The sequence below is a fragment of the Narcine bancroftii genome, chromosome 2, assembly GCF_036971445.1.
Source record: "Narcine bancroftii isolate sNarBan1 chromosome 2, sNarBan1.hap1, whole genome shotgun sequence".
NCBI lineage: Eukaryota > Metazoa > Chordata > Chondrichthyes > Torpediniformes > Narcinidae > Narcine > Narcine bancroftii.
Window position 1 is genome coordinate 146,431,298 of NC_091470.1, and position 480,675 is coordinate 146,911,972.

A 480,675-nucleotide genomic window follows, 5' to 3' on the forward strand; every position below is an offset into this window, starting at 1 on the left:
GACTAACCCAGCAGAGGAAATGCTTGTAAAATATGACTCCAGTTATCAGATTCTGGTACATGTGGCATCACTGCCTCCCACACAGTCTCAATTTCACTTTGATCATTTCCTCCCTTTTTGGAAAACATTTTGCTACACTGTATTTATGTTAAAACCAATGAATGACAAATTGTACAGTTTCTATGAACTGTTAATCAACAACTTGGATATTTTGAAATGTGCCAAATGAGAAGATTTAATTTCAGTGATCGCCTCTCTCAAATCTAAATTCTCATTCTTATGCAGTAAAACCTCAGGTATCCAGCACCTATGGGCATTGGTAGATGCCGGATAATTATATTTTCTGGTTGCTTGAGTCTTACTCCTGCAATACCCAACTAATACACCTGCATTAGAATAAACAGTTTAAAGGTCAAAAATACTATACTGAATTACACAGAATAAACCTCTTGCATGAATATATAAACCTTAAAGCATTTTCTTTTATTTTCAGTCACATTCTTTGAAAATATTTAACAGTCACTGCATCTGCAACCTCTCACACAACCAAAGTTTACAGATAAAACCTCGGATCGGGTTGACTCTTACTAAACAGGGATAAGGAGACAATTTAAGAGAATCACCCAATGGCGAGCGGCATCAACCAGGGAGACACCATTGCTGTTTCACACAACTTTATTCAAACAGCTGCTTTGAGCAAAGCACAATCAAGTCATTCCACTGGCTCCTATCTTCACCAATGTTTACATGTTACTTCAGAGAACATTTACTTTTACTATTTTAATTTACATTATTTTTACCCATTATTTTATTCTTATTTATTTTAATTTTTAAAATTTATTTTCATCAACTTTTTTCCCTGATGCTTGAGCCTGCCGATTGCATGAATTCAGATACCAGGGGTTTTACTGAACTTGTTTCCACAACCTTCCCGTTCTCCTTCACTCCCATAATCCAATGGAAATTTGGTACTCCTCCACCTCTGGTTTCTTTTGCCTTGCTCCTCTATTCATTGCATTGTATTTTCCAGGTTCCATGATTTGCAATTCCCTTTGAAACTTCTTAAAGTCTTCTTCCTTTTAAGAGGCTTCTCAACATCACTTCACAATGGCCCCCTCTTTGGCCCTATTTAATCTCCTGAAAAATTCCTTGGGATATTAAAGATGCAATGTAAACAAGAGTGAGTGTTGAGTTACAGATTTAAGAATCAGTCTCAGTCCATATGTATCATTGTTTCATTTATTCAATCTACTGACCAGTGCCAGAAGCAGTCCAGCCATCATTCCTCTTGTTTAATGTTGCTTTCTTAAGATACCGCCTCTTGTAGATCTCCTCGATTGAGTGAAAACTGATGCCCGTGATGTCGCTGACTGAGTTTACAACTTTCAGGAATTCTGTCCTGTGCATTGGCACCTCTATACCAGACAGTGATGCAACTGGCCAGAATGGTCTCCACGGTACACCTGTAGAAGTTTTCGAGAGTCATACCGAATCGCCTCACGATGTATAGCCACTGACACGCCTTCTTCGTGATTGCATAGTTATGAAGGCTCCAGGACAGATCCTCAGAGAGGTTGACACCCAGGAATTGAAAGTTCTTCACTGCTCAATGAGAACTGGTTCATGTTCTCCTGATTTGCTCCTGAAGCCCTCCTTGGTTTTGCTAACATTGAGTGCAAGGTAATCTGGTGAAGTTTGAAGAGTTAAAGAGTTGAATGGAATGAGTGGATACAGGTCAAGTACCCCATATCCAAAAACAGAAAAGAGTCAAAAATCAAAGTTTTTTAAGTGCCGACATGACATCACAAGTTTTTAATTTTTAACACTATGAACCATATTAACCAAAATACACACAAACATTTCCCTCTTGAATATAATCATTTTCTTCGCTTTTCCCCCTCCCTTCCCTCCCTCCTTCCCACCCCCCTCCCCACCCACTAAAAGTTCAACATATAAAATACATTAAACAATGTCATCACACAATGAAAATAAACAAGAAATTTGTGTCATCTACTTTTACACACTGGGTCAGTTCATTTCGTCTTCTCCTCATTCTGTCATTTTAGGTTGTGGAGGTCCGCGGTAGGACTTCTCTGTTGTGTTCCATGTACGGTTCCCAAATTTGTTCGAATACTGTGATGTTATTTCTTAAATTATATGTTATTTTTATTCATTTCTATGTACCATTGCTGCATTCTCAGGCTCTCTTCTGATTTCCAGGTTGACATTATACATTTTTTTGCTACCGCTAAGGCTATCATAATAAATATGTTTTGTGCTTCATCTAAATCGAGGCCAAATTCTTTACTTCTTATATTACTTAGAAGATCTCTGGATTTTTTGGTATGTTGCTTTTTGTGATTTTATTTAATACCTGATTCAGATCTTCCCAAAACTTTTCCACTTTCTCACATGCCCAAATTGCATGTAATGTTGTTCCCGTTTCCTTCTTACATCGAAAACATCTATTTAATACTGTTGGGTCCCATTTATTTAACTTTTGGGCCGTGATGTATAGCCTGTGTAACCAATTATATTGTATCATGCATAACCTCATGTTTATTGTATTTCTCATAGTTCCGGAGCATAGCTTTTCCCATTTTTCATTCTTTATCTTTTTGTTTAGATCTTGTTCCCACTTTTATTTGGGTTTACAGCTTATTTCATCTTTCTCTTGCAGTTTAATATACATATTTGTTATAAATCTTTTAATTATCATTGTGTCTGTAATCACATATTCAAAACTGCTTCCTTCTGGTATCCTCAGCCTGCTTCCCAATTTGTCTTTCAAGTAAGTTTTCAGTTGGTGGTATGCAAACATTGCACCGTGAGTTATACCATATTTGTACTTCATTTGTTCAAAAGATAATCATTTATTTCCCGAAAAATAATTTTCTATTCTTTTGATCCCTTTTCTCTCCCATTCTCTAAAGGAAAGGTTATCTATTGTGAAAGGGATTCGTTGATTTTGCATCAATATTAATGTTGGTAGTTGATAATTTGTTTTTTTCCTTTCTATGTGAATCTTCTTCCAAATGTTGAGCAGATGGTGCAGTACTGGTGAATTCCTATGTTGCATTAGCTTTTCATCCCATTTATATAGTATATGTTCAGGTACCTTCTCCCCTATTTTATCTAGCTCTAATCTGGATGGCATCACAAGTTGAAATAAAATTCAACACCTGACTTGCTCATGAGGAGTTCTGACGCTCTGTGCCAGTTTTGTAACAACAGAGCTCTGTTGTACAAAACAAAATCTTTGCTTCTGGCCAGGAAGATGGCAAATGGAGCTCGGTCCAAGTCTTCAGCATCGGCTGCAGCTAGAGTCAGCGACGATGACTCCATTCTCAATATTGGGTGTGGTGTCTTCTGCATCAAAGAAGTTGTCTCGGGCTCCCAGGCAAGAGCAGGGACCTCAGGCTCCCAGACAGGATCAGGGACCTCGGGCTTCCAGGCAGGACTGGGAACCATAGTTGGCAACCAGCAGTGACGGAGAAGTGTCGGGGACACCAGCGGTGGTTGTGGCGAGGTGTCGGGGACAGGCGATGGGGAGGCGCTGGGGACCAGGAGCAGCAAAGGACAAAATCCATTGTTCATGAGGCAGATGACACTGGAGGAAACATTTGAAAAAGCCATTGAGGAGAATTCCTGGTGTTTGATTCTGCATTTGTCTTCTTTTGGTAAGTACTAAACATTATTTCATGTGAATTTTCCACTTGTGGCACTCAAAAAGCCTGCCATTGTTGTTGTTGTCTCACTGTGCTGCATAGTTCCATTGTTCTGAAAACCCCCCAAAAAAATCATCTGGTCCCAAGCATTTCAGACACAGTACTAGCTAACAGAATGATACCAAGGTGGTGTTACTGAGTGTTGTTGCTGACTCCATTCCTAATCTGAGGCTTGGCAGGAAGCAGAGGTGCCCAAGGCAAAAGAAGTCAAAAGTCAAAGGATCTTCATAATGACAAAAGTAAAAAAAAACTTTATAGACTCAGAGCAACAGATATATTTTTAAAATCATGAATCCTCTAAATAAAAAGAAATTAAACAAGAGCTGACAGTGCTATTAGACTTGCACAATTCAGGTTACGGCAAAATTACAATTAATGTAGTGATTGTAGCCAGATCTTTTCAGTTTAATCTTAATTTTGCCCTGCCTTTGTTCTTATCAGATCACAACTTCAATGCCGCATTCATGAATTATGTGCCTTAGGGTTAATGTCTTAGACAATACTGCTCCATAGAATACAACACAGACAACTTGTTATACCCACCCATAGTATTAAGGAAGTCATTTGGCTGTTGACATTGCATTACTCCATCTTGTGTAATTTCCATTGCACACCCTCAAATTTGTTAATTTGCACTTGAGCCGTAAATCTATGTTGATAAAATGATTTCTTTCTCCTTTTTGAGATCCATTTGTCCTCTTCCAATTCATTCACACCTGAAATAGAATTTATTTTATTGAGAGTCTTGATACAGGAAATGAATTGTTGTCATAGTTAAAAGGCAAAATGATTCCAAAATTGCGGACTGCTTTGAAATCTATCAAAATAGTCACCCAACTTAGTTTCACACAAGCAGCATTGCAAGTCAGGACTGAACTGTGCTTTACCTTTCCAGAAAATATATTTATTTTGTAATTCCATATTGGGGAAATGTGTATCAGAATTTGCACTGGGAAAAACTGATTTACTTTAAATCTAGTATTCTTACGAATTTGGTTTGTGACTTAGAAGGTTAATTTATCACTGCAAATCAATGCCATGCCTTGATGGAGTTAAACCAGAAAGCCTGTCGACACTGGGGTTGTCGTATGGTCTGAGAGCAGCGGGGATTGCAGAAGGGGAGCAGTGTGAGAGGCTCCCATCCCTTAATGAATACTTTCAAATCAGTTGTTCAGGCTTTGAATTTTACTTTTTTTAATGGTTTTCACGTGGTCCTAATTTCATGCTGCTCCAAGCTACTCTAAGTTTTTAAATAGGAATGAAAGACCAGTGGGTTCTCTCGACTTTTGCATTCAAATTAATCACAACTGACCAGAATTTAATGAAAATGTCCAATTGTGCAGGAAAAGTCAGGCAGTGACATTTATTCCACTGTTGATTTATCAAAGGATACAACTGGAGTAGAGAGAAAATGACAGGCTTGGCAGTGATGAGTATGTGGGAAGTTGGTGAGAATTAAAATAAAATGGGATTTGTATAAATAGATGGTTGATCCAATGGCCAATGGTGTGTTTTTTTTCTCTTTTTTATAACGTTCATTTGGTTTGAGTCAATAAAATGTGTTATTCATTCCATAGGGGCCGAGGTCATCATGGAATATTCACAGGGTCACACAGCCTTTTGATAAACTGAATCCACATCAACCTTCACTTATTCATTATCAATGTTTATCAGAGTGAATTCGTTATCATCTACATTCATCCAGCATTTTATTCTACCCAAAATCTCTCAATTCCCTCCAGGATTCTGCCATGTGGGGCAATTTACAATGCCCAGTTAACCCACCAGCTATCATGTCTGTGGGATGTGGGAGGAAACTGGAGCACCCCGCAAATCCACATAGGCAGGAATCTGAACCATGTTCTATCTTTCCTTACAAAATGTTTATTTTGTAAGTTCATGTTGGGGAAATGTGTGTCAGGGTTTGTTTTGGGAAAAAATGGTTTACATCTCAATCTCAATATTACCCATCAATCAGAGTAAATTGAGAAGATGGGAGCAGGAATTGTTCACATCATCTATTCAAGCCTGCTCTACCATTCAATAAGATTAAAACTGATCTGATCCTATCTCACTTCCACTCTTTTGGCCGTTCAGATTTATTGTCAGAGTACATACATACAACCCTGAGATTCTATTTCCTGCGGGCCAGGCAGAATTATTGGAAGTGCAAAAAAATGAACATGTTAAATAAATAAAGAAATGTAAGCAAACTGACTGTGTAATACAGAGAGAAAAAAAATCAAGAAAGTACAAAAGTAAGAGTCCTTAATTAAGTCCCCCATTAAGTTTGTCATTGTGGAGTCTGATGGTGGAGGGGTAGCAGCTGTTCTTGAACCTGGTGGTGAAAGTCTTGTGGCACCGATACCTCGTTCCTGATGGCAGCAGCGAGAACAGAGTGTGTGCTGGGTGGTGTGTGTCATGATAATGAATATGTATGAGATGTACCGGAAGTCACGTGGTATGAAAGAGAGATAAGAGCACAAGCAGGAGAACAAAGGAAACTGGAAAATAAAGACACTGAGAAGTTTACCTGATAAAACTTGCATTCGATGTTTTATTAACTTCACATTTCGGGCCACAAATGTGACATTGGCGACGAGGATGGGATAAGTTTGAAGAAAATTAACGACTAAAGAAGATTACAGAGGATTACAGAGAACTTCAAGGTGATAAGAATTTTCTCTTTGACTCAGTACTTTTGGGGCTGGAATATTTCCTCATGGCTGGGGCAGACAGTGACTTTCTAACACATAGTGGAATTGCTCATTTTGACCCAACGGGTGATGCAAGCACTGTAAGTGTGAAGTGGAAGGCATGGCTGGAAGAATTTGAATCCTACACCGACAGTCGTGGCCTATTTCTAGATACCGGTACGGTTGAACAAAAAGTGCAGAGAAGGGCGTTACTTCTTTTCACTGCTGGACCCGCAGTTCGGGAAACTTTTAAGACACTTTTGAATACTGGAAGAAAGGATGAGTACCGGAAAGAGGTAGATGCATTAAATGCACACTATGTAGTGACACCGAATGCTACATTTCAACGCCATTTGTTTCGGAGAACGAGAGAAGAAGATGGCCAGACAATTGCTCAGTACGTGACGAGACTACGCCAGCTAGCTGTTGGATGCAATTACATGCCAGCTGATTTGGACAACCAATTATTGGATCAAGTTGTACAGCACTGCAGATCAGATAAACTCAGAAGACGTCTACTGGAAAGAGGGAGTGAGTTGGAACTCACCGATGCTTTAGCCATTGCTGCTGCATTAGAGGCTGTTGAAGGGCAATTTCATACCATGACCATGAAAGACAACTCAAGCCAGCAAATTAAGAGGCTCTCACATCGCCATAACCAGCCAAGATATACGTTGACACAGGACGTGGAGTGTTATCGATGTGGAAACCGAGGTCACTTTGGAAAAGACCCATATTGCCCGGCCAAAGGCAAAGTTTGCAGAAAGTGTGGAGGTAAGGACCACTTTGCAAAGAAGTGCAAAAGCAAGTCCAATGCTGACCAGAAGAGGAAGAGTACAACTTCCAAAGGCAAAGCCTGGGGGAAAGGAAAGTATCCTGGAAAGAAAGATACCATTCGCCAGATAGACGATGACGATGATGATACCCAGGAGGGACAGAGTTGTTACCAATTTACGATGAATGATATACATCATGAGAAGGTCCCAGTGATCATTGGTGGAGTGACAGTGCAGGTCATTGTAGACTCAGGCAGTGACAGTAATGTGATTGATCGACATTTATGGGAGAAGTTGAAAAGGAAAAAGATCATCTGTACCTCAAAGAAGTGTTCCAAGAAACTGTATCCATACACAGCAACCAAGCCATTTCAGACCATTGCATGTTTTACTGCAACTGTTGAAGCTGGAGATAAGTACCCGAAGCAGAGTTTATGGTCATAGAAGAGAGGGGAGAACCATTGTTGAGTAGAAGCACAGCGCAAGACCTGGCAATACTTCATATTGGAGCTTGTGTCAATTCAATTCAGTCATACGAGGATATGAAGCAAGAATTCCCCGCAGTCTTCCAAGGAGTAGGAAAGCTGAAAGGTCGACAATTGAAGCTAGCGGTAGATGAAACGGTCAAACCCAAGGCACAACCAATGCGCCGAACTCCGTTTGGACTTTGTGGGAAAGTCGAAGCCAAAATTAAAGAATTGATCGAACAAGATATTATTGAACCGGTGGAACATTCGACACAATGGTTCAGTCCCATAGTGATTGTGCCCAAACCAAAGGGTGACATAAGACTACGTGTTGACATGAGAATGGCCAATGAAGCTATAATTAGAGAACGACACCCTATACCAACAGTGGAGGAAATACTTCAAGAACTAATTACCAGCAAGGTATTCTCAAAAATTGATCTGAAATGGGGCTATCATCAATTAGAGCTGGATCCAGGTTCCCGAGATGTAACAACATTTGTGACTCACTGTGGATTGTATCGTTACAAGAGACTATCATTTGGAATTGATGCAGCTTCAGAGATCTACCAGTATGAAATCCATCGAGTGATTCAGGGCATTCCTGGAGTTGCCAATATTTCTGACGACATCATAGTCCATGCACCAACGAAGGAAGAGCATGACAAACGGTTGAGGCGTGTACTATCTAGACTACAGGAGGCAGGCCTTACTGTGAATGGAAACAAGTGCCAGTTCGGTGTGTCAGAAATGGACTTCATGGGACACAGACTTACACGGGAAGGACTAAACCCTGCAGAGGCCAAGGTGAAAGCTATTGCAGAGGCACGTGCACCTCAGAACGCAACAGAGGTGAGGAGTTTCCTGGGATTGGTCAATTTTTGTGCAAAGTTCATTCCTAATTTCGCTACAGTGGCAGAACCACTAAGGAAACTAACCAGGAAAGGTGTACCATTTCATTTTGGATCTGAGCAGAAGAAAGCGTTCACAGCGCTGAAGCAAAGCCTGACAGATGCAAAAACTCTTGGATATTACGATCCGGCGGCATCAACCAAAGTCATAGCGGATGCCAGCCCGGTTGGTTTAGGAGCTGTGTTGGTCCAGATGCATGATGGAGGACCAAGAATCATTGCCTATGCCAGCAGATCGTTATCAGATGTGGAAAGAAGATACTCTCAGACAGAGAAAGAAGCACTCGGACTTGTATGGGCCAGTGAGAGGTTCCATGCATATTTATACGGCATTGAATTTGAACTCATCACAGATCATAAGCCATTAGAGGTGATCTATGCACCTAGATCCAAACCATATGCCAGAATAGAGAGATGGGTACTCAGACTACAACCCTACAAATATAAAGTAATCCACATTGCAGGGAAAGCAAACATTGCTGATCCGCTGTCCAGATTGGTGAAGGATGGTGGTCCACAATCCAAGTCAGAATTGGGAACAGAAACAGAGAGCTTTGTACGCTTCGTAGCTATTCAGTCGACACCGAAAGCTGTGACTACGAAGGAAGTCGAGAGAGAATCCGAACGTGATCCAGAACTTATGGAAGTAAGAGAATGCATACAGAGTGGACAATGGGACAAATGTACTCACAAGGCTTACATTCCCATTAGAGACGAACTTTGTTGCATCGGACAGTGTGTATTAAGAGGTTGCAGATTGGTGATACTGCAAAGATTGAGACCAAAGATCGTATCCTTAGCACATGAAGGACACCTAGGTATTGTTGGTACCAAGCAAAACCTCAGGACCAAGGTATGGTGGCCAGGTTGTGATAAAGACGCAGAGAAATTTGTTAAAACTTGTCACGGATGTCAAATCACAAGTAGGAGTAATCCGCCAGAACCGATCTGGAGTACGCAACTCCCGACAGGACCATGGATCGACGTAGCTGTTGATTTTCTTGGACCTTTACCGACAGGTGAATCAATTATGGTAGTGATAGATTACTACAGCAGATACTATGAGTACGTGGTGTTGAAGTCCACAACCACTGAAAAAACAATACAAGCATTAGCAGAGATATTCGCAAGATATGGATTACCTGTTACATTATACTCTGACAATGGTCCACAATTCATTTCAGAGACATTTGCGGAATACATGAGGACCACAGGTATCCACCATCATAAAGTAACTCCGAAATGGCCGCAAGCCAACGGAGAAGTAGAGAGACAAAATCAGTCCATTGAAAAACGATTGAGGATTGCACATGCTGAAGGACAAAATTGGCGAGAAGCATTGCTATCTTATGTGGCTGTCTATCGAGCAACGCCTCATGCAACCACTGGAAAAAGTCCTGCAGAAGCATTTTTTGGGAGAAAAATCCGCACAAAAATGCCAGAAATAAAGGAAATCCGAGACGACCAGGAGCTGAGGGACCACAATGCTGAAAAGAAAGGTTTAGCAAAGCTGTACACAGATTCGAAACGTGGAGCCAAGTACTCAGACATCATGCCAGGAGATAATGTTCTAGTGAGGCATGAAACTGGTGGTAAGCTAGACACACCTTATTACCATCAACCCTATACTGTCGTATCCAGAAGTGGCAGTATGGTGACAGTCAAGTCTCCGACTGGAGTCCTGTATAAGAGAAATGTATCAGGTGTAAAAAGGTACCAGTCTAGAGATACATCGAGCGAAGAGGTTGAAAGGCCAATACGAGATGCTGAAACTGAGAGACCTGATGATGTTCCAGAGGCAGTTACCAGCACTCCTGATGAAGTGACTAGAGCGCCAGAAACACTCGAAGCCGTGGCGAGCAGTATTTCCGATGCTGAGAGTGAACAACCGAGAAGCGACGACAATATCGCAGGCAGGCCGAAACGAAACCAGAAAGTGTCCAAACGATACAAAGACTTTGTGCCATAGTTTTAATAAGAACTTTGGGACAGTATTTTAATCTTATATCATAAAGTGCATGTATGAGTGCTGTAGGAAGTAAATTTTATGTAGTTGAGTTATAGTATTACCATTAGTTACGATGTTTGTAGGTTTCCTTGGGATATTGGTAAGTGAAGGTAAAGTTTATTTCTGATTAAAGGAGGGATGTCATGATAATGAATATGTATGAGATGTACCGGAAGTCACGTGGTATGAGAGAGAGATAAGAGCACAAGCAGGAGAACAAAGGAAACTGGAAAATAAAGACACTGAGAAGTTTACCTGATAAAACTTGCGTTCGATGTTTTATTAACTTCACATTTCGGGCCACAAATGTGACAGTGTGGATCCTTGGTTATTGCTGCTGCTCTCTGACAGCAGCATTCTCTATCGATATTCCCAATAATTTTGGCTGAGATATCCCACCCCACTTCTTCCCTGTCACTTTCTCCCAGCTTTGATTCTCCCCCTATTCCCTTTCACGCAGACAAAATCAATTCTCACCTCTCCCCTTATTACATCCAATTAACACTTTTTTTTTGATCTGGACTCCTCCCCCAGCCAGCAATGTCTCTAATTCTGAGATTTCCTGTTTTTTTATTTATTCTTTGCCCTCTTTGCTTATTCCTTTAAAAAGGGCTCAGGCCTGAAACATTGGCAATATATCTTTATCTCCGATGGACACTGCAAGACCAGCTTAGTTCCTCCAGCATTTTGATGTGTTTTTACAACAATCACAGCATCTGCAGACTTTTGTGTTTCACTCAGCACATTTTCTACCGCACATCTATAGAAATTCTCCACAGTAATTACAGCCAAGAACCTGGGAATATTATGGAGCTACTTATTAATGCTACAGCCCCAAGTCATATCATGTTCTAAACGCATGTTCTAATTTTTTTCTCTCTTCTGGTGCAAGGACAATTTGTATTATTCCATTTTTAGCATTGTGTGGGCTGAGAATTTTCTCATCGACAATGTGCTGAAATGACATTATCATTCTGATTTATCACAGCACTGGCACACAGAAAATGCTGAAAGTCATCAACAAATCAGGCAGCATGTATGAAAATTCAACCTGTTGAAAGTTCACCCTGAAATGCTCATGCTGTTTTTTTCTCTCAATAAATGCTGACTGATCTGCTGGATATCCAGCATTTTCAATGCACTTATCGGTTTTCTAGCACATGCAATATTTTGCTTTTGGGTTAGGTATTAAAATGTAATATAATTCTGCTTCATCTAATTATGGTTTTAAACATGGAAATATTTGTTGTCTTTTAGAATATTGGAAAATATCGTCAAGTAAAATTTCCCTTTTGTAACTGGTGCACATTGCTCCATAGAAATGCCAATTACAAATGATTCTTTTTTTAAACATTTTTTATTTTTCACACAATGATCCATATTAACCAAAATACACACAAACATTTCCCTCTTGAATATACAGTGTCATTTTCTCCCCTTTTTCCCCCTCCCTTCCCTCTCTCCTTCCCACCCCCCTCTCCACCCACTAAACGTTCAACACGTTGACATTATACATTAAACCCATTAAACAATATCATCACACAATGAAAATAAACAAGAAAATTGTGTCATCTACTTTTACACACTGGGTCAGTTCATTTTGTCTTCTTTTCATTCTGTCATTTTAGGGGGTGGTAGGCCCTCTCTGTTGTGTTCCACGAACAGTTCCCAAATTTGTTCGAATACTGTGACGTTATTTCTTAAATTATATGTTATTTTTTCCAATGGAATACATTTATTCATTTCTATGTACCATTGCTGTACTCTCAGGCTCTCTTCTGATTTCCAGGTTGACATGATACATTTTTTTGCTACAGCTAAGGCTATCATAATAAATCTTTTTTGTGCTTCATCCAGTTTGAGGCCTAATTCTTTACTTCTTATGTTACTTAGAAGAAAGATCTCTGGATTTTTTTGGTATTTTTTTTTGTGATTTTATTTAATACCTGATTTAGATCTTCCCAAAACTTTTGCACTTTCTCACATGCCCAAATTGCATATACTGTTGTTCCCGTTTCCTTCTTACAGTGAAAACCTCTATATGATACTGTTGGGTCCCATTTATTTAACTTTTGGGGCGTGATATATAGCCTGTGTAACCAATTATATTGTATCATTCGTACCTCATGTTTATTGTATTTCTCATAGTTCCGGAGCATAGCTTTTCCCATATTTCATTTTTTATCTTTATGTTTAGATCTTGTTCCCACTTTTGTTTGGGGTTACAGCTTATTTCATCATTTTCTTTTACAAATGATTCTTCAAGCAGGTGCCAAACAAATGCAGAAAAGTTGTGCAAAAATGCATTGTGAAAGTCAGTTGAATATAAGCTGTCAAGCTTATTGTCATCTGATTGTACAAGTACAACCCAATGAAAGAGCGATCTCCAGTACTCGGTGCAAAACATGCAGACATACAACCAGACATAATACACATATAGACAAACAATTCATACACAGGACAAATAAATAAAAAAATATTTTTTTTGTCGATATGAGAATCTCAGATGGTTAGTGTGAGCAGTTGCTTTGGTTGTTCAGCGTTCTCACTGCCCATGGGAAGAAGCTATTCCTCAGCCTAGTGGTGCTGGCTCTGATACTCCTGTATCTCTTTCCCGATGGGAGTAGCTGAAAGATGCTGTGCAGGGAGTAAGGGATCCTCAATGATTTTGCATGCCCTCTTCAGATAACGATCCAGGTAGATCACATCGATGGGGGTGGGGGGAAGGGAGGGAGACTCCAGTGATCCTTGCTAGCACTCTAATGGTCCTGTGCATTGACCTTTATATAAGATACTACCAATGTTTCATTTGACTGGATTTCATTTTAATCTGAATTTGTGGACTTGTATTTTAGGGTTAGAAAGGTTGTTCAGCAATATTATAATTTAATAATATTTTAAAACTTATATACCAACAAAAGAATATGATTTAAAATTTTGTTTGGCTTCAGCAACAAGAATAGCGCATTTAAAAAGTTAATTTTTAAAGTGAAGTTGGTAATTTTGTGTTGGCAAAGACTGCTGATGGGAGAGGATATTAAATTCTATGCGATGCACCAAAATTTCCAACTGTTTTTCATGCTAAAGGCAGCAGATACTGACGGCTTCACCGTCATTTCCAGCAGATTTGGATCAATGTGTCATGAAATTTGTTGTGCAATGAAATTTAATACTCCAGGAGAAATTTTGACAGTACAGGGGTAAGGTGGACGGCCAGGGCATTGGAACCAAAAATGGACTTAGCAGTGCAACTAATGACTTTCAGAGGTAAAGACTATATGACTCAGACTATAAGGTCAGCTTCTGGTTCTAAGTGTTACATATCTTTTTCTGATATTATGAGTTATGTATTTAAGTTGCACTTTCATGTCTTTGTTAAAGGCACCTCAAACTCCTCCACACTCCATTAACTCCTTTGCAGTGACATAAGCTAGTCGTTATGTATTTCATAGAGTATCTGTTGCTCCCACATACACTTTAACCATCATCTTGGATAGGTGCCTGTCAACAATGCATTAGATATTAGGGAGTTTATTGAACGCCAAATTAAAACATATTTAAAAATAAACACAGGATCAGTGAAAGACAAATTTATATTATGGGACACAATCAAAGCCTTCATTAGAGGGCAGATAATAAGTTATGTGACTAAGATGAAAAAGGATTACAATTGGGAAAAAGAGCAGTTGGAAAGGGAGATAGTAAGTACAGGAAATGAATTAGTAAAAAGGGATGATATAACAAAAAGGAGAAAATTGACAGACAAAAAAATTAAATACGAAACATTACAAACGTACAAGGTGGAGAAGAAGAATGAAAACAAAGCAAAAGTATTACAAACTGGGAGAAAAAAATACATAAAATATTAGCCTGGCAACTTAAAACAGAACAAGCTAAAAGAATAATACTAGCATCAAGAACAAAGGACAAACAAATTACATATAATCCAACAGACATTAATGAAAATTTTAAGGAATTTTATGAACAGTTTGTATCAAACTGTGAACGAGGGGAAAGATGATAAAATAGAGGAATATTTAGCTAAAATTGAACTGCTGAAATTGCAAGAAGAGGAACAAAACAAACTAATAAAACCATTTGAAATAGAGAAAGTACAGGATATATTAAAAAAGGTACCGAACAATAAAACACCAGGAGAGGATAGATTTCCAATAGAATTTTATAAAACATTGAAAGAGTTATTAATTCCTCCTCTCCTGGAAGTAATGAACCAGATAGAAGAAACACAAAACTTGCCAGATTCATGTAAGTCAGCAATAATTACAGAAATACCAAAGACAGGGAAGGATCCAGTAACACCAGCATCATATAGACCAGGGGTGTCAAACTCAAAGTCACGGAGGGCCAAAATTAAAATCTTGGACTAAGTCGAGGGCCAAACTAAATATTTATTGAAAATTTTCAACAACATCTGCATGTTTTCTCTTCTTTCAACATGTGTAATGTTAAACTTTTTCTTATTAAAATAAATGTTTAATAATAGTTTTGGATAAACTCTTTCATTGTCATTGTCATTGCCATTGGCCCATTTCCTTTGGAGATCTGAAACCGTGCACATGACGAGTCAATGAGGGATGATTAAAGCAGTGGTCTTCAAACTTTTTCTTCCCACCAACAGACCACCTTAAGCAATCCCTTACTAATCACAGAGCACCAATGGCACAGGGACGCGAATGGAAAGAAAAAGGTTGAGAACTGTTGTATTGTGGTAACTCCACATCTGATTAGGTTAATTGTTAGGCAAGTGGTCAGAGAAGGACCCCCCCCAACCCCAAGAAAGGCTTAAATCACAGGAACAAAATAAGCTTCCATCTCACTGCTCCCAATCTTACACACAGTCCTGATGTGGAATGTGGGGTCGCAGCTCCACGTTCACCCGAGTTCAGGTGCTGTCTGTGTGGAGTTTGTACGCTCTCCCCTTGTCTTGGACCAACAGGTCGGTCGCCTGACGAAGGCACCCAAACCCCCCGTTGAAACGCCGGCGTCTGGGGTGGTGGAGGAATTGGCTGAGAAAAGCGCATTGCTCCCACCCCCCTCCCTTTAAACTGCGATCTCACGGCGCCGGGCTCGTCTCCAACAAAAGGAGCGGGAGGCAGGGTCCGCCGCGCACAGAGCGAGGGGGAAGGCATCGCCAATGAGACATTCGGTCCGGTGTCGCTGCTGAAGCGCAGACCCAGCAAGGATGGTCCCCAACTCCAGCCACATCTGTGTGTCTGGGAGCCGGGCGGGCTGAGTGCGGCGCTCCGATCCCCGGGATTCGGGACTCTGAGATCCCTCCACACCTCCGGCGTCTTCATTTTCACCTTCAGTGTGCATGCGCTATACTGGCGCGGCGGGCCAACTCTAATATATATTTAATATGATCTTGCGGGCGAAATATAATTATATTTGACATGTGTGATATAGACCAATATCTCTACTTGACTCAGACTATAAGATAATAACAAAATTATTAGAAAACAGATTGGCCAATTGTGTATCTAAAATAGTAAAACAAGATAAAACTGGATTTATTAAGAAAAGACGAACAGCAGAGAATGTCTGTAAACTTATTAATCTAATTCATGCAGTTCAAGGAAATATGAAGCCAACAGTGGCTGTTGCACGAGACATAAAAAAAGCCTTTGACACAGAACTTATTTAAAGTTCAATTTACCAGAAAAATATATAAACTGGATTAAAGCATTGTATAATGGACTGTTGGTGAAGGTAAGAGTAAATGGATATGTATCGAATCATTTTAAATTAAGTAGATCAACTAGACAGGGATGTCCACTATACCCCTCATTGTTTGCCTTAGCAAAAGAACCTTTGACAAAATTGATAAGAATAGAAAATAAAATAAAAGGGATAAAAATAAAGGGGAAGGAGTATATAATCAGTTTATTTGCAGATGACATCATAGTATACCTAACAGAACCAGAAGTATCAGTAAAAGAGTGACATGAGAAATTGAAGGAATATGGAGAAATATTGGGGTACAAGATCAACGCAAATAAAAGTGAAGTGATGCCAATGAGTAATGCGGACTATACAGAATTTTAAAAATAATCGGCATTTAGATGGCAAGCACAAGCAATCCGATACCTAAGGATCAGGTTAGATAATAACTTAAGCCACTTGTACAAACTTAATTATCAGCCAATAATAAAGAAATTGCAGGAAGACTTAGAACATTGGAAAGAATTACCTCTAACATTGATAGGGAGGGTAAACTGCATTAAAGTGAATGTGTTCCCAAGGATACAATACCTATTCCCTTAACAGAAAAATTCTTTAAGGAACTAAAGAGAATAATAAGGAAATTCTTGTGGAAAGGGAGGAATCCACGGGAAGCATTAGATAAATTAGCAGAGAGGTATAATCAAGGTGGTTTGCAGTTACCAAATTATAGAAATTATTATAAAGCCACACAATTGAGGTATTTATTAGATTTTTACCAGACAAGGGAAAAACCAGACTGAATTAAGATAGAACTAGATAAAATAGGGGAGAAGGTACCGGAACATATACTTTATAAGTGGGACGAAAAGCTGGTGCAATATAAAAACTCACCAGTACTGCATCATTTACTTAATACATGGAAGAAGATCCACTTAGAAAGGAAAATAACAAATGATCAAATACCAAAATTACTATTGATGCAAAATCTGCGAATCCCTTTTACAATAGACAACCTTTCCTTTAGAGAATGGGAGAGAAAAGGAATTAAAAAAATAGAAAATTGTTTTTCGGGAAATAATTTATTAACATTTGAACTGTTGAAGTACCAATATGGAATAACTCATGGTGCAATGTTTGCATATCATCAATTGAAATCTTATTTAAAGGATAAATTGGGAAACAGCTTGAGATTACCTGAAGGAAGCAGCTTTGAATACGTGATTACAGACACAATGATAATTAAAAGATTTATAACCAACATGTACATTAAGCTGCAAGATAAGGAAAATGAAATAAACTATAAACCTAAGCAGAAATGGGAAAAGGATCTAAACATAAAGATAAAAAATGAAGTCTAGGAAAAGTTATGTTCTGGAACTATGAAGAATACAATAAACACAGGTTATGCATGATACAGTATAATTGGTTACACAGGGTATATATTACTCCTCAAAAATTAGAAAAGTGTGATTCAACATTATCAGACAGATGTTTTCGATGTAAGAAGGAAATGGAAACAACATTACATGCAACTTGGGCATGTATGAAAGTAAATACGTTTTGGGAAGAATTAAATCAGGTACTAAATAAAATTACAAATAATATACCAAAAAAAACAGAGATATTTCTTTTAAGTAACATAAGAAGTAGAGAATTAGCCCTCAAATTGGATAAAGTGCAAAAAAATTTCATTATGATAGCCTTAGCTGTAGCAAAAAAATGTATAATGTCAACTTGGAAAATGGAAGAGAGCATGAGTATACAGCAATGGTACATGGAAATGAATTCCATTAGAAAAAATAACATATAATTTAAAAAATAAAGTCACAATGTTTGTACAAATTTGGGAACCATACATGGAACATATCAGAGAGAGCTCGCCTACAACCTCCATTCCCTAAAATGAGAATGAAAATGATAAGAAGACAAAATGACTAGATTCAGTGTGTAATAAATAGCTGACGCATTTTTCTTGTTTATTTTCCTTTGAGTGAAGATATTGTTTTATGTTTTAATTGTATTGTAAATGTTGAATATGTGTTTTGGAGGGGGGTGGGAAGAGGGGAGGGAGGGAAAGGGGAAATAAAGGGGAGAAAAGACCACTGTGTAAATTTAATGAGAAACATTTGTACATATTTTGGTTGATATGGTTCACAGTGTGAAAAATAAAAAATTATAAAAGAAAAACAATGCATTAGGTGTTTACATCACAATCAACATCTTTAAAAAGGCTTTGAAGAACCATCACAGTGCAGTATCTATAATAAAAAGGCAACTAATTTATATCTTATAATCTTGCATTTAGTATGAAATTAATTTTATTTGTTAAAGTGGTGTCAGAGGGCAGAAGATAGCACTGGAGATTGCAAACATCAAATCAAGTTCCAGTTTAAAGTCACAGTCAATCCTTCTTTTATATATTTATATCCGTCCAATTATCATTCATCCATCCACATGGGGCAGCCGTTGCTGACAGGCCAGCAATTGTCCATTCCTAACTCTGTCTTCAGTTCAGGAGCATCACAGTTAATGACATTGTTGGGTGTTGAAATGAAAGTAGACCAGCTAGTTGATTTGGGAATTAGACTCCCCAGGAAAGCAGAAGGCTGTAGAAGGTCATAAACACAGTTAGGTACATTACAGACTATGACCTCCCATGCATTGTAGACACTTCCTCAAAAAGGCAGCCAACATCACCCTGGTCACAATCTCTTCTCACTCTAACCGTTTGGGCAGAAGGTACAGAAGCCTGAAAACCAGCATCTCAAGGTTCAAGAACAATTTCTTTCCAACAGCATTCAGATTCCTGAATCTCCCCTTGGGACACTAATCATGGACTGTCTACACATTAGGATTATTGAGAATATTTATATCTATCTTATGTACTTATTGTCTCTTTTAATTTGGTTCAATTAGTTTACTATTATCGTTTTTCTTTACAAGTACCCATTTTTTCTGCAACAATTGCAGGTACATCGTACAATGTGTATGACAATAAACTCTTCCTCATCATCAATGGGCCAGACAGAAGAAGATCTCAGATGTATTTTCTGGGCTTTTACAATCCAGTAATTTTGTGGTTATTGTTACTTGTACTAAGTTTTAAAACAAAGATTTCTAGATTTATTTGATGAGATCCTCCTAGTTGTCACAATTAGATTCAACCACTTCTCTAATCAATGGTCTCGACCTCTTGACTCTCATTACAGGGGTAACCATTACTCCAACCACACTTCAACTTTAAATTGAAAGTTTCAAAGTTGATTGAAACTGTAACAATGTCGAACTGTAATTTTATATTGACTAAATGTAATTTCACCATCCATCAGTGGTGGGACTGCAGCATTATGTGAGGTGTACAGCCGCATTCGAACATCCCAATCTTCTGTTTCATGCTTCGGCCAATGAAGGCAAGCATGCCATACGCCTCTTCACCACCCTGTCTATCTGTGTTCCTATTTTCAGGGAAATGTGCATACATCCCAAATAAAAACACAATGCTGGAGAAACTCAGCTGGTCAAACAGTGAACTTTAGGTAGCAAATCTAAAAATACTTTACCGATGTTTCAAGCTTTAGCCCTTCATCAATTTATAAATAATGTGTAAGTGTGTCTGGGTGAGAACTTGGTCGTAGAACTTGAGAACAGCAGGGATTACAGATGTGGAGCAGTGAGAGAGAAAATTCCAAAGAACTCCCTTTGGAGAGGAGAGTTTTTTTCAGGGTAGGCATCCCTCAAAGAAATTTCATAAGAGTGTTACAGTAATCAGAAGTAAAACTCGAAAATCTGTGGTTGAAGTAAAAACAATGCTGGAGAAACTCAGCTGGTCAGTGTACCTGTACTTTATGTAGCAAAGATAAAGAAAGGGCTTGATGAAGGGCTCAAGTCCAAAACATCGGCTATGTATCTTTGCTACATAAAGTACACTTTGACTTGCTGAGTTTCTCCAAAATTGTGTTTTTTACTTCAACCACAGTTTACAGACTTTTGTGTTTTACCTCAACATACACCCCGAGGTCTCTCTATGTTCAACGATACTCCTAGGATACTGCTATTCACTGTTTATGTTCTGCCCTGGTTTACTTCTAAAAATTATAATGTCACAATTGTCCAAATTAAACTCCATCTGCCATTCCCTCATCAACTTTCCCATTTGATCAATATCCTGCGGTAAACTTAGTCAACTTTCTTCATTGTCCATTCATTTGCCAATTTTGGTTTCATTTACAAACTTTCTAATTATACCATTCATATTCTCATACAAATCATTAATATATATGATATATAAAAGTGGACCCAGCACTGATTGCTGTGGCACTACACTGGTCCCAGGGCTAAGATCCAAAAAAATAACTCCTACTCACACCCTCTGCACCTACAACCAAGCCACTTTTGTTTCCAGGTGGCAAGCTCACCCTGGGTCCCATGTGTTCTAATCTCTCTGATTAACCCCTCTCAAAGTCCACGTGGACTATGTCACCTTGTTCTCATCAATCACTTTAGTTACCCCTTGATAAAACTCAATCAAATTCATGAGACATTAAAAACTATTTTAACTGTCTCTAATCAGTCCTTGGCTTTTCAAATAGAAATGATTCATAACCCTCAGAATCTCTTCCAATAACTTTCTTCCCACTGATGCAAGGTTCACTTATCTACAATTTTCTCCCTTCTTAAAAAAAAATCACAATGTTTACTATCCCCCCAATCTTCCAGTGCATCACCCATGACCTATAAAGATGCAAGGTTCTCTGCCAGGGGTTGAGCAACCTCCTCTCTTGTTTTCCATTGCATCTTAGGAAATGGGCCCCAGTAATTTACCCACCTTCATGCATTCCATTTTTGAGCAGAGCAACTCCCATACCATAGTTGTGCATTGTTGCCCCAGCACTAAAATCTCATCATGAACTCGAGCATATCACTTGTTTTCCTGAATGTTTGTTGTCATGGCACATTAGCTTTTAGTAGATTGTGTACATGGCAACTCAGGACTTTTTGAACATTAAAACGAGTCAAACACTGACCATTCTTCTTTTCTGTTCACATCCATTTAGTCTACAAATGATCTCCATGTTTCAACTGAGTACATTCAGCCCATCATATGGAAAGAGGTATAGGTGCCACCACCATGTTCAGGAAACCCTCCACCATCACTCAACAATTAGGGACTCATTTAAGGACTGTTAATTTGCACATTATTTTATTACTGAACATGTGTTTTCTGCATTTTCCAACAAATTGTTTATACTTCCTTCTTGTTTGCAGGATGCTCAACAAAGCAATCCCCCATTCTGACTCATGTTTTAAAAAAAAACAATGCGAGAATTCTTTTTTAGGTCAAATCGTAGACTTTAAATGGCAAAGATAAAGATTTCATCACTGTTTGATATTGACCTGCTGGGTTTCTCCAGCCATCCATCACGGTGTCTGCAGACTCTGGTGCTTTACCTCTCTGATGTTAAATTACCTGTTTCTTTGAGTAGTTTTTGTTTTGTCCAACTAATGTGTAGACATTCTGCTTGGCCCACTGTGATGGGGGGGGGGGAAAGAAAGTCTCTCAGGGTGATCTGATGATGTCCTCTTATGACACCATGGTCATACTTCTGACCTCTTACCCTTCATAAACCTTCCTAAAAGCCTCTCCTCACCACGTTTAATTGGCCACAGGTCTCATGCGTGGCTGCGGACACCACCACGCACTCCATCACCACCAGAGATGCTAACCCCTCGCGACCTGCCCACCACAACCACGTTTTAGCGCACTTTTCGACCAATCGGAAGGCGGCCCCCGTTGCCTTTTCTCCGCCGCCTTCTGCCATTGGTGAGCTCGGCGGCCTCGTCGATTGGGCGGATGGGCGGCGGCCTCCGATTGGTTGTGGCCGCCGAGCCTGCGCCGTCTCGCCCGGCGGAATCAAAATGGCGGCGGCGTTGTTGTTTTGATGAATAAGAGACTTTGTGTCGGGGAGGCCTCTACACTGAGGCAGGGAGCAGGCTGGAGAAGGAGAGCTGCTACCTACCCCGCCTTCCAGCACCCACCCCCCCCCTCTCTCCGCATTCACTCCAAGAGGTGGAGACAAACTATGCACCTTTGCTGAGAACATAGTTTTTTTAAAAAAAGGAAAACGTGAAAAATACACTTAAAGAATGGAAGAACTTAGTGCTGATGAGGTGAGGAGAACCCTTGTTAATTCATTGTGTTGATCTCTTTTATTTAGTAAGTTTTATTTGAAAGTCCTCACAAATTGAGTTGAGTTAAAAATATCTGAAACCCAGTGCGTGTCCTTTTGTTGTTGGTGTCAGATCTCTATATTTTTGGGCCTTTCTTTGGCAATTTCAGAGTTAAAATATTTTTATGGCTATCTTTCTTTTAAAAAATTAGCTTTGCAAATATAATTTTTGTAAGTAATCCTGACTTAAAGCTTGTTTATAAGTATCAGATCTGCAACCATACAGGCAAATGTGAAAGTGGACAAAAACGTTTTTTTTTAATAATCTAAAGGACTAATGGGTATCTTTCTTTTTTTGGGGGAAAAATACTCTACCTGAAGCCTGCATTCTGTGCATTGTCGAAATTAGTTTATTAATTTCTTGTAGTTCTTAAAAGCTGGTTATACTTTTGACTTTTGGCCTGGAACTGTGGGGCCTGTTTCAGGGAGGGGAGGGAAAGCGAAGGAGAGCAAGCAAGAGATCTTTATCAATTAGCAATGGGCTACTTGAAAATGTGATAACCTCATTGTGGCAGGCGTCCTCTTAAATTATTAGGAATGATAAATATTAGACACTTTTCAGTTAAGTTTAACATCAGTAAAATCTTTAATAGGAAATTGTATAAATTGGGTTTGCAAATATCACTGGGTAGAATGACTTTATTTTTGATAATGTTAATGATTGGCATTGAAGATCGTGGTAACGTTAATTTGTAACTTTCTCTGACATCTTATTTGAATGCAAGTGAATTTTAATGTTAATGCAGATCATATTTGGTTAAAACTGCACATTAATTTTAGAACATCCTTTGATAAGCATTTGTAAGCTCTAAAAGTTTAAAATCTAGTTAATAGAACTGCCTGAAAGCTGTAAACTGATTGCATAGATGTGATGATCTCACTAAGGAAGGTAAAGTAAACTTTATCCTTGTTTACCATTTGTCCCATTCTTCCATATAAAAATAGTGCACTCAAAAATTGCATCTGACTATTTATGAAATATACAACTTGCTGAACTGATGAATTTCCTCCTTTGGAGTTGTCTTTCTCACCTAGTATTTTACTTCTGCAATGAAGTGATGGTTGTTGCTGCAGCTGCTCTTGGTGCAGCATTACTTGAGAGATTTTGTTACTATTCAGCTGTGATTGAGCAAGGAACAGTCTTTCTCTTGTTGATGGAACTGCTTCTAGATGCCATTGTCATTTATGAGTAGATTGTCCAATACAGCCTCCTTCAAATCTGTCTTGTGTTTTTGGCACAATTTGTATATCTGGACTTTTGTTACCCTATGATTGAGATGGTATGGTGTATAATGGACTGGCTCTTACATTGAAGCAAAAACAATTCTACACTGAAAACAGTGCCCCTCTCCACCACTTTAGCATGCATCTACTTTCCAATTTGTTCACAGTAAATTTTCTAATTTTTTTTGTGACTGGATAACGGCTGGTAGCATTCCACAGTGGTCTGTGCCTCTTTATATATGCTGTTGACTTGGTTTTAAATAGAGTGGGTATGATGAAGAAATTTGATACCAAAACCTGTTTGGATTGTGGGAGGAACGCTTTAGACTACAGGAAGATGAACTTGGTCTTTTAATTGGAGGGAAGGGTGGCAAAAGGCACAGGAGAAAAGGTGAGGTCATGAATTTAGGATCTGTTACAAGGCAAGGAAATATACAATACATTAGAGGATGTTGAATGGTATGGAGGAACTTTGTGGATGCATTATTAAACATAGCAGGGGAGGTCAAGAATGTGGTTGAAAAGGCATAGGGATGTCTTTTTGCATGAATATAGAAGCAGGGAGGTCATTTAAGGAACCGCGTATAACTTGGTTACCTTTAGATTGGTGCTTATAATTGAGGTTACTTGTGACAGGAGAGATAACTTTGTGCTGAAAAATATGCAGAATAGATCTCTAAGGATGTTACCAAAGATGGAAATAGCATCTGTGAGGAAAGGTTAGTTAAACCAGGTTTTTTTGTTAGAGGAAGCTGAGGGGAAACTTGTATTAAATTGAGAGGCTGACATGGAATAAACAGGATGGAGCTATTTCCCCTGCATTGGGGTCAAAAACTGGGAAGTTGACCAAGTAATAGGTAGAACAATTAGAGGGGCGATGAGGAAAGATTTCATTTCACGCAGAAACTGGTAGGGGTCTTGAACTTTCTGGCTGATTATGTAAGAGGAGATGCATTTATTGCATTCAAAATGTTCTTCGATATGAAATTGTAATAGCAATGAGGAAGTGTACAGGAGGAAGACAGATTAGATAGTTGCATGTGACATGTCAACAATCTAGCACTCAATGTTATTGGATGTTTCTGGATAAATAATGAACCACAGATACAGCCTTACTTGGACTTTTTCTTGTATTATTTTTATTTATTTTGTCAGATGGTTTATACAAATGGTTGTGCCGTGATGCAGCTACAAAACAATGAATTTCATGACATGTTCATGACAATAATTTCTGATTCTGATGTGCTAGGCTGCCCTTTTGTTGTCCTTGATGATCAGGTTAGACTGGGTAACTCTTGACTGGTGCCAACATGGCCTATGTCAGGAATGTTCTTGATTCACTGATTTTTGTTGGAGGGATTTGGCTGCTGAAAAGTTATCCTATTAGACTCCGCTTTTATTTGTAGCTCTGTAAATATTTTTCCTGCAGAAATCCACCTTCCTATTGAATTCCTTCTCGTGGATGGTAAGTTGATGTATACAGATGCAATGACAATTAAGAAAAAAATCGGTTCATATTATCCTCAATTTATTTTTTTGCCAGTTTTCTATCTGCTTACTTCAGTCACTAACTGTCTTGCTTCTAAAATTATTCTGTTCACTCTATCAAAACCACATTTAATTTTGAATATTCAATTTCATATGAAAGTCCTCTCTCGTTGAGAACAATCCCAACTGCACTAATCTTTCAACACAACTGAATTTCCATATTGGTAAATCTCATTAGTTTTACCAAAAGCCATGTCATCATTTTTGAAATCCATTTCTAAGAATTTTTACCAAATATTTAATTGCTCTCTTTTGCTAAGTTTTAAATTTTTATTAAGCCATCCACCATGGTAATAGGCCATTTCGGCCCACAAGTCCGTGCCCCCAATTTACCCCCCTCACCCCCCCCCCCCCCCCCCCCCCATTTAACCTACACCCTGGAACATTTTTCAGTGGAGGAAATCAGAGACCCCCGGAGAAAACCCATGCAAACACAGGGAGAATGTACAAATTATTTACACACAGTGTGGAATTCAAATCCCAGTCCGGTCCCGATTGGCGCTGTAAAGGCGTGCTAATTTCTCTTCCAAATGCGCTTTCCTTTTTTGATTGCTCATAAATTTACTTGTTTTTAATGTTCAATTCATGTGAGCCCACTCTCATTTACTCAAAATCTGTTTTTACAAAAATTGCATACCACTTTGTGCAATACACAAAGGTGCTGAAGAACCTCATCAGGTTCCACAGTGTCTATAGGGTACAAAGAGATATCATTAATGTTTTGGCATGTGCTTTTGCTCAAGGTATGAGCAAAGAGTGGGCAGATGCCTTAATCAAATGGATGTGGGGGGGGGGGGAGGGAAGCGTCAATGGGAGGAGTACAGGCCAACAGGCAAGAGGTTATCAGTGGATAAAGGTGGAAGGGCAGAAGAAGAAAAGGTTGAGGTAATACGGAGGAGGGGAGCTAGCTCTTTGGAGAGGGAAGGGAATTAGGGAGCTGGAGGAAAGGAGACAGTCATAGGAAGAGACCATGGAGGAGCCTAATGTAAACTGAAGAAGTCGATGATAATTCCATCTAGTTGGAGAGTGTCCAGATTATGAGGTGGTCCCCCAATTTGTGGTGGTCCTGGTTTGGCAATGTATGAGGTCCTAGACAGACATATCAGTGTGGGAATGGAGAATTGAATTGAAATGGTTGGCCACTGGGAGGTCCCCATTATTGAGATGCACAAAGCAAAGGAAGTCAACAAAATTATCTACCATTCTATGTCCAGTCTTTTCGATGTCGAGGTCACGACGTGAGCACTGGATATGCAATAGAGGACCCCTGCAGATTCACAATTGAAGTATTGCATTGCTTGGAAGGACAGTTTGGGGCCTGGACTGGTGTGAGGGAAGAGGTATGGGTGTAATTGTGGTATTTCCTTCGGTCACTGGGTAGGTGCAAAAAGGGCTATTCATGGGAGGGGATTAAATGGAAAAGGGGGTCCTGGAGGGAGAGGTCCCTATGGAGGGAGGAAGATGCATTTGGTGGAAAGATTGAGTTGCATGTTGCATAAATTGTGGAGGATACAATAAGATGGATGTGGAGGCTGGTGCGGTTTTGGGTGAGGACAAGGTCAATCCTGTCCTTGTGTTTAGGGGCGGAGGGGACTTTGGTGATGTGTGGGAAATAAAAGGATATGTGGGTGAGAGCTGAGTTAATTGCAGTAGAGGGAATGCCATGCATTTTGAAGAAGCAAGGCCTCATGTTCTGGAATGAAAGATCTCATCCTGGGAGCAGATGCAATGGAGGCAGAGGAGTTTAAGGAAAGGAGAATCCCGATGGGACAGGGTGTGAAGAAGTGTAGTTGAGGTAACTATGGGAGTTGGTGGGTTTGTCAATGTCTATTGAGAGTTTGTTCATGGTGAAAATTGGTTACAAAGTGGAGAAAGTTGACGAACTTATAATGGGTACATGAGACAGCACCAATGTAGTCGTCAGTGTGGTGGGGGAAGATTTGCGGGGTCTTCCTCGTAGCTTGGATTGCTTTACAATGGCAACAAAAGGACCGGCATAGCTCTGGCCCATGCGGGTATTCTTTTGGCTTGGAGAAAGTGGGATGTGTCAAAGGAAAAGTTATTGAGGGTGAGAACAAATTCTGCCAGGGTGCAGGGAGATTCAGAAAGAAATGAAGGGCTTTAAAGGACACAGACCTCTACCTTGCTGAGGTCAGACAGCAGCTCTTTGACACCTCCTCTTACTTACCCCTTGAAGAAGACCCCACCATAAAACATCAAGCCACCATCTCTGACCCAATTCTTCCCATCACTCCCTCCCACAGGCTCTATCCTTGTTTTCCAACCCCGCGCTTACCTGGTTCTATCTCTTACACAAAATTTACAAACCCAATTGTCCTGGCAATCCACACTCCAACCAGATGCCATTGACTTTTTCAGTTTGGCCCTTGTGTCTCTCTCTTTCCATGTGTCTGTCTTCTTTCCTCTGGCTTCTGACTCCATTCAGAGAACTACCCTTACCCCCCCCACCCCTCCCCAATCTCATCAGCTCTTTTCTTCCCTCCCACCCCTTTCCACTTGACCTCTTACTTGTTAGCTTGTGCCCTGCCTCCCACCATTTTTATTCGGGCGACGGCCTGCTTTCAGCTCGGGCCTGAAACATTCTTTGGATTGCTGCATGACCTGCTGAGGTTCTCTGTGTGTGGCATTCAGTGACTGCAGACTTTCCTTTTCAACTATATTCTTCCACATTATATCTTGCTTCCCTCCTCATTACTCCAGAAGACGGTGGATTAAATTTTATCAGCAATGACTTAGCACATTTTATCTCTGTATTTAATTTCCTTGCTGTGTCTTCTGGTGGGCCGTGAATAAGAATGCTAATGGAATCAGTGCTAAAAGGATAATGACAGTATTGCGTTGCGTATAAAGACGTGTTACTGACATCATTCTGCTGAATCCTCAACCACGCTGCTGCAGTGTCGGGATCCCGGAGAATCCCTGCCCTGCTTGTGGCTGCATTCTGCAATGGCAGAAACCTGCCCTCTGATTCTGTCCTAGCAATGAATTGACCATAGCCTGGGGTGGATAGTCTGCTGTTGAAGGTGTCACCACTCAGCAGGTTGGGATGAACAATGTATCCACAGTGTCTCGAAGTCCAGGAAGGTGTGAACTGAGATACTCTATATTCGGGGCTATGATAATGGACATCAAAACCTGATGTGGTGGCGAAGAAGACCACCTCTTCTCCAAATGATCAGCTGCTGTGTCTTGCGGTGGCCGACGTGAAGAGGAAGTGAGGCAAGGTCAACTCACAGAAAGCTGCTGGACCGGTTAACATTCCTGGAATAGTGCTCAGGAATGTGTGGCTCACTGACATCTTTAACATTTCCCTGAGAAGCACCATGGTCCCAACGTGCTTCAAAACTGCCACCATTGTCCCTGTGCTGAAGAATTTTTCTCTGTTGTGCCTCAATGACCATCACCCTGTCGGACACACGTCCATCATCATGAAGTGCTTTGAGGCTCGACATGGGGCACATCAACTCTTGCTGCCCCATCACTGAGCACCCCCTGCAGTTTACATACAGATCCAATTGCTGTACAGACGATGCCATCACCATCGCCTTCCATCTAGCCCTCATCCACTTAGAAAATAACGACGCGTACGTTCGAATGGTGTATATTGACTTCAGTTTGGCATTCAACAGAATCATACCTCAGTACCTGATAAGGTAGTTAAGCTTGCAATTGGATTCCTGACTTCCTGTCATGGAGACCTCAAACACTCCAGATTGGTAACAGCACCTCCAAGACCATCACACTGAGCACAGGGTCCCCCAGGGCTGCATGCTCTGCTGACCCATGACTGTACAGCTAAACACAGCTTGAAGTTTGCTGACGACACAACCATGGTGGGCTTTATTAGTACCAATGAGGAGTCAGCATACAGAGATGAGGTGCAGTTGCTAACAGACTGGTGCAGAGCCCACAACCTGTATCTGAACATTAATAAAACAAAAGAGATGGTTCGCCATAATTCTTTTTCAAGAATTGATTATTTTTTAATTTCAACGCATTTGCAAGATAGAGTTATATCTGTGGATTATAAGGCAAGGTTGGTTTCAGATCATTCATTACTATTATTAGAATATCAGAGTTCGCAAGATGTTCAGAAAACCTCAAGATGGAGATTTAATACTATGCTATTACAAAAACCAGAATTTATTAGTTATTTAAAAAAACAAATTGAGGTTTTTATTAGTAATAATATTAATTCTGTTTCTAGTCATTTTGTTTTATGGGATGCAATGAAAGCTTTTTTACGAGGTCAAATTATTAGTTATGCTTCTAAAGTAAAGAAAGAGAGAATTAGAGAGATTGAAGATTTAGAGAAAAAGATAACTGTTACTGAAAAAGAATTTCAAAAAAATCCTAGTGAAATGCAAAAGAATCAGTTAACTAATTTAAAATTTAAATATAATGAATTACAAACATATCGGTTTGAATGTTTAATGAATCGAACTAAACATAAGTTTTATGAATGGGGTGAGAAAGCTCATAAAGTCCTTTCATGGCAGTTGAAAAAAGAACAATTATCTAGGATTATATCAGCAATTAGAAAGAAATCGGGCATTACTTTTAGACAAAAAGAAATTAATGAGGAATTTTGTAATTTTTATAAAAAATTATACTTCAGAATGTAAAGATGTAACTGAAGATGCAATAGATTCTTTTTTGAAAAATATTAAATTGCCACAACTGAATCAAGAAGATAGACAAGAGTTGGATAAATCTTTTACAGAAAATGAAATTGAAATTGCAATAAGAGATATGCCAAATGGAAAGGCACCTGGTGAAGATGGGTTTTCTATAGAGTTTTATAAAACTTTTTATGTTGATATATCTTCTATTTATAAGGATGTAATACAGCAAATTTACAAAACTTTTTAATTACCTGAATCTTGGAAAGATAGAAATATACTAACCTTAGATAGGTGGTATTTAGAGTTGAAGTCTTGTTTAATTATGGAAAAGATATTTTTTTCAATTCAAGATAGGATGTCTTTTTATAAGCTGAAGTGGACTCCATTTGTTAAGTACTTGCAATTAAGTCTGATTGAAATATGTTTTATGTGTGATATTTTAGATTTGATAATTTTTTAAAATTAATATTTTTATTTGTTATTTTCTTTTGTTTGTGAGTGTTTTTTTTATATATAATATTATTAACTTTATTAATTCTTCACTTTATTTTGGGGGAAGGGTGGGGTTTTTTATATAGTTTTTTTAGTGGTCGTATATATGGGGGGGTTAGATTGATTTAAGTTAGGTTATTAATGTTGTGTTGTAATAATTACTTCATTTTTATTTTTTCTTTAAATGTAATTTCTTTGTTTTATTCATGTAATAAAATCTTTAAATAAAGTTTCAAAAAAAACAAAAGAGATGGTTGTCGACTTCAGGAGGGTCCGGGGGGGGGGGGCGGTGGGGGTGGGCGGGGAAGGTGGAACCATGCTTCATGACCATTGACGGCTGAACTGTTGAGGTCGTCAAGTGTATCAAGTTTATTGGAGTGCACTTGGCAGAATTCTCACTTGGTACCTTAATGCTGGTCCATAGCCAAGTAAGTCCAGCAACGTGTTTATTTACAGTGAAGGCTGAGGAAAATTTATCTCCCATCCTCACTACATTCTACAGAGAATGTATTGAGAGCATCCTGTGCAACTTCGTCACCACCTGGTTTGGAAGCTGTACCATCTCAGACTGCAAGACATTACAGAGGATAGTGAAGTCAGTGGAAAAAGATCATTGGGGGCTCTCTTCCTACCATGAAGGACATCTACAACATTCTATGCAGGCAAAAGGCAATAAACATTGAAGGACTTCCACACACCCCTCACGTCAACTGTTCTTCCTTCTGCCATCTGGCAGGAGGTACCGTAGCACTCTGGCCCATGTGTCCAGATTGGGGAACAGTTTCTCCCCCCACCCACCCCCAAAGCCATCAGACTCCTGAATTCCTAGAACAAATGTGGGTAGTGTTACTGTGGACTTTTATTGTATTCATCTCAATATTTCAGTGGTTTAACTTTTATTCTAACTTGTATTTATATAAACATGCTCTGTGGTCCTGGAAAAACACTATCTCGACTTTACTATGAACAATAAATGAAGGTGACGACGCCACCAACTTGGAATGCAACATGAGAACTGTCCCTTTGGTTTTCCAATTTAATTTTGGTTTGGATTTCTATTAAACTTGTAATGTGGTTAACCTAGTCAGGAAAACTAGTTGCTGAAATTGGGGCACATCAGGGCCTGTTCATTAATGTATTAGGGATGTAAACATCATTTAGCCATTCATCCAGGTGACTGTTGGTGAACATCAAAGTAGAAAGAAACAGAAAGGAATTCTTCCACAAAGATCATTATAAGAAGATTGAGAGAGGATCTCATAGAGACATATAAAATTCTGGCAGGACTGGACAGAATGGATGCGGAAGGGATGTTTCCGATGGTGGGGGAGTCCAGAACCCGGGGCCATTGTTCGAGGATAATAGGCAAACCATTTAGAACCGAGATGAGGAGGAATTTCTTTACCCAGAGGGTGGTGAATCTGTGGAATTCATTGCCATATAGTGCAATATAGTGAAAAAGGTCGTTTGTCCTTTTGAATATATGAAATATATTCATTGAATATATTTAAGAGGGAATTAGATCTATTTCTTCAGTATAAGGGAATTAGGGGTTACGGAGAGAAGGCGGGGACGGGGTACTGAACTTTAAGATCAACCATGATCTCATTGAATGGCGGAGCAGGCTCGAAGGGCCGAATGACCTACTCCTGCTCCTATCTTCTATGTTTCTTTGTCACTGATCTTCCTTTAGACAGTTTACTTTACATCAGGAGCCACTGATGCACTTATGATCTTTTTCCACTGTTACCTGCTGAGTTCAATATAGTGAAAAAGGTCGTTTGTCCTTTTGTTGAGATACTGACAAAAAAATGATAAAGCTGCTGTATGGTAGCACTGGTGTAGGACCTGGGAGAGTGGAGACACAGTGCTGCTCTGAAGGGTTCTTAAAACCAATGACTCTGTTCTAGGTGTTAAATGGTCTGTTAAAGGAGCTGACTGTTTTTAAACTAAAATCCTGCAACTGTGAGGTCTGTGACCAAGATGGCTGCACCTGATCTCAGCAGCAGCCACAAGGGGTTGCCAACTCAGGGGAGCAGCAGGCACCAGAACTGAGAGACCCCCCCCCCCCAGCTGAGAAGCAGAGGAGGTGACCGCGGCAGCAGACAGGGATGGGCTCTTTGTCTGAGGGACCCACGCAAGTTTGCGGGGTAAGTTGCTGTGTGGGGGGGGGGCGGGAGAGAGACGACGACTCCTGTGGGCTGCTGGAGACTGGCTTATGGGAACCAGATACTGGAGCCAGGATTTGAGAGAGTGCTGAGGGAACCAAAGGGCCTCTGGCGTTGAAGGCTTCCTGATCCCATTGGAGGATGCTGGAGAAACTCCACAGGTCAAACAGTGTCCTTTTATAGAGCAAAAGTACATAACCGATGTTGGTATTGGAGGTTTGGATCTGGAGCTTGAGGTGCTGATGGATTGAACTGGAGCCTGTGCAGCCGCAGAGGAAGTGGGAGCCCTGGAGGTGAGTCCCACGGTGTCTCTGAAGGGGATCTCTCTTGCTTCCCTTCCTCCCTTGCTGTTCAGGACACCAGGCATTGCTAATGACTACTTTATCTGCCCTTGTGGCAGGCAGAAGGCAATTTTGTGTAATATACATATTTTGTACTATTACTTGATGCCGGTAGAGGACCCATGATTCGGAGCCGAACAGGAGTGTGGGTATGACATCGGCTCTGTATATGCTTATCTTTGAGGTTTTTCAGTTGGTTGTTTTTCCAGACTCGTTTGTGTAGTCTTCCAAAGGCGCTATTTGCCTTGGCGAGTCTGTTGTCTATCTCATTGTCGATCCTTGCATCTGATGAAATGGTGCAGCCGAGATAGGTAAACTGGTTGACCGTTTTGAGTTTTGTGTGCCCGATGGAGATGTGGGGGGGCTGGTAGTCATGGTGGGGAGCTGGCTGATGGAGGACCTCAGTTTTATTCAGGCTGACTTCCAGGCCAAACATTTTGGCAGTTTCCTACGGCTCCTAGAACGCTTCCACCAGCGTTGTCTCCGCTCCATCCTCAACATTCATTGGAGCGCTTTCATCCCTAACGTCGAAGTACTCGAGATGGCAGAGATCGACAGCATCGAGTCCACGCTGCTGAAGATCCAGCTGCGCTGGGTGGGTCACGTCTCCAGAATGGAGGACCATCGCCTTCCCAAGATCGTGTTATATGGCGAGCTCTCCACTGGCCACCGTGACAGAGGTGCACCAAAGAAAAGGTACAAGGACTGCCTAAAGAAATCTCTTGGTGCCTGCCACATTGACCACCGCCAGTGGGCTGATATCACCTCAAACTGTGCATCTTGGCGCCTCACAGTTTGGCGGGCAGCAACCTCCTTTGAAGAAGACCGCAGAGCCCACCTCACTGACAAAAGGCAAAGGAGGAAAAACTCAACACCCAACCCCAACCAACCAATTTTCCCCTGCAACCGTGTCTGCCTGTCCCGCATTGGACTTGTCAGCCACAAACGAGCCTGCAGCTGACGTGGACATTTACCCCTTCCATAAATCTTCGTCCACGAAGCCAAGACAAAGACTATTACTTGACAATAAAATAAACTTAAAACAATTTTGAATTGCAGTTTCTGTTGTCATTAAAAGATGAACTATCTCAACATATTTGGGGTCCTTGATAATGAAGCTATGTCCCAGTCAAATATCAAAGTTAAAGACGGAGGTAGAATTGTGCAACTGTACAGGCATTGAGAAGGCTATCAGAAAAAAATACTACTGCAAAAATATTATTCAAGTTGTTCAAATTATTCAAAAATACTATTCCTTCTCCACCCAACTGAAAAACACTTGATGCTTTCAATAATTTGAAAGTGGTTATGCCCAAATCTTGCCACCACACATGCTTCCGTCAAGATCAATGCATATGTTGACTGAATCAGAATTTATTGTCATGTACAAGTCATGAAATTTGGTGTTTTGCAGCAAACATATATAGACCACCTTGCAAAATGAATAAAAATAAAGTCAAGTAAAACAGTGCCTTTGGTTCATTGTTGATTCAGGAATCTGATGGCGGAGGGGAAGAAGCTGTCCCTGTGTCGCTGAGTGCTCCTCTTTTGGCTCTTGTACCTTTTTCCCGATGGTAGCAGAGTGAAGAGGGCATGGGGGGCCTGGAGGATAGAGACTGCTTTCTTACATCACCATCTCTTGTAGATGTCCTCGCTGGCGACCATGATGTCGCAGGCCAAGTTAACAACAGTCTGTAGTTTTTTTTCTTGTCCTCTGTACCAGACTGTGATGCAACCAGCCAGAATGCTCTCCTTGGTACACTTGTAGAAGTTTGAGAGTCTTTGGTGACATACCACATCTCCTCAAACTCCTCGCAAAATGTAGCTGCTAGCGAGCCTTCTTTGCAATTGTATCAATGTGGAGGCTCCAGGACAAATCTTCAGAGATATTAATACTTAGGAATTTGAAGTTCTCGACCCTCTCCACTACTGAGTCTGCTGACGACTGGTTTGTGTTCTGACTTCCTCCTGAAGTCCATAATCCGCTTCTTGGTTTTGCTAATGTTGAGTACAAAGTTGTTGGTGTGACACCACTCAACGAGCTCTTCCTCACTGCCATTTATGATTCTGTTGACACTGGTGTCATTGGCAAATTTGTAGATTGTATTGGAATTGTACACAGTCATGGGTGGATAGCGAGTAGAGCAGTGGGTTAAGCACATATCCTTGAGGTGCACCTGTGTTGATTGTAACTGAAGAGTGTGACAGATAATGTTGTGTTTGTATTGTATATAGATATGCTTTTGGGAGATAAATTGGGGCAGGTTTTTTTTAGTGTAGGTCACATGCAAACACTTTAAAACAGATTTAAAATACTTGAGCTCTGCTCATGCTAGGCAGGCTGGCGCCAAGAACCTTTGCAAAAGCTTTGGAGAGTGCCCAAGAGACGTTATTAATGGATTGTTTTCAAAAAGGCAACAGATGTAGGCTGTCTGGAGTGGAACTTGCTGATCTAAGAGGGTCATGTGGTTTTGTAAGCAGAGAGTAAAACAGGCTTTTTCTCAGAGGCAGAGAGACCGATCAGATCTGCAGTTTTACAGTCAGCAGCAGTAGCTGGGGCTGGAACAGGACAAGCTGACAAGCTTGTGGAAAACCCTTTGGAAGACTGGTTGTGAGTGCTTAGTTCAGCCTGGTCAAAGTCTGGTTCATGCAAGAGGAGAGGACAGGCTGCCTAATGTTTCACTTGAAATAAGAGAAACAAAAAGGAACCCAATGGTGACCTGAAAGAAAGAGGTTATCATCTGGAGAACCCTGAGGAGGCAAGATACTGAAGTGGCTGGTTACAAGGAATCAGTTGTGGGTGTCCAGTGAACAACAAATCTCTCTGAAAACCAGTAAGAACCTTCCTGAGTGGTAACCATTGACTTATCAAGCACCAAAGCCTGGTGAACTTCATAAATGTTAAATTTTTTGCCCAGTATAAGAATTGCCTGCAACCAGTGAACTTGGAGGAATGAGATTGGACTGTGAACCAAATAACTTTTCTGAACTTAAACACACATTACATACACGTGCACTTAGAATTAGAAGGGGGTTAAGTTGGGTTAGTTAAGTTAATAGTGATAAGTAAAAATGTGATTTTTTTTTAATGTTTGAAGATCATTAAAAGCAACTTTTGTTGAAGTAACCATTTGTCTTGGTGAATATCTTTTGCTGCTGGGTGTTGGGGTCCTCTGGGCTCATAACAGGAGGAAGTCCATGTTTTTGCATGTTGCATAGGAGGGGGATTTAATGACCAAGGTCTGGTCCACTACAAGTTTGTCAACGTCATGTGCAGCTGATTATCAAGGTTTTTCTTGTACATGTCTTATCTGTATTAGTGACATCAGTAGTTTCGGAGCTATGGGAACTTTGCTAATTAAGCAGAAACCTTTTCTCACTGACAGATTCGCAGAAGGCGTCTTGCACGGCTAGCTGGCGGACCAACTTCCCAACCCACCACTCCATTAACCTCTCCCCAGCGAGAAAATCCACCAGGTGTGTCGGCAGCAACACCAGGGATATCTCACAATATGGGCCTGAGTGTACATAGTGTGACACCTGCTACTTCACCAATCGGAGCAACAGGTAGGGGAGATTGAGATGGTTTCAGCTGGTTGAACTAAGTTGGTAATGTTCCCACATTTTGATGACCGGGTTTTCTCTTGTGATGTTTAGCTATCTTTATTTTGTTTGTGATTGGACTGTGATTTCTTATCTTTAATCTTGAATGATCCAGAGATGGTACTGTATTTAGCATTTGTATTTATTGTGGGGCTCAATATATCAGGCTAAATTTCTAGATTAAACTAAATTTGACATTTTCATCTTTATTGGATATTAGTTTGGAATTCTGCACCACAATCGACCATCCAAAAATACCAGCAGTCGTTAGTATTTCAGATTGGGTTTAAAATCCTAATGCCAAGCAGATTGCTGTTCTCTATTTTTTTTGATCCCTAAAAGGATTATTCAGAGTAAAGTTGGTCACTCCAAAATTTCAGGGTTGGCAGATTTTGGGATTTTAAGTGCTGTTCAATAAATTGGGTTGGTACAGCTGGGTTAAATCTCATAGAAATGTTAATGATGAAGGAAGTAGCAATGTTTTCAGCATTGGAATGGTTTGAACCTCGTTTTATGTAACATATTTGCTGACAGCAAATTCTGTGCCAATGAAGTTGGCGGAAGTGAATTTTCCTGTTCTACAGAAATGAAAAAGTTGTTAACTGTATTTGTTGTGGAATCTTTGTCATTCTTGTCAGTTTGACTTGGAGTGGAACTTGGCTAATTCAGATCAGTGGAATCAACTGAGATGTAGATCATTCTGGCAGCACGGATTGTTATGCAAACCTTAACTGTTCTTTGCTTTTCACCCAGCCTTGAAGTCGCAAGCTATTTTTGCATGTATTTTTAAATAAAGCAGCCACTCACATTAAATCTAAAGAAAAATTGGGTGAGAAACCAGTGAACTTAGGTTTTGATGAATGAATACTTGTCTGTAAACTACCACCAGACAATGATCCTTTGCAATTTCTACCACCTCCTACAACATGATCCCATCACTAGACACATCTTCCCCTCTTCACTTTCTGCAGGGACTGCTCCCTCTGGGACTCGTCCTTTCCCATTAATTGGCCCCTCGGTACCTACCTTTTGACTGCAGGAGATGTTTCACTCTTGACCACACCACATCCCTCACCACCATTTGGGGACGCAAACATTCCTTCCAAGTGAAGCAACACGTGAATCTGTAGGATCATTTACTTCATCCATTGGCCCTATTGTGGCCTCCTCAACATTGGATAGACTGATCGCAGACTGGGAGACTGCAACATTGGGGACCTCCCAGTGGCCAACCATTTCAATTCCATACCCCATTCCTGTACCGACATTGCTGTGGATGGCCTCGTGCACTGCCAAACTGAGAGTATTCAAAATTGGAGGAACAACAACTAATATTCCATCTGGACACTCTCCAACCAGATGACATTGACGTCAACTTCTCTGGTTTCCGTTAGACCCCTCCCCTGTCTCTTTCCCTATCCCTCTGTCTCCTCTCCTCCAACTCCCTTCCTTCTCTAGAGCTTTCCCCCTCTACTTTCACCTCATTTTTTTCTTTTTTTGCCCTCCCATTCATCCACATGACCACTTTTCCTGTTGGCTTGTGCTCCCCTCCCTGCCATCTTTACTCTCCTTCCCCCATGTGCCTGCGTGCTTTTTGCTCATACCTTGATGAAGAGTTCAGGCCTGAAACACTGGTTTCTGTAGACCTGCTGAAGTCCTCCAGCGCATTTGTGTATTGCACTGTAAAATATTGATTTGAGTTCAATTGAAAATAACATGCAATAAAGCATGGGGTGTTAAAGCAGCTGACCTTTTCTGCTTGGCAGTTGAGTTATTCTCTATGAATCACGCTGTGCTTTCCACAGAAACTTACAAAATGGGAGCAGGAGAAAGCCATTCAACCCTTCAAACCTGTTCTACCATACAATGTCAGCACCCGATTCTTGCTTTTTTTTATATCCCTTGCTCATTTGTCCATTCTCTTTTGAATATATTTAATAAATTGGCCTCAACACGTAGTGTGGCAGAGAGTTCCACAAGTTCAGCACTTGAAGTAAAGAAGCCTCCGCTTATCTCGGTCATAAATGTGTTGCCTCTTGTCGTTACACTGATACATGGTTCTGGGCTCCCCCAACACTGGGAACATTATTTCTGCATCTCACCTGTCTCATCCTGCCAGAACTTTGTAAATCTAAATGAGACCTTTCTTCGAATTCAAATCACTGTAACCCTAGTCAGTTCAGACTTACTTCATACATCAGTCTGGTGAACAGACACTGTACCTTCTCAATATCAAGAAAGTCCTTCCTCTGATGAGGAGACCAAAAATATCTGTGGCTCACCAAAGGCAGTAAGACCTCTGCTTGTGTATTCAAAGCCTCTCACATGCTGTGTGCTTTTTTTCCACTCCTTGCCATCCTGGGTTCCAACTTTCAATGACTGATCTCCAGGACACATGCGCCTTGTGGCATCTTTTCCTGATTTCTCTTCATTCAGATAATTGCCATCCTATTGTTTCCACCATAGTGAATAACCTCATATCGACATTATACAGTATTTGCCGTTCTACTAATCTGTTGAAATCATTCTGCAGCCTTTTGGAATCTTCCTCACAGCTTAGACTGCCACCCAGCTTGGTGTTTTCTGCAAACTTGCAAATATTGCATTCAATTATTTGTCAAGATCATCAATGCATATTGTAAATTGCTGCAATCCTTACACTGAACTTTGTGGTACCCCACCAATAACTGTTTGCTCATCAGCCTGCCAACCAGTTTTCTATCCATGTCACCACATCACCTCCCATGCCATGTTCTTTGCGCATCAATCTCTCACAATAAAATGAATAGAATAAAAGCCCCAGGTGTTTTTCTCCCTGTTAGCTAATTTTGTCAATGCCCCAGCCTGAATTTGGGGAATCTTGTTTATTGAAATGCCCAATGCTATTGTCTTGATTTAATTGCTTTGGTGCCTCTAGATACCTTGTTTTAGAGAAATGGAGATCCTTGGCACCAGGACATGGGTGCTGCAAAGGTTTTCTGATTGAAGCTTCAGCTGTGCTCTGAATTGTGGGTAAATCTCTCCACTGTATTTTGAACAATTTAAAATAATTTGTCATGGAATTACAGTAATTATCAGACTTTGATTTTAAATGTGAGCCTCCTTGATGGTCTTTATCTTATTTCAGTAATATCATGTCCTAGATTGGTACAACTGACTTAAGGATCATTCTGCTTATCTTGCTCTTAAATCTCCTCTCCTTCATTCTCAGCACGAGATTGAATTGAGGCTTCTTAGTTCTGTGATGTGTTCGATCTTGGGTAGATTCAGCAACTTCCATGCTCTCATGGCTGCATTTGGACTGCTTGTCAGAACGGATTTCATAAAAGTGGCACATTTAGCATAATTAGTTTGAATGGAGTTTAAATTTCAAATTCTGCTACAGATGAAGATGGCAGGATATGCTTAAACATTGCCACATTTCTTCAATGTTGAGGCATCCCACCAGAAGCTGAAAAGAAACACTTTTTTAAATGTTTAAAATCCTTGCTTCCCTCTTGCTCTCATTAGATTTGTGATGGAGTGTTATTTTTTTCTCCCCCAGGTGTGGCCCACAGAAGCCAGAGTAGTGAAGGGGTGAGCTCACTAAGCAGTTCTCCATCAAACAGCCTCGAAAATCAGTCTCAGAATCTTTCTCGATCACAGAGTATGGATATTGACAGTGTGTCCTGTGAAAAAAGGTACTCAATGTGTGCATGAGTTGCCAGTTTCGAGCTTTTAAGGAAACAATAAGCCTTGGCTGAGGAAAGTCTGTATTCCTAAAATGTATGTTGCAGAATTGTAATTCAAGAAATGAGTAATTTCACATTTTAATGCTCAATGTCCTTGTTATTGTTAGAACAATGGACCTGATTGGAATACTGAATAATAACAATTGCTGAATGCTACATACAGTTAATGGCATTTAGTCTTGTTTGAAATCTTGTGGTAATTTGAACCTGAAAATGTCATGTTAGATTAAATGGCTGTTATGAGGAGGGCCTGGATAGAGATAGTATAATTTTTGCTATTTAATTAGTTAAGTTGCTGAAACAAAATGGGGAATGCTCATTTACAGACAAGAACCAATGGGATTTTCTGCAAAAAATGCCAAATACATTAATTTGGGTTGTAAAATTAAACCTCCATGAGTGAAATGCTGCAGTTTATGCAGGCCCACAATGCAGTAACACTAAAATGACAGCATTGAGGTTAGAAAGATACTGACTCCTGATGAGCCAACGATGACTTATTTTGACTGATGTTTTATTCTGTTTATGTGTATCGATGTGTAACAATGTGATGTTTCGTTATTTAAGCAAAAAAACGTGGATTTTAAGGAAATGTTACAGGTTAACACTTTGTCTTACTTTAAACAGCATGTCCCAAGTGGATGTGGACTCTGGAATTGAAAATATGGAAGTAGATGAGGGTGATCGCAGGGAAAAAAGGAGCTTAACTGATAAGGTAAATCCACAGATGTGTGTAGATTTTGCCTGAGTTATTTAAAGTGTGTGATTGGTAAATCTTTGTTAACCAAAGGTACTGAAGATAACCAGGAAAAGATGGATAAATGAAGTTGGGTTACAATTCAACCGTAATCTCTCTGAATGAATGAATAATCTACTCCTGTCCCTGCATTCCTGTTGTGGATACCTGAAAATTGCAGAGAGTCAGTAATAACCTTGTGTTTTTAGGAACCGTCTTTGGGGTCAGATGTGTCAGAAGAGCAAGCACTTTCGCTTATCTGTAAAATTTTCCGAGTCTCTTGGAAGGAACATGACAGGGATGTGATTTTCCTGCCTGGCCTTGCCGCAGAATTTAAACAGAGTGCAAAAGAAGGTGAGAACTAATGGCAATAATAGATGGTCTCAGAGTTTATCCATGCCAATCTGTAGCTAAGATTCAAAGTTGTAAATGTCCTTGATTTAAAAAGAAATCGTTCAAGAAATTAACTGCATGTCAGGCAGTATCCTGTTTTAATGGAATAACTGTCAAGATTCATAATTCTGTCAGTCTTCCTCAGCATGTCCAGAATACATGTTCCCCCTCAAATGAATGTACTTATTTAGATTTGTGGGAATTCACAGAAAAGAGACTTGAAAAAGAATTACCAACTTGAAAAAAAATTGGAGAGCTGCAATTGGGTGGATGGTGCATGAGCTAGTTAGCCAGCTGAAAGTGCATGTTGGACTTGTTTTGGCATGATCACAGAATGGTGGTTAGAAATAGTTGAATGTTGTATGTTGAAGTATTCTTCCTCTTTGAAGGAGGAAGGGCTCGGGCCTGAAACAACAGATATCTGTGAGAGTTATCTACTGCATCTGTTGTGGCCTTCTCGATATCGGAAAGACTGGGCACAAATTGGGAGATCATTTTGCTGAGCACTTTCACTCTGCCTGCCATCAGTGACCGGAATTGGCCATCCAATTCAATTCCGCACCCTACTCCATGCACGTCTGTCCATGGCCTCGTGTACTGTCCCACCAAGGCCACCCATAAATTGGAGCAGCATCACTTAATATTTTGTCTGGACACTCTCTAACCGGATAGCTTTAATATTTCCCTCTAGTTTCTGCTTGGCTACTCCCTGTTCTCCCTCCCTTCCCTTTGTAGACTTCCCTCCAACTCTCCACCCCTTCCCTCTCCAACCCTACTCCTCCTCCCTCCCCTCCCCTGCTGGTGTGCTCTCCCTCCTTTATCCACCTATTATCTCCTGCCCACCACCCCCAACCATTTTATTTAGGCGCCTGCCCACATTTTGTCATGCCTTGATGAAGGGCTCAAACCTGAAACATTGGTTATGTATCTTTTTTGTTGCTGTATTAAGTGCACTGTTTGACCTGCTGAATCTCTCCAGCATTGTGTTTTTACTTCAACCATGGTGTCTGCAGACTTTTGAGCTTTACTTCCAGATATCTTCACCTTTTTGGACTCTGAGACCTCCTGAGTCCATCCAACTTTTCTGTTTTGTTAATATAATTTCTCCTTCTAGTTTTTTCAGACTGGAAGGACTTAATTGGCCAGATTCTGATGGAGGTTCTGATGCTGTCCACTCAAGTGCCAGAAGACAACCCATTTGCCAGTTTGACGGCCACTTCTCAACCTATTGCAGCTACTGCAAGGTCACTGGATAGGAGCTTGCCGCTTAACCCTTTGTCAAGTCAAGGAACAAGCCCAATGTTTTGTAGTCCTGGTTCTTTTGGTGCCAGTTCTTTATCAAGGTATGTTTAAAAGGAATCCATGTGTTTGTGTATTGACCTGGAAATAAAAGCCATGGAGGTACTATGTCACTTGAATATCTGTAGCAAAGTCAATTTCTTCATGGTAAATTTATAGTTTTTATACTTACCTGGGTTATTGTCATTATTACAAAACCATATTTTTAGTTTGGAAAAGGTTTTTTATTTTAATTTTTACTGATTTTCTTCCCCCCCCCCCCTACCCCTCTGGTACAATTTAGGACTTTTCAGGTTTTGCATTTTTGTCTCTAGTTTCTCTGACTGACCTTGTTTTGTAAGTATCCCAGAATTCAGTCATTATTACTGCTGCTGTATGAACTAGTGGTTGAATGTTTTCTCCAATTTGATTCTTCTGGATTTATGCACTCCAGTTTACTTGGAGATTGTTTTTTGGGACATGCTGTAATCATCCCAGTAGAATATTTGTGCCCATAGAATCTAATAATTAAAAGAAAGTACATACCTAATACATATATGGAGTAGAACTAAGCATTTTGGATGTGTTGGTTTATCAACATTATCATCCAACCAAATGAAGGTTGACTGATTAACTTTTGGAATGAATTAATCTTTGCCGATTCTCTTCCTGGGACAGCCAGTGGATTGTGCAATTGTTTGTTTTTTAAAAAAAGTTTCTACCTCAGTAGGAACTGCATCAGGCAATTGATAAGGTGTGGGATAGATGAGCAAACATTAAGATGCCTGTTTAGAAATTTTTTAAAAACTTAGCATATTTTAGATGTTGAGGATAGTTGGCTGATTTGTTGCCATGAGTGCTGGCCTTTTGACCATATACCATGTATTATGCAATGTGTACGAAAAGACAGTTTTGATATTTTTCATCTCGTAGCATCTTTAACGTATGTTACAGACCCAGAGGACCCCAAAACCCAGCAGCAATAGCAATTCACCAAGACAAATAATTACCTAAATAAAAGTCATTTTTAATTTTCTGTTAACAAAAAAAAAACAGGATCAAACTTTAACTTGTTACTATTATCTTAACCCCCATCTAATTCTAAGCGCATGTATATGTAATGTGTCTAAGTTCAGAAAAGTTCTTTGATTTACAGCCCAATCTCACTTCTCACTCCTCCAAGTTCACTGGTATCAGGCAATTCTTGTCCTGTGCACAGAATTTAACATTTATGAATTTTCACCAAGCTCTGGTGCTTACAGGTAATTGGTTACTGCTCAGCAAGGTTCCTGTTGGTTTCAGAGAGAGACTTGTTGCTCATTGGACACACACAAACTGATTCTGTTTGATCAGCCACTTCAGTGACGTGCCAAAGAAACCTGCCTCATCAGGGTTTTCCAAATGGTAACCTCTTCTTCTGAAGGTCACCACAGAGTTCCTCATGTTGCCCTTATTTCAGGTGAAACACTCGAGCCAGCCATTTCCTCTTGTATGGACCACAAAGGTTTTCAACATGCCGAACTCCAAACTCACAACCCATCTTCAAAATGGGGTTTCAGCAAGTTACCAGCTTGCCATGACTGCAGAAATCAGTGTTCTCTCTCAGAGAAGGCCTGCTTTCTCTCTCTCTCTCTCTCTCTCTCTCTCTCTCTCTCTCTCTCTCTCTCTCTCTCTCTCCACTTGCAAAACCACATGACCCTCATAGTCAAGTGAACGGCAACCAGACAGATGTGGCTCCGGACCCAAACCTAAGTCCGTTCATCTGTTGCTTTCAAAACAGTAATCCATTACTCCACAGCAGGTCCAATTAACATGTACTCATGAAGTCTCTATAGGCATTCTTCAAAGTCTCTGCAAAGACACTCGGAGTCCAAACCATCTGGCTTGAGTAAAGCTCTGGCATTTTAAATGAGATCTGTTTTGTGGTGTTGTTTGTGACCTACACAATCTGTCTCCTTCAAAACTATCTATGTACAATATAAAATATGATACTTGGAAGTATTTCTAAACTAAATTTGACACTTAAGCTATATTGATATTGGGTGAACTTTAAATTTGTTAACAAATTAGAAATGAAGCAATGTCTCAACGGAGGAAATGGGAATCCCAGAACTTGAGGTCTTGGCAGAAGATTGTGGTGGAAGAAAGTCATTGACAATAAAATGGAAGTAAAAACAAGTAGGAATAAAACACGAAAGTCAACAGACATTGATTGAAGTGAAAATATAATGGCGGAGAAACTCAGCAGGTCAAACAATGTACTTTATAGAGCAAAGATAAAGATACAGAACCAATGTTTGTGGCTTTGCCTTGATGAAGGGCTCAAGCCCAAAACGTTGGTTCTGTATCTTTACCTTTGCTTATAAAGTACATCGTTTGACCTGCTGAGTTTCTCCAACATGGTGATTTTGTTTAAAAGCAACCAGGGCTAAGATTTCAAAAACTTTTTGAAGTGATTTATTTAAGTACACATCACATTTTAAAGTGTATTATGTGTTATTTAAGTTTTTTAAAATATTTTTAAAAATTTCCATCCACGTAATGTATTTTTACAAAAGCAAAATTTGATTAGATTGAAGATTACAATAATTACATGATAATTTTACCCCCTTCCCTTACCCTCCCTCCCCTTCCACATACACTCCCTCCCACCAAAAAAAGTATAATAATAAAAATGAAAGAGGAAAAAATGTTATTCTGGATTGCATAAAGGTTAGGCTTACACATTGGAATCTTATAGTATTTGTACAGCAACTATTGAGAAGATTATTACATCATTTAAGAGGCCAAAGTATGTTTTTAGATCTCTAAACTTTGGATATACAGGCTCGAAATTTGTAAGGATATAGAATATTTATTTCTTAAATTACACTACAGCTTGATTATCCAAAATGGTTGGGACCGGGCCTATTTCAGATTAACATTTTTTTCAGAGAACTTGTCATTTTTTTTAAAAACAGCCCAGTCGCAACAGCAAATCACTTGTAACAGTGTTTATAAAACAGCAAACAACAAGGGAAGGCTTTTAAAGCATTAAAATAATGTTTAATTCTTACCAAAAAAATGCTGGCCACCGCCGATCACCAACACTTCCCCACTGAGGCCCACTCATGCTGGGAGCCCAAAGTCTGCTGCCGCCACCGGGAGTTCAGTTCAGCTCCAAAAAAATTTTGGATAAGTGAGGATTTCTGATTTGTTTTGAATATTGAGGATTCAAGGAATCCAATTTCATATAATTGGAGTTGTACTGAGTATGTAATTTTTTCCAAAGATATGCAATTTTGCATTTCTGTACTCCATCTTTCTATACTTAAATGTGCACCTGATTTCTAAGTCATTGAAATATACTTCCTTGCCACCGCTAACGCTATTTCAATTAATTTCACTTCATAAAATGATCATTTTAATTTGGGTCTTGTACCTTCTATGTTCCCCAATAAAAATATATCTGGATTTTGTGGAAAAACAATATTAGTAATCTATTCCAGAGCTTTCCAAAGTGCTGACATTAGAACATGACCAAGTAGAATGTTAAAAAAAGTTCGTATTTCTTCACCACATTTAGAACATTAATCTGATAATCTGATTTCATTTTATGCAATGTAAAATATAATTGATGTCAGTAATTGTATTGAACAAAACTGTATTCGTCATACAATCTGCCCATCTTTTCTCATCAATTGTAATATTTAAATCTAACTCCCTTTTTGATTCCCTGCTTGTAATACATTGCCGAAATAAATTTCTTAGTATAACCTCTCCTAATAAGAATTTCCAACTCACTACAAGCTGGACCTAATTTTTCCCGCAAGTATCCTCTCAATTGAAGATAAGAAAAGCTGTAAGATTATTTTGAATCAAAGGCGTCTTGGGTGATTTACTTTCTTTCATTCCAATTTAATTATTTACCTTATTCCAAATGGTAATCAAGTGTTTGAGCAAACGTGATTCTTTCATACTAGTTATTAACTTTGAATCCCATTTATATATAAATTCCTTTGCTAATTTCTCTATTTTATCCATCTCGATATTGATCTATGCTGGTTTTCCTGATTCTTCAAATAAAGAAGTAAGAAATCTCAATTGAGCCATCTGGTAATAATTCTTAAAGTTAGGAAATTGCAAACCTCCCAGTTCATATTTCCATATAAATCTTTCTATAGATACTCTTGGCATTTTACCTTTCCAAAGAAATTTTCTTAATTATTAGTTTTTAATTATAATTTGTATTTTAGAGTTTAATTCAGTGAATACAGACAATTGAAGATTAATTTTTTCTTCTTCTTGATTTGCAAAGTAATTTAAAAAGCTACGTTTAAAAAAAAAAAAATGCTCTTCTAATTTTGACCTCCCAAATTTCAGGTTATTGTATAATGTTTAACCATACTTGAGGGAGGTTTGAGATGAATTTGACCCATTGCTCGTCATGACTGCAGAGTCCTTGTTGCCTTAAATGAATAGAATTCAATTTTATGTTGACATTCTTTTCTCTTTGCCTGCTGCCATTTAATATTGAGGATTATTTAAACTAAATCAATGCTGGCTGTCAGCTATTTGCTTCAGCAAGGTGGGGAGGGTTTTGGAAGCAATCAATTTGTATTGATGGCTGTGATATCCATTATTGGTGGTATATAGTGTGATAAAGACAAGATAAAGCATTAGGTGTTGCACTGTTTTGTGGGATTAAGCTCAGTTTATGGAAGGTCAAGTAGAATCTGATTTCTCTGATGTAAGAACATTAATTATAAAAAATATTTACAAATATAAATGAGTTGATATGGTGACTGTGTATACGAAAGCTAATGTTCAAGAAAGCATAAATGTGAATATTCAATTTTAGCACTACAGCCTTGTTGACATTTTTTCATGCTGTTTCTTTGTTTCATTTCTTTCTCATTTGTCTTGATGTTCTAGTCTGTATGGATCCAGCCCAAGTTCTCGATTTCTTTCAGCCAGCCAATCCTCCACAACTGCTGGCAGTGCAAACCAGCAGCCTAAGTTCACGAGTCATGTTTCATTGACACCCAGTTCTTCACATCAGCGCACCATTGCTACTAGTCCATCCTTGACTCGAGTCTGTTCTTCAGGACAGCCATCTTCCACAATGAGCTGCCCGCCCTCATTCTCAACTTCTCCCGGGCTAAGAAATGTTGGTACCAATCCACTGCCAATCACATCTGTGACTTCTAGCCCACAAACTGTATCTAGTAGCCCTTCAATCCACATGAGTTCTCCAAGACAAAGATCCTCTATCATGGGCCCACCATTGTTTCCAGTTACTTCTGCAGCAACTTATCGCTCCTCTCCACTGAACCAGCCGCCTTCTAGGTATTGTGTTAAAATGTATTAAGTTTTACAGAAAAAAAACTTTTGTCTTAAGCCTTTAAAAATGATCAGGCATAGGAATATTTGTTCCAAAATGAGCTGTTCTAGCCAAAGCTAATGAGTACATTTGTTTTGGTATGAAAAGTTTACTTTTTGTTTCCTCAATTTTTTTGGGGGGGGGGGGGGGGGTGTTAAACTCAAAACTAAGATTCCAAACAATGAGAAGCTGGAAGAATTCAGCAGGTCAGTTTGCTCATGGGTGGAAATGGTTAGTCGGTGTTTTGCGTTAGGATCCTTTTTAGAAATTAATTTCGAATAACACCCCATGCCCCTTCGAAATACAGCCATTCCCTGATGTGCGTCTGGTTTCAATTCTAACCACCAGTCGGATCGCAAAATGACGGGTCGGATGTATATTAGCATGTAATCCCCATACTGTCAGATCCCACTGACCTGCGCTCTCCTGACAGCCCGCTATCAGTCCCCACACTGATCCTACTGCCCTGCAGTCTACTGACAGCCAGCTATCAGTCCCCCACTGTCCCACATCTCCTGTACTTGTACGGCATTCTTTTATCCTGAGAACTGAGAAGGATGCTGTGATGTACACAATGCCAGGATATTGTCTGATGGTCTGATGAGCACTGGTGGACGTACGACCAAGCGTAATTTTTATATTTACATAATTTAAAAAAATCATGCTGTATTTTTTTGGTCATAAGTAGGGGAGAGGTTGTAGTTTCACGATTTTTATCTCTTCAGTCCAGATCAGCCATGATCACGTACTTATGTTTACCTACTCCTGTCATTGTTTTTCTCTATCCTTTCCCCCCTCCACCCTTCTCAGTGATGTCTCCCCACCCCAGTGTCTCCATTTCTTCCACCTATCAAATACTCGATGACCTCTTTGCCCCTTGCTGTCTTTCTCTATTGAGATCACCCCTTCACACTTTAGTTTTCATGAAGGGTCCTGACCTGAAACACGAATCATTTCTAGCTGTGGATGCTGTCTGAGTAGAGCTCCTCCAGCTTTTTTCATTGTTTTAAAAAGCTTCCGGCATTGGTAGTTTTTTTTTTCTGCCCAAAAATGGAGTTTCCTTGTTTTGTGAGGTTTGCTACCTTAGGAAGGAGTAGCAAGCTTGGGAGGAAATGATTGCTAGTTCAATTCCTTATTGTTTTCAGTAGAAGTTAATGGTGGCATTGCACAATTTTGTACCAATTAAGCATGAAAATTATATCATTGCTTTGAGTACTCTCCATAATGTTAAAAAAAAATACTAAAGTGGGCATGAGGTGAAAAGTATTTTTAAGAATATGTCATAAATTTGGTTGTCGTCTCTATTCCAGCCATTCTCAATGGGGGGGGTCACAGCACGTTTAAGGAATGGGGCACAAATTGAAATCATAAAACATTTTTTACATAGTCAGTTGGAGAGTACAGAAAAAAACAATTAAATTTGGCTGTTTCACAGGGAAGGGGGCCGTTAAACTTTGAGCAGAATGTATGTGGGGGGAGGGTCATAGCCAAAAAAAGGTTGAGAATGGTTACTATTCAATTGAGAAGCAATTTTTTTAAACCATAAAAAAGTTGGATATGTGATAAGACAGGGTGTCAAGTGGATGATGGTGGGGTTAGTGTGAGAAATTTTAGGATAGATTTGCAGATAAATTTGGGGGGCATTTTATTTTGCTCAAAATTAAAGAAACGATGCAAAAATTAAAAGCAAAATTTAAAATTATGGCGAATACAAAATGCAGCATGAACTATTTTAGAAATCCTTTAGAGAATGGGAGAAAAAAGGGATTAAAAGAATAGAAAATTGTTTTTCAGGAAATAGATTATTATCCTTTGAACAAATGAAAGATAAATACAATATAACTCAAGATACAGTGCTGGCATATTACCAATTGAGATCCTATTTGAAGGATAAATTAGGAAGCAGTCTGAGTTTGCCAGAGGGAAGTAACTTTGAATATGTGATTACAGATACAATGATAATCAAAAGATTTATAACAAATATGTATATTAAACTGCAAGAAAAGGAGAATGAGGAAACAAATGGTAAAACTAAACAAAAATGGGAACAAGATTTAAATATAAAGATAAAAAAGGAAACATGGGAGAAGTTATGCTCTGGAACGATGAGAAATACAATAAATACGAGGTTACGTATGATACAATATAACTGGATACACAGGCTATACATTACACCTCAAAAGTTAAATAAATGGGACTCAACAGTATCTGATAGATGTTTTCGATGTAAAAAAAAAAAGAAATGGGAACAACAATTCATGCAATCTGGAGATGTGAGAAAGTAGAAAAATTTTGGGAAGATCTAAATCAGATATTAAATAAAATAACAGAAAACAATATACCAAAGAATCCAGAGATCTTCCTCCTAAGTAACATAAAAAACAAAGAATTTGGAATTGATTTGGAGGATGCACAAAAAAGATTTGTTAAGATAGCTCTAGCCGTAGCAAAAAAATGTATTATGTCAACCTGGAAATTGGAAGACAATTTGAAAATACAACAATGGTATATAGAAATGAATAAATGTATTCCATTAGAAAAAATAACATATAGTTTAAGAAATAATATTGAAATATTCGAACAAATATGGGAGCCTTACATTAAACACAATAGCGAAAACCTACTGGGGACAATCACTACCTAAGTTAACGGAAGGAAAAGGAAATGAAAAGAATGGACTCAGTGGAATTTCTGGTGTATTTTTATTGAATGACAACATTGTCTGACTGGTTTAATGTATCCTAGATTTTGTACCTTAAATAGACGGGAGGGGGGAGGTAGGGAGGGTGGGATGGGAGGAGGGGGGGGGGAGAAAATGGCACTGTATATGTGTGAAAAGGAAAAAGTGTGTATCATGGTTAATGTGATTTATGATGTGAAAAATAAAAAATTGAAAAAAAAAACTATTTTAGAAATGACAAGCAATACTGTGGCAAGTAGTTGGAATTTGTGCGACAATATTAAATACTGAAGCAGTAGTAAATTTCCAAAACTATTGTTCACATGGTTTGCAATCTTTCTAGTCAGTGTTAGAATTTCCAAGAGTAAAGACAACTATAGTCCAGATTACTTTGCTATACACCTGAAAATTGGTAATGAAATTAAAAACTCATTTGTAACAGATTATAAAAATGAGCCTAAGTTAAAAGGAAATCCTCCAGCTGAAGCAGGAAAATGACATTCCTGTTTGGTGGGGGGTAGGGGGAGGGGGGGGTGGAAGGATTCCTGTGGGAGGGTTGCTCTGGTTTCATGGATAGGAGCAAAACCTATTTTGGGAGGAGAAGCCCGAATTGTTTCTGCAGGGGTTTGCGTGACTCTGGAAATTTGAGACTTGACCATAAACTGTGAGCACAGCCTCAAACAGTTGTGTTGACCATGGATGCCAGCGTGCAGGAAAGGCAAAGATTTGGCTTGGTACAATTTTAATGGTGCTGAATCTGCAGAGTTCTGACTGAGGATACAGTCAAGGGAAGTTGGACTGATATTTTTTGTTTAGCTAAGTAATTTCATTGGCTGTGGGATTAAGAAATTAACAACAAGCTTTCATTATTTATAGTAATTAAAATAGAGCTTGTACCTTATTGATTTAACACTTCCAACTGATCAAATGGTTACTTTATTCAAATCTTTGAAAGGTAACTACATATTGCTGCTTTGGATGGAATCTCTGCTTGTACAATATATATTGTTGTTCTGTGGGAAGCAATCATTTGTTGAGGTCTTGTATTTGGAAAAATTCAGTTCATTGCTACTTTTTCTACTCCATTCTTCCATAGGATATAATGCTTGAGAGCTTACAAAAAATGTGATCTGGCTAGTCTTGTTGGATTAGTGCAGGGACAGTTTTATAATATCACCAGATTATCTGAAATTCAAGATGAGAACATCATGAGCATTAAATCTACTTTTTTTTTGGGGGGGAATCTTCTACATTTGGATTGATATCAGCTACAGGAGGATTAAAATGGAATTGAAATTTGCTGGCTGTTAGCAACTGGGCAGGAAAAATGCAGTTATTTCCTGTTGGGCAGGAGAAATGTGCATTTGGTTTAAAAACTGGGTTCAGTTTAAAATGTCTTCTTCGCCAGATCTGAGCAAGATAATTTTTCCTTTTTTCATGTGTATCAGAATGTAGGATGGCATTGTGGAGAGAAGTGGTATTTTGCATTTTGACACCTGTGAAGCATAATGAGGTAAGCTGAATGTGGAGAGTTTTGGGGTTAAACTCCATTTTAACTATGAACCTTGTGGCTCAGACATCCTCTGAATCATTAATGTGATTAAAAAAAAAACTTTTTAATCAGCTGTTGTCTTTCTGAATGAGATTCCCAGTTTGTGATGTGATCTTGATCCATTAGCTATTGAGCTGAGTTTTCTGCAGCAGATCTATTTTTTCAGTACTTTTCTTAACTTTGTTGCTTTTATCTTGAAACCTTTTCATTGTATGAACTGTGAAGAATGCTCACATGAGTTTGAGATTTTATTTTCTACATTTTTCCAGCATTTCAGTTTTTTAAAATTCAACTAACCTTAGTGGGATCCAATTGCCATGTTGCTTAGGATAAGATGTTATAGTGGATACTTTGGTCTCTCCTCAAGGCGGGTCCCTTAGAATTGGGAGGTAAAACTGAATTTCTCCAAATCTTTTCTCTTTTGAATTTTGGTAATTTTAAAAATAGTGTATTTAATCAATTATTACCGATAAAACTTTTAAATACAAATATGTATCAATTGAATTGCTCTATTTTATTATTTGAATTCTATTTGATAATTATGATTTCTTGACCAGAGAGTATTTCAAAGTCTAGATCAGGATCAGTTGGTAGTGAAAATCCACTTGTTAAATTGTGTTGGAGAAGTCCATTGTTTATGTGCATTTATTTACGTGCATAATAAGTAAAATGAGCCAGAGTAAACCAATTCATTAAAATGTCTTGTTTTGATTTAGTGTCCTTTTTATTCTAAACCTATTGATCTTCACTTTGGTAGTATACACAGCAATCCCTTTTCCCTTCTTCTCTTCGCTCTTTCTGATTTTCCGGAGGACAGCAGTGATGAGGAGGAAAATGAGGAGGAAGATGATGTTGATTTATCTAGTGTGCAGTTTGGTTCCAGGTATCAGTTGTTCAAGGCTGGCAGCTTTTATTACAATGGGCATGAGTTGATGCATTTGAAAGTGCAACTAATTGTGTGTGATTTCTGCAACTGATATCTTTTTAATGATCTAATCTCCTTTGCACTCCTCACTTCACATTCACTTTTCATTTTGCTACTCTGTCGTTGCCCAGGGCTGCTTTTAGAACAAAAAAAAAACACTGGACCAGGAAATAACCAGGGAATGATGTTTGTAACAGTCCAATCGAGTAACAATAAAATTCCTTTAGCCCGATCAAAAGCCTTAGACCACGTGTATTCTCTACAAGTTCCTAATGGACTACAGCTTGTTGTCTTTTTTTGAAAAGGTTAACTGCTTGCTGGTGTTACAATCCTGTGACTCGTCATTTGTGGTGCCTTTCATTGGTGCCATAATCTAATGTGTATTTTTTCTCCAAAAATATTTGTCCTATCTAAATAGATGGGAGCATTACATGTTGACTCAAATCTGCACACAAACTTTTAAGAGGTAATCTTTTAAATTGGCAGTTCCATCTGAAATGGGCCAGTATTTCCAGATTGAATACTAATAATGTTTTGTAAGTCCGCAAATTAATTGTAAGCATCTTGACTTTCCAAAAGTTTTAAACCCAAAAGTCTTAAAGTTGAATCTTATGGCAGCTGTACTCTGCATTGACATTAGTTTATGAAATTTTCTTGCTAATGCATTGAATTTCCCAATTTCAAGTTGAGTGGAAATATTGCCATGAAAAGGAGAAATCAGAATATTTGACTTCTGTTTTGAGTGGTGTGTGCCTGTAATTTTTTTAGTGGATGTTTGCAATACAATTTTTAATCTAAATCTTGGTTTATTACTTTCCAGTTTTGAAGGTAGTGAATAAAAGGAGCTTTAATGAGCCAAGACTTATGCAAGTAACAACTTGAGATGTAAACTAGTCTCTGTGCAGCATAGAAATAAGCGATTTGTTATTTGCAGTGCACAGTCTTGAACCTGAACTTAATCAGCTTTGCACACTATAAATCAACTTTTTCTGGTGTAAGAATTTTGCATGCAGCAAGTTTGAGCTATTTTACATATGCATGAATTTATAATGCAACATTGGGGACAGATCTGTTATAGTTGACTAGTTTGGACAGCTTGTATATTGAAAGTTTGATTTGAAGTTGGGATAAATTTTCTGCCCAACTTTAAATGAGTGAGATATCTCCTTAATTTGTAAACTAAATGGCTTCATATCCAAAATTTGTTTTAACAGTCTGAACTTCCTCTAAACAAGTGTTATATTTGTTGGTCAAAACATAATTATACCATTATAGTTGACCAAACACCTGTTTTGAGTGGTGTGCCTGTGGCTACATGCTGTAAAAAGTTGTGCCTTTATTACAATTGCACATTAACTAACTTGATTTTGACAATACTCTAAAATAAATCATGGATTGGATTACTTAATTCTCACCAGTGCATTAAGGATATTTCTTTGAAACCAGCAATTTGATGAGTTGAGCAGCAGTTTTTTTTCATAGAACCACATGTGTTTAGCTTTTTCTCCAGTTTTCTTTTTTATTGACTGCTACCCTTTCTCGATGAAACTGCTTTCATTCTATGTACTCCAGCATAGGAAGTGTGAACTAACCTAAAGGGTTGGGAACACATTTCTTCTCTTGTATCCAAGTGAAAATGGAATATTTTTTACTAAGCAGGCTTCAATTGTCTGACTTGATTACCTTTCTGAAAAGGAGTGTCTGCTTTGCATCTGGAGAGGCCTTTTTTTCTATTCAGAACTGAGATTTGGACCCTAATGCTAAAAATGTTGGTAATGGCATGTATGATACATTTTGGATTTTTTTCAAGGTCCAAAATAGAAACGCTACGATGATTCTAAATTTAACACGATCAATTCCACATATCTGCATTTTGTTTGCAATACATGGAATGCTCTCACTGACCATAACTTTTGAGCGGACAATTTTGTAATATTTGGATTCTTATGTGCTTCCATATTCCTTCTCAGTGTGGGTACAACTGGTATTTGTTCAGAGTCCGGCAGTGATCATTTCACAATTGAAGCTTGTAAGGAGACAGAGATGTTGAACTACCTCATTGAGTGCTTTGACAGAGTTGGAATCGAAGAGCGGAAAGCTCCAAAGGTAAACACTTTGTAAATAAATAAATAAATAGATAGATAGATAGAAAAATGAGTTTAAAAAAATGTTTCTTTAAATCAGCCCAGATAATGTCAGAAAAAGTCTGGTATTTGAAACTATTTAAGTTCTGTCTTGATCATTAAGAATATGTGGAGCCTGAAGCAAATAAGTTATCTGGTTTGTTGTTCCTTTCACAGATGAGATGGGATCCATCTGATTCCAAGCTATCTATTTAATCTCAAGGTTATTCTGTGCCAACTCTGGAGCCTTTTTTTGTCTTCTCTTGCATACCAGACTCTACTCCAGAGACAAATTTTCTTATAATGCATCATCCCACCCCAAAAAGTAAAATCACACAAATGCTCTGTGTCCATGAAATATGTTGGCATTTTTGTGTCTAATTGCTAATTATGTTCTCAACTGAAAATTTAGAGGAGCCATTATATGAGGCTCTAGTTTGCTTTAAACAGGAGTTCTTGCTTCTATCTTATAGGGAATATGAATGAATCTTGTAGGAGTGAAATCAATAAAGCTGCAAAATTGACAGAGACCTAGTTCTTGTGTTGCTAGAATTTAGCTATACCAAATTGGAAAGAAGGAGAGAAAGAATTGAGCATATGGAATAGCTGATGGTAGAAATGTTGATTGCAACTGAAGCATCAATTTGGGGGGGGGGATTTTTAAAAAATCTTTTTGTATGCAAGTTCAAATGGCAAAGCAGTTTTGCATCTTAAACAAGCATGTTTTTGGTTTCCCAAGTGGCTGTCATGCTGATGGGATTCCATTCATTGTCAACTAGTTTAACTGAAATTTAAAGGGTCTTCAAATCACCTGTCAATTTCAGTTAGTTTCTTTGAGTTGCTTCTTTTATTAACTAACTGCAGAGGAGGTGGTTGATCCTTTGACTTATTTAAAGACATTGGTAAAAAGTCAGAATGCAGATTGAGCCACATTTTGGAAAGGATTTGCAGGTACTTGCAGATTGAGTGGCCAAAGATCTCGTGCTGTTGTTCTGTATTTCTATGCTCTGTGCCAATGCTGTCATTTTATTGCAGGTTTACACATGTGCTGTAAAAATGTCAGATTTTGGTTAGTACGATGCAAATACAGAGCCTGCCACCTGGGTTAGAATCCGGCACTCTAATAAGGAGTTGGTACTTTCTGTGGGTTTCCTCCCTCCCTTCAAAACATATTGGGGGGGGGGGGTTATAGGTTAATTGGAGTATTTGGGTGACACAGACTCCTGGGCCGGAGGGCCGGTTACTCTGCTATAATGTTTAAATTTAAAATCTAGTGGATGGTAGTTTTTGTATTTGATTGCCCAGAGTGATTACATTTAAATGTGACAATGATACTTTGCAAGGCTTTTCAATGAACCCATGATGGCAGCTGATATTTGGATCACTGGAACACTGTAAGTGACTTCAAAGGGCAACTGCTAGCTAAAAATACATTTCAAATCTGTAAACATGTTGACAGCATTCCAGTTTAACTCTGCTTGACTTTTGGTCAGTTGCACAATCTAATGTGTGGTGGACATCATGCTTATTTAATTTTTATCCCTTTGCAATATCACTATGTCTGAGACTTTGCCTGCTTGTGTCCTGATGGAATAAATGAAGTAAATCATAAAACACAATTTTTCAAATGATTTTTCATCAGTTTTTATGGGAGAGTATTGAACATTTGAAAGTGATTTATTTTTCCCAGCATAATCTTTTGGAATTTTTTACACTTGAATAAATGAATGTAGAATGTTTAGATGTAACCCAACATTTCTTGAATGTTTTCAGATGTACAATCAACCATCTGTCAGTCAGCTGCTCAGCAACATCCGATCCCAGTGTATTTCCCATGCTGCCCTTGTGCTGCAGGGAGCCCTCACACAGCCAAGGTTGGTTTCTTGATCAAATTATAAATGACCTTCAGCTATTAGTTGCCATGGTAAATTGAATCAAGGGACTGAGTGTGTGAATCTTCACAATCTGGGGGCACAATTCACGGGGGTTGCATTGTAATTTTGTTGTTGGTCTTGTAAATCGGAGCAGGAATGAATGATGCAGAGAGACGAGTTCAAATCCTCATGACTTTGAATTTACATTTAATTTGTGCGGTAGAGCTGAGAGTGGGAAGAGTGGCCGTCAAGTTATTGAACTGAGACAAAAAACCCAAATGCCTAATCAATTGATTAATTGCTGGGTGGGTGGGATGGAAGAAATAGGAGTGGAATATGTCGTTTCCAGCTTCCATGTCACTTTGGACCTGGAGTTGACACTTTTTAGGTCTTTGAAGTAGCCATTGTTAAAGAGATATTGAGAATAAATGGGCCTTCAGGACATCTATGAAAGAAAATTCAAAAATTCGTCCAATCATCTCTATTGATCTTATTATTTTGAGCCACGATTGATTTTCTTTCTCATGGAGGTTGCTCAATTGAATGATTCCATTTGCGTAGCTGATGGGTAACACCAATCTGAGACTCTTTTCTTCTACTGTTTCTTCTAAATCTTCCTCATGCTCTTCTATTTAATGTTGAAATTGTCAACATACTGATATTTACTCAGTACATTGGAAGCCTACATTTTCCATCTTGAAGGTTAGCAATCGACTAGGATACTCCTGGATTAGTGCATATCATTTTGGACTCATTTACAAGGAAATTCTATCATTGAAAGGCATTCGAAGAGATTCATTAAATTGTGGAGGAAAGGGGTTGCCTCATGGCAAAAAAATTTACATCTGAAATTTTAATTCCAATTAAAGGGGTGTTTTTGGGGGAAATGTACAATATTTTGTGGGCATGCTTCTCATTAATAAAAAGGCATAAACACTTAAAACTCAGGTATGTTGGAATTTCTTAGAATTCCAGCCAGGTTGTAAAATATAGCCTGTATCATGGCGTGTTTTTGATTTTAAGTTGTCAGGAGCATTTTAATAGTTATGGAATTTTGGGGGAAAGCCTCTGAAAATTTCTTGATTCAAGTGAACCTCAATGGATCTTTGAACATTCTTAAGCAACACTTCAAATTTGAAGTGTTATCTTGGAATTGAAATTTTACAAAAACAAATGAGGCAAAAAATGGACTTGTATTCTACAGGTCATTGTTGCAGCAGTCATTACTAGTGCCCTACATGTTGTGTCGCAATCTTCCTTATGGCTTCATTCAAGAGCTTGTTCGAATGACTCATCAGGACCAAGAGGTATTCAAACAGGTGAGTGAAGTATTCCTGGATTCAGCCATCCATATTGTATGAAAAATGTTGGACCTGTTTCACTCTTTTCTCTTGATCAGAAGAATGTGGTGGATTCAAAATTCTGCTCAGACTTGTTGAAATTAGATCTTGTGCTTTTTTTTTGATCAGGGCTGACAATGCTTATTAAACGAAGGCTTATTTGTGGATGAATGTAGTAAGTTCTGTGACATTGTTCAAATATAGAACTGAGGAGACAGGAAACAGGCAGTTTGCAGTTAACACTTTAGTCATCGCCTTTTGGATATCTGTATTGAAATAAGCTTTGCATTATTAAAAGTTTTCAATTTGCTTTTGATATATTGTAAGAATTTCCCTCATTTAAGAATTAAAGAAATAGGACATAGAACTTTTGTTTGATTTCTTTTATAGAAAATCCTGACTGCTCTTGATCAAGTTGTTCCTTCCCCAAAAGATTGAGTTGTCCAACTGTTTCAGTTAAGCAACCTACGTGTAGTGAATGGTGATTGTGGAGCATCTCATTCACAGATCATTTCAGACAAAGAAATTACACTTTTAAAGCTCCAACCTCCACCACTTTGACATTCTAAATCGTTTGGTCATTTTGTTTCTGTGTTGAATTTTCAATCTGCCTCTGACAAGCTTAATTTTTTTTGGTGCAAGATTTTAATTTCCAAACTTGAAGTTTTAAAAATCATGCCAATTTTGAGGTATCTGCTAATTCACACAGGCGGGATAGTGAAAATGATGACATCACAAATCTGGGATGTGATTGGATTTGTGATGAGAAGCAGGAGTAATTGACTGTCCATTGATTTAGGCAATTCTTTAAATGCAATTCTGGGTGATGGAAATTCGTGAATGGATATTGGAAAAAAGCACAAGTAGCTTTGGATTCTGTCGGGGCAATCAGAATGTTCTTTTGTCGAACCAAATCACTTCCCTGCAATATCATCTGATTTTTCCACCATATCCTCTACTCCATTCTTGAGCATGGATTAAAAATTTGACTCTATGAATTTGGATTGGTTATGATGTTTGACTGTTATTTTGAATTTGATATTTTATTTTCTGTTGAACAGATCTTTATTCCAATTATACAAGGCCTGGCATCAGCAGTGAAAGAATGTTCCTTGGATGGTGATAACTTCAAGTATCCACTTGTGGTGAGAAACGTTTTGGGGATTGGGGGTGAAGGAGGAACACAGCACGGATCCTGTTCCTTTGATACTTGTCCAAATTTTCAGGAGGAGGCCAGTTTGTTGGAGTCCATTCTGAGTTATTTTGTGATTCATTTGTAACAAATGCCAGTTTTGTTTGTTCTGCTTGGCTTCTGTTATCCTGCGACGTAAACATTCCAGATTCAAAGAAGTCCCGCAGAATTCTTCAACAGATACTTAATTCTCATGCACAATTATTCTGGGTCTTTAAATAACTAAAGAAAAAAAATCTGTACTTGTATTATTGTATCTATTGCCCAAAAAGATATTGGGGAATTGTTTTTGAAATCTGATATTGTGTATGTACACAGGATATCGTATCTTATGTAGAAATATTTAAATTTCCTGTCTGTTCTGTTTTTGTCTGAGACCTTGATAACCATCAGTTAACAGCAAATTTCTTTGCGAAAATCATTAAATGTAAGGATTCTGCTTCGATCCCTAAATTGTAAAGTTTTTCATTTGTGTTGATGAGTGTGGCGGAGATGGAGGCTGGTTTATTTACAACACAAGACTTTCGGATTTGGGAAGACCTTTAACATTTCGGCATATTTTATTACCTTTGAGGAAAGGAATTTGGAATATGTTCAACTTTGTGGGGGGAGGAGGAAAAGACCTGAAATTGGCTGGACATGGATGCCAGAGTGTATGATTGGTTAAATATGTTGTGGGTATCTCGTGCTTCTAAAATAAAACTAGAGCAAAATAGAACATTTAGGAATAATGGTGAGCAATTTTAATGACCAAATTAATTTTCACGTCTTTCTAAGCTTGTTTGTCAGTGCTCTGATCTTCATTTACAAGTTCCTTTCCCTTTAGGCATTACAAGAACTATGTGAAATTAAGTTTGGGAAAACTCATCCTGTGTGCACTTTGGTAAGTTTTATTTCACTTGTTAAACTAAATGTGATTGAACATAATGCACCCTTCAGCCCACTTTTTCGGTGCTGAACATGATGTCAACTTGAACCAATCTCATCTGCTGACACACAGTCTCTCCTTTCACTTTTCATGTGCCTGTCTTCACACTTCTTCCCTTGACAGTGGGCATTGAGCACCAACAACTTGGTGTTTTAAAATATCTCCTGTAAACTTTCCACCTGCCATCTTAAACTTGTACCTTTTATATATAAAAAAAAAACACTACTGTATCCTTTCTAAGATGCTCATTATGTTATTAGGTTGATCTTCAGCTTCTGCTCTAGAGAAAGCAGTCTAACTTTGTCCACCACCTTCTTGTAGCTAATACTCTAATTCAGGCAACATCCTGATGAACCTGCCCAAAGCCAGAATATCGTTCCTGTAATGCAGAAACAATCAGGTTTATTGTCTTGAAAATGTCACAATTTGTTTTGCAGCAGCAAGTATTTTTCATTACAGGTGCAAAATTATTGTAAATTCTCTAAATACAAGATGCTAAAAATAATTAAAAAATGCACAAAAGAGAGAAAAAGTGAGGTTCATTGTCCATTCAGAAATCTGATGGCAGAAGTGAAGAAGCTGTTTTTATAAATTGAATGTGCATCTTCATGCTTTTATACTTTGACGGTAGAATGAAATCACAATAGAAAAATGGCATGGCCTGGGTGGTGAGGGTCCTTGAGACACTTCCTCTTGAAGATGTCCTTAATGGAGTGAAGGGTGATGGCACTGGCCGAGTTTACAACCTTCTGAGGACTTTTCCTGACCTGTGCATTGGCATCTCTATACCAGACAGTGGTGCAACCAGTCAGAATGCTCTCCACAGTTCACCTGTAGAAGTGACTTCCCTATTTTTAGGATCAATATCCAAACTAATGAAGGCAGGTATGCTGTGTGCTGCTCTTACCACCCTATCTGCTGATATTGCCACTTTTTGGAGCTCCAAGATGCCTCTGCGCATCAATGATCCTTGGAGTTCTGCCATTTTGCTCTTGTATTTGACCTCCCAAAAATGCACTGTAACACTTGTGTCGTGTTCGGAATAGGTTGGATGGCTTCAAAGAGAATTAAGGCTGGATATGTGTTATCAACAATCTTTACACACAGGTCTTTATTTGCACACGAGGGAACTCAAAAGGGCACACACTCACAGACTAACCTAGAATAATACACAAAAAAACTACACATTGGATGCAAATAAATCTCTGCTAAACATTGACAACTCCCAACTGGGAATGCAAGGGTTAAACACATCCACCCACAGGCACCGCACACTAATGAACAGTAAATTAATTAATTATCACGAATGAACCTAGTTTCCAGTTCCACCACGGCTCGGGATCTGGGGCGGGCCTATCGCAGTCAGCTCTCTGGTGCACGACTGTCAACAGCAGGCCTATACTTCAGTGATGGTCTCAAGGCAGCATCAAAAGAGAGAACAATACGTGCTGGCCTTTTTCAATGTAGGGCCCATCTATGTGACCTGCAAGGACCAATCACGCGTTAGCCTCACCTGTGGGCAGATCTAACCATTGATTGGCACCTGGGAACCAATTACAAGTCAGCTGCAAGGGTCAAGCACACGTCAACTTCAGGTGGGCAGATCTAACCCTTGATTGGCTGGTGAGGTGACTTCCGATTTGATTCCAGGAGGAAAGACGGTGGCCCTCGGCAATCCATATTCTGATCAGGCTCCAGGTGGAGAGATCACATGATCCTCAAGTCCACACAACAACTTGACTGCATTGAACTCCACTTGCCATCTCCCTGCTCATATTTCTATCTGATCATAACTGCTGTACACTTTGACAATCTCATTAACCACAACTGTCCATTTTTGTGTCATCTGCAAACTTGTTCATCAGATGACTTGCATTTTCTGTAAATCATGCGTCACAGAAGTCCCAGCATGATCCCTGCAGGACACCACTGGTCATAGACCTCCATTGTTCTTTGATCAGACTCTGGATGCACTTGTGTGAAGAATAATAGGTACTTGAGAAGATGCCATTTTCAGTCAGTGTCTGTGGAGCAATTGAACATTTGCTCTTGAAGTTGAGTTTAAGTTTGTCGCATTGTACTTGGTGCAATGAGAAGGGTTCTTTTGCAAGTATCTGACAGGTCTGCTTTGACATTCATACACCCATATAAAGTAGAGCAAGTCTAACATTACAGGATTATAGTGAGGGAGGAAAAAAGACCAATTAGGACAAAGCAACAGCAGTATGAGAACACGATTGGTTCATCAGGAACTTGATGGCTGTCGAGAAGAAACTGTCCAAAGAGTAGTTTGGTGGGAAGAGTACCTCGTTTCTCAGTGGAAAATGCTTCGCAGTAAATCCACTCTGTAACTATGCATTCTTTTGCTATTACAGGTGATATCATTGCCTTTGTTCTTGCCTGATCCTTTGAGTCAAGGCACAGGCAGAGAATTGCAAAGACTTTCATTCCTTGGTGCTTGCTTCAGCCTGTCTGTATTTGCTGAGGATGATGTAAGTTGTACAGAATGTTCAATTTTCTGTCTTTAATTTCAGCAGACCATTCTGGCAATCATAAGTTAATCTGAGAGGAACTGGCATATTTAAATTTAGACATACTGCATGGTAACAGGCCATTTTGGCCCACAAACTTGTGCTGCCCAATTGACCAACAATCCCTGGTATGTTTTGGACAATGGGAGGAAACCAGAGTGCCTGGAGGAAACCCACACAAACACTGAGAACTTGCATACTCCTTACAGATAGCACGTGTTTCAAATCCTAGTCTCAATCGCTGGCACTGTAACAATTGCGCTAACTCCCATGCTGCCCTTTTAATTGCAGAATAGCTTGTATCCGGTAGAAAATCTGTATCTGGTGAAAGTCCCAGAGGGGACTTGCACCAGTATCCTTGCCAGTTCATTTTCTTCATAATCGGTTGAAAAAAAAAGCTGCAAGTCGTGAAATAAGCAGAAACATTTTGGCACCCTCAGAGTTGTAATAAATAACAGGACTAAGTACTGGTAGATGTCTAACAACCTCAAACCATTTAGGAATTAGCCAGTTGAGGTTAAAGATTGAATCACTGACACTTAAAACCCAGTATGTAGGCACCTGATTAGAGTTGAGTATTGTTATTTTGAGCTGTGGATTTCATCTGATTGGCCTGTCACCTTTCTGTGTGGTGGGAAACAGCCCACCAAGTGTGCATAATATTTTGAAATGCTGGTGGCATTATTTTGACTTGGTGACAAGTTGGCTCATTACAATGCAATCAATCTATGTTCAGAGAAGGTGGTGAGAAATTACTTCACTGTGACCCAAGATTGAAGCTCCATTTGAAATTGTGACAATGATTAAAAATGAAAGAAATGGCCAGTTTTTAGCTATGAAAGATCCCATTCTTTCTTGCTGTTTCCCAAAATGACTTTTATCTTGACGTAAAAGGCAAAGGAGGAAAAACCCAACACCCAACCCCAACCAACCAATTTTCCCCTGCAACCGCTGCAACCGTGTCTGCCTGTCCCGCATCGGACTGGTCAGCCACAAACGAGCCTGCAGCTGACGTGGACATTTACCCCTCCATAAATCTTCGTCCGCGAAGCCGAGCCAAAGAAGAGAAGAGAGAGTATTTCAAAAATAATACAGGAAGAGTAAGCATTCACTGAGACTTTTCAAGATGTTCCTCTTTCTATTGTTCAGACTTTCTAAAGTATTTCAAAATTAATATCTGGCCAAACAATTAATTTGGCTTACTTCATATTTGACCAATGGAAGCTCCTGACTCCATTCTACTTTTAAACAGACAATTTCTCAATGCAGGTTATCAGGATTTTAATACCTATCTTTTTTGTCTTAGACAAGGGTTGTAGAAAAATATTTCTCCGGACCCACGCTTACACTTGAAAATACTCGAGTTGTCAGTCAGTCATTGCAGCACCATCTGGAATCAGCTAGGGTAAGTATTTGAAGTTGTACTAATGCATTGAAGATGCTGCATTTTACTAAACAGCTTTTGCAGGTGTACTTTAAAAAAAAAAATCCCTCTTGTTGCAACTTGTCTTTAAAGCTGCAGTCGCAGTCATGATTTGTGGTCATTCTTTTAAAAAAAAAACTAATTGACTTGCTAGCTAGATTGTGGTCGATGTTGATTTTTTTGCGAATTGTGTAACTTTCATTCAAAACTATTGGCGAAGATGATGGAAGTGCAAAGGCTCTTGATAGCATTTATAAGAAACGAGACCTCTAAGCTCACTCTCCTTGTACGTGACACCATTTTGACTGCTTTAGATATTTGCTAGTTTTTTTTTCATTGTAGTCTTGGTAATTCACAAGATCCGACCTTATTTCAAAATACAGTATTGTGATTGCTATAAATATGAAATAGCAATTGATGCAAGTTCTCAACAAATGAGGACAAGATTGAAGTTTCAGTTTATATTGGTTTTGTCGGGACTTGCTTTTCTTGGAATATGTGAAACAGTATTTTACTTTGTCAATGTTCTTAATCTCAAGGGAAGAATAGATGGATTTTCTTTGTTTGGGTTTTTCTCTACCTTGTAACTAATTTTATCCAAACATTTTTGGAGGGGGGGAGGGGGAAACAGGAGGTGAGGGAGTCCTTAATTATGGCATCAAAGATCCTTGGTTAATCAGCAGCTCATTGAGATTCATTTGAGAATAAACTCTCTGTCATTGATAAGAATAAACTCATTTGTGATGCACATTTTGAGTTGGCACTGTCTGATTTAGAATTAAAATTGTATTGTCATTCCATAGTCACTTCATCTTTGTCAGAGTATCCTAATCACCACCATTGCAGCGGTTCAAAGGTATCCCTTGATATTATGGGTACTTCAGGGTAAACACAAAAGGATACTGGTAACTATTTAAAGCTAATTAATCTAAATATAATCCAGAGCACCAATATTACAGACTTAATATTCAGATTCTAACAAGGATTTTGATCTGAAATGTTGGCTGTTTCCCTTCCCACCGATGTGGCTTGACATGTTGAGTACTTCAACCATTTTCTATTTTTATTGCAACTAGTTGAAGGCTGCAACTTCTGGAATGTAATGTGCTGCTGTCCTATGGTTGGGTTTAAAAACTAAATCCTTTGACAATTGCAGTGGAATGTTGGACACATGCAAATTTTAAGTAGATGTGTGAAGGCATTTTCAAGCTAATAACAAATTGGGCTGTTGGCATCATTTTAACCACTGGTCTATGTTGGGGTGAATAGTCTTGCAGCGTGTAATGTCAGGTTTTTTTGCTTTGCAGACTGATCTTTTCAAAATTTTGCACAATATTTTGCTTAATGGTGAGACCAGAGAGAGCGCTTTAAATTACATGGCAGCAGTGGTCAATCGCAACATCAAAAAAGCACAAATGCAAGTAAGTGTTTCCTGACTCTCAATGCGTCATTTGTCATCTAATTACTGCTTTGAAATGAAACTGTTAGTGATAGAAGTGTACATTACAAGTTTAATTCTCCTTGACTTACTTATTGCAGTTCACTAGAATTTTAAGAACTGTGTTTAAGAGCTTGGATAGAAATTTTGTCCCTTTTTTTAACTTTGAAGTTGGCTTTTAGTCTCTTGGGCAGTTTTTTGCTTTGTGAATTTCATCTCAGATTTACAAATCTTTGCAGTGGACACCTTAATCCCTGAATCAATTTAAAAAATTTTTTTAAATTTAAATTTGTAAATACAGCATGGTAACAGACACTTTGAGCCACAAACCAGCGCCACCCAATTGATCTGCAACCCACACGTTTTATTTTTGAATGGTGGGAGGAAACCAAAACCCCTGGAGGAAACCTACACAGACACAGGGAGAACATACAAACTCCTTACAGACAGCTCCGGATTCGAGTCCCAGTCGCTGTATCAGCACTGCCCACATGGATAGAAATTAAAGTGTAAATGGATAGTTGTAGAATGCTTAACTGCTAAATTTTTTTGTTGCAACACGGAATCAAGTTTCATTGTTTTATAAACCATTTGAGTAAATAAAATGTAAAATTCATTTCTAATAGACGGATGACCGGATGGTGTCAACAGATGGGTTCATGCTGAATTTTCTGTGGGTGCTTCAGCAACTAAGCACAAAGATAAAGTTGGAAACTGTGGATCCAATGTACATTTTCCACCCAAAGTGTCGCATCAACATTCTAGCAGATGAGACTCGTGTGAAAGCCTCTATGGAAGACATTAAAAGTTGGCTTGCAGAGCTCAGTAAGTAAATATGAAATGTTCAAATGATATATCAAAGCTGTTTGAAAAGAATTTTCTGTACAAAAATTGTGCATTAATCTGTCTATGGAAGTATGATCCTATTTACTTTTTCAATTAGTGAGTAGAACATGGCGTATGTCCAGCTTCACAGCCATTAAGTAGACATCAAACTGATGTCAATTTACTTGATACCAATTAAAAAAAAATGTAGGCATACAGCATGATTACTGGCCCTTCCAGCCCATGCTGTCCAAATACACCAATTAACCTATAAACACCAAACATTTTTTGAAGGGTGGGAGGAAACAGGAGCATCTCAAGGAAACCCGTGCAGACACAGGGAGAACGTACAAACTCCTTACAGATATTGTCAGATTCGAACCTGAGTCACTGGCTTGTAATAGCGTTGTGCTAACAGTGCTGTCCCAAGTCCGTTTAGAATTGAGAAAAAAATTGGACATGAGACAGAAGTTTCAGCCACCGCGATGAAAGCAGGGCAATGTTACAAGAAAAAGGTTGTGACTGGAGGCTGATTTAAATGGTGTATAAAATCGATGTCACTGTGTGCCAGTGTGGTCATCAGATTTGACTGACAATTTGTGGAGTCTCCTTTTTTTAAAAAAAAACTAGGTTTATGCTAACTTAAACAAAAAAAACCTTTGTTTTTCATCCGTCTTATAGATGATCAGTCAAAGTTTGCTGAGCCAAAATTCCCAACAGAATGCTTTTTTCTGACACTGCATGCACATCATCTTGCTATCTTGCCAAGTTGTCGACGTTACATACGAAGATTACGAGCTATTCGAGATCTCAACAGGTAGGAAGAAACAAAAGACTTGCATTATATCTGGCATTTTGCTTTGCTACCAATTAAGTAGCTTGAAAATGTCGAGGAGGAAAACCTACTAACCAAGTTGTGCAAATCATTCTCCACAAACTGCAATGTGGCCAGGTTTTCTATTTATACGTTTGATTGCAGAAAAAATATTCCCAGAAAATTTGCACCCTTTTCCTTATAATTGAGCCAAATAGTCTTTTACACTATTTCTGAAGAATCTTTGTTTAGCATCTTGATTGGAAGATGCCACCTCCAATGGTGAAGCACTGTTGTCATTACTTCGTGATATCCTCAGCTTTTCTGTGCTGGACCACGTTTACTCGTATTATTTTGACTCTGCCATTACTGCCAGTTTATAGATACTTCAAGTGGTGCAATTTCTTGTGTTTGCAACGAAGCCACCTGGCAAGTGGAATAGGGGTGCAGCAGTGAGAAGGATGCAATAAACCATAATAACCCCACTGAACTGGTTTATTTTCTTCCCCATTTATTGACCTATCATGATCTGCCCAAGATATCAGCTTTTTGTGTATCGTTGGTTCCATATTTATTTTTCTAGCTGGAAGTTGAGGAAAAATAGTGACCAAAACATTTTAACATACCTGACTCAACCTCCTTTTGATCATCCATAAAATCTGTGATGAAATTTTACTAGTTCAGTTTCTAATCTCTGAATAACAGCAGAGGATTAATTCCATTTGGCCATGGTGCTTGGATTAGTAAATGTCGGGGTTGCTCCAGTATAATTGCTAATCACTGATAATGATGGAGTAGAATTTTCCTGGAGTCTTTAGTTCCAAAAAATCTGCTGTCTTGAGAGGAGTTTCTCAAAAGACTGCTCTTTGCTAAATTAAAATTCTGATCCACTGATTTGAGCACTGATGAAACTGACATTGAGGGATTGTTGTGCTTCAGTGGTATGAACTTTTAATGAGAAGAGTTCTTTCTACTTTGAGGAAGGTCTTAAAGTTCCCATGCCATTCTTTGTGAAGAGCAGAGCAGTTACACCACTATCTTTGTCAATATCTAATTTTCAATGAACCTTGCACAACTAGATAGGGTCATTATCATTTTGCTGCCTGTGGGAGATAGCGGTGTGCAAATTAGCTACTGTTTCTCAAATTGGGAACATTTCATTGGATATAAAACACTCCAAAGTAATGAAAGACATTCTTTCATTTGGGAAAAAAATTGATACTGGTAAAGTGAATGACAAAGGTAGGACAATTAGTGTCTTAAGATTCATTTGCATTTGAAGTAGTAATTACTGTATGTGCAACATGGAATCAATCCACTGACTTTGCTCTGCTTGAAGGTCTGGGAGATGTTTGTCTGCACTGGGAAAATTAATGGGGGAAGTTCATAACAATTGAATCCTCAGATTAAGATGAGCAAATAGCTTTCAGCAGCAAATGTGATGAAAATCAGTTTTGTAATATCTATCTTCAAGCTCTCTTAATCTTCATGTAACATATATTTTGACCTGTAGGACTGTTGAGGAACTGAAAAATAGTGAAAACCAGTGGAAAGATTCTCCATTGGCAAACAGACATAGAGAGATGTTGAAACGATGTAAGACTCAATTGAAGGTATGCAAGAAATTTTGGATAATGATGCAAATTTATCACCAGTTGTACCCTTATTCTGCATTTGCTTTCGATTGTTACAAACACTGATGGACATAGAACAGTAAAGCACAGTAATTGGCCCTTTGGACCACGAAGCTTGTGTCGACGTTGCCATTTTAAACTGGACATCTCCCTACACATGGTCTATAATTCTTCCATTCCCCACCTATTGATATGTTTTGAATTTGTATCAACACTAACAGTCAGGGAATAATACTACAAGACTTGGGAGCAGAATTAGGCCATTCGGCCTGTTTAGTTAATGTATTTTTTTTTAAAACTCCTTTTTGCCTTTTTCCCTTTTGATGCCTTTGCTAATCGAGAATCTCTGGTTTAAATACAGTCATGCGTTGCTTAATGTCCATAATACATTCTGTGAAATAGGACATTATATGATTTGGAAATCGCGTGAACACAGTATTATCTGGTTGCGTCTCCAATCGAAGAACAGGACATAGCAGATGTAACCAGATAATTACTTTGCTTCGATTAAATCATTAACTTGTACTAATTTCAATTTGCAACATAAAAATATGCACACCATAAAGACAGAAATAGGCAATAATAATCTATTCTAACCTTATGGGACCACAGATGTTGGATGTTGCCTGAATGGACGTGACTGTTATCCCATCACAGGCATCTGTGGCAACAAATCCTACAGATTCACTGCCCTCTGGTGGAAGAAACCTCTTCTGCTTTCTAAGGGATGTTCTTTTATTCTGAGGCTGCGCCCTCTGGTCCCAGGCTCTTCGTGACTGGAAACATTTTCTCCCATGTCCATTCTCTCCAGCCCTTTCAGTATTCAATACGTTGTGGAGGTCCCACATCATCCTTTTGAACTTCATTGAATAAGGGCCCACTGCCATCAAACGCTCCTCATATGTTAACCCACTCACCCCCAGGATAATTCTCAAAAAACTCATATGGACCCTCTCCAACGGCAGCACATCTTTTAGACGCAAAGCCTAAAACTGCTCCAAATGTGGTCTTACCAATGGTTTATAAAGCCTCAGCATTAAAACTTCAATGTTCAGTTCTCTCAAAATGAATGCTAACATTGCATTTGCCTTCCTTACTTAGAAATTGGTGCGAAGTAAGGCTTGTGCTGATGCAGGTTTGTTGGATGAGAATCTATTGAGGAGATGCCTTCAGTTTTATGGCACGTTAATTCAGCTGATCTTTCGCCTGATTGATTCACGCTACCCAGAGTAAGTATTTCACAGGAGAGCTAAACAAATTTACCCAGCACAGTGGCTTGGGAAACAAAACTCTGTTTAATCCTAGTACAATCTATGTCGAGTTTCACCTTCTCTCTGTGACTACGTGGGTTTCCTACAGGTATCCTGGTTTCTTCCCACCTCCCAAAGTTTTGGAGATTGGTAGGTTAATGGGCTGCTGTTGATTTCCTCTCATAAATGGACGGTAGCAACTGGGGCATTGATGGGAATAGTTTACAGCAAGTTGGGAGAATGGGGTTATTCTGGGCTGGCATTAACTTTATGGACTGAATGGCCTTTTAGGTCACGAAAAGATGGTAAATTGCTCTTTTTCCTACATGTTTCTGTTCCTACACAGTTAAATATCGTTGTGCAGAGTGAATATTTTCCCTTTTGCTCTTCAGAATATCTTGACAGCTTGTGAACTTATTTTCAATAACAGAGTTGTAATATAGATCACCTTGTACACTTCACTTTGTCAAAGATGATTTCAAGTTCTTGTATTTTTTCCACCTGCCCAAAATGTCTTGCTGACACTGATTTGTGAAAAGCCTGTTGTCACAGTTTGATTTAACACTTCAAAATTAAAAGAAAAAGTGCTGGAAAAAATCTGGAAAGAAAACCAATTGATTCAAGTTGGTTGCCTGATGTTTTGGCTGCTTGCCTTTCCAAGAATATAAATGGTGGGATTGTTTGAATTGCAATCTGAAGCAGGAGCCTTGAGTTGACATTGCTTCACTCCTTAATTCTCTCCATTCAGAAACTGAATTTATTGTAGAAAGAAAAAAGTATGCTGAAGGGAATTAGCAGAGGGACAAGATACCAAATAAATGAGTTTTGTAGTGTTGTTTAGTGAAACTACTTCAAGTATAGCTTTCTTTCAAAATATCCTATTTTCTATAAATGGAAGGGTTGATGGTACAAGGATGCTTAATGTATCTTGATGCATCTTTTCCTACATTCTTTGAAATTGTCAGATTTGTATGGAAATATTGAATTTTTGCTTTGTGGATCCACACCCATTAGAAATTGGTGGAAATTACCAGCATCTGTTTTGTAGAACTGCTAAAGAAGAGGCTTCCATTTAAGCAGTTCATATTTCATTCCTCACAATGTAACAAACGGCCATTTTGCTCCTTGAAATGGATGCCGCAATCGCACTCCCTTCATTTCTTTCCCCTGCAACTTGTACATTCCACAATCCCAGACTCATCCACCACTCATGGGCATATGAGGGACAGTTTATAGCCATTTTCCCCAACTTTCCAAACACCTGCACAACTTTGAGGTTTGGGAGCATTTAAGGAAACCTATGCAGTCACAAAAATGTGCAAACTTCACACATCCTAAAGGTCAGAATTGAACCTGGATGTGAGGTAGCCATTCTTCTTGCTGTATCACTGTGGATTTGGATTTCATTGCAAATCCTGCATCAGTGTGGACCATGTTATAAATCACTTTGCCACCTACTTAAAGTCTGATATTTGATTTTAATAATTGAACCAACTGGAAGATTAAATTTCTTGTTTTTTTAAAAAAAAAGACCAAGAAAATTCAATGATTTAAAACTTACTGAAAATTAGCACTGATCAATTGATATTGGCAAGAGCATCTTACATTTTATGTTAGCATGAATGTGGTACTAAAGATGGAATCGTCAGGACTAGAATTGGTAAAGGAGAAGCTATGATGGCCAGCAAGTTCAGTATCAGGCAATGTTCCATCGGCTGTTTCATTATGTGATTGGTGGTCAAATGCATTCATAAAGTCGCCCTCAGCCTGGTTCAACCTTGAGCTATTGCCTGGAGAAACATGAAACTGAAGCTCGGGTGGATTAGATTTTGTATTAATGAGCTTTGAGTGAAAAATATTTGTTCTTGCCTCCTTGCAGCATGACACTGCCCCTTAATCCAGAGGTTCCCAAGGTGTTTGCAGCATTGCCTGAATTCTATTTGGAAGATATTGCTGAATATTTGCTTTTTATTGTACAGTAAGTAAATAAGATTTCAATGTGATTGACAATGAGGGGAGTAATTCTTAGCATGCTTAATCATTGGTAGTTTGTCAAAGGAGATGCCCTTCAATAAATATAAAAGCAAAAGTCGACAAATGTTGAATTCTGAAATGAAAACAAATTCTGCAAATAACAGGTAAGGTATCCCATGCCAATGGTTGGTCACACCACTGCTTTTGGAGATTTGGCCTCCTTGAAACAAGATTCACGTGTACTCTTGTAAATGTGTTAGTCTACCTAACATGTTATTGGAAGTATTTAAAAGTGACAAAACAGCTTTTATTGCCAATTTTTTCGGACCTGATTGCTTTAATCTCCAGGTTTGCCCAGTAACATGGAAACAGGGTGCAGGAAGTCAGTGATCTAACTGACTTTTTATTCCTAACTTGAGGAAGGGCTCAGGCCTTGCGACCTACTTAGTTCCTTAGCATTTCTGTGGTTTTTTTTTACAATAATTGCAGTAGCTGCGATCTTTCATGTTTCACTCTAGTGATCTAACAAGGGTCAGCTAATATCTCGGACAGCTTCACTGAATATTGCAAGCTTGCCTTTTCCCTTCCTCAACTTGCAAGCGATGCCACAGGTATTCCTTCCATATAATTGCTTTTGAATGTTAATCCAAATTGTATTTTGTAGAAGAAAAATCAGGAAAAAAAGCCCTTCACTCCCTTCAAGGTGCTACTTTAAATCTAAAGTTCTTAATCAGTTTATTGCCTAAGACCATTTGTGGCAATATAGATGAAGTATTTGATTGCACCAGTTGATGGTAAACCCATAGACTGCCTTTATTACTTTTCTGGTCATGTGTTATAATTTAATTAAAACTTGAAACAACCACTGTTATTTCGTTCAATACTCTTCATTGACAAAAATGGTTTACTTTAAGTGGCTCTCATTTTGGCAGATGGATTTGTGCCTTGTGCTGAACTTGGAGTTGACTTGCATTGTATTTATTTAGACCTTCAGCACGGTAATCGGCCATGGCCCCATGCTGCCCAGTTGACCTACAACCTCTTTGTTTTGAAGGGTGAGAGGAAACTGGAACACCCGGATGGCAAACCCACATGGGATCATGTACAAATTCCTTACAGTCAGTGATAAATTGAAATCTGGGTCACTAGAGCTGTAAAAGTGCTCTGCTATCCGTGCCTTCCTTAACACCTTTCCCTAGTAATCATTATAAATCAGCAGTTGATTATGAACAGAACATTTACTGTCACACCACTACTTAATAATAAATTTATTCTTTGAAGAACTGGAAACCTTTAGAGGTCCATGAACTATCAGAGTACTTTTGTTTTGTCACATTGCCAGTTTTTCTATTTGGCAACTCTATTTTCTCCCATTTAATTTATCCCTATTTGTCTACAGATATTCCCCTCAGGTTTTATACGAGCCATGTACTCAGGATGTCGTGACCTTCCTTGTTGTATTTATCTGCAGTCAAAACTATATCAGAAATCCTTATCTGATTGCCAAACTTGTAGAAGTTGTGTTCGTGACGAACCCAGCAGTTCAGCCTCGAACACAGAAATTTTATGAAATGATGGAGAATCATCCACTGGCCACAAAACAACTTGTGCCTGCGTTAATGAAATTTTACACAGGTATGCTGTTTTTTTCGGTTTGAGCAAAGGGGTGAAAAATCTGTACAATGTAAGGGGAATGCTTTTTGTGGATCTGGGCAGGTGACTTTCAGTAGTGCTCAGGTTCCATGAGAGATGTCTCAGTTGTTTCCAATGAATTTTTAAAAAGTGAAAATGAGGATGGTGAATCTTTGATCCAAAATCATAAATTGATCAGCATTTTCTTTTTGAACAGATTGAAGTTTCTTGTAATTGACTGAAAGATAGCACAGTTATAGTGTGTATTTTCTTTCCTCGTTTAACCTTCTACTGTGGGGGTGGGGGGTCCATTCCATCCCAATCAAGTAAAGTCAAGAAAAATGTACCAGCCTAGGTGCGGGCTGCCGGGCCATGACAAATCTCTGATGTATTCCCTACCTTTGTTGTGGGTGCCTTGAATGTTGTGGTCTGTTGAGTGTGGGGAGAGGGGATAAATGACTCAGACTCATCTGTGAATTTTGTATATAATTGATAACTGTAATTTGTGATTGATTACTTGAAATTGTGTGAGTTTGAAAATTTATAAATAAAATATTCAAGAAAAATTTAACTGAAAGATGCCACAGGACCCAAAGGTGCTGAAAAGTTCACTCCTGAAGATCTGGGGAGGATTTGACAGGATAGACATGGAAAGTCAGAAATATAAAAATCAGGTTTTGTGTTTTTTATAAAGTATAAGAGGTTGTATATATGTCATTGGGTTTTTTCTGACTATTAAGAATCTTTGGAACTCTGAATATTTTTAAGGCTAGGTTAGATTTGGGAGTAGAAATAGACTATTCACAGCCCATTTGATCTGTCCTGAGATTGCAAGGGGATAGCAGGGGTAGATTGGAATGCACGTTGAGGTTAGTTGGATCACAGTGGTCTCATTAAATATTGCAGCAGGACTGCGGGACTGAGTGGCTTACTCCTGCTAATTTATAGGTTCACTTTTGTTGAGGAGAAAGCAAGAGTCTTAACAGTTACAAGATTTGTATTCAAAAAGAATGGCATTCTCCCTTTTGTGATCACCGTACGGTTCCAACACAAACACCTGCTTTAATTTTCTTTTCCTTTCCTGGAATATTTCACCCAAATTCAGGTGCGTGTTCATGTGAATAACTCTTCAATGCGTTTCCTACTTGCCATTGATCCAGGTAGTCTTATTTTTGGTTCAGTACTGTACTTGAAGTTCCTGGAGAGTATTGGATTAGAGTCCAGTTGCATTGTCATGCTCTCCAGATTGAGGATAACTACCTTAATTGATTTCAGAAATGTCTTGAAAAGATTTTGTTCATTATAAAACTGCTGTTAAATCTTTTTTTTTTTTTAAAAAAAACACTTGTATTGAGGTCCAGAATTTCTTTCCAATTTGACATTTAAAAGGCAGCATGGTGATCTTTCTGTCATCAAATTCTTGGATTAAGGTGTTCCTTGAGTTCTGAAACGGGGGAAGCACACCTGTTAACGAAGCCGTCTTCATGTGCCGGTTGCAGGAATACCAGTTGACTAGCTGCATTGTGTGTCCAGTTCTGTTGACCTTGGCATGCAGATGGGACTCCTGGCAGTCAGTACGCTTGCACTGTTAAGCCACAGACTAATTTCCTCCCCCACCCCACCTTGTATTCAAAGGTTGTTGTGTTTGAGTTTCAGAGATTAGATTGGAAAACTGCATTAAAATATCTTAATTTACTACTTAGATGTTGAACATACTGGAGCAACGAGTGAATTCTACGACAAGTTCACTATCCGTTATCACATCAGCACAATCTTTAAGAGCCTTTGGCAGAATGTAGCACATCAAGGCACCTTTATGGAAGAGTTTAAGTAAGTTGATCCATCTTTTTCTTGTGGGTAATTTTGCAAGAGTTAAGAAACCAAAGAGTTCATTAGGAGCAATGCAGGTACATAATCTTTTATCTGAAATTCTGAAAACCGACCATTTTTTTTCCCATGGTTGTGTGCACCCCAATGCTCGGATTTGGTGCCAAACGTGACTCGACACATCCCCATTCAGTGCCCCTTGTCCAGAGACCCTTCGAGTTGGAGTGTGTCTTCGTTTTGTGTGCATCTGAAATCAGTGCACTTACGGTAACGTACCGCCATTACTGTTGTCCGAAAAATTCTGAGAAGTGTCTGGTCCCAAGGGTTTTGGATAAAAGATTATGTACCTGTGCATGCAATGGCATGTATTTAAATTTGATTTACACTCTGTCATGGTTGCATTTATTACTAGATAGAGTTATAAGTAACTTAATGGAGTTATGCATATTTTATTATTCATAATTTTTTTCCATTTTATATGGATTTACTTGGATACAATTGATTCAATACATGTAATTGTTATTTATTATGTATCCTTGTATGTTAAACTCAAAAAAAAATTTTTAAACAAAATAAATTTGATTTATTTGTCAGCTTACACTTTTGTGGCTGTTTACTCTATATTTGCACATTTGTTTTGTAATTGTAGTTCTGGAAAGCAATTTGTCCGTTACATTAATATGTTAATTAATGATACAACATACCTCCTGGATGAGAGCCTGGATTCTCTTAAACGTATTCATGAGGTACAAGAAGAAATGAAGAACAAAGAGCGCTGGGACTCGTTGCCCAGGGTAAATCCTGTATTTTGTTTAATGTTAATCTGTTTGTTTCTTTGGAAGGAGTTCGTTTGCAATTGACAAGGAAAAGGTGAAACTAAAATATTCTTTGCAATTCTGGAGTGCACTAAAGTAGTGTTTTTGAAATTTGGGAACAGTGCACTTTATCTCTGCATGTTCAGTTGGCTCTTGTGCAGCGATGCCTATAAGAAAAATGACATCTCTTGGAATATGCATACGATGTATGGCTATGGCCTAAGAAAGTGCATCTGTGCTGCTGAGCTACATTTTGTAACGTCAAAGATTATGGCTTTCCATTGAGATTACTTCTTCATTGAGTAAATATCATTGGATAACTTTTTTTTCAAAAATTTGTTTGCTGAAAGAAAAATTCGGGGATTATGATAGACAACTGCAAGATGAACACAAAGATAATTTCAGATTTGCTGCATTATGTAGGAAGTTGGAGAAGCGTTAAATTGACATTTATTGAATTTAGCATTAAGTGTATACTTGCCACAAGTGTAACAGAATGAATCACAGCTGTTGCTTCACTGACCAGACATTTCTGCTGTATTGAATCTTCCTGAACAAAATGAATACTATTTTTAAGTACACTCTGCTATTGCCTGAAGAACATGTGCATCAAAATGCATTCAATCTACATCAATGTAATGCACAACATCCTTGTATGTGAGCTGCTTTTATACCCTATCTGCAACTCTCTTGACAAAGCATGCCCAGTCCGAAGACAACATTTGCATAGCACCTGCACTGTGCATGCTCAGGCCTGCTTGAACTGACTACATGCTTTGTGGCCAATGTACTAATAGATTTAAATATAACCAGCAATCACAAAATACAGCAACTTGCATCTTTTGAAAAGAAAAACTATGAGTCGGGGAAAATTTTAAGGTGATTTTTGTGACCAGCAGGTAAAATCCATAAAAATGCATCCAAAAGTGGTCAGGAGATATAATCTTTGTTGTCTAGTGTATCTGATGGGCCACATAAGATTTTAGTAGCACAAGCTATTCAATTTGCAATTCTGCCAAGATGATGGCTGAATTTGTCATTAAATGCCCACCTTATTTTAATGAGAGGCTTGTTTTATTAATTGGATCTATATGTAATTTCGGATGCATACAGTGTGACTGTCCTTTGAAATGAACGAACATTCCACATTGTTGGTGGTTTTGGAAATGAGTGATAGTGACGCCCATTTCCTGTAAATGCATATAGGCAGGGAAAGCATTCCTGCTCAGTTTTCTTCATCCTTTTGTCTGCCCTTGTTAAAGCACCATTAAGTTTGATGTATAGTGTCCCTTGAAGTTTTGTCTCTTTCAAATAAGCTGATAACTTGTTCTGTGAAGAATTACACAGCCATATTATAGATGATTTAATTTTAAATTGAGCTTTCGTCTTGACCTTATCTGATGAATAACAGCACTTGAAAATAACATTTCACTTCTTCACCTCTATTTTGAAAGGACCAGCAACAGAGTCGGCAATCTCAGCTGACTCAGGACGAGCGCGTCTCCCGTTCATATCTTGCTCTTGGTGCCGAAACTGTGGATATGTTCCATTATCTCACAAAACAAGTGCAAAAACCTTTCCTTCGACCCGTGAGTAATTTCTCCCATTTCCTTTTTCTTGCTATTTAACCCAATCAACGTGGAGGTTTTAGATATTGTCGTATTGAACACCAAGGTTGTTTTGTTTTTGCCGGGCATTTTGTGAGGAGATAGATGTGCAGCCCTGTTAGTAAATCAGTTACCACAATGCTGTTACTGCACCAGTGACTGGCGTTTAAATCCGGTGGTGTCTGTAAGGAATTTGTACATTCTACCCATGTCTGTGTGGGTTTCTTCCAAGTGTTCAGGCTACCTGCCTCGGTTCAAAGCGTACCAGGGGTCATTGGGTGGCACAGACTCATGAGTTGAAAGGGCCTGTAACATGCTGTTCGTTTAAACTTTTTAAAGAATGTGTGCATGCATATTCAGAACATGTATTTGGATAATTAATGTCAGTATTTGGGAGGAATGGGCAGCGTGGCTGTCGAGAGTTCTATGTCTCTGCATGTGGATCAGTTGAACGAAGCTCTATGCAATTATTTATATGTCCAAGCTCTCACTTTGAACCAATTGAAGAAAAGGGAAAAAATGCAGACTTCTGAACCACTGCGACATCGCTGCCCTGCATTATGGCGTGGGTAGATTAAAATTCAGCAGTTTTATTGAAACCAAATCTTCCTTAGATCTCCTCTCTGAAGTACTGTTCATGAAAACTGATAAAGGAGAGGGTTTTAACCAATACCTTGGAAACGGATTTTTTTTTTAAAAAAGTTGTTGACATTCATTGCAGGAGCTCGGCCCACGTTTAGCTGCAATGTTAAACTTTAACCTGCAGCAGCTGTGTGGTCCAAAATGCCGTGACCTAAAAGTCGAAAACCCAGAAAAATACGGCTTTGAACCGAAGAAGCTTTTGGATCAGTTGACTGACATTTATCTGCATTTGGACTGTCCCAGATTTGCAAAAGCCATTGCTGATGACCAGGTTTGTGTGCATTTTACATTTTGATCTGGTTTTAAACCACTCGTGATGCAATGATCTCCAACCTCAGGTTAACTGTTTCTCTTTGCCTGGATGCTGCTTGATATTACTGAGATGTTATTTCCATTTCCCAGCACCTTCAGTTTTGTTTCTTTTACTTATGGTGTATGCTACTTTTTTGATTCCCAGGAAGAAACTTTGTTAACTGATCTCATAGTATTGTACAACACAGAAATGGGTCCTTTTGGCTCATTTCTTGATGCCTATCCCACTTAAGCCTGTCACTTTATGCCTTTTTAAGTGATTGTCCAAATCACTTTTAAATGTTGTAGTTCTACCTGCCTCTCCCACTACATTCTGTACAACCACCACAATCATTATGGGAGAATAATTTTACACTTCACATTAAATTTCATTCTTCTCACTTTAACCTGTGACCCTCTAACCTGGGATAAAGACTCTCGATTTCTATGCTCCTCATAGTTGTATTTACCTTCTGTAAAGTAACCCTTTTGTCTATGTTCCAGTGAGAATAAATCTCGCCTATCCAATCTCTCCATTCCAGGCAACATTCTGCTGAATCTCTTCTGCACTCTACCATAATCCTTCCTGTAGTGTTGAGACCAGAAGTGTGCACAATATTCCAAGTAATTTGTTGAACTCGTTTCATTGTACCATGTGAAACACAAGATTCTGAGGGGTTTTAATGTGGTGAATGTGGAGATATTTCCTCTTTGTTGGAGAATGTAGAATAATTTGTTTAATAATTGAATATTCTTCAGGCAGAGATGGATATATTCTTGATGAGCAAGATGGTGAAAGGTTACTGGGAGTTGATGTGGAGATGAGGTTACAGTCAGGTTAGCCATGACTGGACTGAATGGATCGGGATAGAGGGTCAGAGTGGCTACTTTCACTCCTCATGCACAAACTTGTTTATGCTACATTTGGTGTGATTACGTGCATCTTACCATAGGTTTTGGTGCATCTCATGAGGGTAACTGAATGCTCGTGCAAAAGTATGTCTTGTCTGCAGATTATACACAAAATACTGGAAGAACTGAGATCAGGCAGCATCCATGAAAAGGAATGGACATTGAAAAAGTGCTTTTTTTTTTGGTTAAGTGTTTCCAAGGGGACTGGCTGTGAATGGCAATGTAGCCTGAGGTCCAGCAGTGTCTCTAAGTGCTTTGTACATCTCTGAAGAGAGGGATGATGGGGAAACTAGACCACAGATTACAAGAGATGAGCTTTCTAGTTGAACTGCTGGAGCTGATTTTGGGCATCAAGGGGCCTCTCAAGCTTCTCTTTCTTCCTCACCCTCCCCTCCCCCGCCCCCATCAAAAAACTGCAAAATCTAATCAGCCTGGGGAAAAGGAAGATGGACATTTTCATGTGTACCCAACTCTTAGCCATTCCAAGGCCCCTGTAAGAAACTGTCCAGGCGATCACTAAAATGGCTTTGCCTTGAGATTTGTTTGAACTGACTCTTGCACCTTCTGATTCTACAGTTTTGGATTAATGATTGCATAGCTGTGACAGCGCCAGAAATTGGGACCAGGATTCCAATCTCGTGCTGTCTGTGAGGAATTTGCATGTTATGGGGTGTAATTGGACAACATCAGCTCCTGGGTTGAGAGGACCTGTTACTGCCCTGTATGTCCAATTTTTTTTGATATTTAAAAATATTTAAATTAAAAAATGGGGGGGAAAAAGTCATAAAAATGATGCTGTTAGCAACTGAAGTGTTTGGATCTTTTAATAATCCTGCTAGTGTGCAAATATTTCAGGTCATGGGTGAGTTGATAACTTCACTTATGTCATGTATCTTTTACTTTTGGGAACAGCGATCGTACAGTAAAGAACTCTTCGATGAAGTCATTTCAAAAATGAGGAAAGCTGGAATTAAATCAACAATAGCAATAGAAAAATTCAGACTACTGGCGGAAAAGGTAGAAGAAATTGTGACAAAGAATGCCCGTGCAGAGATTGACTATGGGGATGCACCTGATGAATTCAGAGGTGAGCAAGCTTTGGACAAATTCTTGTTGATTCCAAATGGAAAGTTTATCCCTGAAGATATGAAAATTCAATGGTATTTGTGCTGAATCTGTGTTGTTGTAATCTAGGAATTTGGATTGATGGGTTTGAAATGTTTTCCTGCTAAAGACCTGCTGATAGAAAAAATAACTTTTGCCATTTCCAATCCAAAAAAGTCCTCATAAGCATTTCAGAATTTTATGTTCCATTGATGCTGGAGCCATGAGTGCACACACATTTTCTGACAGTGTTGCTATGTTAATTCATTGCATGTTTACGAGCCCTGGAAATTAAAGCAGGTGCCATATCTTCTTAGCTTTTGAACTAAAGTATTTTATTGAATTGCAATTTCCCTAACCTAACTTTCTATGCCCTTTTTAGTTTACAATGGTTCTGTAATTTAAGGGCAATTGGGAACTGAACCCTCTGAAGAAGTTTGTTCTCATCTCTATCAGTGGAGGCCTTATTTTGAGACTCTGGTCTCCAATTCTAGACATACTAGCCAAGACTGTGTCTGCTCGGTTAGAAGTTTTCAACAAGATCAGCTCTGTCTTTTAAATGGTGGATCTCTGTTTAAACACTCACTTTAGTGTAGTCCTCATGTTACTAGATAACATACAGAGTCTATATATTCCCCACCCTTCTCCCCTCCCTCCCATACCCTAATACAACAAAGAAAATATATCAATAAACAAATACAAAGAACCAAATCTTGGTAAATTCACAAACCCTTAAGGGAACTTGAGAAAGAAACCTAAATAAAAAAAGATAAGGAACAAAATACAAGAGCACAGCATATTGCAGCTTTGAAATGGCAGCCTGTTACACACATTTGTTGTTAATATTACCGAGAACCCATTTACTGCAGCCTCCATTGTTATATTGACTTGGCCTAGTTAGCAACCATTTTATTCCTTGCTCGAGATGGTCTGTGAGCCCCACGGATATCGCTGCCACTCCAGAACATCTGCTTTGCCAGATCTGAAAAATTCAAGGTGGCATCTGCTTGGATGGATGTTTGCCACTTTTACAGTCACTATCTTTTTTTAAAAGTATGATTTACTCATTTGATAGAATGACTGAGTGTATACAAATTGACACATTTATGTGTGGTAGCCAATCAATACTGGATGACATTAATACTGATAGCGATCTACTCCAACAGTAATCTGTTTCAATGCAGTCATTTGAATTAGAGGGTGGAATTACTATTAATAATTCCTTCACCCAGTATTGCAAATCTTTGGAGTCTGTCTCCGACTCCACTTACAATGCATGTTTGATGTGACACTGCAAATGAGTGCCTGATTCTAAGCAGCACTCACAAAAGCTATAGGGAATATTCTTGACCACAGGATATGAATGGTTTATTTTCCCAGTCTCTTCCAGCAACTTTGATGCTTTGGCTGAGCTTTGAATCTGAGTTTTCACCACCATAAATGGGGCAGATTCCTCAGTGCTCAGTACTTGCTAACCTGCTTCACATAAAATTGTGGCTAAATGAGTTTTCATTATGTTGTCAGAAATCTTATTGTTGTACATTTGAGTTGCTGATTTTTAAGGGCTTCATTGTTACAGATCCACTGATGGACACCCTGATGAATGATCCTGTGAAGCTGCCTTCTGGGACCATCATGGACCGCTCTATTATTTTAAGACATTTGTTGAATTCACCAACAGACCCTTTTAACCGCCAACATCTAACAGAAAGTATGCTGGAGCCAGGTAAAGAATGCCATTTTAAACCTAAAGTTTTATGATGAAGCATTGTAAACTTGCTGAACTGTGCAGACCAGAAAGGGAGTGCAGGAACTGCCAACTCTGCACCCATTTTTGTATTAATCATACCCATTCTCCTTTTATTTTCCCCATGTTCTCTTCCACTCTTCCCCACCACCCCCCTCCACCCATTCCCTCTGCTGTTCTGCACAAACAGGGTAATTCTTAGTGATCACTTGTTTATTTTGCATGCGAGAGGAAACCCATGCATTCAGAACGTGCAAACTTCACACAATAGACAATAAGAGCTGGAGTAGGCCATTTGGCCCGTCGGGCCAGCACCGCCATTTTAGATCATGGCTGATCTCGTACTCTGGATGGAACCTGAGCTGCTGGAGCTGTGAGAGAGAAACTCCACTAGCTCCATGTTCTGCCCTTTTGGTTCAGTCTTCAGTCCAAAGTTTGTTCTGCTATCACAAGGACATGTATAATGAAGTAGTAAAAAGAGAGAAAACTGAGCCAGAGACCCCTGCCTGAAGACCTACCAGCAATCCTTATGGAAAGCAGGGGTTTTCATTATCAGCTAGGTTTTAACGGACACATGGTGCTCAGCATGGTTGTGTACCTTGCTGCTTTTGAAAGAAGAACCATGGGGGCATGGGCACTTGTGGAATTGTACCCTGCAGTCTCTCTTCCTGGACATAGAGTAATAGGGATTGGGTTAAAAATACTTGCGTAGGGGAAATGATGGCAAGTACCGTTCTGTTAAACTATACACCTCAATTTCAAAGTAAGAATTTGCATTCTGAGTTGAGACTGTATGCCTAATTGTCATCTTTTTTGAATATTTTATTTATGATTTTCCAAATGTGACAGATTGTTATTTTATATTGTATATGGATGTTTTAAAGGAGATAAATTGTGGCAGATTTTTAGTGTAGGTCACATACAAACACTTCAAAACAGATCTCCTTTAAAATGCCAGAGCTCTGCTCAAGCCAGACAGGCCAGGCTCCGGATGCCTTTGGACTATAAGGACTTCATAAGTCAGTGTTAATTGGACATGCTGTGGAGTAATGGATTATTGTTTTGGAAAGCAACTGATGAACGAACTCAGAAGATTAGGTCCAGAGCCACAGTCTGTCGGGAGTGCAGTTGGCTGTTCTTAGAGTTTCATGTGGTTTTCTCTGAGTGAGAGAGAGAGAGAATTCAGTTCTACAGTTCAGCAGGAGTAGCTGGGTCTGGAACAGGACAAGCTGGCAAAATTGTGGAAAACCCATTTTGAAGACTGGTTGTGAGTTCTTTTGTTCACCCTGGTCGAAACCCTTGTGGTCCATACAAGAGGAGATGGCTGCCTGCATAATGTTTCACTTGAAATAAGGGAAACAAAAAGGAACTCTGTGATGACCTGAAAGAAAGAGGTTATCATCTGGAAAATCCTGATGGGGCAAGTTTCTTCGGCAAGGCACTGAAGTGGCTGATCGGATGGAATCAGTTGTGGGGTGTCTAGCGTACAACAAATCTCTCTCTGAAAACTGACAAGAACTTTCCTGAGTGGTATCCATTGACCTTTCAAGCATCAAAGCTTGGTGAATTCAAAAATGTTAAAATTCTGTGCACAGTATAAGAATTGCCTACAACCAGTGAACTTGGAGGAGTGAGAAGTGAGATTGGACTGTGAATTAAAGAACCTTTCTGAACTTGTACACATGTTACAATACACATGCGCTTAGAATTAGAAGGGGGTTAAATTAGGTTAAGTTAATAGTAACAAGTTAAAGTTTTATCCTGTTTTCATGTTTAAAGATGATTAACAGCAACTATTGTTTAAGTAACCATTTGTCTTGGTGAATTTCCATTGCAGTCCTCTGGGCTCATAACATTTAACAGTTATCACTGTCAATGTTAACAATATCAGCATTGACTGCCATTTACAATTATCAGTTATATACAAAGTTTTCTGCAGAGTTCAAGCTCTTTTCATCCCCTCCCTCCGCCCACCATCCCCTCAACATTTCACACTTAACTAGCCACAGTTACACACACAACATTCAAGACACTACAAAGGTGTCAGACATGTATCTGGGTTTTATGGCCCAAATTGTAAACTTGAACAGGAACCAGGAAGGTTTACTGATTTGTTAAATTTGACAAATAAAAAAAACCATGCAGGGCAACACAAGCAAGAAAATTGTGAAGTATTTAGATATTTTAAAGTAACCCTGTATTTTGTGTAACCATGTCATTCAATAATTTGTTCCACTCTGCAGTCTACATTATTCCATTTTGTTTTAGTGCCTGAACTGAAGGAAAGGATCCATGCCTGGATGAAAGAGAAGCAACATGCAAATCGCTCATCGCAATGAAATGTTGTTGAAGATGGATCCAATGCAAAATATTTGTAGTTCTAGGTGTAGACCACCAGTACATTGAGATCCAAGAGAAAACCTGCTCCACAGTGAGTTCTTGTAGGCGAGACTGCTGCACTGATATTAAAAAGGGTGGACTGAACACATTAGGAAAATGTAATGTCTCTGTAAATAAATTTAATTTAAAGAACAAACAATTTAAAGGAGAAAAAGTTCTGAGGTGTTGGGTACAAGTTAAAATACCTTTTCAGTACAGCAACGTGTGACCAGTCCAAGTGTAACAGTGGTGTACTCGGATTTTGCCGTAATTTGGAAACTAAAAGGGTCTGAGCAATTATGCTTTTTAAATGACTATGTATTAACGGAAGATAGTCTGTATTTTAGGCTGAAGTTATTCTTCTCTTGTGCCCAGTCACTCTGAAGGGACTGTTTTGTTTGCTGCACTAAGTGTTCTTTAAAACCAAAGTGATGCACAGGTCCTCTCCCTGAAAACTGATGTTTTAATTATGATTCATAATCTCTTGGCTCACGGGATTAAAGGTGAGACCATGGAATTCTATTTGTTTATCATTAATTTATATTTTTTCTTATTCAACTTGTGCGTTGACTTGCAAATGCTATAGCTAAAACTTATGAATATCCTCCATTTCTGAAAACCATGTCTTGTGGCCATTGCTTCAACTGTACAAGCTGCATTTTTGGGGGATATTTTGATTGCAGTAAGGTGGTCTTGAGGTGTGCTCTGTGAAGCAACTCCAATGCCAGAGCCATGAGATTTCCTCTCTCTTCCAGATGACGTATTGTTACAGCACACCAGAGGGCACTCTTGTTATCCAATAGAAACCTAATTACTGCCGATGTTGGCAATCAGGAATAAAAGTGTAAAAACTGCACATCCTCATTTGGTCAAGCAACGTATGTTTATTATTGATGATGCTTTTGAGTATCTGACCTGTGAATCGAAACACAAATCACGTTTTTTTTCTACCCTATTGTATTCACTCCTGTTCATTTGATCTTTTAATTCATGTTGATTGTCTACATTTCCTGAATAATTTTTAAAATCTCATTTACATTTTTGTATAATTTGCTGCAGAGCTGGTTATTTCAATTGTCCTGAATTGTAGCAAACTGAAGTAATGTGAAATTACTTGGCATTTTGGAAATCAAATTTGCAAGTTAAATAAAGTATGAAAGAAAAGTCCTAAATTTCAATGATTACCAGATAAATGAGTCTGTTGCATTTCCACAAAAAAATTCAGAAGTTTTGTCTCTGCTGCCCTCGTGCTCTCATCGTTGAATAATTCTGTATGGATAAGCTGGGTTTTTTTTAACCCCAATTGCTTTAATGGCAATTTTTATAAAAACTTAGACATGCATCACTGAAACAGGCCCTTTTGGCCGATGAACCTATGCTCCCCAATTATACCCAACTGACCGACAGCCATGGTACTTTTTTTTTGGAAGGGTGGGAGGAAATCCAGGGAGAACATACAAACTCCTTGCAGACAGATTTGAATCACAGTTGCTGGCGCGACACTAACAGTACTGCTCAAATTAAATGCTACTATGTGGATCCAGTTTGTTTAGTGAAGTGGCTCTTTCCCTTCAGTGCAGCAGTGGGAAAAGGAAATCCTTGTTTTGCCAGCTTGCATATTCTTGACTTTGAAGTTGGTCCAAAACTGAAGCTTGATCATCATCCAAATTGCTCGTTAATGTCTGCTGGAATTTCTTAATTGCAACCAACTGCTAAAATTAGGATTATGAGCATGCTGCTAATTTTGAAATTGTCTGGTTTACTTTTACACTAAAATTTCATAAGTGTGTAAAATCATTGCAGTCCAAAGCTGTTTTTTTTTAAAAAAAAATATTTTATGGCTTTTGCAGATTATAAATGCCTACTTCTAGTGATGATCTACCAGTCCACATATGATTTAGTACCTATGTGACCAAGTTAATTAAAAAGCCCAGTTAATCACTAATTCCCTGTATCTTTTTCAAATCTTTCCTTCAAGGGCTCCCATGCAACTTACTTGCAAGGTCACGGGTGGTCTTGAAGTTGAATTACATTGTGCGTCTTCTAGTTTGCAAGTTTTCCCACCAATTCTATTATTCTTTATAAGCATGTTTTCATGCAGAATGGTGAAGTATTTTAGTAGTTTAAAAAAAAGTACTCAAAAGATCTAGAAGTAAAACAAAAGTCTGCAGACACGATGGTTGAAGTAAAAACACAATCCTAGCGAAACTCAGCACATCAACCAGAGCACTTTGTATAGTAAAGATACATGACCAATATAGTCAAGGTACATGACCAATATTTGTATCTTTATATAGTCAAGGTACATGACCAATATAGGTTTATGTATCTTTGCTGTTTGAAAGTTCTGGAAAATTTTTCATTGCAAGTCACAAGCAAGGAAATTTTTAATCCGAGTTAAATGTCTACAAAATCATCTGAGTGACTTTTAGGATTGAGTACATTGGTGTGCATGACACAATTTGCCTCTCCAAAGCTTTGAGTACATAATGAATGCTGGCTGTTAACAACTCATAATTAAATCAGCATTTGCAGACTTTTTTTTAAATAGACTGAATGGCCTTCACTTTAAAAGTGCATCAAATACTTCCAATTGATTGAAAAAGAAAACGCAATCAAGAAAGCAGTAAATATTGTAAATAGAATCCATGATCATGCATCTAAATTTAATACCAGAGTCTTAAACCAGCTTTTTTTATTAATTAATACCTGTTTACTAACCATTTTATATTTCATTCAGATTCCTAAATTAGTTTGATTGTAAATTCAAAGCGATTCAAAAACTTAAAACATGTTTAAAGATGAAAATGCAATTTATCGTGCACTGCTGCAAAATTTGGAAAATTAGGAAAGCCTTTGACCAATGGTCAATTTTCTGCAACGTGACTGGTGAATGCATGATTAGATTATTAAACATTGGGATTCAGCCTTTATTAATGTTTAATAATATTTTCATTCTTTTCTATCTTTTGAGTTGAATCTTTTGAATCCATTGTTATGGACAGGAGTTGGATTTTACTTTTGAAAACTTGACAACATAGAGAATACATTATAAGGTACCCCTGAGTTGTACAAATATCTTGAATGAACTGCTGCTGGTACAATGCAGGGTTTTGAGCTCATTACTAATGTAGGCAAAGTCTACCCTTTTCCAATTCAGTCATGTATATCTGTTACATTTTTGCCAGGTATTTGAAATACATTTTTACTTTTTATAATATATTTAATAATGTGACCCAGGAAGAAATTTAGTCGATAACCCTTTCTACCCAGTACTCCCTCAGAATGAAATGACTGCAGAATCCTGTGCCCTGACCACTCACTCCATAACTCATTTCAGTTTTAGATTTTTAATTACTGTGCTCTATTTTCTTGCATTGCACATGGCTCTTTCAGGGCAAGACAGAGTTACAATTTGCTGAGTTTTGTACTGTCCGACATGCCGCACTGGGTTATTTCAGTCTTTAGCCATTGTACTGACAGGTTTACCTCACTTTTGAACTAGAAATTCCAGCACTGCAGCAAGAAAAGGAACAATTTTAATCCTGTCCCTCGCTCCAGACACTTGAATTTCTGACTTTTTACTTTGGAAAAAGCTGGAAGGTTTTGGTTTTTCTATAAATACTGTTGTAGTCATAGGACTGTTTTAATAATGCAGTACAAAATGGTAATTCTTGTAGACTATTCTGATTGCTCCCAATCTTTTGAATTCCAATAAATGGTATAAACTCCCTTTCCAAAATGGTATCCATCGAGGGGTTTGATTTTATCCTTTGTTTTTTAAAAACTAAATGTATACACATGCTGAAGAGTTAATTTAACTGTAACAGGCCAATTCAGCCCTACGATAGTCTGTGCTGTCCAAAATACACCCCATTTACCTGCATCCTGGTAGTTTATGAAGGGCGGAAAAAAGCAGATCCCCTAGAGAAAGACCATGCAGACACAGGAAGGACATACAAACTCCTTAAAGACAATGCAGGGTTTGAACCCTGGTCCATTCCTGATTGCTGGCGCTGTAAAGGCTTTGCGCTAACCGTGCCTCCCTATAAGTTGCATATGGTTATCTATTATGGTTCAGCTTACTTGAGGCACAAATTGTATGGCATTATTTTCATTCAAGTTGTGGACAACAGCTAACTTGCGTGCGTCTCAGGTCATTTTATTGGGACATTTTGTATTTCACTCTTCTGCTAAACTGCCTCCAGTTTGCAGGTTTAACCATATTTTCATCTCAGATAGCGAAGGTATGTACAGTACAATTCTGAGTATCCGATATACTCATTTATCCAAAAAAAATTTAAATGAGGCTATCCAAAATGAATTATAAATCCTCATTTATCTGAAATTTTTCAGAGCCGAACTGATCTGACAGGTTGGGGAAAAAAATTCACTTGACATGAAATTAGAATGATGTTGGCCTTTGTTTCAGATAACTCCCACCTCTCTCTCGCTCCATTTCTTCTTTACCTAGCCCTATTGACTTTTCTCTCCCTCTCAAACTTCATGCCACTGTCTCCCCCCAGCCACAACCAGTCGGAGGAATCCCTTGTCCTGGCGTCATCAAGGAGAGTGGCCTCCCGGGCAGGAGCGGGACCTCAAGCTTAGTGGCCTTTCCTCCCCTCCTCCTCTCTTCCTCACCCCTTCCCTTTCTCCCTCCCTCTCCTCTTCCTTCCTTCTCTTCATTTCTCTCCCTCCTCAGAGCTCCTGAGGCTGAACCCTCTGGTGTGCATGTGCAATAAGCTTAGGGGAGGATTCAGAGTTCGGGGTTAGGAGTTCCAGAGATTGGGGAGGCAAGAGCCTGCCGACTCGCGAGTGAGTGCTCCACTGGCCCGGGAAGCCCGCTCAGCAATCAGTATTAGCGGTTGGGTTGCGTTGAGGATTGGCAGTAGCCAGCATTTTTTTTGGGTGAAAATTAAAAAGCCTACCCTTCTTGTTTGTTGTTATTTAAGTATTGATACAAGTGATTTGCTGTTGCTACTGGGCTGTTTTTTAAAAAAGAATGACGTTATCCAAAATAAAATTATCTGGCATAGGCCCGACCATTTCGGATAATCCGAGTTGTACTGTAGTTTAGTTTCTTTTAAACAGCAATTTCATGTGTATTTGCCTTGAAAAAGGCAAAATAGTTTCTGGCCTTTTAGTTATTCTGCATTTTCATTTTAAACAATTTCTCCTCAGGTAATAAACTTTGATTTGTAATTCCATAAATGATCGGTTATGTTGCACAGTTAGGTTGCATCGGTTTGAACAAATGCACAGAAGAATATTATCCCGACCACACTGGAAATGGACTTAAAGGAAATGTCAAATTGAACAGCATTTGGCCACAAGATTATAGGCATCAACACCAAACCAGTTGGAGCAAAGTTCCCTGAAGTTAGTTTAATCTAGATAATTGTAGTAAGCATAATAATTTATAGTAGAGTATCAGCAACCAATTCAATCTGAGACTTCCGGTATCACTAAAGAGCAAAATAAAAAATATATCAAAATTTAAAGTTAATTGTACGCCCACCTTGATTTTTGATGTTTATTTTGCTTTATCTGAGTACGTTTCAAGTATGTTTGTTGAATATTCCAATGCGCATTGCAGAATTTTATTTGATATTCATGACAACAGTTTAAGCGAATGCCTTGTCTTGGATGTTTGCAAAGAATTAAGCATTACTTTGGGGCTCTCTGAGATTTGAATGCCAGTTGTGGCACAGTGCGTAACATTTTTATTCCCTTGAGACGCCAGGTTCCAAAGTCAAATCCTGCTATCCAAAATTAAGAATATAGAAATTTTAGGAGGTCAATATGACAGCTAAACGGTTCTCCCAAGGCCCTGTTTACACTCTGGACGGGGCGCAAAAGATCCTCTGGAGGGAAGGTGAGAGCTTGACCAATACTTGTTATCAATTAACATAAAGCAGTCACCTCGTCATGATCACATTTCTGATGATGGCGGCTTTCATTTTTAGGAGCACTTGGGGATTTTAAATCAGAAGATTATCATAAAGTAGCAGAGACGCATGTTGTATGGCATTAAAATAAAATCTGAGAGTGCAAGACAGATTTGGGAAGCTACTCGAGGTTCTATATTCTCGAGCATGTGAGATCCAATGTTGCCTTGCAGGCCTTATTTAGAGGGTCTAAATAGTCAAAAGACCACATTGAACTGAGTGAAGTTCAATGCATTAAATCTCAGTTGTGTCAGTGATTTAATCTTGCCACCGGCTGCACTCTTTACATCCTTCAGTAATATCAAGGGAAGTGGATCAATTTCAGTTGTTCTGAAGTAGCGCTGTTGTAAGTGTCTGAAAACTTGTGGTTTGTTGCATGTGAATTTTCAGTGGCGTTATAAGCCATAATTACTGGTTGGGAAGCATTCTGGTCTGAAATATTTTATGTACATGGATTGTAATTCCTGCATAAATTCCATCATATGATTTTAAAATAAATTTTTTATATTTAAAACTTGCTATTGCAGCTTCTGCCTTATTTGTGTTCCTATTTGAATCTTTATTGAGCGACCTGAAAGAAGGGTGACAAGGTTTGCACAACACGATTACATTGTCAGTGACCCAGGTTCCAATCTGGTGCTGAATGTAAGGAGTTTGTACGTTGTTCCCGTGCCTATGTAAGTTTTCTCCCACCCTTCTTAACACGTGGGGTGGTAGGTCAATTGGGTGTAATTGGGCAGCACAGACTTGTGGGCCAGAAGAGCTTGTTGCTGTGCTGTGTGTCTAAATTTTAAAAATCTAAAATGTTGTGCATTTCCTTCATGGCCATTCTTGTGATTGGCTTGTGGCCAGCTTGATATTGTAGCTTCCTGAAGACAAGGACTCGGGTTTAACAAAAACCTGGCAGCTGAAAAGGAGATATTTTCACCACAGCAATCCTTACATCACATTATTTGGTCATTAAAGAGTGCAATGGAAGACTCCATTGTTTGAGACTTCAAAGTGAAGCCCCAAAGTGGAAATAAATGATTCCAATGCAATACCTGAAGAATAGAAGAGTGGTCAATACTTGTTCTGCAGAAACATAATAGTCTGGTTGTTGCTTTACTGTAGATTTTGAAATGTGGCAAGGAGAATGTTGTAATTTTCCATGTTACCACGCTCTTGCCAACACAGTACTTCTCCAAGACTGTGAAAGGTACTGTAAAAATTAAGTTCCTGTGTTGACAAAGTAGGCAAACTGTTGCCTGCAGATACATGAAATGAGAGAGATGGGTAACGACAAATGCTAGAGTTTCTAGAGCAAAGAAAAGAAAAACTGGTAAAGTTCAGCAAGTCGGCCAGCATCCATGGAGAGAAATCATACAATAAAGAACAGAAGTAGACCATTTGGCCCATTGAACTTGCTCCGCCACTCCTCCCTGATCTAAACTGTTCGCAAGTCTAGTTCCAAATTCTGGCCTTTTCCCCATAGCCCTCGATGCCCTGACTAATTAGATACCTATCAATTTACTCCTGAAACTCCCCCAGTGATCGGCCCTTCACAGCTGTATGTAGCAAAGAATTGTACAATCCACAAACCTCTGGATAAAAGTTTTTCCTCATCTGTTTTAAATGGATACCTTCTAATTTTAAGACTATGCCCTTTTGTTCTGCCTTTACCCACCAAGGGAAACATTCACATTTGCTCTGTCCAATTCTTTCAGCATTCAAAATGTTTGTGATTCCCCTTTCATTCCTCTATACTCCAATTAAAACAATCCAAGACCTGCTAAATGTCCCTCATATGTTAGTCCTTGCATTCCAGGAATTATCCTAGTGAATCTTCTCTGAACTCTCTTTTTTTTTAAAATTTTTTATTTCTCACACCATAAACCACATTGACCAAGATACATACATTTTCCTTTTCAAATATATACAGTGTCATTTTCTCCCCACCCTCCCTACCTCCTCCCCCATCCATTTAAAGTTGGTCAGGAAGGATCTTCCCTTAATGAAACCTTGTCTTTGAGGATCGACTCCAATAACTTTTCAACTACAGATGTCAGACTAATAGGCCTATAATTTCCTTTTTTCTGCCTCCATCTCTTAAACAGTGGAATGACATTTGCGACCTTTCAATCCTCCAGAAGCATGCCAGAATATATTCATTTCTGGAAAATTGCTTCCAATGCCTCCACAATCTCTAAAGCCACCTTGAGAACCCATGGGTGCACTTCATCTGGGGTGGGAGACTTATCTATCCTTAGTCCATTCATCTTGTTAAGTACTTTTTCTCTTGTAATCCTGACTGTACTTGATTCTATTCCCTTAGACCTCTGACTATCAGGTATATTGCTATTGTCTTTCTCAGTGAAAACTGAAGTAAATTACTCATTTAGTTCTGCCTTCTTTCTATTTTCCTTTTGACCCTCATGGACAGTTCTGCTTCAAGACTGAGGCAAGGTTTGGACCTGAAACTAACTGTTGGCCCTCTGTGGATGTGGCCTGACCTGCTGGATTCCTCCAACAACTGTGCAGTTTCCAAATGAAGAGGGGGGAAAAAAATGTTGACGTGGTGTAACAAATAATTTACTGTGTGATTACAGTGGAAGCTTTCGAAATGTTTTGGGCAAAAACAATATCTGAAAGGAATTGCACCCAAGTAATTCAAATTTCCTCTGCATTAAACTCAGCTGCGATATGACTAGTTTCACGTTTACCATTGCTGGAATGTTTGCTTGATTCTTCCATTCATTAGTCTTGGCAAAATTCAAGTTTATTTATCATCCAATTGTAACAATAGAATCTGTATTCTACAGTCCACAATGCAAACATGCATACAGACAAGCACTATGCAAACAAAACCTCGATACATGTATACGTTAAAAAAATAATATTAATAGTAGAGTCACAAGGAGTTACTGCGCTCGGGAGAAAGCTGTTCCTCAGCCTGATAGTGCTGGCACAAATATTTCTGTATCTGTCTATGGTAGTTGGCGAGCTGTATTTTAGGAAAATCTCTCTTGGCAATTTGTAGTATTTGAAGCTACATTGAACAGAGCTGTTTAACCAAAATTGTATTGGTGCATTGCTTCCAAAGCCAAGGGTGAATTATCCAGAAAAAGATCGATTAATTTGTGATAGTCTAAACTGAAAAATTAATTCACAACTTTAAGGCTGATTTTTCTTCCTGATCCAAACAGACAATTTGCTCATGGGTATTGATTTTCCACTTCAAATTTTTCTGTTTTGAAAATAGAATGGTTTTCTGTCCATTCTTGCTGTGACAATATTAAGCATCAGTCTGTAGTTAGTTTCAGAGTGATTATTGGAAGCAGCCGATGCATAACCCAAAGGGAAACCTATCCTTTCTTGTATGAGGCCACAGAATGGTGTGTCTCATCTGTAGAAAAATACAGGCTCAGCTCGGTGTTTTATTCAGACAAATCTTCAAGTAACAGGTAATCGTGCGAAACAGGTTAGTCTGCAGATGCTGTGATTGTAAGAAATGCTGGAGGATCTCATCAGATCTTGCAGAATCCATGGGAGGTAAAACTGTATAACTGGCATTTCGGACCTGAGCCCTTCAAGGTACGAGTTTAAAAAAAAACAACAGGCAAGTACCTAAATAGAAAGGCTGGGGAGAAGGAAGGAAAGCAGGTGGATGAACACAGACAATATGGAAATTGTTTTCTTTCAAACGGTAGAAATGTTTCGAAACAATGGTTCAAAATGGGACTTGGATCAGCCCTCCATTTATTGAATGCGAGGCCCCATTGAGTGTCAGTGCTTTTGCAGCCCCGTGACCTTATCAGTGTGTGTTCAACATATTACTTCCATACGCGTTGAATGTCGCTTGAAAGTGAATTTGATTTTGCAGCTGGTTTGCTCAATTTTCAAGTCAATGGGCAGAAAGTGTTGGGGGGAAAAAAATGAGAACCACCAAACGAGAATGTTTTGAGAGTATTTGGCAATGGAAAATAACTACAGCTTGCTTTTTCTCCATCGGGTAAAGACATGGTTGTGAGAAGATTTCCAGCAAAAGAATCTGGGGTTTCTGTCACTTGAAAATGCAAATTTTATGTATTTAAATGTAGACATGCAGCATGGTAACGAGCCCTTTCAGCCGATAACTGTACGTTTTGAAGGGTGGGAGGAAACTGACCAACTCCTAAGAGACCGCGCTGGATTCAAACCCAGGGCACTGGCACAGCGTGCGTTAACCAGACTTCCCAAATCTGCATTTAATTTTTGTTTCACTCCAAATACCTTTCTTGTTTTGTACCTAGTGCATGTTTTCTAGCCTTGTAGCTGGAAAGGGCAAAATGTTCAGTTTCTCTGGGGTTTTTTTGCGAGAGGCAAGACCAGGCCGATGGTCATTTGATTAGCATTTAACAGCAGGCAGCTTCGAGGATATTTAAAATATGAGGAAAATTAAGAATGATTTATCAGATTTTGTTGATGAAATAATAGATCCTCCTTTTGCCAATTTCCACACTGACTCAATCACTCAATGAGGGGAGAGTTGGGGTTGGGGGAAGAGATGGGTTAGCTACCACTATCAAGATCAAATGGTTAGTTAAAACAGCATTCTTTGGTCGTCAGTGCAAAAACTTGCAAACACACCCAGACTAATACACTTACAAACGATACATGCAGTTCACATATATATTTAAAAACTGTTGTTTAATAAAAAGTTGTTTTTCTGCCTGGTGGTGCTGGGTCTAATACCCCCGTATCTCTTTCCCAACGGGAGTAGATAGAAGATGCCGCGTGTGGGATGGAAGGGGTCCTCAAAGATTTTGTACACCCTCTTCAGACAGTGATCTTAGTAGATCACATTTTTTTTTAAAAATTTTTATTTTTCACACCATAAACCACATTGACCATGATACATATATTTTCCTTTTCAAATATATACAGTGTCATTTTCTCCCCCCCTCCCTCCTCCCATCCCACCCTCCCTACCTCCCCCCCATCTATTTAAAGTACAAAATCTAAGATACCTTAAACCAGTCAAACAATGTTGTCATTCAATAAAAATAAACAAGAAATTCCACTGAGTCAATTCTTTTCATTTCCTTCTCCTTTCGTTAATTTAGGTAGTGAATGTCCCCGGTAGGTTTTCGCTATTGTGTTTCATGTAAGGCTCCCATATTTGTTCAAATATTTCAATATTATTTCTTAAACTATATGTTATTTTTTCTAATGGAATACATTTATTCATTTCTGTATACCATTGTTGTATTTTCAAATTATCTTCCGATTTCCAGGTTGACATAATACATTTTTTTGCTACGGCTAGAGCTATCTTAACAAATCTTTTTTGTGCATCCTCCAAATCAATTCCAAATTCTTTGTTTTTTATGTTACTTAGGAGGAAGATCTCTGGATTCTTTGGTATATTGTTTTCTGTAATTTTATTTAATATTTGGTTTAGATCTTCCCAAAAATTTTTCTACTTTCTCACATGTCCAGATTGCATGAATTGTTGTTCCCATTTCTTTTTTAACATCGAAAACATCTATCAGATACTGTTGGGTCCCATTTATTTAACTTTTGAGGTGTAATGTATAGCCTGTGTATCCAGTTATATTGTATCATACGTAACCTCGTATTTATTGTATTTCTCATCGTTCCAGAACATAACTTCTCCCATGTTTCCTTTTTTATCTTTATATTTAAATCTTGTTCCCATTTTTGTTTAGTTTTACCATTTGTTTCCTCATTCTCCTTTTCTTGCAGTTTAATATACATATTTGTTATAAATCTTTTGATTATCATTGTATCTGTAATCACATATTCAAAGTTACTTCCCTCTGGTAAACTCAGACTGCTTCCTAATTTGTCCTTCAAGTAGGATCTCAATTGGTAATATGCCAGCGATGTATCTTGAGTTATATTGTATTTATCTTTCATTTGTTCAAAGGATAATAATCTATTTCCTGAAAAACAATTTTCTATTCTTTTAATCCCTTTTTTCTCCCATTCTCTAAAGGAAAGGTTATCTATTGTAAAAGGGAGTAACTTGTTTTGCGTCAATATTAGTTTTGGTAATTGATAATTTGTTTTATTTCTTTCTACATGAATCTTCTTCCAAATATTGAGTAGATGATGTAATACTGGAGAACTTCTATGTTGTACCAATTTTTCATCCCATTTATATAACATGTGTTCAGGTATCTTTTCCCCTATTTTATCTAATTCTAATCTCGTCCAGTCTGGTTTTTCCCTTGTTTGATAAAAATCTGATAGGTATCTTAATTGTGCGGATCTATAATAATTTTTAAAGTTTGGCAGTTGTAAGCCTCCTTGTTTATACCATTCTGTTAATTTATCTAGTGCTATCCTCGGTTTCCCCCCTGTCCATAAAAATTTCCTTATTATTTTCTTCAACTCCTTAAAGAATTTTTCTGTCAGTTGTATTGGCAATGCCTGAAATAAGTATAATATCCTTGGAAAAATGTTCATTTTAATACAGTTTATCCTTCCTATTAGTGTTAGTGGCAAATCTTTCCAATGCTCTAAATCGTCCTGTAATTTTTTCATTAGTGGATAATAATTGAGTTTATATAGTTGGCCGAGATTTTTGTTTATTTGTACACCTAGGTATCTTATTGCCTGCATTTGCCATCTAAATGGAGATTCCTTCTTAAATTTTGAGAAATCCGCATTATTCATAGGCATTGCTTCACTTTTATTTACGTTTATCTTGTAACCCGACACTTTTCCATATTCCTTCAATTTCTTATATAATTCTTTTATTGATAGTTCTGGTTCTGTTAAGTACACTATAACATCATCCGCAAATAGACTGATTTTATATTCCTTGTCTTTTATTTTTATTCCTTTTATATTATTATCTATTCTTATCAATTCTGCTAGCGGTTCTATAGCTAACGCAAACAATAAAGGTGATAGTGGGCATCCCTGCCGCGTTGACCTGCTTAAGTTAAATTGCTTTGATACATGTCCATTTACTGTCACTTTCGCTAACGGTCCCTTATATAATGCTTTAATCCAATTAATATACTTCTCCGGTAAACTGAATTTTTGCAATACTTTGAACAAATAATTCCATTCTACTCTGTCAAAGGCCTTCTCTGCGTCTAAAGCAACTGCTACTGTAGGTGCTTTATTTCCTTCTACTGCATGAATTAAGTTAATAAATTTACAAATATTGTCTGTTGTGCGTCTTTTTTTGATAAATCCAGTTTGGTCTAAATTTACCATTTTCGGTACATGCTCTGCTAATCTGTTTGCTAATAGTTTAGCTATTATCTTATAATCTGTGTTTAGTAAAGATATTGGTCTATATGACGCTGGTGAGAGTGGATCTTTCCCTTGCTTTAGTATTACTGTAATTATTGCTGTTTTACATGAATCTGGTAAGCTTTGTGTTTCATCAATCTGGTTGATTACATCCAGGAGAGGCGGAATTAATAAGTCTTTAAATGTTTTGTAGAATTCTATTGGGAATCCATCCTCTCCTGGTGTCTTATTATTTGGTAATTTTTTTATTATCTCTTGTATTTCTACTATTCCAAATGGTTCTGTTAATTTATTTTGTTCCTCTATTTGTAGTTTTGGTAGTTCAATTTTAGTTAGAAATTCATCTATTTTCCCTTCTTTCCCTTCGTTTTCAGAATTCTCTGAAGTTTTCCTTAAATTCTTTTGGATTATATGTAATTTGTTTGTCTTTTTTCCTTGATGCCAATACCATTTTCTTAGCTTGTTCTGTCTTAAGCTGCCATGCTAGGATTTTGTGCGTTTTTTCACCCAGTTCATAATATTTCTGTTTTGTCTTCATTATATTCTTCTCCACCTTATATGTTTGTAGTGTTTCATATTTTATTTTTTTTATCCGCCAATTCTCTTCTTTTAGTTGTATCTTCCTTCATTGCTAATTTTTTTTCTATATTTACTATTTCCCTTTCCAACTGCTCTGTTTCCTGATTATAGTCCTTCTTCATCTTGGTTACATAACTTATTATTTGCCCTCTAATGAATGCTTTCATTGCATCCCATAGTATAAACTTATCTTCCACTGATTCCGTATTTATTTCAAAATACATTTTTATTTGTTTTTCAATAAATTCTCTAAAATCCTGCCTTTTAAGTAACATGGGGTTTAATCTCCATCTATACATTCTTGGAGGGATGTCCTCTAGCTTTACTGTCAATATTAAGGGTGAATGGTCTGATAGTATTCTAGCTTTATATTTTGTTTTTCTTACTCTATCTTGCATACTAGCTGATAACAAAAATAGGTCTATTCTTGAGTATGTTTTATGTCTAGCCGAGTAATATGAATATTCCTTTTCTTTTGGGTGTGGTTTCCTCCATATATCCAAAAGTTGCATTTCTTCCATTGATTTAATTATAAATTTGGTTACTTTGTTCTTTCTGTTAATTTTTTTCCCAGTTTTATCCATATTTGAATCCAAATTCAGGTTGAAATCCCCTCCTATTAATATGTTCCCTTGCGTATTTGCTACCTTCAAAAAGATATCTTGCATAAACTTTTGATCTTCTTCGTTAGGTGAATATATATTGAGTAGATTTCAAAACTCCGAATATATCTGACATTTTATCATTACATATCTCCCTGCTGGATCTATTATTTCCTCTTCTATTTTAAATGGCACATTTTTACTAATTAATATAGCCACTCCTCTTGCTTTTGAATTATACGATGCTGCTGTTACATGTTCTACCCAATCTCTCTTTAATTTCTTGTGCTCCAATTCAGTTAAGTGTGTTTCTTGCACAAATGCTATATCAATTTTTTCTTTTTTCAGTAAATTTAGCAGTTTCTTCCTTTTAATTTGGTTATGTATTCCATTAATATTTAAAGTCATATAGTTCAACGTAGCCATTTTATACTTTGTTTATCTTCCCTTTCCGTTTTTCTATCATTACCTTTCCTCCTTTTCCATTTCTGTTTTCTTATTTTAAACCCTTTATAAGACAACATTCCTAAAACATCAAACATTTTCCTTATTCTCCTATTTAAAACTTCTTTAGCCCCAATCTACCCTTCCCCTCCTGAGCTGTCCTTTATCCCTTGTCGGACAACCACATCTCCCCTCTCCATTTGGGTTTGCGAATTCACTCGCAAGCGTCAGCTGATTTTGCAGTGACCGCAACTCCCCCCCCACCCAGCCCCCCCCAGAAAAGATTTCACTTTTCATATGTAACAAAGGTCACTCTTTTAGTTCCCTCCTTATTCCCTCTATTCCATTTCCTTCCCTTATTAATTCTTGTCTATACTATCTATAATTTCCTCTAAATACGGATACATTCACGTATGCACATTATACATATACACACTTATACCTCTTTACCCACATACATATAAATCGTGGTCATTTTTACTCTCATTACACGTCTTCATCCCTCAGTCTATTTTGTAATTGTTCTGCAAATTTTTGTGCTTCTTCTGGATCCGAGAATAGTCTGTTTTGTTGTCCTGGAATAAATATTTTCAATACCGCTGGATGCTTTAGTATAAATTTATACCCTTTCTTCCATAAAATCGCTTTTGCTGTATTGAACTCCTTTCTCTTCTTTAGGAGTTCAAAACTTATATCTGGATAAATGAAGATTTTTTGCCCTTTGTACTCCAGTGGCTTGTTGCCCTCTCTTACTTTTTCCATTGTTTTCTCCAGTACCTTTTCTCTTGTAGTATATCTTAGGAATTTTACTAGATCTTGGTTTTTGTTGTGGTTGTGGTTTAAAGGCCAATGCTCTATGTGCCCTTTCTATTTCCATTTCTTGCTGTAGTTCTGGACATCCTAGGATCCTAGGGATCCAATCTTTTATAAACTCTCTCATATTCTTGCCTTCTTCATCTTCCTTAAGGCCCACTATCTTTATGTTATTTCTTCTGTTATAATTTTCCATTATATCTATTTTCTGAGCTAACAGTTCTTGTGTCTCTATAACTTTTTTATTAGATTCCTCTAATTTATTTTTTAAGTCCTCTACCTCCATTTCTACTGCTGCTTCCCGCTCTTCCATCTTGTCCATTTTCTTTCCCATTTCTGTTAAGGTCATATCTATTTTATTCATTTTTTCTTCTGTGTTGTTTATTCTTCTTCTTAAATCATTAAATTCCTGTGTTTGCCATTCTTTAAATGACTCCATGTATTCTTTAATAAGAGAAAGTATATCCTTTATCTTGCCTTTCCCTTCTTCTTCTATTTCACTGTACTCTTCCTCTTCCTATTCTTCTTCCTCTGGGTTGGCCATCTGTTGTTTCTTTGTTGCCCTTTTCTTCTCTTCTTTCTTGTTTTCATTGTCTTCTGTGTTCTCTTCTTGCTGCAGGTGTTCTGCAGCTGTCGTTGCCGGCTGTGGAGATCGACTCCCCAGCTGGTCCCCCCTCCCGTCGGTGTGTTTTTTTGCATGCGCGGTTGCACACTTTTACTCGGCTCAACGAGCCATTTTTGTAGTCCAATTTCTACCGACCTGAGGGAGCGGGTTTCTCTCTCCACCGCGGGCCTCTTCGAACAGGTAAGGCCTTCTCCTTCTTCCTCCGTTCTCTTCTCTTCCTCTCTTCTTACCGTTGATTTCGATTTTTCTTTTTTTGTCGCCATCTTCTTTCCACCTTTATACTCACTTTTCTTTAACTTTTATTTCTGTGCCTTTGTGTTTTCCTTTGTTTTTTTTGACTTTTCTGGAGAGTGCTGGAGTTCACCGTCCGGCCACTACTCCATCACGTGACTCCCCCCCTCTTCTTTCTTGTTCTCGTTATTGTCTGTGTTCTGCACCTGCTGCTGTGTTGCAGGTGTCTCTCTCAGCTGTGGAGATCGACTCCGCAGCTGTTCCCCCCTCCTGTCAGTGTGTTTTTTTTCATGCGCATCTCCTTGCGCATGCGCGGTTGTGCACTTTTACTCGGCTCTGTGAACCATTTTTGTAGTCCCGAGCCCGGGACTTCCACTGACCTGAGGGAGCGGGCTTCTCTCTCCACGGCGGGCCTCTTCGGACAGGTAAGGCCTTCACCTTTTTCTTCCGACGTTCTTTCTTCTTCTCTTCCCATTTTCGACTTTTCTCTCTTCGCTGCCATTTTCTTCTCACCTTTATTTTTACTTTGTTGTAAATTTTAATTTTGTACCTTTGTGCTTTGTGCGTTTTTTTTTAACTTTTCGGGAGAGGGCTGGAATTCCCTGACTGGCCACTACTCCATCACGTGACTCCTCCCCAGTAGATCACATTGATGAGGGAGACCCCACTGATCCTCTCTACTGCTCTTATGATCCTGTGAATTGACCTCCGATCTATTTTTCTGCAGCAAACATACCACACTGTGAAGCAGCCGGCTAGTTCAGGTGCCTGCCTACATTTTACTCATACCTTGATGAAAAGCTGAAGCCTGAAATGTTGGTTATGTATCTTTATCTTTGCTACATTAAATACTGAGTTTTTACTTCAAAAAAAGGGTGTCTGCAGACTTTAATATTTCATTCCTGAAGCATGCACTTGATTTATGTATTTCCTGAGATTTTGAGGAAACTAAAAGCAACTGACTATTCAGTCCAGCAGATGGGTTACCTGTCATTGTCATTCTCCATTCCACTCCCATTCTTCCAACTTCCATCACATTAGCTTAAGGAACAGCACCTTTTTTATGTCTCTGTATGAAATCATTAAACTCAATATTTCTCTCTCCAAAGATGTACCTTTGTTTCTAATTTTTCTGTCTGCCAGATTTTGTTGATAGTTTTGGTCTGAACTCTCAAGCCCTTTTTCACTGGCATCCCAGTTAATTGGCAGTTCAGTGTCCCGGTTAAAGAAGCTGTTTTTGCCTTTCTCACTGGACCACTGTTAACTAGTTCTGTGTCGTTTCACATTGATCGCAAGGCATCCCTGTGGATAGGGGATTCTATCCTCCACCAGTGACGTCTGAGTGATGCATCGAGTGATGGTGGACCTGCCCTAAATCCTGATTAATGTATTATGATCTTGTATTTAAACAAAATTAATCATGCCTAATTATCACATAATTAAGCATTATGTACAGCACAGTATGAGCCCTTCAGCTCCTGTTTTGTGCTGACTTATATAAACTTTCATAATTTTATTAAGTAGCACAGTTAAAATTAGCTACACAATTTATAAACACCGAGGTACGTTCTACTGGCAATGGTGCACAATTTGTTTCAACAATGGGAAAGAACCACGACAGACCTGCCCTCCCAGAATTCGGTGCGGCAGGGTCAGGGTACTCATGGAGAGGTTTCTCAGCCTTACCTAATTCTGGGAGGGTAGATCTGCCACCGCTCTCTCCTGTGACTTTCCCATGGTGCTTTAGACATTTATAAAGGTGTATATATAGGTTAGTGAAGTTTATACCTTTTTAATCTTTTGTTTCCTTCACGTTCCTACACTCATGCAAAATGTCCTCAATGTGTCACTACTTTATCCCAGGATACTCTGTCACTTTCACACTGAGCTAATCGGCACGCAGGTGTTATTCGACACCTAGGTAATATGATTCCCACCATCTGATGACGCCTACATGCCAATTGATTCGCTTTCCCACTGAACCCTCAACCAGTAAATTGGCTGTCAATTCCTGGGACAAGATGCCAGTGATAAATAGGCTTAAGATGCATGTTTTCCCTTCAACCCACAATTTAACACAATTGAACTTTTCCCATTTCTGATGACGAATCCTCAACTCCCAAAGGCAACTCTGCTTGTCTCTCTCCCACTGCTGCCTGACCTGGTTTTCTGATGCTTTCCTCATTTTTGATTTGATTTTTTTTGTTCCTGTTGTATCCATGGATTTGCACCTGCTGAGACAGATAAATAATTTAGCTGCAGTTAATGAGGATAACATTATGATCTGAGAACAATGAATAAATCCTGCAAAATCCATTCAAACAAAGTATTGCATCTGACATGCTTATCAGATGCATGGAACCCCAGCATTCCAAAAAAAACCTATGACTCAATTTTTCTTTTTGAAATTAACTGTTTATTTTTGGTCCCTTTGCAGATTTGTTTTTATTTTGCAAATATATCCACCAAAGTTAAGTTGATTTAAATGTAAGAATTGGAGTGCTCCTTTTATTGTGCACTGAGTAAGGCCTCCCTTTCCTCGGCCATTCCCATGGGACCAACGTGGCTTCTCCATGCCTGTGTGGAATACTGCTGTGCACGAATTCTCCAAACCTGATGAGCATAGCCAGGTGCTGTCCAAAACGATTGGAGATTGAGCTCTGCTGCACTCATAAAACCCATAGATATGGGTGCAGTCAAATCTGATCTTGTGTGGATCTCCCACTGGCCACCCATTTCAATGCCCTGCCCAGTTTCCTTGCTGAAATGTCTGTCAATGGTCTTGTATACTGCCAGACTGTGACAAACTGCAGGACCAGCACCTCATATTCTGTCTGGGTACCCCATCTTTCTCTGTCTCCTCGCACTCTCTCCTTTCCCCCTTTCCCCTGACTCCTTTTGCAGAGCCAAAAACCCCTTCCTCTTCCAATCAATTCTCACCTTTCCTCTCTCCTGTCCTCCATCATATCCAATTAACTCCTTTTGTCGATTAGTTGGTACTCCTCCTCTTGACCTTTCTTTTAATTTAGGTGCCTGTCTGCTTTTTATTCATCACGAAGGGCATCATGGTCTGGTGAGGGTATCTGGACACCAATACCCCTGAGCATAAAGCCCTCCAAAAGGTGCTGGACACAGCCCAGGACATCACAGGCAAAACACTCTCCACTATCGAGAACATCTGCTGGAGAGCAGCAGCAGCAATTATCAAGGACCCGCACCACCCAGCACATGCTCTGTTCTTGCTGCTTCTATCAGGAAAGAGGTGTAGGTGCCAGAAGACTCACACCACCAGGTTCAGGAACAGCTGCTACCCCTTCACCATCAGACTCCTTTTACAAACTAATAAAATCTTATTAATACGAACAAAGGAACAACAACGGAAAATTCACTAAACAATGGTAAATTCAAAATAAGTTTTTAAAAAACTATTAATAACTTAACATTTCTTACTTGTCTCAAACTCTAAACTTAATCCCACTTGGCGCAAATGTAAATGTGTGTGTGTATGTTAAATTCCATTACAGTTTAAGCTTGATTCTGAAAAAGTCAATTTTAAATTCCAGGTTCAAACATCTTGATGGCTTCGGGATCCTTTTAAATCGCATTTCAGAAGTAATTATGAAGCACTTTTAAACATATTTTCAGATCTCTTTAAACTCACAAGTCTCTTGATGAGCTGTCTTCCAGATAAATCGCATTTCAGAAGTAATTATGAACCACTTTTAAACATATTTTCAGATCTCTTTAAACTCACAAGTCTCTTGATGAGCTGTCTTCCAGATAGATATTATTCTGAGCACAAAAGAGGCTGCTTCTTTTTCCTTAAAAGAGCAGAAGTAGTCTTCCCTATTTAAAAGCCACTTGTGTATCTCCTGTGATAAGGATGATACATCACAGAATAGCATCTCCCTCTCTTTCTGGAGATTACTGCCACAATCCTGTCTTTCCAAGAGGTCATGTTTCTTCACTCTCTTCAGTCTTCTCATTCAAAATGTCCCTCTGCCTTCAGTAAATAGTTCTCTGATATCATGTGACGTGACATCACCACAGTTTATTTCCAAACCACTTACATGTATAAAAATATCTGACCTCTTCTTAGTCCAAAAGCATTAAATGGTTTTACAATGTCTAATGACCACAAGCAAAACCTGTGTTTGTTTAAAATGGATCGCCTCCTTCAGCAGTTCTTATTGAGTAATTAAATACTTCAAGTTTTAATAACACAAACATTCAATTGTCCTTGAATCAGTTAAAATCCACTTTAGTTCCATTAGCTCTTTCCAAAACACATCAATCCCGAAAATGAACAAGAGTTCAATGGTGTATCTGTAAATGTGCTGACCTGCGGGTGACCCTGTATCCAGCCCACCATTCCCTCACTAGAAATACATTTAACTCAATAACTTACCTTACTGAGACATTTTATATGAAATCTAGCTTAACATTAATGTAAATATTAACACAGATCTATTGCGCTCCTCAAAAACAAACTCAATCAGGGACTCATTTAAGCACTTTTCCTTGTGCACTTTAAAATTCTCTCTGTATCCCACGATCATTCGTTAAGTTCACAGCTCTTTAATTTTTTACATGTATGTGCTGTGTTCAGTTTTTTTTTCAGTTTTTTGCATGACCAATAGGTGGTAATTCTGAAGCCCACAGGAAAGAATCTCAGGGTGGTATGTGATGTCATGCATGTCCTCTGACAATAAATATGGATCCTATGGGTCCGGCAGGGCCTGCTGAGTTCCTCCAGCATTTCTGTCCTTTTATGACAATCTCCAGACTTCAGTGTTTCACTTGCCACACCCTGCTCTCTGCTCCTCTCCCTTGCCCTGATCCCCTGAATTCCATCCTATTTCCTGTGATTTCCTTTCCTCGATTTTCCCCTCTCATTCTTCCTTCTCTGTTCCCCTTGAGCCCCATCTTCTCGCCAGCTTACTCTGGTTTCACAGATGGCCATCTGACCACTGCTGATCACACCAGCTGTACCATCTATTTTTCTAGTGCACGAGCTAACAATCAATAGTCGCCTTTCTGTTGCCTGGTTACACCATTCTAACTTGAGTGGGGCTTCTTGGAAGGATTCAGCATCCTCCAGCGTTCGCACTTTGATAATTTGTAAACCTTTGCACATAAAGAGACGACATCTTGCATTGTGATCATTTATACCAGTTTACATTGAAGACTTTCCACATTATTCCGAGATGCACCTTCACTCCAAATGTGATTCTCTTCCTTTCAGATGATTTTTCCCTATGCCGTTGTTGTACTGGAACAGCTCCTGTCTTACATTGGTGAAAGACGTCATTTTATGTAATGTTATAAGAACAAGTGACTCACCACAGGCACATCAGCAGCAGTAGGATGAGAGCCTATGATCCATCTATGAATTAGCTGCGCACTGCCACCTTTGGGAGGAAGACACAGACATGCGTATGTTTCTGATGTTAATCTTCCCAGATTTTGAATTATGTTTGTTAATCAAGCTTTTGCATATTTAGAAATTTAATTTTGATTAAGCCATATCTAAAAATAAACAAGGTAAAACACGATGTGCTGTTTGGCAAGCTCAAATAAATCAGGAGTGTAATTAAATCTTTGCTGGCTAAACTCGACTGGCTGTGCAACACCATTCAGAATCCTCTCCATCAGTAAACCTTGGATTCTCAGTTGCTCTCCACTCTTCCTGCTCCCTTTGCTACATTTTGTCTTTCAGTAACTATGTGAGAGCCGGCCTAAAGCTGATTTTAAGCTGGACGGAGGGGAATTTTGTGTAATATTATATTTCTGTTTTATTCTTCTTTTGGCTTGGCTTCGCGGACGAAGATTTATGGAGGGGGTAAATTATTACATTACAATAATATGACAATGAAAAGGAACAGCTCACGCTAACCATCCGACTCTCATATTTATGAAACTATCTATTAATACTTGTCCTGCATATTATAGTCTGTATGTGAGTTATGTTTGGTTGTGTGTCTGCATGTTTTAAACAGAGGATCAGAGAGAACAGTGTTTCATTGGGTTGTACTTGTGAAATCAGATAACAATAAGCTTGACTTGACTGAATCGTATCTGAACTCTGAGTTTGAAGTGGCTGACAAGGTATGAACTTGAAGTAGCCTTTGACAGTCAATACCAGTGTTGGTGATTCTAATTTCAATGAGTTGAAAGACTTGAGCCACCTGTCCAGATATTGTCACAGTCCATTTGTAAAACAATGTTGAGGAGAAATGCAGGCTGTCAGTGAAATATGATCACAGTTTTAGACCATGAAATGTGTGTCACCCTTGTGGTTTCCAACGTGATCAAAGTTGAAATCAATGCTTTAAACATTGTGTGGTAAAACATGAAAGTCTCAGACACCATGACTGAAGTCAAAACTCAATGCTGGAGAAACTTAGCAGGTCAAACAGGGTACTTTATAAAGCAAAGATAAATAATCAACATTTTGGGCTTGAGCCCTTCATCAAGGTATGACAAAATGTAGGCATGTACCTGAATAAAATGGTGGTGGGGGACGGGTGGGCGAGGGGCACAGGCCCACAGATAGGAGATAATAGGTTGGTAAGGTTTTAAACTTAGATTTATGTAAGTTGGCAGTAAAACACGAGAGTCTGCAGACACTGTGATTGAAGTAAATAGACAATTATGGAGAAACTCAGCAGGTCAAACTGTCCTTTATATAGTAAAGATACATAATCAACTTTTCGGGCTTGATCCCTTCATCAAGGTATCTGAACCGGGGTGCCTGTCCACATTTTGCTCGAAGAGCTCAAGCCTGAAATGTTGGTTGTATCTTTATCTTTGGTATATTAAAGTACACTGTTTGACCTGCTGAGTTTCTCCAGCATTGTGTTTTTACTTTCAACATTGAGCCTGGAGACCAGTTTCATTTGTTCAATAAACGTCACACTGGGTTCCGTGAAAGTATACAGCATATAGTTTAATATTATTTTGTCTTTGTTATCACCTCACTATAGCTTAGTTCCTGTGATACAGTTGATTTTAATTGGAATAAAGGGTCTGAAGCTACAGGATAATGTCAGGATTAGCAGTTGGTGAGTTAGGACTGAAATAAGAAATTTTATTGTTTGGGTGTGTGGGGGGAAATTGTTGAAATTCACAGCCACGGATGGGGCTGTGGAATCTGTCATTGAATATATTTGGGCAGCATGTTTAGCGTATCGGTTACTGTAATGCCATGACAGCTCCAGTGACCCAGGTTCGAAGTCAAGTTTATTGTTACCTGACACACACACACACACACACACACACACACACACACACACACACACACACACACACAATACGTGAATGAAAGCAGTCTCCTCGTGTCTGCGTGGGTTTCTTCCAGATGCTCTGGTTTCCTCCTACCTTTCGAAACATACAGGGGTTGTAGGTTAATCGGTGTATTTGGTTGGCACGGGCTCATGGGCTGGAAGGGTTTGTTTCCATGCTGTCTATCAAAAATGAAAATAAAATAGATCAGGAAATTCCAGGTTTACTTAGTGCAGTGAAACCCCTGGTTTCCGGAATTCAAGTAACTGGCAGCCTCAGTAACCAGCAAAATTGAGGAAAATAAACTTAAAAAATTGAAATGAATAAGAATAAAATAATTGGTTTAAAAAAAAATAGACAAGTTTAAAATTGTAAATGTTCTCTGAAGTAACACACAAACCTTTGGTGAAGATGGGAGCAAATATTTAGCCATCGGAAAGCTTTGGTCATAGCAGCTGTTTGAATAAAATTATGTTTGAATATAATGGTATCGTCCATGATGACAAGCTGGTTGATGCCGCTGACCGTTGGGGTGACTCTCTTAAAATATTTCCTTATCCCTTCTTAGTAAGTGATGTCTTGGTCAGAGGCTTTCTCTGTCAACTTGGGGGACAGGTTTGATTATCTATAATGTTTTTATTCATATTTCGGGCAGCTCTGTGGAGGGAGAGGAACCTCCAAATGCAGCAACAGTTAAATGTTTTCAAAGAATGTGACTGAAAATAAAGTAAAATGCTTTAAGATTTATATAGCCATGTAAGTGAAGTTTGTTCAGTGCAAGTACAGTCCAGTATAGTAATTTGGACTTCTATCTTTTAAACTGTTTATTCTTAATGCAGGTTTATGTTAGGCATTGTAAGAATAAGTCTCAAGCAATTGGAATATAAACTAGTCCGGCTTCTATCAATTCTTATAGTGCTGGATCCCAGTGGTTTTACTGTATTTCCATTTAAATTTCCCAGTTGCCACGGTGGGATGAATGATCCACGTTCAGATTAATGGTCCAGTAACATTATTAATGCACTATTGAACCACACCCCTGATCTGCTACCTCTTGTGTTAACATTATTTGTGCAGCTGTCTTATTGACTTGCATTCTTCCAAAGCAGGCATTTCAGACCCACACCAGTTACAATTCAAGGCATGTGTTTAATGTATTTTTGCATTCCTTTAGTTTTCTTTTCAAATCCCATTTTAAATTATGTTTCAATACTGAGAATTTAGGAAGTGAGAGGAATTAGGTATGTCAGGGAAATCAAGTAACGTCAGAATAATCCCTTGGATTTCCCTACTAAACACATTTTGCCTTTGTTCTGTAACAACCAGAAATATGAGTGAAAGTGAATCCATCTTGTAATAGTGCAGCATATGTGTTTTCTATAATCCCACTTGTCACTGGAAGATGGCAAATGTCCATATTTGAGATTCACAGGATTCTCCAAGGGTTGGAATGTTGAATGGGACTCCAGACTGGACATCTGCATGTGCCTTTCCATGTTGAGTGTTAATTAGTTACAATCCTAATCAAGTCATTCAATTCTTAAATTAGGTACCCTTTATCAAGAGAGTTTTGTTTAAAGTGAAAAGTATATTTATTATTATAAATTATCGCAATTCATGTCTGCATTAGTGATTTTTTAAATGACTGTATTGTCAAAATTGTGCTGGGATGCATTTTTATTTTCAGTTTGAATTTCAATGGAGTTAAAGCAGCTTTAAATTGACAGCCACATTTTTAACAATTTGGATAAGATTATAAGTTTGCAAATAACACCAAAATTGGTGGATATTGAAAATCCAGACTAATGGGGAAAGAGGGCAAAGAAATGGCGGATGAATATCATATTAAAGGTTATGGGGAGAAGGCAGGGGAGTGCGGTTTGGGATCAGCTCATGATTAAATGGCAGAGTGGACTCTGGACTCGATGGCCAATTTCTGCTCATGTATCAGTGGTTCTCCACCTTTTTTTCCACTCACATACCACTTTAATCCCTTACTAACCATAGAGCACCTACTATATGTCATCGGATGCCATAGTGTATGGGATTACTTAAGGTGGTATGTGAGTGGGAAAAATAGATGGAGAACCACTGTCCTATATTTTATGGTCTTACAGAATTATCTGAGTTAAGTGCAATGTGAAGCATTTTGGGAAGTTAAATCAGGGCAGGACATAGCGAATGGCAGGGCCTTTGGGGTGTCAATTCTGCAGCATGAAGCAGGCCAACCTGTCCATGTTAACTGAGTTGGCAAGTGGCATTCCCTTTTGCCTGCACTTGGCCCATTTCCTCTCCATGTATCTGTCCAAATGTCTTCTGAATCTCAAAGTTGCAACTGCTTCTGAAGTTTTCTCTGGCAGCTTGTTTCAGATATGGACCACTGACTGAGCAGAAAAAGTTGCTTCTCGGGTTGCTCTTAAATCTCTTTCTTCTCGCCTTGAACCCATGTTCTGTTGTTCCAGAATTCTCTACCCTAAGAAAAATATAGAGTCTCTCTTGACTTTATAAACCTTTTAAGGTCACCCCTCAGAATTCTATGCTCAAGGAAATAAAGACCCAACTTATCCAACCCCTCAAGCCCTCTAGTCCCAGAACATTCTGGTGAATCTCCTCTTCCAACTTTTTGGTATCTTTCAAATTGCTGGATGACTTCAGGAAAGGAAAATCAGAGATGTTAGATCCAGTGATTACTGGACGATGAGAGGGTGAGCAAATTTAAGTTCTCGGGAGTCATTATCTCAGAGGATCTTTCTTGGTCCCAACACACTAATGGCCTCATGAAGAAAGCATGTCAGCTCCTCTCCTTCCTCAGGAGTTTGTGGAGGTTTGGAATGACATCGGAAATCCTGACAAATTTCTGTAGATGTATGGTGGTGTGCTGCCCAGTTGCATCATGGTCTGGTATGATTTAACCCTGTGTAAATCCCTGCAAAAGGTAACAGACATAACCCAGGACGTCACAGGCAAAACCTTCTCTACCATCACGAACATTTACAGGGAACAGTGCCCTCAGAGAGCAGCAGCAATCATCAAGGCTCCACACCACCCGGCACACGCTCTGTTCTTGTTGCTACCAGCAGGGTAAAGGTATAGGTGGTGCAAGACTCACACCATCAGGTTCAGGAACAGCTGTTACCCCTCCACCATCAGACCCCTTAACAACAACAAACTCAATCAGGGACCAATTTTAGGACTCTTACTTTGGTACTTTACTGATTTTTTTTTCTTTCTGTATTGCACATTCAGTTTGTTTACATTTCTTTATTTGCATTGCAAATTGCATTGAGTAATTTTTTTTTTGCAATACCAATAAGTGGTAATTCTGCCTCACCCACAGGAAAAACAATCTTAGGGTTGTACGTGATGTCATGTTTGCATTCTGATAATAAATCTGAAATCTGCCAACTCCTTTTACAGCTGTATCACGAGGTTTCAACTTTGTGTTGTAGAACAAGAGAGATGTAGGGGTACAAGTACATAGTTTCCTGAAAGTGCTTGTCTTCATTGGCTGAAACACTGAGCACCCACCAGAGTTGAGACATCATATTACAACTGAACAAGACATTGGTTTGACCACAGTAGGAGTACTGTGCATAGTTCTGGTCACCATGCTATAGGAAGGATGCAATTCACTAAAAAGGGTGCAGAGAAGAAACAGAAGGATGTTACTGGGATGCAACTGTTTAAGTTGCAAGAAGAGGTTGGATGGGGATTTTTGTCTTTGGAGCATCGAAAGCAGAGAGGGATGATCCTAAAGAGATTTATAAAATCATGAGGGGCATTGATAATATGAGGATTTTTGGCATGTCAGGTGCATTCCTTAACAACTTCTGCAGTTAAAAGCATACTGCTGGAGAAACTCAGCAAAGTTAAAGATACATAATCAATGTTTCGGGCTTGAGCCCTTCAACGAATGAGCAAAATGTTGCCAGGCGCCCAAGTACTCCGAAGATCCATTAAAAGAGGGGAGGAGTAAAAAATGAGAGGGTATATGTTTTGGGTGAGAAGGGAAAGGATTAGTGGAAAAAAAGGCAAGTTTTCCCACAGAGGGGGGTATGGGAGGAGCTGTCAAAGCAAGTGTTAAAAGACAAGCATAATTACAACATTTAAAAGGGATTTGGAATTACAAAATGTAGGCTGGCACCTAAAACAAAGTGGTGGTGGAGGAGGGGGGGGGGGCAGGAGCACAATCTCACAGGAAGGAGGTAATAGGTGGATAAGGGAGGGAGGGCAGAGCAGTAAGCAGGGGGAGGGGCATGCCTCTGTGAATGGAGAGGGAAGGGGTGGAGGGATAGGGAAGCAAGGAAGAATGGGGAGTGGTTTTTTTTAAGAGGTTCTGCCAGTTAGTCAATTTTCTAGACATCAAGGAGATAGAGCAATAAAATGGTTCTGAGTTACAAGATCCAATCTGAGAGTGCAACTATCCCAATGGTCTACTCCTGCCCCTGATGATGTCCTTGTGTAATAATCAGTCATACAGCATAGAAGAGGCCCTTCAGCCCAATATCCACATTGACATTCTGGGCTAATCCCATTTGGTCCATATCCTCCATTTTGTAATTGCTGATTGACCTTTGACTCTATTTAAAGAAATGTGGATGATGGACTAAATGATTGTGGATATTTTCAGTAAAGAGCTGAAACTTGTTTGTTTGCAAATCTTGCAATGCACACAATGATTCACACTCAAGTGAGATTACCATGCAGAATCCGGAAGATAAAATAAACATAATTTAACCATGCAGTCAGTTAGAACTATTTCCCTTTTATTTAATCTGGACTTTAGAAAAAGTCAATCAAAATTAGATTTGCATGACTCTTCATAACCAGGTAAACAAGTGTTTCTGCCAGTGATAAATCATCAAACTGCACACCCCAGGGGGTTTCGCAACTGAAGCAAAACCAATAATTGGGAAATGTTAATCATCCAGTCTATTTGACAACAATATCACACCTCTAATTTTTGACCAAGGTATTTGAGTGGCTTGATACTGTGCTGTATCTCTAAATTTAAAAAAAGTTAAGAAACTTGTAAGTTGGGATCAGGCAAGGAAACCCTTTAAGTTCTAAGACACAGTTCAGAAATGCAGGGTTACAGAAGAAGAAATGTTCGTACGGAGTAAAGGCAAAATAGCTTTACTGCTGTAAGGTTCATTCAATAGACTGATGACAGTGTCTGATCTGGTGGTGTGTGATCTTCCTGACTAGGGGGAGGAAGTGTGGCCAGGGAGGGATGAGTCTTTTCATATGTTGGCTGGTTTTCCAAGGCAGTGAGAGTTATAGATGGAGTTAATAGATGGGGGACTGTACGATGATGAGCAACATTCACAGCCATCTGCAGTCTCTTGTAATTTGGCATGGAACAGTTCCTGCACTGTGCAGTGATACTCCCTGATAAGACTCTTTTCATGGTCCATTGGAATGTTCGGGTGCCTGTCTACATTTTGGTCACACCTTGATGAAGGGCTCAAGCCCAAAACATTGGATATGTATCTTTGCTCTATGAAGAACATTGTTTGACCTGCTGGGTTTTTTCCAGTATTGTGTTTTCATTTCAATCAATCATCTGCCAAAATTGTTTAGGGATACAGGTGACATGCCAAGAATCTCCAGCCTTCTGAGGAAGCAGAGGTGCTGGTGTACTTTCCTGGCCATTGGTGAGTTTGAAAATTATGGGTCCAATGGCGTCTGGAGCCTTACTGTTTCGAGGCACGAGGTGTGGACATTTTAAACTTTGTTCTCCTACATAAGATACAGCATTAAACACTTCAGCAGATGAATAAAAACATGGTACTATTTTGAAGCGATGCAAGTTTTTCTGAAAACTTCTGGCCAGCATTTCTCCCTCTGGAAATCACCAAAATATATGTTACAGGACTTCGTTTCGCAGTTGCCCTGTGCAAAATACAAAAATAGGGTGGCACGGTTGGCGTCGTGGTCAGCGCAACGCCTTTACAGCAATTGGGACAGGTGTTTGAATCCCACACTGCCTGTAAGGAGTTTGTACGTTCTCCCTGTCTGCCTGGGTTTTCCCGGGGTGGGGGCGGGGGGCTCCAGATTCCTCGAAAGTACCGAGGATGCGGGTGAATTGGGTGGCACGGACTCGTGGGCCGAAATGGTCTGTCACCATGATGTAGGTCTAAGTTTTTTAAATTAAGCAAGATTGTCAGATTTATTGTCAGAGGGCATACATGACATCAGATACAACCCTGAGCTTCTTTTTTCCAGCAGACCATACCAGGTAGAACCACCACTTGTGGTATTCTACACTACCATATTTTAGAGATACAAGACCAAGGAGCAGCATTGAGCCCATCAACTATGCCCTGCCATTCAATCATGAGATGAGTTGGGAATGAAGCGAAAGATGAAAGAGGCGCTATACAAATGCAAATCTTTTCTTCAATAGCTGTTGGAGCTCCAGTTTTAATTTGGTTTTTATTTTCCTGCTAAATTCCTACCTTGGAGCGGGATTGTTCATCTCTTGCATTTTAAAATGGATTTATCAATGGTCTCACGTCGAACATTGCGGCTCCCCTCTGCACTCCGTCCCAAGCCGACCGCCCGCCCGCGGCCTCCTGCCGCGAGGGGGAGGCAGCGAACACTTTGCCGCTGACAGCCCCGCATCGTTACGTCATGGCCAGGCCGATGCCCCGCCTCCAACGCCTCCTATTGGCCACGGCGACCCGATGGCGACAGCTGCCGTTCCCACAGGGAGGCGGTTCCGTCAATCACAGGGAGGCTGACGTAATGCCCCGGGAGAGGCGGCCGGGCCGGCGTTGTGACTGATCGCCGCTCTCCACTTGGACAATCTGCTTCTTGGGTCCCCGCTCCGTGGCGGCCCGAATTCGCCTGGCTCGAGGCTGACGCCGCCGGGAGCCCGGCTCTGTCATGGGCTTGGAGCGCGCTGGCACCTCGGCTGCACTTGTGTCCGCCCGCCGCCGGCTCTAACCTCCGCCGCCGCGTCGCAGCGCGGGTCCGTCCGCTCCATCAGCCGCTCGCCTTCCCGGCAAGGTCGGAGCCGGGGTTGGGGATGGATGAGGGAGGAAGGGTGTTGGGGAGGGGAGGACGGAGGTGGGTGGGAGGGGTGGGAGGGGTGGGGCGTAGGAAGGGAGAGGGGGTAGGCGGAGGGTGGGTAGGGTTGGGGAAAGGGGTGGGGAGGAGGGAGGGAAAGGGGGAGGGTGGGATGGAGGGAGAAGATGGGGAGGGGCAGGAGGGTCTGGGAGGGCGGTGATATGCGTGGGACACTGATAGAATTGGAGGTGCAGCTTGGAATGAATGGGGGTGGGTTGATGTGTGCGGGGGGGAATGGGTTGGATGTCTGGAAGATATTGGATCACTGGGCTTGAATGACTTGGGAAGGTGGGAATACTGGAGGTTAGTTGAGTTTGGGGAGGAGATGGTTGGATGGAAGGTTGGTGTGTAAGGAGGTGAGTTTCCACATGGTCTTTTTGCCTCATGGCTGTCCCCAACTCATCTGCACTCGAAAGGTGGGATCACACTGTGGAACTCATTTCTCCAGAGGTTATCTGTTTTTCAAACTTTCTTTACATTGGGTCATGTTTTTTTTCCAATGAGTTATTCTCCAGCGAGGAAAACTTGAATAGTTAGTGTCGTCGTTTCCCCCCTCCCCCGTTAAAGGCAAGCTCCTCTTATTGCATTTTGGAGCAGTAAGCTGGTTTAAATTTGATTCTGAGCTGGGGGGCCTGGCGGAGATGTAACTGCACAGGGTAGATGAAGGGGTTGTATGCGCAGGAGTCTGAAACTGATTTGTTTTGTGTTTCATTGCAGTTAAAGGGCGTGTGCTCATAGTTAAATGTAAAAAAAACTGTCTTCCAGCCAATCAGATCAAATTATAAATTGCTATTATGTGACTGTAAAAAGCAACTTTTATTTTTGTAATAGGTAAAATATTAGAGGGGACGTAGATAGTTGGTGTGAGGCAGTGGTGCTGTACATGCTAATGGCAGGACCTACCTCTATGCATTAAGTGTGGTAATGAATTGGATTCTGAATGTGCTTTGGATGCATGGGCTGCTCTTGAGGGTGGGTTGTTAAAGCCCCACTGCATTGTGCTGGTCCGCAGCCATATGTAACAGCTGGGAAAGTGATCAAAGCACCGTGTCATCGGTGCTGGTGGGTGTCTGTGACTGTGTTGAGAGCGAGTCAGTCGCTTGGCTAACTGAAGTACCATTGCAATCTTTTGCAGGGTTTGGTCACTGTGTGTGTGAGAGAGAGAAAACAAAATGTCTGGGGCATCAGTGAAAGTGGCGGTCCGTGTTAGACCCTTCAACTCCCGGGAGATCAGCAAAGAATCCAAATGCATCATCCAGATGCAAGGCAGTTCTACCAGTAAGTGAAGCCATATGCCTCTCCCTCTCTGCTCAGCTTCCCTTCGTTCCCACTGCGGCACGCAGATTCATTGACTTTGACTGTGGCTTACTGCAGAGACAGTCACAAGGCATCAGGTTGTCTTTTGTGAAACATGAACCCCACTGCAGATTTGTAATGTGCACTTTTCTCTTTAACATGTCTCCTACAATGGCAATCCGATAACCCTTATTAAAAAATGTCGTTAGATTTTAATTCTGAATAAAATCCATGATGAATTTAGTTGAACTTCCAAGCTATTAAAGTAGCATTCATGTTTAATTTTTGACAATGTGATACAAGATTGAATGAGGGTACAATCAGATGCAGCATTTGGAGTGAATTAGTTCAACTCCAGAGCAATCGCATTGACATCAGAGATGGTGATTAATTGTTTTCTGGTGTTGAAATCAGGAGAAGGAACATGTGCTGTGGTTGTGTTTAAAAATAACTTTCTATATCCTGGCGAGTCATATTTCAGTAGCTGAAATGCTATCATCCACTTAAATGCATGTCCAAAGGAATGCTCTGGTTATTGAATTGCCTTTTCTCCCTTGATATTGCTCTTTTACAGTAGTAACATTTTTACAGTCATCAATGTGACTTTTAACTGTGTAAATATTGTATGCACCTGAAATTTATTTTACAATATTTGTTGTTGGGAATGTATTTTGCCAGACCACTTGAGCCTCCACAACTTGTCCTAGACTCGTACCTTGAAGGGCTCAGGCCTGAAACGTTGGTTAACCTTTACTTCCATAGATGTGTGACCTGCGAGTTTCTCCAGCACATTTGTGTATTGCACTGGAACCCCAGCGTCCGCAGACATCTTGTTCAACTAGATTAATATGTGCAATTTAAAATCGGTTTTTACTGTCACGCATCACGCTGAGTAATTTGGTCATTAATGCTATCTAGAATAATTTGCGTGTGTGTTCGTGCATGTGTGTACCTCCCTGTATGTGCACTCAGGGCATTTCCTGTGTCGTTGTGTGCTGATCAAGTATTCCAAGCATGTTTTAATTGTGTAAAACACGAAAATCTGCAGACATTTGTAAAATGTGTCGGTGGAAAGCTTGTCTCCCGAGATGGAGATAGATCAAGAAAGGGGAGAGTGTTTAGCTTGTCTTCAGCATGTGCTTTTGCTATGTTTAATTGTGTGCTGGCTGGGTGGGCTGGTGGAGGAGGGACTAGATTTGCCTTGTCCATTGACATAGCTTATCCAAATAAAGATTTTAATGCTTAAAATTATAATGCTTAGGATTAGGGAAAATATTTTTGTATTGAGTGGGAATATTTAAAAGATTCTATTAAGGCAGATGTGTGACGTGAGTAAAATCATTATTACAAGTGAATGAAAAAGAGGCCCAGTCTCTGTACATAGTTGTAGCTGACTGCTTTACTGCACAAGATGCAGACTGGTGCAGCTAACAATGCAAATGCATTGTCAGGGATGATTTTTAAGAAAAGATTTGAAGGTACTGGAACTTTTGTGCTGTATTCTATTATTGATGTTTTTTCTCTCTTTGGTCTCCTTCCCCTGTAACCCAAGAGCAATAGGGTTTCTTCTTTCGCACTGTTGGTGCTAATTTTTCCTTTGTATTTAAATTTTTGCTCTAGTTACTAATAGTCAGAATCTGAATTTATTGTCATGAGTATTATATTCAAATTTGAGAATTCCAATTAGGTTAAACTAATTCAACTAGGTTTTGTGGATTTCATGTGTGTTTCCTTTGTAATATACAAGCTTTCACATGATTACTTGCTCCATTAAAAGAACAGCATGGAACTGGGAGATGAGAGAATTTCCAGTCAAAACTACTAGAGATGGAGTTTGTTTATTGACATTTGTTACATCTGATTTGTAATGTTCACAGTTGACCCTTGCAGTTTACCTCTCATGATTGTTTCAGGCAGCGAAAGAGAACCATAACTGACCCAGGTTGAAACAAGAGGACACGAGTTGAGGGTAAGGGGGCAAAATTTTAGGAGAAACATTAGAGGATGCTTCTTCACTCAGAGAGTGGTGTCTGAGTGGAATAATCTTCCGGAGGAAATAGTTGAGGCAGAGTCAATTCTTTCATTTAAGAGGAGGCTGGATATATACATGGATAGGAGGGGGTTGGAGGGTTATGGGCGGAGAATAGGCAGGGGGATCTAGCGGAGTTGTTTGAGTGAAGCAGCGTGGACTTGAAGGGCCAAGATGGCCTGTTTCCATGTCATAAACTGTTATATGTGCGCTCTGATGTCAGTGGAGTTGAGGAGAGAACAGAGCTTGCTTTTCAATGTTATACTGTATTGATTAAATGATTTGCAATCTCCCTTGGTTGTTATTTACCACTTGCTGAGTAGACTTTCGGTTTAAGAAGATACTTGATGTTCTGCATCGTGGATTTGTTGCTGGAAGTTGGAAAGGGAAAGCTGAAATTAATTGTGCAGTTTTCAAAAGTGCTGGATAAACTTGGGAGGCCACGCAACGTTTTTTGGAAGCAAAGGGATTATAATCAATGTTTTGGGCCTGAGCTCTCCATCAAGGTATGATGAGCAAAACCAGGCAGCCGCTTAAATAAAAAGATGGGCGGGGGTGGGGGGGGGGGGGAGAGAGGAGGAAAGAAGGGGCTGGGCGGGTGTACAGGCCAACAGGCAAGAGATCCTATTGGTATATGGCCAGAAGAGAAAAAAGCTGAGGTGATCAGAGAGGGAGGGATAGCTCTCTGAATGGAGGAGAAGGGAGGGAGGGGATTGGTGGGGACCTGGAGGAAAGGAGACAGGGATAAGGGATGGGTGAGGGCCCTAATGGAATCTGGAGAGATTAAAGTTAATGCCATCAGGTTGGAGGTGATTTTTTTTTCCTCCAATTTAGGATGGTGGACTGGAATTATTTAAACTGTTGGTCACTTGATTCACAACCTTTCTGAGTGCAATTTAAAAATGTACTAAAGATAGCCAAATGCATTTAAGTCAGAAAGAAGCTTTCCAATTAATATTGTCAAAGAGAAAGATAGATTTTGCGGCTTTATGGCAATGTCATATGGCTCTTGGCTTTTACACCGAGGCAGTTGATTGAAAGGCTGAATGATATAATGCCTTAATTGTACTGTCTCAACCAAGGTATATCTCATCAGAGTTGTAATGCATGACTGGTTGGTTATTCTGAGATTGTAAAGCAGCGAGTCTGAAGATGGTTTAGTTAGTTAAAAAAGGTGCTCTGGAGTATACATATTCTGCTTGGACTGGAGATCTCTCGAGAATAAAATTAGTCATGTCTTGGTTCACTGTTTTGTAATTTTACTGGACTGAATGATGGAATCAGTTTGAGAGGCTTCTGGGCTTCAATACATCCTGACTTTAGCAGAGTCAGCAAGCAGACTTCTGGGCACGATGCTTCATGAAAGGTGACAAGACCTCGGAATGATTCTAGGGATGAGAGACTTCAGTTACCTAGGTGTGAAGAAGATGATGTGGCTCTGATTGGAACAGGGGACTTTGAAATGTCTAATGAGAGTAGTTCAGGAAAACTGGATGCAAGGGTAAAGAACTCAAAGGCACCAAATGAAGGTGATTGACAGAAGAACTAAAACTGGTTTGAGGAAAAATATTTTTACTCGGAGAGTGGGAAGAGCTTAATGCTCTTCTGGAGTTGGCTTATGAAGGCTGCTTCAATTGTGGTGTTGAACTAAGTGTTGAAAAGGAAAGAATTTGTGCATTTATGGGGAGGGGGGCTGAATTGCTCTTGCAATGAACTGGAGTGGATTTGAGGGCAGTGGCCCATCGAGCAGTTACTTTGGTGTTGTTTAGTTGGAGGGGCAGCCAGGGAGTGGTGATGGTATTGGAATCTTTTGAAGATGTGGTTCAAGAGAAAGAGCAGAAGGGCTGAGGGGATAAGAAAGTGAAATAGGTCCAAGTCTTTGAATCTTTTTCCGTTTTATTGAGATTTTTATTTAATAGCAACAAATTAACACTGTAGTTGGCTGTTGTCGACTCAATTACAGGTTATTTGTGCCAACAGAAATTTTAGGGTGGTGAACTTTGGCAGATTGATCGGGAATTTACTTTAATTAGGTTGCCAAACGTGCAATTTCCTCTGGGACAAACGAAGATATCAAGCTGTTAGTTTTACTTCCAGCAATATACTTTAGGGAAGGTTAAAAATAATTGGTGTGTGTAATATGCAAGAGTAGAAGTTATTCATCTGTTCGTGTTTCTACACTGGTTTTGGCATTCTGCTGGTCCTTCATCCAGCTTCTAATCGTCTTCAGTGACATTCAGACTTTATACCCTACCCTGGTTTTAACTCAAGAATGTTACGTGTGTGTTTTTTAAATTCAAATTTAGACATGCAGCACAGTCACAGGCCCTTCAGCCCATGAGCCTGTGCTACCCAATTGCACCCAAATGAAGGGTGGGAGGAAACTGGAGCACCCGAAAGAAACCCATGCAGATGCAGAGAGAACAGATAATCTCCTCACAGGAAACAATGGATTTAAATCCAGGTCACTGGCGCAGTAATAACATTGGGCTAACCTCTATGCTAACTCTACTGTCCAAAGTTGTAAGTTTTTAACTTCAAGTTTATTTGTCACAAAATACATAGCACAGACTGAGAAAGGTACGGGATACCAACTGAGAAGGAAAGTCGGTTAGCACCAAGCAAGGGGAGCACAAGAAGAGTGTTATGGGGTTCATTCTGGAGCTCAGAGAAGAAACTGTCTTTAAGTTGTTGGTGTATGCCTTCTCTTGGTGGGAGAGGAGTGTGTGAAAATTCATGACTGGATGTTTCTTTTCTATCTGGTGGATGTGTTCCTGGCCTGCTCAGTATTTTGTTCCCATTCCTAATTGTCTCTGTACAGAGTAGCTGACAAGGCCAGTTGAATCAATCATGTGACTATAAACCCATTGTCTAGATTGGGGAGAGATCAGAAACATGTGTTACCAGCTGAATTTTTATGACATCTGCCAGTTTTGTGGTTACCATTTCAGTTGCTAGCTTTTTAATTCCACATTTATTAATTACTTGAAATCAAATTCCCCAGCTGCTGTTCTGCAATTGGAGCTCACATTTTTAACTTTATCCCTATTAGTTCGAGTACTTGTAGGCTTATCCACTCCTTTGTGGAAATGAAGCCAGAACATTTGAACTGCAAGGCCAGATTGTCCTTGATGATGCTCATGGGGTCAATTAGAATTGCATAGGACAGTGCAGCACAGGGAAAAGTCCTTAAGCCTGTGTAAAAACACAAAAGCACTGGAGAAACTCAGCAGGTTAGGGTGGTGCGAATAGTGTAGCGGTTAGCGCAACACCTACAGCGCCAGTGACCCCGGTTCAAATCCGGTGTTGTCTGTTAGGAGTTTGCAAGTTCTCCCCATGTCTGTGTCGATTTTGAAACATGAAAGTGTGAAGATGCTGCGAATGTAGTAAAAACACACAAATGGTGGAGGGACTCAGTAGTTTTGCAGTGCCCCTAGGAGGTATAGATACATTACTGACATTTCAGGCCTGAGTCCTTCTTTCAAGGAACCCTGGATGGTCTGGTAACCCTCCCACCCGTCAAAAACGTATGGGGTTATATGTTGATTTGCACTAATTGGGCGGCACAGATTTAAATGTCTGGAATCATCTTCATCTGCTGTAAATAAATTAAACAGATCTCTCAGCGTCGAGAGGAGGTGAGGATATTTAACTGATGTTGCAGGCCTGAGCCTTTTTTCAAGCTGTCTGTGCTGAACTTGATACCCAAGTTGAAGTAAAATTCTGCTCTTTGTATATTCCCCAAAATTGGTGCTAATTATGTTTAGTAAAGCTAGATATTGGGTTCTGATGAAAACCCAATTTTAAAATCTCAGCTAACATGATTAACTCTGTTTGTTGCAAGACACCTTTGCTCAAGTAGTTGTACCTTTTATTTTCCCAAAACCAGTCCATGTTACCAAAGTGTTTGAGCTGAAATATTTTTCTGATTCTTTGAGCAATGCCCTGTGGTTCGACTTGATTGGCACTCCTTCAGTTCATGGAGTGTTCAGGGCATTCCAGCCTTGCTGGATGTGGTGTTTTCACTGGTATCCTATTAAACCATTCAGTGCTCTCAAATAGGACAAGAAACCAACCCATAATTAGCGACATTTGGTTGCCGTTGGACACAAATGTTTTGTTTCCATTACTGTTCGTATGTACGGAGCTTGGGGACACTCCAGAGAAGAGCAGCTGGTGTTTGGCACAGCCTAGATCAGTGGCTATGCAAGGGAAAGTTTAAACTCAAAGGCTGGATATTTTGTAAAAGTGACTTCAAAGTGCACCTTCTCAATTTTTGTTCAAAATTAATTCAAACTTTGAGGGAAAATGACTCCTTAGGTTCAATGAGAAACTTGCTCAGGTGTGGAGTAAATTACACATTCCTGCTTAAATCTCTGTAGAATGGAACAATACCAAGGATTAGAATTGCTACCCTGGCTTTTTTTTGCTTTGTAGTCACTACAGATTTATCGGCACAAAATTTGCTAAAATGTGCAATTCTTTTGAATTGGCTTCTCTTTGCCCTTGAGACCATAGAATTGGTTTAACAAGTCATGTACAGCAAACCAGGCTGAACTAGAGGGGCCCCAATGAAGTCAAACCATGTACTTTTGTGTATTGTCATACACAAGAGTACAATATACATCTGCAACTAAATTCTTGCTGCAGCTAAACAGCTACTTTGTTTGGAAAAAAATAACTGCGGTAATATACTTTAAAATATCATAAGGAAAGAGGCAATAAATGTAAAAGGTAAGACAATTAGAGTAGGGCAAGTGGTGTTTCAATAGTGCAGACAAGTCTTTTTGTGGTTCTGGAGGAGCTGATGATTAGGGTAGTAAGGGGAGATTCAAGAGCTTGATAACCATTGGGGGTAAAAAAAAACTGCTCCTGAACAAGAGTTTTGTACTTCAGACTCTTACCAAAGGTAGCCACAAAATGATCAGAAAACATTTCCTTTGGCTTTTGCTAGACAACTCCCTGTTCTCAGTCTCTTTCCCTATTTCCTTTCCTCTAGCTCTCTACTCCCTTTCCTCTCTATTCACAGCCATCCCCTCCTACCCCTGTTTGCTGGTTATCCACCTATTGCCTCCTGGCAATGAGCCTGTGCTGCACCCCTTAACCTTGCCCCTCCCTGCCTTCCCCCCCCCCCCCCCCCACCATCCCCACCATTTTATTCAGGCACCTGCCTACATTTTGCTCATACGTTGATGAAGGGTTCAAGCTCGAAATGATGGTTTTATATATTTTTGCTATATAAAGTAGGCTGTTTGACCTGCTGAGTTTCTCTAGCATTGCATCGTTACTTCAGTCACTGCTTCTGCAGGCTCATGTTTTACTCCAGGAAGGAGTACCACTTTAAATATAAAATATAAAAAAGTGCTTTTTCAATAGCATCCTGCAACAAACATGAGTTGGTAGTTCCAATGACTGGTGTTTGTATGAATGATTACATTGGCCAGGATCTTGCTGGATTTTCTAATAATGCTGGAGAATAAATAAATTTATTCACAAATCACAATTTTGTGGGAAAAAAAATATTTTTAATGTCATATTCTTGAACTAGTGATGTATAAAATAACTGCATTTAATGACATGAAGCCAATAATTTCTGTGTTATCTCTTTGTTAGATCTATCTAATAAGCTTCATTTTATTCATTTGCCTGAACCATGCAATATACTTTAAGTGATGTAGCAATGAAATGCAAAAAGAATAGGTATTGCATATTTTATTGAAAGTAGTGCAAAGTAATTTTTGCTTTGCAAATACAAGTCATTGCCATGGAGCCAGTACATTGTAACCATAATTGTCTGATGTGATAAATTTTTTATTTTGTTCTCAAAGGAAATGGTGCAGCAGAGATATTAATGGAGGAAGCAGGTTAACATCAAGTGCACACACTGTCTTTAGATGGTAAAAGGCAATAAATGAATACAGATCTTTCCTTCTAACCTAACAGCTCTTTATTCTCTTTGAGGATAGATGGATTGTGCGTGGAAAGTAACCCCCCTCCCCCCTCCCCTCCACTAATCAAAGCCACAGTATCAAGCACATGTATTAATTAGTTGCTAAGGAAGCAGCCAATCCATTTTATTCTTTGTGAGGAAATTGTTGAAATGGCATCTTCAGACTGGTACATGAAGCATTCTGCTGGAGGACCTTGGTGTGTTTAGCTGTGGAGGCAGGGGAAAGGATTTATCGAAGTTTCAGGATGAAATTCTAGCAAGATCTCATTCATGCTACAAGGATGAACAAAGAGAGACTGAAGGGTCTGATGAACAGACTGCACCCAAAATAATGACTGGTTGTTTTTCTCCATGGATGCTGCCTGGTCCTTTGAGTCTCTCCAGCTTCTCACTGTTCACTTGAGATTCCAGTATATGCAGCTTTTTATTTGTTTCTCTCTTCTTCCCTTGATGAGGTTCAATGGCTGTGTTTTTCCAGCAGATTGCTTTTTGCTGCAGCCTCCAGCATCTCCCATCTCATGATTTGCATTTGAGTTTTTGTGATTGCTGTTGGTAGCTTAGTTAAAACAGTTTTGATTATTAAAAGAATGGTTGCATTGCATGCTCTTGCCTTGTAGGTCTCTCTGGCTCCCTGTTGATTGATTTGTCTTTGCAGCACACTGTTACAATCACTGCAAAAGAAGGAATTATTGATCTTTGGATCAGGCTTGGATGATGCACTAGAATTACAGGAATGAAATCCAGTACTAATAGAAAGCAGATAAATACTACAATCATCTGTGTGCTACAATTAAAATTGAGGAAAATGTGTACAGAATCGATTTTCATTGGGGTTTCAATTGATTTGGAATTGATGTCCGAACCCACATCACGTTTACATTTTAAATCATTCTAATATTGATGGGGGAAGCTGATAGAAGGGTTGCAAGGTGACAAATAAAGGTTAGAGAAAGCTACTGTGTTTTTTTTTTATTTCAAAAGAAAATCAAAGGCATGAAAATATGCACAGTTTCAAAATGTTTTCCAAACTGAAACAAGTCCTCTTTTTGGCACAAGATAGATAAACTGAGCCTTAATATTTCAACACTTGCGGATTGTAGGTTTTGTGGAGAATTTATTCTTAATCGAGATGTCTATCTGGGGAGTGAGTCTATCTGAGGAATGGTAGCAGGATCTGGCCCCTGCCTTGTGCTCACCTCTTAATGCAATCTCCGTGGCTGCACTTACCTTCTGCAGTCCCAACAATATATTTCGAGCTGAGGGCCTCCGTGTCACCGCCATCTCACATCAAATGGTGACCAGTCCTTGGGTGGTGGGACCTGAGGCTCCATCCTGGACTTGCTTTGGTGGCTGAATTATGGGGGATGTCAAGTCACGTTTATTTATCATTCATGCCATGCTCGCACAGTAAAGACAAGATAGTGTTTCTCCAGGACCACATAGCATATTTACATAAATAGAAGTTAAACACATTAAAATATTAATATATTAAGACGTATACAGTAACAGTCCAAATGTCCTGGGAGTTCAACAGTCCGATGGCTTTGGAGCGAAAAAGTTGTTGCCCAATCTGGATATAAGGGCCCTGAATTACTGCAGTATCTCCTACCAGATGCCAGAAGGGAGAACAGTTGACATGAGGGGCTTGTGGAATCCTTCGCAATGTTTGTTGCCCTTTTTGCCTGCAGCGAGTGTTGTGGAATAGAGCCCCCAATGATCTTTTCCGCTGACTTCACTATCCCTTGCAGGGTCTTGCAGTCCAAGGAGGTACAGGTTCCAAACCAGGCAGTGATGCAGTTGCTCTTGAAACGTCCTCTGTAGAATGTAGTGAGGATGGAGGGTGGGAGATGAACTTCCTTCAGCCTTCGCAGGAAGAAGAGGCGCTGCTGGCGTGTGTGTGCATATCTCACCTCTCGTCCCTCTGTACTGCAGTGTTTTTAGGTCTGGAAGTCAGGGATTACCTCAGTCAAACTCCTAAAGATGAGTGCACTTTGTCTCAATAAAATGATTTTGTGGTCAGGAGGTTTGACGTTATTTTGTTGGCAAAACCAAAAGAATTACTGATCCTTTATTTACTCCGAAATATCTGATTTGTGGGTGGGAGGGTGGGGAGATTTAAATGGCGTTGCTTCAGTTGTTGATCATTTGCTTTTATGGCTACTGTGAGATGGTGCAGATGAAGATGATTGAAGATTAAAACCTTTCTGAAGGAAAAGTATAAACTTTTTCTGCGGGCATGTGATAGATCAATGAACTGAAATAAGCCTTTTTGATCATCTTTGTAATTTGAGACAGCCTCTTCTGCACTTGGCTGAGAGAACTGTTATTACTGTGGATCGCAAGTAATTTTGAGATCACCAGTAAAACTTGTTAGTGCTGGAGCAGGATGTGAACTTTTGTTTAATTGGGCACCTTCTTTGAATGCATTTGATAATGTTTCATGACTGTTTCATACAAAAAGGTTGATGAGCAGGGGGGAGCAACATGGGTGTTAGTTCATTGTTAGTGGTGGACACGATGGTATCCATGAATGATGGCTATTTCCAAGGCTTGATTTACAAGATCCAAAGTTCCTTTTATGTCACATAATATTACAAAATGTAACATACGTGACATACTTCAACTTTTGTCTGCCGTAAGGCATACAAAGAGTCACCGTGAGCATTGCTTGGCATCACCAGCATTAAGACCAAGAGAAGCAAATAAGGATTCTCTTCGGAGTCACTGAGTGTCTGTGGATTCACCTGCAGTGCTCTTGTTCGATTCATTGGCAACTTGAGCTTAGATCCAAACCTCCAATGCAATCAGAAAGCCTTCAGCACCTGAGGCTTTTTTAGGAGCCTGTCTTGCCCTCAGCACCCTCTCGAATCCTGGTTTCAATACCAGGTTCCCATTGAGCAAGTCTCCAGGACTCCACAGCCTGTGTGAATTCTTCAGCTGCTGAGCCCCTCTCTGGTCGACTTGCTGTGATCACCTTCCCTAAAGGGTCATCTCCTAGGCTGCTGCTTCTCACCTGCACTACCAGTGTTGGGAAGTGATGGAGTGTAAGTCTTTTTTTGGATGAGAATGGTGGTCAAGGAGTAGAATGAAGCTCAAATGAAGAGGTGAGCACAAGGCAGGGGCCTGATCCTGCCACCATTCCTCTCTGAAAGACTCATTCACTCACCAGATAGAAATCTAGATTAAGAATAAATTCTCCACAAAACCTACAAGAGACTAAGGTGCAGAAATCTAATGAGAAAACAAGCTGCTGCCAGTTCAAAGTGGAACAGGCTGCATTCATGAATGGAAATCACTCATCACCACTTCAGCTCGACATCCTGCTTCAGGACAGTCTGACAAAGGGGCTCATGAGGGCTGGGAAAATTGCAGAGAATGAGAGATGCCAATTTATACCAGGATTACTAACCAGGCAATGCTTACAGTTTATACCAGTCATTCTCAATGGGGTGCCATGCAGACCCCATGGGGGCCACAGCACATTTTGAGGGGGGGGGGCACAGACGGAAATCGTTAATCAGGGGCCTCAAGGCACATTGGGGGTAGGAGAGTAGTATGGAAGAAACCAACTAAACGACTGTTTCAGAGGGAAGGGGCCCATAAACTCAGCAAAGTCCTAAGGGGGCTAGAGCCAAGAAAAGGTTGAGATTGACTGTTTTAGACTCTTGTACAAAGTTGGAGGGCGTAGAAGGGAAGGAGAGGTGCAGAAGTGAATTATCATCTTGATCAGGTTTTCAAAATGGAGCCTTTTGTATGAGTATGTGACATGAATGTAGCTGTGACATAATATTTCACACAGCTTGTCCCTGGGCATTTATTTTTGACCTGCCCAATCTACGAAGTTCCAGCAAATTCTCAGAAGCAGTTGGTGATGCTGATTTACTTATTTTTAATCTGCTGTTTTAAATTCCTGCAAGGTTGATGCATGTTACAAATCTATTTCTGATTTTGAATACGCTGCATCAGGAGTGATCTTGCCTCCTTGAATCCTGTCCTTGGCTGGTATATCAATACAGTCAGTTCATGGATTTATTTTTAATCTTCTGATGCACCCTCAGGATGACTCCACATTCAGGAATTTATCTCCATGTTGCTAACTTGCTTTCTTAAGAAAGTGACCAATATCATGGCAAGTAGCTCTGATTTTCCAGATTTGGAATCTGTCTTGGTGAACTTCATGCAAACGTTGACTTGGAAGGCCATTCACCTTGTGGAAAATGCATGGGAACTTATCAAATTGCAAATGACCAAAGACTCAAATTCAAACAAACGGTGTGATGGCAAAGAAACTGGAGGTGGTTGCTCAGAAGAGATGGCAAGGAGAAAGAAAGTTTCTTTGTTTCCATTTCAGGACCTCCAAAAACACTTGCCAGCCATTGATCTACTTTTGAAATGCAATTGCTGTTGCGAACAGGAAATTTAGGCTCAACTCTTGCATCAAGATCACTTTCACATCAGATGTGTTTTGTTGACCGGAGAGAATTTCTGGAGGTCCTGATAGAGATGCAAATATGCTATAGAGATAGACCCATAGAACACCACAGCACAAAAACGGGCCTTGCTGAAATGTTATACCACCTGGTTCCGTTGAACTGCTGCTGGACCATAGTCCTCCATGCCCCTTCCAACTGTATAGCTATCCAAATATCTTTTAAATGTTGAAATCAAGCCTGCATCCACCACGTTTGTTGGCAACTCACCACTCTGAGTGAACAAGTTACCCCTTTAGTTCTTCATAAACAGTAAATCTTTAACCCATGTCCTCTAGTTCTTGTCTCACCCAACCTCATAGAGTAAATGCAAGCAGTCTTTTTTCCAATCTATATCCCTCAGAACTTTGTATACCTCTATCAAATATCTGTCATTGTCTGACTCTCTAGGGAATAATTCCATTCTAAATGCTTTCCTGCAGGGGGTCCAGTAAGATTTAGAAGTGCTGTGTGAAAGAAAATTGGCCAGTCTTGTACTTGTGGGGTGAAACATGAAAATATCTGCAGGAACTGTGATTGTAGTAAATGTACAAAATTGCTGGGGAAACTAAGGAGGCCCCATAGGGTCCATCAGAGTGGCAAAGATCGATAACCAACATTTTAGGGCTCTGACAGTTTTGTACTTGTTCTTGGTGTGCGAGTCACTGGGACGGATTGATGTTTATCTAACTGATAGAGGAAAGGAAGAAATATCACCCTACAAATGTTGGGTCATGTTCCTTACACTGCGGCTGAAGTGTATTTGTTGCAAGTGCAAGAAGATTTATTTGTAAGCAAAAAAAATCCATGTGGAAATCCTGACAAACTAGAAAACACTGCATAGAGTCAGCAGGTTAGGCAATATTTGAGGAGAGAGGAACAGTCTGAGCCCTCCTCTTCTCCCACAAAAGCAATGTGATGTTATAGATTCATAGAGTTCAAGAGCACAGTTACAGGCCCTTTGACTAACGTCCTTCCAATCAAGCTTGCCCCCTCACCTGAAATCAATACACCTTTAATTCACTTTCTTTTAGATATTAAATGTAACTATAACACGTTTTCCCATGATTCAGTGGAATTGGGGCCCTGGTGGGTCCCAACTATGTTGGTCCTTGTGAGCTTGATGTCAAAGTAGTGGGATCTCCAAATGACTGGCATTTTACTATATCGGGGAATAAGCTCATGATCAAATGGACAGAGTGGTATTTTGCTTCACTCTTGGGATGGATTCCCAGCAGAAAGAGAGCATGTGGAATCTGTGCTAAAAGAGGTTCCATGTTATGTGTGTTACCTGTGGTGTCGCTATTACCTTGTGGTCTTTTCTCCTGACTGTTGCCTCAGAAACTGGTTGAGGCCTTGAGAATTCAAGTAATCTCACCCCAGAGATTTCCTGAAGGTTATGTGGTCATGGGTAGTCGGCATGCCAGAGAGAGGTCTGCGAGCCAAACATCGAGGATGAAGACAGCAGCCTTCATGATTTGGAGATGATGAGAGCTGTCTTTGAACAGTTCAAGCAGCTGCTGCTTGTGCCCAGCAATGAATGAAGACTTGGATTTGTGGGTGAAAATATTTGGGATGTGTTCAGTTTTTTTTCTGGCAAATATTTTGAAGAATACATATCAAAGATCAGATTTATCGTCAAAGTACATGAATGACAACACATACAACCCTGAGATTCTTTTTCCTCTGGGTGAGGCAGAATTACCACTTATTGGTAGTACAAAAAAACTACACGTGTAAATATCCAAACAATTAACTGTAAACAGATAATGAATATACATTCATTAAAATGACTAGTGCATAAAAAAACTCAACTGAATGTATACATGGAAACAAATAAAGTAATGTAAATAAAGAGGGAAAACAATAAAAGGCAAAAGTCAAGAGTCCTTAAATGAGTCCGTAATTAAGTTTGTTGTTGAGGAGTCTGATGGTGGAGAGGTAGCAGCTGTTCCTGAACCTAACTTGGACCTGCAAGTTTCGTGGCACCTATACCTCTTCCTTGATGGCAACAGGAAGGACAGAGCATATGCTGGATGGTATGGATACTTGATGACTGCTACTGCTCTCTGATGGCAACGTTCCCTGCAGATGTTCTTGATGGTGGGGAGGGTTTTGCCTGTATGTCCTGCACTGTGTCCACTACCTTTTGCAGGACTTTCTGCTCAGGAGTATCAGTGTCTCCATCCCAGTGTGAGATGCAGCTGGTAGCACACTTTTCACCACACATCTGTAGAAATTTTCCAGGGTTTCTGATGTCATACCAAAAATCTGCAAACACCTGAGGAAGTAGAGGCGCTGACACGCTTTCTTCAGGATGCCATCAGTGTGTTGGGTCCAGGAAAGATCCTCTGAGATGGCGACTCCGAAGAATTTAAATTTACTCACCGTCTCCACCTCTGATCCCCAATGACTCACTGTTGGGTGAGTCTAGATGTTATCCTCGTAGACCTGGACTTGGAGGGAGCAATCCAGTGATTGGAGTGTGGGTTGCTGCCTGTAATTATATTCTTGTTGGTTTTTCTGCCTCTTTGTGGTTTTCTGCTTGGGAGATGATTTCACACTCAAACCTTTTGATCAGCAACCCATTGTGAAAGTTCATGCATCATAGTCTGGAAATATATTTCTCTACATGTACGAAACTATTCTTTCAACATACAGTGAGTTTCAATTTAATACCTCTGTGGTTGGCTGAAGGAGGGGGGTTCTTTTCTCTTTTTTATATATATATATATATATATATATATAAACATGAACATTATTTATATATATATATATATATAAATAACGTTCATGTTTATGGTTAATTGTTTTATATGTCATATTATTTGTTTTTTAAACGAATAAATAAAGTTTAAAAAAGATTAATACCTCTGTGCACAGCAGTATGGACGTAGAATTTCATTTTATTTTTTTTTACACACTGACTGTGAATTGTTTCACCCATGCCAGCATTTGTTCATCTGATAATTGCTCCAGAGCTTGAGGCAGTTGAGAGTCGACCACTACGGTAGGTTTGGAGCCCCGTGAAGACCAGATGAGGCAAGGTCTGCTGAGTTGCTCGTTGAATGCTGTTAGTAAACCAGGGGATGTGGCAGAATGTAGTCACTTCCTTGTTATTCATCACCTTCTGTTTTTTCACCAGACCATCATCGTTTGACAATTTAATGACACTGAAGTCCCCTTCATTTGAAACCTACAGGATGGAGCTTGTGTTTAAAATGTCAGCATTGGACCACTTTGTGCAGACTTCCTTTTCATGCCATTTTATTCTTGATTCGTATTTTACATCAAGTCCAAACAATATCACTTCTTGCAAACATTTAGACAAATATTTAGGACCTGGGGGGGACATTCTGAAAACAATTTCAGAATGGTGGATTTTCCACCGGATCCAAATTTATACCTTCAGGGAAATATGGGCATGTGTTTTAAACTGTCCAAGTAACACATTCAGTTCATGAAGGTAGCCTTGGTGGTAGTCAGGAAATTTATGGCGGTCACGTGGAAGTCTGACTCCCAACAAAGTATAACACGATGGAATACGTGTAATATTTCCCTGGAGAAAATCACGTACCATTTAATGAGGAAATATGACACATTCGTGGGGATGTGGCAGCCTTTTCTGCAGCACATAGGTACGCAGCTATAGCTAAACCCCTTCCAAATTGAAGAAAGGTAAAAATCTGCACTAAAAGTGGAATGATTATATCTATATAAGAAATGAAGTGGGTCGTGGTGCAGAGGACATGCTCTTGTTTCGTATCTTTTTCATTTTACTTTGTTACTCTGGGTTTATATTCGGTTCCTTTTAGGGTCTGCGACTAGACTTTTGGATTTTTTTTGTTTGTTTAATTTGCATAATCTTTTCCTTGTGGTATTAGTGTATAGGAGGGAAGGGAGAAGGGTGACGGGAGAGGGGGGCTGGTGGGAAATGGACTCGGAATGTAATGTATCATTGTTGAGAAGGTTGTACTGTTGTTTTGGATTTGTGTGAGTCTTGGAAAATCAAAAATAAAATATTAAAGAAATGTTTATAAGCATGGCACATTTGGTATAGTGGTTAGTGCAATGCTGTTACAGCGCCAATAGCTGGGGTCCGAATCTGGCACTGTATGTCCATTTCTGCATGGAGTTCTTCCGGGTGCTTCAGTTTCCTTTCATCCTCCAAAATGTACCAGGGGTTATAGGTTAATTGGGTGGCATGGGCTTGTGGGCCAAAAGGGTTACCGTGCTGTTAGTCTAAACTTTATTTTTACATTTAAATTTAAAGCTTGTCCTTAAAAACAAAAGGAATGAGAGAATAAAAGCTGTTTTATTTTTTTTTCTGCTGAGATCTGACAATCTGAATATATTGAATATCAAAGAGAGATAAATCCATGTGACTTAAATAGTGCATTAAATCTTGGAAGGATTGGCTTACGTTCTAGCTTTGTAGCTCATTGATCGGTACAGCACCAGATGGACTGGGTGAGGGGAAAAATGTACTTTGAGTAAAAGTTAAATCTAATAGCAGAACACTTGCATGCGGTTTGGCAATTCTGTGAACTCAATTTGCATTTTTTGGGAATGTTGAGGTTGGGAATAGCTTGGGTTGGACCCTTCTGGCTCCAGGTGGAGGTTGGGTTGATTGATCTGGATGCCTACATTTTGTCACATGGTTTATTGTTCATTGTTTATACAGGTTGCAAATGGAACATGGGTCTTAAATGTAGAAAAGTCAACACAGTAACACACTGATAATGGTGTTCGAAAAGCAGATTACTGTGTTACTACCCAATCACACTTTTTACTTCACTTTCGGTGTCCAAAATTAAATTTCATATTTGCACACCAGTATAATTTTTTGGTGATCCTGGTGTATTTAAAGGGAGCAGAAACTCATCCGAGACTATTATTAACAAAACTATTTATTTATTTGTATACACAAATAGTTGTCCTACATATGTACTATTTGTCTGTATGTTTGTTGTTCCTGGTTGTGTGTCTGCCTGTTTTGCACTGAGGACCCCTGATTGGTCAGGTTGTCCTTTTGCAATCAGATGATAATAAACTTGAACGTGTGTGTACTCCAGCCCCTGGCACCAGCAGCCCACGATCCAAACTATGGGGATTATAGGCACCAACCCCTGGCTTGTAGTCCCGACCCTAGATCTGGCCGAACACCCTGTTTGTGCTGTGGCCTTGGCTTGTGTTCCAGACTAATGAAGGAGGCAGATGCTGACCCATCAGAATGACCAAATAATTGGATGCCAGTGTTTCAATCTTTAATGCAGCATTGATTTAATATACTCTGCATGTTTGTAGTTTTGAGAGAAAAGATAATTTTCACAGTGGGACTGGTAGACTACTTTTAAGGGAGTAGGCATATGCTTGATGGATTAAATGGAGTATTTCTATGCTGTAGGTTTGCAAAATAAACATGCTATTAAGAATAATGCATGAAGTAAATTTCGTACCAGTGTTTAAAAATAAATGGACATTTTGATATAAAGTTGTCAGAGGTTGCTTCCAGATATCTTTTAGCATCGATGATTGATGTTTGAAATTATACAAGGCCAAAAATTTTTGCTTGAAATGTTTCTGCTGAATATTTGTTTTGCATTATTAACACGTCACTATTTGAAGCCTTTCACGACATGCTGTATAAAACCAGAATCCATTTAATCTTCCAGGAAGGTCTTGTATAAAAGCCAGCAAAGATAACACCCTCACTCGGCGACAGGACCATTGATTCAATAGATTAAAGTAATCCTGGCATTTGAATGCTGGGAATGGTCAGCCTGTCAATGACCAAGTCTGATGGAATTAACTATAGTACAACTCCAATGATCTGAAATCCTCATTTATCCTAAATTTTAAAAAAAATTCAGATAAATGAGGATATCCGAAACGATCATTTATTTAAAATTTTTTCGGAGCTGAACTGACCTCACAGGTTGGAAAAAAAAATTAACTCAACATGAAATTAGAATGAAGATTGTCCTAGTTTCAAATAACTTCTTCCCCCCTCTTTCCATTTCTTCTTTACCTTCCCCTATTGACTTTTCTCTCCACTCTTGCCTCTCAAACTGTATGCCACTGTCTCTCAGCTGCAAGGGTTTGGAAGAATCCCTTGTCCCAGTATCATCAAGGAGAGTTGCCTCCTGGACAGGAGTGGGACCTAGAGCTCAGTGGCATTCGCTCCTCTCCCCTTCCCTCCCTCTGCTTAAAAAGTCTTCCTTGTTTGTTGTTGTTTAAACAGTAGCTGTTGCTACTGGGCTGTTTTCTTAAAAAAAAAGATCAGTTATCCGAAAAAAAAGTTCATCTGACATAGGCCAGGTCCCAAACATTTCGGATAATTAGAGTTGTACCGTATTTGTAACCTCTGGATAATTTGCCTGTTAAGTCCATTCTCGATCATGTTTGTATTTACCGTCCACTCTGTCCTTAATAGGACACGTGCACAGGAGAGCTTTGTGGCTAAGCTACAATTTGTAACAACATCATGCATTTGAATGGATTTGGCTGTTCTTTACTAGGAAAGGTTGCAATTTATTTGAATTTAGGTGCAGAAAGTTACTTTTATAGAACATAGAACAATACTGCACAGTACAGGCCCTTTGGTCCCTCGATTTTGTGCCAAACCATATATCCTTTTTAAAAAAAAGCAAGTAGTTAATAGACATGTTTACACTGTGATACTGCTGGAAAACAACGTGACATGTTCATGATAATAAATTCTGATTCTGAGATATAATTTAAAAAATAATAGATCTGATCTGAAATGCAATCTTAACAGGATTTATTAATATATTGGCCCACATAATTTAGATTTTCAGTGGTGGAGGTGAAAATTTTCAGAAAATATTTAATTTCGAATCAAATGTGACTGGTATGACATTCCATTTGGGTTGGCTGGACGAATATGCACTTTTGATTGGATATTGTTTCTTGTATGTTGGCCATCGCTCTTTCTGAAAGGAAACTGATGAAATTGAAGCTGGACATGTCTCGATAAATGCACACAGGTCGACTTCTGGTGACAAAAGCCAGAGTTACGGTCACTAGGTCATCTCAGAGAGTTCCCAACTCCATCTTTTAGTGACGACACTAGAGTGGTAGACCAAAATTCAAATAATGATGAGCCGGAACACAGGAAGGAGGTTGAGCGTCCTGGCAGAGAACCAAGATGACAGCTCCCTCAATTTCAGTAACACAAAGGAGCCAATTATAGACTTCAGGAAGTGAGGTAGAGCCCACACCAACCCCCATTCACATCCAGTGCCGCTGATGTGGAGACAGTACATACATTAGCTTCAAGTTCTTGGGATTAATCCTTTACTTGAGGCAACACGTCGACTCGACAATCCAGAAAACACATTGGAAGAAGCTGAGGAAGTTGGCGCATCCCCCATTGCCTCAATCAACACATCCCGCTGCCTTAGAAAGGCAGCCAACCTGCTGAAGGACCTGTCGCAGCTCAAACTCATTCTGTTCTTTTCACCCGCCCTGCCCCGCCCCCCCCCGACTCCACTTCCATTAAGGAGAAGGATCAAGGATGGGAAATCGCAAACCAACTGGCGCAGACTGTTTCATTCTTGCAGCCATCAGGCCCCTGAAACAACTTTACACCAATGCTCTCATAGTGCCCTTGCTCTTTACCACTGAACCTGAAATTGTGCACTTTCCCATTTTGTATGCTTGTATGCACGTTAGTTGTCTTGCTCGACTGGTCAAGGAAGAGCAGGGGTCATCAATTGCATTCGGTGCCCCATTGTGATTGGATAGACTAAGCACAGACTGGGAGATCGCTTTGAGTTTCTCGGCTCTGTTTGCCACAAGAGTGTGGATCTCCCAGTGGCCCCCCATTTCAATTCTTCATCCCATTCCCTTGTTGACACGTCTGTCTATGGTCTCATGCACAGCCAGACACAAACCTCCCACAACTTGGGGGAACAACACCTCATCATCTGACTGGTTGCCCTCCAACTGGATGGCATTAATATCGATTTCTCTGGCTTTTGTTTGAACCCTGTCTCCCTCACTTCTTTCCATGTTGCCTTTCCCCAGCTCTGTCTCTCTCCATTTTCTTTCTCCTTTCATAATCAATTCCCACGTCTCCCCTTATCCAGTTAACACCTTTTCTTGGACTGGATTCCTCCCTCAGCTAGCACTCCTGTTTTTTGTTTATTCCTTGAAGGGCTCAGGCCCAAAATGTCAGTACTATAACTTTGTCTCCTATGGGCGCTGAAAGACTGGCTGAGTTCCTCCAGCATTTTGGTGTGTTTTTGCTCAAGGAAGAATCCTTTTTGCTGTACCAGGTGTAAAATTACAATAAGCTTGATACATTGGGTAGAAAAAGCTTGAACTTTGTCAGAAAATGAAAATATCTGTTTCATTTATTTTTGTGCAGGTTAAGTTTGTGGATTATAATTATGTAATGTTAAATTGTCAACAACTTGATTGAAATCTTGGGACTTTTTGTTGGGTTGCAGTGGTAAACCAAAAGCAGTTAGATGTCATTTCCCAACTGGATGAGGGCAATATCTGCAAGGCAGATGCGTGCTGTGGTTCAACCAGATTCTGCAACTCCACAACCCTGACGCTGGCAACCTTTGAATAATTGATGAAGCTGCAGTGGCTCTCGTGTTTTAGAGGATGAAATAGCAAATAGACTGGAAATTGACCATTCCTGAGAAAAGAAACAAAGGAAATACTTGATGGAAAATTAGGGGGGGAAAAAAATGAATAAATGTGGGAAAAAGCAACCATTTATTTTGATTATGTTTTGAACGTCTTTGAATCAATAGTATCCACTCTCAATATTATCGTTAATCTCCAACTCTTGAATACACTACGGTAACGTATTACAGTTGTAGTTATGGAAGGTATAAGGTTTTGCAATACAGTAAATCATTGGTTTGAGTTGGATTATTTTGTCCGATGTGAAGAGCAATCAATTGCTTAAACCACATGCTAGATTAGAATCTTTTAATGCATCGGGCTTCTGGAATAAGATTCCTTTGATTTCTGACGACAGAATGCAGAGAATTTTCTGGCGTAATGAGACAAGCCCTCTGCTTTCCAATCATGCATTTTTGTGTGTGTGTACACGCGCATATTTCACTGGTTCACTTTGATAAAAAACACATCATATTTTGGTAATAAATAAAACTACAATGGGTCATAATCTCTATGGCCAAATCCCTTGCTAAGTGATGTATCCTTTTATAGATCATGGAAAATAAAACAAAACAAGACTGGAGCAGGCCCTTCTGCCCACAATATCTGTGCTGAACACAATGCCAAATTAAACCAAATCTTCTCTGCCTTCACATGATTCATACCCCTCCATTTATTGCATTTTCTTGTGTCCATCTAGAAGCCTCTTAAACACTACTGTTGTATTTACTTCACCATTATTTTGGGTGCCTAACACTCCGGTTTCACCCAAAAAAAATTTCCCCCGTAAACACCTCTTTTAAACTTTCCCCCTCTCGCCTTAAATGCATGACCTCTAGTATTTTATAATTTTACCCTGGGGATGGAAAAAAAATATTCTGGCTGTCATCCCCATCTGTGCCTCTCATAATTTTGTAAACTTTTATCAGGTATCCCCTTGGCCTCTGCTCCAGAGAAAACAACACAAATGCGTCCGACTTTTCATCCAGGCAGCATCCCAGTAAATCTCTGAACCTTTCCAAAGCCTCCACATCCTCTTCGCCACTGGGTGATCAGAACTCCGCGTGACATATGCTGCCTGTAATCTCCCAGAACTTCCCTATTTTGATTTTTGACCAACCAATGTAAAAATAAAATTGGTTGAGTTTGCTAATTGATATTGAGCAGTGCCTGGATTTGAGATTTAATTCTCCAAAACTCATTCACATGAGCAAGAGTAATTTCATTGGTGCAATGAATGAAGAATCCTTGATTTTTGTGACGAGCAAAAGAAATTTAACGGAAAAAAATTAGATGAAGATTTAAATTGGACTAAAGGCAGTTCAACACACTTAGTGAGATGTAATAATTGTTATGTATACAAAAGTCTGTAGACACCATGACTGAAGTAAAAACACAATACTGGAGAAAGAGCAGGTCAAACAGTGTACTTTATATTAGCAAAGATAAAGATACATAATGAGCATTTTGGGCTTGAACCCTTCATCAAGGTATGAGAAAAATGTAGGCAGGTACCTGAACTCTGCCATCTGTCTACAGTTTACTTCTACCTTGATGAAGGGCTGAAGTCCAAAACATTATTTATTTAACTTTGCTTTATAAAGGATACTATTTGACCTGATTGCTGAGTGTCTCCAGAATTGTGTTTTTACATGTCCATAGTAAGTCTGGACTTGTTGGCCATCCCTATTTGCTGTGGATAAGATTGTTGTGAGCCACCATCTTAATCCACTGCAATCCTTCCAGTGATGTACCTCCCACAGGGGTAGGACCCTGACAATGGAGGAGTAATGAAAGAAAGTTGATAGGAGGGTGGGGGAGGCAATGTGGGCATCTTCCTAATTGGCACATCCCTCTCTTTTGGCTGTCCTTTATCTCGGTGATGAATGATATTGGTTTGGGGGATGCTCTTGGAGCAGTTAAGGCATAATAACCAGTGCATTATGTGATATTCTCTGGAACCATGGTGCACCGGTTGTGGAGACAGATGGCTTACTCATCAAGTGGGCTGCTGAAGTTCGGATGGTGTCAGCATTCTTGTGTCCTTGAAGTTAAACTTGTCCAATGCAAGTGGAGGTTATTCCACTTTCCCTGACAATTTTTTGGATGCTCTTCAATCATTTTTGGATGAATTGATCATCATGGCATTAGGTTCAAGTTAATTATGGAGAAGGACCGGTCTGGGCCTTGGGTTGAGATTCTAAATTGGAGAAAGGCCAATTTTGAGGAAATGAGAAAAGATGTGGTATTTTTGGATTGGGATAAGTTGTTTTCGGGCAAGGATGTGCAAAGTAAGTGGAAGGCCTTCAAAGGTGAAATTTTGAGAGCACAGAGCTTTTTTGTTCTTGTCAGGATTAAAGGCAAGGTTAGCAAGGTTAGATATTGGGATCTGGTTCAGAAGAAGAGAGTGGAATATAGCAGGTATAGGCAGCATGAACCAAATGAGGTACTTGAGGAGTATAAATAATTGCAAGAAAAACCTCAAGAAATAAATCAGGAAGATTAAGGTTGCTATGGCAGATAATGTGAAGGAAAATTCTAAGGGTTTCTACTGGTATATTAAGAGCAAAAGAATAGTAAGGGACAAAATTTGTCCCCTTGAAGATCCTAGTGGTCTGTTTTGTATGGAGCCGAAAGAGATGGTAGCTATCTTAAATGTTTTTTCCATCAGTATTCACTCAGGAAACTGACACAGTTATAGAAGAAAAGAAAATAAGCAGCCAGGTCCTGTAACCTATACAGATAAAAGATGAGGAAATGCTTGCTGTCTTAAAGCAAATAAAGGTGCATAAATTTCCAGGGCCTGACCAGATATTCCCTTGGGCCTTGAGGGAGGCTAGTGTAGAAATTTCAGGGGCTCTGGCAGAAATATTTAAAATGTCCTTAGCCACGGGCATGGTCCTAGAGGATTGGAGGGTAGCTCATTGTTCAGTTGTTTAAAAATGGCTCCAAAAGTAATCCTTCAAAAAGTAAGAAAATTATAGGCCAGTGAGCCTGACATCAGTAAATTATTTGAAGGTGTTCTGAGAGATTGGATATACAACTGATTTGTGCGTGGTAGGTTGTGTTTAACCAATCTTGTTGAGTTTTTCAAGAAGGTTACCAGGAAAGTTGATGAAGGAAAGGCTGTGGATGTTGTCTACATGAACTTTTGAAAGGCCTTTGACGAAGTCCTGCATGGGAGGTTAGTCAGGAAGGTTCAGACGCTTGATATTCATGGTGGAGCAGTGAACTAGATTCAACAATGGCTGGATGGGGAAGCCAGAGAGTAGAGGTGATTGATTGCTTCTCAGACTGGAGGCCTGTGACTAGTAGTGTGCCTCAGATATTGGTGCTGAGACCATTGTTGTTTATCATCTAGATCATTGATATAGATGACAATGTGGTAAATAGGATCAGCAAGTTTGGAGATGACACTAAGATTGGAGATGTGGACAGCGAAAAAAGTTTTCAAAGCTTGCAGAGGGATATGGTCCATGGGTTGAAAAATGGCAGATGGAACTTAATGCAGACCAGTGTCGGTGTTGCATTTTGGAAGGACAAACCAAGAAAGGATGTACGTGGTAAATGGTAGGGTACTGAGGAGTGCAGTAGAACAGAGGGACCTGGGAATACAGATGCATAAATTCCCTGAAAGTGGCACCACAGGAGGATAGGGTTGTAATTCAAATTAGTGAGTATAGAAGTTGGGATGATGGGGTAAAGTTGTACAAGACATTGGTGAGGCCAAATTTGGAATATTGTGTGCAGTTTTGGTACCTCACTACAGGAAAGATATCAATAAGATAGAAAGAGCGCAGAGAAGATTTACTAGGATTTTGCCTGGACTTCAGGAACGGAGTTACAGGGAAAGGTTAAACAGGTTGAGGCTTTATTCCCTGGAGCGTAGAAGAATGAGGGGAGATTTGATGGAGGTATTTAAAATTATGAGGGGGATTGAAAGAGTAAATATAGATAGGCTTTTCCCACTGAGGGTAGGTGAGATACAAACCAGGGGACATGGGTTAAGGGTGAAAGGGGAAAAGTTAATGTGAAACAAGAGGGGGAACACCTTCGCACAGAGTGGTGAGAGTGTGAAATGAGCTGACAACTGAAGAGGTGAATGACAGTTCAATTATAACATTTAAGAAGAATTTGGACAAGTACATGGATAGGAGAGGTATGGACTGGGTACAGGTCAGTGGGACTAGGCAAAAAACATGTTTTGGACTAGATGATAAGGGGTGAAGGGGCCTGGTTTTTGTGCTGTAATGTTCTTGATTCCATTTGTGTTGCTCTAACTTGGAGTATGGATTGTTATGTGTCCGTGTCTTGTGATCCCTGATGTGATCAGCTGCTGAATCTTTGCATTCTGTGAAGTAATTCTTGGTTTTGGATATCATGCTTTGCCTTGAGTGTCCATTGATGCTTAATAGGTCCCATTCTCTCAATTGAGCCAGATGGTTGTGGTTTCAAGTTCCATTTGTCTACCTGAGCACAAAAAAATACCTGAAGCCCTTCAGCTATTTTCCAATGAGGCAGAATTGAGTGAATATAAAAGATCCCACAGCATTTTCTCAATGAAGAGCAGCTTGCTGTGTGAAAATTGGCCAGTGAGATTCCTATATTACAACACTGATTATATTTCATATATAATTACTTCACCCCCCCATGTAGTTTACAACCAATCATCTTGGGCCTCCATTGTCACTGTAATATGCAATCTTTTTTTTAAAAAAAGTTACTTCCCTTCTGAAATTAGATAAAGTAAGCTTAGTCTGCAGTTTCAATGAAACTGGCATGAAACATGAAAGTCTGGAGACTGTAATCGTTGTCAAAACACTGAAATGCTGGAGGAATTCAGCAGGTCTCACGTCATCTATAGGAGGCTAAAAATGTCAGTTAAATATTCATACCTCCTATGGATGTTGCGAGACCTGTTGAGTTCGGGCCTGAGCCCTTCCTCAAGGTGTGAAAACCAATGAAACTGGCTGCCAAGTTGGATGTTACTTGTCCAAGAGGCAGTTTAATTTTGGAATATCATTGCAACATCTGGCACACATGAACATTAGTCAGTGCTATGAAATGCTTAATGAACAGGCTGTGTCTGCGTTTCAACCAGAGCCATGCCTGGTTTGATTTAATATGCACTGATGGGCTGTACAAGATGCAAAATAAATTCAGTGTACAGCAGCAGCTTTGAGCCTGTGGGAAACCGAAACCCTTGGCCTAGCACACCCTCTTAATCCCAATTTCCATATTTACCTCAAATATCTTAGAATCAACTGTTCTGAGATACATATCATGCTTCTAAAAATGATTGTTACTTCTTGGCTTCCATTTGAAGCGGAGAAACTGCTTGTTTGTCCTTTTGATGAGCTGAACATGCCAAAGTATTTTGGTGGAGGAATGCAAAATTGATTTGGATTAGTCCTTAATTGACCTAACTGTAAATGGCACTGTTACCCACACAGGGAAAAATCTTGGATAACAATTTGAATTTTTTCATATGTGTAATATAAATTATGGCGGTTTTAAAAACTGGGATCGGTTCCATCTCTCTTTCTCCACCCATTTGTGCTCCTGCTGTTTCCAATTTTGGTTTAGCTCGAGTAGACCCTTTTCCTGAGGTCTAGCAGCAGTTTAACTTGCTCACTGTGAATTTTGAATTTTTGACATCAAATTGAGGGTATTTGGATATTGATGGAAAATGCTATCCTTGCCAGAAGACCCCCTGTCTCATGAAGAACCTGTTGTGAATGTATTGCTGATTCATTGCTGCTGGGTCTTGAGTGCGACAACTCTGAGAGGAATCCATTTGTTTAAGAGTGTGGTCCATCACCATGTTTTAAATGGCATCAGCAGACTGGGAATAAACGCTAGCCATGCAACACTGAAGTCTGTGTCACTGCGATTCTAGTAAAAACACAGAAATGTGCTGGAAAAACTCGCCAGGTCTCTGAGCCTCCATAGGAGGTAAACATATATAACTGATGTTTTGGACCTGAACCCTTCTTCAGGATGTGAGCAAAAAGCAGGCAAGTGTCTGAAACAAAAGGCTGGAGAGAATGAATGAAAGAAAGAGCAGGGGATGAAAGTTTTCCCCCCCCCCCTCCCCACCATCCTGAGCGCTGAATAGATGGTCTCAATTTGAATAATGATAATGAGTTTATTGTCATATACATTGTATAATGTACATATGCACTAATATTGCTGCAGCCAAATGGGTATTTTGTAAACAGAATGACAATGGTGTACATTAAATTGGATATTCTTAAGAATTTTATAGAATTTGAGGCAAGATAACAACCTTCATCCTTGGCTCAACGAGGCAAGACAACCATTCTGTGGCTTATTTTGTTTACTGTTGAAAGTCCATCAGCTTGCGACTGGTGGATTGTACTGCATGTATTAATTTTTGTTTCGATTGATCCCAGAATTAAGACCTTGACCAATTTGAGGACAAAGTCAATTTCTGTGTCCTAGTTTCCATTGAATCCCATATACCTGTCACCACAGTGATATGTATCTCAACTTAGTTTTTTTTTCCCGTTTTCATCTACCTCTATGATCAGCTCCTGTCTACAACCATGAGGATCTTTGCATTTCATTTCTAACTTCATAATGATCACCAATTCATGGTACTAAGGCCACAAATTCTGCAGTTTCTTCCTAACCTTGCTCTCCCTATTTTCCTTGGTTCGGATGTTTTGTTAGACTTTACACTTCTTTATATTTATGGTTGAAATTTTCATATGTTTAGGTAGGATAGATTAGATTAGAGGGCTCATCCACGGAGGCTACTTGGGTGGAACTGAGGAGTGGAAAAGGAGAGGTTACACTTGTAGGGGTGTATTATAGACCACCCGGAGGGGACCGAGACCTAGAGGAGCAAATCTGTAGGGAGATAGTGGATATTTGTGATAAGCACAGGGTTGTAATTATGGGAGATTTTAATTTTCCACATATAGATTGGGAAACACATTCTGTGAAAGGGCTGGATGGGTTAGAGTTTGTGAAATGTGTGCAAGATAGTTTTTTACAACAATATGTAGAGGTGCCGACCAGAGAAGGAGCAGTGTTAGATCTACTGTTGGCAAATGGGATGGGTCAAGTGACGGAGGTTAGTGTTGGCGAACACTTCGGGTCCAGTGATCATAATGCCATCAGCTTCAATGTCATTATGGAAAGAGATAGTCAGGGGCAAGGGTTGAGGTTTTTGATTGGGGGAAAAGCTAGATTTGAGGAGATGCGAAAGGACTTACAGGTTGTGCATTGGGACAATTTGTTTTATAGGCAGGATGTAGTAGAGAGATGGAAGTCTTTTAAAGATCAGATTTTGAGGAACTTTATGTTCCTGTTAGGTTAAAAGAAGGGGGCAAAGGTTTGAGAGAGCCGTGGTTTTCAAGGAATATTGGAAACTTGGTTTGAAGAAAAAGGGAGGCGTACATTAGGTATAATAAGCATGGAATTAAGGAGATGTTTGAAAAATATATTGAATGTAAGAGGAATCTTAAGAGAGGAATTAGGAAAGCTAAAAGAAGGTATGAGGAGACTATAGCAAGCAGGGTGAAAATTAATCCAAAAGGGTTCTACAAATATGTTAATGCTAAAAGGAAAGCAAGAGACAAAATTGGTCCCTTAGAGAATCAGAGCGGAAAACTGTGTGTGGAGCCTAGAGAAATGGGGGAGATATTGAACAGTTTCTTTTCTTCGGTATTCACCAAGGAGAAGGATATTGGGATATGTGAGATAAAAAAAGCAAATTGGGTAAATATGGAGAATATAGTGGTTACGAAAGATGTAGTGTTAGGGCTTTTGAGGAATATAAAGGTGGTTAAGTCTCCGGGACCAGACGGGATCTTCCCCAGGACATTGAGAGAAGTAAAGGAGGAAATAGCAGAGGCTCTGACGGTAATTTTCCAAATGTCATTAGAGATGGGGATAGTGCCGGAGGATTGGCGTATTTGCGCATGTGGTTCCGTTATTTAAAAAGGGTTCAAGGAGGAAGCCTGGCAATTATTGGCCTGTAAGTTTGACGTCTGTGGTAGGTAAATTAATGGAGAAAGTTCTTAGAGATGGTACTTATAAATATCTGGATAGACAGGATCTGATCAGGAGCACTCAACACGGATTTGTGGGCGGAAGGTCCTGTTTGACCAATCTGATTGAATTTTTTGAAGAGGTGACTAGGAATCTGGATGAGGGTAGCGCGGTAGATGTTGTCTATATGGACTTCAGTAAGGCCTTCGATAAGGTACCACATGGAAGGTTAGTTAGGAAGGTGCAGTCATTAGGTATAAATTTTGAGATAGTCAAATGGATTGAACATTGGCTGAAAGGGAGAGGCCAGAGAGTGGTAGTGGAAAATTGTCTGTCAGGTTGGAGGCCGGTGACCAGTGGTGTGCCTCAGGGATCTGTATTTGGCCCATTGTTGTTCGTTATATACATTAATGATCTAGATCAGGGGTGTCAAACTCAAATTCACGGCGGGCCAAAATTAAAAACTTGGACTAAGTCGAGGGCTGAACTAAATATTTATTGAAAATTTTCAACAATATCTGCATGTTTTCTCTTCTTTCAACATATGTAATGTTAAACTTTTTCTTATTAAAATAAATGTTTAATAATAGTTTTGGATAAACTCTTTCCAGAAGCATTAACAAATGAGAAATAAAATATTCAATAAATAATATTTCTCTATAGAGGATTTGTCAAATGTTGCTAGTGTGCTGTCGAATAGTAAAATCTGAGGGCTATTGAGAATGTGGGAGAATAACATGATTCATGAAACAATCAAATGGGTGACTGATTGTGGGCATGAACTCTAGCAGGGTTATTTGCCATGCCCTTTTTCCATTGGTACAGATATCCTTTGATTTACACACTTTTCAAGTTTTATGCCTAATGAGCTTGTATCCAGGTGCAGGACCATTTTTAACCAGGAATATATTGATCACTGTGACATGAAACTATTGGAAGATCGTTTTATCCTGAGATTAAAGTTCATAATACTTACTCAGGCCTGTGTGCGGGAGGGCGGGGGTTTGCAGGCGATCGGGTTGGACAACGACAGTGCGGGGGCATCGGCTCTCACTGCAGGGCGGCATCTCGGCGGATCAGCGGCCCCGTCACCGTGAGTCGCAGGTCAGCCTGTGGCAGGGAGGGGGAGTGGGCAACGGTCCTGGCGAGGTCAGGCGCGAGGCCTCCGGGTCCGGGCGCTGGGAAGCGGCCTTGGCTTCCCCTGACACCGGCCAGGCCGCACTGCGGTGGGACACGACAGTGCGGGGGCATCGGCTCTCGCTGCAGTGCGGCATTTCGGCGGATCAGCAGCCCCGTCACCGTGAATCATGGGTCAGCCTGCGGCAGGGAGGGGGAGTGGGCAATGGTCCTGGCGAGGTCAGGCCCGAGGCCTCCGGTTACGGGCGCTGGGAAGCGGCCTTGGCTTCCCCTGACACCGGCCAGCCCCAAAACCAGAGTCCACGGTGAGACCCTGCAACGTAAACAGAGGAGGTGGGGGCGATTAGCGGGCTGACACCAATGCATTCTGGGATTTGTTGTATTACTGTGCATGCGCTATACTGGCGCGGCGGCCAGCGGGCCACCTCTAATACATTTTTGAAATGATCTTGCGGGCCAAATATAATTATACCGCGGGCCAGAGTTTGACATATGTGATCTAGATGATGGGGTGGTGAATTGGATTAGTAAATATGCAGATGATACTAAGATAGGTGGAATAGTGGATAATGAAGAAGGTTTTCAAGGATTGCAGAGGGATTTGGGCTGCTTAGAAAAGTGGGCTGAAAAATGGCAGATGGAATTTAATGCTGATAAGTGTGAGGTGCTTCATTTTGGTAAGAAGAATCAGAACAGGACAGACATAGTAAATGGGAGAGCATTGATGAATACAGAAGAGCAGAAGGATTTAGGAGTAACGGTACATCGTTCCCTGAAGGTAGAAACTCATGTGAATAGGGTGGTGAAGAAGGCTTTTAGTATGCTGGCCTTTATCAATCATTGCATGGAATATAGGAGTTGGGAAGTGATGTTGAGATTGTATAAGGTGTTGGTGTGGCCTAATTTAGAGTTCTGTGTGCAGTTCTGGTCACCTAATTATAGGAAGGATATAAACAGAGTGGAGAGAGTGCAGAGAAGATTTACCAGAATGTTACCTGGGTTTAAGCATCTAGAGTACAGGGAGAGATTGGGCAGATTAGGTCTTTATTCTTTGGAGCGTAGAAGGTTGAGGGGGGATTTGATAGAGGTATTTAAGATTATGAAAGGGATAGACAGAGTAGATGTGGATAGACTATTTCCGTTAAGAGTAGGAGAGATTGAAACAAGAGGACATGAGTTAAGAGTTAAGGGACAGAGGTTTAGAGGTAACATGAGGGGGAACTTCTTTACTCAGAGAGTGGTAGCGGTGCGGAATGAGCTTCCGGGAGAAATAGTGGCGGCAGAGTCAATTTTATTATTTAAGAAAAATCTGGACAGGTATATGGATGAGAAGAAGGTGGAGGGTTATGGTCATTGTGCAGGGAGGTGGGACTAGAGAGGAGTGTTTGGTTCGGTGCGGACTAGAAGGGCCTAATGGCCTGTTTCCATGCTGTAATTGTTATGTTATGTCAAAACTTTAGTGTGTAGTTTGATAAGTGTCGATATTCGGTAAAACTCCTGTTGTGCAGAATTCAAGCAACCAGCAAATAAATAAAAAATTTTACAGAAAATAAATAGATAAAAAATATAAAAGTTTAAAATGGGTGCAACCTGGAGGTCAGATCACCAATTGCGCAAAATGCAATCTCAAGCAACCGGAAAATATGCTTACCTGGCATCTTCCAATCCCCCATATATGCTGCATCCGCTTTGTAGTTTACTTTTTCCTCTCATTTGCTAAATCTCTGTGGTGCATCAAGCAGAAAATTTATTCTGGCCTGCCGAAATGGCATGTTAATTAGGCATCCTGGGTAATTAATTACATAAGAAATCTGTAAGGTTATTGTGGTGGGTTCAGTTTCCTTGTGTTGACCAGATTTTGCCCTAGCTTGTGAATATTTATAGTCTGTCTTTCTGTATCAACAGTTGAATTGAAATCTTGGAAGTGTGAGTTACTACTCCACCTGTATTGGGTTGGGACCCCATTCATCTGATTATCTTGTAGCTTTCATTCAATTGCACAAACAATCCATTTCCCATTAATCTATAATTGGATGTTTTGGTGTCCTAACCTTGAGTCCTGTGGAGTTGAACTGCAGAAATAAGCCCCTTGTCCCATGGACTCTGCCACCCATTTGCATCGTCGGAGTTAATCCTCTCTCCCCACGGTCTCATCGTTCCCTTTCCCCAGATACGACCAATCACTTATACACTAGGATCAATTCACAGTGGCCAATTAACCCACCGATCCACTAGTCTTTCAGATGAAGCCAGCACAAAGGAAACACTTGCTGGGGGAATTTGCAAACTCCACCCAGGCTGCATCACTGTGAGGCGGATCTATTGCCATGCCAGTCCTTCCTTGGTAGCTTTTGACTTTAACATTAGTGTATGCCACAGTCATTCCACTTCTTTGTATTTTTAATTATGAATGAATAGGATGTGACTGACTTTAATTCAGCTGCTGCTTCTGAACTAATAATAGTTTTTTTCATATTTAGCTCACTGCCAAATGAAAAATGGAATTCAAAATGCGATGAATAGCATTTACTTTTATTGTTTTAAAGTATTTGGAAGCTGCAGGGACGGTCAACTTTTCAGTGTGAAAGAATGTTCTGATAATAAAAAAACAAAAGTTTTGGTGTTAAAGAATAAACAAATTGCATTTGTGAAAATGTTCTAAAGGCAGTAAAACTTTGTCATGACTTGAGGCATCTAGAGTACATCTAGGTCACACAGCATTAATTTGGAAAAGTCTTGATTAGGGCTCCCAACCCAAAATGTCATCTCTCCATGTCGCTGCCTGACCTGCAGATCCTCCAGCTTCTCACCTGGATTAGCTTGAAAGAATCTTTTGGTGGGAGGTGGGAGGGGGTGAATGGGCAAGGAGACAGTGTTGCTGCCCTGAAACTCTGGTGACCTGAGTTTTCAATCCCAGCCTCCAGTGCTGTCGATCTGGAGTTTGCACTGTCTGTGTCCAGCTGGGATTTTCCGAGGTCTTTCAATTTCCTCCTACATCCTAAAGACGTGCTGATTGGTAAAGTTAATTGATGGAAGAATCTGGGACAGGTGCTAGGCATGAGAGAAAAATATAAATGGCAGAGGGGAATGGGACCAATGGGAGCTGATGTAGACTTTGGGCTGAATTGTCTATATTGTAACAAAATATGAAATTTTAATTAAACAACAATGTAGTCCTTAAACTCTTATCTTCCATACTGTTTTCATTGAAAATTACTCCAGCATTTTGATTTCTCAGCATAAAAGTCATTAAATATGTGGTCCATTTTTAGGAATGGCCACTTTCTGTGCAGCAGAATGCAAAGACTTGCTCTCATGCTATGTTTTTACTTTATCATGAGTAGAAAACTTTCCAAGATCAAAGTGTAACATTCCAGAGAATGTGTCTTGAAGGAGGAGAAGGTAGGAAAGTTTGAGGGAGATGTGTGGACCAATATGGAATGGGCTGCCAGGAATTGTGGTGGAAGCAGTTACAGTGGGAGCAATTAAGAGACTTTGAGATACTCATGAATATGAAAGGAATGGAGGGATATCTTCCATGTGCAAGCAGCAAAGTTTGATTTGCACATGGTGTTCACCGAAGATATGAGCCAAAGGGCCTGTTTCTGTACTGAACTCTATTCTATGGCCTCCCTATCTTGCTGTCAGTGTTGACGTAGCTAATAGCGCAATGTATTTAAATCACCAGCGGTCGGGACTGGGGTTTGAATTCCGGGCTGTCTGTCAGGAGTTTGTATGTTCTCCCCATGTCTGCATGTGTTTTTCCGGGGGACTCTGGTCCTCCCACCATTCAAAATGTACTGGGGGTATTGGATATAAATTGGGCAGTGCAGACTTGTGGGACAAAATGGCCTGTTAACATACTGTATGTTAAATTTTTAAAAAATTAAATTTAAGTGTAAAATTTTTAAAATTTTCCTAAACAAGCACGCTCAGCATCATTTAACAAACTTTTGGATTAAGTCATTTTGCCTCAGCTTTGATTAAAAAAAATCAATTTAACCCTTGAACTGCAATCAAGTCAGAAAGAGAGATCACAGGAAAGCAATTCACTGGATCCGCTGACCAGCATCCTAGCTGTTTAAACTAATCTTACTTTGGGAGTTCTGGGGAACTGGCACAGAAGAGGAGCGGAGGCCATTGTAGTTCCCCTGTGATCATGGGGTGGGGTTGAGTTGTTTTCTGCTCCTCTATTTCCTTGTGCTTTTATTTCTTTCCCCTTCCCTCTCAGATTCTGTCACTGTCTTACACATTAGGACACTGCAAATTGTCCCAATTAGCTGGCCAACCACATTTCTTTGTGTGAGGAAGCCCTCGTGATCACAGCATGCAAACTCCATGCAGTCAGCACACGAATTGAACCAGGGACTCTGGTGCTGTGACGCTGTGGCTTTTCCATCTGCACCACTGTGCCCCCCCTGCATGTAATTAACTGAGATGCTGTATTATTCCCTTCCCCCATCCCCTCTACATCTTTTGCCCTGAGATTATTTTGATTCTTTCAGTAGTTTAATGAGTGAGCCACTCATTAGCTAGAAGTTATGCGGAGGTGGTCAAGGAGATGTTGAATTATTTGTTTCTTGCTGTGTGACTTGGGCTTGTGCAGAAAGATGCACAAATTTCTTGTCCAACTTTTTTTTAAAAAAAGAAAACTTGGCACATCTAATTAATAAAAGCACAATGCCGGAGAAACTCAGCAGGTCATGCAGCTTAGTGTATATAGTAAACATGAAGATACATAACCAATGTTTTGCATTTGAGCCCTTCATCAAAGTAGGATCTTTATTATATAAAGTATTCTGTGTAAAATGCTGAGATTTTCCAGCATTGTTTTTTTAATACAATCACAGCATCTTCAGACTTCAGTGTTTCACACCATCTAATTAATAATTGTCCCACACAATACTACAAATGGCACCTTGTTGCTTCTGCATGGATATTTGCTACTTCTCATGCAATGTGTGGGCCGGTGAACTTGTGTTCCTCTCCCCTTGCGTGTTGCAACAAAACTTCCATTCAATGCAGTGCTTTCTCCATTGTGTGCAGTGCTCATTAAAGGATCAATTGAGTGAAACAAAGTGTGGATTTGGGACGAGGTCCTTCCCTTGCGGAACTGTGTTTTTAGTCCTCTGTGAATTACTTCTGCTGAGATGAAGAAGCTGTGCTGTGGGTTACGTCACGTGATTTTGTGAGAGGGCTCTGTGTGGCTGCCTGTGATTGAAAATATGTGGAACAGAATACAATGTAGTGCTTTGCAAATCTGCACCAAAGGTTTTGGAGGCTTTTTGAATAGATGAAGCTCTCCCAGTTTGATCTTTTTGGATCTTCCAGCACACATTAGTAGATTCACTTCCCAAATTGCCTTTATGAAAATTCTTCATCCAACTGTTCAAAATAATCTGTATATAATATGATGGCAGGATTTTAAAAATAGAACTGTTTATTCAATGCCTCTGGAATTAACTCTTTATGCTACACATGCTTATTCTTTGAAGCTTGTCTGTTGCGTGCGGCTACCTTGATTTCCTTTCGATTCTGTACCTTGGAACAATAGATTGTACTAAAAACACACAAAAACGCTGGAAGACTCAGCTGGTCTCGGAGTGTCCAGAGGATATATTACTGACGTTTTGGGCCTGAATCGTTCTTTAAGGTATGAGCAAAGAACAGGAAGGCATCAGAATAAAGAAAGAGCTCAGGCCCAACATGCCAGTAATATATCTTTACCTCCCATGGACGCTGCGAGACCTGCTGAGTTCCTCCAGTATTTCTATGTCTTTTTTTACTGCAATCACAGCATCCGCAAACTTTTGTGTTTCTCACCATCGAACAGAAGGGCAACAGGGCCTTTGGCCCAAATTTTCCACGATGACTGATTTGCCAACATTTGATCTTGCTCAAAAGAGAGTTTGGAGAAGACATTGGTTTCCTATGGGTGATCTCTGCATTGATTTCTGGTGAAGAAGAGTCTGGGAGAATTTGCATTAAAGTCAGATTTTTGTAAGTCAAGGCCAAAATCTTGACTTATAAAAATCAAACCTGTATTCGAGGCTGAGATTAATCTCCCAATTGTACAAATGTATGTTTAAGATGCAAATATAATCTTTCCTGGACCCAACACACTAATGGCATCGTGAAGAAATCATGTTAGTGCCTCTACTTCCTCAGGAGTTTGTGGAGATTTAGTATGACATTGGAAACCCTGGCAAATTTCTACAGATGTGTGGTGAGAAGTGTGCTGATCGGCTGCATCACGGTCTGGTATAGGGACAGCAATTCCCCTGAGCATAAAGACCTGCAAAAGGTTGTGGACACAGCCCAGGACATTACCACCATTAAGAACATCCATGGGGAACGCTGGATTGGAGAACAGCAGCAATCATGGATCCACACCACCCAGCACACATTCTTTTCTCACTGCTACCATCAGGAAAGACTTGCACCACCAGGTTCAGGAACAGCTGCTATCTCTCCCACCATAGGACTTCTCAACAACAAATTCAATCAGAGACTCATTTAAGAATTCTTACTTTTGCACTTTTTTTTACCTTGCTGTACTGCAGTCAGTTTGTTTACATTTCTTTGCATGTGCAAAGAATTGGTAGTGCTACCAATTACTGTTAATTCTGCCTTGCCGCAGGAAAAAAAATCTCAGGGTTGTATATGATGCTATGCATGTACTCTTGTCAATGAATCTGAAATCTTAAGAGTGCCCTTGGCATGGGATCAGTATCGTTTTGAACAATTGAAATTTGATAAGCTTGGTGGCCTCTCTCCACCCACTAGACCATGCATTCTTGTGTTTGCTGATAATGTCTGTATTTTTTTTTAAAATAGCATCACTTCTACCTGCAGAAATGGTAGCTAAAAATGATGTGTATGCTTGCCAGCAATGTAAGAGATGGGATATGAGGGCTGTTTTGGATTATTGTAAAGCTGGAATCATTACAGGGAACAAGCAGCTCTGTTCTTAGAGCCATTCAGCGTGTCTTGGTAAACTGATGTTGGAAAAGATTTTCTTTTATTTCTCCTTGTAGTTGCTGCACCCTTCCCCCAGCTCTCACGCAATCACAAGTTGCACTGATGCTCTGCATTAACAAAGCCCTTCTGTTTATTCCTGAGAGACAGCCTGTAACCTTGTTAAATAAGGAAGCAATATCAAAGTGGATTCAGATCGACTCAGCCAATTGCAAGTTCTCTTCTCTCAAAGTGATTATAGTTGACAACTCCATGCTTTTTCATAAAATGTTAACTGGAATGGCTGTTCAAATAATAGATTTAGATTATTGTCCTTTGAGAAAACGGCTCGGATCGAGTTGCAGGTTTCAATCAGCATTTGTTTTTTTCCCTCTGGTTGCAGATCTATTAAGTATCTCAAGGTTTAGGGTCTGTAGGCTCTGATAAACCCTAGAATTATGTAAACATCAGAGTGAAGCTGCCATTTTCTTTGTTGTGGAAGAAGCAACAGTTGGTATTAATATAATTATAATTGCTTTTTGATTTCATGAAGACAATTTCTTTTCTCATACAAAAAACTTACCAAGGTGCTTCATCAGGGAATTATAAAACATAAGCTTGAAATTGAACCTTTACTTGAGTTAATCATTCTGGAGCTGACTTTTGGCACTGGATAGGTTCTTGTCAAATGAAGCTTAGACAGGAGTAAAACATGAAAGTCTGCAGACACTGTGATTGAAGTAAAAACACAATGCTGGAGAAACTCAGAATATTTTATATAAGCAAAGACTATCCAAGTCTGGATAGTCACTTGAACAAAATGGGGGACAAAAGCTTAAGACAATGGATGGAAGAGTGTGCTGGGTTCCATCGGTGATGTGGTTTCAGCTCGAAAGGGAGTAACATTGGATTGGCCCAGAGCTTCCCGCCACCATGAAGCAAATTGAAGTAGTGGGTTGGCCAGTGTGGGTCTTCTAAACCTGTGTCACTCTGTGACACAGATGATCCCATCTTCTGGGAGTGGAAGTGGATGCGCTGCCCTTAAAGATGGTTAGAGAGAAACTTTGACATTGCAGTCAAAGTTCTTCCATCTTCAAGTCTCAAATGAGAGGAATTAAAGGCAGTTAAATCAATGGTTGATTTAACTGGAAACGCATAAAATTCCAGAAATAATATAAAATGAATAGAAAATGAACCAAATAAAACTTGCCTCCCCCCCCCAACTTGGTTCAAATAAATAGTGCTCTTTTGTATGCATTGGCTATTCCCAGTGAGACACTGGTGGAGCTCTCCGACATGACACATTCTGCGGCGAGTGTAGTGGGGGGTTGTCAGATGTTGCAATGCCTCCACCAACCTCTCGGCATGGACTTACAGACAGTAGGGATATGCAGAAGTCTGGGACGTGCTGACTTGCGTGGACAGAATGGCCAGTTGTTCAGAGGTGAGCAAAGTCTGACCCAATTTTACCTCCCCCACTCAGGTGGAACAGCATCTGTTTTGATCAACCTTCCCAGTGTCATATCCTGCATCTGACTTTGAAATTGTGCAACTTGATTTTTTTTTTTTTTTTTTTTTTTTTTTAAATTTTTTATTTTTCACACCATAAATCACAATAGCCATGATATACACTTTTTCTTTTCCACACATTTATAGTGACTTTTTCTCCCTCCCCCCTCCCTCCTCCCAAGCCACCCCCCCATCCCTCCCCCCTCTCATCCATTTTAGTTATACAATCTAGGTTGCATTAATTCAGTTAGACAATGTTGTCATTCAACAAAAATACACCAGAAATTCTACTGAGTCCATTTTTTTCTTCTCTTCTCCTTCCATCAACTTAGGTAATGTTTGTTCCCGGTAGGTTTTCGCTATTGTATTTAATGTAAGGCTCCCATACTTGTTCGAATATTTCAATATTATTTCTTAAACTATATGTTATTTTTTCTAATGGAATACATTTATTCATTTCTATATACCATTGTTGTATTTTCAAATTATCTTCCAATTTCCAGTTTGACATAATACATTTTTTTGCTACAGCTAGGGCTATCTTAACAAATCTTTTTTGTGCATCCTCCAAGTCGATTCCAAATTCTTTATTTTTTATGTTGCTTAGGAGAAAGATCTCTGGATTCTTTGGTATATTGTTTTCTGTTATTTTATTTAATATCTGATTGAGATCATCCCAAAATTTTTCTACTCTCTCACATGTCCAGATTGCATGAATTGTTGTTCCCCTTTCTTTTTTACATCGAAAACATCTATCAGATACTGTTGGGTCCCATTTATTTAACTTTTGCGGTGTAATGTATAGTCTGTGTAACCAATTATATTGTATCATACGCAGCCTCGTATTTATTGTATTTCTCATCGTTCCAGAGCATAACTTCTCCCATGTTTCCTTTTTTATCTTTATATTTAAATCTTGTTCCCATTTTTGTTTAGTTTTACCATTTGTTTCCTCATTTTCCTTTTCTTGCAGTTTAATATACATATTTTTTATAAATCTTTTGATTAACATTGTATCTGTAATCACATATTCAAGGTTACTTCCCTCTGGTAAACTCAAGTTGCTTCCTAATTTATCTTTCAAGTAGGATCTCAGTTGGTAATATGCCAGCGCTGTATCTCCCGTTATATTGTACTTATCTCTCATTTGTTCAAAGGATAAGAATCTACTTCCTGAAAAACAATTTTCTATTCTTTTAATCCCTTTTTTTTCCCATTTTCTAAAGGCAAGGTTATCTATTGTAAAAGGGAGTAGCTTATTTTGCGTCAATATTAGTTTTGGTATTTGGTAATTTATTTTATTTCTTTCTACATGTATCTTCTTCCATATATTGAGGAGATGGTGTAATACTGGAGAAGTTCTATGTTGTACCAATTTTTCGTCCCATTTATATAATATGTGTTCAGGTATCTTTTCCCCTATTTTATCTAATTCTAGTCTCGTCCAGTCTGGTTTTTCCCTTGTTTGATAAAAATCTGATAGGTACCTTAATTGTGCGGCTCTATAATAATTTTTGAAGTTTGGCAATTGTAAGCCTCCTTGTTTATACCATTCTGTTAATTTGTCTAGTGCTATCCTCGGTTTCCCCCCTCTCCATAAAAATCTCCTTATTATTTTCTTTAATTCTTTGAAGAATTTTTCTGTCAGTTGTATTGGCAATGCCTGAAATAAGTATAGTATCCTTGGAAAAATGTTCATTTTAATACAGTTTATCCTTCCTATCAGTGTTAGTGGTAGCTCTTTCCAATGCTCTAAATCGTCCTGTAGTTTTTTCATTAGTGGATTGTAATTGAGTTTATATAATTGGCCTAGATTTTTGTTTATTTGCACACCTAGGTATCTTATTGCCTGCGTTTGCCATCTGAATGGGGATTCCTCCTTAAATTTTGCGAAATCCGCGTTATTCATAGGCATTGCTTCACTTTTATTTACGTTTATCTTGTATCCCGACACTTCTCCATATTCCTTCAATTTCTTATATAGTTCTTTTATTGATAGTTCTGGTTCTGTTAAGTACACTATCACATCATCCGCAAACAGACTGATTTTATATTCCCTGTCTTTTATTTTTATTCCTTTTATATTATTATCTCTTCTTATCGATTCTGCTAGTGGTTCTATAGCTAGCGCAAACAATAATGGTGATAGTGGGCATCCCTGCCGCGTTGACCTGCTTAAGTTAAATTGCTTTGATACATGTCCATTTACTGTCACTTTCGCTAACGGTCCCTTATATAATGCTTTAATCCAATTAATATACTTCTCCGGTAAACTGAATTTTTGCAATACTTTGAACAAGTAATTCCATTCTACTCTGTCGAAGGCCTTCTCTGCGTCTAAAGCAACTGCTACTGCCGGTGCTTTATTTCCTTCTACTGCATGAATTAAGTTAATAAATTTACAAATATTGTCTGTTGTGCGTCTTTTTTTGATAAATCCAGTTTGGTCTAAATTTACCATTTTCGGTACCTGTTCTGCTAATCTGTTCGCTAATAGTTTAGCTATTATCTTATAATCTGTGTTTAGCAAAGATATTGGTCTATATGACGCTGGTGAGAGTGGATCTTTCCCTTGTTTTAGTATCACTGTAATTATTGCTGTTTTACATGAATCTGGTAAGTTTTGTGTCTCATCAATCTGGTTGATTACATCCAGGAGGGGCGGTATTATTAGGTCTTTAAATGTTTTGTAGAATTCTATTGGGAGTCCATCCTCTCCTGGTGTCTTATTATTTGGTAAATTTTTTATTATCTCTTGTATTTCTACTGTTCCAAATGGTTCTGTTAATTTATTTTGTTCCTCTATTTGTAGTTTTGGTAGTTCAATTTTAGTCAAAAATTCATCTATTTTCCCTTCTTTCCCTTCGTTTTCGGTTCGGTATAATTGTTCATAGAATTCTCTGAAGTTTTCCTTAATTTCTTTTGGATTATATGTAATTTGTTTGTCTTTTTTCCTTGTTGCCAATACCGTTTTCTTAGTTTGCTCTGTCTTAAGCTGCCATGCTAGGATTTTGTGTGTTTTTTCCCCTAGTTCATAATATTTCTGTTTTGTCTTCATTATATTCTTCTCCACCTTATATGTTTGTAATGTTTCATATTTTATTTTTTTATCCGCCAATTCTCTTCTTTTGGTTGTATCTTCCTTTATTGCTAATTTTTTTTCTATGTTTATTATTTCCCTTTCCAACTGCTCTGTTTCCTGATTATAGTCCTTCTTCATCTTGGTTGCATAACTTATTATTTGCCCTCTAATGAATGCTTTCATTGCGTCCCATAGTATAAACTTATCTTCCACTGATTCCGTATTTACTTCAAAGTACATTTTTAATTGTTTTTCAATAAATTCTCTAAAATCCTGTCTTTTAAGTAGCATGGGGTTTAATCTCCATCTATACATTCTTGGAGGGATGTCTTCTAGCTCTATTGCCAATAACAGGGGTGAGTGGTCCGATAATAGTCTAGCTTTATATTCCGTTTTCCTAACTCTCCCTTGTATGTGGGCTGATAACAGGAATAGGTCTATCCTTGAGTATGTTTTATGTCTAGTCGAGTAGTATGAGTATTCCTTTTCTTTTGGGTTTTGTTTCCTCCATATGTCCACAAGTTTCATTTCTTGCATTGATTTAATTATAAATTTGGTTACTTTGTTCTTCCTGTTAATTTTTTTCCCCGTTTTATCCATATTTGGATCCAAATTCAGATTGAAATCCCCTCCTATTAGTATGTTCCCTTGCGTATTAGCTACCTTCAAAAAGATATCTTGCATAAACTTTTGATCTTCTTCGTTAGGTGAATATATATTAAGTAGATCCAAAGCTCTGAATATATCTGACATTTTATCATAACATATCTCCCTGCTGGATCTATTATTTCCTCTTCTATTTTAAATGGCACATTTTTGCTAATTAATATAGCCACTCCTCTTGCTTTTGAATTATACGATGCTGCTGTTACATGTCCTACCCAATCTCTCTTTAATTTCTTGTGCTCCAATTCAGTTAAATGTGTTTCTTGGACAAATGCTATATCTATTTTTTCCTTTTTCAGTAAATTTAGTAGTTTCTTCCTTTTAATTTGGTTATGTATTCCATTAATATTTAGAGTCATATAGTTCAGCGTAGCCATTTTATATTTTGTTTATCTTCTCTTTCCGTTTTTCCATCATTACCTTTCCTCCTTTTCCATTTCTGTTTTCTTATTTTCAACTCTTTACCAGACAACATTCCTACAACATCCAACATTTTCCTTATTCTCCTATTTCTATCTTCTTTATCCCCAATCTCCCCTTCCCCTCCTGAGTTGCCCTTTATCCCTTGTCGGACAACCACATCTCCCCTCTCCATTTGGATTTGCGAATCCACTCGCAAGCGTCAACTGATTTTGCAGTGACCGCTCTTTTCCCCCCACCCAGCCCCCCCCAGAAAAGATTTCGTTTTTTATATGTCACAAAGGTCACTCTTTTAGTTCCCTCCTTATTCTCTCTATTCCCTTACCTTCCCTTATTAATTCTTGTCTATACTTTCTATGTTTTCCTCTAATTACAGATACTTTCACATATGCCCGTTGTCTCTATTCACTCTTATACCTCTTTACCCGCATACATATCAATCGTGGTCATTTTTACCCTCCTTACCCGTCTTCATCCCTCAGTCTATTTTTGTCTTTACCCACATACATATCAATCGTGATAATTTTTGCTCTCATTACCCGTCTTCATCCCTCAGTCTATTTTTGTAATTGTTCTGCAAATTTTCGTGCTTCTTCTGGATCCGAGAATAGTCTGTTTTGTTGTCCTGGAATAAATATTTTCAATACCGCAGGATGCTTCAGTGTAAATTTATATCCTTTCTTCCATAAAATCGCTTTTGCTGCATTGAACTCTTTTCTCTTCTTTAGGAGTTCAAAGCTTATATCTGGATAAATGAAGATTTTTTGCCCTTTATACTCCAGTGGTTTGTTGCCCTCTCTTACTTTTTCCATTGTCTTCTCCAGCACCTTTTCTCTTGTAGTATATCTTAGGAATTTTACTACAATAGATCTTGGTTTTTGTTGTGGTTGTGGTTTAGGGGCCAATGCTCTATGTGCCCTTTCTATTTCCATTTCTTGCTGTAGTTCTGGACATCCTAGGGCCTTAGGGATCCATTCTTTTATAAACTCCCTCATATTCTTGCCTTCTACATCTTCCTTAAGGCCCACTGTTATTTCTTCTGTTATAATTTTCCATTATATCTATTTTTTGGGCTAGTAATTCTTGTGTCTCTTTAGTTTTTTTATTAGATTCCTCCAATTTCTTTTTTAAGTCTTCTACCTCCATTTCTGCTGCTATTGCCCGTTCTTCCATCTTGTCCATTTTTTTCCCCATTTCTGTTAAGGTCATATCCATTTTATTTATTTTCTTTTCTGTGTTGTTTATTCTTCTTCTTAAATCATTGAATTCCTGTGTTTGCCATTCTTTAAATGACTCCATGTATCCTCTAACCAGAGCAAGTACCTCCTTTACCTTGCCTATCTTTTCTTCTTCTATTTCCCTGTACTCTTCCTCTTCCTCTTCTTCTTCCTCTAGGTTGACCATCTGTTGTTTCTTTGCTGCCCTTTCCTCCTCTTCTTTCTTGTTTCCATTGTCTTCTGTGGTGTCTTCTTGCTGCAGGTGTTCTGCAGCTGTCGTTGCCGGCTGTGGAGATCGACTCCCCAGCTGGTCCCCCCTCCCGTCGGTGTGTTTTTTTGTATGCGCATCGCGCATGCGCGATGAGTCGCGCATGCGCGGTTGCGCACTTTTACTCGGCTCTGTGAGCCATTGTTGTAGTTCTCTTTCTACCGACCTGAGGTAGTGGGGTCTTCTCTCCACAGCGGGCCTCTTCGGACAGGTAAGGCCTTCACCTTTTTCCTCCGTTGTCTTCTCTTCCTCTCTTCTTTCCGTTGATTTTGATTTTTCTCCTTTTGTCTCCATCTTCTTTCCACCTTTATATTCACTTTTCTTTAACTTGTATTTCTGTGCCTTTGTATTTTCTCTCGTTTTTCCCGACTTTTCTGGAGAGGGCTGGAGTTCACCGTCCGGCCACTACTCCATCACGTGACTCCTCCCTATCTGCAACTTGATTGATACCTGGTGCAGTTGCAGGGTAAACCAAAAATAATTTGATTTCTGTGTTTTTGTCAACTTTTAAGAAATATTCTGGGGTGAGGTCCGCATCATGATGCCCTATCTGTCTCCACGATGGTGACAGGCCTGCTGAGTATTTCCACTAACTATTTTTATTGGCCAGGAATAAAGTAACCACACTTTGTCCATCAGTGCTAAATGGAGGCTCACTGATGGAAATCTCGTCACACATGGCAAGTTCCTTCCTGAACTGTGCCAGGAGGCACTCCGAGATGAGATGAAAAGCCTGAACTGTAATGATGTGCTTCTTCAGAACATAGCAAATTTTAAATGGATTTCTTAGAAGGAATTATTGGTCAATGGAGGAGTCTTGATTTAATTTTTGATTCAATTTAGAGATGCTGCATAGTAACAGGCCCTTCTGACCATGAGCCTGCGCCACCCAAATGTATGTACTAACCCCATACATCTTTGAACATGGGAGGAAGCCAGAGCACTCAAATGAAACCCATGCAGTTATGGTAGAGAACAGACAAACTCTTTTCAGATAGTGCTGGATTTAAACCTGGGTTTTAGGTGCTATAACGGTGTTGTGCTGTCCAAATGTGGTCACTCATCTGTGGAGACTATTTTAGGTGACCTTATTCAGGATGTGAAGCTTCTTAAAACATGTTTGCAGTGTAGTTGTTTGATTTTGAAGTAGTATTTGTAGTTTGGAATTCTTTAGTGTTTGATTCAGACCGATAGGTTGGGAGTTGAACGTCCAGTTGGAAAACTACATTTTCCTTGAGTTACACTTGATTTGTGCCAAGTTAGTACTGAATAGTTTCCATTTTGAGGATTGTTAAGTGAACTCTGTTACAAGGTAAGATGTTTCTTACACTGGTTAGATCAGAGGTGCACGAGTGTGGGTCAGCATATCCAATTTCTCAGAGCTGAGGAAGTTATAATTTACTCATTTACAAGTTGAACTTTTGATTTTGGCCTACTTATGTTTTAAGAGGTGAGCAGCTTTTTGGAACACTGTAACTGTAGACACTGCTAGTTGGCCAGGGAATTCATTTCTTGCTTGCCCAGAGGCTTCCTGATATATTGGGTGAAAGAATATTATTGATAATTATTATGAGTCTGGAAAAACAACCAACTGAAAAACCTCACAAAGATAAGCGTATACAGAGCCGTTGTCATACCCACACTCCTGTTCGGCTCCGAATCATGGGTCCTCTACCGGCATCACCTACGGCTCCTAGAACGCTTCCACCAGCGTTGTCTCCGCTCCATCCTCAACATTCATTGGAGCGCTTTCATCCCTAACGTCGAAGTACTCGAGATGGCAGAGGTCGACAGCATCGAGTCCACGCTGCTGAAGATCCAGCTGCGCTGGGTGGGTCATGTCTCCAGAATGGAAGACCATCGCCTTCCCAAGATCGTGTTATATGGTGAGCTCTCCACTGGCCACCGTGACAGAGGTGCACCAAAGAAAAGGTACAAGGACTGCCTAAAGAAATCTCTTGGTGCCTGCCACATTGACCACCGCCAGTGGGCTGATATTGCCTCAAACCGTGCATCTTGGCGCCTCACAGTTCGGCGGGCAGCAACCTCCTTTGAAGAAGACCGCAGAGCCCACCTCACTGACAAAAGGCAAAGGAGGAAAAACCCAACACCCAACCCCAACCAACCAATTTTCCCCTGAAACCGCTGCAACCGTGTCTGCCTGTCCCGCATCGGACTTGTCAGCCACAAACGAGCCTGCAGCTGATGTGGACATTTTACCCCCTCCATAAATCTTCATCCGCGAAGCCAAGCCAAAGAAGAAGTATTATATATACAAATACAGTGGACGGTTGGACTGAAATCCTTGGTGCAGGTACATAAAATGCACTGACAAATACTGAGTATTAATTAAATTACCATGTGATTGACATCCATCAACAATTCATTAAAATAATTTTCTAAATTGTAGATTTTTATAAACATTTACTAAAAAAGAGGGCGTAATAAAGGCATTTGCCACCAATCTTTTGCATTCATAAGAATGTAAGAAATAGGAGGAGTTGGCCATCTGACCCTTTGAGCTTTCTCCACTATTCAACGTGATCTGATGGTGTGCTCATCTCCACCTACCTACCCATCTTTTCCCCATATCCCTTAATTTCCCATCAATGTTTAATCTTGTCTTAAATATATTTACTGAGGTTACCTCTACCGCTTCAATGGGCAGTGATTTCCACAGATTCACCATCTTCATCTCCATCCTAAATCTACAACCTTGAATCTGGAGGCTATGTCCCTTAGGTCTGGGGTCCTTTCCAATGATTTGTTTTCCAGTTAACCTGGAGTCTGTTGCTTTCTCTTTGATGGGCAGCTTAGGCCACTTTCTCACCAACTACAACCTTGCCTGCAACCAACTGCATAACCTCCTTTCGACGACTCTGTTCCCAAAGAGACTTCTTCAAGGCAGTTTGTTCTGTTGGTTTGTGCCTCCTTGTCTGTTGCTCCACCCTTCTGCCTCTCTTGAGCTGAGTGGGAGCATCTGGAAGTGGCGAGTTCTGTAACTGAAAGCTTGCCCGAGCATAAGAAATGGAAAGTGACAAACGAGGTTTGTGCCTTTCGTGCATTTTCCTTACTGTCTGCATAAGCAAAGACCGTTGGTTTCCATAAAAATTCTACACAGCACTTATTATTACTTGAGCAGATTTCACACAATGCGAAGTGACAAAGGGGATTCTCAGAGCATGTTGCTGCAGAAGTGGATATGAAATCCTTTGGTTTGAGAGCTGCTTTGTGTTGAGCTTTTAGGTCCAGATGTGCATCGATGATTCATGCACAGCCTGATGAGCACATTATTGACGATGTTGGAGCAGGCAGTAGTGAAGCATGGAGATAGTGTTGCTTGTGTGGCAGTCACTCTCCAGCCTTGTGAAGGAGGCTGCTGGTTTACAATAGATTCTAGGCGCATTAGCACTTGGTTTGAGGATCTACACATGTAATTTACATCCCAATTTGAGGCAGGGATGTGATGATTAGGCATTGATCTAGATTCACAGATATGAATCTACCTGTACACATTGTATATTAACTGATTTAAGATTATAAAGTAGAGATGGAAGAACTCTAGTTTGGCCCACCTCTGCTTCCTCACTACTGAGTGATTTTTCTTGCCATTTTCCTGTGCCATCCCTTGTCCCTAAGTTCCCTTAATTTCTAATGGTTTCTCTCAATTCTGAATGAACCAAATGACTTGTGCCTCCAGCACCCTCTTGGTTGTTGATCCTAAGATTCAGGACCCTCCAAGTGAAGGAATGTCTTCTTATCTGTCCTGAGAGGCTAATGCCTTTTGAGATGGACTCCTGCTCTGCAGCCAGGGACAATGTCTCATTTGCATCCAGCCTGTCCAGTTTGTTAAAAATTTTACACATTTCAATGAGAGAGCTCCTCCTCCTTCTGGACACGAGGGCATACATCAGCATTACATTACTGCTCCCTGCCCAATGTTGGGAGCTATCTCAGGAATTAGTCTGGTAAATCTAGATCTGCCGCAAGAGTATTCTTCCTTTGCATTGGAAGACAAAACCTGTATAAAATATGGCACAGGCCATGTGCCCAACGGTCTGGGTAATTGGGGCAATCTGCCTCTACTCTTGCCTACTTATGGTTAAGGACGACATGTCTTCCAATTTATTTGCTGAATTTGCATGTACACTTTGGGTGATTTGTCACCCAGGTTCCTCCGAGTACCAACATTTTTCAAATCTATGCCTTTGTGAAAAACACTTTTCTACCTTAGTGGTTGACCTTGCCCTCATTCCACTTCACATTCATTTGGCGTGTTAATGCCCATCTCTTCTCCTGCCTCTAGCTCCCCGCCCCTTCACCCCCTCCCCCCTCAACTGAGCCCTTTTTACATCCATGTTGCATCCTCATGGTCAATTTGAGACACTAACAAGCTTGTAACTTAATGTAACAATGGACTTATTGGAATTTGGACCCCAGCACCCCACCAGTCAATACGTTCCAAGGGAATGTGACCAATTTATTCTTTTCTGTGTGCTTATTAATCCTGCTTCTTCTTTGGCTTGGCTTCGCGGACGAAGATTTATGGAGGGGGTAAAAGTCCACGTCAGCTGCAGGCTCGTTTGTGGCTGACAAGTCCGATGCGGGACAGGCAGACACGGTTGCAGCGGTTTCAGGGGAAAATTGGTTGGTTGGGGTTGGGTGTTGGGTTTTTCCTCCTTTGCCTTTTGTCAGTGAGGTGGGCCCTGCGGTCTTCTTCAAAGGAGGTTGCTGCCCGCCAAACTGTGAGGCGCCAAGATGCACGGTTTGAGGCGATATCAGCCCACTGGCGGTGGTCAATGTGGCAGGCGCCAAGAGATTTCTTTAGGCTACCATGCTAGTATATTACCCATAGTAGCCAGAGTATTACCCACAGTATCAAGCAGTCTAATTTTGTTCAATAATCGCCCATATGGCAATTTCTGAACTTCCAAGAGTACCACATCAACTATTTCATCCTTAACCTATTCTGTTAGCTGCAACCTTCTTTAAAAAAAAATCAAATTTTACAAGTGCTTTCCCCTTTTGTAAATACATTTACTGTGTCTGTCCTGTTTATTGCCTTCTAACTGCTACAATATTGATTTTTTTTCTTTGATCAGCAGGGCAGTACGGTTAGTGTAGTGGTTAGTGTAATGTGCTACAGTGTCAGTGATCCGTGTTCGAATCCCACGCTGTCTACGAGGGTTTCCTCTGGGTGCTCTGGTTTTCTCCCATCGTTCAAAAACTATGGGGATTGTAGGTTAATTGGTATTTGGTCAGATGTGCTCATAGTCCGGAACAGCTTGTTGCTGTGCTATCTGTCTAAATTTTTTTTAAAAATCAAGTGAAATGATGGACTTTCATTGGCTGCCTGACTTTTTAAAAAAATATATTTTTCACACTATGAACCATATTAATCAAAATACACAAACATTTCCCTCTTGAATATACACAGTCATTTTCTCCCCTTTTCCCCCCTTCCCTCCCTCCTTCCCAACACCCTCCAAACCCATTAAACGTTCAACATATACAATAAAATCAACCCATTAAACAATGTCATCACACAATGAAAATAAGCAAGAAAATTGTGTCATCTACTTTTACACACTGGGTCAGTTCATTTAGTCTTCTCATTCTATAATTTTAGGGGGTGGAGTTCCGCGGTAGGACCTCTCTGTTGTGTTCCATGTACGGTTCCCAAATTTGTTCAAATAGTGTGACTTTATTTTTTAAATTATATGTTTTTTTTCCAATGGAATACATTTATTCATTTCCATGTACCATTGCTGTACTCTCAGGCTCTCTTCTGATTTCCAAGTTGACATTATACATTTTTTTGCGACAGCTAAGGCTATCATAATAAATCTTTTTTGTGCTTCATCCAGTTTGAGGCCTAATTCTTTACTTCTTATATTACTTAGAAGAAAGATCTCTGGATTTTTTGGTATATTGCTTTTTGTGATTTTATTTAATACCTGATTTGGATCTTCCAAAATTTTTCCACTTTCTCACATGCCCAAATTGCATGTACTGTTGTTCCCGTTTCCTCCTTACAGCGAAAACATCTATCTGATACTGTTGGGTCCCATTTATTTAACTTTTGGGGCGTGATGTATAGCCTGTGTAACCAATTATATTGTATCATGCGTAACCTCATGTTTTATTGTATTTCTCATAGTTCTGGAGCATAGCTTTTCCCATATTTCATTTTTTATCTTTATGTTTAGATCTTGTTCCCACTTTTGTTTGGGTTTATAGCTTATTTCATCATTTTCCTTCTCTTGCAGCATGATGTACATGTTTGTTATATATCTTTTAATTATCATTGTGTCTTTAATCACATATTCAAAGCTGCTTCCTTCTGGTAATCTCAGTCTGCTTCCCAATTTGTCCTTTAAGTAGGTTTTCAGTTGGTGGTATGCAAACATTGTACCGTGAATAATTCCATATTTGTACTTCATTTGTTCAAATGATAATAAATTATTTCCCAAAAAACAATTTTCTATTCTTTTGATCCCTTTTCTCTCCCATTCTCTAAAGGAAAGGTTATCTATTGTGAAAGGGATTAGTTGATTTTGCGTCAATAATAATTTTGGAAGTTGGTCATTTGTTTTTTTTCCTTTCTATGTGAATTTTCTTCCAAATGTGGAGCAGATGGTGCAGTACTGGTGAACTTCTATATTGCACCAGTTTTTCATCTCACTTATAAAGTATATGTTCTTGTACCTTCTCCCCTATTTTATCCAGCTCTATCCTGGTCCAATCTGATTTTTATTGGCTGCCTGACTGACATCAGTGACCTTTAGCTTGAGGAGAGATCGAATCTTACGAAGTTTGCACATCAGGGCGTATTTTCCTATCGAGCCTTTGGGTTGATTAATTTAACCCTTTTACACTCTGTCTAAAGCAGCATGGTGAGAAGCAGATGACAGCTGTGACTGCATTGGGCCAGTCAGTAGAATGCTTGAAAATAGTTGCTTTCCTGTTGTTATCAGACTTATAAATGGATCTCTCACTGGCAAAAACTAATGCTGTTCATCACTTTTAACGACTTTTTCTCTGTACACTGTGCTATTTGACTTGATGTAGCACCACTCCCTACCCTGCTGCTTATTTGTTTATATTGTTGCTATTACACCTCTTGCTCGCCTTTGTTTTTGTACAGGGTGATGATGGTGGCATCACGAAGATCCTGAGGCAGTTTACCTTGGTCCCAACAAAGCTTGAAAAACTCATGCAGTTTGGCATGCAGAGTTTTGCCGCCAGCCTTCCAGACTTCTGGGGGGATTCCATCCATACCTGCTGCTTTGCCACTTTTCAGTTGTTCGATTGCCTTATATGTCTCATCCAGGGTGGGAACCTCATCCAGCTCTAGCCTTAGGGGCTGTTGAGGGAGCTGGAGCAGGGCGGAATCTTGGACTGAGCGGTTGGTACTGAAAAGAGATTGGAAGTGTTCTGACCATCGGTTGAGGATGGAGATCTTGTCGCTGAGGAGGACTTTGCCATCATCACCCTGTACAAAAACAAAGGCGAGAAATCAGACTGCTCAAACTACAGGGGAATCACGTTGCTCTCCATTGCAGGCAAAATCTTCGCTAGGATTCTACTAAATAGAATAATACCTAGTGTTGCTGAGAATATTCTCCCAGAATCACAGTGCGGCTTTCGCGCAAACAGAGGAACCACTGACATGGTCTTTGCCCTCAGACAGCTCCAAGAAAAGTGCAGAGAACAAAACAAAGGACTCTACATCACCTTTGTTGACCTCACCAAAGCCTTCGACACCGTGAGCAGGAAAGGGCTTTGGCAAATACTAGAGCGCATCGGATGTCCCCCAAAGTTCCTCAACATGATTATCCAACTGCACGAAAACCAGCAAGGTCGGGTCAGATACAGCAATGAGCTCTCTGAACCCTTCTCCATTAACAATGGCGTGAAGCAAGGCTGTGTTCTCGCACCAACCCTCTTTTCAATCTTCTTCAGCATGATGCTGAACCAAGCCATGAAAGATCCCAACAATGAAGATGCTGTTTACATCCGGTACCGCACGGATGGCAGTCTCTTCAATCTGAGGCGCCTGCAAGCTCACACCAAGACACAAGAGAAACTTGTCCGTGAACTACTCTTTGCAGATGATGCCGCTTTAGTTGCCCATTCAGAGCCAGCTCTTCAGCGCTTGACGTCCTGCTTTGCGGAAACTGCCAAAATGTTTGGCCTGGAAGTCAGCCTGAAGAAAACTGAGGTCCTCCATCAGCCAGCTCCCCACCATGACTACCAGCCCCCCCACATCTCCATCGGGCACACAAAACTCAAAACGGTCAACCAGTTTACCTATCTCGGCTGCACCATTTCATCAGATGCAAGGATCGACAATGAGATAGACAACAGACTCGCCAAGGCAAATAGCGCCTTTGGAAGACTACACAAAAGAGTCTGGAAAAACAACCAACTGAAAAACCTCACAAAGATAAGCGTATACAGAGCCGTTGTCATACCCACACTCCTGTTCGGCTCCGAATCATGGGTCCTCTACCGGCACCACCTACGGCTCCTAGAACGCTTCCACCAGCGTTGTCTCCGCTCCATCCTCAACATCCATTGGAGCGCTCACACCCCTAACGTCGAGGTACTCGAGATGGCAGAGGTCGACAGCATCGAGTCCACGCTGCTGAAGATCCAGCTGCGCTGGATGGGTCACGTCTCCAGAATGGAGGACCATCGCCTTCCCAAGATCGTATTATATGGCGAGCTCTCCACTGGCCACCGTGACAGAGGTGCACCAAAGAAAAGGTACAAGGACTGCCTAAAGAAATCTCTTGGTGCCTGCCACATTGACCACCGCCAATGGGCTGATAACGCCTCAAACCGTGCATCTTGGCGCCTCACAGTTTGGCGGGCAGCAGCCTCCTTTGAAGAAGACCGCAGAGCCCACCTCACTGACAAAAGGCAAAGGAGGAAAAACCCAACACCCAACCCCAACCAACCAATTTTCCCTTGCAACCGCTGCAATCGTGTCTGCCTGTCCCGCATCGGACTGGTCAGCCACAAACGAGCCTGCAGCTGACGTGGACTTTTTACCCCCTCCATAAATCTTCGTCCGCGAAGCCAAGCCAAAGAGAAAGAAACACCTCTTGCTGTACAATTTGATTTGCCTGAATAACATGCAAAAAGCTTTTTACTGTTGCTTTGTACATATGTCAATATTCAATTCCAGTTTGTGAAACAGCGTGGGGTAGTCCAGGCTTATAGAATTCATTGGAGATGAAGTATGTGAGGTTCTACCAGTGCAAATAGTACAATATCCTAGTGACCATGTGTTTGACACTTTTCCAGTAGGACAAATGCCCATTATACTCCAGAGCTTCTGAACGAATTCTCACTAAATCTGAGATAACACCATTGTCTAACTTATGGCAGACCAAAGGCAATTTTGTGTAATATTACATTTGTTTTATACATAGCAATAAATAATATCGGATCTAAAGTTGCTATAGGAGCATGATCAGAATGTACATCAAGTAAAGTGGAGATGCACCTCTAGAGGCAGATCATGGGCTAGTAGGAAATCATGGGCAGGTGATTTTATACCAGCCCAGGCTGCTCCATGGAGTGCAATGCAGATCGACTGAATAAATAAAATTACTAACAGCATAGGAACAGAATCACCAGGTCCCGAAGAGGCCGCTGCGAGCGACTGCTGTGCTGCCATCTTGGGCCTTAGTCGCCACTATATCCCCGCGGGACAGTGAAATATCACAAAATTAAGCTGTTTCTGACACATCTCCAATTACACAGAAACTTCTTAAAATGAAAATTTAAAAAAACAGAGCCACGATACATTGAATTTCAGAGGCTGGGCCGTGGTTATTGAAGAGACAGATCGAAATATGTCCTTATATGTTAAAATGTCTTCTAACACAAATGAAAAGACCGTTCACCCAATTTGAAAAGGCCACTGTGGGCTACTACCATGCTCCAGGTTTACTGGCATCTGCTGGACTCTGCCTGTGAAATTGTCCACTAGCTTTTTAAAGGGAAACCACCTCACGGTTTACTGTCTCTTGAGTTCGAAGCTAAGGCATCGTCCACACGCATTCTCAGGACCCCCGAACCAGGCCCACGACTCTGGCACTCCAGACACCACCTCTGACTGCACCAAGCAATCTCCATGATCCCCGGCAACAGGCAACGTCAATTCCAGCACCAAATACTGGAGGCTACTCGATCCCCTCAGCCACTTAGTTTACTAAGTTAGCTCTGTCCCACGGCAGTTGAGTGTGTACACTTTGCAGCCTCTTTCAGAGGTTTGCTCTTGCTTGGAGATTCCAAAATTTCAATGTCTGACTCTTTGTGTTCCAGTATCCATCCTCATCCACTCAAAGATTATGCATGGTGCCTATTTGGGGAGTTCCTGTTGCACTCAACTGAAGAAGCCACTGTGGGCTGCACCCGCTCTGCTATCTTGATCCAGTCATTGTGCTAGATACTTGTAGTTTCATAATATTTTGTTTAGGGACATGAAATGGAACAGGAAGGTAATAACCTGGGGGTGGGAGAGATGTTCAGTGAGCAGATCGGGATGAGGTATCAAAGGTGGACCTGAGGCAATAGCTTATGACAACAAACAAGTTATTGAGGGTATGAGTGAACTGGTGGAGGAACTAGTAAAATAGAGAAGGAATACTACAATTTTAGTAGCAATTTTGGTGGAATTGGTGTAGATTATTTTACTGTCTTTCCTTGAAGGAACTGAAAATCTCAGAATTTGAAATGAGATTTTTTTTAAAATGAGTGAACTGGTGGAGGAACTAGTAAAATAGAGAAGGAATACTACAATTTTAGTAGCAATTTTGGTGGAATTGGTGTAGATTATTTTACTGTCTTTCCTTGAAGGAACTGAAAATCTCAGAATTTGAAATGAGATTTTTTTAAAAATTTGGATTGTGAATCTTTGGAATCCTTTACCCAAGGAACCCATGGCTGGGTGATCATTGTTTATTTTGTGAATGGATTTTTGGACACTAAGTTTCAAGGATGATGGAGGGGTCAAGAAGTGGTGTCACAGCTTTTGGATGATGAGCAGGTTTGGGGAGGTGTTGGTGGTTATTGGGGCATGGAGACAGAGGGTTGTTGGCTCCCATTTTTTAAAAATACATTTTATGAATGTGAACGTGGTTATACCGTGTACCATTCTAATCTTGAGAATAGCATTCAAAAATTCTGTGGGAAAAATCCGAGGCATTGACTAAATATGTTGAATAACAAAAATATAATGTTAAACCATTTGATTTCAATGAACTCGATTCTATTTTTACTTAGCTATAACTGTGCTTTGATTGTCTAATGACATTTTAAACATTGCCTGTTGTAAAGTTAATGTCATATCGAATGATTCCAGTTCATCGATGCTCTCCCATTAGTGTCATTACTCTGAGTAAGCTGTCATTCTCTGTCCCTCTGTGTTTTATGAAGGGTTAATGTCAAGCCATGTTTTTAAAAATAAAAACCAAGGTTGTCTTTTCATTTGCTTTACAACACAGTCTTTTGCAGTAACTCTGAATAATTAATCTAATTCCTTTGCTTTTAAGTTCTGGTCTCATGAGCATATGGAGGAGGAGAGGGATGATCAATTCTACTTTCATCTTGTCCGTCAATCTGACTTTGTTAAGATGAACCATTGTGTGATAGTGAGTTACTGAACCCTGATGCTGGAGGTGGTTTCTTTGTTCTTTTAGTGATTTGCCCTTTATTGTATTTGGTTATCAGCTGCTTCAACCTACTGATCAGTTCATTTATTAAGTATGACCAGTGCAAATTCCAACTGTGCTTTGAAACATTGGTAATTTGAGTAGCGTGCGGGAGAAACTCAGCAGGTGACACAGCATCCTGAGAAAGTAAAAGGCAGTTGACGTTCTTTAGGTCTGAGCTAGTGCCCAGGAATGCCAAGTCCATCACAGCACTGCCCCCTCATCCACTGAAGATGTCTGAGCAAGGACTGCCTCAAACAAAGGCAGTCGCATCATAAAGGACTGCCTCAAAAAGGCAGTCGCATCATAAAGGTCCCTCAATCACCCTGCTCTTTGTGCTGTTGCCTCCGGGCAGAAGGTACAGAAGCCTGAAGTCCATCACCTCTACTTAGAAGGACTCTTTTTGTCCAACATTGCACAGCTCCCATGGTAGGCATTTCAAGGACAAGAAAGCAAACGAGGATTGAAGGGCACCTATTTAAAACTGAGGTGTGGAGCAATTTCTTTAGCTTCTGGATTTTGCTACCACGGGTGGCTGAGGAGACCAAATCATTGGGTGTACTTAAGGAGGAGATTGATAGATGCTGGTGGAACTAAGCCAGTCTTCAGTGTCCATAGGAGACAAAAATAGATTGTTTCGGGCCTGAGACCTTCTTCAAGAAATAAGCAGGTATATTCAGGGCATCAAATGTTATGGAGAGATGGCATGGGATTGGGGCTAAAGAATGTCTGAAAATATTGAAATTAGTTGCAGCTGCTTAGAAATAATGCAAATATTGAAAATCTGAAATTAAACAAAAATCGCTGGAAATGCTGCAATCTTGTCAGCACTTGTGGAAAGAAAAACATTAAAAACGTTGCCGGTCTACAGTATTTTCAGTTTTGTCATAGACTTACAATATTTTTAAACCTACCCAGATAATCTACAATCCCGTACATTTTGGAGGGTGGGAAAACCGGAGCGCCTGGAGACACAGGGAGAACATGTACACTCCTTACAGCGCTGGATTCGAACCTGGGTTACTAGCACTGTAATGCTGTGCTAACTGTGCTGCGCTGTTTCAAAGTATTTTACCCTTTCCTCCCTGTACTTTGGGGAGAAGGATGAAAGTGAAACTGAGAAACTAATCAGAAAATAGAGACCCCTTCATTGGTTTTATCATCACAGGCTTAAATTTAGGCAGACAGATATATACAGCAAGGAATGGCACATTTGGTCTAGTTGTGAGCACAATACTGTTACAGCGCCAGTAATTGGGACCTGGGTTCAAATCCCACACTGTCAGGAGTTTTTACGGTTTCCCTATATCTGTGTGTGTTTTTCTTGTGGGCTCTGGTTTCCGGTTTCCTCCCACTGTTCAAACTGGACAGGCTCATGGGCAGTTAAATTTAGAAATACAGCATGGTAACTGGCCCTTTCGGCCCACGAGCCTGTGTGGCCCAATTGGCCAAAACACCTGGTAGATTTTGATTGGTGGGAGGAAACCAGAGCACCTGGAGGAAACTAAAGCAGACAGTGGGAGATCATATATACTCCTTACTGTGTGGGATTCGAACCAAGTCACTGTAACAGCTAACCATGCTGCCCTTAGAATCTCCCATGGTAGATAGGTTGCTACTTCAGCATACTCTATTCCAGTTGCTGTATTCTTGGCTCAATCCCATTGAGCTGACAAGATTATTGCCCTTTCTGATCCTGAATGCTAATCATGACTCTCGAATGCATTTCAAAAATTTAGCCTGGACAGAGGCTCGTACACACCTCGTAAATCCTCTGCTGATATAGCCTGGCATCTTGGTATTTAATCTAAATGAGGCTGTTTGTGGGGAAAAAAAACTATGGTGACTCCTCTTGGAACATTTTCACAGAAAGGTTGCAGCGCAGAAGGTAGCCATTGGGCTGATCACACTCTATACAAGAGCAATTCAGCTTGCCCTGCTTTTTTCCCCTGTTGAATGCAGACCCAATTCCACTCTATACACACAATGTGGTCTGCTTTCACCACTCTCCTTGCTAAGTACATTCCCGATTCCAGTTGCGTGCTGAATAATCAAAAAAATTGTACCCCACCCACGGCTATTTGTAGTCCTTTTGCCAGTGAATTTCCCTCTGTCCTCAAGTTCTTGATCCATCTGCAATGGGAGCTATTTCTATCTGCACCTTTTTTGATCTGGAAACAATACCAGCTCTCCAGTCCATCAATGTAACTTCATTTCTGGGATAACTGCAGTAAATCTCTTGAAAACCATCTCAGTCCTTCCCATCTTTTCTGTTCCATTCATGTCTCTGCATGATGATTGGCCTCTTTCAACCCATTTTAAGATTCACCTAGAGTGGGGATAGTTAAGTGACTTTTCCTGTTGGTATTGTATCAAAAGCATCTGCATGTTAACAGTTTTTCAAAAATCTAAATCTATTTGAGTGAATCACAGTGGATGTCAGCTGAGTAGGTCGTGATGAATGCTCTGTGTTCTACGATACCAATGCCGTCCATCTGTGTCAGGGTCTTTTCGCTGGTGTAAGAGCAATGCTCAAGCTTCCCCTTTGAGTCCTTGTTAAGAGTATAACATACAGTGAAAAGTAATTGGAACATGAAAGATAAAACTGCTGAAATATATCATGTACAAGCAACTGAAATAAAAACAAGAAATGTTGAAAAAAATGTTATGTCTATCGCATCTGTGGAGCAAGGAGGAGTTTATGGTATGGTATGGTCCACATCCTGAACTGTTCAATAGATGACACTGACCTGTGGAATTTTCACAGCATTTTTTATTTGCATTTGTGAAAAATAACGTTCTATTTTCCTAATGAATTTTTCCATTTTAGTTACCACTTTTGTGGCATTTGTCTTAATATACAGTCATTATGGATTTCTGCATTCAAATGCTACTGTGAAATTCAGAACATTGTCCCTGAAATCAGCTGATTTGTTATTAAAAATGCAGAGAAAAGCCATCCCTCCCCAATTGTTGAGTGCATTGCAAATCCAATCCTGCAACAATCATTCATTCCAATCAAATTCACACACTGTGAATGCGGGATTAAGAAAAAGTCCCCCTTTGGCAGAGCATTTAGCATAATGGTTACTGCAACTTTGTTACATCACCAGCGACTGGGACCGGGGTTCAAATCCAGCACTTTCTGTAAGGAGCTTGTACATTCTCCCTGTGTCTCCATGGGCTTCTTCTGGGTGCTCCAGTTTCCTCTCACCGTTCAAAACGTACCGGGGTTTGCAGGTCATTTAGTTATAATTGGGTGTGGCATGGGCTCATGGTGCTGTATGTTGAAATTTAATTTTTTTTTAAAGAATATGTACATTTGTCATGGGGTGGGGGATGTGCAGAGTAGAAGATGTGTGGGGCATTTTTTTCCCCCCACCCTGGTAGGTGCTTGGAACGGGCTGCTCGGATTAGTGGTGGAAACGGATGTGATAGTGGAATTTTGGAAGTTGGGTAAATGCATAAATGTGCAGGAAATAAGAAGTAAATGTATCATGTACAAAGCAACTGTCTGTGAGGAGCAGGTTGTTGGGTCCATTTGTAATTTTTCAGGCTGAAGTCGCAACTTGGTGGACCAGCTGACCTTTTGTCAGTCATTGTTCTCCAGACATGTGCTGAAGATACAGACCAAAGTATATTTGTGATGCTGTTATTTAAAGCAGTTACTTTAGATGGCCTGAGCATGTTATCAATGAAAACCCCAGGATTAGGATTAATGGATTAATGATTGCAAGGTTTAAATAAAGGTGAGTGGGAGAGAAGCAAGGTCATCATTTGCAGCTACGACGTGGTTGGAACACAAACGCTGAAGGAACTCAGCCGGTCTTGTAGCATGCACAGAAGGTAAAGATATATGACTGGCATATATCTTTACTGAAGCCCTTCCTCATGCTGTGAACACAAAGCAGGCAAGGGGCCTATATTAAAAAGCTGGTGAGAAAGAAGAATGGGAAGGGAGAGGAGTACAGTCCAACAGACAAAAGGTGTTAATTGGATGTAAGGTCAGGAGAGGAAAGGTGAGAATTGATAGAGGAAAGGTGGGGGGTGGGGGGAAGGTGTGGTAGTTTTGGCTCTGAAGGGGAGACAGGGAATAGGAGAGAGCTAGAGGAAAAGAGACCAGGGGAACGGGGAGGTAAATGGAAACCAGAGAAGTCGATGTTAATGCCATCTGGTTGGTGGGTGCCCAGAATGAAGATGAGGTGGTGTACTTCCAATATGCAGGTAGTCTCAGTCTAGCAGTTCAGGAGACCATGGACAGACATGTTGGCAAGGGAATGGAGCGGAAAATTAAAACGAGTTGTCAGCGGGAGAGCCATGCTATTGTGTGGCACTTCCTGCTACAATCACAGTGTCTGCAGACTTTTCGTGTTTCACACCATGGTTGGAGATGGCTTTAAACACATTTGGGAAAAATAGGTTACTGCTGAGTATGGAGTTCAAATTGTTGGCCAGTTGCTCGCAGGGAGAAACTGGAGGTGCAATTTGTTTGATTTTTCATTCTGTCACTGGAACAGAGAGTGAAAACATTGTCTCAATGTACACATCTGTGTTTATTAGTCACAGATTCTCCAGAGAGAGTCATGATGTTGGGGATATGGGTAACTGATGAGAAGTCAGATAATGACAGATACAGTACTTCTAAGATTTTGGCTCCTGTTGTTCCTGTCCAATCAAAAAAACTCTTCAGCAAACATTAACTCATGTTATCGTATCTTAAGAAAATTTGACATTTTGAAAAGGAAATTGTTCTGTAGCAGATATATTTTCATCCCTCTCCCTGTCAAATTTCCTTAGACGATTTGACTGCATTGCAATATCACTGGTTTTAAAACCATGAAGCGTTACTACAGCAGACAAATGGGCCATTTGGCCCTTCTAGTCTGTGCCAAACTATTTTTCTGCCTTGTCCCACTGATCTACACCTGGACCATATCCTTCCAAACCCCTCTTGTTTTAAGTTTTTGGTCCCTCTGCTAATTTTAGGAGATTCTTAAATTGCATATGGCCATCTGCACCTTTCAGGTTCATATCCAAATAGTGGTGTTAACTCAAAAAAAATGGACCAATCCAGCAAACACCTGTATTTTCAAAACTAATTGCATCTATAGTAGTAATGTAGACAATGCACCATTGGCACCTTTAATGGACTGAGACGAACACACACCTTCTGATTCAAGGCTTGAGGGAGCCCCAGCTGACATTGCAGTGACCTCTCAGAGTCTCTGTCCACAGCGCCAGATACCTAAGGCTTCTGAAAAACAAGGCAAGTGCCCCCAAAAATTATTTAGCAAGAAGATTGGACTCTGTGTAAATAATTATAGAATCAATACTGCAAACTTGCACATTTGCAATGTTTGTGTGGTTGAGTTCATAATTAAGGTAACGGTACATTTTACCAGCAAATCAATGAGGCATATTAGTAACGTCTGTGCAGAATATTTACTCGAATGGAATACAACAAAAACTTGTCAACTGTAGCATTATTTATTTGCAGATCCATTGAGTGCAGCCTCACTTTTTTAGACATGCAGCACGGTATCAGGCCATTCTGGCCCACGAGCCTATGTTGCCCCAAATACACCCAAATTGGCATCAACCCCCATATGTCTTCAAGGGTGTGACGAAACTAGAATGCCCCATACAGACATGGAGAGAATGTACAAACTCCTTAGAGACAGTCCCAAATTTGACTCAGGTCACTGGCGCTGAAATAGCGTTGCACTAACTGCTACGCTAACCATGCCTCCCATCATAAATTCCTTTTTCTAATGTTCAGTTGGTATTCCCTCCGGAGGATTGAGAATCAAACATTTTCTGTTTTCTGGACTCTTCAATTTGAAATACCATTTTTCACGTCTCATTCAAAATGGTCTACAGCCAAGGTGTAAAATGTAGTAATTCTTGTAGTAGGAAATCCAGCAACCAGCTTTGCATGGAGCACTGACTCAGAAGCAGTCTGGTAACAAACCAGGTAATACTTTGTTTTAATTTTGTGTTAAATGTTGGATCAAGATGATTCTTGAGAACTCTGATTCTACGAAAGAGTAGAATCTATGTAAATCAGCCTTGGTCCAGTGTCTCATTCCAAAGGACAACATCCTCTGACAGTGCACCATTGGCACCTTGAATGGACTTGAGACGAACACACAACTTTCTGATTCAAGGCTTGAGGAAGCCCCAGCTGACATTGCAGTGACCTCTCAGAGTCTCTGTCCACAGCGCCAGATACCTAAGGCTTTTGAAAAACAATGCAAGTGCCCCAAAAAATTATTTAGCAAGAAGATTGGACTCTGTATAAATAATTATAGAATAACAAGAAAAAAAATACAGCTATAATTTTCTTAATGTTAACATGATCCTCAAATATATTAATTCCTGCTGCTGAATGTAATGAACAAAGATGAGGAAAGGTGAGAATGCTCTCTGAAATGAGCAAAGCAAATTAGACTGTGATACAGTGGCTGCTTTCCCTTGAGTGAAAATGTAATTCTATAATTCAGGATTGGAGAAAAGTGACAGCAAGATGTGTTAAATGATCTTGTGCCATGCAGGAGAAAAAAACATCTATTTTTGTGTGCTACAAAGGAAGCTGTGCTCGTGTCAGCAGTTGTTTTGCGGTCTTTCAGAAGTAGAGCTGTTTGCATTCTCGGGATACTGCAGATTCTTCTCTGCAACATTAACAAACTAATAAAGTTTTTATTTAAATTGATTGTTTCAATATCACAAGTTGTGGAGGATCAGAGTAGATACTTCAGAAATGTCACTTAGAATTGATATTGCAATAAATTTTATTTTTGTTTATAATAATCTGTGGGCAAGCTCGCTTAGACTTTTGGCTTTCTTCTGTATCCTGGATTTGGTGCACTGGAGCTCTCTGTTCATTTGTGTGTTAGAAAATGCAGTTGTCCTTCCTGTTCTCCTGGGATTAGACCACCACATGATTCTGCCTTAGATGGAGTCCTTTTTGTGGCTTGTCAAGTGTCATGGCACTTGAATCTTGGAGATTCTATATATTCCTTGTCAGGTGTGTCTACCTTGCCAAACCACAAAGATTCACTAAAACTTTGATAATATGGCATCGGAATATTTGGAAACTTTTTTTTTAAAATTTTTTATTTTTCACACCATAAATCACATTAGCCATGATATACACTATTTCTTTTTCACACATATACAGTGACTTTTTCTCCCCCCCCCCCCCTTTCCTCCCAAACCAACCCCCACCCCCCCTCTCATCCATTTTAGGTATACAATCTAGGTTGCATTAAGCCAGTCAGACAATGTTGTCATTCAACAAAATTACACCAGAAATTCTACTGAGTCCATTCTTTTCTTTCCTTCTTCTTCCATCAACTTAGGTAATGTTTGTCCCCGGTAGGTTTTCGCTATTGGGAATATTTGGAAACTTTGATGGTCATGCTATTTTTGGATTCTGGAACACAAGCTGGTGGACCAGAATGCAATCGGGGTGTTGCTTTGGGAATGTTCAGTCAGAGTCAAGGTCAAGAGCACCTACTCCCTTAAAGCTCTCTGGGAAATGTATTACAGTAAACTTTTTTAAAAAGTGAACTAAGTTTATGTTTTTGTTTCCATGTTTTATGCTGTGTACAGTTTTTTTTTGCACTACCAATTAGTGGCAATTCTGCCACACGTGCAAGAAAAATGTATCTCAGGGTTGTATGTGATGTCATGTATGTTCTCTGACAATAAATCTGAAATCTCAGTTTTTGAGTAGTAATGGGAGGTGACATCAGTGGTCTGGAAAATCTGCTGATCTGGCACCACCAAATCACAAACTCCCTGCTTATTTTTTATTTTTCACACTATAAACCACATTGATCAAGATACATACATTTTCCTTTTCAAATATATAGTGTCGTTTTCTCCCCCCCTCTTCCCATCCCACCCTCCCTACCTCCCCTCCCATTCATTTAAAGTTCAGAATCTAAGATACATTAAACCCGTTGTCACTCAATAAAAATAAACAAGAAATTCCACTGAGTCAATTCTTTTCATTCTCTTCTCCTTCTGTCATTTTAGGTGGTAGATGTCCCCGGTAGGTTTTCTCTATTATGTTTCATGTAAGGCTCCCATATTTGTTCAAATATTGTAATATTATTTCTTAAATTATATGTTATTTTTTCTAATGGAATACATTTATTCATTTCTATATACCATTGTTGTATTCTCAAGTTATCTTCTAATTTCCAGGCTGACATAATACATTTTTTTGCTACAGCTAGGGCTATCCTAACAAATCTTTTTTGTGCACCATCCAAATCAAGTCCAAATTCTTTGTTTTTTATGTTACTTTGGAGGAAGATCTCTGGGTTTTTTGGTATATTGCTTTTTGTGATTTTATTTAATATCTGGTTTAGATCTTCCCAAAATTTTTCTACTTTCTCACCTGTCCAGATTGCATGAATTGTTGTTCCCATTTCCTTTTTACAGCGAAAACATCTGTCTGATACTGTTGGGTCCCATTTATTTAACTTTTGAGGTGTAATATATAGCCTGTGTATCCAGTTATATTGTATCATATGTAACCTCGTATTTATTGTATTTCTCATAGTTCCTGAGCATAACTTCTCCCATGTTTCCTTCTTTATCTTTATGTTTAGATCTTGTTCCCATTTTTGTTTAGTTTTACCATTTGTTTCCTCATTCTCCTTTTCTTGTAGTTTAATATACATGTTTGTTATAAATTTTTTGATTATCATTGTGTCTGTAATCACATATTCAAAATTACTTCCCTCTGGTAACCTCAGACTGCTTCCCAATTTCTCCTTCAAGTAGGATTTCAGTTGGTAGTATGCCAACACTGTATCGTGAGTTATATTATATTTATCCTTCATTTGTTCAAAGGATAATAATTTATTTCCCGAAAAGCAATTTTCTATTCTTTTGATCCCTTTTTTCTCCCATTCTCTAAAGGAAAGGTTATTTATTGTAAAAGGGATTAGCTGATTTTGCGTCAGTATTAGTTTTGGTAGTTGGTAATTTGTTTTATTCCTTTCTACATGAATCTTCTTCCAAATATTGAGCAGATGATGTAATACTGGAGAATTCCTACGTTGTACCAATTTTTCATCCCATTTATATAATATATGTTCAGGTATCTTCTCCCCTATTTTATCTAATTCTAATCTAGTCCAATCTGGCTTTTCCCTTGTTTGATAAAAATCTGATAGGTATCTTAATTGTGCGGCTCTATAATAATTTTTAAAGTTTGGCAGTTGTAAGCCTCCTTGTTTAAAACTCCCTGCTTATTGAAGATTGAAGGTCATTTTAAATAATTTTTTTTGTGGGATTTGGAGTGTTTATCTGGAAATAAACTCCTGTTATCCGGAATCCAATCAAATGGCAAAAAAATCTCAAAATAAATAAGTAAAAAATAAAAAAGGTTAAAATTATTATGCCCCACTGTTACTTTGCCAATTACACAACACACAATCCCAAGCAACCAGAAAAATTCACTTAACCGGCATCTACCAATCCCCATAAGTGCTGGAAACAAAGAGTTTTAATTTCTCTTGTTTTAATGTGTTAATTAAGGAGCAAACATTGATCAGGACAATTTCTAAGAACTCTCCTTTGAGAAAAGAGTGGAATCTATATGAATCCGCCCTGAGTCAGTGTCTCATTCAAAAGACAACATCCTCTGATTAATTCACCATTAGGACCATTGCCTTGGATGGCCTGAGAGTTAAACACATTACATTCCAATTAAAGGCTATAGAGTTATTACCTGGTGTAAGGCTGTTTATTTATTACATGCCACATTACCCTTTAGAAAGTGATGATGCGTCACCTTGTCGAAAAGTCCTTGTGCTTCCAATGCTTATGGCTTGGTGGAACTGTGGATTAAGTGTTCATTTTCATTGGACTTACTTTCCAGTGGGATGTTAATGAATCAGATGAGTGATAGAGACCTTGCTAACTTGCAATGCTAGTCATTACTAATACCTAGCATTTTCTTAGAAATTGCAGATTTTATTTAATTTATTCCTGGTGAAGTTTAAATTCAGTGGCTTCCAGAATGGCTGTAGATCTTCTGTTCAGAAATGTTTGGATTTCCAACATTATTTTCCTCTCAAACAGGAGCTTCGTTGGTTTTGTGATGACCTTGAATGATTAGTGTAAACTTGCAATTCTCTGGGCCTTGTTGACTGAAATGGTTACACCTGAAGGTCATGGAATCGGAGTGAAAGGTGGAAGATGCTGTGATTGTCATAAAAACACGCCGAAATGCTGGAAGAACTCGGCCGGTCTGACTGCATCCATATATTACCAGGATTTCGGGCCTGGGCCCTTCTTCAAGATGTAAGCAAAAAGCAGACAGGCATCTGAATTTAAAAACCAGGAGAGAAAGGGAGAAGAATGGAAGGGGGAGGAGTCCAGACCAATAACACCTCATCTTCCATTTTGGCACCTTCCAAAAGGATTGTATTAACATTGACTTCTCTTGTTTCTTTTAAACCCCCCCCCCCCACTTCTTCCCCTTGTCTCTTTTCCTTTAATTCTGAATCTCTTCCCTTTCTCTCTGACTCTTTTCACTGAGATAAAATCAATTCTCACCTTTCCTCATCTAGCCAATTAACACCTTGGCTGTTGGTCTGCCTCTTCCATTCTTCCCCCTTTCTCTATTTCTTTTATTAAGAGGCTTGCCTGCTTTTTGCTTATATCTTTAAGGGCTCAGACCCAAGACATCGGTTATATATACCTCCAATCGATTCTGCTAGATTGGCGGTATTTACTGTGTTTTTATTATGGATTCCATTCCTTCACTCTTGCAGGCAGTGTATTCTTACATCCTTTGCCCAATATTTTCCATGCTCCACTCTTGGCCCCACCTCCCGCTGCTCTCTTTGTGATCTGATATGGTAACTCGGGTATGCGGGGATGGAAAAAGCCACAGAGTGGCAAACCTGGCCAAATTCATCCCTACACTGACCTATCATCCATCTATATGAGATGCTACCTCGAAGGCAGCCAACATCGCAGAGCACCCCCATCACTCTCGACACGAAGTCTGACCTCCAAGTTGAAAGGCTGTTTTTCGCAAAACAGATATTAGGGTCATGACCCTCCTCAGACCACACTGACTGTAAACTAGCCTGGAACCACCAAATAATCTGTTGCACAACTGAAGCGTCCCTTTTTTTCTTGAATTAACTGCCACTGTGGATGTTTATCTGGTCTTTGATATTAATTACCTGTATGGCCATTTTCAGCTGATCCCAGAGGGTTCAGGAGACGTGTCCGTGAGGCAGTTTGCATCCTTGAGCTTTGCTTGGAGGTTTGCCTGGAAGTTTCCTCTCACTGCGTCCGACTGCAAGTTTCCTCTTTCTGGGCGCTCCACTGTTCTTGAACTTTGGCTTGAAGTGAAGGTTGACCTTGCAGCGAACAAGCCAGTGGTCAGTGTGGCATTCCACCCTGGGCATGACCCTGGTGTGGAGCACATCTCATTTGTCTCTTCCTCGCACCAGAACGTAGTCCAGGAGGTGCCAGTGTTTGGATCGGGGATGCATCCAGGTAGTCTTCAGGCTGTCTCTCTGCTGGAAAAGGGTGTTAGTAATGACAAGCCGCTGTTCTGCATAGAGTTCAAACAGGAGGCGCCCGTTGTCATTGTACTTGCCGACACCATGCAAAACAGGGATGTTTATCTGGTCCAGACCAATAACACCTCATCTTCCATTTTGGCACCTTCCAAAAGGATTGTATTAACATTGACTTCTCTTGTTTCTTTTAAACCCCCCCCCTCTCTCAATGGAGAGAGTACTCAGAGCGGGAGGAGGTGGGAGAGGAGAGTAAGAATGGAAGTTGCTGGACAGATGGAATCAGTTTATGGAAAAACAGCTTGTATGTTTGTCTCAATCAGTCAAAATCTTCATATACTTCTGGACAAGGATTCCTGGCCAGGTTTATGAGTCTTTGCCGACGTGAGCGTTGAAGTCGCCAAGGATGACAACCTTGTCGGCTGTAGGGGTGCGTTGGATGAGGTTGCGCAGATCAGTGTAGAACTTGTCCTTTTCTGCTGGTTCCACCTGAAGGGTTGGAGCATAGACACTGATGAGAGTGATGCGTCGCTTGTTTTGAAGGGGGAGTCGCATGGACATGATCCGGTCAGAGTGGCCTGTCGGGAGGTTTTCGAGTTTGGAGGCAATGGAGTTCTTGACCATGAAGCCAACACCAGATAGGCGTCGTTCAGCCTGAGGCTTGCCAGACCAGTAGAGTGTGTAGCCCGCGCCATGTTCTTGGAGGCTGCATACATCTGCAAGGTGGACTTCGCTGAGAGCGGCTATGTTGATGTCGAGTCTGAGGAGTTCATGTGCGATGAGGGCAGACCGACGTTCAGGTTGGTGGCTGTCAGCCTTGATGTTCCAGCATGCTAGCTTGAGCATGCCAGCATGCTACATCACCTTTGTTGACCTCACCAAAGCCTTTGACACCATGAGCAGGAAAGGGCTTTGGCAAATACTAGAGTGCCTGGGATGCCCCCCCCCAAGTTCCTCAACATGGCTATCCAACTGCACGAAAACCAACAAGGTTGGGTCAGATACAGCAATGAGCTCTCCGAACCCTTCTCCATTGACAATGACGTGAAGCAAGGCTGCGTCCTCACACCAACCCTCTTTACTATCTTCTTCAGCATGATGCTGAAAGAAGCCATGAAAGACCTCAACAATGAAGACGCTGTTTACATCCAGTACCGCAAGGATGGCAGTCTCTTCAATCTGAGGCGCCTGCAAGCTCACACCAAGACACAAGAGCAACTTGTCCGTGAACTACTCTTTGCAGACGATGCCGCTTTAGTTGCCCATTCAGAGCCAGCTCTCCAGCGCATGACGTCCTGCATTGCGGAAACTGCCAAAATGTTTGGCCTGGAAGTCAGCCTGAAGAAAACTGAGGTCCTCCATCAGCCAGCTCCCCACCATGACTACCAGCCCCCCCCCCCCCTCCCCAACATCTCCATCGGGCACACAGAACTCAAAACGGTCAACCAGTTTACTTACCTCGGCTGCACCATTTCATCTGATGCAAGGATCGACAAAGAGATAGACAACAGACTCGCCAAGGCAAATAGGGCCTTTAGAAGACTACACAAATGAGTCTGGAAAAACAACCACCTGAAGAAACACACAAAGATCAGCGTGTACAGAGTCGTTGTCATACCCACACTCCTGTTCGGCTCCGAATCATGGGTCCTCTACCGGCATCACCTACGGCTCCTAGAACGCTTCCATCAGCGCTGTCTCCGCTCCATCCTCAACATTCATGGGAATGACTTCATCACCAACATCGAAGTATTCGAGCTGGCAGAGTCCGCAAGCATCGAATCCATGCTGCTAAAGACCCAAATGCGCTGGGTGGGTCACGTCTCCAGAATGGAGGACCATCGCCTTCCCAAGATTGTGTTATATGGCGAGCTCTCCACTGGCCACCGAGACAGAGGTGCACCAAAGAAGAGGTACAAGGACTACTTAGTCCTTGGTGCCTGCCACATTGACCACTGTCAGTGGGCTGATATCACCTCAAACCGTGCATCTTGGCGCCTCACAGTTCGGCGGGCAGCAACCTCCTTTGAAGAAGACTGCAGAGCCCACCTCACTGACAAAAGACAAAGGAGGAAAAACCCAACACCCAACTCAAACCAACCAATTTTCCCTTGCAACTGCTGCAACCGTGCCTGCCTGTCCCGCATCGGACTTGTCAGTCACCAACGAGCCTGCAGCAGACGTGGACATACCCCTCCATAAATCTTCATCAGCGAAGCCAAGCCAAAGATATTAATTACCTGTATTTCTGTTTTGGCATTTTTTAATTTATTGTATGTAATTATTTTGATGGTGTGTGTTACCTTCCTGTTTGCTGCCGCAACTAAGAAGTTTGGTGCATCTGTTCATTGTATTTAAGTAGATGGCAATAAACTCTCATAACTTATTCATTATATTTTAAATCTGTGCCGTTGCTATTGAAGCATTTACTCATGAGAACAGCTCGTCTGTTTGGAGGAACATCCAAAATGCTGAGGCTGGAGACTTCAGGAAACCAAAAGAGGATGAAAGACATCAGGCAATTGTCATGGGGTGAAATATCAGTGTTCCAGAACCCGTTACAGTGACTCGTGGGAAGGGGAGATAACAATCATATCAAGGTGTACCAAGTTAGGAAGGGGCTAAGATATGGTACTGTGTTGGACAGAAGATGGGAGAGATGGAGAGACGACTGTGAGGGGAGAGGTGAAGAGACACTGTGAGGAGGTGGTGGGAGAGATTGAGAGCACTGGAAGGGGGGAGGTGGGTGAAATGGAGAGAGTACTCAGAGCGGGAGGAGGTGGGAGAGGAGAGTAAGAATGGAAGTTGCTGGACAGATGGAATCAGTTTATGGAAAAACAGCTTGTATGTTTGTCTCAATCAGTCAAAATCTTCATATACTTCTGACAAAGTCAGAAGCAAAGAATTTTAATCATCCACATCTGGATAAACGGAGGATAGAAAATGCAAAATAAACTAAAACATGAAATCTTGGATATTTTCCCATGAACTATAACCAAGACTCCTCCTTTCCTCAAATGCCACTCTCCTGAGGGAGATGTTGACTTTTTAATTCAATATCGACTTTGCATAATTCTGTGCAGTTTAATTAAATTTGCCCGTTTAATTAAAACAACCTGAACCATTCTGTCTTTCTCAGAGGTAACTGTTTCCAGTTTGCATCTCATCCATGTGGAAGCAGGCCTTTGCCAAGGTGCTGCTTGTGTGGGTTGAATCAGATTTTAGGCAGAGATGGATGGAGAAGATTTTAACAACGTCTTGTTCTCCATTATTTCGAAGGATGGTACAATTGTGAAAGATGCTGTCTGACCTGTTGCACATTTTCAGATTTCCAGTAACAGCAGCTTTTTACACAGCAAAGTCTATTTATAGTCCGTGCAAAGTATGGAATAAAGTGCTAACTGAAAAAATTTTCCAATTAAATTTGAAAAAAATGCATTGTGCAGTATTGTTGTCTAAAATCTGAGTCCAACACTGCATTGAGATTTTCTGGATTGAATGACAGAAGAATGACCAAACTTTGTTGTCAGGCCAAGAATAACATTGCCGTTACATGTATCTTATACCACAAGGGGATGTGGTGGGGATTAAACTGAGACTTTGGATGGAGAAGGAGAATTTTTTTTTAACGATCAAAAGATTATGAAGTTTCAATTTAATGATTCAGGGGTCATGTTGAGGTTTGAGGTTGGGTTGGACAGATAGCTGAAAGAAACTGATATGGAGGCAGCAGGGACTTGAGCATAAAATGGTACGCGTGTGATGCTGAGGGTAGGGGATCACGTGTCCAATTGAAATGTTAAGCAACATATTTCCTGCATGTAAGCAATTCCGCATGCTATTTTAAAGAAGTTCACAAACAATAATCACTCTGGTCATAATTACCTCTCTGCTTGTGGGAGTCGTGGCCTGGTCATAATTACCTCACTGCTTGTGGGAGTCGTGGCTGTACTACAGGAACTTCGGCAGCGTGATTAGTACAATGCTTCCCACATTTCAAAAGTGTACAGGGTGGATAGGTTAATTGGTCACGTGGGTGTATTTGGGTGGAAGGGGCTTGTGGACCGCGTTAAGGGGTGGTAACTTAATTTCTTCAATCTCTAAATTTTACAAAATGAATGAAATTAAACTTAGCTTTGAAAGTACTCTCACCGTATTTTGCTTTGAACTTAAGTGCTTCTTAAATGAAGATTAAAGCAATGTTTTTGATGTTGTATGGGAGAAGCTGGTTCCAAGCAATTCTCGGTTAAGATAATAATTGATTGCAGTTGGAACCAGGGAAGATTCTTAACAAAAGTTAAAGGCCAATTTATGATATCTATTTTCCATAAATATATAATACTAACACTTCAAGCGGACTAACAACTGTGTCTATTTTTGGAGCTTGTCCTTTTAAGTTATGAATGCTGAGTGTTGGTTTTCGTTTGAGTATTTAGGATGATCTTGGAATCAATGATGAGGCATTTGCCCAAATTTCCATGAATGAGCCATTTGAATGGAATTGTGTCTGAAAGATGGGTGGGGTTTATCGATAGCCTATTTGATTGTACAGATGCTGCCCTTATTTTTGGAGTTTAGCGAGAGATTTTAGTTTGAATTATTTTTTATTGTATCAATACAGTCCAATCATTTTTCACAGTTTTTAAAAACTGGGAAATAATTTGTTTAGTTTTGTCTGTGTTTCTTAAATGTTGACCATTTTTCTCTACCTCATGATTTCAGAGATTCACCAACTTTTGGAATAAATTCCAACAAACCCGTAGTTTTGATTCCTTGTTCAAGATTCTCCCATTCGTGGAAGCATTTTGAGAATTGTGTATTTTGAGAATTGTGTATTTCAATAAGATCGCCCTTCATTATTCTGAGCTCAAAAGAAAATAGATGTAATTTGGCTCCTCTTAATTGGACAAATTAACCCATTAGGCCATTTTAAAAATGTTTGTAATTCTCAAAGAAGGAAATCTTTAATGGACTTAAAATACAATGTTTTTCTTTTAGTACTAGTCATAAATAGCATCTGGTAGTGTGGTTATGTTAGGGGTTTGAGTTTTTCTCCTCTACTATTTCTTTACTTTTTTTTAATATTATTAATTTTTTCCAAAAAAAGGTATATACAATTTGGAATGAATTATAGATATGATTTACAGTTTATGTATGTTCGTGATATATGTAATAACTTCAGAATCAGAATTTATTGCATTGAACGTCATGAAATTTGGTATTGATAGTGCAAATATACATATTATAAAGATCTTACAACTTTTACTATAAAAAATTATAATAAATAATAGAGCACAAAATGTGAGGCAGTGTCTTTGGTTCATTGATCATTCAGCAATCCGATGGCAGCGGGGAAGAAGCTGTCCTTGCACCTTTGAATGCTCGTTTTTAGACTCCTCTACCTTTTTCCCGACGGTAGCAGAGTGAAAAGGGCATGGCCTGGGTGGTGGGGCTCTTTGAGGATAGAAGCTGCTCTTTTGAGACACTGCCTCATGTAGATGTCCTTGATGGAGTGAAGGTTGGTGCTTGTGATGTCCCTCTGGAGTTTATTTTTGTCCTGAGAGTTGACACCTCTATACCAGGCAGTGATGCAACCAGCCAGAATGCTCTCCATGGTATACGAGTAGACATTTTTGAGAGTCTTCAGTGACATATGAAATCTCACAAAGTATAGCTGCTGGTGAGCATTAACATGGAGGCTCCAGGACAGATTCTCAGAGATGTTGACACCCAGGAATTTGAAGTTCTTGACTCCCTCCACTACTCCTTCCTTGATGAGGACTGGATCTTATTTAGTTTATGTAACTGTCCATACTGTCTTATTGAATTGTACCCTATTTGTTTGTACAAGTTCTTTATTAAAATCAATAAAAATGTCAGAGTTGGGTTTCAAAATGATCTTCAAAGTTTAGGTCACTGTGTAATAGGATATCTCTTGTACTTTATTTTTTAGGATTGGGTGGCATAGTGAATTTGCATTGATCAGATTTGGAGCTGAATTGAATGAGAATACAGATGAGGAATCAATACGACAGTTGCTACTGCTTGTTCATGTTTATTTAGTGATTGTACAGTCATGACACTGGTGCTCAAACATCCTTTAACCAGACCATAATTTTTGAGGTTGACAAATGGTGGAGCAATTTATAGAATGACCTGTAAAATATCTTAATGTGGGAGACAGGAAATGCAGAAAGAAAGTTGTCATTTGCAGATGTGCTTGTGGAGGATTGATTTGTTGGTGACCCTCCAGTTTCTGTTGGCTTCCTTGAACAATTGTCGGAGCTTCAGTGTGACTCACTGACAAATGTTCTGACTTCTTGTTTTTCAGGTATTATAAACCCGAAGAATCCAAAGGAATCACCAAAGACCTTCAGCTTTGATTACTCCTACTGGTCACACACTTCGGTAAGTACCTGAACTAAATACACTCCCGTAGCAAGATCACCATCCATTGCTGTTGATGCCTGGTCTTTACACGTTTATTGAAAAAGTAGGTAGTGGAACTTTTTGTTCCAGAAGCGCGACACTGTCTTCCAATGGGTCTGGGGTTGTTTGTTTCAGTGGGCTATTGCTTTCACTGTGTTGTATGCATGCAACTTCCTCCCCTTGTGTCCATTTACTCCATCTGCATTCTGATTGGATCATATATCGGCATCGTTGAGAAACACTACAATTCTGAACCTGATTTCAACCCAATTGAAACTGAAGGCAATGAATCAGTGGGATTTTCTCCCCTAGCTGGCTGTGGAAACGAGCTCATTTGGAGCATGTGTAGTTGAGCTGGATAGACAAGATGAACATGGGAAACTGGCTCAGATGCAGAAATGAGGGCCATTGTAGATCAGCCATGATGATATTGAGTGGCGAGCAGGTTTGATGGAGTGTGGCCTCTTCCTGATCCTGTTTTCTAGTGCTCTAATGATACTTCCTCTCCTTTAAAGCACCGTGGAAGAAATTTGAGAAGGAGTTGACAGATCTTGACTGATTGTAGTTAGAGAAAGTGGTTGGAATTTGTTTTCGATAGTTCAAGGAATTGGGGCACACTTGTAAGCATGATGCCAAAATATGCAAAGGAGATGGTGAGGACATTTCCTTGAAGCCAGAGCGTAGGAGATGAAGAAATGGAATTAATCAAAGCTTTCACAAGGGAATTGGATAGAAACTTGGGAAAGAATAATTTGCAAGCTGAGAGAGAGTAGAGAAATGATTTGATGAGAAGGAGTGCAGAATTTAATTTAATAAATTTTAATGGTACAGCAATGAAACCCATGCCACTCAATTACACCTGATTAACCTTGTTTGTGGGCTTTTTCAGATATAGCCAGCCTATCCTTAATTGCCCCAAAAGGGTGATGAACAGAAGATGGTAGGATTAGGATGGGCTACCTGGGTCCTTGTAGCTGCCCATCATTCAGTCTGGCCATGTCTGATCTTTAGGGAGTTAAATTCACTTGTGTGGTTTCTTTAACAAGAAGGAAAAACAATGCACTGCACCAAAATATCCGCAATACAATGACTGTCAAAGAGATGAAGTGAAATGAGAATGGTTTAGGGAAAGGTCATTTTCAACCTTTTCCAGCTATATTCCTTCCCCCTTGCCCCAACCAGGACTCTACTGAAAGTTTATGGGTCCTCTTCTCTGTGAAGCAGTCAAGTTTTGGTTTCTTCCATACTTCCTACATGGAAGATTCGAGGGTAAAGAGTGGGACTGTTCAAGCGCTGTGGATCTATCCTCTATTGTGCATTCAGGGGTCCAAGGTATAAATCTACCCAGTTTCCTCAAAATAGACATTGCTGATAAATGCTCTATTTCATGCTAAAGATTAGGGGATGTTACAATTCTGTATACAGGGCAAATAATTGGATCAAAAACGTGATTGGTTTCAGAGCCCAGGGTTATTACTCTTGGTTGAGGGACAAAAAGATTGAGTATCAGAGGCAATTCACCAGAACAGCAGCAGCATTTTGTCACGCAGCTCGTTGTCATAGCAACAACCTTTTTGCAGAAAAATGCTTCCTAATACGAATGGTTTTTGCTTTGTATATTGCTGCTTTTGTTACATTTATACCACATTAATCTGGTTCAGAAAATCAAATTGATAACCAAGGGAACACGCATACTAAATCAGGTTCAGGAAAACATATTTATAATAGAGGGGACATATGAGAATGTAGAAGGTGAAATCTGAAGCAAAAAACAAATCTGTTGGAGAAACTCAGAGCAAAAGAATGGTCTATGTTTTGGCTCAGAACTCTTCATCAAGAAATTAATGTTTATGTTACAAAATACCTAGTACAGAAAGAAGAGTACTTCTGCAAGTAGATTATCTCTCACATCTCATCTGAAGAGCACAATTTATCGAGTGTCGGCTAACAATGAACAGGAAGATCGAGTGTTGACAAACACAGCATGATAGCATTGTTATGGAGTTCATTTAGTTGGCTATTGGCTGCAGGGAAGAAACTTTCTTCAAGCCTGTGTAGAAGATGTGATGGGCCTTTCTCAATTGCATTCACCACTTTCTGTAGCTTTCTCCAGTCATGAGCAGAGCTGCATCTTTCATGTGCAGTGACGCATGGTCGAATGGTGCTATGATCAATGCAGTGAGGCTTTGCAAGACGTTGGCAGCTTGAATGAGTAGAAAGGAGGTAGCAGATGACGTGGAAAAATTGGAGGTTATCCACTCTCAGAGATTTGTAGAAGAGTATATGTTTACTGAAGAGGTACTGGGCTTCTCCTCCAGGAAAAACAAGGACTGGTTCGACGAAAACAACCAGGAAATCCAGGAGCTGCTGGCAAAGAAGCGAGCTGCCCACCAGGCTCACTTTGCAAAGCCGTCCTGGCCAGAGAAGAAACGAGCCTTCAGTCGCGCATGCAGCCATCTTCAGCGCAAACTCCGGGAGATCCAAAATGAGTGGTGGACTAGCCTCGCCAAACGAACCCAGCTCAGCGCAGACATTGGCGACTTCAGGGGTTTTTACGAGGCTCTAAAGGCTGTGTACGGCCCCCTCACCCCAAGTCCAAAGCCCGCTGCGCAGCTCAGACAGCAAAGTCCTCCTCAGCGACAAGATCTCCATCCTCAACCGATGGTCAGTACACTTCCAATCTCTTTTCAGTGCCAACCGCTCAGTCCAAGAATCCGCCCTGCTCCAGCTCCCTCAACAGCCCTTAAGGCTAGAGCTGGATGAGGTCCTCACCCGGGAAGAGACATATAAGGCAATTGAACAACTGAAAAGTGGCAAAGCAGCACGTATGGATGGAATCCCCCCAGAGGTCTGGAAGGCTGGCGGCAAAACTCTTCATGCCAAACTGCATGAGTTTTTCAAGCTCTGCTGGGACCAAGGAAAGCTGCCTTAGGACCTTCGTGATGCCATCATCATCACCCTGTACAAAAACAAAGGCGAGAAATCAGACTGCTCAAACTACAGGGGAATCACGCTGCTCTCCATTGCAAGCAAAATCTTCGCTAGGATTCTCCTGAATAGAATAATACCTAGTGTCGCCGAAAATGTTTTCCCAGAATCACAGTGCGGCTTTCGCGCAAACAGAGGAACTACTGACATGGTCTTTGCCCTCAGACAGCTCCAAGAAAAGTGCAGAGAACAAAACAAAGGACTCTACATCACCTTTGTTGACCTCACCAAACCCTTCGACACTGAGTGTAGGAAAGGGGTTTGGCAAATAATAGAGCGCCTCGGATGCCCCCCAAAGTTCCTCAACATGGTTATCCAACCCGACCAACAAGGTCGGGTCAGATACAGCAATGAGCTCTCTGAACCCTTCTCCATTAACAATGACGTGAAGCAAGGCTGCGTTCTCGCACCAACCCTCTTTTCAATCTTCTTCAGCATGATGCTGAAACAAGCCATGAAAGACCTCAACAATGAAGACGCTGATAACATCCGGTACCGCACGGATGGCAGTCTCTTCAATCTGAGGCGCCTGCAAGCTCACACCAAGACACAAGAGCAACTTGTCCGTGAACTACTCTTTTCAGACGATGCCACTTTAGTTGCCCATTCAGAGCCAGCTCTTCAGCACTTGATGTCTTGTTTTGGGGAAACTGCCAAAATGTTTGGCCTGGAAGTCAGCCTGAAGAAAACTGAGGTCCTCCATCAGCCAGCTCCCCACCATGACTACCAGCCCCCCCACATCTCCATCGGGCACTCAAAACTCAAAACGGTCAACCAGTTTACCTATCTCGGCTGCACCATTTCATCAGATGCAAGGATCGACAATGAGATAGACAACAGACTTGCCAAGGCAAATAGCGCCTTTGGAAGACTACACAAAAGAGTCTGGAAAAACAACAACTGAAAAACCTCACAAAGATTAGCGTATACAGAGCCGTTGTCATACCCACACTCCTGTTCGGCTCTGAATCATGGGTCCTTTACCGGCATCACCTACGGCTCCTAGAATGCCTCCACCAGCGTTGTGTCCGCCCCATCCTCAACATTCATTGGAGCGACTTCATCTCTAACATCGAAGTACTCGAGATGGCAGAGGCCGACAGCATCGAATCCACGCTGCTGAAGATCAAACTGCACTGGGTAGGTCACGTCTCCAGAATGGAGGACCATCGCCTTCCCAAGATCGTGTTATATGGCGAGCTCTCCACTGGCCACCGAGACAGAGGTGCACCAAAGAAGAGGTACAAGGACTACCTAAAGAAATCTCTTGGTGCCTGCCACATTGACCATCGCTAGTGGGCTGATATCGCCTGAAACCGTGCATCTTGGCGCCTCACAGTTCGGCGGGCAGCAGCCTCCTTTGAAGAAGACCACAGAGCCCACCTCACTGTCAAAAGACAAAGGAGGAAAAATCCAACCCCAACCAATCAATTTTCCCTTGCAACCACTGCAACCGTGTCTGCCTGTCCCGCATCGGACTTGTCAGCCACAAACGAGCCTGCAGCTGACGTGGACATTACCCCTCCATAAATCTTCGTCCGTGAAGCCAAGCCAAAGAATATGTTTTTCTTAAATGTTGAGAGATTGAAAACTGTAGTTATTCAGAATGGTCTGTCCCACTGCATGAATCACAGAAAGCCAACAGAGCAAAGAGGTAGAAAGGCAATTGATACTTTGCCTCTCCTTCAAGACCATTTGAGTTCCAGAATAAAGACTTTCTAAAAGTAGAAATGGTCCTGGTATGATCATCTGTGCAGGTCAGATCTCCTTTTGCAATGGAGCATTTTCTTTTTAAATGGGTTCTTGGGATTCTGGGTTTGTCCTCTGAAGAGAGACAAGGAGGACTGTACTCTACCATCACTACAGCTGCAGCAGAACAGGAGGTAATTGAATTCTTGTTGAAATTCTCCAGGCCTTGAAGGCAAGATGCATCAAAGATATTTCCTCTGACTTGGATGCTCAGGACAGAGGGGGAAGGAATTTCTCCATCCAGGGGGCAATGGAGATTTAGAAATCAAGAAAGATTTGAAAGATTTTTGGATATTAATAGAATTGAGAGATGTGAATTGGCACAGAAAATTTGGGTGGAGATATTGGGTAGTGGAGAAGGCATACAAGGACAAATTACCTACTTTTGTGTTTTTTTTTAAACTTAACGTCAAATAAGAATCACTACAGGCTGTCAAATAGTAATATTTAGCGTCTGGCTAAACGGAGGGCCTATTCTAAGGTGAGTGTAGTGTATCAGAGAAGTACTGAACTATTGCTGCTGTTTCAAAATCTTCGTTTCTGTTCCATTTGACCTTGAGGGCTATGTTTATGAGCAAGTTGTCTCTCAGCCATTTGCATTTGGATCAGAGATGAGCAACCAGGCAATAAAATGCTGGATGGATATTTGCTCCCTGAATGGGACTTCAACTTCTAAAATGTTAACATTTTAAGGGAGACATGGATACAATCCTCACTGTTCTCCATCTGGCCAAGAAAGTGGGGCCTACTTTGAACACCTTGCCAGCACCACAATGCAGTAGATGTTGGTAATCTGAAATAAAATCAGAACAAAGACTCCACAGGTTGAACACTACCTATGGAAAGGACGAAGGTAAATGTTTTAGGTGCAAAATGTTAGCTGTTTCTTTCTTTGCAGACTTGTTTAGTGTTTTCAATATTTTCTTGTTTAGTGTTTTTATTTAACATCTCACCTGCTCTCAAGATGTGATGACAGAAAACTTTCTATTAAACCTGCCAAAAACATACCAGTGTGTATGGTTCCTCATATCACTTGGCTCAATTAAGCAATTTTTTTCCAGCGAGAAATTAAAATGTGTAGTTGAGTTGATCAGACGTAATTGGTCCACACTTCTCTATACTGCTAAATGTAGCAGGTGTGGAATATTCTGGAAATTTCATGAATTTTCTGCACCTGCCCATTTTCACTTTCCCTTTCCCCCTTCATCTCCCATACAGCCCTCCTGTGCCAAAGTTTGCCAAAAATGTAATGCCAGCTCATGACTTTGATATTGAAGCATGAAACCTCATGCTGGAAATGTTTTGATGATGGGAAATGTTAACTGGAATTTCTCTCCATTGCTGTTTCCAGCATTTTGAGTGATTTTGCTAAGTTTAAGTGCACAGGGGGCAGCGTCATCTGTTGCCATGTCTTTGCAGTGTTTGTTGCCAGAGTATTTAGACAAACAGTAGCAGGCCCTTCAGGCCCACAAGCCCGTATCCCCAAATACAGTCAACTTGTAATTTACAACCAATTAACCTACAACTCCCGAACAGTTTTTTTTTGTGGGAGGATACCGACCGGAGCACCCAGGGAAAACTCTTGCTGACACGGGAAGAACATGCAAATTCCTGACAGACGGAGCCGGATTTGAACCCAGGTTACTGGCACTGTAATAGCATTATGCTGACATCTATACTAACTGTGCTGCCTTTGCACTGAAATTTAAAACTATAAGTTCTATTGTACACACGATCAAATGTATTTAGAGACAATTCTTTTACCTTATTTTTTTCAGGCTGAAGATCCATGTTTTGCTTCACAGAATCAAGTCTACAATGACATTGGGAAAGAAATGCTGCAACATTCCTTTGAGGGGTACAACGTGTGCATTTTTGCATATGGGCAGACAGGGGCAGGGAAATCCTATACAATGATGGGGAAACAGGATAAAGATCATCAAGGAATCATCCCACAGGTAACCTTCTATCAGTGTGTGGAAGTAAACTGAACTTGTTTAAAAACTGATTCTTCACTTTAGTGAACTCATCTCATTATAAGAGAAAAAACACACAAATGCTGGTCAAACAATGTGTTTATGTAGCAAAGGTAAAGATACATCACCAACGTTTCGGGCATGAGCCCTTCATCAAGGTGTCGGGGAACATGAGAGATGTTCAAACATAAGGGGGCGGAGGCCTGGTGCAAGTGGGAGATGATAGGTGAAGGGGGGGGCGAGAGGACTATAGTTAGTGGTGGGTGGGGGGAAGGAATCGGCTTGGTGGAGAGAGAAGGAAAAGTAATAACTGGAATAACTCGTTAAGGGGGGGAGGAGGGAAAAGGCAAGCTGATTAGTGGAATGCAGTGAACTCGATGTTGGAGGGTACCCAGATGAAAAATGAGGTGTGGTTCCTCCAATCTGTGGATGGTTAGGTGGGGTAGCGTGAAAGGCCATGGACAGACATATGATCTTGAGAGGGCGACTCAGAATTGAAATGGTTGGCTTACGGGGATGTCGCTTTTGTTGCGGACGGAGAGGAGGTGCTGGGCGAAGTGATCTCCTAATCTGCGGCCGGACTCTCTGATGTAGAGAAGGCCACAGAGGGTGCACCGGATGTAGTAAATGAGTTCTTTGGAGGTACAGGTGAAATGTTGCTTCTCCTGAAAGGTCTGTGGTGAGGGAGGAGGTGCGGATGCAGGTATTACACCTCCAACATCCACAGTGGAAGGTGCCCGGAGAGCGATGGGTGGGGAGGAAGAGTGCACAAGGGAGTCACAGAGAGAGCTCATTAAAAGTATTTTTCTCTGCAGTTTTATAGCAATAGATGTTGTAACAAGTGATAGTGGATTGAACTTTTTTGGGGAAAAAAAAGAAACAATCTGCTAATGATGTCTGGAGATGGTCCTGGATCAGGCATTTCTTCTGGTTAGAAATCAGCTCGTCATTAACCATAAAATCCAGGATTTTTAATGAGATTTCCCTGCAACTAATATTCATCATCTGAAGGAGGGTTCAGTAAATAGCTGGGCTTAATATGGAATTGGTTTGCTGCCAGCACTGAAGATGAGTAATAATGGGTAACTTCACTGTCCTGAAATTGAGTCTATGTCAAGGTGAGTTGGAGGGTCATGAGACATTTTATCCCACGGGGAGAGTGGATGAGATACCAAATGAGCTCACTGTTGATGGAAAAACTCATTCCTGTCGTTGAAGAAAAGTTGTCCTATTGGCAGAAGGGTTAAGAACCAAAGGACCAAAATCCCCACTGCAGAAAGTCAATGTATAAGACGTTGGTGCGGCCTAATTTGGAGTTCTGTGTGCAGTTCTGGTCGCCTAATTATAGGAAGGATATAAACAGAGTGGAGAGAGTGCAGAGAAGGTTTACCAGAATGTTACCTGGGTTTAAGCATCTAGAGTATAGGGAGAGATTGGACAGATTAGGTCTTTATTCTTTGGAGCGTAGAAGGTTGAGAGGGGATTTGATAGAAGTATTTAAGATTATGAAAGGGATAGACAGAGTGGATGTGGATAGACTATTTCCGTTAAGAGGAGGAAAGATTGAAACAAGAGGACATGAGTTAAGAATTAAGGGGCAGAGGTTTAGAGGTAACATGAGGGGGAACTTCTTTACTCAGAGTGGTAGACGTGTGGAATGAGCTTCCGGGAGAAATAGTGGCGGCGGAGTCAATTGTATTATTTAAGAAAAGGTTGGACAGGTATAATGTAGATGGAGGGTTATGGGCATTGTGCAGGGAGGTGGGACTAGAGAGGGGTGTTTGGTTCGGTGCGGACTAGAAGGGCCTAATGGCCTGTTTCCGTGCTGTAAATTGTTATGTTATGTTAATGTGGCCTCAGTCATCATAACATTTTCCTTCTGTCCTGTAATGATTCCAACTGGGCAAGATGACAATTCCATTGTTTGGTTTGGCAAGAGGTGACAAGAATCAAATTCATTGGGGAAATAAACATTATTGGTCAATTATTTTTGTAAAATTATACCTAATATAAAATAGTTGGCAGGGTTACACTGAATTAAAGTCCATGAACATGGAAGAACTCTCTTCACATTAATGTCCTAGTTTTGAGTTGATTAAAATTGATCTTCTGATGATGTCTTCCTAACATGTGTTCCTTCTCTCTGTAGCTTTGTGAGGACCTCTTTGAAAAAATAAATGACAATAGCAAATCCGACATGTCATATTCAGTGGAGGTAAGATTCGGTGGAAAAGGAATGGCTACAGGAATGCCAATTAGTTTATGGTCCTGAGATCTTTCCTGAAAGACCATTTCAAAGATATCTGTAATTTTATTTTTTACTGTGGTGTTACATGACCATTTCTTGGACTATCAGCGAACTTTTTCTGTAATGTATCGAAAGAACGAAAGTATTAGCATGGCCTTCACTTAAATTGGTCAGATAATTTATTGAATCAACTGCATCACATTCCAAAACTCCGAATATATCTGACATTTTATCATTACATATCTCCCTGCTGGATCTATTATTTCCTCTTCTATTTTGATTGGTACATTTTTACTGATTAATATAGCTACTCCTCTAGCTTTTGAATTATATGATGCTGCTGTTACATGTCCTATCCAATCTCTCTTTAATTTCTTGTGTTCCACTTCAGTTAAGTGTGTTTCTTGTACGAATGCTATATCAATTTTTTCTTTTTTCAGTAAATTTAACAGTTTCTTCCTTTTGATTTGGTTATGTATTCCATTAATATTTAAAGTCATATAGTTCAACATAGCCATTTCATACTTTGCTTGTCTTTCCTTTCCGTTTCCTCATCATCACCTTTCCTTCTTATCCATTTCTGCTTTCTTTTTTTGAACACATTATAAGACAACATTTCTAAAACATAGAATATTTCCATTATTCTCCTATCTAAAATTCCTTTAACCCCACTATCCCCTCCCCTTCCTGAGTTGCCCTTTGTCCCTTGTCGGGCAACCACATCTCCCCTCTCCATTTGGATTTGTGAATTCACTCGCAAGCAGTGACCGTAATTCTTCCCCACTCAGCCCCCCCCCAGAAAAGATTTTAATCTTCATATATAACAAAGGTCACTCTCTTAATTCCCCCCATACATCCTTTCTTCCCTTCTTAGTTCTTACCTATACTCTATTTTTTACATATATATATATATATATATACACATACACATTTGTTCTCGTTACATGTCTTCATCTCTCTGTCTGTTTTGTAGTTGTTCTGCAAATTTTCGTGCTTCCTCCGGATCCAAGAATAGTCTGTTTTGCTGCCCTGGAATAACTATTTTAAGTACCGCTGGATACTTTAGCATAAATTTATATCCTTTTTTCCCATAGGATCGTTTTTGCTGTATTAAACTCCTTCCTCTTCTTCAGGAGTTCAAAACTTATATCTGGATAGAAAAAAATGTTTTGACCTTTGTATTCCAGTGGTTTTTTGTCTTCTCTTATTTTCCTCATTGCTTTCTCCAATATATTTTCTCTTGTTGTATATCTTAGGAATTTTACTAGAATGGATCTTGGTTTTTGTTGTGGTTGTGGTTTAGGGGCTAATGTTCTGTGTGCCCTTTCTATTTCCATTTCTTCCTGTAATTCTGGTCTTCCTAGGACCCTGGGGATCCATTCTTTTATAAATTCTCTCATATTCTTGCCTTCTTCATCTTCCTTAAGGCCCACTATCTTTATATTGTTTCTTCTATTATAATTTTCCATTATATCTATCTTCTGAGCTAACAGCTCTTGTGTCTCTTTAACTTTTTAATCAGATTCTTCTAATTTCTTTTTTAAGTCATCTACTTCCATTTCTATGGCTGTTTCTCATTCTTCCACCTTGTCTACTCTTTTTCCTATATCTGACATGATCATCTCTAATCTATTCATTTTTTCTTCTGTACTTTTTATTCTTTTTATTTCACTGAATTCTTGTGACTGCCATTCTTTTACTAATTCCATATATTCTATAAAAAAAATATATCCATGTACTTGCCCCTCCATTCATCTTCCATTTCTCTGTGTTCTCCTCTTCTTCTTCTGAGTCCACTCCAGGATCTGTGTCCTTTACCTCTGTCTCTTCTGGTTTTCTTGTTGGTTTGTTTGTTTTATTTTGTTGGGTATTTTTGGTCTTCTTATTTTTACTAGAAGTGTCTTGATGCTGGTCTTCTTCCTCTGGGTTGGTCATCTTTGTTTCTTTGATTTCTTTTTACTCTCTTCTTTCTTGTTCTCGTTATTTTCTGTTTTCCTCTTGCTGTTTTGTTGTGGTTGTCAATTTCAGCTGTGGAGATCGACTCCTCAGCTGGTCCCCCCTCCCGTCAGTGTTATTTTTGTCTTGCGCGGTTGCGCACTTTTGTTTGGCTCCGTGAGCCATTTTTGTAGTCCCGAGTTCGGGACTTCAACTGACCTTAGGGAGCGGGCTTCTCTCTCCACGGCGGGCCTCCTCGCACAGGTAAGGCCTTCACATTCTTCTTCCGACGTCTTTTCTTCTTCTCTTCTTCCCGTTGCTTTTGGATTTTCTTTCTTCGCTGCCATTTTTTCCACACCTTTACTTTCACTTTATTTTTGTTTTTGTGTTTGTGCCTTTGTTTTTTCACTGTCTTTTTTTTTTACTTTTCCGGAGAGGGCTGGAGTTCCCCGACCGGCCACTACTCCATCACGTGACTCCTACTGCATCACATTCAAAGTACAATGGATTTGTGATTGATTGTGGCTTTATAATACAAGCAAGATTTTCACCATTTATTGGACATTTTGCTCCCTGAAATCTAAATTTGCAGGTGTACAACTGACGTACATCTTGCATGTCTGTGATTTGTATGTCAACTGAACTAATTGTATTTGTGTACGTTGCTACAGTGGTGTTGGGTAACTCGATTTTGACATGTGCCTTGAGCATAGTTATCCCACTTGAAGCCTTCTCATTATTTGATGCATTTTGCAAAAGAGTCAAAAGTAATGACACCAGGAAATCCAGTTACAGCAAATTCTCAGCCTTTTCTCTGATCTCAAGCCAAGTTCAGGAAAAGATGAAAATGGCTTCAGTTGCAGGACATAAATAAATGGAGTTTTACTTTGATCTGACTCTGTAAACTTGTTCTGAAATTGATATTGTACCACGTGTATGAGGTGGTGGATTATTTCTAATGAAATGATATTGCTGCCATATAATTTCAGGTTATGGTTTTCATTATTATCTGGAAATATAATGGCTTGGATTTTGCAAGGCAAGAGTGATGAAATATGTTCACTAATGTTCCTAGAAATCCCCACACAAAGATCTAGTGACCTCTGGAGCAACCATTCTCACCCTCCCCACCCCAGGACTGCTCAAAGTTTTATGGGTCCCCTTCCCTGTGAAACAATCAAGTTTTGGTTTCTTCCTTACTTCTAGTGACGACACAAAAAAACTCAAACAATTTTGATGTTACTTCAAGTGAAAAGGAAACAAGGCTTTTACTTGAATGTGCTGGGGCTCCCATGGTGGTGGGGTGGGTGGGGGGGGGGGCGCTGGCTAGGACTTCCATTGAAAACGACTGTCCTCTTTAACTACACTAGTTATTGTATTTACCTTGGGAATTGACAGTTCACCCAGGCAAAATTATATACAAGAAGACAAGATGCAGATATAGGCTGCTTGGATGTTCACCAGCTCTAGGCAACAATGACTTCATCATGGAACTGAGCAGCCAATGACATTGAAGAATCCACTTTATGAACCGCAGAGCACAGAAAAAAAATGCAGTTTTCACCAACTTCTGAATCAAGTATAGAATATGAAATAGAATTTGGAACACCTTAGGTGTAATACTTATGTGACTGCAATCAGAGAATGCAACTTGATGCAAAACTTAATCCCTGGGTGTTACAGATTAGCAGCTAACTATTGATCTATACCCGGTTTTATAGTTTTTGTTATGGTTGAATGTAATTCTGTTCGGAGGACATGTATGTCGTTTCATCAGATTGGACACTATTCTGGGGTTTAATAGAAGCAGGATTTAACATTTTCAGTTTAATTATATTAATCAACAGGCCTTTCTGGCCCTTGAGTTTACCTCCCCAAACATACCCATGTGACCAATTAACCTACTCAACCCATGTCATTTGGGAGGAAACCCATGTGGTCATAAGGAGAAGAAACAAACATCTTCCAGCAGCGGTGTCTTCAAACTGGAGTTGCTGGAGCTGTAACAGCATAGTGCTAAACATCACACTAACCGTGCTACCCATGTACGCTTTTCTCTCCTCATCTCCCTGTCACATCCCAATCAAAATAGAGAGAGAAATTCCTCTGATAGAGCTATTGATTGGAGTCATCAATTGATTTGAGGAACAAAAGTACAAGGCACTGACAAGCCAGATGATGTAGAATGATAATTTATGATTGTCCTAATTATGATTTTGCCCAAGGAACAGCATTTTTAATGTGTACGGTGGAGTTCAAAATGAAATTGCTACAAGTATTTTTACAAATATTGACTTGTAATTTACCTTATCTGGAGGTCTTTTTTTTTATATAGCTCTCCTTGAGATGTGATTCTTGCAATTTTCTGCCACTGTTAATTCTGTCTGATTATTAGTTGGCTATTTCTGCAGAATGAAATAATAAAATCTTTTTGTTCACTCTTGAACAAATGTGGAAACTGATTTAAATTTCTCCTGATATTTCCTGAGAAAAATTCTGAGGCATGAGTTCAAATCCCAGTGGAGTTGGCTTGGAATCGAAATGCTGTTAATTAAATAAACTGGAAATAAAAGGCTTGCATCAAGAATGGTGACTGAAATTTCTATAATGTAGTTAAAACCTCATCTGATTCATTAACATCCTTCCGAGAATGAAATCCTCTTCCTTTCTCTGGACAATAACTGCCCTCTAAAGTGGCATTGAATCTTTAAAGAGTCTATATGTTCTCTCCATGTTTGCATAGGTTTCCTCCCACCCTTCAAAACATATGGGGGTTGTAGGTAAAATTGAGGTATTTGGGTAGCATGGGCCAGAAGGGCCTGTAACTGTGCTGTATGTCTAAATCTAAATTTTAAAAAATGCAATCTGACACTACATCAATTCCACCATAGAACTGTCTGCATGACTGACAGGGCACATTTATTTGCACTGCTGGTCAAACGTGATTATTTATTAATTATTTTATCTCTTTCATTTATTTATATTTTTCTTTCTGTGTTAAATATACTTATTAGTTTGTTTACGTATCTGGGAAAGTGTAGCAAGTGAAGAGTTTCATTTCATCTGCACATTGTGCTATAGGGAGAGGTTGAGCAGGCTGGGGCTTTATTCCTTGGTGAGCAGGAGGATGAGGGGTCATCTCATGGAGATGCAGAAAATCATGAGATGGATAGATTGGGTAAACACAGTGTTTTTTGCCCAGATTCGGGAAATCTAAACAGAGGACATAGGTTTAAGGAGAAGGAGGGAGATTTAACAGGAACCTGAGGGGTAATTTTTTTTCTGCACCGAGGGGGGTGGGGGGTAGGTGCATGGAATGGTTGTTAAAAAATTGGATGGATTTAGAAGAATCTGGGCCAAATGCAAGACAGGTGGGATGAGTGTGGGTGGGATAATTTGGTGAATGTGGGCAAGTTAGACCGAAGGGCTGTATGACTCTATATGAGAGACTTCATTCAAAAGTCCTAACAAGGCACTCAGTTGCATCCCTAATCACAGTTGAAGACCAGCATCAGCTCAAGGCAACTGTCAAAAAAACCATTGCATATTCCAACCTCAATACAAGCTGAATTATTAAAATACCTGTTCTGATTGTTCATCCCAATCAAGTATTTGCTTTGACTTGCAGGTGAGTTACATGGAAATTTATTGTGAGAGGGTTCGGGATCTTTTGAATCCCAAAACCAAAGGCAACTTGCGAGTTCGAGAGCATCCACTGTTGGGGCCTTATGTTGAAGATCTTTCCAAGTTGGCAGTAACTTCCTACACTGACATTGCAGATCTCATGGATGCAGGGAACAAAGCCAGGTAGGACAAGAAGTACTGCATCATATTTATCAAAACTTGTTTTTCAAAGACTCTATGTGCTTCTTCATTATACAGATTTCAAATATAAAGGCAATGGGTGAAGAGTTTTGCTTTTGAAAATGAATTAATAGGTCCTTGGAAATTTCATGTATTTCAAGGGACCACAGAGCAAAGATTTGGATTCTTAAATATTTGTTGAAACTTTTTGTTGTTAACGAAAGGCATGATACTGATATCTGGCAATTTACCATCATGTTTCAACCTCCTTAAGGATAGGTTGTCACTGATGTGTCAAATTTGGGCCACCACAGAGTTGGGGAAATGCAGTAAGTCAATCGTATTGGGTATGGTTTGGGTTTGTCCACGGAGTAGTTATCGTGTTTTCAAAAGTCCAAATTAAAGTTTATGGTCGTGTACCATAGTAGTGATAAAGCTTGTTTTGCAAGCAGTCCAGCTAGGCATCTCAAAGTACAGTACGTAAGATACAACACAGGAGTGCGGCATTGTATCCCTGACTGGTTAGCCTGACGCAGTGTCCATTGGTTAGGTATTGATGTGTTGACCATTAACATGTCTTCACAGTATCACCATGGTAACTGAGTAACAGCATTAGGGCAGTGGAACAGTGCATTTACTGGCATTATCGGCCCAAGCATATTTTTATGTTTTAAAGCAGTCTTTTAGAGATGTAATTTATTAGTTAGTCTGGATAATGGCGACTCTACGATAAATGAGCTTTGATTTTGAGAGGGTAACTAAGATGGTGGATTTGTGATTCTGGTGTTTGATCATAAGACAGGACCAGAAATAGACTATTCAGCCCTGCCATCTAACCATTAGCAAATCCTTTTTCCCACTCAGCCCCACTGCCTCACCTTCTCCCTATAACCTTGCTTGCCCTGGATAATCAGGAATCCATGATTCACCACCTTAAATAGACCCAACGACTTGGCCTGCAGAACCACATGGCAACAAATTCCACAGATTCACCTCCATATCATCTGTTTAAGTGGAGGCCCTTCAATCATGCAGTTGTGCCCGCTTGACCTCGACTCTCCCACCATGAGAAAAAACCTTTCTACATCTCCCCTGTGCATGCTGATATAGAAGGAAAATAGAAAATGATCCTTGAGGAACTTGGCTTGAGATGCTGAGGCAGCCTCCTTCAGGCTATACCGATAATTTGAAGAGCTGAAGCCCAAAACGTTGGTTATGTTTCTTTATCTTTGATGTTTAAAGTATATTGTTTGACTTGCTCAGTTTCTCCAGCATTGTGTTTTTACTCCTTTAGGTGCTTATTTTTGATTCATCTCATTTATTCTGATTTGTCAGTTTTTGTGAAATTGTTCAATTTCTGGAATTTGGGCATTGCCTGTCCCCACTTGAGTAAGTGGTGGGAATCTGCCACCTAAAAACACTGCGTTTTTGTCTAATACTCTGGTTTAGTCCGAAGACGGAACCACACCACAGTTAAAGGGAGGCTGCACTGTGGGCCTTCAACTCATAACCACTCTTGTCTGCACAGTCCATTTTGACTTGTGTTGTTAATTACTGTGATAATTTGTTCTGGCTGGATTGAACATCCTTGGGTATCTGAATTGTGTACACTCAGTGAAGGGCTGTAGGAAATAAGGTGATTTAGTCAAGAGGAAATGGTTAGGAGTTTCTAAGAAGGGCAGAGAGGAGACAGATGGGTCCAGGAGGAAGGTGGGGGGGGGGTTCCAAGAGGGAGGGAAGTCCAGGAAGGGAGGGGGAGGGAAAGAGGGGATCTGGGAATGAGGGGAGGCAAGGGGGGGGATCTGGGAAGGTGTGGGTGGGGGGGGGAGGGTGGGTCCAGGAGGGATGAATAAACCAACAGTTGAATTCTGACATTAGGTTCATTCTCAAACTGATTTTCTTTCCTTAGTGTGAGGACCTTTATGGTGGAATGTGAAGACATTGTTTTGACCTGCAATTTCCATCTGTAAAATGTAACCCTAATTTCAATTTCAGAACTGTGGCAGCGACAAATATGAATGAGACGAGCAGCCGATCTCATGCTGTCTTCACTATAGTTTTCACTCAGAAGAGGCATGATGTGGAAACTGACCTTTGTACAGAAAAGGTATGTCTCGGGCAAGGGTACTTTTTGTTTAAGTTTAATCCCAGGTCTCCTGTGGCTTGCTAGCAGTTCCACTTGCTGCATCAATATTTTTTTCTCAGTTCCTCTCGCTTGTAAGATGATTGACTATGTTTCATTTCACACATCCAGACAACTCGAGTGGGCTAACATCCAGTTTCCATGCAGGGGCCTTTTCCTCTTTCATCTTTTGGGCTGTGTGGACCAGTGAAGCTTTGGTTCAGATCAAAAGTTTTCACAAGACTTGGACTGTGAATTGAAATAGTCGTAAAACTGCTGTATTGGTCATTAGTTCAAGTTTATTATTATCTGACTATACACGTATAACCCTACGAACCATTGTATCTCAGACCATGTTACATATACAGTATATAAAGATCATGTCAAAAATCAAAGAGATATTTATAAATATTTGGGATGACTATCATGGTAACCGTTCATCATTCTTGCAATCTGTGGAAGAACCGATTTCCCAGCCTGGCAGTCTGATCTTGATGCTCTTCTACCTTTTTGATAGTAGTGGGTTGACTGGATGGAAAGGGTTTTCTATAATTCCTTAAGCCCTCTTCAGACAGTGCTCCCAGTAAATGTCGTCAGAAGGGGAAAGGGAGACCCCAGAGATTCCTTTCGCTGTTTTAATGATCCTCTCCATCGACTTCCAGTCTGATGCTTTGCAGCTCCCATCACACAATGATGCAGCCTGACAAGACACGCTCTTGATCTCTGTCATAACCATTCTTGAGGTTCTTTTTTGTAATTCTTTATTTATTGCACTATGAACCATATCAACCAATATATTTACAGGTGCATCTCTTTAAATATTCACAGTGACATTTGCTCTTTTTTTTCCTCCCTTCCCACCCCCCTCCAAAAACAGTAAATATTGGACATATAAAATACAATAAAACAATATCTTGATACAAAAGGAATACAAACAAAAAAGACGCATCATCTACTTATTCACATTAAATCTAATGGTGTTTAACTTCTTATCATTTTAGGTGGTGGTGGTCCGAGGCCTGCTCTTTCTGTTATGTTCCATATATGGTTCCCAGGTTTTTTCAAACATTGTAACTTTGTCTTTTAAATTATATGTGATTTTTCTTTTCCCAATGGGATACACTTAAACTTGATTAGATATTCCATTAATGTTCATAGTCATATAGTCCAACGTGGCCATCTTGTATCTTTATTTTAACTTCTTGTCCGCCTCTTCACCACCTCCATCCCTTTTTTCCATTACTGTTTTTAAAGTTTTCCTTTTTAATCTCAATATATGACAACGCATTTAAGACATTAAATACCTTAACAATCCCCACAACCAATAACCCTTTAACCCCAAATGAACCTCCCCTCCTTGGATTGCCCTTTGTCCCTTGACGGCAACCACAAATCCCCTTTCCATTTGGTTTGCAAACTTACTCGCAAGCGTCAACCGATTTCGCAGCGACCATTATTCTCCCAGCCCCAGCCACCCCCAGAGAACACTATTTTCCTATACTTATAACAAAGCTCTCTTTTTTTTTCCCTTCTTCCCCTTCTCTTATCCATCTTTATATATACTTTACTTTATATTTATTATGTATTTTTGTATATTTTCTTGCCGGTCATCCTTCTTGTCACTCCTCCTCCTCTCTTCTCCTGTCCTGCAAATGTTCAGCAAATTCTTAGGCTTTCTTTGGGTCCGAGAACAGTCTATTCCGTTCCCTGGGAATAAATACTTTGAGTACTGCTGGATGTCTTAATATAAAGTTATACCCTTTCTTCCATAAGATTGTTTCCGCCGTGTTGAATTCCTTCCTCTTCTTTAAAAGTTCGAAGCTTATGTCCGGGCAAAAAAATTATTTTTTGTCCCTTATATTCCAACGGCTTATTATCTTCTCTAACCTTCTTTCTTGCCTGCTCCAGTATGTTTTCTCTTGTCGTATATCCTAGAAATTTTACCAATATGGATCTCGGTTTTTGATGTGGTGGCAGTTTCGATACTAGTGCTCTATGCGCCCTTTCGATTTCTACTTCTTCATGTGAATCTGTCATTCCCAGCACCTTCGGGATCCATCCTTTTATAAATTCCTTCATATCTGACCCTTTTTTGCCTTCTTTCAAACCCACTATTTTTATGTTGTTTCGCCTACTGTAGTTTTCCAATACGCCAATTTTTTGTAACAATAAATCATGTCTCTAATTTTTTTTCGCTCTCTTTCAACTTCCCTCTTAAATCATTTATCTCCATTGCTACAACTGCTTCTCGTTCCTCCACATTTTCTACCCTTTTCCCTATTTCAGTCATGACCAACTCTAAGCTTTTCATTCTGTCTTCAACTCTTTTAATTTTTCTTTTGATTGAACTAAATTCTAATGATAGCCATTTTTTTAATGACCTCATTTGTTCTTCAAAAAAGGCTTTATCTAAACTTTGTCCTTCTATTTTACCTTCTTCTTTCCTTTGAAATTCTTTGTCTTCTTTCTCCTCTTCTTCTGTGTCTGTATCTATATCTTTATCATCTTCTCTTCTCTGTATCTTCATCCTTCTCTGGTGAGCTGCTTCTGTATCCTTGCTGGGCCTCCAACTGCTGTGTCTCCTGTTGGGCCCCCTGCCGCCGGCCGCTGGGCCCCCGGCCGCTGGGCCCCCTGCCGCCGGCCGCTGGGCCCCCTGCCGCAGGCCGCTGGGCCCCCCCGCCGCAGGCCGCTGGGCCCCCCCCGCCGCAGGCCGCTGGGCCCCCCCCGCCGCAGGCCGCTGGGCCCCCCCGCCGCAGGCCGCTGGGCCCCCCCCGCCGCAGGCCGCTTGGCCCCCCCCGCCGCAGGCCGCTGGGCCCCCCCAGCCGCAGGCCGCTGGGCCCCCCCCGCCGCAGGCCGCTGGGCCCCCCCGCCGCAGGCCGCTGGGCCCCCCCCGCCGCAGGCCGCTGGGCCCCCCCCGCCGCAGGCCGCTGGGCCCCCCCCGCCGCAGGCCGCTGGGCCCCCCCGCCGCAGGCCGACCCACCGCTGGGCCCCCTGCCGCTGCTCACCCTCTTCCAGCCCTTCATTCTCTTTCTCACCATTCTTCTTTTCTTCTTTCTTGCTTGCTTCCCCCAGCCGAATGCCCCAATACTGGGCGTCTCTCAGCTGGCTGCTCCTCAACTGAGTCCTCCTCCCGTCGGCGTTAACCTTTTCTTTTACTTGCGCACTGCGCATGCACACCTCTTGGCTCTGAGAGCTATTTTTGAAGTCCACCGGTCAGGAGGACACCGTTCCTCTGGGGAGCCACTAACCCCAGAGATCGGCCGTCCTCTTCACGGTGGCTCTCTGCTCCGACGTGCAGCTAAGGCCTTCTTCTTTCTTCTCCAGTGATTTTCCTTCTTCCCTTTTCCTCGGTTATTCTTACTTTTTCTCTTTTGGGTGACATCTTCTGTCTGTAACTTTATCTTTCTCTTCCTGTATTTCATGTTTATTGAGCTCTGTTTCTCACACTTTTTTTCTTTTCTCTGGAGAGGGCTGGTTCCACCCGACCAGCCATTACTCCATCATGTGACTCCCCTATAACCATTCTTGATTGAAGGTTGAAAGAAGCCAGAACAAAAATGCTGTCAACCTTGCCACATGCTTGCTATAACCTACAAAGTGCCATTCTGAACGATTGTGTTTATTTCCACTTCTTTTCCTCTCCTTCAATCCATTGGAACAGCAGTTCCACACTATAGTTTGGCTGAGAAGTGATATTGTTCCAAATTGGATTAGACTTTCAGTAAAATTGAAAAGCACCATTTGTTTGCACCATTAATGATTGAGGCTGCCCCACGTGTTTTCGCGTGGAATGTCAGATCAGCAACGTGCAAACGGCACTGCTAAACTTCACGAGCCATAATGTCCAGTGACGTTAGTGAGCGTTCAGAACGCTGGAGAGAATCCACATTCTTACCCAAGTGAACTGGACGCAACAAAGGAGACGATTAGACTTTAGGAGGATCAGCACCAACCACCCTCCACTACACGTTATAACTCTGTAGTGGAGAGCACCAAGTTCCTTGGAGTCTAGTTAACTAGTGACCTGTTGTGGACACAGAACATTTGCTCTGTGGAAGGCACAACAGCAACTGGACTTCCTGAGAAGACTAAAGCGGGCAAGGCTACTGACTTCTTTCATGTCAGGACCTCTATCAAGAGCATCCTGGCCGGATGCATCACCGTGTGGTACAGTTGCTGGAGAGAAATGGATCAGAGGTCAATCCACAGGACCGTAAGAGTGGCGCAGAGGATCAATGGAGTCTCCCTCCCCTCCCATTGACGATCTACCGGGATCTTTTTCTGAAAGTGGTGCACAAAATCATTGAGGACCCTTCCCACCCTGCACACAGCATCTTTCAGCTGCTCCCATTGGGAAAGGGATGCAGGAGGATCAGAGCCAGCACCACCGGGCTGCAAAACAGCTTCTTCCCATGGGGCAGTAGGAATGTTGAATGACTAAATGATTTGCTTACACTAACCAACTGAGATTTAAATGCAAATTAAGCAATATTTATTGATTTGTGTGTTGGTATGAATACTTGTCTGGTGTATGTATTTGTCTGTATATGTATTTTGTCTGGTTGTATGTTTTGTACCGTGGACCAGAGAACGCTGTTTCATCAGCTGTTTGTACTTGTGCAATCAGATAATAATGAACTTGACTACGGTGCGTTAGAAGTCCATTAGCGATTTCTGTTTGCTCCTCATTCTTTCTACCTCTAGCCGTGGAAGGTTTAACTCTGGTTGGTCTGGTTAAGTTCAAAAGCTGATCTGTATCATTCTAATCCCATCTACATTTAGGTCAGCAAAATTAGTCTGGTTGATCTTGCCGGCAGTGAAAGAGCTGACTCCACTGGGGCTAAAGGGACAAGATTAAAGGTAAAACCACTTGACCTTCTTAACCAGTTCCTTTAATTCTCCCAATTGAATACAATGAAGCTGAATGAAATCCCCATAAATATACTTGAAATGAACTGTGTACGTTTTCCAATGATTTTCCATTTTGTGTTGTAGCTTTGTATCCAACTTTGAATATTTAATTAATGTAGGGAGCTGATTTGCAGGCCAACCAGGGTGAAGTAAATTTTGGTCCATTAAAACACCCAGATTCCTGCAGTGCAATTTGCCCTGTCAATTTATATTTTTTATCACTAATTCAATGCATTAAGAGAGAGATTGATGTTTTTCACTCAGGAAGGAGCAAACATTAACAAATCACTCACCACCTTGGGAAAAGTCATCTCTGCCCTTGCAGAAGTGGTGAGTTTACAATCCTTTTATTGCTCAATTTAAAGAGAATTTAAAACCAAGGAAGGTTACTAAATAATGTATTTTTGTCTTTGTAAACTGTGCTGCCATCACAGGATAATGCTCCTAGTAAGGTAATAATTGTTCTTGGTGCTCATCTAATCTTTGCTTTATGAATGTGTTGTTTTTAAAAAAAAGATTTAAACCAAAAAACTGCACACTATTTCTTTTATTGGCTCTCCATTGCATTCTTGTTTCAAAGTGAAAGAAAAGTTGCATGTATATTCAATAAAATTAATACATGTCTGTTTTAGTTACTAAATAAATTTTAAATAGTGTGAACATTTTTTAACCTTGATCTAGTTTGACTTTTGAATTACTAAATCGCTATATTCACTTACATTATAGTTTCTTTAACATAAAAGGTTCAACATTTTTTCAAGAAAAAAACTGAGAATTTGGAATTATGGAATAAATACTAGATTACAATTATAAACATCAGGATATATTTTAAAACTGCTAAATCTTTTTAGCTTTTTATGTTTATCTTTAACCAAAGAGAAGAATTCTTGACCCTTGCATATTATTTCTTTTATTACTTTATTTTGTCATTTTATCTCAGTACCATCATCTGAATTGAAAGTAGAAAGGCTACTTGTGAGGATGTTGAAATTAGAGGTCATTGCTGTTTCAGTATATTTCTCTATGTAATGGAAAATAGGTAATTTAAACTAACAGCAGATGCATACATTACAGACCAACTAACAAGAAATCATTGCTACTTGTGGCTTTCTCTGCCGAGATGAACACTCACTGGAACTTCCAACATTAAATGGTGATACAACTAAGTGTAGCAGTTAAAAGCAGGATGAGATAGTGCAGTTGTAAAGCAGCTATAATTGTTTTTAATCTGTCACACATTACACATATGTTATATCCCTCCTGTGTTAATTCAAAACACATTTAAAAGAAAAAAGATCCAAAATAACTCTCCAGTTTGAAGAATGCTTTAATTGGATACCATGTCCTCTAGTTATTTGTGTCAATGGACTGACCTTTCATATCTGGTCCTGACTGATTGTGGTTCCCTGGGGCCTGCTGTCAAACGGTGGCGTCTTTGTTTTGCAGGCTTTGGTATCTTGCATGCCTGCTTCTGTTGCGAAAACCTTACAAATCTTGACTTTACCAGTTACTGTGTCTCTCGTCTGGTTGAGTTGCTGAGTTAGTAATGAAAGGACACTCCATCAAATACTACCATCGCAGTCTTAGCATCAAATAGCAATTAAAATAAATATGGCATTAATTGTTTGTACAGGTTGTACCTCTTTAATCCGGCGACGTTGGGACCTGGCCATTGCTGGACCACAGAAAATGCCGGAAAACAGAAATTGTCCCACAGGGAACCCCCTATTGTAAACATTGAACAAAACTTAAAACAGGAAATACTGTGGGGCGGCACAGTTAGCGTAGCAGTTAGTGCAACCCCTTTACAGCGCCAGCAATCAGGACCAGGGTTCGAATCCCGCACTGTCTGTAAGGAGTTTGTACTAACAGAGTCAAATTCAAACGTGCCGGGTGATGGGAGTTGCCGGACCACAGAGCACTGGATGAGAGAGGTACAACCTGATAATTGTAAGAAACCAAGCAGTTAATTGATTCCCTTCTGTGAAAGGGATCCTAACCCTAACCCAGTGTCACCATGATCTGGCCCACATTGATTTTAACTTTCCTTCTGCCTTGTATGTTTTCAGTTCAGGTGCAATAACAGATAAACAACAAATGCTCCCTGTGAAAACTCACAATCCAAAACATTCTGTCTCTTGCCTTTTGCTGCCTGACCCACTGAGTTCCTTTAGCATTTTGTGTATTGCTCTAGTTTTCCAGCATCTGCTGTCTGTCTTGTTGACGAACACTTGCCACGTCACATCCTGCAAACAAAATCAAACATACTTCAGTCATAAAATTGTCTCCACAACTATGTCATAATTAGCAACATTTGGAAATAGACAGTGATTGAAACCAGCAACAATCCATCATTTTGTAAAGTGACCCATTGATCTGTTTAATATAATTTTTTTTCATTGTCCATATGTTAAACAGAGCAAGAAGAAAAAGAAGTCTGACTTTATTCCATACAGAGACTCTGTCCTGACGTGGCTTCTCAGAGAAAATTTAGGTAAGGTGTCAACAAAATTGAAGTATTTTCTCAAATGAATGATTTTTGACTTCAATCTGGTCATGACTAATCGTCACCAAGAATGGTACACATAAATTGGTTGTTTTCTGTTAGCTGAGGAGATTTAGCAAAGTACATTCTCACAAATCTTCAACTGAGCAGTAATTACTTTTCAGTAATCTTGCCTTGTGATTGAAATAGGCTGTGGTCCCTCCGTCATTTTAACACATGAGGGATTATGATGACAGAATCAGGTTCTGGTGAGATCACACCTGGAGTTCCAAGCACATTTTGACCTCTGTACAGATGGAAAAATAGAATTACTAGAGTGGGAATGGTGCATTGGACTTTAATTTGATTGATATTGGGGGTGAGTGACGTGCAAGGAAAAGCTGAGTAGTTTGATCTTACTGGGAGACCAAGAGGTCATCCCATTGAAATCTGTAAGGTTAAGAGGTTTTTCTCTGGGTGCATTTATTGTCCAAGAATCTGGTGGCTGATTATGTAAGAGAGTAGTTAACCTCTGTAATTCTGCATCCTGATGAACTGGAGGTGCTCAACTCTTGAGTAAATTCAGGACTCAGAATTGCAGTGGCTGCAACTCTGCCAGAAAGGATATCATCCACCAGCAAAGCAACTCCGAAGTTGGAACATTAAATAAATCTAATTGCCGGAATTCCTTAGCTGATCACGCAGGTTCTGTGGTGAGAGAAGCAGGGTTCGCACTTCATGTGATGACCTTTCCTCAGTGTATGGTGATGAAGAGAGGATTGAAGGTTTAGAATAATTTGTTCTCCAATTGAATGGGAGAATAAGTTTGACATGCCATGTGGCCAGTCCCTGCCAGTAACTTTCTGGTTTTAGCAGAGGTTAAAAAAGCAACCGACGAAGCTCATGCCGACCATGTGGAAATTTCAAAATCAGAGTTTATTGTCATGAACATGTCATAAAATTTGATGGGAGCATCACCGTACCAACATTGTTATAAATTACATTTTTAAAAATAAATAAATTGGTGCAAAGAGAGAAAGTGAAGTAGTGTCTGTGGGTCATTCACCAATCAGAAAACTGATGTCCTTCTGCTACTGGGTGCTCATCTTCATGCTCCTGTACCTTCTTCCTGATGGTAGTAGTGAAGTGGGCATGGCCTGTGGGTAGGGGTCCTTGAGGATAGAGGCTGTTTTTTTGAGTCATCACCTCTTACAGATGTCCTCAATGGAGTGAAGACTGATGCCCGTGATGGTTCTGGCCAAGTTCACAACTCTTTAGTTTTTTCCTGTGCTTCGGCATCCTCCATACCAGACGGTGTTGCAACCAGTTAGAATGCTCTCCACGGTACGCCTGTAGAAACTGGCGAGAATCTTTGGTGACATAACAAATCTCTTCAAACTCATCACAAAGTACAACTGCTGGCGAGCCTACATGATTGCATCAACATGGAGGTCCCAAGGCAGATCTTCTGAAAGGTTGACACCCAGGGGCAGCATGGTTGGCCTTTACAGCGTCAGCAATTGGGACCAGGGTTTGAATCCTACACTGTCTGAAAGGAGTTTGTATGTTCTTCCCATGTCTGCGTAGTTTTTCCCTCAGGGCTCTGGTTACCTCCAACATTTGAAATGTACCAGGGATGTAGGCTCATTGGGTGTAAATTGGGTGGCATGGGCTCGTGAGCCAAAATGGCCTGTTACTGTGCTGTATGTCTATTTTTTAAAAAAAAATTAACATTTTTTAAATCATTTGAAATTCTTACCCATTTCCACTGCTGATCCCTTGATGAGGACTGGTTGTGTTCTGATTTCTCCCTCATGAGGTCCAAGTGCATTTCAAAAATTTAAGATGATATCTTGAAGCATTAAAAAAATTGATTTGGAATAATTACTTGGTTATCAATGTCATTAACATTGTCTATTTATTGTGCGGTGTTTTCCTCATAGGTGGAAACTCCCGGACAGCAATGGTTGCTGCTCTCAGCCCAGCTGACATCAACTATGATGAAACTCTCAGCACTTTAAGGTACACCCCTGTTTTAATTTTTTCCATTGTGTACACTCACTGTCTTTGTGGAGCTGGCTGCATTTTCAGTGTCTCTTCTGCAGTCAGTTTAAATTCTTAAGAAAGTTAAATTCATCTTTTGGTGATCATTATTCAACACTATTTTCAGTTTGAATGTGTGAATGATCCTTAGTCTCTCAGGTTTGTGTTTTGTTATTAAAATTGAAATGAAAAAAACATAAATTTAATTCGTCAGGATTATTTTTGCGAGGTTTTTTTCCCCACAATTCAACAAAATAACAATGAAATTACCTACCTTGAAAGGTGGAGATGCTGCTTCACCTGTGTTCAGTACTGACCTCCGGTGAGTGCAGGTTCTCTCAATGACTGTGAGCGTTGCCTTCTGGGTGATCCAGTACTCACCCCAGGTGCATGAGTTGTTGTGGTGGGAGGGAGGGGAGTTATTTGGATTGTACGCCTTGAGTGTGGTGAGCTGATGGAAAGAAAAGGTTGCACGGAAACTTAGTAGGGGAATAGTCTCAATGGACAGAATTGGTCACCAATGTTGTAAGGAAATGTGGTAAAATTACAAGTCTGACCCCTCTAGCTGAACTGTGCTCCAATGTTACAATCTTGTATGTTGATTTTAGTTGTAGAGATTCTCCTGCAGATTAATTCTCTTTTTTCCTTTTCATTTGAATGCAATAGGTTAGTTCTTGTACCTAACTCCTATGCTTTTATAAGTTGGTGCACTATTTCTGGAGGTTGAATAATAATTTATATTTCATACTTCCTTTTCTATATCAGTGTTAGTTGCGGCTCAGTCAAAAGCACGCATGCTTTAATCTATAGATGAAATGATTGGAGCCCATATCCAGTGCAGTAGTAAGGGAGTGCCATTTTGATTGAATAATTTTACCCATGCCCTGATGCATTTTTGAAATGGGCATATCATAGTTTTTGCTCCTATAGTGAAGAGATATTCCTTGATCAGTCAGTATCATAATAACAGATTATCTACTGCCGTGATAAGTAATTCAACTCAAACTGCAGAATGGGCTGTAAAATTTCTGTGGAATTCCTGAAGAGTCCTGTGGAAGTCCCCTTCAGGAAGAATGTGACACGTTGACTCAAGAAGGTAGCCAACATTATAAAGGATCCCTACCACCCTGGTCACAACTTCTTCTCACTGCTATCTCTAGACAGAAGTTATGGAAGCCTGCAGACCAGCACCTCTAGGTTGAAGAACAGTTTTTTTTTCCAACAGCCATCAGGCTCTTGAATCTATCGATACCACCCTCACCATAAAATACTCCAGGACCATCAAACAATTTCATTCTTGAACTTTTTTCTTGTACAAACTGTAAGGATCATTATTTATTATCTTTATTTTATTCTCACTTTCCACACTGGGGTAATTTAATGTATATCATTATCTTTTTAAAAAAAAACAAAAAGTACCTGTGTGATGGGAGCAAGTGAGAATTTCTGTGCATATGTACATTGTATGTGTGTATGACAATAAACTGATACTTGAACATTTTTATTGTTTTAAATTTGCAGGTATGCAGATCGTGCAAAGCAGATCAAATGCAATGCAGTGATTAATGAGGATCCAAATGCAAAACTTATTCGGGAGCTGAAGGATGAAGTTACGAGATTGAAGGACTTGCTGTGTTCTCAGGGCCTAGGAGACATTTTAGACAGTAAGTAGATTATGACCATTGAAGAAATTCCTTATAGTTAAAGAGCATCTGTTGCTTTTGAGACAAAGATTGCTTAAGATGTGAAACCTTTTTTCAAGTATTTTTATTTAAATGTCATTCACTCCTGATTTTCTGCAGGTTGTCATTAAAGCCATGTTGATGGTGGGTGAATTATTTCAGTGATTACTATTTCAATTCTAAGGCATAATCCAATAATCTCATCTGTATGGGAATGATTGAGTTATTCAGGTCAAATACATTTCTGATTAAATTCAAGATACTTTCCTTCCCATTCCGAGGAAATACTTCTACATTTTTATCTTGTAGCAGATGCAAATACACAATCAAAGTGTTTTCCGTAGCTCTATTGTGCTCCCAGCATAAATATTTTTATTAAGAATTCATCATCTGGAAAGAATTGCCAAGCAAAATAAAATTCTTTCGTGTCTGCAATCTTAACTATTACTGCCCTCTGGATGGATGTGGTACACTGGGAAGGTTTGATTCCAGTCTCCTGTATAAAATCAGCACAATTAAGTCTGGATTTGGGTTTCCATTTCAAAGTGGACAGATTGAGTGATGCAGTCACTTTGTATATGGTCATTACTGTCACAAGAGGAGAATGAGGATATTTGACCATAATCCCAACAAGTCAGATTCCTTAGCCTGAATCTGTCTCCTATGCCCTTCAATTGAAAACCCATTATTAATTCTCTGTGATGGTTTATTTAATAAATTGGATTTTGTATATTGTTCCAAGTTTGTCTTCCACTGTCATGTAAAATGGACTTTGTGATCACGAATCAATATCTATCTTCGAGGAAAATTTGCAGATGGAATTTTTTCTCATATTATTTTTGGATAATACTGCCTTATCTTATATGGTTGCTTGTCCATATGAAATTAATTTTGAGCCTCATTTTTTTTTCCTAAAAATGCATTTGTTTTTACAGTTGCTATCCTTCAGGCCAAAAGACAATGTTGTGTCTTATCAGTGGAATTTGAAATGTTTTCAATTCGTGTGAGGTGAGAGAGTTAATGGCCCCCAAGGGACATCCTGCGGTACTTTAAGGGAGTTTGGTGAATCAATGCACTGACTGTTGAAACTCTCTACTTTCAATTCTCCTGAAACTGAAGTCAGGAGAAATCTATCCTTTTGACATAATTTTTCTCTTTCTAAATTTTAAAGGAATTTTTCAAGTGTGCATAACCCTCTTTGAAGGAAGTCATGTTCAATAAAGGATCTCCTGTACATTTAATTCTGTAACATCACATAAATGGATCACTGAGTTTTAAGTTGTGCTTGGAAGTTGGGATTTATTAAACACCTGAAGCAAAATAAATTATTTAAGTTTGTGCTTGGGATAAGCTGAATGTTAACATGACATTTCAGAGGTTAGTGCATGCATTTTATGGTTGACATTTGTGAAATACTGTACGAGTTTTCCATATTGTTTCAATTTAATTTCATCCAGTTTTGAGTGATTGAGGAATTTTTAAATATTTCTCACATCCTCAAACTCCTATTCTTGAGAAATTGTTTTTTTGGTTGAGAATATGTTTGTTGGTAAGTTTGAAGAATTGAAAGATGTGAATCTTGAATTTTTTTTTTGTCCACGTGCGAGAGTGTAGCCATTCTATAATATCTGTGCACGTACCTCTGAATTTAGCGTCAACACAGGAGTTATTGTAGCTGCCTTGCAGCTTCAGTAAGCCTGATTTGATTCTGACTTCAAGAGCCACCTGTGTCAAGTTTACCTGCTCTTCTTGTGTCCATGTTGGTCCATTCCAAACTTGTTGGTTAATTAGTCAATGTATACTGTCCCTTATATGGCGAGCTCTCCACTGGCCACCGTGACAGAGGTGCACCAAAGAAAAGGTACAAGGACTGCCTAAAGAAATCTCTTGGTGCCTGCCACATTGACCACCGCCAGTGGGCTGATAACGCCTCAAACCGTGCATCTTGGCGCCTCACAGTTTGGCGGGCAGCAACCTCCTTTGAAGAAGACCGCAGAGCCCACCTCACTGACAAAAGGCAAAGGAGGAAAAACCCAACACCCAACCCCAACCCACCAATTTTCCCTTGCAACCGCTGCAATCGTGTCTGCCTGTCCCGCATCGGACTTGTCAGCCACAAACGAGCCTGCAGCTGACGTGGACTTTTTACCCCCTCCATAAATCTTCGTCCGCGAAGCCAAGCCAAAGAAGACTGTCCCTTAATGTACAAGTGACAATCAAATCAAGGGGATAGTATGATGTGAGGGGGAATATATTTTTTAAGGTGAAAAGGGAATGCTCTGAGATGGAATTGCTCTGAGGAGCTGACATAGTCCTAATGAGGTGAATAACCACTTTCTGGGTCACAACAGGTATGAGATCCATGTGAGAATATAGGCACTTCAGTTTGTTCTTATAAGGTCAGAAGAATTTGTTCCATCTGATAAATTTAATATTTGGGTACAAAATCAAGAACAAAGTTGCATGAGCAAAGAATTGGCTCATGTATGAGCTGGGTTTTCGGCCACCTTGAGAGTCATTGTTGGGAGAGGTCTCTTGTGCTTGGGATAAAGGGATGCTATGTCTTTCTGTGAAGTCTTTTGTAAGCTTGAGTTTTCAGAATGCTCTATGACCCTTCTCATTCTCCTGCACCCCTCCAGTTGAACCAATGACCGATGATTACTCTGGAAGTGGAATCAAATGTGTGTATATGTGTGTCGGTACTTTCTAATTCTCTTGCAAATCTGCTTTTAATCAGCCCTGCTTTCACCCAAGCTTTGCATGTCTAAATCGGCAGGGAAGTCCCAGATAGATTTGCTGAAAGTTGCCTGATATCCTGCTTTAAGTATACTAGCACGTCTGGAATAAATGGGATGGTTGGGGAATGTATCGATGTATGTGAATTTGTGGTTCTCCTTTGGAATGGCACGGAGATTAATGTATGAACAAGCCGTGGATTGCCAGGGTGATGTCACCTTCAGTGAGTGCCTTTTCAATCTTCAGCTGCACCCACAGTTTCTTTTTGATGCAGTTATCGATAGATTGCTTTTATTTTATTACTTGATTTAAGAAGCGGATGGTATCACATCAGACAACAGTAGCACAAGGCTGAGCAGCTAATTCTCACAACTATTGATAAACAATAAAATTGTCCCAAAAACATATCATGTATATGCTGAGAATCTCATGCAGATTCTGAGCTCTGAATATGCAAGGCACTTCAGGTAGCGTTTGTATTGCTTTCTGGTAAGTAAACAATTTTCTAGGTTATAAAACCAGTTTTTCCGCTTTAACTAAAGAAAAGTGAAATCTATGACATTGTGGTGTTAAGGTAGGTCCATTGCTGCAATGTAGATGGAGGTGTTATTGCAAAGAAATATTAACCAAGCACGTGGGCAAAACTGTGGTGATTGGATTTTATTTCAGTTATTTAATTTGGACCATTTTTAAAAAAAATAAATTTCTACTTGGTGAGTTGCAGAGCTAGAGAAACATAGGAGCAGAAATTGGCTATTCAGCCCATATTCCCTGATCCTTTTTCCCACTCAGCCCCACTGCCCAACCTTCTCTCCTTTGATGCCCTGGCTGATCAAAAACCTATCAATCTCTGCCTTAAATACACCCAATGACCTGGCCTCCTCATGTAGATTAAAGGGTTCTTCATGATTAGTGTGGACCTGATGGACTGAAAGGCCTGTATATGTTATGTACAACTCTAAGCATTTTGTAAGCTTGAGTTTTCAGAATGCTCTATGACCCTTCTCATTTTCTGTTTCTGTTGCTTATTCTTTTCACTGTTAATTGTGCAGACGGAACATTTTAATCCATAATAAAGGCTGTGCATTAGCAATACCTCCTTGGGAGGAGTTGATGCAAAATTGCACGGAACTTAACAATAAACAGGCATGCACAAATGCACAAATAAAAGCAAGAAACACTAAAAATAATCAGTAGGACAGGTTGCAAAACAAAAACAAGATTGATATTTCAAGTCAACAATCTTGTCGCAAGATGCTGTGGTTGAGAAGAGGAAGTTGATGTGAGGTGAATACTTAGTTTAACTAGTGGCTTGTATGTACATGTCTGCGACTTTAATGTTGGAGATTACGGATTGTACACCTGGGTCAGCCACAGTCTGAGAATCTGGTCATAGCAATGACTTAATCAGAAGTGCACACTTAGATTGATGTGAAATTGGGATAAAGGGTAGGTGAGGAAGAGTGAGAAAGGAGAATGCACAGCCCTCAATGAAGTGATTCACAGCTGGCCTTGCATAACAGAGGCTCTAAGTCTGAGTTTAACAAGAAATTACCATCCCATGCCAAGGAATAAAATTGCTCCTACTTCAGTAGTTTGTTTAATGCCGTCCAAACCAGTCACTTTGTACAACAGAACAAAATAGTCCCTGTGCACTGTGGAATGATTTGACACGGCCTCTTTGTAAAATGTTTTTGTTATTTTCAGTGTAACGTAATTTTTTTTGTAAATCTTGTGTGCGGGATTGAGAAGTCAGTGTCATAAGTGACGTGTGATTATTTTCTTTGCTGAAGCTAAATGCTTTGCTGATCCCTATATCAGATATTAATGTAACTACCTACTGCACTGTTTCTTTATTATTACTGGCAGTACACTGATGGTGGTTTTAAAGTCTGACTGGATAAATCAACAAATAGCCTGAGGCACAGTTGGGTTTGTCTTCCAGAAACACTTTAATATAAGTGACAAAGTACTTTCATCAGAATTCTTATGCATTAAGGAATTTGATAAATTGCTTGAAACTCAGTTATTCTGACACTCACTCTTGTTTGTTCTGTTCACTAAATCAAAGTACGATGTTTTAGAACTACCATCTAGTGTCCAGGCCTGTTTCGTAACCCTGTCTCGCGTGTCTTATGTCTTCCTTTCCTCTTTCTCCTCTTTTTTTCCCCCCGATTTCCTTTTGGCCCGCTCCTTCTCTTACCCAGATTTGAAAGAGATACAGAACAGTAACCATAAGTACAAACTTGCCTCAGGAAATCAAAGGCCTGGCCATTTCTCCACAGCACCAGTGGGCGCACTGACAGCCTCGCCGTCTTCGTTGCCACTGAGCAGCCAGGCAGCCACACAGTCAGTCAGCAGCCTACAGGAGAGGATTATGTCAACTCCAGGTGGTGAAGAGGCCATTGAACGCTTAAAGGTACGTGCTTCCTCTAACATTTGCACTCAATGCCAACTTTAATTTACATTCATAATAATAAGCACTTTTTTGATTAGCTTTTGGTTATGGACACTGACTTAATGCAATTTTAATAGAATGCTTGCAGTTTTTAAAACTTCTACATATGAGCAAATGAATAATGTGGGCAAATTCATCATTGACTTTTACCTCATTAACTGTATTTACTATCTCTTTTAATTTAATGTCCGCCAGCCATTCTCAACCTTTTTTTTTGGCTTTTGGCCTCTTAAGATGCTGCTCAAAGTTGATGGCCCCTTCTGTGAAGTCGTTGAGTTTATTTGTTTTTTTTCCCTGTACTTCTTTCCTACTGATTACATACCAAACATGAAAAATACTTAATGATTTCAATCCATGGCCCCCCCTCCCTTCAATGTGCTGTGGCCCCCACTGAGAATGGCTGATGTACACTATTGATTTTTTTTCCCAAAGTATCTGTGTGGCTACAGCAAGAAATTTGATGCACATTTACTTTTTACAATGTGTTTGATAATAAGTTTATTCTCATAATTGTTCTGCCTTGAGCAAACCTGCTAATGAGTTGGATAGCCTCTGGAGAAGAGTTACTCAACTAATACTTAGAATGGAAGGGTTCTCTTTTGAGAAAAGGTTGGACAAGCAAGGTTTGTCTACTGGGATCAGGAAGAGCAAATTGAATAATTTATTTGGCTCATGTTCTGAAAATTAGGACAAGATCATAAGAATTAGGAGCAGATATAGACTATTTGGCCCCACTGAGTCCATTTTGCCATTCCATCATGAGCTGATCCATTCTCCCACTCAGCCCCACTCCTCTCCATTCTCCCCATAACCTTTAATATTCTAACCATTTAGATACCTATCAATCTCTGCCTTAAATACGCCTGGCCTCCTCAGCTGCCTCCAGTAGCAAATTCCAGAGGTTCCTCTGCATCTTTGTTTTAAATGGGTGCCATATAACCATATAACCATTTACGGAGCGGAAACAGGCCATGTCGGCCTTTCGAGTCTGCACCGGTTCACTAGGACAACCCCACTAGCTCATGATGACCTTTTCCATCCAGCACGGAGCATCTCTGACCCAGTACCATTGGGAAGAAGGTACAGAAGCATCAAAATCAGGACTTCCAGGCTGGGAAATAGCTCCTTCTCAAATGCTGTGAGATTGATGAACAGCATCCAATGCAGAAATCAATGTATCAGGAAGTTTTCACTAAATACCTACTTGAATGCAGCAGTGAAGATGTCTTCAAAATCTATTCTATTTGAATCAAAGGGGATGAAGTCCGTTCCACAATTTTGCAGGACCAGAGATCTGTCTGCAATATTGTAGCAATTTTTTTCCACTAGCTGCAAACTGAATATTTATCTTTCCTTTTATATTTGTCTTTATTTCTCTCATAGTAATTTAATGAATCTGAGGAAGGACATCCTTGACATGGAGGGGGGTGCAGAGAAGATTCACTAGAATACACCAGGGATGGAAGGACTTGGATATGAAGAACGATTGGATAGACTAGGCTTGTATTCTCTGGAATTTAGAAGATTGAGGGGGGATCTTACAGAAACATATAAAATTCTTAAAGGTTTAGACAGACTAGACATTTTCCAATGCTGGGAAAAACCGGAACCGGAGTCACAGCATAAAGATAAGGGGGAAGTTTTTTAGGTCTGAGATGAGTGCCCTCCAATCCTGAAGTGTGCCTTCTTGTCCTTGTCCTTGTCCTTGTATTTGTGCACTACCCAGTAGATGGTGTGATAATAACAAATACAGAAGACAACAATCAGTGTTACAATGTCAAATAATATGGGCATAAAGAGAATAATTCTAGTGCAAGGACGTGGTTTTCCATTGTGAAGTGCATTCAGAAGTCTGATTACAGGGAAGAATCTGTCTTTGAATTTGGAGGTTTGTGTTTTCAAGCTTATGTATCTTCAGCCTGACAGAAGGGATGAGAAGAAAGTGTGTCTGAGTGGGATGGGCCCCAGAATGTGATAGCAGATTTCCTGAGGCAATGGAAATTCTAGACAGAGTCCATGGAGGGAAGGCTGGTCCATGCAATGGCCTGATTTGCATTTGAAACTCTGAGGTCTCTTGGAATCCCAGGCAGAGCAGTTCTTGTGATGCCTTTGGACAGGATATCTCATTCTGGTGCATCTGCAAAAGTTGGTGAGATATTTTGGACATGGCAAATTTCTTCAGGCTTCTGAGAAAATGGAGTGTTTGGTGTACTTTCTTGATGGTCATGTGAGTGTGGTTGGACCAGGACAAGTTGTTGGTGATGTGTCCTGCTCAGAACTTGAAGCTTTGCACCTCAGGACCATTGATATTTGCTGGGATGATGCTTCTTCCCATTTCCTGAAATCAATCACCAGCTGTTTCATTTTGCTGACTTTGAGGAAGAAGTTGTTGTCCTGACACCATGCCACCAGACTCTCGACTTTCTTCCAACACTGCGGCTTGTCGTTGTTTGAGGTCCAGTCTACGACGGTGGTGTCATCTGCAAATTACAGTTGGGAGTGAAGTGGGATGATAGTAAGGCTGTAAGTGCAGAGCCTGTGGGTCACTGATGTTCAGGATTAATGTGGAGCAAGTCTTGCCACCATCCTCACTACTTGCAATGCACAGGTTGAGGAGTCAAGGTTTCAGTGGCGGAAGTTTTAGGATACTATGATGTTGACAGCAGAACTGTGGTCTGCAATGGGAGCCGGACCAATTGTCCAGATAATCCAGGGTAGAGAGCCGGTCCAGGGAGTTGTTCACCCCTCCCCCACTGTTAGGTCTGCTTTGTTCATGAATGAGTGAGACAAACACCAGACTGAGTCGAAATCAGGGTTCTTTGTTCTTTATTACCGGATTGTAACACTTGCGACTAACCATGTTAGTCGGAGAATGCATTCTGCCGTTATCAGCAAAATGGTGATTTTTTTATACCCTTGGATACGTGCTTAGAACATCATCATATCATTACTTGTCCAATGACTAAAACTGTTGCTATCCTTTCCCTGCTAGCTTCCTGCCTCTCAATCCATCAATGTCTCTCTTATCTTGTAAGTACAAGGATGCATTCACATCTTGTTACAGCCCTGCCCAGGGTAACTCCTTACACATTCCCATCTCATGATGTTTTACCTTACACCACTGGCTTCTGACCCCATACCTGACCTTGGCTCCAAATCATTCTGTGTCACTTTCTCTGTTGTTCCTCTGAAAGAAATGTTCTGAGCCATTTTCTTTTCATGTGATTGCATGGAAAGGTGCTGCCAAATGGTCATTTCATAGTTGCCACAACACAAAGTGAATGCTTTAATGACTCATGAAACTTGACGTATATTTTACGTAATAGGACCTCTTGGAAATTTTAAGGGAGCTGACAATCAGTTCCAACAATAAATCAGGAAATATTATTTTAATTTGGAGCCTGGATTCAGAGCTATAAAACCAGTTTATTTCCTGAATTGAAGGTCCTCTGAATATGCTTCAGAATATATTTGTGGTGAACATTGTTTGAGGCAGCATTAAAGGGCAAATATTGCTATAAAATTGCATTTAGTAAATAAATTGGTGTAGAAATAAGCGAGTGAGGTAGGGTTTGTGATGTGGCAGCCATATTTCCTGTTGTGCATCAATTCAAAGCTCCAGATGGCATTATAGTTGACCATCTTGGTAAATTTTTGTTGGTTTGGATGTTGGTGATCCATTCATGATACTTTGATAGTTGTGAAAACAGCTATTGGAATTGTAATAGCCAGGGCCTCGTTTAGATAATGATTTCTTGCATTATTCAATGAAGTGTGAGCTCAATGAACGTAAGAAACGAGAATCTTCCAGTGGCTGAGTGAATAGTTTTGTTACCCAAATAATCTTTACTATCTGTGCACCAATCTCAACTGTATGAGTGCATCCTTGCAGAATGCTTACATGTGCTGATTTGTCAGGGCATCAAAGATTATGGGGAGAAGGCCAGGCAGTGGAGCTGAGTGGGACAATGGATCAGCTCATGATGGGGCAGACCAGCTGGGCTGAATAGCCTATTTCTGCTCCACTGTCTTTTGTTGCTTTATATTGGTAGATAAAAGTTTTAATTGGCTCTCAAATATTTCATTCACAGCCATCTCTGTGTGCTCGTTCCTCATGTATCTTTGAAAATTGTTAATTGCAACATGCTCTTGATTAAAGGATACGGTTGCTTTGGGATTCATACATTTTGGAGCAGATGTCTTAAGAAGCCTCTACTTTCCCTACCACCCACCTTGTATCTGTGCACGTATTAGTGCTTAATTATTCTGCAGATAGCGTGTGAAGAGAACTCTTCATAATGTTGCACTTGCTGCCACTAGTATTATGTCACTTATGGGGAAGCTCGCTGTATAATGTCAATTCTGAAGATAGTGAAAATAATATAAGGCAGATGTGAATTAAAATTACTGAGGGACTGCACTTTTATGGATTAAGCCATCCAAGTCCAGACATAGGATGCAAAGCAGTATCACTGATATGGTTCAATATCATCTTCACAATCCATGTTACTTGATGCTTAATTTAAATAGCACACAAGGCATGGTCTTAGCAATGTTCCTTTAATTCAATAATTCCAATAGTAAAGACACTAGTGATGGTAATTAAAACATTAATTTTACAATGTGTGGCTCAACAGAAGTTGAAATTCACTACCTGAAATTTGCTACAGCATTTAAATAATATAGCAGTAAATAAATGTCATGGTTACAATAGGCCCCGATTAACAATCAGCAATAAAAGCAAAACTCTAGAGAGAAAAATTCTTAACCCCTCCCCCCCCACCTCCCTTGATTCCATCTTTTTGCACCAATTCATTTTCCTAATTCCATGATCAACCCTCTCAGATAGGGCCCTAGATATTCTCACCTCTTCATCGCTGCTTCTTCTGGTAGGGTGATTCAATCTAAAATGTTTAGAACTGTTTTTCATTTCAACCAATAATGTCTGACCTGCTGAATATTTCCAACATTTTATGTTTTTAACAAGTATTTGTATTAAAATATGGCCCCCATGCATGAAATTTTGAGTAATTTTCAGTTAATTTCTGGAAAAACACACATCTTATTACATTAATGGAACTTTCCTCAAAGTTATTGTTTTTCTTCTGTGATGTATTTGCTCAATAAAGATTATGACTAAAAATTTAAGCATATAAAATGTTTAATATTAAATCCCTCTCTTTGTAGGAATCTGAAAAGATCATTGCTGAGCTGAATGAGACTTGGGAAGAGAAACTTCGGAAAACCGAGGCAATTAGGATGGAAAGGTCAGACCCTTTTTTCTCTTTACCGCTTCTACATGCAGTAAAACCTGAATAATCAGGCTCACCAAAATGATATTTGCACATTCCATTTACATCGAGACCCCAGTTTCTAAATTTGCTTTCACTTTATAGGATTCACTGGAGTATTTATTATAATATATAATAACATCTGGGGGGAAAAAAAAAATCTGTCATGAGTTGTACGTTCTCCCTGTATCCAGGGTGGCTATTCCAAGGAGGACATGGTCATAGGTTACCATATAATCTCTTACACACACGCGTGCGCGCGCACACACACACACACACACACACACACACACACACACACACACACACACACACACACACACGAGGACGTACGCTGATAGTAGGTTAATTGGGCATTTTGGCGCTGCTGTTTCTCTAAATTTAAAAAAAAATTCAAGTGTGTTGGGGTATTAATTGGGATAACATTCAATAATCGGGAAATCTCCTAGTTTGGCCACATTAAAGTCTGGGATTACGGGATGTTTCCTGTTCGGCTTTTAAAGCCATAAGGATCTGATTGTAATTCAAGTCATTATCATCTCTACAAATACTGAACTAATTTTTGTTCTGGTTCAAAAAAAAAACTGAGAAAGTTCCACTTGTGTCAGTAATTCTTCAGATGAATATGAGCGTTTATTGTCTTCCACATCTAAACAATGTACAGATGCACTGAAACTCTTACTTGCTGCAGCCAAATAGGCCCGTAAATAGACAACAACAATTGTTTCAATAAAATTTCCACAATTAGGAAAATTATGGATAAATAAATCGAGCAGCTAGTTCAAAATAATGTTTCAATAATGCAGATGCTGGAAATCTGAAATAAAGACACAAAGTGCTAAATAAATACCATGCAGCATTTATGGAGGAAGAAACAATGTTTCATCTACTTTTCATCAGCACTGGGTGGAGATATGTAGGGGTTTTTTTTTGACTTACAAATTTGCTAAAATATGCATCATTCCCTCAAAAAACCCAGCCTTAATTAGGCAGCCACCTGGGTGATACTGTTAAACACTTCAATCTTTTATTTAATTAATGAAATGAAATCATTTAAAATTTCCCTGTGGAAGCATGATCAAGATCAACATATGATACCGAGTTATGATAGGAAGGATTGAGATAATGGTTTTGAGGATTCTATTGGTGGGGGGGTGGACTGAAATTCTTCTGAGAAGTGCATTTTACTTGTGATCATTCACAGCTGCTGAGTGTGATCCTTTATGTTTGACACAATGGACAACGATTTGCGGCTGGTGGTAGAAACAAATGGAAAACAAATAACGTAAAATGCCAGTCAATAAAGAATCTTCTTAAGCAGTAAAACAAAAGTGTACAAATTTGTGGTGACTCTTTGACATTCAGTTGCAGACCATCTTTATCCACCTGCAATTATCGCAGTTTCACATGTTGTTCCAATTTTGTGAAGAAATCTAATCAGAAAAGTGGGCTCTGGGTGATGGAAACATTGTGCAAAAATTAATAGGACCTGCATTTGCAGGAATCTCATTCTATTTGATTTAGAGTCCACTGCTCATGTATGATGACATTTTAAAATGTTTGTTTGAATTTTGTTAAAGCTACTTAATTTGACATTTATTTGTACTTTATGTATTTAAAGTGGGGATTTAAAACTAACATTATTGTACTGGAGACGAGAGAGACTGCAGATGCTAGAATGTGTGGCCTATCAGCTTAATGGGTCAAGCAGCATCAGTGGGAGAAAATGGATTGTCGACTTTTAGTATCTGAATGAAGAGTTCTGACCTGTAACAACCACCATTCTTATTCTCCTATTGATGCTGTTCGAGCTGCTGAGTTTCCCCAGCAGACTGCTGTGAACATTTTTGTCCATCTGACCATGCTGAATTTCCACTTGAGGTTGATTTTTCAATGAAGGTTCTTCAATTGCTTTCTCTTTAGTGCAGAAACCTTTAATAGTTTTCATGCAATGCTCTGAAGAGCAATGTAGAGTGAATCAAAGCTCCACATTTACCAGCTAAAAGGTGTGACATCTTTCTGATTCTAGAGAGGCTCTTTTGGCTGAAATGGGCGTTGCAATACGCGAGGATGGCGGCACTTTGGGAGTTTTCTCTCCAAAAAAGGTAGAGCTCTTTTTATGATTTAACAGCAAGGGCAGTAGCTGTGGAAAAGTTGACTTGTTTTTACTTGATTATTAACTTTTTTGTGCAACCACATTTCTGTTCCTTCTAACTTAATTGCTCACAGTGTGTTGGTGATTGAGACAGGGTCTTGTCTTAATGCTGGTTAGCTATTTTCTTAAAAATTAAACACCATCTTCGATGGAATTTTTGAAAGACAACTCGATTGGATTATTTATTGAAGTTTTTGCATCCTGGAGTTGAACACAATTCCTTCAGCAGTGGCGCTGGTACATCTCTGGATTGTTCTGTGAAACTGAACCAAGTTGTACATTATTTTGGGTGTATTTGTTGAAGTGTTAGTATTGAATACCACAGTTACGTGGCACCAGTCAATAAAGCAGTAATTTTGACGGAGAAAACCAGTGTTAAATTTGAACACACATATTCACACAGTGGAAACTTTGGCATCTGTTTTGATGATCCATTATTCTCGTGATTTTGCGTGTTGAGTTCGATTGAATAGGATAAGTTGTATGTGATGTTCTACCATTTAAATTGATAGGACCACTCTTAACATATTTTAATCTCTGATAAGTTGCATTGCATGGAATTAGGAATGGAGAACTTTTTATTTCAACTGTCTTTAAAACCATTTTCATCTTGAATGAGAGAGCAGGGTGAGATCTTCAACCGTCTGTTTGCACCCCAGTGCAAAGGGATTTAATTGCGTGGTTGTTATTCATGTTCCTGAGCTTCATGTTTTTGTTCCTGTTTTCTACCATTGCATCCCGCGCAGATTTACAACCGGACATCATCTGAGTTACTTGAGTCAGATGAAATATTTACTCCTGGAAAGGTTGGTTTAAGATGATCGGTTCATGAGACTGAAACTAAACTCAATAGTTGAAAATTGCTGTTGGTATAATCCCTCCTATGACAATGCTCTATTGAGTTTGCTAGCTTAAAAGTGTTCTCTTTTGATATTTTCAGTCAAAGCCACACTTTTAGTGTTGTTAACTTTCACTTATTGCTCTCTGTTCAATGGAACAGACAGAGGCAATTTAGTTGGAGACAAATCTTCCATAGGTCTAGCCTCATTGCCTGCATGAAAAAACCTCCACCAACATATGGAGAATTCCACATGTTCCTGACTCTCTGAGTGGAATGTTTCCTCATCCCGATCCAAATGTCACGCACGATGTTCTGGGACTGTATTTCCCAACCAGGAGAAATCTCCTCCTTGCATCCAGATTCTTTCACCCTGTCAGAATTCTACCCGTATCCACAGGATATAAGTACAGGCCAAGTTGAGACAGTCCCATCATCCCAGGATTAGTCTGCTGATATTTTTGTTTAGTATGTCCTTACTTTAGTATGGAGACCAGAAATGTACACAGACCTTGAGTATGGTTCAAGTTTATTATCATCTGACTCTACATTATGCAGCCAGACGAAACAGCGTTTCTCTGGACGGTGGTGCACATTCATAATACATTTCTCACACCGCACATATTAATCAAAGACATACATAAAATGTAATTAAAAGTAATATGTATAAATATTCCAATCTGACACTATTTAAATAATTCTCTTCCTTTTCCAACTTCAGATTTATCCAAATTGTATTGCTTTGTACCATATACGTAACCACTCTTTCAAGTTGTCATTATAGTTTCATCAATCTTCCTTGTGAGTGTACTCACTCTCTGCAGCCTCCTGTTGAGAGAATTCCAAGGATTCACTTCCGTCTGAGTGAAGAAACTTCTACAGAGCTGTATGCTGGCCCCTTAGTTTGAAATTCTCAGCCCTTTAAAAAAAATATTCCTGCAAGAATTGCCATCCCTGTCTGTCAAACCTAAAGAATATTGCACATCTCTATGAGAGCACCCTACCCACCCTCCTCCTCAAGGCCTTAGTTCAGCCATTCTCAACCTTTTTTCGGCTATGCCCCTCCACAGGACTCTGCTCAAATTTTATGGCCCTCTTCCCTGTGAAGCAGTCAAGATTTGTTTATTTTCTCCCCCATCCTCTCCTACAGACCACAAAATATTTAAAAAAAATACTTGTGTTACAAGAGGTGAAAAGAAAACAATCCCTTTACTTAAATGTGCTGTGGCCCCTGGGGGTGGGTGCATTAAGAATGACAGCCTTAGAGCTTAGATCTATTCTTCGTGTGACAAACCCACAATTCAAGGAACTAATCTTTGCTCAATCCATCTTTTGCAATCACACCCTTTTTTGGAGGGAGATACCACATTTGTACATACTACTCAAGATGGGGTCTCAGGGCTTTCTACAAATGAAGCAAAATATATCCACTCTTATTTCTACTCTTGCACTCAAATCAACTTGCAATAAAGCCTTCCTAATTACTTGCTAACCCTGTGAAACTTCATTGCCTTTTATATACAAGGATTCCCAGATCCATCTTAACCTTTCAGTCTTATGCTATTTAAAAATATTCTGCATTTCTATTGTTTTGACTGATGTCGATAACTTCATATTTCATGTGTTTGTGTTTTTCATTTTTAATTAAATTATTCTTCACGAATATTCAGTAAATGATGTGCAGTCGGGGTGCACCTTGCGGTTTCCTAATTAATTGATAGAGTAAGATTGCATTGCAAATTTTAATTGCATACAAACCACATAATGCACATTTATATTGCAATTCTCAATTGGGATCCGAATTTGTTTTGAAATTAGCAAGCTGGAGATGCTAAAGGTTCTTAAATTGATCCAAAGAGGGAAAACGTGATAAATTGCAGACCAATTTTAAACATTAACAATCTCTTGCATATTCCTACTTTACCTCCACGCTTGTAAATGTCTCCAAGGAGATTGTTAGCTCCAATTAAAATGTAAAATGAATGGAATTTGCTTTGTGGTCTGGAATAAAATCCAACATATTGGGGGTTGTTTTGGTTTCAAGTATCTGTCATTTGGCTGGTGAATTAAATGAGGTAGAATTTTGTTTCTGCTTCATGTTTTTATTGAAGTGGTCCTGGTTGTCCTGCTGTGATGTGAGGGGGATCATTTTTTTTACACAACTTTGCTTCAGTGCTAGTGTTTCAAGTCTCATGATCCGAAAGCTAAATCCGTTGTAAATTCTCTGCGGTCTCATTTCACTTGCACTATTTTGTGTTATAATTCACAGTATTCTTTGTCCACTTTATCTAAGCCTCTTCAGTGTTGTATGTCCCGTTACACTTGTGCTTTTCTGTCGCTTTTTTACCTTGGGATTTCTGCTTCCTGCTGTCTTGTTGATTAGATTTTGACTTCAAGGCCATGTGACCTTTTTGCTGATTCCTATGGAGTGTTCTCACCCAAGAAGGTTGGTATTTGCTATTTATGGTGTTCAGTGGATTGTCCATAACTAGTAGTGTTGCCATTTCAATGCATAAAATACTGTGTTAACTTTGTCATGTGTATTTCATGTGATAACCATTTCATTGATAGTGTGGACTCTAGATTGCTTGACCAGTTTTTATGCTGTGTGATGTAGCCATTACGTACAAATGAACAGAAGTAGGCCACTTGTCCCATTAATCTGTCTCAATGCAATTAGATCATGGCTGATCTGATTCCAATTTCAGCTTTGTAAATCTGTCTACCCTCGTAAGAAATGGCAGCAGGAGTAGGCCATCTGGCCTGTAATTTCTGCCCTTTATTGTCTTGTTCTACGTTTGACTTGAAGAAAATATCCAAAGTTTCTGCTTCTGTCACCTTTTGGGGAAGAGAGTTCAGGAACCCTGAACCTTCTGAAAAGGATAGATTTACCTCTGTCTGAAATGGGTAACTCTCTATTTTTAAACGGTGACTCCAAATCCTAGATTCTTGCAAAGCTACCTTCGCATTCAGTTCCCCTAGAAATAGTCGCACAGCAGGAAAGCAGGCCCTTCCACCCAACTCTTCCATGCTTGCCAAGTTGCTGAGCTGTTCCCATTTTTCAGGTTTCATTTGGCCCATGACCCTCGAAATTGTTCTTGACCACTTATCTGTCTAAATATCTTTTACACATGATTATTGTACCCACCTCGACAATGTCTTCCAGAAGCTGGGAAATAATCACGCGCTTGGGTGACACAGTTAGCATAGCAGTTAGCGCAACCCTATTACAGTGGCAGCAACCCAGGTTTGAATCCGGCACTGTCTGGCACTTGGTTTGTACATGCTCTCTGTGTCTGTGTGGGTTTCCTCTGGGAGCTCTAGTTTACTCCCACCCTTCAAAACATACAGTCAGTTCATTGAGAAGGCCCTGTGTACCCTGCTGTATGTCTACGTTAAAAAAAAATTAAAATAGTGTTGTTCCTGCACACTTGCCTTCACAAACGATACATTAAGTGGTTTTATTAATTTTTCCTGTCAACTGAACACTTCAAATTCCTTTTTAGTTCTTCGTTTGCCCACAAGGTTATCTTGTGTCCTCTTCGTATTTAATTTGCTAACTGTCTTTCAGTTAAATTAATTGCAATTAATTATTACTGAGAGTTGGAAACCGGATCCCTCAGTTTCCTCTCCATCCCCAATCTATCTGCGCGCCAAAAGACCAGTTCTGAAATCGGGACAGTAGCTGAACCAGGCCCAATTAACAGCACACAGACCAGGGATTAAGAGCTGTATTTAAATATTTCCTTTGATTTACTTGCAATGTTTAACCCTAACCCTAACCCTAACGTTAACCCTAACCCTAACCCCTAACCCTAACGCTATCAAGCGAACAAGTTAAAAAATTTTAAAATATCAAGTTCTTTCTGTTGGTAGCCTTATTCTTGTAACCTAACTGAAAATGAAAGAACAATTAAATGTTTGAAATTCGAAATAAAAACGTGTAATTCAAAGTGCTTGGCAGTGTCTGTGGAAGAGGCAGCGTTTGGGTCAGAGACTTGCTTGGACCTGATGAAGGGTCTGTTTGCGCTTTATGCCTGTGACCTGAAGTGAAGACAGAAGTGCAACAAAATCTTAAGTCTCAAAACAATGTAATTGGCATATTGCTGTCTGATTTGTTGCATGCGGATTTTGTAACCTGGAGGCATCTGAATCCTGTTTTATTTTAAAATGTTTTGTCAGACACCGCATCTCGTGAACCTCAATGAGGATCCTCTCATGTCAGAGTGTCTTCTGTACTACATCAAGGATGGCATCACCAGGTAATGATGAATGAGCAGTTGTGTCCTGTTGTGGATGTGTTGAGGAGTGATAAGCATAGAATGCTGGCTCATTGCAAATTTTATGAGAATTTACACAAGGATTTTTTTGCCCCTTTACAACAGAATTCTGCCTTGAAGGGTCAGATTTTTGAAGTTTAAACTAAAACAAGTAGTGCTTAGTTAGTTTCGAAAGTGATCATGGAACATTACAGGACAGTACTACCCTTCGGCCCATGATGTTGTGCCGGCCTATATAGATACCTACTAAAAAAAACTGAACCCGACCTTCTGCATAACCCTCTATTTTTCTTTCATCCATGTGCCTGTCTAAGACTCTCTTAAGTGCCCCGAAAAATTCCCCTCAGCTGACTTTTCCTTTGACAATAGAGTTCTGCACATGGGGGCTCATTTTGTATTAGAATTGAGGCTTTCTGTGGTACTGAACAGTTTCTACTCTTTGGGTACTCATTATCAAGGAAGGGTACTGTCGATGTGTGGGACTCCAGTGAATTCTCTGATGAACCCAAGTTCTGAAGGATATCCTGACATTTTCTACGATAATCATCTTGTTTCACATCATGCACACAATTCATTTGAAATAAGCCATTTCTACCTGGTTCCTAAAATCTCGATTCATCCTTTCAACTTTGAGTTGCCTGCATTTGGAGGGGCAAAGATAAGTCATTGCTATCTCTGTGTGGCTGGTGCCACCAGTTGAATTTAATCACCAGCATAATTAAATATTTTGTGTAATGCCAAGTGGAAATCTCTGTGGATTTAACTGCTGTGAGCATGTATCTGTTAATTATAAGGGTTGGCCAGGCAGAGGCGCAGAGACGCCAGGATATCGTTCTCAGTGGAGCCCACATCAAGGAAGAGCATTGTAGCTTCAGGAGTGACAAGAATCAAAAAGGAGAAGGTAAAAAAAAAAACAAAGTAATTTTTTAGGAGGATTTTTTTTTAAATTGATATATGACCCTTCCAATGGGTTGGAGTTTCTTTTATTTCCATTTCAGTTAGATAGCTCAGATCCAAAGTTAATCCCATGGGGGTCAAAAGGTATTCCACAACACAAAACATACACAAATAATTTTAAATAAAACTAAGTTTTAAAGTTATTTAACAGATACAGATAAGATACTGTTTTAAATATAATTTTAGACTTTTTTTAGTGCGTCAATAAACTCTGCATCTAAATAATTCAGTGAGGGTTTTGTTCAGCCACCCCCCCCCCCCCCCCCTTCCCTCTTTTGTTCGGACATCACTCGTGTTCCTCCACACCTTGATGAAGAGTTCAGGCCCGAAACATTGGTGATGAATCTTTACCTTTGCTACATAAAGGCACTGTTTAACCTGCTGAGTTCCTCCAGCATTTGCGTGTTTTTTTTTCACTTCACCACGGTTTCAACAGAATCCTGTGTCACTGATTTTAATCTCATGGGTTGCTGTTGATGTACCGGCCACTAACCAAGGGAAACTTTTGAGCTAGTACTTTAAAACAAAAATCATAATGAAGTCATTCATTTGTTTTGGACATATTAAAAATTATGGGCAATTATATATAATGCGATGAATGTAAACACTACTCAGCTGGCATTAACCCCAAAGTGGTGTATTTTATGTATGGAGTGGAAATACTGGAAATTTTTTTTCTCTCTTTCATCTGGAGTGTCTTGGAGAAGTTGGCAATCATTTGAACTGGTTTTTTTTTCCCATTCGTACAGTGATTGTAACTTTGGTGCCGTGTGAAGGATCTGAAACATATGTGAATGGCAAACGCGTGGCCAATCCAGTAAAACTGCGTTCAGGTTGGTTAATGGCAGATTAACATGTTTTATGTTTGTTTGTATTTTGTTTCTTGTGCTTGTTTGATTTACCTTGCAATCCTTTCGGATGTGGTATGAAACTAGGAGGGATTTAAATTCTTTCACTGCTTTTAAGTTTCATATCCACATGCAACAGTGTTGTGAAGTTGGAAAGATGACGAATAGAATTTATCTTGGACATGAGCAAGGGATTTCAATTTGGTAGGTTGCATCAGCCGGCAGCGTAAGCGTAGTGGTTAGCGCAATACTATTACAGAGCAAGCGAGCCGAGTTCAAATCCAGTGCTGTCTGTAAGGACTTTGTAAGTTCTCCCTGTGTCTCTGTGGGTTTCCTCTGGGTGCTTAGTTTTCCTTCCACCCTTCAAAAATGTACAGATGTTGTAGGTTAATTGGGCGGCACGGGCTTATGGGCTGAAAGTGCCCGTTTCTGTTCTGTATGTCTAAATTAATTTGTTTAAAATTTAAAATAACTTGCACGAGAATGGTAAGGCCTGAAGATGTCCACCAGGCCTTTGCCACTAAATACTGGAAATACTTAGCAGGTCAGACAGCATCTGTGGAGAGAGAAACTGAGGGATTGTTTCTGCAGACCCATGAACAGTTTTGACAATAAGTGCATTAGAAATGATAAGTAAATTGCACATCTGTAATTTCCCTGCTCTAATATCAGTTGTTTGGTGTTTGAGACTTGCTTATTATTTGTTTCAGGGAATCGTATTATCATGGGCAAGAATCATGTCTTCCGATTCAACCATCCTGAGCAGGCACGTGCTGAGCGAGAGAAGACCCCGTCTGCTGAGACCCCCGTTGAACCAGTTGATTGGGCTTTTGCCCAGCGTGAACTTCTTGAAAAACAAGGCATAGATATGAAGCAAGAGATGGAGAAAAGGTAATTATAGACACACTGATCAAACAGGGCACATTATTTTTGGATGCAAGTTTTGGGTGAAATTTTAACGTTCTCCCAGAAGTGAACTTGCTGCCACTGAAGCACTGGGTTCATTTCTGGCCACAACCCCAAAGGAAGAATGTGATTGCACCAGAGCGGAAGCAGCGGAGGTTTGCAGGAAATCTTGCGGATTTTGGAAATTAGAAACGATCAAGACCCAGGGGCATGTCTGCCTTCACGTTCCATATTGCAACCTTCCCAAGTTCCTTTCTCTATCCCTTCCAATTCCCAATTTACAGCTAATTCTGGGACATGTATCTCCTGTGTTGTAAAGCCTAATGCAAAATATTTGTTAATTCCCCTGCTACACTTTCTGTAGGACCAATGTCAATTAAAATTTTTAAATTTTTTTACGGTTCTATCTGTCTCATCTAATATTTTCTTTCTTATTTAATCTTTTTTTTTTAAATTTTTTATTTTTCACACCATAAATCACATTAGCCATGATATACACTATTTCTTTTTCACACATATACAGTGACTTTTTCTCCCCCCCCCCTTTCCTCCCAAACCACCCCCCCACCCCCCCCTCTCATCCATTTTAGGTATACAATCTAGGTTGCATTAAGCCAGTCAGACAATGTTGTCATTCAACAAAATTACACCAGAAATTCTACTGAGTCCATTCTTTTCTTTCCTTCTCCTTCCATCAACTTAGGTAATGTTTGTCCCCGGTAGGTTTTCGCTATTGTATTTAATGTAAGGCTCCTATACTTGTTCGAATACTTCAATATTATTTCTTAACCTATATGTTATTTTTTCTAATGGAATACATTTATTCATTTAAATTTAGTAGTTTCTTCCTTTTTAATTTGGTTATGTATTCCATTAATATTTAAAGACATATAGTTCAGCGTAGCCCTTTTATATTTTGTTTATCTTCTCTTTCCATTTTTCCATCATTACCTTTCCTCCTTTTCCATTTCTGTTTTCTTATTTTCAACTCTTTATAAGACAACATTCCTACAACATCCAACATTTTCCTTATTCTCCTATTTCTATCTTATTTATCCCCAATCTCCCCTTCACCTCCTGAGTTGTCCTTTATCCCTTGTCGGACAACCACATCTCCCCTCTCCATTTGGATTTGCGAATCCACTCGCAAGCGTCAACTGATTTTGCAGTGACCGCTCTTTTCCCCCACCCAGCCCCCCCCAGAAAAGATTTCACTTTTCATATGTCACAAAGGTCACTCTTTTAATTCCCTCCTTATTCTCTCTATTCCATTACCTTCCCTTATTAATTCTTGTCTATACTATCTATATTTTCCTCTAAGTACAGATACATTCATGTATGCTCATTGTCTCTATTCACTCTTATACCTCTTTACCCGCATACATATCAATCGTGATCATTTTTACTCTCATTACCCGTCTTCATCCCTCAGTCTATTTTTGTCTTTACCCACATACATATCAATCGTGATCATTTTAACTCTCATTACCCGTCTTCCTCCCTCAGTCTATTTTTGTAATTGTTCTGCAAATTTTCGTGCTTCTTCTGGATCCGAGAATAGTCTGTTTTGTTGTCCTGGAATAAATATTTTCAATACCGCTGGATGCTTTAGTATAAATTTATACCCTTTCTTCCATAAAATCGCCTTTGCTGTATTGAACTCTTTTCTCTTCTTTAGGAGTTCAAAACTTATATCTGGATAAATGAAGATTTTTTGCCCTTTATACTCCAGTGGTTTGTTGCCCTCTCTTACTTTTTCCATTGTCTTCTCCAGTACCTTTTCTCTTGTAGTATATCTTAGGAATTTTACTACAATAGATCTTGGTTTTTGTTGTGGTTGTGGTTTAGAGGCCAATACTCTATGTGCCCTTTCTATTTCCATTTCTTGCTGTAGTTCTGGACATCCTAGGGTCTTAGGGATCCACTCTTTTATAAACTCCCTCATATTCTTGCCTTCTTCATCTTCCTTAAGGCCCACTATCTTTATGTTATTTCTTCTGTTATGGTTTTCCATTGTATCTATTTTTTGAGCTAGTAGTTCTTGTGTCTCTTTAGTTTTTTTATTAGATTTCTCCAATTTCTTTTTTAAGTCTTCTACCTCCATTTCTGCTGCTACTGCCCGCTCTTCCATCTTGTCCATTTTCTTTCCCATTTCTGTTAAGGTCATCTCCATTTTATTTATTTTCTCTTCTGTGTTGTTTATTCTTTTTCTTAAATCCTTAAATTCCTGTGTTTGCCATTCTTTAAATGACTCCATGTATCCTTTAATAAGAGCAAGTATATCCTTTACCTTGCCTTTCTTTTCTTCTTCTATTTCACTGTACTCTTCCTCTTCCTCTTCTTCTTCCTCTGGGTTGACCATCTGTTGTTTCTTTGGTGCCCTTTCCTCCTCTTCTTTCTTGTTTCTATTGTCTTCTGTGGTCTCTTCTTGCTGCAGGTGTTCTGCAGCTGTCGTTGCCGGCTGTGGAGATCGACTCCCCAGCTGGTCCCCCCTCCCGTCGGTGTGTTTTTTTTCATGCGCGGTTGCGCACTTTTACTCGGCTCTGCGAGCCATTTTTGTAGTCCATTATTTACCGACCTGAGGGAGCGGGTTTCTCTCTCCGCAGCGGGCCTCTTCGGACAGGTAAGGCCTTCACCTTTTTCCTCCTTTGTCTTCTCTTCCTCTCTTCTTACCGTTGCTTTCGATTTTTCTTTTTTTGTCGCCATCTTCTTTCCACCTTTATACTCACTTTTCTGTAACTTTTATTTCTGTGCCTTTGTGTTTTCCTTTGTTTTTCCCGACTTTTCTGGAGAGGGCTGGAGTTCTCCGTCCGGCCACTACTCCATCACGTGACTCCTCCCCTTTCTTATTTAATCTTGAAATCATTCTTGGTTTTGACTAATCTTCTGACCTGTAATTTGTCTTAGAACAATTAAATGCTTTTTCTTTAAGTTTGACATCATTGTTAACTTTTAGTTAAGCACAGATGGAAGATTCTTCCCTTGAAATATTTCTTTCCACTGGAACATGTCTATTCTGTGTTCTGTTGGATTCCCACAAATATATGTCACTAACCTCTATTGAAATGAATGGTGGTACTGCTGGAGCTGCTGTAGCAGCAGCTCTGCCGCTGGTATGGACTCAGGAAAGCAGGGAGCCAAGATGCAGCACTGCTTCCAAGGGTTCAACCACCTGGTCCGAATGCCGATAGTTCCGTACAAGTGAAGCGACAGTGTTTTTATTTAAAATCTTGCAACTGTGCCCAAGATGCGCCTGTGCTTGGCAGCGTCCTCAAGGGGTTGCAGACTCTGGGGCAGCAGAGGACCAACACAGGGGACTCAAAATGGAGAGGACACACCCCATTAAGAAATAAGAGGATATGACCCTACAGGATGGTGATGACGACTGTGGGGCTGCTGGAGATTAACTTATGAGAGCCAGGTATTTGAACCGGGATTCAAGAGGGTGCTGAAGCAAGAAGGGCTATTGAACAGCCTTGGGTGCTTCCTAAACACTTAGGATCTGGAGCTCATGTTGCTGATGGATTGAACAGAGGTCTGTGAGACTCCAGAGGCTGTGGGAGTGCTGCAAGTGAATCCACGGACACTTATTGACTCTGAAGGAACTCTCTTTTGCTCCTCTTTCTCTCTTACTGTAAGGGGCTGGGAAACACATATGGTGACATTTTGTCTTCCTTATGGCAGGCAGAAGGCAATTTTGTGTAATAAAGTTATGTATTATTATATGATAATAAAGGAATCTTGAAATAGGTTACATAATTACAGTATGGGAATAACAACTAAAAGGTTCAAGATCCTCTATCAGAATTATTTACATTTACTGCTACTTGTAGCAGCTTGCTGTGCACATACGTTCTCTTTTGGTTGTCCTGAACTTGTGTGGGTGGTGCTGTAAAAATATAGTTCTGATGTCAAAATGAACTTTTGACAGATTAATCACAAACAGCGTGTCCTGTAATCTTGAGCGAAAATCTATGCATGCCGTCTGACCTAGTGTCTGATCGGGTTCACCATTCTGCTCAAGGCTTATCATGGAACTAGTTTTCTGAAAGCCAGTTCTTGAAGTTGCACGGTAACTGTACTCCTCGTTTCCATGGTGACTGCCTGTTGGTGGCGAACTATCTGATCTTCATGTCACAAACCATGAAATGATTCTTCAAAATCTCTTCAACTCTTGTCTCTTCCAGGCTTCAAGAGATGGAGATCCTTTACAAGAAAGAGAAAGAGGAAGCAGACCTACTTTTGGAACAACAGCGCTTGGTAAGGGTTTTCCCTCGCTCTCTTCTAACATTTCTTGTGTGTTGGATGTTTGTATTCGTTTGGCCTGAAATGAGTGGATTGTTCATGCTTGCTTTGTTGTCTTCCAGACGCTACTAATTTGCACCATCTTTTACCTCTGATATTTCATTGTGCTCTGTTAAGAGGTGCTGAAATGAATCATTTAAAACTGCATGGTACAATCCACTTCTCTTGCATGGGACTTGATCTTCCTTCTGTCTTCTAGGAAAATAATGATTTTGCTAATCCTTGAGCAATGTTCAGCAGCAAGTCTTTATTTGAGGGCCGTGTCCTCAAATAGATGCTTTTTGGATCGTGAGATAATAAGAGAATATTGTTTTTTTTGAGGAAAAGTGGTTTAACACAAAACATAACTACTCCTTTAAAAAAAATATTGATTTCAATTCTACCGTAAAGTGATTCAATTTTAGAATAGAACTTATGAATATTGTTTGGGGCAAGATAATTAACTGCTTTACAAATAATTGTATGAATGTACGAATTGTGGATTAAGAGAAAGGATAGTTGGAATTTATTTGTACACAAATCTTCCATTTAATCCTTTTAAAGTTGATATTTTGACAGTGCTCCGTACCTGTAGTTGCTTTATAAAGTGATGACCTATGAGATTTAAATTTAGACATACAGCACGGTAACAGGGTCTTCCAGCCCAATTGACTAAAGCCTCCATACATTTTGAAAGTTGGATGGAAAATTGAGCATGCGGAGGAAATCCATGTAGACAGACATGGAGGACGTACAAACTCCTTACAGACAGTGCCAGATTTTAACCCTGGTCACTAACGTAACAGCATTGTGCTAACCGTTAGGCTAACTATTTCGCCCTTGATTTTTTGCAGTTAATGGCAACTCTCCTGTATAGTGCGAAATTTTCATGGGTCCACAGCAGAAATCTGTGCATTTCAGTCTCTCTCCAGGAGAGACCAAAGAATACTTGGTGCCTCCAGAGAAAATGCATGTCACTGAACGTGCTTGCCTCAAACGGACACTTTTCCTTGGTCCTAATGTTCCTCTTCCTCACAGCCATTTGACAAAGCACAAAATGTTGGCATTTCCCCTCGACTAAACAGGCTTGTAAAATGGTGTCTGGCTTTATCTGCCAACCCATAATAGTTGGCTTCAAGCACTGATTGAATGAGTTCCATACCTGGGCTGTGGGGTGAGCGCAGGGACGAAATTGGCTAGATGTCAGGTCTCCGATTACTATCCCTGATTGATTCAAATGTTTTGATTTGCCCATTTGATAAATGTAGGAATCTGTCCCACCTTGCTTCAATGCTGTGCCAATATGAGACAAGAAATGTCCATTTGTATGAAACCGAAGGCCATCAAGCCAAATGCTGGGCAATACACTATACCCTCTACATGTTTTTAAAATCTAGATGAAAGTCAGCACTATTAGTGATAATCCCTTCAGTTATTAATGCAAATACAGACCAACCAACACCGTTAGAAAACCATAGATTTAATCACAGTGAACTGCAAAATAAGCCACTGTTTAAATAACTGGCCCGCTGTCGTATGTTTATGAAAAGTCATCATTGTCAAATCTATATGCTGCAAAATGCATACATTTATAAATATAAGTTATACTCATTGCTAGAGTGAGGGTTACTGGGAACCTGTTGTGAGAATTATTCTGCCTTTTGTTCCCTGCTTTCAACAATACTGCGAAGGTCACTGGCATTTTCTAAACTGGACAAAAGAAAAACAGTACACATTTTTCAAAGCATCTTGAGCACAGAGGTCATTCTGCTGTGCCCAATGGCCCTTGTAAAGCAAATGGGGAAGGAGAGAGAACTGTAGTGTTTAGTAATGTTTTCAGTTAAAACTTTTGGTTCAGTGGTTCTTCCTATATATTTTTAAAAAAACTACAGTATTTAAGGAAAACGAAGCATAATTTTTAATGTTAAGTGAATAGCTCTGGGAAAGAGATTTTAAAAAGAAGACAATAAAAATGTTTCCACTTGTGTGATTTTCTAAAGTCCCATATTATTGATGCATTGCTCTTATTTGATGAGCTTTGCGACAGGGTTATATGGTGAAAGAGTGTTCGTTTGTTGAAAAGAATGAAATGTTGCTGAGCATTCTTTTTGTTAGTTTAATAAGATAGGCTAATGTGATTTCCTCAAATTCTAGTACTCACGTGAATGATATAAGTTTCCATGAAGGGCACTTTGAATGCAGTTTCTATGTGCTAAATGGATTAGCTTGCAAGCCATAAAGATGATTCTGACCTCGATTGAACAAAATAGGCTCAACTGTTGTTCAGTTACAATATTTGATGAAGTTTAATTGATCAACTAATTTAGTTCTTCAGTTTGTGAATTTTTGAAAGAAAATGTTAGCAACAATAACTTTTACAAAGTCTGCCGACATTTGAATTTTAAAATAAAACACTGAGGCACATCCAAATTTGGAATTTAAATGCTCTGACGTTTTTATGTTTAAAATAGTGTCGGCAAGCTTTTGTATATTCTAGTGATTTTTATCTTGCCCATTTCATCTGAATGGGTTTTAGGAGGAGTAGTGGTACTGATGAAACAAGTCTAGATGGTTTGAATTTATGATGTTAATTGTGAATTATTATGCCTAACATTCATAACTTATTAGTGGTTGATGTCGACTTGATATTTTTCCTTCCTACAATGTAAGTAAGAACCAGTAGAATCTCATTCTTGCAAAACTTGAATCCTAAATAATTTCCAATTTTGGAAAATCTCAGTTTTAGAATATTACTGGATTGAGGTATTACAAGTAAATTCCCCAAAATTTCTGTCAAATTTCAGTCTGCATTTTTCATGAAGATCAGTTATTCACTCAGATAGTTCACTGTTTTGATATAGTGCCATTTGTTTCAAGAAGCAACATTGGTCATTGGATCCCAAACCGTTCTTACTTGTTCCCTTTGCCACAAGGATGAGAAGCTACTTAATAAACTTGACTTTCTTTTAGTAACCAGACCAGTATTGGTTGCTCTAAAGTTAACTGCATCTGTACGTGCACCTGCATACTAACCCATGTTAACTACGTGCATTTGACTTCCACACCACACTTTTGTATCTTGACATTGAAATGGAGAATCACAAAGAGACTCTCACTTTTTTTGCATGTTTGAACCATATCTTGGGTGTATCTTTGAAATTCAAAAAAGATGGGGAAAATTAAATTTGTCTGAATAAATTGGTAAGGGAGTTTTGTGTATCATGCAATTAAAAGGTGAAATTTAGTTTTTTGTTTTCCCTTTTGTAACATTTTTTGTCAAACCTAAACTTCTGCAGAATTGTGGTGCAAAATGTATTAAAAAAAATCTCTTTTGTTTCTGCAAATATTTGTTAACGTGCCACATGTGGTTAGGCCCACCCACAGCACAACTGTAAAAAGTGCCACAAAAGTGGCAGAGATGGGTAATTCTGTACTGTTGCATTTCAAGTGGGGTAATGCTCCAATAGTGCAGATTGCAGCATCTGGCTGAGTCAAAAAATATTTGCAAAAACATTTCGCTGCATTGAGAATTCTGGACCATAATTCTGTTTGGCTTTCAGCATGTTCACCTAACTCCATCATAGTTTTCCCATTCCCTCCCCCCGTGTTTTCTTCATAACTTTAGTTCTTTTGTTTACATTCAATTTGAATTTTGGGTTTAATTTTAATTTTGGTTGTTTTGGGGCATTTTGGTTTTTTTTTAAAGGATGCAGACTCTGATAGTGGGGATGACTCAGACAGGAGATCTTGTGAAGAGAGTTGGCGATTGATAATCTCCCTGCGAGAAAAGCTGCCCCCCAGCAAGCTGCAAACCATTGTAAAAAGGTGTGGCCTGCCCAGCAGTGGGAAAAAACACGAACAGATCAAGGTTTACCAGATTCCCAAGCGACGTAAAATTACCAAAGATCCCAAATGGGTGACGTTCTCAGACCTTAAAATCCAGGCCGTGAAGGAAATTTGTTATGAGGTGGCTTTGAATGACTTCAGGCACTCTAGGCAGGAGATTGAGGCACTGGCGATTGTTAAAATGAAGGAGCTCTGTGCTGCCTATGGGAAGAAGGATCCCAATGAGAGAGAATCTTGGCGAGCTGTTGCAAGGGATGTGTGGGATACAGTGGGTGTTGGAGAGGAGCGAATTGAAGACATCCCTTCCACTGTGAAAACGCCCAGTGATGTGGACGTCCTCAAGTGCCATGTGGATAAATTGGAAAATATATTGCAAGAGGTGAAAAAGCAGAACAACACAAAGGAAGAAGAAATTAAGATTCTGCGAAACAAAATGCTGCAGATGGAGAAAGTTTTACCACTGATGGATGCTCAAGACCAGCCTGAGAAATCCTCCTCCTGGGAGAAATGCAGGGAGAATGAAGATACAAAGCACAAAAGCGAGCAGAGCATTGGTGATGCCAGAGACGAGGATCAACTGAGCAAGGAAGAGCGCGTCTCAAAGCTTATGAACGAGGATCCAGAATTCCGGCGTGGCCGTTTGCGATGGATGCGGCTGGAGCAGATCCGATTTAAGAACCTACAGCAGCAGGAGATCACGAAGCAGCTGAGGAGGCAGGGAGCGCCGCACAGATTTATCCCACCCGAAGACCGCAAACTGCGGTTTCCCTTCAAAAGTAACCCCAGCCACAGAAACTCCTGGAGTCCCGGGACCCACATCATCATCACTGACAAGGAGGCCGTGGAATTTGTGGTTGAAAAGGATTCAAAGGAAGAGAGTGACACCGAGGAAGTTGCGAATGAAAAGAAAGAGCGTGACCTGCATCAGCCATGGCGTCAGTACGGGTCGGGCAGAGGGTACAACCAAGGCCAACACAGCCAGCAGTACCAGAGGAATGAGCAACAAGCCCGCTGGCGCAGCAACTCGTTTAACAATGGACAGCACCGTGGCTTGCGTCGACATGCATCGAACTCGACCGAATCATTGCCATCCTCTGATTTCCGCCGAACACCAGAATCTTCCATCCACCTTCAGCGACGTATCCATCAACAGCCTTGCCACTATAATGGTGGCTCCTCAGAAAATAGTTTCCACGCAGTTGAATACTTGAGAACTGACAGACCATACCACCACCATTTCACTCCCCCTCCGCGAATGCGCCGACAATACTCAGATCCAAATCTAAAATCACGGGAAACAACTGTGTAGATAATCACTGAAACATGCCCCTCACCCCCACCCACTCCCCAGACTCTCCCAAGCCACCCCCCTCACTGCAGCTCCACCCTAAACAAACACCCCCCAAGAGCTTCCAACTTGCTTTAGCTGCCAATGTGTTAGGCCACCAATCTTCCGACATCATTTAGAATTCAAACCGTGCACTGAGCAAATCTTCGTTGATTACAAATTTTTGGAAAATGAAAACAGAGATCTGCCACACACCTATTGATATTTGGTCAGCTAGTCACAACGCACAAACATTTTTGCTTTTTTGAAAGCTGACAGTCTAATTAAGATGAACTAAAATTTGGCAATGGTTTTCAACATTTGCCAATTGGTCTGTACACCTATCTATCTTTATTTCAAAATCCCATTTTTCCCGTTTTATCTCAGTTGAGAGCTGAGCAAAAGACTTCAGTATCTTTTGTCAATTGTCAAAATATTTGCCAAACTGACAAATCAGTAAACATCAAATCCTTGAATAAATGGACACATCTTAATTTTGCCTTTCTCTGTCTCCACTGAAAGCCTTTTTTGTCCATTAAACTCCTTTTCAGGATTGTTTCACTGTGTCAGATTGACTTTGAGACTTTTTTCAAATTTAAATTAAAAAAAAATTTAGACATGCAGCACGGCAACAGGTCCTTTTAGCCCCAAAGCTCGTGCTGCTCAATTACACCCAAATGACCTGCAACCCCGTTTTGAACGGTGGGAGGAAACCGAACCCCCTGGGAAAAACCCATGCAGACATGGGGAATGTGCAAACACCTGACAGACAGCACGGGATTTGAATCTTAGTCCCAATTGCTGGCACTCTAACAGCGTTGTGCCAACTGCTACGCTAACCATTTCTATAAGTTTGCTCTTGTAGGTCCAAATTGAACTTAAATTTTGGAATGAAAATCCAAAAGTTGCCATTCTTGTGCTTTTTAAAAAAATTTGTGGTGTTATCATTTTTTTTGTGTGGGGCATCATTGTCGACAGCTGCTGGATTTTTAGAGTTCACGTCGGTCCAATCAAATTGTGCTGAGTATTCTTTGTATTTTGGGCCTTTAGAGTTATGCATATTTGTTGACAATAGGTCAAAGTTCTTGTCATAATTGAAGGAATATAATAACAATATGTTTATGTATTTGAGATTAAAAACTTTAAAGGTTTTTTTAACTCCTCAGAGAAATATCTTTGTAAGCATCTATCACAGACCATTTGCAATTTCAAAAATGCATCAAGTACAATATGGTTTCAAGATTTTTCTTTGATATGTAGTCTGGTTAACAGAGGGGTATAGAATAAAATTCTGATAATCCAGCAACCCTGTGATTTGGATCATGGTGGTGAAACTGACTTTGCGGATGATTGGATGCAATTAAACAAGAAAGTCTGCAGATGTTGGGGTTGAGTGGAATACCCAAATGTGCTGAAGAAACCCAGTAGATCCTTCAGAGTCCATAGGACGTAAGGGTAACCAATGTTTTGTGCCTGACCCTTTGTCAGGTATATAGGATGTTACTTCTAGTGACATCCATACAAGCATTTATTTCAGTGTTTTTACATGTAACATGGAAGTCTATAGCACAGCATGCGATGTTATGCCTACCTGTATGTTCCTACCAAAAAAAGAGCTAAGCCCTTCCTACCTCAACCCTCTATTTTTCTTTCATCCATGTGCCTGACTGAGTCTTTTAAATGTTCCTAATGTTTCAGCCTCCACCACCACCCCTGGCAAGACATTCTAGGCACCCACAACTTTCTGTGCATGTGTGTGTGTATATATAAAAAGTTTTTTTATATATTTAAAAACTTACCCCTGCTGTCTTCCTTGAACTTTGCTCCCTTTGTACAGATATCCTCTGATGTTTGCTATTCCTGCCCTAGAAAGAGGCTCTGGCTGTCTACCATATCTATTCCTCTCAGAATCTTGTAGACTTCCATTAAGTCACTTCCCATTCTTCTTCGCTCCCAGCTCTGCTAACCTTGTCTGATAACTTATTTTTCAATCCAGACAACATCCTGGTAAATCTCCTCTGCACTCTCTCCTTCATGTAATGAGGTGACGAGAACTGAACACAAGTGTGGTCTCACTGGAGATTTGTAGAGTTGCAACATAACCTCTCAAACTCAATCTCTTGACTAATGAAGCCCAACATCCCGTAGGCCTTCTTAATTATCTTTTCAACTTGCGTGACAGCCTTGAGAGATATATAGATTTTGACCCTAAGGTCCCTTTGTTCTTCCACGCTGTTAAGTATCCAACCATTAACCCTGTATTCAGTCTTCAGGTTTGACCTTCCAAAATGCATCACCTCACATACTTATTCGGATTTAACTCTATCTGACTTTTCTGCCCAATTCTGCATCTTGTCTATATCCTTTTGTAACCCAGCCCAACATTCAACACTATTATCTGCAAACTTAATGACCCATACTTCCACTTCATAAAAATCACAAAGAGCAGGGGTCCTAGAATAGATCCCTTTGAACTCCACTAGTCACTGACTCCCAGGGGGGATAATTCCCGTCCACTACCAACTTTCGAAAGACAAGGTAATTCTGTATCCACACAGCCAAGATTCCATAGATCTCATGACTTTCTGAATATGGGGAACTTTATGGTGTATATGGATTTTAGTAAGGCATTTAACATCTACCACCCTATCTTCATCAATGTCTTTGTTACCTCCTCAAAAGAATTTTGAGGGTCATGAGGCACGTCCTTCCCCCCAAAGCCATTCTGACTATCCCTGAGCAGACTGGACTTCTCCAAATACTCATAAATCCTATCCTTAAGAATCATTTCCAAGAGTTTTCACACCATGGACGCAAGACTCACTATCTATTATTCCCAGGGTTCTCTATAGTTCCTTTTTAAACAAGGACACCGCATTTGTCATTCTCCAATCTTCCAGCCTGTCCTCAGTGGCCAAGGAGGATGCAAAGACCATCGCCAATGTCCCAGCCATCTCTTTTTCTTTTCTCAAAGCAACCTGGGGTATATCTTGTCTGGCCCCAGGGGCTTATCAATCTTATTGTTTTTAATAAGATCCAGTACTTCCTCTTTCATAATCTCAACATAGTCCAGCACACAAGCTTGTTCTATTCAGTCTTCACCTTGATCAAGGTCCTTCTCTGGTGAATACTGAAGCAAAGTATACATTTAGGACTTCCCCAACCTCCTCCGTCTCCAGGCACATGTGGCCTCATTTATCCTTAACCTTCATTCTCATCATCCTTCTGTTCTCCACATAGTTAAATAATAAATTTTCCAGTGAATGCAATGAGCTTCAAGGGAATGGGAAGTGGAAAAGTGCTACAGACTCCAGCCACAAAGCTCTCCATACTCCTGATCCCTGTCTGCTGTGGACCTGGTGTGCACTCTGGAGTCCTGGCTCATATTCTGGATGATGAAGCATCTAGATATCTGAACAATTGGATGCTGTATTATTGGAGTCTTATTCTATTGCTTTTCAGAATTTAGTTTTGTCCACCCTTATTCATGAAGATTAAATGATTTTTGAGTTTGACAACATAGTTCAAGATAGCATTTTAAAGACCTTGCATTTTTTTGGTCTGTGACTCCATGAAAACCTTCAAAGGGGAAATTTTGAGAGGACAGAATTTGTATCTTCCTGTCAGGATAAAAGGCAAGGTTAGAAGGTATAGAGAACCTTGGTTTTCGAGGGATATTGGAGATCTGGTTTGGAAGAAGAGAGAGGTGAACAACGATTATAGCCAATGGGGTACTTGAGAAGTATAAAAAATGCAAGGAAAACCTCAAGAAATAAATCAGGAAGGAAAAAGACATGAGGATGCTTTGGTGTTAATGTGAAGGAAAGTCCTGAGGGTTTCTACAGGTACATTAAGAGCAAAAGGATTGTAAGGGACAAAATTGGTCCCCTTGAAGATCAGAGTGGTTGGCTTTGTATGGAGCCGAAAGAGATGGGGGAAGATCTGAAATGTTTTTGTTCATCAGTATTCATTCAGAAAAAGGGCACAGAGTCGTGGGAAGTAAGGAAAACAAGCAGTGAGGTCATGGAACCTACACAGATTAAAGAGAAGGACATGGTTACTGTCTTAAAGCAAATAAGGGTGCATAAATCCCCAAGGACTGAATAGATATTCCCTCAGGCCTTGAGGGAAGCAAATGCAGAAATTGCAGGGGCTCTGGCAGAAATATTTAAAATACCCTTTAGTCACGTATGTGGTGCCAGAGGAATTGGAGGGTAGTTCACGTTGATTCATTGTTTAAATAAAGGCTCTAAAAGTAATCCTGGAAATTATAGGCTAGTAAGCCTGACGTCAGTGGTAGGTAAAGTATTTGAAGGTGTTCTAAGAGATCAAATATACAATTATTTGAAAAGCCAGAAACTGATTAGGGATAATCAACATGGCTTTGTGCGTGGTAGGTCATGTTTAACTAATCTTGAGTTTTTTGAGGCAGTTACCAGAAAAGTTGACAAAAGAAACCCTTTGACAAGATCCCTCATGGGAAATTAGTCAGGAATGTTCTCGCACTCGGTATTCATGGTGAAGTAATGAACTGGATTCGATAATGCTTGTACGTGAGAAGTTAGAGAGTATTGGTAGAAGGTGGCTTCTCAGACAGGAGGCCTGTGACCAGTGGTGTGCCTCAGGGATCAGTGGTGTGAGTCATGTATATTAATGATCTGGATGATAATGTGGTAAATTGAATGTAAGTTTGCAGATGACACGAAGTTTGGAGGTGTTGTGGACAGCAAAGAAGATTTACAAAGAAGGTTCTGAACCAGCTGGTAAAATGGGCTCAAACATACACAGTAAATGGGCACTGAGGAGTGCAGTAGACAGAAGGATCTGGGAATACAAATAGATAATTTTCTGAAAGTGGATATGGTTTTAGAGAGAGCTTTTGGCATATTGGCCTTCATAAATCAAAATGTTGAATATTGGAGTTGGGAAGTTATGTTAAAGCTGTACCAGACATTGGTGAGGCCATATTTGGAGTATTGTGTGCAGTTTTGGTCACTGAACTACAGGAAAGATATCAATAAGATGGAAAGAATGCATAGAAGATTTACTAGAATGTTGCCTCAACTTTAGGAATTGAGTTACTGGGAAAGGTTAAACGGGTTAGAACTTGATTCCCTGGAGCGTAGAAGAATGAGGGGAGATTTGATGAAGGTATATAAAATTATGAGAGAGGTACAGTACATATCGATAGGCTTTTTCCACAAACCAGAGTTCATGGATGAAGGGTGAAAGGGGAAGAGAGTAGAGGGAAATGAGGAGGAATTTCTGTACAACAGAGTAGTGAGAATGTGGAAAGAGCTTCCAGCTGAAGTGATAAGTGTGGGCTCAATTTTTAAATTTAAGAAGAGTTTGGACAGGTACATGGATGGGAGAGGTATGCTGGGTGCAAGTTATTGGGACTAGGAGAAAAAATTGGTTTGGCACAGACTGGAAGGGACAAGGAGGCCTGTTTCTGGATTGTAATTGTTCTATGGTTCTAAGAGGCTGTCAGAAAGGAACTAGTAATGTTCCTTCCCCACCTTCATTCAGAACATTGTGCTCATAACACATTCTGTTGTTTTATTTTGGTCTGAACTTTTGACTTTCCTACCACTTTAGGATAGAAATACTGGAAGTACTATCTCCTTTATTTAATTTATTTTGGAATGATCTGATTAAATGTTCCAGCAGTATTTGAATTTCAAATTTTGGAACATTTTTAAAAAGTAGACTTCCCTAAACGTAGGAACTTTTATTTCCTACCAATACAAATTATTCCAGTTCTTGGCACTTCATCTTTTGACATCTTGGTATTCTTTGAAGATAAAACTGTATCCCAAAATATGCAAAGAATGCTTTCAAAACCTTGAAAAAATTCAGATCTGGCATTTTTAGGATTCCACTCTGAAGAATGCTAGTTTGATCATGAACTTTCTTTTCAAATCAGTTTTCTGAAGCTTGTGGAACCTTTTCTAGGTCATGTTTTAATCATACAAACATATCATTTTGATTAAATCAGTTAATTTTTGATCGAGGGTTAGGAATAATATTAATGATCAAGATATGTTAGACTCCGAATGGAAGAATTTAATTTTTGATTTGGTTCAATTGAAGTTATGCAAAGGGTACTTTTGAAAAGCTTCCTTAAATTTAATTTTCTTAATAAGCATGTTATCATTTCTGTAAGTATACATATAATTAGTTTAATTGATATACACCTTAGCTTATATCTAATTTCTGGCTTGATTCATTTTAAATATCATTCAAATATTAATCTTTTATGCTGTAGAAATTTTGAATTGTTTTTTGCTTTTGCTTTTGCAATTTATCATTGTTCAAAAGAGGTTTAATAAATCTTCATTTTGCAATCAGTTGGTCTGATTGAGATAATTAACTTCCAAAGAACTGACTGTTCTAACAAAATAATCCTGACTAGATAAAGACATAATTGGAAATTATTTTCTCAACATTCATTCTCAATTATTTTTGAATAACTTCTTGCTGGTGAACGGAAATTATCAAGAGATTACATCCAGGATAATGGCATTTTCATAGATTACTTGGTGAACTTTGGACAGCTGCTATAATGTAGAGTTTTACATTGTTGTTTACAGTCAATGCATAATGAATTGTGATTTTTCAATCTTGATACTGTGTGGGAGAGTGTAGCCTCATTTAACTAGCTTAGTAAAGTGTTGACTGTCCTTCAATTCATATGCACTCTGAAAAGTGCAGGGTTTTAAGAGCATAAAATGCCACAGTGCCTCCAAAGCTACTGACTGATTGGTGGCTTATCAATATTGTTTTTCCAATAAGATATGGGTTTTTTTTTAAAAAGTCCCATTTTCAAGCATTACTTTTACTGTTTGCAGGAAATGATGCATGTGGCGAGTATTGTTTCTGTGATTAGCTGTTGTTTAAAATTGCCTCTGTTCTAAAACAATGCCAACCGATTTTAAGGAAATGATGCTCAACTGTTTTCTTGTTGTGAGAGAGGGGATACTTCCCCCTCCTGAGGATGGTTCATTGTATGCTTTTAAATGGGTCTTTGTAGACATCCTTGCATCACAATAAAGGTTTTTTTTAAAGTGTGCTTTAAGAATTCAATGAGGGTAACAGTGTATCCAGGTTGTTATGAGTAAGTCTAATAATATTGTAATTTTTTTTCAAACTTTGCAAACCCAATGACTGATCTGACTGATGCCCTTCCCTGAAGCATCTTTTATTTGCTGTTTCTAACAATTGTACTCTAAATGTGCTCAATTCAGACCATCGGGAACTGTTTTAAGGGTTTCAGTTAAATAAAGTGCTCAATTTTCATGTTTGCATTACTTGTCTCGATAAAGTGCTATTAATCTTTATAGGTGTGACAATAAAGGAACTTTTTGCACTGCTGGGCTTGAACCTTGGTGATCTTATTCTATATTGGCCTGGTATTGCTGAATAATTGAGAAAACCTAACAAAAAATGAGTGGATGGTTTGAGAATCTAACTTCAATATGTTTTTCATGTTTTCCCCATTCATCTTGGATTAAATTTAATCATTTTCAATGTTCCCAAAATGTTTTAAATGACCATATGATGTTTTTTGAGAGAAGATGTTTTGCCATTTTGACATCTCGCATGATAATGGTGCAAGAGTTAGGGTTTCACATTGTGTACAAAAAGGAGTGTGATGTCTTTCTTGCCATTGAAGACTTCCTTTTAAAAAAAGTAATTTATTTTCCTTTGAGACATTTTATTTCCATTTGAATTTTGAGCTTGAGTTCAGTAATTAAGACAATTGAACAGAAAAATAAAAAAACCAGAGGCCTTTGAATTTGCACACCTGTATTCTGAAATAGCTCCTTAGTGTTTTTGAATTTGGCTGAAATCGTTGAAAAGTTGACAAACTTGGTGTAAGAGCCCTGCGTTTAATTTTACGCGAATGTGGTCACACACTGGTGGATCTTTTTGTCGATGTCATTCATAGAGCTCGAGCCAACAGTGTGGTCCAAATTCCTCCTCATTTCTTTTCAAGGTAGAATGGTCTTTGCTGGCTATTTCATACAATCTTGCTTCCTGTCTTCTATCCATGTTAACATATGATGCTTGTGTAGGATTGTAAATTCAAATTACCAAGTGTCTTTTGAAACTTCATATGCAGTACATCTCCATAGCAAAGCATCCTCAAAATTCTCTCGCACTTGTTAAACACTATTTCTCTTATCTAAAGCATATTAACTCTGTTTAACATGATGATTTTTTATATGCCTCTTGACATTATCCTCAATAATAGCATCAAGCACTTTCCAATCTACTGATAACAGACGTCCCTAAAAGCAATAAAAAAAATTGGTCATGTGACTGAAATTGGCAGTGTTGCTACTTACTGAAGCATACTATTTATTGAAGAACTTTGTTTTTTTCTAAGTTGCCCTAACCTCCAAACATAACTTAGCCTTTGCAGGGAAATCCAGAGGTAGGAAGACTTCAAGGACTTGGTTTTAAAAAAATGTGATCATACAGTTTTATAAATTTAAAAGAGATCTTTCATGGGATGGACAAGCTGGTGTCTGAAGGCCATCACCTGCCCTTGAAATGGTGGTGGTAAGCAACAAATGTAGGTTGAAGATTCTCCCACGTGGCTGTTTGTGGTGAATTCCATGCAGGAAAAGAGCAGAAGCAGCAACCTGTTCCCTTGGGTGGCTTGCAGAAGTTCTTGTTCTCCAGTCCATGCTGCTCCTTTTCCTCATGTCCACCATCTAAAGGCTCAGTGCAGGAATTGACAGGATGTTATGCAGCTGAGCTCAACTCCATCCAAGATCAAGCAGCTTCACTCTATCCAAGACAAAACAGCCCACAGGGTCGCAATCCTCCATCGAAAGCATGTTTTCATTGGTGAAAGATGATGCCCATGTATTGTTTTAACTTACCTTCCTCCACACCATGCCCTGCACTTTGTCTTGTCATACTAGATCTAGCACTCTTTCTGTAACACTTCACCCGATATTACACTACCTGCTGAATTAAAGCATGAGGTAACATGCCTGGATAACGGGCACAACAGTTTTTCACAGTATCTCGGTACATGTGACAATAAACAATTCAATTTAATACACCCTCTCCAGCTTTGGCGTCACGTTGACATCTATAGAATGAATGGCAGTAACTCTCCAAAGCTTCAGCAGCTGCTCCCAAACCTATGGCCTTACAACTCGGATCCCTTCAATAGTGCATTGGAATCCTGCGAGTTTCACTCAGGGTCCTAACCTCACTCTTCACTGAAATTGTTTTTGTTGCATTTCTGCCAAGTGTAGTGAGACGGTTCTTCTGAAAGTAATCTTGCAGGTAATCTCTAGTATTCATTCAGCTGTGTAAAGAGCACAATTTACAGAGGAGAGTGTTGCAATGAAAGGGAAGATCAATGTGTGCCAAGCAAGGGCAGCAAGAGGGCACTGTTGGGTTTCAGCACATCACTCGCCTCCATCTTGTGAAGCACCCAACCAACTGACACTGGGAGAACCTACACCCGTGTTTCAATAAGACTTCTCACCACCATTGTCTGAGGAACCTAGGGATGGGGATTAAGTGCTGGCTGGCCTTGCTCGGAACACTCATACTGGGTAAATAACTAAAAAATTCTACCTAAGATGCAATTGCAATGTTTAAATTCGTTATCAGTTTGTTTTTGTAATCTTGGTTTGTGAAAACACTGACTTTTGACTAGTAGTAAATGGGCATGGGTTCCAACGCCTTACTGAAGTAAATGAGTTGAACGTCCCGTTTTGGGTTTCTATAATATTAGCAGCTCACAAAGTGAGATTTCATCATCTTTGGCACCAGCTTTGAGGTGTTGCCGTCAGTCACGTGAGATGATACTTGAAAGGAATGACCTTTTCCTGGGTACATGCCTTGATCTAGCATCTGCATGTATTTTAGTTTGAGGTTTCAAAATCCTCCACCAGCAATCCACTGTTGGGCTCAGTCTTTTAAATTAACGGAAGTCACATTAGTCTTGGATCAGTTTTCATCAGAAATATGACACAGTTTGTGTCGTGGTTATTACAGCACCAGCAAACCAGGGTTTGAATCCGCCATTGTCCATAAGGAGTTTGTACATTAATCTTCTCCCTGCTCCAGTTTCCTCCCACGTTCCAAAGACGGACAGAGTTTGGTAGGTTCATTGGTCACGTGGGTATAATTAGGTTGTCTTGATGGCCGAGAGGGCCTGTTAATGTGCTAGGTCTTTAAAGTACATTTTTTTAACATGCATGGATTTTTAATTTTTCACATTGATTTTTTTTTCTCTCGAACTGTATTTCTTTTGACCTCCTGAGGTAGAAATTTTTGTGACATTACTATTACTGCCATGGTTTGTAATTGTTAATGAACACAAAATGAAGAACTAATGAAGCAACTGCAAAGATTATTTAAGATTACTGCCTCGAATGTAATGATGAGAGATTGGTATTAATTGCTTGATTAGATCGCTGCATCAGTCACACCCCCGTTCCCAGAAAAGCTAATTTGGTGCAAAGCGGATGTTCAGATGTCATGTGGTATTGCAATGTGATTATTGATTGGTTGTGATAATTTCCCATCATACTGTTGAAGATGATCATGCCTTTTTCAAGCATTTTTATGATACTCCAGGAGAGAAATAAATTTACTCAGAGAAAAGTGCTGATATACGATTTGGAAGATCCTGTATTTTATTTAATTTAAACTTTGTAGAGGTTATTTTCCAATCCTGCCCTTCTTCGTTCCAAGCAGAAGGAAGGGAGGGAAAACCCACACAAAGAAGATCGGCACTCAACTTTTTAAGCTCATATAACTTTCTTTTTAAAATGTTTATATTAATTTAATCGATAGAAATATAACATGCATGTATTGTTTAGATATTATACAACTTTTATATAATGCCATAGAGAATGAGTCACATATCAATTATACATTGTCATGTAATTCTCGAAAATTGTGCAAAATCCTTCTGAGAATTTCACCTTGTATTCTAATATTGAGTCATACATTGTGATTATCTAAATAGACCAATCTCTTCTAGTTGTAGAAAAGACAAAAATTAGAATGAAAGAAAAAAGGAAGAAAAGAAAACCCCGCACTAATCTAACCCTTCCTACTAAACACAGTCACCAGCAAATAAATTGTAAAGAATTGAGTATCGCTCTCAGACAGACCTTTATAACTTGAAGCAAGCATTTAATTATTTAGAACATGAGCAGAAATAGGCTTTTTGGCCCATCGAGTCTGCCTCACCATTTAATCATTTTTCCACTAAGCCCCACTGCCTGACCTTCACCCCTTAACCTTTGATGCCCTGGCTAAGCAAAAACTTATCAATCTCTGCCTTAAATACACACAATGACCTGGCCTCCACAACTGCCTATGGTAACAAATTCCACAAATTTACCACCATCTGGCTGAAGATGTTCTTCCACATCTTTGTTCGAACCAGATGCCCTTCAATCTTGAATTTGTGCCCTCTTGTTCGAGACTCTCCCACCCTGGGAAACAAATGTAACCTCAAACATTGATAGCAGATGCAAATATGATGCATTCAATAAAGAATTGGAATATTTTGTTCTGCTTTTTAAAATGAAGAAAGTGACTGATGAATATAATCTGGCAAAATGTACATTGGGCTGGGATTGAAAGCAATGAGCAGCAGCCCATCATTAGATTTCACAGCCTTGGTCAAATGGAAACTTGTTGTCTATCTGCTTTTGTCTTTTCTTCTACACCTCTTCTGTCTTCATTACCAGGACTATGAAAGTAAGCTAGAAGCTTTACAGAAGCAAGTGGAAACTCGTTCACTGGCTGCAGAAGCAACTGAAGAAGAAGAGGAGGAGGAGGAAGAAGAGGAAGGTGATGTAGATGTGATTGTTTGTTTAAAAATTGCTCCTTCAATAATTTGTCAATGAATTCCATTGATTTTATGTGGATGATAATTGCTTGTAAGGCACAACTGTCATACGTTCATAGAACATTGCAACACAGAAACAGGCCCTTCAGCCCTTCTAGTCTGTACCAAGCTCTTATTCTGCCATGTCCCACTGACTTCCTTCCACCCAGTCTGTAGCCTTTCATGCTCCTCCCATCTATGTACCTGACCAAATTTTTGTTAAATGTTAAAATTGAGCCCACATTCATCACTTCAGCTGTAGCTCGTTCCACACACCATCACTCTCTCCTCCCCCCCGCCCCCCCCATAATTTTAAATCTCCGCTTGAGGAAAAAGAAGCACAACTGTTCTTTGGGGAAATTGCTAACCTGGTTGCTTAAATATTCTGAGCAAGATTCAAGGACAAGTGTTAGCTGGGCCTTTGCTTGGTGGGGCTGTATCACTATCCATTCATCAACCCACTTCAATTCCTGGAAAAAAAAATTCTCATACTAGGGATTTGATCTTTGGGGAACAGTGTGTGGCAGAATTTGCTTCATGAAAGCCTGAATAGCTTTCGAGTGGCGTTAACTGTCAGACTATCCAATGTTGTATTTTCTGAATAATAAATGAAACTTCGGTTATTTTGGAGTTTGACGTCAATTGGTTGGAACGAAATGTCGTATTAATGTCTGATTTGTGATTGTATAAACTGTTACTGATGCATTTCTAATTGTCTTTGTAGTGCACTGGACCCAACGTGACTATGAACTGGCTGAATGGGCTTTCAGGAAGTGGAAGCATCATCAGTTTACATCGCTGCGGGACTTGCTTTGGGGAAACGCCGTCTACCTGAAGGAGGCCAATGCTATTAGTGTTGAGCTGAAGAAGAAGGTACAGCACAACTTGTAGGCAGAGCTGGCCACTGTTGTCTCTCTCCAGTTGGGAAGGTGGGGTGAGCTGTTGTCTTGGCAACTGCAGAGCTTGCTTGCTGTTGCTGAGAGTTTGAAGGCCACGTGGACATTTACATATAGTCCAGACTAAGTAAATATAGAACATCAAGCCCCCAAGCAGCATAAATGAAACAAATGACATCTCATATTCTATCTGGGCACCCTCCAACCAGACTTCTCTGGTTTCTGTTGGACAACCCCCAATCTTTCATCCCCTATCCCTTTGACTCCTCTTTCTAACTCTGCATTCATAGGGCTACCTCCCTCCCCTGATCAATTCTCAGCTTTTCATGTCCTCCCATGGCCTTGAGGTTGTTGGCCTGTGCTCCTTTCCCTGCCCCTTCTTCCTCCCTTTACCTTTTTATTCAGGCACCTGCCTGCTTTTTGCTCACACCTTGACAAAGGGCTCAGGCCTGAAACATTGGTTATATGTCCTTGCCTCCTATAGACACTGCACTTCCTACTGAGTTTCTCCAGCATTTTTGTGCATTAAGTACAATCACAACATCTTGTTTCACAAAATGGAGGGGTTCAATGGCAATCCAGCAGTTTCTAGGTCACTTTTTGTTTTTTTAATCCATAATTTATTAAATTGTATTTTGTGGGCAGCCTAGTGGTTCGAACAATGCTGACCTGGGTTCAAATCCGCCACTATCTGTAAGGAGTTTGTAGTTCTCCCCAGGAGTGCGAGGTTTTCTTTGGATGCTCTGGCTTCCTCCCACATTCCAAAGGTGTACATGGCTAGTAAGTTCATTGGTCACAATGGTGTATTTGGGCAACGTGGGCTGGAAGGGCCTGTTACTGTCCTGTCTCTCTAAATTGGTTTAAAAATAAATCCCCACCTCTGAAGTGGTTTGATCTTCTCTCTCTGTTCAAGCCTTTGGATTAGTTATCTGATAGTTCAGCTGCAATGGTTCTTTTCCCATATTTAATTTCCTCATAACACTTTTTTTTACAATTTTTTAATTTTTCACACTATAAACCATATTGACCAAGAAACATACAGACATTTTTCTTCTTAAATATATAGTGTCGTTTTCTCCACCTTTTTCCTCCCTCCCTCACTCCCTTCCCCATTTATTTGAAATTCAATCTATAAGATACATTAAACCCGTTAAACAATGTTGTCACTTAATAAAAATAAACAAGAAATTTTACTGAGTCAGTTCTTTTCGTTATCTTCTCCTTCTGTCATTTTAGGTGGTGGAAGTCCATGGTAGGATTTCTCTATTGTGTTTCATGTATGGCTCCCATATTTGTTCGAATATTGTAATGTTATTTCTTAAATTATATGTTATTTTTTCTAATGGAATACATTTATTCATTTCTATATACCATTGTTGTATTCTCAAGTTGTCTTCTAATTTCCAGGTTGACATAATACATTTTTTTGCTACAGCTAGGGCTATCATAACAAATCTTTTTTGTGCTCCATCCAAATCGAGTCCAAATTCTTTGTTTCTTATATTACTTAGGAGGAAGATCTCTGGGTTTTTTGGTATATTGCTTTTTGTGATTTTATTTAATATCTGGTTTAGATCTTCCCAAAATTTTTCCACTCTCTCACATGTCCAAATTGCATGAATTGTTGTTCCCGTTTCCTTTTTACAGCGAAAACATCTGTCTGATACTGTTGGGTCCCATTTATTTAACTTTTGAGGTATGATGTATAGCCTGTGTATCCAGTTATATTATATCATACATAACCTTGTGTTTATTGTATTTCTAATAGTTCCGGAGCATAGCTTCTCCCATGTTTCATTCTTTATCTTTATGTTTAGATCTTGTTCCCATTTTTGTTGAGGTTTACCGTTTGTTTCCTCGTTCTCCTTTTCTTGCAGTTTGATGTACATGTTTGTTACAAATTTTTAAATTATCATTGTGTCTGTAATCACATATTCAAAATTGCTTCCTTCTGGTAACCTCAGACTGTTTCCCAATTTGTCCTTCAAGTAGGTTTTCAGTTGGTAGTATGCAAACATTGTATCGTGAGTTATATTATACTTATCCTTCATTTGTTCAAAGGATAATCATTTATTTCCCGAAAAACAATTTTCTATTCTTTTGATCCCTTTTCTCTCCCATTCTCTAAAGGAAAGGTTATCTGTTGTGAAAGGGATTAGCTGATTTTGCGTCAATATTAGTTTTGGTAGTTGATAATTTGTTTTATTCCTTTCTACATGAATCTTCTTCCTAATGTTGAGCAGATGATGCAATACCGGTGAATTTCTATGTTGCATCAATTTTTCATCCCATTTATATAGTATATTTTCAGGTATCTTCTCCCCTATTTTATCTAGTTCTATTCTGGTCCAATCTGGTTTTTCCCTTGTTTGATAAAAATCTGATAGGTATCTTAATTGTGCGGCTCTATAATAATTCTTAAAGTTTGGTAGTTGTAAGCCTCCTTGTTTGTACCATTCTGTTAATTTATCTAGAGCTATCCTCGGTTTCCCCCCTTTCCATAAGAATTTCCTTATTATTTTCTTTAACTCCTTGAAGAATTTCTCTCTTAGGTGTATTGGTAATGACTGAAATAGGTATTGTATCCTTGGGAAAATATTCATTTTAATACAGTTTATCCTTCCTATCAGTGTTAGTGGTAAGTCTTTCCAATGCTCTAAGTCGTCTTGTAATTTTTTCATTAATGGATGGTAATTGAATTTATATAGATGGCCGAGGTTTTTATTTAGTTGTATACCTAGGTATCGCATTGCTTATGTTTGCCATCTAAATGGCGATTCTTTCTTAAACTTTGTGAAATCCTCATTATTCATCGGCATTGCTTCACTTTTATTTGCGTTGATCTTGTACCCCGATACTTCTCCATGTTCCTTCAATTTCCTATGTAATTCTTTTATTGATATTTCTGGTTCTGTTAAGTATATTATAACGTCATCTGCAAATAGACTGATTTTATATTCCTTCTCTTTTATTTTTATCCCTCTTATTTCTGTTCTTATCAGTTCTGCTAGTGGTTCTATAGCTAAGGCGAACAGTGAGGGAGATAGTGGACATCCCTGCCTTGTTGATCTGCTTAAGTTGAATTGTTTTGATATATATCCATTTACTGTCACTTTCACCAATGGCCCCTTATATAATGCTTTAATCCAATTAATATATTTCTCTGGTAGGCTGAATTTTTGTAGTACTTTGAATAAATAATTCCATTCTACTCTGTCAAAGGCCTTCTCTGCGTCTAAAGCAACCGCTACTGTTAGAATTTTATTTCCTTCTACTGTATGAATTAAGTTAATAAATTTACAGATATTGTCTGTTGTTCGTCTTTTTTTAATGAACCCAGTTTGGTCTCGATTTACTATTTTTGGTACATAGTCGGCCAATCTGTTTGCTAATAGTTTAGCTATTATCTTATAATCTGTGTTAAGTAGAGATATTGGTCTATATGATGCTGGAGCAAGTGGATCTTTCCCTTTCTTTGGTATTACTGTAATTATTGCTGTTTTGCATGAATCTGGTATGCTTTGTGTTTTATCAATCTGGTTGATTACTTCCAGGAGGGGAGGAATTAATAAGTCTTTAAATGTTTTATAGAATTCTATTGGGAATCCATCCTCTCCTGATGTTTTATTGTTCGGTAGTCTTTTTAATATCTCCAGTAATTCTTCTATTTCACATGGTTTTATTAATTTATTTTGCTCCTCTGTTTGCAATTTCGGTAGTTCAATTTTAGTTAGAAATTCATCTATTTTGTCTTCTTTCCCTTCGTTTTCAGTTTGATATAGTTGCTCGTAGAATTCCCTGAAGTTTTCATTGATCTCCGTTGGATTATATGTAATTTGTTTGTCCTTTTTCCTTAATGCCAATACCATTCTTTTAGTTTGTTCTGTCTTAAGCTGCCACGCTAGAATTTTGTGCGTTTTTTCTCCTAGTTCATAATATTTCTGTTTTGTCTTCATTATGTTCTTCTCCACCTTATATGTTTGTTGTGTTTCATATTTTTTTTTAATCTGCCAATTCTCTTCTTTTAGTTGTATCTTCCTTCATTGCTAATTCTTTTTCTATATTTGCTATTTCCCTTTCCAACTGTCTGTTTCCCGATTGTAGTCCTTCTTCATCTTAGTTACATAACTTATTATTTGCCCTCTGATGAATGCTTTCATTGCATCCCGTAGTATAAACTTATCTTTCACTGATTCTGTATTTATTTCAAAGTACATTTTAATTTGTCGTTCAATGAATTCTCTAAAATCCTGTCTTTTAAGTAGCATGGAGTTTAATCTCCATCTATACATTCTTGGTGGGATGTCCTCTAGCTCTACTGCAAATAATAGGGGTGAGTGGTCCGATAATAGTCTAGCTTTATATTCCGTTTTCCTAACTCTCCCTTGAATGTGGGCTGATAACAGGAATAGGTCTATCCTTGAGTATGTTTTATGTCTACCCGAATAACATGAATATTCCTTTTTTTTTGGATGTTGTTTCCTCCATATATCCAAAAGTTGCATTTCTTTCATCGATTTAATTATAAATTTGGTTACTTTGTTCTTTCTGTTAGTTTTTTTTTCCAGTTTTATCCATGTTTGAATCCAAATTAAGGTTAAAATCCCCTCCTATTAGTATGTTCCCTTGCGTGTCTGCTATCTTCAAAAAGATATCTTGCATAAATTTTTGATCTTCTTCATTAGGTGAATATACATTGAGTAAATTCCAAAATTCTGAATATATCTGACATTTTATCATTACATATCTCCCTGCTGGATCTATTATTTCCTCTTCTATTTTGATTGGTACATTTTTATTGATTAATATAGCTACTCCTCTGGCTTTTGAATTTATATGATGCTGCTGTTACATGTCCTATCCAATCTCTCTTTAATTTCTTGTGTTCCACTTCAGTTAGATGTGTTTCTTGTACGAATGCTATATCAATTTTTTCTTTTTTCAGTAAATTTAACAGTTTCTTCCTTTTGATTTGGTTATGTATTCCATTAATATTTAAAGTCATATAGTTCAACACAGCCATTTCATACTTTGTTTATCTTTCCTTTCCTCATCACCACCTTTCCTTCTTATCCATTTCTGCTTTCTTTTTTTGAACACATTATAAGACAACATTTCTAAAACATAAAATATTTCCACTATTCTCATATCTAAAATTCTTTTAACCCCAATAGTCCCTCCCCTTTCTGAGTTGCCCTTTGTCCCTTGTCGGGCAACCACATCTCCCCTCTCCATTTGGATTTGCGAATTCACTCGCAAGCGTCAACTGATTTCGCAGTGACTGTAATTCTTCCCCACCCAGCCCCCCCAGAAAAGATTTTAATCTTCATATATAACGGTCACTCTCTTAATTCCCTCCTTACTTCCTTCCTTCCCTTTCTTTCCCTTCTTAGTTCTTACCTATACTCTATTTTTTATATATACACATATATATACATACACACATACATATAGTTTGTTGTCATTTTTGTTATTGTTACATCTCTTCATCTCTCTGTCTGTTTTGTAGTTGTTCTGCAAATTTTCGTGCTTCTTCCGGATCCGAGAATAGTTTGCTTTGCTGCCCCGGAATAACTATTTTAAGTACCGCTGGGTATTTTAACATAAATTTATAACCTTTTTTCCATAAGGTCGTTTTTGCTGCATTGAACTCCTTCCTCTTCTTCAGGAGTTCAAAACTTATATCTGGATAGAAAAAAATTTTTTGCGCACTTTTTTTTGGCTCCGTGAGCCATTTTTGTAGTCCCGAGTTCGGGGCTTCCACTGACCTCGGAGCGGGCCTCTCTCTCCATGGCGGCCTTCCTCGTACCGGTAAGGCCTTCACCTTCCTCCTCCGACGTCCTTCCTTCTTCCTTTCTTCCCGTTGTTTTTGGTTTTTCTTTCTTCGCTGCCATTTTCTCCACACTTTCACTTTGTTGTGATTTCTATGTTTGTGCCTTTGTTTTTTCTCTATTTTTTTTTAACTTTTCTGGAGAGGGCTGGAGTTCCCATACCGGCCACTACTCCATCACGTGACTCCTGACCCTCATAACACTTTAAGATCTTTTGTGATCTTCCAAATATGATTTTTTTTAAATTAAAGGAATTCCACCTGAAAAGGCTTCTCAGGATGCCAACTTCAGCCTACAACTGGGAGCACAGGACATGTGCAGTCAGATTGAGCTATACCTGTATAGAATGTAATCTCAAGACCAAGTTTACTTGTTCCATTAAGAAAAAAATGTTCTTTACACCAGGTGAAGGAATTGTCTAGTATAAATGTGTCCTAATTTTAGTCATAGAACATTGAACATTCCACACAGTACTTACCATTCAGCCCACAATGTTATGCTGACCTATGTAAATATACTTCACAACAGTCCATCACACCAATAACCTGTTATTTTTCTTTCATGGCACTCATGTAGAGTAGGGAATAAAAAATTCATTTCAGCAATCAATTACTTGAAAGCATTAGAGACAAATGAAGCTAGTTTTTATTTTTCAGAAGCAAGGCACTCTTTTAAGAGAATTGTGTCCATCAGTCCAAATCAGTATCTGAATATTGTTTCAGAAAATTGAGTATTATTTGGACTCAATGTTATTTGAGGTTTGGTCTAATAAGCGGTTTGAGAATGGACATAACTGATTTGTAAGTGATAATTTTCATCGCACTGATTTGTGCATTCCATTATTCATTGAATTTTGATGTAGAATTTATATAGTTTGGAGGTTAATTGTGGTATTTGGGTGGCACGGGCTCGTCGATCAATAGGTCCAGTTATCGTACTATATATTAAATTTAATTTAAATGTTTTCTAGAATCCAATGATAATCTTACCCTGAGCTTTTGTTTGGTTGTTTTTTTTCTCTTCCTGCACCCTGCATTCAGGTACAGTTCCAATTTGTTCTGCTCACTGACACGCTCTATTCTCCACTTCCCCCTGAATTACTCCCACCTGAGGCGGAATTGGATCGGGAAGTCCGACTATTCCCGAGGACTGTGGTTGCTGTGGAAGTGCAGGATCTGAAGAATGGTGCCACGCATTATTGGTCTTTGGAGAAACTCAAGTAAGTATGTGGGATCATTAAAGCACAGAAAACATGCCCTTCGACCCTTCCAGTCTGTAACGTATTATTATTCTGCCTAGTCCCACTGACCTGCAGCCAATCTCCTCCCATTCATGTACCTGTACAAATTTTTCTTGAATGTTGAAATTAATCCCGCATTCACCACTTCAGCTGGCAGCTCATTCCATGGTCCATCGCTTTCTGTGTGAAGAAATTCCCCCATACCTCCTAAACTCTATGGTTCTAAACTTTTCCCCTTTCACCCTTAACCCATGTCCTCTGATTTGTTTCCTGCCTCACCTCAGTGGGGAAAAAGCCGACTTGCATTTACTCTATTTATGCCCCTCATAATTTTACAAATGGCTTCACTATTTTCCTAGCCTTCTGTTTTGATGATGAAATCCATGTGTGTCTGCACAAAACTGGTGAAAGTTTCAAGAAGGCAAGAGGAGGAGAGTGAGGTGATTTAATCAAATGGGTCTCATCTGTTTATTTGTCAAGGGGTGATGTTGAAATGGTGAGATAGAGCAGAAGTATTTGTCATCACAACAGATTTTATTTTTTAAATAAAAGAGCAAGGTTCAATTGAGACCGAGACAAGATGGTGGACTGGGTGAGGTGGCCACTGCTACTGAATCTGTGGTTGTGGGATGACAGTCAACCTGGGGAGGTCCATGCTGCAAGTAGATGTTAACATCTGTCTGTGTGTGGGTGGGGCAGAGTAATGGTTGTGAAAAAGGTTGAGGTGGGTGGGCCCTGGCACCGACTCTGAAAATGTGGCCTCCAGCTTTAATAAGCTGTGCCCATTTCTTTCCAGTTAAAGCAGCTCAACTTCCACTCTCCACTACCCCACTGCTCACTGTCACAAGACTCTGCAAAGCCACAAGCTCAAAATCTGCTGTCCAATATGAATCCTAAATGGGTTTGGCCACTGGAAGCTCCTTTGTTCTCTTCAATAGACTTTAATACAATCAGTAAAATGTGCTTTGGCCCATGGCCAGCTGCCTCAGTCAGGAGCTCACAGGGAAAACACAGCAAGAAGTTAAAACACTCAGCACGTAATCAGGGAGCTTCAAGCACCATAGAGACGGTGTTATTCGGGCTGAGTGCAGATGAGCTGAATGTGAGAACACCAAGTACCTGTGCTGCGTGCCAGAACCTTCGAGTAGCACTCAATCTCAAGGACCATTGCAATGCCGAAGAGTGCTCTTCCTCATTTTAACTCTAATTAGTTGTTTTACTGTAAATCATCTTTGATACTCATTCCAAACAATTTGTGTTCTAGAAATGTTGTATTTGACTTTTACCAAATGGAGTATTAGAAAAATACTGTACTGTTCTGTAATCACAGTGTGAAAAATATTGCACACTGCTGAGATCTTTTTCTCTCTCTTTTTTTTTCACTCTTTCTTCCTCTCTCTCTCTTTCTCTCTCTTCCTCCCTCTCCCTCTCTTCCTCTCCCTCTCTTCCTCTCCCTCTCTTCCTCTCTCTCTCTTCCTCTCCCTCTCTTCCTCTCCCTCTCTTCCTCTCCCTCTCTTCCTCTCCCTCTCTTCCTCTCCCTCTCTTCCTCTCCCTCTCTTCCTCTCCCTCTCTTCCTCTCCCTCTCTTCCTCTCCCTCTCTTCCTCTCCCTCTCTTCCTCTCCCTCTCTTCCTCTCCCCCTCTTCCTCTCCCCCGCTTCCTCTCCCCCTCGCTTCCTCTCCCCCTCGCTTCCTCTCCCCCTCGCTTCCTCTCCCCCTCGCTTCCTCTCCCCCTCGCTTCCTCTCCCCCTCGCTTCCTCTCCCCCTCGCTTCCTCTCCCCCTCGCTTCCTCTCCCCCTCGCTTCCTCTCCCCCTCGCTTCCTCTCCCCCTCGCTTCCTCTCCCCCTCGCTTCCTCTCCCCCTCGCTTCCTCTCCCCCTCGCTTCCTCTCCCCCTCGCTTCCTCTCCCCCTCGCTTCCTCTCCCCCTCGCTTCCTCTCCCCCTCGCTTCCTCTCCCCCTCGCTTCCTCTCCCCCTCGCTTCCTCTCCCCCTCGCTTCCTCTCCCCCTCGCTTCCTCTCCCCCTCGCTTCCTCTCCCCCTCGCTTCCTCTCCCCCTCGCTTCCTCTCCCCCTCGCTTCCTCTCCCCCTCGCTTCCTCTCCCCCTCGCTTCCTCTCCCCCTCGCTTCCTCTCCCCCTCGCTTCCTCTCCCCCTCGCTTCCTCTCCCCCTCGCTTCCTCTCCCCCTCGCTTCCTCTCCCCCTCGCTTCCTCTCCCCCTCGCTTCCTCTCCCCCTCGCTTCCTCTCCCCCTCGCTTCCTCTCCCCCTCGCTTCCTCTCCCCCTCGCTTCCTCTCTCTTTCTCGCACTCGTGCTCCCTCACTCTTTCATCTGCTTACCTTCCTTGCTGCTCCCCTCACCTCTACCCACTTACCGCTTATCTTGATTCAGCATATACATGTCATAATCCTTTCCTGTACTTTACCTGGCTCGTCAATTGTGCCCCTTTTTTGAGCTCCAAGGAATCATCCATTACCACGTGGTGTGTTATTACAATCCATGAAATGCTTTGTAAAGTCTGGTAAAATGTTTGCTGCTGTTTGATTCTTGTCTCTGTTTTCTCAACTTGACTCCTCTTTGCTGTCTATTTTGTGAGAGAATCAAAGACAAAATTTTTAAGTCCAATATCTGTCCTCTGATGCTCAGGGCTGAAGTTAGTTATCTGTCTGCAGTGGTGCGGTCACCTCTCTACCACTGTTTCTGGCTCCAAGTCCCGCTCTAGACCTTTAGGAAATAAATATCAGGTGACCCTCAAATGCAGCAATGACAGAGTCCATTGTGGTTTTGTTCTGAAGTCTTCCAGAGAATTAATTCCTCCCCAGTGTCCTGGGTGAAAATTTCCCACACTGAATGTTATGAAAACACAATATCCGATTTTGTTTTTGGCTGTTCGCTCTATACAAAATGGCCACTGCAATTTCCCCGTTACATTGTCAACATCACTGCGAAGTGCATTGGAGCCATGAAAGAGATGGGGAAGGTACCACAGAAATGTGTTTCTGTCTCTGGGTTGTACACCATCTTGCGCAATCATTGAACAAAATGTTGTCCTCTGTTATGGTTTTCCATTGTATCTATTTTTTGAGCTAGTAGTTCTTGTGTCTCTTTAGTTTTTTTATTAGATTTCTCCAATTTCTTTTTTAAGTCTTCTACCTCCATTTCTGCTGCTACTGCCCGCTCTTCCATCTTGTCCATTTTTTTTCCCATTTCTGTTAAGGTCATCTCCATTTTAATTATTTTCTCCTCTGTGTTGTTTATTCTTTTTCTTAAATCCTTAAATTCCTGTGTTTGCCATTCTTTAAATGATTCCATGTATCCTCTAATAAGAGCAAGTATATCCTTTACCTTGCCTCTCTTTTCTTCTTCTATTTCACCATACTCTTCCTCTTCTTCTTCCTCTGGGTTGACCATCTGTTGTTTCTTTGGTGCCCTTTCCTCCTCTTCTATCTTGTTTCTATTGTCTTCTGTGGTCTCTTCTTGCTGCAGGTGTTCTGCAGCTGTCGTTGCCGGCTGTGGAGATCGACTCCCCAGCTGGTCCCCCCTCCCGTCGGTGTGTTTTTTTTCATTCGCATCGCGCATGCGCGAAACTTCGCGCATGCGCGGTTGCGCACTTTTACTCGGCTCTGCGAGCCATTTTTGTAGTCCATTATTTACCGACCTGAGGGAGCGGGTTTCTCTCTCCGCAGCGGGCCTCTTCGGACAGGTAAGGCCTTCACCTTTTCCCTCCTTTGTCTTCTCTTCCTCTCTTCTTACCGTTGCTTTCGACTTTTCTTTTTTTGTCGCCATCTTCTTTCCACCTTTATACTCACTTTTCTGTAACTTTTATTTCTGTGCCTTTGTGTTTTCTCTTGTTTTTCCCGACTTTTCTGGAGAGGGCTGGAGTTCACCGTCCGGCCACTACTCCATCGCGTGACTCCCGAACAAAATGTTGTCCTCGAAGGCTGTGCAGGCTAAATCACATACTCCTCCTGAGTTCTGTTTTCACAGTCGCCTTGTAACAACCTTTCTTCACATTGGAGAAGTGAAGTCACTGACCCCGTCACTTCAGGAGACTAATTACCCTTTACATTGTTCAGACCCTTTATAGTTATGATTTGTGTGCTGTTTACTTATTCAAATAAATATTGACTGCATTGATTAAATATTCATTGGTATGTTAGTGTTGACAAATTATCCACGAGTTCCATAGGAATAATGTTCAGGAAGAGCTGAGTATACTTGAATTCCCCGTTATCTTTGTGAAACATTGCACTGTTTGATGCGTGGTAATGTATTCGGAGAAGACCAGAGCGGTTTGAACAAACCATCTTTATTTGTGCAGGCAACGGTTGGAACAGATGCGTGAGATGTACGATCGTGCTGGCGAAATGGCTTCCAACACACAAGAGGAGAGCGAGGGCATTATGACAGGCAGTGACCCGTTCTATGACCGCTTCCATTGGTTTAAACTTGTGGGAAGGTACGTTAGCCCCTCTCCTCCACATCAAGTTGTCTGGCACACAGCTCGACAGTTGTGAGACCTGCATTGGCTGAGATGTCAGTCTTGCCTGATGAAATGGATTTTCTTTTTATTGCTGTAGTATTTTCCGATCTTTTTCTCTGCGGATGCAATTAATGCTGAAAAAACATTTTATATCAAATCCAAGGGATTAAATGTTGTTAAATGATATCAGAAGCACAGATTTCTGTGCAATTCATAATGGTGTCATATAACCATTACAACACGGAAACAGACCAATTTGGCCCTTCTGGTCCGCACTGATCCAAGTACCCTCCTCTAATCCCACTTACCAGCGTATCCTTCCATCCCCCTCCCATCCATATACTTATCCAACTCTTTCTTAAATGACAAAATTGACCCTGCCTCCACCACCTTTCCCGGAAGCCCATTCCACACAGTAACCACTCTCTGAGTAAAGAAGTTCCCCCTCATGTTACTCCTAAACCTTTGCCTGTCAACTCTCAACCCATGACCTCTTGAATCCATCTTTCCTACTCTCAATGGGAAAAGCCTTTCCACATCATCTTTATCTATCCCTCTCATTATCTTAAACACCTCTATCAAATCCCCTCTCAGCCTTCTACATTTCGAGGAATAAAGACCTAATTTGCTCAATCTTTCCTTGTATTCCAGATGCTGAAACCCAGGCAACATTTTTGTAAATCTTCTCTGCACTCTCTCTATCTTGTTAATATCCTTCCTATAAATCGGTGACCAAAACGGCACACAGTACTCTAAATTTGGCCTCACCAATGCCTTGTACAGTTTCGTCATTACTTCCCAACTCCTATATTCTATGCACTGATTTATATAGGCAAGTAGACTACCCTATCTCCTTCACCACCATATCCACATGCGCTCCTACCTTCAGGGAACAATGCACCGTTATTCCTAGATCTTTCTGCTCCACTGCATTCTTCAACGCCCTCCCCTTTACCACATGTGTCTTGCTTTGATTATTCTTTCCAAAATGAAGCACCTCACACTTATCAGCATTAAACTCCATTTGCCATCTTTCTGCCCACTCCTCTCAGCAGCTTAAATCCTTCTGCAATCTTTGAAAACCTTCTTCATCATCCACAATTCCCCCTATTTTAGTATCATCTGCATATTTACTCATCCAATTTACTGCCCCATCCTCACAAAAAACCCAGTGTGCTATCAGATATGTATTTCAGAAAATACTCTTCATGTAAACATCTATTTGTTGAATTTCATGAGATCATAATGGAGCTTTTGATTTGTGAAGTACCTCAGCTGCTCAGTTTATCTGCAAGGTTGTGCCCAATTGCTGAAATATGGATTATCAATGCATGTAATTTTTTTGACTGTTGAACAAAGATTATTAGTCATTGGTGAGGCAATGGTTAACTTTAGGTGATGGCATATTTAGTAGTTTAGTCATCTTTATCTCCCTGTGGGGCTCAGGATCCTGGGAAAGGTTGACAGGAGGCACCTCTCACTGTAAAATCTTCAGCTGTGGGATGCAGTCTTGGGGTTTAAGCTGGGCTGCAGAGGATTGAGATGAGACAGGTCTTTATTCAAAGAGCTGCAAATGCTCCGCAATGGGTGAGAATGGAGTTTTTTTTGCACCTCTGAAGGAATTGATGTAGCAGGGCCGGGTGGGAAAGTGGAAGATCAAACACAAGGTTACACTCTGGCAGAGCACCTCGAGATGACGCAGCGACTCTCGCTGTGCATCCAAGTCTTGCTGGCGTCCCTTGAACAAAATTGGCCAGTTTCGTAAGGGCTTGGCTATGAAATCGACCCGTCGCTGGGATCACCGATGGAGATTAATAGCAGTTACATGGGGATTGTAAATGAACAAAGGAAAAACTTGATGTGGGCAGACTGATGCTCTGATGTTGTATCAGAATGGTTTACAGAGGGTGAACTTTCCTTCCCTGAAATAAAGATTAACTCTTGTTTTCTCTTGAATTGTACACTGTCCCTGCTCAGCACATTTCTGCCCGAGTCCAGGAAGGCCAGTTATCATGTTACCTTCACTGTGATGACAAACTGACCATCAAAGGCCAAGGATGTGTGGCTCCATGTTTCTAATTAATCACACTGATCCATAGTTTAATTCCCAAATGTTTGCAGGTTTTTTTTCTCATCTCTTCATTCCTGAATCCACCGCTCCTGCCAGTGAAGCGAGCAGTTAAGTTGAAGTACCTATTTGTTTGAGATTTTCCTCCATTGTGCACCACCCTGATTTGTCAAAATATATATATATTTGACTTGAATTATTGCAGAACGAGGCCATTCAGTCCATTTGATCCATGCTGGCTCCCAGCAAAGCAATCGCATTTTCCCCCTCTTGTTATTTCCACTTCCCATCACTCTTATCTACACAGAAGGCCAAGTTACTATGGCCAATTAATGAGAATATTTATTGTCATATATGTTTTACAATGTAGATAGGCATTTAAATTCTTACTTTCCAAATAACACGTGGTGTCGGAGGAACTGGACTATGTGCGAGTGGGGGGACACTGGCACAAATAGCATCCAGTATTGGGATTGAACTAAGGTCCCTGTATCTATAGAGGAGCAGCGATAACCTCTGTGCTTCCATGTCATCCATCATTGCTGAATCCTCAAACTCTTGACATACATGCACTCGAACAACCTTGACTGCAGAAGTTGAAGACAGAAGCTTCCCAGTACCACCTGGGCCCAGTGCCCTGAGGATACCTGCACACTGTGGGATTGGAGCCTACCTCAGAGTAGACAGCAGATGAGGTGGCCATATCTGGTCCACCCAACAAGAGAATAAATGCTGACCTCCCAGTGGCAGCCACATCCCACAAATTAATGAAAACTTAATGGAACTAGAGTTGTTGCAGTATCTACAGAAGCCCATTGAGACCATGTTGATTCCTTGTCGAGTAAACTATTGTGAGCTGTTATGCTACTCCCTTCCCTGTAGTCCTCCCAGTGGTGTTTATTGTTTCCTTTTGTAAAATCCTAATTGACTGAGAATTATGGATTGTAGCTATCCTGGATTTTTTTTTAAATCTTAAATATCTTGTTCACTCTCTATTTTAAAATAAAGTCTCTAAGACCACAGGATATAGGAGCAGAAGTAGGCCATTTGGCCCATTGAGTCATTCTATCATGAACTGATGTTCTCCCACTCAGCCCCACTCCCCAACCTCTCCTCCCGAACCTTTGAAACCCTGACTATTCAGATACCTATCAATTGCTGCCTTAAGTACGCCCAACAACTTGGCCTCTACAGTCCCCCGTGATTGCAAATTTCAGAGGTTCACCACTGACTAAAGAAATTCCTCCACATCTGTTTTAAACAGGCACCCTTCAATCCTGAAGTTGTGCCTTGACTCTCCAACCATGGGAAACAACTTTGCCACATCTACTCTGTCGAGGCCTGGTCCCCTGATCCTTAAACCAAACACCAACAGGAATGCTTTCTCTCTACTCACTATCTGAACCTGTCATAATTTTGCACTCCCCTTTAACATGATGAAGACCTCTCAAGCTTCAGTTCTCCAAATAATCTTGACCATCCCGAGTTTCCTATCTGGATTTTTTTGCATTTGCAGTTTCTTTTAGCTTCAGTTTTCTTTTTTTTGAATTCTTTACATTTTAAACCATAATAATAGTTACATTACATTCAATTCGAGAAATTATTTCAAAATATTATACATGTGGTATAATTCTTCAGTTTTCTGACTTTTTTTTGGAAAATCAAAGAATTCTGTGGCAGATCTTTATATTCATTGCTCAATGACATCACTATTTCTTGCCGGCTCAAAAATGGTCATAATAGATCGTTTGTCATGTAGATGATGGAGGAAGATGTTACCAAACTTCGTCATGATGCCTTAAGCTTTGGAATTCTGCTCTGGAGACTCTCTCTGAACCTGGCCACAGAATGATATTTGAAACAATTATTGGTGCCTGAAAAGAAACCTCCAGATCCTCTATGTGAACAGTATTTGGACCATATATAGACAGCATGTCACTGATCATCAGCTCCAAACACTTGCTGAACTGTGACAGAATTAAAGATTAACCAGCTGCTGCTGAGTTGGTTGCTTCTCAGAATTCCCATCTCCTGCTGGCTCTGAGCTGCTTCAGTCATGTGGACATCTGCTGAAATGTTTGTGACCATGGAAAAGTTTTAAGAGCTCTGTCCACTTCCCTAGCAGAATATTGTAAGGGAAGTGAATTATCTACCTGCTGTTAAACAACTAGTTAAAATGTGGAAGGAAAATTTTACTTCAAGAAGTGGTTTGACCAGTTCATTCAAATATTTAAAAATTGAGGCTTGTGTTTTTGGGAACCATAGATTGTGGGGGCTGGGCCTTTCCCAGTGAATTGGAACCTGATACATACTCACTATCTGATCTGATAGTGGAAAGGTACTGGATTTGTGTGCTTGGTGATACTTGATTTTACTAGATCCAGTTATAACTTTCAAATTTTTCTTGAAATAAAATCCTTCTCTCCGCCAACTCTCCGTCCTGATAATATTTTAATTAGATGAATCATCTCAGCCATCTAAACTTTTAAGTTCCTGCTCTCAGCATTGTTCCTTTGAGCCTCTGTTTTGTTTTACTCTTTCTGCATCATGTTCCCAGTATCTGGCACCTATGGGGATTGATAGATGCCAGATAAGTGAATTTCGATTGCTTGAGGTTGTGTGGTTATATATTTTCCTAAATTTTTTTCCAGATTACAACACTTCTACTGTATTCCTTGGTTACAATACCTCGGTGGAATGCAATCTCTTGATGGGTGTTGACCAAAACTTCCATGTCTGAAATGTAATCTAAAATCCCTTTCAACGTATCGAGATAAAATGACCAATGAAATTAAAAATCTGATTGGATTTTCTCCCCCTGTTTTAGGATTGGCTTAGGATCAACTTTCAATGGTTTGTGTTTCTGAACTCTCAAGTTCCTTGGCTTTGTCAGTTTTATTTATTGTCTGGTCATTTAGAAAATATCTTTCTTAGGCTTCCTTCACTACCCACCCTGTCAATGTTTTATCCACCCTCCTGATGTGAATTTGTCTCTTTGTAACCCTGATCTGTAGCCAAGTCTCTCTAAAGCTCAGCTTATCCATCTACTTCAAATTGGATCTGTGTTTGCACTTCATCCCTCCTGTTCTGCTTTTTTGTAGACAGAGCCGGTAGTGAAGTAGCCCTCCCCATCCCTCTCGTGTGCCGTGAAGGTATCCTCCCAACTCTTTTTGGGAGCCCAATGATGCTGTGAGGAGCTCGTGGATTGTTGAAGGAGTCTTTTCTCTCATAAGTTATCAAATAAATGTGATGCTCTCCAATATGCATAAAAGATTTGGTAATGCAGTTTTGAACATCAGTTAATTTATCCCCCAGTTTCCCAATCAGTTGTCTCTGCATTGACAACCCTAAAACAGATGGTTGATTTTGCCATTGTTACGTCACTTGATATGAAAGATTGCAGTGAGCAAATTGGATGCAGTGTATCCTGACTACAACATTGACTCCCCTTTACATGCATCATTGTCTCGCTGTAAAGTGCATCAGGATGTCCTGCATTAGTTCTTCCAATTTAATTTTTCTTCTCCGTATTCATTGCTGCATGTTGCTCCCAAGGTAACTTGAAAATTGTTTGTTATTTCAATGCTCCTGCATTGTTGTAAGCAAGGATATTACTCTGACAAAGCTGGTGCCAAGTATCTTCCCACACCTGTTTTCTAGCTGCACTTTCTTTCCTGATCTGTTTATTCCTGTGTCATTCAGTGTCTCGGTCCTGGACCTAATTTTATATCCTGCTTTTGAAATCCGTCCAGTTCCAATCATTCCTTTTCTTCCATCTTGGATCCAAGATCCCATTCAGCCAGAATGTGTTGCACTTTGGGAGACATCTGTAATAATTGGAGAGAATTGCAGTTCTGATACAGTGTCACCGATCTGTTTTCCAATCCACAGATGTGGCCTGATCTGAGAATTTTCATCATTTTCAGTCTTAATTACAGAGAATATGTTGGTCCATTGAATTTGAAATCTTTAACTATGGCTTTGCTCTTTACCTCTTTCTGTTTGGAACCTTGTGCAACAATTTAGTGCTGCAATTGCATATTAGATGATAATGATAATTTCAAAAGTAATTCAGTAATCGTAATGCTTTTTGAGATCACTTGCTCACATAATAATTGAAGTTCTCTTGCAGGTTAAGTTTTGCTTGTAAATTCTCTTAAAAGTGCAGTCAAATAATTTATAAAGCCTTTTACAAAATGCTGGTAAATCGCTGGAAATTTGAGTCATTTGAGAGAAGCAATTATCTTTTTAAACCACAAACTACAGATGCTGGACTAAAATCTTGAGCAAACCATGAAGTTTGCTGGAGAAACTCGAGAGGTCAGGCAGCGTCCTCGGGAAGAAATGGTCAGCATTTTCAGGTTGGAATTTGTCAAAGGACCCTGACATGAAATGTTGACTGACCATTTCAACCCATGGATCTGCCTGACCTGCCGAGTCTCAGAGGGTTTCTTTAAATCAAGCATTCTTTAAATTATGTTTCTCAGTCTCTCATACTTGAGCATATTCAAGACAAATGATCTATAAAAGGTCGTGTGGAATTGTTCATCCTAGCTTGAAGAAATTGAAATAATCATTAATGTTTTCTTTTTCTCTGAAATAAAAGTTAGTATTGACTCATACAATAGCAAATAACCCTTTCTTACCCTTAACTATGCTCCAGTTCCCCAATTTTCCACGGCTGTGTGAACGAGCACCTTGCTGATCGCACCCCCTCGCCCACCTTCTCCACAGCTGATTCTGACATCACTGAGCTTGCTGATGAGCAGCAAGACGAGATCGAGGATCTGGATGATGAAGCCTTTGTGGACGATACTAGCTCAGATCTGGGCAACGAAGAGGGCTCTGACATCTTCGGCGATGGGCAGGATCCATTTTATGACCGGTCCCCCTGGTTCATATTGGTGGGAAGGTTGGTGAGGTTTCTTGGAGAACAGTGGGAAGGGACTAGCTCTTTTCATTGGAAGCTTTTAGAAATTAAGCATCAAAAGAATTGTATTTCACCAGGCATGTAAAGATTTGCATTATTGCAGAGTTTAGCTCATGGAGGTAGGGATTTTCATTAATGTTTTGAAAGAAAAAAAGTCAGTTTCACAAAAAAATTGCATTGCCCTTAATAAATTGGTGCCTACCTCTGCAACTGAGGACATTTAACATGACTTGATTTCAAAATATTTCCATTTAATGCTATTGGCGTCAGCTCACCCCCACAGATTAAAGGATTTGTGCTGTCTGGTTTTAAGCTGCTGGATATAAAATGTACTCCAGTCACTATTGCTGATGAGAGTAATGACTCAAGTGGTTGAGTAAAAGGCGACTCTAATCTGTACACACAGGAACATCCACGAGATCACAATTAATTTGCAGCACTAATCTTTGTTCATTTATCCCCTTTAGTAATCGTGATTTTTATGCCAGCATTTTGGAGAAAACTAGGGCTGGTTAGCGGCCACAAAGATTTGTGCCAATCCAACAAAATAGATTTGGATCAGATTAGAAGCTGTTGACTTTATTTGAACCTTGATAATGTGGGTTTTGACATCCACTGTGGCTGAAACTAGGCTGAAGTGCACATCTATTTTTTACTGGACTGAATATTTAAATTTGGTCTAACACTCAACACTTTTCTTTTGCGCTTGACGTACACTTGATGCATGTCTTAGCACGGAACTTGGACTGTCAAGTGAATGCTGACAATTATATTTTTGAGTCTAAATAAATCTCCCTGTTAATCCACGATCCATAGGGGTGCACACTGATATAAGATTGGCTTCTTTCCGGTCATATTACTGTAATGGTCAACCAATTCATTGACTAATTAGTGCAAAGGAGATGCATTATACATGAATCTTCTACCTAATTCCATGAACTAAACTAATAATCAGACACAGACTTTGCTGGAAATAAATTGTGGGGTGAACATGACTTAAAATATTCCACATGTTGATCCCCTTGTAAGTTTGTGCAGCAGGAGTTTGCTTATTAGTATTCCAAATTTTGCCATCCAGGTTTATGGTGAAAATATTTATTTGGGACCTTGAAAGATTGAATCAATCCTAAAATTGAATTAATTCGTGGCTCCAAGGAAAAGAGCGTGATAATTGAAGACCACGTAAGAAACGACAAATTGGCTTGCATAATTGCTTGATGTTGATAGAATCATAAACATTACAGCACAGAAACAGGCTTTTCAGCCCTTCTAGTCTGTGCCAAACTATTATTCTGCCTAGTTCCACTGATGACCACCCAGACAAGATCCCTCCATACCCCTCCCATCCATTCACCTATTTTTCTTAAATATTAAAATTGAGCCTGTTTTCACTACTTCATGTAAAAAGGTAAAGGTTCGTTTATTGTCATGTGATACTACATTTAGAATGTAGAATTCTTTAACTTTTGTCTACTGTAAGGCAGAGAGTCACCACTTTGTCCATCACCCCTCACAGAAACCCACAGCAGCAGCTCATTGCATACTTCCACCACTCTCTGTGCAAAGAAATTCCCTCCTAAACATCTCCCATTTCACCCTTAACCCATGTCCTCTGGTTTGTATTTGCCTAACATCAGTGGAAAAAACCTGCTTACATTTACTTTATCTATGACCTTCATAATTTTGTATACCTCCATCAAATCTCCCCTCATTCTTCTATACGCTGGGGAATAAAGTCCTAACCTGTCCCTTTCACTCAAGTCCCAGCAACGTCCTAGTAAATCTTCTCTGCACTCTTTCATTGCTTTCCTTTGGTTAGATGGCCAAAACTGCACGCAATGTGTTATACAACTTTATTATGACATCCCAACTCCTGAGCTCAACACTGATTTATGAAGGCCAATGTGCTAAAAGCTCTCTTTAAGACCCTATCTACCTATGATGGCACTTTCAGAGAATTGTGTATCTGTATTCCCAGATCTCTCTATTCTATCACATTCCTCAGTGCCCGACCATTTACTGTGCATCTCCAACTTTGGTTTGTCCTTCCCAAATGCAACACCTCACACTTGGCTGCATTAAATTCCATCTGCCATTTTTCCGCCCATTTTTCCAGCTGATTGTCCACTACACCTCCATTCTTTGTGACATCTACCATTCATCTGCAGTTCAAGTTATTTGGAAATTAATATTATTTCCTGGATTTTCCATCTCTTGTATAGAATGCCAATCTTGTGAGACAACAAAAAAAATTAGGTTCCTGTTTGATTATTTCCATGTCGCTGTGCTTTATATCCATCTATCAATCTATAAAATGATTATCTAAGGCAGATTATTTAATCCAAAATGGAATGATTCTGCAAGTGATAAAATATATTTAATAAGCAGATTTTGCTGTATGAATGTTTTTGTATTACTTGGGTTGTTAAAAGAGCTTGTCCCTTTGACTGTCTCCCATGGCATGCTGGGGCAGTATAACAATTTCATTTTTCCAAGTTATTTCGTGAAACAGATTACTTGTCAAAGTTGTCTGCTGTCCCCAAATTGCATATGTTTGTGTTACTACTTCAACATTCCTTTACTATTGGTTGTAATTTTTACTTTTTAATTCAAATTTTATTTGGAAGATTGTTTTGTTTGGAGTTTGTTTATCAACATGCCATTTTTTTTTACCTCACCAATCTTACCGCTGATATTGTTTCACCCTCTTCAGTCTGCTGAAAGGAAGGCACATTAAGCATAGACGTTACCATCAATTTCAGGCTGCGTTTCACAAGAGTAACTTTTGGCTGTCTCAGCAGTTTCCAAAAACCTCCAGCTTGCTCTTGTCATTATGTTTGCTTGGCAGTCTACGTGTGATGAAGACTGTAGGATGGAATGGCAACAAGGCATTTTAAATGTCCATCGACCTCTCAACAAGTACAAGAGGGTCTGATTAGGCCTGTAAAATATGATTTGAGATAGATGGGAAAACACGATAATTTGTGGATTGCAATTGATGTCTTTTCATTTCAATTTTATTTTAACCATACCTTACTAAGGTATAAGTTGTGCTGATAAATGCTGCAACTGATACTAATTAATCCTGGCAACCTATTTTGGATTATTTTTGATTATTCAAATCTGTAAACATTAGTGCTTTTTATTTTTTGCTTCTTTTTCTTTCTTTTTGATAATCTTTTGTAGTAGGTATGCTTACTGACTCGAAGCAGACTGAATAAGGCTCATGTGATCCCTTTTTGTTTCATTTTAGGTTTTTTGTCTCATTTTTAACTTTCATAATGCTAGTTTGCCATATTCTCCCTGTTTTTCATTGTGTTAATTTCAATCTAATTATGATTCATTTTTTCTGTTTAGCTTTCATTTTTACAGCATTCTCCCCCCCCCCAGCCCTTTACCATCTCACGCAGTTTGACGACTTCCACCACTCTCTGGCCATGCGGATGCGGTTTGGGAAAGGGTTTGGATACTAATAGGTCATAACTATCATGAGTGTTCCTATCCCCATCCGACTGAACAGTAAGGATTTGCAGATACCACATGAAGCAGGAAGGCCATCTGAAGCATCACGAGATGTGGCACTAAAGGGTTTTTTTGTTGAAGACCTTAACTTTGCTATTGTAAATTAAAATCCAGGGAACATTTCCTTTGAATATCTTGGGCATCTAATTGTGTTGTCCAGATTAAGTTAATTTGGGAAGTGAGTGACGTCGCACAGTTGTTCTCAACTGTTTTTTGGGGCACCTGAGGACTCTGCTCAAAGTTTACGGGCCCCCTTCCCTGTGAAGCTGTCAAGTTTAGTTGGTTTCTTCCGTACTTCTCTCCAACTGATGACATTCTTTTTAACTGATTTCAGTCTGTGACCCCCTGTGGGGGTGGGGGCATGAGGGGCATATGGCCCCTGTTGACAATGGCTGGCATTGAGAAATAGAATCAAGAGTTTAGCAAAACAATAACTGATTCTTGGAGTAAAAAACAGAAGTCTGCAGACAAAGTGATTGAAGTAAAAACAATGCTGTAGAAACTCAGCAAGTCAAATAGCAAGCATAGATACATAACCAATGTTTGGGGCTTGAGCCCTTCAAGGTATAAAAGACTGATTCTTTGAGCTTGCCAATGGGATGTGTGAAGTTGCAGATGGGTTGTGGGCTCCACCTGAACCTGGGTCACAGCAGGAATGTTGGCTGCCATCGATGCTTCGCCACAGACTACTTCATCGACCACATCATCTTCTACCAGTTTTGCATTGCAGCATGTACATGGTTTGTGAAGGAGGTTTTATTTCCTGGCCGGGTCAAACATTGTGAATATGCAGAGCCAGCCAGAAGTAAACAGAAGCTGCTTAAATCTGAACAAAAAGCTGCCAACCATAATTAAACATGTTCTACAAATCTTAATGGGATGAAATTTTTAAAATTCTGATAATTCAGCAAATTCAAATTGATTTTGATCTTGAATTTAAAATATCTGATGGATTTGTGGAACTCGTAGCGGAGAAATTTTAAAAATACATTGTAGCAAATGTGTCCTGCTACATAAAGTACAAAATCCTTCAATGAGACATTTTCCCTGTCATGTCTTGTTACTTAAATGGCACTGTTAGTGTAGCAGTTAGCGCAACGCTGTTACAGCGATCACAACTGGGGTTTGAATCATGTGTTGTCTGTAAGGACTTTATATGTTTTTTCTGTGCCTGCATGGGTTTCCTCCAGGTACTCCATTCAAAACCTACTGGGGGTTATAAGTCAATTGGGTAGCACAGGCTCATGGGTTGAAATGGCCTGTTACTGTACTGCATGCCTGTTACTGTACAGCACCCATTTAAATTGCTTTTGACCAGAAATCTACTTGAATGATGTTTCCTGCAGGAGAAATGCCACATGGTCCTGGATCATAGTCGGAGCTGATTCTAATGTCCATTTGTCTGGACTGAGACTAAGAGAGATGTGATTTCAGTATCTGCACATCCCTACTGTCAGGTGTTGCAAACCTTCCTGCAACATTTGCAACTTTAATTAAATGGTATATTCTTTCTGTTTTTTTGTCTTTTCTTCCCACAGAGCATTTGTTTACCTTAGCAATTTGCTGTACCCCGTGCCACTTGTTCACCGAATTGCCATAGTTAGTGAGAAGGGTGAGGTCAGGGGATTCCTCCGAGTGGGTGTCCAGGCCATCACAGGTGGGTGCACATGGTCCAGCTTTATCAAGGTTGAGGCATGCCAATGTTAATAACCTGCCGATGCTATGAATAGACATTTTGGAATTATAATAGACTTACATCAGCAATTTCTGAAAGATTTACATCAAATTAATTGGTTTTTTAAAATTTCATTACCTTCTGTGACTTCTAAAATGGTAAAATAGTACTATTATAATTCTATTGTAAAAACAACGGTAAAACAGTGATAACACTGCAGCAAGTATTTTTTTCTGTCTGCAGCACTTGGCTGCAGGCGTCTAAGGAATAGGAAATGCTGGAAATGCTCAGATGGTCAGGCAGCATCTGTGGAGTAGGAATCAACACTTTTTCCTCCCCCTCTCCAGCAATTCTGCCTGAACGGCTGAGTATTTTGGGCATTTCCCCTTATAATTGCCTTGTGCAGCTAGTTGTGCGACCCATGCTAATACCTATTGGAAGTTCACCTGAATGTTTATCTCTCAACTTCTAGCTGATGAAGAGGCACCGGATTACGGATCAGGTGTTCGCCAGTCTGGGACTGCTAAGATCTCATTTGAAGATGAATATTTCAGAGAGGTATGGCGAACTTTCAACCTACAATTGTAGAGTTGATTCTCTATACAAAAACAATTGGCTCTGCCGTCTATAATAGCAGCAATGTTGCTGCTGCATGCCTGCGAGAAGCGGAGACACAGCACTTCCCTGCAGGGTCCAACAGCCCAGTCCAACTGCCTTTGGCTCCATATAGTCTTTAAATAGCTCATTAAAAGAGTTTATTTTAAAATTCTGCTACCACAGGGTCAGGACGCAAGACTGGGACACCTGTGTCCAGCAGCAGCCACAAGAGGATGTAGACTCTGTCTGATGAAGCAGAGGACTGGCTCAGGGCACTAGAAAATAGGGAGACCATCTTGCCCCCCCCCCCCATTTGAGAAGAGGAAGCAGAGGAGACAACCCACAGGATAATGACCATGGAGGCAGACCAATCGGGCTCAGACTGAAGAACACATAGACAGGGAAGCAGTTGGTGTCTCAAGGCAAGGAACCCACGCAGGCTGCACGCTACTGACGACTGCGGTCAAGGGACTCGCACTTGACTGAAGACTCGCTTGTTACCAGCTGAAGGGGTACCAGGAATTGGAACTGAGATATGAGAGGGAGCCGAGGGCTTCTTGATAAGTATTGGAGGTTTGGACCTGGAGCTTGGGTTGCCAATAGTTTGGACTGAAGGCTGCATGGTTGTGGGAGCCCTCTTTCTCTGACTGAAAGGAATGGCAGGCAATTTCTGCTGATGGCAAATCTTTGCCTTACAGTAGACCAAAGGAAATTCTGCACAATGTTATATTTTCTGTTTTATTGCATGATAATTAAAGAATTTGCAGTAGGTTCTTACCACCACATTGCTCTTTGCTGCTGTATTTGCAGAGTGGCATTTCTTCGATGGTGATGTCACGTTCTGGGCTGTCGATGGAGGAGCTTAGGATCGTAGAAGGTCAAGGTCAAAGTGCAGAGATTATTACCCCATCAGAGGAACTGAACAGAATCAACGACCTGGGTAAACAATTTTCACAATACCTTGAAATAGCAACTGCACTGTGAGCCAAAGCTTTTTTTCAGGCTGCTGTTGGAGTGTAATAAGATTATACTGGATGTCCAATTCAGTTAATTTACATGAATCTCCTTACAATATTCAATATAATTTCTTTATCAGAAAGGAAAGCCATTTCAATAACCTTGTCAGGGTTTAGTCAGCTGGATAAATAGTAAGATTGAACATTCTTGCAATCCTCTTAAGTATTGTGGAGTACTGAGAAAATTTGGTGCTTAGAAATAATTTTGTAGCATTCAAACCAGGTTATAGTAGCAGGGGAGGTTGTAGTTGTGGGGTATTCCATCTTCCCCAATATGGACCGTGATTGCCTTCGTGCAAGAGGGTTAGATGGGGTAGATAGTTTTTTGAAACATATTCTTACCGGAGATGTTGCAGTGTTCATTTGAGCTTAGGAAATGAAACTGGAAATGTGAAGGTAATGTCAGCAGGAGAACACTTTGGGAATGTAACCACAATTTTGTAAGTTCCGAGGTACATCTGGAAAATGAAAAGATTGAACCTGAAACAGAGATCTTAAATTGGGGGAAGGTTGGCTTCAAATTGGGAAGAGAGGACCTAGTGGTGAGGAGTATATGCTTGTCGGTGAAACATCAGCAAAACAAGTGAGAGTCTTATGAAAACGGTAAGAGTTCAGGGCCAGCATGTTCCAGTAAGGGTAAAAGGAAAGGATGGTATGATTAAGGAATATTGACCATTACAGCTCAGAATAGCCCCTTTGTTCAGTGTAAAAAGAAAGGCGGATGGCAAGTTTAGGAACCAACTATATGAGGGAATCCTTTGAGGAATATTGTATATATAGGAGAGAATGAGAAAAGGGCAATAAAATATCAAATGTTACAAATATTAGAATTGGAATACAGTTATTCTCTTTCAGTATTTTCTGCAGATGAGTTAACATGATAGTAATTGTTCTTTTTCTAATCCCTTTGAGTAAATAATCTGATGAAGCTAATTTGTACATTTGGTCTATTGGGTGAAGTCATTGTTCTGCCTCAGGGCCAGGACATTGTCACATTGCTTCGCCCCAAGGCATCACAGGCTTTTTCTCAAATCTCCTTTGTTGCTCTTTTTGGAGAGTGACATTTCTTCCATGGTCAGATCAGATTCAGTTGGAGGAGTAAGGTTAGAGTACAGAGGTCATTGCCCTATCAGATGATCTGAACAGAATCAACAAGCTGGGTAAACGGCTGCTGGTAAGCCACAGTTCGTGACGAAGCGAAACAAGAAGACTTCAACTTCTCTGGTGAACTGCTTGAATGGTACTCGATCCTGCACCCTACATCCTCCACCACTAGCGCCCCCTAAGCTCTCTGACTAAGGTCCCCGCTCCTGTCTAGGAGCCCAATGTGTCTTCAATGCAGGCAGCACCACACCCAATGTTGAGAATGGAGTCACCGACTGAGGCTGCAGCCGCCATTGAAGACCTGGACCCAGCTCCGTTTGGCATTTTCCCAGCCAGAAGCAGAGATTCTCAGTTTTTCAATCAAACTGGCACCAACAGAGCGTCAGAGCCCCATATGGCCAAGTTGGGTGTTGATTACCCCCATCACTTGTGATGTCATGACAGCGCTAAAAAGAATTTCATTTTTTTTAGATCTTTTTGGTTTTCGGATCTTCGAATAAGGGGTACTCAATCTGTGTTACCCTTGCACTTCCTTCACTCCTGTGGTTCTTGCTATTATAATTTTTATAGTACAACTCTCAATTTTAAGATGACATGATTTTAAATTTAAAAAATCTTTTTCTGCTAAAGAAATGAGTTGTTGAAGTAAACTAAGTCTACTTGTAAAGTTAATGATATGGCATTTATTATCAGGTTTGATCTTGGAATGAGTTTATTTTCCATGTCCATTTTCTGATCTCCTCTCCAAAATATATAAAATATATCTGTAATTTTTGATTTTCTTTGATGGATATTAAAAATAGAGGCCAATACTAGATTTTAGGAAAGAGAGTTAGAAGCCTGTTCAAACTTTATTTTGCAATGCGTGCAAACAGATTTGAAATGCATTGTTGTAGTGTTTAATAAATCATTGCAATTGTTTACGGGTGTTTTGAACAACAGATTTTAAATCAGGTACAGAATTGGACCCCAAGTTATCCTCGGAGAAGATTTCTAAAGATGTTGCTGAACACCTGAAAATTGGTAGTGTTTTCACTTTCCGGGTTACGGTGTTACAAGCCTGTGGGATCCCTTCTGAATATGCAGACATCTTTTGTCAGTTCAAGTAAGCATCTTCTTTGAAGTTTCAATCCAGAGTTCGTACCCCTTGATGCGCATCGTCCAAATGTACAAAAAGTAGTAACAGGTGTTATTTGCATGGTAGATTTTGCAAGTTTTAAAGTAATGATCCACCAATTATGGAATCTCTTTGCAGAGGAAGGGGAACTGTCATTCAGTGTGTAATTTTTTGTGCAGTTAAACGAAAAAGTCTACAGACACTGTGATTGTAGTTCACTTAAAAATGCTGGAGAAGGCAAGCAGGTTATGCAGCATTATATAGCAGAGATAGAGAGAAGCAGCCAATGTTACAGGCCTGAGCCCTTCATCAAAGGATGAGCAAAAAGCAGGCAGGTGCCTGAATAAAATGGTTGGAGGGAGGAGCACAGGCCCACAGGCAAGAGGTCGTTGCTGGATATGGGTTGGAGAGTACAGGAGAAAAAAAAAATCAGAGGATTGATAGGGGGAGGGATAGCTCTCTGGAGAGAAAGGGAAGGAGGTGGAGGAAGACAGGGGAGTGGTCTAATAGAATCTGGAGAACTTTTATGTTAATACCATCTGATTGGAGAGTGCCCAGATGGAATATTAGATGGTGGTTCTCCATTTTACAGGTGGCCTTGGTTTGGCAGTGCATGAGGCCAAGGACAGACATGTTGGAGTGGGGTGTGGAATTGATATGGTTGGCCGCTGAGAGATCCCCACAATTGTTGCGGACAGTGTGGATGCTTAGCAAAACGATCTCCCATTATTGCATGTACATCTTTTTCTTAGCATGTCAGAGTTCACTAATGTGAAATGCACCATCTGATGCCAAGGTGGAAATCACAGCTCTCTTCCTCACAACCCCTCCTTGTCATTATTATGGACGTTAGCTTATTAACAATGACCATCGCTCTTTTAACCAGTTTCCTGCACCGACATGATGAGGCTTTCTCGACTGAACCCCTGAAGAATGGTGGGCGGGGAACGCCTCTTGGATTTTACCATGTACAGAATGTGAGTCTGAATTACTGAACAATTGACCAACAGTTTCAACAGTCTTGGTCATACTGTAATTATTCTAAAGGAGTAAAACACTAAACTCTGCATGATTGAAGTAAAAACACGATGCTGGAGAAATTCAGCCGGTCAAACCATGTACTTTAAGAAAGATAAAGATACATAACCAATATTTCAGGCTTGAGGCCTTCATCAAGATAATTATACTCTGACCTCTTTGAAAACTTGCCTTTTGATTCATCCTCTATGATCTGCTTAGATTGCTGTTGAGGTCACGGAATCATTTGGTGAATACATCAAGACCAAGCCAATTGTGTTTGAGGTGTTTGGACACCATCAGCAGACCCCTTATTATTCCCAAGGGCAGGATTTTCACAGGTAAGGAGAAATGTTCCATCAGCAATGAACTGAGTCATTCAATAAGATCCACAAGGATGGCATCCCTTTGTTGAAGGGAGTTTCATGGGTCACGGGTTGACAGACAAAATAGGAGCAGATGGCCATGGCTCTCCCTGTGCCTGTTTAACCAACAGCATGGCAGGCCAATTCCTCATTGTTTCTGACTTCCCAACCAACCAAATAGTTGCCAGTCTTGGTCCTGAATGTAATCAGTGATTCATCCTCGCCCACATACTGAAGCAGAGGATTCCAAAGGTTCACAATTTTCTGAGAGAACAAAAATTCTCTTCCTTGAATTGTAACCGAAAATTTGAGATTTCACCCTCTTCCCTCCACCCCACCCCCTCCCCTCCTTCAGTCTCTTACCTTTTAACATCATTGAATTGGAATTTATTGTCATGAACATGTTGTGAAATTCATTGTTCTGAGGCAGCGTCACAGTTCAAATATTCATTTCAAATTAAATAAATAGTGCAAAAAATAGGGTAAAGTAAGGTAGTGTCTGTGGTTCGTTGTCCATTCAGAAAACTGACGGCAGAGGGGAAGAAGCTGTTTTTATACTGCTGGGTGTTCCTCTTCAGGCTCCTGTATCTCCAACCTGATGGTAGCAGTGAGAAGAGGGCATGGCCTGAGTGATGGGGGGGGGGGTCCTTGAGGATAAGGCTGCCTTTTTAAGACACAGCCTCTTGTAAATATGCTTTGATGGAGTGGAGACTGATGCCCGTGATTTCGCTGGCCAATCTACTTTGTCAGCCCCCCATGGCATCCTGAATGTTGCCCAACAAGCTGAACCTTTCCACGCAAGGCAACCTTTCATCCCTGAATCAATGTTTCTCTCCTTGATTCACTTACACAACCTGACACTTGCAACATTCCCTCACTATGCTCTAATGTATTAGGAGAGTCCGAAACTAAGTTGCATTTTAATCTAATATATATTTAAAATCTATATTTTTTTTTCCAAACTTCACTGAAAACACATTTAATCCTATTCAGTAAGAGAGCAACTCCCTTATTGACAACTGAACTGCACAAAAGTTCTCAGGGCTCACTCATCCTGCATATCACAGGATGTGCAGATATGACCTCCCTGATCAAGGACAAAGAATGAGATAGTAAAATGTTGCTAGAATAATCTGTGACGATTGCCTTTACCAAACCTTTATTGTCACATTTACGTTTGTTTTTGATAATGTTTAACTGAAGTTGATACTCAGGATAGAAGAGTAACATCACCTCTTTAATGTTTGGTTCAATAGAACACTACAACCAGTTCGCAAATATTTTCCTCCTCCGATGCCTCTCTCAAAACCAGGTAAGTCTGAATGGAAATTCATGACTTGTGTACAATATGTAGAGACTATAATTTCAGTCAAATCTGAATCTTTTGTCTGTCATTTAGCTGATGTTATAATAGTAAATTCTTAGAGAATTCTGTTTGCAATCTAGATTGCTGAATGGAGAACAACTTTCTCATGGTTGTGAATGTAAGGTAGATTCCAGCCATTCTCAGAGAAGGATTTTTTAAAAATGATCTAGCACATAACGTGTTCTGTCCTGCAGAGTTGACTTTTTAACATGGCCTGTCCCGCATTTGACCATAAGATATAGAAGCAGAAGTAGGCCATTCAGCCCATCGTTCCATTCTCTGGTCCATTCTCCCACTCAGCCCCACTTCCCTGCTTTTTCCCCATAGCTTTTGACACCCTGACTATTCAGTTGCCTATCAATATCTATCTGGCCTCCACAGCCACTCATGGTAGCAAAGTTCAGACGTTCAATACACTCTTGCTGAAGAAATTCCTCCACATCTGTTTCAAATGGGTATCCTTCAATCCTAAAGTTGATACACGTACAGTGAAAGGCTTCAGCTTATTAAACAGGCAATCTCCAGTTCTCACATTCAAACATCTGCTTTTCATCGCTTTTCTCTTTCATTTCCCCATCCTTTTCTCTCTCGTATCTCCCTCTGTCATTTATCCTTCTTTCACCCTCCACATATTCTTTCACTATTTTGTATTTCTGTCACTCATGGAATTGAAGGACAAGTTTGTCATTTTCTATTTTATGGTCTGTATTCAGACCACTCAATTGAATGCTGGGCCAAATAACAACATTCGAAGATAAACTCAAATTTTTTTATAGCATTGATCTGGAAGTTTTTTTTAAAACCATAAATCTATAAAATAGTTTCCTGTCTTATGGTTAGAGCCGTGCTTTGCGCAACACCATTACAGCGCCAGCAACCTGAGGTTCAAATCCACCACTGTCTGTAAGGAGTTTGTATGTTATTCCCATGTCTGTGTTGGTTTCTTCCGAGTGCTCCAGTTTCCTCTCACATTGAAGAGACCTACATGGTCAGGAGGTTAATTGGTTATGGGTATATTTGGGCGGCACAGGCTCATGGGCCGGAAGGGTTTGTTACCTTGCTGTATCTCTTTTATATATAAAAAAAGATATATGTGTGGTTTAATTCTCAAAACCATGTAATAATGATATATATCACCATTAACATCAGGTGACACTATAAATCTCATGTGCATACTTAACAGCAAGAGACATTTTTGTAAAGATTTCTCAGGTTTACATGAGCAGGTCTAATTTCAAAGCTTTTATAACAAAACTTGTCTAATTTTACTTTTGCATTAAATGTTTTTCTGTTTATATTTTTGTATGTTAATTTTTTTCTTTTCTTTTCCCTCCCTACAAACCCTTTAACCTCCACACCATCCATCAATTTCTCTTCCATTTCAGACCATTACCGAAAGATTGAGTTGATTAGATACCTGATGTCTGGTTATGTAAATATACAGTTGCTTGATGCTCTCTCTGAAAATGCCAACACGTTTGTCACATCTGCTGCCGGCTCCTTCGTCAACACCACCGACCAGCTGCCAGTTTTTCTTTTCCGTCCTCTTCCCATTTGTCACATTCTGAAAGTCCCAAAGCATCATGGTTGGTAACTTGTGCAGAGCCATGGCAAATTTGTGACGCTTAGTATAGTCTTCCTCTGTCACGAGCCCACTTAGTAGTTTTTCGTTAACTGCAATTGTGAATATCCTTTTGTGCTCTACATATTTTTTTCTGTCCTGTGCCATATTTCAATATTATTTTATTTTCATGTAATAAGACAAAAAATGTGATATTACACAAAATTTCCTTGTCCACTGTAAGACAGGCAGATTTGCTCTCAGCAAATATTGCCCAGCGCCACTCAGCCATAGAAAGTGAAGCCAATGAGACCCCCCCCCCCCCCCCCGAGTCACTGAGTGTCCGTGGATTCACCTCCAGTACTCCCACAGCCTCCGCAGCCACACAGCTTTCACTCCAATCCATCAACAACCCGAGCTCCAGGTGTACACCCCTGACATGATCAGGAAGCCTCCTGTTCCTTCTTGCATCCTGCTTCAGATACCTGGTACCCCTTCAGCCAGTCTCTTGCCAGTTTCCTGCAGCCTATGTGGTTCCTCAGCCTCAGAGCCCCTCACTGGTCCAACGCCAAGGTCACCAGTCTGTGGATTGTCTCCTCTGCTTCTCCTTCTCAAATGCGGGGTGGTCTCCCCATTTTCTACTTCCCTGCGCCAGTCCGATGCTTCCCCAGAGTCTGCAACCCCTCGTGGCCGCTGCCAATCTTGGGTGCGGCCTTCTTGGGTCAGACCACGCAGTTTCACGATTTTAAAATAAAACACCATCGTGTGCTTTAACAGGCCGTTTAAAGCCTCTACAGAGCCGACGGCAGTTGGACTGGCCAGTCACACCCCAAAGGGGTGTGCTGAGACTTAGCTCTCTGTTTTCCCGGGTCTGCACCAGTTACAGCAACTCTGGCAGCACAGTCATTTCTTTATTTGTGGTAGTTTAATTTATACTATGGTTGTTGGTATATATGCATACCTGTGTGGATCCAGAATGTCAGTGCATCTGGGTATATGACCTTAAACTCTTATACTCCTATTACAGCTTTGGGATCACCTATGTAGAGTACTTCACTGAAATGTGCTCTGTGTTGTGAAAGAATGTTGCTTGGTAAAGTCCAAACTGCAGCTTAAAATCTACCACCATCATTCAAGTTTGTGCTTATCCTGTTCATTCGTTGTACCACCATTGGTCTCTGGTTGACAGCTCAACAGCAAGCATGTTGGCCACCAATGCACTCCTCCTATTGGTCATTTCCATGAAAGTCAATGTATCTCACGATGAATCTAGTTGCTGGCGAATACCCAATGTGATGCTGGCTGGTGATCAGCTTTCCCTCACAGTCTTTTAGTACTAAACCGATCATTTGTTTTCATTCCATCTTCTGTTATTCTGCCCCCACCCCCCACCCCCCATTCCCTAAAACTTTATAGTGACAGGGAAATGTTGGAATTAATCAAGATTAGAAGCTAAAGGACGTGACATGAACTCCTTCTGCTATCCTGGTATCAGGTTTTATACCAGAATACTATTCCTTCCCTTGAAGCTTCTCTTCAACTGTCTAGATTTCGTGCTTAATCATTTTTAGTTAATGAATTGGATATGGAATCTATAATTCTCGATTTTCTTCCAAAGTGCCTCTTCCTGGAAAATAGTTTCCAAACATCACTTTCCTTTAAATAAATATTTTAAGATGTTAAAATGTTGTAATCTATTAGATTAAAATGAGTATTTAAATTTTAGAACAGGCCATTTTGGCCCACGAGGCCATGCCGGCTAGCTTATACCCCATTAACCTACAAACCCCAGTACATTTCAAACAGTGGGAGGAAACCGGAGCCCCCGGGAAAAACCCATGCAGATGTGGGAAGAATGTACAAACTCCTTACAGACAGCGTGGTTTTCGAACCCAGTCCCGATTGCTGGAGCTGTAAAGGCATTGCGCTAACCACTACACTAACTGTGCTGCCCACTAAAAAATTAAACATTTTTTTAGCTGAGCTGTTTGGCTGTTTTCCTTTGTTTAAAAAAAATGAAAAAAAGTTAGATCAGCAAGTAACAAATATAAAAAGTAGGGCAGCGAGGTTGGCATTGTGGTTAGTGCAATGTTCTTAGTGTCAGCAGCCTGAGTTTAAATCTGGCGCCGTCTGTAAGGAGTTTGTACATTCTCCCCATGTCTGTGTGGGTTTCCTTCAGACGTTCCGGTTTTCTCCCATCCTTCAAAACAAACAGGTTGTAGTTCAATTGGGGTTTTTGGATGGCATGGGCTTGTGGGCAGGAAGGGCCTTTTATCATGCAGTATGTCTAAATTTAAAAAAATGAATTACCTGTTTATGAGATTTAGGTAACAAAATGCAAGAAATGTAGCTCAAGGAAGAAGAACTTGGTCTGCAAACATCACAACTTCAGAAATGTAGAGTAAGGTTAATGGCACAGCAAGAACTTTTGGCAAGGGTATCATGAAGAATATAATTTGGGAAAACATTGATAAAAGTGGATGTTAATGATATAATGAAAGAATTAGCTTGGATCATGAAAGAGAGGACTGTTTGGAGGAACCACGTGAAACACAGTACTGGGAAATTCCTGGATTGATGGAAGGAGTCGTGATTAATATTTGGCATGTAGTGGAAGTCAGAGTATACTCATTAAGAAATGAAGGGCAGTGGATTGTATTCGAAGCTTTGGAGGTCTGCAAGTGGATGGGTTGGTTCGGTTCTTACAACCGCTGGACTATGATGTATATGATCCTCGATCATTTTGGCTTAAAATAGTCAAAACATTTAATTTTGTGCACTTTTTAAAATTTAATGTTATGCAATTAATATTTAGTATTAAATAATTATTAATGCAAAACTTGCTGTCACTGGGGTAACCTCTCTGAATGTCATCCAGGAATACCTCAGCAATAACCCATGAAGTATGGAATCTCAATCAGCTGTGGGCTATTGTAAATCATTACTATTTAATTTTTTTAAAAAGCACTTCCTTGAAAGTGTATAGTGATCAGGATCAGACATTTTCTGCTTTTTGTCATATCTGTCCCCCTTGGATTGTGGGCTCTCTTCCCTGTGAAGCAGTCACATTTTGGTTTCTTCCATACTTCTCTCCTATCAACCACAATAAAACATTCAAAATATCTGTCTTATTTGAGGTGAAAAGAAAGCAAGGCTTTTATCAATATGGTGTGGCAAATATGAGGGAGTTTATAAAAGAGTGGATCCCTAAGACCCTAGGATGTCCAGAACTACAGCAAGAATTGGAAATAGAAAGGGCACATAGAGTATTGGCCTCTAAACCACAACCACAACAAAAACCAAGATCTATTGTAGTAAAATTCCTAAGATATACTACAAGAGAAAAGGTACTGGAGAAGACAATGGAAAAAGTAAGAGAGGGCAACAAACCACTGGAGTATAAAGGGCAAAAAATCTTCATTTATCCAGATATAAGTTTTGAACTCCTAAAGAAGAGAAAAGAGTTCAAAACAGCAAAGGCGATTTTATGGAAGAAAGGGTATAAATTTATACTAAAGCATCCAGCAGTATTGAAAATATTTATTCCAGGACAACAAAACAGACTATTCTCGGATCCAGAAGAAGCACGAAAATTTGCAGAACAATTACAAAAATAGACTGAGGGAGGAAGACGGGTAATGAGAGTTAAAATGATCACGATTGATATGTATGTGGGTAAAGACAAAAATAGACTGAGGGATGAAGACGGGTAATGAGAGTAAAAATGATCACGATTGATATGTATGCGGGTAAAGAGGTATAAGAGTGAATAGAGACAATGAGCATACATGAATGTATCTGTACTTAGAGGAAAATATAGATAGTATAGACAAGAATTAATAAGGGAAGGTAATGGAATAGAGAGAATAAGGAGGGAATTAAAAGAGTGACCTTTGTGACATATGAAAAGTGAAATCTTTTCTGGGGGAGGCGGGGTGGGGGGAAATAGCAGTCACTGCAAAATCAGTTGACGCTTGCGAGTGGATTCGCAAATCCAAATGGAGAGGGGAGATGTGGTTGTCCGACAAGGGATAAAGGACAACTCAGGAGGTGAAGGGGAGATTGGGGATAAATAAGATAGAAATAGGAGAATAAGGAAAATGTTGGATGTTGTAGGAATGTTGTCTTATAAAGAGTTGAAAATAAGAAAACAGAAATGGAAAAGGAGGAAAGGTAATGATGGAAAAACGGAAAGAGAAGATAAACAAAATATAAAAGGGCTACGCTGAACTATATGTCTTTAAATATTAATGGAATACATAACCAAATTAAAAGGAAGAAACTACCAAATTTAAATGAATAAATGTATTCCATTAGAAAAAATAACATATTGGTTAAGAAATAATATTGAAATATTCGAACAAGTATAGGAGCCTTACATTAAATACAATAGCGAAAACCTACCGGGGACAAACATTACCTAAGTTGATGGAAGGAGAAGGAAAGAAAAGAATGGACTCAGTAGAATTTCTGGTGTAATTTTGTTGAATGACAACATTGTCTGACTGGCTTAATGCAACCTAGATTGTATACCTAAAATGGATGAGAGGGGGGGGTGGGGGGGTGGTTTGGGAGGAAAGGGGGGGGAGAAAAAGTCACTGTATATGTGTGAAAAAGAAATAGTGTATATCATGGCTAATGTGATTTATGGTGTGAAAAATTTAAAAAAATTAAAAAAAAATGGTGTGGCACCATGACCTGAATGTGTAGGGGCCCCTGTTGAGAATGGCTGATCTAGATTATATTTGGTAGGCTTATCCCAAATCTAAGATTATAGTAACCAACATATGTTTTGACATGGAATCTCCTTTCCAATAGGTTCTAAAAGCATTGTTAATTACTTTGCATTGTGTTTCCAGAATCAAAGTCCTGCTCTCAAAAATGCTTATTTTTAAGTTTGATACCACATACAAGTTTGAGAGATGTCCTTTTGTCTCTGTTCATTATACTGCTTCTACCCTGCTTGGTTCCCCCTTAGATCGCATTTATGTATGCTTGCATATATAAGGATGAATATTTGAAGTTTGCCATGGTGGAGTGATATATACCTTGTATGTTTTCCTGTCATCTAGCTATATATTTCTAAGTAATGTTTTTTTGTAAAATGCAATAAGAATGATGCCAATTCTCTGTGACATAGAATTAGAGGTTAATTTCTTGTGGGTGTGTTGAGCATTTGTAATTTGGGGGTGAGGTTTGCTTTGAATTTTTTTTAAAATCTCTGCTTTAGATGAAAGTGCTAATTTATATTTTCTCTTTTATTGATTTGTTTTCTGATTTGGGACAACCTGATTGATTCGTAGCAACCTGGTTTATAAAGTTGGAGATGCAATTTTTAAAATGAGATAGAATGCAATGTACTCTGTCTCTCTAACCATGAAATGTTCACAAAGGTAACCAGTATTCACAAGAATGTGGCGTTGGATCTAGAAATATTGAGCACTGGATGTTCGGCTGGGAATCTCTGTGGAGAGATCTCTGTTTGATTGTGATTGTGACCTTCTGACATATAAACTGCATTTTAAAAAGTAGTTCCATGAAAAGTGATTATTGGGGGAGGGGGGAATCATAAAACAATTGTAAGATCCTAGAAGAACACAAGGACTGCAGATGCTGGAATCTTGAGCAAGCAATGAGCAATGGGAGGGACTCCTTGGGTCTGGCAACATCCATGGAGAGTGAATATTTTGCTTCATGACCCTTTCTCGAAATTGTTCAAAAGGTGTGGCAATTTTCTTATCCTCAAACGAAGCTTGAAATCCTTGTCATCCATCTGAGAGAGCCAAGACGTAGAAGGAATGGAGCAGGTAGGAGTTAGCCCTGGGACTGGAACAAGTACAGAAATGATGGGAGAATCAAGGGGCATCTATGTAAAGAGAACTCGGTTAACATTTCATCTGTGCCATGTCCCATGTCCTTGATCCTTCATCAGAACTGAGAGTGAGAGGAAGTTGGTCTCTAACAGAGAGGGTGGAGGAATTAAGCGAGTAAACTTTAGGAATGTCTGAAATAGGGTGAGGTGATGCAGCCACTGAATGGACAGCTGCTTTATGGCACGGGTTGCTGATGCTGTGGTCTGGGTGATGCTATCAAGACAGCGTATCGATTTAAGGTGAGAGGGGAAAGATTTAAAAAGGACCTGAGGGCACCTTCTTCACACAGAATGGGTGGGTATATGGAATGAGCTGATGGGGACAATTGTAACGTTCAAAAGAGATAGACAGGACCATGGATTGGAAAGATTTGGAGGGTTATGAGGCTAGTTTGGTCTATGTGGGCAAGTTGGTCCACAGGGGATATTTCTGTGGTAAAGAACTCTACAATTATAAATTTATTATATATTATGTGTTGTTTGAGGAGAGTACCAGTTTATGTATGTCATCTCAAAGGTATCAGTGAAGGACATTCTAAAGTGTTAACACAATATTGTACTTGTCTATTTAGCAATAAACTCATTGTTATGTTGGTACCAGAGTATCACAACGTAGACTCTCTCGTACTGTGGTAATGACTTTCATGCAGCAAGTTCAAGATAATCTTGTTAATGTTGGTGAGGGGACAGATGCTGCACCAAATGCCCTCCTTCCTCTTCACGTCCCTCAGGATCTTTTGGGTGACATTATCTTGTCTGGTCTTCTGGGATATACAAATGAAAGAAACAAGTTGGAAATCAAATTTGGTCACTATACATTTTATTAGTCTCTTTCCAGGAACATTCACTGTGAAAGCCATTGAAAAGTATCTGCAAGCTTAATGTGTATTTGTGTTTCAGTGCCAGCCACAAAGGTGAACAGCATAAGTAAGCCTTGTCGAGGACAATGTGTCAGCAAATATGATCTACTTGTCTGGTTTGAGATCAGTGAGCTGGAGCCAACAGGAGAGTAAGTCGATAAATGACCACACTTTTACTGATCATTGCTCAGGACGATCTGGCAGTTTTGGGAGCTTTTCTTGAAAGGTTGAGAGCATTGTCTTAAGTAAATCTCATAAAATTGGCTAAATTCTTGTCTGCCTTTGCACACCAAAAATTAAATATTTAGAGGAACAGCCTTGGTCTGAATTAATTTGGGGGGGGGGGGGGGGGGGGCGGGGGAAGAGTCTGAGAAAGATCATGTTTACTTATCATCTGATTGTACCAGTACAACCCAATGAAACTGTTTATTGGTCCATGGTGCAAGCACACATACAAACAGTACTTATATACATTATTTGAAATAAATGTTATAAATCAATAGCAGAGTCATGGGGAGTTGTTTAGCAGTTCATTAGTCATTGAGCATTCTCACTGCCCATGGGAAGAAGCTGTTCCTCTGCCTGGTGGTTCTGGCTCTGATGCTTCAGTATCTCTTTACCAATGGGAGTAGCTGAAAATGGTGCTTGAGGGGATGCTAGGGGTCCTCACTGATTTTACGAGCCCTCTTTTAGCTGCAATCCCGCTTAATCACATCGATGGAGGTGGGGAAAGGAGACCCCAGTGATACTCTCTGCCACTCTTATTGTCCTGTGGATTTGACCTCTGACCCAGTGCTCTACAGCAACTGTACCACACTGTGATGCAGCCTGCCAAGACGCTCCCGGTAGAGCTCCTGTAGAAAGTTGGTAGAATAGTGGCTGCTAGCCTTGCCCACTTCTTCAGTCTTCTAAGAAAGAGCTGCAAGATGACTTTGTATCAAGACTACAGGTCATAGAATTTCTCACTTGTCTGTCCTGTATATTTTTGTCCCACTTGGTATTCATTAAGTACATAAAATACAAAACACTGCAGCACAGTACAGGCCCTTTGGCCCTTATTGTGCTGACTAGTATATACCTACTAGAAGTTAAAACTATTATTTCATAGAAGTGTGCAAGACTTTTCATGCACAATTTAATTAGCTTGGATGAACCAAGAAAGAATGCTTCATTTAGATTGTTCCCAGACTGGTTGATTTTTACTTTGATGGGCTTGTCATCACTTCCAGATACATCGCTGCAGTGGTGGACCATAGCGGAGGACTACCCTGTCAAGGCACCTACCTGCTTCATCAGGTAAATGCTCTGGAATATCTCATCTATTTAACTCTCGTCTGAGATGGTAACTTCAACCACGTGGAGTGGTTCTGGCTTCAAACGTTTGTCAAACTTTTGACATAATATTATAGTTAAGTGGGGATACATGGGAGACTGCAGATGTTGGAATTTGGAGCAAAGCTCAATCTGCTGGAGGAACTCAGTGGGTCAAGCAGCATCAGTGGGAGATAAAAATGTATATATGTTATGCATATATATGTGTGTATGTATGTGTGTATGACATGGTGAGATCCGACAGCCATTTTTCTTTTTACAATGGTTAAATGACTGGATTAATCATTGTAAAGACTGGATTAATGATTTTAAGGCCTGACTTGTAATCCCATCAGTAACAATTGAATTCAACCAATTAACTACATGTGGTGGAAACAAAATACTCTCAGTGCATTAAACTACAAGACCTGGTAATTTGAAATTTCTCTGGTTCATTGATTCAATCTACACTGTTATGTGTTTCACTTTTTAAGTTCAGATAATTTTATTCAACAATGGCTCAGCCCCCAGGTGGATTTAATACTTCCTTTCAGTTCTGTCTGTTAAACTGTGATAATGTAGCACACAACCCATAATAGGGAGTGTTGACGAACAAAGAGACTTTGGGATATGGATGCATTTTTCTGTGAAGGATGCAGGTAGACAGGGTGGTGATAAATGCATTTTGACATGCTTGCCTTCATCAGTTAAGGTATTGAGTCTGGGAGCATGTTACAACTCTACAGGACATTGGTTAGACTACACTTGGAGTATTGTATGCAGTTTTGGTCACCCAGTTACTTGAAAATATCATAAAGCTGAAAAGGGTGCAGAAAAGATTCACAAGTATGTTACTGGGACTGGTGGCTTGAATTGTAAGGAGAGGCTGGATAGCCTGGAACTTTTCTCCCTGGAACGTAGGAAGCTAAATGTGGGGCCCTATCGAGGTTTATAAAATTATGATGTGCCGAGAAAAGGTAAATAGAGTCTTCTTCCAAGGGTATTCCCTATTGGAATCTAGACGCCATAGCTTTTAAAGTGAGGGGAGAAAGGAGTAAAATGGACCTGAGGGGCACCTTCTTCACACAGAGTGGTGACGGGATGGAATGAGCTGACGGACAATTGTAACGTTCAAAATACATAGATGCATGGATTGGAATGATCTGGAGGGACACAAGTCAAATGCAGGCAAATTAGATGAGCTTGGTCTGTATGGATATGTTGGCCCACAGGGTATGTTTGTGTGGACAAGAATTCTAATTCTGCAGATTGAGGAGAGTACCAGTTTATTGGATGTCATCTCAAAGGTATCACATCAGTGAAGGACATTTTAAAGTGTTAATACAATATTGTACATTGTATTTGTGTATTAGCAATAAATTCAATATTATTGTGTTTGTACCAAGGTGACACAATATTGTAGATCCTCTGTGATAATGACTTTTAAGTAGCAAGTTCCAAATAGTCTTGTTGATTGTGGTTGGGGGGGGGGGGGGGTGGTGGGGGAGACACAGATGTTGGGCCAGATCCCCTCACTCCTTTTTTTGGGAAATCCTTCAGGATCTTTCAGAGGTCATACAGACCCTTGCCTTTCCCTTCATCCAGTGCCAATGACCCTCCCACCTCCAAGTGCGGTTGCAATCCACAGTTCACACAGAATAAGCTATAATTTAAATTTTTGGATCCAATAGGGAATTCAGCGCAGGGTCACCGTCACAATTGTGCACGAGAAGGGCAGTGAACTCCACTGGAAGGACGTTCGAGAGCTTGTTGTTGGTGAGTTTTCCTTTCCCAAATATGCATCATTTTCAATAACACTGAAAGCATTTGTTTATTTTTTAATACTTTATTTTTATTTTCATGGAATCATAAATTCAAACGCACAATGCAATCTCTTCCAACACCAGTATAACATTCAGAGTCTGTTTTTATCCCCCATCTCCTTTTCGCTCTCCTTGCCCCGATACAACTAAGAATGAAGTTGTATAAATTATACAGATACCAACAACACAGATACCAGTGGGGTCAACGACCCCCTACAGGAAAAAGCGTTGGAGAGAAAAAATATCCAAAGTAACTGAATAACCAAAGGGAAGAAATAAAGAGAAAAAATGACTAACAGAGCATGTCGTCTGTGCCACATCCCATTTCCTCGATCCCAAATTTCTGTTGGGACGAATTGTTTCAGTACCCTTGATCCGAAGGGGAATAGTCGTATCTGCAAAGCAATATACCTCAGATGAGGTTGCCACACTCTAAAGAATGTGTCATATTTTCTTCTTAAATTGTACGTGGTTTTCTCCAGGGGAATGCAACTCTGCATTTCCATACTCCATCGTGTAATATTTAGTTTGGAGTTGGACTTCCACGTGGCTGCTATACATTTCCTGGCTACCGCTAAGGCACCCTTCCATTGGTTTGTTTTTTTTCCCAACTATTCTGATTTAATACCTTATTTTATTCTATTTATCTTTTCCCACAAATATTCGCCCCAGTGTTTGAACTGTTCCCTTGATCGACTGAATTTTTAGACCCTGAAGAGCAAATAATTTGATTAAATTAATCCATTGACCAGATACTTGAGAGATCACAATCATTGATTAAATGAACTGATTTTTAATGCAGAGTTAAAATAAATGCCCCTTTGACCTTAAACTCAAAGGGATGAAACAGAAATTCCAGAGCAAATATCCATTCTCTCTCAGGAACCTGAGTAACAATGAGCTTTGCTTCTGGTTTCCAGGACGCATCAGGAATAAACCAGAAGTGGATGAAGCTGCTGCGGACGCTGTTCTATCTTTGAATATTATTTCTGCAAAGCATATCAAATCTTCAAATGATGCTCAGAGGTATGCATGTGTTGTTTTTCCCTTGAAGAAGTTGCAAATCTTAACATCAAGTTCTCTCAACTGAGAGGTATCTGGATTCAAATATAGGCCAAGATGTGCCCACTTTTGATAGAATGCTGATCGATAGGTCAAAGAGTGATTGATTACGGAATTGTTCTGGTTGGAGTAATTTTTGTTTAAATGACCTAACGTGCACTTTTTCAGAATCCTGGTAGTTGAAGTCACACCACTGAAGATTATTGTGATCTGTGATTTTGATGAAGTCGATCTCTCTGAGTGTGGCAGCAGGAAGAGTTAATGATCCTCGTGTCCTTGGGAAGCTGGGTTTTGGCAGGTTCTTTAATTATGGGTGTTCAAACATAAGAACATATAACCAGTGGCAGCTGTAGGCTGATCAGACCTTTGAGGCTGCTTTGCCATTCATCAGACATGGCTGACCCAATCTTGGACCTTAATTTCTCCTTCCATATCTTTTGATTGCCTTGATGTGATGTGTTTCAATCTCTTTCTTCAATGTATTCAGCACCTAAAATGGGTGATCCCTTAGTCAGAAACTATGCGCCTTAATTTATAGCACCCTGGTTTGGGAAATACCCTCAGCATCCACCATGAAAACACCTTCAAAACCTTTCATATTTCAGTAAAATACCTCTTTCTTCTGAACTCCAATGAGTAGAAACTGAACGTACTCGATCCTTCTTTTGGTCAACATGTTTGTGCCAGGAGTCAGCCTCACAGCTTCCAATATTAACGTGGAGACTGAAACCATACAAAGTTCCCCAGGTGCTAGCTCACCAGCCCCTTACAAAGTAGGATCAAAATTTCCCTGATATTCTGGGTCCTCATGCAGTAAACTCCAATGTTTCCTGTGGTAAGATCCCCAGAGGCCAAAATGTTGGCATAGCAGTTAGCGCACTGCCTTTTCAATGCCAGCGATCGAGACCGGACCAGGGTTCAAATCCTGCGCTGTCTGCAAGTAGTTTATATGTTCTCCCCAGGTCTGTGTGGGTTTTCCATGGGGGCTCTGGTTTCCTCCCATCATTCAAAATGTATTAGGGGGTAGGTTAATGGGGTATAAATTAGGTGACCCAGACTCTTGAGCCAAAATGGCCTGTTTCTGGGCTGCATGTTTCTGTGCTAATTCTTTTTAAATCCCTTTTATACTGCCACATTCTCATCATTTAAATAATTTTTATTTTTCATTTTTCCTTCCAAAGTGGAGAACCTAACATTTTCCCACATTCTACTCAATCTTCAAACTAACTCACTTGTTTAAAACAATCCATTTCTTTTGCAGGCTCTTTTTGACCTCACAACTCATTGATCCATCTGCCTCTGAATCACAAGTGAATTCAGCTGCAGAATACCTACTCATTCCCTCTTCGCCATTGATAGAGATGAGAGATGATTGTAGTCTCATCATTGATCCCAGTGGCACCCAAGCCACCAACCAATTTACAGTCCCGATAATGTCCCTTTAATCCTGACTGTTTTCAGTTAGTTACCCACTTCCCTATTCAGGCTAATGTATTATCCCCAAACATACTTAATACAGCAACCTTTTATGTGACACCCTTATAAAATGCCTTTTGGAAAATTAAATATACCTTTTCATCTTTCCAGTTTGATACATCCGTAAAGAAATTAGTAGCACAATTTTCCTTTTGTAAAATCATGTCAATTCTACTTGCGACATTCTCATGATTTTCTAAATATCTTGCTGTTCCCATAATGATGATTCCACTGTTTCCCCTACGATAGGCCGTTACATAGTGTATGCCTTCTTTCTTGAATAGCAGTGAAGCGTTTGTCTCTTCCCAATGTTTAATTGTTTGCTTGTTTAATTGCCATTTCCCAATCCTCTTGAGAGTCCGGGGAAGGGTGGGTGGGGGGGTGGTTGCTAAATTACAACCTATGTACCCATAATCGCGAGAGCTGGAACCATCAGATCCTGCAAGCCTATCAGTCTTTAGTCTTTAGTCTTGTCAGTTTGCCTCGTACATTTTTTTCTGGTGATCGTTCCTTAAAGCTCCTTGCTTAACTTTTATTATTTAGTGTGCTTTCATCTGAAATAATTATTGATAATCTGCCATTTCCCAGACTTGGACTTAAAGGAACAAATGTTTACTGTAGATATTGTTACATTATTCTTATGTAATTGTAGATGCTCTATTTGTTTTGGTGTTATTATTTTTGATCATATTCAATGTATTTGCTGTTTCTAGCAATCCTCCAGCCAGCCATTCATTTTTACATTGAATGCCTTTTTAGTTTGATACCATCCTTCCTGAAGAGCCCTCCTTTCAAAGAATGTCTACTGAGATTCATGCTCCTTAAGTATCTGCCTTTGCTGAACCCTGTAGTCTATCTTGCCCAGTCCATTCTGTCCTCAAACCTTTGTTTAAGACGGACACAAGTTTCTGAACTTTAAAGTGAACTTGATATGCTTTCCTTGAGGATCCTGAACCCTGATTCATTATCTAAAACTAAAACAACCTTCTCCTCAGAACTCCCCAAAATTTTCCTCAGAACCCAAATACACTCCATGAATTCTTCCTCAAAGATACCTGTGCCGGTTTGATTTTTCCAATCGAATTGATGATGAAAATCAACCATGATTATTGCATCTCTCCCAATACCCAATGACTTCTTGATTTATACATTGTGCTACATTGCAGCAATTGGATAAGGGTCTTCTTACTGTTTCAATCAGTGACTTCTTAACTGTACTTTATCTCCTCCCAAACTCCCTTCTACACATTCTGCTCCTTGACCTCCTCCTTTGTAACTGGAACCACTCCACTTTCTTCTTCCTGCCTGTCGTTGAGTTTGGAAGTCATGGTCCAACTTCGGAATGTTGAGGAGTGAAGGAGTTCTGTAATCTGATATCAAGTGTTATATAGATGCAACTGGCTTGACGTTTCATTTTCCAATTTATTTTATTGCTTGTAAGACTTGATGCTGGCAGTTTCTCTCTTAACGTGTCTGCAATGTGTTGTTTGCATCCAATCTTTCTCCATTGCTACTAATGATGCTTCTTGTATTTTGCAGGCTATTTCTTGATTTGGATTTACCTAGGTATTTTGAGTTTTTCATTGCTGCTCGTTTATTAGATTAGTGCTTCATCCATTTTATAAATTTGCTTTCTTCGTATTCATTCTTTAGTCTGTAACCAATGAATCTTCTGCCACTGACAGAGAAACATTTTGTTTCACTCCATGGCTGCTGTATTGTGAGTGTCAGGAGTCTGAAACACTTACTTCACTCTAAAAAATTTAGGAACTAATCATCACTTTGACAGATCCACCTGATAAATGTCAGGATGCAGCCAGTATTCAGGCAAAACAAAAAATCCTAGTGGATGTCATGTGTGTCATCATTTGCTGGTTTCGTTCGTGTCAGTCACTATTGACCCTATTTGTGCAGATAACAATTCTTGCAGGTGTGCTGGTCCTCAGGGAAGAGTTAGGTCGATGGGCAATGCCAACAACTTAATTTTTAACTTGTTTTCCATAACAGAAACGAGGCCAGGATTTGGCAGGCAAAAGTTATAGTATAATGTGTACATTTTGAATGTATTATTACATGACAATAAAAGGAACCTTTTGAACCTTGAAGAAGGAACACCCCAATTTAAAACAAACCAGCCTGTGGTGTAAACATTAAATGTGCAAAGTAGGCTTTGCAATAGCATTATTCAATATCTGGAATTCCTTTCAGCCTTTCCAAAAAATCTGCAACCCAGAAAAAGGTTTCGGCATTATTGTACAGCTCTTGTTGCTATACCTAATAATACTTTCTTGATGTGTTCAGTGAAGACGTATTGAAAATAATATTGCAAAAAAATATTTGGTGGTATGAGAGAAACAGCAGATGCTGGAGTCTGGAGTAAAACATAATTCGACCAGAGTATGTGTTGTTCCAAAATTGTTTGTTGTCCATAGAAGCCTCTATTTAGAGGTCTAGTGTCCACCATTAGCTATGTAATGTCTGAATCAAATGACTTAAGTGGAGGGTGTTTATGGTCTTCATAGGGAAGTTACCTATTACCTGTTCTTACTGATCTCTTTCTATAAATGTGTTCCTTGTCCTTATGTATGGGTTGACTTGTTGGATAGCACAAAAAACATCCATATGTGTTAATAGATGTGAATGCAAATAAATGTATCAAGCCGTGAGGCAGCACCTTTTGGTCGGGCTGGTGTTACATCGACTGATACCAATTTAAAAGTTTTTGCTGACATTAAATGGGGAAGAAATGATCTGCCACACCTGAAAAACAGGTGGAAATCAATACTGATGCCTTAATGTGATGAATAGCCTTTCAAAAGGCTGAATGTTTATTGCCAAAATTAGGAAGGTGTCATTTTAGGTGGGGAACAGAGAAAATGTTTCATTTTGTTTTATTATTTAGAATTAATAAGATTGGACTGAAGAGCATTTGCAAAATCGGGATAGGGGTGCAGGAACTTTCCCTTTTGAGTACGTGATCTGTTAAGTGCTGGGAAAACAATTGGGGGCAGGAGTGAAAGTAAAGGAATGGGATAGACTGGATGGCTCTTCAAGAAACAGCAAAGCCATCGCAAGGTTGATTTGCAGAAAGGTCTCCTTTGCTGGTGGGATTCTTTGTTGCCTTAGGCTGCCCTTACAGAGCATTGTTTGCAAGTTCCGTGGAGAAGGCCTGGACAGGGAGAAAGCCTTGCTCTTCATTGTAGTCTGAGAACAATCGTGTGACACAAAAGTATATCTGGCTATGATAAATAAAACCATTTGTGTTGATAACAAATTTCAGAACTGCTGCCCTTAAAAGTTCGCACTCTTTGTTCTTTTAATTTCATTAAAAATGCCCAATTTTGATTGCATCTTCACTGACTTGAAAAACTAGGCATGGTGGCTCAACAAAAAGTGCTTGCCCTGTTAGCAGTCTTGCACGACATCCATGCTGGGTTACACAAAACAGTATAAAGCTTATCTTCTATCATTTAATATATTTTATAAAGCCGACAGGTCATAAATCTTGCTTTCACTCAGCTAGTTTGGAAATGATTAATGTCAGATTTACATCATCCACTGCAATGATCTTTATTCCATTTAAAGATGCCTTATTTCCATTTGACTCAATTTCATTATGAATGGATGTGATTGCCTCCTGAAATTGGATGTGTTTGGAATATAAATTTTTAGCTTGGAGCAAATATAAAATTTAAATGTACGTCCATAGCATGATGACAAGCCATTCCGGCCCACGAGCATATGCTGACCAATTACATCCAATTAACCTACAACCTCCATATGTTACCTCTTACAGCACTGGATTCAAACCTTGGTCGCGGCTGTAACACTGACGCACGAGCTACTACACTGTTGCGTTTTAAATCAGCTAATTTTGTTAACTTGTCAATTGTTATATTTATCATCTTCATGCCAGTCGATTATAAATCGACAAATGGCTTCATTTCACAAAAATGTACAATAACGTCAGTGGCACAGATGATATCACCTCACGTGTTGTTTATTTTCCAAATGTATCTCAAGGGCATTTTTCCAGTGATGTAACCAGGAAATAGCTTACTTTGTTACGCAAAGAATTGTTTAGATTGGGGAAGCCACTGCCGGAAAAAATGATGGAAACTGATTCGATGGTACTTAACAAAGTAAATGAGATATCATCGTGGAAAAGAATAATGTGGATCTGAAGTGAAAGGGGCAGAGGGAAACTAATTTAATTGGTCTTTTGGGTATCATGGTTAAATGAGCTTTTGAATTTCTTGACTAAGCCTTTAGTCATTTTCCCTGATAATTTGTGGCTTTATAGCTTTAAAGACACTTTAAGAGGGTCATCAAGGTACATTATAAATAAAGTGAGAGATTCTGCCAGACTACTTGAAAAGCTGTGATTCCATCTTCAAGTAATTGGTTGAAGTAGTAATCTCTGTTCCCTTGTTGGCTTCTCTGATGATGAAAAACAACCTATCTGGACATTTTACACGATTGTCATTTAAGAAGATTTAAGATTCAAATTTATTGTCAGAGTACATACGTGGCATCACATCAGGGTTCTCCCTGAGATTCTTTTTTCTGCAGGCAAGGCAGAATTACCACTTATTGGTAGTACAATAAAAACTGTCACAGCCTATACATGTAAATAAATAAAGAAATGTAAACATAATTCATGCAAACAAACTGCAATTCAGTGAGAATTTAAAAAAATCAATAAAGTGAAAAGTACAAGTCTTTAAATGAATCCCTGATTGAGTTTGTTGTTGAGAAATCTGATGTGGAGGAGTAGTAGCTGTTCCTGAACCTGGCATCTATACCTCTTTCCTGATGGTAGCAGCAAGAACAGAGCATGTGCTGGGTGGTGTGGATCCCTGACTGCAGCACTCCCTGTAGAAGTTCTTAAGAGTGGGCAGCGTTTTGCCTGTGATGTCCTGGGCTGTGTCTGTCTCCTTTTGGAGGGCTTTATGCTCGGGGGTATTGTGGTTCCTATACCAGACTGTGATGCAGCACTTTCTGGCACACATCTGTAGAAATTTGCCAGGGTTTCTGGTGTCCTACCAAGCCTCCATGTGAAGAGGTGCTGACGTGCTTTCTTCATGATGCCATTAGTGTGTTGGTTCCAGGAAAGCTATTGACTTTTGGTGCAGACTAGGAAAAAGTAACACTAGACAACAATTTTTTTCAAAAAGTTTGCTTCCTGAAAAAAATGGGGATTATGATAGACAACTTCAAAGTGAACACAAAGATAACTTCAAATTTACTGTAGGAAGTTAGGAAAATATGGTATTAACTCTTATTGAATTTAGCAGGTTTAACTGCATAATGATGCTGACACATTGTGTTAGTTTAACTGACCTCAAAATGTTTAGCCACTGATTTTAGTTTGTACTCTGCATCTGATGCCTTTCGTGTCAATGTCCAACAATAGTCAGCCAGCATCAATAGATTCCAGTTCCCCTAATATCACATTTCCATGGTCACAATGTCCCATTAAAACCTTTCACCATGTTTGTCACTGACTGCACCAAGATCAGGAGGGAAGAAGTCCAAGTGCAAATGCAGAAAATGAATTTTCAATGACATGGTACATTTGTATGTTTGAAGTTGACCTAAAATATGACAGGATATCACAAAAATAGGTTAGTTTGATTTAAATTTAGACATACAGCACGGTTACAGGCCATTTCGGCCCCTAAGTCCGTGCCGCATAATTTACACCCAAGTAACCTACACTCCAGGTACGTTTTGAATGGTGGGAGGAAATCTGAGACCCAAGAAAAAACCCATGTAAACACAGGGAGGACATACGAACTTCTTTCAGACAGCACAGGGTTCGAACCCTGGTTCTGATTGCTGGCGCTGTAAAGGCGTTGCACTAAGCATTGCGCCAACAGTGCTGCCCTAAAGAAAACGGTACACGATTGGAAATTTTTAAGGTGATTTTTGTGATCAGCAGCCCAAAATCCATAAAATACACCCAAACATTTTTAGGAAGCGATATCTTCATTGTCCAATGCAATTGATTATTTTTTTAAAGAGCTATTGAGAAGTGAGGCAGGTTTACTGTTTTTCTAATTACTTGGAATCAGCTGTTATATTCAAGGGCAACATATGTAAAATTGGAAAAAAATTGGACAAGCTTTCACACCGAGACAGTGAAAGTTTTAAACAAGCATCAGAGATGCTTTTCAACTAATACACAGATTACTAATTATTCTTTTCCATGAAAAGCCTCTTTGGGCTTCATATTGATTACTGCAACATCAAACCATGGGAATCGTCGTAAGAACTTAGTTTAAGGACACAATTCAAAAGATGGAAAACTTTTAATCAAAGTAAAGCAGGCATCAAAACTGGAGAATTAAAATAAACGGGAGCAGGGTTAAGCGATGTGGCTTCTCACGCCTGCCGTGCTACTTATTTATTGGGATGTTTGTTGATTCTGTATCTTGGCAACCTTCTTGTCTTGGGGCCATATTCTTTGATGCCCTATCTGAAAATCCATCAGTCTGACCTTCGAATATGCACAGTGACTGAGTATATACCACCCTCTTGGGGCAGACATAGAAGAGAATTTACTAGCCTCTGGGTAAGAAAACCTCTCACCTCAGTTGTTATCGTAATGAGAAAATTACGGAGAAAGGTGGCAGAAGGGAAGAGGAGAGGTAACATTTAAATGGTTCATTCCGTTTGGGCAGAAGCACTTTTTCAAATCGTCATTTAACTGAATTCAGAAAGTGCTTAAAGCAATTTGTAATGACTTATTCGGAAATAGGATGGCGACAAGTTGGGCATGTGTATTGGTGTACCTTGGAATTTTAGAGTTCTTGATGTCTTCAGGATTGAGGTCCTGCTGGTATGCACTGATCCCTGTTCCTTGGAGGTTTTCTCATCAAATGGTTAATAAGCAGTCATGTTTTCTTCCCTGATGAATAATATATCATCAGAGACTGCACCTCAACAAAGGTAGCCATCATAGAACACGAGGTATAGCAACAGATCCAAAAGGCAGAACATTTGGATCCACAGAACCAATAGATACCATGCATTTAAATCATGAAATTCTGTAAAAGTGACCATGTTTTTAAAAAAGATTGATGTTGAAGTTTGCCAAGAGTTTTCTCCTGCAATTTGCAAGGGAAGTTTATGAATCTTCTTGCACTCGAGAACACTCCAACTTTTACGTCTTTCCATCAGTAACTGGAGTCCCATTTAGTGTACAAGTGAAATGCACACCCAGTCCTTAAAATCTGCAGTGCAATTCTCAAAAGTGCTGGAGAAACTCGGCAGGTCATGCAGCGTCCATGGGAATAAAAGGTGAAGAGGAGGAGAACCTTGCCTTTTAATTTAAATGGATGTTGTATGATCTCCGAGTTTCCGCAGCTCTTTTGTGTGCTGCCCAGTGCTTTAACCTTGTCTTTCAGTGCCACATATTCACAATAAAACTGACTTTTGCTCTCATTATCTTTATTCTCCTCAGAAGATTTTATCGGTTCGAGGCCGTTTGGGACAGCTCTTTGCACAATTCTCTCCTCCTCAACCGTGTGACTCCGTATGGTGAAAGAATCTACATGACCCTTTCTGCATATCTGGAGGTTCGTCTGCATAACTGTTTCCAAAATCGGCAGTGGTTTCCAATTGAATTCAACTTTGGTTATCAGTGGTTCAAATACAGGAAAGGTGCAGGGACAAAGATGTCTGGAACTGGAATGGAAAGAGATAGATGAAGTCCACAGTCAGAATTTGGATACAGTGGGTTCAGAAATTCCGAGTCCTAAATGAGGGTTGGTACTGTTAAAGAAGAAAATCTGCAGATGCAAGAGACAAATGGAGACATTCAGCAGGTCACACAGCATCCATGGGAATTGGAGATAACCAGGCCTGAGCCTTTCATCATTATTCTGGATCTTGTGTGACCTGCTGAATTTCTCCAGTATGATTATGTGTTGAAACCTGTTACAAATATGGTAACGTTTGGTATGGCCACCAAGACAGATTTCTAACCACTAGTGCCGTGGAATATACAAAGTTCATGCTACTGTTAGTTTGGGACAATGTCACTGCTGGCCCCCACTTGCTTAATTGGGGGTTTCAAGAAGGGGTGACATTAAGGCCTCAGCTTGATCCACCCCACTCACAAGCAGAGGAGGTGGCCAAGTTGCATGAAAGTGTGTCTGCACTCCAGCAGAAATGACTCAATTTGTGTCAGATTGCTTAAACTATGGGATAGGAGTTGATTGATGCCTTGTTCACCATCGTGCACCACGTGGTGGCTCCACCTTCAGTCCACTTCCGAAATTCACTTCTATTAACTCCAAATTCTGGAAGGCTCTCGGAACAGTTGACATTGTTTTGGCCAAGTCTGTGATTGTAACTTATTTTCGCCTTTTTCCGATCTCTAGCTTGACCATTGCATTCAGCCAGCTGTGATCACCAAAGACATCTGTATGGTCTTCTTCTCCCGGGATGCCAAGATCTCCCCGCCACGCTCTCTGCGTAACCTGTTTGGCAGTGGCTATGCAAAGACACCTGACTGGTACTTTTCAAAATCAAACAAGGGGTTTAACAGTTCTGCCACCAATAAATTAGATCTGGAGAAAATGTCTTAATGGCTTTATTTAAGATTCTTACAAACTTGTAAGTGGGCTTTTAAGTTATTGCTTATAAAATGCCTTGTAGTTGCAAAAAAAATCCTGAGAACAAAAAGTAAAGCCATGTTTTTCTTTTTGTTTCAGTAACCGAGTAAGTGGAATTTATGAGCTTAGTCTGTGTAAAATGGCAGACACAGGGAGTCCTGGTAAGTGCAAGATTCCTGTGATTTGGTTTGCTGGTTATGTTAACTGGATTATTGCACTGTTAGTAGGAAGCATGCACACATTTCAGAGCAGCCTCCGTGTTACAAAGCTACTTGGGCTGAGAATCATAGAGTTTTACAGCATGAAACTGGCCCTTTGGCCCACTTTGTCCTTATGAACCAAGTTGCCTCCCTGAGCTAGTTCCCTTTGCCTTTGTTTGGTCCATATCCTACTGAATCTTTTTTATCCACATTCCTGTCTAAATGTATTTTGACATTCGACAGGAAAGTGGAGAGGGTTCAGAGGAGATTCTTAAGGATGATTCCGGGAATTCAAGGGTTATCATGTGAGGAACGTTTGAAGCTCTTGGCCTGTACTCGTTGGATTTTAGGAGAATGAGGGAGGATCTCATTGAAACATTTTGAATGTTGAAAGGCATGGACAGAGTAGATGTAGAAATGTTTTTTCCTCAGGGTGGTCGAGGCTCAGACAAGAGGGCACAACTTCAGGATTGAAGGATGTCCACTTAAAACAGAGATGCAGAGGATTTTTTTTAAGCCACGTGGATAGTGAATCTGTGGAATTGTTGCCATAGGTGGTTGTGGAGGTCAGATCATTGGGTGTATTTAGGGAATGATTAGCCAGGACATGAAAGGGGTGAAGGCTGGGCAGTGGAGCTTAGTTGGAAAAAGGAACAGCTCACGATTGAATGACGGGAGATGAATAGCCTATTTCTGCTTCTGTGTTAAGGTAATTTTGACAAGAATGTGGCTATGGCCGTTTGTTCCACGTACCCAACTCCCTTTTATGTTACAGGTGGCCCTCGGCTCCCTTTTAAATCTTTTAGCTAGTTTCAGACTTCCTTCCCCTCCCCACACTAAACCCTTGGAAAAACACCATGACAATTTATCTCATCAAAGCTGCTCGTTATTTTATTAACCATCTGGAAGGTCACCCCTCAGCCTCCCACTCTCCAGGGGAAAAAAAGTCCCACCCTCCAGACCCAACAACATCTTCATTAATTTCTTTTCTGCAGCCTTTCTAGTTTAACGGCCTCCTTCCTATAATTGGGGAGCCAGAAATGCACACAATACTCCAACTATGGTCTGACCAAAAGTAACATGATATTCCAACTCCTGTGCTCAAAGTATTCTTTTGTGAAGGAATCTGTTCTCTCATGAGACAAGTCCACACTTGCAGATCGTCACCAGTTGTCGTGAAAGATGAGACATCTCGTCAAACTGTTACAGTCCACCTGTGTGCTTTGATTCAATAGTGGTGGATTAATCGGTTGCTGCAGAGGATAGTGGAAGGTCGCCCATGGTGCAGCGCTGGTGTCTTTTTCTCAGCTAGATTGGCTAAGTTGACTAGTCTGGCTTGAAACAGACTCCTCAGCATCCCCCACCCTGAGTCCACATGCCTATTAAGGTGACTTGTACATTGATCTGAGTTTATTCTCCAAAAGTTCTTATCAGCTCCCCCAAATTTTGCCACACCTGGTGGAAATCAGTGGCCAATTAACCTCCCATCACTCTTGAGGGATGTGGGAGAAAACCCACGCAGTCACAGGGACAGCATTCTGCGAATTGCTCACAGAGAACACCAGAAACCAAAGCTGTGAGGTATCAGCTCTGTCCTCTTCGTCAATCTATCAAATGCAAAGCAGCTTTGGACATTTCTGGTTACCAATATCATAGAGCACACATGTCAAACTCTGGCCCGCGGGCCAAATTTGGCCCGCGATATAATTACATTTGGCCCGCAAGATCATTTCAAAAATGTATTAGAGGTAGCCCGCCCTGCAGCGAGAGCCGATGCTGTTTTTTGGTAATGTCACCCCCACCATCCTCCCCCTTCATTGCACGTCCTTCCCCATTGTAACACGAGAAATTGTAACACGAGAAGTCTGTCGATGTCATCAGCCGGCAAGCCAGTTGGAAGGCTCCCCGCACAACCAGTCACTTCTCCCATCTGTTGAGCGGTGTGGCGGATTGGCGAGCGCCTGTGATTTCCTGTCGGCGCGACGGGCATGGCAGGCTGCGCACGGCCCCCGGACGGCCCTTCCACAGCGCGAGCGCACTTCTCCCGGTCGCCACGGCCTTCAGCGCTTGCACCCGCGCGGACCCCAGGGACTGCTGGTTCGGCCCTGCACGTGAAGAGAGAAATGGTGGCTGTCCGCAAAGGCTGATCGGCAGCACGCTGGGCCTGAGTGGGTGGGTAAGCAGGGGTGGGCAGAGGGTGTAGGTGAGGAGTAATGGGCAGGGGAAGTTATGGTGGTGCGAGGGGCAGTTAGAGGGAGGGATGAGTAGAAGGAGGGGTGGATAGGGAAGAGGTAAAAGGGGAGGGGCAGGGCGAGTAGGGGAGGGGTGATTAGAGGGTGAGAGACGGGTAGAGGGAGGAACAGGTTGAGGGGAGGGGCGTGTGTAGGATGGGGTGGGTAGAGGCAGAGCGAGTGGAGTGAGGGGTGAGTAGAGGTTGGGTAAAGGACTGGTCAGGTAGAGGGATGGTGGGTCGAGGGTGAATAGAGGCCTAGAGCCTGAGGAGTGAGCAGGAAATGTTGAGTCCTGATGCAGGCCAAAATGGACACAGCCTGTGAATGCTGACTACATCTCCACAGGGACCAAATAGGTTTCCCTCAGGTCAAGCAAAGGGTGAACTTGAGCTACCTACTCCTGACCTGTAACATTATCCTCCTAAAGTTATATCATAAAGTTTAACATTACATATGTTGAAACAAGTGAAAACATGCAGATGTTGTTGAAAATTATCAATAAATATTTACTTCGGCCCTCGACTTAGTCCAAGTTTTTAATTTTGGCCCTCCGTGAATTTGAGTTTGACACCCCTGTCATAGAGGTACTTGAGAACTCTCTCCCAGTTGCTGTTTTAGTGTGGTTATAAATTAACTTTAGGGAAAGGGCGTAGTTAATGTGAACTGCACAGCCAAACATCGGTGGAATAACACTCTGTTGTGTTCTAGGAATGCAAAGAAGACGAAGGAAAATTCTGGATACCTCAGTTGCCTACGTAAGAGGAGAGGAGAACTTGGCTGGGTGGAGACCTCGAGGAGACAGCCTCATCCTGGAGCACCAATGGGAGTTGGAAAAACTGGACCTCTTGCATGAGGTGAGTTCCATGATTTTGGATCATGGGGATTAGGTGGACTGTGGGCTGAGCAACTTGGGAATTCTGTGGGCCACTTGGTTGGGGATGTTGGAAATTAGATGGCCCATGAGCTGGGGATTGTGGAATGGGGTGGCTCATTTGGCTGGTATCTTGGAAAATCTGTAACCCAGAGGTTTGGGGGTCATGGGAATTGGGTGTCCCCAACTGCTGGGAGCCTTGGGAAGTCTGAACCAGAAGGCTGAGGATCTGCAGAATTCTATCAATCAGTGGGAAGTTATGTCTGAGTGTCTTCAGTGTTTGCACAATGTGAAGGAAAGGGGTAGTTTACAGTGACCAATTAACCTCCCAGCCCATGTTTGGGATATGGGAGGAAACCAAAGCATTGGGGGAACACTTCCATTGAAACCAGGTCCTTGGAAGTGGAGACAGCTGCACAACCCATTGCACCATCGTGTTGCTTCTTGGCCCCAGTGGAGATGAATGGCACTAATAAAGTTGGAAAAATCAAAGGAACATGGGAAAATCTGCATTGTATGCCAGTTTAGGAGAATGAGGGGGGGATCTCATTGAAACATCTCAAATGTTGAAAGGCATGGACAGAGAAGATGTAGAAAGGTTGTTTCCCATGGTGGGAGAGTCGAGGCCAAGAGGGCACAACTTCAGGATCGAAGGGCATCCACTCAGAACAGAGATATGGAGGAATTTCTTCAGCTGGAGGGTGGTGAATCTGAGGAATTTGTTGCCACACGTGGTTGTGGAGCCCAGGTCATGGGTGTATTTAAGGCAGAGATTCATTGGTTCTTGATTAGCCAGGCCATCAAGAGTTATGGGAAGAAGGCTGTGGAGTGGGGTTCATTGGAGAATGGATCATTTCATGATTAAATGCTGGGGCAGATTCAATGGGCCAAATAGCCTATTTCGCTCCTATGTCTCATAGTCTTGCATGCTTCATGAGAGAATTCTAGGTTAGTTTGAAGTAATGCCCACTTGTCCTTTACCAAGTCACACTAGATAAAGACTTGGGATCCAGTGACTGACATGCACCTGTTCTCCTCAAAGTTCTGAATGATACAGATGTTTGTGTGCAATCATATTTGTTTAGGTGGAGCGGACGCGCCACCTCCTGCTCCTGCAGGAGAAGCTCGGTGAAACGGCTCCGAAATCTCTCTGCGATTCCATCTCTCCAAGTATGAGCAGTGGTACGCTCAGTGCCTCGACCAGCATTTCCTCACAGATATCCACCACGACCTTCGAGAGTGCCGTAACCCCCAGTGAAAGCAGTGGGTATGACTCTGCAGACATACAAAGTCTGGTGGACCGTGAGAAGGAACTCGCAACCAAGGTACTGCACAACCAAGGCCACTTCCAGAGTCTGTCAATGTCGGGCTTCTGAAAGAGCCGGTCTTCCGTACTTAATTTATTTTTCCTTTCAGGATGTTCCAAGGTATTTCAAATAAACAGAACCATACGATAATGATCAGAAAATAAGATTGAGTAATGTTGAATGAGGGATAAATATTGGCCTAGACATTGCCCTCTTGCCTCCTCCCAGACCTCCCTAACCTTTCTATTTATTTCAACATTCTTGAAGCTCAGGCCTAAAACATGGACTGCCTATTGCTTCCTGTGCATGCTGCCTGACCAGCTCAGTTTCTCCAGAACTTGCGTATACTCCAGGGTTAAATCCTCCTGCTCATCACCGAGGTGAAGGAATAGACACTTTTAACCTTTAGCTGAGGGAAAATACCTCTTGGGAATGATCCCAACTCTGGCAAAGCTGTGTGATTTCATCCAGGCAACAGCCTGGATTTCTGTTTTCTGGGATTTGCACCCACCTCCTTATGACCAGAATTAACTGTCCTGCCCACTGAGGCACAGATGACTCACTGGAGTGGAAGAAGATGAGATATAGTATCACTATTCCAAAGGAAATAGACCAATTAAGTTAAAATTCAGACACACAGCATGGTCACGAGTCCTCTGGCCCATGAGCCTGTGCCACCTAAATTCTGTCAATTAACCTAAATCCCCGTGCATTTGAAGGGTGGGAGCACCTAGTGGAAGCCCACACAAAGATGGGGAGAATATACAAAAACTACTTTTATAAAAAACAAGATGAAACTTGTGTCAGTGGAGTTTGTGCGCCTCATCCACAGATGCAGTATTTTTTACCTGAAAGAAATGTCTTGGTTTTACCCCCTCCCCTCAAAAAAAAGGCCTGTTGTATCTCTAATTGTACTCAGGTTCTCACAGGTTGCAATCAGCAAAAAATGCATTTGTTCAGCATTCCTTATTTGTCAGTAATTTTGACCCTTTTTATCCCCAATTGACATGTTCTTAATATGCAGTTACCTCTTGGTTTCAGTGCCTGCGACTTCTGACACACACCTTTAATAAGGAACTGAATCAAGTCTGCAATAGCATCAGTGACAGTAAGGTCAGTACCACAAAATATGGTCACCTTGTATAAAATCTCAAGGGGCAGAGATCAAATAAATGATCATCATCCTTTTCCCAGAGGGAAGTTTAAAAGGCAGCGATCAAGGGAAAGATTGAGAGAACCTGCATGGCAATTCTTACACTCAGAGGATGGTAGGTGTGGAATGAACTGCCAGAGAAAATGGTGACATTGGGATAGTGATGCAGTTAGGAAAGGTTTGTATTTGGGCTACACGCAGGCAAATGGGACTAGCTCAGCATGAACAAGTGAGTCAAAGGGCCTATTTTCATGCTGCAAAACTCTGTGACACTCTCTCTCGCTCTCAAAGGGATATGGAATGGGTGCAGGCCAGTGGGATCACGGAATGATGTTTTGGCACAGACTAGAAGGGTTGAATGGCCTGTTTTCTGTGCTGCAGTGTTCTTTGGTTCTGAAGTTTAGATTTATTGTCAAGAGTACATACACGACTCCACATACAACCCCGAGATTCATTTCCCTGCAGGCGGGACCACTTGTGTCAATAGTGCAAAACATTGTACACAACAAAAGAAAAAAATGCAAAGTAAGAAAGAAATATAAGCAAACTATGCAATACAAAAAAAAAAGTTCAAAGATAAATAATGTGAAAGGTAAGAGTCCTTAAATAAGTATACATCTGGTGTATGTACTGGAACTTTTTTACAAGCTATTTGGTCTTGCGTGCATATACTGGGATGAAATTAAGTTAATTTTGAAAAAATTATATAACTTTGTTACCATTAGATCCATCTATTGGTTAAGGGGTTATATAATTCCTTTAAAGGGATTAGGGTTGGATAAATTTTAAATTACATTTGTATATTCAGCATTGTCTGTAGCTCGAAAATGTGTAGCAAGGACATGGAAAGATAACATAGTGATTAATATAATGCGATGGCCTAATGAATTGAAAGCTTGTATTGTTATGGAAAAAAATTACATATAATCTACATGATAATTATTCTTTTTTGTTAATAAGTGGTTACCATATTTGGAATATATGCACTTAGATATATTTTGATTTATTATATATTCTTAGTTTCTGTTTATATTTTTGGCTCTCCTTAAGAGAGCTGGCTGATGGGGTGGGAGGGAGGATGGGGATTTGATTTAACTTCGTTTTTTTTTTCTTTTTATTGTTTATATTTTTTTCATATAAACTTTCTTTATGGAATGTATTCTGTATTACTACTAATGACCCTTCAAATAAATAAAGTTTAATTAAAAAAAGTATACATCCTAATGATTGCTTGAGGCTCAGAAACCCTTCCATCTGGGAGACGAGGCCTGGGGTTATCTACTGGATGTTGACAGATTCCTCCACGTAAATGGAGTGATCTGTCCTGCTGATATTTAACTTCATTTTATTTTTCATCTCAAGTGGATCAAGAAATGTTTTGTTGAGACACAAACATGAAAGACAAATTGTTGGGAGATTTGAAAAACGAGAATAGCGATTAAAGGCCTGATGTCTGACACATCAGGACTTGTGTGGAACAACTATCTAAGTTTAGGCTAGAAAACCATGATAGAAATCTGTATCAAAATTGTTGAATATTCACTAATATTCTGTCTTCTGCAACAATTCCTACTTCTAGATTGTACTTTCTTTTTAAAAAGGTTTTGACAAGCCCTTTTAAAATATTTTTTCGATGTATCCATCACCTTCCATAGAACATCTTTATCATGAAATAAGACTTCTGGCAAGTCCCAAATTAGTCCTGATCTCCCAACAATTAGTGTTGTTACTCATTTGGATGCACATTTGGAACAGAAGACTTAGATACATCTGTATTTGAGAAATATTATTATGTGGACAAAATAGTATTTTCCAAGTATATTCCTCGTTTGTTGAGGAGAGAGCAGTGGAATGTGGGGATTGCAGATCTGTCGTGTACCAAACACTGCATGTTTGACATATCACACAAGCTCCAGATTGGAACTGGACATGTGAGAAAGTAGAAAAATTTTGGAAAGATCTAAACCAAATATTAAATAAAATTACAGAAAACAATATACCAAAAAATCCAGAGATCTTCCTCCTAAGTAACATAAAAAAACAAAGAATTTGGAATTGATTTGGAAGGTGCACAAAAAAGATTTGTTAAGATAGCTCTAGCCATAGCAAAAAAATGTACTATGTCAACCTGGAAATTGGAAGATAATTTGAAAATACAACAATGGTATATAGAAATGAATAAATGTATTCCATTAGAAAAAATAACATATAGTTTAAGAAATAATATTGAAATATTTGAACAAATATGGGAGCCTTACATGAAACACAATAGAGAAAACCTACCGGGGACATTCACTACCTAAATTAACGAAAGGAGAAGGAAATGAAAAGAATTGACTCAGTGGAATTTCTTGTTTATTTTTATTGAATGACAACATTGTTTGACGGGTTTAATGTATCTTAGACTTTGTACTTTAAATGGATGGGGGGGAGGTAGGGAGGGTGGGATGGGAGGAGGGAGGGGGGAGAAAATGACACTATATATTTGAAAATGAAAATGTATGTATCATGGTCAAAGTGGTTTATGGTGTGAAAAATAAAAAATTTAAAAAAAAAAGCTCCAGATTGGATGAAAGAGGTCGTCAATAAACTTTGCTCTGTGTTTCAGCTGTCCGACGTGAACTCTCCTATTGGCCGTGATGCATCAGTGTCCAGTTTAAGCAGCAACACCCTCACTCCTTCCTCCACCTGTCCGTCACTAGCAGACTCCAGGTGTAACTCAGTAGATCAGAAGTAAGTTGGTTGCGCCCATCATGTTCGGGGGTGTTGCTTGTACTTACCAATTGTGAAACCTTCTGCTCAGTACATCTATTACAATGGAAGAGAAATGTATCCTTATTTTCCTGTTAAAATGGAATATTGTAGTGGCTTTGCCCTTGCTTCCAACATTCAAGCCTTTTTTCCCCCCACCCCCCATGTTATTTTCACTTTGGAGATGTGCATTGCAACTATTTACTGCTCATTCTTCTGAGAAGTTGACAGTAGCTCCTCTTTGAATTGCGTCTCCAACTGAGCTGGCAGGGACTGCCAGTGACAAAGATTGATTTCAACATTAGAATTTGGAGGATAACTTGGGGATTGGAGTGTTTCCATGCAGGGTAAGCTAATGTAACATAGTTTAATGTTCTGTAGGTGCATTAAATCTACTTTTACCATTTTAATGATTCAAGTAATTGGCTTGGCGTCATCTTCTGAGGGACCACATCCCAAAGAAAAATAATACTTTTTGTACATCAAACACAGCATCATTGAAGCAGCTGATCTATTATACTTACTCATCCCATTGACTTGCATCTGGACCATAGCCCCCCCCTATTCATGTACTTGTCCAAATTTTTCTTAAATGTCAGATTTGATCCAACATTCACCACTTCAGCTGGTGGTTCGATCCACTCACCGCGCGAACACGTTCCCCCTAATGTTTCACCCTTCACCCGTGCCCACTTTTAACTCTGCTTGGTTTCAGGGTGGCAGCAAACTTGTCGCTTGAATGGGAAGGCCAGTATGCGTCAGTCAGGCCGCCAATGCCCACAAAGAGTGAACGAAAAGAAATGTGCTCTGCAATAGCAGTGTCAATCTGGCCTGTGCTGCCTTCTAAGCTGACAGTGTGTTCATATTACAGGACTCCTGAAGCCAACTCGAGATCATCTAGTCCCTGCATGGAGTTTGATGGCTTCCCCATGGTCACTCGAGTGGAGACATCGTACCTGGCTAGAGCAGGGAAGAATGAATTCCTCAACCTCCTTCCTGATATTGAAGAGATCCGAACCGGGTAACAGCCTCTTTCTTCATCCCAAATTTATCTATGTCCCCTATTCCAAGAAGCGGTCCATATTTTTCATTTAACACACCAGTTATTTTTATTTCTTCTTTTGCCATAGTCCCGTGGTGTCAAAGAAAGGATACCTCCATTTTATGGAGCCACAGTCTAACTCTTGGGTGAAACATTATGTTGCTATCCGTCGGCCCTATGTGTTCATATACAACAGTGAAAAGGATCCTGTGGAACGAGGCATTCTAAATCTGTCCACCGCTCAAGTGGAGTACAGTGAAGATCGGCAGGCACTGCTGAAGGTGAGTTTCTGCAGTTCTGGTCCCTGATCTTTCCCTTCGGAACAAGGAAAAACCAAATTGTTCAGATGTCATGTCCCAAAACTTGACTCTGGAACGCCATCAGTTTGTCCAAGGTTGTGTTGAAGTTTGGGACGTGTTTGTGAGTTGGAGTTGCCACATCCAAATGCTATACCTTGTCTACCTTACAGATGGAAGTTTTTTTTTAGGGATAATTTAAAGGTACTACCTCTTCTTGTGGCTCAGTGTCTGACACAATTAGAACAATACCATTACAATGCCAGCAACCCAGGTTCCAACAACCCCCCCCCCCCCCCACTGTGTGTAAGGAGTTTGTACATTCTCCCCATGTCCGTGGGGTTTGCTCCGGTTTCCTCCCATCCTCCAAAGATATACAGGGTTAAGTGGCCATGTGGGATCGATCGTGGGCTGGAAGAGCCTGTTACTGTATCTCTATTTTTAAAAGCATCCAGCGAAGCAGAAAGGTAAATTTTGCTATTAATGAAACTGAACGGAAGATAAAAGCGGAAGTAACAGTTGGGAGGCAGAAAACGTGTTAATGATTTACATGTTTAAAGTTACATCACTCTTTGTATATGGTCAACAGTAAAAAGAAATCCAAATTGATTTCAGTTTAGAGATTTCAGGAAGTAACCTTTTGTTTATTTTTCACTTCACAGACGGCAAATACTTTTGCAGTGTGCACAAAGCATCGTGGAATACTTCTGCAGGCGAGCAATGACAAAGACATGTATGACTGGTTGTATGCTTTTAATCCGCTGCTGGCTGGTTCAATCAGGTAATTGTTTCTGTTACATATTATTGATATTTTTCAGGACAACCCATCTTCTGGAAATGCCCTCAAAGTCTTCCTTAGAATTTCAGGATCTTACCTCATTATCGCAATCATTGAACATTTCCAACATTATTTCTTGAGAAATTGTTAGTTAATGATTGCTAACTGAGGTAGCTGTGTTGGGAGGATCAAAGGAAGTGAAATAAAGATTGAAAAGGAAGGATTTGCAGGGCCGGGCAGAGAGACCAGGATCTGGGGCAAGTTCATGTGGATTTGAAGGGCTGAATGTCGTCCTGTGATGTAATTAATCAGGAGCTGATCAAATATCTGAGGGAATGCCATTTCTAATTCTGGCGCCAACCCTTCACATCAACCAGGTCAGCGCCAAAAGATGGAAATGGTCAGACAAGTGGGGGGCGGGGGGGGTAGAGACAGAGATGGTCAGACCAGTGATGTGCGGGAGACCGAGAATGGTCGGACTAGTTGGGGGGGATGGGACAGAGGACAGTTCGACCAGTGAAAGGAGGAAATGGTCGACTTGTGGGGGGTGGGGGGGTAAAAACAGAACAATTGGACCAATGAGGGGGGAAACAGAACGGTTGGACCAGTGAGGGGGGGAACAGAGAACGGTCAGACCAGTGAGGGGTGGGGGGGACACAGAACAGTTGGACCAGTGAGGGGGTGACTCGGAGAACTTTTATCTTCCAACAAGTATTTAGCTCTTGACCAACTATTATATATCAGTTTGTTTGAAACTAACTGCCACTGTGAATATTTATCTCTCCTTGCCATTTTGTGTTCTGTTATTTGGTAGTTACCCATGTAGTTGTAGCAAGCACAATGACTTTTGGTGCATTTGTACATTGGACAGTAAGCTCATCTCATCATCTCAGCGTTTTAGAACATCTGGTGTCCATCCACAGCACAAAGCAGGGGTGGCTGGTTCACAGAGCTTTCCTCCTCTTGTGATTTTTTTCTGTCCTTCGGAGCTGAACTTGTTAATGTGAAGGGTTGGCAAAGTGACTGCTCTCAGCTTTATAAATTAGAAATGATTAGTTCCTGATTCACCCCAAAAACAGGAAGAGAAATTCAAAGGTTGGGCAACACTTGAAGGGAGAAGGGTACTACTTTTTCAAAGTCCATCTTCCTTGCAGTTTATTTCCAATCATTTTTTTTTCTTTGCATTTCAATTAATTGAAAGTGTTCCAGAGGATGGTTTAAAATGTGTCAAGAGTAATAGGGGAGGAGTCACGTGATGGAGTAGTGGCCGGTCGGGGAACTTCAGCCCTCTCCAGAAAAGTAAATAAAAAGATAGAGAAAAAGCAAAGGCACAAACATAAAAACCAAAACAAAGTGAAAGTAAAAGTGTGGAAAAAATGGCAGCGAAGAAAGAAAAGCCAAAAAGGGGAAGAAAAGAAGAAGGAAAGGCGTCAGAAGAAGAAGGTTAAGGCCTTACCTGTACGAGGAGGCCCGCCGTGGAGAGAGAAGCCCGCTCCCTGAGGTCAGTCGAAGCCCCGAACTCGGGACTACAAAAATGGCTCACGGAGCCAAACAAAAGTGCGAAACCGCGCAAGACAAAAATAACACTGACGGGAGGGGAGACCAGCTGAGGAGTCGATCTCCACAGCTGAAACAGACAACTACAACACAACAGAAAGAGGAAAACACAGAAAATAACGAGAGCAAGAAAGAAGAGAGTAAAAATAAGAAATCAAAGAAACAACAGATGACCAACCCAGAGGAAGAAGACCAACACCAAGACACTTCTAATAAAAATAAGAAGACCAAAATTACCCAACAAAATAAAACAAACAACCCAACAAGAAAACCAGAAGAGACAGAGGTAAAGGACACAGATCCTGGAGTGGACTCAGAAGAAGAAGAGGAAGAACATAGAGAAATGGAAGATGAAGGGAAGGGCAAGTACATGGATATATATTTTTTAAAGAATATATGGAAACAGTAAAAGAATGATAGTCACAAGAATTCAATGAAATAAAAAGAAGAATAAAAAGTACAGAAGAAAAAGTGAATAGATTAGAGATGATTGTGACAGATATAGGAAAAAGAGTAGACAAGGTGGAAGAACGAGAAACAGCCATAGAAATGGAAGTAGATGACTTAAAGAAATTAGAAGAATCTGATAAAAAAGTTAAAGAAACACAAGAGCTGTTAGCTCAGAAGATAGATAAAATGGAAAATTATAATAGAAGAAATAATATAAAGATAGTGGGCCGTAAGGAAGATGAAGAAGGCAAAAATATGAAAGAATTTATAAAAGAATGGATCTCCAGGGTCCAAGGAAGACCAGAATTACAGGAAGAAATGGAAATAGAAAGGGCACACAGAACATTAGCCCCTAAACCACAACCACAACAAAAACCAAGATCCATTCTAGTAAAATTCCTAAGATTTTCAACAAGAGAAAATATATTGGAGAAGGCAATGAAGAAAATAAGAGAAGACAAAAAACCACTGGAATACAAGGGTCAAAAAAATTTTTTCTATCCAGATATAAGTTTTGTACTCCTGAAGAAGAAGGAGTTTAATGCAGCAAAAACGACCCTATGGAAAAAAGGTTATAAATTTATGTTAAATTACCCAGCAGTACTTAAAATAGTTATTCCGGGGCAGCAAAACAGACTATTCTCGGATCCGGAAGAAGCACGGAAATTTACAGAACAACTACAAAACAGACAGAGAGATGAAGAGATGTAACAAGAATAAAAATGACAACAAAATATATGTATGTGTGTATGTAGGTGTATATATATATATATATATATATATATATACATACATATATATACACATATATACATATATATACACACACACACACACATATATATATACACACACACACACACACACACACACACACACACACACACACACAATATATATATAGGTGTGTATGTATCTAAGAAGGGGAAGAAAGGAAGTAAGGAGGGAATTAAGAGAGTGACCGTTATATATGAAGATTAAAATCTTTTCTGGGGGGGCTGGGTGGGGAAGAATTACAGTCACTGCGAAATCAGTTGACGCTTGCGAGTGAATTCGCAAATCCAAATGGAGAGGGGAGATGTGGTTGCCCGACAAGGGACAAAGGGCAACTCAGAAAGGGGAGGGACTATTGGGGTTAAAGGAATTTTAGATATGAGAATAGTGGAAATATTTTATGTTTTAGAAATGTTGTCTTATAATGTGTTCAAAAAAAGAAAGCAGAAATGGATAAGAAGGAAAGGTGGTGATGAGGAAAGGAAAGATAAACAAAGTATGAAATGGCTGTGTTGAACTATATGACTTTAAATATTAATGGAATACATAACCAAATCAAAAGGAAGAAACTGTTAAATTTACTGAAAAAAGAAAAAATTTGATATAGCATTCGTACAAGAAACACATCTAACTGAAGTGGAACACAAGAAATTAAAGAGAGATTGGATAGGACATGTAACAGCAGCATCATATAAATTCAAAAGCCAGAGGAGTAGCTATATTAATCAATAAAAATGTACCAATCAAAATAGAAGAGGAAATAATAGATCCAGCAGGGAGATATGTAATGATAAAATGTCAGATATATTCAGAATTTTGGAATTTACTCAATGTATATTCACCTAATGAAGAAGATCAAAAATTTATGCAAGATATCTTTTTGAAGATAGCAGACACGCAAGGGAACATACTAATAGGAGGGGATTTTAACCTTAATTTGGATTCAAACATGGATAAAACTGGAAAAAAAAACTAACAGAAAGAACAAAGTAACCAAATTTATAATTAAATCGATGCAAGAAATGCAACTTTTGGACATATGGAGGAAATAACACCCAAAGGAAAAGGAATATTCATATTATTAGGGCAGACATAAAGCATATTCAAGGATAGACCTATTCCTGTTATCAGCCCACATTCAAGGGAGAGTTAGGAAAACGGAATATAAAGCTAGACTATTATCGGACCACTCACCCCTATTATTTGCAGTAGAGCTAGAGGACATCCCACCAAGAATGTATAGATGGAGATTAAACTCCATGCTACTTAAAAGACAGGATTTTAGAGAATTCATTGAACGACAAATTAAAATGTACTTTGAAATAAATATGGAATCAGTGAAAGATAAGTTTATACTATGGGACGCAATGAAAGCATTCATCAGAGGGCAAATAATAAGTTATGTAACTAAGATGAAGAAGGACTACAATCGGGAAACAGAACAGTTGGAAAGGGAAATAACAAATATAGAAAAAGAATTAGCAATAAAGGAAGATACAACTAAAAGAAGAGAATTGGCAGATAAAAAAATAAAATATGAAACACTACAAACATATAAGGTGGAGAAGAACATAATGAAGACAAAACAGAAATATTATGAACTAGGAGAAAAAAACGCACAAAATTCTAGCGTGGCAGCTTAAGACAGAACAAACTAAAAGAAAGGTATTGGCATTAGGAAAAAGGACAAGCAAATTACATATAATCCAGCGGAGATCAATGAAAACTTCAGGGAATTCTACGAGCAACTATATCAAACTGAAAATGAAGGGAAAGAAGACAAAATAGATGAATTTCTAACTAAAATTGAACTACCGAAATTACAAAGAGAGGAGCAAAATAAATTAATAAAACCATTTGAAATAGAAGAATTACAGGAGATAATAAAAAAACTACCGAACAATAAAACACCAGGAGAGGATGGATTCTCAATAGAATTCTATAAAACATTTAAAGACTTATTAATTCCTCCCCTCCTGTAAGTAATCAACCAGATCGATAAAACACAAAGCTTACCAGATTCATGCAAAACAGCAATAATTACAGTAATACCAAAGACAGGGAAAGATCCACTCGCACCAGCGTCATATAGACCAATATCTTTACTTAACACAGATTATAAGATAATAGCTAAACTATTAGCAAACAGATTAGCAGACTATGTACCAAAAATAGTAAATCTAGACCAAACTGGATTTATTAAAAAAATACAAACAACAGACAATATCTGTAAATTTATTAACTTAATTCATACAGTAGAAGGAAATAAAATTCTAACAGTAGCGGTTGCTTTAGACGCAGAGAAGGCCTTTGACAGAGTAGAATGGAATTATTTATTCAAAGTACTATAAAAATTCAGCTTACCAGAGAAAAATTTTAATTGGATTAAAGCATTATATAAGGGGCCACTGGTGAAAGTGACAGTAAATGGATATGTATCAAAACAATTTAACTTAAGCAGACCAACAAGGCAGGGATGTCCACTATCTCCCTCACTGTTCGCCTTAGCTATAGAACCACTAGCAGAACTGATAAGAACAGAAAATAAAATAAAAGGGATAAAAATAAAAGAGAAGGAATATAAAATCAGTCTATTTGCAGATGACATTATAATATACTTAACAGAACCAGAAATATCAATAAAAGAATTACATAGGAAATTGAAGGAACATGGAGAAGTATCGGGGTACAAGATCAACGCAAATAAAAGTGAAGCAATGCCGATGAATAATGCGGATTTCACAAAGTTTAAGAAAGAATCGCCATTTAGATGGCAAACACAAGCAATGCGATACCTAGGTATACAACTAAATAAAAACCTCGGCCATCTATATAAATTCAATTACCATCCATTAATGAAAAAATTACAAGACGACTTAGAGCATTGGAAAGACTTACCACTAACACTGATAGGAAGGATAAACTGTATTAAAATGAATATTTTCCCAAGGATACAATACCTATTTCAGTCATTACCAATACACCTAACAGAGAAATTCTTAAAGGAGTTAAAGAAAATAATAAGGAAATTCTTATGGAAAGGGGGGAAACCGAGGATAGCTCTAGATAAATTAACAGAATGGTACAAACAAGGAGGCTTACAACTACCAAACTTTAAGAATTATTATAGAGCCGCACAATTAAGATACCTATCAGATTTTTATCAAACAAGGGAAAAGCCAGATTGTACCAGAATAGAACTAGATAAAATAGGGGAGAAGATACCTGAAAATATACTATATAAATGGGATGAAAAATTGGTGCAACATAGGAATTCACCGGTATTGCATCATCTGCTCAACATTAGGAAGAAGATTCATGTAGAAAGGAATAAAACAAATTACCAACTACCAAAACTAATATTGACGCAAAATCAGCTAATCCCTTTCACAACAGATAACCTTTCCTTTAGAGAATGGGAGAGAACAGGGATCAAAAGAATAGAAAATTGTTTTTCGGGAAATAAATGATTATCCTTTGAACAAATGAAGGATAAGTATAATATAACTCACGATACAATGTTTGCATACTACCAACTGAAAACCTACTTGAAGGACAAATTGGGAAACAGTCTGAGGTTACCAGAAGGAAGCAATTTTGAATATGTGATTACAGACACAATGATAATTTAAAAATTTGTAACAAACATGTACATCAAACTGCAAGAAAAGGAGAACGAGGAAACAAACGGTAAACCTCAACAAAAATGGGAACAAGATCTAAACATAAAGATAAAGAATGAAACATGGGAGAAGCTATGCTCCGGAACTATGAGAAATACAATAAACACAAGGTTACGTATGATATAATATAACTGGATACACAGGCTATACATCATACCTCAAAAGTTAAATAAATGGGACCCAACAGTATCAGACAGATGTTTTCGCTGTAAAAAGGAAACGGGAACAACAATTCATGCAATTTGGACATGTGAGAAAGTGGAAAAATTTTGGGAAGATCTAAACCAGATATTAAATAAAATCACAAAAAGCAATATACCAAAAAACCCAGAGATCTTCCTCCTAAGTAATATAAGAAACAAAGAATTTGGACTCGATTTGGATGGAGCACAAAAAAGATTTGTTATGATAGCCCTAGCTGTAGCAAAAAAATGTATTATGTCAACCTGGAAATTAGAAGACAACTTGAGAATACAACAATGGTATATAGAAATGAATAAATGTATTCCATTAGAAAAAATAACATATAATTTAAGAAATAACATTACAATATTCGAACAAATATGGGAGCCATACATGAAACACAATAGAGAAATCCTACCATGGACTTCCACCACCTAAAATGACAGAAGGAGAAGATAACGAAAAGAACTGACTCAGTAAAATTTCTTGTTTATTTTTATTAAGTGACAACATTGTTTAACGGGTTTAATGTATCTTATAGATTGAATTTCAAATAAATGGGGAAGGGGGTGATGAAGGGAGGGAAGGGAGGGGGGAAAAGGGGGAGAAAACGACACTGTATATATTTAAGAAGAAAAATGTCTGTATGTATCTTGGTCAATATGGTTTATAGTGTGAAAAATAAAAAAATTTTAAAAAAGAGTAATATCAATGTCTGCTGAGTACTCATTTTCAATTGTACTCATGCATATTTAAGTCTGTGATTTCAACTCAATTAATTATAAAGTAATGTTTGTTCCAAAGACATGCAGGGTTGGTAGGTTAATTGGTCACCTGGGTGTATTTGGATGGCACAGGCTTGTGGGCCAGAAGAGTCTGTTAACATGCTTTATCTCTTTTTAAAAACTGCATTTAATTTTGTAATGTTCCTGAGAGTGCTTTGTATGTTTCACACTAGCCATTCTCAATAGGGACCCTACAGGACCACCTTCCTCTACCCCTCACACCCAACAGGGCCACAGCACATTTAAGGGGGGGGGGGGGTGCCACGGACTGAAATCCTAGATATTTTTATGCAATCAGTAGGAGATAAGTACAGAAGACACCAATTAAACGACTACTTCACAGGGAAGGGGGCCCATAAACTTTAGGCAGAGTCCAGGGGTGGAGGGGAGGGGGTCATAGCCGAAGGAAGGTTGAGAATGGCTGCTTTACAGCATTAACACTGCTCTACAAATGTAAGTTCAAGCTTTCCTATTTTGAAATGTATCAGTCCCTTAATAAATGTAATCTTTGCTTTTCTTTAGGTCGAAACTCGCTAGGAGACGTACAGGACAACCACCAATGTGAAGGAAAACCTATGAAGAGCAAGAAATGACGTAGTTATTCTGACTTGCCTTCTGAACATTCAAGTGTTGCTCTTAACCTTTGTGATTCTTGACTGTTTCTCTTGTATCTGTAGATCTGTGGCTTAATTCTCTGTCTAAGCACCTTTTTTTCTCTTGTTAACAAAATGTTTTTTTTTTCCCTTTTACATCCGTTCCAAATCTGGTAGTAGCATGTTGTAAATAGTCAAGTGAGTGCACGGTTATCCACTTTATTCCACTCTGGCTTTTTTCTCGTGTCTGTAGGATGACCTTGTCTGTGCGAACCTATCGAGTCACAGCTGCCTTCTGGGTTGTGACAGCATGGTAACTGGCTTCAGGCCTGGCAGCTGGAAGATGAGGCGAGAAAGAGAAAGGCACTTGGATGAATGAGTGGTGTTTCTGAGAAGGTGCTCCTGTCAGGGACAGATTGTGCATGTGTGTGGAATACGGAACTCGTTAATCTCCAGTCTTTTGAAAGGCTGTTGTACAGCAATTGTGAACTCTGCAGTCTGGCCAGGTCTAGATTGGTGTCGGGTGAAACTCGTTGTGAAGGCATGTCATCCCTCCACTTTGTACCCTCGTGAGAAAGCAAGCAGATTTTAACAGGTGCCCCACTTTGAGTGGTAGATTCACTAATCTTGGGTACTAAGGTACTAACAGTACACTAATATTGAGAAACACCAGGAAAGCAAGTTCGAGTTCTACACCACTGTCTGACACAGATGTGGTGGTTTCTGGATTCACTATTCCTCAGTATGTTTGCCTTCCCGGAGTGCACATGTCCCTGCTTAAGGGAACAAGCTTGCCATGGGACCTCTCTTTATGTAAGTGCTTGTGATTCTCACCCCACTGAGTGACAAAATGCTTGTGTTATTTCAGTGGTGAATAGTTCTTTGGAGGATGTCCATCAGTGGTCAGGAATAATGTCATGAAGTAGCTGACCTGCATGCCTGACAGAGAACTGAAATATGCACAGGGCTCTATTCGCACACACCATCTGATGTCCCAGAAACCAATTTATCTTTTCTCATCCATTAAGTCGCATTAAGATGCTTACCCTCTGCTGCCTCTCCTGCCGGATAAGGTGCAGATGGAGCTGCTATTCTCAAAGGAAGAGGCGATTTAGAAACCAGCAGTATATGAACAAAGAACCTCTTTGAAGGTGGATGTCTGACTGAGTTGTACACAGGCTGAGACAGTCCTGCCACTTGGTCTTTGAAATATCATGAGATGCCCTGCAAAATGTTGCAACCTTGTTGGTTTATCCTGGAAGGGGGGGAGGGGGGTTTCATTGCACACTGTTCCTTCGTACCTGCACCTCCATGGTTTTTTTCCTGTTTCTACCACATTCACTTCTGTCGTCAGTGAAAAATCCTTAAAGTATTTGTCGAAATGTCGCTTGTCCCTGCAAGCCAACGCGGCAGGTAATAAGCAGATCACAGACCTGTTTAAAAGACTTTGGCATTTTGGTATTTCTCTAACCCTTCTGCATTTAACCTTGTTTCTGTGACTGAAATCAATCGCAAGGATGCAGGTTGACCGAATCAAATGATACTTCATCATTTGACATTATATTGGCCAACGGGACACAAATGAATGGAGTGTAAATAATGATAAGTAATTTTTTTGTTTACAAATGATAAATTAATCGAGAGTGTGTTTGGCAATGATGTGGCATCCTGCCAGACTATTGCAAGGATGAAATATTATTTGGCTTATCAAACTGACATCGGTATCCCAGCCAGGTTCAAAGATGTCCAAGCTTGGTTGACAGACTAGCATCTGTAACTTGATATCATTGATCTTTATCGAGTATATATGCACTTTTTCTTGTAGATCACTGAAGGTCATAATTTCCAGAAGAGAGTTTGATCAAAAGGAATCCTGCGTTACTGACTGGATTTTCATAGAACATTTACCTGGAGACAAAGCTGCTTTAATTGTTCCACACTGATTTACTTGAGTAGAAATGAAGGTGTTATGTTGATTGTATAGTCGACCACAGGTGTTCGCAGGATGAAAGTGGGTTTGACAAAACAATTGAGAACTCGATGTGGCATTTGATTGCTGTGCTTTATTCTGTTTTGGTTTATTCTGTTACGAACTGACCTCAGGGGAAGTTTCCATCTTTGCTCTGAAAAACAAATTGGTTTAAATCTTGAAACTGGGTTTTCAATAGTTAATAAGTATTCTTTTTCTTAAATCTTAGCTTGATTTTATCTGCAATCAACCACCTTTTTAAAAAAGTTAAATTTGGAATAAAATTAATTCATAATAGGAATGTTTAAGTGCGTATTTATTTTATTATATTGGATACTTTTGGGTTTTAATTACAACTGCTATGAAATTTTGTTTAATTTGAAATAAGTAAGAATAAACTCTCTAAATAGAGTAAATCAAATAACAATAGCCAAATCTACTACTTGCAGCAAGAACTTAACTAGTGAATATGAACAGATAATTGTGCCCTTCTCTACATCCATCATCAAAACTTGAATAACTGTAATTGGTGTGACATGAAACCAAGCCACTAACACCATTTATAGCACAGAAAAAAATCATTCTGTGTCGTTGCAGGATGAGAGAGATTAATTCAAGCATTCACTAACTTCCAAAACATTATGCAGTCTATAAATATGTCCCCTTACCTCTGGACTCCTAATACGACAGAGCTTTGTGTTTAACTGGCCTGGAGCATTTTATGTGTAACCTGCTTAAAAGAACGGAGAACGTGACTGAGGCCTACAGATCATGGTGTTGACTGATGTAGTTGCAGAAGTTGCAAAGGTCGCTCTGTCAAATTTATCCATTTTTAAAATTATACATTTTGTTTAAGGAAAATGTATTTTACTATATTTTTGTTAGAATGTACCACAACTGTATTTGACCACAGCAGCACGTGACTTTTAAAAATATTCGTCTAGAGGAAGAAATGAAGCTGTTTCAGTGATGAATATTTCTTTGGAAGATTTTACATTAAAATCTGCAGAAGAGATGACACAGAAAATAAAAGCTAATAAAAATTTGTATGTTGGTGAAATATTTAAGTACAGAATGACTACCAGGTCATTGCAACATGTGGATGTTTGTGTGAAAGGAGCAAGATAAGCCAAACGTTTGTCCTGTTGACACAAGAGACATATGGGCGCCTCAGGCTAGCCAGCCTGTAGAGCATTCAGAGAGACATTCCATGCCAGAGGCCAGCCAACCTCCACAGCATGGGGAATAACAGACAGATTTGGTTAATAGAAATGAATAGATCAGATGTGGATCACTAGATCCACGAATCAACATTTCAGTGTCTTGCATTTTTCATGAATGTTTCCAACTGTATCACCAAGTCTAAAACAAAGATAGAAATGAAGATCTGTGCTGATGTGATTGAAATTGCACATCCCTGCTAATCTTGTTAGTGAGCCACTTGTGTCCCAAGGTTTTCTGCTTACAAAATAGTGACTATTTTGTAACTGTAATTTTTCTTATATGGAATCTTATTTAAATAAATGGGAATGTCTTGCATCTATTATTAAGTTAGATTTACGAAATAAGACTGATGCTATAGAACATGTTCAAAAAAGAGTTTTTGATTCTAAGTGCTGATGAATTGGACAAGAAAAGGAAAGTTTAGAGAAACTTTATCAAAATGGAACTTCTTTCCTTCACCTTTGCCTACCCCGCTCTGGTCTGTGCACGTTCACATTTTATTAATATTAGAAAGTCTTCAAATTGAAAATCCAGTTTCATTTGGGAGCACAGAATCTGCACCGTAGTTTTATCAGAGCAAGGGTGTCCTCCCTGTTTTCTCCTACTCCCATTTGCATTGTGTTTTGTGTAATTGTTAGCTGGTGTATAACAAATGCTCTATTTATTTTGTCAGAACTGTTTGCAGTAAAATGCACGTTTTAAGGATGAAATTGTTAAGAAGAACAGCTGTGTGATATTGTTTTACCCTCACTCATCTTGCTGCACCTTGGGCTGGGAAATAGCCACCGACTTTGTTACTGTAAAGAAGAAAATATTTCAAAGAAAAATTCTAACAATTGGCTTTTTATTTTTCCGTTTAGCAAGGTTACAAGTTAGCACAATATTTTTTGGTAGCCTTGTTGTACTTTACAGAACAAAAAAATTTAAACCATCTAAACCAGCAGTCAGACCATCATTGTATTTCTGTTACATGGAAGCTGAGACCACTTCAGCCACACTCATTCACTGGAAGAAATTATTTTGTAGATCTGATTTTTTTTAAATTAACTTGAAATGCAACTTGTGTGAATGAATGAGTCACACAATCTCCCTCAAAGTGAGGGAGTACGGTCTTTGAGGAAGAATATCATAGCTGCTGTTGGTAGGTTTACTCAATGTGCTGGTAATCAGTTTACCTGTGTGTTTTTTTTTATTTTAACTTTTGTCCGTTGTGGCTGGTTAACCACAATCCATTGTAGTTTAGGATAAAATTTTAGTTAGAGTTGACTTATTGTGCTACCTTTCAACACTGATCTTTCAGAGGAATGCATCAACACTGTACATTATTTATTATACTTTATAAGGGTGGCTATACATTCATAATTTTCATTTTGTAAATATATGTTGGACCAAGCTTGAAGTATAAAAACTTAAAAATGTAAATATTTCATGTATTTGTACTAATTATAATCCATTTGCTGTATAGCATAGACGTGTAAAGCAGATATCTAATTCTGTGTATGGTAACCCACGCAACTCAACTGTTTAAGTGAATAAAGTAACAATAAAAGTACCACAGAGCATCTAGAAGATGCCTTTTTATGTGTACTTCATCCACACCTGATGCAGGAGAATCCTTCAGAAGAAAACTTCATGTACCATATATACTCATGTAATCGAGTTTTTTGGACCAATATTTCAGGTCAACTTTTACATGTCAAATTTTTGACCGTGTTAAGTATCCGTGTCGTTCAAGGGGTTGGGAGCTTAGTTGGCCAGGATTGGGTGGCAAGTCCGTGGTTGGGGCGTCGGGACCTCTGATGGGCGGGCGGCCGGAGCGAGAGTCCACGGTTAGGGTGTCAGAAGCTCCGGTGATCAGCAAATCAGGGTGAGGATCCGCAGCCAGGAACTCTGTTGGGCAGGCAGCTGGGGTGAGGGTCGGGAGCTCGGATGGGCTTGAGGCTGGAGCAAGGGGTGTTGGAAGCTCAGGTGGGGCAGTTGGAGAGTCAGTGAGCTTGGATGAGCAAATGGTTGGGACGCCTGCTGACATTTTTCCAGACCTTGATGAAGGGCTCAAGCCTGAAATGTCAATTATGTTTTTTTTAAACCTTTGCTATATAAAGGACACTGCTTGACCTGCTGTGTTCCTCCAGGTTTGTGTTTTTACTTGGCACTGGAAACTAAGATGGGTGAGAGGTTGGGGTGAGGGTTCGTGGAAGGGGTGTTCAGAGCTCTGATGAGCTGCGGCCGAGGTGAAGATCCACAGTCAGCACTGGGAGCTCGGAATGGCTAACAGAAAGGGGGAGGGGTTGACTTTTACATGGGTCATTTGAAAATGTGAGTTTTGAGCAAAAGGTGGGTATCAACGATTGTACAATTCATAAAAGAATTTGCATTAACATGGTGCCATTCCGGTTCACATGACTGCGAACAAATGATCAGTTTGGTGGTTGGCCCCCAAGGGCCGCTGCATATTTAAAGGGGGGTGGGGCCACAGACTAAAATCCTAAATATTTTCATGTAGTCGGTAGGAGAAGAAAGGGAAGAAACCAAATAAACGTGACTGCTTCACAGGGAAGGGGACCGGAAACTTTCAGTAGTATCTGGAGGGACCGAAACAAGGTTGAGAACGGCTGCTGGAGAGAAACACGAGTGGCTGTTGTGAAACCAGCTACTGACCACAGCAAAGGTCCCACTGATTGGGATTTTAATGTTTCACCTACAAGGGGAATGTGAGAACTTGCACTCTTCCAAAATATTTGTAGAATCTGATCTCAAGGAGAAGATATACCAGTTTATTGTATTAAACAAATGACACTTCTTCAGCATTGTATCTGCTTATCAATACACAATGTGTTTGTGTACCACTTAGAGCAGGGGTGTCAAACTCAAATTCACAGAGGGCCAAAATTAAAAACTTGGACTAAGTCGTGGGCCAAACTAAATATTTATTGAAAATTTTCAACAACATCTGCATGTTTTCTCTTCTTTCAACATATGTTAAACTTTTTCTTATTAAAATAAATGATTAATAATAGTTTTGGTTAAACTTTCCAGAAGAAGCATTAACAAATGAGAAATAAAATATTCAATAAATAATATTTCTCTCTAGACTTTAAGCTCCTTTTAAATGTTTTTTTTTCACAAGCCAACAAGTCAAAAAAATAACAACTTGCTTCAATGACAAACAGGTTTGTCTTTTAAAATGATGAACATATTGTCTCCCTCCCACCTGTCTTGAAAGGTCCTGTTTTCTGTCTTTCGTTTGGCCATTTTCCGTAAGGGGTTTATTACGTGTGAGTTGGGCGACAGGTCGCAGATGCCAATGAAAGTAAAGAGAGGAGGTGGGGGCGATTAGCGGGCTGACGCCAATGCGTTTGCAAAGCATTCTGGGATTTGTAGTATTAGCTGTGCATGCGCTATACTGGCGCAGCGGCCAGCGGGCCAGCTCTAATACATATTTGATATGATCTTGCAGGTCAAATATAATTATATCACGGGCCAAATTTGGCCCGCAGGCCTGAGTTTGACAAGTGTGACTTCGAGCAGCAATCAAGATCTTTCAGTGTAGTTTAGTTAGAGGGCAACAATGGATCTAGTTAAGATTTAAGTTTGCCAGATCCAAAATAATGCAAGGGAAGCAAACAAGCCAGTTTAATGGAGTTAACAGGAAAGTCTGCAGATACAGGGTTTCTGTGCAATCAACTGGGATTTGAATTGGTCTTGCTTCACATTAGCTTCAGCTGTGGGTTTACTCAACAAGAAGTCCAATCACTGTGATCCTCAAGGCCAGTACAAATAGAATAAAGCTGGTTTTGCAAGACCCAAAAGTGCTAGAGAAACTCAGGAAGTCATGCAGCATCTCTCCAAAGCATAGGGATATCATCTATGGTTCAGGTCTGGGCCATACCTTGATGAAGGGCTCAGGTCTGAAATGATGGCTAAATTCCTTTGCTTCCCATTCGATGCTGTGTGACCTGCTGAGTTTCTCCAGCTCTTTTGTGTATTCCAAAGCTGGCCATTCTTGACCTTTATTCAGCTATGGTTCTCCTTGAGGTCTCTGCTCAAAGTTTATGGGCCTCCTTTCCTGTGAAGCAGTCATGTTTTGGTTTCTTCCGAACTTCTACCAATATTTTGAAACAATTGTTACATGACGTGAAAGGAAAACAAGGCTTTTACTTTAATATGTTGAGGCCCGGGGTGGGGTGAGGGGTGAGGGGGAGAGGTTAGGTGAGGGGTGCGTGTATAGGGCCTCTTGAGAATCGCTGTTCTAGATACTGAAATGTAAGAGTGGATCGAGATACTACCTATCAGAGTATTAGTCTCCGGGCAGTGCATTCCAGATTCTAACTACGGGGTTCGGTGAGAGGTTCTTCAAATCCTTTCTGAATATCTCCCCCCTCATTCTCAACCTTATTGAAAGAAATTTTCCTATATAAATCCTGTTCCTGAGTAGAAATGTTCCAACTTCTGGAATCATTGATTTAAAGACTCAAACAGATAAAGTTAAGTGTAATCTTATGACCAATTTCCCAGAAATGTTGCCCGTGCAACAAACAAATTTGCTGGAGAAGCTCAGCAGATCACCCAGCATCGATAAGAAGTAAAAGGTGACCAACATTTTGGGCCTGAGTCCTTAGTCGAAGTACGACCAAAAAGCAGGCAGGAGTGAAAGGGTCAAGGGGAGGTGTGCAGGCTAACAGGTGCTGGTCAAAGTTATAGGTGGATATGAATGAGAGAAAAGTGGAACGGAGGCTGTCTGAATGGAGGGGGATGGAGAGCTGGAGGAAAGGAGACGAGGACTTGGGAAAGAGAAACGGAGGAGGGATTTAACGGAAACTCAAGAAGTCGATGTTAATGCCAGCTGATTGGAGAATGCTCAAGCGAAATGTTAGTGTTTATCCATTTTGTGGGTGGCCTCAGTTTGGCAGTGCATGGATAGACATCTATGTTGGATTGGGGTGTGGAATTAAAATTGTTGACCACGGGGAGGCTGCTGTTATTGAAGCAGAACAAAGTTGCTCTTTGAAGAGGTCATATCCATCTATGTTTTCTCAACCTGTCTAGTTAGCCCCTCACCTGTCACTTCTCAACTTTTATTCTCTTCTACTCTCTCCACCAGCCCCCCCACGCGTGCTGCTCCCACCTCCCTCCACCTTTTCAACTCATGACTGCTTTTTGAAGAAGGGTCCAGGCCCAAAACATTGGTGTCCCTTTGACTTCCTGCAGATGCTGTCTGACCTGCCAAGTTTCACTTGTGTGCACCACCGCATCTGTGGACTTTCCTGTTTAATGTCCGTGTCCCTGTGTGTAGCAATTCTGAGGCACAAGGTAGAGCGTAAAGGAAAATTAGGCTGAAAAGTGTAAACCAGAAGTGCTCAACTTTTCACACTCCCTTCAGTAATCTCTTATGAACCACAGAGCACCTAAGCCATAAGATACTATAGGTATAAGTGTTGGGCTGGGGGGGGGGGGGGGGGAGTTGTTGGTTTATCACTGGGGGTTTAATGTGATAAGTAAACTCACCAGGTCAAAATGTCTCCTTTATGTTCCAATGGTAAAAATATAACCAACATTTCAGGCTTGAGCTCTTCATCCAAGTATGAGAAAATGCTGGCAGGTGTCTGATCAAAAGAGTGGCGGAGGGAGAAGGGGAGTTGACAAATGGATGAGGGGGAGGGGGGATGGCTGGGTGGGTGAAAGAACTGAAAATGCAGGGAAGGAGTGAAAAGGCCAGCAGGTTAGAAAAATCAATGTTCATGCCATCCTGGTGGAGGGGTGCCCAGATGGAGAATCAGGTGGTGGTCCTCCAATCTGCAGGTGGTCTGGGTGGGATAGTACACAAGGCCATGGACGGAGACGTGACTTGGAATTGAAATGGTTGGCCACGGACATTCTCCCGATCTCTGACCGGTTTCTCCAATGTCGAGAATGCGAGATTGGCTGAGAAGTTCCACCACCAGTGTTTAGACCATGACCCTTGAAACATGATGCTCTTTGCTGGAGGTTCCTTCACGAGTTTCAGTCTCTTGTTCCAGCTTAAAGTGTTGAGTCATGTTGACTGGGCAAGAAGATCGGTCCGAAGCAAAGAAGCAGCGATTGATTCGCCGGGGCTGCTCTCCACCAACCGGGCCTTGCCCCGCCCTCCCTTCACGCCGAGCCGCCCTGACCGCCGCGCCGGCCAATCAGAGGGCGTCGCCTGGTGGAACGCGATGTAGCAATCGGGGAGCTGTCCAATGGGACGCGGGCGCCGAATTGCTACGTTGCGGTCATTTGTTCTGTGCTACCCTCGGCGAGATTTCGACTTCCACCATGGCTCAGTGAGTATCGTCGCGGGCTGGTGGGGCTTTGCCCGGCGTTCGTTCAGGAGCACGAAGGTTTCATGCGGCCCTTCTCTCTTTGATGATCAAAGAGACGTATGACGTTCATTTCCGTAGCGCCTATCAGAATGCCGCGAAGTAGTCAGGGGCTCCAGAAGGCTGGGAACGAGGGCAGGTTTCCGCAGAGAGGCTCGGGGTTGGAAGATCAGTACTGGCCAGAACTCTTGTTCCAGCTTAAAGTGTTGAGTCATGTTGGGAACAGTAGTGTGGAACTAAAGTGGAGTGGGATCTGTCAGGTGGAGTTTTAGGGGTGGCCTTAAATCCCAGGATGGAGGTGTCAGTGGGCAAAGAGCGTTCCTTGTTCTTGAGCTGGTGAAGGAGAAGAATCACTTGTCTATAAATGATTTCCATTTTATTTAAATTTTGCCCTTTCAATTATTTTCTCTACTTTTCCATAATGGTACCTTAGCTGTGAAAATAAGCCATTGATGTGTTTGAAGGTTTTGCCCTAACCTTTAGGGAGCAAGTGACAGAAAGGCCTTGCATCTACTCCACCATATATCCAACCCTTGAAGTAGGGCTCAGGCCTGAAACCTTGGCTGGGTGTCTTTACCTCCTGGTGGATGTTGTGTGACCTGCTAAGTTCTAACAGCATTTTTGTGTATTTATTGCAATCACAGTGTCTGCAGACTTTCTTGTTTCACTCTGAAGAATTCCAAAATATGTCCCCTTCTGGATGAAAAGAAATCCCCAAATCTCAGTACTTTCTGGCCCCGTGTTCCTCTGACTTTGGATTCCAGGCTCTTAGCTGGAGGAAAACACCTTGCTCTCGTCCTGCTTGTAAAAGCCTGTGAGGATTGCATCCATTTTGGACCTCTCTCTTTCTTCTCCAAGTGAAGAATGCAGGCCCAGTCTTCTTTGTAGGACAGTTCCTCATCAGGCAAACCCACTGTCCCTGAATCTTAGCTCTCTTGTGAGGGGAGATGAAATTGAGAAAAGATCTCAGAATTTCCCATAGTAGAATTGTCAATAACTGGGTGGGGTTGGGGTGTATTTAGGTAAATTGGGGGAAGGGAGTGGAGGAAATATTCTTCCTCCACCATCCCTGGGTGTTGTTATTCTGGAGTGACCATTCTCAATGGGGGGCTCACAGCACATTTAAGTAAAAGCCTTATTTTCTTTTCAACTCGCATAACATAACTGTTTTTATGTTGTCGGTAGAAGAGAAGTACAGAAAAACCAACTAAACTTGACTGCTTCAAAGGGAAGGGGCACCTTAAACTTTGTGCAGAATGCTAAAGGGGGCCTTAACCAGAAAAAAAGGTTGAGAATGGCTGGTCTCTTGAACATGGAGCAGGCAAAATTTAGTGTAGAAAACTGCAGCACAGGAAAGCAGGCCATTTGACCCTTCTAGTCTGTGCCAAAACATTATTCCACTAGTCCCACTGACCTGCACCCATTCCATAACCCTACAGGCCTCTCCCATCCATGTATCTATCCAATTTATTTTTAAAACTTGAGTGAGTCTGCATTTACTATGTCAGATGGCAGCTTGTTCCACACTCCCACTACTCTCTGAGTGAAGAGGTTCCCCCCCCAAAGCTTCCCCTAAACCTTTCACCCTAAAGCCATGTCCTCGTACTTATCTCTCCCAATCTAAGTAGAAAGACCCTCCTCGCATTTACTCTGTCTCTACCCATAATTTTGTAAACCTCTCATTCTTCTCTGCTCCAAGGAATAAAGTCCCAACCTGTTTAATCTTTCCCTATAACTCAACTCTTGAAGACCTATAAACATCCTGGTACACCTTCTCTGCACTCTTTTGATCTTACTGATATCCTTCCCGTCATTTAGTGACTCCAAATTTAGCCTCATCAATGTCTTACCCAACCTCACCATAACATCCCAAAGTACTCAATATTTTGATTTACAAAGACCAAGATGCCAAAAGGTTTCTTTACATCGCTGTCCACATGTGACGCCACTTTCAGGTGCCTGTGTAGGTACAAGACCAGGAGACAGGACATGGGAATAATACTTTCCCTCTCCAGGGCCTGCAGCCATGCTGGCACGGGTGAAATGGACGGAGCAGCGTCCTTCTTTGCAGAATTGTGAGAGATTTGAGAGTTGCTGCTGTCACTGGGATGGCCAAGAGGAGTGCTAACTGGTACTTTAAAAGCTTTCTGATTGTCATCTAATGACTGAGGAGAGCCAAAATGAAGCAATTCTTAGAGTCTTCATTGTCAACCAGTGAAGTGGAGCCATCTGTCCACATGGAGAGTAAAATGAGAGTTTAATGTGGATGATGTTACTAAAGATGTTGATTGGGTTAGAGAACCTTGTATCCTTTTCAAGGAAGATGGAGAGATGGTGAACCAAACGCAGACCCTATTGTGGTACAATTTCCTCTTACAGCATTTTTAAGGTAGTGCCTTTTTAACGTTAATGTAGTGTATTCTAGCTTTTTTAATCAGACCTCATCTGCCTGGAAGGTGTTTGTCTTTTAGTTACAAGAGATGGTTATTAGGTGTAAAACCTGAAGCCTGTAGCCATTCTGAACCCAACCCAAGCCCAAATCTTTATTTTCAATCGTACGTTGATCTGTCCCATCACTTTTTTTTAAATTTTTTATTTTTCACACCATAAATCACATTAGCCATGATATACACTATTTCTTTTTCACACATATACAGTGACTTTTTCTCCCCCCCCCCCCCCCCCCCTTTCCTCCCAAACCACCCCCCCACCCCCCCCTCTCATCCATTTTAGGTATACAATCTAGGTTGCATTAAGCCAGTCAGACAATGTTGTCATTCAACAAAATTACACCAGAAATTCTACTGAGTCCATTCTTTTCTTTCCTTCTCCTTCCATCAACTTAGGTAATGTTTGTCCCCGGTAGGTTTTCGCTATTGTATTTAATGTAAGGCTCCTATACTTGTTCGAATATTTTAATATTATTTTTTAACCTATATGTTATTTTTTCTAATGGAATACATTTATTCATTTAAATTTAGTAGTTTCTTCCTTTTAATTTGGTTATGTATTCCATTAATATTTAAAGACAGCGTAGCCCTTTTATATTTTGTTTATCTTCTCTTTCCGTTTTTCCATCATTACCTTTCCTCCTTTTCCATTTCTGTTTTCTTATTTTCAACTCTTTATAAGACAACATTCCTACAACATCCAACATTTTCCTTATTCTCCTATTTCTATCTTATTTATCCCCAATCTCCCCTTCACCTCCTGAGTTGTCCTTTATCCCTTGTCGGACAACCACATCTCCCCTCTCCATTTGGATTTGCGAATCCACTCGCAAGCATCAACTGATTTTGCAGTGACCGCTATTTCCCCCCACCCCGCCTCCCCCAGAAAAGATTTCACTTTTCATATGTCACAAAGGTCACTCTTTTAATTCCCTCCTTATTCTCTCTATTCCATTACCTTCCCTTATTAATTCTTGTCTATACTATCTATATTTTCCTCTAAGTACAGATACATTCATGTATGCTCATTGTCTCTATTCACTCTTATACCTCTTTACCCACATACATATCAATCGTCTGTCCCATCAGTTTAAGTGCAACAGTCTCATCCACTGTGGATGAAACAAAATAATTGTACTGAGAGATGGTGACTTTCCAAAAATAACTTTCTTGTTATGTCTGTCACCCTGGACTTGGGTCAGAGTGCCCTGACCTATCCCTCCTTGCACATGGCCCAACCCTGCAGGACAAGGTCAATGTGTCCCCTCCAGCCCATCTGGAAGAAAAATGGTGTCCCTGTAGTGTCGATATAGTTTTCACGTGGAGTGAATACTTCCTGTAAAATGAGTGACAGCACTGATTTTAATGAATTAAACGCAACTTGGAAAGGCAGTCGGTCGCTAGCAAGAGGTATGAATTTCATTAAATGGTATTTTGGAGGCAGAGTGATTGGGTGATGGAGTGGAAATGGGAAGTCAGGAACATTTGGCTTTCAGTCCCCGTGTTCATGAGTTCTGGCTCTGCAGTCAGAAGGGAGTCTTGTATTTCCTCATTGCACAGGTGGGTTGGTCTTGCAAAGTTCCAGATTGGATGACTAAAGATCTATTGCTCCATATCCTGACGATCCAGGGTGTATTTCTGCTGTTTTGCAATAGAGAAGTTAAGATTTTTGCAGCAAGTACTGAACTAAGAGTAGGATTGCTTTGATAAGAGGAAGTTGTGCAAAGGGGAAGTGAACAGGATTTGTGTTTGTAATGACCATTTAGGGCAGGGGTGTCAAACTCAAATTCACGGATGGCCAAAATTAAAAACTTGGACTAAGTCGAGGGCCGAACTAAATATTTATTGAAAATTTTCAACAACATCTGCATGTTTTCTCTTCTTTCAACATATGTAATGTTAAACTTTTTCTTATTAAAATAAATGTTTAATAATAGTTTTGGATAAACTCTTTCATTGTCATTGCCATTGGCCCATTTCCTTTAGTGTCTGAAACCGTGCACATGACGAGTCAATGAGGGATGATTAAAGCAGTGGTCTTCAAACTTTTTCTTCCCACCCACAGACCACCTTAAGCAATCCCTTACTAATCACAGAGCACCAATGGCACAGGGACGCCAGTGGAAAGAAAAAGGTTGAGAAATGTTGTATTGTGGTAACTCCACATCTGATTAGGTTAATTGTTAGGCAAGTGGTCAGAGAAGGACCCCCCCCACCCCAAGAAAGGCTTAAATCACAGGAACAAAATAAGCTTCCGTCTCACTGCTCCCAATCTTACACACAGTCCTGATGTGGAATGTGGGGTCGCAGCTCCACGTTCACCCGAGTTCAGGTGCTGTCTGTGTGGAGTTTGTACGCTCTCCCCTTGTCTTGGACCAACAGGTCGGTCGCCTGACGAAGGCACCCGAACCCCCCATTGAAACGCCGGCGTCCGGGGCGGTGGAGGAATTGGCTGAGAAGAGCGCATTGCTCCCACCCCCCTACCATGGTTGGAGAGGGATTAAACTGCGATCTCATGGCGCCGGGCTCGTCTCCAACAAAAGGAGCGGGAGGCAGGGTCCGCCGCGCACGGAGCGAGGGGGAAGGCATCGCCAACGAGACGTTCGGTCCAGCGTTGCCGCTGAAGCGCAGACCCAGCAAGGATGGTCCCCAACTCCAGCCGCGTCTGTGTGTCCGGGAGCCGGGCGGGCTGAGTGCGGCACTCCAATCCCCGGGATTCGGGACTCTGAGATCCCTCCACACCTCCGGCATCTTCATTTTCACCTTCAGTGTGCATGTGCTATACTGGCGCGGCGGTCAGCGGGCCAACTCTAATATATATTTAATATGATCTTGCGGGCCAAATATAATTATATTTGGCCCGCGGGCCAGAGTTTGACATGTGTGATTTAGGGTCACACTGAGCCTGGGAATTATGCTTTCACAGGGACAATACCATTCAGACTTCACATTGGGCTGTTGAGTTAAAACAGTCTTTACACTGGGTGGTGGGATTGACCTTTAAGGAAAAAGACAGCACCTTTCCATAATGTTTTCTCCTGTATCTGACATACTATATTCTGAGGGTTTTAAAAGCCTCCCAGAATTGCTGTCACTAAGGCAATCGGTCAATTTCAGAGTGTGGGGTTTTATTGGTTTATCTGAGAATGGGAGGGAAGAACTTGGGGTAGGTGGGTGATGTTATCTGGTACTGAGAGTGGGAGTGTCATGCACTTTCTCCAGCCAGCTGAATAAATGGAACCCTTCCTCAAGAGTCTCTACATTTTGCTCGTGTTGATGCAGGGCTCAAGCCCAAAGCATTGGTTGTGTATCTTTGCCTTGGCTACATAAAGTCCACTGCTTGGTCTGGTGAGCTTCTCCAGCGTTGCATTTTTACTTGAATCATGGTGCCTGCAGACTTGCATGTTTTGCTCCTGGCCCAGCCTGTTATCGTGCAGGATCGTTTCAAAGCGATTTGTTCTCCATTTCGTCCCTCTGGGTGGAAGAACCCTGCTTTGGCCCGAATCTGTTCTTTTGTTCCTGGTGCATTTCTCGTCTAAAGGGAAGTAACTAAATCCCTGTGTGTCCACAGACCCGGGAGTAATAGGGTTGGAAGTTCCGAGCACATCTTGCTGATCTTCCACTGCCATTTCAACACCTACTGTTTTTGTTTTAATTATTTTAAAAAATTTAATTTGGGAATACAACACAATAACCAATTAACCTATTAACTCGGTAAGGCTTTGGAACATGGGAGGAAACTGGAGCACCCGGAGGAATCTCACATGGTCTCGGGGAGAAGGTATAAACTCCTTCTTGACTGGGGTGGATTTGAACCCAGGTCGCTGGTGTTGTAATAGCATTGCGCTGACCACTGTGTGCGCTGACCACTGTGCACATAAAGCTGCAGTGACCTTAGCCGTGGGCTGGATGTTATGCTGTTGACCATTGGGTTGATGGGTGCTCTGCCACTGTCTGCTCCAAGTTGCTAAGTGACCTTTCAGCTCAGATGTGGCTTTTCTATTGGCGTGGATGGTGATCAGGCCACCAGATACCTGCTGAGTCAGGCACGTGAGGTGTTGATCAGCTGTTCAACTGTAAATTCCCCTGTCTTGGTTAGCGACAGCAAGGTGGTCTTTCCTTCCTCTGCCAAGTGCCTGGGCAGAAGAGGTTGAAGTAGGAATGTGAGGAAGGTGGACTGGCACCGAGGTCTGAGCATCTGGTGGAACGATGATGCTGTCACTCTGTTCACTGGAGAAATGATGGAAGCTCCATGGTTAGGACTGATGTCCCCTGTCTCCGTAACTTTCTGTACCTTGTGCGTGAATGTAACGGAACCAGTCTCAGAAATGATGGTGTTTTCTGTCTTTCACAGAGCTGACATTGCACTCATTGGACTGGCAGTAATGGGTCAGAACCTGATTCTGAACATGAACGACCATGGCTTTGTGGTAAGTCTGTTTGGTGGCTCATTTCATCTGATGATCATTGGATCTTGCTGCACTAAATGACTGCATTTTGGCTTTTTTTAAACAAAATCCGTTGATTGAATTTGGATATTGTGAAAATCAGTATGTTTCTTTTTAAACTTTATTTATTCGTTCAAAAAACAAATAATATATAGCATATACAACAATTAACCATAAACATGAATGTTATTTTTTATATATAAAAAGAAAAAAAAGAGAAAAGAAAAGAAACTCCCCCTTCAGCCTACTCTCCTAAGGAGAGCCATAAAGAAAGAAAAAATAAAAAATATTGAAGAAAAATTAAATATACATATTAAGATCTAATCAATATAAATTGAAATATAAATATTCTGAATATAACAACCATTTATTAATAATAAAATTAAAATTATCACACGAAACATACATAATTTTTTCCATTATTAAACAATATTTCATCTCATTATGCCATCTATTAATATCAATCATATTTGTATCTTTCCACGAACTAGCAATACATTTTTTCGCTATGGATCAAGCTAAATATACAAAAGCAAGCTGAAACTTATCTAATCTCAAGCCTTTCAGAGTTGCAAACTACCCAATAAAAATACTGTTGGATCTAAAACTATTTTAATCTTATACAGATATTCTAAAAACGATTGAATTTTCTTCCAAAAAGATTGAATATGTACACATGACCAAACGGCATGAAATAAAGTTCCAACCATATCACCACATCTAAAACACAAATCTGATTCATGAAAACCATACTTTTTTAATTTTTCAGGTGTTAAGTATAAATGATGTAAAAAATTATAGTTAATCATTGCATAATGAGCATTTATCAATCTAGTTACACTATCATAACAGATATCTAACCAATTATCTTCAGAAAAAATAAAACCAGTATCCGCTTCCTATTTACTTTTAGATCTATCCCAACCCTTTTTATCCATACCATCCTGTAATATTTGATACATAAATGAAATATAATCCTTCTCTGGAACCTTCATAAGAAAAGTCTCAAATTTAGTCATTTCAGGTAAAATCACATCTCTACCAAACATACATCTTACCAAAGATCGAATTTGACAATAAAGAAATAAAGAATTCTTATCAATACCAAAACCTTCCCTCATCTGATTAAAAGATAAAAATTTACCCTCTTTAAAACAATCTCCCAAATTTTTCACACCTTTAAATCTCCAATGCAATAAACTTCGATTATGTATTGAAAAAGGAATAAGTTGATTATTATACAACGGAGTCAAAGCTGATAATTTACCCCTAGAGCCTGTCATTTTATTTTTCTTTATCCATAACTTCATTAAATGTTTTAGTATAGGCACATTATATTGTTGTAACAAATTCATATTCCACCTAAACAAAATTTGATGTATTTCAAATTCAGAAATACTTGCCATCTCAATTTTAGCCCAACTAGGATGCCATGCCAAATCCATCAATGAACTAATAAATTTAAGTTGGGTTGCTTCATAATAATTTGGAAAATGAGGTAAACGTAACCCCCCTAACTCATATTTCCAAGTTAATTTATTCAAAGCTACTCTTGAAAATTTACCCCTCCATAAAAACTCCCTAACCATTTTATTCAAGTCTCAAAAAAAAAATATTATCAAGTAAATGCGGAATAGATTGAAACAAATATTGTATACGCGGAAAGATATTAATCTTAATTGTATTTATCCTACCCATTAAATTAATAGGTTAATCTTTCCATTTGATCAAATCAGTTTTAATTTTTTTCATTAACGGAACATAATTTAATTTATATAAAGATTGAGAATTAACATTCAAAATTATACCCAATTATTTAATTCGATCAGTCCATTTCAAATTAATAATATTCTTATAAACTGAATAATCTCCTTCACTTACCGGTAATATTTCACTTTTTTCCCAATTAACTTTATATCCAGAAAGACATCCATTTTGTATTAAATATTCCTTCAAATGCAAAAGTGACTGAACTGGGTTTATTAAATACACCAATACGTCATCAGCAAATAAATTAATTTTATACTCCTCATCTAAAACTTTCATACCTTGTATCTGTGTATTTTGTCTTATCAACTGTGCTAAAGGTTCAATCACTAACGCAAGCAAAGCCAGTGATAAAGGACAACCTTGACGAGTTGATCGAGTTAACTTAAAGGGTTTCGAAATCAAACCATTTGTTAATACTCTAGCTACCGGTTTACTATATAGAGCCCTAATCCAACCAATAAAAAAAGGACCAAACTTGAATTTCTCCAAAACTTTAAACAAAAAGTTCCATTCAACTCTATCAAATGCCTTTTCTGCATCTAGAGATATCACCTTCGGGTGATCTGAAGATTGTCGAAATCTATTAATCAAACTAATCATTCATAAAATGTTATCTGAAGCATAGCTATTCTTTATAAAACCTGTTTGATCCATATGAATCAACTGAGGTAAAAATTTAGCCAATCTATTCGCTAATATTTTAGCTATTATTTTATAAGCTATATTTAACAACGAAATTGGTCTATATCTTTTTTAGGAATTACTGTAATTAAAGCACTAGAACAAGACTCAGGTAATTCATAATGTTCTCCAACTTGACGTAATACATCCCCAAACACTGTAGATAAATCATCATTTAAAAATTTTATAAAATTCAACCGAAAATCAATCATCACCAGGCGATTTACCGTTCGGCATTTCCAGCATAGCCATTTTAATTTCCGAATCGGTAAATAGTTCTTATAACTCCTGTATATCTGCATCCTCTAATATCGGTAAATTCAACTGTGATAAAAAAGATCAATCGATCCAGTTTCTTGTTTTCCTTCAGATGTATATAACTTTTTATAAAATTCATCATTAATCTCACGAGGTTTATAAGTAATAGGGAATTCCGTCTAACAGCATTAATAGTCCTCGAAATCTGTTCTTTCTTTAATTGCCACGCCAGTACCTTATGTGCTTTCTCTCCCCATTCATAATACCATTGTTTAGTCCTATTAATCAAACATTCAAATTGATAAGATTGCAAAGTATTATATTCCAATTTCAACCTAGATAATTCTATTTTCTGATCTTCTGTAACATCTTTCTGAAATTCCTTTTCTAACTCATCAATCTGTTTCTCTAATTCAGAACTCTGATTTAATCGATTCTTTTTTATTTTAGAAGTATAACTAATTATTTGTCCTCTCAAATAAGCTTTCATAGCATCCCATAATACAAACTTACTTTGAACAGAATTAAAATTTTCTTTCAAAAAAATTAATTTGTTTTTTTCAAAAAATCAATAAGTTCCATATTTTTTAACAACATTGTATTAAACCTCCAACAATAGGCCATTTGAATGTTCTCAGAAGTTGCCTATGTAAAATATAACAAAGAGTGTTCTGAAATCACCCTACTTTTATATTCCGCTTGTTGTATTTTCCCTTGTAAATGTGCCGATACTAAAAAGAAGTCAATCCTTGAAAACGATTCATGTCTAGATGAATAAAAGGAGAAATCTTTCTCTGCCGTATTAAGACGTCTCCAAATATCTACTAAATTAAGATCTTTCATCAACACTTGAACCTGAACTGCCATCTTGGATTTCTTAACTTTCTTCGGAGATTTATCTAATAAAGGTTCCAAAACACAATTAAAATCAACACCAACTAAAATATTATCATTAGTCTGACCCAAACATAAAAATGCATCTGAAATAAATATTTTATCATCTGCATTTGGGGCATAAATATTAAGTAAAGTCCAAAGTTCACTAAAAATCTTACAATTCAAAAATCAGCATGTTTTGTCCATCTCCAAATGGTATTGGGAAGTTAGTGGTGAATCAAAAACGAAAATTCGACGAACACTCAGTGGGTCAGGCAGCATTTGTGGAGAGAGAAAAACTGTTAACATTTGAGGTTGAAGAACCTTTGAACTTAGAGCAAAAGTTTGGGGATTGATCAGACAGTGGATATATCTGATGGGGTGAGGACAAGGTTGCCGTCAGGGTAGTTTGTTGAGGTTGTTGGTTTGATGGAGGCAGTTAGAGGGGTAAATAATGGATTGAAAACTCTGAGGGCAGTGGGAGAGTGAGAATAGATTTAAAGAATGAGAAAAGCAGGGCTGGAGAACATGACTGGGAGGTCTGTCTGTTGCTGGAGAGAGAAAAACTGAGGCCATATTGCTGATGGCAGACTGGGCAGTTCTGATGCAGGTGGAGAACGAGAGTTCACTGAACATGTGGACTTTGGTAATGACTCTGGAGGTTTTCTGCCTGATGGGGGTGCGGCAGTTAAACTGTGGCAGTTCAGGTGATGAAAGTGCCCTGCAGCGGTTTTGATACAGCCATGTGGCTTCCTGGACTAGTGTGGGGGCTGGTTAAACTCAACTCTATTGTTGATGTCTTATGTTAATCAAGCCCCGTAAGGCCAGCTGACCTCCTTCCAAGGAGCTCACTGTTGAACCTGGTGTTGTTTGGTGGCCTTTATGGCCACTGCCTGAAGGTGGGTTGTTTTGGGCCTCTTTGCCACCACTGTAATGATGGAAGATAAGGTCGTCATCTTCCCTGCCATCAACGCGCTTAGTGGACCTAGGGAAACAAGTGACTGAGACCAAATGTGGGCTCTGGTACATCAGCCTGCATGTTCAATCTGTGCCAGGCTCTCTGTTAAGGATCTGTGGTACGAACCACTTTTCTATGCCCTTAAGTGTTTTAAGAATCGATTCTTATTCCTGTGGGTGACTTCTACACAGAGAATAGTGCAGTGTTGGGGTGGGTGGGGAGGGAAATTGTTGAAATGGAGAGATTTGAACAATGCTGACTTTCACCAGCTTAGAACTTAGAACACGTTTGCTTCTATTAGGGATGTGATCTCAGAAACAGATGGAGGGGTGCCTCTAGGTCTAACATGTATGATATTTGCTCCTGCCCCAAGCTCTTCCGTGGAAGATTTGACAACATGGCTGCAGGCTACGCAGAGTTGCAGCGGCATGATGAGATCTGTCTGTGTCTCTGCTCTAGGTTTGTGCTTTCAATAGAACGGTTTCCAAAGTGGACCACTTCTTGGAGAAGGAAGCCAAAGGGACCAAGGTGATTGGCGCCCACTCTCTGGAAGAGATGGTCTGCAAACTGAAGAAGCCTCGGCGCATAGTCCTCCTCGTGAAGGCCGGCCAGGCGGTGGATGACTTCATTCAGAAGCTGGTATGTTGACCACATTCCAGGTGAAGTATCTGTTGAACACTGGAGTGTCCAAAATTCAGTGGTAGAATACTTCATGAACTCTATCCAAACTGGTTCTGGCAGCTGAAGAGGTTTATTTGGTCTCATTTGATTGTATCCCTCTAACCCTCTTTGCTGTCAGCCCAATGAGAATGTAAGTGTTAAAATATTGACAAAGGTAGAGAGGTAGAGTGAGAATGTTGACGATTCATCGAGGCGAAAGCTGATCCCTTGTTTGTAAAAAGACTCATAATTGGGTAAGGGTTTCGAATCCTCAAGCACATCTTAAGAATCGTCCTTGTATGGACAAAGGATTGTGACAGTCTACTCAAATATTCTGTAAAGCTGGAAGTTTATCTGTATAAATATGCAACCTGGAAGTCACGCAGCAGACACCCTTGTGAGACTAGTTGCTGGTGGCAGTCCTTCTTGCTGTCACGGAGTTTTCAACAATAAAGTACGATGATTTGTAACTGTATTTGCATTCATTTGTCAAGTAGTCTCAGGTCAACTCCCGAATCCTTTTACTCTCCTTGTGATTTGCCCTTAGAAGAGCAGTTCATTACTCCTTCAGATTGGCTCCGTTGAGTTTTCGAGCTTTCTCCCACCTAAGTGACTCCCACCTACTTTCTTCCTGCCTTGCCAGGTTCCCCTGTTGGAGAAAGACGATATCATCATCGACGGTGGGAATTCGGAATACAATGACACTACGGTGAGTTTCAAAATTTTAATCTTCGGTGGTCTGTACTGAGTCTAATCTTGGCAGCAACTTTGGATATAACTTGTGTCCTATATTTTGTCATCAGTGTCTCTCGCATATCAGCACATACGATGAGAGAGGCCTGTCCACTCTAACTAAGCTGGAAAGAAGTGTTTACAGACAGCAGTGTGTGCCTACAATGTTAGAATTTATTAGACTCTCAATTAAGAAGATGGATCCAACATTTCTAATGTTGTTAGTTGGATGTTTGTGGCGGTTTGTGCATTGCTGTTACAGCGATTGGGACTGGGGTTTGAATCCCATGCTGTCTGTGTGGGGTTTGTACGTTCTGTGTGGGTTTTCCCCAGGGTGCTCTGGTTTCCACCCACCATTCGAAATGTACTGGGGGTTGTCAGTTAATTGGGTGGCACGGGCTCCTGGGCCGAAAGGGCCTGTTACTGCGCTGTATGTCTAATGGGTCTGTGTGGGGAACTGGCCCTGAAGTAACATAAACCTTGTTATGAGAAACACTGGGATTATTTTGAAGATACGATTGGAATTAATCCACTAAAACACTGGGGAATAGAAGGAGACCCTTTCGAAATAATCATGGCTGATGAACACTGTCCTCGCACATTCTCTTCTCTGTCAGTTCCCCAAGAGGCCAAAATTCTCTGATCTTCCAAAAAAAATGGTTGATCTCCCCATTAAATAGTTGTATAGATCCACAACCATCTAAGGTGGAGAATTCCTGGCTCCCCATAGAGTGAGGGAGAAAGAGAAGCAAAAGAGTGTCCGTGGATTTGCCTTCGGTTCTCCCGTAGCTTCTGTTTGATCCGTTGGCAGCCCGAGCTCCAAATCCAAACCCCCAAAATGATCAGGAAGCCTTCAGCCTTTGGGAGCCCTTCTTGTCCTCAGCATCAGCTCTGATACCTGGTTCCCGTGAGCCAGTCTTACGCTAGCCTGACTGTAAGCCACCCGCAGCCTGTATCCCTCGCTAGTCCGCTGCCGTGGCCACTGTCCTGAAGGGCTTTCTTCATGGGGGTTGTATTCACCGTTTCGGGTGCCCAGTATTTACGCTGCTGTTTATCCCACACTGAATCACCGTTGAGGTTTCGATAGCTGTGCTTTGCTGCCCATTGGCCAACACAGTCCCCTGTATGTTGTTGTGCTTCTGAACTGACCACTCTCCTTTCCTTCCCCCCACCCCCCGTAGCGGAGGTGTCGAGAGCTAAAGGCCAAGGGTTTGCTCTTTGTGGGGAGTGGGGTCAGCGGTGGCGAGGATGGAGCCAGATATGGACCCTCGCTGATGCCTGGAGGACACAAAGAGGCTTGGTACGTCCCCCACTGCCCTGCGCACGCCACGTTAATTCCGATGACTGCACTCATGTTTCTCGTTCCCTGACATGCGATTATAGTTTGAAGACGCCGCTCACATTGGCAACTGGTTACATTGGAGCAAAAGCTGATCAAACTTTATTTGCTTATTTACGGCTTCCTGTGTAACAATCAACTCTAGTCGATTCTTATTTACGACTCAGTTGGCTTGTACCTGAGACAGAAAGTTTGTGGGTTTGAGTCTAGTATCGCAGGTTGGGGCAGGAGGCTGTTGGCCGGGGGCAATGCTAAGGAGGGTGGGGGATGGAAAAATATGGGCAGCATTGAACCTTCCGTCGGTATCATTGTCACTGGGTAGTTCCAGCCTCGTGTCCATTGGCTCCTGCGTTTCCCATCTTGTGGGAAAAGGAGGTGATTGGGAGACGGTGATGTTGGTGGTGGGGGAGAAATGGAGAAGGGGACAAGTTGATTTGTGAGAGGTTGCAGAATGTAGTAAAGCTTCTGGGGTTGTGAAAGGCACTATATAAATGCACATTTGTTCTCTCTTCCCCCCCACCTCCCTCCCCAGTAATGTGCCCCCCCCCCCCCCCCCCCCGTGCCCACTTTGCTTCTGTTCCTGATTAATTATTTCTGGTCTTGCTTCTGCAAAGATGGTTCAAGTTAAATTATTATCGGATGATCGTGTTTAAGGGGTGAGAACCCATCAAAAGGATGGACCAGGCCTTGGCTCCTAGTTGAAGATGGTCCAACCTGTTCCCTGGGGAGGGGCGGGTTCAGTTGACTGAGATTGGAGAGTAAATTTGGACAAATACTAGCATTCCCTCGGGTGGGGGGGGGGGGTTGGCCATTGCTGTCACCAAAGGGCGGACGCAGGCAGAGTGGGACGAATGGTGAGGGGAGCTACAGAGATTGAGTGTAGTTTCAGTCCTTCTAATGGAGAGCTTCTGCTGAGAAACCCTTCTTCCCTGGGAGAAGGTCTTCACGGTGGGGAGGTTCTCCCAGACCTCTCGCTCGCCAGCTAATCACCCGTCTGAGATAACCTGACACTCAGCCTCTGGTATCGGAAGTTGGGAAGGAGCACCTGATCTCCTGTGTTCAGACCCGTCCACTGAACCTCCCTGACATGGAATCCTGCCCTTCAGGAGACACCTGAGTATCTGCAGTGGAACACGAACGTCTGCAGCAAAATGCTGAAGTAACTCAGCTGGGCTTTCAGCATCCATCAGAGGTAAAGATATATTACCGACGTTTCGGGCCTGGACCTTGTAGGGGATCAAGGAGATTGGAGGAAAGTTTTTTTTTTGTATCAAAAGGATTATAGATTTTGAAACGCATTTTCCATCTCTCCTTGACTTCACATGAAATGGATGTAAAGCCTTTTGACCAATCTTAGCCTGGATTCATTCTGATTAAAATACCCTTCACAAGGATGGGTTAATGTTTTGAAGCTATTTTCTGCCTCATTTGTCAGGAGATTTCGCACAGTCTGTTGAATGGTTTGGGACTGTCATCCCTGGTTGGATGGGGTGCTGGGGAAGGGGGTGGATCAGACATGTCAGGGGTTAAGTTTGGCTTTCTGTTGAACCGCAGGCCTCACATCAAGGACATCTTCCAGAGCATTGCTGCCAAGGTCGGAACTGGTGAACCCTGCTGTGACTGGGTAAGTCTTTGGATCCAATGCAAGTTGGATAAGAGCAAGAGTATTGGGTTGAGTGAATGCTGGAGCAGAGATTGAAGGCATCATGGTCCAAGATGCAAGGACCCGGGCTGGGTTAACTGGCCTTGCTGCTGCAGGCTCTGAGCTTGACTGCCTGCAGAAACTGGAATGTTTAATCTTAACCATTTACTTCACTGGCTGTGATTTGACACGTGAGATAAAAGGATCAAATACTCAAGACACTCAGCAGTTCAGCCATTATCGATGGGAAGATAAAAAGTTGACTTGACTTGACTGAGAACTGAGTGTTTTCAGCAATTTATTTTATTTTAGATTTCCATGTGATATATGCAGACTGTCTCTCTGGTCTGGTTTTGCAAACCTCTCTGACCAAGGAGATGATTGTCGACTTCAGGAGGAAGTCAGGGGACCGCAACCCAGTCCTCATTGAGAGCTCAGCAGTGGTGAAGGTAAAGAACTTCAAAATTCCTGGGCGTTAACATCTCCGAGGACCTGTCCTGGAGCCTCCATGTTGAGGCAATCACAAAGGCTCGCCAGCGGCTATACTTTGTGAGGTGTCTGAGAAGATTCGGTCTGTCACCGAAGACTCTCATAAATTTCTGCACGTGTACCGTGGAGAGCATTCTCATCACTGCCTGGTATGGAGGCACCAACTCTCAGGACAAGAATAAACTCCAGAGGGTTGTTAACTTGGCCTGCAACATCACATGCACCAGACTTCACTCCATCGAGGACATCTGCAAGAGTTGATATCTTAAAAAAGCAGCCTCTATCCTCAAAGACCCCCACCATCCAGGCCATGCCCTCTTCACTCTGCTACCATCAGGGAAAAGGTACAGGAGCCTGAAGACAATCTCTCAGCAGCACAAGGACAGCTTCTTCTCCGCTGCCAACAGATTCCTGAATGATCAATGAACCACAGACACTGTCTCACTTTTCGTACAATATTATTTTTTAAAGTAATGTTGTAAGATGGTTATAATATGAATATTTGCTTCATGATGCTGCCACAAAACCCCAGATTTCATGACTTGTTCATGACAATAAATCCAAATTCTGATCTACTCATGATCCAGTGTCAGAAGCAACAAATGATATCACTGGTGTTTAAATTAATCAGTAATAATGCTTTTAACCATGTTCAAATGTCATGACAGCAGTTTGTCGAGTTGCCACCCTGCACAAACTACTTGTCAGTACTTATAAAAGGCTTTGGGAATGTTGTGATCATCTTTCTTCACCCTGCAGGTGGGCGATGAGGGTGCAGGACACTTTGTGAAGATGGTCCACAATGGCATCGAGTATGGAGACATGCAGCTGATCTGTGAAGCCTACCACCTGATGAAGGATATTCTCCAAATGGACCATGATGAAATGTCCAAGGTTAGAAACATCTGCTAGCACAGTACAGGTTCTGATTAGCACACTGGCAGACTGCACAAACTCTGGCAGAGTTGTGGGCAGTGAAGAGTTTTGTCGAAGAAAAGGGATGGGTCAGTACGTTGTCAGATGACACGAAGGTTGGAGGTGCTGTGGATAGTGTAGAGGTTGTCGTAGGTTACATCAGGATTTGGAGAGGATGCAGAGTTGGGGGGTAAAGTGGCAGATAGAGTTCAATCTGGATAAGTGTGAAGTGATGCATTTTGAAAGGTTGAACTTGAAGGCTGGTTAACAGTAGGATACTTGACTGTGGAAGAACAGAGCGGGTTCAAATCCATAGATCTCTCAAGATTGATAGGGCGGTTAAGAAGGCCCATAGTATTGCTGATCGTCATTACTTAAATTCAAGAGGTAATGTGGCAGAACTTTTTAAAAACTCTGGTTAGTCCACACTTGGAATATTACGTTCAGACCTGGTCACATCATTACAGGACGTGGAAGCTATGGAGAGGGGGCAGAGGAGATTTACCAGATTTGCCTGAATTGAAAAATATGTCTTATAAGGCAAGGTTAGTAGAGCTCGGGTTTTCTCTTTGGGGCAAAGAAGGATGAGAGGTCTACAAGTTTATGAAATATAGGATGGACAACCAGTGCCTTTTTCCCAGGGTGAGAGTGGCAAATACCAGATGAGGGGAGGAAGGTTCAGGGGAGACATCAGGGATAAGTTTTTTTTTTAAAAACACTGAGTTGTTGGTGCCTGGAATGCATTGCCAGGGATGGTGATGGACATTGGTACAAATGGGACATTTAAAAGCCTCTTAGAAAGGCACATGGATATTAAATAAAGTCACAAAAAATAACATACCAAAAAATCCAGAGATCTTTCAAGTAACATAAGAAGTAATGAATTAGGCCTCAAATTGGATAAAGTGCAAAAAAGATTCATTATGATAGCCTTAGCAGTAGCAAAAAAGTGTATAATGTTAACTTGGAAAATGGAAGAGAACCTGAGAATACAGCAATGGTACATGGAAATGAATAAATGTATTCCATTGAAAAAAATAACATATAATTTAAAAAATAAAGTCACATTATTTGAACAAATTTGGGAACCGTACATGGAACACAACAGAGAGGGCTTACCGTGGAACTCCACCCCCTAAAATGATAAGTGTGTAAAAACAGATGATGCATTTTTCTTGTTTATTTTTCATTGTGTGAAGACATTGTTTTATGATTTTATGGTATTGTATATGTTGAATATTTATTGGTTTTGGAGGGGGGTGGGAAGGGGGGGAGGGAGGGGAGGGGGAAAAAAAGGGAGAAAATGCCACTGTATATTTAAAGAGAAACATTTATATATATTTTGATTGATATGGTTCACAGTGTGGAAAAATTAAAAAAATTATAATTAAAAAAAAAAAGAAAGGCACATGGATGAAAGAAAAATAGAGGGTTATGAGGTACGGAAGGTTCCGTTTTTTTGAATAAGTTTATGGAGGTTGGCACAACATCATGGGTCGAAGGGCCTGTACTGTGCTGTAATGTTCTAAGGTATACAGCAGGATATTCCTCAGTTTGAGATGTGGCCAGTGAAATGATAGTTTGATAGAAGGAAGGTGTTGGACTTTGGGAGTTCAAATGTGAGGGGGATATACACTATAAATGGCAAGACCCTTGGGACCAAAACATTATGGACATGAGTTTTATTCAGTTTGTGACGGTCCCCTTGGTGGTAGCCAGGAAATGGATAGCGGTCACGTGGAAATATTACATGGTGGAATATGGAAATAGAGAGTTGTATCCCCTGGATAAAAATCACATACAATTTGAGGGGGAAATATGACACATTTGTTGGGTGTGGCAGCCCTGTCTGCAGATACAGTTACACCCCTTCTGAATAAAGGAAATGCAACAATCCGTCCCAGAAGTGATTGAGATCAGTGAGGTGGGTCGTGGTGCAGAGGACGTAATCCTGTATTCCGTTTCTTATCTTTTTTATTTTAGGTTTCTTTGAGTTTTTCTAAAGTTCCCTGAAGGGTTTGTGACTTCACCAATATCTGGTTCTTTGTATTTGTTTAATTTATATAATCTTTTCTTTGTGTATTACGTATGGGAGGGGAGCGGGGAGAGGGGTGGGGAAAATATGGACTCTATATGTTATCTACTATTATTGAAAGAGATTGGGCTATTTATTTGGATTTGGATGAGTCTTTGAAAATCAAAATAAAATATGTCAAAAGACCATTGATGTCCAAGTCCACAGCTCCCTGCAAATGGCCACACGGAAACGTGTGAAGGAAACGCAAGGTGCGATTCGTCAGTCAGGGCACTGAGGGTAAATGCTGGCAGCCATGTTGCAGCTGCAGTAAACTTTGGTTGGGCCACATTTGAAGTATCGTGTGCAGTTCTGGTCACTGGTAGGATGTGGAGGCTTTGGAGAGAGTCCAGAAGAGGCTCATTTGAGTGTTGCCTGGATTGGAGGGGTATTAGCTCCAAGAACCTGGATTGTTTTCTCTGGCACGTCGGAGGTTGAGGGTGGGGCCTGATAGAAGTTTATAAAATGACGAGAGGCATGCAAAGGGTAGATGGCCAGAGTGGAAATGTCCTCAAGTGTCAAAGATGAACTCTGTTTGACAGAGAAAGGGCAAGTTTAAAGGAGATGTGGTGCAGAGGGTGGGTACATGGAACCCACTGTATGGGGGGAGGTGATGAAAGCAGATGCCATGGGAACTTTTACCAGTTATTAAGATGTATGTGGGAAAGGACGAATATGAACCATGTGCAGTCAGGTCGGATTTGTGTCGTTGGCAAAGCACAAAGCTGGAGAAACTTAGCAGGTCAAAAGGTGGACTTTGTAGAGCAAAGGTAAAGATACAGAACCAAAATTTCAGCCTTGAGCCCTTCGTCACGGTGGGAGCAAAATGTGGCCCAAGTCAATTCCTAGCCCAAAACGTTGGTTCTGTATCTTTATCTTTGCTCTATAAAGTTCACTGTTTGACCTGCTGAGTTTCTCCAACATTGTTTTTACTTCAATCACGATGTCTGCAGACTTTTCTGTTTTATCCTTGTGCAGTTGGCAACATGGTGTGATGAAGGGACTGACTGTCCCTGTGATGTGCTATTCTCTATGTGCCCAGTCTGAGGACGGTCACCAAATTGGTCATCTGTGAAATATACAGCTTGTCTTGAATGGAAGATGTTAGTGTCACCACGAGAGCTATGGTCTTCAATATTATAGAATGCTGCTTATTATATGGTCTCGTAAACATTGTCATGCAATTAAACGGCAGGAGAGATGGGAATCCTGGCCGTTGTTTGATGATCAGCTCTTGTGGTTGTTCCACATTTTTAGGTATTTGAGGAATGGAACAAGACAGAACTCGACTCGTTTCTGATTGAAATCACCGCGGACATCCTTAAATTTCGGGACCCCAACAGGAAGCCACTGCTGCCACAAATCAAAGACTCTGCGGGGCAGAAGGGGACAGGAAAATGGACGGCCATTTCTTCACTAGAATTTGGAGTGCCTGTCACTCTTATAGGTACCTCAGAGATCTTTACATTGAGTGGCACAGATTTGGGAAGAAAATATACCTCGAGTGCGATGTGAGATATTCACTCATTTAAATACTCATCTGTGTATTTTGTTTTGGTGATGAGTGTAGAGCCTGGGTGGCTCAGTCAGAAGCTCACCGGCCTATCAAGTCCATGCAGTGGACAGAGGTGAAACATGAAAGTCTGCAGACACCATGGTTGAAGTAAAAACACAACACTGGAGAAACTCAGCAGGTCACACAGTGTCCTTGATGTAGCAAAGATAGATACATGAGCAATGTTTAGGGCTTGAACCCCTCATCACAGCGTGAAGGGCTCAAGCCTGTAATGTTGGTTATGTATCTTTCTCTTTGTTACATCAAGGACACTGCTTGATCTGCTGAGTTTCTCCAGCATTGTAATTTTCCCATTAAGACCATGCCTGTTTCCTGACAAATTATTTTCTCTTGCAACTTAACAATTTCCCTTTGAACTCTATGCATGTACCACCTGTGCAGAGAGTGAGTTGTGGGTCAGAGGTTATTGTGTCGTTCCCCACTCCCCAGAGTGCATTGAGGCAAAAACCTGGGATAGCTCCTACATTGTGAAATGGTGACATGGCAACTTTACACAGGGGAGGGGACCTGGCTTTAAGACCTGTTTCCTCAGTGTCATCCTTAATTTTCTTGCTCGGGGTGAGAGTTGACTCATGTGAGGGGGTTGGGGTGGGTTTGCTGTCATCCACTGAATGGACTGAATTGTCAGCCCCTTGTTAGCTCACTCCTAGACTTCTGTGTTGGGTCAAGGCGCCAGAGGATAAAATCCATCAGGAAAGATGTGAATGACTGCTAACTTTCATTTTCCTTGAGAACACGCTGAGCAAATCTGATGGAGATCTTTAAATCAAGGGATCCAGAGAGTAGACATAATGGCTTCTGTCATCGAGAGGGACACAAGTTGCAAGGTACTTGTTAATGTGTCCAATCAGGAATTCCAGATAAATCTCTTCACCCATGAAGTGTTTGGAATTTGGTGCTTGCTTGAAATAAATGGTGTAGATATATTTGAGGAAACATGTTTAAAAACAGGTGTTGAAGGACTGATGGGATTCGAATGGTGACACTCAACTTAAATGACAGCATACATTCTCATGAACTGGTCTCTGAGCAGATTTCCTCCTTTAACTTTCCAGGTGAGGCTGTCTTTGCCAGATGCCTGTCTTCCCTGAAGGATGAGCGAGTCGTAGCCAGCAAGCAGCTGCTGGGTCCCAAAGGATCGACCTTCTCTGGAGATAAAAAGGCATTCCTGGAAGATATTCGCAAGGTGGGTTTGTGGAAAGCAGCAATTTGTGGATGTTGGATTTGTGTGAATATTTTGTGTGTTGCTTCTATTGCATTGGACAACAAAGATTTTGCTTCTTAATTTCCTGTGGGTGGATGTTTTATAGATTTTGGGCTGCCTTAAAGTTTTCCTATAGTGCAGTGTTTTATGAGATAAAACCTCCTTATTTTTGTGATTCCCTGCAATATTTTAAGTCTACTAGTAGATTGCCCACAAAACGAATTGTTTTGGTCAGCCAGTCAGTCAGTGCAGGTGCTATACAAATACTGTCTTAAGCCTGGGCATGCTTTGTCACAATAGGTGCCGACAGGCTCTAAAAGCAGCTCACATATGCAGATGCTGTGCATTACATTGATTATAGATTAAATGCATGTTGATACGCATAATGAGTACCTAACAATAGCATTTATTGTCTTCAGGAAGATTCAATGCAGCAGAAATGTTTGGTCAGTGTTGCAACAGCTGCGATACATTCTGTTTACATTTGTGGCGAGTGTACATTTAAGGCTCAAAGACTCCACATGACTGCACTTGTTAAGAAAGTGTATGAGCTCTACTTAGCTTGGTCTTTCTCAGGAAGCAAACCTGTTGAAAAAAATTTGTTCCAATGTGTAACTGTCTCTTTAGTATTATATTTTTCAATGTAATTTAATGTACTTTTTATAAAGTACATATGTAAACTGGGCATATGTACACTGTACAATGTGTATAACAATAAATTCCATCATCATGACATGTTTTCGTGCCATCTGTTGGACATTCAGCTTTCGCCTGAACCAGTTTCTACTTCTGGAGGAGTCATGTGATGGAGTAGTGGCTGGTCGGGAAAACCAGCCCTCTCCAGGAAAATAGGAAAAAAGTTAGGAAAAAGCAAAGCATAACAAAAATAAAATAGAAGAAATAGAAGATAAAGATACCGAGAAGAGAAAGAAGATGGCTCCCAAGAAGGAGAAAGTAAAAGCAACAAAGTCGCCGGAGAAGATAGAAGAAGGCCTTACCTGCAGGAGGAACAGGATGCTGTGGTGGCGAGGAGCACCCGACCATTGAGGTCAGCGCCTACCCTGCAGAGTCGCGACCCACCAGCCGGTGCACTACAAAAATGGCTCTTGGAGCCAAACAAAAGGAGAAAAAAGACACCAAAGGGAGGGGAACTCAGCAGAGGAGCGGGCTGTAACAGAGCAAACAGCTGAGGGACACCTGACACCAGGGCGCTCAGCTGGAGGATGAGGAAGCCAGCAGAAGAGGGAGTGATGAAACAGACGAGGGAGATAGACGGATGGATGACCTACAAGAAGATCAACGTCAGGAAGCACAACAGACGAGCAGCCCAGGAGGGGAGGACCAGCAAGAAGAGGCCTGACAAAGAGATACAAGCAGCTCATCAGGAAAAACAGAAGAGACACAGACACTAAGAAGAGAAGAAGACACAAACACAGGTACAGACACAGAAGAAGAGGAAGAAGAAGACCAAGATCTTCACAGAGAAATAGAAGGTAAAAAAACTGATGGACAGAATATAGATAAAATCTTACTTGAAGAACAAATGAGATCACTAAAAGAATGGTTGTCATTAGAGTTTAATGCAATTAAAAGGAAAATGAAAAGAACAGAAGATAAAATGTAAAGGTTAGAACTGGTAATGACAAATAGGGAAAAGAGTAGTGAATGTGGAAGAGCGGGAAACGGCTGTAGAAATGGAAGTAAACGACTTAGAAAAATTGGAAGAAAGTGACAAAAAAATTAAAGAGAGACACAGAGTTGTTATCTCAGAAAATTGATATGTTGGAAAATTATAGTAGGCGAAACAACATAAAAATAGTGGGGCTGAAGGTGGTGAAGAAGGCACAGACATGAAGGAATTTATAAAAGGATGGATCCTGAAGGTCCTGGGAACGACAGAAATGCAGGAAGAAATGGAAATAGAAATGGCACACAGAGCATTAGCTCCGAAACCACAGGCACATCAAAAACCAAGATCCATCTTAGTAAAATTTTTGAGATACACGACAAGAGAAAATATACTGGAGCGGGCAAGGAATAAAGTTAGAGAAGATAATAAACCATTGGAATACAAGGGTCAAAAAATAATTTTTACCCAGACATAAGTTTCGAACTCTCAAAGAAGAGGAAGGAGTTTAATACAGCAAAATCGATTTTATGGAAAAAAAGTTACAAATTCATATTACTTAAAATATTTATACCCGGGGAGCAAAACAGACTGTTCTCGGATCCAGAGAAATGGCAAGCATTCACAGAACGTTTGCAGGACAGGAGAAGAGATGAAGAGATGTAACAAGAATGAAGAACGGCGATAAAACATATTTAAAGATGTAAAAACAGCATATATGTAAAGAACTAAAGAGGGAAAAGAGAAGGGAAGGAAGGGAGTAAGGGGAGGAAAAGAGAGAGAGCTTTGTTATATGTGTTTTTTTTTAAAAAAGTGTTTTCTGGAGAGGGCTGGGTGGAGGGGGAATCACCGTCACTGCAAAATCAGTTGATGCTGTGAAGAAGATCGCAACCCAAATGAAAAGGGGAGTTGTGGTTGCCCGGCAAGGGATATGGGGGGCAACTCAGAGAGGGGGGAGAACTTTTGGGGTTAAGGTATTAGTGGATGTGGGAACTGCGGGGATACTTTATGTCTTAAATGTGTTGTACATTGTAATAAGAGAAAACTAAGAGATGAAAATGGGGAAAAGGGAGATGGAGGTGGCAAAGAGGTGTATGCAAGATTAAGATGGCCATGTTGAACTATATGACTATAAACATTAATGGAATACATAACTAAATTAAAAGGAAAAGGCTACTAAATTTATTGAAGAAGGAAAAAAAATAGATATAGCATTTGTGCAGGAAACACATCTAATTGAAGTGGAACATAACAAATTAAAGAGAGACTGGGTAGGACACGTAACAGCAGCATCCTATAATTAAAAAGCTAGAGGTGTAGCCATACTAGTTAACAAAAATGTACCAATCAAAATATAGGAGGAAATAATAGATCCAGCAGGGAGGTATGCAATGATAAAGTGTCAGATATACTCAGAATTTTGGAATTTGCTCAATATATATGCGCCCAACAAGGAGGATCAAAAGACCAAGGAAATATATTGATAAGAGGGGATTTTAACCTTAATTTGGACCCAATGTTGGATAAAACTGGACAAAAGACAAGCAAAAAGAATAAAGTAGTCAAATTTATGGTTAAATCAATACAGGAAATGAAACTTATGGATATATGGAGGAGGCAACACCCAAGAGAGAAGGAATTTTCATATTATTCAAGTAGGCACACATCTTACTCAAGGATTGTTGTCAGCCCATATTCAAGGGAGAGTCAGGAAAACTGAGTATAAAGCTAGACTACTATCAGATCAGGACATCCCACCAAGAAGATATAGATGGAGGTTAAACTCCATGCTACTTAAAAGACAGGAATTTAGAGTTTATTGAACGCCAAATTAAAACATATTTTGAAATAAACACAGGATCAGTGAAAGATAAATTTATATTATGGGACGCAATTAAAGCCTTCATTAGAGGGCAGATAATAAGTTATGTGACTAAGATTAAAAAGGATTAAATCGGGAAATAGAGCAGTTGGAAAGGGAGATAGTAAGTACAGAAGAGAAATTAGTAAAAAGGGATGATATAATGAAAAGGAGAGAATTGGCAGACAAAAAAATAAAATGTGAAATATTACAAATGTGCAAGGTGGAGAAGAACATAATGAAAACAAAGCAAAAGTATTACGAACTAGGAGAAAAAACACATAAAATATTAGCCTGGCAACATAAAACAGAACAAGCTAAAAGAACGATACTGCCATCAAGGAAAAAGGACAAACAAATTACATATAATCCAACAGAAATTAATGAAAATTTTAAGGAATTTTGTGAACAATTGTGTCAAACTGAGAACGAGGGGAAAGATGACAAAATAGAGGAATTTTTAGCTAAAATTGAATTGCCGAAATTGCAAGAAGTGGAACAAAACCAACTAATAAAACCATTTGAAATAGAGGAAATACAGGATATATTAAATAAGCTGCCAAACAATAAAACACCAGGAGAGGATAGATTTCCAATAGAATTCTATAAAATATTTAAAGAGTTATTAATTCCTCCTCTTCTGGAAGTAATGAACCAAATAGAAGAAACAGAAAACCTGCCAGATTCATGTGAGACAGCAATAATTTTCTTTGGCTTGGCTTCGCGGACGAAGATTTATGGAGGGGTAATGTCCTCGTCAGCTGCAGGCTCGTTTGTGGCTGACAAGTCCGATGCGGGACTGGCAGACACGGTTGCAGCGGTTGCAAGGGAAAATTGGTTGGTTGGGGTTGGGTGTTGGGTTTTTCCTCCTTTGTCTTTTGTCAGTGAGGTGGGCTCTGCGGTCTTCTTCAAAGGAGGTTGCTGCCCGCTGAACTGTGAGGCGCCAAGATGCACGGTTTAAGGCGATATCAGCCCACTGGCGGTGGTCAATGTGGCAGGCACCAAGAGATTTCTTTAGGCAGTCCTTGTACCTCTTCTTTGGTGCACCTCTGTCTCGGTGGCCAGTGGAGAGCTCGCCATATAACACGATCTTGGGAAGGTGATGGTCCTCCATTCTGGAGATGTGACCTACCCAGTGTAGTTTGATCTTCAGCAGTAATACTAAAGGCAGGGAAGGATCCATTAACACCAGCATCATATAGACCAATATCTCTACTTAACTCAGACTATAAGATAATAGCAAAACTATTAGCAAACAGATTGGCTGATTGTGTACCTAAAATGGTAAAACAAGATCAAACTGGATTTATTAAGAAAAGTCGAACAGCGGACAATGTCTGCAAACTTATTAATCTAATCCACGCAGTTCAAGGAAATAAGAAACCAACAGTGCTCTAGACGCAGTAAAAGCCTTTGACAGAGTAGACTGGAATTACTTATTTAAACTATTACAGAAGTTTAATCTACCAGAAAAATATATAAATTGGATTAAAGCATTGTATAATGGACCGTTGGCGAAGGTAATAGTAAATAGATATGTATCGAGTTAAGTAGGTCAACTAGACAGGGATGTCCACTATCCCCCTCATTGTTCGCCTTAGCAATAGAACCTTTGGCAGAACTGATAAGAATAGAAAATAAAATAAACGGGATAAAAATAAAGGAGGAGTATAAAATAAGCTTATTTGCAGATGACATCATAGTATACCTAACAGAACCAGAGGTGTCAGTAAAAGAATTACACAAGAAATTGAAGGAATATGGAAAAATATCAGGGTACAAGATCAACGCAAATAAAAGTGAAGTGATGCCGATCAGTAACGCAGATTATACAGAATTTTAAAAATAATCTGCATTTAAATGGAAAGCACAAGCAATCCGATACCTAGGTATCAGGTTAGATAATAACAACCCACTTGTACAAACTAAATTATCAGCCACGTAAAGAAATTGCAGGAAGACTTAGAATATTGGAAAGAATTACCGCTAACGTTGATAGGGAAGGTAAACTGCATTAAAATGAACGTGTTCCCAAGGATACAATACTTATTTCAAACGTTACCAATTCCTTTAACAGAAAAATTCTTTAAGGAGCTAAAGAGAATAATAAGGAAATTCTTGTGGAAAGGGGGGAAACCGAGGGTAGCATTAGATAAATTAACAGAGATATAATCAAGGTGGTTTGCAGTTACCAAATTTTAGAAATTATTATAGAGCTGCACAATTAAGGTATTTATCAGATTTTTACCAGACAAGGGAAAAACCAGACTGGACTAAGATAGAACTAGAAAAAATAGGGGAGAAGGTACAGGAACATATACTTTATAAATGGGAAGAAAAGCTGGTGCAATATAAAAACTCACCAGTACTGCATCATTTACTTAATATATGGAAGAAGATCCACTTAGAAAGGAAAATAACAAATTACCAAATACCAAAATTGTTGTTTACACAAAACCCACGAATCCCTTTTACAATAGATAATCTTTCCTTTAGAGAATGGGAGAGAAAAGGAATCAAAAGAATATAAATTTTTTAGGGGAAATAATTTATTAACATTTGAACAGTTGAAGTACAAATATGGAATAACTCATGGTGCAATGTTTGCATATCATCAATTGAAAGCTTATTTAAAGGATAAATTGGGAAACAGACTGAGATTACCTGAAGGAAGCAGCTTTGAATGCGTGATTACAGACACAATGATAATTAAAAGATTTATAACCAACATGTACATTAAGCTTCAAGATGAGGAAAATGATGAAATAAGCTAATAAACCTAAACAAAAGTGGGAAAAGGATTTAAACATAAAGATAAAAAATTAAGCATGAGAAAATTATGTTCTGGAACTATGAAGAGTACAAGAAACACAAGGTTACGTATGATACAGTATAATTGGTTACAAAGGGTATATATCACTCCTCGAAAATTTTAAAAAATCTATAATGTCAACTTGGAAAATGGAAGAGAGCATGAAGTATACAGCAACGGGACATGGCAATGAATAAATGTATTCCATTGGAAAAAATAACATATAATTTAAAAAATAAAGTCACAATGTTTGAACAAATTTGGGAACCATATGAGGAAAATATCAGAGAGAGCTTGCCTACAACCTCCATCCCCTAAAATGAGAATGAAAATGATAAAAAGACGAAACGACTAGATTGATTGTGTAATAAATAGATGACGCATTTTTCTTGTTTATTTTCCTTTGTGTGAAGATATTGTTTTATGGTTTTATTATATTGTAAATGTTGAATATGGGTTTTGGAGGGGGTGGGTAGAGGGGAGGGAGGGAAATCGGGGTGGGAGAAAAAACCACTGTAAATTTAATGAGAAACGTTTGTACATATTTTGGTTGATATGGTTCATAGTGTGAAAAATAAAATTAAAAAAAAAAACAGTTTCTACTTCCTTTTCTATCGATTGTTGAGGAAGGGGACAGGGTTAACACTTGAGCAAGCTCCATATCCTGGATGGTGCCAATCTTATTGCCTGTCTGGGCACTAATCCAGGCAAATGAAGAGGATTACATTGAGCTCCTGACATAATGTGAAAGCTGGGACGGCTCGGGGGAGTGAGCTAAGATCCTACTTTGTGGCTTCAGTCAGGAAAGCAGTCGAGATCAGCCCTGATTCCGACTTTTGTTCACTTGAAGGAAGCAAGACTCTTGCTTCACTGTTCCAGTTTATTGTTATTTGTATCAGGATGTAGAGATGGAGGTTGTTTTATGAGCAGAACATCTCACACATAGTAAAACAAATAAGATAAGGTGCAAAGTTGCAGTTTCATAACACTATTAAGCAAAATATTTGGCACCCTCTAATTCAGTATAGTTTTTGTAGAATGTGACATTGCTTTCCACCCTTACCCATTTCTAGGTGAGTTTTCTGTCACTTGAAACCAAAAGAAAAATAGGATGGTAAAGAACCAGTGAAGCTCACTACTATTAATGCACAAAATTGCTGGGAAAATTCAGCAGGTCCCACTGTGCCCATATGAGGCAAAGATATATAACTGTTTTGAGCCTGAGTCCTTCTTCAAGGGACCTGCTAAATTTCTGCAGCACTTTGTATATTAACTACAATCACAGCATCTGCAGACTTTCTTGTTTCACAGGCTTACTAATGTACCCTGTTGAATTCCACTGTACACCAACTTTGTAGAGCGTCCACATGTAGGTTAACATTAAAGTGGTGTTTCTTCTTTCCCACCTCCTTATGCAGGCTCTCTATGCATCCAAAATCATCTCCTACACCCAGGGGTTCATGCTTTTGAGACAAGCTGCGAAAGAATTCAACTGGTGTCTGAATTACGGTGGGATTGCACTGATGTGGCGAGGTGGCTGCATCATCAGGAGGTGAGATCCCTTGATACACAGCAGCCCGTGTTAGTGCAACCCCTTCTACTCCCAGCTTTCTGGCTGAACATTTGTACCCTTTCACTGCAGTTTCCAACGGCTCTTGAACCTCCCCTTGTTACACTACTCATGAACTGTCCAAACATCTCAAAATAGGCTGTCTGCACGGATGCAATACCATGTTTTTCTTGTGCTATCTTAACTGAATATTTATCTATTATCTAATGTTATTATCGCTTTTTAATTTGATGGACACTATTTTAATTTAGACGTACCTACAGCACGGTAACAGGCCATTTCGGCCCACGAGTCAGTGCCACCCAATTACCCACTTACACCCCTGCTACGTTTTGAATGGTGGGAGGAAATCCCACGCAGACACAGGAAGAACATACAAACTCCTCTCAGGCACCGTGGGATTCGAACCCAGGTCTGGTCCCAATCGTTTATGCTGTAAAGGCGTTGTGCTAACCGCTACGCCAACCATGCCACCCTCATTTTAATTAGTACCTATCTGGGTGCAGCACATAAGAATTTCGGAGTAGATGTACATTGTTTTGACAATGAAGTCGTTATTATTCTCCTCAAAACAGCCCAAAGACAAAATTTGATTTGGCCACGTGAAATGTTGAGGGAGGTGACAGTTGGAATTTAAAGGGCTGTCTGTGGAGGAGATACAAGGAGCTAATCCCTTGGGGGTGGCCATGGTATACAGACTACCTGATTTACAAATAGCGTGCAAAAATATGAAGGCTGAGGTTTTCTTCAAGGTGGTTTGAAAAGCTCTTCATCAGGCCATTGACCATATTTTGCACATGATTCTGTGAAAACTGGTACTCTTGAAAATTGTGGGTTCATCTTTGGCTTTCAGAGACTCCCAGAAGTTGAAGTTCCTGTTCCCTGAAGGGAATATTTCAATGGGATTCCTTTGTCTAGTTATTGAAATCGTCATCAGTTTATTCTCTGCATTTTCTCTCCCCAACAGTGTCTTTCTAGGAAAAATTAAAGATGCATTTGATGCAAATCCCAAGCTACAGAATCTGTTGGTTGATGAATTTTTCAAGAAGGCAGTTCAGGACTGTCAGGTATTTATACAAAATTGTTCAAAAATAAACGGGCCTCATTGTTTCATCCCCAAGATCATTGCTTCACCCTGGGTCATGTCAGAGACTGCAGATGGCTGGCATCGGGTACAAAATGAAATTGTTACCGATGCAGTGTGCTGATTCATCCAGAAGGTCAGCCATTGTCTGTGGAGGGTTAATGTTTCAGGCCACTGAGAGGTCATTTAACCCAACATCTCTCCAACATACTGCCCAAGTACAGTAAAACCCCTGGTATTCAGCTCCTATGGGGATTGATAGATGCTGGATAAGTGGGTTTTCCAGCTGCTTGAGACCTCAATTTTTAAATTTAGACATGCAGCACGGTAACAGACCCTTTTAGGCCCACAAGCCCACAAGCCCATGCTGCCCAAATACACCCAATTGACCTCCAATCCCCGGTATGTTTTGAAGGCTGGAAGGAAACCAGATCCCCTGGGGAAAACCACCCAGACAGAAGGAGAACGTCCAAGCACTTTACAGGATTCGAACCCCAGTCCCGATTGCTGGCGCTGTAATAGCGTTGCAAAACCGCTACGCTAGCGTGCTGCCCACTTATTCCTATAAAGTCGCACTAATACACCTGCATTAAGAATAAACAGTTTAAAAGAAAAATAATTATACGTATTTACACTAGACAAACTTCACTTGCATGAAAATATTAATCTTAAAGCATTTTACTCTATTTTCAGTCACATTCTTTGAAAACATTTAACTGTCGCTGCATCTGCTGGTTCCTCCCCCTCCATGGAGCCGCCAAGAAGATGAACAATAACATTATAGTTAATTAACCCTCTTCCTCCCCCAAGTTTACAGATAAAGCCTATGACTAGGGCAAGTCTTATTAAGCAAGATTAAAGATGCATGAAGAGAGTCACCCCAATGCCGAGTGGCATCAACCAGGGCGACGCCATTGGTGTTTCACACAACTTTATTCAAACAGCTGCTAGGAGCAAATCACGACCAAGGCCTTCTGCTGGCTGAATATTTGTTCGATCATCACCAAGGATTATGTGATACTTCAGAGAACATTTACTTTTATAATTTTAAATGTGTATTTTTAATCTATTATTTTATCTTTATTTATTTTAATTTTTGAAAAATTTATTCTCCTTAATTTTTATTTTGAAGCTGCCGGTGGTTTGAATTCTGGAATCCAGGGTTTTACTGCAATTGTTTTGGATTTCTAGGGTCTATGGTATTTTGCTCTCCATTGAAGGAAATTCCATGTGTTTTTGTTCTGTGCATCTCTCGGATGCCAGTAACCTCGAATGATCACGGGTGCTGTGGTTTGGGTGGTCAGTGAGTGCCCCAAAGGCATTGTGAGCTTAACTCTGCATATTCTGCCTGCAGACTGCCTGGCGAAGTGTCGTCAGCACCGGCGTGCAGATGGGGATCCCCATGCCCTGCTTCAGTACAGCTCTGTCCTTCTACGATGGATACAGGCATGAAACACTTCCAGCCAACCTTATCCAGGTACAGCATTTACAAAATTCACTACCTGACTTGCCCATGAGGGGCAAGTTTGGTAACAATGGGGCTCTGTGGTGGAAAATCAAAATCTTTGCTTCTGGCTGGGAAGATGCCAAAGGGAACTGGATCCAAGTCTTCAGCTTCGGCTGCAGATGGTGACTCCATTCTCAATATTAGATGCAGAGCCGTCTGTGTCGAAGAAGTTGCCTCGGGCTCCCGGGGAGGTGTCGGGAACAAGTGACAGCGGGGAGGTGTCAGGCAGTGGCTGGAAGGTGTTGGGCAGCAGTGGCGACAAAAGACAGAGACCATTGTTAATGAGGCAGATAATACTGGAGGAAACATTTGAAAAAGCCGTCGAGAATTCCTACTTTGGTGCTGCATTTGGCTTCTTTTGTAAGCAGAGATTGAGTATTTTCTGGGGGTAAGTACTATTAACATTATTTCGCGTGAATTTTCCACCTGTGGTGTCATGTCGGTGCTCAAAAAGCCTACCATTATTCTTGTTTAACCACTGATGCTATTGTCCTGCTATTGTTTCCAAAACTGAAAAGAAAAACCCCAAAACGTCTGGTCCCAAGCGTTTCGGTTACGGTACCAGGGAATCAGATACTCTGCTAAGATGCCTTCATATCTGTTATACCAGCTGGACTCACCAGGTGTCTCTGTTGAGCACCTGCCAAGATTTTTGTTCCCCGAGGCCTCTGCTGAGAAAGCCTCAATATTTGATGAAACCACAGTAAGGAGCTAAAGTGATTGGCAGCCTTTTTTAGCAACAAACCCTCTCCCTCCCATTTGATTGCTGCTAATCCTTTAGATGAAATGATCCTGAGTCTTTTGACTTATTCCTGAGATCTCCTGCTGTTGCTGCTCTACCATCTTCCCTACTCCCCTTCCAATCAGCTCATGTCTTCAAAGTTACCTTGAACTTTAACACTGCAGAATGATTCAGTCATCGTGATCATAACCTCCTACCCTCAGATCCCGAATCAAATCCAGATAATTACACAGCACCAAATCCAGAATTACCTTTTCCCTCGAGGACTTGACCACAAGCTTCTTGAGAAAGCAATCTCATAAATATTCCATGAATGGGATTCAGTGCCAACCTGATTTTTTCTCTCCCTGTCTACCTGCATGTTAAAGTGCCCCATTTTTACATGCCTTCTCTAACTCCTGTCGTAATCTGCACCCCACCTCCTGGCTATTTGGAAACCTGTATGTCACTCCCATCTGGATCTTTTTCCCCCATGCAGTTCGTCAACCCTACGCACAAGGATTCTTCAGTCTCTGATACTGTCCTTTCTCACTGAGGATTTTATTTCATTTGTACCATTCAAATACCTCCCCTCCCACCCACATCCCCTCTCCACTGCCGCCCACTTGCTTGCCTTTTTGATAGGATGTGTGTCCTTGGGTGTTGAGCTCCCAGCTATGATCCTCCTTCAGCCATGTCTCCGTCACGCCCGCTATTTCATCCCTACCAATTTCTAACTGTGCTTTCAGGTAATCCTCCCTGTTTTGGACAGTGCGTGTATTTAAATACACTGCCATGTTCACCACCCTTCCTTCCCACATTTGTCTTTGCCTTTCCCAAGTTCAAATTTTTATCCTTTTCTCAACTTTACTTTTATTCTGGAGACTTCAGTAACCTCTCCTGCACTCTCCTCCCCTTTAACTTTATCCAAACTTTTCCAATCTGTTGAACCTACTCTCCTGCTCTTTGGTTTTAACGTCCCATCTGCAGCCCAAGTTGTTGTACAAGGCGAATGACAATAAACTCTTCATCATAATAGAAGAAGAACTTGACTGCCCAGTCTTTGACATTTTGAGCAGTCGGGTGGAATTGAATTGAACCCAGGCTACATACTTTAGTTTCTATTTCTACAAATAGTTACTAATCTGATCTTTCTCATCCACAGGCTCAAAGGGATTACTTTGGTGCTCACACATATGAACTGTTGACTAAATCCGGGACTTTTGTCCACACTAATTGGACAGGTCATGGTGGAAGTGTCTCGTCATCTTCATACAATGCTTGAATAGTGGCAAAATCATGGTGAAATGACATTCTAGTTATGTCACTTGCACTCGTGCCTAGTTTAGAATCACAGAAGATAAAGTTACTTCTAAACTAAAATAATCAACTGAACTTGAGGCTAACTGAGATTTCTTATGAATAATAAAACCTTAGTTTTGACCATGATAGAGTACTGATGACTTTTTTCTTTCAACGTGTAATTGTTTCTTCAAATGTACAGAAAATATAGATAGATTGGAAATGCTTGGAGCTTCCGAGATTAAAGAATTGTAGGCAAATTTAATTTCTTTTGTTAAAAGTTCTGTTTTTCTGTTTGAACTTGCAGGTGATTCAAGCCGACATTTTCAGTGGAGGTCAATTAACTCCTGATGGCCCCTTGTTTTGCCAATCAATAAGTGCATGTTTGATTTAATCCCTATTCCAACTCCCTTTTCCACCAACCAGTCTCACTGCCACCATTCAAATGCGTAAAAATCGGCTGACTATGGTTCAGCAACTGGTCCACTCTCCCCTTTTAAACTTGCCAGGATCTTGCTTTCTATGATCCTAAACTTGCCACATTCACTGAAAAAATGATTATAACTCTGAGTAACATCTTGCAAAAAAAGAGAACATTGAGTAACATCCATTAGTTTGGAAAATTTGTCAGTCTAGTACCACCACAGTTCCAAGGATACCAGGTTATCATATATTTACTACAGATCAGTTTTTCTTTAACTTGCTAGTACTCATTATGTTAATAAAAGACCAGAGGAAATCAATATCCATGAAAAGATTTGAGAGGGAGTTGCATGTTTCAGTTAATGGTTATTAAGTTGATTGTCATGTGATTACAAGTCCAACCCGATGAAACAGCGTTCTCCAGTCCTCAGTGTGAAATGCTGACACACAAGTCATAGCACACATACAGACAATTAATATATATGCAGGACGAGTATTCATATACAGGTATGCAGTGCTTAATGTCCATGACACGTTCTGTGAAATTGGGTGTTATGGCGACGAGGACGTTGTGCAAGACCATATTATACACTTAGCAAAGCTATATGGGATACTGTAGTGTACCTGTAAACTTTTCATTTGTAAGTTGGGATCATTGTGGGGCCTGACACGGAGAGAGAGCGGGTCAGGGGGATCAGTGTGAGAGAGAGCGGGGCTATGGGGACAGAGTGTGGCAGGGGCTTGGCTGTGCTGAGAAATTTTGCCAGGTTTGCATCGTGGTCCTGCTGGTCATAGCCACAGATGGTGACGTCAAGGTAGGGGAACGTCACTGTCAATTTATGCCTGTCTACCATCTGATCCATCTCCCTTTCGGACACTGAGACTCCGTTGGTGACTCCAAAGGGGATCCTGTGGAAGTGATAAAACCTGCTGTCCGCTTCAAAGGCAGTGTATTTGCAGTCCCCCGGGGCGAAAGGGGAGTTGGTACGCCAATTTCAGGTCAATTGTGGAGTACGCTTTGTACTGGGCTATTTTATTGACCATATCTGCTATCCTGGGGAGGGGGTAAGAATCTAGCTGGGTGAAGCGGTTGACTGTCTGGCGGTAATCTATCACCATGCAGGTTTTGTTTCTGCCCTTGACCACCACAACCTGGACCTGCCTTGGGCTTGAACTGGGAGTTATGATCTCTGCCATAGCTGTAAATTTATTAATCTAATTCATGCAGTTCAAGGAAATAAGAAACCTACAGTGGCTGTTGCTTTAGATGCAGAAAAAGCCTTTGACAGAGTAGAGTGGAACTATTTATTTAAAGTATTACAGAGGTTCAATCTACCAGAAAAATATTTAAATTGTATTATAATGGACTGTTGGCGAAGTTAACAGTAAATGGATATGTATCGAGCCAATTTAAATTAAGTAGGTCAACTAGACAGGGATGTCCATTATCCCCCTCACTGTTCGCCTTAGCAATAGAACTATTGGCAGAACTGATAAGAACAGAAAATAAAATAAAAGAAATAAAAATAAAGGAAAAGAAATATAAAGTCAGCTTATTTGCAGACGACATCATAGAATACCTAACAGAACCAGAGGTATCAGTAAAAGTGTTAAATAAGAAATTGAAGGAGGGGTTCAAGATCAACACAAATAAAAGTGAAGTGATGCCAATGAGTAACACGGATTATACAGAATTTAAAAAAGAATCACCATTTAAATGGCAAGCAGAAGCAATCTGAATCCTAGGGATCAGGTTAGATAATAACATAAACCATTTGTACAAACTAAATTATCATCCACTAATAAAAAAAATTGCAGGAAGACTTCGAACATTGGAAAGAATTACCGCTAATGTTGATAGGGAGGGTAAATTACATTAAAATGAATGTTTTCCCAAGGATACAATACTTATTTCAATCGTTACCAATTCCCTTAACAGAGAAATTCTTTAATGAACTAAAAAGAATAATAAAGAAATACTTGTGGAAAGGGGGAAACTGAGGGTAGTGTTAGATAAATTAACAGAGAGGTATAACCAAGGTGGTTTGCAGTTAACAAACTTTAAAAATTATTATAGAGCTGCACAATTAAGGTATTTATCAGATTTTTACCAGACAAGGGAAAAACCAGACTGGACTAGGATAGAACTAGATAAAATAGGGGAGAAGGTACCAGAACATATACTTTATAAGTGGGATGAAAAGCTGGTGCAATATAAAAGCTCACCAGTATTGTATCATTTACTTAATATATGAAAGAAGATCCATTTAGAAAGGAAAAAACAAATTACCAAATACCAAAACTGTTATTTACACAAAACCCACTAATCCCTTTTACAATAGATAACCTTTCCTTTAGAGAATGGGAGAGAAAAGGAATCAAAAGAATAGAAAATTGTTTTTTGGGAAATAATTTATTAACATTTGAACAGATGAAGTACAAATATGGAATAACTCATGGTACAATGTTTGCATTTCATCAATTGAAAGATTATTTAAAGGATAAATTGGGAAACAGCTTGAGATTACCTGAAGGAAGCAGCTTTGAATACGTGATTACAGACACAATGATAATTAAAAGATTTATTACCAACACATACATTAAGCTGCAAGATAAGGAAAATGATGAAATAAGCTATAAACTCAAAGTGGGAAAACGATCTAAACATAAAGATAAAAAATGAAGCATGGGAAAAGTTATGTTCTGGAACTATGAAGAATATAATAAACACAAGGTTAAGCATGATACAGTATAATTGGTTACGCAGGTTATATATCACGCCTCAAAAGTTAAAAGAATGCGAATGAACATGATCAGATGTTTTTGCTGTAAGAAGGTAATGGGAACAACAGTACATGAAATTTGGACATGTACGAAAGTGAAACTGTTTTGGGAATATCTAAATCAGATACTAAATAAAATCACAAAAAATAACATACCAAAAAATCCAGAGATCTTTCTTCTAAGTAACATAAGAGGTAAGGAATTAGGTCTTAAATTGGATAAAGCACAAAAAAGATTCATTATGATAGCCTTAGCAGTAGCAAAAAAGTTATAATGTTAACTGGAAAATGAAGAGAGACTGAGAATACAGCAATGGTATATGGAAATTAATAAATGTATTCCATTGAAAAAAATAACACAATTTTAAAAAATAAAGTCACATTTTTGAACAAATTTGGAAACAAATGGAACATAACAGAGAGAGCTTGCCTCGGACCCCCACTAAAGAAGACAAAACGACTAGATTCAGTGTGTAAAAGTAGATGTCGCATTTTTCTTGTTTATACTCATTGCGTGAAGACATTATTTTATGGTTTTATTGTATATGTTGAATATTTATTGGTTTTGGAGGGAAGGGGAAGGGAGGGTAGGGGGGAAAAAAGGGAGAAAATGCCACTGTGTATATTTAATGAGAAACGTTTGTACATATTTTGGCTGATGTGGTTCACACTGAAAAATAAAAAAAAATTTTTAAAAAGATAATTTAAAAAAATTGGGAGTCTGTGTAGGTCAGAGAGGACAATGGCAAAGCACAAGCGGGACACGTTAGCTTGGACACAGGCAGCAGAGTTTTGAGTGACTTCAGATTTATGGAGAGTCGAACAAGGAAAGCTGGCCAGGATGATATTGAAATGGTGGTCTAGGAGTGACCAAGGTGTGGATGAGATTTCTGCTGCTGAACTGAGACAGGAACAGCATTGGGTGAACTTGTGGAAGTGATATAGTGTAACAAGTCTCAGTTGTTTCACATACTAATCTAGAGATACAACATGTAACAGGCCCTTCCGGCCCACGAGGCTGTGCCACCCAATTACACCCAAGTGACCAATTAGCCTATTAACCCTGTCGTCTTTGCAACATGGGAGGAAACTGGAGCACCCGGAGGAAAACCAAGTGGTCACAGAGAAAACAATACAAACTAGTACAGATTTTAAGCTTGAGGTCAAATTCTTGACTAGCTCCATAATAATTCAAAATCTACTTTTCAATCAATTAAAATTACAAACATGCCATCATGAACCATACGCACAGCCTACGATTGCACTTGCATTTGTGTCACTGCTCATCTAGTTACTGGAAAACCTGAGAGATCATTACAGATGTGGGATCAGTGTGCCGAAGTAGTAATTACCACCGTGTATTCAACTACTCCAACCAACTCTGATGCAGACTGGGAAGTGATGAGCTGAGCTAATGGTGATCAAGTTGAGAGAAGAATGAAAACTTCTTCCGCATCCAGGATGAGCTACAGATTTTATAGCTAATTAGAACTTTGGAGGTGTTGTCACAATTATAATAAGGGGATGCAAGAGAGCAATTTGGCTCCAACAAAGAGCAATGTAGTACTGATCAAATAACCTGTGTCATTGGTATCCAGCAGAAGTGGAGAGATACCGGGTGAGGAAAGATTTGAAACAAAGGTATCTTTAGGGGAGGGATACCAAAGTCAGTCAGTGAGGGCATTATTCCAACAAGCTTCAAGAGTTCTCGAGGAAGAGGCTCGACATGTACAATTGCAAAGCTTCGTCATTTCCTTCTATAAACCTTCAGAGGAAAGACACTCAAGCTATTTACAATTGTCTTACAGCTAATAATATGCACAAAGTGCTGATATTCTTTTTCTAATAAAAATTGGCATCAACAAGTTTAAGATTTTATTTCAAAACAGAACTATTTTGTACACCCTCAATTTCACCTTTTGAGCCTTTCTACCTGGGATTCAGCATTTGGCCCACATTTTGAAGCAGTAATTTACTGAAGAGCTGAGAGGGTGTAGATGGAAAATTTCTGATGCACACCCTATGTTCTCAGTAATTCCATCGCTTTTCATATCAATCAGCTTCAGTTTTCTACAGTCCTTGGACCCCTCTTAGCAGCCTGAAAAATCAATTTCTAATTATTAAGAAGTCAACTGGGTCAATAACTCAATGCCTGAAATCAGGCATCATACTCCTTTGGACAGTATAGGAAGAGACAGATTTCAAATAGAAATTCAATCCAGCCAATACTTACTGCTGTGGAAATGTGAACTTAATTGTAGGCTCTGTCTTTACAGGCTGATAGAAATGTTTTATTATTCTGCTCTTCTGTGGGATAGTTTGTGTTTGAATTTCTTCCATTTTCTTGTACAGGGAATGGGATATTGTCTTCGATGCTGCCTTTAATGTGAGACAAATAGAAATAACTGAATGTGATCATTAGGCTCATTACCCACAACTGTGGAAAAGGACCTATTTAAATTCCACATTATGTCTCTATAAAGTACATGTAAAGCTTCAATACACCATTATTACCTCATTCCCTTGTATAACCATCATAATGAATTAATTAATCTGTTGCACACAGCTGTAGTTTAATGAATAAAAGAAATTAAGGATTTGCATAATAACAGAATTAAAGTAGCAGGAGGCTATACAATCTCATGTCTCTGATTCTGTATGAATTAAACTGCACCCATCTAATCCCCTTATTTGATTTCTTTACTGCCTGAAAGTTTATCTTGAGCATTCGCCAGAGGGAAAAGATGCCAAAGATTCTTTGTGGTTTCTCTTCATCTCATGATTAAAACTTCAATTTAAGATTATACCTCGTCTATATTCTCCAGCTAAAGGAAACATTGACACCTCTCCTGACATCCCTTCAAAGAATGGGTGCCGCGATTAGCGTAGCAGTTAGTGCAATGCTATTACCATGCCAGTGACCCGGATTTGAATCTAGAAGAAAATATGTTTGACAGTGGAGAAAAAAGGATTTCACTCACCAATTCCTGACATAGTCTCAATGTCTAAAATTTCGGATCTGTATTCAATTGTCGGAGATTCAGCCCCATTGGCGCTTTGCAGTACAATCAGCATCCTAGGTTTTGAATAAGAGATGCTGCCATCCACACGTCCCCCAGTCTCTGGCACTGCTTTTAGTTTGGTTTCTTCATCATTGCCACCACTTTTACCAAAAGTGCTTTCCATGTCACAGATGCAAATGAACTGTTCGAAAATGGATTTACGGCATGAGGGGACATTTTTGCTCTTTTTGGACAAAGTTTACTAAGGCAAATTCAGTGGATGAGGGAATTATCTCAAATTGAACAGGTTCTTAGGATATTAGGAGAATTAGTTCATTGAAACATATCAATCTGTGAGGGATGCTTCTCTTTGTGGGCTTGAAGCTGTGGATTGAGAATGAATGTCACCCATCTAACTCACAGATGGGAAATTTCTTGACTCAGACATTAATGTATTTTTGAAGTTCACCGTTAGAGGAAACTGAGACATTTATGATTTTTTTTACACCGACTTTGTGGGGTTTTACCATTACGAAGAGTTCACACAAAAATTAGCAAAACTGCATATCTCCGCTTCTGCTATTTTAGTCAGCGTACTGGCATTACAGTATGTAAAGAGGTGGGACGTGCATCACCATTGGTCGACTGGTCACCTTCATCAATGTCGTATTCATTAGCCAGTTGATCCTGGAATGCCTGCAGTGCAGTTGAAAACTGCAGGTATTCTGGGAAAATGACAATGGGTCTAGAATGAAAAAAGTTGGAACCGGAATAGCACCCATATTCTGGTTCTGTGAAAATGGGAATAATTTCCCGGAATGTAACAGCTGTGTAAAAAAAGCATAATTGAATAGTCAAAACGGGGAGAGGTCTTTGGTCTGGAGGAGAGGCAAGGGTTATAAAAAAAATGGCAGGAGAGTGGAAGTGAGGCCAAGAAGTCTGCCGTGATGATGGAGCATTCAAAGAATCAAAGGCTTAAAGAATCACATGGTCACCTCATCTATCTTAATTCATGAAAATAATACTCACCCTCAGTTTTTTCAGCATTCCAATTTCTGTCAGACAGAAACATCAGAATCAATTTAAAAAGACATTAAGAGCTTTGTCTATAAAAAGTCCACCATTTGCAATGATTTAAAATAATTCTATTTTTTGAACTATAATACAGTTTGTAGTTAGTTCTCTGGATTGAGAGCTACTGCCTCTTTGTTTTACCTTAGGAATGACAATTTCCTAAAATCCCAGTCTGATCATAAAAGAAGCACAAAGACAATCAGTGTGACTTCTTACCTCGCTTATGAGATGGCTTGATTCGAGATGATATTAATGCAACGACACAAAGGGTGCACAAGATGATTATTATCCACAGCGGGTAAGCCCTAAAGGAACTTGCTGAAATAAAATTGCAACGTAACATTATTAAACCACTGAATAATTATGATTTTTTTTCCTAATTTAGATGGGCTACTGAAACTTTTTCCATTGCCCATGGCTTTTAAAAAAACCTGAGGCTAGCCTTTTCTCCTCTGGTATCTGCTCGTTAATATGAACTACCCAGGATGATACTCGGTTTTAACGTCACTCTCTGCCTGCAGATAATGTTTCCTCATCCTCTGCAAATCATCACCTCACAGCAAAAGCAGAGATGTTATCCAGGGATTTATCAAAGAAAGGGATTTATGAGATGTAAACACCCTTGGTTCCTCTTTGCTGCCCTACATTCGATTATCACCTGTGTTCCATTGGTTGGCATATCCCTTCTTACCCACAATGCTATGGGTTCCAGGGATTTGAACACATAATCAATGCCTGTTTATAGACCAATACCAAGGCAGTTCTGTGCTATGGGAGGTGTCCATATTTGAGTGAAGCATGGTCTGCTCTCTGGTAGATGTTTGAAATTGCATGACAGTATCTTGGAAAAAAAGGAGTTCTCTCTAGTGTTCTCAACCCATATTAAAACAAAATGTCTGGTTGTTATCTCATTTATGTTTTTAGGTGCTTGCCTTGCAGAAATTGCGTACTATATTTTCTGTTACAAAAGTGACTAATCCTTAAAAGTAGTAAAACACAAAAATGTTGGAGGAACTCAGCAGATCTTGCAGCGTCCTTAGGAAAAAGATAGCACTTGAGACCATGGACAGAGACCACCCACAAATTGGAGGAGCACCCTCCAAACAGATGTCATTAACATCGACCTCGGGTTTCCATTAGCTCATCCCCCATCTCACCATTTCCTTATCCCCAGTCTCCTTTCAATGAGCTCTGTCTCTCTCCCCTTTCCTCCATCTACATTCATTGATTAATTCTCACCTTTCCACTCCTCTCCTCCTATCCATATCCAATTATCAGCTTTTGTTTGTTGGCCTGTATTCCTCCCCCTCCCCTTTTCCATTCTTCCCATACTTTTTATTCATGTACCTGTCTGCTTTTTCCTCATACCTTGAAGAAAGGCTCAGGGCTAACATGTTGGTTATATCATCTTTACCTCCTAAGGACACTGCATGATCTGTTAAGATCCTCTAGCATTTTTTGTATTTTTACTACAATCACAGCGTCTGCAGACTTTTGTGTTTTGGAACAACCTTGGGAAATGCTGAGATGCCCAGAGTTGAGACGTGCTTCAGGAAACATCCATCATTTTGAGTTCTGTAAAGTCACAAGGTAGTGATGTGATGCTTGTGCCATGCCATGCTCTGCATTTCTCCGATATGGTGTCTACTCCTATATAATAGCAGCAATTAAAATACATCCACTTTGCAGTCTTTATTCCATTATCTATGTTCCATTTTAGCAGGAAGTATTATTTTTAATTTCATCTTTAAAATTGAAGATTCAATCAGGTTTAACAATGTGATTTCAATCTGCAATTATTGATTAAAAAAACAAAAAATGTATACAATTGTACAGGAGTCATCTTCCCCACAGCCATCAAAGTTCTCAGAGAGAAGACAGAGCCTTGGTGTCTCATCTGCAAACTTCAAAGAACTTTATCATCCCTCCATTTATTTAATATTTTATAAATGCCAAAAAGCAGGTTAAAAATGACAACTGAAGCCTCTCCTAATTTACAGACAGCAAAAATTCAAATATTGATAAGGTTTGTAAAAACTACATACAGCACCTACTTATATTTATCTGTGAAGAATTTTCGACTGAATTAACGACACAGTAGTTATCAACAGTGCTGTTGCCTTTAATGCGCAGGATCATTCCCAAAGCTGTGCAACTGTCAAATAAAAACCAATCAGTATATTCATCCTATCTCGGTGAAGCAAAAGTAAAATACATTAGATGCTGTAAATCTGAAATAAAAACACAAAATGCTCAGAACACAAAGCAAGAACCTTGGGATACAGTGGGAGAACGGATTCCTCCTCATTGCAAGGTGACATCTCTAAAACAGTACAGTTAAACTACCTGTACAAAAATCCCGAGTTTGAAGTTTATTCCATAGAACAATATGGCTCACGTCATTCTTACTGGAAAATATGGCCCTGTGCCTTGACTCCTTTATTCCAAGAGAAATACTTACTTAGTGTGAGGTTGACATTTCAGTGCGTAGCTGATATTTAGAAATGTCCCTGAAGAACAAGGTTGACATGCCTGTCTGAAGTGTTCTTCAATACCTTAAAAATATACAAATTGAATGACAATAGCTTTTATTTAGTAAAATTGACTGTTCTTTTCCTATTTGACACTTAGCTAAGATCAAGTACAGAGTAAGAGATCATTCTGCTTTCCCACAAGAAAACATCTTAACCTTCCCCTCCCTCAACAAGAGACTACACCCAATTTACATCCTTCCCCCAGCTGATTCAGTCAATGTATCAACGTGCAGAGTTGAAAGAAATTCCAACCCTGATTGATACTTTGAAGTAGAAAAGTGTTTTTTTTTCCTGTCAGTTGCACTGATAAATATAATGGTGTGTGAAACCACTCCACTGGTTAATCAGCCATGCTTTTTGTGGCATTATGCCAGATGTAAAAGGGTTATCAGGGAAGGTGCTCAGAAAGCTTAATGATCTAAGGGTGGATGTCTCCTGGACCAGATGGATTGTATCCTTGGCTTCTAAAAGAAGTTGTGATAGAGATTGTGGAAGCTTTGGCAATGATCTTCCAAGAATTAATAAAATTTGGTATGGTCCCAGATAACTGGAAAATCACAAATGTCATCCAACTATTCAAGAAAGGAGGGAAGCAGCAGAAGGGAAATTATAGGCTGGTTTGCTTGACATCAGTGGTTGGGAGATTGGAGTCAATGGTCAAGAATGAAGTTGTGGAGTATTTAGAGATGCATGACAAGATAGACCAAAGCCAACATGGTTTCCTTGAGGGAAAATCTTGCTTGTCAAACTTAATGGAATTTTTTGAAGAAGTGACAAGCAGGCTAGATAAACGAGATGCTGTGCATTAAAATTTTCAAAAGGCCTTGGACAAGGTGCCGCACATGAAGCTACTAAACAAGATAAGAGCCCATGGTATAACAGCAAACATACTAGTGTAGGTAGATCATTGGCTGATTGGCAAGAAGCAGAGAGTCGGAATACAGGGATCAGGTCAATGGGACTGGTGAGAGAAGGTGTTTGGCATGGACTAGAAGGGCCAAGCTGGCCTGTTTCTGTGCTGTATTTGTTATATGGTTGCAGACCTCCAGCTAAACACTGTTGAAATGTATGATACTCTCCCAAGAATCCTGAGCTGCCTGTGTTAATATAAACTTCAATGTTCTGTCACAGTTTTAAATTAAATTTGTCATAGTTATAAGGTCACAGTCTACAGAACCTAGACAAACTATCTGTGTCATCAGAAGTAAAAACACAACGCTGGAGAAACTCAGCAGGTCAAACAGCGTATTTTATATCATGAAGATATGTAACAAATGGTTCAGGCCTGAGCCCTTCATCAAGGGCTTAATATCAAGGGCATCATATCTTGATGAAGGGCTCAGGTCTGAACCATTTGTTACATATCTTCACGATATAAAATACGCTGTTTGACCTGCTGAGTTTCTCCAGCATTGTGTTTTTACTTCAACCCCAGTGTCTGTAGACTTTCATGTTTTTGTCACATATCACCAGAGGAATGTTATTTGTATTTGCTGAACCAGGCATCATAAACCACACGCAATTAGTCTGCATCATCAGTGAGAAGGAACGAGGGAAAATTTGATCTTTTTAAAAATAAAGGTGAACTTCATACCTTTTGGAGGTCCATTTGTGATATCACACTTCTTGCAGAACTCACAGTTGGTTACATCCTCTGTAGCACAATAATGATGGAAAGGACATTCACATTTTCGGTTTGTTGTCCGGCTGCATGGAACTTTTTGGACACTGCCACCTGTAACAGCCAGCAGAAGGATGAGGGTAGAAGACAGACATAGATTGAACTGGACTATTAACAGAATACATTTTTTGCATGGTCAACAATGAATATTTATTATTTTTTCTCTTCCCTTTATATTTATTATCCTTTTCTCTTTTTGGAGTCTTAATTATACTTAATGTTTGAGTATTTTACATAACTGGGAAGCTGCAGCAAGACTTTCATAGCAATTGTACATTGTATTTTTATATATGACAATAAACTCTTGTTCATTCATACTTCTAAGGTTTTTGAAGGCTTTACCTATGCAGGGTCCATAACACCTGCGACATTCTGGCAGAGTATTCTCCTTCTCTGTGTATGTTTCATCCTTGCAAGGGGCGCAGTTTGGTTGGTTTTCATTTGTGTTTGAGTTAACCTTGTATTTACCTTTCAACAGATATAAAAATATGTAAGTTTTTCACTTTTCTTATGGACAGTGAAATGTCTTGATTTACCTCACTGTACTCTCTGTGCCAGTTTACACAGAGTAAACTTCAATGAAATAGCAGAGACAAGGTAATGCAAGGAAGCGACAGTGCAGCTCATTGACCTACTGGACTCCAACTCCAACCACAGGCTTGAGGTTTGCATATTCTTCCTTTGACCACAAAGATTGGCGCAGATGCTCTGGCTGTAAATTGTTCCTAGTGTGTAGATGATTGGAAGAATCTGGGTGGATGTGAGGGGGGGGGGGAGGGGGGAGAGTTGATAGGAATGTGGGTGGAATTAGAAAGGGATTGATGTAGAATTAGTGTTGATGGGTGCTTGATAGTTGGTGCCCAATGGGCCAGTTTGGTGCACTACAGCTCACATTTGTTGCTCTTGTCTGGGGTTTATCCTTTCTTATCTGCATCTCTGTCACACCAGAAGCATCAGTACCTAAGGCATTAAGCTGCCAAGTCCTGCCCATACCACAACGTTTCCATAGCAGTTGTAGCATCATAAGCCTGTATACCGATCCATATTCCAAGTTCATCTGACTTACCCTGTGAGCGTTTTTGCAGTTCAGACCTTCCATGCTCTTTTCCTGCCCCTGACTGACCTGCCTATGAACTTAGTGGCCTTAAACTCTATACAGAAAAATCCTCTTCAGAATTCAAGCAACCTGCAGCCTAAAGCAACTGGGGAAAAAAGGGGAAATAAATAGGTTAAAAAAAAAGTTTAAAATTGGTGCGACTTGCCATTAGTTCACCAATCCACACAGCCATGCAATCTCATGCAACCGGAAAAAAACACTTTTCTAGCATCTACCAATCCCCATAGGTGCCAGATTCCAGAGGTTTTACTGTGTTTGCTTCATCTTTTTCATCTACTTTAGCACCCATTCTACTGACAGATTAGTTTCAACTTTTCAAATAACCAATTTTATAATATAAAACATATTAAAGGCTAAGAAAGGAGGTTTATAGAATGACAGTAGTGAAACAGGCCAGTCAGTTCCAGCTTCCCAGGCTAGACTTCATACTTCATGTGAATCTCTTGCCCTTAGCCACCTTCATTTAGGATAGAAAGAGCACTTTCTTTGGGAATTTCGATTTCTTTAATCCAATAAATCCAAATCTGTAATTGTTGCTTAATGTAGTTTTAATTTGTTGGTAAAATGGATAAAAATTTTGCATAACTTCACATTAACAATTCATAATGATGAATAACAATGTATCTACTGTATAATGATAGAGATAAAACGTATATAAAGAAACTCAAAATTTAAAGAGAGTCATAACAATATAGATAAACAAATTTAAAGAAAAACAGAAAATTCAGAGATATTTCTCTGCTCACGTCTTCTCTATATTGTGAAGAATAATGAGCAAACAGTCTGCGCGGATATTATGATACATTACATCATAGTTACTATAGAAACACTGCTAACAATAGTCCTCTTAAAGAGATAGACACAAAATTAACTAAGAGTTAAAAACACAAGGTTTTAACCTTTACAGTGAATACTTGCAAATCATCTGCCATTCGTATGCCATTCTCTCCCACAATACCAAACAAGGGAGTTAAGGGATTAGGCTTAAAATTAAATTTAAAAAGTACAGAAAAAGTTTGAAATACTTCATTCCATTATTTCTCAAGGTGGTGGCATGTCCAAAACATATGAATTAATGAAGCATGTCCATTGTTGTATCACAACAAGGAGACTAATCTGCATAAAATGAGATAATTTGACTTTGGACATGTGAGCTCTATGGACTACTTTAAATTGTAGTAGGGAGTAGTATTCACATAATGATTAGGTATTAACCAATTAGAAAATTACATTCCAAGTTTCTTCAGAAATCCCGATCACTGTCACTGTTAGAGTGACTTGTTGCTACATTTCAAAGGGCACTTAAAAGTTAAACACATTGTTGAAGCTTTGGAGTTATATGAAGAATGACTGGGTTTAAAAAAAAAAGGCAGATTTCCTTCCTTGAAGAAAATTTGTGAGACCAATGGGTTTTACAATTAGACTGGACAGCATTTTTTCAAAAGGTTTAGTTCCTGACAAATAATTGGGGATTATGATAGACAACTTCAAGATGAACATTATATAATTTCAGATTTGCTGTATCATGTAGGAAGTTGGAGAAACATTAAATTGACTTTTATTAAATTTAGATTTAAGCATACACTCGCCACAAATGTACAGAATGAATCACAGCTGTTATGACATTGACCAGACATTTCTGCTGTAATGAATCTTTCTGAAGACAATATATGCTATCAAGTACACTATTGCCTGAAGAATATATGCATCAATATGCATTCAGTCTATAATCAATGTAATGAACAGCATCTGTCTATGTGAGCTGCTTTTAGAACCTGTCTGCATCTATCCTGATCAAGCATGCCCAGGCCTAAGACAACATTTGCATTGCACCTGGACTGAGTGCAAGCCCAAGCATGCATGGACTGACAAAAATAGCTTGCTTTGAGGGCGATAGACTTTAAAAATGACAGGAAATCGCAAAATAGGTTTTATCTTAAAAAAAGGTAGATGACAGGAAATCTTTTTTTAAATTTTTTTAAATTTTTTATTTTTCACACCATAAATCACATTAGCCATGATATACACTTTTTCTTTTTCACACATATACAGTGACTTTTTCTCCCCGCCCCTCCCTCCTCCCAGGCCACCCCCCCACCCCCCCCTCATCCATTTTAGGTATACAATCTAGGTTGCATTAAACCAGTCAGACAATGTTGTCATTCAACAAAGATACACTAGAAATTCTACTGAGTCCATTCTTTTCTTTCCTTCTCCTTCCATCAACTTAGGTAATGTTTGTCCCCGGTAGGTTTTCGCTATTGTATTTAATGTAAGGCTCCCATATTTGTTCAAATATTTCAATATTATTTCTTAAACTATATGTTATTTTTTCTAATGGAATACATTTATTCATTTCTATATACCATTGTTGTATTTTCAAATTATCTTCCGATTTCCAGGTTGACATAATACATTTTTTTGCTACGGCTAGGGCTATCTTAACAAATCTTTTTTGTGCATCCTCCAAATCAATTCCAAATTCTTTGTTTTTTATGTTACTTAGGAGAAAGATCTCTGGATTCTTTGGTATATTGTTTTCTGTTATTTTATTTAATATCTGATTGAGATCATCCCAAAATTTTTCTACTCTCTCACATGTCCAGATTGCATGAATTGTTGTTCCCATTTCTTTTTTACATCGAAAACATCTATCAGATACTGTTGGGTCCCATTTATTTAACTTTTGCGGTGTAATGTATAGTCTGTGTAACCAATTATATTGTATCATACGTAGCCTCGTATTTATTGTATTTCTCATCATTCCAGAACATAATTTCTCCCATGTTTCCTTTTTTATCTTTATATTTAAATCTTGTTCCCATTTTTGTTTAGTTTTACCATTTGTTTCCTCATTCTCCTTTTCTTGCAGTTTAATATACATATTTGTTATAAATCTTTTGATTAACATTGTATCTGTAATCACATATTCAAGGTTACTTCCCTCTGGTAAACTCAAATTGCTTCCTAATTTATCCTTCAAGTAGGATCTCAGTTGGTAATATGTCAGCGCTGTATCTCCAGTTATATTGTACTTATCTCTCATTTGTTCAAAGGATAAGAATCTACTTCCTGAAAAACAATTTTCTATTCTTTTAATCCCTTTTTTTTCCCATTCTCTAAAGGAAAGGTTATCTATTGTAAAAGGGAGTAGCTTATTTTGTGTCAATATTAGTTTTGGTAATTTATAATTTGTTTTATTTCTTTCTACATGAATCTTCTTCCAAATATTGAGGAGATGATGTAGTACTGGAGAAGTTCTATGTTGTACCAATTTTTCGTCCCATTTATATAATATGTCTTCAGGTATCTTTTCCCCTATTTTATCTAATTCTAATCTCGTCCAGTCTGGTTTTTCCCTTGTTTGATAAAAATCTAATCTGATAGGTATCTTAATTGTGCGGCTCTATAATAATTTTTGAAGTTTGGCAATTGTAAGCCTCCTTGTTTATACCATTCTGTTAATTTATCTAGTGCTATCCTCGGTTTCCCCCCTCTCCATAAAAATTTCCTTATTATTTTCTTTAACTCTTTGAAGAATTTTTCTGTCAGTTGTATTGGCAATGCCTGAAATAAGTATAGTATCCTTGGAAAAATGTTCATTTTAATACAGTTTATCCTTCCTATCAGTGTTAGTGGTAGATCTTTCCAATGCTCTAAATCGTCCTGTAATTTTTTCATTAGTGGATTGTAATTGAGTTTATATAATTGGCCTAGATTTTTGTTTATTTGAACACCTAGGTATCTTATTGCCTGCATTTGCCATCTGAATGGAGATTCCTTCTTAAAATTTGAGAAATCCGCATTATTCATAGGCATTGCTTCACTTTTATTTACGTTTATCTTGTAACCCGACACTTCTCCATATTCCTTCAATTTCTTATATAATTCTTTTATTGATAGTTCTGGTTCTGTTAAGTACACTATCACATCATCCGCAAATAGACTGATTTTATATTCCCTGTCTTTTATTTTTATTCCTTTTATATTATTATCTATTCTTATCAATTCTGCTAGTGGTTCTATAGCTAGCGCAAACAATAAAGGTGATAGTGGGCATCCCTGCCGCGTTGACCTGCTTAAGTTAAATTGCTTTGATACATGTCCATTTACTGTCACTTTCGCTAACGGTCCCTTATATAATGCTTTAATCCAATTAATATACTTCTCCGGTAAACTGAATTTTTGCAATACTTTGAACAAATAATTCCATTCTACTCTGTCGAAGGCCTTCTCTGCGTCTAAAGCAACTGCTACTGTAGGTGCTTTATTTCCTTCTACTGCATGAATTAAGTTAATAAATTTACAAATATTGTCTGTTGTGCGTCTTTTTTTGATAAATCCAGTTTGGTCTAAATTTACCATTTTCGGTACCTGTTCTGCTAATCTGTTTGCTAATAGTTTAGCTATTATCTTATAATCTGTGTTTAGCAAAGATATTGGTCTATATGACGCTGGTGAGAGTGGATCTTTCCCTTGATTTAGTATTACTGTAATTATTGCTGTTTTACATGAATCTGGTAAGCTTTGTGTTTCATCAATCTGGTTGATTACATCCAGGAGGGGCAGTATTAATAAGTCTTTAAATGTTTTGTAGAATTCTATTGGAAATCCATCCTCTCCTGGTATCTTATTATTTGGTAATTTTTTTATTATCTCTTGTATTTCTACTGTTCCAAATGGTTCTGTTAATTTATTTTGTTCCTCTATTTGTAGTTTTGGTAGTTCAATTTTTGTCAAAATTTCATCTATTTTCCCTTCTTTCCCTTCATTTTCAGTTCGGTATAATTGTTCATAGAATTCTCTAAAGTTTTCCTTAATTTCTTTTGGATTACATGTAATTTGTTTGTCTTTTTTCCTTGATGCCAATACCATTTTCTTAGCTTGTTCTGTCTTAAGCACAGGAAATCTTTAAGGTGATTTTCGTGATCAGCAGCCAAAAATCCATAAAACACGCACAAAAGTGTCCAGGAATCATAATCCTCATTGTTCAGTATTATCTAATAATTATTCTTACTCAGATTTTATTTAAATTCCTGGTTCCCATGACAGTGCTTGTGTTTCATATCTCTGGATCCATTGTCCAAGCCTCACGGTTACTAGTAATCACTGTTTTATAAACATTTAATCTGAATCAGATTAGGATATGGGGACTCAAACTAATAAAAAGTAATGTTTGGATGGATCATGTGAGTAAACCAGACATAATTATTTAGGGGCAAGGTTAAATTTGGGTTAAATGCTTCATGTGGTTACATAGAGTTGTTCTGGATAGTTAAAATGGAAGGATTTTTGGAAAGATATTTTCCAAATTTTATCAGATTCTTAAGACTAAATTAGAAACATGCCCTTTGATTTGGCTCTTCTCTAGAAGGGGATATATCTCTGTCCTTAACCCAGAAGTGAACCCTAACTTTTATTTCATTGATAGCTAGACGAGCAATTTTGATGAAGTGGAAAGACAATGTTTCACCCACTCACATCCAATGATTACATGATATAATGTCTTATTTAAGCTTGGGGAAAAAAGATATAATATTAAAGATGAAAAGTGTGAATTTGATAAGATGTGGGGCCATTCATGGATTATCATCATCTGAGTATTTAAGTGGTGTGGACACTCCGTGGATTCCCTGACGAGTGTCTTGCGGCTGTTACTCGATTCATATTCACAATTTATATAAGGTAACCTTGTTTAGAGGGAGAGGGTAGGTAGGAGGAAAAATATAAGTAAAGGAGGGGAATTTTACGTGTATTATTTGTATAATTTTTATTCAATATAATTTTTGGACAGTATGTGTTAAGATTTAATTGTTTAATTATTATAGAATTTGATGTCCTGAATGAAATGTTATGTAATAATTATGGTCATGCTTCTAATTTACAACTGATATGTGATATGTATGTGAGTTGATTTATGTTATCTTTAATATAGTTTATGTGAAGGGCTTTTGTTAAACTCAAAAACTTTAAAAAGAAAGAAAAAAAGCATTTATATTTACACCGATTTTATTTTTTCCCTGACCAGAGAGGATTCTGAAGGATTTATTTGGAAATAATGTATTTTTGAGATCTATTTCAGTCAGAATTTATTGTCATGAACATTCCATAATATTCATTGTTTTATGGTACCATTTCAGGTGCAAAATTGCTATAAATTACACTTTTAAAAATTAATAAACAAATATAAATAAATAAACATCAAGTAAATAAGTAAATGGACAAATAAATAATCAGATATAAATAAAGATTCTTCTTGTATCATAGAGAATAACAGCAGCCCACGTGGGCTTGGAGAGAACCCAGAAAATAACGATGTGATAAGCAGCCTATTAATCTCTTTTTTAAGTGAGGCTGTGGAAGAATTATTATTAGAGGTAATGAGGAGTTAAACACAAAACTCTGCAGACACTGTGATTGAAGTAAAAACATAATAATGGAGAAACTCAGTAGGTCAAACAGTGTATTTTATATATAGGGGGGTTGAGCCTATCGTCATGGATTAACATCAGTCGGAGCACAAGAAAACTTCATGCAAGGTTCCTTACAAAAGCTTTCCGATTTAAATTCTTGCCACCTGCTCTGAATCCACATGGAATGGGTTGACATCTCAGCCTAAAAGAAAATGCCCAGTGCTGTAGTACACTGAATTAGTAATCTAAACCATGTGCTGAAATTTCTGGGTCATGCTTGAAGTCACTATCTAATGAAGCAAGAGTGCCACCAATGAGCTAAGCATGTTGCCAATACAGGACCTAACTGGCCTTCATCATCCATGGGTATCCGGTGAAGACGCCATCTTCACAATGTGGCCACACAAATAGCAGTCTAGTCTTCCTTTTGACCTCCCTTTCTTTTAAACTCTGGATTGATCTAGAAGGATTATGGGCCAAATGCAGGCAAATGAAACAGCCCCAAGATGTCAACTTGGCTGGCATAGATATGTTGGGCCAAAATATGTTGGCCTGTGCTGCATTGCTTCATAACTTAATCAATATAGCAGCTTTTGTTCCACCAACCACTTGTAAAAATAGATGAAACATCCAAATTCAATAGAACATGTTAGATTTAGGAAAGAATTATTCCTTTTACCTGGGGGGCACATTTGCTGAGAAACCTGAAGAATAAAAATGAAAAGACAAAATTACAACTCCAGACTATAACATAATCGATTAAAAATAGAGTAAATATAACATTTGAAAAGAATCCAAGAGATAATTAAGAACATTCAGATTATTAAAGATGTTTCTGGGGCCCATTACAGTTATTGTTGCCAGAAATCTCCCTATCACTGGCACCATGGTAATTTAGACCTCAACCCTGTCTACCTTTCAATCATCCTGGAAAACAATTAGTGCCCATGGGACCACAAGACTTAACAATTAGTTTCAAAATTAGCTGGAGAGTTTGACATTTTTATCACTGCATTTCCTTGGTAGGTACACAGAAGTGGTAAAGGTTGAAATGAGTTCCTATGTATGTGCTTGTGCTTTGATGCCTTACTCGTTGAAGCCCTTCTGGGTTGTCTCCTTTAATGTCTATGTGTTTGATAATCTTCCTGTGAACTTTCTCATAAGAAGGGTGTTGTTTAATTTCAAGGAATTATAGAAAGGTACAGCACTGAAGATCATTTGCTCAACATGCTTGTGTTGACCAGAAATGGAGCTATTAAGGTTTCTCTTACTTCCTAGCTCAAGGTCTGTAGCCTTGGAGGTTCTGGCTGTTCCAGTACTCTTCCTGGTAGCTTTTAAATAAGTATTCATCACAACACAAAGGAATTCAATGGGCCCATGAATAGTTGTAACCTCTTTGACAGTGAGTGCCAAGTATCTCGAGTTTCTTTGATGGGTAAATACAATATACACTCGTGTAATTGTTGATACTTTTTAATAGTTGACTCCCTCTTTTTTGGCCTAAATTCACATGACCCATGTAAAAGTTGACCAAAATTCATGTTTTTTCACATAACCCATGTAAAAATTGACCAAAATTCACGTGTTTTCGCATGACCCATGTAAAAGTAGAATTCTCCCCCCCCCCCCCCCACACCTTTTGGACCCAACCACCTGCCCATCCTAGTTCCCGACGACCTGACCGTGGATCTCGTCTGCAGATTGGAGCTCCTGAGGCCCCAAACACCTGCCCACTGGAGTTCCCGATGCACTGATCGCAGACCTTCACTCTGGCTGCCTGTCCACTGGAGCTCCCAATGCTCCGACCACAGACCTGCGCCCCAGTTGCCCGCCTGTCTGAGTTCCCGACACCCTGAAGGGAGACTCACCACCCAATCCCGGCCATCTGAGTTCCCAACGCCTTGAACGGCGCAGATATTTACCAAGGTCAAAAGTTTGACCCATGTAAAAATTGATTCAACCCCAAATTTGTCCCAAAAAATTGGTCCAAAAATTCAATGATTACACAAGTATATACATTAACTACAATGGCATTCATTACATTAAGTTATAATAAATACAAAGATAGATAATAAATATTCACAGTTATCAAAGTGTAAGAAAAAAAGCGCAGGAAGACATTTTTATGGCGTTGGACTAGTTTATGTTGAGTGTAATAAGGCGAAGTTCTATAGCCATAGGAAATAAACTGTTCTTGAACAGGGAATGGTCTTCAAATTGTTGTACCTTGTTCCTAAAGATAGCAGCAAGAGGAGGTTGTGACCAGAGTGATGGGGATCCTTCATGATGTTCACTAACTTCTTCAGCCAGCACCTCACTTAGATATCTTCAGTGGATGGGAGGTTGGGCTCTGTGGTGGACTTGGTGATGTTTGGTACTTTGTGCAACCTTCGGCATTCCTGGACACTTGAATTACCAAACCAGGCAATGATGCAGCTAGTCATATATTTTCCACCGTGAACCTATAGAAGTTTGATACAGTATTCGATGACTTGCCAAATCTGCTCAGACATCTTAGCAAGCAGAGATGTTGATACATCTTCTTCTCAATTGCCTCAATGTGCTGGTTCTGGAGAGGTCTTCTTTTATATTATCTCTCAAAAACTTGAAGGTACTAATGTTCTCCATCTCAGTCCCATCAATGTGGACAGGTACATTGTTCCTTAGCTTCCCCTTTCTAAAAATCAAAAATAAACTCCTTGTTCTTGGACATTGTGAGCAAGATTGTTGTTTTGGCACCACCCAACCAAATTCTCATCTCTGTTCTGTATTCAGACTTCCAGTGATTCGACCAACAAAGGTGGTGCTATCACCAAATATTTATTTTATGCTGGAGCCGAGCTTTGCAATGTGATCATTTGTCCACAGGTAATAATGGGAGCAATCTTAGGGCTGATTGAAATGTTTGAAAGATTTGATAGAGTTAATATACAAAAGTAATTTAAAATAAAGAGAGTGCGACTTTAAAATTAGGGCATTATGGAGACAAATCAGAAATGTCCTTTAAAACAATGGTGGAAAAGGCTGTGGATGCTTGGTCAACTGAAATTGCTCACACAAACAACAAAGTATTTTGTTGGGTGAGAGTATCAAGAAGATTTGAACAGAGGCATATAAATGAAACTGAACACAAATCTGCAATGGTCAGTCGAGCAACATGCTCCTCTGTTCCTATGTTTCAATAGAATCAGCTCATAATGCTTCCAACAGAGATGCACTTCATGATAATCAAACCAATTACAAAATTTACATGCACTGCTGATGTGGTTCAACTTAAAATGCTGCTTCACATTTGCCTCCTATATTGTTTGCAAGGTTTGCTCAAGTGACCTGTTTGAGATAGGTAAATATTTAAAAGATCAAAGATTTTGATCTTGGCACAGAAGTGGAGGGCAGCGCAGCACAGCCAAGATCAGATTGACTGATGGGGCACACTTGAGGGGCCAGGTGGCCCACTCCTGTCCCTCTCTTCCTGTGTTCTCTCTTTTCTGGTCTCTTCAAGGCTGAATAATCTAATAATGCTTTCAGCTGTTCCTTTTCTTCAGCTCTGTGGCATCAAGGTTCAGAAACAAAGAATTAAAAAAATAAAATCTAAGCCAACATCTGAAACTTAGAGCGAGGGAACCAGGTGTGATGCTTTAGCAGAACCTTGCACCATTTCCATTCAACTTCTGATTATTATATATTTTTTGTTTACCCAGATTGCCAGTATATTTTAATGTTGTATTTCAAATTTTTGGATTTATTTTATTAACTAAACATCATTACAAATTACACCAATATACACACTTGGGAGTTTTAAATAACAGCTGACAACGTTTCACATATTGCCAAGAAACTGAGGAGAAATGAACCGAGCAACTGTCACTAACTGAATTGATTGAAATGATAAACTTATCAAATACATTTGTGTAAAAACAGCTCAAAACAGTTAACCTTGTGATTTAATTGTTTTCATCTGCTTAATTATGACAATGGATTTGGGATTAGAGGTTCATCTAAATATTTATGGGCAAAGTATTGCATTCAGAAAGGAACTTCTAGCCACTGATAATGAACTGTAAAGGAAACTGTAGTTAACGATATCTCCTCTGAGTGCATCTTCCTATAATTTAGCTTTGATCAATTCAAATAATTGGCAGATAGGTTTTTCACACAAATTAACATCCTGTGCAAAAATAGTTGGTGACATGAAAAATTAAAGTTCGCGATTACATGATTCCCAAAGTCTTACACCTTGCGTCAAATACCTTGATTACATTTGAGTCCACTAATTGTTTGTTCTTGATGATTTGTTAACTATCAAGTCATACAATTTTCAGGAATTTTGTTCCTATCATCTAAAAATCCAAAGATAAAACTATTGTCAATGCCATCAAAAACCTGCGCATCCAAAAATGCTTCCAATTGTACCCAATCTAATATTACATTTCTTAGTTATTAAGCTCTTGGTGGATAATTTTACCAATCTCTATAACAGTTTCTTCCCCGCAGCTATCAGGCTCCGGAACGAACATGACAGCAATGTGAGCATTGATGGTCATTCATCTTTCTTTTCATTGCCATGCTATACTCTGTAATTGGTGCTCTTTACACAGCTGTATGAATGTTGGAAATAGTCTGCTCACGGAAGAACCCTTCTCACTGTAATAGATATAATGTGACAAATCAACAAACTTAAAAACAGTGAAACTGTTGGAGGAAACTTAGATTTTTAAAAAACTTACTTGTTTTGAATATTGATGTTCAGGAATATTTTGTGGTAGTTGAAAGATTCCAGTTGAGCCTAGAACTATTAACATCAAAAATACAGTTACAATGAACAACTTTTCAAAACTCTCCATGGTTAAAAAGACCTATGTGAATATATAATGCCGTGCAACTTGATTAACCTCGAAGCCAGAGATCGGCACTTGCTGATAAATGTAGCTGCTGCCTATTTGTCTGCCAACAAAAAGGAAGTCAAAGCCACCTCTTGATGAGATCTAACCTTTTCAGTGCATCAACTTTCACATGGGCCATTCTAACCTGTCATGTTTTATATCATGACTTTTAATGGGCTTCAATGAGAGCCATATTCATTCAACAGGAATGCACCAAAAATAACAGCAAAGAATATATTCTTTTCCACTGGGATTCCTGGAAAATGATGACAGATAATACTCCAACCTCCTTTCAGAGGACACATCAAAAGGAGTAATTTCATGGCATAACTATCCCCCAAAAAACAACTAACGTACAGATTTCTACAGTTTAGTCTTGAAACATATATTTGAAAATGATCTCCAGCACCTACTCCTCGTAGATGTGTTGCAGAGATAATAAAGTGCATGCTTGCATTTTTATGAAATAACACTACCAAACTGGAATTTGTACATTTATAGCAAGAATATAAAGCCACAAGCAAAAACAAACAAATCCTGATGGCTTAGATCAGGGGTGTCAAACTCGAATTCACAGAGGACCAAAATTAAAAACTTGGACTAAGTCGTGGGCCAAACTAAATACTTATTGAAAATTTTCAACAACATCTGCATGTTTTCTCTTCTTTCAACATATGTAATGTTAAACTTTTTCTTATTAAAATAAATGTTTAATAATAGTTTTGGTTAAACTCTTTCCAGAAGAAGCATTAACAAATGAGAAATAAAATATTCAATCAATAATATTTCTCTCTAGCCTTTAAGCTCCTTTTAAATGTATTTTTTTTCACAAGCCAACAAGTCAAAAAAATAACAACTTGCTTCAATGACAAACAGGTTTGTCTTTTAAAATGATGAACATATAGTCTCCCTCGCACCTGTCTTGAAAGGTCCTGTTTTCTGTCTTTGGTTCGGCCATTTTTCGTAAGGGGTTTATTACATGTGAGTTGGGCGACAGGTCACAGATGCCAATGAAAGTAAAGAGAGGAGGTGGGGGCGATTAGCGGGCTGACGGGCTGGTGCCAATGCATTTGCAAAGCATTCTGGGATTTGTAGCATGCGCTATACTGGCGCGGCGGCCAGCGGGCCAGCTCTAATACATATTTGATATGATCTTGCGGGCCAAATATAATTATTTGGCCCGTGGGCCTGAGTTTGACATGTGTGGCTTAGATGGTACATTTTGATTTTTGGCTCCAATAGTTATCTTGCTAATTGGCGTTTTCATATCTATGGTATTGATTCAGTGATCCCTGCAAGAATTTCTTTTAACTATTTTTTATTTAATATGTCACACTGTAACCAATCTCCAACAATATCTACACAAACTTTGTACGTATGTATACAGTAACTTTTTCCATTTTCTCCCCAACCCCCTCCTTTCCCCCATAACTATAAGAGAACAGAACCAAAAGATAAAATTTAAAAAAAAACAAGAGATCATGTCTTTTAAATATTGTGTGATTCATTTTTTCCTTACCTATACTATTTCTCGTTAAGAGTTAAGAGCTGGAGGCCCGAGGTTGTGGTTACCAGTAAAGTTTACATATGGATCCCAAATGTATTCATTTTGTGCATAATTGTCTTTTAAGTTATAAGTAATTTTCTCTAATGGAATACATTTGTTTATTTCTGTGAGCCACTGCTGTATTTTCAGGGGTATTATCATTATGCATTTTTTTTGCTGCTGTTAATGCAATCTTGATAAACCGTTTTTGGAATCTGTTTAAATTTAATTTTAACTCCTAAGCCAGGCTGGCTTTTCTCCTCCCTTATAAAAATCTGACAGGAATCTTAATTGAGCAGCCCTATTGTAGTTTTTAAAACTTGGAAACTGCGATTCCCCCTTGTACGTCCCTGTCATTGTTTCCAAAGCTATTCTTGATTTCTTACCTTTCCATAGACATTTTCTTATCAATTTATTCAATTTTGGAAAAAATTCCCATGTTACGGGAATAGGTAGCATTTGAAATAAATAGTGCAACTGTGGAAATATTTTTTTTTGATACAGTTTACTCTCCCTATTAGAGTTATTGGCAAGTCTTTCCATTTCTCTAAATCTTCTTGTGTTTTTTTCATTAACAGCTGGTAGTTCAATTTAAACAAATGATTTAAATTATTATTTATTCTGATGCCTAAATAATGTATTGCCTGTACCTGCTATTTAAAAAGGGATTCTTTTTTACATTGTGTATAGTTTGCTGTATTCATTGGCATTACTTCACTTTTATTAGTGTTAACTTTGTATGTTTAACACTTGCCCCATATTCTTTCAATTTGGTATGTAATCTCTTTATTGATTCTTCAAGATGGGTTAAACTAATTTTAAATTCTTTCTCTTTAATCCTTATTCCCTTTATCATTCTGTTCTTACCATTTCTGTCAATGGTTCTATTGCCAAGGCAAAAAGGGAAGGTGATAATGGGTATCCCTGTATTGTTAACAAAATTGTTTACAATTTGAAATAATCTGAAATATAACCATTAGTTTCTCTTGCTTCAGGATAATTATACAGAGCTATGATCCAATTAATAAATTTTTCTGGTATTTTAAATTTCTATAGTAATTTAAAGAGAAAGCTCCATTCCAGATTATCAAAGGCCTTCTCTGCATCTATAGCAACTGCCACTGTTGGTTCTTTATTTTCTTGTGCCTTATGTGTCAGATTGATAAATTTACATATTTTTTCTGCTGCCAATAAATCCTGATTGATCTGATTTCACCAACCCTGGTAAATAATTAGCTAATCTATTTGCTAGTAATTTTGCTATTAATTTATAATCAGTATTTAATAAGGAAATTGGTCTATATGAAGATGGTGACAATGGATCTTTCCCTGTTTTTGGAATTACTGTAATTATTGCCATCCTACAGATACAGCAATGAGCTCTCTGAACCCTTCTCCATTAACAATGGCGTGAAGCAAGGCTGTGTTCTCGCACCAACCCTCTTTTCAATCTTCTTCAGCATGATGCTGAACCAAGCCATGAAAGACCCCAACAATGAAGACGCTGTTTACATCCGGTACCGCACGGATGGCAGTTTCTTCAATCTGAGGCGCCTGCAAGCTCACACCAAGACACAAGAGAAACTTGTCCGTGAACTACTCTTTGCAGATGATGCCGCTTTAGTTGCCCATTCAGAGCCAGCTCTTCAGCGCTTGACGTCCTGCTTTGCGGAAACTGCCAAAATGTTTGGCCTGGAAGTCAGCCTGAAGAAAACTGAGGTCCTCCATCAGCCAGCTCCCCACCATGACTACCAGCCCCCCCACATCTCCATCGGGCACACAAAACTCAAAACGGTCAACCAGTTTACCTATCTCGGCTGCACCATTTCATCAGATGCAAGGATCGACAATGAGATAGACAACAGACTCGCCAAGGCAAATAGCGCCTTTGGAAGACTACACAAAAGAGTCTGGAAAAACAACCAACTGAAAAACCTCACAAAGATAAGCGTATACAGAGCCGTTGTCATATCCACACTCCTGTTCGGCTCCGAATCATGGGTTCTCTACCGGCACCACCTACGGCTCCTAGAACGCTTCCACCAGCGTTGTCTCCGCTCCATCCTCAACATCCATTGGAGCGCTTACACCCCTAACGTCGAAGTACTCGAGATGGCAGAGGTCGACAGCATCGAGTCCACGCTGCTGAAGATCCAGCTGCGCTGGATGGGTCACGTCTCCAGAATGGAGGACCATCGCCTTCCCAAGATCGTGTTATATGGCGAGCTCTCCACTGGCCACCGTGACAGAGGTGCACCAAAGAAAAGGTACAAGGACTGCCTAAAGAAATCTCTTGGTGCCTGCCACATTGACCACCGCCAGTGGGCTGATAACGCCTCAAACCGTGCATCTTGGCGCCTCACAGTTTGGCGGGCAGCAACCTCCTTTGAAGAAGACCGCAGAGCCCACCTCACTGACAAAAGGCAAAGGAGGAAAAACCCAACACCCAACCCCAACCAACCAATTTTCCCTTGCAACCGCTGCAATCGTGTCTGCCTGTCCCGCCTCGGACTTGTCAGCCACAAACGAGCCTGCAGCTGACGTGGACTTTTTACCCCCTCCATAAATCTTCGTCCGCGAAGCCAAGCCAAAGAAAAACAAGATTCTGGTAAATTTTGAGTTTCTTCCACCTGCTTTATTACATCTAAAAAAGGTGGAATTAATAAGTTTTTAAAAGTTTTGTAAAATTCCATGGGGAATCCGTCCTCACCCAGTGCTTTATTATTTGGTAAATTTAGTAATGTCGTATACTTCCGTAACCGTCAGGGGATTTGCTAATTTACCTTGTTCTTCCATATCTAACTGGGGTTACTCAATATTTGTCAAAAATGTATCTATTTCTTTATTCTTCTCTATGTCTTCTGATTGATATAATTACTTATAAAAACTCCTGAAATTTTAATTAATCTTTTTATGTGAAATCTGATTATTTCCTTTCCTTGTTGCTATCCACTTTGGCAGGAAAAATAAAAGAGCTGAATATTATTTAAATGGTGAAAAACTACAGCATGCTATTGTGCAGAGGGACTTGGGAGTGCTTGTACATGAATCGCAAAAAGTTAGGTTGCAGGTGCAGCAGGTTATTAAGAAGGCAAATGGAATGTTGGCCTTCATCGCTAGAGGAATTGAATTCAGGAGTCAGGAGGTAATGTTGCAACTGTATAAGGTACTGGTGAGACCGCACCAGGAGTACTGTGTCCAGTTCTGGTCTCCATATTTGAGGAAGGATATACTGGCTTTGGAGACGGTCCAGAGGAGATTTACTAGGTTGATCCCTGGGATGAAGGGGTTGACTTATGATGAAAGATTAAATCGTCTAGGATTGTATTCGCTCGAGTTCAGAAGAACGAGAGGAGATCTTATAGAAACCTATAGGATTATGAAGGGTATGGATAGGATAGATGTAGGAAGGTTTTTTGAGCCGGCCGGGGAAACTAAAACGAGAGGACACAGTCTCAAGATTCGGGGGAGTAGATTTAGGACAGAGATGAGGAAAAATAGTTTTTCCCAGAGAGTAGTGAATGTTTGGAATTCTCTATCCAGGGAAGTGGTTGAGGCTGCTTCATTAAACATATTTAAAATTCGGTTAGATAAATTTTTACATGATAGAGGAATTAGAGGATATGGGGAGAAGGCAGGTAGGTGGAGTTAGGTCATAAATTAGATCAGCCATGATCTTATTGAATGGCGGAGCAGGCTCGATGGGCCATTTTTGGCCTACTCCTGTTCCTACTTCCTATGTTCCTAATATTTCTTTTTACTTGCTCTGTCTTCAACTGCCAAGCCAAGATTTTGTGAATTTTCGCACCTAATTCATAGTATCTTTGTTTTTTTTAACCACTTGGTATGTTTGTAACGTATCATATTTCAATTTTTTTCTCAGTAAATTGTCTTTTTTTTCTTTATCTTCTCCTTTCATTCAATCTTTCTCTAAATTTACTATATATTTTTCTAATTCTTCTATTTCTTGGTAATATTCTTTTTTGATTTTTATAATTATTATTTGTCCTCAAATAAAGGCTTTCATTGCATCCCATAATATAAATGTATCTGTTACTGAATTTGTACTCATATCAAAACATATTTTAATTTGTTGTTCTATAAATTGCCTAAAATCTTGTCTTTTTAGCAAGATGGAATTAAGTCTCCATCTATATCCTTTATTAGGAGTATCCTCCAGAGCAATAGTTAGTCATAAGGGTGAGTGATCTGCTAACAATCTTTGTTTATACTCAACATCTTGGACTCTCCCTTGTATTTGGGCAGAAAGTAAAAACATATCAATCCTGGATTAAGTCTTACATCTGTTACAATAATATGAGTAATCTCTATCCTTTAGGTGTTGTTTTCTCCATCTGTCTATTAACTTCACATCTTGCATGGAACTTACTGTAAATTTAGCTGCTTTTCTCTTTTTTTGTATTTTTCCTGGTTTTATCTAATAATGGATCCAAGCTAAAATTAAAATCTCCACCCAATATGTCCTTGTGTATCTGCTAATTGTAAAAAAAATCCTACATAAATTTCTGATCGTCCTCATGAGGTGAATATACATTGAATAAGTTTCAGGATTCTGAGTAGATCTGGCATACTATGATAACATACCTCCTAGCCAGGTCTGTAACTACTTTTCTATTTTAATAGGCAAATTTTTATTAATTAAGATAGCTACCCCCTAGCCTTTGAGTTGTAAGATGATGCTACTACCCAATCTCTCTTCAATTTACAATACTTTTCTTCTGTCAGATGAATTTCCTGTACAAATGCAATATCTATTTTTCCTTTTTTAGTGATGTCAATAACCTTTTTCTCTTGATTTGGTTATATATTCCATTAATATTAATAGTCATAAACTTCAACGTATTCATTCCGTTAGCCCGTGTTTTTTACATACCACCCTCTCAGACCCTCCAACTCCCTTTCTCCCACCACATTTTGAAATTTAACATATCTTTCTATACACGTTGACACAAACACCCTGAAAAGTTAAAAACCAAAAAAAGGTAAGAAACTGTAAAAAATAAAACAGAGAAAATCTCTATTGCATTGCCCTTGCTGACCTGCGAGACAACCACAACACCCTTAATGTTACGGGCTGTGGTATAAACTGCAATTATCAACTGATTTTGCAGCAGACTGTCCCTCCCCAGACCCAACCCTCCCGCAGACTGTCCCTCCCTCAGACTGTCCCTCCCTCAGACTGTCCCTCCCTCAGACTGTCCCTCCCTCAGACTGTCCTTCCCTCAGACTGTTCCTCCACAGACCCAGCCCTCCCTCAGACCATTCCTCCACAGACCCAGCCCTCCCTCAGACCGTCCCTCCCTCAGACCGTCCCTCCCCAGACCATCCCTCCCCAGACCCAGCTCTCCCTCAGACCATCCCTCCCCAGACCCAGCCCTCCCTCAGAACGTCCCTCCCCAGACCATCCCTCCCCAGACCCAGCCCTCCCTCAGAGAATTTATAACATTTTCTAAACAATAAAACAAAATTCTTCTATAAACCAACTATTCTTTTTTTTTCTTTGGCTTGGCTTCACGGACGAAGATTTATGGAGGGATAATGTCCACGTCAGCTGCAGGCTCGTTTGTGGCTGACAAGTCCGATGCGGGACAGGCAGACACGGTTGCAGTGGTTGCAAGGGAAATTTGGTTGGTTAGGGTTGGGTGTTGGGTTTTTCCTCCTTTGTCTTTTGTCAGTGAGGTGGGCTCTGCGGTCTTCTTCAAAGGAGGTTGCTGCCCGCCGAACTGTGAGGTGCCAAGATGCACGGTTTGAGGCAATATCAGCCTACTGGCAGTGGTCAATGTGGCAGGCACCAAGAGATTTCTTTAGGCAGTCCTTGTACCTCTTCTTTGGTGCACCTCTGTCTCGGTGGCCAGTGGAGAGCTCGCCATATAACACGATCTTGGGAAGGTGATGGTCCTCCATTCTGGAGACGTGACCTACCCAGCACAGTTTGATCTTCAGCAGCGTGGATTCGATGCTGTCGGCCTCTGCCATCTCGAGTACTTTGATGTTGGAGATGAAGTCGCTCCAATGAATGTTGAGGATGGAGCGGAGACAACGCTGGTGGAAGCGTTCTAGGAGCCGTAGGTGATGCCGGTAGAGGACCCATGATTCGGAGCCGAACAGGAGTGTGGGTATGACAATGGCTCTGTATACGCTAATCTTTGTGAGGTTTTTCAGTTGGTTGTTTTTCCAGACTCTTTTGTGTAGTCTTCCAAAGGCGCTATTTGCCTTGGCGAGTCTGTTGTCTATCTCGTTGTCGATCCGTGCATCCGATGAAATGGTGCAGCCGAGATAGGTAAACTGGTTGACTGTTTTGAGTTTTGTGTGCCCGATGGAGATGTGGGGGGGTTGGTATTCATGATGGGGAGCTGGCTGATGGAGGACCTCAGTTTTCTTCAGGCTGTCTTCCAGGCCAAACATTTTGGCAGTTTCCGTAAAACAGGATGTCAAGTGCTGAAGAGCTGGCTCTGAATGGGCAACTAAAGCGGCATCGTCTGCAAAGAGTAGTTCACGGACAAGTTGCTCTTGTGTCTTGGTGTGAGCTTGCAGGCGCCTCAGATTGAAGAGACTGCCATCCGTGCGGTACCGGATGTAAACAGCGTCTTCATTTTTGAGGTCTTTCATGGCTTGTTTTAGCATCATGCTGAAGATGATTGAAAAGAGGGTTGGTGTGAGAACGCAGCCTTGCTTCACGCCATTGTTAATGGAGAAGGGTTCAGAGAGCTCATTGCTGTATCTGACCCGACCTTGTTGGTTTTCGTGCAGTTGGATAACCATGTTGAGGAACTTTGGGGGGCATCCAAGGTGCTCTAGTATTTGCCAAAGCCCTTTCCTACTCAAGGTGTCGAAGGCTTTGGTGAGGTCAACAAAGGTGATGTAGAGTCCTTTGTTTTGTTCTCTGCGCTTTTCTTGGAGCTGTCTGAGGGCAAAGACCATGTCAGTAGTTCCTCTGTTTGCGCGAAAGCCGCACTGTGATTCTGGGAGAATCTAGGTATTATTCTATTCAGGACAATCCTAGTGAAGATTTTGCTTGCAATGGAGAGCAGCGTGATTCCCCTGTAGTTTGAGCAGTCTGATTTCTCGCCTTTGTTTTTGTACAGGGTGATGATGATGGCATCACGAAGGTCCTGAGACAGCTTTCCTTGGTCCCAGCAGAGCTTGAAAAACTCATGCAGTTTGGCAGAGCTCCAACACGAGGCGCCCGTTCTCGTTGCACTTGCCGACACCATGCTTGCCAACTATTAATCAACCGGTTAACCTCCAAACATATTTACATATATATTGTTTTTAACTGTCTCTTAGTTCTGTTCACTCTCTTCCTTGTTGAATATTTGTTAGTTCTTCAACAAAGTCTCGAGCTTTTCTTGGGTCATCAACAATCTGTTTTGTCCACCTAGGATGAATATTTTTAAACTGCTGTGTGTCAAAAGACAAAATTATAACCTTTTCTCCATAATGTGTCTTTTATTGGGTTAAATTCCTTGGTTTCTTTAAAAGTTCAAAACTTATATCCAGTTAGAAAAATCTTATTCCCATTATGTTCCAATGGACCTTTTGTTCTTCTGGCCGCCAGCCCTAATATTTTTTCCCTTGTCGGATACCTTAATAACTTTACCAGGATGGAACGTGGTCTTTGATGTGTCTGCGGCTTTGGTGCCAAAGATCTGTGAGCTCTTTCAATTTCTATTTCTTTCAGGAGTTCTTCCATCTCCAAAACTTGTGGAATCCATTGTTTTAGAAATCCTTTTATGTCCGTACCTTCCATACCTTCTTTCAGGCCCACTATTTTCTGGGCCCGTAAATCTTGTGTCTTTGTGACCTCTTTACTTCTTTCTTCTGTTTTTTCCTTTATGGCAGTCATTTCCATTTCTACACCTTTCACTCTCCCTTCTATTTCTTCACATTGCTTTTTCATATCCCTTATTACATTTTCCATTAGTTGAATTTTAATATCTGCTTCTAGCACGTTCTCTATTAACTCTGATTTCTGACATTAATGTTTCCATCATCACACTCATCTGATTGACAAAGTACTTTGTCTACTTTTTGGCTTTTACCTTTAATTTTCTTCGGTGTCACTTCCAAGTCTTTTAACTCTTACTCTGTATCCTCACTTGATGTAGAGTCCATTTCCAAGGTCATTTCTCCTGCTTTCCTTCTTGCTGATGACTGCTCTATCCAGTGCCTTGATTGGAGTGGCGCATTAGTGTTCCCTTTTCTTTTTCAGTCAGCCATCGCTGGAGTCTGCCCTACGCCCTCTCACCCCGACGCTGCTCATCTGCTGGCTTCGCAGCACAGGCTACATTACCCAGGAGAGCTCCCGGTTCCAGCGTGCAGGTAAGGCCTTCTTTTTTTTTAAATTTTCTGGCGATTTCTTTGGTTCTTTGCTGTTCATTGCTACTCTTTCCTTCTTCAGAACCATTTTCTTTCTTTTCATTCCATGTTTATGTACTGTTTCCTGTATTTTTTTTGTTACAATTTTTTTTCCACTTTTTAAGGTTTTCTCAGGTTTCACCTGACCAGTCGCTTCTCCATCACGTGACCAACCCCAATCCCTGAAAGAACTTGACATAATTTTTGGAACAAATCAATTCTGTTGCATAGGAATCAATGACAAGAACTTTCACTTGTGTTGCTTCTTTGATGTAATAGACTGTACAGGTTACGTCGTTGGATTGTTATCAAACAAACTTTGAAGGGATATATGCCGATGAAATTATTAAATTCAAAGATGCCCATGTAACCAGAAGTAAAAATTATAGATGTAAGGCTGACAACAGCTAAAGAAAAGGGAGAGAGTCCAGTCATTGGGGGGGGGGGGGGGGGGGGGGTTTGAAAGCAAGGATGGAATATTAAGGCATTGCTTAATTGGGTTCAGAGCAGGTTCACGATTCTTTTATTGTCATGTAATAAACAGAAATTGTAATATTGCACAAAATTTCCTTTAGTCTACTGTGAGGTAGCAGACTGCCCGGTGCAGTCAGAGAAAGAGAAGCAAAAGAGAGATTTTCGAACATAGCACATTACAACACAGTACAGGAACTTTGGTCCTTGATGTTGTGCCAACCCATATATATTCCCACCAAAAATTATGAAATCCTCCCACCCTCATAACCCTCTATTTTTCTTTCATCCATGTGTCTCTTAAATGCTGCTAATGTTTCAGCCTCCACCCCTATCCCTGGCAAGGCATTCCAAGGGTGCGTGAAGGAAATGTGGCCTCCCTGCCTGTCTGGAATGTGTGTATTATTGATGGTCACGTGCCCTCCCTATCTGAAACTTATTCGGAACTACATCACCTGTCAATCAAGTTTGACTCTAGCCACCCATTCGTGCACACCTTGCGGTTGGCTAATTTAATTCTCCTAGGGACATTGTTAGCTAGAACCACAGATTAGCATTGTATATTATACAAATACACAGCATATTGTTTCTCTCTGCCTCATTGTCCAAGCCCCGGACATCACTCCATGCCAGGTCGCTACTGTGGACATTGCTTGAAGTGCTGCGGGTAAGGTGTGCAGTAAAGTGAAGCTGAGCCATTGGTATTGAGATAGGTCAGTATTCACAGATTGCCGCAACCCTGTTGGTCAGGGAACCAACAGAGTCCCTGTTTTTAGAGTGTAAGCAGGTTGAGTACAGGTTACCATTATCAGAGTCCAACCAAATTCTGGGGTGAATGTCTATATTGTCACTTAAGTGAAATAATGATTGAGTACTGTTTAATATTCCCCATTTGTTTCCTTTGTTAATAGAAGTTATGTGTGTTTGTAACACTTGTGTCCAGACTCGTCTATTTCTGTGAACCCATGGAAACTGATTCTCTTCTTAATACAACAGGGACCCTCTGTATGAAGAAAATTACTCTTGATGTTTCCCCTAACTTTCCTCCCTTCGCATTGTACTGATGTCCACTGATCTTTACAGTTTCCGCCCTGAGAAAAAGGCACTGGCTGGCACCTTATCTATGCCTCTCAAAATCTTGTAGACCTCTATTAAGTTTCCTCCCATCCTTCTTCACTCTGAAGGGGAAAGCCCTAGCTCTTCTAACCTTGCCTTATAAGACATTTTCTAATCCTGGCAACATCTTGGTAAATCTCCTCTGCACCCTTTCAATAGCTTTCACATCTTTCCAACAATGAGGTGACCAGAACTGAACATCCTAATACTCAAGTGTAGTATCACCAGAGATTTGTAGGGTTGCAACATGTCTCTTGAATTCAATCCCCTGACTAATGAAGCCCAACGTTCCATAGGCCTTCTTAATTATCCTATCAATCTGTGCGGAAGCCTTGAGAAATGTATGGATTTGGACCCCAAGGTCCCTTTGTTCCAACACATTGTTAAGGTCTATAAAAGGTCTATAAAATCATGGGAGGCATCGATAAGATGTGTAATGACAGTCTGTTCCCAGAGTAGGATAATTTTAAGATGAAAGGATGCAACAATTAGGTGAGGGGTGCGGGATTTAGAAGGGATGTGAGGGACAGTTCTTCACTGGGCATATGGAGCAAGCTTGCAGACTAAGTGATAAAGAAGGTCTGTTAGCTTCCTTGAAGAGATAGCTACATGTATGGGAGGGGATTGGAAGGATATGGGCCTAATGTGGTCAAACAGGACCAAAGTAGGAGGCATGTTGTTTGGCACGGATGGGCTGGGACTGTTTCCATGCTTTTAGACTCTATGCATGTTCTACAGATGCAGCCAAAGGTCAGACAAACTTCGCTTGATGGCAGAGTTGGATAGAGTTGTTCAGATCTTGGGTACTCCTTCCACAGTTTACACATGAACTCTATTTGCTTCCAACATAAAATTCTGTTTTCAATGCCTTCCCAGTTACTCCTATATTTTGATTGATCGTGGGCTGGGGATTCCCATGAATGAAATATGTTGCCAAATGAAAGTTTGAGAACATTGTTGAAGCATTTTTTTTTTGTCTTCCTGGATTCTTTTGGTGTGAAGGAGCTCGGAGTGAAACACAAAAGTCCGCACACTGTATTTGTAGTCAAAGCACAGAAATGCTGGAGGAACTCAGCCACTTTTGCATTGTCCATAGGAAGAAGATAGATTACTGTCCTTTCCACAGGGCTCAGGCCTGAAATGTCAGTAAGGAGTTAGGAGCCTGGTGGCAGCGAAGTGGAGCTGTCAAACACGATCAGACCTTGATAGATGAGATGTTGATCTTGCAGAGCACATATATATTGGGTTGCCTATCCTGCTTGAGGACAGAGGATGTTGTGATGTCTTGGTAATATAATGAGACCACTGTAGGTCATGCAAGTGTACAATTTACGGTGGCGGGAAAACAACTATAGAGATAATACTGTATAGTAGACAGCATCAAGATCTTTGGACCATCAGAGTGGCAGAGAGGATCATTGGAGTGTCCCTCCCACCCCCATTAACATGATCTACCGGGATCGTGGTCCGAAGAGGGCGTGCAAAATCTTGGAGCACCTTGCACACAACGTTTTTCAGCTGCTCCTGTCAGGAAAGCGATACAGGAGAGTCAGAGCCAGTGCCACCAGGCTGAGGAACAGCGGGGATTATGTTGAACGAACAAAGGAAGTGCTCACACCAACCATCTGAGATGCTTATATTCCTTAAACAATATTTATCTGTATAGATGAAATCTTTGTCCTGAATAGAGATGGAAATCCTTGTCCTGAATAGAGATGACAATCCTTGTCCTGAATGTGCATGTGTGTTATGTCTGGGTGTGTGTCTGCGCGTTTTGCACCGAGGACCATCAGTTTGTTAGATGTCAATAACCTTGACTAATGCCCATAGAGGAAGAATTCCACCCATCTGATGGCTCTCTCAGTGAAGGGTCCATCAGGTTAGGCCTTGCCTGAAGGCAATGGCCCTCTGATAGACTCTATCAATAACCACGAAGTGGAGAGCAGGAAAACGATAGGCTTTAATAAACACAAAACTTTGGCTGGCCGGGATCCAGGTACAGGAATGCAGGGAAGGAGGTCGAGTTTTATGGCCAGGGTATAAGGGAAGGAGAAATAGGAGATGAGTGGCTAGTGGGTGGGCCAGCCTGATACATACAACAGCACAGGCAGAGAATAATGTGCACCCTCCAGCACCCAGCTGCATGGCCAACACCACTGGGATGGACTCTTACCTCCAGGGTCTGACCAACTAGGGGACATCTTTCTTTTCAAGACCAGGTCAATTGGGGGCCACTCTCGCCCTGGCTTGATTATATCCAGGGGGGGAGGGCAGACTTTTCATCGCTGCCAGATATTCATTGATCTGGATGAGGTGAGGCCCGGGGGGGGGGGAACGGCGCGAGAGGAGGGGGCGGGCTCAGTTTGTCCGCTGCGTCACCCTGTCCGGCCGCGCTCGCAACGGCGGGAAACGGGGAGAGCGCACCATGGCGGCGCCAGGAGCCGAAGAGCGCTCCGCCTACACTCAGGTAGTGGCTGGACCCCCCCCCCTCTCTCTCTCTCTCATACCCCCCTCCTCCTCTCTCGCCCCCCCTCCTCCTCTCTCTCCCCCTCTCCCTCCATCCCCGAGGGCCACCACAACTTTGGCCCCCGCAGCTCAGGGACGAGCGCGGCGGCCCAAGTTCAGACGGCTCTTCCATTATTTAGCGGCCGCCAGCAGCAACCCTCCCCCCCTCTCCCCCCCCTTCCCCCTCTCCCCCCCTTCCCCCTCTCCCCCCCCTTTCCCCTCTCCCCCCCCCTTTCCCCTCTCCCCCCTTTCCCCTCTCCCCCCCCTTCCCCCTCTCCCCCCCTTCCCCCTCTCCCCCCCCTTCCCCCTCTCCCCCCCCTTCCCCCTCTCCCCCCCCTTCCCCCTCTCCCCCCCCTTCCCCCTCTCCCCCCCCTTCCCCCTCTCCCCCCCCTTCCCCCTCTCCCCCCCCTTCCCCCTCTCCCCCCCCTTCCCCCTCTCCCCCCCCTTCCCCCTCTCCCCCCCTTCCCCCTCTCCCCCCCTTCCCCCTCTCCCCCCCCTTCCCCCTCTCCCCCCCCTTCCCCCTCTCCCCCCCCTTCCCCCTCTCCCCCCCCTTCCCCCTCTCCCCCCCTTCCCCCTCTCCCCCCCTTCCCCCTCTCCCCCCCCTTCCCCCTCTCCCCCCCTTCCCCCTCTCCCCCCCTTCCCCCTCTCCCCCCCTTCCCCCTCTCCCCCCCTTCCCCCTCTCCCCCCCCTTCCCCCTCTCCCCCCCCTTCCCCCTCTCCCCCCTTCCCCCTCTCCCCCCGCCTCCCACCCCTCCCCCTCCCCCGCCTTCCACCCCTCCCGCCCCCCCCCCCAACCATCTCCCCTCTCCCCTCCACCTCCAGTGCTTTTTAAAATGTTTCTTGTACAACTGGGACTGTATTAGAACATAGAAGGTTACAGCCCAGTCCAGGCCCTGCAGCCCATCTTCTTCCCTACTCACACCTGTCCCTAAGCTTTTTGAATGTACCAGCCTCCACTACCACCAAGCATTGTAGGCATCTACCACTCTCTGTTTTTTCTTTAAACTTTCCTCTGACATCTCTGCAAAACTTTCCTCCACTGACTTTCCTCTATTACTTGCTACTGTTTCCCCCCACCCCAGACTTGCTGGCTGTCCATCCTACTCAAGCTCCTCCTAATTTTGTACTGTATCTCTGTTAAATTACTGCTCATCCTTTGTCACTCTAAAGAGAAAGGCCTAGCTCTGTTTGCCTTGCATTCACTTTATGTTCTGCTTGGTTTCAATCATTTATTTCAGAAATTCCCATGCCTTAACCAAATGCAAAATCTAATGTAAAAATTTGTTCTTTGTTTTTCTCTAGTAGCTACAGTTTGAGAGCTAGATGCCTGGTTACATACTATTAAGGACCGTTCAAATAGTTTTATGGGAGATTTGCTCAGATTATAATGTCTGCAGATTGCTGTGGATTAATGGTTAACAAGAACAGGTATGCCTGCAGGACATCTACGTGACTGCAGATGTGGGAATCTGAAACTAAACATAAACTGCTGGAGGAAGTCAGCAGGTTGATCATCATCAGCGTAAGAAACAGAATGGTTGATAATTTGGGCCGTTAACCTTTATCAAGACTGGGAACTATATGCCCAGTCAATAGAAAATAAGAGGCTGAGGGGTGATCTCAGAGATATATAAAATCACAAGGGGCTTGGATGGAGCAGATAGTCTGAAGATGGAACGAGAAGGGAGAGGTTGAAGTGAGATGGAAAATTCAACTTCCTTACCTCACACCCATAGCCCTCTGTTCTTCCTGTATCCATGTGCCTGTCTATAACTTGGATGCAAATGTATCAGATGGACTCAACAAAGAAAAACAAATTTTGGCAATGGGATTCTAAAAAGGATTTTTCTAATGTAGAGGCTGCGTGCTGCTGTTCACTACAATGTCGGATGCTTTTGTGAAGAAATTGGTGAAGATAAGCAAATAGAGTTCAGTAAAGAAACTATAGCAGCTATATCAGAGACAACCTTCAGGCAGTGTGGTATGTACCTTTTAGAATATTAATTTGAAAAAAATTACTCTTGACATTAAACAAATTTCTCTACTTCAGTTCTTTCTATCCCATTCAAGGATAAAAGTAAACAATTATTTTTCAAATCTTTCTGTTGATGTGGAATGCAAGGATGAAATAGGTTTACGTAGAATGAACTGATCGGCCAGTCCTTTCCATGATTTCAGTAGAATATAACCTTTATAGGATAGAGGCTTATATGATTTAGAGAAGCGATTCTCAACCCTTTGGCAATGGCCTCTTAGAACACTGCCCTTCCCTGTGAAATATTCAAGTTTAGTTGTTTTCTTCTGTACTTCTCTCTGACTAACTACATAAAAAACTTTTTTTTTAAAATTAGGATTGCTGTGGCTCCTGGGGTGGGGAAATGCAAATTGCCCCCCCCCCCCCCCCCACTTAGAATGGCTGGTCTAGAGAATAGTAAAAAGCTGATGTGAATTATTTTTTTTTTCCTTGAGCAGTTTTTTTTAAAAAGTACTCATTCATTTTAAACATGTTTCCAGGAATTTTTCAGAATCTTTTTTTGATGATGACAGAAAATGTGTTTAATCTTTGTGCCATTATGGCCTCACTCTGGCAATGGATGAGGCTGAGAATGGAGAGATCTCTGTGAGAATGGGGAAAGGAATTGCAATGGCAGGGAACCCAGGGTTCCAGATAGCACCAAAAGACAAGAGTGCAAGTGTTCAGCAAAGCAGTGACCCAATCTGTGTTTGGCCTCACTGATTTAAAGGTAGCCACATCTAAAAGCAGCTTCTTTCCTAGTGTTATCGGACTGACTCCTGGATGAATTTCACACTAGTCTGTATCAACTGATCTCTTTTCTCTCTAACTTTGCCCTTCTATATTCTGCCTTACTTGTACTATATATGAGATGTTCAGCTAGGTTACTGCTTTTAGAGCAAATGTTATCACTGAATCTTGGTATGTGACAATAAATTTGGTATCTGTAATGATGAATTTAAAATCGCCAGATTAAAAAGGAAATTTAGTCTTGTTCATTAATGCATTTAAAGCTACTGAGCCTGGGGATGGACAATAAAGCAAGTTAACCAGCACTGATAGAACTTGAACTCCTTTATGCAGCTCACAGATTTGCGTGTGGAGTGAATGAAGAGTTGCCCGTTTGGAGTGAGGGGAGGTGATTAAGACAACAGATTTTCCTTTTTGTTCAGATGTTTAATGATTGTGATTCAATCAACTGAGTGATATGCTATTTGTAGTGAAAGGGTTTGTGTAAATTGATAGTCAATTTTAAAATTAATAATTGCTTTCAAAATGTTCCAAATATCACAATGTGGTTTTTATTGTGAGCCTAATGATCTTTTAGTTGTAGCATCATGGAAATTATTTTTTATGTTATCAGGTAATTTCTAAAATTCAAACATTTCTTCACGTACTGTTATTACAGTTTATTGCATATGTGTAAGAAAAAAATATTGTGGCGTCTAGAGGTTCAGTTCAAACCTGATGCTTGTAGTTATCTGATTTAAATGTAGATACAATCTTTTTTTAATGAGACAAATTTATTTTTTCTGTTTTAGCAACAATGCAAAAGACAAACCTATAGACTAAGCTGGAGAGATTTTTATCAAAGATCTCTGGGGAAATGATGTTATGACAAAAAAGATAAAAATCAATTTGAAAGAGCACTGCAGAATCATTCAATCAGCACTTTTGTTTTTAGCGCATTTTCTGACAAACGACTGATAAATGCATGAGATAATCGAATTAATTTGAATCTCACCAACGCAAGGTGATCATACTGCCCATCAGCCAGTTTCAGCTCACAAAACATTCCCATAAGCCCCATTGCTCAACTAATTTTCCACTTCATTAAAGGTTTTATTGGAATAAATGTTATGTCAGGTAGCATTGCTGTTAATAAATCGATAACTACCAAGAAGGCTTGCCAGCAGCTACAATTTGTGAGGAGTTTGAGGAGATTCCTGATGTTACTGAAGACTCTCAAAAACTTGTACACGTGTACCTTGGAGAGCATTCTGCGTCACTGTTTGTAACGGAGCTGCCAACTCTCAAGACAGGAAAAAAGTCTAGAGGATTGTTAACTTGGCCTGTGACTTCATCTACAAGAGGCGATGTCTTAAGAAAACTGTCTCTATCCTCAAGGACCCCCACCACCTAGGCCACGCCCTCTTCACTTTGCTACCATCGGGAAAAAGGTACAGGAGCTTAAAGCTGAGAACTCAGCAGCACAAAGACAGTTTCTTCCCCTCTGTCATCAGATTCCTGAATGAACCACAGACACTGCCTGCTTTGACTTTTTCTTTTCCTTGTTTATTTTGTAAGGTGGTTTATATAAATGTTAGCACAGTGATGCTGCCGCAAAGCAACGAATTTCATGACCAGTAAATGACAATAAACTCTGTTTCTGACCCGGATAACCTGAGTTTTGTATCCACTGTGGTGGTTGAGTTTAGTTTTAAAAGTAAGCTGGTGTTTGTAGAAGCTCCACTTTCAGTAAGCACACAATTGTTTAAAAACCAAGGCATCTAGTGACAGTCAGTGCCAACATTGATAGCCCAGTGGTCATGTGCAAAATTTATTTCAATTAACTGCGTGCAGCTTGGCCGTGTAAGGGTGAAGTGTGAGAATGTTGCCCAGAACCTAGGATGATATTATCATAAAATGAAAAAGAAAGACTTGCATTTCAGTAACAGATTTTTACATTGATACCCCAGACCGTTAACAACCAAAGAAATACATTTAAAATACTACCCTTGATGTAATGAACAAAAGAGAAGCCATTTGTTCACACAAGCTCTCAGAAAGAATGGAGTTAGAAAGCAGTAGCTTTAACAAATGTCATCGGGAAAAGTTATACATATTAAACAGTTATGGGTGTAAAATTAAAGATGGGTAAAATCAACACAATATTTTTGAAAGAGGAACCATGTTAGATGAACTTTTGAAATTCCTTGTTACACATGCAATGGATAAAATGGGATTGGTGGATATATTACAGTACACAAGCTCAGTGGGTCATGCTGAGTCCATAAAAAGTAAAAGGTAACTAACTTTTTGGACCTGAGCTGTTCGTCAGGAATCATTTCGTTGAGCAACTTCGCTCTGCATATTGCAACATCGAGAGTCTCTAAGGGGCCAACCACTTTAATTCAACACACAATTGCCGCATTGACATGTCTGTCCATGGCCTCTTGAACTGCTAAGTTGGAGAAACAACTTGTATTCCATCTAAAGAGTCTCCAACCAGTTGGCATTAATATCAACCTGTAATTTCTGTTATTCCTCTCCCCAGGTCTCTCTCTTTCACTATACCTCTGTCACCCCACACCCTTCTGTCTTTTCAGGCCTCCTCCTCCCCATCTTAACTTCTTCATCTTCTACCTTTTACCTCTTCCCTGACAGCCTATGATCCTCCCCTTTCCTTTCCTCCCTCCTTCCCCCATCTTTTTATTTGGGTGTCTGCCTGATTTTACACGTTTCTGACTAAAGGCTCAGGCCCAAAAGGTTGCCTGCCTTTTATTTCTTATGGATACTGCATGACCTGAATTCCTCCAGCTCCTCTGTGCATTAGATGACAGAATTTGCAGATTGTCTTGTTTAAATCAAATTTCACGATCAATTATTCTTAACAGTTTCTTTCTTGGCTATTAACTAATGCAAGTTGGATGTATTTCATCAGAAGCAGAATATTGTCTGATCACTATTTATAATTCTGAAAGATCTTGCATCTTGATGCAAGTTTTGGTATCAAGTTATCATGGGCCAAACCATCTATTTCATTTCTGTGAACTCGAGCTCAGTGAGGTTAAATTTTCTCATGTCAGTTAAAAGGAACTTGTAGCTTCTTGCAAATTTTGCAGTCATTTAGGTTTCAAAGATTAATTTCGGCCACAGATACTTTTTCTTTGAAAGCCATTTAATAATAGCAAAAAAATACAGAAAATAAAGCACCCATGGCATTTCGGAAGTGATAAAATCTTAATGCTTGACTATGCGATCAGATTGTGCTTTTTGCTGGCCTTTAAGTTAATTTGGTAAAGAAGATATCTTGAGTTTTTAGATTCAGAATGGAATTTTTTTTTCTCTTTTGAGCACCAGACAGACATTGAATGCGTTAGTGTTATACATTGCTTTTGCAATAAAAAAACAATAATGTGGCATACCTAGAAAAATTTTGAGACATCAGAAGAATAGTGAGGTGATTTCATTAGGGTGAATCTGACATCAGGTCATGTTATTGCATGATGTCTCTGAAGGGTGGTACCTTGCAGTGAGAAATAGAAGTGGGCCAAGGATAGATCTTTGGTGATGGAGATGGGTGGTGGCAGTTGGAAAAGGAGTGGGAGAAATAAGACGAACCTTTCATTGCTTGTGGGATTGCTGAGGTTTCTTTATGACATTATCAGTCAATTGTTAAGATTTTTCATTGCTTGGGAATATGCAAGTCATTTCAGGATTTGGGTTTGTACATGGATCTACTTCTGCAAAATAGCCATTCATTTTTTCTCTTATAAACCATTCCTTAGTGAAAAGAGGAAAAGTGATGAACTTTTTAAAAACCCTTCACAGGCATGGTTAATTAGTCACATGGATGTAATTGGGTGGCACAAGCTTGTGGGCCAGAAGGGCTTGTTACCATGCTATATTTCATAGACAGGATAAAAGATATTGTTTTAATTGCAAATGCTGCCTAATGCCATTTCTTTTTTCAATTTTTTTTTAACTGAGCATCTTGCTATGAGTTTTGCATTTCTTGCTTTGCCTTGTTATCTCATTTGTTCAATATATAATGCATAATGAGAGAATATTATATCCTGTTAAATCTTGTCTAATGTTCAGGTACATTACCTTTTCATTTTAATTGATAAAAGTAAAACAAATGAAGTTTTTTTAATCTATGCAAGAAAAAGTTCGTACTTTCAGTATCGTTTCCTGTATTTTTATGTGAGATATTAAATCTTTTTTTTGCATTGTTACGAGCCCAAAATCCAGCAGCAATAGATATTCACCAAAACAAATGGTTACTTAAACAAAACTTGCTTTTAATTATCTTTAAACATGAAAACAGAATCACATTTTAACTTATCACTATTGACTTAACTAACTTAACTTAACCCCCTTCTAATTGTAAGCGCACATGTATGTAACGTTGGTGTAAGTTCAGAAAAGTTCACTGGTTGCTGGCAAGTTTTCTACTGTGCACAGAATTTAACATTTATAAAGTTCACCAGGCTTTGGTGCTTGAAAGGTAAATGGTTACCGCTCAGGAAGGTTCTTGTTGTTTTCGGAGAGAGATTTGTTGTTCCAGGACATCCACAACTGATTAACTTCCATCATCCACTTCATTGTCTTTGAAACTTGTCCCCTCAGGGTTCTCCAGATGATAACCTCTTTCTTTCAGGTCACCACAGAGTGCCTTTTTGTTTCTCTTATTCCAAGTGAAACATGAGACAGCCAGTTCTCTCCTCTTGCATGAACCACAAGGGGTTTGACTAGGCTGAACTAAGCACTCACAACCCGTCTTCCAAATTGGGTTTTCCCCAAGCTTGCCAGCTTGTCCTGTTCCAGTCCCAGCTGCTGTTGCTGACTGTAGAAGTGATCTCTGAGTGTGTCTCTCTCACAGAGAGAAAGCCTCTTTGACTCTCTCTCTGCTTGCAAAACCACACGACCTTCTTAGAATAGCAAGTTCCCTTCAGACTTATCTCCGATAAGCTTTTTCATCTGTTGCCAACAACAGTCCGTTAGTGAAATCTCTTGGACACTCTCCAAAGATTTTGCAAAGGCTCTGAGGCCCCAACATATCTAGCATTAGCAGAACTCCAGTATTTTACATAGGATCTGTTTAAAGTGTTTGTATATGACATACACTAACAAACCCTGCCCCAATTTATCTCCCAAAAACATGTCTATATTCTGTCACAGCATCCATCTTTAGAGTGGAGGACATTGCAAAAATTCCTAAGATAACAGATGGGCTAATTTCAAATACCAGGGTAAAGAAATTATAAAAATCCCAATCACAAGAGAATGTGTTGGAGATGTTCATAAGGTAGAAGATATCTCTGGGACACGATTGCCATCCCCTGAAACCTTGAAAGGAATGGCTGCAGAGATTATAGCAGAACGTTTTCAAAATTTGCCAATTTTTTTTGATGCAACACAGTAAAAGGGACTTCTGGCCCAAGAAATTCATCCCATCAAATTACTCCCAATTAACATTTCCAGAAAGGTGTCAAAAGATGAGAAAATAGCAAGCAGGACTTTTTTGTTCAGAGTAAGACAGAAAGTGGGGATAGGCAAGTTAATTTAACATTCTTCTTTGGCTTGGCTTCGCGGACGAAGATTTATGGAGGGGGATTAACATTAATTATTAGGAAAATGGTAGATTCAATAACACTGGGCAATGAAGATTTTGCTTCCTGAACACTTTTGGGTACTTGGTGGATTTTGGGCTGCTAATCACGAAAATCACCTTAAAAGTTTCCTATAACGTACTGTTTTTTAGATATCATCTATTTTTGTGATTTCTTGTCATATTTTAAGTCTACTTCAAGCATACAAAACCATGAACTGAAACATGTCATTGAAACTTATTTTTTTGCATTTGCACTTGGATTTCTTTCCTGCTTGCGACCATGGAAAAACGGTATCAGGGCAACTGGAATTCATCGATGCTGGTTGACTATTGTTGGACTCCGACACAAGAGGCATCTGATGCTGAGTTCAAACAAAAATCAGTGGCAAAACATTTTTGGTCAGTTGAACAATCACACCATCGTGTGATTAAACATGCAATAAAAGTTAATTTAATGTTTCTTGAACTTTCTACGTGATGCAGCAAATCAGAAATTACCTTTGTGCTCAACTTGAAGTTGTTTATCATAATCTTCAATTTATTTTCAGGAAGCAATCATTTTGAAAAAAAAGTTGTTCAGTGTAATTAAAGAGTGAATAACTAATCATTTAGAAAATATGAACAGAATCAAACTGAGTCAAAATGCTTTTATGAAAGGTAAATAATTTTTGAAAAAAAATTCTCTATGAATGTGGCAAAAAGGGTTGATACAAGGGAGCCAGGGAGATTCACTGGCATAATTCATGGAATGATAGGGATACAGGAGAGGCTAGTCATTTTGGGCCTGTATTCCTTGAAGTTTAGAGCAGAGTAGTAAACCTTGTTCAAATGGATGCTGAGACATTTTCACTCGTGAGAAAGTCACCAACAAGATAGCACTAGCTTTAGAAAAAGGGGTTTGGTCAACTAAAGTTCAAAGTTCAGGTTTATTGTCAGAATACATTTTGTCAATGCCATTTATTATTGATCGTTCAAAAAAACCTGAACTCAAGAAGATGTGTACATGTAAACAAACTAACTGTAATACAGAGAGAAATAAAATCAATAAAGTGCAAAAGTAATTGAGTCGCTTATTGAGTTTGTTTTGAGGAGTCTGATGGTGAAGGGGTAGCAGGTGTTCCTAAACCTGGTGGTGTGAGTCTTGTGGCACTTGTACCTCTTTCCTGATGGCAGCAGCGAGAACAGAGCATGTGCTGTGTTATGTGGATCTTTGATGATTGTTGCTGCTCTCTAACAACAGCGTTCCTTACAGATGTTCTTGATGGTGGGGAGGGTTTGCCTGTGATGTCCTGGGCTGAGTTCACTACCTTTTGGAGGGCTTTTCACTCAGGTGTATTGGTAACCCCATACCAGTCCATGATGCTGCCGGTCAGCACACGATTTCTGATAATACCAATCCTTAGCAAACTCCTGAGGAAGTGGAGATGATGTGCTTTCTTCATGATGCCATTAGTGTTTTGGGTCCACAAAGGTTCCTCTGAGATAATGAATCCGAAGAACTTAAATTTGCTCATCCTCTCCACCTCTGATCACTGGATCTTCCACCTCTAATTTTTGGTTTCTGAAATCAATAATCAGCTCCTTAGTTTTGGTGACATTGAGTGCGAGGATGTTGTTGTTGATCCACCATTCAGCCAAGTTTTCAATCTCCCTCCTGTATGATGTCTCGTTGCCCCTCCTTATACAGCCACTACCATGGTATCATTGGTGAATTTGTAAATGATGGTGTTGTCTTACGGAGCCACACCAACATAGATGTATAACGAGAAGAGCAGGGGGCTAAAAACGCAGTCCTATAGTGCTCTGGTACTGATGGGGATTGTGGAGGACATGTTTTTACCAATCCTCACTGATTGTGTTCTGGAGGTGAGGAAATCCAGCATACAATTGCACATTGGGGTGTTGAGTCCCAGGTCTTGGAGTTTGCTGATCAGTTTTGAGGAGATGATGGTGTTAAATGTTGAAATGAAATCGATAAAGAGCATCCAGGTGTATGCATCTTTGCAGTCCAAGTGTATGTGTGGAGCTAGTGAGATGGCTTAAAAATTGAGGTGCTTAGAAATTTATTTTCTCAGAGGGGTTGTGAATCCCTAAAGTTCTGTTCCAAAGGGTGGCAGAGGGTTGAACATTAGATGGATATAAGATGGAGATAGGTAAATATTTGAAACATCAAGGAATTAAGGGTTTTGGTAACTGACTCAGAAGAGGAATTGAGGCCAGCTTAGATAAGATGTGAACAGATTGAACGAGGAGCCTAGTAGGCTTCTCTCCTTTCTTAATACAGTTCCCAGGATTGTCTTAACTTGATTATTGCATTTTCCTTTCTTGATCACCGCAAAGAAATGAGTAAATGTTGCCATTCAGTCTAACCTGCTTGTTTTCCTGCTTAGTCCCGTTGACTATATAATTCAGCTCTTACATGCCCATTGTATACTGCTCTACAGTTTTCCTATAATTGTATCGTTTTAGTTGATAATCTATCATGAATCAGTTTCATAAACTTTTTCATTGGTTTGAATTATAATACTTTCTTCCATAAATGGAGATTCCATTATTTTTAATTACAATGGATGAAATTCAGAATCAGAATTTATAGTCATGAAAATGTCACAAAATTCGATGTTTTGTGACAGCCTTACGGTGTTGTTATTGCTATAAATTACATTTAAAAAATAAATAAAATAAAGTAGTGCCAAAGAAGAGAAAGTGAGGTAGCGCCTATGGTCCATTCAGAAATCTGATGGCAGAAGGGAAGAAGCTGTCCTTGTACCACTGGGTGTTCGTCTTCAGGCTCCTGTATCTTTTTCCTAATGGTAGCAAAGTGAAGAGCGCATGGCCTGGGTGGTGGGGATCCTTGAGGATAAAAGCTGGTTTCTTAAAACACTGCCTCCTGTAGATGTCCTCGATGGAGTGGAGACTGATGTCCATGATGTCACAGGCCGTTAACAACCCTCTGGAGTTTTTTTTCTGTCCTATGCATTGCCTCTTCCATGCCAGACAGTGATACAACCAGTCAGAATAGTGTGCATGGTACACCTGTAGAAATTTGCAAATCTTTGGTGACATATGTAAAAAATCTCCTCAAACTTCTTACGAAGTATAGCCACTGGTGGTGAGCATTCTTCGTGATTGAATCAACATAGAGTCCCCAGGACAGATCCTCAGAGATGTTGACACCCAGGAATTTGAAGTTCTTAACCCTTTCCACTGCTGACCCCCTCGATGTTTTGATTACCTCCTTCTGAAGTCCACAATCAGCTCCTTAGTTTTTAAACTGTCGATTTATTTATTTGTATAGATTAAAAACTTGTCCTGCATATGTCTTGTTTCTCTGTGTGTGTGTGTGTGTGTGTGTGTGTGTGTGTGTTACGTCTGGTTGTGTGTATGCGTGTTTTGCACCAAGGACTGGAGAACGCTGTTTCATTGGGTTGTACTTGTGCAATCAGATAACAATAAACTTGCCTTGTGACATTAATCCTATGTTAAATTAGTTTTTGGCATGTAACTTGTTAATTATAATAAGTAGATAATTAATGTGAAAAATGTTCAGCTCTAACTTAGGTAGGATGACATATTTAATTGGCATAAAGGAGGCATTGAAAATTCTGATATTCAGAAGGAAAAGGATGGGTCTATCCAGAGTTGGGCAGGAAGTGAAATTGTAAGTTTTTCAATAATGAATAGAAGTGGCAACCAAATAGTTTAGCACATTAATATGTGGACGTGTCATACAGAACTGAATAAGACAGGAGGATCCAGGCAGCACTGATGTTCAGTTGATGTTCTACATTTGCTAATGTCAGTCAGAGAGTGCTTGGGGACCTTAATCTGAACTTAATTTTAATGGCAAGAAAAGAACTACAAATAATTTAATGGAAAGTCCAGCACATAAACATCTAATTTTTGCACAACTAGATCTACAAATGTTCTGATATTTATTTTTACTATTTTTCAGCGAATTTTGCTAAAGACCTTGAATTCTTTGCAAAGTAAGTAATATTGATTTAATGAAAATTAATAGTTTGGTTTTCGACACTAAATATGGTTTTATAGTGTTCTGTCTGTGTTTATATACAATGCACACAATATTTTTAAATGGTAGACGTAAGCTTAACAAGACATGTTTTCTTCCTCAGATAATAACCTTGTCATTGTTCCTTTTTAATCTTTGTTTGCCCTTATAAAGAGTTATGGAAGGCATTGATCATTTTCCGATTTGGTGCATGCCAGCTCCTGAGGAGCATTTCCCATTCTTCCCCCTTTCCCTGTATCCCTGGAGTACCTTGAAGTAACCAACAGAAAGAATGTGTTAGACAGACAGCACTCAAGATCAGTATTGGACCCAAGCTTTTATAAATATGTCAAGAGGAAAAGATTAGTGAAATCCAAGTCCCTGGAGCTGTGGTGCACCATGCTGCCAACAATAATTAGTTTATCCTCTGAAAGATGGATTTCTTTTATCAGATGGCAATGAACATTTAGATCGTCTTCCCTCAAAATTTCCAATGTGCCAATGAAAATGACTCGGGGTACATAAATTGTTGAACTACCTTACTACAGTGTCAGCTATCCTGTATCAAATCATTTGCAGAATAAGTGAGCTAATATCCTGTATCATTAAACATAGAAACATAGAAGATAGGAGCAGAAGTAGGTCATTCGACCCTTCGAGCCTGCTCCGCCATTCAACGAGATCATGGCTGATCTTAAAGTTCAGTACCCCGTCCCCGCCTTCTCTCCGTAACCTTTAATACCCTTATACTGAAGAAATATATCTAATTCCCTCTTAAATATATTTAATGAACCTGCCTCTACTGCCCTCTGTGGCAATGAATTCCACAGATTCACCACCCTCTGGGTAAAGAAATTCCTCCTCATCTCGGACCTAAATGGTTTGCTTATTATCCTCAAACCGTGGTCCCGGGTTCTGGATTTTCCCATCATTGGAAACATCCCATCTGCATCCATTCTGTCCAGTCCTGCCAGAATTTTATAGGTCTCTATGAGATCCCCTCAATCTTCTAAACTCCAGGGAGTACAATCCCAATTTGCGCAATCTTTCCTCATAAGTCATTCCTGCCATTCCAGGTATCAGCCTGGTGAATCGCCTCTGCACTCCCTCCATTGCAAGAACATCCTTCCTTAGATAAGGTGACCAAAACTGAACACAATACTCCAGGTGGGGTCTCACCAAGGCCCTGTACAGCTGCAGTAAGGTATCCTTGTTCCTATACTCAAACCCTCTTGATATGAAGGCAAACATACCATTTGCCTTTTTAACCGTCTGCTGTACCTGCATGCTCGCCTTCAGAGACTGATGTACAAGTACCCCTAGGTCTCTCTGCACTTCCGCATCTCTTAATCTGTTGCCATTCAAATAGTAATCTGCCCTCCGGTTTGTATTACCAAAGTGGATAACCTCACATTTATCCACATTGTAGTGCATTTGCCATGTATCTGCCCAGTCCCTCAATTTATCCAAATCACACTGGAGCTTTCTGACCCCCTTCTTCCGTGCACACAACCCCTCCTAGCTTGGTGTCATCTGCAAATTTGGAGATATTACATCCAATCCCCTCATCCAGATCATTAATGTAAATTGTGAACAGCTGGGGTCCCAGTACAGATCCCTGTGGTACCTCACTGGTCACCGCCTACCACTCAGAAAACGAGCCATTTATCCCAACTCTCTGTCTTCTACCTGCCAGCCAGTTCTCAATCCACATCAATACTTTGCCCCCAATCCCATGAGCCTTGATTTTGGAAGCCAGTCGTTTATGCGGGACCTTATCGAAGGCCTTTTGGAAGTCCAGGTACACCACATCCACTGGCTCTCCCCCATCTATTTTACCTGTCACCATCTCAAAGAATTCCAATAGATTTGTCGAGCACGATTTACGTTTTGTAAATCCATGTTGACTCAGTCCGATCCCTTCTCTGCTAGTCATATGCTCCGCTATTACATCCTTAATTATGGATTCCATCATTTTGTCCACTACTGATGTAAGGCTCACGGGCCGATAATTCCCCGCTTTTTCTCTACCCTCCTTTTTAAATAGTGGGGTAACATTAGCTACCCTCCAATCCATGGGTACTGATCCTGAGTCTATTGAGTTCTGGAAAATAATTCTTAAAGCATCTGCTATATGAATGGCCACTTCCTTGAGTACCCTAGGATGTAGATTATCAGGCCCTTGGGATTTATCTGCCTTCAATCCCATCAATTTCCCCAAGACCATGTCCTTAGAGATACTGATTTCTTTCAGTTCCTCCCTTGCATTAGTCTCTGTTTCCCAACATCCTTGGGAGGTTATGTGTATCCTCTCTTGTAAAAACAGAACTAAAGTAAGAATTTAATTGATCTGCCATTTCCTTATTCCCCATTATATATTCCCCTGATTCCGACTGCAAAGGACCTACTCTGGATTTCACTAATCTTTTCCTCTTGACATATTTATAAAAGCTTTTGCAGTCGGTTTTTATATTTGCCACAAGCTTACTTTCGTAATTTATTTTTGCTCTCTTGATTAATCCCTTTGTCCTCCTTTGCTGCATCTTGGACTGCTCCCAGTCTTCGGTTGCGGTACTTTTTTTGGCCAATTGATATGCTCTCTCTTTGGACCCAATGCTGTCTCTAATTTCCCTTGTTATCCACGGTTGAGTCACCTTTTTTGGTTTATTTTTATGCCAAACTAGTATAAATGATTTTTGCAATTTCTCCATTAGATCTGTGAATGCTTTCCATTGTCTATCCACAGTCAACTCCCCCATAAACACCACCCAATCAATCTTACTCAACTCCCGTCTCATACCATCATAATTCCCTTTATTTAAATTCAGGACCTTAGTCTCGGTTTTAATTTCATCACTCTCCATGTTGAGTGAGAATTCGATCATATTGTGATCGCTCCTACCCAAAGGGCCTCGCACAACAAGATTGCTGATTAGCCCCTTATTGCATAATACCCAATCTAAAATGGCCTGCTCCCGAGTTGGTTCCTCGACATATTGGTCTAGATAGCCGTCCCGTAAACATTCAAGGAAATCCTCCTCCTCTGTATTTTTACCAATTTGACTAGTACAATCTATATGCAAATTAAAGTCTCCCATGATGACAGCTGTTCCCTTATTGCACGCTTTTCTAATTTCTCTTTTAATGCCTTCCCTCACCTCTACACTACTATTTGGAGGCCTATATACCACCCCCACTAACATTTTCCGCCCCTTGCTATTCCTCAGTTCTACCCATATAGATTCCGCATCTTCTGAATTAATATCCTTCCTGTCAATCGTGTCGGTCCCTTCTCTCACCATCAATACTACCCCACCCCCTTTTCTTTCTTGCCGCTCCCTCCTAAATATCGTATACCCCGGGATGTTAAATACCAGCATTACATGAGGCTGGCTCCTTTGGCCAATTCACACTGTTCAATGCCCAATACCAGGCTCCAAAAACAAAGCTCTGTCTCAGGTGACAGAGGAAAAGATCCAAAGATATTCTTGAAACTGTCTCAGGAAAAAAGTCTGGCATCTCTAATAGTTGGGAAGGTTTATTTGGGATGGCATGGGGAGCACATATCTGACCAGTTAAGTAGGATGCGGAGCACATCACTGACCAAATTACTCACCATCTAACATCTGCACTACATGTGGCAAACTATAAGATTGCTCATTGACCTTCTATGACCTCAGCACTGAAGCAAGTCATCCTCAATCTCAAGAGACTGTCTAAGAAGAGAATGCCCATTAGAAGAAAATCCTGCAGAATCAATTGAAAGAAAAATAATGACTTTAATATTTGTAAACACCAACCTAGTTATCTTTCACTGGTGGGAAGAGTGTAGCAAGATGATTTCCATTCATGATGAACTAAGACAGACTTTTTTTCACTATTAGAACTGTTCACTTTTTTTCATGATTAGAACCAGAGGCTCAAAGAATGAAAACGACTATTACTCTTGTTTTCTGTGTGTGTGATCAAGTCATCTTGGTCTTGTTGCAAAGTATCCATCGCTAAAGAAACCAGAGTGGTTACTTGTTAAATTCAGTTGTTAATGTATCACTGGATTACACTGGTACTTCTGTTGCGAATTGGATCTATATTGCTGTGACCACAGCAGGTATTGTTAATTACTATCCTATATTATAAAATTAATTTGTAAAATATATTTTACACCTTATCTCTGATATGTTTGTGTGGAAAAGATAGTGTCATTTTCATAAGATAAATCAAAAATAAATTCACTTTGGAGAGTTGTGATTAATTGAGATACATTACTTTGAACAATGTGAGTGCTTCTTGTTTCTATGTATGACTTCACATCATTTGGATCAACACAGAACATTGTTGCATTTCTTCCGAAAGAGAATTGTGTATAACATTCAGTAAGGTATCAGAATTGAGATAATTTACTTGGAGCATGTCTTTAAGCTACTCATGCAGATTGCAAATGTTTGTAGCATTTTCTCCCTGAAAAAGACCCTCATTTTAATAGTAAGATTTAATGTAGGACTGATGGGATAGTTAACTTTAATATCTTTCCATAGGCATGGTAAGCGGACCACGATTAATACTGATGATGTGAAACTGCTAGCAAGGAGGAGCAAAGCACTGGTAAAGATGCACCTTTCTTCATATTTACAATTTTAAATTGTACAACTTGCTTAAATTGTTTACTAATATATTAAAGATTTTCATTGTTTAGATTCTCCAATACCAATTCTGAGGCATGTATTTTGATAGTGGCATCATATTCAGGATGTGGTAGCCATTCATCCTACAGGCTGTTGATCTGGCTTGTTGAGGGTCCTGTTTACAAACACTATTGAGGCACAACAATCTCTGCTGCACTTATTGAAGCTAAAGGCAATGAGTTTACACTAAGGCAGGTGAACTTCCTTTTCTCTTCTGCCCTTTTGATGCTATCTAGAACAGTTGGCAGATCCACCAGAGATGGATATCTCATAGTTCTCCATAATGGTGAGCACCATCTTCATATCTAGCTTACAGTTACCTCTAGCATATCCAGACTCGAGTGTCCTTGGGAATATGGTTATCTTTCCATTCTCTGAACAAAGCAAAGCCACTGCAAAAATATGGTTGTCTTCAAGGTAATTCATTAGGCACATTCCACATCCTCCACAATAGAGCCACAACCTTTTACTGAGAGCATTAAAGTTGTCATTTTCTAAGATATTTTAAGTGATTTTCACTTATCATTTACTTAAAAACATAATGCCATTAGCAGGTATTTTTTAGTACTGGTACACTTATTGATTTCGTGCACTGTACTATATAATGTGTCTACCTGATATATGACAATCTGTTCCTTCCTCCAAGTCAATAATAGTTTGTGAACTGAACTGTATGTCCTTGGTGAGCATCCCATCAATTACCTAATTTATTAATAAATAGATAGTTGGGAACAGTTTTGCTTTCTTGAAGATACTTTTGAATGGTAAATGGACCAGAGACTTGAGACATTAACTTTGTGCAGATCCACATAAAGTGAAATATAAACAGTGAGAGAATGTTAAACTATGCAGCAACCACTGGCTTTTTTTTTTGAAGCTTATTAATTAATGTACATTATTTTTCTTTGTCAGCAAAATTTCATTACTGAGAAATGTGATCAACTTGTTGCAAATAATGCTGAACAAAAAGAGAAGAAAATGATCACCACTGGAAAAGGAAAAAAGAAATCCGACCACCGTACAGAATCGACAGTAACTGAAGATGAGGACGTTACCGAAGATTAATCTGCAATTTGAAACCTTTTCTTGGACTTTGGGATTGAGTGTAAGAATGCTTACTTTCTCATATCTTCACTGTGGGAAATGTTCTTGTTTTTGATGAGAAGTATCAAGGGAGTATTTGAAGTTGAAATGAATACCTCAATGAAAAGAACTTGAATTTAAGGTGTAATGGATATTAACCAAAAAAAACACAAAATACAATTAAAAGAAGTCATTTTATTTTTGCACACGTACTAAGTTTGAAAATGTTAGCCAGTTTCTTTCAAGTTGTAGAACTCATCATTGTACAAGCAAATTGAGTAAATAAGGAGAATATAGTGATTACGAAAGATGTAGTGTTAGGGTGAGGAATATAAAGGTGGATAAGTCTCCGGGACCAGACGGGATCTTCCCCAGGACAGTGAGAGAAGTAAAGGAGGAAATAGCAGAGGCTCTGACGGTAATTTTCCAAATCTCATTAGAGATGGGGATAGTGCCGGAGGATTGGCGTATTGCGCATGTGGTTCCGTTATTTAAAAAGGGTTCAAGGAGGAAGCCTGGCAATTATCGGCCTGTAAGTTTGACGTCTGTGGTAGGTAAATTAATGGAGAAAGTTCTTTGAGATAGTACTTATAAATATCTGGATAGACAGGGTCTGATCAGGAGCACTCAACACGGATTTGTGGGCGGAAGGACCTGTTTCACCAATCTGTTGAATTTTTTGAAGAGGTGACTAGAAATGTGGATGAGGGTAGCGCGGTGGATGTTGTCTATATGGACTTCAGTAAGGCCTTCAATAAGGTACCACATGGAAGGTTAGTTAGGAAGGTGCAGTCTTTAGGTATAAATTTTGAGATAGTCAAATGGATTGAACATTGGCTGAATGGGAGAGGCCAGAGAGTGGTAGTGGAAAATTGTCTGTCAGGTTGGAGACCGGTGACCAGTGGTGTGACTCAGGGATCTGTATTGGGCCCATTGTTGTTCGTTATATACATTAATGATCTAGATGATGGGGTGGTGAATTGGATTAGTAAATATGCAGACGATACTAAGATAGGTGGAATAGTGGATAATGAAGAAGGTTTTCAAGGATTGCAGAGGGATTTGGGCTACTTAGAAAAGTGGGCTGAAAAATGGCAGATGGAATTTAATGTTGATAAGTGTGAGGTGCTTCATTTTGGTAAGAAGAATCAGAACAGGACATACGTAGTAAATGGGAGAGCATTGATGAATACAGAAGAGCAGAAGGATTTAGGAGTAACGGTACATCGTTCCCTGAAGGTAGAAACTCATGTGAATAGGGTGGTGAAAAAGGCTTTTAGTATGCTGGCCTTTATCAATCATTGCATGAAATATAGGAGTTGGGAAGTGATGTTGAGATTGTATAAGGCGTTGGTGCGGCCTAATTTAGAGTTCTGTGTGCAGTTCTGGTCGCCTAATTATAGGAAGGATATAAACAGAGTGGAGAGAGTGCAGAGAAGATTTACCAGAATGTTACCTTGGTTTAAGCATCTAGAGTACAGGGAGAGATTGGGCAGATTAGGTCTTTATTCTTTGGAGCGTAGAAGGTTGAGGGGGGATTTGATAGAGGTATTTAAGATTATGAAAGGGATAGACAGAGTGGATGTGGATAGAGTATTTCTGTTAAGAGTAGGAGAGATTGGAACAAGAGGACATGAGTTAAGAGTTAAGGGGCAGAGGTTTAGAGGTAACATGAGGGGGAACTTCTTTACTCAGAGAGTGGTAGCGGTGTGGAATGAGCTTCCGGGAGAAATAGGGCAGAGTCAATTTTATTATTTAAGAAAAAGCTGGACAGGTATATGGATGAGAAGAAGGTGGAGGGTTATGGTCATTGTGCAGGTAGGTGGGACTAGAGAGGAGTGTTTGGTTCGGTGCGGACTAGAAGGGCCTAATGACCTGTTTCCGTGCTGTAATTGTTATGTTATTATATGTTAATTAAGTGGCTTGCTTTAAGATATTGTTTTCACACTTCTGGATAAATTAAAATTCCTATTAAAATGCTCATTATTTTGAGGTTCTGGTGCCAACTATCTCCAATTTTTTCTTATTAAAATATTAATATGTTGTATATTTGTAAAAGGATTTTTTTTCAAGGGGCAGTTGCAAAAGGTTGTGCATCGTAAAACTCAGCAGCTGTTCTCAAAAGATTTGGAAATGATTATATTTTCATTCTGGGTTTTTTTTCTGCTCAGCTTCAAAGGTGACTTCCTCATCAGTTCTGACAAATGAAAGATGCTTATGCATGAATTCTATTAGCATGAGGGAGGCTCTTGCACAGCTGCTTCCATGTGGAATTAATTGGCCAAGGAATTAATCAAGGAAACCCAAGTATGTGGAGACCAGGAGAGATAAGAGACTGCAATGGTAGAATCTCGAGTAAAAAAAACTAATTGCTGAAAAAGCTCGGTGGTTGAACAGCATTGGCGGTGGGGATGTGTTGGGGAAGGATTGCAGAAATATTGGGTTGCAACCCTGCTTTAGGCCATGGTGGCAAAGGAGGAGAGTTAAATTGTGGAAGCTAAGGAGAGGGCACAGAGGAGATTTACCAGGATGTTGCCTGGATAGGAAAATTATGAGGCAAGGTTAGTAGAGCTCGGACTTTTCTCTTCAGAGTGAGGAAGGATGAGAGGATACTTAAGAGGTCTACAAGATTCTGAGAGGCATAGGTAAGGTGGACAACCAGTGCCTTTTTCCCAAGGCAGGAAGAGCAAACACCTGGGGACATTGTACAAAGTGAAGGGAGGAAAGTTGAGGGGTGCTATCAGGGGTAAGTTTATTTACAGAGAGTTGTGGGTGAAGCATTAGGAGCATTTAAGATTACAAGTAGGAAGGGTTTGTATGAACATCTAAGTTGGCATCACATTGAGGGCTGAAGGGCCTGTACTGTAATGTTCTATGTATAAAGAGGAGAAAGAATGAAATAGGGTAATACTATTAGGAGGTGATGTGGACCAAGGACAGTTGTAGGATGATGGGCAGATGGTGCCAAGTGAAGGAGGGAGAAGGGTAGAGTTAGAAAGAGATAGGTGGGTAATAAGTGGAAGCAAACAGGAAGGAAAAGAGTGGGAGAACAAGGACAGTCAAGTCAGTATGGGATGGAGAGTTGAAATGGCATGTATCCAAGAACTCGGAATAGCTGCATACTTGGCCCAATCTGCCCATCAGTCTTCACACTTTCATAGTCCACCCGTCACCTATTTGTCCCTTTCTTGTGGAATGGAATTTTAAAAACCTGAAGCTTGCTGTTTTGCTGGAACATAAATTTGTTTGTGCAGTAGTTTAAAATTCAGTGAGGTTTAAATTATATACGGAGAGAGATGAAGCTTCAGTGTAACAGTGACATTCAATCTGATGTTCTGTTAAATATTGCATAAATCCTTATCAATGCTACAAGTAATTTGACATAATAACACAGGTTTATTATTGAGTGAAGTATCAGGTGACCAGATCTAGAAAAACAAGGCATATAGACACTTGAGTAAAAACACATGCTGGAGAAACTCAGCTGCTCAGTGTACTTCATGTAGCAAAGATAAACTTTGATGAAGGTTTCAAGCCTGAAACATTGGTTCTGTATCTTTGTCTTTGCTACATAAAGTACACTGTTGACAAGCTGAGTTTCTCCAGCATTGTGTCTTTACTTCAACCATGATGTCGACAGACTTTCGTGTTTTACAAATGTAGACACTTAATCATTTCACATTTAGTATAGATTTAATAGCATGGTGAGCTAGAACCTGGCTCTTTCATTAATAAATTCTTGTTCAAATTCAGCTGAAACAGTTCAGATTTAAGTCTTCATTTTCACTAGTGGCAATAAAGGCCCACAAAAGTGAGTTTGAAAGGTCTTGACCCAATTCCCAAAAATCTTCATAGTTTAGCATTAATTGGCATAGAGATGCATCCCACTCTGAGTGGGACATAAAAATATATTAATGGTTCCTTGGGGAAATGCCTGGCACCTGCACTCAGCCTGTGTGCTCTCCTGAAATACCATTGAACTCGAGTACAAATGACAAAAGTTACAATGATCTAACTGTGAGTGAATTTGCCTACCAGATTTTTCTTCGTGTGGTCGAAATGTAATGAGTAACGCAGAGTAGAATCAGAACTGAACAACAATGAATCAGTGCAATCATTTAGAGCAGGGGTGTCAAAATTAAAAACTTGGACTAAGTCGTGGGCCGAACTAAATATTTATTGAAAATTTTCAACAACATCTGCATGTTTTCTCTTCTTTCAACATATGTAATGTTAAACTTTTTCTTATTAAAATAAATGTTTAATAATAGTTTTGGTTAAACTCTTTCCAGAAGAAGCATTAACAAATGAGAAATAAAATATTCAATCAATAATATTTCTCTCTAGCCTTTAAGCTCCTTTTTAAATGTATTTTTTTTCACAAGCCAACAAGTCAAAAAAATAACAACTTGCTTCAATGACAAACAGGTTTGTCTTTTAAAATGATGAACATATAGACTGCCTCCCACCTGCGTTGAAAGGTCCTGTTTTCTGTCTTTGGTTTGGCCATTTTTCGTAAGGGGTTTATTACATGTGAGTTGGGCGACAGGTCACAGATGCCAATGAAAGTAAAGAGAGGAGGTGGGGGCGATTAGCGGGCTGACGGGCTGGTGCCAACACATTTGCAAAGCATTCTGGGATTTGTAGTATTAGCTGTGCATGCGCTATACTGGCGCGGCGGCCAGCGGGCCAGCTCTAATACATATTTGATATGATCTTGCGGGCCAAATATAATTATATCACGGACCAAATTTGGCCCGCGGGCCTGAGTTTGACATGTGTGATTTAGATGATTAATCCTCATTTCAAAGGAAGTAGCTGGAGATGTACAAGAGTTGCTAGTCTTCAAATTCCCAAGAGCAACAGGAATTTGCTTTGAATTGACCTCAAGATGGTGATATACAGAATTAGATTCTGCGCTTCAAAGGGATAAGCCAAGATAAACATAGAACAACAGAATAATATGTATAGTAAAGCATTTTTTGTTGAAATTTATAGACAAACGTGGGAAAATGGCAGCGGGGATGAATTACACACACACACCACACACACACACACACACACACACACACACACACACACACACACACACACACACACACACACACACACACACACACACACACACACACACACACACACACACACACACACACACACACCCCGAACTGAGTACATACAACAATCAAGGATAGATAGATATGTCTATGAGAGACAGAGGGAAGGGAGAGAAAGATGGGAAGAGAGAAAGGGTGGGGAGGGATAGAGACAGGCAAGAAACTAGCCACTTTTTCTTTTAAAGCCCTTGTGTCCCAATGTGCCATGGCATAGTGAAAGGGCTGTATGCATGGAGCACTCATAGAGGGGTTTCTCTGCTGTACAGATTCTGGGAGGGCAGGTGCTCAATCGCTTGATGCGCTACCAAGTGCCAGAGATCTCCCTTTGCGATCTTCTAACCAGGGGATCGTTTCTTGGCATCTGTTTCCCACATAGCATGGAGGCAGGGGGATGCTTCCCTGTCGAAGGGAATAAATTATTTGATTCCTGTGCAGGGTGGGGGAGAGGTAGGACGTCAGAAGTTAGATGGACGGGGGCATGGATGGCTAAGGCTAGGATCAGCAAGGTGGTCCAGTGTTACGTTGGGCTCGGGAGTTGGATGTCAGGCTTACACAGGGACAGGGAACCCCTGAGACCCCCCCCCCCCCCGCACTGACGGGAAATCTCTGTGACATGTGGGAACGTACTTGAGAGTGAGAGGCTGGAGTGATATTTATAGAACACTCCCTGCGTGAATGTAATAACATTACTCAGGACATCACTGCTGGAGGATAGGCACTCCTTTGTTCTGCGATACTGGGTAGTGTTACAAAGTTCAGTGTTGTGTATTGGCTTATGTGTTGTGTGGTTTTGTGTTGAAAGGTGGACTGTTGAGAGAGTGGGAGACGGACTGAGCATGTGCAGAAAATGATCTAAAAATTTCTGGACTTTGACAATAAACCACCACTGGGTGGTGCTGTGGAGTGGAAGAAGGCCCAGAGCATGAGTCATGGACTGGGATGAAGTTTAGAATGTTGGGATTTAAAAAAGGATGAACATTCCGAAGGCAGCCAGAAGGATCCGGACCAAACCAGTGGTTCCTCTCTCTGCAAGCAACACAAGACAACTTCGAATTTTGTTCTCTCTCTCTCTCTCTCTCTCTCTCTCTCTCTCTCTCTCTCTCTCTCTCTCTCTCTCTCTCTCTCTCTCTCAAAGATCTTTTGGCTTCAGTTTACCAAACAAACTGAATTTTGTTTATGATCTTTGCTTCAGTTGAGATTGAAGTTTTTGTGAGTCTTGTGTGTCTAAGTTTTTCTGTGGACTGGTTGGAAGTATAACTTAGACTTTAATTACATATGTTATATTTAGGCTGGGGAATTTATTAGTTTTACTCTTGTTATAGAAATTTGCATAGTAACCAGTGGGCATTGTTATAAAAGGGAGGATTTTGAAGGTGAATTTTTGTTAATAAAGTAATTGTTCATTTTTACCCCTGTGTGATATGCCTTCTTTGTGGTTGCTGGTTTGATCTTGTAACAGTAGGTATTGTGAAAAGACGCATAGAACCGGTTTTCCTTGATCCAGTATGAAAGGTCCTACCGGTATTTTAAAACAGTTCATTTACCTGTCATTTTAATAGTTTGCCAATGTGAAAGGGGCTTTTTGACATCGAAAATAATTGCATGACATCATATTATCACCTTCCAAATCAAAATTTCACCTAATAAAATTTCCAAGAATCCAATTTCCTTGTAATAAGTTTTTTTTTAGTGTTGTAGAAAAAAACCTAGTTAGTTGTAAATTTCCTACTCACTGCTGCATGTACTGTGTGGAACTCTGGTCAAAAAGTACTGTCTCTCGACTGCTGAGTTGAAATGAATTAATACTACCCTGTGTCACAGGTTCCTTGGATCACTTGATCTCTAACACCCAATCAGCTTCCTGCTGATCTGAGCTTTTCGAATCCAACTGCCTGAGTCACCTGACTCCAATTGCCAGATAAAATTCTGTTGAAGTCTGTGACAGTGTTTTTGTTCTTTTACTTCAGCAGTAAGATTTAAATTTTAATAGATTTTGAATGTCTAGTATTCAAAAACATTCAAGCTCTTTGACAGCTACTTTGAAATGTTTCTGTGGGATTTATTATTTAAGTCCCACAGCTCAAGTTAGGTGCTGGCTTATTTGAGGAAGCTTATACCATGAGACCTATTAAAGATAATAGAAGTGTAGTGGATAGAGCGGCAGTAAGTCCTTCTCATCATATTTCCATTGTGCCAATATATTCTAAGACTTTAAAAAAATTAATGCCAAAAGGGACAGTTATTTGGTGACTGTGGGAATCATTATTGAGTGAAAGAATAAACTGAATTATTTGACAAATGCTATCCTGCTACCACTGAAAATTAGTTTTTGTTTAAGGTTTTAATGAATTGATGATTATCAGGTTCCCAGGGGTGTAATGAATATGGTTTCGCACATCATATGGCAATGGAGCCTTGGTTTCAATGTCTTGATCTTCAAATGGTTCCTGACGCTGTTCTGTGGTGTACTAAATAAATCTCAGGTGGTCTAGCTTGAAGTATTCTTAACAACTAATTTCAGAATCCCACTGGTGACACTGAGGCCTAATGTGAGAAAGAATTATAGGAGAAAATGAGGGGAAAACTAATTGTAAATTTCTGTTGCCAACTGTCATAAGTTTCTTTTGTGGCTATTTCCTATAACACAGTTGATAACGCTGAAAAATTTCCTTTGGGCTGTCTGGCTTTGTCTTCATATAAATGGACAGAAGATCCACAGGAGGAATGTATCGGTTTACTTGAATTAGTTTTGGGATTGAAATCAATAAACCTAGATAATGATTTTGTTCTAAATCTAGTGGGTTATAATATCTCAATTTTTGTATGTTATTGCAAACTTTGCACACTTCTGTGAGAGACCTTAATCTACCGTTTAAAATGTTGTCACTGATTTATAACTGCCCTCGTTATCTTTTGGTGGCAGTCATCACAGATGGTAAATGGTTTATGAACTGTTTTGTTTGAATACATAAAACTTATGAAACATTTGCATATTTTGTGTATTTCGTTCTTGTTGTCTTCCTATATACAGTAGGTCACAGTGGATGAATTACTTTGTGAAATTTATCTTATGCCAAAATGAGGCAGGTAGATAATACATGGCAAATACCCTGCATCAGCAAACTAGCTAAATCTGTTATAGTGATTGTGGATGAGGAATAAGTATTGTTGAGAGCTTTAGAATTGTTTGTGTTTCATGTACAACCAAGGTATCAATATTAGAGCATATTTGATTTTATATTTTCCCTCTCCTTAATGTATGAGAAATCTTTCTGCACCATTCACAGATTGGAGGAACCTTCTGTTAGTTTTTGTGATCTGACTCTGAAGAAAATGCTTTTGCAAGTGATTTGCTAGAAAATGATTTGGATTAAGAATCTAGCTATTTTTAAAAATCTTGTCCAGGTAGGTAATTTTACATAACAAGTACAAGTCTAGTTAAGAATAGTTTTGGTCTGTGAGGCTCAGTGCTTCAACATAGAGTGTAATGGACGATGAACAAGTTGATCAATGTATTGTAATCAGATGGTTTACCTTGGACCCTTGATCAGATTTTAGACCCTAATTTGTTTATGCAGAACCCAGAGACAGGATCAAACCAGGAGATTTCTCAGATGTGGCAACTGATAAATGCAGTCATGGATATTAAATTGAATGATAAATGTCAACATAAAAACAGTAATCTTTGAACCTGCCATGACAGTCAATAAATTAAATGCTGCTTTTTCACTCTTTTCAATTTCTCACCTGATCCCCATATTTTTTCATTTCCCTGAGCCCAAAAGTCTGTCTTGAATATACTTAATGATTGAACATTAACAGCCATCCTGTATAGAGAATTCCAGTGACTCATCTTTGAACATTACTTTCCTACTCGTGCCAGTGATTCATTCTAGTGCTAAACATTTTTAATGCAAATATATTTGATTTAATTTGATGCCATAATTCCAGCTCTTACCTCTGTTAATTAGAGGTGAATGTTCATCTTTTCCTAATGTATTTTCGATTCAACTTTTATCAAGTGAACTTTTTGTTTTATTTTTGTTTGAGTAGGCACTGCATTCATTGCCCTAAGACAGTGGTTTTCAAACTCTCCACCTCCCCCCCCCCCCAAATAAAACTCACATTCCATTTTAAGTAATCCCTATGCCATAAGTGCTCTGTGATTAGTAAGGGATTAAGGTGGGATGTGAGTGGGATGGGAAGGTTGAGAACCACTGCTCTAGACCCAATTGTTACTAAAATATTTTGCTTGAGAAAAATTGTCATTGGCCCATTTCCTTTTGAGTTATGAAACATTTAACGAGTCAATTCGGTATGATTATAACTGGTTTTCAAACATTTCCTCTCTACTCACGTACCACCTTAAGCAATTCCTTACTAATCACCGAGCACTTGTGGCATCGGGGTTGCTTAAGGTGGAATGTGAGTTTCGGGGGCAGATTGAAAACTACTGCCGCTTAAGGTGGAATCTGAGTTTAGGGGGCAGATTGAAAACTACTGCCGCTTAAGGTGGAATCTGAGTTTAGGGGGCAGATTGAAAACTACTGCCGCTTAAGGTGGAATGTGAGTTTCGGGGGCAGATTGAAAACTACTGCAGCTTAAGGTGGAATGTGAGTTTAGGGGGCAGATTGAAAACTACTGCCGCTTAAGGTGGAATGTGAGTTTAGGGGGCAGATTGAAAACTACTGCCGCTTAAGGTGGAATGTGAGTTTAGGGGGCAGATTGAAAACTACTGCCGCTTAAGGTGGAATGTGAGTTTAGGGGGCAGATTGAAAACTACTGCCGCTTAAGGTGGAATGTGAGTTTAGGGGGCAGATTGAAAACTACTGCCGCTTAAGGTGGAATGTGAGTTTAGGGGGCAGATTGAAAACTTCTGCCGCTTAAGGTGGAATGTGAGTTTAGGGGGCAGATTGAAAACTACTGCCGCTTAAGGTGGAATGTGAGTTTACGGGGCAGATTGAAAACTACTTCCGCTTAAGGTGGAATGTGAGTTTAGGGGGCAGATTGAAAACTTCTGCCGCTTAAGGTGGAATGTGAGTTTAGGGGGCAGATTGAAAACTACTGCCGCTTAAGGTGGAATGTGAGTTTAGGGGGCAGATTGAAAACTACTGCCGCTTAAGGTGGAATGTGAGTTTAGGGGGCAGATTGAAAACTACTGCCGCTTAAGGTGGAATGTGAGTTTAGGGGGCAGATTGAAAACTTCTGCCGCTTAAGGTGGAATGTGAGTTTAGGGGGCAGATTGAAAACTACTGCCGCTTAAGGTGGAATGTGAGTTTAGGGGGCAGATTGAAAACTACTGCCGCTTAAGGTGGAATGTGAGTTTAGGGGGCAGATTGAAAACTACTGCCGCTTAAGGTGGAATGTGAGTTTAGGGGGCAGATTGAAAACTACTGCCGCTTAAGGTGGAATGTGAGTTTAGGGGGCAGATTGAAAACTTCTGCCGCTTAAGGTGGAATGTGAGTTTAGGGGGCAGATTGAAAACTACTGCCGCTTAAGGTGGAATGTGAGTTTAGGGGGCATATTGAAAACTACTGCCGCTTAAGGTGGAATGTGAGTTTAGGGGGCAGATTGAAAACTACTGCCGCTTAAGGTGGAATGTGAGTTTAGGGGGCAGATTGAAAACTTCTGCCGCTTAAGGTGGAATGTGAATTTAGGGGGCAGATTGAAAACTACTGCCGCTTAAGGTGGAATGTGAGTTTAGGGGGCAGATTGAAAACTTCTGCCGCTTAAGGTGGAATGTGAGTTTAGGGGGCAGATTGAAAACTACTGCCGCTTAAGGTGGAATGTGAGTTTAGGGGGCAGATTGAAAACTACTGCCGCTTAAGGTGGAATGTGAGTTTAGGGGGCAGATTGAAAATTACTGCCGCTTAAGGTGGAATGTGAGTTTAGGGGGCAGATTGAAAACTTCTGCCGCTTAAGGTGGAATGTGAGTTTAGGGGGCAGATTGAAAACTTCTGCCGCTTAAGGTGGAATGTGAGTTTAGGGGGCAGATTGAAAACTACTGCCGCTTAAGGTGGAATGTGAGTTTAGGGGGCAGATTGAAAACTACTGCCGCTTAAGGTGGAATGTGAGTTTAGGGGGCAGATTGAAAATTACTGCCGCTTAAGGTGGAATGTGAGTTTAGGGGGCAGATTGAAAACTACTGCCGCTTAAGGTGGAATGTGAGTTTCGGGGGCAGATTGAAAACTAATGCCGCTTAAGGTGGAATGTGAGTTTCGGGGGCAGATCGAAAACTACTGCCGCTTAAGGTGGAATGTGAGTTTAGGGGGCAGATCGAAAACTACTGCCGCTTAAGGTGGAATGTGAGTTTAGGGGGCAGATTGAAAACTACTGCCGCTTAAGGTGAAATGTGAGTTTAGGGGGCAGATTGAAAACTACTGCCGCTTAAGGTGGAATGTGAGTTTAGGGGGCAGATTGAAAACTACTGCCGCTTAAGGTGGAATGTGAGTTTAGGGGGCAGATTGAAAACTACTGCCGCTTAAGGTGGAATGTGAGTTTAGGGGGCAGATTGAAAACTTCTGCCGCTTAAGGTGGAATGTGAGTTTAGGGGGCAGATTGAAAACTACTGCCGCTTAAGGTGGAATGTGAGTTTAGGGGGCAGATTGAAAACTTCTGCCGCTTAAGGTGGAATGTGAGTTTAGGGGGCAGATTGAAAACTACTGCCGCTTAAGGTGGAATCTGAGTTTAGGGGGCAGATTGAAAACTACTGCCGCTTAAGGTGGAATGTGAGTTTAGGGGGCAGATTGAAAACTACTGCCGCTTAAGGTGGAATGTGAGTTTAGGGGGCAGATTGAAAACTACTGCCGCTTAAGGTGGAATGTGAGTTTAGGGGGCAGATTGAAAACTTCTGCCGCTTAAGGTGGAATGTGAGTTTAGGGGGAAGATTGAAAACTACTGCCGCTTAAGGTGGAATGTGAGTTTAGGGGGCAGATTGAAAACTACTGCCGCTTAAGGTGGAATGTGAGTTTAGGGGGCAGATTGAAAACTACTGCCGCTTAAGGTGGAATGTGAGTTTAGGGGGCAGATTGAAAACTTCTGCCGCTTAAGGTGGACTGTGAGTTTAGGGGGCAGATTGAAAACTACTGCCGCTTAAGGTGGAATGTGAGTTTAGGGGGCAGATTGAAAACTACTGCCGCTTAAGGTGGAATGTGAGTTTAGGGGGCAGATTGAAAATTACTGCCGCTTAAGGTGGAATGTGAGTTTAGGGGGCAGATTGAAAACTACTGCCGCTTAAGGTGGAATGTGAGTTTAGGGGGCAGATTGAAAACTAATGCCGCTTAAGGTGGAATGTGAGTTTCGGGGGCAGATCGAAAACTACTGCCGCTTAAGGTGGAATGTGAGTTTAGGGGGCAGATCGAAAACTACTGCCGCTTAAGGTGGAATGTGAGTTTAGGGGGCAGATTGAAAACTACTGCCGCTTAAGGTGGAATGTGAGTTTAGGGGGCAGATTGAAAACTACTGCCGCTTAAGGTGGAATGTGAGTTTAGGGGGCAGATTGAAAACTACTGCCGCTTAAGGTGGAATGTGAGTTTAGGGGGCAGATTGAAAACTTCTGCCGCTTAAGGTGGAATGTGAGTTTAGGGGGCAGATTGAAAACTACTGCCGCTTAAGGTGGAATGTGAGTTTAGGGGGCAGATTGAAAACTTCTGCCGCTTAAGGTGGAATGTGAGTTTAGGGGGCAGATTGAAAACTACTGCCGCTTAAGGTGGAATCTGAGTTTAGGGGGCAGATTGAAAACTACTGCCGCTTAAGGTGGAATGTGAGTTTAGGGGGCAGATTGAAAACTACTGCCGCTTAAGGTGGAATGTGAGTTTAGGGGGCAGATTGAAAACTACTGCCGCTTAAGGTGGAATGTGAGTTTAGGGGGCAGATTGAAAACTACTGCCGCTTAAGGTGGAATGTGAGTTTAGGGGGCAGATTGAAAACTACTGCCGCTTAAGGTGGAATGTGAGTTTAGGGGGCAGATTGAAAACTACTGCCGCTTAAGGTGGAATTTGAGTTTAGGGGGCAGATTGAAAACTTCTGCCCTAAGCTAATGTGCTTGCCTTTGCTACAACAGTGTTGCTACCTCTCCTCATGTCCAAATGTTTGATCATCCTCTGACTTGCTTCCCCTAATTAATTTCACCCTTCTATGGTTGTTCTGCATGCACGTGAACCACTTTTAACCAATTCAGTGAACTATTATAACCAGAAATGAAACTTGGGGACTGAACATAGAGATCATGCTAATCCATTGGCTTGGAAGAGTTTAGCAGGTAAAACAAACACATGAGGGAATTTGTTAATAAGAATTGGTATTTAATATTAATATATTGATGAGAAAGGGAATGGATAGCTAAGATATGGTTGCAGAGTTCAATCCTATTGGTTGGAAATAATTAAGGTTGAGCCTGTGAGTAACTATTGCATTGATGAGGGTATTTGTAGGCCAGAAAAAAACATGCTCCATAATAGCTCAGTAACATAGTCACATAATGAATTAGAAAGTTATGGGTTCGGGTCCCGTTCAAGAGACGATCACAAAAACTTAATCTGGTTCTGCATAGTTGGAGGGGATAAAATGCTAAAGAGTGCTCTCTGCTCTCTCAGTTGAATCTAAAAGATCTGATGATTGTATTTTGAAGAAGACTTGGGGAAGCGGCCTGTTGTTGTCACCAATATTTATCTCGTAACACATCCCTATCAAACAGAAATGGTAGGGGTGGCACAGTTAGCAGAGCGGTTAGTGCAACGATGATAAAGTGCCAGCGGTTGGGACCGGGGTTCGAATCTGGTTCTTTCTCGAAGGAGTTTGTACGTTTTTCCTGGGAGCTCTGGTTTCCTCCCACTGTTCAAAACGGACCAGTGGTTGAATCGGGTGTAATTGATGGCACGGGCTCGTGTGCCAAAAGGGCCTGTTCCCATGGTGTATGTCTAAATTTTATATTAAAAAAAAATTATCACAATGTGGGAACTTGCTATGCACAAATTAGTTGCTATGTTCCTTGCATTACAACAGTTCAAAAGTATTTAGTTGGCTGCAAAACATTTTGACGAGTCTTGAAAGGGATGAGAACTGTCCATTGAAAATGAAGTCAACCTCTTTCCACAAAAGATATTTAGCACTGATTAACATGAAGGTGTAAATCAAGAATTGTAAGCAAAATCGATATAAATAGAATGCTGCTGAGCTGTCTTGATGGCTTTTCAATACAAAGAGCCAAAACAGACTGCCTGTGTGAATTTCTTTCTTCAGTTCGTACATTTCTTTATATTCTGAGACATTCATGAGAAAAAAAAGGACTCTTCTTCCAGTGAGACACAGCACAAAAGCCCAGTGAGCTCCTCTTAACCATCAATCATCCAATTTTAAATTGACCCTTCCCTAATACATCTTATTTTCCTTCAACAACCCCTTGCCCTCCACTTCCCCCGGCTCCTCCTTGCTCTATAGACAAACAACTTCAGGCCAATTTCTGTGCCATTGTGCTCATAGTTTTGAGGCCAGTGTTAAGGCAGAGTTTAAAAAAAAGGAAACAAACATTAAAAAAATTCAGGTCTCCTTGAGGTTGTTTCTTGTTAATTTTTTAGGGGTGGAGCTGCATAGTAGTTATTAAATTGGCAATCCAGACACGCAGACAAATTGAGACCTGCATGAAATCCCTCCATGGTAACAGGGGCATCAAATTAAATCTGGAATGTTACAAGAAAATTAATGGCAATCATTATTGTATAAAACACATCTAGTTCATAAATGTATTTCAGAGAATTAAATCTACCATCCTTATCCAGTCTAATTTACATGTGATTCCAGTTTCAAAGCAATGTTATTGACTATTTGCTACTTCTGAACTTACTCAAGGTGATGACCAAATCCTTTAAATTATTTTTTTAAATATGTCCATGTGACTTTTTTCCCATGATCTCTCTGTCGATTGATTTTAAATTTAGACATACAGCACGTAACAGGCTCTTCCAACTCACGAGCCTGTGCCGCCCAATTGATCTACACCCCTGTGCGTTTTGAAGGGTGAGAGCACCGGGAGGAAACCCACGCAGGTCATGGGAAGATCATACAAGTTCTTTATAGACAGCACCCAATTTGAACCTGGGTTGCTGGCACTGTAACAGCGTTGCACTAACTGCTGCGCACATCGAGTTCATTAATGCCTTTCAGAGAATGGGCTATTTCACATCTAAATGTTCAGATGTGAGCACAATTCATTGTGAGCTGCCTGACACAAAGCTAGGAAGAATGTGAAAGTGCACAAAGAAAATTGCAAAATATCTAGTTTTGTTGACAAAACTGGAATCTCGACTCTTCACTGGAATATCATTTATACTGAACCTTGGAAGAAATATTTTTTAAAAATCAGGTTTTAGTCTTGAAAACTTGCCAGTTGTTATGTGGTTTCTAAGCTGCACATTTCTTCTACTGGGAGACTGAGATGTTGAATGTCCCTGACTTTTTCTTTTTCCATTGGATTAACAGTTGTGAACCAGGGAAGAGGCTGGAATATGACATTTTTTAAATAATAAAACATGTAATTTTATTGAAGTTGTCTGCTTGTTTTGTGTCCAAGGTCAGTTCATAGAGCTATGTTGGCACAATTGGTCACCTAATTTTCGGAAGGATGTGGAAGCTATGGAGAGGGTGCAGAGGAGACTATTTACCAGGATGCTGCCTGGATTGAAAAATAAGCCTTATGAGGCAGGGTCTTTGGAGAAAAGAAGGATGAGAGGAGATTTAATAGAAGTCTATAAGATTATGAAATGCACAGTTAAGTTGGACAGCCAGTGTCTTTTTCCCAGGGCAGGAAGAGCTAACACCAGAGGACATTGTTACAAAGTGAAGGGAGGAAGGTTTAGGAAAACATAGGGGTAAGTTTTTTTTTCCCACAAAGAGTTGTGGGTGCCTGGAATGCCTTGGTGGAGGAGGCTGAAAATTGGGGCCATTTAAGAGACTCTGAGACAGGCAAATAGAGGGTTACGAGGGAGGATGGGTTTAATATTTTTTGGTAGGAATATATAGGTCAGTACAACACTGAGGGCCGAAGGGCCTGTTCTGTGTTGTAATGTTTTATGTCTTCTCTCCTTTTTACTTCTCTTTCTCTGGCAAGGTATTCTCCCAGAGCCTTGACATCTTGTTTTTGCGTACATATCAGTGACAACAGTATTTCACCAACACCTTTTGTGACCTCAGGATGTTTGAAAGCTGTTGCAGCCAATATTGTAATTTTGAATACCTTCAGGGTTCTAATACAGGAAATGTAGCTAATTTGCATACAAGCAATGTGAATAAAGGACCAGTGGAACAGAACACTGCAGATCCCGAAACAATGTTGGAAGCTTTGAGCATATCAGGCAGAAACAGTGGGGAAAGAAAGAGCATTGATGCTTTGTTCCGATTCTCTCCTTACTCTGATGCTGCTTGACCTGGTCCTGGAATCTCTTTTGTGAAAAATGATTGAATTGTTGTAAGGATTAGCTGAGGGCTTATTACACTGGACTATAAAGATTTTGCTTACTGAACACTTTTGAGTCTATTTTATAGATTTTGGGCTGTTGATCATGAGAACCATTTTCCTATCACATTACCATTTTTTAGATATAACCCATTTTTGTGATTTCCTATCATTAGCTGGTTTCAAGCATACAAAACTATGAAGTGCAATATGTCATTAAAAATCCATTTTCTGCATTGACATTTGGACTTCTTCCCTGCTGATCTTGGTGTAGTCAGTGACAAACATGGTGAAAGGTTTCACCAGGACATTGCGATCACGGAAAAGCAGTATCAGGGTAAGTGGAATCCATCAATGTTGGCCGACTATTGTTGGACACTGACCCAAGAGGCATCAGATGCTGAGTACAATTGAAAATAAGTGGCAAAATATTCTTGGGTCAGTTGAACTAACGCAATGTGCCAGGATCATTGTGATTAAACATGATAAATTCAATAAAAGTTATTTTAATGTTTCTCTAACTTCTGTGTTCAACTTTAAGTTGTCATAATCCTCAATTTATTTTCAGGAAGAAAAATATTGTTGTCTAGCGTATTGGTCAGCATACTGGAAAAAGCATTGTGTCTTCTAAACAGTGGCATGTTTTTTTTTCAGAATGTGTTTTGGTTTAACACCTCGTTTTTGTACTGTGTACTTAAATGGATGGAGCCCATTTGTTGAATCGGGAGGTTTGTGTCCATCATTAGCTCTCCTGTTAGACATTTGAGGATTTTAAATCAATGGAATGAGCAGTCATGATGCTAAATTGTGAAATTAATGAAAGATAAAGAGAGCTATTTTAAAATTTAGGAAAAATATCTTGGATACCATCTAAGAAACTCAGCTGCTTTTTGAGCCAGACCTCAGATGGAACTCTTGGTAATGGTGTTGATAATGGCTGATTGGGATAATTATGATGTTTCAATTTTACAGTTTAGTTCTTCTACTGCAGTTGGATCTGTTTGAACAACAACTAATTCCATGTTTATGACACTTAAAAGAAATATTTTTGTGTGTATGATTAGAAGTTTATAGCTTCTAAAATCTCCTTAATGGCTCTTTCATTAAAATTGGACTACAGTTTTGATGATTGCTGTTATAATCTTTCGATCTCCTTGTATCATAAATTTACAAACTACAAGTGAAAAGTGTAATATAATTAGTCAGTTATGATGTCTCCAAATTAACATTTTTCCATTTACAATTAGATGAAGCTGTCATTCTTTATCTACATAGAGCTTCCAGGCTTCCATTGGGTTAATGATGCACATTGGCTATTAGGGTTTGATTGTATCATTAATTTCTGTGCGTCAGTGTATCGGTTCTAGATGCTATAAAAGTGCTGGAAATAGTTTCTGTGGAATAGATTGAGGGAGGAGCTCACAATACATTTAAAATTTCAGTGGAGTGAGCTCCAGCATGAAGTGGCTCATGACATTCACTGTGGTGTCCCTGATGCTGCTCGTGGGAGCTGATGGTTCTGACCCATTGGAAGAGAGAATGAAACTTCAGGTGAGCAGAGTGAGTAACATGTAACTTTTAAACGAACAGCAGCTTGAACAGTATGGCTGGGGTGAAAATAGTGGTTAGGAAAGGATTTAATTTATTTATTTACAGCAAGGTAGTAACTGATTCTGGCTATTTAAACCTGTGCTGACCAATTACACCCAAATTGGAGGGTGAGAGGAAACCAGACCACCTGGGGAAAACTAGGAGAATGTACAAATTCCTTATAGACTGTGCTGGATTAAAATTGCTGGGATTATTAATTGGGGAGACCAGAAGAAAATACTTAAACGAGGAAAGGTTCTTGATATCCTGGGGTATTTTGTTGGAGTTGTTGAGGAGGAATGGTTTCAAGTGACAGAAGGGAGTTCACACAATTAGAATTACGAGCAAAACAGTCAGAGGTGGGGATGAGTTAAATGATATGCCACAAATTATTATGAGAATGCTGTTTAAGGTGGCAGGGGATGCAGATCCTGTAGTGATACTGAAAATTACAAAGCTGCCTGTATGGGCAAGAGGAGAGTGGGATTTCTGGTGTGCTCTTTGGAAAGCTGCAACAAACAAGAAGGGCGACAAGGTCCTGTGATGACTTTTTAAAGCTTAATATTCAATTGTAAATTAAGATGGCCTGAATTTAAAAAGCAATAAAGAGCTATAGGATGCAGTGCCTTTGTTATAGGATAGTAGGCTCTGAAACACTGAAATAAAAATTTAATTTTGGTTGGAGATTAATGATTTTAAAAAAAATTGGGGACCTAAGATGGTATTAATGAAAATGATCACATTGACATATTATTGTTGAAACAAAAAGAGTTGGTGCTGGACCCTGTTGAAGAAAACCATTCATGAAACAAACAAAACTTTATAGATATTTTTCTATGTAACCGTAAAATTTGTTCAAAAATTTGGGTTTGGGAAATAACGAAGAGAATTTCGCAGTGGGGAAAATACTGCTTGATGTTTGTGTGAGGAAACCGTGTTTGATTTAAAAACTATTCTCTTGAGGTAAATGGAGATTAAAAAAAAGTTTCCTTTGTTTGTCCTTAAGGAGCTGGCTAAAAGCAGGAAATCTCTGATACTGAAGCTGCTGGCTGGGTTGTTGGACATTGATGATCATCTCGTTGAAAGAGGCTTTACATATTCAAACACAGAAGAGGCAGAAGAGAGTTCACTTATGGAGAGGTCGGTAGATGCAGGAATCCCTCGGAGAGAGCAGAAAGCTCCTTGCAGACTATTCTTTTGGAAAACATTTTCACATTGTTAAAGACAGGCTGGCAACTCACTCTAAACTGGTGTAATGAAAGAAATATAGCTTGTTTCCTGCAGCTCTGTCAAACATGTATATTAAAGTTATCATACATTACAATTGTTTACATAAAATGTTTGTGATGCATTAAGCTCAATCTTATTACATTTTGCCAGCCTTTGAAATTATATAACATTATGGCTTCAGAACAAGTGAAACTGTAAATGACCAGTCTTTTGAAGAGTTATTCTTTGGTATATGATTTGGTTACTTTCCTGATTTATTTTCACCAAAGCTCCTTTATCTTGCTGTAATTTTAGCCCTGCATCAAAATGAGATTCTCTTTTTCATCCTTTATGTGTGCCCCTGCCCTCTAGCTGTAGTTACATACCCGAACTCCGTTTGAGAGGCATTCTATTCACGAACTAATCACAATCCTCTCCACGATACAGGAAATCAAAAAGCTGAAAGTGGCTGTGGCAGTCAGTAAGCATAGTATAACATGAAGCTGAGATGATCAGTTTTACTTAATTGTGATGCTTGAGTAGATTGTAATAATGTTAACACAATGATGTTTTAGACATTCTTAGTGCTTACTTATCCAGAAGTAACTTATGAATAATATAAAAATAAAAACAAACATTTACAATTGCATGTTAAGTCCTCTTGTTCTTTTCTACCAGAATGGACAATGTGAAACTGGTCTATTCCTTGACAGTACCCCTGCCTTTAATCTACGGTTCTCTTTTCATTAGAAAAAACAGTACATTATCGTCTCTACACGACTTTTTATTTTGCTGTTGAAGTTTTCATATCAGCTGTGGATTTCAATTTGCCAAAGCCAGTCTGGATGGTACATCTTGACAGTGAATGTTGTTACATGGACTAAAGAGAAGGTTACATGATGGTTACAAGCTGAGATTGATGATTAAAATATTTTACTCATGCTCTCCCTTCCTGGGACTGTCCAGTCCAAGTGTCAGGCTGTGGAAGAATGACAAGAAAACACTGCTCACACTGAATGAAAATTGAGAAATTTGCCAGCAAAAATCCTATTGAAAATTTCACTGATAGGTTTTTATTTGCTAAGTTTACAGAATCAAGGGAAAAATGGAGTTACTAAACAGGCCAATCATGATTATAATTGTTGGGTGGAATATTCTAGAGTGGCTGAATGACTTGTTCCTCTTGTGTGGATCAAGCGACACCTTAGACACATGCACCCCTCTGTTCTTTAGTTTTTCACTTTCAGTATGATCTTAAGAATCAGAATTCATTGTCATGAACATGTCACAAAATTGGTTGTTTTGTTGTGGCAGTGTCACAGTGCAAACATTTATACAAATCACATTTCAAAATAAATGAAAGAGTGCAAGAAAAAGACAAAGTGAGGCAGTGTCTGTGGTTCATTGTTCATTCAGAACTCTGATGGCGGAGGGAAAGAAGCTGTCCTTGTGCTACTGAGTGTTCGTCTTCAGGCTCCTTACCTTTTTCTTGATGTTAGCAGTGTTGGAACCAAGGGGTGAAGTAATCATGGAAAATATGCCTATGTACTATTCATTATGTATTCATTAATCCATTACTATGCAACAATTTACTATTTACTTCAATTATAACTGTTTAAGGGAAATTTTAATGCAATTAAGTAACAGCCACAGTATGTAGAAAAAGTTGGCTGATTATAGTATGTGTAGAATTTGCTGCCTCCAAATGCAAAGAGAGAAAATACTTTCATCCCCAAGGTTACACTGCTAATTGTAAAGCACACATGGGAGAAAAAGGATAGCAGATAGGAGAAGTTAGACAGGATGAGGTTGGAGGAACCATAGGGACAGTGATTTATTCTGAAACAGGCCAGTGACAGGAAGATAAGTGATAAGAGTACCATGACTGAGAATGTCAGAGACAAACAAAATGGATAAACCAATTTAGTAGAAATAATAAGTCATAAGGATACACGGGAGGTGTTGAGTAGAACAGAAGACTATGGCCACACGAGAACAAAGAAATAATTAGAAATATCTGGGGTATGAATTGACTTCTGATCAAAACAACAGGATGTTCTGGCCTTGGGGATTAAGATAGGAGGTCTACACCATCGATAAGTGCAGAGCAGGAAATTGCTTGAGATAAATTTTATGCAAGGAGTTTATCAAAGAAAGCCAACTCGTGGTCAATGAAACAATGTTGATCTATATAAACAGAAGAGACTGGACAGTAGGAGTCAGTCTTGGGGAATAGCTCACTGAGCAGGTGACCTATGAACTAACGACTGAACCAGAGCTCTGTTAAGCTTTATTCTTGTACTATGTAATAAACTGATTGTGAAACCGAATACCTTCTCCTATCACTTCATTCAACGAACACGCTGGACTCAGATGACACATAGCCCAAATTGAGGGTAGGGTAAAGCTAGAGTCCGACAATTTGGTGATACAAATCACATTTCAAAATAAATGAAAGAGTGCAAGAAAAAGACAAAGTGAGCAAATGTCTGTGGTTCATTGTTCATTCAGAACTCTGATGGCGGAGGGAAAGAAGCTGTCCTTGTGCTACTGAGTGCTCATCTTCAGGCTCCTAACCTTTTTCTTGATGTTAGCAGTGTGAAGAGGACATGGCCTAGGTGGTAGGGGTCCTTGAGGATAAAGGCTGCTTTCTTCAGACTCTGGCTCTTGTAGATGTCCTCAATGAGGTGAAGACTGGTGCCCATGATGTCACAGGCTAAGTTAACACCCCTCTGGAGTTTTTTTCCTGTCCTGACATTTGGCACTTCTGTACCAGACAGTGATGCAAACAGCCAGAATGGTCTCCACTGTAGTAAGTTCTTTTAAAGAGTCTTTGTTGACATAGCCAATCTCTTCAAACACCTCACAAAGTATAGGTCCTTCCTGGCTAGCCGCCTTTGTGATTGCATCGATGTGGAGGCTCCCGGATGAATCCTCAGAGATGTTGACAGCCAGGTATTTGAAGTTGTTCACCCTCTCCACTGCTGAGCTCTCGATGAGGACTGGTTCATGTTCTCTTAATTTCTTTGCTCCCAACGAAGGATAAAGAACTGCGGAAACAAAAACACTCAGCAGGTAGGATGGCATCCATGGAATGATTGTATGATGTTTTTCACGTGAACCCTTCCTCACAGTTGGAAGATTCCAGAGGAAAAGTGTCTGGGAAAAGGAAGGATAAGGTACCTGTGTGTGAAAGAATTATATGTCCTAGAAAGTGATCAGGTGTGAGTCAATTATGGTAAACCACAGGCAGTGTCAAAAGAAACCAGTTTCACTCATCAAGGACCCCCACCACCCAGGGCACGCCCTCTTTCACTCTGCTAACGTCGGGGAAAATGGAACAGGAGCTTAAAAACGAGCACTAGCAGCACAAAGGCAGCTTCTTCCCCGCTGACTCCTGAACGAACAATGAACCACAGGTACTGCCTCACTTTGACTTTATCTTGCACTATTTTTATTTATTTTGTAAGTGGTTTATAAATGCATTATGACGCTGTTGCAAACCAGTGAAGTTCATGACATACTCATGACAAAAAATTCTGAATCTGATATTTTATGAGACAATATCAAGGGAAAGTAAAAGATATACACTGGACACAGTGTGCAGTTAAGTGATGGAAGGTTATGTGGCAGAAAGGTTAAAAAGGCTGTCTGCGCTGTTATAACAAATTTCTGATTTGCAAACAACCCAGTTCAACTGCATTTCGAAATGTCAATTTAAGTCACTGAACCAATATACTAAAAAAAATTATTTGTGAGAGCATTATTATTATTCCACATTATGATTGGGTGAACCATCTAACCTCTCCATTTTAGTTATTTTTAAAAAAAGTTAAATTGAGTGGTTAAAAATTGATTTTTTGTAGCCAACCTTTTGAGAAACTGCACCAGAGAGGCAGTGTCCAAATTACAAGAACGGTGTACTTTTCAACAACTTTCCTGTCAACTTTTGATTTATTGCCATGAATCCGTACAATTACTTTCGCCCTCAAGGTAAGTTCTAATTTTCTTGGCTCATCTCCTGTGGAACACTGAAAATCTTATGACCCTGAGGCTGTAGTCCTGTGTGTGCAAGGTATGTGTGTACAATAGAGCAGTGATTATTATGCACTTCTGGATTGAGAGTACTGCAATTGATGTATAAGGAAGTATTCTTATTCTACTTCTGTCTGGCTGCCCTGACATGAAAAAAAACTGAAAATATAAGCTGGAAATATTCAATAATATATTTGCGTGATTAAAAACATTTCCAGTCAATAAAAGGGCTGGATTCTGCTGCTTGGTTGTGTACAAAGTGTTGGTGAGTTTCTGTAAATTCCTGTTCGGGATCAGAGTGGCTGGAGACGAATCAAGGCTGAAATTTTGTGTGATGTGAAATCATGCAAAGTGGCCGGAGGGAGAATTTCACCCACTCTAAACTCTGGGTGGTGAGGGTCCTTGATGATAGATAGGTACTGCTTTCTTGAAGCACCACTCTTACGATGTTATTAATGGGGGGAAGACTGATGCCCATGATGGCGCAGGCCAAGTTTACAACTCTCTTTTGTCTTTTCCTGTCCTGTGCATTGCACCTCCATACCAGGCAGTGATGCAATCCGTCAAAATCTCCACAGTTCACCTTCCAGGGCTTTTCCCCCATATGATCCTACACTAAAGCTTATTCCACGTGGTAATCATACTTTTTATTGAAACCCGACATGACATCTTTAATAGAGGAGAAACCAAATCTTTTAAAATACAACTGGTCGTTAGCATCCTTGCAAGTGTCCATTGTTGGCATTCGGAAATCAATTCTTCAGCCTGATTAATTTTATGATGTTTAACCAATATCCCCTTTCAATTTCCTATCGAAAGCATCTGTACCCAGCAGAACCAACTCTCTGCCAAGAAGCTGTCTGCACAATTTCTTAAGTAACCCTTTTTCCCACTCTTCACCAACTTTTCATCTGTAAATTTAATGATATTAAAGTGTCAAAACGCTCCCTGAAAGTACCTTTCACGACTTTAATGCATCGGCTCGTAATACAACTTGCACCCCGGTAATTACAGTTAGAGCTTCTCATTGAGAAGATGCATTAATATTTCTAAAGAAATTAACGAGAACATTTTCAGGTTGCATTTTACTTTTATTTTTAGTCGTTCTACTCTTGAAAGAACAGCTATTAAAATTATTGTACTGTTTATTAATTAGATTTAATTCAAAATTATCTAAATCTGGTTAGTCTTTAAAAGCATTGGTTAATATGGATCGGTAGCTGCAGCAGCTGCTTATTAAGAACCTTTTAAAAGCCTTTTAAAATTAACATGATTAAATGGAGTAAAACAACTTGATTATCGATAATTACAACACCCATTTCCGGCAATCTCTGTGAATAACCCTTCTACTTCAAGTGAACCTGACGAACAGTAATTTATAAATGAACTAAGTGTTTGGGCAGAAGCGTGCACAGTAACTTGAGTGCAGTCAGTTTCCTGTTCCAAATAGCAACAATAACCTTTCATAATTACCAATTTATAGCAGGGAACAGACTTTGAGATGGAATCGGAGCCATCCAGGTCCATTCACCTTTAACTAATCTTCTTCATAAATCACATAATCTGGGTCCACATGCAGATTCTATCTCTGAGTTAATCCTTCCTCATGTTATGTTTACCAATTAATTACTCATGAACACTTTTTGATCTTCCTGCCAATTGAAACAGCTTCTATCCACATTCTTTATTTTAAATATCCTTATTAGAATCTCCCTTCCCCCCCCCCCCACCTCTTCTGAGAATAACTCCACTTTCCATGTCTACTAACATAAAGTTCCCCATTCCTGGAATGATTCTAATAACCCTCTTTTGGAATTTCCGCAAAGGTTGCATGTCGTACCTCAGGAAATGATGAGTTTCATAAATTTTATGAAAAATTGTATACTTCTGAAGTGTTGGAAGATGAAACTAAAATTGATCATTTTTAAATCTCATTTAGCTTTACCTTTTTTGAAGGATAAGGATATCAAGGATTTAGATGCGTTTTTTACTGTTGAAGAAGTGATGGATGCACTTCGATCTATGCCTCGTGGGAAGTCTCCAGGAGATGATGGTTTTACTTCTGAATTTTATAAAGAATTTCAGGACTTATTAATTCCTTTATTGAAACAGGTGACAGAGATTTGTTCTTTTCTGGATTCTTTTTTTAAAGCAATTATTAGTTATTCATTAAAAGCAGGGGCTTATAGACCTATTTCTTTATTGAATATAGATTATAAAAATGTTACCAATTTTTACCAAAGCTAAATATTTAGCAGATTTAATTCATGAAGATCAAGTAGGTTTTATTAAAAATTGATATTCAGCAGACAGTATTGTAAAGTGATTTCTTTAATTAATGTTTCTCGGAAACAATCTAACCAACCAATGGTAAGTTCTCAATGCAGAGAAGGCTTTTGATAGAGTGGAATGGAGTTTTTTAATGTAAAGTTTTGGAGAAATTTCATTTTGGGCCTTTTTTTATTGGTTGGATTAAGGCTAGAATTGTGACAAATAGACTGGCATCTTCACCTTTTATGTTATCCAGATCGACAAAGCTGCCTTTTGTCACCAGTTCTATTTGCATTGATTGGCTCAGATTATTAGACAAGATAGTAATATTAAAAGTATTAAGGTGGAGGCTGATGAATATAAATTTGTTTGCAGATTTGTTGCAATGCATTGGTGGTGTTGCTCCGAACCATGGCAAACAACTGATTCAGAGTTTTATGTTGTAATCTTCTCTTATTTCTTTTTCTTTTTGGGCTAGTTTAGAGGGGGGGGGGTGTGGGGTTGAAAGAGGAATATTTACAAAAACATCATGTATGTATTATGTTTTTCTTTATTTGTATGATTGATCATGATTAATAAATAAAATTGTTAGCGATGTGTTACCCAGATCTTGTTAGTAGACATGGAAAGTGGAGTTCTTCTCAGAAGAGGTTGGGGGGGGGGGGGGGGGGGAGATTCTAATAAGGATATTTAAAATAAAGAATGTGGATAGAAGCTGTTTCAATTGGCAGGAAGATCAAAATGTGCAAATTACAGTAAGGTTTGTTGTGGTGCGCTTGCATTCCAGGCTTTTATTTATTTATCCCTCTATTTATAACCAATCTGCCTTGCCACTTCTCATGATTTATCCCCAATCTCTGCTCCTGGGCTTCCTTTAGAATTGTGCCCTCAGCCTAAAATCTAACACTTCACATTTTATGCATTACATTTCATCAACTACATGTGCACCCATTCCAACAGCCTAAATCCCTGCTGAAATCTATCATTACTCTCTTCTCAGTTTCCTGCTTTTCTGAGTTGTATCTCTTCAAACTGTTCCCTGTACACCCAAGTCCAAGTCATTTATATTAAAATCAGTGTTCCTTTTATTGGGCTCCAAACAACTTGAAGCCCATTCAAAACCAATGTTCAGCTTGCTGTTTCCTCGCACGAGTATTTTTCTACCTTTAATGCAGATATTTTTCACCGGGTATCAATCTTGTTAACAGCCATATTGTGAGCAATACTGTCAAATGCCTTCTAAAACTCAATGAACACTGAATCAATAGCATTTTGCTCATTGAATAAAAAATTCTTGTCAAGTTAAAAACAATTTGCATTCCAATTTATTGGAGGTTCAGATGTTCTTTGGAGGTCACCTGCAATGGAATAGATTCGACTGAGAGGAAGGGAGAAAGTGAATGTGAGGGAGACAGAGAGTGACTGAGAGCATGACTGAGAAATGGGAACAACAGAGGGAGATTGAGAAAGAGAAAAAGAATGAGACTAACCTACTGCCTGGGATAGGCCTTTCAGCCCAATTTGTCCATGCTGATGAAGTTGGAATTGTGGAGAGGAGTCACGTGATGCAGAGGAGCCAAAGCTCCAGGGAAAGCAAAGTGAAATTAACTAAAAACAGCCAGAATGTTTTTAAAAAGTGCCAGAAAAAATAATATACGTCAAAGGAATGGGGAGAAAGGATAAGAAATCCACCCCAAAAGAATTGCTGACTCTAGCGCCCCGTGACAACCAGGAGCAGTGGCTTCAAGGTGGGGAAAAGAGAGTGGGGGGACCTCCAAAGGGCTCATTGGTCTCTCTTCCCAAAGCTAGGTCTGGGACAGAGGCCTCGCTCTTTCCTGATTAGACTCAAGTATCAGCTGTGGGTGTGAGGGAGAGAGGTGACCCAGTAGAGTTTGAAGGGGGCAAAGTCCTCTTATACCCAGACATAAGTGTGGTGATTTAAAAAAAGACGCAAGATGTTTGACCCAGTTAAGAAACTTTTAAGGGATATGAGTTTTAAACTTTTAAAGAATAAGCTTTATATTTTTACACCCAACGACCCTGAAGGTGTTTTTGCCTCGGGATGAGAAGAAATTCTTGCAAAAGAGGCATTGAGATGTGCAAACACTTTAGTTGCCGCCCAAGATGATCCTCAATGGAGATAACAGGAGAGAGGTTAAATTTTAATGTTAATGGCTTAAATGGGTCAGTGAATAAGAAGAGAGTCTTGGCACAGGACGTTTTAATGTGACTATTCATGGATGTGGTTAAACAGGCAGCTGAGACCCATACTCTCCCAGAGACCTTCTTAATAGCAATAATTACAGTGCTCCCCAAAAACAATAAGGATCCATTGAAGCCATCTTCTTATAGACCAATCTCACTTCTGAATATGGGCTATAAAATAATAGCCAAAGCTCTGGCAAACAGATTAGCTCGATATTTACCAGAGTTAACCAACTCAGATCAGGTGGGGTTCGTACAGAAAAGGCAATCGGCAAACAATATAAATAGACTGCTTAATATATCTGGTGCAGTCAAAGGCGGATCCAAGCGTAGCTGTCACCTTAGATGCAGAAAAACCTTTGATAATCTGAGGAGGAAGTACAGCACGTTCGTTGAGGTGTGGCAACCACACTTGTGATACATTGGAATGTGGGTGTGATTAACCTTCTCAATGCCTTTTTTTTTTAAAGCAACAATGGATATTAGGCTCACACCAATTCTGGAATGCAAGATTAAGGAAATAACTTTGAGTCACCTTTTGCACCTCACCCCCCCCCCAAAAAAAATTTCCCTGTCTCTTTTTTTGTGTTGTTGTTTTAATGTATTTCTATTGTTATTTTCAGTAATTAATGTTTATTTTTTTTTGTTAATTTGGGGAGGAAGGGAGGATGGGGAGGTGGGAGGAGGGAAAGGTGGGGGGGAGAAGATTCGATACAAAGTGCTCTGTAAAAGGGGAAGATTGATCTATAAAGCACGAGTCTGTAAAATCAAAAATAAAAAAGAAAGTTGGAATTGGGGCTCATCCAATTTGCATGTCCTAAGCCTTTTATGCTTCAGGTGCTCTGTGATTAGTAAAGGATTGCTTAAGGTAGTATGTGAATGGGAAGAAAATGTTTGAAAACCACTGTAGCCTTTCCTATCCATAAAAATGTCCAAATGAGAGAGGTGGTAGGAGTAGAGGAGGTTGACTGAAGAGCACACCATGCCGATAGTTTGAAAGGTTGCTCCAAGTATTTCCCCTCCCAACCATCCTCACCACTCCTTGGAATTGGTCCCATTTGTTTTGAATGTTCTCAGTGAATCAACTTTCATCATTCTTTCAGGCACTGCATTTGAGACCACAATACTTCCCATTTTCCATTACTTCTCTCTCTGGTTACACGGTCAGTTGTGCTCTAAGCCATCCAGATATTAACCTGAACCCATTCCAGGATCGTGAGCACCAGAGTCCATGCTATAACGCAAAATATTTTATCACACTCAAACCATTCACTTAAAATGTTGACATTATTTTTGTTACAAGCACAACTGACACAAAAAGAGGTAATTCAGCCCATCAGGTCCATGGCAGCTCCCTGCAGAGCTTCCCATCAATCCATCCTATTTCCTTCTCACTCACCTACTGCTTATTGATACTAGGGTTGACTTACAGTGGCCAACCATCCTACCAGCATATTCTTGGGATGTGGGAGGAAACGAGCGACCGGATGAAGTGCCGTCAGTGACAGTGGAGATGTGCAAACTCTGGCTGTGAGGAAGTCTACTAACTGCTGCACCACTGAGGAGTCCTAATGGAATCTCAGACTTGAAATAAGTATCTGCAAGGTAAGAAGAATATTGCAGAAAATAGTTTTTATTTTGAAGAGAACAGTAATTTGCGATGATTCACAAAGGATTAAGGTGTTGAGGAATCCTATAGTTCCCTCAAATGTCAGTGTTTCATTTTGTTGCTGAAACAAATCTGTCAAGGCTCAGGCCTGACAGTCAAAAGGAAAACTTTTCTCTTACAACCAATAAGTCCTTAGCAACTGTAGTCACTCCTGTACCATAGAGCTGGAGCAACTAATTTTCACAGCAAGTCTCAATAAAACACATTGCTCGTTTTAACATTTTTTTTTTGCTCTGCTGACTTGAACCTTCGTTTTAGGATGCCGTCATTTTAGGATGCCTTCGATGCTCTGTGATTAGTAAGGCATTACTTAAGGTGGAATATGAGTGGAAAGAAAAAGGTTGAGAACCACTTGCTTAGGATCGCATCAGATGAGTTTCAGAACTCCAGTGAATGTCAGTTTGGATCTGTGTCTAGTCTTTGGAGTGGGAGCTGAGTACAGAACCTTCTGACGTGGATGTAAGTGTTACCCCACTGAGCCAGATGTGACCACTTTGAACCAGTTATTCTACTCATGAAAAGTGACTGTGTCAGCCACAAAATGAAACAGTGCAGCGGCTGGAAACACTGGAGCGGATCCGGCAGCTTCTGTGGGGAAGGAAATGGGGAACCGGCTTTAAGATCAGCAGAAAAAGGGAAAATGTATCTCTTGCAATTGGATACTGACTAAAATGAGCCTGGCGACAAATGATGCCTCAGAGAGAGTGCACAGAAATGAGAGAGTAGGTTGGAAAAACTCAGCAGGTCAGGCAGCATTCGTGGAAAGACAAAATGAATACACGTAGCCAGTGGATCATCTAACATTAAGAATAGTTCGGACACCACTTCCTTTGAATATCTTTCAACTTTGAGCAGGAGAGGTGTTTTGCACCAATTGAATGATAAAATATTACCTACATTTCCAATTACCACAGTTGGACAAACATCGAATGGTTTTCCATCCAAGAAATGTTTAAGAATGGCAGGAAAGGTTAAAGAAGTTCAACATCTATTGTCGAGGAGGAAATCCATTTAAGTGGCAGATTTCAAACCCACTTTTGGCTGCTTGTTGCACTAATGCTTCATAGCTTTCTTTTCCTTGAAGAGTATTTATTCAATTGTTCAAGGCAGTTCACCATGGTCGAACGCTTCTCAAATTCTTTCTTGCAGTTTCGTTGCAACTTCTCAACTTCCTCAGTGGACCAATGTAAAGCTGATGCTAAGATCTCTTCCTTTTCATCGAAAACCTCCTGGAGAACATGGCAAATTCAACCAATGAATCAATCAACAGCACATGTATGAATTTAGAACTCTCTACGCTAGAGCAGTAGTTCTCAACCAGTGGGCCATGTGGGTCTTTAAAAATGTTAAATAAATACTTTAAATTAGATAAAGGTGAGTTTCTTACACAGCTGCCTTTAACTTGAAAATATTGCTCAGTCATTGCCATGAGTGGGCTGCGGCAGGTTAGGGTGGAAGCCAGGTGGGCCTGAGACTGAGAAAGGTTGAGAACCACGGTGCAAGAGCTTCCTGTGCAAACGGGAGCGAGTGCTGCTGTGGATTTTTAATCTTTAAGATTTTGTTAAAACAAGACTTAATTACCAAGACCCAAAGATCCCAATTAGCAGTTCAGAATTCCTCTGTCTGAACATTTGTTGGTCCAAGTTTTCGGTGTTGATAATTGGGGTATGTATCAAACATTTACTGATGAAGTAAAATGCAACACCACTCTGCTGGTCCTTAAATCTAACCCACTCTTTGTAATGACAGTGCTAACGGTTTAAAACTTGGTCCAACTTGTGCAACTTTTCCACTCATAATAGAAAGTAGTAAATCAATGGTAATGATAGCAAGACTAAATTTATTAACTGCATTTTTAAAAAAAGCTATTTTCCACATCTAGACTTTATTTCAAAGTCTTCGGAAAAAAAAACAATCTAGAACACACATGTCAAACTCTGGCCCGCGGGCCAAATTTGGCCTGTGATATAATATTTGGCCTGCAAGATCATTTCAAAAATGTATTAGAGGTGGCCCGCCCTGCAGCGAGAGCCGATGCTGTTTTTTGGTAATGTCACCCCCACCATCCTCCCCCTTTATTGCACATCCTTCCCCATTGTAACACGAGAAGTCTGTCGATGTCATCAGCCGGCAAGCCAGTTGGAAGGCTCCCCGCACAACCAGTCACTTCTCCCACCTGTCGAGCGGTGCGGCGGATGGGCGAGCGCCTGTGATTTCCTGTCGGCGTGACGGGCATGGCAGGCTGCGCACGGCCCCCGGGCAGCGCGAGCCCCGCGCGACTGGCACCGGACAGCCCTTCCACAGCGCGAGCGCACTTCTCCCGGTTGCCACGGCCTTCAGCGCTTGCACCCGCGCGGACCCCAGGGATGGCTGGTTTGGCCCTGCACGTGAAGAGAGAGATGGTGGCTGTCCACAAAGGCTGATCGGCAGCGCGCTGGGCCTGAGTGGGTGGGTAAGCAGGGGTGGGCAGAGGGTGTAGGTGAGGAGTAATGGGCAGGGGAAGTTATGGTGGTGCGAGGGGCAGTTAGAGGGAGGGATGAGTAGAAGGAGGGGTGGATAGGGAAGAGGTAAAAGGGGAGGGGCAGGGCGAGTAGGGGAGGGGTGATTAGAGGGTGAGAGACGGGTAGAGGGAGGAACAGGTTGAGGGGAGAGGCAGTAGAGGGGCGTGTATAGGATGGGGTGGGTATAGGCAGAGCGAGTGGAGTGAGGGGTGAGTAGAGGTTGGGTAAAGGACTGGTCAGGTAGAGGGATGGTGGGTCGAGGGTGAATAGAGGCCTAGAGCCTGAGGAGTGAGCAGGAAATGCTGAGTTCTGATGCAGGCCAAAATGGACACAGCCTGTGAATGCTGACTACATCTCCACAGGGACCAAATATGTTTCCCTCAGGTCAAGCAAAGGGTGAACTTGAGCTACCTACTCCTGACCTGTAACATTATCCTCCTAAAGTTATATCCTAAAGTTTAACATTACATATGTTGAAAGAAGAGAAAACATGCAGATGTGGTTGAAAATTTTCAATAAATATTTAGTTCGGCCCTTGACTTAGTCCAAGTTTTTAATTTTGGCCCTTCGTGAATTTGAGTTTGACACCCCTGATCTATAATTCACAGCAGTATAAATCTATCTGACCTGGTCCAGACAAAACACGAAATGCAATATTCAATCTAATGCAGCTGTGTCAGCAAGTAAATTTATTATACCTGTAGTTCCCTGGTTGATAAGGCAAGCTCTGGACAAGATTTCTGCCTCAGGTCTTCAATTAAACGTTGACTCAGCTGGGCAGGATGACTGGACACTGCAACGAAACTATCAATTTCAGTTTCTTCTACAAGCTTTGAACCTGGGGAAGACCAGAGTGTTCATATTTTATTTTAATGCTACAAGAACATAATATAAAACAGAAAAAAAACTATTTTAACAGTAGTTTCACCCTATGTCCTCTATCTTATTTTTGGAAATAACAGTAGCAAGCAGTATTTCTGCAAAACCATGACTGCTCCACAGTTAGAACTTAAATAAGAGCAGGAGTAGGCCATCCAGCCTGCTCCAACATTCAATGAGATTGTGGCTGATCTAATGATAAGCTCATTGCCACCTACCTGCCTTTTCCCCCAAAGGGCCAGTTGATGAAGGAGACAAAGACGATGTGGTCAAACAATAATCGTGGCTTTTAATCGCAGAAACTAATGGTACAGTAATGAAAGACAATGGGTGCATACACAGTTATACCCAAGAGGAGTGTCTTTAATGGTAGAGATAATACATGGCCAATGTTAGTCCAGCAAGGCTAGCCGAAGGGAAGACAGCTTAGCAGAGATTCACCACACCCATATCCATTAATACCCCTACTTTGTAAAGATCTATCCAACCTTGTCTTAAAATATATTTACTGAGGTTGCCTCCACTGCTTTAATGGACAGCGAATTCCACTGATTCACCACCTTCTGGGAAAACCAGTTCTTGCTCATCTCCGTCCTAAATCTACGATCCTGAATCTTGAGGCTATGTTGCCTAGTTCTGGTCTCACCTTACCAATGGAAACAACTTACCCTTCCTCTATCTGATCCATGTCTTTTATAATTTAATATATTTCTATAAGATCCCATCTCATTCTTCTGAATTACAGTGAGTATAGACCCAGATGACTCAAACTGTCCTCATGGGCAACCCCCTTCAAGTCAGATTATAGAGCATTAAGGATTTATTTTTACCACTGTCAGACATATCTGACTATTTTCCTGTCCTTACTGGAAAATGCCATTCTGAAAGTAAAAGCAAGACGCGAGAGCACTCAAGATTTAGAATTGAGATGACTTGCATTTTATATCTGAATCCCAAAGAAGAGGCAAAGACTCTATGGTGACAAGTTGAACAGAATATTTTAAACTTTCTCATAAATTAATTCAGACTGTATGCCTGCTGTAGCTTGAATAGCTAACTCATCAGAGACCTTCAAGGAAGAAATTTGATTGCAAGAACAAAATAAAATCAATGGTTTTTTTGCAAGATTTTTGGATATCTTTTATTATCAGGTCTTCATGGAACTAATGCTTTGAGAATTATGGCAAATGAAACTATTAATGTATTTAGTACCAGACATTAAAGGAAGATTCTTTGCTATTTTTCCCTGAGTCACTACTTAACTAAGTAGTAAAATGCCCAAAATATTCAACAATCACATCCTATACTGAATGAATTTTGAAATACAAAGCAAAAAAAAGATCAATATAGATATGCCATTTTTTTTTCTCCAAGTACAATGACCTTAGTTAACAATCATTTTAAAAATAAAAATTAATTTGAACAACTGACATCTCGTCTTATTTATATTATTTCAAAAATGTGAAATTTGAAGTAAATTTTAGAAATAAAAATAACTGATGAAAATTCTGATACATATTAATCAGACTAACCATCTTTTCCAAGCACATTCCTAAACAGCTTTAGTAGTTCTACTGCTTCACGTTGTTCATCTCTGAGGTCAAGAGCACGTTGGAGGGAGTCTTGTATTTCTTCAGCATGTTTTAAAGATAGCTCCATTTCCTCTGCCAGTTCAGCAGATGGCACATCTATCAGCGTCTAATATACAATGACAACATACAATGAAAGCTAAAGATTTTCTAATTAACCTACTTAAATTTCAAGACTATATGCAAAAGCAATTAGGTACAAGAATCCCACTGGGTCCAAGTTGTGTCCCAATTATCAGCACCAATTTCAACATATTCATCCTTAACTGGAAAAATTGGGTCATGAAATTCAAGCTGCAATCCAAGAATTGAGAAACTGTACAAAATAAGGTGGGGAAGGCTCATTGAAGAATTTCTCTGTTAAGGGAATTGGTAACGATTGAAATAGGTATTGTATCCTTGGGAAGATATTCATTTTAATGCAATTTACCCTTCCTATCAGTGTTAGTGGTAAATCTTTCCAATGTTCTAAGTCATCTTGTAATTTCTTCATTAATGGCTGATAATTTAATTTGTATAGATGGCCTCGATTATTAGCTAGTCTAATACCGGATTGCTTGTGTTTGCCATTTAAATGGTGATTCTTTTTTAAACTTTGTAAAATCGTCATTATTCATTGGCATTGCTTCACTTTTATTTGCCTTGATCTTGTACCCCGACATTTCTCCATATTCCTTCAATTTCTTATGTGACTCTTTTATTGATAATTCTGGTTCTGTTAAGTATACGATGATGCCCTCACTGTTCGCTTTAGCGATAGAACCATTGGCAGAACTGATAAGAACAGAAAATAAAATAAGAGATAAAAATAAAAGAAATATAAAATCAGTCTATTTGCAGATGATATCATAGTATACTTAACAGAACCAGAATTATCAATAAAAGAATCACATAAGAAATTGAAGGAATATTGAGAAATTGGACCCTTATATAATGCTTTAATCCAATTAATATGTTTCTCTGGTAGGTTGAACCTCTGTAATACTTTGAATAAATAATTTCATTCTACCCTGTCAAAGGCTTTCTCTGTGTCTAAAGCAATAGCTACTGTTGGCGTCTTATTCCCTTGTACTGCATGGATTAAGTTAATGAACTTACAGACATTGTCCGTTGTTCGTCTTTTCTTCATAAATCCAGTTTGATCTTGTTTTACTATTTTTGGTACACAGTCGGCCAATCTGTTTGCTAATAGTTTTGCTATAATCTTATAATCTGAGTTAAGGAGAGATATTGGTCTATACGATGCTGGTGGTAGTGGATCTTTCCCTGTCTTTGGTATTACTGTAATTATTACTGTTTTACATGAATCTGGCATGTTCTATGTTTCTTCAATCTGGTTCATTACTTCCAGGAGAGGAGGAATTAGTAACTCTTTAAACGTTTTATAGAATTCTATTGGGAGTCAGTCCTCCCCAGGCATTTTATTGTTCAGTAGCTTTTTTTAATATATCATGTATTTCGTCTATTTCAAATGGTTTTATCAATTTGTTTTGCTCCTCCTTGCAATTTCAGTAGTTCAATTTTAGCTGGAAACTCATCTATTTTGCTTCTTTCCCTTCGTTCTCAGTGCGGTATAATTGCTCGTAGAATTCCTTAAAGTTTTCATTGAGGTGGGGTAGGCTCAATGACAAATTCTTTTTCTCCCTTTACAGTCAATGAGAAGATCTGTGAATAATGATTTCCTGTAGACTTTCAGAAAAGAAACCCGAAGTCTCAGCACGCGAAGAAAAACCAAGTTGCAGATGATGAGGTCAGGGACGATCTGTTAATAAAGTGTAATTTAGATTTTTTCACTTGGTGCAAGATCATCCTTGACCTCCTTGAAGAGTTTCCCTTAATTTTGTACTCATCTCAGGAGATTGTTTAATCATAGGTGGGTTGCTGATGCAAATAAATGACACTAGAACACACCCCATCTGGATGGATACTGGTCTGGAAATGAAACTAGTGAGAGGAGTCACGTGATGGAGTAGTGACTGGTCGGGTAGAACCAGCCCTCTCCAGAGAAAAGAAAAAAAAAGTGTGAAAAAACAGAGCTCAATAAACATAAAATACAGGAAGAAAAAGACAAGTTACAGAGAAGAGACACAAGATGGCTCCCAAAAGAGAAAAAGTAAGAATAACCGAGAAAAGGGAAGAAGGAAAATCACTGGAGAAGAAAGAAGGCGGCCTTACCTGCACGTCGGAGCAGAGAGCCACGGTGGAGAGGAGCGGCCGATCTCCGGTGTTGGTGAGTCCCCAGAGGAGCGCAAATGCGCATGCGCGAAGAGTTGCGTGTGCGCAGCGCACAAGTAAAAGAAAAGGTTACCGCCTGTGGGAGGGGGACTTAGCTGAGGAGCGGCCAGCTGAGAGACGCCCAGTATCAGGGCGTTCGGCTGGGGGAAGCAAACAAGAAAGAAGAAAAGAGTGGTGAAAAAGAGAATGAAGGGCGGGAAGAGGATGAGCGGCAATGGGGCGAATGGCAAGGGGACGACCTGAGGCAGGAGACCCAGCAGTGGGTTGACCTGCAGCGGGAGGCCCAACAAGGATACAGAAGCAGCTCACCAGAGAAGGTTGAAGATACAAAGATACAGAGAAGAGAAGATGACACAGACATAGATACAGACACAGAAGAAGACCAAGAATTACAAAGAAAAGAAGGTAAAATAGAAGGACAAAGTTTAAATAAAGCCTTTTTTGAAGAACAAATGAGGTCATTAAAAGAATGGCTATCATTAGAATTTAGTTCAATCAAATAAAAAATGAAAAGAGCTGAAGACAGAATGCAAAGCTTAGAGTTGGTCATGACTGAAATAGGGAAAAGAGTAGAAAATGTGGAGGAATGAGAAGCTGCTGTAAAAATGGAGATAAATGATTTAAGAGGGAAGTTGGAAGAGAGCGAAAAAAAATTAAAGAAACACAAGATATATTGTCACAAAAAATTGACGTATTGGAAAACTACAGTAGGCGAAACAACATAAAAATAGTGGGCCTGAAAGAAGGCAAAGAAGGGTCAGATATGAAGGAATTTATAAAAGGATGGATCCCGAAGGTGCTGGGAATAACAGACTCACATGAAGAAATAGAAATCGAAAGGGCACATAGAGCATTAGTACCGAAACTGCCACCACATCAAAAACCAAGATCCATAGTGGTAACATTTGTAAGATATACGACAAGAGAAAACATACTGGAGCAGGCAAGAAAGAAGGTTAGAGAAGATAATAAGCCGTTGGAATATAAGGGACAAAAAATATTTTTTTACCCGGATATAAGCTTTGAACTTTTAAAGAAGAGGAAGGAATTCAACACGGCGAAAACAATCTTATGATAGAAAGGGTATAACTTCATATTAAGACATCCAGCGGTACTCAAAGTATTCATTCCTGGGGAACGGAATAGACTGTTCTCGGTCCCAAAGAAAGCCCAAGAATTTGCTGAACATTTGCAGAACAGGAGAAGAAAGGAGGAGGAGGAGTGACAAGAAGGACGACCGGCAAGAAAATGTACAAAAATGTTTAATAAAGTAAAGATAATGTAATATATAAAGATTTAAAAATGGATAGGAGAAGGGGAAGAAGGAAAAAAAGAGAGCTTTGTTATGTATAGGAAAATAGTATTCTCTGGGGGGGGGGGCTGGGGGGGGAGAATAAGGGTCACTGTGAAATCGGTTGACGTTTGCGAGTAAGTTCGCAAACTGAAAGGAAAGGGGAGTTGTGGATGCCGTCAATGGACAGGAGGCAATCCAAGGAGGGGAGGTTCATTTGGGGTTAAAGGGTTATTGCTTGTGGGGATTGTTGGGGTATTTCATGTCGTATATTGAAATTAAAAAGGAAAACTTAAAAAACAGTAATGGAAAAAAGGGATGGAGGTGGTGAAGAGGCGGAAAAGAAATGAAAATAAAGATATAAGATGGCTACGTGGACTATATGACTATAAACATTAATGGAATATATAACCAAGTTTAAGTGTATCCCATTGTGGAAAAAAAAATCACATATAATTTAAAAGACAAAGTTACATTGATTGGGGAAACCTGGGAACCATATATGGAACATAACAGACCACCACCACCTAAAATGATAAGAAGATAAACACGATCAGATTTAATGTGAGTAAGTAGATGATACGTCTTTTTTGTTTGTATTCCTTTTGTATAAAGATATTGTTTTATTGGATTTTATATATCCAATATTTACTGTTTTTGGAGGGGGGTGGGAAGGGGGAAGAGAGGGATGGGGGAAGAGAGGGATGGGGATGATATTGGTTGATATAGTTCATAGTGTGATAAATAAAGAATTACAAAAAAAAAGAAATGAAACTAGTAAAACACAGAAATGCTGGAGGAACTCAGCCGGTCTTGCAGCGTCCATTGGAAGTAAAGATACATTATCAACACTTTGGGCCTGAAACATTGGTAATATATCTTTACCTCCTATGTGTGCTTCAAGGCTGTCTGAGATCATCCAGCATTTCTGTGTTTTGACTACAATCCCAGCTTCTGCAGACTTTCACTGGCAATGAATCTATTAATTTCTTCACTAATAAACAGGTTCTTTATCTTAAATTTAGAAAACATTATATTGTCTAACAAATACCTGTAAAAGCTCAATAACTGATCAAATTTTCCATTTATTCTGGACACATCCAAAACTTTGCTGTTGATAGATTATTGGAGTTGTACCTAAGCAGGAACACCTATTGTGTATGTTGCCCAAACATTTTCACTGTGCAAATTCTTCAGATATTTTGGCCTACATACCCCAGATGAAATAAAGTATCCAGAAATGAAATAAATGGGGACGTTGTTATTGTTTTGTGTGTCCTAGAGCAGTGTTTCTCAACCTTTTTCTTTCCACTCAAGTACCACTATGCCATAGGTGCTCTGTGATTAGTAAAGGATTGCTTAAGGTGGAAAGAAAAAGTTTGAAAACCACTGTTTTAATCGTACCTAATTGATTCATTATGTGAACGGTTTCATAACTCCAAAGGAAATGGGCCAATGACAATTTTTCTGAAGCAAAATATTTCAGTAACAATTGGATCTAGAGCAGTGATTCTCAACCTTCCCTTCCCACTCACGTAGCACCTTAAGCAATCCCTTACTAATCACAGAGCACCGATGGCATAGGGATTACTTAAAGTGGTATGTGAGTGGAAAGAAAAAAGGTTGAGAACCACTGATGTACTGTTTTGCTTCTAGATGGCTGAATTCTTTGTTGTCATTCATTCACAAAGTTACCCAGACATTGAAAGCTAGGTGGGAATAATAGAGTTTGGAATGGTTGAATGGAAGTTTCCACTCTGTTCATTTGCTTTCACTATGTACAGTTCTCGGTTTGCTGAGCAAAGTGAATCATGGCATTTGGACAAATGTGAAATGTAATCATGGTCAGACACGGGAGGCCAAAGGGGATATTCCTTTTCTCAATTGTTCTATCACGCCTTTCACATAATATTAACCCTTTCAGACAATAGTTACTAGGAATGATTTACTTGTTAAAGAGCTTGGCTTCTAAAAATGAACTTTCGGTATTTTTCTTTAATCTTTCCCTTGTTGCAAGCCACTTTAGCTTATTGGAGACAACATACAGTCAAGATATTAATCAAGTGCATTTTAGTTAGAGTGGAGCTTTATCCAAAATATCCAATCCCTTTGAATACCATCTATAAAAATAATTTGAAAATGTATATAATGTCATGCTTCGGCCGAACATAAATACTCAGCAGTATTTAAAAAAAAACTTTTATTAAGCTGTTCTCTCTTACCTGCAAGTCAGATTCAGACATTGTTATAATTTGGGCAAAGTTTTGTCCAAGTTGATTGACGAGGGTTTTCCAATTATTGGAACTCTCAGCAGAATCCACACAGTCTACTGATTCGCCAATATCAAAATTTGATTTTGCACCCATGCTGAACTTCATTCCTGTGGCTAAATAAGAGTGTTTACTGGTAGAATATATTAATATTCAAACTAAGAGGCATCCAGCAGCCTTTTCCAGTAATGTATTCAGTGGTGTTGAACAGGGTGAAGTTGAAATGACATTGTGGTATTCACAAATGAAAGTCTGAACAAAGGATGGATTTGGCTTATTTTATTCTTGCAGTTTGATAGTGTTCCCATTCAAAGGTGTACCTAGTCCTTAAATAAATTTTATCCTTAGGGCTTTTGAATTAACTGAAAGATCCTTAATGAAATGAATGTGGTCTGCTCAAGTCTAGTTCTTGTGTCAGGGAACTCAAAGTGCACATTGGTGTCCTTAAAGAAGGGCTGATGCCAGGAAACTATTGCAGATTGCTGTTTTGAGCTCAGGTGACAAAATGGTGTAGAACTATACTGCCTCTATGTTCAACACATTAGCATTCCTAATAGTATTTAAGGTAAAGGTGACAATGAGCTTAGGTATGGATTGTCAGTGCAGACCAGCTGCTGAATGTTGACATGAGGTGTTACAGCTACTGCATCACCTTGCCAGAGTGCTAGGTTCCATGTCAACCTCTGCTGCTGTCCGTGTGGAGTTTGCGCACATGCCCTGTTATTTGGCCACTGTAAAGTGCGCCTGATGTGAAGTTGAGTGTAGAATCTGAGGGGAATTGACAAGAATGTGGAGATTTTATATATATGTATATAAATTTTTATAGGATTAGTGTAAGCAGGTGGTTTCACGTCAGCATGTATACAGTGGAACAAAGGACCAGTTTCCATATTGCTTCTGTTGATGACCATGTGTCGATACAAGGGTAAAACTTGAAACATGAACAAAAAACACTAGAACATGAAGTTCAAAGTCAGTGTGCATTTCTGTGAAGCTGATAAGAGTGGAAATCAATCCACAATTGGCAGGGATGTACAGGCTCAGCCCAATCTGTAGCCGTTCATGCTCCTGAGTCTGAATCTATAGAGTTAAATCCAATTTATGAGATGGTTGTGCAAAACTGTTGGCGGACATTTCAGTGCAATCTTGAAGGAGTACTGCCCAAATGGAGTCATTATATTTTGGATACTTAATGAGGCTAGGCACATACAAATGATCCCATGGATGTTTTTTGAACAGATGCAGTTATGATCGAGCAAATATTTACCCCTCATTCTACTCTACAATTATACAGATTATTTACTTGATTATCATCAGATTTTTTTTTAATGGGAGTAAACCGACTCTCCGCTTTCTAAATGTTATAACAATAATTTAAGGGGTTGTACAATACTTGGCACGCCCTGAATGGTTCTTTTGGATGGACAGTTGTTGAATGAAATGCACATTCATAATTTTTGTTGCAAATTCCATGTCATTATTTCGCTTATTTTTTTTAACCTTAACTCTTTCAATGTTCATTACTCTGCCCCAAAAGTAATTCAAAGACCCATTGAAAATGCAGGCCCTTTCAGGACACTTTGTAATGTTACTACAAAATAATTTAGATAATTGCAGCTCCTCCTCATACATTAGCAGCTTACCAACATCAACTGGAATCCATTCTTCACCAGTACCAAGGATCATGAATTTTGTGTCTTTTGGTAGATGTACAAAATAATCTTCATCATCAATAATTGTTCCATCTTCTTCCAGCACAACTGTACATGTTTGCTGTGCACCAAGTTTGTCCAGCCCTAATTTTTTTGTTCCTAAACATTAAAAAAATGTATGAATGTGAATGAAAGAAATCACATTCAAGTGTTCAGGTTTACCAATTAAATGTATTTTAATAAGCTTTGCTAAAAATATTTTATTGAACTCTATGCCGAAAATTTTTGGACTTTAATGTACTGAAACTTTAGACTCTTATTGAAGGCAACTCTTATGTACCCTTTATATTTTGTTCATTCAAGAATCAATCATTCTGATGCAGGGCGAAGTGTCACATACATGTCAGACTTGAAAAGAATGGCACTGACATTTTTTTCTCCCGAAGAACATCAGCAAACCTGATATGTCTTTATAATTCTACTGCTTTATTCCAGATTTGTTTAATTAATTGAATTTATATTTCCCCTGCCACTGAGGTGGGAATTTCAGGTGTTTCATCTGTCTAGGCTTTTACTCCAGTAATATAGCTATATATTACATTATAATACAGTCTAATACATACATACACCCACATATGCACACACACAAATATGTGTAATTGGACATAGGAGAGGAAAGTGAGAACTGATTGGGGAAGAGGGTGGCTCTGTGAATGCAGAGTAGGAGGAAAGGAGACAAGAGGGAAAAGGAAAGGGAGACAGAGCTGAAGAAAAGGAGAAATAGGGATGGGGGGCAAACAGAAACTGGAAAAGTCGATGTTAATACCCTCCAGTTGGATAGCTACCAGATGGACTACGAGGTGTTCCTCCTCTAATTTACAGGTGGTTTCAGTCCGGCAGTGCACAAGACCATTGACAGACATGTCAGCTTGGGAAAGGGGTGGGGAATTGAAATAGGTTGGCATTGGGAAATACCCACTATCTAAGCAGACAGCTTTCAAAATAATTGGATCTGCACTCATGAATTTAATTTGTAGGACTACATGGAAAGAGAAGATGAATGGGACTGATAGTGTTATACCACATTAAAATTAGCAAAGATTCAATAGCTTCCTTTAATGTTTTAAAATTCTCATTCTATGACTCTTTGGTATTCACCAAACCTGATCCCTGGAGGAGAGAAAATCCTATTAACCATACGCCAATGTTCATATGGTCAGCAAATATTTTCATCATGGTCCATACACTCAAATCCGGACTATTACCATATAATTGCAAGGAACCTGACGCTGAACTTTTCGCCTGTCAACCATTTCCCCTGATGAGCCAATGTATAATCCAATTTTCTTCAGATTATGTGGAGGTTTAATTTCTGGAATGATTGGCCACTTGAGGCTGCCAGATTTGAGCAAAGTGACAGAGTGACCAGAATTAGTTTGCAATCCTGCCATAGTCCATCTCGACAACCGTAGTGTCAAAGCTGGCCCCACTGATTATCCCATTTTGTTTGAACATAGAACATTACAGTACAGACCTTTTGGCCCACAAAATAAAACTATACCTCATAACCCTCTTTTTCTTTCATCCACGTGCCTGTTGAAGAGTCTCTTAAATGCCCTTATTGTTCCAGCCTCCACCACCTAGCAACACATTCCAGGGACCCATAATTCTCTGTGTTTATAAAAAAAAACCCCAACTTACCACTGATGCCTACCCTAAACTTTTCTCCCTTTACTTTGAACAGATGTCCTCTGGTGTTTGCTACTCTGACCCTGTGAAAAAGGCTCTGGCTGTCTATCTATGTCTTTCATAATCTTGCAGACCTCTATTAAGTCACCCTTTCATCCTTCTTTACTCCAAAGAGCTCTGCTAAACTTGCCTCATAAGACATATTTTCCAATCCAGGCAATCACCTCTGCACCCTCTCCACTGCCTTCCAATAATGAGATGACCAGAACTGAACACAATAATCCAAGAGCCATCTCACCAGAGATTTCTAGATATGAAACACTACCTCCCAACCCCTGAACTCAATTCCCTAATGAAGGCCAGCATAGCCTTCTTAACTATCCTATCAACCTGCATGGCAACCTTGAGAAAAGTATGTATTTGGACATCAAGGTTCCTCTGTTCTTCCACACTATTAAATATCCTACTAGTAAACAAGTGCTGTCTTCAGGTTTGACCTTCCTAAATGCATCACTGCATTTTTCCAGATTGAACTCCATCTGCTACTTTTCCACCCAAATCTGCATCCTTTCTATATCCTGTTGTAACCTAATGATAACCTTCAACACAATCAACAATACCTTACTGACCCTTTCCTCTACTTCTTTATTCAGTTCATTTATAAAAATCACATTGAGCAGGGGTCCCAGAACAGATCCCTGCGAAACTCCACTAGTCACTGACCTCCAGGCAGAATACTTTCTGTCCACTACTATTTCTCTGCTTTCTACAGGCAAGCCAATTCACACAGCCACAGTTCACTTTCTGAATGAGTATCTCATGAGGGACCTTGTAAAATGCCTTACTAAAATCCATTTACACCACATCTACTGCCCTACCTTCATTAATTTCCTTGTTACCTCCTCAGAAAACTCAATTAGGCTCATAAGGCACAACATTCCCCATACAAAGCCATACTGACTATCCCCAAGAAAATGGTACTTCTCTAAATGCTCCTAAATCCTGCCCTTAAGGCGACCACGTTTGCCATTCTCCAATCCTCCAGCACCTCTTCTGTGGCCAGGGAAGTTGCAAAGATCATCGCCAATGCCCCAGCTATTTTTTTCCCTTCCTTCCCTCAGCAACCTGGTATTTTTTCCCTTCCTTCCCACAGCAACCTGGGAATATCGCGGGTTGCTGGCGACTGTGGTTGAGGGATTCACAGTGGACGGTGAACTGCTGGAGACTGGCTGAAGGAGTACCAGGTATTGGAACCAGGATGCGAGAGGGTGCCAAAGGCACAGAAGGCTTCCTGATCATGTCAGAGGTTCAGCTCGGGCTGCCGATGCTTTGGACTGGGGACTATGTGGCTGCGGCAGCGTTGGAGGCGAATCTATGGACACTCGGTGACACTGCGGGGGGGCTCTCTTTTGCTTCTCTTTCTCTGACTACAAGAGGCACTTCAGGCAAATCTGCCTTACAGCAGACAAAAGCAACTTCCATCTAATATTGCACTGTCTTTATCACATTATTTAAATTGCATCTTGAATCGTGTCTTGTGCCAGGGAGCAACTGGCCATCATCTGTAAAACACGGAAGTCGGCAGATAGTGGATGAAGTGAAAACACAATGCTGGAGAAATTGAGTAGGTCAAACCGTAGCAAAGATAAAGACAGATAATCAGGATAAACAGTGTCCTTTATATGGCAAAGATAAATTGACATAACCAATGTTTTGGGCTTGAGCCCTCATCAAGGTATGAGCAAAATGTAGGCAGTTTATGAAGGGCCCTGTTTGACCTGTTGACATTTTTAAGCATTGTCTTTTTACTTCAACCACCATGTCTGCAGATTGTCCTGCTTTACTTCCGTCTACTGCAAAACTCTGTGAAGTCTCTTCGAGGGATCCCTACCCTGAAGAAGTTCTCCAAAGGGAGTTTGATGAGATCCTCTCTCAATGCTCCCACGATGTAATCTCTGCAGCCAAAGTCAATCCCTTGATGAAGAGCTTAAGCCCGTAATGTTGGTTATGTACCTTTATCTTTGCTACTTGAAGGCCCCGGGCCCGGTCCCGCCAGGTCCCTCCAGCTTGGTGGTCCTGACTTGGGCCTTCAGCTGGACCTCCCTGAAGTGAGCCCGGGCGGAAACCCCCGTCCCTACCTTTGTCTCTTAGATCTGCCAAAGACCTGACGGCCACACCGAAACGTTTCAGGCGATTGCAGCCGCAGATCCTGCAGGGGAAGCCGGCCGGATCCGACCCCTCGGGGCCCGGGCTCCACGCCGCCGCCATTGTTGTCAAGGTGACGACGACGCATGCGCCGCCAAAGTTGGAGCCAAACTGCGGAACTCTGTCCCATTGAAGTCAAGAACGGACCGATGTCAACCTTTTATTACCCGTTCACACACCACCCTCAGTAATCCCTCTGGGACACCAGGTCGGGGGTGACCAAACTTGTTTAATGCAAGAGCCACATCGTATAAACCTCAGCTGCAAGACATGAAAACAATTGGAAGTAATCCCTGACTAATTATGAAGGGGTTTTATGGGAATGGAAAATAAGGTTGAGAAGCACCGATCTAGACCTTCTCTTTTGTCATTATTAAGCATAGGTGCTCTGTGGTTAGCAAGTGAGTGGAACAAATCACTGGATTCGATAGTTCTGACCCACTGGGTATTTGCAGCATTTTCTGTTGGTTTCAGTGTTGTGATACTTTTGCAATGGAATTTAATATCTAGCGCACGGTGAGGCTGCCGGATAGAGTCCAGCGATATTGTGCAGCCTTTGATTTATCGTGCACCATCAGAACCGCCCCCTCCCCCGATTCAGTGCTGCATCAGTCTCCTACGTGCAGTGATGCATTTGATTCACAGACCATTAGATTTCCAGACAGCGTGAATTATTTGTAATTATTAAGCAGAGGTGGTCTGCGGTTAGTAAAGAATTACTGTGTGACTG

At 39.9% G+C, this 480,675-nt stretch overlaps 6 protein-coding genes and 2 long non-coding RNA genes across 31 annotated transcripts; 4 read left to right on the forward strand and 4 right to left on the reverse strand.

Moving 5' to 3' along the window:
• Positions 1 to 18,571: 18,571 nt before the first annotated feature.
• LOC138754334 (uncharacterized) lies at positions 18,572 to 22,090 on the reverse strand. The gene is made up of 2 exons (XR_011351670.1): positions 21,739 to 22,090; positions 18,572 to 18,877 (listed from the first exon to the last, which is right to left on the reverse strand). It is a non-coding gene; the product is annotated as an uncharacterized lncRNA (long non-coding RNA).
• Positions 22,091 to 22,120: 30 nt separating this feature from the next.
• Positions 22,121 to 91,941, forward strand: ube4b (ubiquitination factor E4B, UFD2 homolog (S. cerevisiae)). 5 transcript variants are annotated; one of them, XM_069918458.1, is made up of 29 exons: positions 22,121 to 22,439; positions 36,304 to 36,484; positions 40,065 to 40,200; positions 40,879 to 40,966; positions 41,197 to 41,341; positions 42,495 to 42,723; positions 47,573 to 47,986; positions 53,010 to 53,135; positions 55,148 to 55,283; positions 57,074 to 57,174; positions 58,379 to 58,493; positions 59,576 to 59,659; positions 60,533 to 60,589; positions 63,010 to 63,126; positions 64,472 to 64,570; positions 65,896 to 66,009; positions 66,653 to 66,851; positions 67,533 to 67,668; positions 69,179 to 69,278; positions 70,401 to 70,528; positions 72,429 to 72,527; positions 73,923 to 74,158; positions 75,859 to 75,985; positions 76,632 to 76,776; positions 78,252 to 78,386; positions 79,171 to 79,317; positions 81,162 to 81,336; positions 82,933 to 83,079; positions 85,369 to 91,941. In XM_069918458.1, exons 1-29 carry the CDS (start codon positions 22,416 to 22,418, stop codon positions 85,437 to 85,439), a joined length of 4,011 nt encoding a protein of 1,336 aa, XP_069774559.1. In that variant the 5' UTR covers positions 22,121 to 22,415; the 3' UTR covers positions 85,440 to 91,941. The 5 variants fall into 5 exon arrangements, with proteins under 5 accessions (XP_069774559.1, XP_069774560.1, XP_069774558.1 ...); XM_069918459.1 differs by having other exon boundaries at positions 73,995 to 74,158; positions 79,126 to 79,317; XM_069918457.1 differs by having other exon boundaries at positions 22,122 to 22,439; positions 79,126 to 79,317.
• An 11,999-nt stretch (positions 91,942 to 103,940) lies between these two features.
• On the reverse strand, positions 103,941 to 116,307 carry LOC138754337 (uncharacterized). The gene is made up of 3 exons (XR_011351672.1): positions 115,721 to 116,307; positions 107,319 to 107,386; positions 103,941 to 104,209 (listed from the first exon to the last, which is right to left on the reverse strand). It is a non-coding gene; the product is annotated as an uncharacterized lncRNA (long non-coding RNA).
• Positions 115,981 to 338,710, forward strand: kif1b (kinesin family member 1B). Of its 14 annotated transcripts, XM_069918462.1 has the most exons (52): positions 115,990 to 116,273; positions 117,469 to 117,611; positions 191,641 to 191,717; positions 198,254 to 198,433; positions 200,601 to 200,666; positions 206,263 to 206,441; positions 208,434 to 208,545; positions 213,343 to 213,420; positions 213,736 to 213,801; positions 213,906 to 213,923; positions 215,890 to 215,965; positions 217,900 to 217,978; positions 219,521 to 219,663; positions 222,321 to 222,362; positions 224,625 to 224,836; positions 230,063 to 230,142; positions 232,196 to 232,271; positions 237,342 to 237,421; positions 238,234 to 238,340; positions 239,146 to 239,229; positions 239,955 to 240,135; positions 244,338 to 244,410; positions 261,349 to 261,451; positions 262,213 to 262,361; positions 269,256 to 269,434; positions 273,767 to 273,904; positions 280,660 to 280,908; positions 285,987 to 286,105; positions 286,596 to 286,681; positions 287,531 to 287,660; positions 289,783 to 289,945; positions 290,844 to 290,934; positions 291,197 to 291,315; positions 292,596 to 292,651; positions 294,091 to 294,291; positions 301,039 to 301,147; positions 302,228 to 302,294; positions 304,001 to 304,085; positions 305,053 to 305,158; positions 308,210 to 308,236; positions 314,139 to 314,253; positions 315,061 to 315,194; positions 315,394 to 315,455; positions 318,434 to 318,579; positions 319,682 to 319,921; positions 320,945 to 321,016; positions 323,665 to 323,789; positions 324,679 to 324,828; positions 324,938 to 325,130; positions 325,808 to 325,926; positions 333,878 to 333,949; positions 335,774 to 338,710. In XM_069918462.1, exons 2-51 carry the CDS (start codon positions 117,506 to 117,508, stop codon positions 333,918 to 333,920), a joined length of 5,691 nt encoding a protein of 1,896 aa, XP_069774563.1. In that variant the 5' UTR covers positions 115,990 to 116,273; positions 117,469 to 117,505; the 3' UTR covers positions 333,921 to 333,949; positions 335,774 to 338,710. The 14 variants fall into 14 exon arrangements, with proteins under 14 accessions (XP_069774577.1, XP_069774573.1, XP_069774563.1 ...); XM_069918463.1 differs by lacking the exon at positions 222,321 to 222,362; XM_069918464.1 differs by lacking the exon at positions 222,321 to 222,362 and having other exon boundaries at positions 224,703 to 224,836.
• A 4,626-nt stretch (positions 338,711 to 343,336) lies between these two features.
• On the forward strand, positions 343,337 to 378,179 carry pgd (phosphogluconate dehydrogenase). Its single transcript, XM_069918477.1, has 13 exons — positions 343,337 to 343,440; positions 350,281 to 350,356; positions 355,377 to 355,556; positions 356,221 to 356,286; positions 357,491 to 357,609; positions 359,203 to 359,272; positions 360,539 to 360,673; positions 364,026 to 364,215; positions 365,400 to 365,530; positions 373,267 to 373,400; positions 374,386 to 374,485; positions 375,857 to 375,979; positions 377,896 to 378,179. Exons 1-13 carry the CDS (start codon positions 343,433 to 343,435, stop codon positions 378,013 to 378,015), a joined length of 1,452 nt encoding a protein of 483 aa, XP_069774578.1. The 5' UTR covers positions 343,337 to 343,432; the 3' UTR covers positions 378,016 to 378,179.
• A 4,921-nt stretch (positions 378,180 to 383,100) lies between these two features.
• Positions 383,101 to 423,593, reverse strand: LOC138754338 (tumor necrosis factor receptor superfamily member 11B-like). Of its 4 annotated transcripts, none has more exons than XM_069918480.1 (12): positions 423,218 to 423,593; positions 401,787 to 401,851; positions 397,739 to 397,763; positions 389,872 to 389,997; positions 389,443 to 389,583; positions 387,776 to 387,869; positions 387,369 to 387,469; positions 385,531 to 385,632; positions 385,270 to 385,295; positions 384,220 to 384,442; positions 383,472 to 383,617; positions 383,101 to 383,336 (listed from the first exon to the last, which is right to left on the reverse strand). In XM_069918480.1, the coding sequence occupies exons 3-11, from the start codon at positions 397,749 to 397,751 to the stop codon at positions 383,490 to 383,492; spliced, it is 954 nt and encodes a 317-aa protein (XP_069774581.1). In that variant the 5' UTR covers positions 397,752 to 397,763; positions 401,787 to 401,851; positions 423,218 to 423,593; the 3' UTR covers positions 383,101 to 383,336; positions 383,472 to 383,489. The 4 variants fall into 4 exon arrangements, with proteins under 4 accessions (XP_069774581.1, XP_069774580.1, XP_069774582.1 ...); XM_069918479.1 differs by lacking the exon at positions 423,218 to 423,593 and adding an exon at positions 415,628 to 415,779; XM_069918481.1 differs by lacking the exons at positions 389,872 to 389,997; positions 423,218 to 423,593 and adding an exon at positions 415,628 to 415,779.
• cenps (centromere protein S) lies at positions 415,833 to 453,341 on the forward strand. Of its 2 annotated transcripts, none has more exons than XM_069918484.1 (6): positions 415,833 to 415,921; positions 417,816 to 417,939; positions 428,268 to 428,301; positions 432,860 to 432,926; positions 433,919 to 434,111; positions 453,252 to 453,341. In XM_069918484.1, the coding sequence occupies exons 1-5, from the start codon at positions 415,880 to 415,882 to the stop codon at positions 434,069 to 434,071; spliced, it is 420 nt and encodes a 139-aa protein (XP_069774585.1). In that variant the 5' UTR covers positions 415,833 to 415,879; the 3' UTR covers positions 434,072 to 434,111; positions 453,252 to 453,341. The 2 variants fall into 2 exon arrangements, with proteins under 2 accessions (XP_069774585.1, XP_069774586.1); XM_069918485.1 differs by lacking the exon at positions 453,252 to 453,341 and adding an exon at positions 440,009 to 440,335.
• A 565-nt stretch (positions 453,342 to 453,906) lies between these two features.
• dffa (DNA fragmentation factor, alpha polypeptide) lies at positions 453,907 to 480,046 on the reverse strand. Of its 3 annotated transcripts, XR_011351674.1 has the most exons (8): positions 479,879 to 480,046; positions 476,043 to 476,210; positions 474,352 to 474,515; positions 468,547 to 468,712; positions 466,834 to 466,973; positions 464,532 to 464,863; positions 463,365 to 463,563; positions 453,907 to 454,433 (listed from the first exon to the last, which is right to left on the reverse strand). XR_011351674.1 is itself a non-coding variant. In XM_069918483.1 (6 exons), the coding sequence occupies exons 1-6, from the start codon at positions 480,006 to 480,008 to the stop codon at positions 464,696 to 464,698; spliced, it is 936 nt and encodes a 311-aa protein (XP_069774584.1). In that variant the 5' UTR covers positions 480,009 to 480,046; the 3' UTR covers positions 463,583 to 464,695. The 3 variants fall into 3 exon arrangements, 1 of the variants encoding a protein (XP_069774584.1); XR_011351673.1 differs by lacking the exon at positions 453,907 to 454,433 and having other exon boundaries at positions 461,967 to 463,563; XM_069918483.1 differs by lacking the exons at positions 453,907 to 454,433; positions 463,365 to 463,563 and having other exon boundaries at positions 463,583 to 464,863.
• Positions 480,047 to 480,675: the final 629 nt, after the last annotated feature.

What these genes read in the sequence shown, in the direction of transcription:
- ube4b (XM_069918457.1), top strand. Translation starts at nt 22,416, where the DNA reads ATGGAAGAACTTAGTGCTGATGAG. An exon ending in AAGAACTTAGTGCTGATGAG is followed by an intron (nt 22,440 to 36,303) that starts GTGAGGAGAACC and finishes TCTCACTGACAG; the next exon opens with ATTCGCAGAAGGCGTCTTGC. An exon ending in TGCACCTGATGAATTCAGAG is followed by an intron (nt 81,337 to 82,932) that starts GTGAGCAAGCTT and finishes TCATTGTTACAG; the next exon opens with ATCCACTGATGGACACCCTG.
- kif1b (XM_069918462.1), top strand. Translation starts at nt 117,506, where the DNA reads ATGTCTGGGGCATCAGTGAAAGTGGCGGTCCGTGTTAGACCCTTCAAC. An exon ending in GATGCCTCTCTCAAAACCAG is followed by an intron (nt 292,652 to 294,090) that starts GTAAGTCTGAAT and finishes CTTCCATTTCAG; the next exon opens with ACCATTACCGAAAGATTGAG. An exon ending in AGAAGGAACTCGCAACCAAG is followed by an intron (nt 319,922 to 320,944) that starts GTACTGCACAAC and finishes TCTTGGTTTCAG; the next exon opens with TGCCTGCGACTTCTGACACA.
- pgd (XM_069918477.1), top strand. An exon ending in ATGACTTCATTCAGAAGCTG is followed by an intron (nt 355,557 to 356,220) that starts GTATGTTGACCA and finishes CTGCCTTGCCAG; the next exon opens with GTTCCCCTGTTGGAGAAAGA. An exon ending in AGGCAGTTCAGGACTGTCAG is followed by an intron (nt 374,486 to 375,856) that starts GTATTTATACAA and finishes TTCTGCCTGCAG; the next exon opens with ACTGCCTGGCGAAGTGTCGT.
- LOC138754338 (XM_069918479.1), bottom strand. Translation starts at nt 415,655, where the DNA reads ATGTCCCCTAGTTGGTCAGACCCTGGAG. An exon ending in AACATCAATATTCAAAACAA is followed by an intron (nt 397,764 to 401,786) that starts GTAAGTTTTTTA and finishes TTTATTCTTCAG; the next exon opens with GTTTCTCAGCAAATGTGCCC. An exon ending in TGAGACTATGTCAGGAATTG is followed by an intron (nt 383,618 to 384,219) that starts GTGAGTGAAATC and finishes CTCACATTAAAG; the next exon opens with GCAGCATCGAAGACAATATC.
- cenps (XM_069918484.1), top strand. Translation starts at nt 415,880, where the DNA reads ATGGCGGCGCCAGGAGCCGAAGAGCGCTCCGCCTACACTCAG. An exon ending in GACCTTGAATTCTTTGCAAA is followed by an intron (nt 428,302 to 432,859) that starts GTAAGTAATATT and finishes ATCTTTCCATAG; the next exon opens with GCATGGTAAGCGGACCACGA. An exon ending in CAAGGAGGAGCAAAGCACTG is followed by an intron (nt 432,927 to 433,918) that starts GTAAAGATGCAC and finishes TTTCTTTGTCAG; the next exon opens with CAAAATTTCATTACTGAGAA.
- dffa (XM_069918483.1), bottom strand. Translation starts at nt 480,008, where the DNA reads ATGGCGGCGGCGTGGAGCCCGGGCCCCGAGGGGTCGGATCCGGCCGGC. An exon ending in TGTCTGAATCTGACTTGCAG is followed by an intron (nt 468,713 to 474,351) that starts GTAAGAGAGAAC and finishes ATTGTATATTAG; the next exon opens with ACGCTGATAGATGTGCCATC. An exon ending in GAATGTGCTTGGAAAAGATG is followed by an intron (nt 466,974 to 468,546) that starts GTTAGTCTGATT and finishes GGTCTTCCCCAG; the next exon opens with GTTCAAAGCTTGTAGAAGAA.